Raw genomic sequence first — 576,716 nt, forward strand, 5'->3', positions numbered from 1 at the left:
AGCGCCGGGACTAAATAAAATTCTAGGTATCCTCTTTCTTTCTGAGCCTGAAATATGGAGTGTCATTCTTAACCAATGTTTTAATGCAATCTTAAAAGGTGTTGAAGACCTGGAAGCAGAGGTAGTATCAGTATTTGAGAAAGATGACAAAAACGAACCAGCTAATCATAGGCCAATTTGCCTGATTGATACTTCACAGACGTTATTTTGCAGGCATCTGTTGTTGACACTACAGGACTGGTTAAGTGAGGGCCAGATATTATCACCCCTTCCGGCTGGGTTTAGGGAGAACACGAGCACTATTGACCAACTGTTTAGGTTTTTAACCATAATATGGAAATATGTTGTCATCCAAAAAGAACACATATGTGTAGTGTTAGTGGACCAATGCGCCACTTTTGAGCTTATTCCCAAAGATAAAATGTGGACAGTTTTAGAGAAGTTGGGGGTTCTGAAGTACTTAATAGACACTATAATTTGGCTCCACATGGATAATTTTGCCCAGATTAGATTGGGAGGATAAGGCAAACTAACAAAACGTGTAAAGGTGAGCAGAGGGATGAGGCAAGGATGCATTTTGGCTCCGACTCTGTTCACCCTTTACATTACCGACATGATTGAGACCCTAGTTGACTGTAACGGTGACCCCCCCAAGATTGCTAGCCACCCAGTTGCATATTTGCTATTCGCTGACGATACACTACTTGTTTATGGTATCATGTGGGAACTTTCGATTGGAAGTGAATGTTGCCAAGACCAAATTTATGGTGCTCAATCCGCATAAGTCATTTAAAGGCAAGGTCAAATTGGGCGACACCCTTTTAGAACTAGTAAAACAATTTGATTATTTGGGGGTTAGGTTTACAAACACACTAACCTGCGGTCCGCAAATCTGAAAGAGTCAGTTGTCACTCCAACACACAAGCTCAGCCCTAGTGAAAAAACTGAAGTCATCTGAATTCAGGCCAGTCACTCCAGCTATTGAGATCTATTGGGCCAAAGGTATTGGAGCTGCCCTGTATGACACAGAGATTTGGGGATTTAACAATGTAAGGTTTATAAAAAAAAACAGAGAATATTTTTAGGAGATAGGTCCTTTGGCTACCTAGGAATGAGCCACTAATTCCCATTCGCTTGGACCTGGGTCTCACAAATATAGTGCACATGGTAGCATTTAGACCACCAGTCTATTGCATCTTAGTTTGGTCTAATACCTCACCGCTGCACCTAAGGCAATCTTTTTCTGCAGTGCTTGGACTTGATACTAAAGGGAGTATACCTTTATTCAAATATGTTAAACAATGGTTATTCAGACTGGGCTTGACTGACCTCCGGTATAACCCTGACCATATGCAAAGACATATCTTGAAGTACCTCAAATCAGTACTTTATATTAATGGACTCTGGTTGAATCACAGTACCATTGGGGAGATAACAGGGAGAATCTTGGATTCTAAAGACCAAATGAACTGTGAATTTCTGAACCAAATTGAACCCCCTCAAGCAAAGTCATTGTATCTGAAATTTAGATATGGTATATTGCCAATAAATGTGTTTTGCAGTAGATTGAGTGGTCACAATTTTTCCACAAAATGTACATCATGTGAGACTAGCTGTGAAACAGAAGAACATTTTTTTTATTTTTTTTCCCTAGATACACTGCTATTAGGAGAACTTGGTTTATCCCGATTTGTTGAATCCTTGTCATGAGACACTTGAAGACTACCATTAGAATCCTAAGAAGTGACTGAACAGAACGGCAAATCTTTGCACTACCTAAATACCTGGGGCCAGATTTACAAGCCCCTTGCGACATTTTTACGACACCGTTGCGTCACTTCTGTGAGGCAGCGGTGTTGTAAACAATGCTCCACCATGCGACAGATTTACAACGTGACGCATCTAGTGAGATGCGTCACGTTGTACAGCCCTGCGCTACATTATACCTGCATCAGGTATAATGTATGCAGGGTGGGCATTTCGTCACAAGGAAGCCCCGTAAAAGTGATGAGTCACTTTTACGTCCCCGCTGCGTCAAAACCTTATGCCTGCTTGTGGCAGACGTAAGGAGTGACGCAGCACTATGGGTATGGGCCACCCCTGAGCAGTGCTGGAGTTGCGTCTTCTTGCGACACGACTCCAGCACTGCATCACCTATATGCTGACAGATGTGTCACGCATCTGTCTGTCCTTGCGCCACGGTGCGCTGCATTGTAAATGCGGCGCATCCATGGTGGCGCAAGGGGTCCCTAACGTCACGCAAAATAACTGGCGCATCCCTGCTGATCTGCAGGCATGCGCCAGTTATTGTAAATCTGCCCCCTGGTACATGCCTGGCGCTTAAGATGTAAGAGCCTGTAGGCAAGCGCCAGGATGTGCAATGGATTCCTGTTGCCAATGTTTTGTACAACATTTTTGCACTTGTACTTTAGGAATCTATTGCATATATGCATTTTAGTCCTGTCCCATGAATTGTATTACTGATTTGGCAAATGATCTGTACTTAATTTTTGTACTTGCACTTTAGAAATCTATTGTATTATGCATTTTAGTCCAGTTCCATGAATTGTATTATTGATCTTTTAAATGATGGAGAAATATTATCATATATAGCGCAACAGGGACGGATTAGTTGTTTAACTTTTTTGGTGGCAAGATAGAATTAGTGCTGTCAATCAACGAGTTAGCTAGTACTCCAGGTGCCTTTGAAATATGAGCATTTTTTAGATTATGTTTTATGATTCTGCATATGAACCATTGCACCTTGGTCTGAATGTTCTTAATTATTTTTAACTGAAATTTTATTGTTTATGGTACTAACTCCGAATAGGTTTTTTTTTAACACGTTTTTTATTGTATTTATTTGTGCTTTTATGGTTTTTGTAAAAACCGAATAAAGAATAACACTACTACTAACATCAATATAATGTGAATTAAATAAATTGAAATAATATTTAATACTATATATAAATATATATTAAAATTAACACACTCATATACATATGTGCATATGTTTATATATACATATATAATGTAACACTATTAAAAGTATATATTTTACATTATATAACATTTTTGGTTTTATATATAATATATATATTTTTCTGTGAATATAAATTCACAGAATAAAACAAAGGTTACAGAGACGTTATAGTTAGGCTGACATTTCACTCATACAAAACCAGAAAAATTCAGCCGTTATAGTTAGCTGAGTTAACTATAACTCGTGCTCCCGCAATGCACTGCTTATGACCTCACATATTACATCACTGATGAAATGGTCAGTAACATTACGGATAACATCTCAAATAACATCAGTGATGACATCATCCAATGACTGTGAGTGTTTTTAAAACGTTTATGAGTGTTAAATATATATATATCAAGGTGCATTGGTGAATCAGTGGGTGTATGAGTTACTGTATGGACGACTCAGTGAGTGCATGACTGACTGTATGAGTGAGTGATTAGGTATCTCAGTGAATGTATGGATGAGCAACTGGTTGTGTGAATGTGTGTATCTGTCTGTCAGTTGATGTCTAAGTGGGTGTATGAGTGTGTTAGTGGGTACACAAATGGCTATATGGGTGATTGATTGGTTGTCTGACTACCTCTATGGTTGTCTGGGTGTCTGTGTTTGTGGGTGAGGAGGTGTGTGACTGTATGGATTACTGAGTAGGTGAGTCAGTGACTGTATGGGGTACTGTTGAGTGTGTGAGAAGTTGTATGGGTGAATGAGTATCTGTATGGCTGTGTCAGTGATTGAGTGCATGTGTCAGTATGGGTGATTAACTGAGTATGTGAAAGACAATATACATGAGTGACGGGATATATGAGTGAATATATTCATGAGTGAGTGAATGTGAGAGTGGCTATATGGATGAGTGCATGCTTCTGTCAGTAACTGTATAGCTGAGTGAGTACTTGTTACGATTTATATGAGTAAGTAAGTGGGTGTGTGTGTAACTGTTTGGGTGAGTAAGTGGCTATGTGATTGAATGTATGGGTGAGTGTCTATGTATGTCCATAGTTCTATGGGTGACTCACTCAGTGTGTGAGTACCTGTATGGGTATATGAGTGGATATGTCAATGGCTGTATTAGTGAATGAGTGGGTCTATGAGTGGCAGTATGGGTGAGCGAGTGGATGTGTGTGTAGATCAATGAATCCGTGAGTGGGTGTGTAAGTACTGGTATAGATCTGTGAATGGGATTGTGAATGGTTGTGTGGGAGTGGCAGTCGGTGTATAAAAGATTTATAGGGGTGTAAGTCAGATATGCTGTGTATAATGTCATCACTGATGTCATCAGTGATGCCATTTGAGATGTCATGAGTGATATCACTGACCATGTCATGAGTGATGTAATATGTGAGGTCATAAGCAGTGCATTGCAGGGCGCGAGTTATAGTTAACTCAGCTAACTATAAAGGCTGAATTTCTCTGGTTTTGTACAAGTGAAATGCCAGCCTAACTATAACGTCTCTGTAACCTTTGTTTTTTTTCAATGAGTTACTAAGGTTTTTTTAAATTCTGTTTCCTAACTATAACGTCTGTGAACCCTGTGGTTTTTTCAGTGAATTTCTATGGTTTTTTAAATTCCATTTCCAAACTATAATGTCCCTGTTACCTTTGTTTTTTTTAAGTGAATTTCTAAGGTTTTTTAACTAGCAGTCACGTTGGCAGAGTACTGGAGAAAGGAAGCTGGCCCTCCCGTCAGCTCTCAGGAATTCCACTGCGTAGGACTTACAGGAGGTACCAGGAGTGCTTCTTGGCCCCCAAGGACCCTCAGAGGTAAAGTGGACTTCATCCCCCAACCAGTAGTGCACAAGGACACGCATTTGCAGAGTAGGGGATAAAGGTGGGCATGGCCTCCGAAGACCTCTAAGCAATCCCAATGTGTGGGACTTACTGGAGGTCACAGGAGGGGTAGTGATATCTAAGGACGTCCTTGGGGCCAACTACCCCTCCTACTATCTGCAGTAATACCCACACAGCAGGATTGCTGAGATCTGATAGCAGACCATGCCCACTTTCTCCACCACTCTACAAATGCGCCTCCTGGTGTTGTCTTGGTTGGGGGACGAAGTTCCCTTCACTGCTGAGGGTCCGTGGGGACCAACTAGCCCTCCTGTTACCTCCAGTAAGCCCCACACAGCTGGATTGCTGAGAGGTGGTCAGAGGCTACGCCCCCTTTCTACAACACTCTGCAAACACGCCTCCTGGTGCACTACTATTTGGGGGATGAAGTCCCCTTGCCTCTTGAGGGGACTGTGGGGGCCAACTAGCTCTGTTGTTACCTCCAGTAAGCACTAAAAGCTGGATTGCTGAGAGGTGGTCAGAGGCCACCACTCATCCTCATCCATATGCAAATCCGTCTTAGCCCTGTTCCTCATGGGAACAGTCCAACCGAACTGCTAAGCCAGGTCTTCTCTGGTCCGGAAACAAGCATCCTGGAACCGGTTTAGGGGTAATACCCCTCATCAGACAGGCTAGCTTGAATCCAGTGGCAAAGTGAGCAAAGGGCCCATGTCTGGGCATACTTGGCCATCTTAGGGTGAACAAAGCAAACCCAATAAGAAGATGGACGGAGCGCTGAAACCTTTCAGATACACACCCCAGTCAGTCTGTGCAACACTAGTGAAAGTGTTGGTCTTCAGAAGGGAAAGTTTTGAAGTTTGGAGGGGTAGGATTTACTATTCCTACTGCAGTCTGTGCAGCAGTAAGGAAAACGTTGGACTGTGGGGGGGGGGGGGGTAATATTTACTATTCCCCCTCTAGTCTGTGCAACAGTAGGGAAAGTGTTGGACTTCAGAGGGGCTGAATGTACTATTCCCACTCCAGACTAAGCAACAGTAGGGAAAGTGTTGGACTTAGAAGGGGCTAAATTTACTATTACCACTCTAGCCTGTTCAACAGTAGGGAAAGTGTTGGATTTGGAGGGGTAAGAATACGATTTCCACTTCAGTCCATGCAAAAGTAGGGAAAGCATTGGACTTTGGCGGGTTTAAATTTACTATTCTCACTTGAGTCTATGCAAGAGTAGGGAAAGTATTGAACTTCGGAGGGATTACATTTAATATTCTCATGCCAGTCTGTGCAACAGTAGGGAAAGTTCTTCACTTCAAACACATTTCATATTTGAATAACGCTATTAATATAGGACAAATAAAAAAAACTGTCCTATATGTTCAAACTATTAATATGAACATTATAATACAAATAATTGCATGTATAAAAATTAAATTAGATTATTTACATGATTATTAAACAATCTCATAATTATTACTTAATTAACTTTCCACACTATTACCTAGACACCTATCAATCAATCAATCAGCATTTGTTGAGCTCAGCATTGTCACCTCTAGACTTATCTGGATGCTGAAGATGGCATGTCTCCATTGAAAAGACAGGTCTTGAGCCTCTTTCTGAAGTTGCTGTTGAGAGGTGGAGGGGCAGGCCGTTCCAGCAGCCCACACTTAAAATATAACTAAAATAAAAAAGTATAACAATTTAAATAATTGATAATCAATAAACTAATGAATTAACATTTTATAATTATTTCTTAGTAAATTATCGTTTAATTAACATCCCACCCTCTACTCCTAGAAACCTAGCAGCCTCTAACTAAAATATAACTGAAATAAATCAATATTACATAATGTTCATAATTAATTAACAATTAAATAATTAATAATAAATACATTATGGATAATAATTACTACCTAATTAACTTCCCCATGTCCCTACAAACATCCCGCAACTAAAATGTAATTAATATATAACGTTATTACACAATTTAAATAATTAGGAATCAATTAAATAATTAATAATACATTAATAATGAATTCTTAATTATTACTTAACTTCCCACCCTATAGCCTACAAACTCAGCAGCCTGAACTAAAATATAACTTAAAAATATAATTATTACACAATTTGCATACTTAATTATCAATTAAATAATTAATAAAAATGTTATAACCAATTGTTAATTAATTATTACTTAATTAACTTCCAACCCTAAATCCCAATAAACCTAGCCACCCACTACATTATTATACATCACTATTAGTAATTTAATTAAAAAATAATAAATCTCTTAAAATTACAAACTATATTTACAAATATTAACAATTATACAAACAATTATAACTACATAAAACTAATATATGAACTAAAACACATAACGATAATTAAAAAACAATATTTTTTATAACTATAATATTGCAAATGATAATAACGATGGGCCCGATTCACAAAAGTAATCTAAGACAAAATTCCAACTTTACGACTTTTGGTATTCACAAAAGGCATTTAGTAGTAGTAAAGTTAGGAAGCCTCTCCTTTTGTTACAATTAGTTGACTTGAATGCATGATTAATAGAATACTGTATATTCACAGTATAACATCCCATTCTAATATGGCAACCGTGAATTGATTTTATTATTTGAATAACAGATCACTATACATTTACATTATTACATCCCCCATTCCAATATGGTGATCGTGATTTGTGACGATCAAAGGACCGACGTTAGTCTGAGTCCTATTACAGTTTCTTTTACATAGAAATAGCCTCACTAAGATGGCGCTGATGCAGAACGCCAGCGTCCAAATACATGAGGGGACTACTCCCGGAAAGAGGTGAGCATTCGTACTGTTGTCCGTTTGTAGTGTACGGCTGTCATTTCTGAGCCATTTAGTAAATATTGTGATTGAATTGCTCCCTCTTCATGCCTTTCATGAATTTGAGTTTGGAATAGTGACTGTCTTCGTTTACTTTTATGAATGAGGGGCTAGGACTGGATATCAGGAACTAATGCCTTACAAGATTTGTTGTTTAGATGATTGCTGAGTTTTAGATGGCTGGTCGAATATATGTTGGTTTTCTTACACAGATTATGACTCATTTTGTGTGAGGAAGAAACCTATTGATGCACGTTTTTAGTAACTGGGGAATTAATATTTTATGACAGATTTTGCTCAGTGCAAAACCGGTCCATACTCTGGGACACAGAATATTAGGTGAGACATCTAATTTTCTTTACGCTACCTTTGGGCTGGCCCTAATGGAATCCTAGATTAACTACTGTTTATGGTTTTCCCTAGATATCAATTGGAAACTATTCAACTGATAACGATTACTGGATCTGGAACTATGAGATACTCAATAAATGCTGATTACGTTTATTGTGCGAATGAGATCAGCTATAGTGCCTGACATTGGTTCCCCTACAATTCTATTCTACTAGCAAACACACTTTGGGTTATTTGAACCCAACCGGATTCACAATATAGATGGTATGAGATATCCATGTGTATCACTTGAATTCTAACAGCATGGACGATAACTTTGCATACGCATTCTTCCTTTTTCCCTCCTACCCCCTGCTATTCTTCACTCTTTTTTAATAAATCATTTTTGCCCCCTTTCACTATTCCTTTTCAATTACTTTTCCACTTTTTACTCACTAATGGGTCATAGGTAGCACAAGTGGGGTGTCCTCTTGGATCACGGACTCTGGTGATTGGAATCTTAAAAATAATTTTAGATTTTCCTCTGCTTTTAATACATGTATATTTACATTATAGCCCTGAGGAAGTCTGCTGTCACAGGATACAGCAGAGACGAAACACGTGTTGGCAAGAAAATTAGGCTAGTTGCAAGTCTGAATGAGTGGACTAAAACAGATACTGCAATAAAAGTACAGTGGATACCGCAACCTCGATTTATTGAGTGCTCGGGGTTCTGTTTGAAAGTCAATCTGGAAAATATCTCTTTTCCATAAAGAGAAGGATCGGATGGCTCTTCCTCCTCCAGAGCACCATACAACTTATGGGCATTTGAAATATGGACTTTTTCACAACACTGCTGTTTACACTGTAACTGATGTGTGCACCTTTGCATCTAGCCACCACCCCTTTGATTGTTTCTGCATTTACAACTCGATATCTTTTCCAAATACCCTGGTGACTAGCCTTGGTTTCTCATGTCTCTCTACCTGTATGGACTGTCCAGCTAAGTAAGCCAGGAGTACTTTCCGATACTTGAAACTACAAATTCTGTGTTGGTCTAACATAAGAAGATGTTCTGTGCCGTTTGTCTGAGAGCTCCCATGTTCAAAGCCTGTAAAATCTATTCAACCTGAGGGATAGCTGTGCTATCTAAAGCACAGGCCTAGCACCTCTGGGCAAGCTGATAATGCTAGAAACTAAGGGGCTTATTTACAGGCGATTTGCGCCGCCCGTCACTTTTTATGATGCACTGGCGGCGTATTTTGCTGCCCCATTTTAACAAGGACAGGAAAAGCCTCCCTGCGTGGCTTTTCCTGTCCTTGTAAATACAGCCCCTTTACACGCAGCACTTTGCATGAAAGGGGCGTTCCATGGGTGTTGCTGTGGGTGTTCCCTCGCAACACCCATGGAACCTGACACATTTCCAGATCTACAAGAAATGCAACTGATTGCTACGCCTCCCAGGGGAGGCAAAGGGAGGCGCAATGAGAAGAAATGTATTCATCTCTCCTCGTTTTTTTACTCTTTTGAATGAGGAAATCAACTCTGGCGATTGTTTAGGTGCAGGAAGTTTCCCTTCCTGAACATAAACAAACATTAAAAAACGACGCTTTCCAAGCTCTTTGTGTGTTTTTGCAGCACACATAGTAGTTGAAAAACGCCATTTCAGATTGTTTATATGCAGGAATCCTCCCAATGATTCAGGCATCCTTGCACCATGGTGCAAGGGAACCGGCGTCGGCGAATGGCAGCAAATTGTGCGCCTGCGCGGGGGAGAGCAAAGGGATCCGTCATATCCTTGTAGATATGACGGACCCCTGTGCTTTGAAAGTGCCGGCGCAGCCAAAGGGTTCGGGGTGCCACGCTGCGGCACTGTCTTGTTAAGGAGGCCCTATAGGTTAAGTCTGTGAGATTTGTGAAATTTAAAGGGCCAGCGTCACTTTCTGAAGTCCAATCCTGTGAATAGCTCTGCAGCACCTCCTTAGAAGGACTGTGATGTCTGCTTAAAACCTGAGGTTTTAACCCTGGGAATCAGTCCAGAGCGGCGCCCGTAGAAATGGCGTAACCCTCGGGTACCAAAATAGGTGCCAACTGTGGGCTGCCTTTTGATGAAGTCAGAAAGGAAGGACGTATTCATCTGACGCCCAAACCTGTAAATGTGGGTTAGTAGGAGGATATGCTACGTAACAGTAAACTCTGCGTATTGGTTGTTTATGACATCAAGACAGGTTTTGGGTAACACTGATCAAACCGCATTGCAGACAACAAAGAGCCAAATGCAGGCCTGTGCCTGGGACTTGAAATGTTGACACACTGGACCAGAGGGCGGCTCACAGGATTTTAGAATATGAAGGCAATGGGCAGAATCGGCGTGTTCCTGAATGGAGTGGAATAAATGAAGGCCAAGTGGCGAATAGGAAGCAAAGGCATGAGTCAGAGCACTGGGATTTCCCTAGGTAGGTGTCCGAAGGTTCGACGAATGAAACATAAACTCTTTAATCTGCTTGTAGACTATTTTTAAAAGCTAAACTTAAACTGTGTACCTTTGCACACACAATGCACCAAATTGGACCACAGAGAGAGAAAAATAAATAAAAGGATTACATCTTGTCCGGTGGGTTCTAATCCTCTTAGCTTATCGCAGCGATTGTGCAAACAACAGGTCACTTTCCTGTTATGAATTTTTCGTTTGCCCCTCCCATGTTCTTTGTGTGCAAACTTTGTCTTGGGACAGGCTGGGCCTTGCCTGGTTATTAAAGAAAAGAGGACAGCCCTGACTCACGCCATATGTTTTGTCCTCCCAAGCCATAAAGCAGAGAGTGACGTTGGCTACGTATTGTACTCTACACAGTACATATTGTACATTTTATGGAAACAGTTACAACCCCCTATAGTTGTAAATATGGGTTTGCTAACCCTTTGAGCTTCATTGTAATGCATCTGCAAACAGCAAACCAAAGATATATGATGTGTTTGTGTGATACATCCTGGCTCAAGACAGTCCTTAACACGTTCCTCACGTAAGAAAGATGATCTGAAAGCTGCTGTAAGCCTGGAAGGACAGGTCTATGACTGTCGTTTTTTTTTTACAACATTAGCATTAGAAACTGCTAATTATACGTGTCCAAGTAAAAGCAGACGTTTGGATCTTAGTGACAGAGAGGGTAAAGACAAACAAGAGGTTAAATCACTGGTACAGGGTGACAATCCATAAATCAGGAGAACAAGGTGAACGCAGCTTCCGAACCACCCCTCGTCCCCCGCCCCAGAACACATCGTTGCCAGATGACGGAAGTCAGGTATCAAGGACTGCTAACAACAAGCATTTGCAATGCAATAGGTCTTGCACTTACGCAAGTTTGAGCTCTTGGCATTGTATATGAAAATGCCTCTTATTTATTTTTTGGTATTTAAAACATAAATAAAAGCATTGCCATTTACAATGCTAAAAGCTTAAACTCTCGCAAATGCGATACATATTGCTTTGAAATGCTTTTTTTAGAAAGCTGCGTTGTAATTGGATAAAAACGTAATGCTGCCTTTAGGCTATTCTATCAGTTCAGTCTGTTTTAAATGTATTCACACCTTGTGCTTGGCTTTTATGTTAAAGCAAACCAAATGCTGCGTCCCGCAAGTGGTGCGAGCGTGTCCGTGTGGCGTTGGGCTGTATAGGCGAGCGTGGTGTGAGCGCGCATTGGCAGAGAACAGACGGCGTGAGCGTGCACATGGACTGTCCGGGGGGAAAGTGCACATCTCCTGTCGGGTGTCCAGGCGAGCGCAATGGGAGCATGCATCGGCAGATAAGATGGCGAGCGCTGTCACTTCAGAACCCACCAGGCTCGAGCCACGGGGGCGAGGCACCTGCCTGCAGCGCCCACCGCACAGGCCGTTGGGAGCAGACCCCCCAATGCCCGGCATCCCGCGGGCGGCATGGGCCAGGCGAGGAGGGAGCCAATAGCCAGAGACATGCGCGCGGGGCCGAGCGCGAGCCGCCGAGACAGGTGAGCTGCACCCGCGGCCGGGGGGATGGGGACGGGCGGGGAAATGAGGGGAGACGGGAGTTTGGAGAGAAAGAGAGAGAATGCGTGTGATGGGAAGCGGGCAGAAGACACCGGAGAGAGCGGGGCAATAGTAGCTGTTGTTGGGCCGGGGAGTGAAGGTAAGAAGACAGCAGAAGCTGCGCACCGAGCGGTCCGTGAGGGGGCGAAGGAGACCCAGAGCACACGGGTGGGCAAGAGAGAGTCAGGGCCGGGTGTCGGGGGCGCACAGACGGAAAAGGAAAATTACAGAGAACATGAAAACGGACCGGCCCTGAAGCAGGAGCGCCGAAGACAGAGGCTAAGACACCGAGGAGAGGTTTGAGAGAGGCAGGACTGGGGAGGCAGGTGAAGAGAGAGGGCCGGGAACGAGCGGGCAGGAGGAGAGAGAAGGACACACTGATATAAAGGGAGGAGACATACTGAAGAGAGAGGGACCCAGACAGACAGACAGGGGATGAGCTGAGATGCAACAACTTCTACAATGAGGACGAAAGTGAAACTGCATACTGGCTTGCTGAGGGAAGGGAGACAGGAGATGTGCACGCCGCGTGGCTGTAGGCGCGTACACCAACTCAAATCCGCCGAGACCATGCGCGTGCCCATCTCCTGTCCCACTTCCGAGGCAAGTCAGCAACAATAGATCTCGCCGAAAGCAGCGCTCCGCGCTGCGTTCGCAGGCGAGACCTAAAAACTTTGCACGGGGAGAGGATAGAGAGGGGAGAGCGAGCAAATTGAAACAAGCATTTGCAATGCAAATAGGTCTCGCATTTGTGAGTTAGAGCTATTGACGTTGTAAATGGCAATGTTTTTTACCTACACGTTTTATTTTTTGGAGTGAATGTATGTAGTGTGCAAAATCCCTTGGAAAGGTCCTGCACTTCGTAATAAATATATTGAAAAAAAGATGCAAAGTGTGGATTGTGCTTGGCACGTACCTCATGGGTGAAGTGTCGCCACACATGCACACAGTGGTGTTTTACTAATGCGAAACTCATTAATAAAAGTAGTGCTTACAGACTAACCAACGCGATCGAGATTGGAGCATGGGACCGAATCCCGGCTTCTCTTTCATTTTCTAGACTATTTGACTCACTCTCCTGCTTCTTGGTTATCCCCCAAACACTGGGAGGCAATGAAGTAGGAGGGCAGGGGGCTTCGGGGGTACATGAAAATTTATTCATTGCCTAGTTGTCAAGGTTGCCCAGTACTATTAGTTAAAAGTGTGCAGATTTCATTAAGTTATTAAGAGTACTTTACTCGCATCTATGGGAAAATCGACATTAACTAAACAAAATGCCAGAATGCATGTCAGTTTTCACAGTGTTTTAGACAGTACTTGTTGCTTAGTTTCATTGAATTCATTTATGTATTTACTCTTTTACACAGCATCCAAAGTAGGTTACCTAACCCCAAAGCCCAGAGTTGTTAAATGACCCATAGAAGGGAGTGTTTTACAGTTGAGCAAATGTGTCCAAATGTAATTTTGGTGGTGCCAAGGAATGATCAACCAACGAGGTACTCGATGAGCAGGTATTTAACTACAAGTTCAAAACGTACGGTATTGTGGCTGTTGTTTGTTTGTACACAACCACCTCTCTGAATGTGTTTATTAACACAGAACTCCATCTACCAGACAGGGCTCACAGAGGGGCGACTAAATCACAGAACAAAATGTATTCATTTATTCTGAGTGTGAGGGCACCTGGAAGTTTTAGGATGAATATTATAGTATCCAATATCAATATAATTCTACAAAGAGCTGCAGTTCAACTAGTTGTTACTAGATGTCCCTCATAAGTCAAATGCAAAAGCATTAAAACCCTTTCATGAAGTTTTTCCATTTGACTTGTGAGGGACATCTAGTAACGACTAGTGGAACTGCAGCTTGATGTAATAATAGTTTCAATGCTTTTGCATTTGACTCGTGAGGGACATCTAGTAACAACTAGTTGAACTGCAGCTCTTTGTAGAATTATTTTGATATTGGATACTATAATATTCACTGCCCACTGCTAATCTCATTCCATAATGCTTTGCAGGGTCTTTGGTTGGGATTGTATTTTTGCCAATAACTGTGCTTGGGGTGGTCCTAAGAGGATGGGACCTCCACCGAATCGTTCAACAAGATGTGCTTTTTGTTTTCAAGGCATCTGCTTGGTTCTCTCCCTAGGTTAGGGAGGATCCCAAAATCATCACCTCTCTCACTGCTTGCAAATTTATAATTTTCACTTTTGTGAAATTACTATATGCGTTTTAGCATATAAAGACAGAGATACTTATGTTATCATAACTTGCACTGTGCAAGATGTTGTTTGTAATTATTGTACAGAGCAGACAAGCACACAGTGCAAGTAGCTACTCGTAGTGCTACTACGCAAACTACACCCAGGGTTAGTTCCAGCCAATCCCCCTACTGATGAGTATCACAGTGCCTCTAGCGTAGTTTGAATAGGCTGCCAGGTATATATTCCCCAAATGCCTGTGCTGGAGCAAGGTATTTGTTGTGTTGAGGTCTATTTTGTGCCTGGCTAGATATAAATGCACCAGCCGGACCTTTCGGCTGTCATTTAGTCCTCTGATATTCCAAGTTAGACAGTTGTACGTTGTCATTGCCTATACTGTACAATACTGTCTTAATACTTGCCTCGTATTGCGATGTGTGTGTATTGTGCAACTGGATACAGGCTCGCCATTTTAATTTTAACCTTACGAATCCCCCCCCTTAATAAACCTCCTCCACCCACTCCAACCCCCAATCAGGTTGAGTTAACATATCCCTCCCAAAGGCTAACGAAGCAGCAAAACAGGGAAGATATTAGACACCCAGAAATGCTGAGTGAATGTTCGGGAGCTCTCCCCGGGGGGTGTGGGGTACCGGCATACAACCCAGTTGGGGAACCGGGTGGCTGAGGTAAATAGTTCTTTAGCGCCACGCGATTAAATCAATGTTTCTGTCATGTGTTGATGCGCCACGCATACAAAGTAAAGGCACTTACCGCTGTGCTGTTGCAAATTGAAACCCTGTAAAAAAGCCCTCCCACCATATGCTCAATAGCACGTAATACCATACGTTAGTCATTATCACTTAGGGTGTGGTCAGTGTTCTGTTTTCCGCTGGTGCTCGCCGTCTGTTTCTTTTTTCCGCCGATGTGTTTAGCAAACTTTAGTGCAGATTTTGCATCCGTGAAGAAGTGTGTGTTGTGTTTGTACGTGACCTTCAATTTGGCGGGGTAGAGAAGTGCATATTATATACCAGATTGTTGCAACATCTTCTTGGCCTGGGTAAATTCTCGCCATGCCGCTTGAGCTCCAGGAGTGAAATCATCAGGGTACAGCGAGACTTTGTTACCTTTGTGAGAAATCTGGCCATGCTCTCTGGCCCCTTTAAGTATAGCATCTTCGTCTCTGAAGTTTAGTATTTTAGCCAGGATCATTCTGAGAGTGGCGCCTACCGGCGGTCTGGGTCCCAGCGTGTGGTGAGCCCGTTCAACCATGAATACTTGTGATAGTTCCGAGCCAAAAATTTCCCTTAGCAGTTCTTCCTCGTAAACTCCATCTTGCCCTTGGCCGTGGTCTCGGGGACGCCTAGTATACGGATGTTGTTCCTATGGGAACGGGCTTCCAGGTCATCGTTTTTCGGTCTGATGACAGTTAGAACCCTCTCCATATTCAACATTTTTCTTTAGTTTCAATTTGGAACTCATGTACCTCAGTTTGGCGATTTTCGAGTTGGTCTATGCGGAGTTCGTGCAAATCTACTTGATTTTTAACCTGATCTAGGCGAGCCGTCAGACCATCTAATTTGGAGTCAATCGGTTTGAGACTGGTCTTCATTTCTTGGAGACTGCGTATGCCTTCCGTCCCGCTTTCTGCTTCCTCGGCTTGTACTTGCGCAGCTTCTGGGTCCAGGTCTATTTCCCCCTGCCTGGTCTGGCGTTTACTTTTAAAGGTCAATTTTGATTGTTTAGCGTTGTTTTTCCCCATTGTGATGGCGTGGCGGAGTGAGTGATGTTTGGCTGCAATCACCCTACCTGCCTCTCTCCACCCTAGATCAGGCTTCTGCACTATCAGTGCTTAGACGTCTCGCCGCAGCAGAGAGCTCTGCAGCATGGGCGCCGGAGGATCGCAGGAATGTTTTTGGATTTGCCCACCTGTTCAAATCGTGGTCAAGGTATCTGTGCTGTGTCTGCCTTGATCCGGGGATGCACTCTCACGCTGTCGCAGGCTCCTGGGTTTGCATGCGTTCGCTCGCTGCATCGATTATGCAGCTTATGTTGATCAGCCTGGCATGTGAAGTGGTACCAGCAGGTGCATGCAGGATGAGTGCTTAACTCTTGTCACCTGTGCTGGTCTGCATTCTGTTCATCTCGTATGTGGCGCAATGCGCTGTAGTGTAGAGCGCTGTCTTCGTAGCTTAGGTTATAATGGCTGCAGCAGCAGGGCCAGCAGACCGCGCCGCCCGGGCCGGTGCGCCAAGGCTGCGTCGCACCCCCACAAATCTTCACATTGAGGTCTTCACCTGGCCTCCGTCAAGCACACACGGGCGCCAATGCTACCCACCACGCCGTCAGTCCACCCGGTGTAGTTTGTGAGAGGGAGCCAGCGCAGTCAGTCGCATCCGGCCCGGTCCCGTGGGCTGGGATTCGGCTCAGATCCCAAGCAGGAATCCTCGGCCGATGCTCCCATCCACTTCTAGGGGGTCGTCTACTCAAGTGGCTCACTTGTAGGTAGTGGCTGAAAAATGTTATGGGCGGCGCTGTCCCCGGTGTAGAGTTTTGTCGTCTGCCGCACGGCACCCCGATCACTTGGCCATCTGGCTACACAAGCAGCGGTGCTTCAGCTTGTTCACCAGGCCCGACAAGGCTCTCCTCTCCAGCCTCTGGAACGGTCGGATTTCAGCTTTCATGGCGACGATTCTGATGATTTTTCTTGGCGCTGAGGCTACACGAGTTTTCTCAACTGCGTGTAGCGCAAGTTATATAAGAGCTCCTTCTCGCTTATGGCAGGATTCTGTGACAGATTCTTTGTCGGCCGGCAGAGCCCTTTCAACAAGCGGCCATCTCGCTGCTCGGCAAGACCACGCCCCATTAATATTAATTTTAACAAAATAAATTACATTTAATCTACATTTTTACAAAATTTTATAAATAAACTTAATTTAAGAAAAAAATAAATACACAAGCATAGTAATTTATACATATATATATTCACTTTAAAATAATGAATAAACTATTATCTTAAATTTATTTTAAAACTTTAAAATTATATACAAATAAAATATATAAATAATTTGAAATATAAAAAAACAATCTAGAATAAATTAAAACATATAATTATGAAAAAATATTCAAACTTAAATTGCCCAATACAATAAGTGGAACAGTAGGAAAAGTGTTGGATAGCAAAATAATTAAATTTACTATTCCAACTCCAGTAAGTGCAACAGTAGGGAAAGTGTTGGATTGCGGAGGGGTAAAAATTACTATTCGAACTCCAAACAATGCAACAGTAGGGAAAGTGTTGGATAGCAAAGGGGTAAACATTACTATTTCCACTCCAGTGAGAGTAACAGTAGAGAAAGTGTTGGATAGCGGAGGGGAAAAAATTACTATTCCCACTCCAGTGAGTGCAACAGTAGGGAAAGTGTTTTTTTAAACATGAAAATATTTACAAACAAAATAATTCATTAAAACATAAATGTATTTATTTTATTTCCTACCCGATAACACCACACCAATAACAGAACACTCTAATATTTTTAATTAAATGTATTTACATGATTAACATATTTAATAATACATTAAAAAAATATTCTAAATAAAAAAAAGTAATAAACACTTTGATCGTGCAAATCAGAGATTGTATTTCCAGACCATGTTGTTTGGTGATTTTGGGAGGAGTGAGCAGCATTACATTGTTTTTATTCAGTTTAATTTTAACTATGTGCACTGTTTTAACTTTCAATGATATGTTGGTATTGTATTGCATTTTATTGTACATTTATGGTATAATATTTATACCGAATAAAGTTTACTTTTTTAAAACTTAATTTGACTTTGCCCTTTGAACTGTACATGCTACATACTGCATTGAGAGACCTAATTTTATATTTAATACAAAAAGAGGAGTTATCTGGATAACAAATAGTGTCCAGGGGCCTTAATAAAAACCCAGAGCTGAGACAGATGGACTGAGGTGACTGAGAGATAGGTAAAGGAAGGTGGTAGAGGTATAACCCATCAATGTCATCTTCAACGTAGTGCTCTGGTCATGGGACTTTCATTTTTACATCACATTGTAATATAACAACTTTTTACAATTTGTCCACCTCTGAAGCTACCACAATGCTTGTGCTTGTGCAGGGGGCTAGAGCATTGAGTCCTTGGTAAAATGCAAGCTCATAGTATACTAAAATGAGTATACTAGTCAAATTCATATAATACATGACACATAATGCCTCAATTGTGAAATGTAATATGCAGTGCCTACTTTGTGCAGATGGATTTAGGGAATAGGCACCGATACTTTATTTTGGGAACTATGAATTATTTCTCTTCATCAGACTGTGATCTAGAGCAGGAGAGAGAAAGGCAAAAAGGTATAAATAATGAGGAAGAGTAAAATAGAAAAACAGCCACACATGAAGAAAATAAGGATGCATTTGCAAGTGAAAGATACAGAGACAGGAAGAGTAGGGTAGTAACAAAGAGATATGAGGTGGAGACAAAACCAGGCAGGATATTAGCAACCCCAACATTTGGCATTGCTAGTGGCAAAGTGATAAGCAACTCTTTGGCCCTTACACTTGAATTTGTTTACAAATTCAACACTTGGACTGGAGAAGACTGCAGCTGGAAGTCCTTTTTTTTAATTAAAGGGGCCCTTGGCTTGCCTTTATCATAAAAAGACAACTCTAAGGCTGGGAGGGTATTGTTTTGTAATTGTATTTATATAGTTCCTACTACCCCTGGCAAGGAGTTAAAGCTCTTTATGGCAAGTAGCACATTAATCCAGAACCAAATGTTAGCGGTTAATCCAGTGTTTCTTAGTTATTGTTGGTTATTGGGACTGGTATTGTCCTCTCAAGAAATTGTGTTCTGCATTTTGGCCAGTTTCCTTGTAGTAGATTAAGCTACTAGGAGCTAGGTGTGACCATTAGTGTGAATTCATACAAATGGAAAGTGCGGTGGGTAGATAGGGTTGAGGGGGTTAGATACAATTAGACTGCAGGGAATGGCTACAGAGAAGGGGAATTTGCGATGTGGATAGGTATATCCAGTTTGTAGAAATATAGTGGATAGTAAGGCAGTCAGGCTTGCTACAGAGTAGGCTGCACTCAGAGACAGTACTGCAACAGAAGATGGAGGGTAAAGAGAGGGTGGTTACACAGAAAGGAAAGAGAGAGAAACATCAATTAATTTACTTCAAGGTAAATTTTCCTGCTGGGGTTTAGGAATATACTGAAAGGAGGGTTTTTAGGTAGCATGCAATCTGAATATGTAAAGACTGTGTAAGTAGTACAAAGTCAGGTTGATGACTGTCGCCTTTGAGCAGTTGCTGTATGTTGTTGATTTTTTGATTGTTCTGTTTGACCTACACTAAGGAATGGAACTAGTTAGAAAAATAAACAACTATGTTTAATAGTTATTGAAATCAACTTCAATGATGAAGTCGGATTGTCACTAAATATTAAGGAAAAGGAACTTTCAGAAAGTAACATTTTCCCTGCCTGAAGTTTGTAGAGACTAATCTGCATTTTGCTCTCCCACTTCTGCCAACCAGTAATTGGCATGTGAATAGGTTTGAATGGGTGTGAAATGCTTCCCAGGAGTAAACAATACGCTGACCTGAATGGGCAGAGTTGACCCTTCTAACCCTGACAGAATATGCTGGGTGGGGTTGTCAGCATCCTTTTTTACATTAAAGTGTAAAATACTGCTTGAATGTCAACTCCTGCTTGACAGGTCTACTGGGGTTTTTCATATAACACTTTGAGCACACTATAAACAGGCCTCCCTTCTCACAGGCAAATGTTAGCTGACACCAGAGCACAGCCCTTCCTTTGTGACCCCAGTCAGGCAGTCTCCAAACTCAGAGGGTCTCTTTTTGACATTTTACAATGGCAAAGCCTACCTTACAGGTCGGCTGCTTGTTTTACATATAACACTTGGTGTGCCAAAAAAGTGACATCAGTTACAACAAGTAGAAACCAGACAAAGTGAATCATCGTCAAGATCGTTCTACAAAGGCTCTTCGACATCATTATGAATCTCCAGTGAAGAAGATGGATGTGCAATGATGGCATTTATTAAGGAATGATAGGCCCATGTAGGTTAGGCTGCCTGAAAGGAAGAACGGCAAACCACCAAACTAAACAACTGAACTCATTGGACGTTGTCCCAAGATTACAATAAAGGTCAACGGTTACTCTATAACCCTTATCATAGACAGTGGTGCATCAATTAACATCATGTCAGTCAGAAAGTTCAACGGTCTGTCTCCTGTGCCACGCCTCAACCCATCAAATGCAAAAGTATACCTTTGCAGAGTCAAGGGTCATTCGCATTGATAATGCAACATAAAGCAGTATCAGTGCAAGCAAAAATTCACATTCTCAAAGGAACTTCGTCCAGTGCATGCCTACTCAGTTTTGCCACTGCTGCTGACATCTGACTTTTATCTCTTAATTACAACCTCCACGTTCAATCTGAAATTGTGAGACAGTTTACGTGGTTGTTTCATGGTATAGGCATGCTCAAGACAATGAACATGTAACTTCATATTAATGTGGACATTCGCCCTGTTGCCGAGCAGCACCATAGAGATGCTTTTCACTTACAAGAAGCTGTTGAGAAAGAGCTAGAAATGCTGTTGAAGCATGACATTATTGAATGCTCCATTGGTCCTAAGGCATGGGTTTCGCTCATAGTGGTGGTGCCAAAAAAGGATAGTGGAGGTGCAGTGCGCATCTGTGTTGCAATGCGCCAAGCCAACAAAGCCATCGAGAGAGAAAGACATCCGGGTTCACACATAGCGGATTTGATCATGCAGCTGAATGGTGCCAAATTTTTCTCCTGTCTTGACCTGCACAAGGGATACCATCAACTTGAGTCGGAAGAGAACTGCACATACATCTCTACTTTTTCGACTCATGTTGTTTTGTTCAGATGCAAAAGGTTGAGTTTTGGAGTGTCGTCAGCTGCATTGATATTTCAGGATGCCAATGTCAAATAATTCAACCTGTCATGAATGCTTTTCATTACAGCGATGACATACTGGTATTTGGAGCCACTCAAAAGGAGCATGACAAGGCTCTTACACAAGTGTGCCACTTTCCTGCTGATGTGGGTCTCACTCTGAACACAGTGAATTTCACAAGACCAAACTTAAATTCTTTGGGCACATATTCTCTGATGGTGGAATGACTCCTGCCCCAGATAAAGTGCAAGCGCTGTCAACTACTTGCTCCCCTCAAAAAGTCACCATTTTACAACTCTTCTTAGGCATTGCCAGTTATTGCTCACAGTATATTCGTGACTTTGCTACAGTAAGCCACATTGAGAGACTTGTATAAATGAGATGTCCTTTCCAAGTGGTCTGCTGAATGTGATTACAGCTCTAAAAGATTTAAATATGCGATTGAGAGTGCAACTGAGATGGCCTATTTTGACCCCAAGTTACAGACTGAGATCACAGTAGATGCAAACCCGATGGGACTGGGGGCAATCCTTGCTCAACACAATGGTCATCCGACTGCTCAGAGACATATTGTGCCTATACCAATTTAAGCCTGTCTGACACAGAACGTGCCTATTTTCAGCCGGATAAGAAGAGTCTGGCTGTAGTGTGGGCCCTGTGAACATTTTCATGTGTTTCTATACAGAAAACATTTCACTATCACTACAGACCACCAAGCGCTGCTCACTATCTGTGGAAGGCGAAGATGTCCCTGGCATTGAGAGAAGGGAGTTGCAACTGCAAGAATACGACTACACAATTGTACAAAGCTAAGTAAAGATCAGAACCCTGCTGATTACTTTTCATGAGTACTGTTACATCGTCACAGCTCGACGTCCAAAACGGCTGAGGGGTACATTAACTTCATTGTAAGGTCCAACACACCAACAGCCTTATCCATTGAACAGATCATTCCTGCTACTAATGCTGCCAAGAACATGATTATCCTTAAAGACATAATTTCTAGGGGTGGGCGGAATTTGCGAAATCCACTTTCGCAAATTATCGCGAAAATGTTTAAAATTATCGCAAACAAATGGAAATATCGCGAAGATGCAGAATTTTTTTTCCCGCATGTTCGCGAGATTTTCTGCATGGTTGCGGGTCGCCAACTTACCCATGTGGTTGCTCGCGGGCGCGGCCATCTTGTTTTGAGTTGTCTCGCGGTGCATGATCTCGAGAAGAAAGACATGATCGCGGGACGCATGACGTCACTGCGGGCGCGAACTGTCGCGAGACAGCGCAAATGGCTAAAAACAATCCAACATCTCATGCAGAACGTGACCGGATCAAGAAAACTTGTCGGCGAACGCAGGGATTCAGGTAAGGCGATCGCGCGAGAATGTATTATTTTACAGCGCGAGCAAGAAACAAATTATCGCCAAGCTGCGGAAAGCGGAAATTTTGACATTTTCGCGCTCTCTGCGGAACGCGAAAATGTCAAATTATCGCAATTTCCGCAAACGTAACGAAATTTTTGCCCAGGCCTAATAATTTCAACTCAATCGTAGAAGTAGAGTGTTTGACCTTTTGCTGACGATGTTGAATAAAACAAAATCAAGAATATACAGGATGAACTGTCCATGACCAAACAAGGTGCTGTTTTGAGAGGCTTGAGAAATGTCATACCTGAGAGCCTAAAACAGCAAGGCACTGAAATAGCCCATGACGGACATCATGGCATTGTAGCCACCAAAAGAGCCCTAAGAAGCCGAGTGTGGTTCCAGCGCCAAGATGAGTGAGTTGAGCGGGAACTAAAAGAATGTTGTCTTTACAACTGCCTTTCCAACAAAGTGAGTCAGCATCCATTGACAATATCTGTCCTTCCTGTGCAGGCTTGGGAAAGAGTTGCTGTTGATTTCTTTGGGCCCTTAGGAAACAGACATTACCTCATGTTAGTCATTGATGAATATTCACGCTTTCCCTTGGTACAGGAGTTATTATCAACAACCCATGACAAGGTCATTGAGCGGCTGGATAAAATCTTTGCAGCGTGGTGTATGCCCGCTATTCTCAAATCTGAAAATGGTCCTTTGCTCAATAGCAAAGAATACAAGGCGTTTCTAGTCAGATTGAATGCCAAGCATCAGAAGAGTTCACTTTTGCGGTTCCAAGCCAATGGTGTTGTGGATAGGTTCATGGCACCCTCAAAAGGGTAATTCAATGAGCATCGATGGAGGGGATCAAGTTAAACCAGTCCCCTGTGTCAACTCCTCTGTGCTTGTTATTCATCTCTTCACTCCACAACTGGTGAGAGTCCTGCCACCTTGCTATTTGGGAGAGCCATTGGAACCAAACTGCCACAGTAGACCGACCCTTGAATGCTGATAATGTTAACTTCACAGACCCTTCTCAAAAGTGCAAAATGAAAACATATGTAGATCAACGCCAACAAGCTCAGGAAACAGTCTTCAATGAATGGAAAGGGGGTTGGGTCCTGGTCAGGCAGAAGAGAAAGCTGAAAACTGACCCTGTGTTTGCTGTCAATCCTCTGAGGATTGTAATGTGCAAAGGACACATGATGACGGCGCAGCATCCCCGAAAGTCCATCACACGGAACTCATCATATTTTAAGCACCTACCTTTACGCTTGTCAGCTCCTGCAGTTATGACTGAGGTGATCCCGCTTGACAGTCCAGATCAAGCATCAGAACTTGTAACATCGGTGCCTAATTAGAGTGCATCGCAACTATCTCATACCACCCGATCTGGCTGACTACTTCGAGCACCTCGACGACTCGCACAGTTCTTAGTATTTCAACAAACTCATCAAAACTAGGTGGGACTAAGTCCGTGCATACCATCGTGATATGTTGACCTGAGTCCTGGCTAGCTCACAGTTCACCACCTGGACCTCTAACCGTACAATGTACTGGATGGTATATGCAACCTCAGAACATTCCCCCAGGAAATCATGGAACCAGATCTACCCTTTTATTGTTGGCTCAGGCATGCCCAAAGAAAAACACAAGAAGTACACAAATTAGCATTTCAAAATGTTTTAAAGCGATTGGATTTTTGAGTAAAATAAGTGTGCTTCAATGATTAATAGAATTGAGCAATATAATGTTGCAAGAGTTACAAGAATAGTAAAAAGAATGAACAATTTAACCATTGTGCAATTGCGTTGATTTTATGAATACATACAATTGTCCTCCTCCCTAGCGCTACCTATCCTTTAAAGCATAGGGTGTGCAAGTCTGCTAGAATACCTTAGAGTAGTGTAACTCTCTGTTTACCTGCGGGGGGTGTCATCTAGGAGCCAGTCTTGGTGTAGAGCAGCCCGCCATCCCTCTCAGGACGGTAACGGGATTCAGCTGGGCTAGAATTCCAGCATGGGTCGACCTCAACAATCTCATCAAACTGCTCCTGTGTCTAAACAAAAGCTGGTTGCAGTTTATATAATAAACATCACTCATTCTCTTTATGCCGTAGTTCTGATCTGACTGTCATTGTTGATTCTACCCACCCAGAGCTGCCCCCGAATGGGCAATTACAAACAACAACATTTTGCGCAGCGAACTTAGGGGCATATGTATCAACATCACCATTTGCGATTCTCAAATAGCGATTGTTAAAGAATCGCTATTTGAGAATTGCAAAACGGGATGTATTAAAAAAATCGCAAACTTTTTGCGATTTCTTAAAATTCCTTAATTGCGATTAGCAAATTGCGAAATCGCAATTAAGGAATACCTGGCCATTCATTTCTATGGGCCAGGAGACCCATAGGAATGAATGGGAAGTAATTCTCAAATAGCGAATTCGCAATTTGCTAATCGCTATTTGAGAATAATTTCAAAGGTGCAAGGGTGTCATGATGACACCCTGATGCACCCCTGAAATGAGCATGTGTGTGCATATGGCGCACATACATGCCCTAAGGGCATGTATGAGCGTCACGTGGCACTTTGCAAAATTAAAAATAGTGCATTTTGAAAGGAAATCGCAAATTACCACCAACTGGAAGTTGGTGGTAATTTGCGATTTCTTAAGGATAATTCGCACAACTTGGGTGCTTTTTACATATCATTTAAGAAATCGCAATTTGCGATTTCTTAAATGCTTACGCAAAATTAAGAAATCGCTAAATTAGCAATTCCTTAATTTTGCGATGGGATTTTGCCTAATACATCCCGTTTTGCGAATCTTTACTCGCAAACGCTGTATTTTGCGATTCGCAGCGTTTGCGAGTAAAAATTAGCTTGATACATATGCCCCCTAGTCCTTTTACAGAATGTTCCAGGGTCTGATAATGTGCCTATGGAGAAGTGTAAGTGTAAGCAAACCATTTTCCAAGAACATTATCCCATATGGGCACACAATCAAATGTTTATTAAAAGTCATAATTTAAAAAGGATGTACACATTAAACATGAACTGAAGGTATTTTGTGCCCAGCACCTATGAGACCTTACAACACCTATACCTTGTCTGTAAGGCGGCTAAAAGCTTCATATGAAATTTAAAACACACTAAAATCTAAGTTTAAAAAAATCTTAAAAACACTGCACTCTTTCATATTAAAAGCAGAAAGAAAGTCAAATTGCATTGAAAAGTCAATTTAGAAATGCAAATTAAAAGCTGCATATCAATCCAATTTCTCATTTGAAAAGTTCCCAAATGTAAAAAATATTTTCTTCTCGAAACTGCCTGATTGTTTAAATGTCCAGAGAGTCAGACGAAACAATGTTGTTTGCAGCTATCACAGATGATAGTTCCATGGCACCCTGCTCAGAATTTCAAATGAACAAACATGGTCATATCAAACCCAAACAGTAGCCGCTTAATGTAGGACAGCCAGTAGAGCATCTGCAGATGACGAGCCAGGATCTGAAAATCCAGGGGCCAAAGCATCCAAGGAAGGCTCATGATATGCAATTTGTAGCAATGGCAATCACGCAGGACAACCATGCAGGTGTATTCTTAATAGACCCAACAGCAATTCTATGTCCGTAGATTGGCCGGATTGCATTCCAAGGCATTTATCCAGGGCACACTCAAAAATGCAAAGCAGATAGCAGAACACGGGCTGTACGCAATATAACCATATAGGCCAAAATAACAAGGACCAGTTGCCATTTATTTCCTGAAGTAAGGGTGCACCAAAATACTGCATCATTCTTTCATGACACAGTAGACACTCCATTGCGGAGTAATACAAATAGAACCAATACCCTGACAATTAGAAACAGGACAAGTGGTATGCCTCCAAAAAGGCTGGGAAAAAAAGTAGATGAAAGATGGAATCACTCCGAGGATAGTCTGGAAGGTACTAACTAGCCCAGACCCAATCGCTATAAAAACGTGTACTACTCCCGCAGTATTTCAGGTGTTAAAAATGCGATGCACAAGTTCTCCAAAATGTGGTAGGAGGTTAGTGCGTAATAGTGACTGGTTTTCAGAAGAAGACCTTGCAGCTTGAAGATCAAACAGCTACATTGCAGATGTTAAGGAAACTTCCTTCTAAAACAATAAGGCTTCCACTCTGCTCAAAGTTCACATTTGAAATAGAAATTGAAGGCCAAAAAGTCACTTCACTAACTTTACAGGCAGATGGAAAAAGCAAATTTGTACAACAGGTCACAACCTTAGAAACCGTCACCGAATAGGTCACTCTCGGTTTCATCCCACAGCAACCTTTGTCAATCAACATTACATAACTCCCATTTGAAAGTAATCTTCAAGCCGGACGAACCACAGCAGCTGGGGAACCCTTCAGATAATAGGCTAAGTTTGCCTTGAACGAATTACGCGCTTTGTGAAGTATGACCTCCCTGCAAACTAGAGTGTGGCCTAAAGTATTCTCGCAGTCTTTGTGTAAAACCTCAGTACCTCCATTTCTACACCTGGGAGTGAAGAGTAGGACCCAAGCCTCATTTACAACTTTCTCCCCTAACCCTTCATATTTGCCTACTTGATAGTGTTGTAAACAGTTCATGAAGTGCAATTTTGAAATTGGGAGAGAAATAAACCCATGAATTATTCGGTCAGCTGAGGGTGTCTCCACCACAGTGAACTGTAGTTTGGTTAGATGTTATATGTTTAACATTGTATATGGCTCGTCCTGCTTTGACATCATTTTCTGTTCTCGTATTAAAATGTATGGCAGAAATAAATTAGTAGTGTTCAAATGTTTCAAGGGCACACGACCATAGCTCAGGCTGTAAATTTCAGCGCAAAAGCATGATGGACCTGAGCTGTGTTTGTCCATGTTGTAAAAGGGCCATGTCACTCTGGATGATGCCAATAGTTGATGACACAATATTACTCAGAGAATACATTTTTGTGGATAACGTAGTCATACCATTGTCAACCACTGCCAGAGCTTTTTCTAAATTTACTCTGTCAATTTCATGTACCTGCTCAGCAGCATTCTACTTTGACACTTTCCACAATTCGTTGTATATAGAATACAAAAAGTGTGTTTGATGTGGCTTTCTAGGACCTAGCAAAAATCCTGGAAATCTATGCTGCAGGAAGGAGACCCAAGTGTTCTTTCACCTCATCCAACGTGGAACGTTTTAGCCATTTTAGGCACAATTATCCCACAATTCATGTTGTTACTACCCCCAAGTGTTGTGTCTGTGCATAATGTGGGTCTGGTCTATTTATACGAAAACCCTTTATGTTGTGAAGAAAACGTGCATGACATCCATTAGTATCTAATTGCCATAAAAGTCAACTCCCTGGACGTGAATGTGAAGAATTATATGTACCATTCTGGAGCATGCTGTTGAACATTTCCTCTGTGTAATTTGTGAATTGCTGCCAATTCTCTAAATAGTGCAAATGTGGAAATGCTTGGTATGTTCATATCCTTTATCTTGGCCAGGCCGAGAATGTTTGCTGCACAGTTTTGTTTAGAAAAATCATTTGTCTTGATATAAGACACGCTCTAAACAAAGCCTCATTGCTCTAAACTTGCCAGCCTTTAGTTGGCAAACAAATTTTAAATATACATTGTCCTTCCAAAAGTCAGACCCTTGTGTTGATAACTGGAAAATAAAGAAAACTGAATAAATTAGCTTTTTATCTGTTAACATATTTTTGTCTTTGCCGGGAAGGAAGAAGTTTATAATAATAAGATTCTGGGTCTACGTGGTTATTGCCAGAAACATATGCAAACTTCAATGTGAATGTTTTGGCGCAATGGTGGTGTAGGGCAGTGCTCCCATTGTGTGCAATTAAATACGGCATGTGGAGACCTAGCTCTGTGGAAGTAATGGTTCACATGATAGTGAAAACAGACTATTTCATCATAATTAGATGCTCCACTATACATATCTTCAGTTTGGAATCAAGAATAATCTAGTTCATCAAGCATTGATTTCACTGTACACATATCTCAATCATCAGAGATGCCACCAGGAGTTATAACATCATTCAAAGAAATCTTAAATACATATGGTACCTGGAAAGTTTCTGTCAGTCCCAAAATATTACATGGTACCTTTTGTCCCTTCGCACTTTGTGTGATGAAGAATGAGGCTTCAAGACCTTGGTTACCAGTTCAACAGCAGAGTGTTCTGAGATATAGTGTCCATTCAGAAGCAAAAAGAATACTGTCACAAAACCAATCTAAAGAAAAAGGTAAAGCAATGAAATGGAAACCCAAATGTAAATCCAACTTGGAATAAATATGTCTTTTTAAGCCAAATTATAAATGCACAAGTTCCATGTGGTCTGATGAATCTGAGGAAAAGTCATCAATGTCAACAAAATAGCCGGAGGCAGTTTGTGCAAATGTAGGGCCTCCCAGGATTCTGTAGAACTGATAGTTTAGTCCAGTGGTGGATCATAACACAGAATTTCATTGTTTGAATGTGATGTTGGAACCTGTGAATTCGCATTTGCATTGTATGGTGTTAGTAGATGTAACGGGAAGCAGCAAAACTTCAGCGTCAGATGTCCCCAGCTAAGGAGAAGAAACCTCAGTGTTGGTTAAAGCTTGTAACAGGATTTTCAGTATGGTAGTGAGAGTTGTCAGGTAACTACCCAGGAGTCGTTGTGGCCTACTGTGTAGAACTTGCCACATACTGTGGTTTGATCAGATCTATTAACAAAAAGGTTTTGTGTTTACAACCAATAAAGGACTGTAAAAATACAATTCACGTAACCAGGACAGGCACAGGCCAAATTCCGATTTGTCCACAATTTTGTCTTAAAACATATCCCGATCTTTGGAATCCAGCCAGGAGTTGCCGGTAGGGCCTTAATTTCGGCAGTGGCAGTACATTTCTCAAGCTTGTGACTTCTGCTCGTTCCGAAAGTATGTTATCGACAAAGGACAATGCTTCATGGGCAACATTTTGTAACACTTCTGTTACATAACACTCCTGTTACATGGGCTGAGAACAACCTGGGGCTATTCTTATACCCCTGTGGCAAATGGAAAAATAGTTTTTGTGAGCCCAGCACAGCAAATGTGGTCAAATACCATCTTTCAGTTGCTACTTTTTGGCAGAAAAAGCCATCTGAAATGTCTAATGTTGTTTTGTATTTATTGCACACTATGTTGTTCATTAGTGTTGCACTGTATGCGTTCTTTACAGCATACGTGCCCATGTGACTATTTAATTGTCTGTAGTCTAAGACTAAGCTGTATGAATCATCTGGTTTTGCTACCGGGAGCAAAGGATAGTTAATTGGTGAAGTGCAAGTTTCAATTAAACCTTGGCAATGAAGTTGTATTAGGATCTCTCTAACCTGTTGTTTTGCTTAATCTTTAATGGGGTATTGTGGTTGCACTTGTAGGCTGGATATTATGGGTTTTATATGGTAAGGTGAACCTTCATCCCAACCCATGTGACTGCGCTATAATGCCGGGGCTTGTGCTGGGGTCCACTCCTTGGCATATGCATGTTTAGCTCATTTTGGCACAAGTGTGGAGAAGACTGGCAGTATCACGTTTTCTCCTTCTGGGATATTTTGTACACACTCTGGCGGCCAATCTTTTTCTATCAAAAGAATGTCATAGCCAAAGTTAAGTCCTCCCAAAAGAGAACTTTAGTTGTTCGAGGTATGTCACCTTCCATTTGGAGTCGCAAATCATATAATCCAGCTGGAGCACTAACTCTCTGATCCAGTGTTCCACCTGAACAAACTCATTAGTTGATTTTGCCACCAGAAACTCTTGAAGATTCTTGAGAACTATTGTGACTTTTGCCTGCAGTCTAGCAGAGTCAGAGCCCACTCCTTGTTCAGAAGCCGAGTCCTCAATATGTGTGGTATATTTAAGGAAAATTCCAGCCACTTTCACTTTTTTTAATTGAGGCTTTTGCTTTGGACGTTTTTTTTCTTTTTTACCATGAAGACAGACAAGCATGGGAGTCCTTCTTCGGTTTCACATACTCCTCTGCTCTGCGCTCTGATCGACCTCCTCTCACTGAGCGTTTTTTGGATGATTCCCAAAAGGAACAAGAAGGACGTGTATTAGTATACTGATACCTATCAGGCTGTCTAATTGTATCATGGTTACGCAGATTATATAGCGTTTTTCAGAGGTGTCCTGTGGAGGAGATCCACTGGTGATTTTGTATTTTCTTTATTTTTCTAATTGTCCCAGTGTTTTGTTGAAGACTCTGGTGTCTGTTTTGAGTTACATTTTTTAGAATTACCCTTAAGTTGTGGTTTGTTAGGTCTGGCTCCTAGATCATTTTGACATATAGATGTATGTGTTAGCAATCATTTTTGGTAGTTCTTGCTCTTGATCAGCTACTGCCAAATTTGCTGCTTCCCCTTTAACATTGCTTAAAATAATTGAGGATCATGTGATGTCCTTACCAATGAGTTTCATCCCCAAGTCCAGGGCAGGCTCTGCCCCATATTATTTCTGGATCTGTTTAAGCACCTCTGGCAAAACAGCTATAGCTGGAGTACCATGTGTGATGGTATAGATTGTGGCAAATACTGTGCCCCTAGTGGCACGCTCTTCTGCCGGGGGAACAATCTCTAGAGGTAGCCACATTGTGATAATTCTATGTTTATCTTGCGGTACCGTATGGGGAAATACTGCTTCAAGTTGATTTGTTTTTTGTGCGATCCAGAACCGAATTTCTCTTCCCGTCAGGTGGGAACCTTTCCCATAATTGATTTATTAGTGACTGGACTAGTTGCTGGCATTGCTAAATGCATTTGTGCAGCTTGAGCAACCCTCGCTGGGGTTGTTGTTATTGTTCGCATAACAAACGGTGTAATACATCAGCGTAACCCCACTAGACCATTGTAAAGTGTACGCAGTTCAGATGCGTTGAGTGCTGCCAGTTGGGGATATTGTGTGTAGACCTCTAAGACTAGCCATGTTTCCTCATCATTGCTGAGGGGACCCAGTCTGAACTTAGCTAGTGGATGTGGTAGGGTGCCTTGGAACCAATTTGTGTGTTCCTGGAATGTTAGTGCAATTTCAAAATCTGTGAAAGTTTCCAGTAGTGGCATCTGCTGCCAGAAATGTAACCCATGAATAGAGTACCTCTGCTTTGTACTCTTTGTGGGCCTCTACCACAAAGGTAACTTCTCCTCCTGCTTGAGGGAACCTATGTTGTTGCAGCGTCTGTGTTACTACATGTCTGCAGTTAAGTGGTAACACCACTGTTAATGGATTAACCATTTGACTATATGGAATTCTGAGAAAGTTGCTGTCAACCAATCAATCAATCAGTATTGGTAGAGCGAGGCTCTACAGCGCTGAGGGTATCTGTTACAATGTGTTTCCGTTTTTCAATTAATTAGAAATGTTAATTTATCTCTTTTTAATTACACTTGGTATGTTCCTTATGCCACCCCTGTTCAGAGCTTGGTTGGCCCCGGGATTCCAGGGAGGCAACCTTAGAATGTTGGGAGTGGGAAGTGAGATATTCTGGTGGAGAGTGGAGTTGGAAGAATAAAGCTTGTTCTTACCTGCCAAGACTTTGTCTTTTTATCACTGGCGACGACGATCTGTGTGAGGGGACAGAAGTATCCTGCTCCTCCGCTTCTGTTTATACTCCACCAACTGCTCCGAAATTTCTGCAGGACAGTGAGACTTCACTTCACTCGTGGATGAGAGACTTCAAGTGCAGAAGTGTTATTCTACTCGTGACTCATCTATCTAAAGAAGTGGTGAGGTGCAATTTGTTGTATTTGGGAACCTGCTGTGTTTTGCGGCTTATCCATCGACTTTGTACTTCTGGCGGAGACTTTTCTTGCTATCCTGGGTGGCCCTGTTTCACTTGTAGTGATGTGCCCGTCTCACCGGCCGGGGTGACTGTTCCGTTTGCTGGCCTCTCCGCGTATTCTGCGGTGTATTCACTGGTGGCGCTTCCACCCCTATCTGCCATCCCTCTCTGTGATCCTCGTCCAGGCGCCGCTTCTTTGACGATCGTGGCACTTGTCTGGTGGGCTGCGGCATACTTCTGACTGATTTCCTCACTCTTCAGCCGTGCATCCTGCAGATCTGCGAAATTGTTTATTTTGGGACCTGTGCCTCAGCCAGCCTTTCTGCCTCACCGGGTCACTTCCCTGTCAGGAACGCCACGGTGCCTTGGTTGTTTTGGGACCTGGAGTGTCTCTACACCCAGTCACCCTCACCGCCTCACCGGGTCACTTTCCTGTCAGGAATGCCACTGCGCCTCAGCCGTAATTAGCCAATTTCCTTCGGCTTGCGTAGCGTGCGCCCCAGCCACTTTGAACCCACCGAGTTTAACTGTTTGCTTGCCGATCGGAGATACGCTCTCCTCAGCGTGTTCCCAGCTGGCACCTTCAGTGTTATTTATACGCACTTCACGGCGTGTCAAAATTTCACGGTGACACGCACACCTTCAGGATAATATACATTTCAATACACTGTGTGTCTTACTCATGCCCGGTGACACGCACACCTTCTATAATTACAATACAATCGGAGATACGCACTCCACAGCGTGTCAATATTTTTACGATGACACGCACACCTTCTATAATTACAATATAACGGAGATACGCACTCCACAGCGTGTCAATATTTTACGGTGACACACACACCTTCAGAATAATCTACATTTCAATACCAGTGTGTCTCGTTCATGCACGGTGACACGCACACCTTCATTAATATCTCTGAACAAATTATATATGATTATGTCATCATAGGATCGTTTTAGTGTCATTGAATTTTGAAATTGTAACCTTAAATGTGATATTGGTACATAACTCTGATTTCGTTTTCAGATTTTGAGAAAAGTTTCATCATATCCTGTTATTTTGTTTAGGGGGTGTTAGTATACTCTTAGCATTCCCCTTTGCTAACAGTTGTAGGTAGATTCAAATAGCTGTGACTACTACTGTACCATGGCAGCTGCAAGCATGTCACAGCCAACACCGTTTTTGAATGAGTTTGGTGAACCTGACATCCCATGGGAAGATTGGGAGAAAGTATTTGAATCATATCTTGTCGCCATCGGAGGAGAAAAATTCAGTGCTTTCAGGAAACAGCACATATTGCTGCATAATCTAGGTTCTAATGGAAGGAAAGTGTTTGAGTCGCTACCGGAACCAGAACTTGAGGATGAGGACGATGTTTATGAAACTACCTTGGTGAAGTTACGCATTCATTTCGGGGACAAGATTAATATAGTACTTGAAAGACATAAGTTCTTTAGCCGTTCTCAGGGCAAGCAAGAAAGCGATTCTACTTATGTTGCAGTTCTTAGAGGTCTAAGCAAACTATGCAACTTCGGTGATCTCAATGACTCATTAATTAGAGACCAGTTAGTACGTTGTACCAACAGTAAAGAAATTCAGAGGAAATTATTAGAGAAACAACCCGATCTTCAGGAGGCAATAAAAATTGCAAAATCGATTGAACACACAGCAATTTGCATGAAAGAGATAAATTCCTTAGAAACCAGTGATAAGGTAGCGGAAATAACAAATCTGGAAGAGGAAGCAGAGGTATGCAAAATTAAGAATGATCCTTTAAAAAATAAGAATGACATTTGGCGCAGTCAAACAGTAGAGTCAGAGAATTCCAAATTAAAATGCTATCGCTGCGGAAGTAACAATCATTTGGCGAACAACCCTGTCTGTCAGGCCAAGTCTGCTTGGTGCAGGAAATGTAATAAAAAAGGGCACCTAGCAAGAGTTTGCGGATGCTTCCCGAAGAAGATGGGGGGTAATCGGCCAATTGAAGATAAAGCACAAATCAAGAAGATAATTTTACAAATTAACGAAGTTGCAATAAGTCAAAATTATCCTGAATGTGATGTCTCCATTGAGGGAAAAAGTTTCAAAATGTTTGCAGACTCTTGTTCTCCATTCACCCTCCTGAACTTCTCGGATTTTAAATCCATCTTAAGGGAAGAAACAAGTAGACTTTGTGTGGCAGATATAGCCTCAAGTGGGTACAACAGAGATCCTATACCGATGAAGGGAATGTTCAAGTCTCTGATTTCGTTTAAAAAACGTTCCACTGTAGGCAAGATCTATGTTGTAGAGAAGGGGTCAAACTTGTTAGGATGGCAACATCAAAAAGAGCTAGGAATAAAATTAGACCCTAACAATCCAGAACAAGTCTTGATAGTCAATCCGACAAATGGCAGTGAGCACATCGCAAATGAGTTTCCAGAGGTCTTTTCCGAAAATTTAGGCTTACTTAAAGACTTTCAACACAAAATCCGGCTAAAACAAAATGCCAAACCAGTAATTCACAAAACTAGACCCATTCCGCATCTTATGTTGGAGCCTTTAAAAAAAGAGTTAACTAGATTAGAAAGCCTTAATGTTATACAACCCGTTGATTGTTCCGAGTGGGTTGCCCCCATTGTCATTGCTAAGAAGGGTCATGGCCAAGATATACGCATGTGCATCGATTTACGCGACCTAAACAATAATATACTGGTAGAGAGGCACCCTTTACCCCGTATCCATGAGATGCTAAGTACCATGGGTGAGGCCACTCATTTCAGTGTTCTGGATCTCTCCATGGCTTACCATCAAGTGGAATTGCATCCAGACTCTAGGGAGCTCACTACCTTCACTACACCCATGGGTATCTTCATGTTCTGTCGCATGCCTTTTGGTTTGGCTTCGGCCGCAGGAGTATTTTAAAAAATTATGCATCACGTCTTGAAGGATGTACCTAAGACATTATGTATTCAAGATTATGTATTGATCTATGGTGCCAACATGAATGAACATAATGATATCCTTAGACAAGTTCTTTCTAAGTTCAGAGATGCAGGGCTCACACTGAAAAAAGAAAAATGTCAATTAGGTGTGGAGTCCGTAGAATATTTGGGACATTGTATTTCTAGAGAAGGATTTAAACCTAAACATTGTCTGGTTGAAGCAGTAAGAGATGCTCCTGCGCCGACCAATAAGGATGAACTCAAGTCATTTTTGGGCTTGGTAGAATATATGGCGAAGTATGTAGATCACTTCTCTGACTTAACAGCCAACCTCAGGGAGCTCACAAGAAACCACACTCATTTCAAATGGTCAGACGACCATCAGAGATCTTTTTCAAAAGTAAAAGAGGGCATACTTTCGGCTCCATATTGGTGTAATTTCGAGCAAAACCGCAAAACTTATCTCACTACTGACGCAAGCGGAAAGGGTTTAGGAGCCACCCTTTCACAAATCATTAATGGCAAAGAAAGAATTGTTGCATTTGCCTCCCGATCTCTTACCAAAGCAGAAATGAACTATTCGGTGGTGGAGAGAGAAGCACTGGCTTGTTTTTGGGGAGTGAAACATTTCAAATTTTTTCTGTGGGGTATTCAATTTTGCTTGCGTACAGACCATAAACCTCTAGTTGTCATGTTTAATCCAAAAAATAATTCCTGTAACACTCCCCGCATAGCAAAATGGTTACTAGGATTGGAGGGTTTCTGTTTCACGGTCAAATATGTTCCTGGTATACAAAACTCTGCAGCAGATTACCTATCTAGAAGTCCCATTCAGAAAGATGAACAATTTGAAATTCTTGAGTACCCCATCTTTCAACTCAATCTAGATACCATCACTTCACAAGAATGGTTAGAATGCATGGACACAGACAACACCATGACACAAATCATTTCCTACACCTTACAGGGTTGGCCCACTTCTTCTGACCAAGTAAGTGCAGACGTAAAAAAGTTCTGGGAGGTACGCTATGAGCTCAACATAGATCAAGGCATCTTATTCAGGAACAATAAAATAATACCTCCTGAAGCTCTCAGAAACAAAATAATTGACCTTGTTCATGAGGGCCATTTAGGCAGAAGCTTGACTAAAACTAGATTACGTGAGAATTATTGGTTCCCCAATATGGACTCGATGGTAGAAGCAAGAGTAAAAGATTGTCTTACATGTGCTAACAGTGATAAGTCTAAAATGACCAGAAAGTCCCCCATCTCCCCTGCATCAGTACCAGATAAACCGTGGGAGAAAATTGCACTAGATATCATAGTTCCCTTCAAACTCAAGGGGGTGGTAAAACAGTTCGCTCTAGTTTTGGTCGACTATCATTCACATTGGACAGTAGTCAAGATGGTCAACCAAATAACAACTGCATCTGTCATCCAATTCCTTAAAGACACTTTTGTTTTAGAAGGCATACCATCCTCCATTATAACGGATAAGGGGGTCCAATTCACGTCCCATGCTATGACAGAATTTCTCAGTAGACTGAATAGATCTCATTTGAGAACGCCCCTCTACTGCCCGAGAGCAAATGGGTTGGTGGAAAGAATGAACCGCATGATCAAAGGTTGCATACAATTAGCGGCAGTCAACAGGATCCCCACTGAACAAGCATTGCAAGAGATGTTGTGGGCTTATCACACCACCCCTAATACTATTACGGGCATTTCCCCTTTTTTGGCTTTAAGAGGAAGAAAACACTGTACAAAATGTTTTCCAAACTGGTTGGGAGGTGGGTCCCACGTCACAAAGGATATAGAAACGTTCAGGGACAAAATAATCACACACCAAAATGAGTATAAAACTCGCTATGATATTAAACATGGAACCAAAATCCCCCAGTGGAAAGTGGGGGACTGGGTTTGTGTTAGGAATCCAAGAGTAAGTAATCCTGAAACGAAGTTTTCTAAACCTATGTGTATAACAGCAGTGAAAAGAAACACAGCCATATTGGACAATGACCAAATGTGGAGTATGGATAGACTGGTCAGATCTCACCACACGCTTGACCAATCCATTGATGGCAGAATGGAGACACAAAATCAAAACTCAAATGAATCACCGGTCACACAAAGAGACCGGAAGACTCCGGAGTGGCATAAGGATTTTGTCATGTACAAATAATTTTCAATGTTGGAAAGTATGTCACAACTTATTTTAATTGTGTAAGGGGGAAGATGTGTTACAATGTGTTTCCGTTTTTCAATTAATTAGAAATGTTAATTTATCTCTTTTTAATTACACTTGGTATGTTCCCTATGCCACCCCTGTTCGGAGCTTGGTTGGCCCCGGGGTTCCAGGGAGGCAACCTTAGAATGTTGGGAGTGGGAAGTGAGATATTCTGGTGGAGAGTGGGGTCGGAAGAATAAAGCTTGTTCTTACCTGCCAAGACTTCGTCTTTTTATCAGTATCCAAGCTCTAGGATCTTGCTGCTCTCAGTCAAAAAGACAGGCCCCAAGTTTCTTTCTGAAATTCGCTAGCTAGTACAATGTTCGCAGGTGGAGGTATAGGTCATTCCAGGACTTGGTAGCAAGGCAGGAGAAGGATGACCTCCACTGTAGCTTCGACAAATGCGGGGCATGTTGGCGAGTGCAAGGGAGATGGAGCGCAGGAGTCTGGAGGGTTGGTAGAAGTTCAGGCGGTGGTTGATGAATGCTGGTCACTGGTCATGGAAGGCCTTGTCGGAGTTTGTCAGCATCTTGAACTGGTATGTTTTCTGTACAGGGAGCCTGTAGAGGTTTCTGAGGTGGTGGATGATGTGTGTACATTTGATGAGGTTGAGGATAAGTCTGGCCAATGAGTTCTGTATTGTCTGGAGTCTCTGGAGGAGTTGGAGGATGGATCTAGCGTAGAGCGCATTTCCGTTGTCCAGCCGGCTGGTGTCGAGTAACCCTGGGCAGGTAACTCCGCTCTGCCAGCGGAGTTGGCAGAGGTTGGCCTACTCCGTGCTCCATTGCGAACGCGGAGTTTAGGTAAAACTCTGACTCCGTGGCGGAGTTATCCAGCCCCTCCACCCTTCCAAAATAATTAAATATTTTCTAAAAAAGGCACTTACCTGCGTGGCTATCTCTTCCTCTGCCTGGCCGCTCTACTTCCTGCTCCTCGCTGTTTTTCTTCTATGAAAAAAACCTACGTTGTACGTCTTGCGCATGTGCACGCGCAAGACGTACAACGTAGAAGTTTTTTCATAGAAGAAGGATGGTGAGCGGCCAGGCACTGCGCAGGCAAGTGCCTTTTAAAACATATATTAATTTGAGAGGGGTAGGGAGCGGAGTTCCAATGAGTTTTTTACAAACTCTGTGGAACTCCACGTAGAGGCACTCCGCCTGCTCCGCCCGCCCTTAGTGATGAGGGCTTGAATAACGCTCTTCTTGGTGTTGACAGGGATTCATCTGAAGATTTTTCAGAGCATGTGTAGGGTGTTGAAGCAGGCGGAAGAGACGGCATTGATCTGCCGCTTCATGTTGAGTGATCCTTTTAAAGGTTCAAGATTAAACAACCTACAACCAAAAATGAGAGTTCTATACTTTGCTGATGAGGATTTTCCCTAACACCTTAGACGTCTCCGGTTTAAATGGTGAGTAGGGTCTTTGGGCACATGAAAAAAAACTAATCAGAAGACCCATAAAATAGGTACCTGATCTAGAAAGCTGGTGGCACCACGTAGTACATTTCCTACTATTTTAGTAAGACTGTGAGTTTGAGCAACATAAACATCAAAACTATGCGGGAATGAGTCTGTGTACACCATCAGGAATATGTTGACCTAAGTTCTGGCTAGCTCACAGTGCACCATCCGGACCTCTAACCTCACAAGGTACCGGATGGTATATGCAAACTCAGAACATGACAAATATGGTTCCCCAAGGAGATTGTGGAAACAGAGTTACCCTTTTTTTGCTAACTCAGGCATGCCAAAAGAGAGACACAAGAAGTGGACGAATTGGCATTTATTGAAGCAATTGGATGCTTGCATAAAAACATGCGATCCAATGATTAATATAATGGAGTAGAATAATGTTACCAACATTTACAAGAATAGTATAAAGAATTAAAAATTACACCATTGTGCAATTGCGTTGATTATATGTATACGTGTAATTGTACTCCTACCTAGTGCTACCTATCCTTTAAAGCATAGGGTGTGCAAGTCTCCCAGAACACATCAGACTGGTCTAACTCCTCATATAGATACGGGTGTGTGTCTTCTGGGTGCCAGATTTGGTGTAGAACAGGCCGCCGTCTCTCCCCAGATGGTAGCGGGATTCAGCTGGGTTAGAATTCCAACATGGGGCAACCTTGACAATCCCATCGAAATGCTTCTCTGGCTAAACTAAAGCTGGGTACAGTTTATACAATATACTTCACCCATTTTCTCTATGCCGGAGTTATGGTCTGGCTGCCATTGTTGATTCTACCCACCCAGAGCTGTCTCAAACAGACAACAACAAACAACAACATTTTGCACAGTGAGCTTAGTCCTTGTACAGAATGTTCCAGGGCCTGATAATGTGCCAACGAAGAAGTGTAAGTGTAAGCAAACCATTTTCCGAGAACATTATCACATATCGGTGCACGCGCAAATGTGTGTTACAAGTCATCATTTAAAAAGGATCTCAACTTTAAACGTGAACATGTAAAATGGAGATGTTTTATACCGGGGGACTATGTAACCTCACAACAAACTGTCCGAGACCAAAGGTGTTGTATTGAGAGGCCCGAGAATCGGAATACCTGAGAGCCTAAGATTGCAAGTCATTGAAATAGCCCATGAAGGACTTTGGGCATTGTAGCCACCAAAAGACCCCTGAGACTGATTGTGGTACCCGCACCCAGATGAGCTATTGAAAGGTAACTAAAAGAGTGCCATCTTTGCCACTGCCTTTCCCCCAAACTGACACAGCATCCATTGACAATGTCTGACCTTTCTGCGCAGGCTTGGGAAAGAGTTGCAGTTGATTTATTTAGGCCCTTAGGAAATGGGCATCATTTCATGGTAGTCATTGATGAATGTTCACACTTTCCTTGACAAGGTCAAAGAGTGGCTGGATGAAATCTCTGCCGCATTGGGTATACCGGCCATTTTCAAATCTGACAATGTTCCTCTGGTCAATAGCAAAGAATTCAAGGAGTTGTGGAACGGTTCATTGGTACCCTCAAAAGGGTAATTCAACAAGCATCGATGGGGGGTATTGAGTTAAACTAGGCCGTGTGCCAAACCCAATGTGCTTATAGTTCAACTACTCACTCCACAACTCGCGAGAGTCCTGCCGCCTTGCTATTTGGGATAGCCATTGGAACCAAACTGCCACAGTGGACAGTAGACTGCACCTTAAATGCTGGTAAATTTTGTGTCGCAGACCCTTCTCAAAAGTGCAAAGTGAAAACATATGCCAATCAGCGCCAGCGAGCTCAGAAAGGAACTCGTCATACTTAATGCACCTACCTTGAAGATTGTCAGCTCCTGCAATTATGAATGAGGCCATCCCACTTGACAGTCCAGATCAAGCATCAGAACTTGTAAGATCGGTGCCCAATGAGAGTGCATCTTAACTACCTCATACCACTCGATCTTGACAACTCATGGCAGAGCCTCGACTACTCATTAAAGAAATGTAATGTGTCTGTTTTTTTAGCTTTTTATTTAACAAAGAGGGAGATGTAGTGTTGTGAGGCTATGTGCGCTAGTACCCTTGTGGTTCTGGGTGTACTCAACAGAGGAATTACATCATGTGCTGCGAGGTGTTCAGGTGTGGTTACTAACGGTTATGATGTAATCAGTGTGCAGTGTGTGTGATCGTATGTTGAGGAATAAAGACATCTTTTACAGAGCTCCATTGGTGGCATATTTATTTGCATTCTTCCGGGCTAGTGAAAACGCTACAGTGGCCATTTTGATTCTTTGGTTTTAAGTTCCTCTTGTTGTATGGTGTTCCTTGCTAGGTAACCAATCTTTAAGTTGTTGCAGCCAGAACCCTTATTACCATGAGTTTAAGTCTTTGTACCTTCACATCAGAGCAATTCAGATTTTTCAATAAAGAGAAGTATGCCAGAAAACACTGTGGATATGAACTTTTGCTAGCTTCTTCTTTTCATTTGCTATGAATTGTATACCGGAGTATTCTGGTTTTGTACTTTGAACTCTATACTTAAGTCTCCTGAATTTGCCCTAGAAACACTATACAGGGATCATCTGTGTTTGTGCTCTGAACTTAATTCTAGAGTCATTTCATTTGGCTCAGTGAACCTTATACTGAACTCAGCTTGTTGGAATTACAGACTCAGTACTGTAGCCAACCATAAACTTTCAGTTTTACTGACTTTGTTACTTTCTTTAATTCATGTATAGTTTTGAAGTATTACTACTGTTGGGGAATTGCTTGCACTGGTCAGGAGGAAACTGGATAATACTAATGTATATCCATTATTTTGCAAAGAATGACTTATATTCAGAACACAGGTTTAACGCCCAATCTGCTGTAGGTAATTATAGAGAGTGAACACGAATGAAAACTTAGGCTATTGTATGAAGTGTTCTTAAACTTATTCCTTTCTTCAGATAAAGGAAATCAAAAAGTTGCCAGCAAACCTCAGAATAGGTAATGCAGAGAGTCCTGTAAGGTATACCATGTGAAATAGTAGAATCAGTGAATTGTTCTTACCTGCTTATAATCAGAGCCTTAGGCTAAAGGGCGCACCCATGGCAAAATACTGCCCCATCATACTGAATGTAATTCATGACAAATAGGGGCAGTCCCATTGCAAAAGTCTGGCCCAACATACTGGACTTAATTCCTAACATATGGGGTGAACCCAGGGCAGATTTTGAAAAAATGGGTCCAGCACCTGGAGATGATCAGATGGCATATTACGAACGTACAGGAATATTACTGAGTAGCCTGTCAGAACCTGCGGATTTTTAGCAAATATAAGAGAAATGTTACTTGGTCTATTGAATGCAGGACAAGCATTGCATCACATCACTTTAAAAAATCACCAGCCACTACTGGTGAGTTGATCTGGCAGGGAGCAGAGAGGGACATGTGTGCAAATAGGGCAGGAGGAGAGATTGTGTGAATAAATCCATATCATCCTTTAACCTAAAATGTTTAAAATTGCTTACATTTCACACGTGGATAAGGCTACTACACTCCAATCCTACAGGGCTAGAGGTAGGCATGGAAAGAGATAAGGACATGCTTACTAGCAATCACCATCTCTCTGACACATCTTCAACCCTCTTGTCAGGCAGGTGGTAGACATGATTGCTGCAGACCCCATCACTATTCTATAGGGGAAGCACTATAGGGCCAATTTCCCAAACAATCTACAAAACACCATCATGTTGCTTAGGAGACTAGGGAACTGCAGTGGAGGATATTTCATGTACCATTAGTACCTGTTGTACTGAAGTTATGACTCATTAGATCTGAAGCAATCTATAGCCTTCCCATTAGTCAGGAAATGCAAAATTCATCTGGTCATGCCATATCTTTTTTGCCTATACCTTAGCATGTCTAGCTACATTTATGGAGGATCAAGTTATTGATCAGCTCCAAATCTATGTGGAATCATTTAATTGTCTATCAAATGTACACTCTGGGTCACTAACTCTCAAAGGGGATGAAGATAACAAATATGGACATCAAAGAAAAGGTTTTGGATCTGAGCAAATCTTGCTCAAATATGAATTGACCTTGAAAAAATGAAAGACAAGAAGTGTTTGGCAAAACAGGAATGGTTGGTTTAATTAAACGCAGCTGCCGGGCGAACAGGCACCAGAGTTGGGCTCTGAAAACTGTCTCAAACACATTGGTTTAAACCGTCATTTTATACATTACATGAAGCGTCATAAAGCAATGTGTACATTCTTTTGGGGACAGAAATCTGGGCCTAGTCATAGGGCTATATCTGGTCATCATTTGATGAGAAACACAAGTGGGTCTCGACCTTTCATGGACACGATGTGAGGCCAGTGGGTATGTGTCAAGGTGTACGGCATGGGAGAAGCTTGTTCTGATTGGCTGAGTGTTCCTAACTTAGGTGTGGAATCAGACTTTATGGTCTTAGGAACACACGCCCCCTCTGGCCAAACGTGTTTTACTGGGGCCAATCTCCTAAGACCATTGTGGTCTTGCTACCTCTCTGTGGGATTGATCTGGATTTTCCTGTTTGTGTGTTTGTCTATGGGTTGCGTGTCAACCCACCTGTGATCTGTCATCAGTTGCTTCAGGCTTTGGTCGCAGAGCCTGCCTGAAAACGTATTTTTAAATCAGGGTTGATGGGGAGGTCATATTGGGTGAATTTGACAACAGCGATGCACGTTCCTTGTTCTACTTTCATATATCATGGGGTACATCGCCATCGTATTTATCAGTATTAACATTCCCCCCTCTAGTAGAAACATCAATTACTCCATGACAGTCACATTATTTGAGGTTCAGTATCTTTGTATTGGGTCTGTTACTACCTCCCTAGTTACTTGCCTTCTACCTAAATTGAGGACTGCCTTTTTACAGAAAACAAATCAATAAACCAGTCCTTCTCAGGGGCACCTCCCTCCTTCTTCATATCAGCTTGTAGATGATGCAATGATTGGATGGCAAGAGTAAGTGTCCCATTGTCCATGTCATTTCCAGAGATAAAAGTACAACAGAATGCACCGATCTTGGCACACACTCCACCCTCCATTGCGGTCAACGCATGCCGATGTTGCATCACCATGAGGCAGATGACTCTTAGTTCTTCCTGGATAAGATTTAGGCCAAGCTCAGTATTGTTGATCATCTTCAGCGATTCCCACCTGGCTATTTGTAACCAGAGCACGTTCACCTTGATTTGCAGGGTGAAAAAGGGTTGGACCCTGCATGTTTACTTTAGTATCAGAAAACAGTCAAAAATGTTATGGGAATGTCCTTGTACTGAGCCCTGGTCAAAATAAGTTATTTTTTCTCAAGCCTGAAGGAATAGAGTTGTTGTCTCCTGTAGCGGATGTTTGAACAACTCAGACAGGTCTTCTCTAGGGATGACCAGGGTCGGGCATGTATGGTTATGAGGGCGGGTAAGCCCCACCATTCAGGGACGAGCTAAGTGTAGACAAACTCCCCACCACATTGCCGGTAGATATCCATCAGGAGTGGAGGTGCTCCATTGCATGTCTGGAACACACAGTATTGCGCCATAATTTTAATCTGTGCCAAACGGTATCGTTCCTTTGCCTCTGAAACACAAGGAATGCAGTGTAAGTTTCCGTACATTTCGGGGTTGCCCCTTCCTTTCAGCCATGTGTAATCTATCTCAGTGACCCAGATTATCTGACGTGGGGTATCTATGCAGTCATTCAACCCTTCCCTTCTAGACTCATTTCCCCTTGTATCCTCGAGGGGGATGGCTTTGCACTGGAACTCCATGCCTGGGGTCCATTTGTTATTAAAGAAGACTGCCCCAGACATGCTATGGGCCACCCCGGACCACAGAAATGCAGGAGTAGAAGTGCTTGTGTACTGGTGTGGTGGTTTTTCTACTTCCAAGAACCTCTTTTCTGAAACTTTCAGTGCCAGCGTCCTCCCCTATGGTACCCCGCCTGTGTATCTGTCTAGCGCAGTTTAAATATCGCTAGGCTTGATGAGAAAGTAAAGTGCAGTGGTGTTGGTTTAAATCCGGATGATGTTTACTACTGCTCTATGGGGTTCTACTCTACTAAATTGTGTCTTGGCCCTAATCCTACATAGGTACTTGGGATAAGTAAAGTCTGGCTGCGCCCACGGCGTGGGGTATCAGAGAGCTGACATTACATGACCTAATCAACGTCTGGGCGCCCACAGCGGCCATGTGCTGATACCATGCGTTGTGCAAGAGTGCGATGTGTAGTGCGTGTGGAGTACTAATGTTCAGTTCAGCGAAAGTGAGGTGGGAGATGTCCCTACAAAAGCAATATCTTTTCACACATTACAGGTCTTGGGATGGTGTCTGGATGGGTTGTCTGCAGCTTTCTGGCATCTGGGGTGTCTTTGCTTGGCACAGTATAAAGAATCTGTTTTAAAAAAGTCAAAACAAATAGTCAGTGGTCTTTTTGGCTTGAACTCTCAGACCACGTTGGGACTTTGGAGGTTGCTACTGAAGAGGTATGGGACCACAGTAAAGGTGGTGCACGTAAGGCTCGATTGCAGGCCTGTTGGATAAGAGCTGTTTTTTGTAAGTTAGCTGTTAGAAAAACATACATCAATATTCGGCCTCGGAAATTCATGTGCCTGTCCTTTTTCGTGCATTTCTGTGCATCCATTTTGCGTAATCTGGATGGAGGGCCACAGTTTGGTTGTCATTTTAGGAATCTGTGACTTTTTGGTCATGGGTCAACTGGGTTTTATTTTGTGGGTCCTTTTGTCCTTTAACCCTTGCTGTGACAGAGGTGAGCGTTTTAGTGGGGTGATCTTCGTGGGTGTACGGATGACTCTTTTTACCTAACTATCGTTTTGTGGGCGTTGTCGGCCCTCTAACAGCCTAATTCCCCTAACGTGTGTGTGTGTGTGTTTGGAGTTTTATCAAGGCTGGTTGGTTCTTTTTGACCTACACATGCGCAAAGTGCAGCAGAAGGAAGGGGGCATGTCACAATGTGGGGCTTGTGGGTAATTCCAATGTGTCCCGAGGACATGTGTATTCCAGTCTGGCCCCTGCACATGGCTTGTAATGAGGTTTTCTCAAATGGAGTTGGGTGTTTTGACTAAGCCCTTTTCCTAGAAGCTTAGTTTTTGGGCAACTTTTGGTCTACTTCCTGCAGGTCATTGGGCATTTTCCTAAGGTCTCATGTAGTGTTGGTTGTATTGTGGCATACCGGTGGGGGTTGAGAAGCTGATCTGTAGCTCCTGTGCGATTCGGATGTGGCAATGACTGGGATTGGGCCTATTGCGCCTTTGGACAATGTTCGTGAGGCCCTGTGTTATTTGATTCGACAAGCTAGATGCGGTTGGTGCGCATATATGTGCACCTTTTGTAGGGGTTGCAATGGTCATCTACAGAACCCTTTTCCCTCCCGGCGCTCCTCTCTCCCTCTGATCCAGGATGCTTTGGGTTCTTCTGCCATCGGTGGGGATCAGGGACTTCTTACCCAGTGACACGCTTCTCCCACGGTTTTGGAGGGAGATGATCCGATGAGCATACTTTGGATGTTTGGAAGCATTAGGGAAGAGGAGGAGGCAAAAGTCATTCTTATGACAGGAGTAAGGTGCGCGGCTGGAACTTGTAGCACTGCGAGTAACAAATTGGGATGGCTGATTGCCTTGGTGAATTTCCCTACTGACTTGGTGCCACATTATCGTTTATTTGTGCATGGACTACGGGGTTCAGTGGGCCATCTCAACATCCCACCTGTGTGGGAAAGCCTGGCTTCCGGCACTTGGACGTCGCCTAGTATTGGAACTGAAAGGTGGCCTCCACTAGCTGGAGTCCTAAAAATGTTGGAGAATGGGGCCCTTTGGATCTGGGGCTCACCCTAGTGACTTGGGTGAGGGTACCTGGGTGCCTGCTTTTATGCACTGGTTCAGGACTGCCTTGCCCCCCCATCAGACTGCCCTTGCCCTGGGGTTTGGCCAGCCAACTCTGCCGTGGGGGACTAGCAGCAGAGTGGGGCCAAGGCCCTGTAGGCACCCTACTAATGGTGGATTTTAGCATGGAGTCTGGGTCACCAGAACATAAGGCAGCCCTGAGTTCTTGCTGAAGGCAAGTTAAGGCTTGAGTTTTCCTTTAATGCTGTGCCACTAGTCTTTATTGTTGTGATGTTTTTTCTGAAGTTGGTGGGAAGTGGATGTGTCATATTGGGGGTTTTGATTTACTGCATATTTGGATTGGGTGATTGCGTGAAGGCGTTGCCTCCCAGACAGTCACCCCTCCCTTCCGTGGCCCTAGTGCTTGCTGGGCTGGGTTCCCTGCTTGCTGCTGTTGCCATGTGTTTGCCCAACCACATCATCCTTGATGCAGCAGTGTGTTTGCTGACTGATTTCCTTGTGGCTGAATGTGCTGTGGACTCTAGCTAATCTGGGCTTGGTTTTGTGGACAGGGATTTTACGAAGACTGGCCCAGGCCTATCGATCTTTGCTCATGGTATTCCTTCAGGCTGCATCGGTCAGCCATATGGCCCATTTGGTGACAGTAGTAGCACCCTTTAAGGTCTGGCTGCTGCCAGCCATCCTGACCTCTGCAGCTAGGACTGGGTGGAAACCCTCTGGGGTTTGGCGGTGGAGCTTTTCTAAGACTGGTGCTACTTGCATGCTTGAGGGCAATAGGGCGTCATCGAGGGCGGTCTTCTTTATTCTCATGTTGGGCCAGCTTGGTGGTGTCTCTTTGGGCTTACTCCTGTTTTTCCCTGTCCTTTTTCTCTTACTTCCTGTAGTAATGTAATATGTGGGCCTGTATTTCCCGCCAAGGTTTTTTGTCTAATTCTACTATGCTGTACAGTCTGCCATGGATTTCAATGGGCAGTCCCTTTTTGAGGATGTTGTAGAAGAATGCAACCTGAGGGCCAGTGTTTGTCCATGGCTGTCCTGTCTCCTGTCCCCATCATTCTCTCATTCTGTCTAGAATAAATAATCTCTGTCATTAACCCTCCTGCATCTGGGCCATCAGTCAACATTTCCCTCAGGGCGGTCCTTATATGGTATCTACATGAATTGAATGTGGCCTGTCATGCTCGGTGTTGGTCAGCATGATGACTGGGAAAACACTGTGTTAGTCAGTTAGTCTACAATGAGGCTACTTAGCAAACTCTTGACATCGCCTATTGCTAAGATTATCCCCGCTGTGTTTTTCCCAAAACTGGAGATCAATTTTTCTGCCCTGTCCACCAATGGGGGCAGTTTGGTTCTGAGCCCTTCTTTGTCCATCTGAGCCCATGGCATCTAGATGGTCCATGGCGTGCCTTTCTGTAACAGCGGGCATATTTTGACTTGGAGCCACTCTGCTGACTTTTCTCTAAAGTAGCGCTGCCATCTTCTCTGGCATTCCTGCATGTAGAGGAAGTTCCAACTGGGATCTCTCCCTGTGTGCCAGATTCAGTCTTCCTCCAGCCAGGGTTTATCATACTGGCCCTCCCTTTCGAGTCAGTGAGCTAGCAGGTGGCAAAATGGTTGCATGAAGACTTCACCTTCTTCCCTAGGTACTATCTCTCTAGGGGTCAGCTTGTTTGACTGGTGCGTTCGGGGGAAGCGGCAGACGTCCTCATTGCTGCTCTCCTCATGTGTGCATAGAGGTTCGATTTTTTTCTTCTCTGATGCCTTAATTGAGTTTGGGATAGGCTACCCTGATCTTTTATTTCTTGGTCGGCCCCTCTCCTATGCTGATGATCTGGTAGTGTTCATGTTCCTTATAGGGGCCTCCCTTCAGGTGCTCCCTCCGGCTCCTCTCCGTGTGGGGCTCAGGACCTAGCTCCGCTCTTCTCTGTGGTAGAGTATGTGGTTCTGTTCTCCCTTTGCGCTTCCCAGGTGAGAGCTCTCTCTCTCTCCATTTTCAACCAGTGCCTCTCCTCTAACTCCCACCTAGGCTGCCTCCTTCACTCAATGCTGTGCGTGGTTCTCCTTGGTAGGAACTTATCTTCCAGGTCACTTCCTGTCGTTTCTTCCACTGCCTGGGCATACCCTGTGGCACTCCCCTCAATGTCGGACCCCAGAGGGCTGGGAACTCTTTCCTCCCCCTCACTGGTGGTATCACTATCCAGTATAGCTATGAACCTCCAAGTTACCTGAGAGTGCTCTACCGGACGGGTTCAAGTGCAGGCTCTCCATGCCGCTGGGGCTTGGTTTGTTGCATACGGTGGATGGGGGAGGTCCAAATTCGGGGAATCCTGACACCGAACTGGGATGAGGCCAAATTGTCTGGGTTTGCTGATCTGGCAATCTTCTTTCCCTATATCTAGTGGCTTGCTGCCCAGTGGCGAACCCTTCGGCCCCCTCGGCAGGAGGATTGGTGTAACCCAGTGCAGGAATGGCAGGCTTTAGAAGAGAGCACCTTTGTACCTGTTTATTGTGGGTGAAGTGCTTTGGGGTTCTGGGGAAGAACTGTAGGTCGGGGCCACCTCAAAGATGGCCCACAGTTATAGTAGTGCCTCTCTTCAAGCATTTTTCTGCCCTAATCCGAATGTGTGTCCTTGTGTGTTCTATTATGTTGGTGTCAAAGGTTTCCCCCTCTGGCCAGGGGAAAGCATGCATCTTAGTGTGTGCGTGTCATTCACAGAAAAATGTATCTAGCATTTTAGCCTGCGTGGGAAATCTAGTTCGCATGTGGTTCGAAGGCAACTTCATGTTGGGTTGGGTACTTTTTAAGGGATTTAGTGCGCTTCTAACTTCTCAAGGCTTTATAGATAATCCTAAATTCTACTCTGATAGTCGGTAAAATTTGTACAAGGGATTATGCTGGCAATAACTCCTTTACTACGAGCTCAACTTTGCATCAAAAATGCATCAAACAAACTTTCACAATACATAAAACATCACATATGAAGGGTAACAACCTGTAAAACTGCAGTGATTAATTCAAAACATTATGAATTATACTTTTAGCAGTGGAATAGAAAATATGAATAGTGGCAATTTCTTCATACGCACATAGAAATGTTAACAAGACATAACACTCAACAGGAAACACAGTTGCAATAATTTATCAGCACCACAACATAAGAAAAAATGCATCAATTGAAAACCACTATGAAAATGGAAGAGAAAAAAGTGACAGAGGAAACAATTATGACTTTGTCCAAAAAACCTTAGCCTGTTCCTAGCGCATGCCGCTCAATGGCAAGGTCAGTCTCTGCACTGTACATGGAACTAAGTGAGCCTGATAGTCTGTCAATATCGGCTCAGAGACAAAGATGGCAACAATTTACACGGAGAAGAAGGAGCACTTTTCCAACTACAGGTCCTTCTTGGCCAAGCACAAGCTGCACCCTACTCTCAAAGGTTCAGATTTTTCCCTAACGGCTGAATTACACCCTATGTCACACCCAGAGGTCTTGCGTACTGGCTGTGTCACACCCAGTGGTCCAAACGAATAACCCCTCTCACTTCTTTCAGATACTACCAGTGTTAAGAAACCAATAGCACTAAGAAAGCTCCTTTAGACCAACAAATTAAGAATGAAATGCTAGCTCTATATGACACCCAGAGCCTATGCATACCATCTGTGTCACACACAGTGGTCCAAGCAGTGAGGCCCCACCCCTGTATCACACCCAGGGATCATTGGTACCCTCTGTGTCTCACCCAGAAGTCCAAGTGGTCCCTGTATCACACCCAGAGACAAGCGTACCCTTTGTGTCATGCCCAGCAGTCCAAGCGACTAAACAACCCTTACCTTTTGAAGCATGCTGACTATTGGAAAAAGGTGACCTCAGAGGGATTGCCTCTGAGGCTACCTTGCAACTACTTAGCTTGGACACATAAAATAGGCAATATGTCAGATTTCTGTTACAGGCAGAGCGCTCACGATAGATTTCTATGCATCTTCCTAGTATCCCATATGGCAAATGCTGGGACTAAGATTCAGATGTTTTCACTTACTAACTGACAGCAGCTTCAGGACTGACTTCCACCCCATGGATTCAGCAGAACTTCCAATCAATTGCGGCATCTGCTCACCATTCTTGCTGCGCAGATGTGAATAAGTATGGGCGGGGTCCTTATCCTTCGGCTGCAGACGAGTTAGAAGAACCAATCTCTCCTGGCTGGCTCACCAAAATGTTGCTTGAATATGAATTTACCTTGAAAAGATTAAAGACAGGAGGCGTTTGGCGCAACAGAAACAGTTGGTTTCATTAAACACAGCAGGCAAGAGAACTGGCAACAGAGTCGGATTTTGAAGACTGTTTCAAAGTACATTGGTTTCGGACGTCATTTTGTACAGTCATTGGGCCATAAATCTGATCATTTGATAAGAAGCGCAGGTGGGTCCCAACTTTGCGTAGAAATGATGTGGGGCCAGTGGGTACGTATCCAGATGTCCAGCATGCGGAGCGCATGATCACAGCATGTAATGTGAATGCTGTGTTCTGATTGGCTGTGTGTCCTTAACTTAGTGTGGCATCTGACTTTATGGTGTTTTGGGAATGTTCGCCCGTCTTGTCAAACTGTTTAATTGGGCCCTATCCCCTAAGACCATTGTAGTGTTGCTAAATAAATGAGGGATTGATCTGGGTTTTCCTGTTCGTGCATTTGTCTAAGGGTTATGTGCCACCCTATCTGTGATCTGTCAATCAGTGGCTTCAGGCCTAGGTCGCAGGGCCTGCCTGACTTCGTATTTCTGACTCAGGGTTGATGGTGAGGTCATATCGGGTGAATCTGACAACAGCAATGCGAGTTCATTGTTATAGGTACATATATCATGGCATACATCGACACCGTATATATCAATATAAACACCACTGTTGTCAAATTGTAGCATTGATACCATTAATCTTTTGGTGGCGTTTGATACTGCGGACCACAGGTGCTCCCCAATGTATCTATTGGATTAGTTCTCATCAACCAGTAAAACTTCATTGCTCCTGCACTTTCCCAAAGCTGTCCTTTCTGAAATGGCACCTCTTTGAGTTTGGGCTTTGCCAAAAGTGGCAGTAGCTAAATTGTGGAATGCCATCTCTAAAGAACTATGGATACCTTCTGATCCAGCCACTCTTAAACACATCAAAGTAGTTTTCTTTAGCCTACATACATAGGTATCATGGCCAAAGCTGCCTGGCCATTTTGACAGATGTTTCTCTGTGACTATAAAGGCTACAGGAAGGAGGGTTCTGAGCTCAAAACTCTTTAGGTTGATGGAATCTTTGGGGTTTGTTGAGGAGGACTGGAGTCCAGCTAAAAATTGATGATCTCACAAAGAGAAAAATAATTACTGAGAGCTAAACCTGCAAAAAGGCCAATGAGGAAGGGTCATTCAAACAACCAGATTTAAAGAAAAATAACTTTGACTTCGACCATCTACATGGTAAGGACCATATCACTTGCCCATTAGGGCTGGGTGAACGCCTGCAACCTTCCAAGGCCACCAGAAAAATCAAGGGGATATGTACAATAGAAGTGGCGGGGTGAGGCGCTAGCCTTCATGGCTTAACGCCTCACTCTGCCACTTCTGAAAAGCAAGGCTGCACCTTGTTTACAACGATATGGTGCAGCCTTGTGTTTCCCCCTGCGATAGCGCTACACTTAGCAGTGTAGCGCCAATGCAGGCACCCTTGCGCCATAGTTCAAGGGTGTCTGTGTGCAGGGGATGATTGTTTATGTGTAGGAAGTTGTCCCTTCCTGCACATACACAATCCTGAAATGCCATTTGTCACTTTCATGTGTGCTGCTTAATGCAGCACACATGAAAGTCACAAAATGGCATTTTTTAAGATTGTTTATGTACAGGAATACGCAAACAATCCATGGCATTTTGCTTTTTCCATGTGTGCTGCACAAGGCAACACACATAGATAAAGCAGAAACTAGGAGAAATAATGCTTTTCTCCTCATTTCACCAACTTAAGACCAGGTTTTACCTGGTCTTAATTTTGCTGCTGCCTCCTATGAACGCTGCCCTTGTACATAGGGGGCAGCGTCAAAACTCACTGCCCACCCCTTTGACGCTAAGCATAGCATGAAAGGGGGCCTTGTTTACAAGGGGCCGTATTTACAAGGTGGCGTTAAGCCACATTAAGTGGCTTAATGCCGCCTTGTAAATAAGGCTGTTACAACAAACAAATGATGGACGGAATGCTGACAATGCAGACATTCTCCCCCAGTCAAGAGATCTGGGTTAAATCCATCGTTCTTTTGCCCACTACGCCACCCCAGTTCAGACATGGCCATATGCAAATCAGTCTTGACCCTGTGCCTCATGGGAACAGTCCAGCCCGAACTGCCAAGCCATGTCTTCCCTGGACCGGAATCAAGCATCCTAAGACCGGTTTCTGGCTATCAGCCGTCATCAGCCAGGATAGCTTGGTTAGCTTGGTTCCGGTCCAGGGAGGACCTGGCTTGACAGTTCGGGCTTGACTGTTCCCATGAGGCACAGGGTCAAGACTGATTTGCATATGGCTGGGTTCAAACTGGAATGGCATGGTGAGCAAAAAAACGATGGATTTAGGCCCAGATCTCTGTACTGGGGTGAATGTATGACATTGTTCTGCATTCTGTCCATCATTTGTTGTTTTTGCATTTCACACCCCGAGTGGGACGGGTATGCTCAGACGTGAGTCCCGTGCTCTCCATGCCACTGGAATCAAGCTATCCTGGCTGAAGAGGGGTGAAACCCCGAAACCCGTCTTAGGATGCTTGGTTCCGGTCCAGGGAGGACCTGGCTTGGCAGTTCGGGCTGGACTGTTCCCATGAGGCACAGGGTCAAGACTGATTTGCATATGGCTGGGTTCAAACTGGAATGGCATGGTGAGCAAAAAAACGATGGATTTAGGCCCAGATCTCTGTACTGGGGTGAATGTATGACATTGTTCTACATTCTGTCCATCATTTGTTGTTTTTGCATTTCACACCCCGAGTGGGACGGGTATGCTCAGGCGTGAGTCCCGTGCTCTCCATGCCACTGGAATCAAGCTATCCTGGCTGAAGAGGGGTGAAACCCCGAAACCGGTCTTAGGATGCTTGGTTCCGGTCCAGGGAGGACCTGGCTTGGCAGTTCGGGCGTGACTGTTCCCATGAGGCACAGGGTCAAGACTGATTTGCATATGGCTGGGTTCAAACTGGAATGGCATGGTGAGCAAAAAAACGATGGATTTAGGCCCAGATCTCTGTACTGGGGTGAATGTATGACATTGTTCTGCATTCTGTCCATCATTTGTTGTTTTTGCATTTCACACCCCGAGTGGGACGGGTATGCTCAGACGTGAGTCCCGTGCTCTCCATGCCACTGGAATCAAGCTATCCTGGCTGAAGAGGGGTGAAACCCCGAAACCGGTCTTAGGATGCTTGGTTCCGGTCCAGGGAGGACCTGGCTTGGCAGTTCGGGCTGTACTGATCCCATGAGGCAAAGGGTCAAGACTGATTTGCATATGGCTGGGTTCAAACTGGAATGGCATGGTGAGCAAAAAAACGATGGATTTAGGCCCAGATCTCTGTACTGGGGTGAATGTATGACATTGTTCTGCATTCTGTCCATCATTTGTTGTTTTTGCATTTCACACCCCGAGTGGGACGGGTATGCTCAGACGTGAGTCCCGTGCTCTCCATGCCACTGGAATCAAGCTATCCTGGCTGAAGAGGGGTGAAACCCCGAAACCCGTCTTAGGATGCTTGGTTCCGGTCCAGGGAGGACCTGGCTTGGCAGTTCGGGCTGGACTGTTCCCATGAGGCACAGGGTCAAGACTGATTTGCATATGGCTGGGTTCAAACTGGAATGGCATTGTGAGCAAAAAAACGATGGATTTAGGCCCAGATCTCTGTACTGGGGTGAATCTATGACATTGTTCTGCATTCTGTCCACCATTGGTTGTTTTTGCATTTCACACCCCGAGTGGGACGGGTATGCTCAGACGTGAGTCCCGTGCTCTCCATGCCACTGGAATCAAGCTATCCTGGCTGAAGAGGGGTGAAACCCCGAAACCGGTCTTAGGATGCTTGGTTCCGGTCCAGGGAGGACCTGGCTTGGCAGTTCGGGCTGGACTGTTCCCATGAGGCACAGGGTCAAGACTGATTTGCATATGGCTGGGTTCAAACTGGAGTGGCATGGTGAGCAAAAAAACGATGGATTTAGGCCCAGATCTCTGTACTGAGATGAATGTATGACATTGTTCTGCATTCTGTCCATCATTTCTTATTTTTGCATTTCACACCCCGAGTGGGACGGGTATGCTCAGACGTGAGTCCCGTGCTCTCCATGCTACTGGAATCAAGCTATCCTGGCTGAAGAGGGGTGAAACCCCGAAACCGGTCTTAGGATGCTTGGTTCCAGTCCAGGGAGGACCTGGCTTGGCAGTTCGGGCTGGACTGTTCCCATGAGGCACAGGGTCAAGACTGATTTGCATATGGCTGGGTTCAAACTGGAATGGCATGGTGAGCAAAAAAACGATGGATTTAGGCCCAGATCTCTGTACTGGGGTGAATGTATGACATTGTTCTGCATTCTCTCCATTTTTTGTTTTTGCATTTCACACCCCGAGTGGGACGGGTATGCTCAGACGTGAGTCCCGTGCTCTCCATGCCACTGGAATCAAGCTATCCTGGCTGAAGAGGGGTGAAACCCCGAAACCGGTCTTAGGATGCTTGGTTCCGGTCCAGGGAGGACCTGGCTTGGCAGTTCGGGCTGGACTGTTCCCATGAGGCACAGGGTCAAGACTGATTTGCATATGGCTGGGTTCAAACTGGAATGGCATGGTGAGCAAAAAAACGATGGATTTAGGCCCAGATCTCTGTACTGGGGTGAATGTATGACATTGTTCTGCATTCTGTCCATCAATTGTTGTTTTTGCATTTCACACCCCGAGTGGGACGGGTATGCTCAGACGTGAGTCCCTTGCTCTCCATGCCACTGGAATCAAGCTATCCTGGCTGAAGAGGGGTGAAACCCCGAAAGCGTTCTTAGGATGCTTGGTTCAGGTCCAGGGAGGACCTGGCTTGGCAGTTCGGGCTGGACTGTTCCCATGAGGCACAGGGTCAAGACTGATTTGCATATGGTTGGGTTCAAACTGGAATGGCATGGTGAGCAAAAAAACGATGGATTTAGGCCCAGATCTCTGTACTGGGGTGAATGTATGACATTGTTCTGCATTCTGTCCATCATTTGTTGTTTTTGCATTTCCCATCCCGAGTGGGACGGGTATGCTCAGACGTGAGTCCCGTGCTCTCCATGCCACTGGAATCAAGCTATCCTGGCTGAAGAGGGGTGAAACCCCTAAACCGGTCTTAGGATGCTTGGTTCCGGTCCAGGGAGGACCTGGCTTGGCAGTTCGGGCTGGACTGTTCCCATGAGGCACAGGGTCAAGACTGATTTGCATATGGCTGGGTTCAAACTGGAATGGCATGGTGAGCAAAAAAACGATGGATTTAGGCCCAGATCTCTGTACTGGGGTGAATGTATGACATTGTTCTGCATTCTGTCCATCATTTGTTGTTTTTGCATTTCACACCCCGAGTGGGACGGGAATGCTCAGACGTGAGTCCCGTGCTCTCCATGCCACTGGAATCAAGCTATCCTGGCTGAAGAGGGGTGAAACCCCGAAACCTGTCTTAGGATGCTTGGTTCCGGTCCAGGGAGGACCTGGCTTGGCAGTTCGGGCTGGACTGTTCCCATGAGGCACAGGGTCAAGACTGATTTGCATATGGCTGGGTTCAACCTGGAATGGCATGGTGAGCAAAAAAACGATGGATTTAGGCCCAGATCTCTGTACTGGGGTGAATGTATGACATTGTTCTGCATTCTGTCCATCATTTGTTGTTTTTGCATTACACACCCCGAGTGGGACGGGTATGCTCAGACGTGAGTTCCGTGCTCTCCATGCCACTGGAATCAAGCTATCCTGGCTGAAGAGGGGTGAAACCCCGAAACCGGTCTTAGGATGCTTGGTTCCGGTCCAGGGAGGACCTGGCTTGGCAGTTCGGGCTGGACTGTTCCCATGAGGCACAGGGTCAAGACTGATTTGCATATGGCTGGGTTCAAACTGGAATGGCATGGTGAGCAAAAAAACGATGGATTTAGGCCCAGATCTCTGTACAGGGGTGAATGTATGACATTGTTCTGCATTCTGTCCATCATTTGTTGTTTTTGCATTTCACACCCCGAGTGGGACGGGTATGCTCAGACGTGAGTCCCGTGCTCTCCATGCAACTAGAATCAAGCTATCCTGGCTGAAGAGGGGTGAAACCCCGAAACCGGTCTTAGGATGCTTGGTTCCGGTCCAGGGAGGACCTGGCTTGGCAGTTCGGGCTGGACTGTTCCCATGAGGCACAGGGTCAAGACTGATTTGCATATGGCTGGGTTCAAACTGGAATGGCATGGTGAGCAAAAAAACGATGGATTTAGGCCCAGATCTCTGTACTGGGATGAATGTATGACATTGTTCTGCATTCTGTCCATCATTTGTTGTTTTTGCATTTCACACCCCGAGTGGGACGGGTATGCTCAGACGTGAGTCCCGTGCTCTCCATGCCACTGGAATCAAGCTATCCTGGCTGCAGAGGGGTGAAACCCCGAAACCGGTCTTAGGATGCTTGGTTCCGGTCCAGGGAGGACCTGGCTTGGCAGTTCGGGCTGGACTGTTCCCATGAGGCACAGGGTCAAGACTGATTTGCATATGGCTGGGTTCAAACTGGAATGGCATGGTGAGCAAAAAAACGATGGATTTAGGCCCAGATCTCTGTACTGGGGTGAATATATGACATTGTTCTGCATTCTGTCCATCATTTGTTGTTTTTGCATTTCACACCCCGAGTGGGACGGGTATGCTCAGACGTGAGTCCCGTGCTCTCCATGCCACTGGAATCAAGCTATCCTGGCTGAAGAGGGGTGAAACCTCGAAACCGGTCTTAGGATGCTTGGTTCCGGTCCAGGGAGGACCTGGCTTGGCAGTTCAGGCTGGACTGTTCCCATGAGGCACAGGGTCAAGACTGATTTGCATATGGCTGAGTTCAAACTGGAATGGCATGGTGAGCAAAAAAACGATGGATTTAGGCCCAGATCTCTGTACTGGGGTGAATGTATGAGATTGTTCTGCATTCTGTCCATCATTTGTTGTTTTTGCATTTCATACCCCGAGTGGGACGGGTATGCTCAGACGTGAGTCCCGTGCTCTCCATGCCACTGGAATCAAGCTATCCTGGCTGAAGAGGGGTGAAACCCCGAAACCGGTCTTAGGATGCTTGGTTCCGGTCTAGGGAGGACCTGGCTTGGCAGTTCGGGCTGGACTGTTCCTATGAGGCACAGGGTCAAGACTGATTTGCATATGGCTGAGTTCAAACTGGAATGGCATAGTGAGCAAAAAAACGATGGATTTAGGCCCAGATCTCTGTACTGAGATGAATGTATGACATTGTTCTGCATTCTGTCCATCATTTCTTATTTTTGCATTTCACACCCCGAGTGGGACGGGTATGCTCAGACGTGAGTCCCGTGCTCTCCATGCCACTGGAATCAAGCTATCCTGGCTGAAGAGGGGTGAAACCCCGAAACCGGTCTTAGGATGCTTGGTTCCGGTCCAGGGAGGACCTGGCTTGGCAGTTCGGGCTGGACTGTTCCCATGAGGCACAGGGTCAAGACTGATTTGCATATGGCTGGGTTCAAACTGGAATGGCATGGTGAGCAAAAAAACGATGGATTTAGGCCCAGATCTCTGTACTGGGGTGAATGTATGACATTGTTCTGCATTCTGTCCATCATTTGTTGTTTTTGCATTTCACACCCCGAGTGGGACGGGTATGCTCAGACGTGAGTCCCGTGCTCTCCATGCCACTGGAATCAAGCTATCCTGGCTGAAGAGGGGTGAAACCCCGAAACCGGTCTTAGGATGCTTGGTTCCGGTCCAGGGAGGACCTGGCTTGGCAGTTCGGGCTGGACTGTTCCCATGAGGCACAGGGTCAAGACTGATTTGCATATGGCTGGGTTCAAACTGGAATGGCATGGTGAGCAAAAAAACGATGGATTTAGGCCCAGATCTCTGTACTGGGGTGAATGTATGACATTGTTCTGCATTCTGTCCATCATTTGTTGTTTTTGCATTTCACACCCCGAGTGGGACGGGTATGCTCAGACGTGAGTCCCGTGCTCTCCATGCCACTGGAATCAAGCTATCCTGGCTGAAGAGGGGTGAAACCCCGAAACCGGTCTTAGGATGCTTGGTTCCGGTCCAGGGAGGACCTGGCTTGGCAGTTCGGGCTGGACTGTTCCCATGAGGCACAGGGTCAAGACTGATTTGCATATGGCTGGGTTCAAACTGGAATGGCATGGTGAGCAAAAAAACGATGGATTTAGGCCCAGATCTCTGTACTGGGGTGAATGTATGACATTGTTCTGCATTCTGTCCATCATTTGTTGTTTTTGCATTTCACACCCCGAGTGGGACGGGTATGCTCAGACGTGAGTCCCGTGCTCTCCATGCCACTGGAATCAAGCTATCCTGGCTGAAGAGTGGTGAAACCCCGAAACCGGTCTTAGGATGCTTGGTTCCGGTCCAGGGAGGACCTGGCTTGGCAGTTCGGGCTGGACTGTTCCCATGAGGCACAGGGTCAAGACTGATTTGCATATGGCTGAGTTCAAACTGGAATGGCATGGTGAGCAAAAAAACGATGGATTTAGGCCCAGATCTCTGTACTGGGGTGAATGTATGACATTGTTCTGCATTCTGTCCATCATTTGTTGTTTTTGCATTTCATACCCCGAGTGGGACGGGTATGCTCAGACGTGAGTCCCGTGCTCTCCATGCCACTGGAATCAAGCTATCCTGGCTGAAGAGGGGTGAAACCCCGAAACCGGTCTTAGGATGCTTGGTTCCGGTCCAGGGAGGACCTGGCTTGGCAGTTCGGGCTGGACTGTTCCCATGAGGCACAGGGTCAAGACTGATTTGCATATGGCTGAGTTCAAACTGGAATGGCATAGTGAGCAAAAAAACGATGGATTTAGGCCCAGATCTCTGTACTGAGATGAATGTATGATATTGTTCTGCATTCTGTCCATCATTTGTTATTTTTGCATTTCACACCCCGAGTGGGACGGGTATGCTCAGACGTGAGTCCCGTGCTCTCCATGCCACTGGAATGAAGCTATCCTGGCTGAAGAGGGGTGAAACCCCGAAACCGGTCTTAGGATGCTTGGTTCCAGTCCAGGGAGGACCTGGCTTGGCAGTTCGGGCTGGACTGTTCCCATGAGGCACAGGGTCAAGACTGATTTGCATATGGCTGGGTTCAAACTGGAATGGTATGGTGAGCAAAAAAACGATGAATTTAGGCCCAGATCTCTGTACTGGGGTGAATGTATGACATTGTTCTGCATTCTGTCCATCATTTGTTGTTTTTGCATTTCACACCCCGAGTGGGACGGGTATGCTCAGACGTGAGTCCCGTGCTCTCCATGCCACTGGAATCAAGCTATCCTGGCTGAAGAGGGGTGAAACCCCGAAACCGGTCTTAGGATGCTTGGTTCCAGTCCAGGGAGGACCTGGCTTGGCAGTTCGGGCTGGACTGTTCCCATGAGGCACAGGGTCAAGACTAATTTGCATATGGCTGGGTTCAAACTGGAATGGCATGGTGAGCAAAAAAACGATGGATTTAGGCCCAGATCTCTGTACTGGGGTGAATGTATGACATTGTTCTGCATTCCGTCCATCATTTGTTGTTTTTGCATTTCACACCCCGAGTGGGACGGGTATGCTCAGACGTGAGTCCCGTGCTCTCCATGCCACTGGAATCAAGCTATCCTGGCTGAAGAGGGGTGAAACCCCGAAACCGGTCTTAGGATGCTTGGTTCCGGTCCAGGGAGGACCTGGCTTGGCAGTTCGGGCTGGACTGTTCCCATGAGGCACAGGGTCAAGACTGATTTGCATATGGCTGGGTTCAAACTGGAATGGCATGGTGAGCAAAAAAACGATGGATTTAGGCCCAGATCTCTGTACTGGGGTGAATGTATGACATTGTTCTGCATTCTGTCCATCATTTGTTGTTTTTGTATTTCACACCCCGAGTGGGACGGGTATGCTCAGACGTGAGTCCCGTGCTATCCATGCCACTGGAATCAAGCTATCCTGGCTGAAGAGGGGTGAAACCCCGAAACCGGTCTTAGGATGCTTGGTTCCGGTCCAGGGAGGACCTGGCTTGGCAGTTCGGGCTGGACTGTTCCCATGAGGCACAGGGTCAAGACTGATTTGCATATTGTGGTAAACAAAAATCTTCTTTACCGGACTGAATTTCATACGGGATCTTGAAATAAAATAAAATAGCTCAGAATAACAAGAGGCAGAATCCGTGGTATAAGAGTTTCTAAATGGGCTTTATTCCATCAAAAAATGGCCGACTCGAGTCGCGGCCTTCAGGTTCCGTCACCACGAGGGTTCAGGAAGTGAAGTACAATAATTTATTGACAGACATGCATTTTTATAATAAGTACATTACAATGAAACGAATGTAGAAGGCGTAACATTTGATAAGAAAAGTGACAAAACAGGTACGTAATCGAAACTAGGCGTAATAAGGAATAAAAGAAACATGATTGGTTAGGATTATCAGACATAGGTGGATCTATAAGATAATACTTGGCATAGATGCGCGCGCAGCAGCATGACGTGTGATTGACGTGCAACTAGGGGGTGAAGGGGACTTGACATTTAGCTCTACATGTGGAGACGAGAAGTCTGGGGGGTCAAGTCAACCTAATCCCAAATCATATCTAACATCCTATGTTTAAAGAACTATGTTATCCACAAGGAAGGACTCTCGGACAGAATCTAGTCTATACTGACTGTGTGCGTGCACAAACGCCTAAGTGTCTATATGAGATGTGAGGGGCAGAAAACTTTCCATGGCAGCAGGGCTATGAATCACTTGCAGGAGGACGGAAAGGCCGAGTCCTTTGCTTGTGAGCTAAAGGAAATGTTTACCTAAATCACTAGACAGGAATGCATCGGCTGAAGAGCAAAATAGATAATTCGAAGGTGAAATACAGCTTCTTGGCAGGCAGGCGAAAACTGGCCGGGGCAGGCACCGTTAGCTGCACAGGGAGTAGGGCAAAGTTCATGGATACAGATGCGAGCTCAAGCTGAAGCTGTCAAAGACAGAGAGCAGGGAAAGGCTTTGAGGACAGAATCAGGCCTACTTGCCTGAACTGTAAAAATGGAGTAACTTAGCCATATAAAGTCGGTGGCCTTTCATACTTAGGAATCGAATATCCAGCCCATCGATGGCGGATCTGACAGAGAACATGTCGACGGTAGACACACATATGTTTGCGTCTTAGAAACTGGAACTAGAGGGAACATACATGTACTTGTAACATGCATATAGAACCGTTGGGGTCCAAGATAGGGGACATAACTGATCAGGAAAATCCACATTTCCACATTCCCTCCTTGTCCCCTACTTGCCCTTCAAGAGATATCAATCTTCATCATTCCATCGATTTGCTCATGGAGCATCATTTCTTCTTCCTTCTTCTTCCGGCATTTTGAACGAGAACTGTGATATGGAATGCATGATGTGGCACACAGACCACAAATCGCTGGTCCACATTGTAGGCATAAACAACAACTGAAGAGCATAAGAAGGCCAATACCTAGGAAGGATAGAACTCTCCATCCCCAGGCTGATATCACACTCCAAAACCACCCGGACCACGTCCAAGTGCCTGGATTTTCGTGTATCTGGCTTACAATCTTATGAAGGCGTGTTATAGCTTGATATACAGATGGCGAATTTTCTGGTATGAATATGCAGCAGCTGGATCCGATGACCCTGCAAGCTCCGCCCCTATCGGCCAGGATGACGTCAAGGACAAGACGATTCTGGAGAACAACAATTCTCATCACTGATTGTTCCTCTGTCAGATTGCCTAGGGCGGCTATAGTCTCATTTACTACAGCTTCAAGAGTCTTGGTGAGTCTACGTATCAGCTTACTATTTGATATTGTACCTATATAGGGAAAGATACCTTTATTGAAATCTGCATACTTGTCCCATGCCGTCTCAGTATAATCGACAACTGGGAGATCTCTTCGCTCTCTATTGTGTACTAAATGAACATTTCGATAATAATCAGGGGGAGCTAGAAAAACAGGTGGCAGAAGGAATGCTATGTAACAGGTACCATCCCAATCTAGAGGCAAACGCATATATGCAGTCTGACCACATATAAAGTAAGAATGGCGAGAAGCTCTAAATGAAGATTTACCTTGATCACTATATTCTACTGTAGTAACGCATTGGCTATGGCCCATGTGTATGGAACCAACTTTTCTCACACATAATTCACCCTTAACTGGAAATACTGACATAGTGGGCAGAATTAGTTCAACTTCGGATTTGACATTCAAAATCATAAGATTAGGCGTAAAATTACCTAATTTATACACTTCATTTTCTAAATCAGTTCCTGTTCTACTGGGGTGACCCTCCTTATTAGGGTGACAGACTTCGAATAAAACTAAATTCAGATTTCCCCATATCCAATGTTGTTGATAAACTGCTGTGTCTGGGTCTATAGAATTTAATAAACTAAACCATGCTCCACAGGAGCCATTGTGTGTGAACGGATGTGGAAAGAAAGGCAGAACTCCTTTGTTATTCTGATAGGGAGGGAGTCGGCCACACACCCAACAATTGGTGGCATTACTAGTCTGATGGGAATGATGTAACATACTAATGAATGTGTTATTGCGCAGCGCAAGTCTATAGGACAACTCATGTGGGGGGAATTCACTAAAAGAATGTTCATCAGTTATATTGAAAGCACGTTTAGAAACAGGATAATACATATGCAACAATATACTTGCAGTAACTAAAAAACTCAAGAAAAACAAAATTAATAAAGTCACAATACAGTGGTTACGCAGTAATTTACAATAAGCATGTCGTTTCATTATGATTCTGGACTCTACATGATTCAGACCTAAGGGATACATGTCGGGACAGATTCAACCGCTTCACCTTGGAGAGGACTTAAACAATCAAATCGTCCGACAGTTTAGATCTGGACCTGAGTTTCTGCTTGTAAAGTTCGGTGCTACTGGCCTCAGCCAAAGGTAGCTTTGAGTCAATGGGGGAAGACACACGGGGAGTACTGTTTGTGTCAGGAGGAAGTCCATGAAATTTCTTTATATGGCTGGAATGCACCCAGCCTTTTCTCCCTTCGATCTTCACAGCTGTTCTGGTCGTCAGCAGGACCAACTTAGGACGCCTCCACCTTGGCTCCAGTTGGGTTTTCCGATCAAAATTCCTGACGAGAACATAATCGCCGGGAATTACATCATGAGGTTTCACCTCGGTGTTGTCGGGAAAAGCTGCGACTACCTGTGAACGACAAGATTGTAGTGCAGACATCAAGGAAGCCAGGTAATCTGTCAGCATATTACAATCAACATCAGTTATTTTACGGGGTATAGGCGTCCCCCACATATTCGGTGGTCTACCAAAGATCACCTCATAAGGGGATAGCCCTGTTCGAGAGTGTGCTACCATCCTCATGTAAAATAGCGCAACTGGTAAAGCTACTATCCAGTCCACACCTTTCTCCTGACATATCTTAGACAGTCTGATTTTTAAAAGTTGATTATGTCGTTCCACGAGACCTGCTGCCTCGGGGTGTCGGACACAGTGGAATTTCCACTGATATCCCAACAAAAGTGAGACATGTTTCATTAATTCGGATGAGAAAGGCTGGCCGTTATCTGAATATACAACACGTGGTAAACCGTACCGTGGGAAGAATTCTCGAACTAGCTGCTTGGCAGTAGTCGGGGCAGTGTAATCTGATACGGGATACGCCTCTGTCCAACGGGAGAGAGCGCAGACAACTACGAGAACATATTTGAATCCTCGACAACGTTCCATCTGAATATAATCCATCTGGAGGACTTCAAAAGGATGGTCAGGAGGCTGAAATCCACCCTGCTCTACGGGAACACTCTTTCCTGGATTAAACTGACAACATATCATACAGGTACGAACCTTTTGTTTAGCTGCTGCTCGTAAATGTTTGTTGAACCAAATGTGCTGAATGCTGTCTAGCATAGCCTTCTCTCCTAAATGTGCTGGACTGTGAACTGTAGCTATAATGGCTTGAACCATGGAATCAGGGAGAAACCATACAGATTTCTCCTTCGTCATCCATCCTTGATCTGTCTGGATCCCTCCTAGTTCAGTCCACTTCTTTATTTCTTCTGCTGTGGCATGTGTCTGTATATCAATTACGTCAAGTGTAGGATCCTTAATTGTCATACACTGTGTTGGTGTCTGAACTATTGGCTTTGTCATGTCTAATGTGCGATTCTGAGCAGTCTGTTTAGCTGTTCTGTCAGCTAAATCATTGCCTTGAGAAATGATATCAGTAACCTTCGTGTGTGCTTTACATTTCATAATCGATATAGCAGTGGGTAGATGTATTGCGTTTAACAAAGCATGAATGAGGGGTCCGTGCTGAATGTGGGCACCATGGGAAGTTAAATAACCTCTCTCTCGCCACAACACGCCGAAGTCGTGTACAACTCCGAATGCATAACGTGAGTCAGTGTATACATTAACTTTCTTATTTGTGGCTTGAATACAGGCTTGTGTTAGAGCAATAAGTTCTGCTGCTTGGGCGGACAAAGTATCTATACAATTTGTCTCAATAACTTCAGTGTCTGTTGTGACTGCATACGCGGCCACTAAATCTCCTGTACTAGTTCTCATGCACGATCCGTCTACATACAACGTCAGGTCTGGATCTAACAACGGAACGTCTGTCAAGTCTTGTCTAGGTTTCGTCTTTATTTCAATGATTTCAACACAATCATGAGCTAGTGGGTCTGTTCCAATTACAGGTAATAGTGTAGCAGGATTCAATGTATTACACCGTCGGATCTCTATGTGTGGTTGAAACAATGTCAATTCATAACCGGTAAGTCTTGCTATGGTCAAGTGTTGTGTTTGTGTTCGATTCACAAGAACCTCTACTGCATGTGGTACTTGTACTGTCAATGGATGTCCTAATACTATGGCATCGCTTTGTCTGATTGCTAAAGCTGTCGCTGCCACTGATTTCAGACATGCAGGCAAAGCCTGAGCTACGGGATCTAATGTACTGGAAAAATAAGCACATGGCTTGCGTGATCCTGCTTGATCCTGAGTGAGTACTGACAAGGCAGTACCTTCGCGTTCTGTAACAAAGAGTGTAAAATGTTTGCTATAACATGGTGTTGCTAAAACAGGTGCTTGACATAAAGCTTTCTTTAAGCTTTCAAAAGCTTGTGTATGTTCCTGAGTCCAAGGGAGAACAGTCGATGTGGCTGCCTCCTGTGTGGTTAACTGAATGAGTGGTTTTGCTAGAAAAGCGTACTGAGGGATCCACTGCCTACAATATGAAGTGAGGCCTATGAAAGCTCGCACCTCCTTTTGTGTCTGGGGTATTGACATGTTAGCAATTAACTGGATGCGATCTGGTGTAAGCTGCCTTCCCTCCTTGGACAGCGAGTGACCAAGATAAATAACTCGCTGGACACAGAATTGCAGCTTAGAAGGAGACACCTTGTGCCCCTTGTCGGCTAGGAAATGTAAAACTATCAGAGAAGCTTTTTCACATTCTGGCTCGCTTCTCGCTGTGATCAGCAGATCATCGACATATTGAAGCAGTGCAGTATTGACTGGCATGTGGATACTGTCAAGTTCTCTCTTCAGTGCTTGGCTGTAGATGCTGGGGCTTTCTGTGAATCCTTGGGGAGCGCGTGAGAATTTAAAGCTGCGCCCATTTAAACTGAATCCGAACAAATATTGGCTTTCCGGATCTATTGGGACGCTGAAAAAGGCATTCTTGAGATCTATTACAGTAAAGAATGTTGCTTCGGAATCAATTGCTGTCAACAATGATGATATATCAGGGACCACAGGAAATTGTGGTACAATGCACTTGTTTAGTTCACGCAAATCAATAACCAATCGGTACACTGGTGGGGCAGTAGGATCAGTTCGTTTAAGAATCGGAATTATCGGTGAATTACATACATTGGAGTCTGTTTCTACAACTACTCCCTGGACAATCAGCTCATCAATGATTTTCAGCAAAGCCACTACAGCATCATGCGGTAACTTGTATTGTCGCATTCGTGGTAGTACCACTCCTGCTTTCAGGGTGACTTGATAGGGTGTAATGTTCATGCAGCCAACATCCGTAGGGCCTTGTGCCCATAGATGTACTGGTAAAGTTTGTAGTCGGGGATCCATGTCTCTAGACACATAGTGACCTTTAAAATCACGTAAAAACAACCTTACTCCTTCCGGAGAACAACATATTATGGCTCCTAGTGCTTTCAGAGTTTTAATTCCTAACAGATTTTCTGGGCATGATTTAGTAAGCAATAAATCTGTAGTTCGTGTCAAAGGTCCTATCGTAAGTGGTAGAGGCTGTGATACTTCATTAACAATAGGTTTTCCTGAAAAACCAAGGGAAATATTTTGAGAGCCTGAGAGGGGTGCCCCTGGAACTTCACTACGTTTTATGGTTGTTCGACTTGCCCCTGTATCGAGTAAGAATTTTCTATCTTGACCTAATAATTCACTATGTACATAAGGTCCTTCTTGATCTACAGGAATCTCGATAAGCGGTAAGTCAACTTCCCTCTCTAGGCTTGTTCATGCGTAACGCTGATACTCAGGGTATTCATACTGTGCAGTCTGATACATTTGTCGTGTTGTGGTTTGTGTGGCAGTAGCAGGCAACGGCGGTGCAGCTGGCACAAACTGTATGGGTTGCTGTGAGGCTGGCATGGACTGTTGTTGAACTGGCATGGACTGTCCATGCTGCATAGCTCCTTGTTCATTCTGATCTTGTCTAACTAATCGTGGTCTCTCCTTTGCAATACCTGTAGCTATATTACGTTTCAGGACTGGACAATCGTGTACATAATGGCCCAGTTGTTTACAGTAATTGCAGCTTCCTTTTACAGGAACTGCAGAATCACCAGAATGTGTCACACCCTTTTTGTGACCATCTGCTGGTACTGTCTGAGAAACTAGCATTTTCATTTTTGTATCCTTCATGCGTCTATGCTCGTGTTCTTGTTCATCCCTAATTCTATTGTGATGATACTGTAACATTTGTAGCATTTGCGACGGAGTGTTACTTTGCCAGGTACTCTCGAATTTCAATATTCTATTCTTTACTGGAGGCAATGCATTTTCCACTAATTTTGTCACAAATAAATGTGGATATGAGTCACTACTTGCTTTTATACCACTATTTATACCAAAACATTTTTCAAATCGAGCATAATAATCGCTTGTGTCTTCATCTTGCTTTTGTTTGCAGGCTGTGATTGCACCCCAATCTTCCTTTTTTGTAGTTAATAAACGTGGCAGTACCTGTACTAGTAAACCTGGTAACAGTTTAACTTTATCCCCGAGCCCTGAACCTGCAGTTCGGCCCCTTTCTTCCTCTGCTAATGCTGTCCAGTCTATCTTTTGGTCACCCACTTCCCACTCTTTTTCTTTCAGTTTTTCATAAATGCCAGCAGGCAAAAGCACCTTTAATATCGTCATAATATCAGGAAAGGTGTACTCTCCCATCAGTAACATGTCTTTAATTTCTCGGTGGAAACCTGCTGGGTCTTTGTCATGACTAGGTACTACTTTCTTCATTTCCAATAATTCCATTTTTGATATGGGTGTGTAAACAAATACACGGTGAAACTCATTGTCTTCGCCTTTTATTGGGTGCACTTCTCGTAGGGGATTTTGTCTATCCATATAGTACGGCGCTCTTTCTCTGCGGGGCAGCGAGAGAGAATCCGGACTTACAAAAAGGACATACTGCTTACGTGACACTAATATCTCTTTAATTAACTTGTTACTAGAACCTCTCCATCTGTTTGTGAGTAGTTCCGTTAATATATCAGGTAAAGGACCAGGGTCAGCATGTTGGCTCTTATATAATATGAGGAGTTGCTGAATCATATAGATTCCAGCTAAACGTTGTTCATCTGTACTGAGATTAAAAAACGTGTGTGCTACGGTCTCATCACCGTATTTTTCAGGACTGTCAATCCAGTGAACGGCTGATCTGGCTAACTCTTGCTCATCCATGGAATCGAGGAAGTGGTAACCCCTTCGTTCTCGTAATATTTTATCTGCGGCTTGAAACGAATGTTCAGGAGACTTCAGATTTATTATAGGCGTCGGATACGTTCTGCTATTATTTGGGCATACTGAGTGTATGGGATCAGAAAAACATCTAGTATTTTCACAGGATCTTCCTCTGCCTACATAAGCTATGGTCTCTGACTGTCTTGCGGAATTCCCTGATTCGGACATTTCATCTTGCTCAAACTCGTCTGTTCCCAATCTCTCTTCATGAATACGCTCTATTTCTTTACGGATTTTTCGGCACATGGCTATTATACAATTTTGCTTATCGTGTCTCCCTTCTGATATATTCTGACTCCATTTTGTAAGAATAAGCATTGCATTCGGGTCTACCCCCGGGCGGTCTTGATTTCTGATCACACAGTTTATGAGGAAACGTAACAGTTCCCCCTGTATTTCTACTTTCTGGAATTCCATAGCTCTGTTAATACATCCTGGATCTCGTCCTGTTTGAACAAAATGATATATGTTATCTAGATGCGTAGTCATTCCTGGTAACCTTGCTAAATACTCTGCGGCTCGCCTGATACGTAATGATGCCAGGACCATTTCGTCCTCTTTACCAACCACTGGGTCATATCTACAGTTTACAAGGAGTTCCTTAAGCGTACGTTCACTTACGAATTTAGGTGTACGTGAATGTGCTGACTCTTGAAAAACAAGTTTATTTATTCTGGGTGGTGTAAAGGTAATGCTAGCACCTCCCGTGGCCCCATCTGGGGCGTCGGGTGTGAATGGGTTCGTTGAACGTGACACAGCAACTATGGGTGTCGATACCCCTGTAGAATCGACTGCGGAAACAGATGCGGAAACAGATGTGCTTGCTGACGCTTGCGTCGGGACTTGCTGTTGCACGGGGACAGATACCTGATCCTGACGTTGAACCCCTACACCAGACGGTCTATGTGGTGCGGCGTTAGCATATTCGGGAGCTGCGTCGTCTAGATATGAGGAAAGAAAAACATCTTCTGCGGTTCTGGGATGCCCTTGTGGATGTACCTTAATTGGAAATAATGGGGGTGGCAAGTCTTTTGGCATTTCTGGAGCAGCCTTAGGTAGTCCTTCGGCTAGAAGGGGATACATACCATTCATAAGAGCATTTCTTTGTCTATTTACTTGTTCTGATTTCACTCGGATACCTTCCTCAATTAATAGACTTTCTTGAGCTTTATTTGAACTTTCTTTACTCCTCTCTTCTTGTCTACGTGCTTTTTCTGTTCGTCTATGAGATTCTTTACGCCATAACTCAACAGCGTCTTTCTGTGACTGTCTGACCTTTCTTTTCCATAACTCTTCCTCCACTTTCATGATGCACTCTGCATCCCAGGTTCCCGCTACGGGCCACCTTTGACTTTCCGGCAATCCCTTGGTATAGTCTACCCATAGATCAAGAAACAATATGGCATCTAAGCCATGCTTATGGTACATGAAATGCCCTGGAGTGTCCCTAGGAGGAATAGGAACTGCTTCTTCAAGCACCCCTTTTCTGGTAGTAATCTGTCTTAACTTCGAGAAGAGCGGCATATTGACAACTGATCTGATACTTACTCTTGAACTCACTTAATACGAAAAACACAATAATGAACAGTGAACAATGAACACTCATTCATACCACAATATTTGAACACTTTAAACATTAAACATTAAACATTTTAACAACGACCGACAATGATGACAGTCTGCCTAACTAATCACCACGCTGAATTCTTGACAATAACTGCATACTTCGGAATACTTGATATACTGCTAAACAGTACATATACACTGCTAAACAGTGCAGACCGGATTTGTGTACCCTAATCCGTCTTGACCGGCACAACCTATGTGCGCGTCAACACGCCTCCCCGGCGATGGTACTCACCGAGTAGCTCCTTGAAACGGAAGGCCTCAGAGAATGGACGGGACTCAATGACTGCGGACAGCGGACCCTCTGGACATCGGGGCTTCGAAAACCTGGTGGGCCTCTGTATACCTCGGATCTTGCTCTCTCAGCTAGGCTCTGGTCGGGATACTTCGCACTTCTCACCGCCTCGTCTGGGTTGATCGCAGCCTCAGTCGCCCCCGCTTGACCGGAGGGAGCTTACAGGAAATCCTGCTGGTACGCGTTTATGGTCCGTCCAGCTGTGGCAGGAGACCGGGCCTGCAACGCACCGCCGGCGCGTGAGATGAGAAAGTGTCCCTGTTCGGGCGCCATTATGTGGTAAACAAAAATCTTCTTTACCGGACTGAATTTCATACGGGATCTTGAAATAAAATAAAATAGCTCAGAATAACAAGAGGCAGAATCCGTGGTATAAGAGTTTCTAAATGGGCTTTATTCCATCAAAAAATGGCCGACTCGAGTCGCGGCCTTCAGGTTCCGTCACCACGAGGGTTCAGGAAGTGAAGTACAATAATTTATTGACAGACATGCATTTTTATAATAAGTACATTACAATGAAACGAATGTAGAAGGCGTAACATTTGATAAGAAAAGTGACAAAACAGGTACGTAATCGAAACTAGGCGTAATAAGGAATAAAAGAAACATGATTGGTTAGGATTATCAGACATAGGTGGATCTATAAGATAATACTTGGCATAGATGCGCGCGCAGCAGCATGACGTGTGATTGACGTGCAACTAGGGGGTGAAGGGGACTTGACATTTAGCTCTACATGTGGAGACGAGAAGTCTGGGGGGTCAAGTCAACCTAATCCCAAATCATATCTAACATCCTATGTTTAAAGAACTATGTTATCCACAAGGAAGGACTCTCGGACAGAATCTAGTCTATACTGACTGTGTGCGTGCACAAACGCCTAAGTGTCTATATGAGATGTGAGGGGCAGAAAACTTTCCATGGCAGCAGGGCTATGAATCACTTGCAGGAGGACGGAAAGGCCGAGTCCTTTGCTTGTGAGCTAAAGGAAATGTTTACCTAAATCACTAGACAGGAATGCATCGGCTGAAGAGCAAAATAGATAATTCGAAGGTGAAATACAGCTTCTTGGCAGGCAGGCGAAAACTGGCCGGGGCAGGCACCGTTAGCTGCACAGGGAGTAGGGCAAAGTTCATGGATACAGATGCGAGCTCAAGCTGAAGCTGTCAAAGACAGAGAGCAGGGAAAGGCTTTGAGGACAGAATCGGGCCTACTTGCCTGAACTGTAAAAATGGAGTAACTTAGCCATATAAAGTCGGTGGCCTTTCATACTTAGGAATCGAATATCCAGCCCATCGATGGCGGATCTGACAGAGAACATGTCGACGGTAGACACACATATGTTTGCGTCTTAGAAACTGGAACTAGAGGGAACATACATGTACTTGTAACATGCATATAGAACCGTTGGGGTCCAAGATAGGGGACATAACTGATCAGGAAAATCCACATTTCCACAATATGGCTGGGTTCAAACTGGAATGGCATGGTGAGCAAAAAAACGATGGATTTAGGCCCAGATCTCTGTACTGGGGTGAATGTATGACATTGTTCTGCATTCTGTCCGTCATTTGTTGTTTTTGCATTTCACACCCCGAGTGGGACGGGTATGCTCAGACGTGAGTCCCGTGCTCTCCATGCCACTGGAATCAAGCTATCCTGGCTGAAGAGGGGTGAAACCCCGAAACCGGTCTTAGGATGCTTGGTTCCGGTCCAGGGAGGACCTGGCTTGGCAGTTCGGGCTGGACTGTTCCCATGTGGCACAGGGTCAAGACTGATTTGCATATGGCTGGGTTCAAACTGGAATGGCATGGTGAGCAAAAAAACGATGGATTTAGGCCCAGATCTCTGTACTGGGGTGAATGTATGACACTGTTCTGCATTCTGTCCATCATTTGTTGTTTTTGCATTTGACACCCCGAGTGGGACGGGTATGCTCAGACGTGAGTCCCGTGCTCTCCATGCCACTGGAATCAAGCTATCCTGGCTGAAGAGGGGTGAAACCCCGAAACCCGTCTTAGGATGCTTGGTTCCGGTCCAGGGAGGACCTGGCTTGGCAGTTCGGGCTGGACTGTTCCCATGAGGCACAGGGTCAAGACTGATTTGCATATGGCTGGGTTCAAACTGGAATGGCATGGTGAGCAAAAAAACGATGGATTTAGGCCCAGATCTCTGTACTGGGGTGAATGTATGACATTGTTCTGCATTCTGTCCATCATTTGTTGTTTTTGCATTGTAAATAAGGCTGAGCATCTATCGACAACCACAATGTCTATAAAAGTGACGTTGTGGTGGCTATAGGGGCTTGTACATATGCCCCCAAGTCTTTAATTGGTTAATTGGTTCGCAGATCTCAGAAACCTTCTTGGAGATCAAGGTAGCATGGTAGTCACTTCATGATTGGGAGCGTACAATAACAGTAATCATATAGCCTATTTGTGCGAGATATAAACAAGTCTAAAACAGCAAACAGTTTTCATGGGGGTTTGCAGTGGAGGAGCTTGACTTAGCCTGGTGCATGTAAGCACTCCTAGTACTTCCTCAGAGTATCATAGATGCCAAGGCTTCTTATTCTCTCTCGAAGCTTGGCACTCCTTCTTGAGGTCCAGGGGTACAGTTAGTGGTTCCGGTATCTACCACTTACTACTGCTAAATCTCCTACTTGTTTACTTTCTAATAACACCTGAGCCCAATTACACTGAAGTGTCCAATGAATGCAGACTTGGACACTCAGCAATGTTATTATCGGTTGCCTGGCCAGTCTGGTTTGTGTCACAGGTAACCCGCACGACTGACAACGGACATCCAATATTTCTTTTATTCGTATTATTCTCCTTTGGTCATAAAATGACTCTCTTCTGCTCGGGACTAGTCCTCCACATTTTTTAGCAAGCTCTATTGTTTTAGACACATGTGAATGTTTGCCATCAGCAGTGGGACTCCATAAGTCTTACTCGGATGAGATCGCTGCCTGTATCATGGTTTTTCCTATGTTCCAATGGGAAAATATTTCTTAGAATTTTAAAATGTAGAAAGTGAGTGGCAGAAAGAATGTTAAACTAATAAACTATCGGAGAAATATCACAATCAAAGAAGAAACCATAATGCCTAACTTTGGTCACTGGAGTAGCTAATTTTCCCCAAATCAATCATGAAGGTTGATATGGCCTACAGAATCATCACTTCTGCCTTGTCAGCATTTATATTACATAAGCTGTTCACTTTGAGCAGTCTACAGCTGAAAGGTGAAAATGAACCACAGCAGCAGAATTGTTGGTATTCATTCACCTCCACCATTGCCAAGGCCCAGTGAGGGTGCTCGTGGTTCCAGGCCCATTCCACAGCTTATGGAACCAGAGTGCCGTGTGGGGGTAGAGGGGCTTCCTTTTTCTTCCTGAAGAGAGCTATGAGTTGCTTGGCTGCTCCTGTCATATGATGGATGAGTATCCTATTGGGCCAGTTATATCTCTTATGTTTGAAGGTGTTATGCTCAAGATCACTGTGGTTGGGTGTACTGGGATTGAGTAAGAAACATGTGCAACTGCTTTCATCACACGAGATCAAACGAGCCAAATACAACCAAACAACAATTGAATATCCTCCAGATTTTAAAAATAATAAAAGAAAGTGAAAAGATGCCACCTTGATTAAATGAGTTCCCGTCTGTCATTTTTAAATTAAATCTAAGATATTGGGACAAAGAAACAAAGGGAATATTCGAGGCTCGTTATTACAGAGGTCTTGCTCCAGACCGTTGGCATGGTGCACACTTATATCCATTGCATATCCATATCCATTGCATACAAAGCGAGCCACCAGGATCCGGACAATTATAGGTGGATAGCCCTATCGGATACCCAATCAAAGAATTATCCTAATCTGGTCCTTGAGGAGATAAAAAAATTGCTAACAATAAAAAATTAATTCCATGGTTCTTGACCGTTTTTAATGTGTCAGCACATTAGATAATATCGTGACCTGATGCAGAGGGCACTAGAACCCTGCACCCCAGTCGTGGGAGGGGTCAGCAACCGGACACCACTTCCGGTCAGGGAGTGGGGACGAGGCATTTTGGTGGCACCAGGGGAGGCAAGCAGACGGGCCTGTGAGCACGGACGAATCGCAGCAATACAGAATAATTAGCACTCACCGGTCTCTGCGTGTTCATGGGACGCTAGTGACATAAGGGACACGTCAACAGGCGATGAAGGTGGGATGCGAACCCACGCGTGGACAGCACGCGTGGGTCTGGCGACTACAAGGTGGGATCTGAAATCGCCACCAGACATACACGCCGGTGACCTCTGCGACGTTTTAACGGAGCCAGGATCCCACGTGGTCCGCTGGGCACCAGAAGAGGAAGCGCGACATCAGGAGCCCACCTCGATCGCAAGAAAGAACGGAGCCAGGAGTCCACCCTGGTCCGCGTACAGGGAACTTCAGCCACATTGGGCGCCCACCCCGGCTGCATCGATTGCAAAAAGGTGAGGAGGAAACGAGTGGTGCACCCGACTGTGACTGCAGCCGCCCACTGATTGAAGAGATAACCCCGAGCCTCCCGCGTGGATTTCAAGTCGAAATCGTGTGAGAACTCGGCGGCCATCTTTAGGTCAGGCAAGTGAGCCAATCAGAGGCTGGAGAAGGCCTGGCAGCCATTTTAAAGTCAGGCTGTACAGAAAATAGGAAATCTCGCCCTGTAGAAATCTCAGCGGTCATCTTGAAGTCAGGGGAAGGAGCCAATAAGCAGTGAAGAAGGCCCAGCGGCCATTTTAAAGTCAGGCAAGCCCATTGAAAAGCATAAGAAAAGTGAAAAAAGGTGGAAATAAAAGGAAAGTCTAGCAGTAGTATGGGCGTGTGAACACTACCACATGTTCATCTACGGAAAACCTTTCACCATTGTAACTAACCACCAAGCCCTAGTGACAATATATGGAAATGCAAAGATACCGCCACGCATTGAAAGGTTGGGAATAAGACTGATGGACTATGACTTCAAGATAGTGCACAAACCGGGTAAGGAACACAACCCAGCTGACTACATGTCACGGCATCCCCTACCACAGGCACCAGAAAACACATCCATGGCAGACAAATACCTAAATTTGTGTTAAGGCAGAACACTCCCACAACAATAATAAATGAAGAGCTGGAGCGAGAGACAACAAGGCATGCCACAATGCAAACCGTCAAATTAACAACACAACAGCAAAGATGGAGACACGTAAACAACAACAGCCCCATGAGAGAAGGAGTAAGCAGGGAAGAAATGCTGGCGTTCAAAAACATACAAGAGGAACTCTCAGAAACAGAAAGAGGAATCATACTAAGAGGAACAAGGATAGTAATGCCAAAAGCATTGCGGCGGCAGACTGTGAATTTAGCACATGAGTCCCACAGAGGCATAGTAGCAACAAAAAAGATGCTATGAGAAAGAGGATGGTTCCCAGGGCTGGATTGACTGGTGGAAGACACCATTCTAAACTGTCACCCAATGCCAAATAATGGGAAGACTCACAAAGCCAGAAAAGCTACAGATGAAGGAGCTTCCAGGGGCAGTGTGAACAACATTTGCACAACATTTGCAGCTGATTTCTGTGGGCCACTGGCAACTACTTGCTAGTGGTCATTGATGAGTACTTCAGGTTTCCCATAGTACGACATGTCTCGTCAACATCAGTCACTGCAACGTTGCCAATACTCGATGACATTTTTGCAGCCTGGGGCTCCCTACAAACAATGAAGACAGACAATGGGCCACCCTTCTCAGGAGAGGAGTTTTGCAGATTCATGGCCTACCTGGGCATCCACCATCGGAAGGTAACGCCCCTGTGGCCACAAGCAAACGGCATGGTGGAAAGATTCATGGGAAACATCAAGAAAGCAGTACAACGAGCAAAACTGGCACAGATCTCTGTAGGCCAGGCACTCTGTCAAATATTAAGAGACTACCGAAACACCCCTCACAGCTCCACGGGACGATGCCCAGCAGAACTGGTGCTGGGAAGAACAAGCAGGACAAGATTGTCCCAGCTGGAGGCAAAAGCGCCACCAGAACACAACAGCATTGCAACAAGAGATCAGGAAGTGAAAAACAAAACGAAACTATATGCAGACGCCCGGAGACATGCCACATCATCACAGCTGAGGCAAGGGAATTCAGTTCTGGTGTGTCAACGACAAGCAAGAAAATCAGACAGCCTTTTCTCAGGTGAACCGCTGACAATAACAAATGTCAAAGGGCCAATGATAACAGCTGCATCGGGCCCCTACCGGATCACCAGAAATAGCTCACATTTCAAGGGACTAAAGACATCAGATGATGACGGAGGAGATGCAGCATCCAAGAGCAACGCAACACATGGCAAAGAGGAAGTCATAGACAGCATGGGCATGATGTCACACAACAGCAAGGGACAAGAAGAGTCACAACAGCAAGGGACAAGAAGAGGTGCCAAACGAAGGGACCAAAGGGTCATGCCTAAAGAGAGTGAGCAGACATCCAAAGAGATCTATTGAGGAAATATAGTGGTGGGGTCAGAAAACACCACCAACAGCAAAGCAAATAAGGACAACGCACAGGTGCTCTGTCTCTCTCTCTCTCTCTCTCTCCTTATTTCTTTCTTTCCACAAAGGGGGAGATATTGTGACCTGGTGCAGAGGGCAGTAGGACCCTGCACCCCAGTCGTGGGAGGGGTCAGCAAATGGACACCATTTACGGTCAGGGACGAGGCATTGTGGTGACATCAGGGGAGGCAAGAGATCAGGCCTCTGAGCACGGACGAATTGAAGCAATAAAGAATAATTATCACTCACCGGTCTATGCGTGTTCATGGGACGATAGGGACATAGCGGACACGACAGACAACACTATGACCCATAGCCTGGACATATATAGAGCACATTTGATCCCAAAAAACAGCCATATGCTTGCTTTATAGATTTAAAAATATATATTTGAATAGAGATCAATTGTGGGCAAGGTAATCATTATGGGAATTTCCCCCCAAAAAATATTAAATGCAATCATAAACCTGTACTCCTCAGTTTGGGTACAAGTCAAACTAGGGCAAGGCTACAGCGTCACCCAAACATTTATTCTGTAAACTAAAGCTGTGTACCTGCTCCAATGCTTTTTAATTTATAAGTATTCGATATAGAGGAGGCTCTGTCCACCAAAACTAAATGGACATCGAGCATTTACCATCCAAACTGCGGATGACATGGTTCTTTTAGATTATACCAGAATTGGCTTCAACATACTTTGTGGAAGCTATGTATGTGCTGTGAGGACAACCAACTTGAGATTAACTACGTAAAAACCAAAATAGTGTTGTTCAACCCAGTAAAACAGCTAAGATGTGTCCTGAAGTGTGGAGGGCAACCACTGGAACAGGTATACTCCCAGACTTATCTTGGCGTTACCTTGCATACAGAAGGTGACCACAGAGCACACTTGGAAGGTTAAAAAGAAAGGCCACATCACTGAGAACTGTTCTGCTAAAACTATCTAATCATTTGGATGGGCAATCCATGTATGCCTCTTTACAACATCGTTAAGCTAAATATATCCTAGCGTTAACCTACAGATCAAAGCTTTTTTTGAAAAATCAAATGCTTGCTTACATACAGAGAAGCAAAAACTCTTCAGAACAATATGCAATCTCCCACAGTCGTCAAGCACTGCAAAATCCGTTTGGAATTTGGATTGGTAGATCAAGAGCTAAGAGAAAATGATGCCATCATTCGATTTTGGCTTGAAATGAAAAGAGCAGAGCCTACTACTCTTAGAGGTATTTTACTCTAAGAGTTTGATAGTCCAACAATTTAAGACAAAACATTATGGCGCCAAAGAGTAGCCAATTTTTCAAATAAACTGAAAATGGAACACTCATGGGATCAGGCTATTTCCAAACCCTCCTTTGAAAGCCTTTAAAGAAACACATTTTTGTCTCTCTCACTTTTTCAGAAGACCTTGAAAAATTTAACTCCTGGGATCGTGCTTTCTTGCTCAAAGATAAATATGCAGAGAGGCTTTTCCCATCTTATCATGCAGTTTCAATTCCCTGGGTCCTAATAATTAATTTTCTATGATTATGCTTTGGTCTGTTTGATGCCAAGGAAGTTAAACAGAAATGGAAATGCAAAAGACTCCGGGCCCGATTCACAGAACTAACTTAAGACAAAATCCTAAACTTACTACCATTTTGGTATTCACAGAAGTTAGGAGTACTAACTTTAGGACTCCTAAATGCCTTCTGTGAATACCGAAAGTCTTAAAATTAGGACTTTTCTCAGTTTAGGAGTAGTAAAGTTAGGACTCCTAACTTTAGGATTCCTAAATGCCTTCTGTGAATACCCAAAGTCTTAAAATTAGGATTTTTCTCAGTTTAGTAGTAGTAAAGTTAGGAGTCCTAACTTTACTACTCCTAAACTGAGAAAAATCCTAATTTTAAGACTTTCGGTATTCACAGAAGGCATTTAGGAGTCCTAAAGTTAGGACTCCTAACTTCTGTGAATACCGAAATGAGTAAGTGCCTTCTGTGAATACCAAAATGAGTAAGTGCCTTCTGTGAATACCAAACTGGTAGTAAGTTTAGGATTTTGTCTTAAGTTAGTTCTGTGAATTGGGCTCTCCATTTTGCCTGCAGATTTTGTAGCTATCACAGCAAAAGTCTAGTGCACTTGGTAACTGAAAACTCTTTTAATTGCAACTTTTAAGAAATTAGAACTACAATAATGCATCTAGGTAGTGCTACACTGTATTGATGCCACTAAAGACTTTTTTTATCAGTACATTAGTCAAATAATTAATCACAAATTCTTTATTCGGCCAAGCGCCATAAAAGAGTACACAAAATTAACAAAACACCATATAATGAAATCATTATAAAACCACAAATCATTATTGACTCTGTAACATCCATACAAGAAAATAATTTCCCAAAGGAAAGATGGGGAACTAAATGGCTTTAGGATATTTTTAGAGGAGAAAATATTTTAGCACAAGCTGCATTAGATGTAACAATAAACATATTGGTCAAGACTAAAAGCATATGCTTAAACCCCAGTAAATAATCTCAGCTGGCTACGATTGGTTTACTCCTCAATAACATTGCATCATGGTTAAAACAATTCTCCAGTGGGGTAACTTTCGCATAACAACTTCGTGGTGACCTACACACTATGGACCAATTATACCCTACCATATAAATACTAGTGTTATTCACTTGAAATCCTGATAAAAGAAAACAAAACACAAGAGATTATATGAAATGCACAAGCATACTCTAAAATGACAGATGATCACATCTCATAACTTAAGATGTGTTAAATACTTATATTAGCACAATACACTTAAAAATGTGAGTAAAAATAACAGTCAAGACATGGAAAAATTGATATGGAGCCTTATAAAAACCCTCAGACAACTGTGTTTAATTAACATTCCCATTTCGTATCCTCATATTTATAGGAGAAGTTATATAACTAATTATTAACTACCTTGAGGGAACCTAAATGCTGTAAACATAGCATACCCGACCTATATTTCTAATGTTAGGAAACAAATAGATTTGTATAAAGTGCAAAATAGCATAAAGTGTTTCATACCCTGGAGTGTATGGTTATCCAATGGGCATTTTGGAATAGTCAAGAACTAGGATCCATATGCTGGGAAGGCTACCAAAAATACAAGGTACATAAACGCGAACAGGTAAAGTAAAACCAGTACTTCCTATCATCTACTAAGCTGCAATGCGGTTCGATTCTTGAGGTATTAATCAACACAAAATAGGCTATTGCTGTCTGCATTGTATCTGTTTTGGCAATTTGCATAATAGAACAGCAATTAAAACATTTTACGTTTCAGACTCTCTTTATTGCCAGCATCTAGAGACTAGGGACCTGTAAAAATGTCAGGGGCCCCTTTTACATGAAGGTCTGTTTTATGTAGGCGAGCTGGGGAATCATGTCCATTTAGTGTAGAGCTAAACACTCGCTTTGTAGTAATCCCGAAAAACCTGCTCTGGCATACACCAAATCTTAATCCAAAACAACAGCCATGAAGTCCTTAGGGCATCCCCTACATAATCCAGTTTTAACTCGGAATGAGCAATATACGTTGCAGCACCCTGGGGTAGAGATAGGAGCTTGCATAGAAAATAGTTTTTTTCTCTTTTAAGGATGTCCGCTTAAATATAGACCCAAACTCCCACCCCATGTAACCCCACTGGGATACACTGGCTCTTATCGAGTGGCACTAGTTCTTTTACTGGCTACCTTGTCAAAAGGAATCCCTAGATAATTACAAATTCTAATCTTTACCCCAGGAATACAATCTATCATATGAGATTTGGATTAGTACTTTTAGGACCAGTAACCATAATAAAATGTTTTACATGATTATTAAATTTGAATCCTACCTAGAGGAGATAAAGGCATCCAACAAAATGTGCAATCCATTTGCAGTTCAAGCAATAAGTACTGCATTGTCAGCATGGAGGAGAGTTGGGATCAGCCGTTTTCCAATTTGAGGCGTATCCTTCCCTTTATAGGGAAAGTGGCTGTCCAGTCCATTGATATATAAAAGTAATAAAAATGGAGCCAAACTGCAGCTCTGCCATATGTTGCAATTAAATCAATCAGAGGAGTACATTGCCCGTCTGGGTACGGATCTTGACGGACATACCCCAGTTTAAGTGTCTAAGTAATGAGACAAGGGCCCTCTCCACCCCTAGATTTTCCATCATTGTCCACCATTTGCAGCGATTTGCATTGTCAAACGCACAGGAGAGGTCCATAAACGCCATATGTAGGAAACCTTACCCACTAAGAAAGACCAATGTAAACATTGCTCTGCTGTACCAATTCTCAAACTAAACCCAAATTGGTAACATGTTATTTCTGCTGTTCATGCTTCTAACTTTGACAGGAAAGCTCTGCCAAGAATGTTCAGGGAGTACTCTAACAGAGAGATGGGGAGATACCAGTTTGGTTGATTCTTATTCCCTTCCTTAAAAATGTGCTCTATGACTGCCTCTTTCCAGGATTTAGGAAGTAACCGCAGCAAGTACAACGTTAGTAATTAAAGGAGCCCACAGAGCAGTATTTTCTTTGACGATATCCATCGGGACACCATCCGGTCATGGCACTTTCCCCAAGGAGCTCTTATTAACGGCAACTATAATTTCTTTGATGCCAATGGATTGACTCGAAGCTAGAGCAGCCTCTGGGTATCTTCCCTCTATCTGACACAAAAACTGACAAAAAATACCTTACCCGGCCATTACCTGATGTAAGACACTCCACCTTGGAGGCATTGTAATCAGCAAGATTGGGACTGTTCACAAATTCCTATAATCGCCTACCATTTTTGCCACTCCCTGCTGATACAAGATCCTCCCAGGCGTTAATTCTGATCTCTTCCTACTCTCTAATATTTGATTATATTTCCAACTGGCCATTTTAATGTCTTCAGTATTCTGGGGGACAGATTTTAAAGCGAACATTAGTTGTTTGTGAGACACGGTACATACATAATTAAATCATCTACACACGGGGATCTACTTGAATCGTTTCTGACTGTCAACATATGTGAAATAGAATAAGATAGTGAATTAAAACATTTTATAATGGAATAGTGTTTTAAATCAGGATATAAACATACAAAGCTTCCTCATTTTCCACTAATAATTTACGAGTAAAATGCGCACAGTCAATGTTGCCCCATTTTATCCTCATCCTCCTGTTGTTTGCGCCCCGTCTCATTAATCTTGGCCTTTTCCCTCAATTTTAGAGCAAGAGACATTTTGAGTAGATTACGGTCACTGGCACAGTTTATATCCACTGCAAACATTTTAAAGAGATTGAAAGAGATTAAAATATAGCCTATTGTACTGCAATTACTTTTGCCATCTTGCTGGAAAATATCAAATGGTTTTGAAGCAGAAGCTTGTTTAATGTTTCTCCATGTGGGATATGTCTAAAATGGGTCGAACACCCATGATGTTAACCCACCAGCCCTCACACTGCTGGTCCACAGTCACAAACGGAAACACTAAAATCCCTAGCTCAAACAATAAGAATCAGACTTTATCATCATATAATTAGCTATACAAAGATCAAGCTGAACAATTAGGTCAGTGAATTTTTGATCAAATATATTTTAGCAAAGGTTATTCAGCATAATGCCAAAGGAACATTGAAAGGCCAGATATAAAATTTGCAACCATATTGAGCTAAAAATTGCTTCGACCTAAATTGATCCCATCCATTGTCTTATTTTTATCCCCCCAAATCTGATGAATGGACACTAGTACAACGGAAAGGGAAGGGACTGATTTCTAGAGGTCGGCAAGGTCTCTCACCTGTTTTGCACCTGACTCCCTTACAAAACAGGTTTAGTGGACTGGAGACTGTCGATTGACAAGAGGTGAGCTCTTTTGGGCACCTTTTCCCCCCCGAGCGCAAGCTGTACAAGCATGGGAGGAGTTGCCCAGTGTGTATGTCTCGAACCACCTATTATAGTCCCTGAGAATCAGGGAGGTAATATTGAGAAGGAACAGGGCCCCGTAATAGTAACTGCTGAGAGGGATGTGGATCTCGCTAGTATAGCTGAGGTTGAAACAGGGAGGGCAGAGATGGGTTCCTTGTATTCAAGGTCCCAAAATGGCTGCGAGCAGTCGCCCTGTTCGATAGTTAGTTGGAATATCGCTGGTTTAGCTGCTAAAGGTGACCACCCAGGTTGGGTTGAGTTTCTTAGCTCCCATGACATCGTTTGTTTTCAAGAAACCTGGTGTAGGGAATGTGTCAGCTATCCCGGCCATGCTTCATTTAATCTGCCAGCTCTGGCATCCCCATCTGGCAGATCGAAGGGAGGACTTTTGGTTTTGGTTTCTGTTAAAACCCCAATTGAAGTAAAAAGATACTTCAATATTGATGTATCTCCTACTGCGAATAAGTGTAATGCTTGTTGGTTCTCTTCTTGCTGTATAAAAATCTTAAAATAAAGAGTTAAAAAAAAAAAAAAAAGATACTTGACTGTTGGTGTCCATTCTCAGATCTTATGGCTATCAGATAATCTGGACTCTAACATCATTTTAATTAATTTTTATAATAACGTCTTTGATAGCACGAGGTACAGTGCCGTGATTGAGCTAGAGGTCGCTTTAGAAAATGTAACCTCTGGGGTTAATAATGTATTTAATTATATTTGGGTAGAGGATTTTAATATTTTTTACTTGTATTCTTTCAAACATTGGGGCTTGTGGGGTTAGGAATCTTTTTGAGGAAGACGATTTACACTTCCCCCACAATCCCTACGGAGAATCCTTGAACAAATTAATGGCTTCCCTGGATTTGGTACTTTTAGAAAATGCCAAGAACGAACTGGGTGATTCCATCCCTACATTTACGGGTAGGAACGCTAACACTGTGATTGATCACATTTGTGTATCATCCCACAGAACTTCACTGTGTAAGCCACCTAAGGTCACTGATTATATGTTAAGTGACCATAATTGCATTACTATTGCTATTTTTTTGTGGAAATGTAGAGTTCTCCCCTCTGAACGTTCTGTGGCTAATATCGAAGCACACAGACCCAATGGCGTAAGAATTAGATGGAGAGGAGAAAAAGCTGATGGAGCTATTGAATCTATAGTTAAGGATTGTCGAGGAAATATTACTGCTATCCTTGAGTGTGATCGTGAGGCCACTGACATTGTTAAGGATTTTATATCCATTAATAAAGTTATTGAATCCAAATTTATTAAAACTATCTATGGGAAATTAGTCCCCAGGAAGGGTTGGTTCGACCATGGCTGTACTGCCAAATTGGCAGAGCTTAAGTTGGGCCTGGCCGTTAGGCCAAGAGATATGACTGCGGTAAAAAAACTCAGGCTGAATTATAAGTCTGAGGTCAAGCGACGCAAGAAAGAGCTCCAGCAAGAGGCCTGGGACAAATTGACCCAGGCTGCGGAGACACATAATAGTGTTCTCTTTTGGGCAACAGTCAACTGCCCTTTTCTTAAGGATGATATGGTCCCTGAACTCACTTCTAATGTAAATAAGGCTACCTGGGTAACCCACTTTTCTACTATCTTCAACTCTAACATATTGTCTGAAGACAGTTGTGGTCCATGGTCCTTTATTCCACTGGATATCACCACCGCGGAGGTCATTTTAAGTATTAATGCCAGTAAAGGGGGCAAGGCGCAGGGCCCAGATGGGGCCCCTATTGATGTGTATAAAGCTGTGCCTGAGTTGTGGGGACCGTTGTTTGCCAATGTATTTAATGCTGCTATTTGTGCCGGGGTCCCACCTACTTGGGAAGAATCAATTATAATACCAATCTATAAAAAAGGTGATAGAGGGGATGTTAAGAACTACCGCCCTATCTCCCTATTAGACTCCTCGGTCAAAATAATGAGTAGGGTTTTATTGGCTAGGTTGGAACAATGGGCTGAAGACAAAGGGATCCTGGCTAGTACCCAGTATAACTTTAGGAAAGGGCGTGGAACCGTGGACCAGTGTTTAAATTTAAATCTCCTTATAGGGAAGTATACGCAGGCTAAAACGGGTTCCCTCTATCTCTGCTTTGCGGATTTGAGTAGTGCCTTTGACATGGTAGACCACTCGATTCTCTGGACCAAATTGCTAGAAAGGGGTGCACCAGAAGGCATAGTCGTTTTTCTTGCCCAATTATATTCTAATCTCTGCACTTGTATCCGATATGGCCCCTCAGGGGAGTGCACGACAAAGTTTAGGATTCGCCGGGGAATTAGACAAGGATGTGTTCTTGCCCCACTCCTTTTTACGCTTTTTATAAATGAAGTAGATGCTGTTTTAAAGGGGGTGAGCACTGATGTTCCTAAGATTGACGGCCTTGACGTACCGGTACTGTTATATGCTGACGATGCCGTGTTATTGGCAAGGACCCCACTAGGGCTCCAACGTTTGATGGATAGTTTTTCTGTTTTTATTGAAAATAGAAAACTACTCATCAACAAAACTAAAACCTTTATTATGACCTGTGGGGCAGGGTCTAGGAGATCCCAATCCTATTTTCTAGATGGGGATAAGGTCCAACAAGTAGATAAATTCTGCTATCTGGGAATTACTTTTGCTAAGGATAGCAGATGGACCCATGAAATCACTAATGTACGGTTTAAGATGGTGAAAAGTGCCCATGGTGTTGTTAAGTTTGCTGCTGAATTAGGGGAAAGGCGTATTTGGGATATGCTACAAAACTATAAAGCTCGTAGCGTGTCTACTGTCCTCTATGGTGCAGGGGTTTGGGGATATTCATCCAATAGCATTCTACAACTAGAGGAAAATCTTTTCCTCAAAAGGTTATTGTGCCTACCCAAATCCACTTCAAACGAATTAATCCATAGAGAGTTAGGGATTTATCATTTATCTGACATGATCTCCTTAAAGCCATTAATGTTGTGGCGATCTGTTTGGTTGAAGGATGAGACTTCCTTAAACAGGGCAGTAGTCACTGACTGTCTTTCCCATGATAACTATCTCAACATTCCATGGCTAAAATATGTTGTCTCTAGTTTTAGAGATATCTATGGATTGGATGTTACTAAGGATTGTTATGCTGCCTCAGTTTTGTCTAAAGTTGAGATGAAGAATATTTTTATGACCTATTGGGGGGAGAGACGGAAGGTGAGGGCTGGTCTTTTAGTTACCAGCATATTCTATAACAAACACGTGGATGGAGATGGGTATCAAATCTATCTCAGTAATGTTACCAGAGCTTCCCACCGATTTGTGTTGACCAGACTTAGACTTGGTATTGTACATAACCTGGTAGCCTTCCCCTCTCCTAACTCACACCCGGTAGGACCCTGTCCCTGTCATGGTACCTCTGCACAAAGCACTTTGCATCTACTTTTAATATGTAAATTGTATTACCATTTGCGAATTTACTTTTTAAAACCAATTTTTGTGAAATATGGTGTACGTACTGTGCACGATTCAATGAAATTGCTTTTTAATATGCGTGAAGCAGATATCTGTTTTTTTACTGCTACCTACCTTTTTAAATGTATTCAAACAAGGAAAAGTCTGATGTTTTAATCATTTGTTAGGCTCATTTGTATCACTGTATCTAGAATGATGCTATTTGGTGTTGTTGATTATATATGCTTTTATGGTCATTATTGCAATGTATCGAATAAAGCTTTATGAATTGAATTGATCGAGGGTTTAACAGAAAAAAATACTGTCCACCCTTTGCTCAATCATCTAGAGGGGATTGTAGGTACAAAAAAACTCTGGGCGTCATCAATACTGAATTTGGCAACCCTCCATGTCACTTGCCAAGATATTATATCAAAACAATTTTTAAAAGTCAGCTAGTCACCATTAGATACATTTGAGTTGCCTCCAGCTATTCTGGGAAAGTAATCTAACTCCCCTTCAGCAAGTTAGCTCCTCTGAACTAATAGTGGAGGCAGATGCATAAAACGTTCCGATCCACCACAGCATGACATGGGACTTTTATTGCCGGGTTCCGGGGGCTCAAGGTTCGATCCCCGGTGCCGGTGGCAGATCAGCCCAGCACCATGTGACTCTGGGCAATAGCTCGCTTAATCTTCCCCACGGCCCCCAGCGCCTTGACAGCTCCGGGTAATTGTTCGCGCTTTACAAATACTGGACACATATTGACAAAGGAATATCCTTTGTCTTGGATTTTGCAATTGGAAGTCAGTCTAAAGGGGTAAAACAATCGTTAGCAGGGACACTGTATCAGTTCTGGAAATTGCTCCCCTATTACCTTCGATTAATTTGATCAGTGCTTTAAATGCTGTCTTGGCCTGGCCCATCAAAATATCCTAGGGGACACACTTGAACTTTACCTGACATATCACTTCAGGAGGTCAGAAATAATAACAAGCTCCTTAGTACCATGGCCTTTTAAACGTAATCCACATACAATCCCTTGGGAGTCTTTAGTACTGTTTGTAACCCATGCAACTCTTCCGGCCACCTGTCGGTTCAGATCACACCACACCTCATTCTTGTTAGGGGCTATGGTTGGAATGATCACCAGAAGACTGACATAGGGTGGGCTTTCAGGAGGAGTAATTTGTAACATTCTAGTTTTAAGGGCAGCTGTATAACCTTGAGCCGATCCACCCTATGAGAAAGTGAATTCCACCTGCTTCCCAGTGTGACTGCCGGCTGTGTATTGCTGTCATTCATGAGCCTCTTGTATTACTTGGTATAGTTTTAAGTTCGCCCAGGGTGATCTGATCATTTTTTTCCTTGCTCTATCGGTAGAGAGGTGCAAGTAGAAGTTACACTGTGTTGATTTGATTCAGTTTGTACGAGAAATTTCTCCTCCGAGGTGTTAAATGTATCATTAATCTCCTTATTTAAATCAGGGTTGACAACCCTCTCTCTTTGAATACCTATAGTTGGGCTACTTCCTTCCCTAGGGTTCACAGATGCTTTATTAGCTAAGTTCCTCACTGGCTTCTTACAACGACATCTACACCTAAATCATTAATGATACAAGGATTTGAGGAGGAAATGTTAGGTCCCATATTGGACCTAACTACTGGGCCAATAAATTGGTTGTCTGCATCCGCTCTCTATCATTATTAGGCTCACTGTTCACATTCCATAACCTCCTTATTTAGTTATTTGTAGGCAGCAGAAGAAGCTAGCAGTAAATTTGTCAATTTCATGAATTCAATCCAAACCGAACTGGACAGTTTGTAGTATGCTGCTATCGCACTTGCATGACACTTTATTAACATTCACTATTTTAAAACCAAGCATTTTTAAATTTGCTTTTGCTCAACATGGAAAAAATCTACCTTTGTTTTGTAATGGATTTTATTAATCACACAATGAAGATATGAGTCGGTTTACAGCTGAAAGATGAAAATAAACTATGGCAACAGATTTGTTGGTATCAATTCTCTAAATAACTTTCAGGTCATCAGAATAGCAATGAAAAGAAAACCTAAAGGAGTGAGTCATTGTGGCATGAGAGGCCACCGACAGATTGAAGAATGCGGGGCTCAGGGTGGAGCCTTGAGGAAGGCTTTGTATAGGGGGCTGTTTGAAAATAAGCAAGGGTTTATCTTGTGATATTCCAGCAAAGGACAGTACAAGCTATTAACCCCTAGTGCCTAGTATATACCTCTGACAAGATGCTATGGTCCACCTCATCAAAAGTAGTCAAAGGGTCTTAAAAAATCATTGCAACTCTCCCAACCTAATCCAATAGAAAGTGGAGGTTGTCATGAAATGCCCCCAGTACAGGATTAGTCCCATTGGCCAGGTTATTGATATCCGAGGCGCCAATGATTTTGTACAGCACTTGATTTACAGCTTTCAAACTCAGGTGGAGAATCACAGAGCTCCTTCGATGAAACACAACAACAGTGCACTGCAACTATTTACGGAGAGGAGTGCCATTGTAGGTGGTGGGGTGTCAGTCGGTTCCACTCCTTGGCGCAGCTGTTGTATCCCAAATCTACCTGCTACCAACCAGGGTCTAGGGCAGGAATGTTCAGCACAGGTCCAGGAGGGCCAGATCCATGCCAAAGTTTTAGGATAACAAACTACAATTTACATAAAAGGAATGTTACTTACTGGTTATCCTAAAAATCTGGCATGTGTATGGCCCTGCTGGACCAATGTTAGTCAACCATTACCTTGGGTAAGGAGTCACAGGAGTATTACTGTGATATTGTCATTCATTCTGCTTGCTTCTTTTTTTAAAATATTTCTTTATTCAGATTTTCAAAGTTTCAAGGGCAGCACCTGCCAGTATACCAAAACAATTACTTACAATAGGGAGAGTACAGCAGAAATCGTTGGGAGAAGTTGTAAGACAAACAGGGAAGATACTAAACCAAGAACATAAATACAGGAGCATATTAATAAAAAAAAAAAAAAAATTACACAATTTACATAATTTCATCATCAATTATATAATTAATAATTAAAAAAAATGATTAAATAGCTATAATTAAATTACTTCCCACCCTACACCCCTTCAAAACTAACAGCCCACACCCAAAACTTAATGTAATTAAAAACAATAATTGCACAAAACTTAACTTAATTATCAATTAAATATTGAATATTAATTAATAATTAATGATAATTACCTCACTTGCCACCCTGTACCCCTACAAACCCCACAACACATTACAGCCCTCAAAATACAAAGAAAATATTACATTACATTTAAAAACAACTGGAAATGTGCAAACTATGTACAGCAATAACTGAAATTATACAAATAATTTATAACATACATAATTAAAATATATAATTAAATACATAAAAATTATTTAAAAACGATATTAACAACAATATTTTTGTAAATGATATTTACAGCATTGATAATAACTACATAACCATTTTTAACATCAATATTACTTACCTTAAAATCGATATTCTTGTCCACAATATTTTTGCACATGATATGTGTACATCACGATATTTCCACTCCTCGATATTTCTTTCCGATATTACCGAAAATGGGAGAGGGGACAGTGGGCACCCCTGCCTTGTCCAGCACAGGATGGGGAAGATACAAGACAAGTGGCTGCCACAGTCAATCCGTGTCCTGCAGACATATAAAGCCACTTGACCTTGCCAAAGAAGCTCGGACCCAGCCTCGCCCTGTCCATGGTACGGAATAAGTACCCCAATTGAAATCCTTCTCTGTATCTAATGACAGGAGGCACTTTTCATCCCTATCATCATGCACATGCCAAAAGATGTTAGCCAGCAGGTGCATGTGGTTACAAAAAGAACAGCGTAGCATGAAGCCCACCTGGGAATCATAAATACGATTCGGGAATCATAAATACGATTTGGGATAAACTGTCTGAGGTGAGGCGCTAGGAGCTTCGCAAGCACCTTCATATTTGCATTGAGAAGCCAGATGGGGTGGTAGCTTGCACAACTAGTAGAGTCCTTATTATGTTCCAAGATGAGACTAAGAAGCGCTTAGTTGTACTCAGAGGTGCAGCGTGGCGGGCCCTCTAACTACTTGAAGAGTTTGTAGAGCAGGGGGACCACCATGTCATTATCAAGTTGATAAAACTCTATTGGGAATCCATTATCCCCTGAGGCCTTGTTATTGGACATGCTCCTAATGGCATCTGCTATCTTGTCTTCCGTAATATCACCCTCAAGGAGCTGATGACCGGCCTCCCACATGGCGGACAAGCAGACGGTCCTGACAAATTCTTGCTCCATGGTGCAGTTATCTGGAGCTTCTGAGCGATAAATATCAACGAGGAAATGGGCAAACGCTTCAGTGAGCTCCACTGAGTGCGTTAGTAGGTCCCTTGTCTCCCCATGTGCAGCTAGAATGGTGCTGCTAGCATCCTGCTGACCCAATGCATGGCCATAAGCCTACCTGCCTTTTTCCCCTGTTCATAGTGCCGCTGCATCAGGCAGAGCAGGGTGTAGTCAGCCTGGGAGGTAAAATGGGCATTTAATACAAACATGGCACATTCCAGGCAGGGTTGAGGGGTGGGACGTCTTGCGTAAGCTTCTGAAAGGGTCCGAATGTCAAACTCCAACCTAGTCTGTGTGTCCTGGGCCATTCGCTTGCAAAGTGCTGAGTCTCGCATTAGAACACCCCTTAAAGTAGCCTTTCCCGTCACCCAAAGAACCTATGCAGAGGACATGGGAGATTCATTGTCACTCAGATAGCTACAGAACTGCTCTTTCAACTGTTGTTTGGCCTCCGGCATCTGATAATGGAAGAGGTTCAAACTACAGTGCTTAGAGGGAGGTGATACATGTCCAGGATTGATCTCCAGTAGGACCACCGCATGGTCTGAGATCCCCTCACCACTATAGCACAGAAACGCAGAGTGGGTAGGAAAGAGTGGAACAGAAAAAAGAAATCAATTGAGAACAAATCCAATGCACACAGGATAAAAATGTATATTCTCTGTCGCGGGGTGCATCAAATGACAGGGATCATGCAGCCCATGGTCTTCCATTACGTCTGCAGTAATGCCCTATCCTTAGCATTGGCTCTATCCAACAGGCCAGAGCGGTCAAGGTGGGGTTCCAGCACCACATTCTGGTCCCCCATTTATCACCCCGTTACCAAACTCCACAAGGAGTCTTGATAGGGGGGAGAAGAATCGCAACCGATCTTGGTTGGGGGCAGATACTCAGCCTATAATCAAGGTCTGGCCCAGACTCCTGAACTTCACAAAAACAGCAGCCCAGAGGGTCTGTCTAGGTTTTCAAATGAGTAAAAGGAAAGGACTTGTGGAAGAGGACAGCTATCCTGCACTTTTTTTAGGAAGACGCAGGCCTGGGTGTTTTGGATAGAGGGCTACTGATTACAACCCTCCCCACCCAGTCCCTCCTGAATTTGTCGGATTCCAGAGGTGACAAACGAGTCTCTTGCAGGAGGGCAATGTAAGGGGACAGTGATGCAATATATGCCAGTGTCTTCTTTCACTTAATGAAGTGAATAAGGCTATTCACATTGAGGGACAGAGACACTTGAGCCTCAGTGGTGCAGCGGTGGGGTGCATTTGTGGTGGGCAGACATGTGCAGGTGAACAGGGAACAGGGTGGGGGAGCAATCAAACTATATGGCTTCCAAATGGGAGCCACTCGCAGCAAGCAGTGGGATGGCATTATCGAGGCTGGAAAGAAGGACGAACCTAGCGGTGAAGGGACCATCAGTAAGGTAACAATCCAAGGAGTCCTAGGAAAGTTTTATATTGTTCTGCAAAATAGGCACAAAGGTGATAACAACCTACCAAACACTTTAAACAGGCGAGCTTTTCTCCGAGATACATGTTTACTTACCTGTATTTGGCCGTAATACATAGTTTACTTCCCACCCACCCTGCCGCTCCCATGTCACCGCCTGCCAGCACTCCCACCACCGACCGCTACTGCATAGGGTACTTTGCTTTCATTGATTGTGTAACCAACAGATAGGCCACCCTTTGCAGGCTGGCTGACACGAAAATACATTAACATAGGTAGGGAGTGGTCCTCGGAGTCGGAGGAAGGCGCTTCGGCTTGATAATATATATTTATAAGATGTGCTTGCAAACTACTTCGAGTCAACTGTATTCTGAAAATACTACTTATATTCCCCTCCGCTTTGCTACTCTGGTGCAGTTTCTTTTACATTTTCTTCAAAGTAAGACGCTCCAGTGACAGTGACCTATGCTGTCTATTGATGATAGTGCATCCAGGCATACATCCATTAAAGTAAATGTCTATCATTCTTTTTTATATATCTCTTAACAAACCTTAGTTGGTTTCACCAACAACCACCCATGCATCCGCTCTTTCCTTGCTTGCCTTGGCTTTGAGTTTGAACCAAACACAGCTGATTCTTGCTATCTAATACTATCCACCCATACTGTGTCGCCCACCCAGGCAGGCATCCTCTTTCACCTTCCACCCATCCTTCAACAACCCATGCATCTGATCTGATTACTATCAGCCACCTATGCATGCTTCCAACATATCCTTCTCTGCCAGTCAGTCATATTATCTCGCCCGTCCTTCCACCCTTCTTTCCCTCTTTGTTCAACACATCCATCAAGGTCGTCTGATCTGAGTTTGTCTACTCCATAAACCTTTCACAGCTGAGTTTGAGTCAGATAGAAGAGGCTATTGGTTACTCAACTCACGCTGCTAATGCTAAGTAAAGGGTGTCTTCTTCAACCGTTGTATAATGTTCACTACAACTTAATAAGTCACACAGTACAGTGAGTGAAGTGAACACACTTCCATCTAGTAGTAATGTCAAGAAGTAATGAATATAACTTACCACCGCCCGCCACTGCTGCTGGCTCCCCCCCTGTAGCTCCTGCAGATGCCGCCTGTTCTCCCGGCCCCTCCGGAATGGCCGTATCGCCGCTGGCCCCGCGAGCACTGGTGGTTGGTAGTATGCCTAGAAAAAACATTACACATTTTTAGATGCCTGGAAACCTCCCCCTATTTTATTAGTGTTCACTTGGAAGATTGAAAAAAAAGTTAATACAACATACATCAGCACTAGAGTAGTACAGTCAGTAGACAGACACTAGTAGTGTTATATGGTTCCTAGGGTCATCTAGTCCTACTCTACTCTTTTGAAAGTTAGCCTGAGCTAAAACCCTTTTAGATTCATCATGTCTACTACTCTTTTTGCGCATATTTAATTATACCTCGCAGCTTATTGACATGTGCAGTAGAAGCCTTTGAGGCCACATGACGGTTGCGTACAAGTGAAGAGGTTGAAAAACAAGGCACTTTGGTTAGTTCGTATTGCTTAGCCATCACATGTACATGTTACACTTTTTGCCATGACTGCGAAATGCTTGCATTATTGCAGTATACTATCTAACGTGCAGCATTTTTCTCATAATAGGCGGAAGATTCCCTTCTACAAACCAGATATTTGCAGAGCTTATGATGCATGATGTAACCAGTATTTCTACGTTCTACGGTGAGGGGTCTTCCAGAATTCACACAGATCTTTTTGTCTTGTTCTTGTTGTCCTGCACTTGTAAATGTTTACTGTTTTAATCTTATGCTTTTTGCTGTTGACGATGGCTGTAGTAAAATTTCATATAACGACTTACAGAGCTTGTTACTTATTTGAAAATAAACCTTTTGAACTTACACATAGACTCTGTGGTATTTGATGTGGTGGGGTGGACTTACACAAGTGAGTGAGCAAAAGGGTGTCATTATGTTCTGGGTTGTCTGTCTCATCATCATTGTGTATCTTCTTCGTGTGGGGGGTCGGGAGTGGGACCTAATGTGAGACACTATAGCTAGTCGGTCAAGGGATCGTGGGTTCTTCTGACTGAGGTGTGATGAGTAAGGTCCAACCTCCTATCACCAACATCCTATTTTGTTGTGCATAGTTCTGTATGTGGCTCTGCAGAATCACTACAACAGTAGTAGTATGTACTATCGGATCCTAAATAATAGTCAAATATCTGGTTGGGCATTTTGTTGGTGGGAATTGTCAAAGCCTCAACATTAAGAAGATTAGAAGGACAACCCAGAGGACAGGACACAGTGGCTAGAGCTATTGGTCAATCTGAGTTTTATTATTCATAGCAGAGGCAGTTAGAAGGAACTTAGTTAGAGGCAGGGATAACCAGAATTTGGAAACAGATAGTCAAGGTCAAAGAAGCTTTTGTAAAAAATAGAATTAGAAAGTGGAACCATAATTTATAGTTCAGAAAAAAAAGATGCAGTAAAAGTTAGGGAAATATAATTGTTAATATTAACCACTGGAGGACTTACTGGGGCCAGCAGCAGGAGCCTCGGTAGAGGAGCGGTCCTCTCCTGGTTGATGTTGTCCCGCCGACTCGGACCCTGTCTTCTTGCCCCTGGGTGGTGCTGATGTTCATGTTAGATATAATAAAGAAAGAGACAAACATTAAGGAGTGCTGTGAAACAAATAAATCCTTTGGAAAAATAAGTCAAAAAACATTTTATTAACAACAATTGCAATAAAATTGACCTACCTAATCAGATGGATCGAATACTGGGCTGCTTGCTGGATTCACGGATCGTCTACTTATTTATGAACACTCCAGTGTTCCATAATCATTCTGATTACAAATACTAACAAAGCCTAGTAAGTACCACCTAACCTAGACCACCTATTCCAGACGGGCCAATTGTTCACTAAGTCTGCATTTCCATTTTTTTTAGCCATCAAATGCATAGATGAGATGGAGGACACATGCATAAATTTGTGCATACACCAAATTGTGGGTTGGTTGCATTTGATCTTGTTCTGCTACTGACTGACCCTGCTAAGCCTACCACTCACTAAACAAACTACAAAAGGTTCCACGGAGGACTGGGGTAAGCAGCACTCTGTGACAGAGGATGCATCATGCAGACCGTAAAACAATTATTAACTAATACTAACTAAACCTACTATCCAATATCCATCCACCACTATTTCACAGGAGGACAATGGAAGGACTAGAGTCTCTCTAGCAATAGCATTACTTAACTTCAGTTCTCTAAAATAAACTCTTACATTAATAATCAGCCCAAGCTAGCGCAAAGTTGCAAACAAGTAAGAGTAGCACCGAGCATCTGGGTCCTACAATCACAGAAGATTTTGAAACGTAATTTACCAGCAACGCGTTAGCAGCAGTAATCTTGTTATTCGTCAAAAATCTAATTTATACACTACAATAAGTTACTCACCAAGCCCAACGACCTCGACACCTAGCAGGTCCAACAGGTCCTGCTCCCGGTCCAGGATGTCAGACCACCGGTGGGCCAGCTGATTATGGGTGCGCCGGACCCCTGAGCACCGGAACACTGCCCGGCGCACCTTCGCCCACCGACAGTGACGCTCCTGGGTAGCGTACCCGGAGCCGGGCCTGCCGCCTACTACCAAGGTCAAGGGGAGGTGGCGCTGGATGAAAAAAATAAGGGCGGCCACCTCCGCCTCACCAAAAAGTTGCCGGGCCTGCACCCCTGCAGGACGCATTGTGCCACAAGGCAGGCGGCCCTTGCCCTTTGATGCGCTAGAGCTAGACGTGCCCTTGGCCATGGTTCTGGGGTGGGTGGGAGGCGGAAAATAAAAGTTAGTAGGGATAAAAGAAAGTTAGGGGGAAGAAGTAAGAAAGAAATAATAAAAGTAAAATAAACACAGTAAAAGTAGAAATAAAATGCAAAATATAAACTTAGGGAAAGAGAGAGATAGATGATAACTAAAAAAAGTCAGAAAAAATGTGTAAAAAACTAAGGATTCCAAAGATTAAGGGAGGATAGAAAAGTAGGCCCAGAACCATAGTATAGAGTGAAAAACAAGATGGCCGCGCCCATTCGCGACCGTGTGGGTAAGTTTGCGCGATATTTCTCGCGAACATGCAATAATCGTCTTGAACAAGTAAAATGCGCTCCCGAACATGACATGCGCATCGCGAACACGCTATACGCGACCCGGAACAGGAAATAAGGTCGCGAGCGGGAGGGACAATTGAAAAACAAGATGGCCGCGCCCATTAGCGACCGCATGGGTAAGATCGCGAGACATTATCCCACGAGCATGCAAACAGCTCCCCGAACAAGCACAACGCGCTCCCAAACAAGAAAAAGGCATCGCGAACGGGCGCCCTAAGCAACTACGCACGCTCGCGAAGCTACGCGTAGCTTGCGTAGTGCAAGAACATGTTCGCGTAGCTTCGCGTAGCGCGACTATGCAAACTACGCCCAGGGTTAGAAGCATCCCATAAAAGGCTGACATGGAGAACGTCTCATCATCCACAACATCAGGTGGATCTTACCAGGTTTGCAGATAGAAAGCGCTCAGCAGTCCGCCCGAGGGTCTGTAAGATTACAGCTTTATAGGGGAGCGCTATTTATCACTGCCCCTGTCAGCCACATCTGCATCTGCCTTGGGTGCCCTGCCCTCCCATCTTTCAAGTACAGAGTCCAGTCTCAGGCATTTAGGAAAGGCAGAGGTTGAATCTCATAATGGAGCAGTGGACAAAGGCGGGTTGCCCCTTGAAGAGAAATCTGGCCCTGAGGGTGTGGTATCCTTGTCTATTTACAAGAGTGTGGACAAATATTGTTGCATTTCATCTGGGTCATCAAACTCTCAGTTTTTCCCTTTAATAGTTAACTGGATGGACTTCAACTTTTAAAAATTGAAAACTTATAAAACTGAGGTCCTCTTCTTTAGCCCTAGGGCCACCTTGCAAACCTCTAGTGGCCCTCTAAACTGAATCCACCTCCCGTGCCATCTGCATCAGCTAGAAACCTGGAGATCTTATCCAACTCTCACCTCTCTTTCACCACTCAAATCAGCTATATCTCTTCGGTCTGCTTTCGATCTGCTTTCTGAAGCTCAGATCTGTTAGGAAGCTGTTACAGCTATTCCTGGAAGAGACCCGAAAAAGTGTAATCCACGCCCCTTGTGAGATCGTGTCTGTATTAAGCTAAAAGCCTTTATATGGGTCTTCCTGTTTATCTGATGCATAGACTTCAGATCATACAGAATGCGGCTGCCAGGCTGATTCGACGGGTCCTTTTCCATCAACACATCTCACCTCAAACAGCTTCACTGGCTAACGGTAGCAAAAAGAATTAAGTTTAAAGCCCTTCTTTGGCATTCAGAGCCCTTGAGAGCAAAGTGTCTCGTTACTTGAGAAATAGATTCAGTCGGTAGCAACAGGAGAGATCTTTAAGGTCCAACCACCTTAGACTTATGCGCATCCTAAGGTTTGTGAAAGTCTACTGGGTGGCAGGTCATACTACTGAACTTCGCATGGCCGAGTCCACCCATTTGTTTTGGAAGGAATTAAAAACCTGGCTCTACAACCAAAACCCCTGATCTTGTTCTTCAGTCTCTGCTTTTGAGCACCTGGACGCCTCAGCTGAGGTAGCCAAGTGCTTTACAAATGACATTGATTGATAGTGAGAAGCATTGTGGCTGGCTCCAACAGGCAGTAGCGGATGTTCAGTTTACACAGTAATGAAAAGAGAGCCAGGAATTTCTTCCAGTGCCCAACAATGCCATGTGAGAAGTCTGCTGCCACATAGATCTTGGCGTCATTATGGAGAAAGGGAATAATCTGCCACTTGGCTGCAGCGATCACCTGCCGTGCCTATTCGTGGCGTAGAAAACATGCAATGGTCGTCCTGGGAGCTTCATGTCACCCTTGACTTGGATCCGATGTACCTTTTGGAATTCCAGTGGATGGGTGAAGGTGAGTCCAGTGAGATCTGAGAGGAGCGCAGGCAGGAATCTTGGCATATCTGACACCTCCAGCCACTTCGGCACACCATTAAAGTGGACATTATTGCAGCAGCTGTGATCCTCCATGTTCGTCAACTTCCTATGGAGCTGCCACAGATCACTACTGACATCTCCAACACTGTGATATGATCATCCAAAGCCTCCACCCTATGATCAGTATTGTCAAGCCTAGGGTTAAAGAAGCACTGATTGGTCCGGAGGGACTTAAGATTGGAGGCGATGTTGCGGCATTCAGTGAGTCCATGGTGGCCTTAATGCCTGTGAGCTCCTTCATGATGGTCTCCAAGGTGATGTCTGCCATGGCGGTCGGTGGGTGTCTCAATTTGCCTGCCACCACATCAGTGAACAAGACTGCTGTGGGATCTTCCCCCTGGGCGTCAGATGTGTTGGCCTGCAGAGTATGCAGAAGGCAGAGGCCCAACAGGTGGAAAGCAGTCAGATATGCGGTTGCAGCACATGGTTCCAGGGTCCGTGCGTGGTCATACAGCAGACAGTCACATGAAAAACCTCCCGCTCCCACAAGACCAACAAAGTCATCTGACCTTGATAGCATGGGCATCAGACCCAGGGGGTGCTCAGTCAGTCATCAGGCATAAAAATGTCCTGGAGCATACACGGTCCCAGAATGGTAGGCCTCCACCACTGGCAATGAACAGATGGGGCTAGGTATGCCGCAGGCCTCGGGTGGGCACAGCAGTTCACATAACCCCAAGGTATGGAAGACAATGCAGTGCCCAAGAGCCAGGTTAATCAATTCTCCAACACCTCGTATAAGACCCCAGGGACACAGCGATCAAAATCTCAACAAGGGGTCTATAGAGGATAGGCTGCGGCTACTAGTGCATATACCCAAGGCCAAGGGACGTGAAAAGCATGGTACAGGCAAGGGGACATCAGGAAAGAGATACCGCCGACCTCACCGGTGCACACCCCCATGCAGCATGTCACACCCTCTTTTGCTTCTCTAAAACAGTGCACGGCACACATGAGGTCTGCGACTCCACTGGCTGCAGCCGGCCGTTTAGGGAGGGCCCACCCAGTTACGGCCTCAGTAGAAGCCCCCACGTCCTATGCACCACCCTAGCTCCGGGAACAAGAGCAGAGAGCCCAGGGGTGGCCAATATTTTTCTGAGAGTGCCAGGCGGCTCAGGAGCTCTAGAGGGAGCAAGCCATCGTGGGTCGCTGTCAGACTCCGCCCCCCCAGTCACTCTGCTTTCGAGTCTTGATGCAACATCCCCCTGCTTTCCCTTTAATGAGATTCTAAATTGAAAAGTTTTTTATTGCATTTGAAGGATATTTCTTGAAAACAGCAGTACCAGTGCAATTACTATAAAGGTGGCTGGAGTTTCTCTACTTGAATAAATACTGGAACTTTATTGTACTTTGGGTCTTCATATGTCATTATTTTCAGGGACACTTCAATCACTTACTTATAGATCAGGTTTTCGGGTGTCACCAATGTTGGTGTCCCTGGGGTTCCAAAGCTGGTGCCCTTGGGGAACACTACAATTTGGGAAGGTGTCTATTAGATAATAGCTAGGCCTGAGCAGTAAACTATACTCTGCTTGCGAAGTTTGTGGAATTTGGGCACTCCGTGGAGGAGCGTGGAGTTCCTGAATCCTGCCTTCCCGGTAGCGAAGCAGAGTTGTTTTCAGTTCGTGCTCAAGATTGCGAGCACCACGATAATCTATGGCTGCTAACGAACATACGCAATTCTTCGCGCTCATTTTCAGGGCTTCAGGCTGCGACAGCGCCAATGTAGTGACAATCGTGAACGCACCGCTTGAGCAGCTTATGTGCTCACGAAGCAGCTGAGAGGCTTTTTAAGTAGACTTACTTCTACATCAGGCCGTTGGAGTTGTTTTTCTGTTCAAGAAGCCTTTTTTTATCCAACAGTAAGGAAGTGTCCAAGAGACTCCAACGTCATGTTCCTGTCCAGCAGGCTCCTCGCAGTGCTTTGTCCATCTCCTGGTCATTTTTCATTTGAATTTGGAGCTGGAAGGATCACTCTCCTTGTCTGTGGAATATATACCATTGGATTAAAAGACTTTGTATTATAGATTTTACAATTACGTTCAAAAACTAGTGTATAAGGGTGTTGTTGATTTGATTGAGAGCATGCACCTTGATTTATGTGTTCTTTTATTTGATTTTTAAAATGTATTGTGGTAAGGTGGCCTGCAGTTTCAATAGGGACCTAGTTCTTTTTTGCAAGTAATTTTTCTAGTTTTGTAAAAGAAACATAGGGACGTGAAAAGCATGGTACAGGCAAGGGGACATCGGGAAAGAGATACCGCCGACCTCACCGGTGCACTCCCCCCATGCAGCATGTCACACCCTCTCTTGCTTCTCTAAAACAGTGCACGGCACACATGAGGTCTGCGACTCCACTGGCTGCAGCCGGCCGTTTAGGGAGGGCCCACCCAGTTACGGCCTGAGTAGAAGCCCCCACGTCCTATGCACCACCCTAGCTCCGGGAACAAGAGCAGAGAGCCCAGGGGTGGCCAATATTTTTCTGAGAGTGCCAGGCGGCTCAGGAGCTCTAGAGGGAGCAAGCCATCGTGGGTCGCTGTCAGACTCCGCCCCCCCCCAGTCACTCTGCTTTCGAGTCTTGATGCAACATCCCCCTGCTTTCCCTTTAATGAGATTCTAAATTGAAAAGTTTTATATTGCATTTGAAGGATATTTCTTGAAAACAGCAGTACCAGTGCAATTACTATAAAGGTGGCTGGAGTTTCTCTACTTGAATAAATACTGGAACTTTATTGTACTTTGGGTCTTCATATGTCATTATTTTCAGGGACACTTCAATCACTTACTTATAGATCAGGTTTTCGGGTGTCACCAATGTTGATGTCCCTGGGGTTCCAAAGGTGGTGCCCTTGGGGAACACTACAATTTGGGAAGGTGTCTATTAGATAATAGCTAGGCCTGAGCAGTAAACTCTACTCTGCTTGCGAAGTTTGTGGAATTTGGGCACTCCGTGGAGGAGCGTGGAGTTCCTGAATCCTGCCTTCCCGGTAGCGAAGCAGAGTTGTTTTCAGTTCGTGCTCAAGATTGCGAGCACCACGATAATCTATGGCTGCTAACGAACATACGCAATTCTTCGCGCTCATTTTCAGGGCTTCAGGCTGCGACAGCGCCAATGTAGTGACAATCGTGAACGCACCGCTTGAGCAGCTTATGTGCTCACGAAGCAGCTGAGAGGCTTTTTAAGTAGACTTACTTCTACATCAGGCCGTTGGAGTTGTTTTTCTGTTCAAGAAGCCTTTTTTTATCCAACAGTAAGGAAATGTCCAAGAGACTCCAACGTCATGTTCCTGTCCAGCAGGCTCCTCGCAGTGCTTTGTCCATCTCCTGGTCATTTTTCATTTGAATTTGGAGCTGGAAGGATCACTCTCCTTGTCTGTGGAATATATACCATTGGATTAAAAGACTTTGTATTATAGATTTTACAATTACGTTCAAAAACTAGTGTATAAGGGTGTTGTTGATTTGATTGAGAGCATGCACCTTGATTTATGTGTTCTTTTATTTGATTTTTAAAATGTATTGTGGTAAGGTGGCCTGCAGTTTCAATAGGGACCTAGTTCTTTTTTGCAAGTAATTTTTCTAGTTTTGTAAAAGAAACATGTTGCACAGTTTGGTACATTATCTCCATTTTTTTTAAATACATTTGAAATATTCATTTAATTCACTATGTGGCCTAGCCTGCCAAAGGGCCATGCAGCTTGTAGGCACAGTACTAGTCAATGGTGCATAAAACAACTGTTTCAGTGGTGTCTGTTGAATTTAAACATCATTTAGGCCATGGATGGCATTGTATTAAATTACAAAATGTGTTTTTTTGGAGTATTTAATGTTTTGTCTGCATAGATTGTATAGGTGGGGTAACATATGTGATGCCTTTGGAGGATGTGTGTTGTAAAATGTTTTAGCCCAGTTCATTTTCGTTTTTGGCATTGCTTAATTGCTTAATGCTGTTTTTTCCTGTTTTACCAAGCTTCCTTTGTCTGGCCAGTGTGCGAGGGTTTTTGCCTTAGGCCACCATTCGACTTTGTACCCGTGCCATGCGGCCAGGGGCCATTTTTTGTATAGTCAGTGTCCATAGGCCTGTATGTGTACTTTGTTTTCTATGCTTCCTGCTTGTTGTTTGACCATGTGACTGGTGGCCATTTTGTCTAGGCAGCCAGTGTGCTATTGCCATAGGCCTGCATGTGTTCTTTGCTTTCTTTGCCTCCTCCTACTTACTGGTTGACCATGTGGCAGGTGGCCATGTTATGTATGTGCTTTTACCATAGGCCTGCATGTGTTCTTTGTTGTGGCCATGCCTCCTTGCTGGTTGTTGATGTTGTGACCATGTGGCTGGCAGCCATTTTGTGTAGGCAGCTAGTGTGCTTTTGCTATAGGCCTGCATGCGTTCTTTGTTGTGGCCATGCCTCCCTGCTAGTTGTTGTGACCATATGGCTGGCGGCCGTTTTGATTAACCAGCCAGTGTGCTTTTGACCATCGGCCTGCATGTGTTCTTTGTTGTGGCCATGCCTTCTTGCTCGTTGTTGTTGTTTGACCATGTGGCCGGTGGCCATTTTGTGTAGCCAGCCAGTGTAATTTTTCCATAGGTCTGTAGGTCTTCTTTGTTGTGGTCATGCCTCCTTGCTGGTTGTTGTTGTTCTGAGCATGTGGCACTGACTGGCAGCCATTTTGTGTGTCCAGCCAGTGTCTTTGCCATAGGCTTGCATGAGTGGATGAGATATCAGTTTAATAATAAGCTTGAGGGTCATTGTAGTATGTATATTAATAATATGATTTTGATGAACAGTGCTTATGTATTTTACATGCATTTTTTGCTTTTTTTAATTTTACACCTCCAATAGGTTTCTTTTTATCCTCCAATATAAACATCAGTAATCACAGATGTTTTTAATTATAATAAAAAAAAATCTTATTTAACATTTTTACAAATTAATATTACATTTTTTTATTGTAATTTTATTTGGTTATTTTAATTTTCTCAATTATTTAACATTTTAATTTTTTTATAAGTTATTTTTGTAATTTGGATTTTTTAATTTAAATTATTTATATTTACATTTTTTCTTTCCTTTTTTTTCACATTTTGCCTTGGTCGATCCATCATCCATCCATCTACCATAGTCGCACAGCAGCGCAACAGCATTTGGTTTTTTAGATGTATAATAATTTCATTTCCTCCTGGACACCCTGGCTGCTGTGCACTTTAGGTACCTCAGCATCATCCATTTGTGTAATAATGATTATTCCATTTCCTCCGGACCACATTGCCTGCCATCGGCAAACACTCACGTCCATTTTATTAAAAGATTAGTATTCCATTTACCCATGCAGTTCCCTGAGTGCCACAGGTGTCTCCTTTAGAATATAAGGACATAGAGGAAAGAGCTCAATTATATCTGTATATTGTGTGCGTTATTCTGATGGGGAGTTACATGTTATGGTTTAGTGGGTTGGTTTGACTTTAAAGTGTATTTATTACCTAAGTAAACAACAATACAAATATTGCCTTTGTCTGTACTAATTCAAACTGCAACCAATGCCATTTGACGTTTCACACTAAATGTTTTTCTTTCTTGTTTGCTTTTAAGTGGACAAGAGAAGAGACTTCACCAGCAGTATTGCCAAACAGATGTCCTGTGCAGTCACAAGTAAGTCCCCCATTCTCTTCTGTTTGTGCTGCTTAGTGCAACTGCCAACAGAGAGCTTTAAGATGGCCCCAAAGAAACATGCTTCCAGGAAAGTGGTCAGTAAGAAGAAGCAGCCTCTCACCAGTGGCATGTCACCCCAAGTCTTTTTTGGACTACCACGTTGTGTGCCTGCCACACCGGCCTCCAGGAAGTAAGCTGAAAGCAGCACTGCCACATCAACAGCAGCCCCCCAACCTAAGCCCAAGACCATTGAAGCAGCCACTGCAATCATGGCAACACCAACTACCAGCGACATTGAATTAGATTTGTCCCTTTTGCAAAATAGTACCCAATCATTTTCAGAAAACAGAGCAAAGTGGATAGCAGCCACAGCCAGAAATAGTAAAATTCCTTGATGTTAGAGCAGAACAGGAGGTTTGGCTTCTTCCGAGCAAGAACTTTCTCTTTTAAATCATTGACTCTCAGATCCCCAGCAAGGAAAAGAAAGGGAATTTCTCCACCATCTTCTCCAAGTACCACTTCTGATGATGATAAGGACATGGAGTGGACCCCGACAAAGTCCAGGAGACAACAGGAGAGGCAAAGGAAAATAAAATTTCCTGGAAGCCTTATACTTATGAAAGGGGATGATGAGGAGGGTGATGATGAAGAGGCAGTCATTGTGGAAGGTGATATAGATGAGAACGACATTGATATTCAACCTGCTCCGAGGGATGTGGCACAGGTAGCACCACCAGCTCCCATATTTGGAAAGCCCCAGCTGAGACCTGCACCAACCCCTAACTCAGGAGAAAAATTCACTACAGAGAGGCAATCGACAACATGCCCATCTACCTTCAGTTCTTCTTGAGGCATTGGCAGTGGCACAGTAAAAAAATACTTCTCCCCAGTTTGGGACTTTTGTACGGTTAGCACACAGTGGGAGCACATTGCAGTATGCAACATTTGCAACATGCACGTTCATCAAGGTAAGCCTGGTTCACATTATGGTACTGGAGGCCAAATAACCCATATGAAAAAAACACAATGCAATCTGGTGGGAGGAGCACCCTAAAAAACTGCTGAACATGGTTGTGGTGATGAGGAGAACATCAGCTACAAGTCCAATCACGGTGGAAAGTGATGATGCGGAGCAAAAGGGGGACATCCTCACACAAAACAGTCTTCCCCCAGCAGTGCACCAGCAGATTCACCCACCTCAGCGATTTCACAATGGCACAAGAAGACTCAGAGTTAGATGGAGACACCACAGCATAAAGTGACTGCCCCACCACGACACACATTGAGTTCACCAGCACCATCTACTTCTCGAAAGACGCCTGTGTCAGTGGCCCCTGAAAAGAAGAAAATCGTGGCTACTAATATGGGCATGTTTAGGCAGGAGGGGCCACACGAGCGGAACCAACCAATCGCATGTCTGTACAATTGGAAGCTGGCAACATTGTTAGCGCTGGACTGCCTCCCTTTTTCTTTTGTGGGAACCTTAGGATTTGTGGCAGCCATCTGCCCAAAATGGAGGGTACCAAGTAGGACCTATTTTACCAGAATTGCTGTTCCAGCGCTGCATCATGATGTGCTGTAGTTGGTTTGACAAGTTTTGCAGCAAAGTGTTGTTCACTCTATCCACCTGACAACAGACATGTGGAATATGTGTCAGGTGACTGATTACATGTGCATCGCTGCTCACTGGATCTCTTTTGTGGAGGTAAAGCAAAAAATAACTGCAGGTCTTGGCCCTGAAGAAAGTTTTAAGAGCGTTCAGCAGCATGCAACAGTGGCCATGTTTGTCATGGAGAAATCACTTACAGATATTAACATCTTGGATGAATTTAACAGCAAGGTATATGAATAGCTGCGACCCAGAGGTCTCAGAATTGGATTTGTTACCACGTACAATGGCAGTAACATAGTAACAACCATGTCAGACGGAGGTTATTTCAGGGTCCTGTGTTTGGTCCATTGCATCAATCTGGTGGTGCAGGTGTTTCTCAAATAGAAGACATAGTCAGCAACATACTGACCACCTTCAGGAGAATCTGCTCTCATTTCAACAAGTCTTTTAAAGCCCTGAAGCAGTTGTGGAATTTTCAGTGTGCTAATAGAGCAACAGTTAAAGCCCTGATACAGGAGGTGCCAACATGTTGTAACTCGACCTATTATATGTTGTAATGTCTGTTTAAGCAGTTCAAACAGATCAATGACTATGTCATTCAATGAGGAGGGGATGCAGTTGGGAAAAGCTATGACTATGGTTTCGGACACATGGGGCCCAGTCAAATGCCTGACACAGGTGCTACTCCCTTTTGAGTTTTTCACTCTGGAGGTTAACAAGGAGGACAGAACGATAGGCAAAGTATCCCGTTGTTGCATCTGCTACAGGACCAGTTAAAGAAGGTGTTCCAGCAGTCTCTTGATGATCCAAAAGAGGTCTATGTGGATCAAAACTCATTGATGTATTGGTATGGGAAGATGCACCAATGGCCAGAGCTCAACAGGCTGGCAATAAAGTATCTGGTTTGTCCTGTAGCCAATGTGTCTGCTGAGTGTCTGTTCAGTGCAGCTGGTGCAGTTTTTACATTGAGAAGAACCAGTTTTTTGCCTTAAAACGTGGAGAGATTGACTATGATCAAAATGAATCAACATTTAATTCCACACAATTACACCGTTCTTGAAACAGCACAGGAGGAAGCGGAGGATGATTAGTCAGAATCAAGTGTGGTTGCTGACCAACCTCTGGGTGAACCACCTGTATTTGAGGACACACTCCACATCCCAGACTGAGCATGCCAGTGCCCCATAGAACTTTTTAAAGATTTCTTGTTGAACTTCTATCTTTGCAACAAAAAAAGTAGCTACTGTAACATTATTATTTGTGTGTCATATTTATGCTGCCCTACCAATTTTAATCACAGAGATTGACAGATTGCAGTTGGACCAGTATGCATTGAAGAAGCCGTCATAATTCCTTCATGACATTGGAGACAATTCAGTCCCCCTTAGCATGCCAATCCTTTTTTTCATCACTTAGCACTAGAAGGGCTGCTACAGAATATCATTGTTTGTAAGAGTGCCAATACTAAATTCCAATGTGTTGCCGGTGTCAAAGATGAATTGTGTACCTTCTACGTGACCTACCCATACATGGATTGGAAGAGGTAACTACAACTATTGCAATGGTGAATGAGTGATTGTGTGAGTAGTGATTGATGATTCAAGTGGTAGCAGACAGTGAGAAAGGTTACTGAACTGTGATTTGGGAACTTGCTTGAGATGATTTGCAATGTTTGGGACCTGAGTGATGGGCGATCATTTTTTCCCTGGAGGCGATTAGCCTTTACAAACTTACTTAGTGAAAACTAATTAACCTGTACAGTCCACTCCTATGATCCTTTTGTTGTTTTTATCACCTAGGAGGGCTGTCCCAGATGATCGTTTGATTTACAAGACTGCCAAATTCCATCTGTTGCTTGCATCAAAGGGGGGATAGTGTACCTACCACCATGCTTGGATTACAACAGGGAACCATTGCACCAATGAGTGATCTGATATTGGGTGATTATGAGTGATGATTGATGATTCATGTGGTGGCAGTCAGTGAGGGAGGGTGTTGAACTGTAATGTGGGAACTTGCTTGAGATGATTTGCAATGTGTGGGGCCTGAATGATGGGCGATCATTTTTTCTCTGAAGGTTTTTGGCCTTTTCACACTTAGCCGGATTTGCTTGCAGGGTCCGTTCCTTTTTTCTGGTTCTTCAGAGGCCAGAACCGCCACTTTAGTTAACAAAAACAAACCTATGCAAAATACTGCAATTCTGTTTTTCTACCTGTTCTTCAACAGCAGTGTACCACACATCTATCTTGCTCGGCAATGACTGGTGTGGAACAGAGTTACTCGGAGTCAGGAGGAGGATGGAAGAACTCATGGCAGGAGCCAGGGGACTACCTCATCAAAAGCTAGAAGCAAGAAGTTATCAACTTCAAAGGGCAACCATGAGTCTGAGGCCTAGTACTCAGAAAATTTGGAATGGAGAGAGGTGAGTTGATTTGTGAAATGCTGCCCTGTGTTTGTGTGTGTGTGGATGTATGTGTTGCACTGGTGGCAAAAATGAAACTCCAAGTCCCCCTCTGTTTGTTTTGCTCTGCCTCTGAGTTGTTTTGATGCACTCCTCATGAAGCTTACCTTCTTTTTGTCCTTCTCCTTGACTCTAAAATACAGTTTCTGTTTTACAATTTGCAGGCCTTCTAGTCTCCTGCACAGACAAAAGGTGAAAGCTGAGCTCAGCACTCCTGCTTACATACCAGACCAGTCAAGACAGGTACCCAATAGTGATGGACATTCCTGAGGAGAATGCAAATGTAGCACCTAATTTTGCAATACTTTATCATTTTTCTTTTAGCAATCATATTTGGAGAACTGGGTGGGTGGGTTCACTTCAGAACATTTAGACATCTGATAACTTGGGTCTCAGGGGCAGAAGGACTATTTGCAATGCATTTAATTGTACTGTGTCATACTCATTCCTTTGTTTTCTTCCACAACAGATTGAGGACAAATGATGTGCTGGTCATTACCCAGATGAATGTTGACCTTGTGTAGTGTTTGTCTTTGTCAAACCTTTCCCCATTCCCCTTTCCCATTCATTCATCAAACCCCTAACCATTTTTCCCCGGGCTGTGTGATTTATTGAGGTGTGGCTTAATTTACACCATCAATAGATCACACACCTGGTGGGGCGGGTGTGGTCAAAGCAACAGCAACTCACTGCAAGATCTTCTAAGCAATAGCCCACTTTGGCCCCATTTACCCACCTGCGCATAAAAGTGATCTATATGTTAGATATAAAACGAAGAACATCAGTCACCATCATTATTCAGGCCTTGTGTCATGTAACCTTAAACGCCTCACTTAAGCTTGTCCACTCCAGACTTTGAATCAATTTTTTATGACTTGAGGATTTTGTAAGTTACTAATAGCTCTCCATTGCTCAAGTTACTACTACTGCTACTTTGTGTTATTTTGTCACAATCAGGAATTCTTGTTGTGTCATCATGTAGTATTCTGGTCTCATTTCTTTGTAAAGCTTTGATATAACCCACTAACTCAGTGTTTTTATTTCCATATAGTTGCCACAATGGATAATCCTTTCGATTAATCCTCCAGTTGGAGCTCACCTTAGTGGAAGTGGGACCTCGCTTGTGAAGTTGAGAGGCCTATCCTGTTATTGCTTCATTTATCAGGTAAGACAACTGTGGAGTGAAGTGAACTAGTTAAGTTAGTAAGCAACTAACTAACTGCTACTGCAAGTAATCACTTATCTAGGTTGTTGTAGACAATATAGGTCATGGCAGTATCCCCCCTAATGGTCAAGATAGTTAGAGAGGTATAACTCTATAACTAAATGGTACACTATTATAAGCATATAAACAGGCTGCGTAAAAACTAATGACAGCAGTACAAAGTAAAAGTAAAGCAAACTACTTCAGGCATAAATATTGATAAAATACATGTTTCGCCTTTAATTTTTTATAAACAAAACAACAGGCTCACCCCTCTCCCCAAACAAACTGACCCGGCCACCGATGTCCAAAATCTGAAATGTCCAACAAATAAAAAAACATAGTCCCAACTCCCTTCCCACCCTCTCCACCTACAAATCCCTCCCACCCAAAGATTTGTTTTTAGAAGGACTAGAAGAGGGCATTGTGTATTTGGGTCTGGAGCTGGACCAGGCTTTGCTCCATCCTGATGAGCCAGCTTTCCATTAGCTCCAGCCATTCCTCCGAATCATCACCATACAAGGGAACTCCCATCCCCACACCTGATCCCAAAGACACACAAACACTTGCCCTGTCTGCAGTGAACCTGGTGCCTGCCACAACTAAGCCCAAACACATTCCGAAGGCAGTTTCACCCAAAACTTCGACTTCCACCCACACACCTGTGAAGCATGGACAAGAGAGCAAAGTGGGGAGTGTACCTCCACAACAGGGGATGCAGGGGAAAAGGCAACCCTGCCCCCAACATACCACCAGGTCCAGCAAATCCCCTCGGGGAGAGCCACCAGCACCTGCTACTCCTTTGGGGAAGAGTGAGGCTGTTGTGCCCACCTCACTTCTCAGTCCTGGCAAGACACTTGTGGGATATCTGATCCCAAAACAATTGAGACCCAGCCCTCAACATTCACCATCAACCACTGAGCCTCCACACAGCATGTCTCCACATCCACGTGCCACCACTCCACCCGGTCCAAGCAGCCCTCAGGCTCCGACATCGATTAATCCCTCTACCTCAGCCAGTTCTCTCTCTCCCAGGTCCAGTCCTACAACTGGCCCTGACAATCAGCCCCCTCCTAGTTCAACTTTGACCCAAAGTTGAAGCCAAGTCCCCCTTCCCACACCATTTCTCCCTGAGCGGTGCCTGGACTCCCCATTCAAAGCCCCTATCCTGCGGTGATTCCCATGGCAGTGGACTGTGTAACCTATTTGATGTGCAAGTTTTCATGCACACATGTGTGGACTTGAAATTTGGACTGGCCAATGGCCTTGATGTTTTGCCCTTTTGATGCCTATACAGGGTTTATGTAATAAAGACTGTTACTCATGTTGTGAGCTTTGTCGCTGCCCTTGCTAATGATGCAGTGCAATGTATGTGTATATGTTCATCTGATACATGCTCTGTATGCCACATTCACATTGGCATATACTTGATTTTCATTTGCAGAGGTTGCCAGAGGTTACAGCAACTTTTGTGCTTCTTGAGTCAGAGGCTTGAGGGTCCAATGATGGTTGTCTGTGATGATCTACTCTTATCCTAATCATTCTATTGTCAGATCTCCAATTTTGCACACATGTCATATTTGGATGCTGTACCACAACAGTAGAGAATTCTATTCATATGATAACTTGCGGGGCGGACAGGGTCCGTCATATCTGTGGGATCTATCTTGATGTGTACACAGCAGTGTAGATGTGTAGTGTAGGCCTGGCTTCATAGTCACATGGGTAAATTTGAATGTGTGCACTTAGTAGTTATACAGTGTGATTGGCCTGTCATTGGCTGAAGTGTTGATGTGTATGTGCCCCTGAACATGACACCTACACACATATATGATCCAGGTAATAAGTGCTTGTTTGTTTACATTATCAGACACCTGCTTTAGATTGTGGGCACATGTAGAAGTTGTTGGTTGAGCAACATGCAGTGTGTCGGTATGACCTTGCAGTCCTGGGGTACACCTACTTGTTGTCGCTGTCATTTGTGAGTATGCAGAGTGTGTCACTGCAATGTCTGTGTTGTGGTTTGATGATCAGCCATGGCTCTTGCTTACATTTGGGGTCACTGTGTTGACCTGCTCAGGCAAACTAATATTATAAGTGACTTTTCACATACATTGGTGTCATTTACATTTGTGTTTTTTACCTACCACAAAGTGGTATTAAGAGTCATACCAGCCACAAGAGGGGCTTTTGATGCCTACACATTGTGAATTACTCCTCTATGTGTTTTTACTCTGTACACTCCTCACCTGTCCAATACTAATGTACACACCACTTCAGTCTAATATCTTCCACCCCATGCCTTGCCAGTGTGTGAGCCTCCCCACCACTTCATAGTGTGACACTATATTGTGGGAGAATGATCTGTGTCCAGGACCAATGTTCCACTCAGGACTGTTTCACAATTTTTATGTGCTATTTTCTTCTACTTGATTGCAGTCATGGTTGCTCATGTACAGTGCAGATGTTTTTCCAGCACAGTCCTCTAGTCATGTTCCATGCATCTGTGTTTTCCAGAGTTGAGCAGCAGTAGGTGATGGCTAAAGTGTATGTCTGTTTGCTGTGACAATGCTACCCATCCTGAGTGTGATGTGATCTGTGTCCTGTGATGATTTGTGATGTTGACGTTCATGGTGGATCACTCAGATATTTGTAATACTGGTTTTGGTGGTGTTCACACACTGCTTACAGTGCATGCACTGCTGCCAGTGTATGTTGCATTGTCCTTACCTGTTGTGAGTCCCCCTGATGTCCAGCTGAGTTTGCTATGTAATGATTTTGTATGTGGATATGTTGTGTATTTGTTGTTGAGGGATGCAGTATTTGGCCTGTGTTCGCTTTTTCTACTGACAGGTCCATGTGTGTGTAATGTTATTTTTGAATGACATTGTGTGTGAGGAGTTTGTGTATTGGAATACATTCAGATGTGTGTTGAATTTGTAGTGTGCATTTCTTGTGTGAATGTCACATGAGTTGAGTAGTGAAGATGGGAGATGGGTAGATGAGGGGTATGTGTGAAGGTCATACTTGGGTTTCGACAGTCAGGGAGTGTCACAATGAGCCATGCGTGTTGTGCTGGTGGCATACACATGGCAAGATAGTTGACACAGATGAGGGGCTGGTCACTGTATGGCAGGATGACAGTTCCTATCATCCTGTGCCAATGCATTGCTTGCATTGCTGTATCACAGGGATATTGCACAGATGTTACTTTAGTTCAATTTCAATCACTGTGCCACCCATGTATGATTTGATGGCCTAAGTGTAGTTTGATATGTGGTACCTCTTGCATATCATGTAAAATGGTATCTGAAATTTCTCCATGCTTTTCATGCACTGTGCACTCCACTTTAGGCTAGTTTAGTTATTATCATACAGTGCTGCTGACTAATGGTATGTGTATGAGGCTAAGTATAAGTATGTGAGCTGTCTAACGGACATGACATGCAGTGTGAACAGTTCCAAGGTTGTTAATCTGCACAGTGACTCTTCATTTCTTGAATTAGTCACTTTAATTCACATGAGTGGAAGGCAGGTGTGAGGAGATGGAGGGTTGTCATGAGTCTCAGGTCAGAGTTTCCTGCTGTCAAGATGGACTCTTCCTGACACTTTGGCATTCATTCACTACTTTGTAGTTGGTGCTCCCTTTGTTGAGGTGTGTAGGTGTTCTTTAAGTTGGCAGTGTAGTCAGTGTTCCTGATGTACTGGACATACTCACATGGTGTAATTTATTGCAGCTGTACACTTGTGAGTCAAATGCAGTGGTGCTTACTTTGAGTTTGCTGTTTGAGTCAGGAATTTCTTACTGTGTTGCATGATATGGGCTGTCATTGTGTGATATGGTCTCCCATTGTATGTGATGGGCCTATCAATGTCTGCTTGGGGGCTGTGGTGATCTATGATTGTGTGGCAGTGGTGTCTAATATAATGTGTCATCTACCTGGGCTCACTGACTCCTTCCAACACCTTGTTGGACTACTGTGAAATACACATACACACCCTGCTCGGTCTTCCCTCTTCTGTTCCACATTGTATTTGGACTGGCCCTTATTTGTGTACAATGATGACTATTGCCATTTTGGAGGGACTCTTGCCTTACCCCACACTCAGGTTACTATACAATTGGTGATGATCCTAATGCGATGTCACTATAGACAGTATCCCTGCACATGACATCTTGCTGCAGATATGTTGTGCTGAGTGGTGCTTCTTTTATGATACATGTGGTGTGGATGTTGTGATGTTGGTCTTGCTTGTCTGGGACAATGTCCTGGACTCCTCCTACATTGTGGGCAGGTTTTCCCGCTGCTTCACCGCTGCGGTGACATGACTGGTACGACTGGGCCAGTTGCAATAATTTCCATGGGGATGGGTGACCCAGATGCAGAGGTGACAATTTATGACGTGCACGACATGTGCACTTAGACTAGGGTATATGTTCCTGTCTAAGTCAACAAAAGAAGGGGGGGACCGAGGAGCAAGTTATGGTCCAGTGTCTGCGCTCCTCTAACATGATACTTAAACCAACAAAAGACACTGTTCCAAAGGAAGGGTGCTAAATAGGCCCTACCAGAAAGCAAAAAGAAAAAAGAAAACAGGGACCTAGGTATAGGAAGGGGGCCCGCACAAAGGAGAAAAAACAAGTCTTGTCCCCTGTTGCCCTCACACACCCCGAAAGGTGTCATGCTTCATCATCGGGCATTTGCTCCTCGTCGGGCCCGGCGCTGCAATGCCCTACGGGTCCCCCGAAGGGTCACTTTAGTGGAGATCTTTTTGGGGAAATGCCGGATGGTGCATGTGGGTGTGTGGGGTGCGGGTCCCTAAAAGAGGGTAAAACAAAGTGCGTGCAAGATAAGTAAAATTTAATCCGGGGTTACAAAATCAAAAAGCTAGAGCAGGGATATTGCCAAAATAAAATAGATTAGAACCCCTCGGGTATAAAGTTACCCCTGCAGGCATATTATGCCTGTCGTAGACCAACATGTTTCGCGCCCCTATTGCCACCAGGGTCGTTGGCGCTTCTTCAGGATCAAAAGACAGATGTAGTGAAGTGCACGTGAAATGAATGATTAAAAGTAAATACCCTCATTATTGGTCAGGGCGGGCCACCATACTGTTTCCCAAACAGGGTGGTGAGAGTTTGTAAATGCTCCTGATAAGTAACCTAGGAAAGAAACAACAAGATAGAGGACACACAGTATGAGCATCAGTACAACTTGGTGCATCAAAACGTGCCACAATCGTGTGCACGACCTGCCACAATAAAAACACACAAGACCAGAAAGTAGGGAACACCTAGTGTACCCCTAATGTCACCATCCCCCCCACCCCCCAGACTCGGGCCCTTGTATGCTTGCCCATAATTTCTAAATTCTCAAAACTGCCAATCTAAAGAGGCTTAGGGTGTCCATATAGTTGACACCATCCTTCGTCACAATCCCATCAGACAATGCACAGGTTAGGTATGAATTTAAAGACTAAAAACAGTGCATAAAATCAGGGGACTTCGCATGTATGTTAAATCACTGGGTATGCGTACGAGGAAAACAGAAACAAAAGGCAGGCCTTACCCGACATTATCGGGGAAAGAAACCTCTCCTCTGGCCAAAGACGTGGGGCACCCGCTCCTTCTTGGACTATAAAGGAGAGAAAAGTGGGGAAAAGGTGATTCAAAAGTGAATGGAGAACAGAGAAGAACCGGTAAGGTCCAAAAGCTGTATACGGGCAGAGCACTCAGACCTCGAAGTGCCCGTTCACAACAAACTGCCCCTACTGTACTCACGGTTCTCTCTGGGTGCGGGATACAAAGAACCTACCCCGTCCTCACGTCTGCCAGGGGGAAGCACTCAAAACGGGCCACAAGATTAAATACTGTCAGGGGAGGAACCAGGGCGGCACCTTCTTCCGGGACGTTCAGATCCCCTGGGTGATACTGCGGCTGCGCAAAGGATCAGTTTCGGATGCCTATGCATCTCGGGGGAGAACTACTCACCCACGCTTGCGCGACAGTATAGTAACAGAGGACAGTAATCTAGAAATGTTCTACTCCACTACAGTGGATCTGGTATTACTGACTAACACCGGCCCGGAATATCCGAACCACCGGTTCTATAGCTGCAGGTAGGCAGTACCCACTGTTTTCTAGGTAATATCACAGAATCACCGGGATGGAGGCTTGTAGTCACAAAGCAACCAACGTAAGAGAGAGAAGAACCGGTAAGGTCCAAAAGCTGTATACGGGCAGAGCACTCAGACCTCGAAGTGCCCGTTCACAACAAATTGCCCCTACTGTACTCACGGTTCTCTCTGGGTGCGGGATACAAAGAACCTACCCCGTCCTCACGTCTGCCAGGGGGAAGCACTCAAAACGGGCCACAAGATTAAATACTGTCAGGGGAGGAACCAGGGCGGCACCTTCTTCCGGGACGTTCAGACCCCCTGGGTGAAACTGCGGCTGCGCAAAGGATCAGTTTCGGATGCCTATGCATCTCGGGGGAGAACTACTCACCCACGCTTGCGCGACAGTATAGTAACAGAGGACAGTAATCTAGAAAAGTTCTACTCCACTACAGTGGATCTGGTATTACTGACTAACACCGGCCCGGAATATCCGAACCACCGGTTCTATAGCTGCAGGTAGGCAGTACCCACTGTTTTCTAGGTAATATCACAGAATCACCGGGATGGAGGCTTGTAGTCACAAAGCAACCAACGTAAGAGAGAGAAGAACCGGTAAGGTCCAAAAGCTGTATACGGGCAGAGCACTCAGACCTCGAAGTGCCCGTTCACAACAAATTGCCCCTACTGTACTCACGGTTCTCTCTGGGTGCGGGATACAAAGAACCTACCCCGTCCTCACGTCTGCCAGGGGGAAGCACTCAAAACGGGCCACAAGATTAAATACTGTCAGGGGAGGAACCAGGGCGGCACCTTCTTCCGGGACATTCAGACCCCCTGGGTGAAACTGCGGCTGCGCAAAGGATCAGTTTCGGATGCCTATGCATCTCGGGGGAGAACTACTCACCCACGCTTGCGCGACAGTATAGTAACTGGAATTGCATTACCATTTCCAAACATTAAATGGTCCAATATCAGTCTAAACTTACATCAGGTCTCACAAATTTGGTATCTTAAATCCACAAACCCAATTGGCGAAGAGAAAGCAAAAATCGAATAAAACAGTCACATCACGCTACTGATTCTTATATATTTGCCCTATCATAAGTGTGCTCCATGCTTGAATTAAACAGCCAAATTACATTCCAAATGCCGACATCATGGCGCTAACAAATGTGTAAGTTATCATGAGCACAAATGTGCTCCATATCTCATCACACTCACACAAGCCTCTATTCCCACTCATGATTCACAACTGCATTCTATTATGAACAATTCAACAGGAGTGTGCTGCCCATAACTATCATATCCATAGCCATATAACAAACAGAAAGAAATCACCTGTGTGAGGCAACTCATTCACCCGTCCTTGCTTCCAACTGCGAAGGAGGGGAGTGCCCCAATACCATCTGAAACACAAAGCTGTGAACTGCTGTCTTAAACACTAATCATACTTATAAGCCTCAAAACCAGCACCATCTTAGAGGAGAAAAATAATGTCAATATCGATCAAATGGCATGATGGTGATTGTTTATTCCAAGGCCATATTATTCCCAGAGGTTTCGCATTCAACAAATGGCTATATTTAGTTGCAAAAGAAGGTAGTTACAACACTAATTGAAATATCAAGAAGGGATATCAAAGAAGCTAAAGACAACATTACACTTGAAGGAAAGTGGCCTTATAAACTTCACAATCAGACCTAACAGGCCAATATCAGCGCTATCATGGGAGGAAAGTAGCATTCATAAGAGTTCCAAAAATGGAAAACTTGGTCTGTAGACCATCCTCTGTCCACGATCCTGAATCTAGATATCCTTCAGTATAGGTTGTAACAAATCAAATATCATTATGTAGTTCATATTCCATACCGTAAATGATAGGAAATACGCAGCACAAAAATAGATAATCATTTAGCAAACCAAGAGCATCTAGTTGTTATGACATCACTATGATTGCATATAGATCGGGTCCTATCTCTTAATGTAAAGTGAAGTAAATCAAAATATGCAACTCATATTCCATAACTTAAAAAATAGGAAATCAGCAACACAAAAAATAGATAATCATTTAGCACACCAAGTGCGCTAATGGATATGACATCACCAAGACTGCAAATACATTGGGTGCCATCTCTTAATGGAGACTGGAGCAAATCAAAACAGGATGCCCTAAAGAACTACTCTAAAAGGTGGTGTAGCTCCCTGAGTTGAGACCTAGTTCAACTGCCCTCAACTTGCAGATCCATTTTGCTTCCAGTTGTTGTTCACGAAGACCCCTATCTCCACCCAAGTAGATTTCAAGACCACTTGGCTGAGTCGACCATAAGGTTTTTTTGTCTGTGGAAACTGCATGATGTGCCCTTCAGTTATGAACAGAACCAAATAATTCTGTTATAATACACCGAGCAGATATGAAGTTAGACATTTTATAAACTGTCAAAGCAGCTATGCTATATACGTGATTAAAGGCAAATGTGACAAAATGTATGTGGGAAGTACCCACAACGGCTACAGATATGAATACAAGAACGCTGTAGAGCATGTTTGAACAATGACGTTATTCGTCCATTGCCACACACAATTGCATAAATGACAGTAATAAAGCTGATTTCAATTTCATGGGATTGACATGGTAAGAGCAGACCCAAGAGGTGGAGATAGGGATCTTCGTTGACAGACTCTGGAAGCAAACTGGACTGCTGCTTTAGGCATGCCTTGTTTCTCAGATGACTGCCCTGCTTCTTGAGGCCTGCCTTGTTGCTTGAAAGAAAGAGAAACATCCCCATGAACGCAGGACGACTGAAAGGCCTCTAATGGCCAGGTATCTGACCTCCTGTTTGTAGCTACAGTGATACAACAAGCTTCAGGGACCTCTTTGCAACTGCCGAGTTGACCTGCTGTAACTGGCCCTGCTGGGACCTGCAACTGGACATGCCTGGACCAGCAAGCCACTGCTGGTTTGAGTTCCTGATCCTCAAGAAGTGCCTCCCCTGTCAGTAGTTGAGCTACTCCTGTGAAATTCTGAAGTTTTGAACTCTGCGCGCAGGACTTTAAGAGGTAATCTTTTTCAGTGGGACTAACCTGGTTTCTGTATCCAGCCCGCACTCCATTGTGGTCGGTCTGTAATTGTGACTATGTCCTAGTCTAGTGACCAGATACCCATATTTAGAGCTTTCTGCTTCTTGGCGCTATTTTTACTTAAGCCTTTAAAATTGCATATCTCCAATTATACTGTTTGGATTTTTGTCCTTTTGGTCTCAATTTATTTGTTAAAGTTTACTTTAGTTTCTAAATTTGTGTGTGGTTTTTCTTGTGTTGTGTTTTCACTTTACTGTTGTTTTTGTGCTGCATAAATACTTAACGCAGAACCTCACCCCACTCATTCAAAAACTAAATTTCATTCAGGAACCACCTACTACCCCATGCCCCTAGAAGAGGCTTAACAATCTGGTTGTCAAAGAATGAAAGCACTAGAAACAATGCTATTAAAAAACCCTTGACCATACCTCCAGTTGGAAATTCATTGGCGTTAGCAGACAGCACCACTCCGCTCGTTGTGGTCTTGCATGTACGTTTTAGTCAAAGAACTATAAGATGTCTCATTCTAGCTTCTCCTTTTTAAAACAAGTATGATGTAAGAATCATTGCATTAAAATCTGCAAAGGACTCCCAACAGTGGCATTTGTCCATGAATGAAATCTCTGGGCATTTTCATCAGAACCTACCCCACCATTGCTGTGGGCAATGTGCGATCAGGAAACATATATTATTCCCAGCTTCCCTGTTGAAAAAGTGTGTGCTCATGGTCAGTCATAATTTCAACATATATCTGCTGCCATTTGCTTCAGCATTACACAGCACAGTGAGGGGAAGTGGGGAACTACTACAGACATTTGAAGTGTATTGCTTGCTCTCCTTTGGCTGGAAGCTGGAGATCGGGGTACTGTCTGCACTCAATCCAGCACAAAACATAAAAAATAAAAAACATTTTAAAAACTTTAAACTTTCGCTGTCTAATCTGTAGGAAGAATAGATGGATGTTAAAAGTGCAGAGTTTTCACACAATGAACAGCTGAAAACGCAGACAAGTATGACATGAAACATACCTTCTGTATGAGATGCTCCCTAAATGAGATGCACAGAGTGTGTATATTGGAGATAGATGCTTTACAATAGTCAAAAACCTGATGTGAAAGAAACAGATACAGTGTGTGCATGTGTGTGCTTGTGTGTGTGTGTGTGTGTGTGTGTGCGCGAGCACGTGTGCGTGTGTGTGTGTGTGTGGGTGGTAGCACTTGGGTACAGGTGTTGACATAAAGATATGCATGCAGAAGGAGAGAGTGAAAAGACAGTGATGAAAAGGAAAGCGATATTGTCTGAAATATTCAGGTTGAGGATTTTAGGTGAGAAAAGGGTGTAAGTGTCTAAGAGAATGAGAGATTGCTGAGAAAAGTCACGTGAAGTAGAGAACGTGAGACACTGAGACACTCCAAAGACCACTATCCCTTCATAGGCATTAAAATTGTTTAATTTACACTCATATTTTCAGAACTGGAACTTTTGAAGCAAAGAATTAGTAGACATTTTTAGGCACAACCTTAATTACATTGGCAACATCGCCTGGATAGTATCCTCAGTTGTACTTCTTTGGTCACCCCCTTTAACTAACCTCCCGTCTTTGTTATCCCACTTAAAGACTTGGCACCCAGTAATTACCGGGTGTGATAAACAGCTGGAGTTGTGTTTACGTATGGTAATTAAATATTACTTTACGTTGAAAAAGAATCCTTGAAATTCACTGGAAAACGTTATTGTTAGGTAAAATGTTCAGTAACAACGTAACTTTTTAAACTTAAAAAACACTGAGATTAACCAGTTATGGTTATAGATATCTCAAGTTACTTGCACCCTCGCCATGCACTACTAATTACCCCACATATTACATCAATTATGACATCTTCTCTGACATTATTGGTATCTCTGCAACATTTGAAGTGAAACTATTGATGAGAAAACTATGTTCGTTTCTATTCATAAAGTGTTTTTTCTTTTGCCAATATCTTTGGCGCCGTTTGACAAATCTTTGCGAAATTTTCAAAAACAAATGGTTCACTCAGGTCAGCTCCTGTCTCCTCCTCGGGGTGATTCGTCAAGCGGGGGCAGAGAAAAAAGGGGGGGTCCTAAAAAGCGTTTTCCCCATGTTAATTTCAATAGGAACTTTAGACACGGTTACAGTACGAACTGCTGAACGGAATTACACCAAATTTGTCAAAAAGATAGCTCTTGGTCCAGAAAGCAACCTTTTTTTTAAGCGGTGTAAACCCGTTTAGTAGTTGCTGAGAAAACCAAAAAATAAAAATGAATATTTCTGAGCACCGAGGCGGAGCCGTAAACCCTCCCGAGCACGAGCTTCATTCTGATTGACTGCCAACACTCCAAAGCAGAAAGTGTTGGCAGCCATCTTGTGACTCGGTAACCGAGTCACAAGAAAAAGGGGAAAAAAATTGAAAAATGAAGAAAAGGGGTCAGGGTAGAAACACCCTGACCCGCTAGGCCTGCTCAGGGGGGTCCCTCAGAGACCCCCCAGGCCCAAAAAAAGCATTTTTCTTTAAATAATTTGGCTGGAGTTGTGCTGGGTGCACGAATCTGGAAGAATTGTTTTTTTTTAAAAATGAAGTGCAGTCTGCCGCACTTCGTTTTCTTAAAGCCCCCGGTCCCGGGGGCAAACTATAATAATGGTGCGGAGCCCCGGGGACCACCACCTCCCGAGGGCGCTCCTTATTCAACTGCGTGGGGGCTCACGCCCATCCACCGCAGCCCCGGGGACCGCCACCTCCCCGGGCCTTTACTAATTAAAAAAAAAGTGTTGGAGGCGCTTGCCCTCCCACGCAGCCCCAGGGACCGCCTCCTTCCCATGGCTTTTATTTTGTATACAAGGCATGGGGGGACCACCACCTCCCCTGGGCATTCAGTATATTATGTCTGTTGTGTCCCTCAGGCCCCACCACCTCCCCTGGGCTTTAAACTGTTGGGAGGAGGGCCGGCGCCCCCCCTTCTGGAGCCCTCGATGGCCCTGGGGACTGCCACCCCCCAGGGCCAGCTTCTGCAATGTCCCGGGGTGTCCACCCCCGCGACATTGCCGTTTTCTACGGCTCCCGCCTGCTATAGCAAACACTGCTTTGCTTTTTGGAAGCAAAGCAGAATTGCTTTTAGGCAAGGGGAGCTGCATGTTAGGGGCTACCCTTGCCCAATACTGTTCTGTTCTGTTATGTTATGTTATTTGGGAACTTATATAAGCGCACATACACCAACAGGTCTCTTGGCGCTAGGGAGTCTAAGCAGAAAAAGAGGAGAACAAAGAAGAAAAGACCTAATTAAAAACTGAAGAGAACAACCACGTTTTCAGAGCCTTCCTGAACCGCATATAGTCTGTCTCCTGTCCAATGTGGTTAGGCAAAGAATTACAAAACTGCTGGCACAGATAAGAGAGCCGGGTCCCACCCATTCTTTTCCGTTTAATTCTGGGCACCTCCAAAAGATTAAGATACCTAAAACGCAAGATGCGCTCAGGCCGATGTTTTTCAATACAAGAAATAATGAACCTCGGGCCAATTTCTAGGATAGCTTTGAAAAGTATACAACCAGTTTTGAACAGCACAGGCTGCTCAACTGGGAGCCAATGAAGATTTTTAAGGGGCGGGGTGATATGACATCTCCTATCCTTAAGACAGATAAGTCTAGCTGCCTGATTTTGAATCATCTGGAGCCGATGTCTAAGGTATAAAGGGATGCCAAGATAAAGGGCATTTCCATAATCTAATTCGGTAAGGACAAGAGCAATCACAATTTGAATGCAGGCCTCTCTACTGAAAAAACGTCTAATCTTAAGCAATCTTCAAAGCTGAATGAAACAAGCAGAGGTAACTGCATTAATTTGAGTGCTCATGGACAGGTCGGAGTCTATATAAAGACCCAGGCTCTTAACCGATGATTTCGGAATGGGGGCCACACCTAACTCCGAATTTAGTTTTAATTGATTCTTATCCATCCAAGTCTTAATAAAAACAATCGAATCCCTGATGAAATCTCTGCATTCGCTGGAATTCTCCAAGGTAAAAATCAGCTGCATATCATCAGCGTAATTAAAGATTTTTACACCCCTCTGCCGAAGACTCAAAATAAGAGGACGTCTATAGATGTTAAAAAGAATCGGCGACAAAGAGGAGCCCTGCCGAACCCCGCAATTCATTGCAACAGTATTGGATTTGAAGGGCTACAGCCACACCGACTGTTTACGATTTTTAAAAAAGGACAGAAAACCAATCAAGTGCCAGCCCTCCAAGACCTGCCGCGGCAATGCGATCCAACAAAATTGTGTGGTTCACGGTGTCAAATGCCGCGACAGGTCGAGGAGGATTAAAGCTTGATTATAATCCATGTCAGCCTGTCCTTTGAGATCATCCAGGACAGATACGATCACAGATTCTGTGAAGTGAGCAGGACGGAAACCTGCCTGATAAATGTTCAGAAACTTTGAATCTTCCAAAAAGGAACTAAGGCAAGATGCCACGTGAGTTTCCAGCAATTTTGCCGGAAACTGAAGTAAAGAAATCGGTCGGTAATTTTCCAATTTATTGACATCTAAGCCTCGTTTTTTTTAAGTGGGACAACTACCGCTTCTTTAAAGGCCGATGGTACAATACCCTGTGATAGAGAGAGATGAAGTAGCTCAAGAAAAGGGTCAGGAAAAGCCTGAAAGATTGCCTTCCTGATATTTATAGGACATTCCTCCATAGGAGAGCCAGATTTGACCTTAGCAACCAATTCTAAATATTTTTCCCTATTTAACATTGGGAGAATATCAAGTGAAGGGAGATTGGAGGGAGCCCTACTATCTTCTGCAGCATAATTGTTACAAGCAATGGAGGTCTGAATTTTTTTTATTTTTTCAATGAAAAAAGAGTTCAGGTCATCACAGAGTTCCTGAGTGGCTTTAATAGATGGTGCCACACGACTAGTATTGGAGAGTTCTTTCACAATCTTAAAGATTTCCTTAGCACTGTTCTCAGATTCGAGTACTCTAGTGGTGAAGAAAGCTCTCTTTGCATCTAAAATCGCTATTTTGTATTCTTTTAGTTTTGCTAAATACTTAATTTTGACCTCCATGGCGTATGTTTTCCGCCATGTGAGTTCAGCCTGACGTACTTGAAGTTTAAGAGCTCCCAGCTCTTTAGTAAACCATTTAGATGCTTCATGTTGCCTAGGGCGAGAATGTTTAATCTGAGAAGGAGCATGGAAGTTAAACGCCTTCTTCTGCCATTCAGTAATCTCTCTTTCCCTACTATCTAAATCTCCATCAAAAGATGGTTGCTCGGAGGAGAGAGTGGCCAAGAGTTCATTCAACCCGGTCCCAATTTCTAAACAGTGTTTTTAAGGAGGATGGCTGTTCTAATAGAACCAAATTATTTAATTTAAAACTAATAATATAATGATCTGACCAAACACAAGGAAGAATAGTCAACTTGGGTACGATGACATTGGTAGACCATACTTGATCGAGAATGTGGCCTCCTTTATGCGTAGGGGTGCAAACATGCTGAATGAAATTAAGACTAGAAAGCAACTCTGTGAGTTCCTTAGACAAAGTTCCCTCATCTATTACATTGGGCCAATAGTTCAAATCGCCAGCAACCAAAACTTTCCCATAGTCTGTAGACAGGGACGCAATATGATTAACTAAAGCTTTGGTGAAATTAGGCAGATATTTAGGGGGTCTATATAGTATCACACACAGGGCTGGCCTTCAAGGTCTTGTGGATAGATTTAGCTTGTTCTGTTCTATGTATGGTCTTGAAATTAATGCTTCTAAAACAAAGCAAAGGATATTCCAGGGGGAACAGGATGAAGGGAACTATAAACATGAGGATGGAAACATTAGAAAGGGGCAGGGAATTTGACTATGTGGGGATTCGTTAGGCTGACTCTGGCTCCTGAGTATAGATCCTCAAAGGCTTGCTTTTGTTAACCTAATTCCTAGGCTTGACGAAAAGACATTTTGGTTCCTGATCCTTCCTGCAATGGAGATATGTGAGTCCCAATCAACAGTTGCGGCATTATAGAGTGTCGAACTATGGGGGTATTGCCACATGGGTACATGGGCACTAGTGAGAACAACTTAATCAGAGCCTTAGCTGGATTAGGTAGATGGAGACCCCTGGTGCCCTTCAGATTAGATCTTGACCTCAACTCTATACCTGAGTTGGCTGCCCTACGGCCATTACTTTATTGGGTGCGCATTTGGGCCACCGAAGAATTACTTCCCCTTAGAGAGGGTCTTGTTGACATTCTCAAACTACAATGCTCCAAGAAAATCAAGTGGCTGGTCTATGTCAAAAAAACATGGCACGACTTAGGCCTAGTTAATTTTTGAGAAGGCCCTCTATCTATCCCAGCCACTGCGGAGCGGTGGTCAAATCAAGACATTGGGAGAGAGTTGCAGCCTAGAATGAAATGTTCAGTCACAAGGTGCTTTTCATTGTGCAAATCCACGCCTAAGGCAGAGTTTTTTAAAATAATATATCTCCAGTGCATGCTCGTTCACTCTTTTTGCAGTTTAGGTATGGGACCCTCCCAATTGTTGTGTGTACTTCATCACGGGACTGTCATGTAGTTCCTATATGCTCTATACAGGATCTGCGCGTTTCAGATAACACAAACTGTGGGTTTGGTGTCAGACTGATTCCGAGCACCCCTACCGGATACGTTTGCCTGTTTGCATTAGCTAGCTCACAGTGCCACTACAATTTCCTCTTATCGGGGAGAGAATAGTTTCTGGCAACCTCAGAACATGACCACCCTGATCCCCCAGGATCGTGGAAACAATGTACTACTTTTCGCTCAGTCACTCGTGCTCACTTAGTTTGTCTCAGAGATAAACAGAATAAAAAGTCTGGGCGTTTCAATAAGGATTTATGGCACAGTTGTGATTCTCATGTAGAATATATGAGCTGCAACAACCGTTAGACAGTAGCAGAGATATATGGTTAGCAATACTACAAAAGTAAAGGGATGGTACAGTTCTGCCATTTTGCAGTAATCATGAATACATACAAGTACATAGAACACATGAAAATAAAGTCTCCCTAACTAGATGCGCCTAAATATACCTAGCATCTATGTAGGTGTTATTACAAGAATCCCTCTAGGATCTAGTCCACCCCATTACCTGAGATTTAGAGAATGTGGGACCCCGTCCTGGTCTCGAGTTGGGCACCCCGCGAGGGATGTTAGACCAATGCTAGCTGGAGCCTCTGCATGCAGGAACCTCAGCGTCTCTGGTCAGTGTGTCAGCCGGGAAGTCACGGTCTCCTCTGTCTCTCTAAGCAAGACATGATGTATATATACCCAGAGGTCTCCCCAGGGGTCCTACCTTTCTGTGGTACTGTGTCGACCTAAAAGATGCCGTTGGGCTTGAACTTTAACATAGATATCATACAGAAGATGTTCGTCCTGCTGTGAGTCCTGCTGTGCTTCCAAGAAGCCTCATGCATAATGTATGAGTATCGAACCAGTGATAAACCAACGTTCTGAATGCAGTGTCGTATCTAGGTAAAAGGTCAGTGCTAAGAACCATTATGTATCTAATGTAGGGAAGAATGTAGGTGAAAGGTTGTGATGTTACCTGCACCTATATAAGGTACCTATATGGAATATAACACCCACCCTTTTTCCGACTGGATGACATATGTAACCTATAGCGTACTACTAGCCTAACTAGATATAGATATGCGCAAAATTCATAAAACGTTTGTTTTGCTAAAATGTTTAAAACTTCTAAAAACTTCTAAAGAGCTTTAAAAAATGTTAAAAGAAAAATGTTTGCAAACTAATGCTCTAAAAAGTGTCCGTAGTTATAGTCCGAACTACTATAAGCATTAGAAAGCCATTTATGCCCAATAAATGAAAGGAATGTCAATTTTGTTTCTGAGTTCCAAATTGAGCTTGTTTAAAAAGGGCACATTTTTCCCAGCACACGACGAGCCAAAATGAGTCGAATGTTTATGTGTCCTGGCTGGTAGACGCAACATTTTTGTTGCTTGCTTCCGCAGTAGACGGCCGCTGTAGTACCTCGCAAAGCACGTCATTTGAGCACAGATGATGTTCTATGCTTTCCACGGCCAGTGCTTGGGCAGCCTGTGCACCGCCCAAAGCCTGGGTGTCAGTGGAGGAGCCGGTGCCCATACCAATAGGTGCAGTTATTACCTGCGGTGGTTCAAGGAATGCCACCATCAATATTGGAATACGCTGGGGACTGAGAAAATTTGATTTTCGATCATTTTGTGCTCCGCCGCCATTTTGTGTTGCCCTCACTCAGGCAGCACGGCGAACAAAGTCTTTTCTGCTTTTCCTGCAGCATTGTGTCAAAATAAGCCTTCTGCCTCTATTTACAAAGCTGGTGTTAGGACTGGCCGAGTACAGTAATCCCCGTCTGGTTTTTCTAATCCCTGTCTCAACTATCTGTTGGTTCACACTATTCTCTTCTGACTTTATCTTATCGTCTGGCCTTCGCTGTCCTCTGCTCGTATTCTCTCGTTTCACAACTGTCCTCCAAAACACACGAACGTATCTCGCCACCTGCAAACCAGTTACAAACAAGTTAATACCTTAACCTGTGGGAGGGATGGCAAACACCGTTGGAGGAGAGGCTTCTTCGAGTTACCTGATACTTTATTTTCAAACCTTTCCTATTGGTTCTGTTCTGTTTTCCAACTTTTCCTATTGGATGTTTTAGGTGTGTTTTCTGGATAATGTATATGTCTTCTACACCAATATAAGATTGTGCGCCACGGAGTGAAGTGGCAGTCTCCTGAGAACATACCGTGTGTGTACTTCTAGGACAACTGTACTAGCTGCAGCTAATAAAATCTGATCTTTTACGCCGACAGAGTGTCCCCGTGTCTCTGTTAGCTGAAGCAGGAGAACCCAGGAGATTAAGGCGTACCCTGCGCCGCCAGGTCCAAAAGGTTCTGGTTCTTCAACTGGCGCCCAACGTTGGGCGGCTTCAGAGGTAGTGGTTCTGCCTGAAGGTCGTGAGGAACCTCGCAAGAAAATTCTGGAGGAATCGCGAGCCACGTTAAGCGACCCCTGTATGTCGAAAGTGGTCCGAAGGTTACTCCTTCCTGACGGCTACTGACGACTGCTGCCCTGACTGCCGTCCTGCCTTGGCCCTCTTTCGATGATGTATGGTAAGGCGAGCCGATAGACGGGGCCTCTGTTGGTGTAAGAAGACATCCTTAGTTAAGTATTTGGTGGGTCGCTCCCACAATTTTGGTCCATTGTTTCTTTGTTCCTTTGTTCCTTTGGTCCTTAGATTCGACTATTGCAATAGCCGAAGCCGAGGGGTATGTGCATTTGTGTTACGTAAACTGAGTTTACCCCCTTGATGTTTGTGAACAGTCCGGTGAAATCACGAGATGCCTGGTCTGACTAAGTTTGGAAAACTTTGTTGCTTTGGTTGTAATAGGGATTCCCGGCTTGAGGACTCTTGTCCGATTCCTTCGGTTGGAACTCCCACTTATGAGCTCTATTCTAAACATGGTGTTGGCCCCATTGCCTTTAACGAGGCATGGATCCGATACACGAAGAATGATGGTGTTTTAAAATGGCCAGAAAATGGTAGTTTTGAGCCTGATATATTAGATAATTGAGAAGCAGTTTTATTCAAAAGAAAAGCCCAGCCGGCAATGTTTGACTCTTTCCGCCTTTGGCGTAAGGAAGCCAAACAGAGAAAAATTAAGCAAGAAAAACGAGATAAGAAAGCACAGGGTATGACGATTATACAGGCTGCTCAACAATTTAAAGATGATGAAGTCGAAAACGCGATGGAAATTTCAGAGAAACAGCATTGTATGGCGATAGATAAATGTTATCCGATGTTGCCAGTTTCCACTTCCGATAAAAGAAAGGATTCAGAGGAAGAGCACTTGATGTCTTACTCATTGAGATTGCCTCTGCCCTATGTACAAGGTGCTAATGCACCCCAGTTGTTACAGCCTGTTCAGCCGCCAGCTGCGCCTCCGCTTGCTCCGGCTCTTCCACATTTGCCCCCTCGAGTATTGCCGCCTCTTCCGGCTTTGCCTTCGACTCCTTTGCCTTCATCTTCTTTGCCTTCTGCTCCTCCGGTAATTACTGATTTCCCTTCCGTTAGTTTGCCTAATACTTTGCCCCCTATTCTTATGTCCAATTCTCCGTCTATGCGTAAACGACTCACGGAAACGGTCTCTGGTCTTTTATCACTTTTCTTTGAGGCTTTAACTGTGTCTCCGGCTTTTTCTCGAAGACAGTCTCGTAGTCAGTTCCCAGCTTCCGAAGAACGAGAAATGTTGTACTCTCTCGCTCGTTAATGGATTGAAAAGGGTCCTAGGTATAATGTACCTGACATTATGCCTACCTTCTCACAATGGAATGCGCCTACGCAAAGATATGTTTTCAATGCTATGTGTGATACTCTTATTAAAGGATGGGAGGATATGGATTTGGGTTCGGTTCCTCAGGGTCTGTTAGATATTCATTTTGATAAGGGTCTCATTGTGGGTTCTAAGGTTGAGGACGCTGTAAAGACACTTGTTACCTTTAGAACCTTATTTTCCTCACAGACTTTTCTAGATTCCGATCCTTCAATTAGGTTAACACTGAAAAATTATCCAATGAGAGAGGTTCCTCCAGTGTGGAGAGAAGAGGTTGCGGGAGTAGGTGGTAATCAACCTATTCCTGCTCACTTCCAGCGTATATGGGTACATGTTCCCTGGAAAAGATCTGAAGTTTTAGCCCTTAAACAGTCTCTACCGGATCCTCGTAAGAACCCTGCAGGTTATTATAAAGAATTGTCACAAACTGTTGAAGCCTGCATCATGAATTTAGCAGATATTGATATGTTGATGGGGAATGTAGTTCCACAATCAATATGGGCTAGGATTCGTAAAGAGAATCAGGCCCAAAAATTAGGTGGAAATTGGGATGCTATCATTGCCGCAGATAGAAACCAAGTGGGTGGTGCGAAGCCTGACGCTTTGATTTCAGAACTCCCTGGTAGGATTATTACATTAATGAAAACGATGATGCCTGCCTTGAGAGTTAACTGGGATAAACTAGCCGCGTGTAAGCAGAAGAAAGATGAGAGTGTCTCTGATTTCTTCACTCGTTTCGAAGAGACATTTATTGATCACAGTGGTCAGGACATGACTACGGAGGGTGGACAGCGATTATTTGTGGATAAGTTCGTATTTAATTTGCTTCCCGAGCTGTCGCATAAGTTGAAAGACTCCGAAAGTTCATGGGCTGTTTCTTCTTCAGCTCAGATATTGGCTACTGCTCAATATTATGAAAATAGAGATAAAGAAGAAAGAGATAAGCAAGAGAAAAAGACTAAAGAATTAAAAACTAAGGTTCTCTTGCAACAGGCTTATCCACCTCGTCATGTTCAGCCCCAGTTTCAACAGCCTCCGCAGTGTCAGAGGGTGTATCAAAAACCTGAGCCATATATTCCGCGACCTTTGTTAGGTCCTAATCAATGTGCCTATTGTAGAGAGGAAGGTTACTTCAAGAATAGTTGTCCGGTTTTATTGCAGCGAAATGGGACACTATCTGCTCCACGAGGTCGTGCTGGCCTCCAGTCAGCAAACAGAGGTAGAGGTCGAGGTATGTTGACCCAAGAACAGCGTTCCCTTCCCCCTTCTAATTCCGTGAATTACTTTGATCAGCAAAACGCTCGGTCTACACAGTACTACAATGAGGATTACTACATTGAAGACGGGAATGAAAGTCTTCATGCTAACTAGGACAGCCATGGACAAAGTAGGGGAGTTATGTCAATTCCAGTAGATCAGAATGGACCTTATGTTAATGTCACTACAATGGGTGTTTCAGAGCCATTTCTTTTAGATACTGGTGTGATGAGAAGTTCTATCATTCACTCTAAACTCCCTGGGGCACCTTTGTCTGGCTTAACGAATGTATCTGTAGGATTTTCTGGCGTCCCTGTTCGTAATCCGGTTTCTTGCCCTTTGCCTATTTCAATTGGCCCTTATGATTTGGAAGCTCCGCTTCTTTTGACGAATGGTTGCGGTGAGACTCTATTGGGCTTGGATTTATTGAAAAGATTCCATGCAACGATATCTTGTTCTCCTTCTGGTGTACATCTTACTTTAGGACAGAAACTGACTTCTCCAATGTATTTGTCCAAAGATCAGTTTCCACCTGAATTGCTTTCTCTTCCTACAACGCTTTGGGCCACGGGTCCGAAAGATGTGGGCTGTCTTGAGATTCCACCTTATGTTGTCACTCTCAAGCCTAATGTTGAATTGCCACGTATTCCGCAGTATAGAATTTCCACTGAAGGTGAAAAAGCGCTTTTGGAAATCATCCATGATTTGATTCAGAAGGGTGTGGTTGAAGAAACGAGAGGAAACATATGCAATAGTCCTATTCTTCCTGTTCTTAAACGCACTGATCCTTCTCAGCCTCCTCTATATCGTTTTGTAATTGATCTTCGGGAGGTAAACAAAATTGTTGTACCACAATTTCCTGTTGTCCCAGATATCACTGCTCTGTTGACAATTATACCTTCCACAGCGACTTGGTTTTCTGTTATCGATATAAAGAATGCCTTCTTTAGCATTCCCATTGCAGAAGTGAGTAGGGATATTTTTGGCTTCTCTCTTAGAGGCCGAAGCTTCCGGTTTAAGCGCGCACCTCAGGGCTATTGTGAAAGTCCCTCTATTTATAGTCAAGCTTTGAAATGTCATCTTGATGCTTTTTCTTTGCCGTCTGGTGCTGCTCTTATTCAGTACATGGACGACCTGTTAATCGCTACCGATTCAGAAGATATTTGCAAAAATTTGACTGTTGCATTGTTACGCCATTTGTTTTATCTGAATCATAAGGTTTCACCTTCCAAACTACAATATGTTCGTCGAGAGGTTACCTATTTGGGTCATCTCCTATCAAAGGAGGGACGACGGTTAACCCCAGAACGCATCCAAGCTATTGCGCAAATGTCTGTGCCATCCACACAAAGGGAGGTACGTGCCTTCCTAGGTATTACTTCCTATTGTAGGCAGTGGATCCCTAACTTCTCTCTATTGGCCAAACCTTTGTTGGCACTTACTCTGAAAGATACGCCCCAGCCCCTTCCATGGACTGACGAATGTCAGAAGAGTTTCACTGACTTACGTGCTGCGCTATGTTCTGCTCTTGTATTGGGTACTCCCGATTACAGTAAACTGTTCACGCTCTATGTTCATGAAAGAGAAGGTTGTGCGTTGTCAGTTTTAACGCAGCGATTTGGAGACAAACAAAGGCCATGTTCTTATTTTTCAGCTACGTTAGATCCAGTAGCCAAAGCATTGCCTAGTTGTCTTAAAGCGACAGCAGCAGCAGCAATTTCTATTCGACAGTCTGCTGGAGTAGTGTTAGATAACACACTTATTGTTAGGGTGCCACATGCAGTGGATACCTTACTAAACCGAACGAAAACACAGCATCTTACGAGTGCTCGTTTGACTGGATATGAGCTAACACTTTTGGCTAGTCACGTACACATCAAACGATGTAACACTTTAAATCCAGCTACTTTGTTGCCTCTTCTAGTAGATAAGGGTGTTCAAGAACAACATGATTGTTTCCTCCGTACTGAGGAAGAGACAAAAGGTAGAATTGATCTGACAGATACGCCATTAGTGAATCTGGATGGAACGCTATGGGTAGATGGTTCTTGTTTCAAGCTCCCTAATGGAGATACAGTTTCAGCCTATGCTGTTACTACTTTACATACAGTTGTGGAGACAGCATGTATCAAACACAATTCAGCTCAAGCAGCAGAACTGATAGCCTTAACTAGAGCATGTGTGTTGTCAAAAGGAAAAAGAGTGAATGTGTATACTGACAGTCAGTATGCGTTTGGTGTAGCGTTCAATTTTGGGCGTCTTTGGAAAGAGAGGGGATTCCTTACTTCCCATGGGACTAAAATACAACATGGTCAGTTGGTGACTGACCTTCTCGAGTCACTTGCTTTGCCTACCCAGATAGCAATTGTGAAGTGTAGCGCGCACAAGAAAGTTACCGACGATATTGGTCGTGGAAATGCATTTGCAGATGAAGTAGCTAAAAAGACAGCGAGAGATGCTACAAGTCGAATGTATGTTGCGGGTCCTGCGAACTGGGTTAGAGAGAGAGGAATGTATGAGGATACAGTAGAAAGTGTAAGGTCAATTCAGGAAGAGGCTACAGAGAAAGAATTGAGCAAGTGGAAAGAAAGTAGGCGCGGACTTTGGCTCCTGTTTTAAAACCATTTTAATCTCTTTGCACAGAGGACCTTCTGGGACACTCTTCACAGCGCTGCTACTCTCGGAGCCTGTTGGTGTTGCTGGGACTGCGAGGCCCAGGGAGCCCTGCCACGAAATTGCTTAGCGCACCTGGTCACTCTTCCCGGCCCCTCCTCCAAGTGCCTCACCTACATAACGCCTCGCGGCCCCCGCTTCGCGGGAGCCGCTCGTAGGCACGGACTTTGTCTCCTGTTTTAAAACCATTTTAATCTCTTTGCACAGAGGACCTTCTGGGACACTCTTCACAGCGCTGCTACTCTCGGAGCCTGTTGGTGTTGCTGGGACTGCGAGGCCCAGGGTGCCCTGCCACGAAATTGCTTAGCGCACCTGGTCACTCTTCCCGGCCCCTCCCCCTCCCGCTACATAACTCACGCCTACTATCGCGTGAGCGGGACGCGTGCGGGGCGCAGTCCGGGGCGAAGCCCGGGTAAAGGGCGGGCCCGTTTAAGCCCGTTCAAGCACGGTCAAGACCGGACCGGGCCCTGTCCCTTCGTCCCTTTGCTTTGCTACATTGACGCCTTTGTGTCTGAGGAAGCCCGATACCATGGATACTCGTAGTAAATTATTAAGACCCCAACCTATTGTATCTGGTACTCTGGACAATTTCATCATCAGGGCTAACTCTGTAATTCAGGGGGAACTGAATATGTTAGAAAGGCGCTTATCTGATGGGATTGTTAGCGCACGGAGGTCTTCACTGGGTTTAATTGCAACTGTAGGGTCCCCTTCGAACCTTGATGATTCACAGGCAGCACTAATGGATAGTATTGACCATACAATTGAATCTGTATTACATGATCTAAGATCTAGTTCCCCCTCACGCAGAGACACTCTTCAATCTATCCCTGAGTGTACAGATCAAATTACGCACCCACTATCACCCGATTTGACGCCGACTTGTGCCCAGTACATTAAGCAGGGCGCAGTCCCTAAAAGAAAATACGTGGGGAGTATTAGGAGAGGGAAGAAAGCTAGACTTAATAGATCTCATACTAGTGTTGTTAATGCATCTACTTCAACACGTACTAGATCTGTACAAGTTACCAGTGGTACTTCAACACTACCATCGGTATTAATTTCACCGAAACCTAATACTCCTATACTTGTTTCTGACCGTGATCACGGACCCGATGAGGGGCATGCCCGACTTACTGATAGTATAAATACTGCTCTTAAGGGATTTTTTATCCCGCTGTTTGCTAGGTTTGATGCTATTGATGTAAGGCTCAAAGAAATAGAAAGGGCCTTATCAGCACCTGTAAATTTATCTGAGAGTAGAGGCAAGCCGCATGACGCATGTGAAACGAGTAAGATTGACTCTCATTTTCTTTCCCGGCCCACATCCTCAGGCTTGGTAAATTCTCTCTCTAGAAAGGATATCCTCTCACCAAGAATTTCAGGCTCTACACCTAATCTTCCCTCGCATACATCCTCTGCTCCCCCAACTTCTACCTCTGTTCCTGCCCAATGCCAATCACAAACCTTAACCAAGAACCTCATTTCAGTACATAATCCAAAATATATAGACGTGGGTCAAATCACTGGGGATTCAGGTGCTAGCATTCACTCAAATATGGCTAGAGCAAATAGGAAAAATGTAATTAATCTCCCTCCAGAAGCTTCACCCTATGTTGTAATCCTAACTGGCGTCCCAGAACTTACCAACCCTGAGTCTGAATCATATGCCTCCTTAAAAAATAAAGTCATCAATTGGCTCAATACGCATAGACCTCTCCCCCCAAATATCAGGTCGGAGGTTTTAATGGTTAGGAGGGTTCCTTGGCTAGGAAGCACTACGAAGAATATTAAGGGTGATTGCATTTTGGTTAATTTTAGCAATTCTCTAACTGCTCCCTATATTTTTAATTGGATTGGTAGTACTGGCACCTCTTCTATTAACCCCTTACCACTGTCTTCATCTATCCTCCAACTGACATTTTTTCTCAGGTTGAGCCGGATGGTAATTGGTCTAAAGTTGGGCCTAATTCAATGAGAGGTAGACTGAGGCACACCCGCTTTGGCGAACCTTCACGTGTTGACTATTTAACTCACAACAGGTATGCCTGTCTTGAAGATGTTGATTGACTCAGGCAGGCGGTTCCTGTTCTTGTTCCCTCCCCGGATGTGTCTCCACCTCTTAAACAGCAGTCCCCCTGTTCTGCCTCTACTTTTGTTCCCTCTATCACCACTACTTCGCTGAATTTGTGTGACCCTCCTCTTTGGAGAACCCCCGCTGCTGCTTCTAATTGTATAGCTAGACACAAAGTCCTGTCATGGAATATAGCTGGATTAGCCAGTAAACTTGATTGTCCAATATGGGGCTCCTTTATAGATCTCCATCAGATTTGTTGTTTCCAAGAAACTTGGGCAAGACAAGATTATCATCGAGTAGGCTTTGCCACTTATTCAACTGCGGCTGTGTGGGGTGGTCGAGGCCGTCCCTCTGGAGGTTTAACTACTTGGGTTGCCACTCATTTGGGATGTACTGTTACGAACTTTGAAACTGGCTCTGATGATATTCTATGTTTGATATTGGATTGGGGCTTAGATACTAAGCTAGCGGTGATTAATGTGTATGCTAGACCCGTGAATCGTTGTGTGGAATCGAGGGTGATTGATGCCCTGTCAAATGTCCTAACCAAGATCCCCGATCGCATAATGCTCCTTATAGCTGGTGATTTGAATTCTCATTTTGAACCACTGGAGGGGCTGGTGGACCAAATAAATCTTGAGGAGGATGAAATCTGGAATATTCCCCAGGTGGCGGGCCCAATGGTTAGGGCCTGGGCCCCTCTAGCTATCCAGATCACTTCCCTGACAATGGTTCATTCGATTAGGGCTTGTAACGGACGAACCATCTCAGATAATCCCCCTAGGCCCACATTTAATAGGTCAGTTAGGGAGGCCAGACTCGATTACATCTTTGTACAGACCAAGGAATGGAATAGAGTTTCTGATTTTCAGGTGATCTCTAGGGGGGAGAGTGATCATAACCCCCTGATATTAGATGTTTCCCTAGCGGGTCTGAGCCCTCTTGATTTAGTGCCATCAGTTAACACGGAGACATTAGACTCAGCCACTCTTACAAAAAATAAACGTAGAATTAAATGGAATAAACTGGTCGGTAACCAGCACGAATTATCCAAAGTCTATGCAGTAGTGGCCTTTGTACTAAACAATGTAGTAGAAATTTTAGAGCAGTATTCCTCTTCCACTTATTTCAGAAAATTGGTCAGCACTAATGAGGAACTATTCTCCACATTGTCTCGTCTATTAAACCCAACTGTCCCCTGTAAAAAAGGATCTGCAAATCTGCCTCATTGGTACAATAGGAACTGCAGATTGGCCAAGAGTGCTTTGTTGGATGCAATAAAAAAGAAAGCTTGTAGGCCTGATATCCAACACAAGAGAAAGATCTATAGATCCTTAATACACTACGCTAAATTGGAGTGGGCTTCTGAAAATTGGGATAATTTAACATCTGCCTTACAATCTAGGGACGCACGGAGATTTTGGTTGATTGTGTCAAATGGCACAACCGAACCTCCTGCAATTCTAAAAACAAATATTGCTCCTGAAGTTTGGGAAAGTCACTTCAGCTCTCTCTATAAGGGGTTATCATTTGCTTCGGAGGCCCCATTATATGCCGCACCTGGTCAGGATCAGATAAATTTCACGCTGAGTGAGATTCAACTCGCAATTTCTTTGCTCCCTCCAGGTAAGGCACCCGGATTGGATGGGGTCCCAGGAGACCTGTACAAACATGAACCAAGAGTCTGGGTACCTTATCTTACATTATTATTTAACGCAATTCTTGATGGTTTCCCTGTCCCTCCTACCTGGCTCGGTGCTGAAGTTGTGCCTATTTTCAAAAAAGGGTCCCCCTTGTTGCCTGGAAATTATAGGCCTATCAGTCTGATAGATGTCGCCCAGAAACTCTTCTCGAGGCTGATCCTGAACCGTATTATGGATTGGACAGAGACTTCTGGGATTCTGAGCAACTACCAGGCTGGTTTCAGAAAGAGCGTCTCTACAACTGACCAGATCTTTAGATTATGCATGCTCTTTTGGAAAACAGTAAAGATAGACAGGGGTTCCCTTTACACAGTCTTTGTTGACCTGCGTGCGGCCTTCGACTTAGTCCCACGCACGAAACTGTGGACTGTGTTACAAGACTTAGGCCTTCCGGGTCCTCTTCTGCACATATTAGTCCGCCTTCATACTAATAATTATGCGAAGGTAAGATGTGGTAGAGATGGTAGCCTATCAGCTAGCTTCCCTGTCGAAAGAGGGGTACGGCAGGGTTGCGTCTTGGCCCCCACGCTGTTTTGTCTTTACGTAAATGGTCTTATTTCTCATCTAAACGATGTGCCAAATAGAGATGTTCCACGGCTTGCGGGCATTGGCATTTCTGCCATTATGTTCGCTGACGACACCCTGCTCCTATCTAAGACCCCTATGGGGCTCCAACGAGTCTTAGACGGTTTAGTCTCCTTCTGTATTGATCGGGGGCTAGAGATCAATACGGCAAAGACAAAATTCATGATCTTTAATCCCCCTAGGTCTCTTCGCCCTAACCCCACCATAAATGGCATTAGCCTAGAGAGAGTCCATACTTTCGAGTATCTGGGACTAACTTTGAATGAAAAAATGTCTTGGTCCCATCATCAGATAAAATCTAACCTAAAGCTAACTCAAAGGGTGGGGGGCATTCTGAAACTATGGAATCAATCCATGACTCATCCTATCGGTCCTCCTCTGGAAATCTATAAAATGCAGGCACGTGGGGCTTTAACATATGGCGGCGAACTCTGGGGCATTGATTGTGCCCCGGAAATTACCGCCACAGAAAACAAGTTCTTACGGAACTTGGCTCCCCTTCCAACAAGTACGCCGCTTCTTCCCCTAAGGCTCGACATGGGTTTGAGACCAATAAAGGAGGAACTTGGTGTGAAGCCCCTAACTTTCTGGAGGCGCCTTTGGATAACCCCTGAACTCCTGAGTTATCGTTCCGAACTTATGGAACTCTACCTACACCCAGCTCTATGCAACATTCCATGGCTTAAGTACGTCAAAGGCGAACTTTCTAGGTTGGGCCTTTTGACCCTGTGGACAAAACCTCTGGAGGCCTGTGCAACTATATCGCGCAAAGAATTGGTTGCATTATATCACAACTACAATCTCTCTGCATCCCTTGTAAGTGATAAACTGGGACCAATGACCATCACCTTCTTAACTATGAAGGATTATTACAACCTGGAAACAGTGCTGGATGATATTAATCCTATCACCTTGAGAAAATTATTTCTACAATGGAGATATAATGCACTCCCAATAAGAGCCCTCTCTAGTAAATGGCACCCGCCCACTCTAAAAAACTGTCCTGCTTGCTCCTGCGAGCTAGAGGACGATATTCATTTATTGTTTTTTTGTCCCTCGTACACTAAGTCTAGGAAAAAGTGGATAATTCCTATTTGTAGGCATTGGGGTTTTAGGCACCATTTAGATGCCTATAGGCTGCTGAAAGGTGATTTATCCCCCCCCCACCGTATTTGCCATCACCAAGTACCTAGCAGCTGCATGGAATATTAGAAGAATTTATTTATCGAATTGAAATTTAAAATTCTTCATTCTGTGGTTCTTTTATGTTGAAATACTCCTGTAACTGCTGCTGTATCTACTCTAGATTATAGATGTTCTTATTATTGTAATTTTTTTTTTTTTTTGTGATTGTATGTTTATGATTTCTTTTATGATTCCTTGAATCGAAATAAAGATTTGAAAGAAAAAAGAAGAAAGAAAGTACAGGAATGTTAGATGAGATGGGATGTTGGGTGGAATTATCTGAACACCAACGTTGGCTGTTACCAGATGCCTATGTACTCCCAGTAGTTAGTATGGCGCATGGTCCAGCCCACTTAAGTGCGAAAGGTATATGCAAGCTCCTGGCTCCAGTGTGGCAAAATGAAGGAATCCGAAAGTGTGCAGACAATGTAGTGAAACGTTGTATTGTGTTTGATGTACAATCCGGGAAAGGGAACCCCAACTCCAGCGGGTCACTTTGCTCCTCCGACATATCCGTTTGAGGTGTTGCAGATCGATTACATCCATATGGAACGATGCAACAACCTCAAATATGTTCTGGTGGTGGTATGCGCCTTTTCTAGATGGATAGAAGCATACCCTCTAAAAGACAATACAGCCTTATCCACAGCCAAAGTTCTACTGAAAGAATTCTTCCCCAGGTTTGGTTTGCCGCGCATTGTCTGGAGTGACAATGGGAGCGAATTTGTGGGCCAAGTCATGCAAAAAGTTTGTGTGGGTCTTGGTATCAAGCAAAAGTTCCATGCGGCAAACCATCCACAGTCAGCGGGTTTAGTGGAATGCTACAATGGAACTTTGAAACTTAAACTAGCGAAAGTGCAGGCTAGTACAGGACTTAATTGGCCCGATGCTTTACCATTGGCTCTTCTATCCATCAGAACTGCTGTACACTCTCGTTTGGGACTTACCCTTACGAGGTGGTTTTTGGGCGCCCAGCTAACATATGGGGAGTCCCTCGCCCTAAGAAATACTCAGACTTGCCATATCCAATGTTGATTGATTACTTGCATGAACTTACAACTAAATTGCGTGTTCTCCATCAACAGGTTCAGAGTGCTTTGCCGGAGGCTTCCACAGACCCAGGTCATTCCATCCGACCAGGTGACTGGGTTTGCATAAAGAATTTCCAATGGACGAAAAATTTGGAGCCCCGGTGGAAGGAACCTCGGTTGGTTCTCCTGACGACGAGAACAGCAGTAAAAGTCGAAGGAAAGAAAAATTGGATTCACGGCATGCATTGTAAGAAAGTGCCTTTGCCCCTACCCTTCGATCAATGGGTGCGTAAGGGTATTAGTGACTCTGAGAGTGAGAAGGTTCCACGATTTGTACCTTTTAGTGATGCACGCCTGAATACAACATTGTCTGAGAAAGAGGACGACAAAATGCAAGAGAATGGAGTCTCATGCCACTTATATGTTGGAGTATCTTAAGGCGGGAGTTATTCCATCTGGCCTACGAGTCCGCAACACTCCAACATTATTTGTGGAGCTACGGAAATTTCTAGAGAGATGGTCCCATATAAGCAATAGATGTTCAAGAGATTGGATGATCCTAATTATCGAGACAGCAAAGGAACTAGTGGCAGCTCTAAATATACAAATCCAAGAATTAGAAGACAAACTCAAGAACAACACAGCTTTAGATGAGGCCAAGTTAAAACTAGATAGTATTAATGCCGACCTACATGACTTTGAGGAATATATCTTAAAAAAGAAAACTGAAAAACTTAAGAAAGATATTAAATGGTTTATGCAAGAAAAGGCATATCCGTACCTTAGAGCCAATTACTATCAAGAGTGGCAAAATGAAAGCAACCCTAACACATATGGACAGTACAACAAGAGAAAAGTGGTCACTTTCTCAGACACAAACTCTTCAGAATCGGAAGGGGATGCCCCCAATAATTATGAGGACACTCCTCAAGGCCAACGATCCTATAGAGGAAGAGGAGGCGAATATCAATCATACTATCAAGCCCCCCAACCTTTTTTAGGGAGAGGTCAGGGACGGAACAGATTCCGTTATACGAAGTCGGACAGGAGAGGATACCAGTCTATGGACCCTCAACCTCCTCAGATGTACATGAGGACCAGAAACCAGCAATACTGGAGGAATTGAGGGCCAAATCTGGAACAGACACTATACCTATTTTTAACATTTCAACACATATGTTAAAGCCAGAGGAAACAGCTGTCCTAAGTAGAGGATTATCCTTCGTACCTAATACACACTGTAATAGGCTCAAACTTATGCAAGACATTTTTTCCTTCTTTAGGAAAATTCGCCTTAATAAGTTCTTCATGGGTAGAGAAGAAGGTGAGCCAGAAGGAAACCTCTCAGGATGCAAATTGAAATCTACCTTTACACCTACTCTGGAAATGGTGGGTGCTGAAGTATCCATCTTTGAGAAATCTGTCCTCAATGATATGAATAAATTACTGAAATACAACCACCACAGTAAATCAAATTTGACAGCTGGAGAGAGCAAGGCGCTCCTGGAATTGCAAAACACACCGGAGCTTACCATAAAGCCCTGTGATAAAGGGGGAGGCATAGTCCTTATGGATACTAAGAAATATGAAGAAAAAATCTATCAAATGTTAAATGTGGCTGAGCACTATAAACCTATAAAATCAGGAGCCATTACAAAATTAAAAGAAACCATTGACCACACGACTAGTAAAGCCTACGAGGAAGAAGCCATATGTGAGAAAGAATATCTATTCTTGAACAAAATGAATGCAGTAATTCCAGCATTATACGGTGTGCCTAAAACACACAAGGATATTCAAGATCTACCCTTACGTCCAATAGTTTCTTCAATTAATTCCTCGACAGAACCACTGTCCAAGTATGTGGACAAGTTTCTATGCCCTCTCACCACCCAATATAAATCTTATATCAAAGACACAGGGGATATCATTAAAAAATTGGAGAATGTACCCTATGACCCCAAGAATGAAATTTTGGTCACCTTAGACATCGAAGCGCTATATACAAATATACCGCAACAAGAGGCAATAGAAGCGGTGAAAACACTCCTAGAAAGATCTCCAGGAGAAAGACCTAACGAGTTTATAATTGAATGCTTGGAAATAGTGCTTAAAAATAATTATTTTGAGTTCAGAGGGGACCTATATCAACAAACTAAAGGTACCAGCATGGGGGCATCATGTGCCCCCAGTGTGGCCAATATATACATGGGGGAATACGAACTTAAACACATCTTCAACGAAATTGCCCCCTTCTACGAGAATGTCAGCCAATGGCATAGATTCATCGATGATATTTTCTTTATTTGGCGTGGAGATAAAGAGACTCTAGACATGTTCATCAACTGGCTGAATGCCAGTGATAAAAATCTGAAATTTACTAGTAACATCAGCACCACATCAGTTGAGTTTCTAGACATTACAATACAGGAAGAGGAAGGCAGGATCTCAGTCGGTTTCTTTAGAAAACCTACCTCCAAAAATACCATACTATCACACACCAGTTACCATCCAAACTGTCAAAAGGATTCTATCCCGTTTGGAGAGTTTCTACGCATTAGGCGTAACTGTTCAAACATCAAGGACTTTGACAAACATGGAGAAGACCTCAAACAGAGACTGCTCGCACGAGGCTACCCCAAACGGTTGATTAGAACAGCATACAAAAGGGCACGTTATTACAATCGGGATGCCCTATTAGCAGGGAACTCTCGCCCAAAGAATGACAAGTTGGTATGTGTCGTGAATCATTCGACCTTAAACTTCAAAATAAAAAAGGTCTTGAACAAAAATTGGCATATTTTAAATACCGGGGAAGGATCTGAGACTATTCAAAAACCCATTCTTGCATTCCGTAGGAATCGGAACCTGAGGGACAGCCTTGTGCATACTAGGCCCAGACGACAACAGTCAAATTCACAAACTACCTTGATAGGACCACAGATCTTGGGTAACCACAAATGTGGTACATGTGTGGCATGTGACAGTGCCATCGTAACTGAATTCTGGCAATACCAAGGTAAGAGAGGCAAACTACGTGATTTCACTAATTGCAAAAGCCAGAATTTGGTATATCTTATACTATGTCCCTGTGCCTTAGGCTATGTAGGCGAGACGAGCCGAGAGTTCAGAACACGATATAGTGAACATAGATCCGCCATCAGAACTAAAAAACTACTAAGCCCAATGGTACAGCATTGCATTGACTACCAACATAGTGAAAAAGAACTAAGATGGTTAATATTAGAAAAAGTCAAACACATTGCAGGAAAAGACATACAAGATGTCAGAAAAACACGAGAGACCTACTGGATCTATACCTTAGATACAGTTAAAACGGGTCTCAACGAAGAAATATTGTGGCACACAAGATAAGGTCTGTACAGACCATTTTCCATCTTCTGCATGACTGTCTATGAGAGTGTATGAAACCACTATGGATAGTATAGATCACAATCTAATTTACACTATACGAAATCTGACCATACTACACATAGTGCTTATACGAATTCGGGGTAAAGGAAACAATATGCAAAAAAACCCCTTTTGAATATCATACAAAACTGCACATTGGTAAAACTCAGTGGAGTTTTCAGATCTGAGTATGATTAGACAATAAGGATTTTTTTGATTAATCTTCTACCTTTTTGGGAAACATGCCATTTTGCATCAGGCATTAGACTGTCCTAATACCTCTATATATGATTAACACACATTTATAAAATATTGGGTGGAATGATTAGATCGCATATGTTGTGAAGATGCCGATTACGTTTAGCGTAATACCTACCATGCCTAAACACGCCTGATAATAGCTCAGCTGGCCAACAGGCAGAACAGTAAAGACAGGCCCCGCACTAAAAAGGTGGCAGATTAATTTGCACCATGGATGCGCAACGATTTCCTGTGACATCCACCAAACAGTAAAATGGCCAAACGACACATTATTAACTATCAGTGCCTCGGGGAATCGGGGATATAAGCTATTATCGGCAATTATAAAACTAGATACCTACCGGGTTACACCGAGTATGTTAACCGCAGAATAGCTGTATATGACCCGTTCCAAAATGGCGGCGGAGGTTTTTTGATAACACATGATCATCATTATAATGCATCATATGCTAGAAATTGGTGCGTATAAATTATACAAATTGGACAACAAATCTCCGATGTAATCGTAGTAAAAAAGACAATTAACTGCTAAATAGCTGTGTATGATTCGATCTAAAATGGCGGCGGAGTTTTCTGATAATATATGACCATCAATGGAATGCATTAGTTGCTAGAAATTGGTGCGCATAAACGATACAAATTATACGATAAATTCCCGGTGTAATCGTAGTAAAAAAGAAAATCCCAATCGCATAACGGGTCTAATAAATGATTCGCCTCATGTAGGTAATCTCAGTGATTACCTTTCCAAGATGGAACCCACAGTAACAAAGGCATTCTGAGTGAGACATACAATGGCACGCAGGAGAACACGTGATTTCACATCACAGCTGCCCGTAATCAGAAAGCCAGCACCGCTTAAAAAGGGAAGGACTTCACGGCCACTACATTGGAGGCCGGAGTCTGTTTACCAAGTTGCCGAAGGAGAATACGAAACCGCCGATAGGTAAGGTACCGCGTTGAGAAAAATGTAACTCTAGTATCCTTGGTAGTCTGTGAGTTTTAAGCTTACTCTCTCTGACTTAGTATCTTAGGGAACTAGGAAACCCCTACCGTATATACAAAAAAGATTCTCAGTGGGGGAAATAATAGCAATGAGAGCACACAGGATTTATAATTCTGTATGGTTAGTTTATAGTAAAAATAAGATGGTCATAGATACTAGTGAGACACGAACTGTAATGAGACCTTTATGGTAATACTGGGGCAAACAATCAATATGAAGTCGCCCTAATACGCGTCCCAGTTCCTCAGCGTGTATATATTAATAAAAAAATCCTTTTCATTTACTAGAGCTCAAAACAAGATTGGTACCAGCCATCCCTTTACAGCACAATACAACTATACAAAGAACAAAGAAACGGGAAGAAGTAATACCCTGCTGTGCACAATAAAGACTAAGTAGGTAATCATACGAAAACTAAATTACGCTGTACGTGTAATAATAAGATCGAAAAATGCTAATTACCTTTTTCTAAATTTTAACCAGACTATACAACACCGAGAATAGTTCTTAAGGGCTGGTGAGTCATCAATACTGTGAGAAAGGCTTGAAAATATGGAAGGGAAAAGAGAGAACAAATAAATTTATGAAGATATGCGTAACTGACTCCTAGGATCGCAACCCGGACCGACAGAGGTACATGCAATATAGATATAAAACTCATAAGCTGAATAGGGAGCGGTCCTATAGAGAAAGCAGAAGGTGTAATAACAATATGAAATCTTCTTGCAGCATTGACCATATTTGGGAAAGAAGAAGAACGACATCAGTAATATTAACTGAGAGGAAGACTTTCACTACGTGTATAACAGTATATAACAGGTAGTTTTGGGGTCTTTTTTATGCCCACGAATAAGAAATAACATAATGGAGTAATCTCAGTGAAATTTGACAAATGTAAAAAAGAGAATACTAGTCAATAGGACACAGGACCGTAGAGAGAAAAAACGCTCTTTGATAAAATGAAGCTTACCTGTAGTACATATTGCTCTTATCTATCTTTGCTACTCTCCGATCTACCACTATACATTTTCTTTAAACTTGCAGAGAGCTATGTAAGTAAAAGCACGTTTGTAAGCTTGACAGAAGTGCAAATTCTTGGTTTTTAATTGGACATATTGGAGAATAAATGTAGTATTCTCCTGTGGGACACATAAACAATGTATGAAATTATGTTTTGATACTATCTAATTGTTTTACAGAATAACAATCCCCTCATCTTTGCCCGCGATAAACTCGCAAACAAAAGGTCCTGAAGAAGGTGGCAAGAAAAGAAATTAGATCCACCGAAACGTGCGTCGACCAGACAGAGTGTTACACCCCAGTATCTTGCATCATAATTAAAGGGTCGAGCATCTGGCACAGTCCTGGCTAGTCCAGCAACATCGTTGGTGCATATCTGGGGTGCAGTGTGAATGTGTCGTATGATAGTGAAATGCATGTGGTATGAACAGAGGAGTGATTGCTGTGGGGATTTCTCTCAAATCATAGGAGAGAGGTTTTAGCTTATATCTTTAAGCATTGTGTTGATAAAATTGAATGAGCACAGAGCAATTTAAAATATCTCTGTATAGATTGTGTTTAGGAATAAGAAAACAATCCGATGTATATTTGAGAAAAAAATGTATATAAATAAGTAAAAATGTATATAAACAAGCAAAATATCTTAAAAACAATATAAAAAAATAAACTCATTAGTTGGAATGTAAATATACAATTGGTTGTCTCTTCTTCATGTGAACCCACAAGAAATTAATTGCTAAGTAAAGAAATATAGGTCCAGAGCGATATTTATCAGTTTTTGTTTATAGTATTTTTCCCCCTGATCCCTGACCTAAAATAGAACCTTTAAGGGGGTTACCTTTCTCTAATTGAGAAAGAGGACGACGACATTCTTCAGGAAGCGATAACACCACATCGTCGCTTGAATACGACAAATCCGCGAACATTGTACCGAGACCAAACTGCACCTGATAAAGAACACTATAACCTAAGACCTAGACCAAGGAACACTTAAGATTTTCTCTCTCCTATGTAGTATTCTATCCCGGTTGCAGGGTCACGGTAGGAGTCTTGGTTGTGACCTGAGTAGTGGCAATAGGTCTGCAGGACTCGCAGTGTCATAGGACGGCAGATAATCATAATTAAGTGATTGAGGAAGATTGCCGTGAGCATCCATTTAGAAGATGGAAACTACATTAGGAGAGAGAGAGAGAAAAGAAAAGATGAAGAATTATTGTAAAATAGTATATAATCGTTGTGGTATAACCTTATGTATTTTCATATTATTGTGTATTTAATTGGCGTGTATAGGCTGGATTGTTCATGCTTTGCAGCAGAAAGTTGTCCCTTCTTCTATCACTGTATCTTCTTATTCTACTATCTCTCCACATCTTTTTCATACCTTTCCTCAACATGAACTCATTAGAAGAACCGAATATTACAACAATTCGTTTGTCCAGTTATTACATCAACACCAATTAGTGATCAATACAACTAACTGTTGGGTCTGTGGATTAATGCCCCATGCCACGAAAAAGGGGATGCCGTATTTAGTTCTTCCGTTCTCTTATGAGGGTTCTGTTTGGGCTTATTTTGTTATCTTCTCCAATGCCTATCAAAGCAAATTCAGACGATCCGTTAGTTCATATATTGGTGGTCCGGATTTCAGTCATAGTTCATTGATAAAGGGAATGGTAGCTATGACTAAAATCATGGAAAATAGTACAATTTCCGTTGACGAAAGAAAAGCGTACACTAACTGGAACGTCACCCATTATGTCACTAGCCTTAGTGATAAAAGGAAAGTCTCCACCGATTTGGACTATTCCTCATCAGGGAAATTTCTGTCTGCAAATAAATGGTCAGTCTACTGACACCGTACAAAGAAACAACTGTTCCCACACATACGTCTACTCCTCTCAGAACTCGCCGCCTCTAGTACCATCTCAAGGCACGTATTTTATCTGCCACGATACGGCTTACACGTGGTTGCCAACTGTTTTTTCTGGTACCTGTTATATAGCTTTCCTTCTTCCCCCTACAGACACCGCTTCTGCAAACCATCATCGAAACAGATATGGCAGAGGGATTATTGATTCTATAGACACAGCAGAACAAGAGGGAGGAGATTTCCTCAAAGGATTTCTTCCTTTTTGGGGTCCAATGGCCAACAGCAGAAATATAAGGCAATTGGTTCGTGTCGTAGAAACCACTATAGACATCACTGTAGGAGCCTTAAGTAATATCACGGCAGAACTACAGGCGGATCGTCTTATGACTTTACAAAACCGAGTTGCCTTAGACTTTGTTCTTGCGGACCGTGGTGGAGTGTGCAAATTGATCGGGTCAAGTTGCTGTATTTTCATACCTGATGACGCTCCGACAGTATACCAAGCTATCTCTAAGTTACATATAATCTCTGAGTCGATTCATCAGGACGAAGGAGATTGGTCATTATTGGAGTGGTTTTGGGGACTACTGTCCAAATGGGGTTGGAAGGTATTGACATTCCTTGGAGTAGTTTTGACCATCATTTTCTCTTGTTGCCTTTGTATGCACTGTAGTCCCGCCGTCTGCGACTTTTGTGCTACTATGTGCATCCCTAAACCCAAATCACAAAGAACAGAGAATATTAGAATGATGCTACAGCAACAGCTCGATGACCTCATGGCCATCGACATTGACTCAGATTAACGTGAGTCTAAGTATCTTGCCTGAGTTCTGGCAAAAGGAGGGTCTGAGAAAATTCGATTTTCGATCGTGATCGAATCGACCCGCCATTTTGTGCTCCGCCGCCATTTTGTGTTGCCCTCACTCAGGCAGCACGGCGAACAAAGTCTTTTCTGCTTTTCCTGCAGCATCGTGTCAAAATAAGCCTTCTGCCTCTATTTACAAAGCTGGTGTTAGGACTGGCCGAGTACACTAATCCCCGTCTGGTTTTTCTAATCCCTGTCTCAACTATCTGTTGGTTCACACTATTCTCTTCTGACTTTATCTTATTGTCTGGCCTTCGCTGTCCTCTGCTCGTATTCTCTCGTTTCACAACTGTCCTCCAAAACACAGGAACGTATCTCGCCACCTGCAAACCAGTTACAAACAAGTTAATACCTTAACCTGTGGGAGGGATGGCAAACACCGTTGGAGGAGAGGCTTCTTCGAGTTACCTGATACTTTATTTTCAAACCTTTCCTATTGGTTCTGTTCTGTTTTCCAACCTTTCCTATTGGATGTTTTAGGTGTGTTTTCTGGTTAATGTATATGTCTTCTACACCAATATAAGATTGTGCGCCACGGAGTGAAGTGGCAGTCTCCTGAGAACATACCGTGTGTGTACTTCTAGGACAACTGTACTAGCTGCAGCTAATAAAATCTGATCTTTTACGCCGACAGAGTGTTCCCGTGTCTCTGTTAGCTGAAGCAGGAGAACCCAGGAGATTAAGGCGTACCCTGTGCCGCCAGGTCCAAAAGGTTCTGGTTCTTCAGGACATTGCAGAACATGGGCCGTTATCGGGTCCAGTAGAGCATTCACGTCCGGTTGCGCACATGATGGGAGTGTCAAACAAAGGTCTAACAAGCATTCATCTCCGCAAAACAGGCATCGGAGGACTGGTAAGATGCAGTCCATCCAGACTGGTCGAAATGACAGACACCAAGATGCACTTAGTTCTCTCAGGCAAGGCGTGCCTAGTTGTTGTAAGATTCGATCACGGTATTTCCGCTACAGAAGCGCTTTTTCCATCTTTTTGGTGACTGGGACGTCCATTGCGTAGCAGATAGAAGACAATCAGGATACCTGCTATTAGAAACAGGATCAGCGGTAAACCTCCACAGATGCTTCCGAATATGGAGTGTGTGAAGTTTGGTATAACTCCAAGTACGGTCTGAAAGGTGCTCAGAATTCCAGAACCTATGGTCTTAAATAGTTGAACAATGCCAGTCGTATCAGACATGTTAAAGATACGATTTACCATTTCTATGAAATGGAAAGGGCAATTGGTATTAATAAGTGCCTGTATCTCAGCTGAAGACCTTGTGATCCCGAGTTCAAAAGTCTCTCGAGTGGAGGTTAAGGGCACAGACTTCTGTAAACGCATGGCTTTCACTCTACCTACAATATCAAACCGTATTACAGAAACATTCAGTGAAGGCCATAATGGCTCCTCCCTGACTGTATGTGTCGGTGGAAACAATACTTGCATACAACAAGTAACCCTGGAGCTGACGGTTAACAGATATGAGATGCCCTGGAGCATGCCTAGTCGACTGACGTTCCAGTTAATCGGACGTTGCTCTCGACCCGGAAGCGGAAGGGATCCCAACCGGGTAATACCCGCGCGACTAACCTGTGTAAACGCCATCTCCGAACAGGTGTTTGGTATCATCTAAATAATATATATAGGGTTTAATGCTAGAGTGAGAGGCCGTCTATCCGTTTCTCGCCGACCAAACCCGTGGCAGTATCACAAAAAGTAATTAATGCGCCAGCTTCTATTTTTAGACCCTCTATGAGATGAGGTAGCCCTTTTTGTAAGTGAGAACCCATTAGTTCAAGCGAGTGGTCCATAGGTAGTGTTACAGTGAGATCTTAATCTAGCAGTGAGGAGATCTGGGACAATGATATACATGGGTAGGATATTGGTAGGTATTGAATAAGTTTTCTCCGCCAGTATACCCTAGTCGCTATATCGCATGAAATCTATGTGATTATATTTAATAATGCCAACCATGGAGGAGCCTAGCGCGGGACCAAGATGGCTGCGTGAGCACAGAGCTCCCGCGACCCTCGTTCCCTCCGGCAACTATCCTGAAAAGAATCCTGTGTCAAATATCCGGAATATTGGAGATGAACCATTGCTGAGGCGAACGTCGTTGTCCGGACTGAAATCGTACACCGGAGACCGAAGTTGTGACAAGTGGAAGTTTGCGGCCTACCCCCGGGAGATGCCCGGGTCTCGCGTTGCCGTGGGCCCGGACACTAATTGAACAACAGCGGCCCTGTGTGGTGCAGACCATCGGATGGGGGCTGTTTTCACTTTCACTTTCGTTTTCCTCTACAACTGCGTGCCTCTGCCCGAGAGTGTCTTGGGCAACAGTCGCCTGTAGCTCGGCCTGCACATGCCTGGGCCTAAATCGGTGTCCCGGATCCAGCGGACCTCGTGTCAATTGTGTGGCTGAGTGGTCTGTCTTTGACGCTGACTGTTCCGGTGTTGAGGATGTCGGCCAAATCGGAAGCCGAAAAACAGAAGCCCAAGAATACCAGGCGGGGGGGCTACACTCAAACTAACAATATGGATCGCTATGCCCAGCAAAAGGGATCGCCAAGCGGACCGGGGAAGCCACAGGAAGTACCGAGAGATGGCTCGGTCCCCGAACCGGAATTGACACTGCAAGACATCATGGGCGCCATTGAGGGGATGAAGTCCTCTATTGGGCAACAGTTCGAGACCCTGGCACACAAAGTGGATACTATCTCAGTTGATGTTAACTTGCTTCGCGCAGACCTGGGGAAAACTAATGAGAGAGGTAAATCATTGGACCTAAAAACCTCTAGCCTCACGGGGGACGTCTCTGATCTGCAAATAGAGGCCCGTACGCTGAGGACTACTAATGACCTCTTTGCCCGCAAGATGGAGGATTTTGAAGGGCGGGCGCGGCGCAATAACGTGCGCATTGTTGTCGTTCCGGAGAAATCGGAGGAGCAATCAGCGGACTTGTTTGTCGAGGACTTGGTGGTTAATCGTCTGGCGCCTAAGGGGCTCAGCAAGTTCTTCGTGGTCGAGCGGGCCCACCGAGTCCCAGGCGGGAGGCCCAAGGTGGGAGCCCCCCCGAGACCGATTATCGCCAGGATCTTCAATTTCAGGGACCGCGACGCCATTCTACAGGCGTCACGAGTGTCCGGACCAGTCACTTTCCAGAACACTGCAGTGAGTTTTTATCCTGACTTCACCCAGGCGGTGCAGAAGCAACGACAGAGTTTCCTGGGGGTTAAGAGGAGGCTACGTGAGATGGGTCTGAAGTATGCCATGCTCTTCCCAAGTTGCGCGTCGAGTACGAAGAGCGAACCTTTTTCTTTGACTTGCCGGACGTGGTTGGGGAATGGCTCGACACATTGCCTCAGCGGCGGACTAGTGGGGATCATGCTGGTGGAGCAGAAGGTGGTCAAGTCGCACAAGAGTGAGGATTCCGGTGATTGAACATTCTGGCTAAGCTCAGGACAGTGGTTCGCTGATTTTTGTTTTCATTGCTGGCTATTGTCCGGGGGTGGCGGGGGTACAATGGGAACTCTTTCCTCCTACGGGGTTTCTTCTTGTAGATTAGTTTCTGCTAGGGCGACAGGCACACTGCAAGTTGGGGGGGCTTTTTAGGCTTATGCAGGGGTGCAGGGTGGGGGGTGGTATGGGTCTGTTGGGGTGGTTGTTGTTGTTTTTCTCTTTGCAAGGTATCGCAATGCAAGTCTTTTTCGCTTGTGTGCTGCTCTCTGGGGGGGGCGAGGGTCTCTTGCCATTTCGTGATGGGGGGGTAGGGGTTGGAATATATTTAGTTGGAATGTTAATGGCCTGGGGGATCGTATTAAGCGGGGGATTGTATTGCAATTTCTGAAAAGGTGCTCTCCTGACATAGTCTTGCTGCAGGAGACGCACGTGATAGGCAATATGTGTCATGCTCTCAATAGAAAGGGTTATAAATTTGTTGCGCACTCTGGGTTTTCCTCGGGATCTGGGGGGCTGGAATACTTGTTAGGACCTCGCTGCCGTTTGAGATTGATTCTATCACTGTCGATGAGAGGGGGCGTTTTGTGGCTGTTGCTGGGCGGTGGGAGGGCAGGACACTGGTTTTGGTTTCTGTTTATGTCCCTCCTGGCCTGCAGAACGCCACATTTGCTGACTTGGGGAGGGCTATGCTGGATCTCCCCGAGGGCGTGTTGTTGGTGGGTGGTGACTTTAATGCAGTTGGTTCCAGATTACTAGACAGACATCCGCCAAGGGACCCCGGGGGGGCGCAGAGATGGCTCCCAGATTTTATTGATACACTAGGTCTGGTTGACTGCTGGAGGCTGCTGCATCCCGCTCAGCGGCAGTACACTTTTCACTCTGGGGCACACGGTAGCCTCTCTAGAATAGATTATGTTCTCACCTTGGCTGCTTAAGCTTCATTGGTGTCTGAGGCTAGGCACATGGCTAGGGGCATCACCGATCATTCGCCGGTGTGGATTTGTATGGATTTTGGCCGGGGAGCGGCAGGTAGGGTGGCTCCGATTAACCCCTGGTATTTCCGTGACCCTAGGACTCGTAGCGCGTTGCTGAAAGCGTTCGATCTCTACTTTTTGGAGAATCTTGGCTCGGTTACCTCCGCGGTGTCTTTGTGGGAAGCGTTTAAAACGGTACTGAGAGGGGAGGCCCTCTCCTTGATAGCGGATTTCAAACGTCGGAGAGATGCGGAGGTGGCGCAGATCGAGGCTGAGATAGTGGTATTAGAGACAGTCCTGGAAGATGAGGTTACGGCGGAAACACTCCATAAGCTGAGATTAAAACAGTCTGAATATAAAGCACTGGTGACAAACGCGGCCAAGGTTCTTAGCAGGGAACAACAAGGGCGATTGTATGATGTAGGGGACAAGGCTGAGAAATTAATAGCGTGGTTAGACAGAAAAGAACGAGTGAATAGAGTTGTGCCAGAAATAGGGACAGTCGGCGGGGATATTGTCACCGAACCCGACGGGATAGTCCAGTGTTTCGCGGACCACTTCCGCATGGTCTATACGTCCGCGTCGTACAAGCAGGAGGAAGACTCGCATGAACTGCTGCGAGATATTGACCTGCCTTGTCTCTGTGACATAGACAGGGAAGACCTTGATGGTAACATCACCGCGGATGAGGTTGCAGTTGCTATCTGCTCGCTACACCCGGGCAAGGCCTCGGGCCCGAATGGCTTACCGATCGAGTTGTATAAACTCAGGCCGGATAAGATTGCTCCGCATTTGCGAGATATGTTTGTAGAGGCGCGGGAGAATGGGTGTCTCCCATTTGACCAACGTCTGGCGACAATAGTGGTTATACACAAAGATGGCAAGCCCCGGAACAGATGTGGCTCGTATAGGCCGATCTCCCTACTCAACGCTGAGCCACAAATCCTCGCCAAACTTTTGGCTAACCGTTTGATCAGGGTCATTGGGGACTTGATCCACCCGGATCAATCCGGGTTTATCCCACACCGCAACACCGCGTTGAACCTCAGGCGACTCCATGGCGTGCTGGCGAGGGTTGGGACGCTGCGGGAGTCGGCCATCTTGGCGTCACTTGATGCCACGATGGCTTTCGACACTGTGGAAAGGCCGTATCTGTGGGCAGCACTCACAAAATTTGGCTTCGAACCGGGTTTTATAGGCTGGATTAAGCTACTCTATGAGGAACCTTTGGCTAAAATCGCGGTGAACGGTAGGGCGTCATCTCCGTTCGAGCTTGGGAGGGGCATCTGGCAGGGTTGTCCTCTGTCGCCACTATTGTTCGCCCTCGCGCCGCTGGCGGCATGGATTAGATGGCAGCCAGACATAAAAGGGATCCGATGGTCGTCAGACCACGAGGACCGCATTTCTTTGTATGCAGACGACATTTTGTTATACTTGACCTCACCTAGGAAATCCCTCATAGTAGTCTGTGACGTCTTGAATTCTTTCGGTAGAAACTCGGGTCTCGCCATTAACTGGGGAAAGTCGCATCTATATGTTCTAAGTGGAGACACCCCTATCGTCCCGCGGAATTGCTCCATCCAGATCGCCCAGCAGGGCTTTCTGTACTTGGGGATATATATTTCCACCGATCCCTCTCTCCGATACGAGTAGAACCTACTCCCTCCGTTGTCACGTTTGAGACGGGACGTTGCGGGTTGGAGGCGGCTGCCGCTCTCCCTCCTAGGCCGCGCCTCATTGTTTAAAATGATGTCTCTTCCCCGATTTCTCTATGCCCTACAGAACACCCTAGAATTAGTTCCGGCCTGTTATTTTCGTGAGGTGGAGAGTCTCCAGCGCTCGCTGTTATGGGACGGTCGACCGCAGATTGCACTCCCTGACATCAGAAGATATTATTGGGCTACCCAGTTGGGAGCGATTAACCACGGTGTTTATGGTCCGGCGTTGAACCCTGGGTTTGCTATGGATCGGTGGTTGTTGCGCGGGGGTAATTATCTTAGGGCGCTGTATTCCAAATCACTGGATGGGTCCCTCACGGGACCAACCAAGACGGCAGTGCATGTGTGGAAGGCGGTTACAAATTCGTTGGGCTGGAAGGACAGGCTTACCCAGGCTACTCTGCTTTTCGAATCCGATATATTGGGGAAATTATGGCACACGAAAGGGTTTGTGAAGTGGGACCTAATTGGAATTTCTAGAGTTGGGGATCTGCTGGCTAATGGTAAGGTGAAATCGTTTGAGATGCTGCAGACGGAGTACGAATTAGGGGGTACTAAATACTTTCGATATGCCCAGGTGCGTCATGCTCTGCTATCCGTCTTTACCGAGGGGGAGGTCGTGCCCGAGTCTTCTCCTTTGGAGGATCGGATTCTGGATGGTCATATGCCGGAGAGTACAATCTCCTTGATTTACAAGAAGCTTGTAAATGTTCGGACCGACCTCCTCCTCGCTGTGCGGAAACAATGGACTAGGGATGGTCTCGAGCTGGACGATGAGGACTGGCAGTATGCCATCTCCTCTCCGAAGGAGGTTGCGATCCCGGCGAGACTGCGGCTGGTGCAGCTTAAGATACTTCACAGGGTTTACGTCACGGGGCCCCGCCTGATCCACATGGGTTTCTCTGAAGATGGCTTATGCAAGAGAGGCTGTGGGATGTTGGGCACCTTTCTACACATTATTTGGGAGTGTGGGGAGATCGCAGAGTTCTGGAAACAAATTCATGACGTGATGGAAGAGGTCACGGGTATCGCACTCTTACCGGAGGCAAGACGATGCCTATTGAATGTCTGGGGTCCCACCGACTATGATGCCGCTCAGACCCAATGGGTGACCCTGGGAAATATGGTGGCGAAGCGAGATATTGCGCAGCTGTGGGGATCCCAGAGACCTCCCACCCTGGTAACATGGATGGAAAATTTGGACTGGGGCATGTTCTGGGAGAAAACGGTGTACAGTGCCCGAGGTCGCCCTAAGAAATGGCATAAGATATGGGGGCAATGGAACCATTATAGGGGAGATATTTGTGTGCCCCCGGTTACTGAGATGCTCGATGTGCAACTTTCCCCCTAGCTCTACTTCCAACTTTGGACGTAAAACTGCTCATAACTTGGAGTCCGTACCTCTGCTTTCCCCTCACTTCTTTGGCGTGGTGTACTGCACCACTGAGGGGAGTGGGACCTCGCCCCCGCTGGGAACTAGCGCATGTTTATTATATGCTCTGCCTTGCTTGTGTTTTTTATTTTCGGTTTACATTAAAACTAAACCTTTGTTACTCCTGCTATGGACCTTCTTACGTATTGTTCTCATCGTGCTGCCGGAACTCCGGGATGTCGGCTGAATAGCTGTGTACCATGTTGACATAAATAAAGGTTTAAAAAAAAAAAAAAAGAAAAAAATAATGCCAACCATCACACTCATAGTTATGAAGACATGATTTGAAATGATGCGATATAGAGGTGAATTTTTTTCTCTCGTAGATTAGCAATTTCCCCCCCCCAAATATAATAAAGCAACACTTAGACTGTTATTGGCAAAGAATGCACAAACTTATATGTATAGGGAAGGATAGTAGATGTATTCCTAAGGCATTTACAGTAAGGTAACTCTGATGATATCCTTGTTATTTTAGACCCTAATTATAAAAGGGAAACTATACAGCGATATCCCTACAAAGAAACTATATAAAGTCCATGGCAAGACGGCCAAGAAATATGTAGGAGGTGCGGCTTCAAAATCACACAAATTTCATCCTAAGGTAAACAGCAGTAGATCTGCGCTGTATTTAATTGCATGAATCCGAGTAATGTACTATTCAGAATCATTTCAATCATATTTCACAGGTCGGTCCATACACCTTATAGGGGCCTCTACAATCGTATTGGACCAAGAATAGCGACTCCTAACAAACAAGGACGTTATTATAATAAAAAGAGTAACTCAAAGGAAACAATTGACTAGTGAAATGGAAGGTGAGAGATTTCCGTTTAGATTGACAATCTAACAACTGGTTAGACTCATTCAAATATCTATCATGAGTACTAAAAAATTATTAAACATTTTTTTTCCTTTATTATTAATAGAATAACCTTAGGGCTTCGCAGACCACCTACAGGAGTCTTCCATATCAGAAAATTGAAAACTACTGATCTACTGTATGGATGGTAGCCTGCCTCAACTAGAAGAGGTGAGGTTCTATTGGGTCCTGCTACAAAGGTGTGAGAGGAAATAATTTTGTTAATTAGAAAAGGTGAGCTCCTATTGGGTCTTGTTATAAATGTTTGAGAGTGACATAAATTTGTTTAAGTGTGCAACAGTGCTGGAACTTACAGTGAGAGGATTGATTGTTGCATGCAGCAGAATACAACAGCAAAGACATTTTTTTTTTTGTAATTCTGACAGAATAGGTTAAGCATATGTTTCAATAAGATTTATAGTAATGCTGAGGGCATTTTTTATTTATATGTCTTAGCCTTTAGTGTTATACAACTGATAATAGATATGTTGTGTACTCATTGATTGTTTGGAGAATATTGATTGTGTTTTTTTCATGTTTTAACACATAGGTACAGACCTAACTATTGTGCCAGTCCTTGGTGCTTTTTAAATCACTACTTGAGAGTCAAGAGTGTGGTCTTGAAAAAGATGGAGATATAATTAAGCCATCGAAACGCGTCGACGCCTATTTTTCTACACAAATCTGTTTACATGGACGACAGTAAACGAGTATTAAGCACGAAAGTACCTGGTTCTACGTCCCACATATTGTTATTACGGATGTGTAATATTCTTTATGACATATTGTTTTTGTCTATATTAGTGACTCTCATCTTTTATGGTTTTTAGCTATTGTGATGAACTTAGGTTGTTCATTTTTGTTGTTAGCTATTGGTTATTGATGTCAAATTATCGTCTGTATGAAACAACTCTTTTGCTTTTAATATATGTCGAACAATTAATAAATTTACCTATGAAGTCAGATTTTTATTAGTTTACAGTTTTGTTCTGTGTAGTCTAAATTACATGTATTACAATCTTCCTCGGTATGGATGAATGAACGAGATTATTGGGTTCGAATCAGGATACGTGTGGGATCATTTCCACCTGTACTCATTTATTGGGTCCAAAGGGTACCTTTTTGATTCACTTCACAGCACCCTACTCCTTTGGTCTAGAAGGGGCCCCTCTTTTCTTAGATAAGTTCACAGCACAGCCCTTTGGGTTGAAGAGGTAACTTCTGTTGATACAGGTCTTCGCTACCCTTAGCTTTTACCTGTCCACAGTAGTTCAAGTATGGACAATTTTGAAACGTTCAGTTTCTCTGAAGAGCAATTTAACAAACTCATTAATCAGGGGTCTCATAGTAGACCGATAAATGTAACTAATCAAACCAATCAGGAACAACTACTTAAACTCTATAACTAAAAAGAAAAAATTAATTCGTACAGAGCTACACGCTGATTTCTTAATTGAATACCTAAAAGCAGGTGTGATACCCATAGGGCTTGAAATTAAAAATGAACCCGGTCTATTTGTGGAACATAAAAAATTTCTAGAAACATGGTCACACATAGCGAATCGCTGTAGCCGCGATTGGCTTATTCTCATTATAGAAACAGCTCAAGAGGTAATTATAATTGAGAAAAAAGCCATTGAATAATCGGAAAGTAAAATTAAAGATACTACCATGATAGATGAGATTAAGAAAAGATTGGATGAAATGAAGCAAGAAACTGAAGGGTATAGAGAATATTTAGTAAATAAAAAAATGAATAAACTCAGGAAGGACATTGAGAAATTTAGTGTGGAAAAAGTATACCCGTATCTAGAAAAAGACTACTATAATGCGAGAGGTGATCAAAAATGGGAGAAACCTAGCTACCAGAAACCCATGTATTCCAGGGGAGGTAACAAACGGATCACATTCTCAGATACATCCTGTTTCAGCAGTGAAGAAGAGGAGCATCATCCTGAGAGTAGGGATCGCACTGGATACAATCCAGATCCCGCTTCTTTTTTAGGCCAATGCCAGAAACGCGAACAAGGAAATTTCAGGAACCCCAACAGGGGAGACACAACAAGGAACTACCCACCCCAGGAATATCTAAAAACAAGGAACCGCAGATATTGGCGGTAGATAAAATCCCTATTATCAATCTCTCCTCAAAAATTTTAACAAAAACACAAATGGAAGTATTGGAGAGAGGATTTAGCTTTGCACCCACAGTAGCACCTAATAAATTTGTTTTTGACACAGATCTCAAATCGTTCTTTAGAAAGATTAGACTTAAGGATTTTTTTGTAGGGAAAGAAAACCGCCTTAATACCAACATCACTGGCTTTCGCGGTAAGTCTACCTTTACCCCTACCTTAGGACAAGCCAATGATAACATCTCTACTTTTTAAAAAATCGTGGAAATAGAAATTAAATCACTATTTGAACGTCCCCATAAGTTTAATAATAATCTCTCCTCGGAACATAGGAAGGCGCTTAGGGAACTAAAGGAAGACACCAATATTATTACGAAACCTGCCGATAAAGGCGGAGGTGTAGTAATTTTTGATCAGAAAACATATGATGATAAAATGATGATGATGCTGAACGTAAAAGAACATTACCATCCAGTCTCTCATAATAAGAATATTCAACTCAAAAAAGAGGTTTACAACCTTTTGGAAATGGGGATCAACGAAAACTGGATTAGTGAGGAAGAATACAAATTCTTATATAGCTCAGATCCTATCACACCAGCAATCTATGGATTGCCGAAAATCCATAAGGATATTGATAATCCCCCAATGCGACCTATAGTCAGTAGCATTGGGTCTATCCTTGAACCTCTTAGCAAATATGCTGATTTTTTTCTAAGACCCATAGTGGCCAAACAAAAATCATATCTTAGAGATTGAGCACATGCTATTGCAACTTTTGAAGGTCTGGGCTTCAATGGGGTGACCCAATTTTTGGTCACCCTCGACATTGAAGCCCTTTATACAAATATCCCACAAGAAGATACCATTAGAACTATTAAAGCTATGCTTCTGACTGAAGATCTCGGTGGTGGCAACCTTGATTTTATCATGATGTGTGTTAGTATGGTATTAAGAAATAATTTTTTCCTCTATAAGAAGGATCTCTATCATCAAATTAAAGGGACCAGTATGGGCGCAACTTGCGCCCCTAGTCTGGCCTGCCTCTATGTCAGTCAATTTGAACAAGTCCATGTCTTTAATGAACTGGCTCCTTTTTTTGAAAACATCAGTCACTGGCACCGCTTCATCGACGATATCATCTTTGTCTGGAGTGGCACCAGTGACCAATTGGAGGAGTTTATAGCCTGGCTTAATCTGGGTGACTCCAACCTTAGATTTACATCTCAGTGGAGCAATGTTTGCATAAACTCTTTGGACATTTGTATCAAGAACAATGACAACATATTGGAGGTTGAGCTTTACAGTAAACCAACAGATAAAAATACCCTGTTACACTATCAGAGTTACCACCCTAAAGCACAAAAAGATAATATCCCCTTCGGGGAGTTTCTGCGTCTTCGCAGAAACTGTACCACATTAAAAGATTTCTATGTTCATTCAGACAATCTCAAGAAGAAATTATTGGACAGAGGATATCCAAAAAAACTAATCAAAAATTCATTCAAAAGAGCTAGATTTTATGACAGGGAGTCAATGCTTGACATTAATAAAAAGAAAGAAAAAAATAAAAACGAAGATAAGATTGTGTTTGTTAGCAAATTCTCATCCATTAGTAACCAGATTAAGAATATAATCAACAGAAACTGGAAAATAATAAATGATGAAAGAGAGGAGCCTTTTGAAAAACCGTTGTTTGCTTTCAGGTGCAACGTGAACCTCAGCAATTCACTAGTACACACCTATAGGGACATCGAAGAAAATATCCAAACAACCTTGTTTCAATCCAAGGCAATAAGCAATAATAAATGCGGATTTTGCTCGATATGCGATCAGTGTATGGTTAGTAAACAAATTATGTACAAAGGTAATACACTTTCATCTAAAGAATTGACTAACTGCAGGAGCAAAAATGTAATTTTTCTTCTCATCTGCCCATGTGGCCTAGGCTATGTGGGCAAAACAGGGCGTGAAGTTCGATTCAGAATCACAGAACACAAATCCGCACTTCGCACGCATAAAGAAAATGCACCACTCACGACACATTTTCTCCAACACAACCACAAATGTGATGAGTTCAAGTGGTTTGTGTTGGAAAAAATTAAGAATAATTGACGTGGTGGAAATGTAGACAAGGTCAGAAAAAAGAGGGAACAATGGTTTATATGTAAATTAGGTACCATCGGGGGAGGCCTCAACTCAAAGGAGGACTGGATGTCATTCATCTCTTGAATTGTTGGCCCTTCATTGTATGCATATAATATGACAGTTCTCCCCCTCCCTCCCTGGGTCATTTTCACATGCCTAAAAAATCTCTGTTTTTAAAATTAACCCTTTTTTTTTGTTTCGAAGTGACTTATGGGAAACATGGCTTAGAACCCCTAGCTCCTTTTTTTAAATATACTCATATGTTCGAACACACATGTTTATAACATATATAATGACAAGTTGTCCCTTCATAATAGTTAAATCTGTATCTGCAAGTCACCCAGTGAGTCCCATTCCAAGATGGCGTCAATTTCGGCGATTTTTTTGCTAGTATCTTCATGTTCTCCCGTTTGTTTTCTTCATTCGCGTTGGGAGCGAGTCTATATATACAATAAATAAACTCTGACTATCTTCGCCTCATATAGTGATATCTACCGCAATTTTGCATTTATAAGTGTTCCTGGCAGTTGCTGGACAAACGTATTGCATCCAGCCCAACATGGCGCCCGTTAAGTTAGGCTGCCTAGTCGACTGACGTTCGAGTTAATCGGACGATGCTCTCGACCCGGAAGCGGAAGGGGTCCCAACCGGGTAATACCCGCGCGACTAACCTGTGTAATACGGCAATCGCGAAGGCGGGAATACGCCGTCTACGAACAGGTGTTTGGCATCATCTAAATATTATATATAGGGTTTAATGCTAGAATGAGAGGCCGTCTATCTTTTTCTCGCCGACCAATCCCGTGGCAGTATCACAAAAAGTAAGTAATGCGCCAGCTTCTATTTTTAGATCCTCTATGAGATGAGGTAGCCCTTTTTGTAAGTGAGAACCCATTAGTTCAAGCGAGTGGTCCATAGGTAGTGTTGCAGTGAGATCTTAATCAATGATATACCTGGGTAGGATATTGGTAGGTATTGAATAAGTTTTCTCCCCCAGTATACCCTAGTCGCTATATCGCATGAAATCTATGTGATTATATTTAATAATGCCAACCATCACACTCATAGTTATGAAGACATGATTTGAAATTATGCGATATAGAGGTGAATTTTTTTTCTCTCGTAGATTAGCAATTTCCCCCCCCCCCAAATATAACAAAGCAACACTTAGACTGTTATTGGCAAATAATGCACAAACTTATATGTATAGGGAAGGATAGTAGATGTATTCCTAAGGCATTTACAGTAAAGTAACTCTAATGATCTCCTTGTTATTTTAGACCCTAATTATAAAAGGGAAACTATACAGCGATATCCCTACAAAGAAACTATATAAAGTCCATGGCAAGACGGCCAAGAAATATGTAGGAGGTGCGGCTTCAAAATCATGCACATTTCATCCTAAGGTAAACAGCAGTAGATCTGCGCTGTATTTAATTGAATGAATCCGAGTAATGTACTATTCAGACCCATTTCAATCATATTTCAATCATATTTCACAGGTCGGTCCATACACCTTATAGGGGCCTCTACAATCCTATTGGACCAAGAATAGCGACTCCTAACAAACAAGGACGTTATTATAATAAAAAGAGTAACTCAAAGGAAACAATTGACTAGTGAAATGGAAGGTGAGAGATTTCCGTTTAGATTGACAATCTAACAACTGGTTAGACTCATTCAAATATCTATCATGAGTACTAAAAAATCATTAAAAAATGTTTTTCCTTTTTTAATAATAGAATAACCTTTGGGCTTCGCAGACCACCTACAGGAGTCTTCCATATCAGAAAATTGAAAACTACTGATCAACTGTATGGATGGTAGCCTGCCTCAACTAGAAGAGGTGAGGTTCTATTGGGTCCTGCTACAAAGGTGTGAGAGGAAATAATTTCATCAATTAGAAAAGGTGAGGTCCTATTGGGTCTTGTTATAAATGTTTGAGAGTGACATAAATTTGTTTAAGTGTGCTACAGTGCTGGAACTTACAGTGAGAGGATTTATTGTTGCATGCAGCAGAATACAACAGCAAATAATTTTTTATTTTTGTAATTCTGACAGAATAGGTTAAGCGTATGTTTCTATAAGATTTATAGTAATGCTGAGGGCATTTTTTATTTATATGTCTTAGCCTTTAGTGTTATACAACTGATAATAGATATGTTGTGTACTCATTGATTGTTTGGAGAATATTGATTGTGTTTTTTTCATGTTGTAACACATAGGTACAGACCTAACTATTGTGCCAGTCCTTTGTGCTTTTTAAATCACTACATGAGAGTCAAGAGTGTGGTCTTGAAAAAGAAGGAGATATAATTAAGCCATCGAAACGTGTCGACGCCTATTTTTCTACACAAATCTGTTTACATGGGCGACAGTTAACGAGTACTAAGCACAAAAGTACCTGGTACTACGTCCCACATATTGTTATTACGGATGTGTAATATTCTTTATGACATATTGTTTTTGTTTATATTAGTGACTCTCATTTTATATGGTTTTTAGCTATTGTGATGAACTTAGGTTGTTCGTTTTTATTGTTAGCTATTGGTTATTGATGTCAAATTATCGTCTGTATGAAACAACTCTTTTGCTTTTAATATATGTCGAACAATTAATAAATTTACCTATGAAGTCAGATTTTTATTAGTTTACAGGTTTGTTCTGTGTATTCTTGATTACATGTATTACAATCTTCCTCGGTATGGATGAATGAACGAGATTATTGGGTTCGAATCAGGATACGTGTGGGATAATTTCCACCTGTACTCAATTATTTGGTCCAATGGGTACCTTTTTGATTCACTTCACAGTGCCCTACTCCTTTGGTCTAGAAGGGGCCCCTCTTTTCTTAGATAAGCATTCCACAGCAGCCTTGACTGTTTAGCATCAAATAATTCCCATTTTTAAGTATCCCAAACACTGGATTAACCACGGCAGCTGGGGCACCCCTCAGATGATAGGACCGGTTCGCCACAGATCCATTACAAGCCCCGTGCAGTCGAATGTCCTGACTTATGAGCGATCCACTTAAAGCGCTCTCACAATTTGTACCACTGAGAAACACATCTCGATCCCCACTCCGGCATCAAAATCTGTATGGTAATTCCCAAGATTCCTCAATGTATTCCTTACCCAGTTTTTAATATTTGCCTGCCTGCTTTTGTGTAAGGCAATATTGAAACTGAAAAGTAGTGACCGGTAGAGTTATGCGGCCATGGATTAGCCATTCCATGTGCGGTGATTCCACCACTGTGAGCGGTAACCTATCCAGTTTTTCAATGCGCAGAATTGTATATTTTGCTCCCCATTTTGCCATTTCTATCTGTTTATCTGTTAGATTGTATTCAGAAAACAGAGACATACTGTTTATAAAACGCCAAGGCACATAGCCTGCGAGCAAAGATTGTAGCGTCCAGCTTAACAACATAAAAGAACGTAATTGAGATTGCCCGTGTTGTAATATGGCCAAATCTTGTTCTAGGATATCTATCGCAGAAGACACAATGTTGCCTAAGGAATATATCCTGGAGGTCAATGTAGTTAACCCATTGTCTACCACTGCTAGAGATTTCTCTAAGTCAATATGGTTTATTTCCTGTATTCTCTCCGCGGCCTCTTGTTGGTATATTTTCAATATTTCATTGTAGGCAGCGTAAATGCCAGCATATTTGAAACATTTCTGACGTGGTTTCCTAGGACCTAGTAAAAAAACCCTAAGATCAATATCCTATGTGAGTAAGGATATATGTTGTTTCACTTCTGTGAGTGTTGAGGTTTCATGACAGGAAACAAAGGATTGTTCATTTGAGAGGAGCAAGTTTCAATCACCGCTTGGTACTCAAGTTGATGTAAGATTTCCCTGACCTGTTTTTTAGCTTCTTGCTTTATTGGGTACTGCCTCTGTGCAGTTGGAGTATTCTTTAAAGGAATTGTTGAATCCTCATCCCATCCAACGTGGTTTTTGTATAATGCTGGAGCCTGGGCTACCGCCCACTAATGCGCATATGTATTTTGCAAGTGCCTGGGAATATGATCTGAGATGTCTGGAAAAATGACCATTTCTCCTTTAGGGCAATCCATGACGAATGCTGGTGACCAATCTTGTTCAGCTAACAAAATGTCATACCCAAATGTAACGTTCTCCCAAAAGAGACCTCTCACTTTCCTACTTTTGTCCCCCTCCATTTGGAGCGTTAGGCCATATACTTTATGTGGGACACTTACTCTAGTATCAGGTGTTTCCGCCATGATATAATCATTCAAGTCCGCTGTCACCAGGAATTCCATCAGGTTCTGGTAAGCTATTGTTACTTCTACTGCACTGTCTAGCATCGTCTGAGCCCATTCCCCGTTCAGTAGTCGAGTCCTCAGAATTCTGGACATGTCTGATCTTCAGACCTGCAACTTTCTTTTTCTTGAACTGTGGCTTTTGCTTTGTTTTTTTTTCTATTTTGGAAGTATAATCTTGAGCGTGCTGCTTGTCTCTGGACTTTGTACGCTCTTCTTGTCTGTCTGACCGTCCTTCCCTCTCTGAGATTTTCGATGAACCCTGAAAGGAATGAGAGGAACGTGTAACAGTATCTTGATACCTGTCAGGTCTCCTAATGTTATCCCTATTCCTGAGGTTATACCTCTTTTCGGAGGGCTCCTGTGGAGGAGATCTACCTCAGGATTGAGATCTGTTCTTTTTTTTTTTTTTTTATGAACTCTTTTTCATTGAAAACAAGGCATGGCATTTTGGTTAGTCAATTTTGTGCAGATTGGCAGTTAATGTTACATTGTAAGTGGTACACTGACGCATACATGTCTCGAAATAGAAGTGACAGTTCCAATTGTACAGTTAGGTCCCACTGATAAAATCCTCTCTTGACCTCGGAGGTTCACATATCTCTCCCCTGTGAATATTCCATTGCCCCCATATTTGCGTCCATTTGTGCGGGCACCTCCTGGCTTCGTAAATGGACTTTTCCGTGACCATACACCAGTCCATATCTTTGCCCCAATCTGCTGTACTCCCAGAGTGTATGAATAAAAGTTCCATCCTGCCCACATTGTCGCACACAGTCACCATCAGAACGATAGCCCATACTAACCATCAGGGGCCCAGACAGGTAGGATGTATGGAGAAGCTTTAACTGCACCAGGCGGAGCCTGGAGGAGATGACCACCTCCCAAGGGGAGGCCACCGCCGCCAGCCACTCCTCGTCATCCAACCCGCCACGTCGTGGTGCCATTTAGCCCTCAAGCGGGTCAGGGGATCAGTCATGTTGTTGATGAGCTTTTTGTAAACAAGTGAGATGGCCTTCTCCGGTAGGTCGCTGTCCAAAATTCTGTCTTCGAGTGGGGAGGATTCAGAGAGTACACTACCCTTGGGAAAATCCGCAACCAGGGCGTGTCTGATTTGGAGATACCTGAAATACTCAGACTGGGCTAGTTCACATTCTTGCTGCAGCTGGGAAAAAGGGACCACCTCACCCGACTTCCACAAATCACCCACCTTGGATATTCCTATGAGGTCCCATCGATCGAAGCCCCTTGAGTGGATCAGTCTGCCCAGTTGCTCACTATGCCAGAGTGGTGTGGCCTGCGTGAGTTTCCCCTCCCAACCCATGCTCTTAGTAGCCACTTTCCACACATGTGCCGCATGCCCAGTCGGACCAGTCAGAGCAGGCTTCAACGACCGCACATATAGAGCGCCTTCAAAGCTGCCACCCTGAAGGAGCCATCTGTCGATCTGAAAGGCCGGTCGCCCTGCGGCCTGTAAATACATTGGTTGATAGCTGCGATTTGTGATGCCCAGTAGTACTTCCTTATGTCTGGAAGTCCGATGCCCCCATCAAACCACCCTAGCGTGAGTTTGTGCGTTGCAATACGAGGTGGCTTACCCTCCCGCAGCGAGACCCTCACAATACTGTCAAGTGCCTTAAAGTACGAGTAGCCGACAGGGGACAGAGTGTTTTGTAACACATACAATAATCTGGGAAGGGTCATCATTTTGAATAGGGCCGCACGCCCCAAAAGGGACAATGGAAGTGATTTCCAGTGCAGAACTTCTGATTTAAGATGCACTAGAGGCGGCAGGAGATTACAGTTGTAAAAACTAGATAGATCTTTAGAGACCCAGATACTCAGGGATTTGAAGCCATCACTGGCTTCTGTCAATTGGTAGCCCCGAGGGAGTGAAGGCCGTTTTCCATAGAGGACATAGAGCACTGACTTAGACCAATTTATGGAATAGCCAGCAAACCTACCAAACACATGAAATATGTCCAGAACCACGTTAAGGGATGCGGCCGGGGAGGCCAAGTAGAGCAGAATGTTGTCCGCATATAGCGATATGTGGTCCTCCCACCCAGAGATCCATTTAAGACCCCTTATGACGGGGTCCTGGTGGACCCACATTGCCAGAGGCTCAAGGGCCAAGGCAAAGAGAAGCGGAGACAAGGGGCAGCCCTGTCTGGTGTCCCTGCCGAGAGTGAAGGCGGGAGACTTCCTGTTGTTGACTACTACTTGGGCCAAAACCCAATTTATAAAGGACTGCAAACATGTAGGGCCACTTGATGGTGTTGAATGCTGAAGTAGCATCAAGGGATACCACGACGGCGTCTTCCCTGATTGTGTCAACACGGCACAGCACTCCGCGGAGCCTGCGCAAGTTGAGAGAAGTATTTCTAGCAATCCTGATTGGTCCGGTAAGGACCCTAAGCTGTCAGGAGGCAGTTAAGGAACGAGATGGGCCAGTAGGATGAACACTTGTTGGCCGGCTTGCCCACTTTGTGAATGACAACAATGTTGGTGAGTCTCTAGTCTTCGGGCAGAGTACCCCCTTCTTACTTTCACTGAACATTTCGGTGAGATAGTGTGCTGTCTTGCCCGCTGTGAGCTTGAACAGCCTGATGGGCAAGCCATTAGGGCCCGATGCTTTCCCCCGCGTAAATCATGGATGGCTTTTTCGACCTCCGCGACTGTGATTTCTAGTTCAAGATCAGCACACTCCTATTCAGAGAGTGACGACATTGAAATATCACGTAAGAGCGAGGAAGCCTCTTCCTCCGTGTGCGGTGTATGGGATGTGTAAAGTGTCTGGCAGTATTTGCCGAATGCATCCGCTATATTTTGGGGTGCAGTGAGGCGAGAATGGGAGTCTGTTTCTATCTCAAACACTACGCGATGAGCCCTATCCCCGCGATCTAGCCAGGCCAGTAATTTGCCAGCCTTATCGTCTATGTCTTAGATTCTACTGAGCGTAGCCCTATAGTGCGTCTTGGCAGCTTCGGTAGCCAGGTCGGTGTATTCCTTGACCTTAATTCGCATTTTTTGCCGCACCTCCGCTGAGTGCCGGTAATTTTGGAACAGCGCTGACTCATTAGTAAATCATTGTCCTTGTGATGTTTTTAAAACTTAAAAGCAATATATAGATTGCCACTATTATTTTACCAGATCCTGGAAGGTATTTTCACTTTTCAGCTTGTGTTGTTTTTAAATGGTAGCATTGTATTTTTAAATTGCTAACCTGCACTAATATGCATCTACAGCCCGTAGTCCCCGTTCCGTCACTGCTTGTGCCGATTGAGCGGAGGGACGCTAGGCTTTAATTTCATCATTCCGGCTTGACCGGAACTGCAGTTGGCGCTCTAGTCTCATGCTGTCAGCCCCCAGACCTACTTAAGGCGGGTCAGAGCGCCGACACGCGCTGCGGCACGCCACGCACCAAAGGCAAGCCCGTCCATGCCAGGACGCTGCCAGTTGCCAGGCCCTCTTTATTTTCTGTTTCTGTTTCTACATCTATGATGCATATTGGTGAGTGGCACAGCATGGCTAGATTATCTTACTCAAGTAAAGAGCTTGAAAACTTCAATAAACCTTACCTTAAACTACCTGTGGATTTAAGGGAAATAGATAATACTGGTATGCATGAAAACCATAGTTTAAAGAATGCAGTACCATCGGACATACCCAAACTAAAATGCGATCCAGCTAAAACCATAACCAACAAATCGCTCAAGGCGATTTATCTGAATTCTCGTTCAATCCCCAAGCATACGGTGAAGCTATGGAACCTTTTGGACATGGAAATACCCGACATCAGTTTTATAACAGAGACCTGGTTACATGACCATGCTTCCACGGATGTAGCTATTGCCTTTCCAACCGCAATATAATATAATTAGAGTGGATAGGAAGGTGAAAAGAGGGGGAGGATTACTCATAGCCACTACTGTAGGCGTTGAAATCATTACCCTGGAATCTATAGGCACCGACCAACTTGAATTATGCATTTTTGGAATAAAGGGTATAGCTCAACCAGGCACTATTAGAGGAGGCCTAGTATATAGACCTCCGGGCCCGAAAAATGACTTTGTCCATAAACTGCTCGAGGCCATTGCCCCTCACGTCCTAGCTGCCGATGTTTTCCTTTTAATAGGTGATTTTAATTATCATGGAGAGATATTATCTGATTCAGACACAAATCAGTTGATCACCAATATGAGCACTTTAGGATTAACTCAAATGGTGATTGGCCCCACCCACATTGCGGGCCATAAGCTCGACCTATTATTCACTAACACCACAAACATTATAGTAGAACCTCCATCTCCTCTACTATGGTCAGATCATGACTTATTGAAGTTCACAATTCCAACTCTGACCATTGGAAATGAGATTAGGGGTGAAACTATGTGGAGAAGATAATGGCGGAAAGTCACTTCTACCTCCTTTCCAGCTCATTTCAACCTCCCACCACAGTGCCAAGAGGAGAATATTGACCAGGCAGCCTCCCTCTTTGAGGGAGCTATAACAACCACTCTGAATCAGATCGCTTCTCTCACATGATTAAAATAAAACCTAGAACTGCCCCTTGGTTCACAAAGCAATTAAAAACACTAAAGACCTCTTGTAGGACTGCAGAACGTAAATGGAGAAAAAGTAAAGCCCAAATAGACCGTGAGAGCTATAAAAATGTCCATCGTAGTTATATGAAAAATATCAGACAAAGTAAAAAAAAATTCCTCCTACATTGAATCGAAAAGGTGTCAAATTCCAATAAAGAACTCTATAACATTCTAAAGGAATTTACGATGCCTCCTGTTCAGTTAGGTGTCCCTGCCTCACAGGACTGGGCGGACTCACTTTCCAAATTCTTCGAAGAACAAATATTCATTATTCACAGTTCCTTTTCTCCATATGAATATTTAAACATCCAGGAAAAATACCATACTTCCCCCGTTGGGTATTCCCCCTTCTTAGAGGAATTTCCCAAATTCAACCTAGAGAAAGTAGCTAAGGCCATGGAAAAAATTAAATCGGGCTCACCAGTCGATCCTGTGTCACCACGTTTTTTGTCTAAAAATGTCTCGGTGCTTCTTGACAGTCTCACAAATCTATTTAATAGGTCATCAGTAGTCTCTAAGATATGGAAAGCTGCCAGAGTCAGGCCAATTCTAAAAAAACTACAGCAGACCCAAAACTTTTAACTATCGTCCAATCTTGCTGCTCTCTTACTTCGGGAAGGTACTCGAGTCACTGGTTAACCGGCAGCTCGTAGACCACCTTGAGAGTCATGGATTACTCGATCCTTCACAGTCCGGCTTCAGGCAGCCCATAGCACTGAAACGGTGCTGGTAGAAGTCACTGACAACATCCGACTGGCATTGGACAGAGGGCAGTCATCCATTCTCATCCTGCTGGATCTATCAGCAGCTTTTGACACCATATACCATAGCATTCTTGAACAACGGCTCAGGGATATCGGTGTCAGGGGGAAGGCACTGGAGTGGCTTAAAAGTTATCTAACAGATCGAGTCACTGCAGTACAGATTGGCGATTTAGTCTCATGCAGCAGGCCTGCTAAGATGGGAGTACCACAGGGCTCAATTCTGAGCCCTACGTTATTTAACCTTTATATGACCCCTCTGGCCATGGTGATCAGATCATACGGCTTTGACGTAGTGTCATACGCCGATGAGACTCAGATAATGATCACCTTTGGTCCGGACCCTATGGATACAAAATCACGTTTTAAGAACTGTATGGTTCACATAAACAGATGGATGAACATCAACCACCTACAATTAAATGGAAGCAAGACCGAAATAGTACTTTTTGGTAAGGCTCACAAGCACTGGTCTGATGACTGGTGGCCTCAAAATCTCGGTCCATGCCCACCCCCAAAGCAGACAGTGAGGAATTTAGAAATTCAAATCGATTATCAATTATCAATGAAAAAACAAGCCAACTACATTATTGGCTCCTGTTTTGGCATCATGCGCAATTTGCGCAAAGTGTTTAAGTGGATCCCACTAGAAGCTAGGAAACCACTGGTACAGGGACTGATTATTAGCCAAATGGATTACGGCAACGCTCTGCTATCGGAAATAAGTGTAGACCTCCTTTCTAGGCTTCAGGTCCTGCAAAATACAGCAGCCAGGCTGGTGCTGAATCTTCCATCTAGATCCCCCTCAGCGCCCAGCCTTAGACATCTTCACTGGTTGCCAGTGAAGAAGAGAACCTATTTTAAGATCTTATGCCTAACACATAAAAGCATGTATGGTAGAAGTCCAATCTACTGGGTAAAAAACGTAGTTGGTACCAGCCAAACAGGCCCTCATGTAACAAATCCCTCCTCACTCCGCTCAGAGTACGTACTGTCAGAAACGGGGGTCGGGCTTTTTCCTTTCTTGCCCCTACCCTCTGGAACAAATTGCCTTTACACCTACGTATCACCATTTTCAACAAAATCTAAAAACATGTCTGTTCGATCATTAGCTCTGTCCCTCCTATGCTGATAACTCGGAGCCGTTCGCCTGCGCCATGAGACTTTCGGGTGCTTTGTGTGCTAAATAAATGTTCCTGATTTGATTTGAGTCTTGCATCCAAAGTGCGTTCTCTAAGTCTAACATTTCCCCCTCTAAGCGAGCCATGTCTGCCCCCTTTTCTCTACTCTGTCCCGCGATCTGGCCCAAAACCACCCCCTGTATAACAACCTTATAGGCTTCCCAAAGCATTGTCATCAAGTCTACCGACCCTTTGTTCTCCTGAAAATAAAGGTCTGACTGACTCAAGACCTTATCCCTGATTTGGGGAGTCGTGAGGTACCAGGAGCTTATCAGGGCTGTACGGCCGACCGTGGGCTCTCCCACTTCTAGGAGACACTGGATAGTTGAATGGTCAGAGATTCCCCTAGCCAAGTGCTGTATTTCTTTGACAGTGTGGAGTTGGTGTGTTAGCGTCAGTATATAGTCTACATGGGACATACTGCGATGTGGGCCCGAGTAGAAGGTGTATTGCTGCCAGGTCGGGTGCAGTCCCCTCCAAACATCCACCAGGCCCATCGCTCCCAGAAAGCTGTGGATCTGCCTGTGGGAGGGCGGCAAGGCCCTCTGGAGCCATGGACCGAGGGAATCAGAAACAATGGAGTTCAAATCTCCCACAATCAACACTCTGCCATCTGGCAAGTCTAAGAGGAGATCCCCAAGGTCTGTGAAGGCCTGAGTGTGTAGGCCCGGCGGTATGTAGCCAGAAAGGAGATTGAGTATGTGCCCCTCCCAGGTCCCGGAGGCAGCAACGAATCTACCCAGGACGTCAGTGCGGACCAAGTCAATTGTCATGGAGAATGATTTTCGGACCAGTATCCCCACTTCCTGGGAGCCGGAGCTGAAGGCCGAGTGTGCCACCAGCTGGAAACCCCATTGTGACAAGGCCTCGCATGCATTCCCAAGCAGGTGGGTCTCTTGTAGGAGGACTACATCTGGGAAGTGTGAGTGTCTTTTTAAAAATTGGAGCACTATGCCCCGCTTGATCTTATCTCCCAGCCCATTGACATTCCACAACAGCTGCTTAAGCCCCTGTCTAGTCATCGTGCCCATCACACCTTATTATGTGTTCACTCAGCCGCAGGGGAACCACCCATAAGCACCCCCAGGAGGAGGCACGCCAGTAGTCCATTTCTCCTTCACAAATAGATATACCAAAAGCATGCAACCAGTAACTGCCCTTACACGGAGCCAACCAGATGTGTCATACCTGTGGAACAAAAAAAAACACAATACAAAAACCAGCGCCCCATAAACAAGAAAATGAACCCCCCTCCCTGCCTACCTGCATGGCGGTGTTAAAACCTCCCGCCCACCCAAACTTGCAGAGTGCCTATTGCCCACCCCGTAAACTTGCGGGTGCGTGTGTCCAACCGGGCACCCTTCCCAGAGAATAATGCAGCTGGTAAACATACAGTTGAATCATGAAATAAGTGTTCGCCTACTAGTCACTATCAAAATCACAGTTAGTCCGCCATGAAGAAGACCGAGTATAACAGGTCAGTTGTGAGGTCAGTCACCCCAGGAGGGCCGAGACCCTGACCTAGTCCCTCGGCAAGCAGATAGTTCCCCCACCCAAGAAAAGAGCAACTTACAGACCAGTTATTCAGACCCTCCTGTCGTCGCCTCCTGCTCATTGGGCAGGGTGCCTCAGCCGGAAGCCCCGCGCCCTCCTCAACTCTGGCCCTCTGGGCGCGATTGCTCTTCCAGCCTGCCGTGCGCCACCCATCCAACCAGTCCCAAGCTTCCTCAGGGGTGGCGAAGAACCAGGCCTTTCTGTTGGACTCCACCCTCAGCTTTGCCGGGAAGAGCATAGTGTATTTCAATTCCTTCTCGCGAAGTGCCTTTTTCACGTCCAGGAAACTGCGTCGTTGTGGCTGGACCTTGAGGGTGAAGTCCGGGAAAAAGGTGATGTGACTGGTTTGGAATTCCAATGGGGGCGCCGATCAAGCTATCTTGACAGGATGATGTCTCTGTCCTGGAAGGTAAAAATCATAGCCAACAAGGGCTGCGGGGCCCCCCCGGCTTCGGCCTGCTGCCCGGCACACGATGTGCTCGTTCCACGGAGAAGAAATTGGAGGGCTCGCTTGGTTTGAGATAGGTGGTGATCAGTTCTTCTATGAACAGGTCCGCTGCCAGTCCCTCCTCCCGTTCCGGTACCCCCAGTATGCGGACATTGTTGTGCCTGGAGCGCCCTTTGTAGTCGTCCAGCTGCGCCTCTAGCTTGGTGGTGTGGGCCTGCAGGTCGTTCATCCTGCGCTGCAGTTCAGAAGTGTCTTCGACCAAGGAGCTTGCTTTGATCTCTACACCCTTTAAGCGTGTGTTCATCGAGCGCATATCCGCCCTGATGAGGGATACTTCTGAGGACACAGAGTCAATCCACGACTCCAACGACGTGCGCACGGTCGAGATGGCTGTGAGAATGTCTTGCAGCGTCGGTTCCTTTGCCTTCTCCACAGCGTATAGTTTCTCTTGTGCAGCCGTTCCCCCTTTCGGGCTCACCCTAGGGCCCCCGTTATGTTATGTTATGTTATGTTACATACATTTGTAATGCGCACTGCTGCCCCAGCAAAGGGGCGTCCAGGCGCACGGCAGGTAAAAATGCAACACCACAGGAAACATAACAGAAGAGAGGAAAGAGAATTTATTAAAACAAAAAGGTTTTTAAGGCCTTACGAAAAACTAAAAGATCATCTAGCAGGCGCAACTCTACAGGAAGGGAGTTCCAGAGCTCGGCTGCTCTGACCCGGAAAGAACGGCCACCAGCCCGACACAGCCTGTATCGGGGAATCACAGTGAGTGCCTGACCCAAGGATCTCAGGGGCCGAGTAGGCACATACCAGGACAAAAGATCCGCAAGAATAGAAGGGCCTACCCCCCTCAGAATCTTGAACGCCATGCACAGCACTTTAAACTGAATTCTGGCCCGGATAGGCAGCCAGTGCAGTGATCTCAATGTGCTGGAGGCAGAACAAGAACGGGGTAGGCCAACAATAGCTCTCGCCGCAGAGTTCTGGACACGTTGGAGGCGGGTGACCTCAGCCACATTGGACCCTACCAGAAGAGAGCTGGCATAGTCCAGGCTAGATAACACTGTCGCCTGGACAATCAGCTGCCTGGTGCGATGGTCAAAGAACTTCAAAACAGGGCGAAGTGACCGTAAGATACCAAAGCAACAGGCCGCGATTTTCTTCGTGTGGCCAACGTAGCTGAGGGAGGGATCCATCCATACTCCTAAGTTCTTTAATTCCGTGACCGGAAGGGGGGCCGGCCCCAGCTCCATAGGCCACCACCTGTCCCCCCATAGCTCCGATCTCTTACCTACGATCATGATCTCTGTTTTCTTGGCGTTGAGCTGGAGACAGTTGTTCCTCATCCAGCTCGCCACCGCCCTAAGTCCACTCTGAAACCTGGGGGCATCCCGGTCGGCATCCCCGCTGATCGTAACCGCTAGCTGAGTGTCGTCAGCATATGAGACCATAGTCATGCCCCATTGCTTAACGACCTCAGCCAGCGGTCTCACGTAGAGATTAAACAACGTGGGGCTCAGCGAGGATCCTTGCGGCACCCCCTGTTTCAAAGGATGGAATTGGGACTGGAACGGTGGGACGGCAACGCTAAAGAAACGATCGTCTAGAAAAGACCGGAACCACTGGAGGGCAGGACCACCCAGCCCAATCTCCTCCAGGCGATGCAACAGGATAGGATGCGAAACAGTATCAAACGCGGCGCTCAAGTCCAATAAGACGAGCGCTGCTGTCTGTCCCGCATCCATCACCGTGCGAAGATGTTCAGCCATGGAGAGGAGGGCGGTCTCCGTGCTGTGTCCAGCACGGAACCCATTCTGGGTGGGATCCAAGATGTTAGCATGGATAAGGTGGGCAGAAAGAACTTTGTTGACATGGGCCTCCAACACTTTAGTCGGCCACGGAAGTAAGGAGATGGGCCTATAGTTTTCAGGTTTATCTGGATCCAGGGACGGCTTCTTCAAGATGGGAGAAACCACTGCCCGCTTCCAGCTAGCGGGTACCGTGCTTGATTCCAACGAGATGTTAATCAGGGAGTGAACCACGGCCCGTCCCACAAACGACTGCTCTCTAAAAAGAGTCGCAGTAAGGGGATCAGCGGGGGACCCTGATTTGACCTGCAGAGCCAGGAGGTCAAACCCCTCTGATGTCAGCGGGGGCAGCACGTGCAAGGTGGTACCACCATAGATGTTGATCGGAGGCTCTGCCGGAGGCCCTGTACAAGGGAACGTCCGATAAATGTTTTCGACCTTTTCCAGGAAAAATCGAACAAGAGCCTCACAGTGAGAGGTGGAACCAGTCGTCGTGATACAGGCACGCTTTGCCAAAAGGTCCTTCATCACTTTAAAGATGGTTTTAGAGGGGTTGGAGCTGTTGCCAAATTCAGTAGCGTAATAAGCTGCCCGAGCTTGGCAAACAGCCCGATGGTAAGCTTTGACGGAGGCGAGATAAAAAGCTTTCTTCCCGCTATCGTACGCCTTCCGCCAAGCCCTCTCTGCTCGCCTACAACCACCCTTGAGAGTACGTAAGGCACCATCGTACCACGGACTGGAGTCCCTGGAGCTGACTTTACAAGCGGCAATAGGGATAAGGGCGTCAAGCGCCTTGGAGATCCAGGAGCAGAACTTCTCGTAACCTGAATCAACCAGCATCGCAGGTTCTAAAGGCTCCTCGGCGAGGACACGATGTAAGTCCTCCAGCCGTAATTTACTCCATTGCCGCCTTGTAACCAGCTTTGCCGGGGGAACAATAACCATTCCCGGCAAAGGGGTGCAGATGGTAACCAAAGAGTGGTCCGTCCAGCCAAGAGGTGTAACGGCGGAGACAACAGCGTCTGCCAAGTTGGTGAAAAAAGGATCTAAGGAGTGGCCGCCTGAATGGGTAGACTGACGAACCATTTGCACCAGTTGAAGGGCCTCCAGGTCGGCAAGAATACCGCTAACCGAGGTGGAGGTAAGGTTCTCAAGATGTAAGTTGAGGTCACCCAAAATCGAGAAATTAGAACAACCTACCACCAAGGAACTAACCACGTCGGGGAAGGCCGCTCTAAACGCCACATCACTCCCAGGGGGGCGATAAACCACCATCCCCGAGAGTGTAAAATGTGGGGTGACCGAGATCTTAAACACCGCACTTTCACATCCCGGAATGGTCAGACCAGACCAGCTGCCAGTGAGGCCAGGTCGCAAGGCCAGCGCAATACCCCCTCCCCTAGTAGATCGGTTAAGGGTGAAAACCGAAAAATCAGAAAGAAATGCCAAGTTGATAATGGCCACATCGTCATCCTTCAACCACGTCTCGGTGATGGCTACGATGTCCGGAGCCTCTTCCTGTATCAGGTCAAACACGGCCTGATGATGCAGCACCAGAGGCCTGGCATTCAGGCTGAAGATGCGAAGGGAATGCTTGGCACGGATCTTACTGGGGGCAACCGTAGAATATTCGTGTGCGCTCAGGGTAGGGGAATCTAAAGACCACCTACCACACGCACAGTGAAAGGGGCCCACTAGTGGGTGTATAGGGGGAAGGGTACAACTCACGAGTGAACGACCAATACTCCGCAAAGTGTCGCCGGAATACACCAGCATGGTAACGAGAGCCGAACCCGAGACCAACTCTCAAGAACCCCGCTGCGCCCTGCGCGCCCTTAGCGCGGACGGGCGCAGACGGGCAGGACTCAGGCACGACTCCGGCAAGCGACGGCGTCCCACTGCGCGTACCCGCTGCGCGGGAAGGACGACTTTAAATAGGCGTTCCTTTGAGCCGAGCGAGCGTCAATACGCTCCAAGATGGCGCCCGCAAACAAATATTAAGCCCAAAGCAAGATGGCGCCTAAAGCAGCAACCCCGGACCACCCACGGAACCCGGACCCGCCAAGTGACGGTGATTCAAACAATTACATGCGGTAAGAGGGAGGGGGGGATCTATACCCAGGTCCTGCTAAGACGGAGTGACAATAAAAAGCCAAAAAAACAACAAAACTACAGTTAAAATAGAGGGCGAGCAAAGCGCTCGTAACAGCGTGCTAAAGGTAGAAGCAGTACCTGACCAGGGTCCAGATACCGAGTCCGCCTTAAATAGGCGTTCCTTTGAGCCGAGCGAGCGTCAATACGCTCCAAGATGGCGCCCGCAAACAAATATTAAGCCCAAAGCAAGATGGCGCCTAAAGCAGCAACCCCGGACCACCCACGGAACCCGGACCCGCCAAGTGACGGTGATTCAAACAATTACATGCGGTAAGAGGGAGGGGGGGATCTATACCCAGGTCCTGCTAAGACGGAGTGACAATAAAAAGCCAAAAAAACAACAAAACTACAGTTAAAATAGAGGGCGAGCAAAGCGCTCGTAACAGCGTGCTAAAGGTAGAAGCAGTACCTGACCAGGGTCCAGATACCGAGTCCGCCTTAAATAGGCGTTCCTTTGAGCCGAGCGAGCGTCAATACGCTCCAAGATGGCGCCCGCAAACAAATATTAAGCCCAAAGCAAGATGGCGCCTAAAGCAGCAACCCCGGACCACCCACGGAACCCGGACCCGCCAAGTGACGGTGATTCAAACAATTACATGCGGTAAGAGGGAGGGGGGGATCTATACCCAGGTCCTGCTAAGACGGAGTGACAATAAAAATCCAAAAAAACAACAAAACTACAGTTAAAATAGAGGGCGAGCAAAGCGCTCGTAACAGCGTGCTAAAGGTAGAAGCAGTACCAGTACCTGACCCGTCCCATGCGAATTTGTTTAGTTTGGCTTGGACTGCCGTTTTGGAACTTCGACCCCAGCCATTGTTCAGACGGTCCGGTCAGTGTGAGCTCTGGGGGAACGGAGCAAGGCTGCTCTGCACAGTTGGGGGCCCGTTCAAAATGTCGATGGAGCTTTTCCAGTGGGGCTTAGCACAGTGTTGTGGGCCAGGAGATACTGTTGTCTGGTCAATAGTGACAGGCCAGTTCATTGCCCTTCCAGGGGCAAAGTATCTAGCCCTCCCCCGGCCAGCAGGCTAATAGGTCCATCCCGATCAAGCTACCTGGGACACTGCAGTGCAGAGTAGGCTACGAGGCCAGGTTCGTCCTCACTGCGTCTTTTCGCAGTCAGCCCTGAGCATAAAATGGCCACGATGGTTCTCGGCGTAGGTCCAGGCCACCGGAGGGGTGTCCGAACCCCTTCACTTCACCGTGTCTGGCAGTGGCCACCCCCGTGTCATCTAATTGCCCCCGTTCAGGGCCGAAGCCAGCCAGGAAGATAGTTCACGGGCCACGAGGGTTAAGGAGCCACAGGGGGGCCACGTCACTCGACCCGTCTCCTTCCCTCCCCCGCGGGCGGTGCCCAGGACCGAGTTGACTCGCCCCGGGGGACTCAGTGATTCGTCCCACCTTAGGGCCCAGCAGGTCGTTTCAGGGCCACCTCTTCAGGATTGCGGGGTCCGCGCAACACTCAGTTCCCAAAAGGTGTGCCCCTCGCCTTGGCTGACCTTGCTCGCCGCAGTCCGCTTCTCGAGGCCTCCTCTCGGCTTCCAATTAATCTCCACACCACAGGGAGATAAAGACGCTGCCACCTCCGGCAAGGCCAGTCACTCGGGCCGGAGCCCCAGTCCATGGCTTAGGTGACTCCGATCTGTGTGTTGCGCAGCCTCACCACTCGGCCGCGAAGGGCGTCAGCAGGCCGATGGCCAGAACCGCCAGCTGTGATCAGCGGTAACACAGCTCCCTCCACTCCCGGTGTGCTACGATGCTTCACCGTACAGTTTTAACCAGCTGCTGGATCGTTTTAAATGCAGATTTATTCTCGGACGGGCGCGCTCGGACGGAGCTGCCTTAGAAAGCGGCCATTGCTCTCGGCGGTTGGCCACGCCCCCTGAGATCTGTTCTTTTTAAAGTTTTTTTTATTATCCTACTTCTTTTTAGAAGAAGCAGGTGTCTGCTTGAAAGTGTCCTTTTCAGGACTGCCCATCAGTTGTGGTTATAAAGCTTTCCCACCCAAACTGTCTCTGCTTAATTCTGCATACGCAGTTCCAATTATTTTGGATAGTTCGTGTTCCTGTTCTAAAGGACTGAACTCCCTTAGGCATTGGCGGATTGCCACTGAAGCTGCTTCACCCTTAATATTAGCTAATATTATAGCTGACACCTGGGCATAGTTACCTAGTAACTTCCTCCCTACGTTCAGAGCAGATTCTGCTCTATACTTGTTCTGAATCGGTCTTAATACAGCCGGTATCACTGCTAATGAAGGAATACCATGAGTTCTGGTATAAATGGCAGAAAAGACTATACCCTAAGTGTCAGGCGCGGATCTAGGGCGCCTACCGGAAGTACAGTCAAAGGAGGACTACATCCCCCAGAATCCCCGGCTGTATGGAGGCGTGGCCAAGAAAGGGTAAATACGAGCGAAGCGAGCCAATCGAGGCGCGTAATACTGGAAGGTGGTTTGATGCTGGTTAAGAAGCTCATCGGAGAAGAGGAAGACGCGGGTGTTCGTGTCTAACCGTTGTGGAAGCAAGTACCTGGCCGTGGCAGAGGTTAGCCGCGAGGTACGCGGCTCCGGGAAGTCAGTTCCGACTTCTAAAGAAACTTCACGCGGGACGCTGACGTAAGCGTCGCCGCGTTTCACAACCGCAGGAAGCAAAGAGGTTGGGGGCAGGAGCGTTCCTTCGGACGGCGAAGGAGACGCATTGGAATACCTTCGGACGGCGAAGGAGACGCATTGGAATACCTTCGGACGGCGAAGGAGACGCATTGGAATACCTTCAGACGGCGAAGGAGACGCATTGGAAACCGGGAAGGAATCAGGTATCTCTGGAACCCGGGAAGGGAGGCTCATTGCTGGACAGTATTGTTTGGCCAGAGAAGCGAGGAGGAGGATAAGGAATAGGATTACGAGACATTTGGTTATCTATTACTTTCGTTCTGTTGAGAACATGGGAAGCCCCTAAACAACTCTACATCAACTCAATGGTGGAGTAGTGACGTTGGGATTAGAGCTCATGTGTATAAGTCGTATTTGCGCTTAGTAGCGTTAAGGGGAAGCTGATAAGGGAACGAAGGGGAGAGAAAGGTCCGACAGAGCATGCTGGTATGGGAGAGGGCTGGTCCTCTCGAGTCTGAGGTTAAGGCTCCTGAAATACAGAGTGCATGGCGTGCCTGAAGAGACACACTTGGTTCGAACACTTAGTGAGACTTAACTGAGAGTAGGTTACCTTGTGATTGGTTCGTATTTTCTTTCATGTACTTACATTGCAGGACTCCCACTATCAACTGTACCCCTTATATTCCTAGTCCCTCGCCTGATTGCCCTGGTACTCTGTGTGTCTTCGAACCAAAGCCGGGGACGTCGGGAGGTGGAACCCTTGTGCTTCATTCGAATCTACCGGAGCCACAGTGGAACGTGACACTAAGTGGTACAATCTTCTACATGTGGTTTTATCCCCATGGGCAAGCAGATTGTTTGCATTCTGTGTTTTTCATACAGGGTGGTATTCGGGAATACTACCTCGAGCTGAGTTATTTTCTGAGCTACCCAGAATGGCATTTGTTCACGTTTAGAGGACATTTTGCCCATCACTGAGTTTAATATTTGTGGTGTGATTTTAGTTGCTGTACCCTGAGTTTGAGTTCCAAGGGGGACGCCTTAACCAAACTCTCAGGAGCTGCTCTTTCCTTACTGTTTTAAATCGCCGTGCCCTGCTCCCAGTAAGGACCTCTCTCGTGGCTGCTGAACTTTGCAGAACCCCGGCTCAACACCTACCAGGTCGCGGACTGCCCCGGACTACAATTCCCAGGGGGGCATAGCGGACCTTGTTCCAGGAGCCGCGCAACACCTGTGCGACATAGCTGCCGGTGCATAAATCATTGCCGGGCTTCCTGCGACGCGGGACGCCTTAACCAAACTCTCAGGAGCTGCTCTTTCCTTACTGTACTAAATCGCCGTGCCCTGCTCCCAGTAAGGACCTCTATCGTGGCTGCTGAACTTTGCAGAACCCCGGCTCAACACCTACCAGGTCGCGGACTGCCACGGACTACAATTCCCAGGGGGGCATAGCGGACCTTGTTCCAGGAGCCGCGCAACACCTGTGCGACTTAGCTGCCGGTGCATAAATCATTGCCGGGCTTCCCGTGATGCGGGACGCACGCGGGCTTACCCGGGCGAAGCCCGGGCCAAGGGGGAGACGTCCTTGCCCATCAGGGGCTGTCAGAGGCTGGGCTGGGCTGGGCTGGGCCTACCCTCTTGGAAATTGATGAGGGATCGTCGAAAACGCTAGTTCACGGACATGTGGTAGGAACCTTATAATTAATATATTTGTGTGAAGCGGAGGGGCTGATTAAATTTAATATCTCTTACCCCTGTGTGTACTCTAATAGAAAGTCACATAGGGAAAGATATTTACTCGGTTGAGGTCCAATGAGAAATTGGGGCCTGTATTGACTTGTATCGATTGACTATCCTGTTGTGAAGGAGGGTGGGTACAACCGCTTAACAGTGAGAGGTAACAAATAAATAAAAATGGGCAAAAGAAAAGCACAACCAAACGATCCACTGGTTGGGAAGGACCTCAAAAAGCCTAAAAAACAGACACTGCTGACTTATCTGACTGGGGCAATGGGAGCAATTGAGAAACAGATTACATCGGTAGAGCAGACATTAGCTGCAGGCACTTTAACTGCAAGAGAGAATTTAGAACAAACAAACTCTGCTCAGGTAATAGCATTAAATGATGATCGCCTAGATAGCACACCAGTGAATGGTTGTATTCAAGGGGCAATAGCTGAAACAATAAATAGCGATCCAGAGTTAACTTCCTCCCCCCCACAAAAAAGGAAAAAAAAGATAGCCAAGAAATCTAAAGAAAAAAGTGGCAAGATGAATGAATGAATGAAATGAGTTTTGTCATGCGCAAACTTTGCCCAATGGGCGTCAAGGCGCCTAATTCAAATAATACAGCTCGCGAATCAAATCAGCATTCTCTCATTAGTAGGCTTTGGTAAAGTACCACGTCTTAAGGGCCTTTTTTGAACAGATCAATTGAGGGAAGGGTTTTGACCTCAATTGGAAGAGAGTTCCAGAGCTTAGGAGCGGCAACAGAAAAAGCTCTCGCTCCCCATCTGGCTAACCTTGTGCGGGGCACTACCAGTTGAAATAACCCAGCAGATCGAAGAGATCTGGTTGGGATATAGCGGGTAAGCAGAGACCCAAGTGCATCGTCCGTGCCAGCCGCAAGAGCTCTGTATGTAAGACATAGAATCTTAAAAAAGACTCTATGCTGAACAGGGAGCCAATGAAGATCTCTCCTAGCAGTCGTGGCTGAAGATGCCAAGGGAAGGGCCAGAACAAAATGTGCTGCAGCATTCTGCACGATTTGCAGTCGATGGATAAGGCCCTTGTTGGACTCCACATACAGGGAGTTGCAATAATCGAGCCTGGAGCCAACAAGAGCGACTGCAATCTGCTTACGAGCCTGGGGAGAAAGATAGTTACGGATCCTATTTAGAATCCTGATAACACCCAAGCATGTGGCCACGGTCCTATTTACTTGGAGCATCATAGAGAGTGAGGTGTCAAAGACCACGCCGAGATTTCTGGCTGATTGGGAGGGAGTGGGGCAGGTGCCAAGAGATGAAGGCCACCATTCGCTCGACCAAACATCTTGGTCTTTCCCAAAGACCAAGACCTCTGTCTTGTCGCCGTTTAGCTTTAGGGAATTGATGATCATCCAATCTGCCACATGCTGCATGCATGACCTAAAGCTAATGGTGGATGTATGGACAGAGGAATGAGCCAGTGACACCATGATCTGGGTGTCGTCGGCGTAGGACACCACCTCCATCCCCTGCGATCTTACTAGTCTGGCAAGGGGGGCCACATAGATGTTAAACAGGGTCGGACTAAGGGCCGACCCCTGTGGCACCCCACATTGCAATGACTTGGCAGGGGAGAGGAAATTTCCAAGCTTTACTCTCTGTTCTCTACCAAGGAGAAAGGAGTTAAGAAGATTCAAGGCCGGCCCAGTAACCCCTGCCTCCCTAAGCCGAGATGTTAAAATGGCGGGAGACAGGGTATCGAAAGCGGCTGTGAGATCTAATAGGACCAGTATTGTAGTTTGGCCACTATCCACTTTACGTCGGATGTTGTCTACTACAACAGTAAGTGCGGATTTGGTACTGTGGTACTTTCTGAATCCGTGCTGTGTGTTATCAAGATACTCACTGGTCTCAAGAAAAGTGGAGAGGTGGGAGTTGAGGTGTGCCTCCAATATTTTTGCAGGGGCCGGGAGCAGAGAGATTGGCCTGAAGTTTTTAAGAAGGCCAGGATCCAAAGACGGTTTCTTAAGGAGAGGCTTTACAATAGCCTTCTTCCACACTGGTGGAAAGGAACCCTGGACAATAGCCCTATTCATGACTTCCAACATGGGCGAAAGAATGCTGTTTCTGCACTCCTTCAGTGTTTTTAGCGGTAAAGGATCCATTGGGGAGGAAGATTTAGTCCTATCGAGTAGGAGGTTCAGTCCTTCCAAAGACAATAAGGGAAATTGCCTGAATAGTTTGGAAGGGCCTTCACCCAAAGTGTCCAGATTGGCTATAGCAGAAGGAATATCCTTATCCAAGGAGTGGCATTGGGCTTCTAAGGCGATGTGAATGTCCGAGATTTTGCTGTGAAAGAAGTCAGAGATGTTATTACAAAGATCCTGAGAGCTAACTACAGGATCAGGAAGTTGGAGAGAGCATAGTGAATCAGCAATTTAAAAAAGTTCCCTGGATGAGGTTAGGGAACCTGTAAGATTGGAAAAGTACTCCTGCTTTTCCACTACAACTCTCTGTTTGTAGTCCCGTAAAGCGGACTTATGAACCTCTCGATCTTTCGGATCCCAGGATTTCCTCCAGCTTCTCTCGCTGCTCCTACACCCCTGCCTTAGGAGTCTCAGATGTTCAGAGAACCAGGGTGCAGTGGGTTTCTGCCGAGCTACATATCGAAGGGAGGCGGGGGCAAGCTTTTCCACTGCATTGGTAATAGAGTCCATAAGTTCTTGAGCTGCCTCAACCGCATCCTTCAAGGAGAAAGATTCCGAGATCCGAATGTGAGAAGCAATAGTGTCATCGGTAATATTTCTAAAGTTTCTCCTAAGAGTAAATGAAGTAGCGACATGATTAGCTAAGGGCAGGGCAGGAAGAGCAAGTTCAAGCGGTACTGCAAAATGATCTGTCCAGACCAACGGCAGAGGCGGGCCAGTAGATAGCCTAGAATCACTAGAAAATACCCCATCAAGAATATGGCCAGCCTTGTGTGTTGGGCTGCTCACCAACTGAACGAGGTCACAAGCTCCGAGTGACTCAATTAATGTCAGGGTATCCTTTGAGTTGATTTCATCAAGATGGAAATTGAAATCACCCAAGATGGAAAGATTGGATTTTCCAAAATAAGGTTCTAGGATTCTGAGGAGATCTGAAGAAAAACTAGCCCTAGGGCCGGGTGGCCTGTATATGAGTATCCCAGTGAAAGAGACAGATGGAGCACACAAAATGTAAAAATAGAGTGCCTCAAAGCGATCTCCAGGCATTGATAGAGATTTAACAGTGCAAGAAAAAGAAGATTAAAAAAGAACGGCAATTCCTCCACCTCTACGCAGTGGTCTATCCTGCCTATGGAGAGAATAGCCATCAGGAATGGCCAAGAGTAGATCGTGACCGGAGGAATCCGAAGCCCAGGTCTCCGTGAAGATAGATATTGAAAAATTAACTGTGACAAAACAAAACACAGTAGGAAGATCTACATCTGATAAGCAATGTAGATTAGAGAATTAAACAAGGCTTTCAACATCAGTCACAACAGGGAACATTTCAGAGCAGGGTAAGAAGGACGATGGAGCGGAAAACCTTGCCATAACCATAGAAAGCTTAGACCTATATTTAAGAGGCACCCTTGCGAATATTGAAGATAGATTAAGCCAGGTAGAGATACAGTTAGAAAGATTTCTTGCTAGGAAAGAAGAAGTAAGACCACAAGTTAGAGTACAACACGACAACACCAAAGTGAGTAGTTATAGGGAAGTAGGAAGAAATCAACAGCGAGAAGATCGGGCTAGGGATACACAAAGTAATATAAATAGAGATTATGCTAAACCACTAACTGTACCAACACTTGTTTTACCTAAAAACGTAAGCAAAAAAACTATATCTCAAGATCAATTAAAAATTATGCAACCTGATAACTACCACCCGCATAAATTGAGCCATCTGGATCTACCACCAGCCTGCACCCCCTTCAGAGTTGTCCTTGCAAATGTACCTCAGTTAGGGTCGCAAGACATAGAGACATGTGAAACACTTAGAAATAAGTCACTGCATTGGTTAAGTAAAAAAGTGGGCCCCACGACCAGATTGTTCAAAGAATTTAAAATGGCACGCAGGGTGGGATGGGTAGGTAAAGCTAAGAAATGCCTTGCAGGTGATTGTGTGGTACTAACATTCCGCTCACCACAACTAGTGGAAAGGATTCTGAGGGAAGGGGGAAGCAACATGCTAGAGGGAGGGATTAATATCTTACCTCTGGGCTATTTTTATCGCCCACCTCCCGAGACAGAGAAATCAAGCCACCTCGAGGGTATGTCATGGCCTATATACAATGTACCAGTAAGAAACCGATTCAGAACTCTTTCCCCTTTAGAGGAACTAGATTGACTACATCACTCGGTCACAACTGGCTTAGAGGGATCCTCAGAAAGTCAGGGTAACAGTATTCAAGGGAGGAGGCTAAATAAACCAGACGGCCATAGTTTATCACTCAATAATAATGAGGGATCAAATCATATATCTAAAAAGGCCAGGATATCTGAAAATGAGGTCCCCCCACTAAAAATATTAACAGCCAATGAGGAGAGGATAAAGATTACATTTTGGAACATAGCAGGCCTATCATCTAAACTTTCTAATGATCCCTTTTTAGATTTTATTAGGAAAACCGATAGTCTTTGTCTTCAGGAGACGTGGGTCCTGAGAGAAACGCATATAGACGGCTTTAAAACTTATCATACATCTGCCAGTCCGTCAAATTTTGGGAGATCAAAGGGCGGCTTATGTATCTATATTTCAAATATGCTGTCAATAAAAAGAATCTCGTTTGTTATGTCCGAACCAAACTATCAAATTGTAACATTAAGTATGGATAGTAATAATCTCGTAATCATAGTAAATTTTTATAATAATATCGCTAAGGAAAAGGTGGAAGATACCGTGAAACATTTAAGACACGCATTGCAAAAAATTCAGAATTCAAATCTAGGGACTGCCCAGATTGTATGGGGAGGGGACTTTAATACTAACATATGTCCACACAATAACGACCCGGTATGTGGTTTGACGGACGAGGTAACTCGTAATTTAATTCATTCTAATTTAATTCAACGTCTATGGCAATGTTTTAAATGAGAATATATTTATGTTGGATCTGGGTTTTGCTAACACATTAGTTTCACCTCCCATCCCTTTTTCGCAAACGTTCAATGGGAGAGGTTTGAGTTCTATTATAGATTTTATTTTGCTCTCTAACCATCTCTCACATAGTATAATAGGATTTAAAGTGCATAATATAGCTATCAGTGATCACTTCCCACAAACACTAACAATTTTATCTAAAAATCTTAAACAATACTCTAATAAAGATTTGGACCAAACATGTAATAATCTGGAGATCGATAGAACAAATGGTTATTCATTGAAGTGGGAAGCGGTTGATCCTGATAAAATAACAAAATTAGTGGTTGGCAAGGCACTGGACCCAATAATGAATTGTTTAAACAATAATACGTCACAGGAGATGGTTTTAGAAAACTTTTTATACATAACAAAAATAATAAAAAACACCCTGAAGGTAGAGACAAAAAGGGGAGCTAATAAGAAAAAGGGGTGGTTCAATACTGATTGCACAAAAGCCCATTGCGCACTTAAAAAAGCAATACATAATAATGACAAAGATAAGATAGAAATAAAACGAGCCAGGAAAGCATATAACCAAGCAATAAAATTACGGAAAAAGGAGATTAAAAACTCTATTTGGGAAGATATGCATAGGGCTAGCACTTTAAAAGATAGTAGGGCTTTTTGGAGTGTAGTTAGATCCCCTTTTTTCAGCCCCGAGAGCAAACCCTCAATTGAAATTGCGATTGATGAAAATCAGTGGGTGGGCCATTTTTCAAAATTTTTTGGACAGGTGGGGGTGCCTGTAGACAGACAAGATTTTGTGCCACCATCGGCCAATGAATTGGTAAACTACCCTATAGATGTACTCTTTTCTTTAAAAGAAGTCCAAATAGCACTGATTGCAAGTAAAGGAAGCAAAGCCCCCGGACCTGACGGGGTTCCGGTTGACATATACAAGCATAGCCCAGATCTCTGGGTTCCATTATTAACCTGTGTGCTAAACGCTGCCACCAAGAGGGGACTAATTGAAACTTGGTCTGAGTCTATTATGGTCCCCATTTATAAAAAAGGAGACAGGCAGGATCCATCTTGCTATAGACCAATCTCCTTATTGGATTCGCTGGGGAAGGTAGCGGGCAGGATACTGTTAAACCGCCTACAACAATGGGCCGAGGAGAAAAATATACTCTCGGATTTACAGTTCGGATTTAGGGAAGGGCTGAGTACAATCGATCAAGGGCTCAATTTGTCTTTATTAATGGGTAAATACACGAAGGCAAGGAGGGGGAAATTACATCTGGCGTTTGTCGACCTCTCCGCTGCCTTCGATTGTGTTTCCCATGAGAAACTGTGGAGCATCTTAATGAGAATAGGGGTAGAGGCACCTTTAATTGATTTCTTGAAAGCTCTATACACTAGCGCTAAAGCGCGTGTACGCTATGGGTTTAAAGGGGAATGTACAACATCGTTCCAAGTGAGAAGAGGCCTAAGACAGGGGTGTGTCTTGGCACCTTTCCTTTTTACATTATATACAAATGGCTTAGAAAAAGCAATGTTAGAGGGGTGTCGGGACCTACCCCAATTGGAAAGACGACCAATACCCTTACTATTATATGCGGACGATGCCGTTATTATGGCTAGGACCCCATTGGCGCTGCAAAGGGCATTAGAATCCTATAATGTTTTTATGGAAAAACTTGATTTACAAATAAACGTCACCAAAACATATGTAATGAACTGTGGTAGAGGTGGTAAGAAACAGAAGGATATTATCTTAAATGGGAGGAAGTTGGCAAACACCTCAACCTATCTCTATTTAGGGGATATTAATAGATGACAAGGGTTCTTGGAGTCAAGCCTTTAACACCAGGAAGCTCCTATTTATGAGAACCACGACAGCCCTTGTTAATTTTTCACAAAAATTGGGCAAGAGGCCCCCAACTGAATTAATTAAGATTTACAAAGCCAAATGTATAAGTGTTTCAATATACGAGGCAGGGATATGGGGTCATCGAAACGTATCAGAAATACAGAAAGTGGAGAATGCGTTTCTTAGATACCTATTAGCAGTGCCCAGAACCATATCCACTTATATTTGTCATACGGAGTCAGGCGTGCCCTATATTTCTGACATTATAAGAATTCAACCAGTTGTCTTGTGGCACCGGATCTGGAAGTCACAATATAATAAATGTAATCAGATGGTTCTGCAAGACGCTTTAAAATTAGAACATACTCTAGAGATAGAATGGATGAGATATATAAGGGATTTTATGACCGACCTAGGAAAACCAGAATATTATTATAACCCTCAGACAATCTGCCTCATCCCAGGAAAAGAATTTAAAAAACAGTGTATGCAGCATATGGAGAACATTAGATTTGCGAATGAGGCGTGCAAACCCACAGTACAATCAAATGTATTGATAACTTCTTTTCTCAATATGCAACCTTATCTCCAATACACTTTAAAGGGATATGACAGATTCGTCTTTACCCGTTTTAGGTTGAATATCTTTCATAGATTGGTTAGATTTCCAATGGTCAACGATTGGTCAAAAAATTTATTGAGCTGTCCGTGTGACAATGTATCTCCACAATCAACGATGCATGTTGTCCTGTTTTGTAAATTTTATCAGGAACCAAGGAAAAAGTGGATAAAACCGATCTTAAAAATATGGGGTCTCCGACAATGCCACCCAGCTTTTATTGCTCTTCGCTTCCTTGATAATGAATGTCTAACAAAAAATGTCGCCTCATTTCTGAAGAAAACAATTAAGTGCAGGAAACAACTTGATCTAGACTTTCTTGTTAGCAACAATAGGATGTCTTTGTAATTTCTTCTTTGCAGATTGTTAATAACATAGAATGCAAACATAAGGGTTCAATTCTCAATAATGTTTTTTTTTTGTTTTTTTTCTTCACTATAATCTTGGTTTACTGATCCTATAATTTTTAAATAATGTACTGTACGAGTGATTTCACAAGTGTATCAGTATTTTAACAGAAATTATGATAATGTTTTTTAAATGGTTTTTAGATTACCGAAAACAAAAATTAATTGATAATTTTACAAATTGATATGTATGCTTTTATGATTTTTATGTGACAAAAATTGAATAAAGTATTTTTTGATTTTGATTTTTTTGAGTTCCATTTAGTGCAACTATTGCTGGTTGGCCAGTAAAAGTCCTCATGGCGAATTGCGTCAAGTTTCTATAGATTTTAATTAAATCCTTGTGTTGTATGAGTAAGTCTGCCTGTGGCATTGTTTCAATGTTAGGATGTGGTGTGTAGGCCATGTTGCCCCTTCTCCTAAACTTACTCTTATTCTTATGTGGGCTAGGGTGCCTTTAAACCAGTAGAAGTGTTCCTGGTACATGAGTGGAATCTTGATGTCCTCGAATGGACCATATTCCATTGGTGCATCTCCCTCTATGTAAGAGTGGAATGTCTGTGTTCTCGCATCTGCTGCCAGGAATGTAACTCACAAATAAAATACCTCTGTTTTGATCAATTCGTGTGCCTCAATCACGAAAGCTACTGAGCCACCCCTGGCTGATAAACCATTTTCTAACAGTTTCATCGTGACTGTATGTCTGTATTTTTCTGCAATCGGAATTGCGTCTGCATCTTCTCCTCCTGAGAGGCGTATATCTACTACTACGTTATTTCTGTCGTCAGTCATTTTGTAAAGAAGAAGTTTGTTCAAGGGAACTAAGATAAGGTTTTAATGCACAATTTTAGGAACACTGTGTCCTTCAAGCTTGATTAACCAAGAGCTAATAATAGAGTTTTGTGCCCACCCACTCCAGACGTCTCGAGTGTTTGTGAGTAGGGGTCTGTGAGAATAGCACAACTGAACTACTCAGATTCTACTGTTAAATAAGTATCCAACCAATGTTGGCGGCGCCATGTCGTGTTGTTTCTATATACCCTATAAAGGATCTGCGCGTTTCGGATAACATAAATTGTGGGTTTGGTGGTAGACTGATTCCGAGCACCCCCACCGGATACGTTAGCCTGTTTTCATTAGCTAGCTCACAGTGCCACTAGAATTTCCTCTTATCGGGGAGAGAATAGTTTCTGGCAACCTCAGAACATGACAACCCTGATCCCCCAGGATTGTGGAAACAATGTACTACTTTTCGCTCAGTCACTCGTGCTCACTTAATTTGTCTCAGAGATAAACAGAATAAACAGTCTGGGTGTTTCAATAAGGATTTATTGCACAGTTGTTATTCTCGTGTAAAATATATGAGCTGCAACAACCTTTAGACAGTAGCAGAGATATCTAAAGGGATGGTACAGTTCTACCATTTTGCAGTAATCATGAATATATACAAGTAAGTAGAAAACATGATAATATAGTGTGTACTCCTACGATGTCTCCCTAACTAGATGTACCTAAATGTACCTAGAATCTATGTAGGTGTTATGCCAAGAATCCCTCTTGGATCTAGTCCACCAGAGAATGTGGGACCCCATTCTGGTCTCGAGTTGGACACCCTGCGAGGGATGTTATACCACTGCTAGCTGGAGCGTCTGCATGCAGGAACCTCAACGTCTCTGGTCCGTGTGTCAGCCGGGAAGTCATGGCCTCCTCTGTCTCTCTAAGCAAGACATGATGTATATATACCCACAGCTCTCCCCAGTGGTCTTACCTTGCTATGTTACTGTGTCAGCCTAAAAGATGATGTTGGGCTTGAACTTTAACATAGATATTATACAGGAAATGTTCATCCTGCTGTGAGTTCTGCTGTGCTTCCAAGAAGCCTCATGCATAATGTATGAGTATCTAACCAGGGAAAAACCCGCTTTCTGAATGCAGTGTCGTATCTAGGTAAAATGTCAGTGCCTAAGAACTGTTTTGTATGTAATGTAGGGAAGAATGTAGGTGAAAGGTTGTGATATTACCTGCGCCTATATAAGGTACCTATATGGAATGTAGCAGGACTCTGCAAAGCCCAGGCATACTTGGTGTCAATCATGCATGCTCTTTGATGAAATGAAGGAACATTTGTTGTTTTTTGCCCTAAATATGCTACACCTATAGCTAGGTGGATTGCGCCCCTGTGTGGGCCCTTGGAACTAACAAATTCAGTGCAAGGCTCTTAGGATTTACAAATGTGATTCCTTGAATGTGAATGTGGTGACTGCTTACAAATGTATTTTTATGCCTTGACCCATTAGACATAAACCGACTACTGATCTCTGAAGAGTCTATGTGCACTGGGATCACATATGCAGTTTTTTTAATGAAATTTCCAACATTTTTTACCAGTGTTTTGATGGTGTATATGTTGGAATTGCTAGTTTTTAATGATTTTGATTAACTATTATTGGCTTTATGTCTTATTTTTGATGGCTGTTTTTGTGTCTTGATGATATCTATTTTCGATCCGTCAAACTTTGTGTTAAACAGAATTGTCTTAGCATGATAATTTCTACATAATGTAGAAGACTGTGTGTGCCATGTACTAATCCATGTACATGTGTTTCTTTTGCATCAGAAGATGGGCTATTGGTAAACATTTCACCATAGTTTGAAGGCAAGGAAGTATAGTCTTTAGCACCTCCAACCCTTGTTAAGTAAATTGTGTATTTCATGACAAGTGTTGCATAGAGTGTACACTGTTCTTAGTAGATACTTGTTACTACTCTGTGGTGTATTTCTCATGAGTTTCCCTGTCTGCAAACCGTGTAGTATAGACTAAACTCTCTCCATTTAGTAAACACTGTTTACAGTACCCACTTTTCTTCTCATATCAACTTAATTTCTCAATGTAGGTTTTGGTGACTGTGAGGGGTTTGATTCCAATAAAAGGTGTCTATAGTAGGGCTTTCATTTCGGAACAGACGTTGAGTATCTTGAGGAACTTGGCTTTCTCTGAACAGTTGTATAGAGAATGGACACTGTGTGCATTGAGGGTTTCCCATATATCTGTAGTTGATTGTTAGTGTGAACTAGGCTACCCTTGAAGTGTATGGTATAGGGTCAATGTGGCACATAACCCCTGTTTGCTACACCCAAGGGAGTTGTATCTGAGATGGCATTAGTGATGCGTCATAACATTCTTTGCTATTTAGTACTTACTTTCAGGCCTCTAATGTCATACTAGTTTTTAAAGCAATGTGTGCTGAAGAAGCTTGGATGATGTCCCCAGTGATGTCATCAGTGATGTCATCAATGATTTCATTTGAAATGTCATCCATGATGTCAAAAGTTGTGTTATAGAACATGTCATGTGTGATGTAATATGTGATTTCATACGCAGTGTATGATGGGTGCATGTCTTAGCTCTGCTAACTATAACTGGTAAATTTCTGTGTTTTGTTAGTTCAGAACATTAATGCTGTTACTAACATATTCACCTAACTATAATGTTACTTTAACCTTTGTAATTTTCAGTAAATATATACATACATGTTTTACCTAATTTAAATATACTTACCATGCGTGGTAAAGGCTTGCGTGGTAAAGGCATGTGTAGTAAAGGCAGAGTTGTAAAGGTTTGCATGGCAAATGCATGTGGAGTAATCTCATTCATGCCAACACGATAAAAACACTGGTTGACTAGTTTCAGGGAAATTCCTGGCTCATTCTGTTGTAGGAAAATGAAAAGTGATATCTCATCAGGCTTACAAGGCATTCAGCTTCAATAAAGTTACTCAGATACCTGGACCCCCACCAGTAACTCTGTGACACAGGTGTGAATGTCCCACAGGGAACAAGCACTGCATGGCATCATGAATGCAAATGTCTCTGTATTCTGCATCTGCAAAGCTCATATGCATCCATGTGGGGACTAAGGTGGCATTTTAGGCTGATTACCAATTTAATACTCTGCTGTGCCACGTCTGACCTGAAAGCCCATGTGCACCAGTTGAGCCGAGTAGGCAACACCCCATCAAGAGGAAATGGAACTCCTGCAACTTAAACTAGGACTCCTGAGCCCTCTTAGATGAGATCTGGCTCACTGGTTTTACTTGTTCGTTACAATTTACGGCAAGTATTACACCAAACTTTTCAAAGATTAATGTCAGCATTCTAACATAGGTGGTATCTAAAATAGACATGTGCCCTTGTTGTAGTGTTATATAAATCTTGGAGTTACTATTGAATTTCATCGATGTCACTTATTGTGATGTCATGAAGGTTAAGGTCATGTGGCATGACCTGGGAAAATATACGGTCAAAGGCCATATGATGTCACTGCCTGTGATGTCATTCAGGTCAAAGGGTGTTTGATGTCACTTTCGTTACTCCTGGCATTTTGGTGAATCAACACCCATATAAACCACACTGACATTCGAGCACAGGTAATGCCCAGATATTGTGCAGTGACATGTAACATGTCCTAGACTTGAACCTAGAGCCCAGATGGTTCAGTGTTACCAGAGACTCCATTGTAGTTGTACTGCTGTTTTTTTTCCCTTTCATGTGATGGAGCGCGATGGTGCTCTTACGTTTGTAGGGGTGCATTATAATCACAGTTAGTCCGCATCTACATATATATTCATTTGTCGTAATAACATTTGGTTATTAGATCATATTCAATAATAACATGTTAAAGTGTAATGATAGAACAGTATTGTGCCAATTGAAGAAACAACGTGGCATTCATGTTTTCACATTGAAATTCATAGTATTTTGATGTTATTTGCTTGATGAAGTTGCTTACATGTAATAATGCATTTGATTTAAACGTGCACCATATTAAAGTTGTACATAGATGTGACTATGTGTGCTTAATGTGTAGGATTTCATAAGTTGCTTGCAATTGAAATGCATTTGACGTGCTAATGTACAATGGTGTAGAAAGGCCTAAATGAAATCTTCACTTATGCGTGTATTTGAAGGGCCTATGTGTTTCATTCTTATGTCGGCCGATTTTTGTAGGCCTGAAATTTATTTTCCCTAGAAGCTATTGAACATGTTAAATTTCTTCTGTTGCAGATGGAGGAAGTCGTCTTTGTTAGTTAGAATAACGCCTTTTGTTTTAGGAGTTAGGTTCGCGGAGGAGATGATACTATGTGCAAGGAACGCTGATAATTGGGAGACAGTGTTCTTTCTCACTAAGGGAGGCCTGGAAATCAAGGTCATCGAGCTAGGAGCTGGAAGTCTACCCGAATGGAAAATCACCTCTGAGAAGAGTCCAGCGAAATAAGATGATCTGTGGGCGTGTTCTACGTTTTAGTGTTTTGTATTAGGAGAGAGAAGGAGCATCTTAGAAAGAGCTCTGTAGCTTTGGCTATTTCACCTATACAACGTGAGTGTATTTCGTAGGAAGCCTTCACATGCTGACACTTTTTCCTGATCTTGCCTGGTGAATAGTAAGTAGGGCTGTCACTGTAGTGGTAGTGTAGGGACAGACTAATGCCTTCTATTCATGAGCCACAGATGAAGTCTGATCTTGACGTGGAAGCAATCATTGCCTGCGTTCTGCTTCTGGAAATTGTTATTCAGTTCATGATTCAATGTATAAAACTAACTTGTAGGTTTGGATTTGTATTAGTTCCCATGTACTTCTACAACCGCGTTATGAGGTGTTTGTACATTCAGTTGTTTTTGGATTTGTAATAAACCCACTAACTTAGAATTCAGAGTCTGTGATTCTTCTGTCACGGCTTCCGGAAGACCGGGAGCCGTGCGAACTAATAAAATGGCCGCCGTACGGGGGACGCGCATGTGCAACAGACCAGACAGGATAATGCGCAGTTGTCCCCTAGCGACAGCGCTTCGCGTTCCGGTCTTTTGTGTTGGGCCTGACCTTCCGTGTCACTTCGTCTCTTCCAGGACGTCGGGAGTCGGGTGTCTTCTCTGCGTTCTCCTTCGGTGGGGGGTTTCTCTTCTTCTGGACGTCTCTCCCTGTATTTCAAGCATTCGGCATGCTGCCATCGCCTCCAGTCCTCCGTCCTCTTCAGTCTGCGCTGTCCTGAAAAAGAAAAGAAAAAAGACAGAAAGCTATATGACTGCTACATACGGTAACAGCACTCTGCGCTGTCATTTCATTTTATCTTCTTATCCCCTGCATACTTATCTGATCTGGAGTTCCTGTTGCTGTGGGCGTCCGTTCCTTCTCTCATTTTTGGGGGGATTTAGTAACCTGTGAACAAATAGAAAGAAACATTAGAAAGTTGTCTGAATACTAAGGCTACGTTTAATTTCTTATTTCATCACTCAGTTTGTGAAGCTTATTTTCATTCAGGAGTCTGGTGGATAGAACCAGAAACTTGCCTGACAACAGTAATTAATTGACATACTGCGAAGAAGGGGAAACCTTAAGATGTTGTGCCTTGTCCTTGCTTGGTCCTATCCTAGCCTGGGGTTCAACGTGTGACCCTCATCCTTCCTTGTTTTGTTTTCCTTCTTCCCCAGGTTACCATTGTCACTTTGACCTTGTTGGGTGCAATAGGTGATTTGGCGAAGTAGTGGATCCTTCTTCATGTCCATGACGTTCCTGCAGAAAAAATAGGTGAGACCTAACATCTTCAGAGTCATGGTTTTTAAGATTATTAGTTTGCTTTAACGAGTTATTTCTCCCCTCTACAATTCTCAGCAGGTAACAAAGGTCCATCAGCCAGGAGTTCCACAGTAAATTGGTTGAAAGGAACTCGGCCTTACCAGTTGGTAGCAAAAGGACGGTTACCTCTACAGTGAGGGGAGAAGCTAGGAAAATTAGGGAAAGTTTAGTCATAGAGCCCCAAAAAGCGCAAATAATGAAAGCTCAGAGGATTGAAAGCGGAGGACAAGTTTTGTCGGCAACCGACGGAGAGTGACGGTGCGGCACGAACAGCAGTTCACGGTGGAGTGAGTATGAATAGGGATGTGTGTTAGATTGCAATGATGATTTGATTGTGTCATGTCTTGCGGAGTTGGGTTGAGAGTCGAGTGATTGTGGTTTTGGGCTGAATGCGCGCGGACCATGTGATATGATTTGTTTTGTTGTGATGTCAGGCTCGACGAGTGGCCTAAGATCCCGGGATAGATTTGTGGTGTAGAAACCAGTGTTGTAACTGTCTGACCAGTGATTGTGGGAGTCGTGAGGAATCATCGACAAACCTACGGGAGATAGGGAACATGTGTGAGAGAGCTTGAGAGAGTCGCGTGGGAAGCTAAGGGTGGGCCACAGCGATTCAGGTGGCCAAAGCAGGTCGTGGGTCACTGTGTGTGAGCGGATTTGAGTGAGTGGATCCTATCAGTTATTTGTATGACTTTCCAGCTGTTCTTGGGAAGACGGTTTGAGGTGGCTGTCCTGTCATTTCAAGGACAGACAGTTGCCAGTGGTGAGGCAGACAATTACTTGTGAGACTGTCCGGTCGTTTCGATGCGTGACCTTTGTAGGAGAGAAAGAGGAATAGTAACTCGAGTAGGTGAGGAAGCACCACCCGAAGGCACACCAGCACACTATATGGCCATGAATGGAGGACTCCATACCTTAATTTGGCTTCAAAATTGGCATAAGGTTACTGACAAGGAGGGAGCTTTGGCTTTTCCAGTTACGGTTCAACTAGATTAGATGTGTTGAATCAGTTAAGGGCAGTGATGGCTGCATTGCGACCTCCACCCAGACCCACACAGTTTGAGGCACTGGATGCATGGATAAGAGCAGCACATGTGAGGAAAAGGGAGCGAAGTCAGGAAAAAGTGAAAAAGTCGATAAGGGTGTTTCAAGACACATGATGGGTTGCACTGCTGAAGAAATGGAGAGTAGATACCATTTAGGGAGAGAGGCTATTCCCACTGTTAGTGAAGGTAGGAGACGCCCAGAAGCGGAAGGAAGAAGAAGATGATATTGACACTTATGTCTGTTTCCTATATAGGTTGCTAGCAGAACGTCCGCCTCCATATAATCCAATTTCAGAGGAGGGAACACAAGCGCTTGCGGAAGGGACAGGAGTATAGCAGACGAGTCCTAGTGCGAGAGTAGTGGGAACGTTTTCAACAGGAATGGAGGGAATGGGAATGCAACCATCGAGGAGTACAGAGAAGAGTGAAACTAATGCTGTTACACAGTTACCGGATGCCCTTACGGTGCCGGTCACCATTGGTCCTATAGTGTCAGTATACGATCCAGGTCAAGCAGAAAACAATGGTCAAGCACAGTCACCAGTGATAGGAGAAGGTATCGGTTTCTGGAGGAAATGGTACAGTGAGTGGAATTGGTCCTCTTTTGCAACCTATAGAGGCTAGTACTCCATTGCCAGCCACTGTAGATTCTTTTAGAGGGCACACTGAACCTAGAGCAGTAAGATCACTGTTGTTAGCAGACTCACGCTCTGATTTGAGCATGTGGGAACCCCCAGTTAGAGGTCCCATGGTGAGAATGACAGGAGTGATCAAGGAATTTCTGCGAGTCAAAATGTCCCATGGTCCATTGTGGAAGGGAGTCACTGAGGAAATCAGGAATCGATTAAGGCTGCTATAAGGGCCAAAGTGCTAGATGTGGTGAGGTTGAAGGCAGAAGCGGATTAAATAAAATTAGTCGAAATGTACCTTTTGAAAGGATAGAACTTTCTGAACAAGATGATCTGTTGTTCGTGGCAAAGGATGAAACCTGTAAGGCAAAAATGCTCATGATAAACTGACAGAATTAGCACGAAGGTATGATGTAGACTTGTCCAGAACAAAATGTTACAGGGAAGTCATAGGCTAAATTACAGTGATCAAGAATTAGAAGAGAAAAGAGTTGTAGGGTTGAAAACACACATTCGAGAATTAATTGTAGGGATACGTGCATGGAGCATGCTTGACAAGTGGGAAGAGAGGTGGTCCAAGAAAAAGAGTGTCAAAAAGGGTATAGGCGATACGCCGCCTCCATGTGGAGGAGAAGCAGGAGTAGAGGCTTACCGATTGTGAGCGGTACTGAGCGGAGGGTATGTGCATGTGCCTTGGAGCAGGGGTGATCTGGCAGCGTACACAAATGATTTTCCTCGACTGAAGAAAAAATCTGTTGATCACTTTGTCAAGATTTCAAAAGTATTGTGGATTGATTTGAACACATTGTTTAACATTGTAGTACCAAGTGATCTGTGGTCAGCTTGTCAAATTGCTGTTGAATGGCTAACATCAGAACCAGAACGAGATCCTGGTACGCATGGTCCTTCACCTGTGGTTATGAAAAAGTTTGAGCAGGTGATCACATGGTTACAGTCTAAAATGTTGCCACAAGATATTGATTGGATTAAGGTAGATCGAACTACCCAAGAGCCCAAGGAATCAGTCCATGCGTATTACGAAAGACTCTTACAAGCCTTCAAACAGTACAGTGCACTAGTCACCCTAGATTCCAAAGACATGGGACAGTTTGTCTCCAAATTCGTCCTAGGTTTAAGACCAGAGATTAGCTTCATGATCCAGCAGCATTTGATCTGTTGGCAGAATATGTCAGTGGATGGGATTCTATGCTATGCCAGGTATTGTAGTGATGAGGTAGACTCAAAGCATAGGAGGCTCAAGGATAATCTGATGCTGGTCCAGATGAGGAATGCAGATAGGGTGGACCAAGCACAGCCAAGAGGAGGAACATTGGGACGAAGGAGGGGAAGCAGCCAGTAAGGGACCCAAAACGTGTCAGGCCATGGATGGGGGAAACCTGTGGACTCCAAGACAGGGATGGATATTGGTACTCTGAATAAAGACTACTGCATGTCATTATTGTAACAAACTCGGGCATTGGAAGTGCGAGTGCAGGTTAAATCCTGCCAATCAGGTCCAAGATGAAGAAATAGTGCAGGTACCTGAGAGGGTAAATACAGCAGTAAGACCCAGGTCTGTACAAAGGGGGGTGCTTGGGTCCACAAGTGCAAGTTCCCCAAGCACCGATAATTCCGCAAGCAAAACGAATGTACCAGCAGATGCCACTCGTCGAGATATTCAATGAGTTCGCTTCAGACCCATTATAATGACGGTGCCTGGGGGGATGAAGACTCTTGGAGCAGTCTTGGGGGTAGACCAGAGAGGACCGTATATAGAGGCAGATGTTGACGGTCATCCCATCACCTTTTTGATTGATACTGGTGCTACCTGTTCTACTGTAAGACTGCAGTAGTCCAAAACCTACCCCTCTCAGGACAATCAATCCAAGTTGTAAGAGTTGCAAATAAGAGAATGACCATTTCATTGACTGATGAGATACCTGTAAGAATATTAACCTTTCAGGATCGACATCAATTTGTGTTGTGGGATTCGATTCCAGTCTGCTTATTGGGTCGTGATCTCTTGTGTAAATTGAACTGCACCATCAATTGCACGCCCAAAGGAGTGGAGTTGCAGACTAATGATGATGACATTACATTTAAATTGGCAAATTTGAATCTGCATAGAGATGTTCCCTATATTGACAGTCGAGGACTTACCACTCGATTTGAGGGATTCGGTCTCTTTGGTAGTATGGGATTTCACAGGGGAAGAGATAGGATTGATCAAAGGGGTTGAGCCAGTTAAGATTCAGGTCAAGCCAAATGCTGAATTCCCAAGAATGCCCCAGTACAATCTGACGCCGAAAATGGTGGAAGGAATCAAGCATGTAATTGAGTCCATGATCGAGCAGGGAATTTTGAGAGAGATAATGGGGAGCCCATGTAAATCCCCTATAATGGGATTGCAGAAGCCGAGTGGGAAGTTTAGAATTGTGTAGGACCTGCGAAGGGTCAGCTCAATTGTAGTTCCATGGTGTCCTGTGGTACCAAATCCATCAGTTATCTTATTTCAGATGCCATGTGAAGCTGAGTGGTTCACAGTGATTGACCTATGCCAGGCATTCTTTTCTATACCCTTGCACGAGGAAAGACAATTTTTATTCGCTTTCCGTTTGGAAAATCGTGTGTTACATGGTGTCGTATCCCACAAGGGTATACAGAGAGTCCATCAATTTTCAATCAGATTTTGAAGAAGAATCTTGAGAGTCTTGTATAGCTACAGAAGTCAGTTCTTGTGCAGTATATTGATGACCTCTTGATTGCATCCGAAACAGAAGATGCTTGCAGAATTGATACTGTTACCTTGTTAAATCATCTAGCAGAGAAGGGACACAAGGTGTCCCCGAGCAAGGTACCGTACTGTCTGACTAAGGTTCAGTATTTGGGTCATCGAATTGAAAAAGGCAAGAGGACGGTGTCACCAGACTGAATTGAGGCGATCATGAACATGACTGCGCCTACAACACAAAAAGAAGTCAGGATGTTTCTGGGAATGGTTGGGTATTGTCGTCAGTGGATCCCCAACTTTTCATTGAAGGTGAAGCCTTTACAGAGGTTGACGCACAAGGATGTGAGTGATCCAGTGCCATAGGATAACGACTGTTTGGTTGCCTTCTTGGAGCTGAGAGAAAGCCTTTGTCACACTCCGGCTCTAGGAATGCCTGATTACAACAAGTCCTTCTCACTGTTTCGCTGTGAGAGAGAGGGTTGTGCATTATCAGTACTCACAGAGACTCATGGAGGTGTTCGTAGACCAGTTGCCTACTTTTCTGCTAACTTAGATTCGATAGCTTCAGCGTTGCCTGGATGTCTCAAATCCATTGCTGCAACAGGTGTCAGCATTGAAAGGTGTGAAAGCATTGTGATGGGTCATCCACTTGCTTTTTATGTTCCACACTCATTGAGCTTCTGATGACGAGAACAAAGACACAGCATCTGACAAATGGCAGACTCACACGCTATGAGCAGGTCATACTTGCCTCAGAGAATGTGACTCTAAAAAGATGTTCTGTATTGAATCCCGCTACTTTGATGCCTTTACCAAATGTTATGATGAAGATTGTGAGAACCATGACTGTCTCGATGTGACTGAACTTTGCACCAAACTGAGAACTGACACTGTCGATGAACCTCTGCCCCAATCTGATGAGATATTCTTTGCAGATGGTTCATGTTTAAGTGACAATGTGGGTCATGGGAGAGCAGCATTTGCTGTATGCACCATTTCTGGAGTTGTGGAAGCTGCTTGTTCACAGGGAGCAAACTATGCACAAGTGGCTGAAATTATTGCTCTAACATTTGCCTGCTGGGTTGCTGATCAAATCCGAGTCACCATCTACACCGATAGCCAGTACGGATTGGTGTAGTTCATGACTTCAGACAGCTATGGTCACAGAGGGGATTCTTAACGTCATCAGGATCTCCGATCAGAAATGGGGAGTACGTGAAACAGTTGTTAGAAGCTTTGCAGCGTTCAAAAGAATTGCAGTGGTTAAATGTGCCTCCCACGGGAGGGAGGAAGACTTTGTCACGCATGGGAACAGGTATGCAGATGAATTTGCACGTTTCTGTGCTGAATAAGGGTGCATTTTCACAGGAGAATATACTGGAGAAAGCACAGAAAGAACTGAGCTCAGCATGATGTTAGCCATAGCAGACACTTGGGACGAGCTCAAGCACCTGCTGGGAGAAGTGTCAGGACAGAAGAAAGCTGGTTGGATCAAAGCAGGTTGCGAGAAAAGAGATGATGGTATTTGGGTTTCAACTGATAGTCGAGCAGTGTTGCCAGATGAATTACTGAGCCCTATGGCAAGACAGATTCATGGAGCCGTTCACATTGGAAGGGATGCCATGGTGCAAGTGTTCAGGCAGACGTGGTTTAATCCAGGGTTTTGTGAGTTTGCTGATGCAGTGTCTCACAGGTGTGTTACATGTCAACAAATGAATGCTGGGGAAAAACTGTGGTTGCATTGAGTCACACTGGAAGATCAGGGGGACCCTTCATTAGGACGCAGCTTGATTTAATTGAAATGCCAAGATGCAATGAATTGAGGTACATCTTGGTTGTGGTGTGTGTTTTCTCACGGTGGGTGGAAGTTTATCCAACAAGGAGGTATGATAGTCTCACAGTAGCAAATTTATTGCTTAGGGAACTTATACCGTGGTTTGGATTTCCAGCCTCATTGGAGTCGGATAGAGGAACACATTTCCATGGTGAGATCATGAGGCTGCTTTGCTCTGCCTTACAAGTTGATCAGAGACTGCATTGCAGCTACAGGCCAGAGGCATCTGGAAATGTGGAGCAAATCAATGGAACTCTCAAGATGAGAATGGCAAAAGCGTGTTCCTCCACGTCTTTGAAATGGCTGATGCATTGCCCTTGGTGTTGATGAGTATCCGTAGTATCCCTGACAGGAGGATGGGTCTCTCGCCTCATGAGATCTTAATGGAGAGGGCGATGCGTTTGCCTGCAGTGCCGTCTACAGCCTTGATAAACATCACAGATGATTTGATACTTGATTATTACAAAGGACTGGCTGACGTGCTCCGTTCTGTGTCTCACCAGGTTGATGCTGCGACTATCCCGACCTTGTAGGACCTGTGCCATGACTTGTGCCCGGGTGACTGGGTGCTCGTTTGCAAGCATGGGAGGAAGAGTTGCCTTGACGCCCATTGGAAAAGTCCATATTAAGTGATCTTGGTGACAAATACAGCTGTGAAGTGCAGAGGCTTGCCAAACTGGATACATGCCTCCCACATCCACAGAGTTTCAGGACCCTTGGAAAAACAGCTCCTGTCCCAGAAGAAAATCCAGCTGTGGTTGCGAGGCCACAGGATGGGACAAGCCAAGCTGTGAGGGTTGCTGATGAAGCTGGTTGCCCACCAGAGCAAGCTGAGGGGGGTCACGCTATGCAAGGCCCAGGTATTGACTATGAGGGAGACGGTAACGTTGCGAGTGGTATAGAGTCAGACTCAGCTGAAAGAACTGGTGCGCAAGGGGGTCGGGTGCAGAGGAGAAGAGCAGAATTTGCAGAGGAATCATAACCTGGGAGACAAAGGAGGTTAGATCTGAGATTGACACCTGAAAGAAATCTTGCTCCTGTGTCTGAGATGTCTGAATCGGAGCTAAGTGACACAGAACAAGAGCAAGGGAGCCCGAGAAGGTCGAGAAGAGCAAGAATGCCTTGTTAGAGATATGTTGCCCCAGAGTGGACTTATCTGGTCACAGATGCCGAGAGTAGTGAAGACTGGGAGGCCGAGGTCTTCACGAATGGTCAGCAAGACCCCAGAACTGAAAATGAGTATCAAGCGGATAGTCCCTGGTCTGGAAACAGAGGGGGTGTTGATGGCAACAGTACCAAGACCTCCAATCTTGAGAAGAGTGCGAGTTTTGATTCTGCGGGATTTGTCCTTTCTAACGTTTTGATATCAGCCACCAGCTCAGGAAATTGCAGCTGTTCTTCTTGAGATTTTGCAACGCGCCATAGTTGGTTCTGAGCTTTTAAGAGACTGTTGATTGACCTGTGAACAGTAAATAAACTTGCTTTAAAGAAGATAACCCAGGCCCGAGTGGAAGAATAATACATTTAAGGATCTTTCCGTAAAAGATGAAAGAGGGCATAGGAAGTCTTTTTGAACTGTGTAAATAAAAGAAGGACGAACTGTGAATTGATTTCCAGAACTTCAACAAACTGTATTTGAACTGGTTAACAGCAATCTGAGACAGAGAAAGAGACTTTGTGTTAATCCTCTTACTGTGCTAAACCGACAATTGAAGATGGAGTCTGGAAATTTGAATCGTAGGTCTAAGTGTGTGATAGGTACACTCATAGTAGGAGTGATAATAATAATAGCGGTAGTTATTATTGTGTCTGTAAAATTTTCACATGATGCAGAAGTTGAAGGGGTGGAAGTGAAAGGGACAGCCACACCTGTTACTTCTAGCACAAAAGAGGGTATTGTAGGAGCTGAAAAGGCTATGCTAGATCAGACTAGTCATATGTTACACGTAGATTTGTCTAAATGTGATTACACGCTTAATGCTTAGGCCAAGCTGCTATTCGAGTATGTTAACACGATGGATGTGAGAGATTGCTATGTGTGTATGCAGTTGCCTGCATCTGTGAAGGAAGGTATTCATTATCATCATCTTCCTTTGACATATGGTATTACATGTAGCTTGCTACTTAGTATGTTTTACAGTAAGGGTCATTATGAATATTACTTTTCCAAATTTGATGTAGTGCTTTCAGAAGTTCCAGCTTATAAGCACCTGAATAAGTATGATTATTACAAGCAGGAATATAGTGTGGTAAAGTATTTCATACCTACCGTCACATTAGCTATAGCTTATGCACATCGTCATAATTTAACTTGTATGTTAACTGACATAGAAGAAAATTGTGTAGATCAAGTAAAAGATAGACATAGACAGTTATCAGTGAGATCTAATAGTATAGAGTGGAAAATTGCCTGGACCAAGGAGGAATTAGCAAACAAGGAGAGAGGGAGCTCTGGTACAATTGCTTTAAATTTTGAACAGAAAGGAAAGCTTTGCCCCACAAAAATATTATAATAGTATGTCTGTACCTGTCTGATGCAAAAGTGTATGCGATCATATCTTTATGGTCGAAGACACTGCAAAGAAGTTCTTGCAGGATATGGTGCAAGTGGGGCCAAATGTGCATTTCGTGTGTGGGGAAAATGCCTATGTGTGATTGCCACTGAATTGGTACATGTTATGTGGCTGTTGTGTTTCCCAAGATTTATCACGTTGAGGATTTAGGACCTTTGGAAGGTGGAGTACATCATAGATAGAAATGAGGTACAAGTGCAGGTGAGATAGTTGTAGATGTATTTGGAGCAATGATACCAAGTCTGGGAGTAGTTCTGAATGACATTAAGATTTGAAGATTGTCAACTATTGTGGATAAGTTGTCAGCGAATACAGCTCAGTCTTTGATGCTTTTAGATGGGGAGATGGTGTCTATAAGAGCTATGGTGATGCAGAACTGCCTTGCTTTGGAAGGCTTGCTAGCAAAAGAAAGCGGAGTCTGCAAATGTTGAGGGTCCAGCAGTGCTGTACTTATATGCCTGATAATAGCAGGGATCTGAAGAAGTATATAAGTAACATCACTGAGATTCATCATGAAGTGCATGATTTGGCAACATAGAGTGTTAGGAGCAAGGTTGGAAAAGGCTTTAAAAAGCTTGGAAGTTGGTTTGCCAACTTTGGAAAAGGAATTCTTGGTTACATCTTGAAGCCCATCATCATAGTTGTGGTTTGTGTGATCATCTTGCTGGGACTGGTAAAAGCCTACAAGTGGCATAAGGCAGGTCAGGCTGAGAGATCTCTTAGCGAACGTGAAAGGAGAATGGAGAGACTGCAGGACAGTCACTAAGAGCAACTCAAGAGCCTAGAGACGTTCCGACAGGTGCGGACTGATGGAGCGTGATGATGCTCTTACGTTTGTAGGGGTGCATTATAATCACGGATGTCCGCATGCACATATATATTCATTTGTCGTAATAACATTTGGTTATTAGATCATATTCAATAATAACATATGAAAGTGTATGGAAAGAAAAGTATTGTGACATGCGAAGAAACAACGTGGCATTCGTGTTTTAATATTGTAATCCATAGTATTTTATGTAGTTTCTTAACGAAGTTGCTTACATGTAATAATGCATTTGATTTCAAAGTGCACCATATTAAAGTTGTACGTAGATGTGACTATTTGTGCTTAATGTGTAGGATTTCATAAGTTGCTTGCAACTGAAATGCATTTGACGTGCTTATGTAGAGTCGTGTAGAAAGGCCCAAATGAAATGTTCACTTATGCGTGTATTTGAAGGGCATATGTGTTTCATTTTATGTTGGCTGATTTCTGTAGGCCTGAAATGTATTTTCCCTGGAAGCTCTCAGGCAGGGCTTGCTAGTGAAATTCATGCGCATGTTGAATTTGTTCTCTTCTCACGTTTCTGTTGCAGATGGAGAAAGTTGTCTTTGTTAGTTAGAATAACGCCTTTTGTTTTAGGAGTTAAGCTCGGGAAGGAGATAAAACTATGTGTAAGGATCACTGAAAATTGGGAGACTGTGTTCTTAGGGAGGCCTGGGAATCAAGGTCATCAGGAGAGGAGGTGAGGAGATCGAAGGAGAGAGAAGGAGCATCTTAGAACAAGCTCCGTAGCTTTGGCTTCTTGACTTATACAACGTGAGTGTACTTCTAAGGAAGTCTTCAGGAGCAGACACCTTTTCCTGATCTTGCCTGGGGAATTCTAAGTAGGGATATCATGGTAGTGGTAGTGTAGGGACAGACTAATGCTTTCTATTTGTGAGCCACAGATGAAGTCTGATCTTGACGTGGGGTCAATCATTGCCTGCGTTCTGCTTCTGGAAATTGTTATTCTGTTTGTGATTCATCGCATAAAACTAGCTCGTAGGTTTGGATTTGTATTAGTTCTCATGTACTTCTACAACCTCGTTATGAGGTGTTTGTACATTCAGTTGTTTTTGGCGTTGTAATAAACCCACTAACTTGAAATTCGGAGTCTGTGATTCTTCAGTCATGGTTCTTAAGATTGTTAGTTTGCTTTAACGAGTTATTTCTCCCCTCTACACTTATCAGTAGGCAACAAAGGTCCATCGGCCAGGAGTTCCGCAGTAAATTGATAGGAAGGAGCTCAGCCTTAACACATGTGAGTGTCCACCTTTAAGTTGTGAATTAAAACACGTGTAATCTAATATTTGATTTCAACTGAAGTGTACCATGGCAAAAACACCCTGAGTGCTTTAGGTTCATAATTGAGATGCCGGACTGACGTCATAGGGTCCCTAGTAACATGGTATCATCTGACAAACCTACATAAACAAACACAAACCCAAAGATAAACAAACACAAAGGTGACAATCTGAAGACAGCTCAGGCAGCATGCGGTGCCTTACAAATCACAAATATAAACATTTATTTAGTGCTTACTCCAAAGATATGCACCGAGGCATTTTCAATCGGTCTAATTTTTTTTTTAAAGTCCATGGTCAAAAGTAACAAATGTACTCCAGAGGACTAGGTTTAAAGTAACTTTCTAGCTTTTTAAGACATCACGCAGTCCCGGATTTCTGTGACTGACATAGATTTACACAGAAATGTAGCAAACGTATGTTTCTGTGCCTGAAACGCAACTTCACAAGTGTTGCTCCTATTGTCTCTTGTATTGTGTCTGTTGATCTTTCTGGGTGAGGTGCGCTTTTTTCTTTGGGCACGTTTGAAAAGCTGTGATGCAAGACACTCATTCTTGCTCTTCACAACCAATACACTAAGCAGACAGAGATTGTGACAGTAAGAAGGGTAACATTCTGGGAGTCGACAGGCAGCATTCCACTTTGTGGGTGATCAGTAGCCCAGCCCATGTAGGTAGCAGTGCATGCGGCTGCGAGTAAGCACGCCTTCTTGACCTGGGAGAACTTCAGAACTTCTCAGGTGGCGCGGGAGCCGAGTCTCACACCGGGAGTCTGATTTTCACCGTCGGAGCTGCTACGGCATCTGATTGTCACGTGGATGATGTCATCAGTGATGTCATCAGTGATGTCACTGACCATGTCATGAATGATGTAATATGTGACATCATCAGCAGTGGATTGCGGGCGCGCGAGATGTAGTTAGTACAACTAACTATATCGGAGGAATTTCAATGGTTTTGTTAAAGTGAAATATCCAGCTAACTATAACACCCCTAAAATCTATTGTTTTTCAGTGAATTTCTAAGGTTTTTTAAATGCTAATTCCTAACTATATCAGGCCTGAAACCTATGTTTTTTTCTGTGAATTTCAAAGGTTTTTGAAATGCTAATTCCTAACTATATCAGGCCTGAAACCTATGGTTTTTTCAGTGAATATATATAAATATATATATATATATATATATACACACACACACACACCCTCTCGTCTCTCTTTTGAAAGTCTTAAAAATGTTGGTCATTTTACAAAATACTGTGTTTAAGTACGCCTTCCAATCTGCACTCTGCTCCCTTTCCTCCGCCCCTTAACTCCCCTTCTGCACCGCTTCTCCGAGAGCCGCCAAAGTTCGCAGCCTCTTTTGCCTTACAAGACCGAAATGTTCCTCTGTGGGCGGTCGAGAAACCGCAGGTGCGCGAGGTTGGTCCTGGGCACTTCTTTTGCGCTTTGGCTACTGGTGTGGCTACTGCAGCACTACGGCGACTACACTGGGCAGTTCCTGGGGTAAGTAACTGAAAACTGCACATTTACTTTTATGTAGGAACGCATCAGTGTAAGTTCTGCTGACCATCAGAACAAGAGCGGCGCAGGCAGCAGGTGCGCTGGCGTCCCCGGGGGCATAAACGAGGCACCGCAAATCAGAACCAGCGGTATGCAAACATCCATAGCACAAAGAACAGGTGAAACGGCCAGAAATAGAGGCGGGCTAAATCATAGGAGCTTAGCCGGGGTCACTGTGCGAGCTATCGAAAGGCACGTACATCGCGGATAAAACATAGTGTAAAATATGAAAAAGACCCTAGCGTGTTAAAAAAGCGAGATCATCAACGAGGGTTTTAACTTAAAATGTATAAAGAATAACTGTTATCACCTCGCTTATTAAAAGAAGTAGCTTCTAAACATGGACGTTATAATATTCAAGAACACCTCTGCTGTGAGGACGTTGCCATGCGGGACCACGAAAGACAGCACTTTGTCATGTGCACTGTTTATAAAGCCAATTACATTATTTGTGAAGCAACTTTATTGCTCATTAATACATAACCTGTGGAGTGAAATTTTTAAGTAGGTGACTTCCTGAACTGAATTACTTGAAAGTACTATTACATTTGAAGTAATTCAGTTGAGGATATGCGCTGCACTAAAAGGTCACTCCTGCATGTTGGGCATTCTTACATTCTATGTATGTCCCAGGAAAGCTGGCTCATGTAACATCTGACTTGAGGCACTACAAACTGCACATTCAGGGGTCAGTGACAATAAGTGGACTGGATCTGAGAGAATAGAAACCACCACGGGAGAGAGATGGTACGCTACTGGGGAAGAGACAATGACCAACATCACCAGGGAGCAACCATTATCCCTTAGCAAGGGGACGAGAAATGGCTCAACTGTGTGGAAGCCAGTCAACAGCAGACTCATGACAGCCAGGTTAAAAGGGAGAGACATCAACAACGCCCTAATCTGGTGCTTTGTTCCAACAATCAACATAGAGGATACAGTCATGGACATATTCTACCAAGAGATGCAAGGTGATCTTAAAGCCGAGCTGCACCACAACCGGAAGACTGTGATTGGGGACTTGAATGCTGAAGTTGAAAATGACAACACAGACCATGACAGAGCCATGGGAATCAATGGTTGTGGATCAAATGACAGTAGAGAAAAGTTTTTAGAATTTCGCGACTCAAATGATCTGATCATAGGAGGGACTCTCTTCCCCCACCATGATATTCACAAACTAACTTGGTGTTCACCCAATGGTAGGGAAAGAAAACCGACTGATCACCTGATCATAAGCCGCATCTGGAGATGCTTATTGCAAGACGTCAGAGGGAGGAGGTGAGTGGAAGTCAGCAGTGATCACCATCTACTGACTGCCATTGTGAAGCTAAAGCTCAGAAAACAGAACGCAATATATCAGGACAACATCATTTCGATGTGGAAAAATTACAGGACTCTTAAATGTATTGATGAAATTAAAGGACTTAAGTAATGTCATTTGCCTAAAACCACACAATTAGTCAAGTGAGGAAGCTTGTGTTTAAAACTTAGATTCCTGGTTAAAGATTTTGCAAATCAGTTCCTAGATGGATAACTCCTTCAATCTCCTATTTAGCAAGAGGTGACTGTGCCCTGTGTTCAGTGCTTTCACGAGCTCCGTCATTACACTATTTTCAACAAATACACATATCTCATTAAATTAATTTGACGCTATATATGTGTGTGTGTGTGTGTGTGTGTGTATATATAAAAAATATATGTTGGGGAGTGGACTCAGGGTGCTAGTGTGCTCGTGTGTGCCAGTGGGAAGGAGGACAAACAACATTCTTGGCATCCTTAATGCATAGACATAAAGAATACACAAGACCACTGGGATTTTTGAATCTCCGGTTGGAGTATTTTCTGCATACTTATGAATTTACCATACTTGTCATATAATCCATCATCATCTGCATAATTTGCTGATTTTAGCAAAAATATTGTTTTTAGCTCAAACAAACCAAAGGTTGCAAAAGCACACCGCCACACGAGTTACAATGCAATGTCAAGTCTTTTTGTTACACAGAGACTGGAAAGCTGATGTGTGTTCCACAGGCATTAAATAATTACAGACTTGTGGAGTGCAAACATGGCACTGGTGGGAGATTGTAAATATTCATTCCATTATGCTGAGAAATAGGAGCAAAGCTGTTGAGCCTGTTTGTTCCATGGCTAGTGCTTGTATTGTCGGTGTAACATGCCCCTCTTGTGGACATGTGAAAGGTTGCTGTAGCCTTTGGTAAGTGTTGGTTATCATGTTCAGTCCTTTACAGTAAGAATGTTGCAGAACCGGGAGTGCACAACGACACCATTTCGGGCCCGATTCCCTTTAAAACTGAATAAGGGGGGAGTTCTTCAAGTCAGGAAGTGGAAAGTGCTATTAGTAGCAGACATTTCTGTGTTTGAAACAGCTATTACTCTAAGAAGACACGTTGGTTAGGAGCTCTTTCTGCTGGTGCTGGGCAAGACCCCTAGAACAGGGCCTGCTGATATGAATTTCATAGCCACAAACCAGAGGGTGTACCCAAATGACTCTAATGTACCTGGGCAAATGAACCTATATTTCACACAAAAACAGGGTATACAGTAGGAACAGATAATAATACCACAGTTCTACCAAATGAGAAAACAACTTAATCACTGGTCAGAAATGTATCTGTCACAAAATTAATGTATTATGACTAGCCAAGACAAACTGAATACCTGGTACTTTCAGTACTCATATCTGACCTGACAATGCTTACATATATAAACACAGACATATCTATACACAGTGACACATGAATAACAATACATTTATATAATAACACAAACAATTATTTTCATTGTATGTTTGTAAAAATGCGATAAAGCATTGAACTTCAGTATTCCATTTAATTGGACATTGTGTGGCTGGGTTTGAAAGAATCAGGCTACAATTCACGCTAAGGAGGTAGTTCAGTGATTTATATTTTTCTCCCTGGGGATTATAAAAGGACTGCAAACAATAGACATCTTCCTTTGGAGTTGAAAATTGATGTCCACATGTACAATTTAATAGGAGTACAGCTGAGCTGTTTTGTGTGAACAACCTGCTTTTTCATATCTATCGAGGGAGATCACAAATACATTTTAAAATAAAAAATATCTCAAAATACACTAATAGAGATACAATGACACAGTTTGACAAGACTAGAATATTCTATAGTAAATCACACTAGAGAAATCAGAAAAAAGGACGACAATATAACATGTATATTCCGGAATTATTATGTAAACAAGTTACAGATTAATTAAACTCAGTATATTAATTCATTGCATAAGAATCTGTATTAAAGACATTACTCAGAACCTTTATGGGTCTAATCAATTCTACACATAAACAATGGATGTCATGATTAACAGGCTTAAATCAAAGGTATCAAGAGTGCTTAAAAGCCCTCCTTTCATACCAGCAGCATTCTAAATCCCTGTATGTGAAATGCCCTAAAACACCTTGTAAAATATTTAGTATATTAAGCCCAGCTAAAACCGCAATGAAGATACCTACTGCATCATCAGAACCTTGTGCTACCTACCATTGACATGATATGTTTTTTAACTTACTTGAGGTGTTGTTATTCTGGGACATCCTTTTCTGAGTTATTAGCAATTATGTCTGTTGCCCATTTCTTTTGAGGTTTTTTTCTCAAAAGCAATGGAGTTATGTTGAGGTTCCCCCCGAAGCCATAGTTCTGTTCATTTTTAAGGTTGACAAGGTGTTCTATTCGTTTTGAGGTTTGTTCTTGAGTGTGCTGTCATCCTATGATTTTTTTATATTCAGGGCGAACATCTTTGTTATTTTTTACCGGTGGATGACAATTATTGGCTAAGATTATTTCCTATGCTATAGGTACTCTGTTGTTCATTGTAAGTGCCTTTGAGGATGTAGTGTTTAACTTTTTTTATATGGCACCTCTCCCTAACGTCATAAGACATGGAATCAACATTGTCTCCTATGCAGACGCAACTCAGCTCATCCTCTCCCTCTCAGTCAGTAATCGCACCACCAGAATAAACTTCATCACCTGCATGTCAAGCGTAGCAAACTGCATTTAACAGACCTGCTTAAAACTCAACAATGATAAAACAGAAGTCCTGATCTGTGTGAACAAACGTTCTTCATGGGACTATAGCTGGTGGCCAACCGACCTTTGACCCACGTCTACCCCCACTGACCAGTGCTAAAAACCTCTGCATCATCTTGGACAACAGGCTCACAATTGTCAAACAGGTGAACGTCGTCACCTCATCCTGTTCCTTCATCCTACTTATAATTCACAGGATATTCAAATGGCTCCCCACTGACACCAGATGCACCGTCACCCAGGCCCTCATCACAAGCAGACTAGATTATGATAATACACCCTACGCCAGCATCACGAATCAACGCATACAAAGACTCCAGATCACACAGAACGTCACCCCCAGACTCATCCTCAACATTCGCAGCAGAGCACACATCACACCCCTCCTGTGAGAGCTACACTGGCAACCAGTTCAGAAGCACTGCCAATTCAAACTGCTCACACGCGTACAAAGCCCTCCACAACACCCGACCTACCTATCTCAACCACGGCCTTAACTGCCACCAACCACCAGGAAACTGAGCTCAGCCATGCTTTGCCTTGCACAGATACCTCGCATTCCCAGAAGCAATTCAGGTGGACGCTCTTTCTCCTACATCCCCACCAAATTCTGGAATGACCTTCCACATAACATCAGGACCTCCATATCCCTAGTCAAGTTCCTCAAGAAACTAAAGACCTGGCTGTTCAACCTAGAGCCGGATCGAGCTACTCCTCTACTCCAGCGCGTGAATACCCCTCAGGTGATAAGCATGCTTTACAAATCCATAGATCACAACATTTTACAACAGGATTTACGTCTGTATTGGTAACAGTTTGATGACCACGCTGAGTGGTATAAGAAGTCAATTCTTATTCATAATAAATGCCGTTGACTGGACACTTGTTGCACAGTGGATACTACAAATACTATCAGAGGAATCCTACAAATTTGCTGTGGAACAAATGAGAAACAGCAATTTTAGCAACCTTGGGTACATTACCTCGAGAAATTGTTATTCACGCGGCATGAATTGGTTTTCTGGTCATTGCCATCGCTTAATCGCCTTAGCCACACAGGTTGCATCAGTGTTCCCCTTGGAATGATTTAATTAAAACCAACTCGAAGAATTATGTTTAAAACGTCTTTCCAAAGAGACATGAACAATGCATTTGATGAGTGAATGTTTATTGCGTATTCTAATAGGATTAAAAACAGATCGTTGTTAGTATGAAGCAACGATCTGAAAGATTTAATTTTGAAAAAACCGACACCAGATTAAATATTCCACTGTAATGTGTATTCCTATACATTTGCCTTTGTGTACATTGTGTCACTTTTAATTTTGTCTTGCCTTAGCCTTTTCTATGCATGACGCACAACTCGTTGGCTAATATTTCCGGTGCAGTAATCGGTAGGCAGCTTCGAGATCTCCACAGGGCAAGCTGAAGCTTCCGTCCTTCTGCGGTGGACAAAATGAGGGATTATGTTGGATAATAGTAGTAGCGCCTATTCTTTATAGTGCCACGAAGTCGAACGAACAGTTAAATAAATGTATGGGATGCCAAGTGTGCTTTCTTCTAATCCTGTTTCTTGAGTCTCAATTTTCAGGGAGAACTCCGCGTTATCCTTTCCCTCCTATCTCCCTTTAGATCTTGGTGCTATTGTGCACCCCTCTGTGTGTACCCGTCAGTGCCACTCTGCCTTAGAACTTCGGTGGTGCCTGAGCAGAGATTTTTTTTGTTTCAATATAACCGTAACAGTTTTCAACCTTTGACTCATAGTTTCACTCTTCTTTCTTTCTTATTCTCTCACCAGTCATCTTCCGAATTATTTGAGCAGCGCAGCTCGCCACCCTGCGACCATGATCGAAATGCACATGAGGATTACATCAAACTGTTTTAAGATGCTATATAGGTCTCGCGCCTAGCATTGCAGTGCGCATCAGTGCTCGCGCAGCGCGAAACCTCTTGTACGGGGTTCTGAAAGCTGACCACACGCTCATGCGTATGATCAGGCTTTCGCCGGCAGGCATTGGCTTTCGCGTGGTTTTTTTGTAAAAAAAAAAGGCCCGCGATTGGGCAAAGGCGTGTTGTGACCCCGAGTGGGATGGGTATGCTCAGACGTGAGTCCCGTGCTCTCCATGCCATTGGAATAAAGCTATCCTGGCTGAAGAGAGGTGAAACCCCGAAACCGGTCCTAGGATGCTTGTTTCCAGTCCAGGGAGGACCTGGCTTGGCAGTTCGGGCTGGACTGTTCCCATGAGGCGCAGGGTCAAGACTGGTTTGCATATGGCTGGGTTCAAACTGGAATGGCATGGTGTGGTGAGCAAAAAAACGATGTATTTAGGCCCAGATCTCTGTACTGGGGTGAATGTATGACATTGTTCTGCATTCTGTCCATCAACTGTTGTTTTTGCATTTGTCACCCTGAGTGGGAAGGGTATACCCAGACGTGGATCCCGTGCTCTCCATGCCACTGGAATCAAGCTTTCCTGGCTGAAGAGGGGTGAAACCCCGAAACCGGTCCCAGGATTCTTGGGTCCAGTCCAGGGAGGACCTGGCTTGGCAGTTCGGGCTGGACTGTTCCCATGAGGCACAAGGGCAAGACTGATTTGCATATGGCTGGGTTCAAACTGGAATGGCATGGTGAGCAAAAAAACAATGGATTTATGCCCAGATCTCTGTACTGGGATGAATGTATGACATTGTTCTGCATTCTGTCCATCTACTGTTGTTTTTGCATTTGTGACCCCGAGTGGGACGGGTATGCTCAGACGTGAGTCACGTGCTCTCCATGCCACTGGAATCAAGCTATCCTGGCTGAAGAGGGGTGAAACCTCGAAACCGGTCCTAGGATGCTTGGTTCCAGTCCAGGGAGGACCTGGCTTGGCAGTTCGGGCTGGACTGTTCCCATGAGGCACATGGTCAAGACTGATTTGCATATGGCTGGGTTCAACCTGGAATGGCATGGTGAGCAAAAAAACAATGGATTTAGACCCAGATCTCTGTACTGGGGTGAATGTATGACATTGTTCTGCATTCTGTCCATCTACTGTTGTTTTTGCATTGGGCAAAGGCGGGCGCATGTCCCTCCATCCAAACGCCTATTCCCATCCGTGTCTAGCATGCGCAGCAGTGCGCGTTCGTCTCGCTGCCATGCTCCGTTGCCCCCGCTCCTCTGTGGTGCGTGCGCACCACTGTTTTTTTTTTAATATGCAGAGATTTATCATTGTGTTTTATCCCTGTTTTAGCCCGATTTTCTTTCTTTGAGAACTGATTAGGAAGTCGGGTGACATTGAGGATTTTTTCTGAAGGTTTAAAGCATTGTACACATCATAGAGTTGTAGCAGTTCCTCTGTGTGTAGCTGGGGTGCACGCATTTGTAGGACACTGCATGTCTTTCACCAAAGTCAAGCGAAGTGAAGTCATCGCTGCTCTCCACCCGCTCAATATCTGCCATTCTGGCTGTTTTTATGCTTTAGTGCGTTACTCGTTATTAGATTGATTTCTGTTTTTTTGTGCCCGTTCTGGGCTCCTCCTTTCAACCATGGGCAACAAGGCGGCTTTTGTGACAGTACTGTTGCACTTTATCGTCTCGAGGCACCTTGCAAGCGGCACTGGCACGCGCTATCACCACCCGTGGAAGAACTGTTTTTACCCATGTTCTGTGGGTCACATGGGATACGGCGTGGGCCACGCAGAAAGGAGGCCAGGTATGTGACAGGCTGCCACTGCGCGCGCTCTTTCACCCTCACGTCACGTGCATGTATTTGTGGTGCTCTTCGAAACATGACATTTAACGAACATGTTATACATGTACAGAGTTTAGATGCCACCGATTTGTCGTTTGATAGTGCTTCAGGTGGGAACTATTAAGCCACTAAATAATGTTAATATCATCGGCCTCAGAGTGATGAAGATCTGAGACGGCCCTGAAGGGAATGGAATCTGTAGCCCAGTGATTACCACATGCGTAGGCAGAGGAGAGCGTAACTCGCGTTTGTCTCCTTTATTGTTTGGACGACTCAGAGCGCTAATTGAATCTGAGGAAGGCAGAAGCGCTGGGGGAGGGTGGCACAGGAGGGATGGTGGAAGTAGGCGGCCATGCACTAACGATTCTCCCACGTGTTGTTTTAATGCAGGGACATTATTCTGTTCTTGCTTCTGTTGAGAGAGGAGTAGCTTCTAGTGACGTAATACACCGCTTCGCGTATCTTTGATGTTTACTATGATATTCCGACTGCACACAGTTGCAGCTATGTCCTGATTCGGGAGAAATTAATTACATGCAGTAGATGAGTAGGTGCAGCGCCTGCTGCAGAGATCCGTGACCTTTTCTGTCACATGTTCGAACAGCCGCCGGGCTATGTCTGGCTTTCATCTTTTCGGGTTGGTGCCCAATCAGAGCCTTTAACAGACCCCACATGAATGGGCCATTAATGACTGGTTTCCGTTTGTACGTGTATACGCATGGTTTCATAATTGTGTGGGTTGCGTGCATTGCCATAGGTGTGTTTGCATGTGTGAACGTTTATATGTATGTTTGTTCTTTGTTTCTATTGTATGTCTTTGTTTTCTGATGGGATTCGGTATTCTGCAATGTGTTCATTACTATAATGATATGCATGTATGGGGTAAGAGTATTTATGTGAGTGCAATAGTGGCATGTGTTCAGGTTCTGTGACCCTTTGTGTGTTTGTGAAAACAGCGTTCTGTGTCTATGTACTTTTGAGCACGCATTTATCTATTACCGGGTGTGCGTTCGTGTGTGCATTTGATTATCGATGACTCGGAGTTTTTGTGTGTGTTCCTGTCCCTTTATGCTCATGTGAACGCATTGAATTTGTCATTATTGTGTGCATGTGGCTCTGTGTGCCCTTGTTGTTCTTGCTACTGCTCCTCCACTATGAGAGGTTGATTTTACAGAGGGTGCCACATTTGAAATCTTTTTAAAGTTCACATATTGTTGAGGTGCAATCTTCTTTGCCTCTCTCTCTTGAACTCCTACCAGCCCACACCACAGATTCATTATTGATATAAATTCATCCTTGTCCATTACTTGTGGAGCCTTTTCATATGGGTTTTAAAAGGTGAACAATACTTCTCCGTGCTGAAGTGAAAGATATAATAACACGCATTTGAAATGCACTAGGTCTCGCATTACTGAATGTTTGAGCTATTGGTGTTGCATTATTATTAGCAATACCAATAGCTAAAATGTTAATAATGCGAGACCTATTGCATTTCAAATGCTTGTTATATTTGATTTGACTGTACGATTTTCGTTTGCGGATTTCACATGGCCAGTCACAGTGGCTGTTGTATAAGAAAAGGGACCCAGACACACTTATGCAATGCTGGCTTTGTGGTTGGTTGAGAAAGAGTTGTGGATACACGTGCTTTGCTTCAGTGCTGCAGTTTACCACATTCACCATGTATCCGATGTCTGCATTACTGCACTCTTACAGGGCACTCGGTGCACATTTATCAATGCTTTCATTGCCGCAAAGTGGCACAAAGTGTTGATCAAATATCTGATTTCCCTCACACAGCTTTTGTGCTATTTTGCATCAAGGCGTTGTCCCGTCGGTGGTACATGGGGATTCTCAGGATACCACCCATACTATTTAAAACAATGTTCTATCACCTAAAATTGGTAGACAAGGTTTCGTGCCAAAGATAACGGCTCCTTGAGCAGGCACTAACAACGAGAAATGTTTTTATTTCTCCAAACACTGCATGTGTGCTGCAACGTACAGCACAATTCCGGTGTACAAAAAGATTTGAAGTTAGTCTAAGGATAGTATTTTGTACTGGAAGAGTGCCCTTCCACTCCACTTTTCTCCTCCTTCCATGGACAGATCACTGTCTAATTAGCTTCAGCTGGCCAGCTACTTTGCCAAGGGTTGCTCAGGTAGGGGCGGCCCTCTCCTCCTATAGACCTTGTAGAACAACAAAGCAAACAGAGCTTTTGGCCTCCCTCAATGAGACCATTCGCAAGCTCGTGGGTAATACTGAGTTTGACACTACAAGGGTTGATAACAGGATACGCTCGGCAGTCAACATGCTTGCCCCTATTAAGGATGAGAACGTGGGGAAACACAATATAGCCTTGGAGGCTTGGGCAGTCAAGTCAATAATGAGTAAGAGGTACCTGCAAGGAATTGTGTTTAAAAATTCCTTACTTTGGTGTGCTTATACATATAATTATTTAGTGATTCAATCAAAATTGACCCCTTACCTTTGAACAATCAGAGCGCATGTCAGATTAAAGAACGTTAACATTCAATAAATGAGAAAATAATATCAAAAACACGGGTATATCTTTTTTCAAAAGGTACACTTTTTTTATATAAGTAAAATTCAAGAGGGTACAATCAAAGAAAATTAATATAGCAAAACACCATGAAAGAGGATGTAAAAATCAACCTACAGGTCATGAATGTATACATCTATTCCAAAATAATTAAAGTAACATATCTAGAAATGCAAAGTACAGTTACTAATATACAATTAAGATTTGGGAAATAGATCCTCCTAGACCTCTCAGCTGCCTTCGACACGGTCTGCCACCGCACCCTAAAAACACGTCTCTACTACAAAGGGATCCAGGGAAAGGCCCTGGACTGGATCTCCTCCTTCCTCACCGACAGAACCCGGAGAGTCCGCCTACCACCATTCCACTCAGAGGCCACCAAGATCATCTGCGGCGTACCCCAAGGCTCATCACTCAGCCCGACGCTCTTCAACATCTACATGAGCCCCCTCGCCGACATTGTCCGCGCACACGACCTCAACATCATCTCCTATGCCGACGACACCCAGCTGATCCTCTCCCTGACCAGAGACCCAGTCACCGCCAAATCCAACTTCCAAGAAGGAATGAGGGCCGTCGCCGAATGGATGAAGATCAGCCGCCTGAAACTGAACACAGACAAGACAGAGGTCCTCATCCTTGGACCATCCCCCTCCGCCTGGAACGACTCCTGGTGGCCCACCGCCCTGGGCACAGCACCGGCACCCAGCGACCATGCATGCAACCTAGCGTTCGTCCTGGACTCATCACTCACTATGACCAAGCAAGTCAACGCCATCTCCTCCTCCTGCTTCAACACCCTCCGCATGCTACGAAAGATCTTCAAATGGATCCCCACGGAAACAAGAAGGACTGTCACCCAAGCCCTTGTCACAAGCCGGCTCGACTATGGCAACGCACTCTATGCAGGGACAACGGCCAAGATACAGAAAAGACTGCAACGCATACAGAATGCCTCCGCATGCCTCATCCTGGACATCCCCCGCCACAGCCACATCACTGCCCACCTGAGAGACCTGCACTGGCTCCCCGTCAACAAGAGGATCACGTTCAAGCTCCTCACCCACGCACACAAAGCGCTCCACAACTCCGGACCCGAATACCTCAACAAACGCCTCTCGTTCTACGCCCCGACTCACCAACTCCGCTCAGCCAGCCTCGCCCTCGCCACGTACCACGCACCAGAAGAACAACAACAGGCGGCAGATCCTTCTCCTATCTTGCTGCCAAGACCTGGAACTCCCTCCCCACCCACCTCCGACTGACCCAAGACCTTCTCACCTTCAGGAGACACCTCAAGACCTGGCTGTTCGAGCAGTAGCAGCACCCCCCTCCCCATCCCTCAGCGCCTTGAAACCCTTGCGGGTGAGTAGTGTGCTCAATAAATGTACTGATTGATTGATTGATGAGAGAGTCGACCTCACTCCAAGTGTAAGGACTGACACCAGGGAATGCGCTACATACAGATCAAATCAACTAGCAAACTCTCTTTAAACCTTACACTCGGAGTGAGGTTTTCTAGCTCATGCATATAGGTGCAAGTTGCATATTGATTGATGCTCCTTAGAGAATAAAGCAACAAGTGATTTAACGCTAGAGTGATCATTTCAACAGTGAAGTCTCTTGGCGAATCTGTCTCCATACGAAGAATTTATCTGGGTCTCATTCTATTATTGGACCACTACAAAGGGTCTCTTTTATATGCAAATTGATTGAATGTCCTGAAGATGGTCTGACGGACAAACGCCACGACAGACCGAAACGTCGACTCCCTCATCTATTTCCCAAATATTTATTGTATATTAGTAACTGTACTTTGTATTTCTAGATATGTTACTTTATTTATTTTGGAATAGATGTATACATTCATGACCTGTAGGTCGATTTGTACATCCTCTTTCATGGTGTTTTGCTTTATTAATTTTCTTTGATTGTACCCTCTTGAATTTTATTTATATAAAATGATTTGTACCTTTTGAAAAAAGATATTCCAGTGTTTTCGATATTATTTTCTCATTTATTGAGTGTTAACATTCTTTAATCTGACATACGCTCTGATTGTTCAAAGGTTCAGGATCAATTTGGATTGAACCACTAAATGATTATGTGTATAAGCACACCAAAGTAAGAATTGTTCAACAAAATCCCTTGCAGGCACCTCTTACTCATTATTGCCCCTATTAAGGGCAGGAAAGTTTGCTGAAGCAGGCCTTCTGCTTCCTGGTTTACTGAAGCTCTCGCTGCAGAGAAAACACTTTATAAAAAAGGCTGAGAGAAAGTGGCATAAGGAGTATAATTTGACAGATAAACAGGTATATTGGGAGGCCTTGAAGAAATCTCATATCTTGCTCAAGACTGCCAAAACAGCCTTTCTTGAAAGTAAGATTGAAATGGCAGGCAATAAGGCGTGAGACGTCTTTAAGATAGTTAATAAATTCACGCTCCCCCTTTGCCCCAGTGGTGTAGTACCCTTTTAGAGTGGTGCAATAAATTTTCAAGACAAAATCCAATTCAGCTTCGCTGCTTCTGTTTCAGAAGCTAGTAGCCTTCTTCCTTATAAGGAAGTGACCAAGGAGGTGGCATGCTACCTCTCCTCCTTTAACTCCGTTTCCTTAGAGGAGTCTCTAGCAGCCATTCAGAGTCTTAAATCTGGCTCACCAGTGGATCTCTGCCCCATTAGTTTGTTAATCATGAGGCAGAGGTAATTAATCCACTGGTAAACAAGTTGCTTAATCATTGTCTTGCTACGGCGGTGGTCCCCACAGGTTGGAAACATCAAAAATTCTTCCCCTTTTGAAGAAGCCATTGGCTGACCCTAATGTTCCGAGCAACTATGGGCCCTTTTTCTTGCTCCCAGCATTGTCGAATATCCTAGAGAAACTTGTGAACAGGCAACTCTCCTGCTACTTGCAAACTAATGACCTCCTGTACTTTAGTCTGTCAGGTAGGCTTCAGGAACTTGACTACTGAAATGTCCCTACATGAGGTTGCTGAACAAATCAAATGTACCTTGGATGCATGTTTCATGGCTGTGCTTATTTTGTTAGATTTACCGGCAGCCTTTGACATGGTACCTCATGTTTCTCTTTTGGGCTGCCTCCAGGGGATTAGAGTAAAGGGGCCAGCACTTAAGTGGAGGGTTTCCTTTCTGGGCAATAGGGAACAGGAAGCTTGGCTACCTCCTTTTACATCTGGTAATAAGGCAATAACAGTTGGGGTCCATCAGACCTCTGCCCTTATCCCCACTTTGTTCAATATCTACCTTTTTTCCTCTCACCTTTTTGGTTGAGTTATTTGGTGCCAAGATTAGATCATACGCAGATTACACTGACATTCTATTTTTCTTTGGGAAGGTGAGGATCTTGCCCCTGATTCTATTAGGCCTTCCATGACTGCTGTGTTTGTCTGGATGCATTAGAAACAGCTGAACACTTGTGAGAAGTTGGCCTGGTATATGCTGTCTACTAGTTATAGTGGGCACCTTCCACCAGTCCAAACAACCCTTATTGATGATAGGTTTAAAGACAACCTTTATTGAAAGCTATCCTAGTGGTAGCTATGGAGAGCAGCCCTCAGGCTAAGTCTTGAAGGAGTGTAAAGCAGCTTGGTTTACCAGATTACAACCTCTTGAATGACTAAATGAAAGGAGAACCACACACGGTATATAGAAAATATATGTATTTATTTCTAAACACTCACTACCAATCTCTTTATGAGATTAGAGTCCCAGATACACAATAATACAGTTCTAAAACGACAGTAAATAGCACAATATACAATGGGCACTAGGGGCGGACCAAACCATTTATTAAGACAGTGGTGTAAGAACCACGACTTGACTAGACACAGTGCCTAGAGCACCTAGAATCGCTGGGACCCCAAGGAACCACCCAAGGTAGTGACATAGGAGACCCACAGGAGATGCGTGCAGTGTGAGAACACAGGCGCGAGCCCCGTACTATTCCATGGGAAAGTCGCGGATGCAATTTTAGAAGTTAAGGACACTTATGAGAGGACTTTGAGTAAACCCCTTTAGACTTAGGGGGTTCTAGGGCCAGCACCCACGAGAGTACCGTAGTACTTGAGTTACCTCACCCAGGGAAGCCGGGTGCATAGGTGTCAAATGGTGTCGGGAATTTCACATAAAACCCAGCACCCTGCCCTCAGGATTAGTAAGGCCTGTCATAGGGGTGACTGAATGTGCAGTGAAATGGAGAGATTTACTGACCCTATATCTCAGTAAGGGGTGCATGGACCACCTTACCCAGGCTGCAGTAGCAGTCCTGTGGTGTCATTTTGGAAGGCTTTCCAGGGGTGGCATAATACATGCTGCAGCCCCTGGTAGGCCTCTGGGGTACCTATGCCCTAGGTACATAGTATACCATATACTAGGGACTTATAAGGGTACCCCAGAATCCAATCTGGAGTGTACCTAAAGAACTGGTAATCAATTTTGAGAGGAAGCAGCTAGGCTGGGGTCCTGGTTAGCAGGGCCCCAGCCAGACCAAAGTCGAAAAACAGTGAAACATCAGCAACAAGCATTGGCATAGCCAATAGGTCTCGCCTTTGGGACCTTATAAGTGTTTAGCCATGCAACAGTTTGAGTTGTTGCACCAAAGATATTGTGCTGCTTAACTAAATATTTGTAAGGTCCCAAAGGCGAGACCTATTGGCTATGCCAATGCTTGGATGCAAGGCGGAGGGGAGAAGGGTGCAAGGCGGATGGGAGAAGGGTGCAAGGCAGAGGGAAAAAGGGTGCAAGGCAGAGGGGAGAAGGGTGCAAGGCAGAGGTGGAGAAGGGTACAAGGCGGAGGGGGAGAAGGGTGCAAGGGGGAGTGCGAGAAGGGTGCAAGGCAGAGGGGAGAAGGATAAAAGGCGGAGGGGAGAAGGGTGCAAGGTAGAGAAGTGTGCAAGTCGGAGGGGGAGAAGGGTGCAAGGCAGAGGGGGAGATGGGTTCAAGGTGGAGAAGGGTGGAAGGCGGAAGGGGAGAAGGGTGCAAGTCGGAAGGGGAGAAGGGTGCAAGGCAGAGGTGGAGAAGGGTACAAGGCGGAGGGGGAGAAGGGTGCAAGGGGGAGTGCGAGAAGGGTGCAAGGCAGAGGGGAGAAGGATAAAAGGCGGAGGGGAGAAGGGTGCAAGGTAGAGAAGTGTGCAAGTCGGAGGGGGAGAAGGGTGCAAGGCAGAGGGGGAGATGGGTTCAAGGTGGAGAAGGGTGGAAGGCGGAAGGGGAGAAGGGTGCAAGACGGAAGGGGAGAAGGGTGCAAGGCGGAAGGGCAGAAGGGTACAAGGTGGAAGGGGAGATGGGTGCAAGGCGGAGGAGGTGAAGGGTGCAAGGTGGAGAAGTGTGCAGGTTGGAGGCGGAGAAGGGTGCAAGGCGGAGGGGAGAAGGGTGAAAGGCGGAGGGGGAGAAGGGTGCAAGGTGGAGGGGGAGAAGGGTGCCAGGTAGAGGGGGAGAAGGGTGCAAGGCGGAGAAGGGTGCAAGGTGGAAGGGGAGAAGGGTGCAAGGTGGAAGGGGAGAAGGGTGCAAGGCAGATGTGGAGAAGGGTGCAAGGCGGAGGGGGAGAAAGGTGCAAGGCAGAGGGGGAGATGGGTGCAAAGCAGAGGGGTAGAAGGGTGCAAGGTGGAGAAGGGTGCAAGGCAGAGGGGTAGAAGGGTGCAAGGCAGAGGGGTAGAATGGTGCAAGGCACAGCATGAGAAGCGTCTACCAGCACCAGGCCTGTCAGTAGTTTTTACGGACCCATATACAAACAACTATGCAGGGCCCTAAGTCACAAGCGCCTGTTTAGAAGTTTAAAAATAAAGTGTTATGGGAAAGAGAAAACACAGTAGCTACAGTCTCCGCCACCAACTAATGGTTTCAAATGCGTCAGCTGACATGAAAAAACACAAAATGCTAGCTTCAAAACCTATGCATAGATTTTATAGCACAAGCACCGGTGCTGTCAAAGTGCAGGGTCTGAGGAAAAGAGTCCCTTTGGAAGTCCTTGAGTGTCTGTATCAAGGTGTGACTGAATCAGTGCTCCCTTTACACGCGGTATCGCAATCAGCGGCTGTCTCCTTCCGAGCGTGGCGATGTCTGGGGCCTCAGAATATATTATGATGGTGCTGAGGCCTCTAAACAGCAGCAGGCTCGGTAATAGCGAGAACATGCTCTGCATACAGCGTGGGCCCGTTCTCATCAGAGCCGCGCTGGCCGGACACGGCTGGGGCTGGAAGCTTCTCATCACAGCCAGCTTGTTTACCAAGGAGACGTGTCCTTGGCAACCACTGTCCCCAAATTCATTCTCTGCAGGTCTCACTAGGGAAGTAGCCGATCCCGAGCTGGCGGGGGCCCGAGGGGAGGCCGCACAGGGCTAAACTCAGAGGGGCCCTTATGAGGGCAGCAACTTCTGCTGGTAGCGAGAGGAGGGGGGTGGGGGGTGCACAGCGAGGGATACAGGTGAGAGCGGGGGAGAGTGTGGAGGGATAGAAGGGAAAGAAGGTGAGAAGGGGGTGAGAGTGGGCGCGAAAGGAGGGAGGGCGCAGGGAGATTCGAAAGGGGGCTCTGGTGAAAAGGGGCGAGACGGAGGGTTTCAAGGTGGGGAGGGATGAATGTAGCAGAGAGAGGAAGAGAAACAGGAGACAGGTGTGATGGGGGAAGGCGGCACAGGGAGGGATACAGGTGAGAAGGGTGTAAAGGAGTGGGGAGGGGAGGTAGCAAAACGAAGTAAAGAGAGGAGCCAGGTGAGTAAGAGAGGTATAAATATATTAGAAAAAGCAGGCATTAGGGAGCGAGAGAGAGAGAGAGAGAGACAGTGCTGGGGCTTGTGAAAAGGGGAGACACGAGAGAAAGTGACTGAGGATGAAACCGATGCAGACAGGGAGTGAGACAGTGAGCAGGTGGGTAAATGAGGTATGGGGAAAAAAGGAAGTGTGTGAGCGTAAGGCCTTGGAGAGATATCGAGGAACGAAGAAAAAGAGAGGCCAGAGGAAGCATTTGTGACTGGAAGGAGGAGGCCGGGTGTGCAGAGAGGCCGCAAGAAGGGGGTGCAGGGCGAGATGAGAGCGGGTCAGCAGCGCGGAAACAGATGGGGGCAAAGGGGATCAGGAATATATAGAGGCGGACAAGGGGAGGCCGACGAGCAGGAGAGAAGGGGAGATCAAAGGGACGAGGAGGCGAAAGAGAGGTGTGCTAAGTGAGTGGTTGAAATGGGGAGAAGGTGGAAGGGGAAGCGACGAAAAGTAGAACAGGTGGAAAAAGAGCTCAAGGAAATCTGATGCTGGAGGGGAAAGAACAACAGATGTAGAGAAGCGCGGGGTGAGAAGGGGTTGAAGGGAAGACAGGGATCAACAGGAAAGAGGTGTGTAGCAAGAGGAAGGGGAGGAGAGGTGTACGAAAATGAGGGAGGAAGAAGGGATCACAACGGAGCCATGAAAGAAAAGTGAGATAAGAAGTGCAAAAAGGAGGTAAAGGGGAGGGGCGTGGTGAAGAGGGGAAGGTTCACAAAGCAGCGGAGAGACACTAAAATGTTATGAAAGACGGTGTTCAGGAAGAAAGTGCAGGGGGTGGGTTAAAGGTGAGAGAGAGGGAAGATCGCAGGTTAGGAGAGATACAGAGAACCAAAGAGGACGGAGAATAGAAAGACAAGAAGAAACGGGATGCCGCTCGCACCAGGGATAACAGGAGGAGAGGCACAGATAACACGAGAAGAAGGCGCGCGGCCGTAAAAGTAACACGGGCGTGAAAATACTGGCTCACTGAGAACAGCAAAAGTGAAAGTGATCGCGATCAAGCGCGGCGAGCGATGCGCTTAATGAGCATGATGAGGAAAGCCACATGGCGCCTCTGCTCGTAAGCGCGTGCACGCGCACATGCACGCAAGCTTTAGGCCGGCCATGGTAGCATTTTTTGAAGCCCTTACTAAAAGTCTCGCCAGACCAGCGCATGCGCTTGGTCAGGCGAGACCTAAAAAGTGGGGGTATCTATGAGAAGCAGATCCTACTCTCCTGCAACACTGACAAGACGTGAATGTACTTTTTTGGCACCCCAACTCCTAGCTGGATGGGGCCCCTCCCCCTGCCCGACCCCAGGTTTCTCAAACGGAGGCAGCCAAGAACCTAGGAGTTAAGTTTGATAATCAGGTATCTTTCCAACCGCAGATTAGTTCAGTGGTTGGAACGTGTTTCAAGCTCTTTCGAGCACTGAAAAAGTTCCTGTTCTTTCTGTCCTTCCCACCCAGGAAAACTGTAAACCAGGCCCCTATTACTTCCAGTTTGGACTACGCTAATGCTGTTTATTTTGGATTGCCGGACTATGTCATCTATGGGTTTCAGGTGGTCCAGAATGCTATTGCACAATTTTTATTGAAACTTCCACGGAGAACCAGGATCTTTAAGCATATTCATACTTTGCACTGGCCCCCTGTTAGGAAGAGAATTCTTTTCAAGAGCCTGATGTTGAATTCTCGTGCTCTACATCAGATTGACCCATGTTACTTGTCCAGCAGAGTTAATTTGTACTGCCCTGCTAGGAATCTCCGGTCTTCTAATCAGGCCTTTGATAAGGTCTCTACAATCTCTCGGGTTAGGACCAGCAGACATTCATTTTCCTTGCTGGGTCCTTCTGAGTAGGATAAACTTCCCCTGAACCCGCGGCAGGAGAGCTCTGAGCATTCTTTTAAAAATAAGTTAAAAACATGTCTTTTTTTACCCTGTAATACCTGATCTAGTGCCAGGACACTCCTAGGGGCATCTGTGCACTCTACAAATATCGTCCATCATCATCATCAACTCACACTTTGCTCCTTCAATCGACATCATTTTGTGCCCTGATGCTCATTATCTCATGGTATAAAATTGCCGGCTGCGCGTGTTAGCCGCTGCATCAAGGTGCGACCTGGCTGCATGTGGCGCGCGCACAGCAATGAATCAAGAGGCAGAGACAGGAGTTGCACTCTCTGCATTCCATGGGTGAAAGCATGAACAGCCCAACCCTACACCTTTTATTAGATGCTGCACGCTGCACGTGGGGGGAAATCAAACGGACAAACGTCTGTGAGGGTCTCTCCCAATCTCCCGATTGTCATTCAGAACAGCCAGCATTGCATCCCTCCCTACCTTCAACTGAAACACAAACATTTAAAGTCCATCCATACGACCAACTCATAACTCGACACAAAGTACCACTGAATCAAGCACACGTCTTTCAGTCACTCCAGGCAGTCTCTGAGTAAGACAGGCAGTGCAGGGTTATCTCGTAAATGATACCTTGTGTGGTCACTCCTGTCACTGGGCTCATGATGGCTAGCGACGGGCCTGTGAAGGGTGGCAGAGGTCCCTCCTGGCCCTCTGAGGGGATCGGATGGTGTGTCGCTCTTTGGGTCAGTATGGCTTGGGTTTGTGCAATATTCTGGTGGTCTTGCTGCTGGCGTTTGAGGCTCCTCGTCTGTACAGCAGTTTGTCAATCCCTCGGCTTCAGGGACTTCTAAATTTGCCTCCCTCCTTGGTGGCCTTGACCGGCTTAAAGAAAGAGATGTTGCAAGTGATTTCTTCCTCACCACGCCGCGCGGGGATCATGGTGCCCTGGCACTGCATTACAACCCATGGGTGTAGTTCGAAAGGGACTCTGACTTTATTCCCTGGACTCCTTTCACAAACACCATGTCACTGGGATGGAAGTCTGACAGCTGGACTCTACGGCGGATACTAGCCCTTTGGTTGGTGTTTCTTCTTATCTGCAAAGTCATAGCATCATTGATGGGTGATGGTGTGCATCTCTTATGGTGTGTAATGGTGTCAGTGATTGCCCACCCCATGCTGATGTGCCCTGGGCATCGTCCGGTGGTGGAATGAGGGATTTGACAATATTCCCACAGCAATGGATAAACTGCTCACTTTAACAGTTGCTGGTTCTCATATGCAATGCAAATGACTTTCTTAAGGGTGCGCATGAAGCGCTTGGCATCCCCATTGGCTAGAGGCTATCTGGGAGTTACTTTCTTGTGGAGGATACCCCAGGACTGTAGAGATGCTGCAAATTCCTGGCTTTGGAAGAGAGTACCATTTTCTATGCGGAGCTCTTGCAGGAGTCTGTGTGTGGCCATAATTATTTCGAGTTTAGGGATCATTTCTGCGGTTAATTGAGGTATTAGTGGCTCCTTTTCAGGGTACTTAGTATAATCATCAATCACGACGAGGGTGTATCACCCATTCGTAAGGCACCCACAGTCCAGGCTGGCACACACTCATGGCTGCTGGGGGCCCCTCTCCGTGATTACTGGGGGAGGTGCTTTAGGTGGGTCGTTGACTTGACACCATCGACAGGACCACACGGTGGCTTCTACCCTTTTCATCCACTAGCAGGAACCAGGCTTTTGCTCTGAGGCGATTCTTGGTTTTCCCCATGCCCTGGTGACAATTGTGGGCAAGTTGCACTGCTTGTGCAACAATCATGATAGGAATTACCAAACTGGGCCCTCATAGTAGGCACCCACTGGCATCAGTCACAAGCTCATGGCGTACGTGGAAGAGTGATTCTAAAGTCCTCTTTGCTTCAAGGGTTCTGTAGGCTCGATGTACCTTGATAGATTTCCAATTTCCAGTCAGGACTGCCGCCAGAGCTAGTTGGAGACACTCATCTTATTCAGTTGCACTGCGGATAATTTCTAGCGATAGAGGTAGTGGTCTGGATCTTTCTACCACATACTCCTCTGTATCTTCACATCCTCTGTCTCCTTCTGAGTGGCCTTGCACGAGTTGTGGGAAAAGGTTGTCAGCGGGGTTGTTGACACCCGGCTGATTGTCCACCTGGCAGTCGTGCACTTGCAACAGAAGCATAAACATCTCGATACGAGGTGACGGTTTGGATGCAAAGCCTTGAAATAGTGGTATTATGATCCGTTGTCACTTTGAAGGGGTGCCCCTAGACATACCGAAAAAAGTGTCTGCACGCCCAGTGAATGGCGAAGGCCTCTCTCTCGCTCTGCGGGTACCTCTGTTCTGTGGCAGTGAGTGATCGACTGGCATATGCTACAGATGCCCACTCACCTTGAGCCTGCTGTTGTACTCGGACGGCCCTTAGTCCCTTGGGCCTTATGTCAACAGCAATGGTGGTTTGTTTGGATTGGTCAAAGTAGGCCAATGTGGTGGCAGCTGAGAAAGCTTCTTTGGTTGCCTGGAAAGCTTGTGCATGCGCTTCACTTCAGGTCCATGGAACTGCTGCCTTTGTGAAGTCTCGAAGGGGCTGGGTGAGGTTAGGCAGGTCTTGTATTAATGTGCTGCAGCAGTTCACCATACCCAAGAAGCTTCGCATCTCCGATACATTGGTCGGTGCAAGTGCTTCCTTGACGTCTCTCGCCTTCTCTGGGTCGGGGGCTATGCCACTCGCTGAGAATGTGTATCCGAAGAAGCTGATCTGTTGTTTCATGAACTCACACTTTTCTCAGTGTAGCATAAGCCCTGAGTCCCAAATTCATTGTAATACTCCCTGGAGACACTCCTGATGCTCTCTCACTGATCAGGCGAGTATGAGACAATGTCGTCGCTAACGTTGATGACGCTGGGCAGTCCTGCTAGTAGTTCATAGATGGTGTTCTGGTATATTTTTGTGGTGCTTGAAATCCCAAAGTTGAGACAAGTTATCGCCAGAGCCCCACGTGTAGAGAATGTGGTTATGTACCTCGAGTCTGGGTGTAGGGGCAGTTGGTGATACCCCGACCACAGGTCCACCTTGAAGAACCACTTGCCTATGTTCAGCTCCCCAATGAGGCTATCAGTGGTGGGGGTTAGGTGGCATTCTCGCTCAATTGCAATATTCGGGAGCTGCATGTACACACAGATGCTGACTTATCTGGGCTGTTTTCTCTTCTTCGCCACAACAAAAGGTGACACCCATAGTGTAGGGCCTGTGACCATTTCAATGATCCCAGCACACTCTAACTTGTCAAGTTCCTTCTCCACTTTGGTCCTCAGGTGAAACGCACCGCGACGATGTCGCAAGGCCACCGGTTTTACTGATTTGTGGCTGTGTAGCCAAACTAATTTGTTGCACTGAACACATCTTCAAACTCAGCAAGTATGTGCGAGAGTTCAAATGCTCATACTTCGAAGGTGCACATGACCAGGTCCATGGTTTCGGCCATGTTGCAACTGACAAGCATGCTCTGGCCTCCTATAGCCACGCAGTTGGTGGTTTTAACACACGTGTCTCCGTGCAAGACTGTGGAATTGAACTTCCCGAGCATTGGCAGTGGTTTTGTTTGTCCATACGGAAATACTCTGACTTTGGCAAGCACCGGTGGCTCAGCATGGCCTGGTACTTCTCTGCTGACATAATGTCTCTGGATGCTCCCATGTCAATGGTTGCCGTGATCATGTGTTGGCTGGCTAGGAGCTAGCATTGGGGGATGATCTAGAGGTGGCAGTGCTGTTGCTGACAGTGAACACTGTGTGTACTGTGCATTCCTCTGTGTCATCACCATCCATCACGTCAGCGCCACCCTCTGCTGAAGGAATGGCATGTACAGTCTCTTTTTCGGTTTTTTGCTTAGACGACCTACACACCTTGGCAAAATGATTATATTTTCCACATGCCGTGCACTTCCGTCCCTTTGCTGGGCAGTCTGACAGCTTGTGTGACATTTTGACATCAGACAGCCTCTTCATGGGAGGGATGTTGTGCTACGGTAGGACAGCGTTGACTGGTTCCACTTTGATCGCCCTATGGAGAGCAGCTTCCATGTAGGACGCTCAGGCATTCTACAACTCCTTTGATCTGCGGAGCATGAGTATGTCTCTTTGGGAATTGCCAGACTCCTGCAGTGTGACTTCTCACAACTTGGAGGAGGCACAGCCTTGAATGATTTGGCCTCTAATCTCTTCTTGTGTGAGGTAATGTTCCACTGCCTTAGGTGGGGTAATATGTCATTGACCTCCTCAGAAAGTTGCTGCTATGGGCCACTGCCCAACCCCTCAGTGACCCAGGCCAAAAGGCTCTTCTAGGCCCTTTCTATAAGTTTGTCGAGCTGTAGTAAGCTCCTCCGACCCTCGACGCAAGGCAGTGCCCCAGCAACACATATGTGAAGGGCACCGAGCCAGCCCTTGCCCCTCTGCAGCATGAGCACTGCTTGCTGGATACTCTGCTGGGCAGCTGTCGAGTGGGAGGATTCGCTGGGGAAGAGGGCCCCCTTACCTCTATGTTGCGTGAGTAGATCTTGCCATTGTAGAATTGTTGGCTGCGAGTGTCGGACGCTGCGCCGCGTTGCGGTCTGTTGCATGTGGTGAGTGCGTGGCAGTGAATGAAAAGGTGGAGACTGGAGTTGCACTCTCCGTGTTCCATGAGTGACTGTCTGAACAGCCCCGCCCTACACATTGAATCAGATGCTGCATGTGGTGGAGACCAAACAGACACATGTCTGCCAGGGTTTCTCCTGATCTCCCCCATGTCATTTTGAAAAGACAATATTAAACAGGTCACCTTTGGCACTGGGCCATGACAGTGACTGTAACTGTTTGTGTGTGTGCACTCTTTCCTGTGAGTCTGTGTGACTTAGCGACAAAGGCTATCCGTGGGTGTAGCAGTCAGATGTGTGTGTTACTATAAGAAGAACTCAGTGGGTGTTGTCAATACTTGTCTTTGAAGGGGATGTTACTTCTACCTAACTCAATAACACTCATTGTTCTTGACTTTGGGAGGAATGATGACATTTTTAAATCAGAATGGTGGCATACAAGTAAAAAAAACGGATCTTTGTTGTCGATATTTTACCCACTAAGTGACTCGCTTACTGATCCATCACGTGGCTTGGTTTAACATAAAGTCATTTTTGGTTGCGTATGACTTCTTGTATTTTCCCAGTATCTTCTGTTGTCTAGGTGTTGTTAAACTTTGTGTGGAGATAGATCCTGTCTGTATTTTTTTTCAGTATAATCCGTTTATTAAAGCAGGCAAGTAAGGTGTCTGTAGTGCAAATGAAAGTGGTTAGCGGGTGCAGCATTGTGACCTCCTTACTCATAAAAGTGTGATTGGTGGGACTTGTGCTTCGGTTAGAGTGTATGTGTATGTGTCACCTGTCCTTAATGTGCAAATTGTTGCCTGCTAATTATAAGTTTTCCTAGGTGAAAATGCTCCAAAGGACTCGGCCGGAGGGGTGGAGTGTGGTGAGAAGTTGGGGACGGGGTGGTGGTGATCTTCAACATATATGCGTCTGGCCTCCTGCCTTAGTATGCCAACTGCTGTCTCCTGGTTCTGTTTATTTCTGATGAGAGGGTCCCCAAAGACGGGTCAGGGCTAGAAACCTTCCCCTAATATGCAAGGGCCATCACTGGGAGAATTACTTTAAGTAGCATGCCCGTCTACATGTATGTGTTTGCGTCTCCTTTTCTTAGAGCGCAAACTATGTGTTGCTTCCTTCCCTTACTTTCAGACTACACCCCTTCATTTGTCTCACCTGGCTACCCACAGTCCACCCTCATTGCATCCTCCCAGCAGTCCCTATTTAGTTCTTGCCCCTTCTTTGCTTCAGATCGGTAGTCTGTTCCATAAATCTATGATTATCAGACAAATCCGGTGTACTGAAGATATTGCTCCACCTACAAATTATCCTCCGGGTCTCTGGGGTTAAAAGATGTTTCATGTAGCAGGGAACATTTATCCGTCGGTTTTTGATGTACAGATGTCACCAAACCACGGGCACTGGCTACAACAAATGAATAGGTCATTGAAGACCGAATTAAGAATATGTACTGTCTTTGTTAAGACGTTAAGACATCAGGTGGACATTAAATGGCGAGACATCTAACGAGATACTTTCAGAGTCAGACAGAACTGGTTGTGGAGGCCTGCTGATCAGTAAAAGGGATCAGAATTGAGCACATGAGCTGTATTTACATCTGCCTAGTCTGCCTAGTTTTTTTCAATTTTCTCATGAAAAAAGGAGAGGTTTTCACAAAGCTCAATAAAGCAAGTAACATGATGCTTGCATGTTTTGGGCTCAGGGAAAGATGCAACTGTTTTGAAAATCTCTCTAGACCCTTTGGCACCACATGCAATCTGGTCCTAAAAAGTCAGCCTGGGCTTGACGAATGGAACAATAATATTCCTTAAGGACATATTTAAAATTTGTTTGTCAACATAATTGTTTTTTTTCCGCCATGCATGTTCTAGCCTCCCACGTTTGTTTTTTCCACCTTCAAAGCAGCCAAGAACCTGGGGGCCGAAGGACAGTATCTGGAGCAGATCTCACATCTGACAGCAGCAATAGAGTCAATAGCCGATGACAGACAGTTATTTGTTGAAGTGGTGTCATGTCCAGATCTCCCTTGAATGTGGGAGGTTGCCTGGATAGATTCTGTGGCAAGTTGGCCGCATATACTTTAAACCAAGGGCAAGAAGAGTAAAGGTTATTGATGGGTAAGACAGCTTTGGAGGAAGGTTAAAAGACATCAGAATAAGATTATACCCCCATTGACACCCCTTTAGAGCCTTAATATAAACAGGGGTTTGCTGCTATGAAAATGGATTTCACTGGGTAATCGAAGATGTACTACATGAGGTGTGGCAGTCTGGGGTTTATTTTTGTTTGGTTACCCTCTGAGTGGAGGGCATTCCTTGTCTCCTTTAAATTCCCTGTAAGCTCCCTGTTGTAAAAACAGTCTGTATTTATGAGACCTCAAGGACCCCAGTGAAAGAAGGCACCTGCACAATAAAGAGGAGCTCTTCCTGGTATTTTCTGATTGGAATAATTCCTCTATATAGGTGAGATCCTTCAAACCCCCTTCTTTTTTCAGATAATTGTGCCCAATGTAGTAGTTGGAACAATCAGAAATTATCCCCAAGAGTAACACTGAAAAGATAAAAAAAAGCATCATAAACCCTCAGCCTGTTCTTATTAAACAGATCCCCCCAGCATTAAGGGAGTATCCCATTTCCATATTTGGAAACCCATATCAACTACCCTACAGTGGAAGTCAGGGTTAAGTTTTACAGGTGTCCATGGGGATTAGTAAGATATATGGGTCAATGTGAATATGATAGGTAAGGCCTTTCCTATATCTTTCCTGGACTGTTTTGGTAATCATAACACATGAGGGACTGGGTTGGTTGAGTGTTCTTGATCAAGAAGGCCTTGTTGGGCAGAAATGTGTCCATTCTAGGGCAGACCAAAGTTGGGCCGTATAAACATAGTTTTATATATGTGGGAAGGCAACTTCCCCATCTCCTGCAGGTTGGTTTAGTTCTAGTCTATTGACCCTTATTTGTTTATTGTTCCACATAAAGGATTCCAAATTTCCTGAACTTCTTTAAGCATACATAGAGGATTTCCAAGGGTAGTGCTTGTCCTACATAGGGAACCCTTGGTAGAAAGTTCATGCTCCTTGATGGGCCCCGTAAACTAGGGGTGGGCGGAATTTGCGAAATCCACTTTCGCAAATTATCGTGAAAATGTTAAAAATTATCGCAAACACGTGGAAATATCGCGAAGATGCGGAAGTTTTTTTCCCACATGTTCGCGAGATTTTCTGCATGGTTGTGGCTCGCCAATTTACCCATGTGGTTGCTCGCGGGCGCGTACATCTTGTTTTCAGTTGTCTCGTGGTGCATGATCGCGAGAAGAAAGACGTGATCGCGCGACGCATGACGTCACTGCGGGCGCGAACTGTCGCGAGACAGCGCACATGGCTAAAAACAATACAACATCTCATGGAGAACGCGACCGGATCAAGAAATCTTGTCGGCGAAAGCAGGGATTCAGGTAAGGCGATCGCGCGCGCGCGAGAATGTATTATTTTACAGCGCAAGCAAGAACCAAATTATCGCTAAGCTGCGGAATGCGGAAATTTTGACATTTTCGCGCTTTCTGCGGAACGCGAAAATGTCAAATTATCGCAATTTCCGCAAACGGAACAAAATTTTCGTCCAGGCCTACCGTAAACCCATGTAAGAAAGGTATCTATAGTTTCTAATAGATCTTAGCATTAAGAGGGTTGATATGTGTTGATCTCCTGGGTCAGAGACAAGGCTACAATCCCCATCTTGCTTACGAAGCACAATTCAAGGGTGGCTCCCCTCGAAGACAGCGTTACAAATAATGACAGTAAGTATAGTTCCGTGAGTATGTTAAGCATAGGCAACAGCGACTCCAGTTCTTTTTGCTTCATGACATACTCACACGTTGCCACATGTGGTTTGGCACACATGCCCAGGATTTATGTATGTCAACAAATTGCTTCCCTCAGAGACCACATTAATAAACACTGCCTTCCAACCATGCACAGCAAACAGGATACTGCTTACCTGCCCGTGGGGTAAGCACGTTGAAATAGCGTTAAAAGGTAGAAAAGTGCAATACAAATGATGAAATACAAGAGAACGTGATGTTCTCTATTTGCAATATGTCATGCAATGAATACCACACCACAGATATGTTTTGTATTTACAATATGTAACAGAATGAACACTGACAGCACATTCATTAGGGCAATCTAACTTCTATGCTCTTGTCATCATGTTCTGATTAAGCACTTCACAGGTGCAAGCGTGTGACCCGCTAGTATTCTAACAATGGGGACCACACCTGTTGCTACACATCAGCTAACGAACGACTTCACATGGGATTTAGGGAACAAGTTTTGAGGCAAAAGCCGAACATTTGAACATTTTTGTCTGGAGGTGGCACAGACGGAAAATACTGATACTGTTTGTAAGTCTACTAAAAGTGCTGATATTAATTTTAGAAGAAAAAAAACATGCTGTCGTCTCTGAGGTGTAAAACGGGTGAAAGTGGAATCTGGTGAAAGGACATGTCCCAGACCAGCCTGACCTGTTCTGAGCTGGGAACTCTTGAGTTCACCACTTACCTGAGGGGGGTGACTCAGAACCTGCATAAATGCTTTGGTTATTTTATTAAACAGGTTTTAAGAACTCCAAAGTGTGAAAAATCTGTGACAGAGATAATCTTCGTAAAATAACTAAGCCGTAAATTGATGTGAACATGTAGATTTTCACTTTTTGTAAACAGATGTCATGTGCCACAGAACCCCGGGCAATGCGCTCACCAGCCATGTAAGAACAAGTCAAAGCAGGCGAGCCATTCAAGCGGAGCTAGCTAGCATAATTCTTACTCCAGAGGCTATCTCGAAAGCTGTCCATTCCCTAGAACCCACCAACTAACAAGAACAGTATCATGAGCTAAAGAAATCGTCAACAAGGGCTAACGGAAAAAACAAGCGAAAAAACAGGGGTGAGGTTGCGTTGACGAGCGACAGCATTACTCATCATGTAATCAAATCACATTATCACAATACACCAAATACTAAAGTTTTCCGACTCACTATCGTGATCAAGTATGAAATTACCTCTACGTCCCTCGTCCTCGACCCAGTCATAACTAATGAGGTATTCCACATGACAGGAAACAAAACAGGAAACGCTTTTAGGCTCCACCCACCCTCCCGTCAGGGGCTATAAGTATATAGCCAACAGAAAGCATATCCTGTTTTGTTTCCTGTCAGTGGACCTGACGGGGACGCTGGGGTAGGTGCTGGGCACTTACCTGCTTCGTGTTGGCCTGTGGTTTCCTCCTCTGCTGGGCTTTGGGGACGCTCATGGACCTTCGTGGGACTTCCTCGAGTCGGGCTGCTGGGCTTCCTGGACTCTTCAGGCTCCTGGATGCTGGTTCTGCTGGGCTGCGCTGGCTTCCTGGGACCCTGCTGCTGCTCCTGCTGTTGACAGTCAGTCCTTCCCTGTGGGTGTCTCCTGGCCTCCTGTTGTGCTCCATTGGTATTTTCAATGGTTTGTGGAGCCTCAGTCCCCGCTGGTGGAGCGCCCGGGGTGGGGTCAGGGCGCTCCGTATGCGGGCTGCCTGTGTGGTGGGAGCGCTCAGGTTGGGGTCCGGGCGGTCCCTGCTGTTTTCTCTGGGGAGCACTCGGGTTGCACCAAGTGCTCAGCTTCTGCTGTTTGCAGCGTCTGGGAGCGGAGCGCCCAGATTGGGGTCCGGGCGCTCCATGTGCTTTTCCTTGGTGCACTCGATTTTCCCCGAGTGCTCCGTGTTTCTGCAGCTCCGGGCGGGGCCTTCATTGTAGAGCGCCCGGTTTGGGGTCCTGGCGCTCCGTTGGTATTTTATTTGAAGCGCTCAGGTTTTCCCGTGTGCTTCGCTTTCGCGCCCTCCGGGCGGGTCCTTTGTTGTGGAGCGCCCGGGGTGGGATCCGGGTGCTCCGTATAGTATACTGTGCCTCGGGAGCACTCGGGTTGGGTCCGAGTGCTCCGCTTTCTTTGATGCTGCCATTGATGCACCCGGGTGGGCTCCGGTTGCGCTTTTCCTTCGGGTGCCGGTTTGGTGCCTTCGGCGGCCGCGCACTGTGTTTCTTTATTTTGGAGTTTCTGGCCACGCCCCCTCCTGCCTTGCTTTCGTTTTCCCTCAGCTGTGTGCTTGGGGGCAGTTTACTGTTTCTGTTTTGTTTTGTAAGGAGGGGGTGTCGCTTTCGCTTCAGTTCTTCCTGTGTTTGGCATGCTGGTTCCTACTTTTGGTGTTACTTCATTTGCTAGTTGATTCTTGATGGGGAAGCATCACAGAAAGCGGAGACATGAGTCTCCTGTTTCCTCTTCCTCTTCCTTTGCGGACAGTGGGGATCCTGTCCCTGCGGGGAAGCGCCCGAAGTTGGATGACGACAGGTTGAAGTGCCTGATTTTGGAGACTTTGTCTGACCTAAAGTCCTCCAAGCAATCTCATGGCAGTCCTTCTGGTGGGGGCGTTGCCCTCTATTCAGACATTTCTTCTTCCGATTCTTCTGGTGAGGCTTCCTTGGGGGCAGTGGATCTGAAGGGCAAATGTATTTCCAAAGAATTGTTGCCTGATTTGCTTTCTCATGTGCGTGAGAACATGGGCTTTCCTGATGATGCTCTGGCCAGTACTTCCTCGGATGCTGTCTTGCCGCAAATTCGGAAGCCTGTTGCTACTTTGCTTCCTATTCATCCCTTTGTGATGGATGTCCTCTTGAATGAGTGGAAGGACCCGGATCACATTAAGTTGCAGCACTTCATGTCGAAGCTTTATCCTTTACAGGACATGGAGGAGTCCTTTACTGAGTCTGTGCGTGTGGATTCCATTGTCTCAAGTTTGGTTGGTCGTCCTTCCATGGCGGATGATAACATTCTTCGTGATGGGGTGGATAAGAAGGTTGACTCTGCTTTGCGCAAGTCTTATGCTGGTTCTCACCTTGCCATCCGTTCTGGTATCTATGGAGCTTATGTCGCTCAATCTCTGTTGACTGACTTTAAGACTTTGTTTTCAACGATGCAGGAGGGTGGCTGTTGCCCGGATTTGCTGGAATCTATGGAGCATCAGGCTGAATTCCTCTAGGATATTGCCTTCGATTCTGTGCGCGCTTCTGCCTTGTCCTGTGTTTCCTCTATCGCTGCTCGTCGGAATCTGTTGTTGAGAGGTTGGAATACGGATGCCGCCCAGAGGTCCATGGCTTTACGTTTGCCCTTTACTGGCCCTCGTCTCTTTGGGGACGCTCTTGAGGATCGGCTGCATAAGGTGTTCAAGGAGCGTAAGCATTCCTTGTCCTTCAGACGGCAGCCTTCTTGAAAGGATTTTTCCTTTTCTCAGGCCAAGACTTTTCACCAGCCTTCCAGGTTTCAGCAGTCCTCCTTTAAGGGCCCTTGGGGTGCTGGTAGAGGTTTCCCTCGGAAGTTCCAGAAGAAGCCTCCCCGTGATGCTGGACCGGGGCCGCAGCGTTCCTGACTATGCCACTCCGGTCGTGGGTTCCGCTGGTGTGGCACCCCAGGTTGGTGGGAGGTTGCGATTGTTCCTCCCCGCTTGACGTCTGACGACCTCCGATCAGTGGGTCCTGGAACGGGGGTATCGGATCGAGTTTCTGTCCCTTCCTCCTCCCTCGGGCATGGTGCAGACTCCGACTCCATTGTGCCGGTCCCGTCGTCAGTCCTTGGTGGCCGGTGTTCACGCTCTGTTCTTGAAGAAGGCGATTGTGCCTGTTCCCCGGTTGGAGTGGGGTCTGGGGACCCATTCGATTGTTTTCCTGGTTCCGAAGGTCACAGGGGGGTTTCGGATTGTAATCAATCTCCAGAGTCTGAACTTGTTTGTGCGGAAGATTCCGTTCAAGATGGAGACTTTGCAGCAGGTGGTTCCTCTGATTCAGGCCGGCTGGGTGTTTGCTACTCTGGATCTCCAGGACGCTTATCTTTATGTGCCCGTGGCTCTGGAGGATCAGAAGTTTCTGCGGTTCTGCCTGGGGGGTCATCATTGGCAGTTCTGTGTCCTTCCATTTGGTCTCAGGTCTGCTCCCCGAGTATTCACCAAGGTTGTTGCTCCCTTGGTGGCCCATGTTCAACTCCGGGGAGTGTCGGTGTTCCCCTACCTCGACGATTGGCTGCTCAAGGCTCCTTCTCCGGCGGTCCTGTCTCTGAACCTGTCCTTGACCATCCTTACGCTAGAACAGCATGGGTTTCTTGTGAACTTTCCGAAATGTCAGCTCCTTCCTGCTACTCGGCGACCTTTCATAGGGGCCGTCTTCGATTCAGTCCTGGGCAAGGTGTTCCTGCCGGATTCAAGTACTGCTCTTCATTTCTTCCAGGCCCGTCTGCTGGGGTGCAATGTCCTGGTGTGGTCGGACAACTCCGTGACTGTGGCTTACATCAACCACCAGGGCAGTACTCGTAGTCCTTCGTTGAAGTTTGTGGCCTGTGCAATAGCGGGTTGGGCAGAGTGTCATCTTCTGGCCCTCTCTGCTCAGCATATCCGGGGAGTGGACAATGTGGTGGCGGACGCCTTAAGTCGCAGGTTTCCATCTTCTCTGACCCTGTGTCTCTCCCCCAAGATTTTCTGGTTGATCTGTCGGAGGTTCGGGACTACCCTGCTGGACTTGTTTGCCTCCCGGGCCAATGCCCAACTCCCCCTCTTTTGTTCTCAGACTCCGGAGTTGGGTGCTTTGGGGTGGGGGCGTTGTCTCTTCAGTGGCCCCCTTGGTTGCTGTACGCCTCCCCCCCTTCCCCCTGATTCCTGCCTTCTTGCTGAAGTTCCAGCGGGTGGGTGTCCGGGTGGTGGCGGTCCTGCCTCACTGGCCACGGAGGTCCTGGTTCCCGTTGTTGTTGAGACTGGCAGTGGACCCTCCTTGGATTCTTCCCCGCTACCCGTCTCCCCTGCGGTCTCCCTCTCCCTCCCTCCTGGTCCCTCTCACCCTGGCGGTCTGGAGGTTGAACGGATGTCTGTTGGAGTCCGGGGTTTGTCTGATCACCTCATCACTGTGATGCAGGGGTCCCGTAGGAGTTCCACTTTGTCCTCCTACTCTAAGCATTGGGCTTCTTTCTCCTCCTGGTGTTCGGGGTTTGGTCTCTCTCCTGTCGCTTCTATCCTTCAGTTTTTCTTGGATGGGATTCAGAATAAGTATGCCTTGTCTACTCTGAAGGGGCAGTGGGCTGCCATTCGGGCTTTTCCGGGATCCGGCTTCGCTTCCGTCTTCGGATGGATTGTTGGTTTCCCGGTTGTTCCGGAGTTTCTCTCTGTCCTCTCCTTCTACTCGTTCTCAGGTTCCTCCTTGGGATCTTTCTTTGGTCCTGGGTGCTCTGCAGTCCTCTCCTTTTGAGCCCCTGGAGTCTGTGGTCCTTAAATTCCTCTCTTTTAAGGTGGCTTTTTTGGTTGCTGTTACTTCTGCTCGGCGGTTGCGTGAGCTCACTGCCTTGCGTTGTTCTCCTCCCTTTTTGCGTTTCCTGGATGGAGCAGTGGTCCTTTCTTTGGATCCTGGGTTTGTTCCGAAGATTTGTTCTCATTTTCATTGCTCTCAGGATTTGATTCTTCCTTCTTTCTGTCCTTCTCCTTCCTCGCCTGCTGAGTTGTTGCTTCACTCCCTGGATGTGAGACGTGCATTGTCCATTTATGTTGCCCGCCCTGCGGAGTTTCGCTCTTCGGACTCCCTCTTTGTGACCTTTGGTTTGGCTGGTCGGGGTAAGGCTGCCTCCCGTCTAACTCTGGGGCGCTGGATCAAGACTGTCATTTTTATGGCTTATCAGGGCTCTGGTGTGCCTTGCCCTTTTGGGGTTCAGGCCTATTCCACTAGGGGTGTTTCTGCTTCCTGGGCTGCCTTTCATGGGGTTTCCCTTGATGAGATCTGTCGGGCTGGGACTTGGGCACCTGATTTTTTGTACGGCACTATCGTCTGAATTGTGCTTTGTCTGACCGGACCAATTTTGGTTGTGGTGTGTTGCGTGCTGTGGGGGTTGTTCCCCCTCATTGATTCTGTTTGTTTATTAAATTTTTTACTTGCTGCACTCCATTTTTGTGTTCGGTCTCTGTTCTCTGTGTGGTTCACCAAAGGCCTGCTTGGAGGGTTGCTTTGGTATGCCTCATTAGTTATGACTGGGTCCTACTCGTCCTCGACCCAGTCATACTTCCCACCCGCCCTCCCTGTTCAGGCCTTTGTTGCTTGGTATGTCAGGATGTGCTTTCTGTTGGCTATGTACTTATAGCCCCTGACGGGAGGGTGGGTGGAGCCTAAAAGAGTTTCCTGTTTTGTTTCCTGTCATGTGGAATACCTCATAAATTATGACTTGGTCGAGGACGAGTACGACTAAGAGTAATGGGGATTACCGGTAAGTAATCATAGCATTAGAGCAGAATCGGACAATAGAAAACAACCAACAAAAAAAAGGACAGTAATCACTTGGAAAGAACAAAAACACAGGAAACCATGCTCAAGGCTTGTTCCTCAGTCACTCTGGGAAGGAGCGAGCAGCCCCAACTTGAGCAAAGCGGCGAGTGGCCCCTTTGCATCTCTCTTCACTAATCACTACGCAACGTGGTGCAGGAGCGACGCAAATTTAAAATGAGATTTATAAAACCATACAAGGCCGCCTTCAGTGGCCCTGAGCGAGTTCATAAATCGTGAGTAATTCAACACAAAGCAAATTGCATTGTTGCATTACTCTGCGCCAGGGCGGCATTTCCATGAGTGTTGCGTGGGAGTTCCCGTGTTGCGTGGGAGTTCCCATGCAACTTCAATGGATTTTGCCGCATTCACAGATTCACCAGAAATGGTACACCTAGCAATGTGCCATAAACGTACGTCTCCTCAGGTGAGGTGTGACGAGGAGAAATATCTTTATTTCTTCTTTTTTTCGATTTTCTATGTGAGCTGCATTGTGCAGCACACATAGGAAGAGGAAAAATCCTCAGGAGATTCTTTTTATGCAGGAAGGTGCTCCTTCCTGCACAAAACAATCCTCTTTAAATGCAGGCACAGGGTGCCAGGGTATCTGCGTTGGCACTAGGCAGCCAAAAGGGCACCAGCCCAGGAAAAAAGCAGGAATCCACCGTATTGCATTAAAAACAGTACATTCCTTCACTTTCCTAATCATGCAGTGCAGCACAGCAAGGTGACTTGCTGTGCTGCACTGCGAGACTTGGCCATAAATATAGCTCTATTTCAATTTACCATAAACCTCATTGGGTCTTTTGAACTCCAAAGAGAGGCTGGCTTGTCTGGTGCCATCATTTCCTTTTGTAGGATAAAGTTGTTTCCTCCTCTCCCAGATTTCCATAACTACCATAAGTCAAAGAAAAAATGGGTTAAAGTGGTACCATATCGTAAAAAATATAAAAATCTACCCTAAGGGAGTGAAAGCAATTTTAAGTGGAATTAGGTCAAATTCTCCCAGAAATGCTGACAATGACCAAATTGGTACTGAGACCTCTGAAAAACATTCCATTCAGTTATTTTCTAGTTATAGGTTAAGACATATACGAGTGTGCAACCTTTATATGGCACCTCCAGGATGGGGTTCATCTTAAAAACATGCTGGGCTATTACCCATCCTGTGTGGCATGCTTCATCATCGAGTCAGCTCCTACGTGTGGCTGCCTGTAGCCACTGTATGCTCCTGTTGGGTGCCTATGCTGTGTTTAGCCAGGACACACTTTTTAAGCCTGGTTTGATGAGTGATGGCAGTGTTTTTCTACATGACAGTGCTAGATTGTTAAAACTGTATAGCGGTAGGTAGCTTATTAGTTTTCACATTGGCCTCCGAACATGTTAAAAACAAGTAGCGCAAAAGGGCTTTTAGTACCCATCAATGTGTTCCATGTCAACTAAAACTAAGGGCCTAATTAAGAAAAAATATTTCCACTAATGCTATCTACCTGTTGTTTTTCTCCACATGTGAATATGGCCGTCAAGTACTATATGGGCCACAACTGCAAAACTTTAGCAATTGGGATCACTAATGTCACTTTAACAAGGGAAGTACTAATTGAGTTACCTTTTAACATAGATTTATTTTTGCAGAAATGGTCCAAAAAATCTCTGATCTATCCCGATGCCTTTTCCCAAGCTGTGTGTGAAGTTAAATTTTATGTGACTAGGTGATTCCATTCCATATCAACACTCAATCCCTGGGTATGTGTGGATAATTTGAAAATCCAGCATTGTTCTGTTTTTCAAACAAGATCTCATAAAAGAGAGTCACCTCCCCATTGACTGTTCATTGTAAGTCATTCTCATAGTGACCATTCTGTGCGAGGTCAGTTAACAGTTCGGCAGTTTTGCATATCTTAAAGTGCCTTGTGTTTTGGATTCACTATTCTGACTGGATTGTGATGGCCAAGAATACAATTCCTACTATATCAAGCACAAAGAAGTTTTGGGTATTTTCTGTATAATTTTGGTGATGATGTTTTGCTGCTGTGTGGGGCCACTTATCCCCTCTCCCCCAAGACGATAGTACTGTGTATCTCATTCAAGGATGGCCCTCATTATTTCAGTCATTGCACACATACCCGTCGGTGTCAGTTAAGTGGCTTAACATCCTCTAATTCAATAACTGGTGACTTTGGTCGATGGTGATTTGTGTTTCAGACGGCGTTTAAGGCAGTACACCATGCATGCTCAGAAGAGTCTTCCCTTTTCTACCTATGTCCTCAAGGAAAACGCTGGTACAGGCACTTATTTTGAGCCGCCTAGACTACTGTAACACGCTGATGATCTCAGCCAACGAAAAGGACATACACAGATTATCCAAAACACAGCGGCCCGTTTAGTTGACAATGCCCCCTCTAGAACAGCCTCCCTCCCCATGCTGCAGAAATTGCATTGGTTACCCATTCGTAAAAGGATCCACTTCAAGATATGCTGCTTGGCATACAAAGCCATAAACAGATTAGGCCCTAGCTATCTTAATGCCAAATTTGTCAACTATGTTCCTCTTAGAGCCCTTCGGTCAGGAGACAAAGCCCTTATCTCGGTCCCTCACGTTAAAAAGGCTCGACAAGGCGGGAAGGCCTTCTACCATCTAGCCCCGCGCCTATGGAATGATCTTCCTCTACGCATGCGACAATGCCCAGATTACCTGGCTTTCAGGAAAATGCTGAAAACTTCTCTTTTCTAATTTCAGTCTCCTCGTTCACTTGTGTGGCTCCAGCGCTGTGATACCCTTATGGGGTGATTTGTGCGCTTTATAAATGAAATAAATAAATAATTTACTTCCCAACAAAGGTTTGCGAGGGGCAAAGCCTTTTTTTAAGAGATAAGATATGGCACAGAGGAGATTGAAGGGCAGCCAATTCAGGGTGGAATTGTGAGGAGGACTGAAATACTTAAGGCCATCCTTGATTGAGATACACAGTACTATCTTCTTTTGTCTATGCAAGACTAAATATTGTATTGGTTCATTTGGGACTGTATAAATGAGACATATAAAGAACGAAGTACTGCCATTTGGATTATATGAGTGCAACAATATTTCAGCATGCTTGCCATAATAACAGAATGTGAACTGTAATGGCAGTAGTCCTTCCTTGTTTGTCGTGATGATATCTTCCAATAGGATCAGTTTAAATGTCATTAACTTTTCAGTGTCAACTTGACCAGCATTGAGGAAGGCAACTCGCTGAAACGGTCTGCTTATTGATATGAATGTCTAATGCGACCCTGCGAGTGCCCCGTGTTTGTTTTTGGAGATGTATAATATTACCTACTGGCAGTCGCCAGTAGGTAGTTATGTAGTTATAGTTAGGACCAAGTTTCCATAGGAAGAGCATTTTTTGTTTTGCTTATAACTTTGGCGTCGTTTAATGAATCCCATTTGATTGTTTTCCTGGTTCCGAAGGTCACAGGGGGGTTTCGGATTGTAATCAATCTCCAGAGTCTGAACTTGTTTGTGCGGAAGATTCCGTTCAAGATGGAGACTTTGCAGCAGGTGGTTCCTCTGATTCAGGCCGGCTGGGTACTTGCTACTCTGGATCTCCAGGACGCTTATCTTCATGTGCCCGTGGCTGGGGAGGATCAGAAGTTTCTGCGGTTCTGCCTGGGGGGTCATCATTGGCAGTTCTGTGTCCTTCCATTTGGTCTCAGGTCTGCTCCCCGAGTATTCACCAAGGTTGTTGCTCCCTTGGTGGCCCATGTTCAACTCCGGGGAGTGTCGGTGTTCCCCTACCTCGACGATTGGCTGCTCCAGGCTCCTTCTCCGGCGGTCCTGTCTCAGAACCTGTCCTTGACCATCCTTACGCTAGAACAGCATGGGTTTCTTGTGAACTTTCCGAAATGTCAGCTCCTTCCTGCTACTCGGCGAACTTTCATAGGGGCCGTCTTCGATTCAGTCCTGGGCAAGGTGTTCCTGCCGGATTCAAGTACTGCTCTTCGTTTCTTCCAGGCCAGTCTGCTGGGGTGCAATGTCCTGGTGAGGTCGGACAACTCCGTGACTGTGGCTTACATCAACCAACAGGGCAGTACTCGCAGTCCTTCGTTGAAGTTTGTGGCCTGTGCAATTGCGGGTTGGGCAGAGTGTCATCTTCTGGTCCTCTCTGCTCAGCATTTCCGGGGAGTGGACAATGTGGTGGCGGACGCCTTGAGTCGCAGGTTTCCATCTTCTCTGACCCTGTGTCTCTCCCCCAGGATTTTCTGGTTGATCTGTCGGAGGTTCGGGACTCCCCTGCTGGACTTGTTTGCCTCCCGGGCCAATGCCCAACTCCCCCTCTTTTGTTCTCAGACTCCGGAGTTGGGTGCTTTGGGGTGGGGGCGTTGTCTCTTCAGTGGCCCCCTTGGTTGCTGTATGCCTCCCCCCTTCCCCCTGATTCCTGCCTTCTTGCTGAAGTTCCAGCGGGTGGGTGCCCGGGTGGTGGCGGTCCTGCCTCACTGGCCGCGGAGGTCCTGGTTCCCGTTGTTGTTGAGACTGGCAGTGGGCCCTCCTTGGATTCTTCCCCGCTACCCGTCTCCCCTGCGGTCTCCCTCTCCCTCCCTCCTGGTCCCTCTCACCCTGGCGGTCTGGAGGTTGAACGGATGTCTCTTGGAGTCCGGGGTTTGTCTGATCACCTCATCACTGTGATGCAGGGGTCCCGTAGGAGTTCCACTTTGTCCTCCTACTCTAAGCATTGGGCTTCTTTCTCCTCCTGGTGTTCGGGGTTTGGTCTCTCTCCTGTCGCTTCTATCCCTCAGTTTTTCTTGGATGGGATTCAGAATAAGTATGCCTTGTCTACTCTGAAGGGGCAGTGGGCTGCCATTCGGGCTTTTCCGGGATCCGGCTTCGCTTCCGTCTTCGGATGGATTGTTGGTTTCCCGGTTGTTCTGGAGTTTCTCTCTGTCCTCTCCTTCTACTCGTTCTCAGGTTCCTCCTTGGGATCTTTCTTTGGTCCTGGGTGCTCTGCAGTCCTCTCCTTTTGAGCCCCTGGAGTCTGTGGACCTTAAATTCCTCTCTTTTAAGGTGGCTTTTTTGGTTGCTGTTACTTCTGCTCGGCGGTTGCGTGAGCTCACTGCCTTGCGTTGTTCTCCTCCCTTTTTGCGTTTCTTGGATGACGCAGTGGTCGTTTCTTTGGATCCTGGGTTTGTTCCGAAGATTTGTTCTCATTTTCATTGCTCTCAGGATTTGATTCTTCCTTCTTTCTGTCCTTCTCCTTCCTCGCCTGCTGAGTTGTTGCTTCACTCCCTGGATGTGAGACGTGCATTGTCCATTTATGTTGCCCGCCCTGCGGAGTTTCGCTCTTCGGACTCCCTCTTTGTGACCTTTGGTTTGGCTGGTCGGGGTAAGGCTGCCTCCCGTCTAACTCTGGGTCGCTGGATCAAGACTGTCATTTTTATGGCTTATCAGGGTTTGCCTTGCCCTTTTGGGGTTCAGGCCCATTCCACTAGGGGTGTTTCTGCTTCCTGGGCTGCCTTTCAGGGGGTTTCCCTTGATGAGATCTGTCGGGCTGGGACTTGGGCACCTGATTTTTTGTACGGCACTATCGTCTGAATTGTGCTTTGTCTGACCGGACCAATTTTGGTTGTGGTGTGTTGCGTGCTGTGGGGGTTGTTCCCCCTCCCTGATTCTGTTTGTTTATTAAATTTTTTACTTGCTGCACTCCATTTTTGTGTTCGGTCTCTGTTCTCTGTGTGGTTCACCAAAGGCCTGCTTGGAGGGTTGCTTTGGTATGCCTCATTAGTTATGACTGAGTCCTACTCGTCCTCGACCCAGTCATACTTCCCACCCGCCCTCCCTGTTCAGGCCTTTGTTGCTTGGTATGTCAGGATGTGCTTTCTGTTGGCTATGTACTTATAGCCCCTGACGGGAGGGTGGGTGGAGCCTAAAACCATTTCCTGTTTTGTTTCCTGTCACGTGGAATACCTCATAAATTATGACTTGGTCGAGGATGAGTAAGACTAAGAGTAATGGGGATTACCGGTAAGTAATCATAGCATTAGAGCAGAATTGGACAATAGAAAACAACCAACAAAAAAAAGGACAGTAATCACTTGGAAAGAACAAAAACACAGGAAACCATGCTCAAGGCTTGTTCCTCAGTCACTCTGGGAAGGAGCGAGCAGCCCCAACTTGAGCAAAACGGCGAGTGGCCCCTTTGCATCTCTCTTCACTAATCACTACGGAACGTGGTGCAGGAGTGACGCAACTTTAAAATGAGATTTATAAAGCCATACAAGGCCACCTTCAGTGGCCCTGAGCGAGTTCCTAAATCGTGAGTAATTCAACACAAAGCAAATTGCATTGTTGCATTACTCTGCGCCAGGGCGGCATTTCCATGAGTGTTGCGTGGGAGTTTCCGTGTTGCGTGGGAGTTCCCATGCAACTTCAATGGATTTTACCGCATTCACAGATTCACCAGAAATGGTACACCTAGCAATGTGCCATAAATGTACGTCTACCCAGGTGAGGTGTGACGAGGAGGAATATCTTTATTTCTTCTTTTTTTCGATTTTCTATGTGTGCTGCATTGTGCAGCACACATAGGAAGAGGAAAAATCCTCAGGAGATTCTTTTTACTCAGGAAGGTGCTCCTTCCTGCACAAAACAATCCTCTTTAAATGCAGGCACAGGGTGCCAGGGTATCTGCGTTGGCACTAGGCAGCCAAAAGGGCACCAGCCCAGGAAAAAAGCAGGAATCCACCGTATTGCATTAAAAACAGTACATTCCTTCACTTTCCTAATCATGCAGTGCAGCACAGCAAGGTGACTTGCTGTGCTGCACTGCGAGACTTGGCCATAAATATAGCTCTATTTCAATTTACCATAAACCACATTGGGTCTTTTGAACTCCAAAGAGAGGCTGGCTTGTCTGGTGCCATCATTTCCTTTTGTAGGATAAAGTTGTTTCCTCCTCTCCCAGATTTCCATAACTACCATAAGTCAAAGAAAAAATGGGTTAAAGTGGTACCATATCGTAAAAAATATAAAACTCTACCCTAAGGGAGTGAAAGCAATTTTAAGTGGAATTAGGTCAAATTCTCCCAGAAATGCTGACAATGACCAAATTGATACTGAGACCTCTGAAAAACATTGCATTCAGTTATTTTCTAGTTATAGGTTAAGACATATACGAGTGTGCAACCTTTATATGGCACCTCCAGGATGGGGTTCATCTTAAAAACATGCTGGGCTATTACCCATCCTGTGTGGCATGCTTCATCATCGAGTCAGCTCCTACGTGTGGCTGCCTGTAGCCACCGTATGCTCCTGTTGGGTGCCTATGCTGTGTTTAGCCAGGACACACTTTTTAAGCCTGGTTTGATGAGTGATGGCAGTGTTTTTTTACATGACAGTGCTAGATTGTTAAAACTGTATAGCGGTAGGTAGCTTATTAGTTTTCACAATGGCCTCCGAACATGTTAAAAACAAGTAGCGCAAAAGGGCTTTTAGTACCCATCTATGTGTTCCATGTCAACTAAAACTAAGGGCCTAATTAAGAAAAAATATTTCCACTAATGCTCTCTACCTGTTGTTTTTCTCCACATGTGAATATGGCCGTCAAGTACTATATGGGCCACAACTGCAAAACTTTAGCAATTGGGATCACTAATGTCACTTTAACAAGGGAAGTACTAATTGAGTTACCTTTTAACATAGATTTATTTTTGCAGAAATGGTCCAAAACATCTCTGATCTATCCCGATGCCTTTTCCCAAGCTGTGTGTGAAGTTAAATTCTATGTGACTAGGTGATTCCATTCCATATCAACACTCAATCCCTGGGTATGTGTGGATAATTTGAAAATCCAGCATTGTTCTGTTTTTCAAACAGGATCTCATAAAAGAGAGTCACCTCCCCATTGACTGTTCATTGTAAGTCATTCTCATAGTGACCATTCTGTGCGAGGTCAGTTAACAGTTCGGCAGTTTTGCATATCTTAAAGTGCCTTGTGTTTTGGATTCACAATTCTGACTGGATTGTGATAGCCAAGAATACAATTCCTACTATATCAAGCACAAAGAAGATTTGGGTATTTTCTGTATAATTTTGGTGATGATGTTTTGCTGCTGTGTGGGGCCACTTATCCCCTCTCCCCCAAGACGATAGTACTGTGTATCTCATTCAAGGATGGCCCTCATTATTTCAGTCATTGCACACATACCCGTCGGTGTCAGTTAAGTGGCTTAACATCCTCTAATTCAATAACTGGTGACTTTGGTCGATGGTGATTTGTGTTTCAGACGGCGTTTAAGGCAGTACACCATGCATGCTCAGAAGAGTCTTCCCTTTTCTACTTATGTCCTCAAGGAAAACGCTGGTACAGGCACTTATTTTGAGCCGCCTAGACTACTGTAACACGCTGATGATCTCAGCTAACGAAAAGGACATACACAGATTACAGGTTATCCAAAACACAGCGGCCCGTTTAGTTGACAATGCCCCCTCCAAAACAGCCTCCCTCCCCATGCTGCAGAAATTGCATTGGTTACCCATTCGTAAAAGGATCCACTTCAAGATATGCTGCTTGGCATACAAAGCCATAAACAGATTAGGCCCTAGCTATCTTAATGCCAAATTTGTCAACTATGTTCCTCTTAGAGCCCTTCGCTCAGGAGACAAAGCCCTTATCTCGGTCCCTCCCGTTAAAAAGGCTCGACAAGGCGGGAAGGCCTTCTACCATCTAGCCCCGCGCCTATGGAATGATCTTCCTCTACGCATGCGACAATGCACAGATTACCTGGCTTTCAGGAAAATGCTGAAAACTTCTCTTTTCTAATTTCAGTCTCCTCGTTCACTTGTGTGGCTCCAGCGCTGTGATACCCTTATGGGGGGATTTGTGCGCTTTATAAATGAAAGAAATAAATAAATTACTTCCCAACAAAAGTTTGCGAGGGGCAAAGCCTTTTTTTAAGAGATAAGATATGGCACAGAGGAGATTGAAGGGCAGCCAATTCAGGGTGGAATTGTGAGGAGGACTGAAATACTTAAGGCCATCCTTGATTGAGATACACAGTACTATCTTCTTTTGTCTATGCAAGACTAAATATTGTATTGGTTCATTTGGGACTGTATAAATGAGACATATAAAGAACGAAGTACTGCCATTTGGATTATATGAGTGCAACAATATTTCAGCATGCCTGCCATAATAACAGAATGTGAACTGTAATGGCAGTAGTCTTTCCTTGTTTGTCATGATGATATCTTCTAATAGGATCAGTTTAAATGTCATTAACTTTTCAGTGTCAACTTGACGAGCACTGAGGAAGGCAACTCGCTGAAACGGTCTGCTTATTGATATGAATATCTAATGCGACCCTGCGAGTGCCCCGTGTTTGTTTTTGGAGATGTATAATATTACCTACTGGCAGTTGCCAGTAGGTAGTTAGGTAGTTATAGTTAGGACCAAGTTTCCATAGGAAGAGCATTTTTTGTTTTGCTTATAACTTTGGCGTCGTTTGATGAATCTTCATGAAATGCTCTAAATGAATTCTTTGTTCATTCATATCAGCTCCTATGTTGAAAGTTTGGGGGTGAATCGTCAAGGACGGCCGAGAAGAAAGGGGGTCCCAAAATGTGTTTTCTCCATGTTAATTTCCATAGGAAAATTTAGACAAGGCTACAGGTCGAACGGGTGAAAGGATTTACCCCACATCTGGCAGGGAGAAGGGTCTTGGTCTACAAATCATGCTTTTGTTTATTTGGTTTAAATCCGTTCAGTAGTTTTGCAGAAATATCGAAATGTACAGATATCGATATTTGGGAATTCTGCCATCTGATTGGCTGAGGCGTTACGAGCATGAGCTTGCTGCTTATTGGCTGCGAGCGGTGCGACTAGGAAGTGTTGGCAGCCATTTTGTGATTCCGTTGAAATGAGTAACAGGGAAAAAGGGCAACAAGAGTAGGAAACAGGAGGTTAGGAGCACTGTAACTTCTGTGGGGGAGTGCGAAACGAAGTAGTCACTCCTACCGGACTGAAAGTGCGGTGTTGCTCAGAGTGACATGGGGCTGAGATGAGATGCTGCTACACTCGGGTATGAAACCAAGAGCCTAAACCGTGAGGTCATTGCTGTAAAGTGATGTGCTCTGGTGTTTGTAGCATACCTGTGGAAGTAGTGTTAGTAGGCGTTTATACCATACAGGGAGTAGGAAGCGAACTACTGACCTCTACTGTGCGTTTATACTATACCGGAAGTGGGAAGCGAAGTACTCACGCCTACCGGTGTGAAGACTCGGGGATCAAACCGAGCTGATTGTTGTAAAGTGATGGGCTGTGGGCGCTGTAGCATACTGGCCGCTGTAGTATAACTGTGAAAGTAGTGTTATTATGCGTTTATACTATACAGGGAGTGGGAAGCGAACTACTCACCCCTACTGGTCTGAAGACTCAGGGATTAAACCGTGAGCTCATTGCTGTAAAGTGATGTGCTATGAGCGCTGTAGCATACCTGTGGAAGTAGTGTTAGTTTGCGTTTATACAATACAGGGAGTGGGAAGCGAACTACTCACCCCTACCGGTCTCAAGACTCGTGGATGAAACCTTGAGCTCATTGCTGTAAAGTCATGTAAAGTCATGTGCTCTGTGTAGTATTCCAATGTAAGTCATAGTAGAATGTTAGTATGTAATGTTACTATAATGTAATTATGTAATGTTAGAATGTTGGGCTGTCATGAGGGGAATCTTGGGGAGTTTGTACACGGTGCTGGAGAAGACGGTTGCCTTGCTGTCTGGTCCTGTTGTTGGCTGTTTAAGCTGTCTTCTTTTCCTGCAATAAGTCTACTTATCGGATCCACTGCTGTCTTCCTCTTCACTTCATAAATTTGGCGACGAGCGGGAGAAGGTAAAAAGAAGGCAGCACTCACCAAGATTTTGAGCTTGCTTGCATTTTGCTGAAGACACATTTTCTTGGTGAAGCTGTTTCTACTCATCCCAGGGTCGTCGGCTGATCGAACTTAGTGATCCTACCTCTGGTAGGATTTATATTTTTAGATTTTGGGCTGCCTCTTCACTACACTCTGGTTGCTGTACTACACGTGTGCAAGTAGTGTTAGTATGCGTTTATACTAATTCTGTAGTTATGCATTAACCAATGCATCATGGCCCTATGGAGCGCCACCTCCCAGGCGCAGGTCATACAATGTCCCGGGGTGTGCATCCGCGGGACATTTATGTTTGCTATTACAGGGCAGGAGCATTGCTTCCACCCTGTGATAGTAAATTCTTGTTTGCCTCGTTGAAGCGAAAGGAGGAAAACCTCGTATCGCTTCATGAAAGCGGATACGGTTGGTAAAAATGGAGAGAGAAAAATGAAGCGGGGTCTCACCCGTTCATTTCAATGAGCCCACTGGTGGGTAATGTTCCGGGGACAATCCTAATATTATATTGCGGGGTCTCTGCAGCACCGGGGACTTTAATCACACATGTAAATTAGGCGTGGGAGGGCACAGAGACGTTTCGCAGACTAGGGGATCGACACCTCCCCGGGTATTGTTTGCGAATTGTTCGGGGGGCTTCGAGGCCAACTCAAGACCGGGGATCGGCAACCTCCGGGGCTTTACTTAAATATGCACGGTGGGCCTCGCCAGTCCTTGAAGCCTCGGTGGCCCTAGACAGTGCCTTATTGGTTCTGAAATCACACGGGTAGTACTCATAGTGTTATAAAGTGATACACTCATAGAACCCTGGCTGTTGTAGAATTACCCAGGCTTCGTTTATGTAATAGTCTGTTGGTTTATATTTGGTAGGTGCACCGCAAAATTAAAAATGTTTTCCCTCATAACCTACTACCAACCGCCGATTTTCACAATAAACTACAGACTAGTGTTGTCAGAAAAAGAAGGCCCATACACTCACTTATTTATTGGTAAAAAAAATTACTTTTATTAAAAGAAGACAAATAAATGGAAACGTAACTTTATTCGAACAACAGTAAAACATGAAAGAAGTGGGTGGGACTCCTCCGGAAGCAGCGTACAAAACCTGCAAGAGAAAAAAGAAACATAAGTATGTGTGCCATGTCTAAGAGAACAAGCATTTGCAATGCAATAGGTCTCGCATTAATGCGAGTTTAAGTTATTGGCATTGTAAATGACAATGCCTTTTATTGATGTTTTGAAAATGAAAACAAAAATAAAAGGCATTGTTATTTTCATTGTCAATAGCTCAAACTCGCATAAATGCGAGACCTATTGCATTGCAAATGCTTGTTAATTGCTGGCAGGTCTATGACCAGGAGGGACCCGGCCCACTTAAAGGCCTGCGCACTGTACGTTTCAAGCAAGCACCCTCTGCACGAGACTAAAGGCTCCTTGCCCTTTGACCCAAGGCACCCTGCCCAGTGACACTGGCTCCTGCTCACAGTATGAGGTTCCTATCCCTAAAACTCACCACCATTGGTTCACCGCATGAGACCAGAGGCAGCTTTAAGCCGCAGAAAAGAAGCAATACCAGCACGTGCCCTGAAGTTCTCGTAAGGCGCCATTTGGGCGCTCTATAAAAGTCAAAATAAATACAATTAAATAATAAGCCCTGGAGTTGTGTGCGCGCGCGCGCGCTAAAATAAAATTTAAAAAAACATGCGAGTGGTGCTCCGAGGCGCTTGAGTGAGTGCGCTGGCGATGAGCGGGTGCGTGACACCATACTCACATCGCTGAAGACACGTAAGTGCACAGGTGTGCCAGCAACTATCCCAAAACAATGTCTGGCTCACAGAGGTGGAGCTGTCAAAAGGGACCCACCCCCATTGTACATGCGTCAGTCAGACCCCCCCTGTGTAGGGACGATGCTCATTGTGGCACATGAGTGGTCAATCTAATCAACACTCATCACAGTTAGACACCAGTGAAGTTACGTAGACTTTATTGGCAAGTGCATGTCAGTACGCACAAGGCAACGGCCACAACATGCAGGGACATGCTTAAGACACTTACACGCAGCATGGGAACATGTTGAGGTGCAGGAAATGGAAAGGCAGAAATGAACACCAATCATTACGGATGGCAACGGTCTCAGCCTACCTTGCCTTGCTGGACGAGTCATGTGTTGTTTGGCGTCTGCCCATTGCCCAGTGTGAGGAGGCACGACTTACAGCCCATGGGGTCTGCATAGTGCTCTGCCACCGGACTGCACTGACTTTCTTCTCTGCTGACAGTGATCAGGTGAAAGGGTCCGACAAGGTCACATGTCGTGCTACATTGCCATGTGTGAGCTCTCCCCCCAGCAGTGTGTCTGAATTGGTAATGTTGCCAAACGACGCTGTGCTGCTCCGACCTTGGAACTGCATCACCTTGCACAGGTGTGTGTACACACGCGTAGGTCAGAGGAACCAAGGCTGGACGCAGGTGACGTAGGCAAGGCAGAAACTCAGAAGGAAACTGATTCGCAACACTGCCATTGGCAGGGATCCCAACAGATGCAGCATTCGTGCACAGTACAGTTCCACGTGACAGAGGATGTGCATGTGCCCGGGAATGCCTGCCATTACGTTTGTTGGGCTCTTGGCACCGGCACTCCTCAGACCGGCGGAAGTTCGGTGGACGATATGCCACAGCTCTGGGCAATGAGTCGTATGTGTGTGCGACGTTTGGATTTATGGGTAGTTTTTGACTTATGTGTCATCCCTCGCAGGTGTTGGCACGTTGGTGTTTCATTAGCGCAGCTCGTTGTGTGGGAGTTGTCGGAGGCTGATATGGTATCTCACGCGGGGTGTTCCAGCCGCATTCAGGACCAAGGCCGGGGGTTGGGTTGGCCTTCAGCCTTGTGTGTTGAGACAAAGGGGCTTTCATTCCTGATATCAGTCTGACTACTGCTTGCATTTCTTGAATGTGATGTGGCCTTTGCGCCGACTTTGATGCCAGGCCTATGATTTGGGGTGCACAGATTTAGAGACAAACACAGCTGTTGTCATGTTTGCATTAGCCAAGGGCCAGATTGGCCTTGTGCTCCTTGTTCAGTCTCTCTCTTTCGCTCTCTTTCTTTCTCTCTCTCTCTTTCTCTCTCTCCCTGTCTTTTGATGAGTGCCCGACACGCCGTCTTATCTTGGATATTGGCTTGCAGGCTGTGTGTCACAGATTGTCCAGGGATGCCCTGCCATGACTCTTCAGAATAGTTGTTTGGTGACAAACTAGGATGTGACAGTTTGCTTGGTCTTTCAATGGTGAATGTATGAATCAGGATTTCAGTACTCACATGTATGTTGATTGTTGCAATTGTAAAACATCAAGCAAGTGCTTTTGTTCATGTTTTCGTGCCGCTGATGTGCAGTGTCTTGGTCCGGGGGAGGTGGGGGTGCCCGGGGTGGGGCCCGGGGGGGTAGGGTGTGGTCCTGGGGGTGGTGGCAGTGGGTGTTGTGGCCCTATTGGGTGTCCGGCACGCATGTTCAGTGGCTCCATGGCATCTGTTGTTCTTCAGGTGTGGAGCTGGGCTCCCTTTTGTGGTGCAGGTTGTAGTCCGACTTTGCACCAGGTCAGAGCAGGTGTTAGTTTCCTGGTGCTAACGCGCCTTATCGCATGTTTTATAACCTTATCGCTGATGTGGCTGGTTGTTGAGAATGTTGTAGAGTAGTGTTGTCACAGCTTTTTGCTCGGGAACGCCTACTCTGCATCTCAATAGCGATAGTTGTCGGGGTCATCTGTGGCGATGTTTTTTACGGATCCTTTCACAGGAAAACTGTTGGTATGGGCTGTTAACACCAGCTTGTGAATGGGGAGATAAATTTATCGCAAGTTTTCCTAAGATAAAGTGCCATAACCTCGGTGATAGCTCCTTGAGAATATGGCCCTGACTGTTTATTAATGTTCCAAGTGTGGGAGGGATAGCACTAGGGCCATATACCAGCACATATAGGAGCACACAAAGGATGAGAAGCCCTGTCTTTTGTATGTGCTAACCAATTGGCACATATGGTTGCCTACGTGAGGAGTCTGCTACTCAGTTGGGAATAATACCCATCGCTATTTGCGTTTAATATGAATGAATGAGCCATTTATGTAGCGTGCAGCTGTCAAATTGATGTCCTAGTGCTAAAACAGCTATAAGGCACTATAACGTTGCAAATACTGAGAAATCAGTCGCGGCCAGCATGACTCGAGGGTGGGGGCAGGGCTCACGCGGGGAGGGGTGGGTTAGTTGGACTTACCTTCGCCTCCGGTCCCGCGTCTCGTCTCCTCTCTCTGTTCCTCACAGGAAGCAGGCAGCCTCCCTCTCCTTCCCTAAGCCAATAAAAACGCTGCAATGGTAGCATTGTGATTGGCTGGGATGCCAACCAAACAGGCGTCTACGGGGAGCCGGTTTCTCCATGCAGGCTGCATGAAGCCTACATGGAGAAAATGGGAGAGTGTTTATGACTGGTTTGGTCGGCCCTGGGGCCAACCAAACAGTCAGTTCCCACAACAGTGGGCAAGCTACTCCTTCCCTGCCTGGAGCAGGCCCGCACCACCTGCCCGCTCCCAACCAAATCCTTCTGCATTCTCGCTGTGTGAGAAGCAGAAACATAACATGGTATTCATAATACCATTTTATGTTTCTGCTTCTCGCACTGTGAGAAAGCAGTGGTGGGGTGATGCTCCCCCGCCCACGTGAAGGAGCCGCCCCTGTGAAAAATAATCAGGTCTTCAGACACTTTTTGAAAATGTGTTAATTAGAGGCACTTATATTGTATGAGAGACTGTTCCACAATTTAGGTCCAGAAAGGTAAAGAAACCTCCACCTAAATAGGCACAAGACACTGTGGGAACTTGCAGCAATAGCTGTTTGGAAGATCGCAAGGATCTGGAGGGACGATATACACTAACTCTACCTGTCAGTTAGAAAGGGCCTCTGGTTTAGTGACCCCTAAAAGTTAACAGTAAACATTTCAACGGTATGCATTGGCGCATCGGGAGCCAATGAAGATTCCTCCAAAGGTGGACAGATAGATTATTTTCTGGGAGGATTAAGAAAAACCATGCAGTTGCATTCTGAACAATCTGAAGGCAGCAAAGTAAGTAATCAGGAAAGTCTAGATATAAATATTTGCAGAATTCAGCTGAAAAGTGATCAAAGAGTGTACAACGATTATTCTGCTATACTCCGGAATTATACTAAGGATCTTCTTTAAGCTTTTTAGGAGAGCAAAAGAGGATCTTGTAACTACCCTCACTTGAGGGAGAAAGATCTTTATTAAATTTAACACTAAGGTTTCTGGACTCATCTACCAGGGACCAAACTCAGCAGGCCACCAGGCACTGTACCAAATGGAAGGTGAACAGTTAAAGAGAAGTATTTTTGATTTTATCTGAATTAAATTTTAGACAACTGCTCTTCGTCCATTCAGCAGCTTTCACCAGGAATGCTGAAGTCCTGTAGCTGACAGTTTGTCTTATGGAAAGAGAGCATAAGCTGGGTGTCATCTGCATAGGACACCACCTTAAACCAGAAAGGTTGACACATGCTTGTCATAGAAGCCATGTAAACATTGAATAGATTAGGAGTTGGGGTAGATCCTTGTCTCAGAAGCGTGGTAGAGGATGTGTAAGGTTGCACAGAAGCAGACTGGGGATGGTCAAATAGAAAAGGCAATTCAGGCAGTACAGCTTATACAACTCCTCACCAAGTGCTCCAACAGAATAGAGTGAGACACAATTTCAAAAGCAGCCACAGCTGCTGCTTGACCCTTGTCTAGACTCAGTCTGATGAACTCGGTTACTTCAAACAAACTGATTCCTTGCTGTGACATGGCTGGAAACCAGACTGAGTATTGTGCTAAAAATTATTGATCTTAAGATACAGATTGATCTGAACCTTGAGTATTTTCTCTATCATTCTAGATAATGCCGGTAAGAGGGAAATTTATCTAAAATTTGCTAAGACATTGGGATCTACAGGAGACATTTTTAATAAATGAACCATCCGAGCATGTTTCCAAGCCTTAGGAACTTCTGCCGGTTGCAGCGAACAAATAAATAGGTCATTGAAGACCGAATTAAGAATATGTACTGTCTTTGTTAAGACGTTAAGACATCAGGTGGACATTAAATGGCGAGACATCTAACGAGATACTTTCAGAGTCAGACAGAACTGATTGTGGAGGGCTGCTGATCAGTAAGAGGGATCAGAATTGAGCACATGAGCTGTATTTACATCTGCCTAGTCTGCCTAGTTTTTTTCAATTTTCTCATGAAAAAAGGAGAGGTTTTCACAAAGCTCAATAAAGCAAGTAACATGATGCTTGCATGTTTTGGGCACAGGGAAAGATGCAACTGTTTTGAAAATCTCTCTAGACCCTTTGACACCACATGCAATCTGGTCCTAAAAAGTCAGCCTGGGCTTGACGAATGGAACAATAATATTCCTTAAGGACATATTTTAAAAAAAAATCAACAGAATTGTATTTTTTCCGCCATGCACGTTCTAGCCTCCCACATTTGTTTTTTACACCTTCAAAGCAGCCAAGAACCTGGGGGCCGAAGGACAGTATCTGGAGCAGATCTCACATCTGACAGGAGCAATAGAGTCAATAGCCGATGACAGCCAGTTATTTGTTGAAATGGTGTCATGTCCAGATCTCCCTTGAATGTGGGAGGTTGCCTGGATAGATTCTGTGGCAAGTTGGCTGCATATACTTTAGACCAAGGGCAAGAAGAGTAAAGGTGATTGATGGGTAAGACAGCTTTGGAGGAAGGTTAAAAGACATCAGAATAAGATTATACCCCCATTGAAACCCCTTTAGAGCCTTAATGTATACAGGGGTTTGCTGCTATGAAAATGGATTTCACTGGATAATCGAAGATGTACCACATGAGGTGTGGCAGTCTGGGGTTTATTTTTGTTTGGTTACCCTCTGAGTGGAGGGCATTCCTTGTCTCCTTTAAATTCCCTGTAAGCTCCCTGTTGTAAAAACAGTCTGTATTTATGAGACCTCAAGGACCCCAGTGAAAGAAGGCACCTGCACAATAAAGAGGAGCTCTTCCTGGTATTTTCTGATTGGAATAATTCCTCTATATAGGTGAGATCCTTCAAACCCCCTTCTTTTTTCAGATAATTGTGCCCAATGTAGTAGTTGGAACAATCAGAAATTATCCCCAAGAGTAACACTGAAAAGATTAAAAAAAGCATCATAAACCCTCAGCCTGTTCTTATTAAACAGATCCCCCCAGCATTAAGGGAGTATCCCATTTCCATATTTGGAAACCCATATCAACTACCCTACAGTGGAAGTCAGGGTTAAGTTTTACAGGTGTCCATGGGGATTAGTAAGATATATGGGTCAATGGGAATATGATAGATAAGGCGTTTCCTATATCTTTCCTGGACTGTTTTGGTAATCATAACATATGAGGGAGTGGGTTGGTTGAGTGTTCTTGATCAAGAAGGCCTTGTTGGGCAGAAATGTGTCCATTCTAGGGCAGACCAAAGTTGGGCCGTATAAACATAGTTTTACATATGTGGGAAGGCAACTCCCCCATCTCCTGCAGGTTGGTTTAGTTCTGGTCTATTGACCCTTATTTGTTTATTGTTCCACAGAAAGGATTCCAAATTTCCTGAACTTCTTTAAGCATATACAGAGGATTTCCAAGGGTAGTGCTTGTCCTACATAGGGAACCCTTGATAGAAGGTTCATTTCATGCAATCTAAGCTATTAAATCAGGATGCCTCCATACACTCCACCTTTGGAGGTGCTTAAAAAGACTACCCAGTAATCCTGGGAAATTGCAGCTAAAATATATTGGGGAGATTAGCACCTAGTCGTTGGATCAGCTTCTCTGTTGATTACAAATCCTAAGCTTGGAACCAAACCGGATAAGAATCTCTAGCATACGTGAGACCATACCTTCTGACATTGATTAATCTTAAAGCCTAGTACCTGAGAAAATTCCTCTAGCAAATTCATCCAACTAGGTTTTAATATTTCCCGTCAGTGAGGAAGCACAGACTGTCATCAGTGAAGAGAATCTTTTTGTGGTTCCTGTAGTCAATTTAATGCCGTGTATATATAGTTGTTGGCATTTATCATTTAGACCAGAGGTGCCAAAAACAAGGCAAAATGTAAGGGGAAAGAGAACAGCCTTGTTTAGCACTTTTAGCCACTCAAATTGGTGGTGAGATGTGACTATTGATTTTAAGTTTCACTTGGGCATGATTACAGTTTGATTTTATACAAGAAGCCATAGTTATGTTTTCCACCACTTAAAATGGGTAAGTCCATTGAACCAGTGGCGTAACGAAAGTTGAGGTGGCCCCCTGCCACATACACAAAGGGGCCCCCACTTCAGATTTAATCCAGACTTCTTGGACCTGAGTTTTGTGCTGAGGGGGCCCCCTGTAGCTCGGGGCCCCGCCACACCGCGGGGGCTGCGGGGGCCTGTGTTACGCCCCTGCATTGAACGTTATTGAAAAGAATACCATGAGAGCATTTTGTTGTTCAGCTGTTTCCATCATTGCCATAACTAGTCTAATGTTGTGAGTTGTCATGTTCTGTTCTGTTTGAAGAAAGATTGCTATGTGGAGATGAGTGTTCCATATATATATATATATCTATACCGTGTCATAGCCATGTAAGCCCCATAGACCTATGTTAAAACGGGGCTCGTTTCTAGCCAATCATATCCTCGTGTTGGATGCACCCCTTAGACCCATGCATTAATGTTGTCTGTTGGTCTATCTTGTCTCTTTATCTGTCTTGGATCATGTCATCCATGCTCCTTGATGGGCCCCGTAAACCCATGTAAGAAAGGTATCTAAAGTTTCTAATAGATCTTAGCATTAAGAGGGTTGATATGTGTTGATTTCCTGGGTCAGAGACAAGGCTACAATCCCCATCTTGCTTACGAAGCACAATTCAAGGGTGGCTCCCCTCGAAGACAGCGTTAGAAATAATGACAGTAAGTATAGTTACGTGAGTATGTTAAGCATAGGCAACAGCGACTCCAGTTCTTTTTGCTTCATGACATGCTCACACGTTGCCACATGTGGTTTGGCACACATGCCCAGGATTTATGTATGTCAACAAATTGCTTCCCTCAGAGACCACATTAATAAACACTGCCTTTCAACCATTTGCACTCTAGCCCTGGTTCACTCCGGGAAACCATAGTCCCCATGAGCACCGCCTATTCTTGATTTTACTTGTGGCAGATGACCACCAGAATAAAAATTGCTTTCCGGTACCTTAGGCCACATTTGATCCTCACCCACACTATCTACTCTGTCCTGGCCCCTCACCCCCACTTCACCCATAGGCAGTTGGACAAAAGATCTCCGATAAAGAGCCCCTCTTTGAGGTGAGCCCGTTGGGCACTGCACCGCCTGCCCAACGAGGAGCATTGCCGATGATGAAGCATGACACTCGCAAGGGTGTGTGAGGCCATTATATCCAACAAATTGGATACTCAGGGGTTGTCCTCCATTGAGCACTAACCCTGTTTCCCTAGTGATCCTTTCCTCCTTCCTTCCTCAAGGAACAGCCCAGTCATCTCCTTTTGTTGCCTTCATATCTGGGGCTACGACTGTGGCCGGACCTTCCATTCCCTTCTCTTGTGAATGGTAATTAATGCCCTACTGGATCACAATCGATCCTTGTCTTCCCCTAACTATTGTTACATGCTCACACGTTGCCACATGTGGTTTCGCACACATGCCCAGGATTTATGTATGTCAACAAATTGCTTCCCTCAGAGACCACATTAATAAACACTGCCTTTCAACCATGCACAGCAAACAGGATACTGCTTACCTGATCGTGGGGTAAGCACGTTGAAATAGCGTTAAAAGGTAGAAAAGTGCAATACAAATGATAAAATACAAGAGAACGTGATGTTCTCTACTTGCAATATGTCATGCAATGAATACCACACCACAGATATGTTTTGTATTTACTATATGTAACAGAATGAACACTGACACCACCTTCATTAGGGCAATCTAGCTTCTATGCTCTTGTCATCATGCTCTGATTAAGCACTTCACAGGTGCAAGCGTGTGATCCGCTAATATTCTAAGAATGGGGACCACACCTGTGGCTACACATCAGCTAACGAACGACTTCACATGGGATTTAGGGAACAAGTTTTGAGGCAAAAGCCGAACATTTGAACATTTTTGTCTGGAGGTGGCACAAACGGAAAATACTGATACTGTTTGTAAATCTACTAAAAGTGCTGATATTAATTTTAGAAGAAAAAATCATGCTGTCGTCTTTGAGGTGTAAAACGGGTGAAAGTGGAATCTGGTGAAAGAACATGTCCCAGACCAGCCTGACCTGTTCTGAGCTGGGAACTCCTGAGTTCACCACTTACCTGAGGCGGGTGACTCAGAACCTGCATAAATGCTTTGGTTATTTTATTAAACAGGTTCTAAGAACTCCAAAGTGTGAAAAATCTGTGACAGAGATAATCTTCGTAAAATAACTAAGCCGTAAATTGATGTGAACATGTAGATTTTCACTTTTTGTAAACAGATGTCATGTGCCACAGAACCCCGGGCAAAATGCTCACCAGCCATGTAAGAACAAGTCAAAGCAGGCGAGCCATTCAAGCCGAGCTAGCTAGCATAATTCTTACTCCAGACTCTGGTTACTCATAGTACGGCCCGCGGGCCGCCAGCGGCCCGGCAAGCCTTCCTTGGTGGCCCGCGGACCTTGCAGACATCCTAGCAAACACTGCTGGGTGCAGCAGCCCGGACTGTGAGACTCTGCTCTGTGGGGGCTGGGGGATTCCAGTGATTGTCAAAGTGGAGATGCATGGGCCTAATAGGTGAAATACAACAAAGCTTTATTAACATGTAAATGGTCTTTTAAAGACCTGTGAAGTACTCGGGTGCGGCTGTGTGTGTGCGCTGGGAAGCTGTCTCAGCCCAGGCTGAGGGCTGACACACACACTGAGTGAGATGAAAGAGAGTGACGGAGGGAGGGAGAGGGAGACAGAGGAAGAGGGAGACTGAGGTTGACAGAGGGTGACAGAGAGAGGGAGACAGAGAGGCACAGTCTGGGGGAGACAGAGGGAAGAGGGAGGGAGGCACAGGGAGTGAGAGGAAGGGAGACAGAGAGAGGGAGGCAGAGAGGGAGACAGAGGGAGGCAGAGGGAGGGAGACGGAGGAGACAGGGAGAGGGAGAGAGACAGGGAGAGAGAGAGGGAGGGAGACAGAGAGAGAGACGGAGGGAGGGAGACGGAGGGAAACAGAGGGAGGGAGACAGAGAGAGACGGAGGGCGATAGAGGGAGACGGAGGGAGAGGGAGGGAGATGGAGGGAGAGAGAGGGAGACAGGGAGGGAGATGGAGGGTGACGGAGGGAGGGAGACAGAGGGAGACAGAGGGAGAGAGACAGAGGGGGAGGGAGACAGAGGGAGGGAGAGAGACAGGGAGAGATAGAGGGTGACAGAGAGAGACGGAGGGAGGGAGACAGATGGAGGGAGACGGAGGGAGAGGGAGGGAGACGGAGGGAGAGGGAGGGAGAGAGAGGGAGAGGGAGGGAGAGGGAGGGATGGAGAGAGACAGGGAGATATAGAGGGAGGGAGACAGGGAGAGAGACGGAGGGAGGGAGACGGAGGGAGAGGGAGGGAGACAGAGGGAGAGGGAGGGAGACAGAGGGATGGAGAGAGACAGGGAGATATAGAGGGAGGGAGACAGGGAGAGAGACGGAGGGAGGGAGACGGAGGGAGAGACGGAGGGAGGGAGGGAGATGGAGGGAGAGAGACAGAGGGAGGGAGGGTGAGGGAGGGAGGGAGACGGAGAGAGGGAGGGAGACAGAGGGAGACAGGGAGGGAGACGGAGGGAGACAGGGAGGGAGGGAGGGAGATGGAGGGAGATGGAGGGAGACAGGGAGGGAGGGAGACGGAGGGAGACAGGGATGGAGAGAGACGGAGGGAGGGAGACGGAGGGAGAGGGAGGGAGATGGAGAGGGAGGGAGAGGGAGACAGAGGGAGAGGGACAGAGGGAGAGGGACAGAGGGAGAGGGACAGAGGGAGAGGGACAGAGGGAGAGGGAGACAGGAAGGGAGACAGAGGGAGCGAGACAGAGGGAGAGGGAGGGAGGGAGACGGAGGGAGGGAGGGAGGGAGGCAGGAAGGGAGGAAGATGGAGGGAGACAGGGAGGGAGGAAGACGGAGGGAGGGAGGGAGACGGAGGGAGGGAGGTAACGGAGGGAGGGAGGGAGACGGAGGGAGGGGGAGGGAGACGGAGGGAGAGGGAGGGAGACAGAGGGAGAGGGAGCGAGACAGAGGGAGAGGGAGGGAGGGAGACGGAGGGAGGGAGGGAGGGAGGCAGGAAGGGAGGGAGATGGAGGGAGACAGGGAGGGAGGAAGACGGAGGGAGGGAGGGAGACGGAGGGAGGGAGGTAACGGAGGGAGGGAGGGAGACGGAGGGAGGGGGAGGGAGACGGAGGGAGAGGGAGGGAGACAGAGGGAGAGGGAGAGAGACAGAGGGAGAGGGAGGGAGACAGGGAGAGAGACAGAGAGAGAGGGAGGGAGACAGGGAGAGAGACAGAGGGAGGGAGAGAGAGGGAGACAGAGGGAGGGAGAGAGACAGGGAGGGAGACGGAGACAGGGAGAGGGAGGGAGACGGAGATAGGGAGACGGAGATAGGGAGGGAGACGGAGACAAGGAGAGGGAGGGAGACGGAGATAGGGAGACGGAGATAGGGAGGGAGATGGAGACAGCAAGGGAAACGGAGACAGGGAGGGAGACGGAGACAGAGGGAGGGAGACAGAGGGTGGGAGACAGAGGGTGGGAGACAGAGGGAGGGATGGAGACAGAGGGAGGGCGGGAGACAGAGGGGGGAGGGAGACAGAGGGAGGGAGGGAGACAGGGAGGGAGACAGGGAGACAGGGAAGGAGGGAGACAGAGGGAGGGAGACAGAGAGGGACACAGAGGGAGGAGGCGACAGAGGGAGGGTGTCAGAGGGAGGGTTACAGAGGGAGGGCTATAGAGGGGGAGACACAGGGAGGAGGGTGACAGAGGGAGGAGGGAGACGGAGGGAATGCGAAGGAGGGAGGGAGACAGGGAGAGAGAGACAAGGATAGAGAGACAGGGCGAGAGACAGAGGGAGAGGGAGGGAGACAGGGAGAGAGACAGAGGGAGAGGGAGGGAGACAGAAGGAGGGAGAGAGACAGGGAGGGAGACTAAGACCCGGTGAGGGAGGGAGACGGAGATAGGGAGACGGAGATAGGGAGGGAGACTGAGACAGGGAGGGAGACGGAGACAGAGGGAGGGAGACAGAGGGAGGGAGACAGAGGGAGGGAGGGAGACAGAGGGAGGTAGGACAGAGGGAGGGAGGAGACAGAGGGAGGGAGGGAGACAGAGGGAGGGAGGACAGAGGGAGGGAGGGAGACACAGAGGGAGGGAGGGAGACAGGGGGAGGGAGACAGAGAGGGACACAGAGGGAGGAGGCGACAGAGGGAGGGCGACAGAGGGAGGGCGACAGAGGGAGGGCGACAGAGGGAGGGCTACAGAGGGAGGGCTACAGAGGGGGAGACAGAGGGAGACAGAGGGAGGAGGGAGACAGAGGGATGAGGGAGACAGAGGGAGGAGGGAGACGGAGGGAATGCGACAGAGGGAGGGAGACAGGGAGAGAGAGACAGGGAGAGAGAGACAGGGAGAGAGAGACAGGGAAAGAGAGACAGGGAGGGGGAGAGAGGGAGGGGGAGAGGGAGGGGGAGAGAGGGACGGGGAGAGAGGGAGGGAGAGGCGGAGGGAGAGGGGGAGGGAGGGAGAGGAGAAGGAGGGGGAGAGGGAGAGGGAGAGAGAGATGTGAGTATGCAGGGTCTGGTGGCTCAGTGGACGAAGGCGTCTGCTGCAGGGAACTGTGTTCAACGTCATGGTCCCAATTTTTTTTTGCTTTAGCCCCGCCCCCCTCTGACCCCGCCCCCACTGGTGCAGCCCTCGGCCACAAACCACACTGTAAATTTGGCCCCCTAGAGAAAGTTTGTGAGTACTATCTTGAAAGCTGTCCATTCTCTAGAACCCACCAACTAACAAGAATAGTATAATGAGCTAAAGAAAGAGTCAACCAGGGCTAACGGAAAAAACAAGCGAAAAAACAGGGGTGAGGTTGCGTTGACGAGCGACAGCATTACTCATCATGTAATCAAATCACATTATCACAATAAACCAAATACTAAAGTTTTCCGACTCACCATCGTGATCAAGTATGAAATTACCACTGGGGTAGGTGCTGGGCACTTACCTGCTTCGTGTTGTCCTGTGATTTCCTCCTCTGCTGGGCTTTGGGGGTGTTCATGGACCTTCGTGGGACTTCGTCGAGTCGGGCTGCTGGGCTTCCTGGACTCTTCAGGCTCCTGGATGCTGGTTCTGCTGGGCTGTGCTGGCTTCCTGGGACCCTGCTGCTGCTCCTACTGTTGACAGTGAGTCCTTCCCTGTGGGTGTCTTCTGGCCTCCTGTTGTGCTCCATTGGTATTTTCAATGGTTTGTGGAGCCTCTGTACCCCACTGGTGGAGCACACGGGGTGGGGTCAGGGCGCTCCGTATGCGGGCGGCCTGGGTGGTGGGAGTGCCCAGGTTGGGGTCCGGGCGCTCCCTGCTGTTTTCTCTGGGGAGCACTTGGGTTGTACCGAGTGCTCCGCTTCTGCTGTTTGCGGCGTCTGGGAGCGGAGTGCCTGGTTTGGGGTCCAGGCGCTCCATGTGCTTTTCCTTGGTGCACTCGGTTTCCCCGAGTGCTCCGTGTTTCTGCAGCTCCGGGCGGGGCCTTCATTGTAGAGCGCCCAGTTTGGGGTCCGGGCGCTCCGTTGGAATTTTCTTTGAAGCGCTCGGGTTTTCCCGTGTGCTTCGCGTTCGCACCCTCCGGGCGGGTCCTTTGTTTTGGAGCACCCGGGGTGGGATCCGGGCACTCCGTTTAGTACTGTGCCTCGGGAGCACTCGGGTTGGGTCCGAGTGCTCCACTTTCTTTGATACTGCCATTGATGCGCCCGGGTGGGCTCCGGTTGCGCTTTTCCTTCGGGTGCCGGTTTGGTGCCTTCGGCGGCCGAGCACTATATTTCTTTATTTTGTAGTTTCTGGCCATGCCCCCTCCCGCCTTGCTTTCTTTTTCCCTCAGCTGTGTGCTTGGGGGCAGTTTCCTGTTTTGTTTTGTAAGGAGGGGGGTGTCTCTTTCGCTTCAGTTCTTCCTGTGTTTGGCATGCTGGTTCCTGCTTTTGGTGCTACTTCGTTTGCTAGTTGATTCTTGATGGGGAAGCATCACAGAAAGCGGAGACATGTGTCTCCTGTTTCCTCTTCCTCTTCCCTTGCGGACAGTGGGGATCCTGTCCCTGCGGGGAAGCGCAGGAAGTTGGATGACGACAGGTTGAAGCGCCTGATTTTGGAGACCTAAAGTCCTCCAAGAAATCTCCTGGGAGTCGTTCTGGTGGGGGCGTTGCCCTCTATTCAGACATTTCTTCTTCCGATTCTTCTGGTGAGGCTTCCTTGGGGGCAGTGGATCTGAAGGGCAAATGTATTTTCAAAGAATTGTTGCCTGATTTGCTTTCTCATGTGCGTGAGAGCATGGGGTTTCCTGATGATGCTGTGGCCAGTACTTCCTCGGATGCTGTCTTGCTGCAATTTTGGAAGCCTGTTGCTACTTCGCTTCCTATTCATCCCTTTGTGATGGATGTCCTCTTGAATGAGTGGAAGGACCCGGATCACATTAAGTTGCAGCAGTTCATGTCGAAGCTTTATCCTTTACAGGACATGGAGGAGTCCTTTCCTGAGCCTGTGCGTGTGGATTCCATTGTCGCAAGTTTGGTTGGTCGTCCTTCCATGGCGGATGATAACATTCTTCGTGATGGGGTGGATAAGAAGGTTGACTCTGCTTTGCGCTAGTCTTATGCTGGTTCTCACCTTGCCATCCGTTCTGGTATCTATGGAGCTTATGTCGCTCAATCTCTGTTGACTGACTATAAGACTTTGTTTTCAACGATGCAGGAGGGTGGCTGTTGCCCGGATTTGCTGGAATCTATGGAGCGTCAGGCTGAATTCCTCTAGGATATTGCCTTCGATTCTGTGCGCGCTTCTGCCTTGTCCTGTGTTTCCTCTATCTCTGCTCGTCGGAATCTGTTGTTGAGAGGTTGGAATACGGATGCCGCCCAGAGGTCCATGGCTTTACGTTTGCCCTTTACTGGCCCTCGTCTCTTTGGGGACGCTCTAGAGGATCGGCTGCATAAGGTGTTCAAGGAGCGTAAGCATTCCTTGTCCTTCCGTCGGCAGCCTTCTCGAAAGGATTTTTCCTTTTCTCAGGCCAAGACTTTTCGCCAGCCTTCCAGGTTTCAGCAGTCCTCCTTTAAGGGCCCGAGGGGTTCTGGTAGAGGTTTCCCTCGGAAGTTCCAGAAGAAGCCTCCCTGTGATGCTGGACCGGGGCAGCAGCGTTCCTGACTATGCCACTCCGGTCGTGGGTCCTGCTGGTGTGGCACCCAAGGTTGGTGGGAGGTTGCGATTGTTCCTCCCCGCTTGGTGTCTGATGACCTCCGATCAGTGGGTCCTGGAACGGGGGTATTCGATCGAGTTTCTGTCCTTTCCTCCTCCCTCGGGCATGGTGCGGACTCCGACTCCATTGTGCCGGTCCCGTCGTCAGTCCTTGGTGGCCGGTGTTCACGCTCTATTCTTGAAGAAGGCAATTGTGCCTGTTCCCCGGTTGGAGTGGGGTCTGGGAACCCATTCGATTGTTTTCCTGGTTTAGAAGGTCACAGGGAGGTTTCGGATTGTCATCAATCTCCAGAGTCTGAACTTGTTTGTGCGGAAGATCCCGTTCAATATGGAGACTTTGCAGCCGGTGGTTCCTTTGATTCAGGCCGGCTGGGTGTTTGCTACTCTGGATCTCCAGGACACTTATCTTCATGTGCCCGTGGCTCTGGAGGATCAGAAGTTTATGCGGTTCGGCCTAGGGAGTCATCATTGGTAGTTCTGTGTCCTTCCGTTTGGTCTCAGGTCTACTCCCCGAGTATTCACCAAGGTGGTTGCTCCCTTGGTGGCCCATCTTCACCTCAGGGGAGTGTCGGTGTTCCCCTACCTCGACGATTGGCTGCTCCAGGCTCCTTCTCCGGCGGTCCTGTCTCAGAACCTGTCCTTGACCATCCTTACGCTAGAACAGCATGGGTTTCTTGTGAACTTTCCGAAATGTCAGCTCCTTCCTGCTACTCGGCAAACTTTTATAGTGGCCGTCTTCGATTCAGTCCTGGGCAAGGTGTTCCTGCCAGATTCAAGTACTGCTCTTCGTTTCTTCCAGGCCCGTCTGCTGGGGTGCAATGTCCAGGTGAGGTCATACAACTCCGTGACTGTGGCTTACATCAACCACCAGGGCAGTACTCGCAGTTCTTCGTTGAATTTTGTGGCCAGTGCAATTGCAGGTTGCGCGGAGTGTCATCTTCTGGCCCTCTCTGCTCAGCATATCCGGGGTGTGGACAATGTGGTGGCGGACGCCTTGAGTCGCAGGTTTCCTTCTTCTCTGACCCTGTGTCTCTCCCCCAGGATTTTCTGGTTGATCTGTCGGAGGTTCGGGACTCCCCTGCTGGACTTGTTTGCCTCCCGGGCCGATGCCCAACTCCCCCTCTTTTGTTCTCAGACTCTGGAGTTGGGTGCTTGGGGGGTGGAGGCGTTGTCTCTTCAGTGGCCCCCTTGGTTGCTGTACGCCTTCTCCCTGATTCCTGCCTTCTTGCTGAAGGTCCAGCGGGTGGGTGCCCGGGTGGTGGCGGTCCTGCCTCACTGGCCGCGGAGGTCCTGGTTCCCTATGTTGTTGAGACTGGCAGTGGGCCCTCCTTGGTTTCTTCCCCGCTACCCGTCTCCCCTGCGGTCTCCCTCTCCCTCCCTCCTGGTCCCTCTCACCCTGGCGGTCTGGAGGTTGAACGGATGTCTCTTGGAGTCCGGGGTTTGCCTGATCACCTCATCACTGTGATGCAGGGGTCCCGTAGGAGTTCCACTTTGTCCTCCTACTTTAAGGATTGGGCTTCTTTCTCCTCATGGTGTTCGGGGCTTGGTGTCTCTCCTGTCTCCTGTCCTGTCGCTTCTATCCTTCACTTTTTCTTTGGTGAGTTTCAGAAGAAGTATGCCTTGTCTACTCTGAAGGGGCAGTGGGCTGCCATTCGGGCTTTCCGGGATCCGGCTTCGCTTCCGTCTTCGGATGGATTGTTGGTTTCCCGGTTGTTCCGGAGTTTCTATCTGTCCTCTCCTTCTACTCGTTCTCAGGTTCCTCCTTGGGATCTTTCTTTGGTCCTGGGTGCTCTGCAGTCCTCTCCTTTTGAGCCTGTGGACCTTAAATTCCTCTATTTTAAGGTGGCTTTTTTGGTTGCTGTTACTTCTGCTCGGCGGTTGCGTGAGCTCACTGCCTTGCGTTGTTCTCCTCCCTTTTTGCGTTTCTTGGATGACGCTGTGGTCCTTTCTATGGATCCTGGGTTTGTTCCGAAGATTCGTTCTCATTTTCATTGCTCTCAGGAGTTGATTCTTCCTTCTTTCTGTCCTTCTCCTTCCTCGCCTGCTGAGTTGTTGCTTCACTCCCTGGATGTGAGACGTGCATTGTCCATTTATGTTGCCCGCCCTGCGGGGCTTCGCTCTTCGGACTCCCTCTTTGTGACCTTTGGTTTGGCTGGTCGGGGTAAGGCTGCCTCCTGTCTTACTCTGGGTCGCTGGATCAAGGCTGTCATTTCTATGGCTTATCAGGGCTCTGGTTTGCCTTGCCCTTCTGGGGTTTAGGCCCGTTCCAAAAAAAAGGACAGTAATCACCTGAAACCGCCGGAGGGCCTTTCCCGCCCTGCTGGCCTCAGTAGTTCATACTGCCCTCCCTCCACTCGCCGCAGCGCTAAGCGCACCAGAGACCACCTCTCCCCGCTAGCTTCCGAGTGGCTCTCCACTCCCTGCTCTGTTCAACGCCCCAGGTGGAGTTTCTTCTCCGAGTACCACCGGTATCACTTCCTGCCTCTGACGGATTTCTCGTCTATCTCTCCCTCTCCCTCAAGTGTCTCTCTCAGGTGAGGTCGGTGGTCAGACAGGTTTTCCCGATTTCACATTTTTGTCCCTTAAAGGCACAGCGCCATTTTCAAAGACTCCATCATCCTGCGTGTGAGGAGCACGCCCGTCAGTTTGCGGAAATGAGAGATGGCCCGGGGCACCCGTGGCCACACATCACCTCTGTCACGCCCTTAAACCAGGGCCACTGGAACCACGCGAGGGCAAGAGTGGGTGACCCGTGGTGCAAAGGTAGCTCGCTGACTTTGTAACCATGTTTCTCCGAGGTCAAGCAGAGATGCCTCGGAGAAACAGCACGTCTTTTTCGGATTGGGGGGCGTGTTTTTCTTTCTCTCCTCTTGCCATTGACTGGAATGTTTACATTCCAGAGGAGAGAAAGAAAGTAAAAAACACGCCCCCGAATCCGAAAAAGACGGGGCTTGTTTGGAGAGACAATGCTCTTCTCCAATGGCTGACCAGTATTTCAGAGGCCAGCCAATGGAGAAGAGGTAAAAAAAAGGGGCGGGTTAAAGCCCCACTCCTAACATTAAATCTCAGAGCGAGAATTCGCAAGCGCAGCCTTCGAGCCGAGACCTAAAAAGGAGCGCCAGCTGGGCGGGGGAGGTAGATATACCTGCCTTCCCCCCTCCCCAGTGGCGCGCCGGAAATGACGCAGGTAGCGCCAGGACCCCGGAGGTTCCAAACACTAGACCTGTCGGTTTTGTGCCCTCATATGGCACTAAGGTGGCCGCCCTCCTTTGGGGCCCACCTGCGTGGGCCGTTGGCAGCCTCACTCCATCCAGTGGAAAGCGGCTAGCTCCAGAAATGAACAGGAATCCAAATAGTCTAGAAATCCAAACTTTAGCCATTAACATTGGAAGCACTGTTGTTTTGTTCAGTGCAAGTTCACCTACTTCCCAAGTACTCCACCTGACAAACATTCACATGAACTACGAATTGGCAAACATAATGTAGATTTTCCTAATAACTTATGACGGAAAGTCTTAATTTTATTAAAGACACGGAGGCGAGTATTATGCTTTCTTTTCTTGCCTTTATTTCAATAGCAGCAAGATAAGTAAAAGAAAACTACACTCCCCAGAAGGCTGTAGGGGAAAAACTACTGGCCAATGGGGAGAACAGAAACATAAAGCAACCAATCAGGTCAGGCCAACCATAAGGACCTATCTGACCGCAAGCAGTCCTCTTTTCTTGTGCGAATTAGGAAGATGAAAACAGAGGAATTAAGAATAACAACAGATAAACAGTCAATAACCAGGTAAACAGTTCTTGAGCGATGAACACCATGGACGAAAGATCTTGAGGAAACCAAGATGGTAGCCCGGAGGAAGACGACGACAATGGCTCCTGTGAGGCAGGACCAGACTCACGAGGAAGGTGGTGGCAAAGCTGGAGTACCTAGGGGGGGAAAAAACAGAACAAATTAGAGCTGTTGTGGAGGGATAATACTCGCCTCCGTGTCTTTAATAAAATTAAGACTTTCTGTCATAAGTTATTAGGAAAATCTACATTTTATGGCAAGACCGGAGGCTCCTATTATGCTAGTTCAAAGCATATCAACAACCACAGAAGAAGCAGTAATTACAGGTTTACAATAAAAGGTTTTGAAAACACTGTCATTAGACCAATCTGCTGACTTAAGGATATCCTCAAGACGGGAGCCCGACCAAAAGGCTTTAGAAGCCATGGCACCCCTGGTAGAATGAGCCCCAAAAGCCGAAGCATCAATGCCTGCAAGAGACATGATCCAACGGACCCAACGGGCCAGAGTAGCAGCGAAACAGGAAGGTGAGGTTTGCGGAAAGAAATGAGCAGTTGGGAATGAGAGGAAGTCCTAAAATCAGCAGATTTCTGTTCATAAGCTTTTAAACAACGACCCACACATAATTTTGGTTGAGCTGGAAAGTAAGGATAAAACACTGTTTGTAAATTTGTTTTTGTACGTCTCTGCACCTGAAACAATACTCCAGTTGGAGAAAACTGTCTCAAAGAAAGGTCTAAAGCCTTAACATCAGAAACACGTTTAATAGAGATTAAACACAACAACATAGTAAGTTTTGCAGACAACATTTTCAGAGAAAGGGCAGCATTGTCAGGCCAATCTATAAACAATTTGAGTACCAAATTAACATCCCATAAAGAAGAATACTTAGCCAACGGAGGTTTGGAAAACCGGATTCCTCTTAACAAACGGCAGACCAGCGGGTGAGAGCCGACCGGTTTGTTGTCAATGGGACGATGATTAAGCGAAATAGCTGATCTGTACAGATTGACTGTGCGATAGGACTTGCCAGCGCTGGCCTCCGAAGCCAGAAAATTAACCACAAAGGTCACAGAGGTTGAAAAGGGATCGATAGACCGTTCCAGACACCAGCTTGTCCAAAGAGACCAAGCGGATTTGTATGCTCTGGAAGTACCAGGGGCCCAGGCTCGGCTGATAAAGATTGAAGCTTCCTGAGAAAGGAGCTGGTTAGAAGAGGGAGACCGGAGAGCTTCCAGGCCGAAAGAGTCAGAGACCGGTCCAGGATGAGGGAGTGAGGGGAACCTCGAGGGTCCAGAAGAAGGTCCGAGGAATGAGGGAGAAGGACCGGAAAGTCCACCGCTAGTTCCAAGAGAGCAGGGAACCAAATCTGGGATTGCCAAAAGGGCACTACCATGACCAGGGACGTTTGTTGGCGTCGAATCTGGGAAAGAACTCTGTTGATCATGACAAATGGAGGGAAAGCGTAATTGAGATGAAGTGACCAATCCTGAAGGAACGCATCGGTCGCTAAAGCCAGCGGATCCGGGCGCCAGCTGTAAAAACGAGGTAACTGAGAATTGAGGTGGGATGCAAACAGGTCGATGAAGAAAGGACCCCACTTGAGAGAGAGAGAAAGAAACACGGAGGGAAGTAATCTCCAGTCGCTGGAATCCCGGAGATACCGAGAGTGCCAATCCGCGACGGAATTGAGATCGCCGGGGAGATACTCGGCCTGGAGGGAGAGATTGTGGGAGAGGCAGTAAGGCCATAGACTCTTGGCGAGTTCTGCGAGGGTTTTGGATCTTGTGCCACCGAGATGGTTGATGTAACGGACCGCAGAAACATTGTCCATCCTGAGAAGAATGGAACAATTTACCTTGTTCTTTGCGAGGCTGCGGATTGCAAAGGAGCCGGCAAGCATCTCTAAACAGTTGATGTGCAATGACGACTCCTCTAGAGACCATGAACCTCCAGTCGAGATTGGCCCACAACGGGCGCCCCAACCCGCCAGGCTGGCATCTGATTCTAACACAAGATCTGGGGCCGTAGCGAAGATAGTCCTTCCGTTCCACGCATCTAAATGGTCTATCCACCATTGCAGCTCGGAACGCGAATCGTGATCTAGGAGGATAAGATCTGAGTAAGCCAGCCCCTGACGAAGATGTCGAATTTTTAGGCGCTGAAGAGCCCGATAATGAAGAGGACCTGGGAAGATGGCTTGAATGGAGGCGGAGAGAAGTCCCACGATTCTTGCGAGGGAGCGAAGGGATATGTGAGAGAGAGAAAGAACTTGAGAAATTTCTGAACGAATAGATGCGATCTTTTCTATAGGGAGAAAGAGAGACGCCGAGGGAGAGTCCACGCGGAACCCCAGGAACTCTACACTTTGAGAGGGAACCAACATGGATTTGTCTGGATTGATCAGAAAACCAAGATCGAGCAAAAGAGATTGGGTCACCTGAAGGTCCCGCAAGAGACCTGGTTTGCTCGCATTCATCAGAAGGATATCGTCCAGGTAAATAATTAGGCGAATTCCCAAAGCTCGAAGATAGGCCACCACAGGTTTCATGAGTTTGGTGAAACACCAAGGGGCCGAAGAAAGCCCGAAGGGGAGCGAACAAAAACGATAAGTGACGTCCAGCCATTGAAACTGGAGGAACTTGGAATGCGAGGGATGGATAGGGACTGTCAGATATGCATCCTGAAGATCTAGCCGTACTAACCAGTCGCTGGTTCGAAGGGTGTCGCGTAAATGGATAATGGTTTCCACCTTGAAATGTCTGTAAACAACAAACTGATTGAAAACTTTGAGATTGATGACGGGACGCACCTTCTTGTTCTTTTTGCGAACCAGAAACAAGGTGCTGAGAAAACCCGAGGGATCGAATGGGAGTTTTTGGATAGCACGCTTTGCCAACAGGGAAAGAATTTCCTGAGAGATCAAGCGCGACACGTCGTCGGAAAAAAACAGAGGAGGAGGTAAAGTAACCTGGAAAGGTGGAGCGTAAAACTCTATGAGATAACCTTGGACGGAACTGAGGACCCAAGGGTCCGAGGTCAGGGATTGCCATTTGTTTAGAAAAAGAGCTAAACGTCCTCCCACGGGAGGGCCAGAAGACAGGCTTACCTTGTTGGGAAAAGTTGGAGTTGTTGTTGCCTCTGTGGCCTCTTTGTCCACGACCCCGGAAGCCACGGCCACGCTGGGGATAGAACTGAGGTTTGTATTCTTGGAAACCGGCGTTGGAGGCACCTCTGGAACCTTGGAAGTTGGAAGAATGGCCGGAAGAGCGGTTCCTGCCTCTGCCGGCCCTGCCAAAAACCCGTGGAGCAAAAACCTTTTTTATAGAAAGTTGGGCCTTGTCAAGCGAGGCAAAAGTGGAGACAAATTTGGACAGGTCTTTGACCAGGGAATCACCGAAGAGTAGGCCGTCCGCTTTGAGACCAGGGTCCTGAGAAGCCAGATTGGCTAACTTAGGGTCTAATTTGATTAGGATACCTTTGCGCCGTTCATGCGTAATGGCGGCATTGGCATTGCCCAATAAGCAAAAAGTACTTTGGGCCCAAAGGGAAACTTCTTCAGGATCTAGCACTAACTCCTCAGAGCGCGCTGACTCTGCCAGATCTAAAATACGGGCAAGAGGACCCACCATATCCAAAAGTTTGTCCTGACAAGAGGACCATGCTCTATCCACCCCCTTACGAGGGTCCTTACCGAACTTTGAAAAGAAGGTGAGGAGCGGTTGATCAATAGTGGGGGTGACCGTAATGTTGGAGGCCAAAGAAGGTTTGGGGCATTCAGATTTCAATTTTGCTCTGACAGATTTATCCAGAGGTTGTCGTAGCTTGGAGGATATATACTCTCCCACATGGGGAATGGGAAACCATTCCGTCGAATTTGGATGTCTAATTAAAGCAGGATCAAACATGGGCATGCCTTCAGAGTCAAGAATGGGTTCGGATTCGAAGGGAGATAACTTTTGCTTCTTGGGTGAAGACTCGTCAACACCAAAAATATCAAAGAGTGGGTCGTCATCTGTGTCACATAAATCATCATCATCCGTATCCTGGATGGTATTAATGACCAGCTTCTTAGGAACCTCCACATGTTTAAGTTTGGCTTTACTTTTGCCAAATGTCAAAGTAATCCCCTCCTTTGACTGAGGCCTGGGAGGAACATCATCCTCAATCTTGCGCGAGGAAACCTCGCTAACCACATGTGACACTTTACGGGGTAAAATAGTGGAAGGAACCAGTTTACGTTTTCTGCTTTCCCCCGCAGACTGGGCCAAAGCTTTGGTCATCATACGAAGTAAAGAATTCTCCATGGTTTTAGACACCTTCTGCATGGAATGTTCAACTGCAGACTCCACAGAAGAATTAATAAAATGGCTCAAATCCGATTTTAAATTAATATTTTCCTCAGTATCAAGCTCAGGAGAGCTGGGAACCTCCATTTCCATTAAACTGGAAAGTAATGGGTTAAATTGAGCAAAGGAACAAAGGGGGCGTGTAGAAAAAAGCTTGCCGGTGAAAAATGAGCTTCCAAAGGCGGTGTGGCCAAGGAAGACAGACGAGCGCTGAGGGGGCTGAGAGCACGAAGCTACAAACAGCGCTGACAGGCGGCACAGAACACTAGAAGATGCAGCACTGACAGGGGTCACTGAAGCGAGTCTGTCTGAGGCAACGAGCGAAGCCGGTAAGATAAACAAAGCGCGCGTGCAGGCGCGCGCGAACAGACGCGCTGAATTCAAAGACGGGGAGAAACTTGAAAGAGCTCCAACGGCAACAAAGACATCACCATGGAAACGCCGCGCAGCGAGCGGAGCTTAAAGAAACAAAATATACAGCAGAAAATATGCTTAAATACTCTATCAACACAATTTTAGACAGGAGAAATGGAAAATGCGACTTATCTGACTGCGAGCAGCAAGAAAAGAGGACTGCTTGCGGTCAGATAGGTCCTTATGGTTGGCCTGACCTGATTGGTTGCTTTATGTTTCTGTTCTCCCCATTGGCCAGTAGTTTTTCCCCTACAGCCTTCTGGGGAGTGTAGTTTTCTTTTACTTATCTTGCTGCTATTGAAATAAAGGCAAGAAAAGAAAGCATAATAGGAGCCTCCGGTCTTGCCATAAAATTTGAAATGTTTGTGATATTACTCGACTTACCACTTAGTTACATGAGAGACAATAAATCATGTGGTACCTTAATCAAATGGCAAGCAATTTACACTCACTGCAAAAAGCCTCCAAGTCATTATTGAGATTTGACTTCAGTATGCTAAGTCTGGAGGGGACAGTTTCACTATTACCAGAGAAGCAGCTCTGGTGGTGTGTGGTGCTGCGGTGTGATATACAAAGACATTACAGAAGGGCTGCCTCCTAAAACTAACGAGACTCTGGACAAAGCTTTACCACCAGGCATGCCATGAGGTTGGACCTCACCATGGTGATGCATGTCAGCTGGCCCACAGGAGAGGCCGCTGCTGCCAGGTGACAAACCGGAAGTATGTCTGCTAGGATCGTCCATTTTGGCCAACTGTGCAGCACAAAGCTTTGCTGGTTGTTTTGCTTGATTTAATTGTATTGACGCGTCCGTCCACACCTTACTGCTCAGTCATGCTCATGTTCTGTGCATTTAGGGAGATCATTCGTAATATTTAGATGTGTAGCAAGAAAGGTGAGAAGACAGGGCCATATTATCAAGGAACGGCGATAACATTATCGCCGCTTTAGCGGCAGGAAACTGCCACTAAAGCGGTGATAATGGGCTTGATAATATGCCCTTGTGAATTCCCATAGAAGCCCAGGTTCACACCAGAACCTGGACTTCTATGGGAATTCTCCAGGGCATATTATCAAGCCCATTATCGCCGCTTTAGCGGCAGTTTCCTGACGCTAAAGCGGCGATAATGTTATCGCCGTTCCTTGATAATATGGCCCTAAGTCTTTAAAATCTACCCATGGCTTAATTTGATTGGAGTGAGTTAAATTTTTGTATGGACCTGTAATTACTGTTCCCTGACGTTCGTACCCTCTGATGCATTTCTTTTAATACGTTATATTTTGGTCTTAAATGATTTGGTAGACAAGTAGCAAATGATCCCATACATTCAGAAAAATTCGTTTAAACGCCCTGGTTTGAAGGCTGCACTTGAAAAAGCTTGTTGTATGTAACTTTGAAAGAATGTCTGACATTTATTCTTGTTTCACACCTTGATCAGGACACAGGAACACTCAATGGCAAAGATGGACATTGGGGAACTGGATGAAAAGGCTGCAAATTCAGAGGAAAATGCCCGAGTGCCTGAGAAGGAAGACGACTCAGAAATGGAAGCAGAGGTAGTATTTCTGGCGGATGAGGGTGCAGCAATAAAAGAAGAGCCAGTTAAGGAAGAAGTAAAGAAGGAACTCCCAATAAAAGAGGAAACCATAGCAAAAAAGAAAGAAATACCCGCAAAAAAAGAAGAGACTGCTTCAGTACAGAAGGAGGCATCTGCACAAAATAAAGACTTGTTATCAAAGCAGGAAGAGCCTCTTCCAATACAGATGGAGGCTTCAGATGAAAAGAATGAGGTATCAGCAAAAAAAGGAGTGGCACCATCAAAACAAGTCCAAGGCAAAGTGGAGGAAGCCCCAGCAAAAAAGGAAGCGGCACCATCAAAAAAAGACAATGTATCGCCAGAGGCGAATGGAGTGGCAGCAAAAAAAGAAGAAGCTGCAGCAAAAAAGAAGGAACTCCCAGAAAACAAGGATGAAGTTGCAGCAAAAAATGATGGCCCTCAAGGGAAAAAAGAGGAATCGCTAACAATGAAGGAGAAGGTCCCAGCAAAAAAGGAGGGGGTCCCAACATCAATGGAAAAGGTTCCATCCAGAACGCTGAGAACGAGTGCACCTGTGATGACCCTTATTCCGCCTGATATAAATAGCACTTACCTAGGAGACACCTACTTTCAGGAGGATAAGCGTTTACATACCACGGTGAGTGCTTGTGTTTGTCCATGATAAACAACAGAAACACCTGAGGCATCATCGCTGTTTCAAGCCGGAGGTCAAGCAGAAGATTTCTAAGCAAGGCTCTACAGTGGCGAAGAACATTCGTAGTTTGGCAGAAGTAGGCTGGCCCACAGGGTAGCCATGAGACTTCCCTGCAAGCAGATTATATTTGAAGTCTGGTATGTCCAGGTCATTATCAGCCACTTGGTAGGTGATGCCTGCCTGATATTATTGCTTCCTTCCCTTCCCTTCCACCCATGTTTGCATTGGTCTATTCTGTTAAAATATCTCGATTTCTTATAGACAAGCATTTCTCTGGGTTTTAGATTATAGCAATACAGGAAAGAGATTCCCTTTAAAATGTGGGAGAGTTCCCCACTTTCGGCAAAGTGTAGGGTAATTTGTACATCATGTCCTGGGGATGGTTGACTGAAAGAATTGGCTGTTCAAAACTAAATAGGGCGAGATGTTATACGATTTACTATATAATAGGCCTGATATTTCTTCTTATCGTAAAGTGTACATTTCTGCTTCTCCTTTCCATGATGCCCTGGTTGGTCACAGTGTGAGGGCTTCAAAGCACTCTTAAAGTCACTTTTCTGGTAGGCAATGCCCAGGTCCAGAGTAACTAAGATTTTGCATCAGGTCTGCGTCACTATTGTGGGGTAAAAGCCATTTTGGGATGTACTAAGTAAACCAACCAAAGCGGATTTGTGTGGCTTTATGTTGCTTAGTAAATACGAAGTAACGAAAGAAAGGCAGTGCATAGTGCTGCCTTTCGTTACTTTGCAATGAGTATGCATTACATGAGTGGAGCATGGGTGTCCCCGTGCATCCACCCATCTATTTTGACGTAGACCCAGATGTACAAAGACTTAAAAGCCTTCATTTGTGCCAAAATGGTGCACCTACCAGATAGAGGCATAACGAGGATATACATCTTCATTTCTCCTTCTTACTTCCTCTTTCCATGTGTACTGCATTTCCTGTAAGAATCTGTTTTGAATTTGTTTTGTGCAGGAAAGTTTCCCTTTCTGCACAAAGGCAATCTTGACCATAACGTGGCACCTTTGCACCATGGCGCCAGGGTGCCTTTGTTAGAGCTAGGCAGCCGCAAGTGCACCATTGCAGAGCAGGAACTGAACAGCACCATATCTTGGTGAATACGGTGCTGTTGAACCCTCTCCCTTCCATGCAGCGCAGTGCCACAACTTACCTTGCAGTTCTGCGTTGCTTGAACGGTTGGTAAATATGCCCCCTAGTCTTGTGTGATGAAGGTCTGTGGCAAACCACAGAACTCAATATACTATGTTCTATGAATAAACAGCAATGTATTTGGAAATCTGTGAAAATTCTCTGCATTACAACAATGCAGGCACTAAAATAAGAACATTTAAGTAGGGAAATGCTAATGGAAGTAGATGCAATTCTGATCAGTTCTAAAATTCAAGAATGTTGTTTACATCATTTTTTATTCAGCAGAAATACTCAGACAACCAATATCCGGCAGCCCATAGTCTAGATTAACCATTAATTACTGATTATTAATCGCCCAGGTCACTCACCATTCAGAACAGCTGTTTGCCACCCTTTGAGACCCACCTTTCTCCCTTCTCCAAATGCCCTTGTTCTTCTTCTCATTGCACTGCCTCTGCAGGCTTACCCTGTTATGTGGCTGTGCAGTGCAAGGCCGCTCAATGTCCCTAAAACATTCCTTCATCAACAAAATATGTATGTATTTCGAAGGTATACTGTATTTATTTGGGATGTGGACTTTGGCTAGAAAGAGGGGCACAGGGAGTGAGAGTAACTATACAGGAAAAACACTCGCTTTACTTACTTTGAAGCATCACTTCCATTTCAAAATCTTCAACTATCTCTCGGCTAGAGGTGTTGGATAGCAATCTGCCCCTCTTCAACTGTTCGAAAACAAAAGTTCTCTAATTTCACCTCTCCTCTGACCAGTAGCTGTCTATACCCACTCCTTCCAGCCTCCAGTCTCACCGCCCTCTCTCCTCACGGACATGAATCACTTCTGCTATTGCAACTGCTCAATTCCAAACATCCAACATCTCTCGTTTGATGCAGACAAATCTGTCGCTGTCGCTGCCATGCCCAACAGACCTCGGGAGGGGGTTCTTTACAGGAGTTATTTTGTTTTTTGCCAATATGAAGGGTGAGGTGCAGTGTTAGGTGTGATAATGTGAGTAGACTGGTGAAGTGTGAGGTTAACATAACTAATGGATACCCTAATTAATTTAATATATGGACCCCTAATTATTGTTAAAAATAATGAATGCCTAAAAATGGAAGCAATGGAAAGAACTCTGGCATAGAGCCCCCTCTCAGGGCCTGTTGGGCATTGCAGCGCTGACCCAACGAGGAGTTGCCCGATGATGAAGCTTGACACTCATTTGTGTGTGTGAGGGCTCTTGCTCCTAAAGAATCAGATCCCCCGATCGGAGGCTTCAGGCTTTTCCCAACCTCTTCCTCTCCTGTTAGGAACTGCATACTCCTTTGACTTACATAACCTGCTTGGCAGCGTGTATGCTGGACCGTTATTCGCCCCTTGTCCCCCCCTTGTAGATTCTGATAAATACTACTTAATTATGAGTTTATTGGGAATAGCATGCAAAGTTTAGTGCTTAATGCACCAAATGAAAAAACAAGCATATTGCCCCTGATAAACTTTTTTTTATTAATGTTTTTTATTGGTTTACGAGTACAAAAAAAAACACAACTTGTGAAAACCTTTCATAAGACATTGGAAATATCCTCGTTGCCACATTTGCGAAATACATTATATATAGGATAATGGGGTAACCCGGTTATGTGCAGAACCTGGGGATTAATACATTAAGGGAAAAGTGGTTCTGCCACCAACTAGCTTCAAAAAACATGTAACTTTTAATTTATTCTTTATCCCTCTGTTAAGATAAGACTAACATTTAATGGAAACATAATCCTATCCTGATTTTTGTCCAAACCAGAAATAAAAAATGAAAAGGAAACTCATATAATCCTTTATCAAAAATATATTTTGGTGACTAAGTATATGTCATGTGCAATGATTTCTTCATGTGAACATTTTAGACACATATAGACAAATATGTACACACACAGAAAAACCATAAACTTCACTTAAATTTGTTGACGTGAGGTGAACACAAAATATTAGGTTTACATATCACAATAAATTATATACATAACACATAAACATTTACTAAGAAAACACATTTGGACGTAGTGTGAGGTGTCAAAAAATGTATGTATCAACCCAACAGGTAATTCATCCTGTTATTACAATTAGTTTGGGTGATTATTTTACACTCTGTTTAAAGCGTCGACGTTTCGACCCCCAATTATAAGAGCGATAATTAATTTGTCTGTGTTGGGTCTTCTTCAGGACTAAACTGTAATTCTGTGTGTGGCCTGTTTAAAAAGAATGAAAGTACTTTAATATTTAAGAGGTTTGGATAATGTTTTAGAAGTGGCGAGACTGAAAGTCTCTGCTCACCTTAAAGAAGGTTCGACCCTGAATTCATAGGACGGCACTGCAGCTCATACTCTATTGGAAGGTGGACCTAACAGAAATAAAATTGCGCCTGTAAGGACCTTATGTTCAGGATACCAAATCAAAAACACAACCTGAAAGTATCTCATTATGCCCTTGAAGGGACTGTACCTGATGACGACGTGTCTTTTCTAGATCAATGATGCCTTTACTCGCATACGGGAATGTAGGCTATAATTCTTTATAGCTTATGTTCAAATTGTGACGTACATCTCCCAATCAATCGGACAATGACTCACACAGTAGGCCTGTATTCCTACAATGAAATATGTCTGAATTAAGCTCTAAATTAAGCCAACAACTCAATTGTAGCCAAATGCTCACATTATATAATATGATGACAAAGACTAACCTCTGCGTCCCGCGCTCGAGTTCCAGAAATAAATCACCCTTCCCTTACAGGGAAACCTGGGGGGCCTTCCGCCTCCTATATCACTTTCAAAAGAGGTATCAAAGGCTAGTCAATCTCCTTTGAATACGCTAAAGAATAGAGAAAATATCATTATGTTGATTGGAAGTGAAAGGAAGTCACAATCTTCCTCCACTCAATAACGGTTTAGAGGCTGCTCAGATCAGCATCTTACCTGTGCACTTCTCAACGCTCTACTTGAAACCTGGGAAGGAACATCTCACGGGCGATTGCTCTTCATTAAATAAAGTATCTGGCATCAGCGTAAACGTGTAAACAGCGTCCTCGTGTGACGGCCATGTACGTTACATGACTGCCATCTTGTGGGGAATAGGTCTAAAGAGTGTTGCTACGTTAATACAGGGGAGCGAGGTGTAATTCCCACCTTCGTTCAAAACTGAAAAACCCGACCAGCAATCGGCATATATATTTGGCGAAGTCAAGCTATTCCCATCCATATTAATATCTAGGCTCATTATATCACGACCTTTCTTATGAGCAATATTCCATCTTACATATAATGATGTATAAATTACACCATTTCATTTTACACTAAAAAAACAGTGATTCTGGACATGCCTCTAGTATTACTCTATGATTTTGCATCCTAAATCAATTTAACATTATCTCTGTAGTATTCAACGATATCTCGATTGTCAATCATATTATCTGCAATATACTTAAGTAGGTAAATCTATTGTTGTTCACATTTAGGACACATAATAGTACAATATATGTTATATATGAATTAACATTTTGGTGGTAGTATGCTCAATTATGCATAATTAAGTTAAGCAATCTCATTGCATTTAGATGTTTGCATATTGTGAACAGTGATCTTTTACCAAACTCATTATTACAGATATTTTTACATTCGTACAGGCAATATCACTTGTAAGCGGAAACCAATTATCAAAAAAATGGAGGTTACATATACATATTGATGTTATACATTGCATATTAGGTAATTTCCAATATTGTTCAATCACGTCTGTGATTTTCTGAATAGCCATCATGAAATAAGCCTAAGTCATGCTAAGTAGGGCTATCTGTATGGAAATCTCCTCTTGTTCATTTAATCCCCCATTAACTGAGTCAAGCAAATGTATCCACTTGCATTCTCAAGTTCATGGTAGCTGATAGAGAGCCCCCTCTGGGATTGGGCATTATTCTCTCTAATACCCACCACTCTAGACTTTTAACCGTATGTGAATTCTGGGTGAAGTGTTCCACCAATGGGGCACCTTGCACTTTACAGCAAATGCGTGAGCAGTGCTGCAAAATTAGTGTCTTAATTTTCTGTTTGGTCTGCCCTACGTATATTTTCTGACATGGACATATGATTAAATAAATTATATCCTGTGTGTTGCAGTTTGTATGATGGTGTAAACTATATCTTTTGCCATTGTGGGTGAATTCCTTTTGCTCCACCGTGAGTTCACACGCTTTGCAGTGGCCGCATTTAAAATACCCTTCTAATGGAGGCAACATCAAAAGAGAGCGTGTATCAGGTGTAGGCTCATCTCTAAGGTATGAGCTCACAACAAAGTCCTTAATATTCCTTCCCCTTTTGAAGGCAAATAAAGGACGATCCATGCTGCCTATTTCTCCAGAAACCAAGTGCCAATTCTGATTTATGATGCGCTTAATTTCATTGCTTCTGTTGCTAAACGTAGATACACAGACTATTGGATCATTCTCTGTAGATTTATCAGTTTTGGGTTGTAGAAGGATGTCCCTGAGGCAGTACCACGCCCGCTTCCTAGATTTTTTCAGGAGACTGCGTGGGTATCCACGGTCCAAAAGTCTCTGCATTAGAGCATTGGATTCTTTAAAGAAATCAGCCCTACGGGTACAGTTCCTGCGAAGTCTCAGGAACTGCCCGTAGGGCAGATTATCTAGCAAATTCCTGGGATGGTAGCTTTTATACCCCAATAAAGTGTTTCTTTCTAATGGTTTCCTATACAATGATGTGTATAGCTCATTATTCTCACTTTGTATAGTGAGATCTAAAAACTCAACCTTCTCTGTACTGTAAGTCATGGTCATTTTGATATCATCAGATCTGGCATTCAGCCAGATACAGAATTCTTCCAAGGTATCGGAGTTACCAGTCCATACCATGAGGACATCATCGATATACCTCTTCCACAGAGTTATATTCTCTGTGAAAGGGTTATCATGAATATAGATGTTCCTGTCCTCATAGTTATTCATATACAGGTTAGCTATATCAGGAGCAAATCCAGCGCCCATAGCTACTCCTTAAGTCTGATAGAAATAATCCTTCTGAAAAATGAAGACATTTTTCGTCATGGCCACCTCAAGAAAAGCAATGATGAAATCAGTGGGTACCCTATGTGGTCTTTCTCTCCGTTCCAACACTTCGTACGCTATGGTAAGTGCTTCATCTTGTGGAATACTGGTATACAACGAAACTACGTCCATAGTTACCAGTATCTGTCTGTCCTTATCATAGGCCCTCTATCAAATTGATGACTTCCATCGTATCTCGAATGTATGATCTAGTCTTAGAAACCCAGGGCTGTAAGAAGATGTCCACATACCAGCATAGGGGCTCCAAAACTGAGCCACTCCCGGACACGATGGGTCTCCCTGGTGGTTTATATCTGTTTTTATGGACTTTCAGGAGTGTATAGATCGTAGGGACCTGTGGCTCTTTTTGATTCAGATAACCAAATTCAAGTTGGCTGAGATACACTTCCTCCAATCCTTGGGTGGTAAGCACATGTATTAATTTGGATACTTCCCTCGTGGGATCTCCCCTGATTTTATGGTAGTTCTCAGCTACTTGTAATTGTGTAGCAATCTCTTTGACATAGTCTTCTCTGTCCTGGACTACAATCGAGCCTCCCTTGTCAGCTGGCCTAACTACAAGGTCCAAATTGTTTTTCAGTGTCTCCAAACTCTCCCTTTCCTCTTTACTAATGTTAAGTTTAATATATTTTTTTGTGTCAAATAATTTGAGTACATCCTGTAACACTACCTGCTCAAAGGTTAAAATTCTGTTAGACATTGGGTGTGTTGGTGATGAAAAGGTTGATGGCGTACGTAAGGGAGTAGCTGCACATCTATTAATGCTGACGGGACTCGTGTGTTTATAGAAGAAATGCTTCAATCGAATTTTGCGAAAGAAACAATACAAATCTATTTTCGTCCCAAAACTGTAACTAGGTGCACTAGGCACATAACTCAATCCTTTGGATAAGACTGATAGTTCTGTCTGGGACAGAGAATGTTTGGATAGATTAAGGACCGGGTTAGTTTGGTCATCAAAATGGTCCGATTGAAGGTTAGGTTGGTGGTGGTCTGTGTCAATTACCAGTGGTACGTTTGTCTCCTGGTTTGTATCTCGCTGTGTGTTTGAGGGTAGAATCTCACTGATCTCCTCCCCCTCCCTCTGTTCCATCCTCTGTTCTGACCCCTGTCCTGTCCTCTGTCCAACCTAGGGGGGTCCCCAGCCGCTGTGTGTACTCCATCTGGGGTCCCCTAAAAAAGGACCCGATGTTAAATCTGGGTGTGATATAGCTTGATGGTTTGTTCCCTGATAACTAGGGCCTGCGTGTGATTGCTGATGGTTGCCAGAGGGGTCACCGTTGTCGTAGTCACTGTCTGGACCACTGGAATATGATGTCTCTGAACATTTGTGAAATACTGCATAATGAATGACAAGAAGCTAGTCCTTACAGTTTGAATGCCGAGCCATAGCTAGTTTGCCCCTGATAAACTGTGGAAGGTTTGAACTACCGATATTTATCACACAACTTGTAATTGCGAAATTACCAGAACCAGCAGTTACCAAACATTTCACAATTATCAAAGGTGGCTCTTTATGAGGGCCCAAGAAGGCTATTGTTCGGTCAAGCAGATTGTGCATTAGAAAACACTCAATCTAATCTATCAAGCTGTGCACCTCTTCAATTGGCAATTGAGCACATTGCCACCTCTTGCTCCCGCATCTCCTGTGCTGCTTGTTTTGCTATTATGCAGAGCCCTCACCAAAACCAATCAGGACGAACTCTCTCCGAATAGTGTTCAAATGCAGTTTGTAAACCTCATGCTTGAAACACTCACTCCCTGAGGCCAAGATTTGAATATAAATTACATACTTCTGAAGGGTGCATTTATTCAATATGCATATTTACCATTTATAGCTTTTACATTAAGTATTGTTCTATTTGGATAATTATCTCACCATTCATACCTTAACCATCACCAAATCAATTGGAGGTTGTTCACCCACATTTGATAGCAACTAGTTACAACATTTACGAAAGAAAAGCACTGTCTTTCAGTAAACAAACCAAAGAGCAAATATTTTAAGGTTAATTCAAATTGCCAGCATCTGCTTTTTGACAGTTCTGACTTTGTAGATCTGCTGAAAGCCTCTTCTATCCCTGAATACTTATGCAGAAGCAATACTGAGCTTGCTATCAGCAACAGGAACTTGGGGAAACAGCTAAAGAAAGAGAGAGAAAGAAAGAAACACCAGACTGGAGCGCTATCTCTGACACTACAACATCTCCATTAAGGGACAGTACCACACTATCATGAAGCTCCATAGTCAGTTGTGACTGAACCAGCTTGAAAGAGATAGGTGACAATAGGTAAACAGGATTTAACAGCCATTTGGTATTTTCTGAAGAAGTATGTTTGAAAATCTTACTGATTTCGGCAACAGTTGTTGCTGTGACCAGCATAAGTCCAATGGGAATCTAACTGACAGCCTCAAGACAGTGCTGGAAACACATTAGTCAGAGTCTAGGAGGCAAGCAGTTTAAGGAATACTAAAATACAATGCAAGGAAGAGAAAGAAAAGGCTTAACAGGAAAACAAGGGAACCTAGAGGGGAAAGCACAACAAACGCAGGGGCCGAAAACAGTGCAAACTAATTCAAATGCGAAAAGCCAATGCAACTAATTACAGTTGCATGGCAAGTTTAAGGGCCAGAGAAATTCTTAAACAAGGCACTGTGTAAATTGATCCAGAAATGACCCCAACCCAGTAGTAAGTACCAGCAGCGGCTGGCACGGATCAGGGGTGGTGGGCTGGGGGGAGGGGCGGAATGTAAAAAAATAATTTAGAAAAAACGTACCTTATCGCCACGCCTCTCCTCTGCGTCAGACTCGGGCTACAGGAAGCACCCAGGAAACCACCAGACTCCCCTGACCAATCACAACACTGCAATGCAGCATTGTGATTCGTCTGAGCACTGTTGTTCTTCGCTCAGACGGGGACAGGGGCCCTGGGCATGTTCTCCACACAGGCTGTAATGCAGCCTGTGTGGAGAACATGCAAAGTGCGTAAGACTGTTTGGCCGGCCCTCTTGGGCCGGTCAAACATTCATGCGCACTTGGAGTGGGCAAACCACTCCTCCCCTGTCCTGCTCGGAGAGCAGAGTAGCCCTCCCGCCCCGGCCACAACACAGCTGGAACAAATACAATTATAGTAACAGTGAGTTATTATCATTTTATTTTTCCTTTTGTTACATTACTTAAAAGCAGTGGGGTGATGCTCCTCTGCCTTAGCGGAGGAGCCACCACTGCACTATACTGCACTTTGTGGTCTAGTGTGCTGAATATTTGTAGTTTGCACTGCCCTGTCTTTCACCATTCTCCATCCCTGAATACGGTGGCGGTGTGCAAACTAGGTCCCAGTGGCTACGTCCCACTTGTTACACCAAGAAGAAAAGATAATCTCTTATTTACTCTTGGTATAATAAAAAAATGCTGTCCAGCCGCAGCTAGTGAGAATGCTAGTGACAAGGCCTGATGTCTGGTGCAGGTGTAAGAAGGTGCGTGCATCAGTCATCAGAAATAATCCAGGGCTCGTGAAACCCTCGGCCCTGAACTCGGGCACCTGGCAAACCTCAGAGCCTCCCCATCTGTGACATAGTAAAGCATCTCAGCTAAAGCCAGCCATGGGCGCTGACGGATTATGCCCTACAATGCCTGTGGCTACACGTCAATCAGCAAGTCATCCCACCCTTTACCAACTCGTCACAGAGTTGGGAAAGGGTGGGGTGAATGAGCAAAGACTAAAACATTGAATCTGCGACTGAACATGTTTGATGTTTCAGTTTCTAGTGCCTGTTGTAGAAACAAGCTGCAGGAGTCCAAATGGAACCTTAACAGGCAACACGGCAAGCGAGAAATGCTTTCAAATGCTGTGTATGTATCTGTAAGTGTGTGTGTATGGGTGAGTAAAAGTGATTGCCAATGAAGGAGTGTCAAGGTGAGTGACAACGAGCAGTAGGAAGACTGAGAATAAGCGAGGGAGAACGACAGTGAGTGTAACTGAGTGTTACTGTGTGTGAGACTGAGTGAGTCAATTCTGAGTGAGTCAGAAAAGGAGTGAGTCAGTGAGAGAATGAGTGAGACTGAGTCAGACTAAGTGAGAATGATTGAGTCTGAGTGAGTCAGAATTAGATTGAGTCAGAACCAGTGTGAATGAGTGAGTCAGAGTGATATTGAGTGAATCAGATTGAGTATGGCTGAGCGAATCACTGAGACTGAGTGAAACTAGGTGGGAATGACTGAGGCTGAATGTGAACAAGTGAGACTGAGTTAGAGTGAGATTGAGTGAGTCGGAATGAGTGAGATGGAGTGGACTACGTTAGAATGAGTGGTACTGATTGAGTATGAGTGAGTCACATTTAAATTAAGTGAATCGGAATGAGTGGGACTCAGTGAATCAGGGAGAACAAGAGAGTTGTGGGGAGACTCAGGGAAACTAGGTAAGAATGAGTAAGACTGAGCAGGAATAAGTGAGTCAGAGTAACACTGAGTGAAACTGAATGAGACTAAGTGAGGCTGAGTGAATCAGAGTGATATTAAGCGAAACAGAAGGAATGAGAATGGGTGGAACTGAGTGAAAGTAACTTAGAATGAATGAAACTGAGTGGGCCAGAGTGAGAATGAGTGAAACTGAGTCAGAGAAAGTGATCAAGTGTGAATGAGAATACAGGAATGAGTGAGAGATTAAGGCAGAGTGCATGGAAGTGTGAGCGAACCTCCCAAGCCCTCCAAGAAAGTGAGTCAGTCTCGCTCACTGGAATTACACCAAGGATTATACCTCACCTTGTTCAATGGTCACTTAACACCACTGCCTGAATATATTGTCCCTGAATTTAATCCTGCCTTTCACCTGAATACTGACACTCTTTTGTCCTGTAGCTACCTCTCTACTTTTACAGTAGTTATCAAGACCCTTTAGAAAAGGAGAAAACCTATATCGTACTACACTACTTGGCTTTTCACAAATTGCTATCCAGAACTTTAATGTTAAAAAGAACATGTTCTAATTTCTTTTACAACTTGCCTGCCAGTAACTTCTAGTAGGTATCATGAAAATTTGGATCGCCCCAGTCTGGGATCCAAGATTGACAGATCTAATCCTAGCAGTCTACCAGTCCAATAGCCTGCAAATCTACTAAACATAGCATGCAAGAAGGATGGTGAGCCGGCTTCAAATCTCAAGAGTTGAATTCCATTCAGACTGTTTGAGATACTATCAGTCCACTTAATTAAAATTGTCAAAGTTACACAGTTGTCCAAAAGATTAATGGACTTATTTATTTGTTGGCTCCACTACTAATATTTTGATGGATACCATCTCTTCTGTTACAGCAGACAGCTGCAATCTTGCCTATTTGAATGACTAACATTTGGTTCAACAATTCTGACCTTTTGTTGACTGTGCATGTGAGAGAATCATCATTTGTGATTGGAATGGCACAGCTTGTGGTTGTCTACACCCAGGAGAAGGTCATTCCCTAACATAGTATGTACTAATAATGATTCCTAGATTAGATAAATTGTACTACTTTTGCCTGATGGTTTCTATATACCCCTTACTCTATAACGTCCTCTGACAGCCAGGCACTCAGATTCTCGAGGTTATTGAATTAATCATCGTTCCTAGAAGAACGTCACCCCAAACTACTTGAGCACTTTTTAACTTTACCTGACTATTGATTCAGATCCTAATTTAAATCTACTCTACTTGACCTTAATTCTTGTTTTTAGCAGCAGCTGATCGAATGGCTCCAAAAAACAATGTCATTATAAATTCTAAAAGGTGATCAAATGGTTCACTTTGGTCTGCTAAACCAGAATGGTTTACATAATCCCATAATTACAAATGCTAAATTCATCTATTTTTACAGAGGCAGGATTTTAGTAATCTAATATTTAGCTATGTATACTATGGAAAAATTTAAAGTGCTGACTTAATTTCAAATGACAAAAAGAGTATTCCATGGGGATGTCCACTTATCAGATTATTTTTAATTAAAAACGGAGGGCCTAAGCAGCAACAAGGCAACACGTTAAATCTTAATCTTTTCCATTTTTGAACAAGCATCTACTTACAACAATGATGTAACTAACGTTCCTCCATTGAATTGCCCTAATTTTTCATTTCATTTTTAGGTAGAGCATCAGCGTGTATGCGCTGTTTGCAAGACCTTTTGGAATCACTTGTACTGAGTGAAATCCTGCCTGCTGTTTGTAATTGGTTCACTCTTACGTTGCTTGTATTTCGTTGCTCCTTATTTGTCAGCGCTCAAAACCATCATTTACGGTTTTACGGCGAGGAGCACCAGTAAATTACAGTTTCCTTGCACACACGTATTGTTTGTTCTTTGGGGACTACTTGTTTCAGAAAGGAATTCCACTCGGGGTAGGCGAACCGCGCAGCGCCTTTCTTAGCTCAGCATGGTGTACTGTAAGAGGCGTGCACGTTGTTTTGCACGCCAGTCAGTGAATGTCATCTCCCTAGCATTCCAAAATCCATGTGTGCTGTCCCTGCAGTCCCGTATCTACGTGGTAGGCGAGCCGTGCAGCGGCTTTTTTATTTCAGAAAGGCCACATCCTCCCCTGTCCATCCACAGTCCAGCACAGCACCCTCCCCGCCCTCATAAATACTACTAACAGGCCCCTATGTTGTAAAGGTTTTTCGTATCAGAGATCATTTGCCCTTCTTTTCACCAAACAAAGCAAGTGATTCTGTGTTAAATATTTTAAATGCCTTGGTCTTCAATCTTACAATTCAAAGCGCATTAACGAACGCATAATTTCTAACTAGTCCTTAAATCATTATAGGCCGAAAACAAAACCATACATTCACATGTTATTCCATATAAGTAACGTTCTTGTGCTTTGGTGAAGGCTTCAAGGTTGAGCTCAGAATATTAATATCACTGTTTAGGTCTCACCTACGCAGCGCACATGCGCTGCTTAGGAGGAGATCTTTAGAAATCAATTCAGTTTTTCAGGCAAAAACGTGCACACATTGCATTGCTTTGAATGGCAACGCGTGCACGTTTGTCGGTTAACAGACAGTTCCTGCTCGCTCCCACAAGGGAAACAGACGCAGGCCCCCTCCTCTCTCCCCTCCCCCTGCTGCCTCCTCCTCTCCTCATCAAACTTGTTTTTTTTTGTTTTACTTTCAGCGCGAGGCGCACGCTAGCCGCTTAGGCAAGACCTTCCTTGAGTGACAGTGGCACAGTGAGCAAAAAAGCAGATGGAATGGAATGCCCTCAGAACAATTTCCAGTGGTTACGATTAAGTCAGTCGTTTTCATTGCTCACTTTTGGTCTCCCAACTTTAAAACTTTAAAAAACACGAGGAGGAGAATGAATAAAACAGCACAAACACTGCCTGAGATGGATCACAGAGCTACTCAAATAGTCATAAACACAGCACTGCACCTGACTCTGGTGATCTATAGGACGTAGATATATTCCAAGTAGCCCCCGCTGAGACCAAGGTGCTAATGCCTCAAATAACAAAGTCTTGAACTTCCCCTCACTGACCCTCATGGACGCCATAGAGCCAAACATATAGAACCAAAGATGGCTCCCATGCTGCTATCAAATGGAAACGGGCTTGTATGTCCCCGTCTCACAAATGATGGGCAGTCAGAGGATAATCGGTCTTTTGGGAAATTTAGAAATAATAGTAAAAACCACTTTTAGGCGGTGCTCGAGAATTCTGGTGCTTCCATGTCAGGCCAGAGTAGTTAGTCCCATCTGGTTTTATTGTTTGCATCCAGGTGCCAGCACCATTATAATTTTTAAAGTACTACCAGTTCCAGAATGCACAGCAAACAACAGAAATGGATGACCTACTAACATATGACATGAAAAACCTCGACTTATCTCCAGTGCGAACACATTGTCATCATTACTCAATCTGTCGACCTTGGAAAGATGAAAGGTGGAGCCGGGTAAGCTGGCAGTCCTGCTTTGTGTATCACAGGTGGCCAGTCCTGGCATTTAGCCTTTGTTAAATTCCATTCCACTCATTGCAGTATTGCCTGTCACATTACAAGTGTGGACTCTCAAACCCCCCATGTTTAGTGCGTCTAGTATCCAAAGCCAGGGCTGATTAAATATGTGCTTTTGACGTGTCATGGCAACATCAGGCAACCATGGGACAAGATTCACATCTGCTCGTGCCTTTTGGGAGCCAGTTTAAGTTTGCTCTACAATGGAATAAAGAAGGTTTGACTTACCTGTCCGTTCCCTGCCGGACTCCCTTATCTCGCTCATGAAGGATCTCCTGAGCCCTGAGCAGCAGCAGCAAGTAATGCAAAGTTCCTGATGCTCTGTGCGTGGGTGAAACTAGTTAAATCAACTTCTGTCGTTTCTATGGCTTTGAATTTCTTCGCGCGCATTTCGTTGCTTGTCAAGTGCAGACATCAGAAGTGCGGTAAAGGGCACCTGGTCATGTGTGGCCCCCCCGGCCGCTTGTATTCCGGAACTCGTAGTGTCAGAGCTGGCGCTAAGGAGGGAGCGGGGAGAGTGGTGGAGGGAGTGACGTGACCTGTGCAGTTGCACAGTCCCCATCTTCCACTAACCCCTCTTGCACAATGGCATGGGGCCTCGCGCGCAGGCCAGTCCTGAAGCGTAACCACACCTTGCTGACAAGAATACTGGTGACGTAATCATAAAGGGGGGGGCACACTGCCTCTCCCCAGCACAGTGCACCCCATTGCATTCTGGTAAATGCAGTATGCTTACTTCAGAGTTGCTGTCCTCTTTCAAAAAGTTGGTGCAGGTAGTGCTATTACCTGATGATGCCCAATTCTTCACAGGTCACAGTACCACTACACAGGAACACTGGTGCATTCCAAGTGAGCTCATTAGCTCAAGGGAGACTTTTAAAAACAAAGAGGGGGGTTGGGGGAGGGAGCACACTGTCTCTCATCCCAGCACAGTAATCATGCTAAGAAATTGTGAGGTTCTGATTCTGCGAGGCAGAAGACTGCAGCTATGGCTACATTCAGAATCCAATTTTTTCTACACAGTGCTCTCTTGTGAGGACTGTTCCAGCCTGGTCAGAGTTCAGTTCTTAAATCAACACACATACTGTAACCTTTGTGTTGGGACTGCATAATAGCTCTGTCAGCAATGCCTACCAAAATGGATCTTCCGTTGGTGGACGCTCAGGAATGTGCTGCATGGCTAAACACTTCAAAGGTCCCAAAGATTAGAGGTATTGGCAATGCCAATGCTCAGGGCTTTAAGTGGGATGAAGAAACTCGTGGGTCTCTCAACGGGGCGTGGACAATGTAATTAACTGTGCTTACCATAGTGTGCCACCCGACTTGTATTTTGCTGTTTCTGTCACTGAATCCAGATATATGACACAACTCACATCATACCTACAAGTCAGGACTATTGGCTTTGTTAATGGTTGTTAGTTGCATAAGATAAATAAGCAGCAACTATGATTTGTATATAATATTGAAAAAGCTTCCACTTAAAGCCCCGATGACACCACACCACTGTTGCTGCTCCTGAGTTTCAACAAGCATTGGCATAGCCAATTGGTCTCGCCTTTGGGACCTTATAAGGGTTTAGCCATGCAACAGTTGATGTTGTTGCACCAAGGATATTGTGCTGGATAACTAAACACTTATAAGGTCCCAAAGGCAAGACCTATTGGCTATGCCAATGCTTGTTTTAAAGGCACTCTGTAGCATATTTTAAGAGGGACGTGTTACATGAATCACTGTGAGGCAATAAAATGAGGTGACGGATAAAAGAAAATCATGTTTTCCTCTATTTCCAGCGAGCTTCAGAACAAAGATGCCATTTTAAGACTTTGCGTGTCTCTCAGTGCCAGCGGTAAATATGATAGCTGCAACCCTGCCTGAAGCGCGTGGTGCAGTTTACAGCACCGTTCTGGATTCATATATATCAACAATAAAGAGTTATCACTTAGGAAAAGTGACAACTAGCCTTCAGAAAAGTAACGGCACCGGAAGCAGGAAACAATAAAAACAAGCATTTGCAATGCAACAGGTTTCGCGTTTACTTTAGTTTGAGCTATTGCCATTGACAATGCCTTTTATTTATATATTGGTTTTTGAAACATAAATAAAACGCATTGTCATTTACAATGCCAATAGCTTAAACTGGCGTAAATGCGAGACCTATTGCATTGCAAATGCTTGTTATTAACAGTTGTACTTCTGACTCACCCCAGGATGACGGTTTCATCCCTGGCATCTGCCTAATTATGTGGTTATGCCACTACTGACAAGTACATCTTTACATTCTACATTTCTAGTCAACTTTTGTTCGGATTCAAGAAACATTTGGAGAGCCTTGTTATTAACTAAACCAAGTTTGCCCGGAAAACACTTTCATCTCTCCCTTATAACCATAGTGAATTAATTCGGATTACGTGTGAGAAGGTGGTATGACTATCCCGGTCTATTTTCACTATCAGTGGAAATTCATCATACTGCAGTTATTTGGGTGGAGGTATTTTTAGCAGATTATTATCAATCGGTAGATTTCCCACCATAAACCATACGTAAACTACTCCTTCAGTGGGAGTCCCTCAAGGCTCTGCACTTTCCCCATCTATTTTTAATATATAGGTTTATCTTTTGACAGTATGCATTTCATTCTTTGGCATAAAAGTCGTGGCAGTTCTCGGATCCATCACTTTTTATTTTCAGCCTGCTGTCTTGCTGTTGATGTGTAGATTCATACAAACTCCGTAAACTAAATGACAGTGAGGAAAATCATGTGACCTTACTATGAAATCCTAATGTGGTCAAACAATGTTGTGACCCAACCACCATAGTCTATGTGAGGAGCAACCTGGGAGTTAGTTCAACTCAGGCCTACCTATGGTACTTCAGAGCAATACAGTCATGCAGGACTATTTTCCCCACTTCGGGTCTTGAAGCAATTGCTTCCATTCTTACGGAGCAATGCTTCCCAAATCTTTTAGAACCACAACCCACTTTTTACTACAGCCAACTTTCATGACCCACCTAGCTTTAATGGACGTGAGGTGGGCTATTTTTTAATGTATCAAAAGCATTGTGTGGTGGGGCGCTGTCATTGACAGACAGCATATTTTCCATTGAATTGGCTGCTAAATTTGCCCAGGCATACACTTTTACTGATAAAACTATATTGCACAAAAACGATGAGTGAAAATTTGGTTTCAGTGAATATGTATTATTTTAGCATCACCAAGTAAAGTGTCTTGATTTGTTCTGATCCTATTAAAATATTTGTTTCCATCACACTTCAGAACTACAAACAAATGTGCTTCATGTTTGCTTTCCTAACTGCAGAATGAGTACTGTTAATTTACAGGTATTTACATTTTGTTGTGTGTTATGAAAAAAGGACATCCCACAACCTTCCCTTTCACACTCCCTGTACTGCTGAAACATTTGCCTTAGTTTTCTTTCTCTGACTGTAAGGTGAGAGTACATGGTAAACATAAGCCCTGATGTTCAACAAATAAGCAGCAGAAGACCTAGTATGACATTTGACCTCTGTCTTTGAAGTGAAGCAAATGTGACAAGATAAATAAATAATTTAAAATAACCGATATTTATTGGTTTGACTTTCATGAACCACCAAAAACGTCAGCACTCTGAAGTGATGCAAAGGCGACACAAAACACTTCATTTAGCTTCCAAATTAATTAGCACATTATTTATATTATTAATCTTTAAGTCTCTTCCTTCCTGGATCATGGACATGCACTTTACATGGGTCAGTGAAAGACTCATGTAAGCCACCTGCAATTGATTCCAAATGCAGCAGCCCGCATTCAGCTCAAACCTGGTCTCAGAGATTATGTATGTCTATCCTTAGCTGCCTTGTACTGGTTGCCTATAGAAGAATGAACATATGCTAATGGGTCTTGTTCATAAGACCATTTATAAAAACCTACACTTCTTTCGATCTCATAGGTTGAACTTTTATACACCAAGCCACAGCCTATTCCACTGAGTAAATATGCTCCCCAAGGCAGATGGCCCACTTCTGCCTAAACTGCACCAATCTGAATTCCAAATAAAACCAATCTGTCCTTTTCAATTCTGCACAGCAATAAACCTGGCTATTTTTACATTACATTCAGGAGCACACACAAAGTAACCTGACACCAGGCCTGCCCTTGTTTTTGTCACCCTAGGCAGTTTGGAGCCAGAAGCTGGGGAAGTGGAGGAACTGACCAGAACCAGTTTTGGGCGTAGGTTAGAGAATTCAAATGCAAAAAGAACAATTGATGGACGGAATGTTGAAACAAAGTCCAACATTCACCCCAGTACAAAGATCTGGGCTTAAATCCATTATTTCTTTGCACACCATTCCATTCCAGTTTAGACCCAGCCATGTGAAAACCAGTCTTGACCCTGCTCTCCATGGGAACAGTCCAGCCTGAATTGTCAGTCCAGGTCGTCCGTGGACTGTCAACAAGCCTCCTGGGACCGGTTTCAGGGTATCACCCCTCATCAGTCAGGCTAGCTAGACTCTAGTGCTATGGTGAGCACGGGACCCACGACTGGGCAATACCCGTTCCAGTTAGGGCGACAAATGCAAAAAGAAAAATTGATGGACGGAATGCTGAAACAATGTCAAATATTCACCCACAGTACAGAGATCTAGGCCTAAATCCATTGGTTTTTTTTGCACACCATGCCGTTCCAGTTTAGACCCAGCCAAATGCAAATCAGTGTTGACGCTGCTCCCCAAGGGCAGTCCAGCCCGAATTGCCAGGCCAGGTCCTCCCTGGTCCTGAAGCAAGCATCCTGGGCCCAAACGTGGGTCCCTTACTCGCTGTGCCACTGGATTCAAGCTACCCTGGCTGATAAGAGGTGATACCCCGAAACCTGTTCCAGGATGCTTGTTTCCGATCGAGGGAGGACCTGGCTTGGCAGTGTGAACTGGCCTGATTTGCACATGGCCAGGTCCAAACTGGGGTGGCATAGTGAGCAAAAGAACTATGGATTCAACCCAGATCTAGGGACTGGGGGTGAGTGGTTGAAAGGTTTCAGAACTCTGTCCATCATCTTGTTGTGTTTGCTATGTTCGCCCTAAGGACCCAACGGGTATGCCCAGATGTGGGTCCCTTGCTCGCTGGGCCACTGGATTCAAGCTAGCTTGGCTGATGAGGGGCGATACCCCAAAATTGGTCCCAGGAATGCTTGCTTTGGGTCCAGGGAGAACTTGGCTTGGCATTGTGGGCTGGACTGTTCACATGAAGAGCAGGTTCAAGACTGATTTGCATATGACTGGGTCCAAACTGGGGTGGTATAGTGAGCAGAAGAATGATGAAATAAACCCAGATCTCTTGACTGGTGGGGAGCGGTTGAAAAGTTTCAGCACTCAGTCCATGATCTTGTTATGGTTAAGGAATTTCCCCCAAACAAAGGCTGGCACCAGATATAAAAATGGTACCTTCAGAACCTCTCATTAGAACACTCCTGGGCCTGTAGAAGATTCAAAAGCAGTACTGCCCTGCTGTCTCAAAAAGGAAGATTGGACCTGCTAGCCTTGAACTCGGGCTCCCCAGAGGTGACTCCAAGGATCAGTTGGCTGGCCTTTTTGAGCTACAGGGACACACCAAGCTTCCAGAGGCCTCCCTACAATTGCCAGCTGACCAGCACCAACTGAACCTACATGAGCCCGGCTGCTGGCCTTTGCTAGAGTGTGTCCTGATCCTCAAGGGGTGTCCCACAGGTTCTGGACCATTGGCTGGCATCAGAGTGTACATCTGAAGAAGAGGTGAATATACAGAAGTTTTATTCTGTTTGTGACTGCAAATTGACCTCTTTGAGCCAAAAGTCGCAACACAAAGCTCCGGAGGGACCATCATTGGTGTAAGCCAATGCAAGGCTCCAGCAGGACTGCACTTCTTGCTGACAGCAATGGCCCATGTTGATCACCAACACAAAGATCCAACAATGATTGCTTCTTTGTCCTATAACAGTGACCATCCATGACGCCTAAACTGCTCCCCGTGTCGACAATTACCTCTTTGAAGCTCTTGGTAACGCGAACAGAATATCCTTGCACAGAGTTTAGAAGGTAACTCTCCATCGTGGTAGGCCTGAACTTGTGAATTCTCATCCGTCCACAGCAAACAGATATCCAGGAGTAGCGCTTTGTGATTTGTTTGCCACTATTTTCACCTAAAACTTTAAAAACTGAGCTCTCTGGTTCTACTGATCGGAGTTTTGTCATTTTGGTGTAATTGTATTTCATACATTTCATTCTATTTTTCCAAATTGATTTGAGATTTTTCTTGTGTTTTCACTTTATCACTGTTTGAGTGTTGCATAAATACTTTGCAAATTGCCACTAAGTTAATCCTAACTGCTTTGGTGCCAAGCTACCATAGGGTTAAGAACATGTTTATTTACTGACTTTTGTCGATCACTCAGACAAGGAATGGGCCTAATAATTGAGTGGGGGTTCTCCCCCTCTCAACTAATAACCTAATTTCTTACAATGTTTATGTAATTTTACATTAGAAAGGAAAGGGGAAGAAATGGTCCTGATAAATAGACTAGGAGAGTAGCAGGACTCTGGAATACAGATGCAAAGGAAAGGAATCTTAAATAGGTGATACGTTTGGGAAGTATTCAACCATATGAAAATAGATTTGGATTTCTCCCTCAGCATGATGAAGGAATTCTTTGAGCGCTTTTTACAGTATGCTATTTTACCTAGCCGCCAGAAACGATATCATTTAGGAGCAGAAGATGGACAAAGTTTCCCATCACAGGAGCTGACAAAGCATACCGACCTTAGGGATTTGAGGTGTAATTTTTGGCATTTTGAAAGTGTATTTGATACTGTAAAGCATTTGTAAACATGTTTTGGTGATTAATGATGATGTTAGTCCCTTAATGTAGATGGAGAGCAGAATCAGTACAGCATTGAAAAGGGAGTACTTTGATGTAAATTCTTTCATAAACAAGAAAGACAGGAATGTATTCAGTTTATGTTGCCCAATCTTTGAATATGGATTTACAGAGATTATTTTCAGCAATGTTCAAGAATCATAATTGCTTCTACATCTTTGCAATATGGAAAAGCAATTGTAGTACATCACTGATTTCACCTTTAACACTCCTGAATCAGCTGTCTTATCTTAGGGGCTCAATATCAGCCCAGCATCAAATGTCACTGAAGATGTGAATTCAGAAATGGCTCAGAAACCCCTTATTCTACATCTTCTATTCTTGAACTACAGATTGTTTGGATCATAACTAAATAATATAGTAAGGAATGTGACGAGTACTTATTTCATGGCAAAATCACCTATACCTACTGAATAAGCATTTTTATTCAGCCTATGGCCCTTTTGGGAAAAACCCATCATGACATGCTGTTCTCTTTTTAAAGCAATTGGTCATAATATTCTGGGATTTTGAAGCTCTAAAATGTAACTATCATGCTCCTTATGCAGCCATAGTTTCTCATTTGGATGTTCGTCTTCCCAGCGCTGAAATATTTTTTTCTAAAAGCCAGTTCATTCGTTATCATGCGTGTTTCCCTAGGTAGGGAATTCCATAGTCTCGGGGCTAGATACGAGAAGGATCTACCTCTCCATCGGGCTCTCTTTATCCTGTTCTGTTTCATGAGTAGGTCTGAGGAGGATCTAAGATGCCTACCTGGGACGTATGGTGTGACAAGCTTTTTAATTGAAGTCGGTCCTTTGTCATTCATGGCTCTTTGAGCGATGCATAATGATTTGCCTTGGCTGACTGCTGACTAGGGATGCAGAGTAGAATCCTAGCTGCTGCGTTTTGTGACACCTCTAATCTGTTTATGACATATTTAGGTGCGCCCAGATACAGTGAGTTGCCATAGTCTAGCCGTGATAGAACTAGGGCCTGTACAAATGTCCTCTGAGTGGTTTCAGGAATGAGCGGTAGGATCTTCTGAAGCATTCGCAGTGCTGCGAAACATGAGCCTGCTATTTTTCTGGCTTGAGTCTCCATGGACAAGTTTTTGTCCAACCAGATTCCAAGATTCTTTATCTCTGTCTTAGGGACCGGGGGCTCTCCTAGTTCTGGGAGCCAACTAATCGTGTTTCTTGGGACCTCCTTGTTCGCCAGGAACATGAGCTCTGTTTTGCCTCTGTTCAATTTTAGGCACCCCTTGTTCATCCAATCTGCAACCTGCATCATGCATGGCGCTAGGTTGAGGTGGCTTGATTGGGGACCCTCCGTCACAGATAGAATCAGCTGTGTGTCATCCGCGTATGACACTATTGACAATCCAAATTGTTGCACTATCTCTGCTAGTGGTAGCATATATCAGTTGAAGAGTGTTTGACTTAGTACGGAGCCCTGTGGGACTCCACAGGACAGTTGGAGGATATCAGAATAATGCTCGCCTTCCATAAGCTGAAAGGATCTGTTTTCTAGGAAAGAGGTTATCCATTGTAGGGCAGATCCTGTGACTCCGTTTTCCTTTAGTCTAAGTATGATGGTTTTATGATTCACCGTATCAAAGGCGTCGCTGAGGTCCAGGAGCAGAATAGCTGCAGAACTTCCCTGGTCTAGGATTCCCTTCAATTCCTCTGTTGCTACCAACAGAGCTGACTCCGTGCTATGTTGGGGCCGGAAGCCCATTTGCGTGGTGTGTAGTATCTAATTATCCTCTATGAATTGGGACAGAGCCTGATTAACATGTTTTTTCTGTTTTTTTGCTTAGTAGTGGCAGGAGTGAGATGGGTCAGTAGTTCCCGAGTTTTGCTGGGTCTAGCTGGGGCTTTTTTAGCAGTGGTCGGATAATAGCATGTTTCCAAGATTGGGGGACAGTCCCTTGTGTAATAGATAGTGAAATGAGTGCTGCGGTGGTTGAGATAGTTTTTTTACCTCCTTGTCTCAAAATGTCTAGTGGCATTGGGTCTAGGGGGGAACCCGATTTAATCTTTGTCAAGATAGAGGTCATAGCTTCCTCACTTAGGTTTGAGAAGTGGTCTAATCTCATCTCTGTTTTACATTCTACGTCATCTATGCTGATTGGTTAACTGTGACCCTGATTTGGGCAGTTGTTTCCTAGCATGGAGATGTAAATGATTTCAACTTTGTCTACCCCAATCTTTTCCAAATTGGCAAAAGCTATTGATAAAAGCTTTGTTCATAAACGTTGACAAAAAGGTATGTCCTGGAACTTGTTTAGTTACCTCAACATACCAGTCTCATTGTGATTCCAGTTTTATCTAAAGCTCTAATTGTAAAGACACTCAAAGAAGTAATTCAGATCCTCTTGCATAAGAGCAGTTTGTAAATTCTCAGCAAGGCAAAGGGTAAAATGTTCTACTCAAACCTGTTTCTGGTTGTTTTAGGCAAGCAATTGATTTGTTGAACTGACTTCTCATCAAATGCCTCTTCAAAATTGTTAATCTTTGGCAAATAATTAAATCTATTGCACATATCCTTATTAGGCCTACAAAATTCCTATCTACGTAGTTCTAATTCTGAACAGCTACAGCAAATATCTCTTTTATGAGCATTCAATTCCAAATCAAGATCTTTTCTCTTGGATTAACATCAGCCCCACAAGTGTTCACAAATGTTTTGCCCTCTCTGCTGGGGTTATTACACATACATCCATACTTTTTTTACTTCCTCCAATATGCTTGTTCGAAGAGAAAAGCAGCCTAATTACTTGTGCTGATCTGTAGGATGCTATCATAGTCTACGCAAAGAGATTCCACTTGAGTCCGTGTTAATAAATTACCTTTTTCAGTGCACTCTTCTCTACAGATGCAGGCCAGGCAATATGGCTCTGAGACAAAGCAGCAAGCAGAGTTGTGGAGCTAATTTCATTGGTGAGGTACATGAACACCAGATTTGGGTTTAACTTTGCCTCAGGAATTATGGCTGGCCCAGGACTTTTGAGCACGTCTCTAGGCAAAGCCTTCTGGAGAGTTTGCACTGTTACTATTAAGGATTAATGTGTCCTTCTCTTTCCAAAAAACAGTTAGGAAACACTTACATGAGCAGACAGGTAGATATGTCATATTAGTCCATAGCAGAATAAGCAATGACAATTTGTATACAGGCAGAGATGCATCTATCTGCATCTTTGACGTCTTGTGTCCCAGGGAAGGTGAGTCTTTGGGCAACTCATTTCAGATGGACATTTCACTCTTTCTCAAATTATTTTGTAGACCTAACAGAGTTCAGTATTTCATTCTGGGCTTAAGTGTTCCCTGTCCCTGCCCTCCAGTTAGAGTTTTTTGCATCAGGCGCTAAAGCTCTTCTCCCACACCTTTGCAATTGGGCACTTTACTATATGACGGACTAATGTTTCCATGATGCCCTAGTGAGCAGAGCTGACGTTTGGTTTTCCTTTAGTTTTCTCAAGGTGTTGTGAATACTTAAATATCAGTAGAAGTATCTGATCTTCATTGTTTCATGGTGAATTTAAATGAAGTGGTTTCAGTTTCTGCTGTTTCGCAATTTATTTGTATATTTATTTATTTATTCATTTATTTATTAGGGGAAAATTAAATTATACAACATTCACAGTCATTTAATAGACTGCTTTCATCAGTTGATCATAAAAAACAAATATCAACAAAACAATTTAATAACACTTAACTCATACATTTTCTTCTGAACCCGTAAAAGAAGTTGCCCAAAACAAGTTTTTACAAAAAAGTGAAGACGTATATAAATAAAACTGAAACAATAGGGTGAATGATCTTCATTCTTATCAACAATGAAGTGGTAACATTTTACACACATTTACAGGGAGGTGTGTCTTTTGTTGTGGTCTATTCTTCTCTCCTAAAGACGTGGCATTCCACTGTATTCTGGATAATTTATTGGAAAGACCTAATCGACACCAATTGAAAAACAAATGCACCCATATTGCTATAAATCCCTCTAAATGATTTTACTCTCACCTCTGCATTGGTTCACATTTGGACAACACCACAGAATATTTACGACATTTCTCATTGATCAGTTCACAGTCATCAATATGGGATAGTACAACCACCACCACTGTAGTTCGAGGAGAAGCTAAAATTTCAGATCGACAATTTAAAATGACAATAAGTATTGAAAAGGGTGGTGCTGCTGAAACAATTAAACAAACCTTATCTAAAAGCTTCTAGTAATGCATTGCTAGTTTTCCGCACAACCAACATGAGAGGATCACCCCACTTTTTCTGTCATCAATCATCTCTTCGTCCACCAGCATGCGCCACCATTTTTTCCTTTCAAAAGTTAAGAGGATAAGGCTTCACAAAATAGGTTATTCAATTGAGCTGATAAACATCATACAGGATGCCCAAAGACAGTCAAGGTTGAGAGCCTGTGCTAACCACTGATGTTAGGTTTTATGCTGGATTTCTTCCTTGGCTTTTTATACAAAATTGGGTAACCTCTTGTGGAAATTGGCTTCTTGTGAGATAGTTTATGTTTTGGGCTGGCTGCAGAGTGCAGATGACCGCTTATAAGGGCATACAAATGGATGAATTGTTCTGTAACTGGCCTTATGTGATACAACTTCTGTTATGATAAGTTTTTTTACTGCCCAACTAACATTTCCATAGCTACCACAACATATGGCCTTTGAATTACAGGATTTGCAGCTCCTCCAATAAATGTTGCAAGAGTTGTACCATAGGGCTTTGTTATTGATTATAATTTCTTTGGTCATAAAGATTTGTTCATTTTTGTCACAAATTAATGCACCATTCCTGAAATTCCTACGTGCAAAATTGTTCTAGTTCATCCTTCATTCCTAACGCAATATGTCCATTTCACTGTAACCACTGACATGATTCTACACAAGTTCTTCATTTTCTGTAGAATTGTAAATACACACACTTGAGTTAGTGAGAGCCCCTTGGATATAGATTTTACCATAGTGTTCATGACTTGCAGCATTGTGTTGTTGACACTTGGTTCTGGTCTTTCAGGTGGCAATGGCTATCTCTAGTTGATGGATCAATATGGAATTGTCAAATATTAGAAATTACAAATATATAGATTTGTAACCAGAAGGGTGATTTCTGGTTGTAAACTCCTCAAAATCATCAGTGAACATATGAGGCTTCCACCTGGTACTCTCTGCACACGTTTGTTCATTAATAAGAAAAAAGGCTCATTTGGAACTCTACTGGAGGACTTCAGTGGACAGCTCTTGCAATCCACTACCTTGTAGGTCATTGGGACATGTAAGAGTTACATGTTGTACAAGTGGTTTTCCGAAGTTGCAGGTCATCAACAGTGATTTGGTCCAGGATGAAAAGATAATGATATAATGGCTTACTGGTAATGTTCATGACCTCCTCAATACTTTTAATAAACTCTTTATTAGCATATGAGACACATCATAGCATGGCAGAGCTTAGGCTGCACACAGGACAATACAACAAAGGAAATGCTGCTGCACAACTTCAATCCTGAATTCACATTGCAGCAGCTTGGAGTACAATGATCAAAAATCTGGAGGTCCAGGGCTCATGTGTATTAAATTATCAATGCTGTACAAAGACAAGGGTACAACCCATACTGCAGCCATAGAAAGATTTCTTCCAACAGACTCTTCAGTATTCAACACAGGGATTACTATCTACCATGTAGCCCTTGGCAATGCTTTCTCCAAAAGGTAAGATAAGATAGATAATAAATAAATCGTAGAGTTAATTTATCCAGTCTGGGAAAACATAAATGCGTTACACGCTTGATAAGAATTACCAAAAGTGACACATAGGTGCCGATTCCAACCCTGTAAAACCCGGGTACGATTCGTCATACGGAGCGTATTCTCCATACGACTCGTTCCCGGGAAATCCACCGTACAATCCAGCAAGTACGATTCGTACAGAAATACCATTTCCGTACGATTCGTACAAGACACCGCACGGCTAAAAAATACCTACGAGTCTGATCCTGGACAGCGCATACGCGACGTCCGTACGGAGTCAGGCAGCGTTTTACGGACCAGCAAGTACGATTCATCCCTACGTCACTCCGCACAGCTATTTTTTTACGGCAGCCAAAAAAAGCTGGAAAACTGAGTCCGACGTGAAAACGGAGCCCCGGTACGCGACGGACAGCCATGGACCCCATCCTTTGTGTCATCCCGGCCCTCTTAGCCTACGACCTGGTGCACCGAACCCGACGTACATGCCGCAGAAAGTGAGAACAACACCCAGGGGCCAAGGGGGGGTGAGGGCCAGGAAACATACCCCCTACCCAAATTAAAACCTACAATATTGAGGACATTCATTACCTCAAGGGTCTGGTCACTCCGGGGGGCGTGTCCACCAATCCCTGCGTCACGCAACAACGGAAGTGGACGTGTACGCGTACCCCTACGGCAACACTACAATAGTGATACGCACCGTACTCACACATCCATAGCGTGGGTACGGTCCGTAGCACTATATTAGTGGTGCCGTGGGGATACGCGTGGTATGGACCGTACACACGCCCTCAGAGCGTGTGTACGGTCCGTAACACCATTGTAGTGGTGCCGTAGGGGTACGCGTGGTACGGACCGTACACACGCCCTCAGAGAATGTGTACGGTCCGTATCACCATTGTAGTGGTGATGTAGGGGTACGCGTGGTACGGACCGTACACACGCCCTCAGAGCGTGTGTCCGGTCCGTAACACCATTGTAGTGGTGCCATAGGGGTACGCGTGGTACGGACCGTACACACACCCTCAGAGCGTGTGTACGGTCCGTATCACCATTGTAGTGGTGCCGTAGCGGTACACGTGGTACGGACCGTACACACGCCCTCAGAGCGTGTGTACGGTCCGTATCACTATAGTAGTGGTGCCGTAGGGGTACGCGTGGTACGGCCCGTACACACGCCCTCAGAGCATGTGTATGGTCCGTATCACCATTGTCATGGTGCCGTAGGGGTACGCGTGGAACAGACCGTACACACGCTCTCAGGGCGTGTGTACGGGCCGTACCACGCGTACTCCTACGGCACCACTACTATAGTGATACGGACCGCACCAACACATACATAGCGTGGGTACTGGCCGTATCACCAGTGTATTTGTGCCTTAGAGGTACGCGTGGTACGGACCGTACACACCCCATGAATGCGGGGGTATGGTCCGTATCACACGTACCCCTACGGCACCAGTACATTTGGGATACAAGGCGTACACACGCCACGAATGTTGGCCTACGGCCTGGTGAAGCATATTACCTTTATATTGGTGTGTGTGTAGGCCCAGGACAGCAGTGCACTGCACCAAGGGGGTGGGTGGGTGGCTGCATAGGATTCCCAGCAGTGGACAAACATGTGAGGGGTGGGTGCAGAGGAATCCCAGCAGTGGACATACATATATGGGTGGGTGCAGAGGACTCCCAGCAGTGGACAGACATATATGGGTGTGTGCAGAGGACTCCCAGCAGTGGACAGAGACATGGGGGTGGGTGCACAGGACTCCCAGCAGTGGACAGAGACATGGGGGTGGGTGCATATCACTCCCAACAGTGGACAGACATGTGAGGGGTGGGTGCAGAGGACTCCCAGCAGTGGACAGACATATATGGGTGGGTGCAGAGGACTCCCAGCAGTGGCCAGAGACATTGGAGTGGGTGCAGAGGACTCCCAGCAGTGGACAGAGAGATGGGGGTGGGTGCAGAGGACTCCCAGCAGTGGACAGAGACATGGGGGTGGGTGCATATCACTCCCATCAGTGGACAGACATGTGAGGGGTGGGTGCAGAGGACTCCCAGCAGTGGACAGAGACATGGGGGTGGGTGCAGAGGACTCCCAGCAGTGGACAGAGACATGGGGGTGGGTGCATATCACTCCCAGCAGTGGACAGACATGTGAGGGGTGGGTGTAGAGGACTCCCAGCAGTGGACAGACATATATGGGTGGGCGCAGAGGACTCCCAGCAGTGGACAGACATGTGAGGGGTGGGTACAGAGGACTCCCAGCAGTGGACAGAGACATGGGGGTGGGTGCATATCACTCCCAGCAGTGGACAGACATGTGAGGGGCGGGTGCAGAGGACTTCCAGCAGTGGACAGACATATATGGGTGGGTGCAGAGGACTCCCAGCAGTGGACAGAGACATGGGGGTGGGTGCACAGGACTCCCAGCAGTGGACAGAGACATGGGGGTGGGTGCATATCACTCCCAACAGTGGACAGACATGTGAGGGGTGGGTGCAGAGGACTCCCAGCAGTGGACAGACATATACGGGTGGGTGCAGAGGACTCCCAGCAGTGGCCAGAGACATTGGAGTGGGTGCAGAGGACTCCCAGCAGTGGACAGAGACATGGGGGTGGGTTCAGAGGACTCCCAGCAGTGGACATAGACATGGGGGTGGGTGCATATCACTCTCATCAGTGGACAGACATGTGAGGGGTGGGTGCAGAGGACTCCCAGCAGTGCACAGAGACATGGGGGTGGGTGCAGAGGACTCCCAGCAGTGGACAGAGACATGGGGGTGGGTGCATATCACTCCCAGCAGTGGACAGACATGTGAGGGGTGGGTGTAGAGGACTCCCAGCAGTGGACAGACATATATGGGTGGGCGCAGAGGACTCCCAGCAGTGGACAGACATGTGAGGGGTGGGTACAGAGGACTCCCAGCAGTGGACAGAGACATGGGGGTGGGTGCATATCACTCCCAGCAGTGGACAGACATGTGAGGGGTGGGTGCAGAGGACTTCCAGCAGTGGACAGACATATATGGGTGGGTGCAGAGGACTCCCAGCAGTGGACAGAGACATGGGGTGGGACCAGAGGACTCCCAGCAGTGGACAGAGACATAGGGGTGGGTGCATATCACTCCCAGCAGTGGACAGACATATATGGGTGGGTGCAGAGGACTCCCAGCAGTGGACAGAGACATGGGGGGGGGGTGTACATCATTATCAGATGACCACAACTCCAAGGGTGTATGTACGCATCCCTAACTTTGGACAATGATGATAGTGCCATAACAACACATCACTGACAGCAGTGTCCCACTCCCAGGAGGATGGATGTCTTTCCCCCACTGCATGACACACCACATGTGGGTGTGAGGACAAATAACACATGCATACCCACCCCTGGCGGATGCAGCACAATACACACACTGAGATCATGCCACAAGACTGTATAGTCATGTCACTGCCTACTAAACTAAGAGAGCCAAAGGGAACACACACTGTCACGCACATCCCAGGACTGATAGGAATGTACAGGTGCTGGGCCCGCCACCAAGACGTTGTCTCTCATGGAAGGAATAGGGTGGAGTTCCCACTGATACAATGCCCACACGATGCAGACATTGCTGAGCAGGCATGGCCATAGTTGAAGAGATCCGTCACCAACAAAGGAAATGTAGACACAGGTCAGCACAACAATTGTGCAACCCTTTGCAGGGAAGATGTCAGGTGCCACAGAGGAAGGAACAGTCCTTGGGACAATGTCTCAAAACCAAAATAAGACACACTACCAATGATTCTTTGCAGAGACCTTGTGATGGCACGCAGATACCATGGTCCACCTCATGACCATCAGACTAGAACATTTCTCTGAACCATAACACATTACCACAACACCAACTCCTGGACCCTCAGCACCAACATCAATACCTGAAATGCAATAGTGTGCAAAGTAAAAATAAAATGCTTTATTCAGCATAAAAAATAAATAATGAAATGACACTATATACAAAGGCCAATGGCCAGTCCATAATAGAAGTCCTTGGGGACACACATGGGCACGCGTCTCCCCTAGCTTGCCTGCAGAGTGGAACCCTCAGGTTTGTCGACCGGGGGAGGGGGCATCAAGTGGGGAAGGACCAGGCACCGCAGGGACAGGAGGGGGAAGGGCAGGTGTGGTGGGTGCAGGGGTGGACGTCTCCACCACAGGGGGTGGGGCAGCGGCAAAGGTGGATGTGAGCACGTCGCTGCACACTGCTGCCAGGGCGTCCAGGGTAAGCCCTGCACCGGAAGAAACCCCAGGGCCAACGGAGGGGGGGTGGCCGAGGGGATGGGGTGCAGCGCTCTTGGGGGAGGGGGTGGACAGGGGGTGGGACTCAACTACCCTGCCCGGGGACTTCCTCGCCCGCTTGCGGGGTGGTGTCACAGTGGTGGTGATGGGCAGCTCACCCATGTCGACCTCTTTGGGTGTCAGTTTTGCAGGGGAGCCAAGGGGTGTGCTTTTGGAGGGACTGGGTTGTGAGGCCTGCGGACGCAGACTGTGGCTGCGTGTATGTCTTTTTGCCCCAGGCCCAGTGAGTGTGCCTACATCCCCCTGAGTGTGTGTGACAGGAGGTGTTCGCTTGCCCTTACTTGGTGGTGTTCTGCCTGTGTCTGGTGGGGTGCGTGCTTGGGAATGTCTGGGTGTGCAAGGGACAGGTATGGGAGAGGGAAGTGTGGATGGGGCTGGGGTAGGGGGGGACGAAGCGCTGCAGGAGACTCACTGCTGCCATCAGGGAAGAGTCCATGGACCGCAGAAACCTGCGTTGTTCAGACATCGATGCTGACATGCCCTCCATGAACGACACCATCTGTGTCAGCAGTGTGGTGTGGCCATGGAGGACAGTCAGCACCGATGCCTGCCCAACCTGCAACTGCCACAGTATGTCCACAGACTCTGCACTGAGGGCAGCAGGGGTGACAGGGGCAGGGATGCGGTGCCTGTCCCGAAGGAGACATGGTGGTGCCCGGCACGGACAGAAGGGACCGGAGCAACTGGGAGGGCGGTGATGGGAATGGAGGAGGCGGGGACAGATGTTGGGCTGCTGCCAGGTGTTGTAGCAGCCTCCGCCCCCTCGATGAGGTCAGCCTCGGACCCGTCTGCGTCGTAGTTGGAATCGCCACCAGACAGGTCCTCCGACTGACTCCCCTCGCCCTCCGTGCCACTGGCTCCCGCAGACTCGCCAGCACTGGTGGCACTGGTGCTGGGTCCCTCATCCAGGTCCGTGCAGGTGTCTCCCTCGGTTTTCAATGATGCTGCTGTGGGCAAGGTGAAGATACAGAAAAACATCAGTCACCTGTATACATCTGACACATGAGTACAAAAACAATAGGTCACAGTGCATATCAGGCAATGCATCATGAGTAACAGCTAGATTACTCTGCACATATGTAAGCCCTGTACTCCCCAGTTGGTAGACCCACCATGCCACTTGGACACAAGGAAAAATAGGACACACCAGCCCAAAACTTGAATGAGAAATACACTGAGGAGCTAGTGTCTGGGAACAGGTGAGCACAGCAATACAATGAAGTCATGCCACCTCTTGTTTACCCTGAAAGAAACAGTAGTGGTGCACCCAAGGCAAAGTAACACACCTCAATACCAAAGGTGTCCCCACACTCAGAGACCTGTAAGTACTTTGGAACACAAAACAAAAAAATGTTGGTCCCTTGGGAATCACAATACTTTACACAATCGACATGGTCAGAATGTGGGAATGTGCCATTTTGTGAACAGAACATAAATGTGCCTTCATAACTGATGGCTCCCAAGGAGGTGCACACAAAACTACATTTACCCAGTCATTGAAGAAGCTGGCAGCCTTCTTTAAAGAAGCCACCGTTAGAAAGAAATGTTGTTGCAGAAATTACATATACATGGGCCCACGGAGGGCTTGATGACTTGACACTCGTAAGTTGGTATCACCAACAACCAAGGACTTACCCAATTTCCACAACACTGGGGGAACATGTATATGTATAATCTGAAAAACAGTCTCATTAGAACAGTGCCTTCTTTTAAATTGTGCCAGCGTGTTCACTGAAAGTGTAAAGGTGGTTTGTTGTGCACTTCCTTGGGAGAAATCTGTCATGCAGGCACATTATTGTCCTTAACAACAAAACATCAAACTAAAGCATAGAAAACATGAAGACCTGTTGACAAGTGTTGTGAGTGCTAAGGTACAATACCTGGTGACTAACAACTTGAATTATGTCAGTTGTCACATGGCCATCCGTTACCTGATGACACAGTTGCCAACACGTCTGACCCACTGCCTGTCATGTGGAGTGGCATACATGTTCAAACCTAGGACAATGCATGAGCTAATGGGCCTGCAATTGTGTCGTAAAAAGGCATACCTGCACTGAGGAGACCCCCCCATGGCAAGCCAGAATGTCCACACAGATGTCAGCACAAAAAGACCAAACTACGTAGCATCTTGACCACACACTGGTGCAAAAAATGTATGAGCAGGAATCATGTATTTAAACAATTGACACATGCTGCAAAGCGCAAACATTAAACCCTGCACAACATCACTGGGTCACTGCACGTTGAGTCTCTGTCCAGCCAATTATCACACACAGGTCAGACCTGGCTAGGAGACATAAGGTTTGGCCATGTAGGCCTCACCCGCACAAATCCCCCATACCTGAGACAATGTGATTGAGACAGATCAAGAAGTGACACCTCTTAATCAGGGTTTACAAAAATGTGCAGCAAGAATTCCAAAATGTACTCCACATCACCTCGTGAGGCTGCCAACACATATGTGTGACAAACAACCATCGACAGATAGTTGTGAATAAACACACAGGCACAAGCCAAATGGGGTCTCCCTGTCCAGTCGACACATGTAACACACTTTGGATAAATACAAATGAGGCCAGGGAACAATGCCACAGAGGCAAACATATGCTGAACACACTGAGAATGGACACAGTGTTGGATAACACACATGATTACGAGGCAAGGGTGTCTCAGGGGACTGTAGTGGGCACACTGCTCCTTGTTCCTGGAATGACCTGACTGTAACATGAGCAACCGTCCTGGCACTATGCATATCTCCCACTCATGCACATCATGTCTGAGGCCACAACATTGGTCATGCATGCTGCAAGTGTGTTCATTTGAAACCTCACACTCCCATATTGAGACTCATCATCAGTGCCAACAAATATGGACCCCCAAAAGAGTGAACAGGACAGGGCACAGGCAAGGTACCAACACATGTCACAGACCACCCTCCCACATAATGCAGAAAGCAATGTGCACTTGGATCAACTGGCAGGCTAGATGACCATGTGCAATTGTGATTACACACAGACCAGGGGACACATGTCAAGCAGGGGAAGGGACGAATAAGAGCACTGGTTGACTTTGGGGAACTGAATATGCACTGCACATATAAACCCTGGCAGTGTATCCAGGCTACAGAGCACTTCCAAAAGCTGGGAACACACAACACAACAAACAGACAGGTACCTACCCCCTCCTTGCTGCTGTCCCTCCTGTAACTGCCTATCCATGTCAGGGAAAACCACCGCCAGGACACGCTTCAGCACTGGATGTCCTGCCATCGTTTTCTGACTTGGGCTAGGTGCCGACTGCGACCCCCCGCCACTCTCACGGCCCTGACGATCTGCTTCCAGATCCCCCCTTCTCGTAGGCAGTTACCTGTGAGGATGACAAAGTGAGACAACATCACTACACCTGCTCCATGTCACAGAGACACACATTTGAACATCGATGATATGTTGAACAGGGCATAGGATGCTGCCAAGGAATAGCATCTTACTCATATAGACATTGGCCTCTGTGGAAGCCCCAATGCATTACATGGCATTGAAACTACACAGGTGGCAGGAGGGGTGCGACACACTCCCTGATCATGGCACACACTGTGCATCACATGCAACACCAGGCTGATGGACAGCACCTCAAAGCAGTTACATGCCCCAGGTCACTGACGCAACCTCAGCAGAGTACACAGACACACACAGGCACAGATCAATCACCTGCCATTGGCAACAGCGGATACATACCTCACTCTGCACATGTGCCACTTGCCTGTGGGGTGTCACAGGTGTTGGGCTAGCTCAGCAAGTCAGACACACAGCACGGCTTACTTCTCACATCAGATGGGTAGAGCTGTTGCCGCCTCCATGCAGCTGTGGTGCACCACTACACATAGACCCTCACCCACATGACAAGAAACCTTCACACACATCAATGTCCAGGAGGCCGTACACATCACTTGGACACTCTCACCACAGCTCCACTCAACTCATACACATCTTTGGGTACAGTCACCTGTCACACCAGGGGGACAACTGAATCACCTCAGGACAATAGCCAAAAAATGCAACCAAGGATTTGCCAGGCTGAATGTGTCATGCAATATGCAGTGAATGTCACAGTAAGCACAATGCAAGTGAGGAGTGTACACAAGAACTACATCATGCTCTGCATGACAGACATAAGCCGTTCCCCCCCCTGGGACCCACTCTAAACCACATTACATGTCTGTCACACCTGGACACAATGCCAGAAGTGACAGTCACAAAAAAGGTGCACAGTCAAAGGTAGTGGAGTCAGCACTCACCTGCTCCCCTGGTCTCCCATATAGGCTGGGGTACTGTGGGAGGAGGACATTCAGCAATGCCTCATTCTCCTCAAGTGTGAATGGCTGGGCCCTCTCCACAGTCCGCGACATGGTGCCGGAGGAAGCACAGACAGCAGCAGTGTGGTCGACAGGAAAGTTGTGCAGGCAAGTGCCCTCTCATGGGTTCTGGCTGACTTATATCTGTCTTGCTGGGGGCATTCATTTACAGGAGTACAGAGTGATTGGTCAGACTCATTTGCATCCTACGTTTCCTCCAATCCCTTTAAACATACACCAATGACACGAATTTGCATGGTTCAAATTTTGAGCATCATAGCAAGGCAAACACCACTTTGCAACATTGTAATTTTTGGCCCAACTGACTTTTCAAGCCCACATGATGGCCACATTGCAACTGAAATCTCTGTATCCATGAGAACCAGCATGCATTTTGAGCCTAATACTTGTCCCCTATGTAATTTTTGATTCCAAAAAACATGTACGGTGCGTTTCACACGTACCCGTACACGTACGGCACCACTACAATAGTGGTGTGTACGGCCCGTATCACTATAGTAGTGGTGCCGTAGGAGTACGCGTGTGTGTACGGTCCGTACCACGTGTACTCCTACGGCACCACTACGATAGTGATACGGACCGTACACACGCTCTCAGAGCGTGTGTAGGGTCCGTACCACGCGTACTCCTACGGCACCACTACAATAGTGATATGGACCATACACACGCTCTGAGAGCGTGTGTACGGCCCGTACCACGCGTACTCCTACGGCACCACTACTATAGTGATACGGACCGTACACACGCTCTGAGAGCGTGTGTACGATGCGTTTCACACGCTTACACTGGTGATAGGAGGTGCACACGAAATGAATGGAGGTCTCCGACTCGCACAAGGCTGTACATCAAGTCATTGTCATTGCAGACTTTCATGTGCAGGGCCTAGGTGTGTCAGGCAGTGATATTGCACATGTCTTCTCATGTAGTTGCACAATTGATGTGTGATGACCTGTGTACACATGTCATGTGTGATGGGGCACTATGTGGCACACTTCCCCTTCACACTTTGCACATGTGTGCCTATAGTACAAATGTGTCAAGCACAGCATCACTGGTATGGCACAGTCACCACCACCCGCAACTGTCCCCTGATGCCAGGGACACTAACAACTGACATTTCACGATCAGCGTGCCCCGATGTGACTATGTCATGTGTGTGTCATGTGTTCCCATGAGCTTGCTGTTAGTGTTCCATCAACTACATCTGCTGTTGCTGCATCCAACATGTGTCTGTGTGGAGATGGGCGTGGCACACATCTACGCACACCATGCCACATGTGGATTCCCACGTAAGCAGGGTCTGTATGCATCGGACATGATATTTTCACATGAGGACATATATGCGTCGTCTCAATGTCTGTGTTTTCTGTTTTCACGTGTACTCCTTCATCGCAATGTGTTTGATCTGTACATTTGACATTCCATGTGACCTGTGCGTCTAGCTTGCCGTCAGCTGTCTGTATGAGATGACATCCTTTAAATGCAGCTATGTGGTTGTATGTCACTCCTGTGATGTCTCTGGCTGTTCACTCAGACTGGCCCCCAGCTCGTTTCAGGGCATGTCATGTAGACTTGCCAATCAACGGGTGTATCTGGCTTTTCGTAGGAGTAGCACCAAGCTAGCATACGTGTCCTGGATGTATTGCACACACCAGACTCTGTATTTAGCAGATGTGTAGTAGCAGTTGAGCATGTGCTCTGTTCATTGACATTGATGTTGTTATGCTCTCAATCTTCGTCATTCATTAAAATTTTCTGCAGGGCACTGCCTGTCCCCCGACCAATGCCAGACTTGGGTGCCATGAGGGAACGTGTCTGCATCCGACGTTACAGATTCACTCAACAGTTGATTGAGGACTTGACCGCCAAGGTGGCACCACATCTCCAACTGCGACACAGGTATCCTACTGCGCTGATCCCCAAGATGAAGGTGATGGCAGCCCTACATTTTTTTGCCACAGGTACGTTTCAGTTCACCATGGCTGATGTTGGTGGCATGTCACAGACAATGTTCAGCCGTGTCCTGCGTGATGTTTTGGCAGCCATGTTGGAGCACCTTGATGAATTCATCCATTTTCCGACTCCTGAGGAGTTGACAGGTGTCAAGGGTGATTTCTATGCCCTGGGAGGGATGCCCCATGTCATTGGGTCCATTGATGGGACACATGTGGCTTTGGTACCACCACAGGCACAGGAGGTAGCCTATCGCAACCGTAAACATTACCACTCTATAAATGCCCTTGTGGTGTGTCTTGCTAACATGCTGATTTCCCATGTCTGTGCACGTTTTCCAGGGTCAGCACACAATGCCTACATCATGAGGCGTAGCAGGGTGCCACAAATGATGCTGCGGCTGCACAACAAACGAGCATGTCTTGTTGGTGGGTATACTCTGTTTGTCCTGTGTGTTGCAGTATCTTTGGCTCTTACGGCATCTCCTGACCCACTTATTTACATGATGTTTCCATGTAGGGAACTCTGGCTATCCCAACATGCCATGGCTGATGACGCCTCTCCACAACCCAAGATCAGCTGCAGATCACCGGTACAACAATGCACACGGGCAGACCAGGCGAGTGATTGAGAGGACGTTTGGCCTCCTGAAGCGCCGATTCCGGTGCCTTCACAAGACAGGCGGGTCCCTCCCATATGCACCGGCGAAGGTCTGCAAAATCTTCCTCGTGTGCTGCATGCTGCACAACATGGCAGTGGAGAAGGCAGTGCCACTCATCCTGGAGCAGGATGAGCAGGAACATCCACCCGTGGAGGATGAAGGGCTTGGTCACGAGGCAAGTGAGGAGGAGGAAGAGGAGGAGGATATCCGGAGTCAGCTCATACGCAACATCTTCTCATAATGGTGAGTCACTGGGTCTGAGTGTGCACGCTTGGAGCCTTGGGTGGCATGTGTTGCAATGTGTGTGTCCAGCTGACTGTATGCTAAGTGACTTAGATGTGTGTTCTGATGTGTCACTCGAGTGATGATGTCATTCCACACATTTTAGCTGAGACACTTTCTGTTAAATTAGCATGGGGACAACATTGTTCCTGTTTAGTAAATGACCATGTATGCGGAGAAACATATATTAGCTGACTTCTTGTGTGTCTGTGATTCCCAGGTTCTTGCGCATGTTATCTGCTCGTGTCATCGTTGTCCTCCTGCTATTCCTCATGAGTATTGCAACGTGTGCTGAATCAGTATTCCATGCACGGACATGGGGAAATGTCATTTTCGGTAAGGATTGCAGCAAGGCATTTTGGGGGTGGTACGTGTTTGGAATGTGTGGGGACTGCTTCTGTGCATGTTGTGTTACCATGCATACATGTCGACTCACCATGGGGCACATAACATGTAGCATGACTCTCATGAATTGATAGTCACCCTTCGTGACAGTCATCTGTAATGGTTTTTGGATTCTGATGAAGGCATAAATGTGTGTAAAACTTCCCTCTGAAACATACGGGATGCTATGGGTGGACATAGTGTGGGACATCCCCATGACAGGCTCAATGGGGAATTGCAGCCTCTCCATGTGCAGCAGGAGGTGTTTGGCTCATCCCCTTAACTTGTGTGCCAGTTCATTTGGATTTACAACATCCGTGTTGTGAAGGGGGTGTCCAGCGTAGGTCCCACATGTTCAGTCAAATGACCTGTGAGTCTGTTCATATTGATGCATTTCCCTTAGTGTGAGCTTGAGTAATAAAGGTGTTCCTCACCCTCCGAAGTGCCTCATCTCTGTCAATGCAGGTCTCTTTCCACTTTGCATGCGTCATCTCTGGCATAGTTGTCAAAGATTGTGCATGTGAGTCTATGTGTAGTTCGGCAACATACATGCAGTTCTTCATGGCTAATAATCTCTATTGTGCATGAAGTCCATGGTTGTGTATGTATTTGGTCAGGTTGCTCCCCCCAACGGGCCATCAACGCCTCCTGAGGGTGTGTCTCCTGTGCGCAGCTCGGCCTTCTTTTTCCTGATCCTGTGTCAGTCATCTTTGGTGATTGTTCATCCATTTTCTCTGGGTGAGCCATGAGTAACCTGACACTCCTTCCTTTACATACGCCTGTTGCAGTTGTCCTTTCTGACATCCTTGTCTTTGTGTGCTACTTTCGACCTAGTTTCCAGTACATGCCGCCTGCTGCTGCGGGCCCTGCGGCAAGGCGCCACCAAGTTCCCGGATTCTGCAACCCACACGCCTCCAAGATACTCCTCCCTTCCTCCCTCCACCCATTCATTAGGCTGTCATCAGCTTGTCTGTGCCACTGTTGCGGCCACGTGGTGCCAAAGGCAGGACCGTCAGCGCATGCAACGTGCACATTGCACGACCCTCATGTCCTTGCATGACCCACATCACACAACAGTCTCATGTTGCAGCCACCCTCCAAGCAATGTCCAACCGAAAATCAACTGCCTGCTCTCAGGCATATACCACACCTTCGCATGCTGAGTGTGCAACTCCAACTGCCTACACAGTGCTGCCCCGCCTTCCATGCCCTGTCACACCAACCAGGTCATGTCCCTCCTACTCCACACCGGCTCCATCCACCAGCACGCCATTGGACTCTGTTACCTCCTCAACACAACAGGCCCACACATCACCTTCATGAAAGTGACCTGGATGAAAGCATCCTCAGCACACAACTTCTTCATTGCCATATCAGACGGATACAAGAGCACCCGCAGGGACGGCACTAACAATCCCGGAGGATGAATTTATATCTATTTCCAAGTACGCACTCAGGGTCACAAATCCGGTTTGGCACAAACCCCCTGCAAACCCTCAGAGTAACACTCATCTACAGATCTCCAGGCCTACATCCACAATTCCGCAAAGCCATCAACACGTCCATCGTCACGCACGCCCTCAAATCCACAGGATACATGTGGCTGTGGGCCAGGAACTTCTGGCTGGATGAGAACCACACTAGCATCCATCATTGGTCCATCCACATTAGCATCCACCTCTCCGACGGGCAACACACTGCCACACACCCCGCTACCAATCCCCCAAAGATGCTTGATGTAAGTCAACACAGACATGCTGTGTGGGACACTGGAACCAACATCACCGCCACACCCTGCAACCTAACACACTGGATCAGCAACTGATCCAACAATCTAGCCACGTTGACGGACTTTCCTGTGACGCACATCAACAATTAAGCCACCTGGGACAAGGCAGACCTATTGGACTCATACACATCTAGCAGGACTCTTGTGCACAGCTTGCAACACAAATAACCATCAGTGGCCTTACAACCCTGGACAACGGCACACACAGCCATCACCATATCATCAGCAAAGGACAATTGGAGATCCTTCAGATGGGACCGAGGCCAAAAAAAACACACGACATCAAGGAGCTCATCAGCATTGTGAGTGCACTGACATCAGCTCTCCATCCAAAAGACACCCCACCCTTGCAAGGCTGAGCCAATCCCTTGCAACTTTCTACCACTACAAGCTCATGGACATACACGCAAGCCTTGGCACACAGAGGCAGAACGCACTATTATACGCGGGACCAACCACCCTCAGGTTTTGGACTTCCATCATCAGCAGATACAACACCCGGCTCATGTTCAACATCACCTGGGGCTCTCCATCAGGACCCTTCCCACACAACATCTCAACCACATCATTCCCCATCCTTGTAGCCCACATCCAGCACGTCATGTATGTATCATTGGAGTTAGCCACATTCCATGGTAGATAGATGCATGCAGTGACCCAGGCCCTTCTTAGACAATGAACGGCAGGAACGCTGGCTCTCAAGGAACCTCAACGTGCTTCCCTAGCCAGCAAATGTCATCAGGAAGACAGTCAATGAGCAACTGACAAACTTCCTCCACGCAAAGAGCTCCAGGCAACCTGCACAAGACCGCCTTCCACAGTAATCACCCTACTGCAACCGTCATCATTGCCACCAACACCGACAACTTTGCCCTGCTCAACAATGGTGAGGCCACCCCCTTGACCACTCCACAGCATTATGCACGATGTGCTCACACACTGTCAGCTCACACATCTCCAACACTGGTATCCAGGGGATGGACTAGGATGAAATCACTAAGTAGCTCACCAGCAAGGCCATGGGAGTGGGACTCAAGCCTTCAGCATGTAGTACAGTGGCGTCATCTGGCACATGGCCCAGGGCTCATCTCTCAGCGTGTCAATCTTCAATGTGTCCATGCCCCCCCTCTCCACCATCACATGCGCACATAACCTCATCATCATCTCGTATGCCATTGACAGCCAGCTGCTCCTCACCCTCACCAAAGACACGGCCATTGCCAGTTCCAACCTTCAAGAAGGCATGAGGTCCGTTGATGAATGGCTGAACATCAGCCACCTGAGGCTGGACTTGTACAGGACTGAGATAATCATCTGAGGATTGTCCCCTTACAGCTGGATCAACTCCTTGTGTTCCACCCGCCAGGGCACTGCACCAGCACCCAGTGGCCACGCACACAAGATGGTGTGCATCATGGACTTGTCGCTCACAATTGCCATGCAACTCACCAGCATCTGTACCTCATGCTGCAACACCCTCCGCATGATGCACATGACCCACAGATAGATCCACTCCAAGGCAAGACAGTCCGTCCCCCAGGTCCACGACACCAGCCGTGTCAACTACAGTCCCGCCCTCTACGGAGCAAGTACAGCCAAACTCCCAGAAAACTTGTCCACATCCAGGGTGCATCTGCACACCGCAGCTTCAACATCCCGCGCCCCAGCCACATCACCGTCCACCTGAGATAGCTGCAATGGATCACTGTCTGCTGCAGGATGACCTTCACACTCCTCACCCACACTCAGGAGGCAGTCTACAACCCCAGACGCCAAACCAACCTTGGACGTCTGTCATCCAAGATCCCGTTGGGCCAACTCCGTGCATTCAACCTTGCCCTGGCCAACATTCTTCACATCCACCGAACTCCAGCATGCAGGACATAGTTCTCCCACCTGGCTAAACATACCTGGGACTCCCTCCCCGGGAACCTCCACATGAGCCATGACCTCTACACCTTAATGATACTCTTCCAAATTGGTCTGTCCGCACAGTATTGCAAGCCCCCCCCTCAGCAGCTTGAGGCCATCACGGGTGAGTATTGTGCTCCATGTCTGTATTGGATGATACATTGTGACCCATGTGTGTCCTGTACCGGATTCAGATCCCAGGGTATGGATGGCTGGAGTTAGTTCAACACTCAGGCATAGTTTGACATTTCCCCACACATATGTTGTGGACTCATGCAAAATGACTGCAACATCTAATTAAAGAAATGTAGTTTTATTCTCGGTGGGGGGTATGTATTGTGGGAAAAAATAGGTGCCATACAGTGTGCCTAGAATCCAAAGTTCACAGGGGGAGATGGGATCTTGGCATTTGAAGTCATCAGAGTCCAGACCACAGTGTTTGTCATCATTGGTCAGACTGTGACCAGCAAGTCCATGTGGCAGAGAATGTCAGTGAATGAGGTGCTGCTGTTGCGCATGAAGGCCAGGTGCCAGGCCAGGTGACCTGGGAGATGTGGATGGTCCGCTGCTTCTCACGGTCTTTTCTGTGGACGACCCACCTTCCTCGCGGGACCCTCAGATGCAGGCCTTGACGATGTTTGGGACGCTCCGTCGGATGAATCCTCCTCCTCCTCCCTCCCTGTGGCTGGTGGTGGTCTTCGCCTGGTGGCACAGGGAGGGTTGGCCATGTTGTCGACGATCCGAAGGAGTGAACGGCTTATGTCCGTTTGCACCGCCAGGAGCTCAGCCAGTCTTGCCTCCATCCGTCCTTGGTGTTGTTGTTGACTGGCGTGTTGCTCGGCCTGCTGGTTCTTAATCTCTGTGAGGGTCTCCACTACCTGGCTGATGGCCCTGGTGTCACGCCGGTATGCATCCATGAATTTGCGTATGTCTGAAATACCGGTCCCTTCAGCTGGCTGGTCAGCTTCTCGCCTCCGCCTGCCTCCACTCCCACCACCCCTGCCCACATGAGCCTGGCCTGCCATTGTGGGCACATCGGGTCTCCGGGACCCCTGAGGGATGGCAGTTGCGGGGCTGTCTGCCTCCTCCTGGGTGCCCGGCGAACCTTGTCCCTCCAGGTCAGACTGGCTCAGTTGTTCAGTGCGGGCAGGGCTCCTGGGTGTCTCCTGGGATGTGGCAGGAATGGGGGTGGTGGTTGGCACAGATGTACCTGAAGCAGGTGCTGCAGGGGCTTGGACACCAGAGGGTCCAGGTGGGTTGGGGTAATCCGCGGAGTGTTGAGAGGCGTCGCTGCCGGTGGGTTTAGGTTCCTCCCGAACCTGGGACTGTGATTCTTCCCCCCCATTGTTGGGGGGAGATCCATGATGTTGCCCTGTGTGTGAGAGAGAGACAATGTTAATTCTGTTCCTTCATGCAACATCCATGTTTCATACATATTCAAGTTGGCACAGTTCCTCCAGGTAGTTGTATGTGCCTAGCATTCCTCTCACTGTTCACTTGTGGATGGGTATGTTGCGGGGGACAGATTGATATGTTCTCCTGATTGGTTGTCATGTAGATTTTTGGCTTGGATGCTTCTTTGGCTATGGATTGATCTTGTTGTGTCACATGTCCATTGTGAGAGTGGGTAAATCCATTGCCTGCCCCGGGGGTGTGTGCTTGTGTAAGGGGTGTGTGTGACAGGACCTGCTGGTGGGTGTAGTGTGATTTGGCAGTGGGTCTCCCAGGTGATGTATCTGTCCCCTCATGGTGCATGCTGCCATGAAGTGAGTGTGAGTTCCTGTCCTAGATATCTGAGCTTGTGGTGTTGGTGTTTGAGTTTATAGTGGTCACAGGAGGGCATTGTGCTGCCTACAGCAGGGCCAAGTGTCAGCTACCTTGTCAGTACTTTGTCAGTCCCTGTGCATTGAGCATGGTGCATGGGTATGTACCTGGGCCATATGGGCTGAGGGCAATGGTGTCTACTACTGAGTTAAACAATGTGTTTTGTGAGCCCCACCCTCCCAGCATCCCGGACATCCAGTCTTGGGTTTGTGCTTCGTGTAGCCTGGGACATGGCATGGCCTTGCTTTGTGGATGGGGCATACACATGTTAGTGGCATGAGCGTTGTTTTTGAGTGTGGTTGTGTCCGGTGAGGGCTTGGGGGTAGTTGTGTGCATTTGGTGTAGTTGGGGTGTGGATGCCATTACCCCCATGTTACGTAAGTTGTTTGTGTACTCACCAGGCTCTGCAACTCCTTCGACTCCGTGTACTCCCACTGGCGGAAGCAGGGCCATCACCTTCTCCTCCCAGGGATGGTAATGTACCGGTCTGCGGGGCAGCCCACCTCCAGTGATGTTGCTCTGGGTGTAGTCCTCGTTCATTTTCCGCTTGACTGCCCTCCGCAGATCGTACCACCTGGCTTGGCATTCATTCCTGATTCTTCTGATGGGCGCAACAGCATTCACCCTATCGACGATCCTCTGCCACAGGCGTGATTTTTCGGCTATGCTGGTCTGTCTGACCAATGTTCCAAAGAGCTGTGGCTCGACTCTGATGACTTCGTTGACAAGGATGTCCAGCTCCTCCCTTGTGAACTTTGGATTCTTGTCTGTGGGCATGGTGTGGGGTGAGGGTGTGGATGGTTGTGAGTGTGTGGGTGTGAATGTGAAGGTGTGTGTGGGAATGTGAAGAGGAGGTGTGTGTGAAGGAGTGTGTGTGAAGGTTTAAATGTTAAGGTGTATGGGTGCAGTTGCTGGGGTGTGCTCTGTAGCTGCTGTGAGTCTGTTGCAAAGGCTCATAGTTTGTGTGTGTGGGCCCTTTTTATTGGTCCATTTGTGGGTGTGCCTGAGTTTGACATGTTGGTGGGTGTGTTATAAGAGGTGGTTGTGAGTTTGGGCCTCTGTGTACCTGTTTGGATGTGCCAGGTCAGTCATTTTGATGTTTTTTCTACTGTAGACGTGTTTTGTGGTGTTGTGCGAGTCGAATTGACCCTCCTTGTGCTGTTTTACAGTGTCCTGGTTCAGTACGAGTCGTTTTCGCGTATGTAAGGTGCGTCCATACGCGATGTTGTTGTACCGTGCTCGCATACGCAATGTTGTTGTAAGGTCCGTACATACGCGATGCTGGGGGACGGTGCTGGGGTATGGTGCGTCCAGTACGGGGCTGGTGTACGGTGCTGGGGTACGGTGCGTACAAGTACGGGGCTGGGGTACGGTGCTGGGGTACGGTGCTGGGGTACGGTGCGTACAAGTACGGGGCTGGGGTACGGTGCTGGGGTACGGTGCGTACAAGTACGGGGCTGGGGTACGGTGCTGGGGTATGGTGCGTCCAAGTACGGGGCTGGGGTACGGTGCTGGGGTACGGTGCGTACAAGTACGGGGCTGGGGTACGGTGCTGGGGTACGGTGCGTACTAGTACGGTGCTGGGGTACGGTGCATCCAAGTACGGGGCTGGGGTACGGTGCTGGGGTACGGAGCGTCCAAGTACGGGGGTGGGGTACGGTGCTGGGGTACGGTGCATACAAGTACGGGGCTGGGGTACGGTGTGTACAAGTACGGGGCTGGGGCACGATGCTGGGGTACGGTGCGTACAAGTATGGGGCTGGTGTACGGTGCGTACAAGTACGGGGCTGGGGTATGGTGCTGGGGTACGGTGCGTACAAGTATGGGGCTGGGGTACGGTGCTGGGGTACGGTGTGTCCAAGTACGGGGCTGGGGCATGGTGCATCCAAGTACGGGGCTGGGGTACGGTGCTGGGGTACGGTGCGTCCAAGTACGGGGCTGGGGTACAGTGCTGGGGTACCGTGCGTACATGTACGGGGCTGGGGTACGGTGCTGGGGTACGGTGCGTACAAGTACGGTGCTGGGGTATGGTGCGTCCAAGTACGGGGCTGGGGTACGGTGCTGGGGTATGGTGCGTCCAAGTACGGGGCTGGTGTACGGTGCTAGGGTACGGTGCGTACAAGTACGGGGCTGGGGTACGATGCTGGGGTATGGTGCGTACAAGTACGGGGCTGGGGTACGGTGCTGGGGTACGGTGCTTACAAGCACAGGGCTGGGGTACGGTGCTGGGGTACGGTGCGTCCAAGTACGGGGCTGGGGTATGGTGCTGGGGTACGGTGCATCCAAGTACGGGGCTGGGGTATGGTGCGTCCAAGTACGGGGCTGGGGTACGGTGCGTCCAAGTACGGGGCTGGGGTACGGTGCTGGGGTACAGTGCGTACAAGTACGGGGCTAGGGTATGGTGCGGACATGGGGGGGTACGGTGCTGACATACGTGGGGTATGGTGCTGACATACGGGGGGATGTGCGGACATACGCGGGGGGGCTGTATGACTCGTATCCCGGCACAAGTTTACCCGGGATACGAGTGGTACAGAGTTCACTCCGTACGGGACGTTTTACATACGCTTGTGTATTCAGAAGGGCGGTACAGATCGTACTTGTGCGCTCGGACTTCAGTTTTACGATTAGTACGTGAAACTGTCCGGGTACGTCTCGTAGACCTTTTCCCGAAGCGATTCGTATGTATTTTTCACGTACGAATCGTACTTCACTGGTGGGACGGGACGATTCGTACGGAATAATATACGGATACGAGACGTACGGAATTTTTTTTTACCGGATCGGAATTGGCACCATGGTGTGTGACAATTCACATGAGAACGTCCATGAAGGACATTTTTACAAAATATTGAATTGTAAATATCGGGAGGTAGAAATATCTGAAATAAAATATTGTGAGACATACATATCATGATGCAAGGAAATCGTTGACAAGAATACAGTTTTTTGAGGTAAGTCATTTAGTTTTAAATACTACATAATGATGTTTTTAATATCATTTTCAGTAATACGGTGGTTAGTGATATTGTTTTTAATTATTGTAATGTGTTTTAGGTGCTATAATAATTTCATGTCTCACTATTGTTTATATAAAAGGTAATAATTTAAAAAAATAGAGCATGTCATTTTAAGTGATTACTTTTTTTTTGAATTTTTAATAGTAATTTATAGTGTCGTAGCAGGTTGTTGGATTTGTAGGGGAAAGAATGGAAAGTTAATTAGGCAATAATTATGAATTATTTACTAAATCCTAATTAATTACATAATTGATTTTTAATTATGTAATTTATTTTACTTCTATTTTATTTGGGGGCTGCTAGATTTGTATGGGTAGGGGGAGTTAAATACGTAATAATTGATTAGATATGTATTATCAATGAATTATTTTTTAATTAGGTAAAATATGGAATACTGATTTATATTACTTATATTTTAGTTGTGGGATGCTAGGTTTGTAGGAGGTTGGGAAGTTAATTAAGTAATGACTAATTGACTAATAATTATTATTTCTAAATTAATTATTGAATTGAATTTTAAATAGGTAAATTACAGAATGCTTATGTATTCTAATTAATTATATTTAGGTGCAGGCTGCTAGGTTTGTAGGGGTCTCGGGTGGGAAGCTCATTAAGAAATAATTAATTAACAATACATTTTTAATTGCTAATTATTTATTTGATTTTAAATGTATAAATTATGAAACACCTTTTTTTAGTTCTATATTAGGCATGGACCACTAGGTTTGTAGGAGTATAGGATGGGAAGATAACTAATTAATAATTAAATACCAGTAATGTATTAATTCATACTTTTTTAATAGTAATTACGTGAATTTATTAATTTTGCTTATTTTTAATACACACACAAACACACATATATATATATTTATTTATTTCACGTTAGTCAATCATTTCTCTATTAAGAGTTTATTTTCTCCCTACATTAATTGGGTTACTCATATTTGTAATGTGTTTGTAGTGAAGTACTTTGCCTACTTGCCTCTGAAGTCCAGCGCTTTCCTTACTGTTACACTGTTTGGATTGGGAATAGTAAATTTCACGGCTCCAAAATCCAAAGCTTCCCCCACTAAGGGGCCGATTCCGATCTCGGTCGGAAGGGCACCGAATCGGGATTCGGCCGGAAAAACAAGGAGCCGTACGTGTGTTTTCCGGCCGACTCGTACATCTGTACGAGCGAGCAAGTACGATGCGAGCTACATGAAAATCCCCGACCGAGTCGTTTCCGGGTCCGAACTGCTCCGTACGTTCTGGTCGGAAGCTAACCGTGGCGTGCAATGGTTGCGATTTACAAACGAGACAGTACGATGCACGCGTCTGACAGCCTGTGCGGGCAGGAGTGTCCAGCTCGCAAAAGCTCCCGGGGTCGGACTTTGGACCCCCTGACACCTGCAGCCCTACAACTCGGACACAGGGGGAGACCTATGGGTCTCCCCAACACAGGCATGTACGGTGCGGGTGGCACCGACGCGTACCCACTGTAGGGGGCTCACTTGTTCGAGACGTACCCATTCAGTCAATTGGAGCCCATGTACGCACCGTACGATCGGCTCCCATTGACTTCTATTGTAGTCCGACCGAACCGAGTCCGACAGCATACGTGCGCATCGTACTCGCTCGGTCAGACTGTAGGGGTCCGGCTCGGTCGGAAAACACTCCGGATCCGACTCGGTCGGAGTGCTGTCCGACCCGGATCGGAATCAGCTCCTAAATGTTACCCCTCTGAAGTCCAATACGTTGTTATGTTATGTTTATAAATTTATAAAGCGTATGGCTGCCCTAGCAACGGGGCATCCCAAGCTAGTTCCAGATCAAATTGCAAAAGGAAACACTTTCCCTACTGTTGCAGTGTTTGGAGTGGGAATAATAAGTGTGACCCATCCTAAGTCCATCACTTTCCCAACTGTTGCACTGTTTGGAATGGGAATAGTAAATTTTAACCCTTCAGAAGTCCAATGTTTTGCCCACTGTTTTTTAGACTGGAGTGGGACTAGTAAACCTAACCCCTCCTAAGTCCAACACTTTTCCTACTGTTGGACTGAATGGAGTAGGAATAGTAAATCTAAGTCTTCCTAAGTCCAACACTTTCCTTTGTATTGCTGTGAGTGGAGCAGGAATAGTAAATCTAAGTCAAATACTTTCTTAGACTTCTTATTGTTAGACACCAATAATTTTCATTAAAATTGGTTAAATAAATGATATAGCATTAATTGGCTATTTTTTTTAATCTTTTGTTTTAATCTATATATTTATTGGTAATGTTTATAGTATTTTCAGTAAATGTGTCTTTAGAGGGTTTTAAATTTGTAATAGTATATTGTCTACATTAATTATTATATTTATTCCTATTGAAATATTTATATTTTGTGATGTTTTCTTGTGTATGTATTATATATATATGTATATATATGTGTGTATAGTGTAACATAATTAATACAAGTATTATTTTTAAATTATATTAATTTGTAACATTTTAATGTTATTTCTATAAAACTATACATATATTAATAGTGATAAATGTTGAATAAAAATGAATATAATGTAAAATACATTTTTATTAATTATTTGTAACTTTTTCATATATATATTCGGACTGAAACGCGTAATGGCCGACACCGAAATACAATCTTAAAAGCACACTACTTCGGGTCCGTGTCTGCTTTGCTAACGAACTATTATTGAACGGTAAAGAGCAGCTGCTGCTGATATATATATATATATATATATCTCGCCGCTTCATTTACACCATGCTCACGCACTCTCGAACGGGTGCTGTTAAGGCGGGGGGTGTTCCTGCCAATATTATTATCGCTCCTCTTCTCCTCTCGGTCTCAGAAAAGATACAGCACTCGCGGGGGAGAGTCCTTAGATTTTATTTAGACTCTCAACGCACCAGACGCGTTTCGGCTGTCGCCTTCCTCGATGGTATGAGGGCGCGCCAGAAACGGCCATTTTTTATATTATTTACAGCCACCTCATTTCCTGTGCCGACATGACAACATAGAAAAGCTATCCACCTTTTTAGAGGTGGTTGTAAATAATATAAAAAATGGCCGTTTCTGGCGCGCCCTCATACCATCGAGGAAGGCGACTGCCGAAACTTGTCTGGTGATTGAGATTCTAAATATAATCTAAGGACTCTCCCCCGCGACTGCTGTGACTTTTTTGAGACTTTTCTGAGACTGAGAGGAGACGAGATCGATAATAAATATATATATATATATATATATATATATATATATATATATGTTTTTTTTTTTTTTTAATGTATATATATATATATATATAAAAACGTATATATATATGTTTATATATGTTTGTGTTTATAGAAGTATATATTTATATATAGTATTACATATTAGTCGAATTTATTTAATTTACATTATATTACATTTATGCATTAAAATATTGAACATTCACTATTTAAACCCTATTTATATTAATAAAACGATATTTTTGTAAATTGTTTGACAATATTGTGGTAAACGATCATTTTTTGACAATATTTTGGTACTTACCATTATAAAGAGGAGCACAATATTGTGTTGAACAATATTTTTGACTCAATATTTTTGGCAGCGATATTGTTTATCACTATATGTGTCAATGATCCCCATGAAGGTCAGAGTTACATTTCTTACATCAAGCTGATTGAATAACTCTTCTTCTGAAGGCTAAAAGAAAATCAATCCAAGTAGTTTGTGCAAATTGTAGGACAGTTTCCTATTCCTGGGGTGAATTCCAACTGAGAAGCAAGGGTTTGGACAAAGATGGGAAACTAGGGACTGCATTTTCTATTAAGTAAAGAATGTTTCCTGCCTTTGCACAGAAGGTGAGCTCTTACTCTCAGTAGCGAGGACTATAATGAGGGACAATAGGAGTTGTTCTCAGTGTTTTGAACATCACCAGTAAGAAATCAGCTCATTATTCTAAACCTGTAACATTTACTGCAGAAGATTTGGGAAGTAGAGTTGTCCAAAGTTAATCCAAATTCACGTTTTCTTAAACTTCACCAGCAAAATGCAAATTTGGCAAATTAAAGCAATTCACATCAGAATAGCACTCCCCAGGCAATCTTCACAGAGTGCCCAGAAACAACACGGCTATCCATTGGCCCATTTATCCTTACCTTCCGTGTCTTTGAATCTGAAGGCTTTCGTGTGTAATTAGCCACAACACCCTTGCCACCTCCACCAGTCTTGCAAAGACTTGGGGCCCCAATACGATGGCGGGCGGACTTTGTCTGCCCGCCACCGTAACGGAAAATGGGACCGACCGCCAGAGGTGCGGCAGTCCCACGAGGCCAATTAGGATGCACCCGCCACAGTGGCGGGCTCATTCTGGCCTTTAACATTGCGGACGGTGTTGCTGGGTGCAGCTCCGTCTGCAATTTAAAAGTGCATGGTTTGCATTGCCATGCACAACATGACAGGCACCGTGTGGTGCCTGCCACCTTGTGTATGGCAATGTAGGGGGATACCATAGGTATCACCCAAGTGCCGCCCCTCACCCCAAATCCCCCCCGGGGGCCTGTAACGGACAACCAAAGCCTGCTCAGCACCGCCACCATATGATGCCCCAGATTCGCACGGCAGGCAATTGAAACGATTGCCTGCCGGCGGAGAAGCGGCTGACGGTCTTTCTTTTCCGCCACAGTGCCACCGCCATACTAATATGGCGGGGGTAAATCAGGTACAGATGGCGGGCAGATCGCCACCGCCGGCCGGGCAGTGGCAATCCGCCCGCCATCATAATGGGGCCCTAAGAATTGAATCACCTCTATACCAAAATTAGCTTGTACTGCACCAAATACAGTACCCTTAAGTATTTAACGTTTCTGTAAAAGATGATTAAATGTCTGAATTAATATTTTTATAGTAGCTCATAATAAGAATTAACTTAATTTGGTGAAGCATAACATAAGCTACTGGGTATAAAGAGCGATACAATTACCACAATACAATTTTGCACTGTACAAAAACATAACATAAGTGTAAGGGCATGAAAAGCTATACAAAGCTACAATAAAACAACAAAGCATAACATAATGTTAACTGCCAAGACATTCCTTTCATGTGACATGCAAAAAACATTTGGTTAAACACACATTTACACGTTTTCTTTCTGCAAATGTTTAAATGAGTATGTTTTATTAAAAAAAACTCATGTAATACAGAACCATTGACCGTAGCTACAAAATATACTACGTTTCTGGAATGATGTCCCACTAGATTGTTCCATTTGTACAAGCAGCAAAACCAAATGAGATGAACAATTTGTTAAAGTTATTATCGTATAATAGAGAACTCTTCTTTAAGGAGAAATTGCAATATTGCTGCTGCTATTATTATATGAATTATATATTAATTTGTGGACCGGACCAGAATCTTGCATTGCAATTTTAACTTAACTTTCCTGACTTTCTTTCACATGTTCATCCCTCTTCAGGACTGTCCCAGCAGCATAATGAAAAAAATGGTTGGTTCAGATTTTCGACGTATCTATTTGGAGAAGCTTCCTCTCCTGCAGTGGGCACCGCATGCCACACCAGAGGAGTACACGAGACTCCGGAGGTACAACGGCTGCTTTGGATGGGATGTAATCAGTTGGGACTGTGAGTAGCCACTTACACTCTACTTCGATGACAAGGCTAACACTATCTTTATAAGCAAACCTGATACTTCCAAATGGACTGTGCAGCTGGGCACGAGTGGGTTGCATGACATTACAAGGCATGCTTTTACCTCGCATGCCTTTGCCATGTATGCTTTACAACACTTTAATGTACCATGTATGTGTCTTTACCACGCAGGTAAGTATAAATAGGTTAAGTGAAATATATATATATATATATATATACACACACATATACACACACATGCACCCACACATACACGTATTCACTGAAAAACACAAAAGGTCACTGGGGCCTTATAGTTAGGCTCCGATTTCACTCATACAAAACCAGTAAAATTCAGCAGTTATAGTTACCTGAACTAACTATAATTTACGCCCCTGCAATGCACTGCTCATGACCTCACATATTACATTACCGATGACATGGCTAGTGACATCACTGATGACATCTCAAATGGCATCATTGATGATATCACCAATGACATCATCCAGTGAGTGTGGTTTCTAAGTGTTTATGATTGTTAACCATTTATACTAACAGACTACAAAGTTAACTTAGTATAATAAGTGCACTACTACTGAGTGATACTTCTTCTAACATATTATGTGAGTGGCTCTGTGACTGTATGTATCCTGGTGTGTATGGGAGTGTGAGTGGCTGTATGAGTGTGTTAGTGGGTATGTGAGTAGTTGTGTGGGTGAGTGAGTTTCTGTGAGAGTGGCTGTATTGTTGAGTGAGTGGGTGTGTCAGTGGCTGTAGGGGTGGGTGAATGGTAGTGTGAGTGGCTCTATAGGTGAGTAAGTGGGTGTGTAAGTGGCTGTATAGGTGAGTGCGTGGCTGTTTAAGTGGCTGTTTGGTTAAGTGAGTTGGTGTGTGAGTGGCTGTATTGGAGAGTGAGTGTCAGTGTGAATAGCTGTATGACTTAGTGAGTGGGTGTGTGAGTGCCTCTATGGAGGAGTGAGTGGATGTGTGAGCACTGGTATGGGTCTGTGAATGGGTATGTGTGGGGTTGTGTGGGTGTGGAAGTGGAAGTAGGCGTACAAGAGGTTGTATGGGGGTGTGATTGAGTGTGAGTGGTTTTGTGAATCATGTCATCAGTGATGCCATTTGAGATGTCATCAGTGATGTCACTGACCATGTCATAAGTAATGAAATATGTGAGGTCATAAGCAGTGCATTGCTGGGGCGCAAGTTAGAGTTAGCTCAGGTAACTATAACTACTGAATTTCCCTGATTTTGTACAAGTGAAATCTGCACTAACTTTAACGTCTCTGTAATGTTTGCTTTTTTTGGTGTGTATATATACATACAGATACGCACACACACTACACACTCTCTCACTCAAAACACCCCACCATTCTTCTCTCTCCTGCCTAGGATAAGAGCAGTGAAAATTCACTCTCTGTTTTGAAGTTCATGACAGTGCACTGAAATCCATCTTTGACTATAGTCTTCCTGGTGGGTTAAACAGGATTGGAGGGCATTCTTTGAATGTGTTGAATTCTGACGGTAAAGGCTGGATGGCCCAGTCCAATCATCTGGTAATCATGACACTTTGTACTGGGAACTACTAGTGTTGTTTTAATGGCAGGTGCCATCCTGGCTCCAAGTTTCTCAGTATGAACAGGGGAAGCACTGAAGCGATCCGGTTTAGGTGAAAGAAAAATATGAACTATTATATTCACATTGGAGCAGGAGTAGTAATGGTAATAGGCTCCATTGGTTCAATTCTATAAACCTACCCTTTCTGTCTTATTGTTTTCAGATTTGAAGCAAACACTGTCTCTGCTCAATACCTCAGCCAATCGCTACATGTTCAGTGATTGGAACTGGAAGCCCAAAGCCGGGTCGCCCTGTATCCGCTGTGCAGTAGTAGGCAATGGTGGTATTCTGAACGGATCGAAGAAAGGGAAAGAAATAGACGAACATGACTATGTGTTCAGGTGACTGAGATGCTGTCTCTATCTCTTTTATACCTCTGTCTCACTCTATCCCTTTACGCATGTATGTATCTACCTATTGGTATTTATAGAGCTAGAGCACCATGCAAGATGATGCAGAGACAATACCAGAATATGTACCAAAAGCCTGATAACTGAGGGAGGGTGGATCTCATGTGAATGGTACCCCGGTGGTTGTAGGGAGCCAGGTAGCCTCTGTTGATGATGGGTGTGATGCAGGAGCGAAGATGTGAGACAGCTTTATCCTAGGATATAACTCTTAACCAAACCAATGCCTGTTCTGTAGCCTTTGCTCTGGTGATTGCATGAGCTGGGTAGGACCACCTATCACCTGTAAGCACTATTTGAACCTTCTTTTAAATAGTGTGGAATGCAGTGATTTAAATGGGCAGGTACTGTCCTGTACTGAGTACCTGCACTTCTTTCAAGTGTCCCTCAATGCTGTTGCACTACATTTAATAGGTGAATACTGGTACTCAAAAGCAAACAGATACTATAAATAGTGAGTACCAACACACATATATATCCACTTAAAGCACTAGTGGAGTGTCAACTGGCTCATTACTACTCCAAGCCCAAGTTCACCAAAGTTATGAGTCTGGACCATTCACAATACTGAAATGTAATAATCCATAGTCTCACTCTCTACTGTAAAACTTAGTGCTGGAGAAGCCCAAGAGCCCTGGCAGTGGTTGCTTGACCAAACCACACACACTTGATGTTGTGTGCCCACAGTGGGTATCACAAACTTGTCACTAAAGAGGCTTAGATGTGTCTGCTTTGGGATATCTCCTGTGTCACTATGCAGGCAGTGACATGCACACTAAGGGTCCTATTATGAGTCTGGCGGTTTGATGACCGCAAGACTCGTGGTGGTGCTGCAGATCCAGCCACCGCCGCACTGGCGGGTCCGACCGCCCGATTACGACTCTGGCAGTTGGACTGCTGTGGGGCCCCCAGCTCTGACTGAGAACTGCTGTTCCCTGTCGGGACCGTGGCATATTACGGGTTTCCTCTCAGCCAGGCTTTTCATTGCGGTTCCACTGTCATGAAAACCCTGGCGGAGAGGCACCTGCAGGGCCCGTCTGTGCCTTAAATATATGTGGATGCAAACAGGGGGGCATAACATATGCTCCTGTGTGCATGCACATAGGTTCCTCCATGCTGTGCAGAAACCTTGTAGTGCAGTCCCATTGTGGTGCCTTTTTTAATGGCACCGCCGCCTTTAAAAGAGGCACCGCCATGGGACTGCCATGCCGCCCGCCTGCCAGACTACTAAAATCTCGTAATCTGGTGGGCCGGGGGTGCGAGCTGTGGCAGAGGGGTGGCACGGCTGTTTGCACTGCAGTGCCACCGCTCCGCCAAAAAACTCATAATCAGGGCCTTAGTGTCAGAGAACCTTGTGTACAAATTGTGGCTGGTCCTAGCACAGCGGTTTGTGATGGAGACTCACAATTCTGAATGGAGGTGTATTGTACAAGTGGTGTCACAAAGCAGCAGCGACTATGAGGCATCCTCTTGTGAGATCTCACAGAATCTTGGAACTCTCAAGGCTCCAGGCTGTCCCAAGTTACCAACAGTCATTCCCAGCAACCAAAGAGTATCCTCATGAGCACCTCCACCACAGAATACAAAACAAGTATTGTCCACAAAAGCGTATTAGCATAAATCATGACAGGTGACGTGCTGGATGTTGGTCCAGCCCCACCAAGTGCCATGCATCATTTATTAGAATTACACACTTTGATAATGGCTTTAAGTATGGGAACATATTGGAGATGGCCACACAGATGTGTGCCACTTAGCACTGCTGCACTTGTGAGCAAATAAATGTTCCCGCTCTCAATTCTTTAATCCTCTGCTCCATACAGCGGACATGCAATCTCTTTGGTTGCAGCACGAATGGTGTGCCTCTTCCCCCGCCCCCATTAGCTTGACTGTTGCCTTAGAGAATGGGCTCGCAGACCTCGCATTTCTTCAACGGTTATTCCGTGGTGCATGTGCACCACATGGCCCAAAACAGCCCACCCTAAGGGAGGTCACTGCGGAATTACCAGGGTACCTCAAAGAGTGAATATCCTGAGAAAACAATGCACCAAGGAAAGTTGTATGAACCTTCAGCCCCCACTTCTGGCTGTGAGATGATCACACAACCCATATTCACCAAATCACAGAAATTAAAGTCCCTGGCCCAGGCCACAAAAGAAAATCTATTACACTATCATGGTCTTTGGGGCGCTGGAGACTTCTTCCTCTTGAGAACTGGTGAGAGCTCCGAAATAGAGATGGGATGATAGGGTTGACTCCTTGTCTCATATATATCCCATGTACAGCTTTCTATTTGTGCTAATGCATTAATCAGAGAGTAAGAAGTGGAAAGAGAGAAAGAAAAGATGTTTTTTTTCTCGCTTAGTGTACATTTTGTTCCAGCAGCTGCCTCATGACTTCTTCATGCTAGTTTCGGGGCTTTTTACCTCAAAACAGCTCATTGATAGATCAGGGCTTTGTATGAGTCTTTAAAAACGAGAGCCCTAAACATAAATCATGTAAACCCAGAGAAATCACATAGGAAGAGTATAAGTAATTAGGTTATTAGTTGAGAGGGGGGAACGTCCCATTCAAATAATTAACACAATCCTTGTCCAGGTAAACCAAATAAGTCGCTAAATAAACTTGTGCTTAATCCTCTGGTAGCTTCGCACAAAAGCATTCAGGCTTACCTTAGAGGCAATATGTAAAGTATTTATGTAGCACTCAAAAACATTAATGAAGTGAAAACACGGCACAAGAAAAATCCCAAACTAATTGAAAAAAATAGAGTACATTTAAATAAATAAAATGGCACCAAAACAACAAAAATCCAGTTCTGTAGAACTGGAGAGATACGTTTTTAAGTATTAGGTGAAAATATAACACCAAGAAGCGCCACTCACAGTTATCTGAGCGTACTGGACAGGAAAAAGTCATAACTTCAGGCCAACCGCGATGAATCTTGGGTCAGATACAAGGACCAGCTCCATCCCATTGAAGGGTTATTATCTCAAATCTGCTCAGAGAGATGCCGTTCCCATGGCTGGGCCACCATGAGATTGTCCATGCTAGGAGCATGTTTGGAGTTGAGTATGGTCACTGTTGTAGCATGAGGAGATGGTCATCGCTGGAGATTCACATTGGCGGTCAGAAGGGCTGGACTGAAAATCCAAAGCAGTCCTGGCAAATTTTGTCAGACCAGCCCCCGTACAGTGTACAGAGAGCGAGCAAGTACTTCCACTACAAGGGGATTTTGGGGGATTCTCCCCCCAAGATAATTTTAGGAAAAATGGCAAAAACGGTGCCTTCTGAAACACACTTGTCATTATATATTAAATTGTATCAGCTTTTAAAGCATAGTAAATGATGACCTTACATTGCACCAGGATACAACAATCTTTGTTGGGGCTCTTCAGTGATTCCCTTACTATCACCCTCCAACAGAGCCTCTCATCTCTCCATAGCCCCTCTCTCACATGTATTTCATTTGTTTTATAGAGACTCATACCAGCCTATGGTGTTGGGGTGCTTCACATCACACACATACAGAGACAATGAATCATATGTGGGTAAATCAGTGTATAGAAAATGTAACATAAGACAAGGAGCCTACAAGGTGTAGGATTCACATTTCCTCTATAGTGGTAGGCATTGTTTACGTGTGCTTGGTTTGGAGAAGCACAAACTTAAAAATCAGAATGTAACACAGTGTTTAGGATTAACTTTACTAATAAGAAATTATTTCTACCAAACAAACAATGTTTGGCAACATTAGGATAATGAAAGACTTGGTAAAAACACAACTTTCTATCCTGAACCAAGCAGTTTGCATACAGCTCTTTGATGGCAATTCATAGTTCACTGTGCTAGATTACGATTGTAACTTACTAACTATACAGTAACAAAAGAATCTCTATGACAAAAGCAATAACCCACTGAGCTATGCACATAAAATACTGTTCTGTGATTTGCATGGTACATGTTCTTTGCAAGAGGCATATTAACTCTCTGTGCTATCTTAGAACAGTCAAAACTGCCACCAGACCAAACTCCGATCTCTCTCCCCCAGGTACATTAACCACAGGGCTATCTTGACACTTTTATTGTTGCCTGAAACCGAAAAAGGCAGGATGTACAATGAACTCTGCAAGAGGTGCTTTTAAAACATCTGCACTGCTACAAACAGCCCCCAGTAAACTGGCCCCCAACCCTTCCAGCCTCCCAGGGAAGCAACTGATGCCTGGTGTGGTCAGTCCAGCCTCAGCGGTCAACACAGGCTTTCACTGTCAGTGCAAATAGCAGGTCACAGTGGAGCTCCACCTTGACGGTCATTGCGGGATGTCAATTATTGGCACAAAGAGGTCACTTTGCGGCCAGAAGGAGCCCAAAACATTTGTATCTTCACCTTTTCTTTAGTATGAGTGCCCTCAGATGACAGCCTAGGAGCCAAGACCTGGGAGGAGACCCCTGGGGATCAAGACTCACTTCAACAGAGGCCAGAAGGAGGCCTGAGACAGGCCCAGTTGGTGCTGGTCACCTGGACAGTTGCAGGGAGGCATCTGGAAGCTTGTTTTGCCTCTGTAGCTTAAACAGGAGGTCAGCTAACTGACCCTTGGAGTCACTTCTGGAGAGCCTGGGTTTAAGGTATGCATGTCAAACCTTCCTTCTTCAGACAGCAGGGAAGCACTTCTTGTGAATCTTCCATAGGTCTAGTACCTCTGATGAGAGATTCTGAAGATGCCAATTTTGTGCTTTCTTTTGAATCTTGCATAGGTGCAGCAGTACCTCTGATGAGAGGTTCTGAAGGCGCCTTTGTGTAGGGCAATTCCCTAGCCTAACCCTAAAAAGCTATTTCGGGTCTCCCCTAATCCTGGCTTCAATCCTTCAAGAGTGACAAAGGCAACGGCAGGTCTGGTGTTAAGCTCCTTTGTGTGTGCTGCTGGCAGGGTGCTTTGAAGTGCAATCTGGGCAGGGTACAACTTCTACCTAGCCATCCTGTCAGGAAGACCCTCTCCCTCACACCTATGCCCGTTTTGTCTCAATGTCTGGAAAGGATACAGAACCCACAAGAGGACTGCTTTTACAATCAAGTGACCCTGGACACTGGTAGAAAGGCACAGTCGGTTTAGGTAGGAAAATGGCAACTTTCTGAAAATGGTCAAAAAATGGGGTTAGGATTGTATGAAGTGGGGCCACATAAATAACATATACATCAAAGGGACCCCTCCCATTAGCTTACACAATTATTCTGAATTATACAGATAGTCATATTATGCAAATAATTGCGAATATACATTACATGAATAATTCAATAATTTTTTTATCTTACGTATAAGAACCATGGAGCAGCACATTCAACATTACTGTAATCTCGTAAACTGTAAATACCATTTCATGGAGCCTGTGCCACATCAAGCCATTAAAAGACATGCTCTCACCAAAGTGAATAACCATAAGTGCATCTCTCCAGATATTTGTAATAGCATATTGTTGCGAGCTTAGGCAAATAAATGAAAACACCTTTCAATATTTTTTTGTAACAAACAGCGTTGAAGTAAATCACCAGTCCAAAATATTATACACATAAGATAATTCATCTCTCACAATAATTAGATTCCAATTTTAGATGTGAAAGTGGGCAAGGTGTCGACAACAAGTTATGCTTGGGCCTTATTAATCAATCATATAGCCCTTCCAAACTTCCAAAAATTCTTTAGGAAAGTCCAAGTTCTACAATCCTGCGACCTTCAATGTATTTCAACCTCTCACCCTAAGAGTTCTCCTCAGGACTTGAGCTGGTGAAAATGCCTATCTTGTAGAGAACCAAAAGGGAAACTTCATGAGAATTTAAAATTTGATGGCTGGCGCTCTGTGTCACAAAAGCTATCCAGCTGTTACCAATACAATAAAGACAACTCTGTGAAGAGCTTGCAAAGTCTACGGAGTACCACCACCGAAAGTTTCCCATTATCAAGTCCAGTGAATCACCTCACAGAGTTGCCTGGTGTGGTCTTATATATAAGAAACAAAATGGATTGAATTCTTCATGTAATGTATGTTCACAATTTATTTTTGTGATATGACAGAAGGTGACAGTCTGTATGTTTCAGAATAATTGTCTAAGCTGCGGGAGAGGCAACTTTGTAAATGTGGCTCTTTTAGAATTGTAACTTTAAATGCACCTTTACCAGTAAAGGAGATTTAAATTTACAATTAATTCCAGTGGAAACAGCATTGCTCTATCTTTCCAAACTGAAGTTAGCACTTATAATAAAGTGTAAATGAAAACCCAATGGAGAGATAGCCATACAGTAGTGCAAAACAATTTGGGGACTTTTTCCCCACCAGGACATGCAAAGGTTAAACACACTTGTCCTACGGTCCAGAGACATGGGTGCCGATCACGATCCGGTAAAAAATGTCCCCGTACGACTCGTATCGGGTCTTTTTACCGTACGAATCGTACAAGTGCCGTACGAACTGGCAATCACGATTCGCATGGTAAAAAGTCCATACGAACCGCACTGGGAATATTTCCCCACACGTCCTCGGGTCGGAAAAGGTGTCCGACATGTCCTCGTACGATTCACCGTACAAACGTGAAAGGTGAACTCCGACCGGGGAATCACGATCCATCCCGGGCGTCCGAATGTACAACCGTATGGTGAAAAGACCGTCCGCACCGAACTCCCATAACAACCATGGAGACGTCCAAACAGGTGCCCGGTACGTGCCGTACCCCCCCCAGCCCCCGTAGGTACGCGCCGACCCCCCCCCGCCCCCGTAGGTACGCGCCGACCCCCCCCCCCAGCCCCCGTAGGTACGCGCCGACCCCCCCTGTGTGTACACCCGTGTACGGTGCGTACCCCCTGTGTACGCTCGAGTCGAACCCCCCCGTGTACGCTCGAGTCGGACCCCCCCGTGTACGTTCGAGTCGTACCCCCACCCGTGTATGTACGGTGCGTACCCCCCCGTGTACGCTCGAGTCGAACCCCCCCGTGTACGCTCGAGTCGGACCCCCCGTGTACGCTCGAGTCGTACCCCCACCCGTGTATGTACGGTGCGTACCCCCCCGTGTACGCTCGAGTCGAACCCCCCCGTGTACGCTCGAGTCGGACCCCCCCGTGTACACTCGAGTCGAACCCCCCCGTGTACGCTCGAGTCGGACCCCCCCGTGTACGCTCGAGTCGTACCCCCACCCATGTATGTACGGTGCGTACCCCCCCGTGTACGCTCGAGTCGAACCCCCCTGTGTACGCTCGAGTCGGACCCCCCCGTGTACGCTCGAGTCGTACCCCCACCCGTGTATGTACGGTGCGTACCCCCCCGTGTACGCTCAAGTCGAACCCCCCCGTGTACGCTCGAGTCGGACCCCCCCGTGTACGCTCGAGTCGTACCCCCACCCGTGTATGTACGGTGAGTACTCCCCCGTGTACGCTCGAGTCGAACCCCCCCGTGTACGCTCGAGTCGGACCCCCCCGTGTACACTCGAGTCGAACCCCCCCGTGTACGCTCGAGTCGAACCCCCCCGTGTACGCTCGAGTCGGACCCCCCCGTGTACGCTCGAGTTGTACCCCCACCCGTGTATGTACGGTGCGTACCCCCCCGTGTACGCTCGAGTCGAACTCCCCCGTGTACGCTCGAGTCGGACCCCCCCGTGTACGCTCGAGTCGTACCCCCACCCGTGTATGTACGGTGCGTACCCCCCCGTGTACGCTCGAGTCGAACCCCCCCGTGTACGCTCGAGTCGGACCCCCCCGTGTACGCTCGAGTCGTACCCCCACCCGTGTATGTACGGTGCGTACCCCCCCGTGTACGCTCGAGTCGAACCCCCCCGTGTACGCTCGAGTCGGACCCCCCGTGTACGCTCGAGTCGGACCCCCCCGTGTACGTTCGAGCCGTATCCCCACCCGTGTATGTACGGTGCGTACCCCCAGCGCTACGCGCTGGGGGTACGCACCGTACATACACGGGTGGGGGTACGACTCGAACGTACACGGGGGGGTCCGACTCGAGCGTACACGGGGGGGTCCGACTCGAGCGTACACGGGTGGGGGTACGACTCGAGCGTACACGGGGGGGTCCGACTCGAGCGTACACGGGGGGGTTCGACTCGAGCGTACACGGGGGGGGTTCGACTCGAGCGTACACGGGGGGGTTCGACTCGAGCGTACACGGGGGGGTCCGACTCGAGCGTACACGGGGGGGTCCGACTCGAGCGTACACGGGGGGTACGCACCGTACACGGGTGAACACACAGGGGGGGTCGGCACGTACCTACGGGGGCTGGGGGGGGGGTCGGCGCGTACCTACGGGGGCTGGGGGGGGGGTCGGCGCGTACCGGGCCACCTACTCTGGTCGATTCGCGCCGTACTTCGCTTTTGCTGCACTTTTTGGGTGCCGTGAAAATATTGCCGTCCGGACTGCTGTCGGTTCGAATCGTAATTCCTGGTTCGTGAAACGCTGCCTGACAGCGTCCCGACGTCACGTCGCAGCATTCCCGGATCCCATTCGTATGTATATTTTCGTCGGTCGGTGTTTTTTACGATTCGTACGGAAATGGTGTTTCCGTGCGAATCGTAATTCCATGTTTGTAAAGTTTTACAACCGGGTACGAGTCGGACGGGGAATTCGCTCCGACCGACGGTTCGTACGCGGTTTTTAACGGATCGTAATCGGCACCAGAATATCGAGTACAAAATATTTGTTTAATTGAGATGTTAAATGTGTAAAGTAATTTTTAATTAATTAATTAATAATTGGTTCATTAATTTGAATTAATTAATTGTTAATAAATATGGTAATTGTGTAATTAATTTTAGGTGTGGGTGATGGTGTTTATAGGTGTAAAGGGTGGGAAGTGTATTTTTAATTTATGAATTAATAATTTGTTGTTGGTTAATTTTAATTAATTAATTGGTTATTAATTTTGGTAATTTTGTAATTCATTTTAGGTGTGTGTTGTGGTGTTTATCGGTGTAAAGGATGGGAAGTAATGTATTTTTAATTTATAAATTAATATTTGGTTGTTAATTAAATGTAATGAATGAATTTGTAAATAATTTCGGTAATTGTGTAATTAATTTTAGGTGTGTGTTGTGGTTTTTATAGGTGTAAAGGGTGGGAAGGGTGGGAAATAATTTATTTGTATTTGATGAATGAATAAGTGGTTGTTAATTAATTTGAATTAATTGGTAATTAATTATGGTAATTGTGTAATTAATTTTAGATGTGTGTTGTTATTATAGGAGTAAAGGGTGGGAGGCTATTTGTGTTTAATTCATAAATAGTTGTTCATTATTTGATTTTTATTTTGGGTAATTTTTTCTTTTTGTGTGTGTTGTTTTTACTTTTAAAGGGGTAAAGGGTGGGTATTAAATACATTTTAATTATTTAATATTAGTTGTTAATAGTAATAGTTTTTAATTTTAAAATAAGTTTTAATTGTGTTTTATTATTTTATAGTTTAATTTAGGTGTGTGTTGTGGATATTATAGTGTTAGTGTTAGTATGTGTAGTCAATTAAAGTTTATTAGTTTTTGTATTAATAATATTTTTGTAATTGATGAAATATTATATTAATTATGTAAATAAATGTAATTAAAAATGTTGAAGAGTTTTGTTATTGGTGTGGTGTTATAGGCTAGGAAATAAAATAATTAGATTTATGTTTTATTTAATTGTTTTGTTTGTAAATATTTTCAAGTTTAAAAGAATTATTTTATTGTAAAATGTATTTATTATTTTATTTTATATAATGTTTGTAAGTTTTTGTTATGTCATTAATATTATAATGTGTTTTTATAAGTTTAATATATATATGTTTTTTAAATATTGTTTATTAATTTTTTTTTTAATATATATATTTTTTAAGTGTTTGAGTATGAATAGTACTTTTTTTTCTCCGGTATCCAACACTTTCCTTACTTTTGCATTTACTGGAGTGGAAATAGTCATTTGAACCCCTCTGCTAACCAGCACTTTCCCTACTGTTACACTCACTGAATTTGGAATAGCAATTTTTAGCCCTCCACTATCCAGCACTTTCCCGACTGTTGCTCTCACCGGAGTGGGTATAGTAATTTTGAACCCTCTGCTATCCAGTACTTTCCCTACTTTTGCACTCACTGGATTTGGAATAGTAATTTTTACCCCTCCGCTATTCAGCACTTTCCCTACTGTTGCACTCACCAGAGTGGAAATAGTAATTTTTATCTCTCTGCTATCTGCACTTTCCCTACTGCTACACTCTCTGGAGTGGGAATAGTAATTTGTACCCCTCCGCCATCCAACACTTTCCCTACTGTTGCACTCATTGGAGTTGGAATAGTCATTTTTACCCCTCCGCTATCCAGCACTATCCCTACTGTTGCACTCTCTGGAGTGGGAATAGTAATTTTTACCCCTCCACTATCCAACACTTTCCCTACTGCTGCAATGATTGGAGTGGGAATACATTTTTTTACCCCTCCGCTATCCAACAAATATCTTACTGTTGCATTCAGTGGAGTGAGAATACTAATTTTTACCTCTCCACTATCCAATACTTATCCTACTGTTGCACTCAGTGGAGTGGGAATAGTAATTTTTACCTCTCCGCTATCCAACACTTTGGGGCCGATTCTGATTCCGGCCGCAAAACGAACCGACCGACACAGACCCGGAGCGAATACCAACCGACACGGACCAGCGCCGTACGACCCGTGCAGTATGATGCAACGCGAGTGAATTACAACCGACACGTATGGAATAGAAGCCGTACGACCGAGCCGGAGGGAAAATAGTGATCCGGACGGAAAACCGACGCGATTTTCACCGACCGACACGAACCCGGAATGAACCCGACCGACCCGTACCCGCGATGTACGATTAGCGCAGTACGATGCAATGCGTGGAAAACCAGACAGACTCGCACGGAGATCAAGCCGCACGACCGACACGCACAGACAACCCGGCACACAAGCAATAGAGACCGCTGCTAATGACGCGTACCAAACACAGAAGACAGGCAGGGTGAACAAGGAGGAGAAGCCGCACGAGACAACAGCAGCATCCGTGTCCGTCACATGAACGTCTCCTTCATGCCTACAAAACACAAAGGAAAAAACACAAAAAAAGGACCAAACAAGCAATGACTAAGCCAATAAATACCCCCCAAAAAAACCATGGGACAAAGACACACCCACAACTCCAACTATATGAAGGACTATAATCACTACCATCATCCCTTGCAAACAGGAGACACAGCCAGCAGCAAACACCAGTACACAGCAACCACAGACACACTCACAACTCACCCATAACACAACTCACACACCATCAGCACACACATACACATAGCAAAACCAACACCAAACCAACATCACTTGCACCCTCACACACACATCCCCCACCACCACCACCCATCACCATGCCTCCAAAGAAGAATCCAAAGTATACAGATAGTGAGTTAGAAGTGCTGGTAGATGAGATCATCAGAGTAGAGCCACATTTGTTTGGTACATTAGTTCAAAGGACCCCCATCTAACAAAAAACCAAGATGTGGGCGAGTACTGTGGACAAGGTGAACGCACAAGCACCAAGGTTGCGCACAAAGGACGATATCCAGAACCGGTGGTATGACGTGCGCAGGAGGGTCAAGAAACTCATCGAGAAAGATCACGCCCTGAGTCAGCGCATCGGCGGTGGCCCTCCTGCCAAACCATTCTACTTCAGGACCTGGGAAGAGAAGGTGCGGGACATCCTACCACCAGAGAGCGTCCATGGCCTAGCAGACATCCCTTAGACTGGTGAGTACACAGACAACATAACCAAGATTGTGTGGCAAGGGGACAGTGAAACCATGCACCGCAAGCAAGGCTACACTAACCAATAGCTAATCAACCCAAGATGTGTATGCCAGTCACACAAACACAATACCTGCCATCTCATAGTGACTGGGTACTGTGTCATGACATGCACCAACCTACAAACAAATAGAGCAAGCCAAATACACCCAGCCAGACAGTTTGCCACCACAAACACACCACCTCACAGTGCAGCTGACTGTCAGGAAGGAATAGTGGGGATGCAGGTGAAGTGAGTGTAGACAAAAGCATGATGGGGCCTGTAGTCACAGATTATGCCCCCCCCCTCCTGATTGGCCCATCAAGACCCCTCGGAAACATGCCCACATCACAGGGAGTGGAAAATGACTGACAAGATGGCTGACACTGGCTCCTGCTGTGGGGAGCACAAGGCCCTGCTAGGGCTTGTGTGCAAATCAGAAGCAGGACACCACTGACTGACATCCTGAAAGACAACTTGCACGCCCTACAATGGAAGCACGTTTCATGATGGGAAGGAGGACTGACAGCCCTGACCATACTACTCAGCATGGGGAGACACCCCCCCAACACAAACTCCACACAACTCACCGGGTACAATGCATATGTGGAAATATGGATTTTTCTGATCAGTTATGTCCCCTATCTTGGACCCCAACGGTTTCATGTATGAATCATAAGTACATGTATGTTCCCTCCAGTTCCAGTTATGAAGACGCAAACACATGTGCGTCCACCGTCAACATGTCCTCTTTCAGATCCGCCAGGAATAGGCCGGATATTCCATTCCTAAGTATGAAAGGCCACCGGCTTTATATGGTTCACTTATGCCATTTTACAGTCCAGGCAAGTAGGCCCTGATTCTGTCATCAAACTTTTCTTGCCTTCTGCCTCTGAAAGCTCCAGTCTGAGCCTGCATCTGTGACCATGAACTTTGTCTCATTCCCTGCGCGGCTCACAAAGCCTGACATCAGCCTGTTGCCTGCCAAAAACTGTATTTCACCTTCGAAATTATCTGCTCCGTTCCCTGCCCAATGCATTCCTGTCTAGTAGTTTAAGTAAACATTCTTCCAGCTACCGAGCAAAGGCCCGGCTTCTCTGTCTTGATGCAAGTAATTCATAGCCCTATTACTATGGAAGATTTCCGCCCTCGCATCTAGTGTAGACACTTAGACGCTTGTACACGCACTAACAGTCAGTATAGTCAGTATAGAATAAGATTCTACTCTAAGAGACCTCTCTTTTGGATAACATAGTTCTTTAAACATAGGATGTTAGATATGATTTGGTATTAGGTTGACTTGACCCTCCAGACTTCTGTCGCCACATGTAGAGCTAAAAGTCAAGTCCCCTTCACCCCCTAGTTGCACGTCAATCACACGTCATGCTGCTGCGCGCGCATTTCTGCCAAGTATTTCTGCTGACATTGCGAAATTCTTTCATGGAACCACCCTATTATGACATCACATCTGATGACGTTCTTTAATCACACCCAGTTACGCCTATTTTTGCTACGCATGAATATATTATCCACACTATCAATTGTTACGCCTCTTGTATTTGCTTCACTGTAATGCCTATTGTATAAAAGTGATTGATTATCAATAAAGTATGTACTTCACTTCCTGAACCTTCGAGGTGATGGAACTTGGAGCAACCGATTCGAATCGACCATTGGAATAAAGCCCATTCCGAACCTCTAATACCACGGATTCTGCCTCTTATTTACTGAGCTATTTTTATTATGTTTCTGTATCAAATTAAGTCCCGGTAATTAAATTATTTACCACATGAATGGCGCCCGAACAGGGACACTTTCTCATCTCACGCGCCGGCGGTGCGTTGCAGGCCCGGTCTCCTGCCACAGCTGGACGGACAACAACGCGTACCAGCAGGATTTCCTGTATCTCCCTCCGGTCAAGCGGGGGCGACTGAGGCTGCGATCAACACCCAGACGAGGCGGTGAGAAGTGCGAAGTATCCCGACCAGAGCCTAGCTGAGAGAGCAAGATCCGAGGTATACAGAGGCCCACCAGTTTCCGAAGTCCCGAGTCGAGTCCAGTTTCCGAAGTCCCGAGTCGAGTCCAGTCCGGTTCAAGTTCAGTTCAGTTTCCGAGGCCTTCCGTTTCCGAGCTACCCGGTGAGTACCATTACTGGGGAGGCGTTCTGACGTGCACATAGGTTGTGCCGGTCAAGACGGGTTTGGGTACACAAATCCGGTCTGCACTGTTTCAGCAGTGTATCTGTACTGTTTAGCAGTATATCTAGTATATCAAGTATATAAATTCAGATTAATTCAGTTAATGTCGAGTATTATGTTTAGTGATTAAGTTTTCCTTAGATCGTCATCATCATTGTTGCTCAGTTAAATGTTAAATGTTAAATGTTTTAAATACGTTCTGCATATTGTGGTATGAATGACTGTTCATTATTGTGTTTACTGTATTAAGTTTGTTCAAGATCAAGTATCAGATCAGTTCTCAATATGCCGCTCTTTTCGAAATTAAGACAGATCACAACTAGAAAAGGGGTACTCGAAGAAGCCGTTCCTATTCCTCCTAGGGACACTCCAGGGTACTTCATGTATCATAAACATGGCTTAGACGCTATATTATTTCTTGATTTATGGGTAGACTACACTAAGGAATTACCAGAAAGTCAGAGGTGGCCCGCAGCTGGGACCTGGGATGCAGAGTGCATCATGAAAGTAGAGGAAGAGTTATGGAAAAGGAAAGTCAGACAGTCACAGAAAGACGCCATTGAGTTATGGCGTAAAGAATCTCATAGACGTACAGAAAAAGCACTCCGACAGGAAGAGAAAAATAGAGAGAATTCAAATAAAGTCCGAGAAAATCTATTAATTGAAGAAGGTACCCGAGTGAAATCAGAACAAGTAGACAGACAAAGAAATGCCCTTATGAATGGTATGTATCCCCTCCTGGCCGAGGGATTACCTAAGGCTACTCCGGAAATACCAAAAGACTTGCCACCCCCATTGTTTCCGATAAAAATGCATCCTAAGGGGCATCCTAGAACAGCAGAAGATATTTTTCTTTCCTCATATTTAGATGACGCAGCTCCCGAGTACGCTAATCCCGCCCCACATAGACCGCCTGCCAGGGAGGTTCAACGCCAAGATCCAGTATCTGTATCTCTACAGCAACAAATCCTGACACAAGTTCCGGCAAGCACATCTGTTTCTACATCTGTTCCTACAGCTACTTCTATAGCTGTGTCCACACCTATAGTTGCTGTATCGCGTTCAACGAATCCTTTCACGCCCGATACCCCAGACGGGGCTACGGGAGGTGCTACCAACATTTTTTCTACGCCACCCAGAGTAAATAAACTTACCTTTCAAGAGTCAGCACATTCACGTACCCCCAAACTCATAAATGCCCGCACGCTTAAGGAACTTCTTATAGATTGTAGATATGACCCTGTGCCCGGCAAAGAGGACGAAATGATCATGGCATCATTACGTATCAGACGAGCCGCGGTGTATCTAGGGAAGATACCAGGAATGACTGCGCATCTAGATAATATATACCATTTTGTCCAAACAGGGCGAGATTCAGAATGTATTAACAGAGCTATGGAATACCAGAAGGTGGAGATACAGGGGGAACTGTTACGTTTCCTCATAAATTGTGTGATCAGAAATCAAGACCGACCGGGGGTAGACCCGGAAGCAATGCAGATTCTTACCAGATGGAGCCAGAATATATCAGAAGGGAGACATGATAAGCAAAATTGTATAATAGCCATGTGCCGAAAGATCCGTAAAGAAATAGAACGCCTACACGAAGAGAGATTAGCGGTAGACCAGTTCGAACAAAGCGAGGAGGAAGGATCAGGACTGCCCACAGGACAGTCAGACACCATAGCCTACGTAGGTAGAGGAAGATCTTGTAATAGTACTAGATGTTTTATTGACCCGATGCGTCCGATATGTCCAGATAATAACAGGAATTTCCAAACACCTATAATTAATATAAGGTCCCCCGAGCATTCGTTCCAAGCCGCTGACAAATTACTCCGAGAACGAAGGGGTTATCATTTTCTCGAATCTATGGATGAACAAGAATTAGCCAGGTCAGCCGTTCATTGGGTTGACAATCCCGGAAAATATGGTGATGATACAGTAGCACACACATTTTTTAATCTCACCCCAGATGAACAGCGTTTAGCTGGGATTTATATGATTCAACAACTCCTTATACTATATCAGAGTCAGCATTCAGATCCTGGTCCCTTACCTGATATATTGACTGAATTACTCACAAATAGATGGAGAGGTTCAGGTACTAAATTAATTAAAGAAATACTAGAATCAAGAAAGCAGTACATTCTTTTTGTATGCCCAGAACATGTCTCACTGCCCATCAAGGAAAGAACAACGTATTACATGGACAGACAGAATCCCTTACGAGAAGTACACCCAATAAAAGGCGAGGACAATGAGTTTAAACGTGTATTTGTATATACGCCCATATCGAAAATAGAATTGTTACAAATGAAGAAAGTGGTACCCAGTCATGACAAAGACCCAGCGGGTTTTCACCGAGAAATTAAAGACATGTTACTCATGGGAGAGTATACCTATCCCGACATTATGACAATATTAAAGGTATTGATGCCTGCTGGCATTTACGAAAAACTCAAGGAAAAAGAGTGGGAGGTGGGAGACCAGAAGATAGAATGGTCAGCATTAGAAGCAGAAGAAAAGGCCCGAACTGCAGGAGCAGGACTTGGGGATAAAACTAAAGCACTACCAGGTTTACTAGTACAGGTACTGCCGCGTTTATTAACTACGAAAAAGGAAGATTGGGGTACAATTTCAGCCTGTAAACAGAAGCAAGATGAAGACACTAGTGATTTCTATGCCCGATTTGAAAAATGTTTTGGTATAAATAGTGGCATAAAAGCAAGTAGCGAATCATACCCACATCTGTTTGTGACAAAATTGGTTGAAAATTCCTTGCCCCAAGTGAAGAATAGAGTATTAAAATTCGAGAGTACCTGGCAAGGTAACACCCCATCACAAATGTTGCAAATGTTACAGTACCATCACAATAGAATTAGAGAGGAACAAGAACATGAACAAAGACGCATGAAAGACACGAAAATGAAAATGCTAGTCTCCCAGACAGTTCCAGCTGAAGGACATAAAAAGGGTACGACACATTCCGGTGATTCAGCAGGTCCTGTAAAAGGGACATGCAACTATTGTAAACAGCCAGGTCATTACATACACGATTGCCCAGTCCTGAAGCGTAATATCGCCACAGGTAAAACACAAGAAAGACCACGGCCACTTAGACAGGATCAGAATGAACAAGGAGCCCCGCAGCATGCACAGTCCATGCCAGCTCCACCACAGTCTATACAGTTTGTGCCAGCTGCACCAGCGCTGCCTGTAGCCGCCACACAAACTACGACACGACAACTGTACCAGACCGCACAGTACGACTATCCTGATTATCAACGATACGCATGAACCAGCCTAGAGAGGGAAGTTGACTTACCCCTTATCGAGGTCCCTGTAGACCAAGAAGGACCTTATGTACACAGTGAATTATTAGGCCAAGACAGAAAATTTTTACTCGATACAGGGGCAAGTCGAACAACCATAAAACGTAGTGAAGTTCCAGGGGCACCCCTCTCAGGCTCACAGAATATTTCCCTTGGTTTTTCAGGAAAACCTATTGTTAATGAAGTATCACAGCCTCTTCCACTTACGATAGGACCTTTGACCCGAACTACAGATTTATTGCTTACTAAATCATGTCCAGAAAACTTGTTAGGTATAAAAACACTGAAAGCTCTAGGAGCTATAATATGTTGTTCTCCGGAGGGAGTAAGATTGTTTTTACGTGATTTTAAAGGTCACTATGTGTCTAGAGACATGGATCCCCGACTGCGGACTTTACCTACACATCTATGGGCACAAGGCCCTACTGATGTTGGTTGCATGAATATTACACCATATCGAGTCACACTAAAGGCAGGAGTGGTACTACCACGAATGCGACAATACAAGTTACCACCAGATGCTGTAGTGGCTTTACTGCAAATCATTGACGAGCTCATTGCCCAAGGAGTGGTTGTGGAAACAGACTCCAATGTATGTAATTCCCCGATAATTCCGATTCTTAAACGAACAGATCCGAAGGCCCCGCCAGTATATCGATTGGTTATTGATCTGCGCGAATTGAACAAGTGCATTGTGCCACAATTTCCTGTGGTCCCAGATATCTCGTCATTACTGACAGCTATTGATTCCGAAGCAACATTCTTTACTGTAATTGATCTCAAGAATGCCTTTTTCAGCGTCCCAATAGATCCGGAAAGCCAATACTTGTTCGGATTTAGTTTAAATGGACGCAGCTTTAAATTCTCACGCGCACCTCAAGGATTTACAGAAAGCCCCAGCATCTATAGCCAAGCACTGAAACGAGAACTCGACAGTATCCACATGCCAGTTAACACTGCCTTGCTTCAATATGTCGATGATCTGCTGATCACCGCTAGAAGCGAACCCGAATGTGAGAAAGCATCACTGACAGTTTTACAATTTCTAGCCGAAAAGGGGCACAAGGTGTCCCCTTCTAAGCTGCAATTCTGTGTCCAGCGAGTTGTTTATCTTGGACACTCGCTGTCCAAGGAGGGAAGGCAGCTTACACCCGACCGCATTCAGTTAATAGCTAACATGCCAATACCCAAGACACAAAAGGAGGTGCGGGCTTTCATAGGCCTCACTTCATATTGTAGGCAGTGGATCCCTCAGTATGCATTTCTAGCAAAACCACTCATTCAATTGACAACACAGGAGGCAGCCACATCGACTGTTCTCCCTTGGACTCAGGAACATACACAAGCTTTTGAAAGCTTAAAGAAAGCTTTATGTCAAGCACCTGTTTTAGCAACACCATGTTACAATAAACAGTTTACACTCTTTGTTACAGAGCGCGAAGGTACTGCCTTGTCAGTACTCACACAGGAACAAGCAGGATCACATAAACCATGTGCTTATTTTTCTAGTACATTAGATCCCGTAGCTCAGGCTTTGCCTGCATGCCTAAAATCAGTGGCAGCAACAGCTTTAGCAATCAGACAAAGCGATGCCATAGTGTTAGGACATCCATTGACAGTTCAAGTACCACATGCAGTAGAGGTTCTCGTGAATCGAACGCAAACACAACACTTGACTATAGCGCGACTTACAGGGTATGAATTAACATTGTTTCAGCCACATATAGAAATCAGACGTTGTAACACATTGAATCCTGCCACACTTTTACCTGTAAACGGAACAGACCCACTAGCTCATGACTGTATTGAAGTTATTACAATCACGACGAAACCCAGACAAGACTTGACGGATGTCCCATTGTCAGACCCAGACCTGACGTTGTATGTAGATGGTTCATGTATGAGAACAAGTACAGGAGAGTTAGTGGCCGCTTACGCAGTCACAACAGATACTGAAATCATTGAAACAAATTGCATAAATACCTTGTCAGCTCAAGCCGCAGAGCTCATCGCTCTGACACAAGCCTGTATTCAAGCCACAAATAAAAAAGTCAACATATACACTGATTCACGTTATGCATTCGGAGTTGTACATGACTTCGGCGTGCTGTGGCGAGAGAGAGGTTATTTAACTTCTCACGGTGCCCACATTCAGCACGGACCCCTCATTCATGCCTTATTAGATGCAATACATCTACCCACTGCAATATCAATTATGAAATGTAAAGCTCATACGAAAGTTACTGATATCATTTCTCAAGGCAATGACCTAGCTGACAGAACAGCTAAACAGACTGCTCAAACTCAAACATCCGACATGACAAAGACAATAGTCCCGACGCCAACACATTGTATGACGATTAAAGATCCTACTCTTGATGTAATTGATATACAGACACATGCTACACCAGACGAAATAAAGAAATGGACTGAATTAGGAGGGATCCAAACGGATCAAGGATGGATGATGAAGGAAAAGTCTGTGTGGTTCCTTCCTGATTCAATGGTCCAGGTTATAATTAACACTGTACATAGTCCAGCACATCTAGGAGAAAAAGCTATGCTAGATAGCATTCAACACATTTGGTTCAATAAACATTTACGAGCAGCAGCTAAACAAAAAGTTCGTACCTGTATGATCTGTTGTCAGTTCAACCCAGGAAAAAGCGTTCCCGTAGAACAGGGTGGATTTCAGCCTCCTGATCACCCTTTTGAAGTCCTCCAGATGGATTATATCCAGATGGAACGATGTAGAGGATTCAAATATGTTCTCGTAGTTGTCTGTGCTCTTTCCCGTTGGACGGAGGCATACCCGGTTTCAGATTACACTGCCCCGACTACTGCCAAACAGTTGGTTCGAGAATTCTTCCCACGATACGGTTTACCACGTGTTGTCTACTCAGATAACGGCCAGCCGTTCTCATCCGAATTAATGAAACACGTTTCACTTTTGTTAGGCTATCAGTGGAAATTCCACTGTGTCCGACACCCCGAGGCAGCAGGTCTCGTAGAAAGACATAATCAGATCCTAAAAATCAGACTGTCCAAAATATGCAGAGAGAAAGGTGTCGACTGGGTAGTAGCATTACCAGTTGCACTCTTTTACATAAGAATGGTAGCACACTCTCGAACAGGGCTATCCCCGTATGAGGTGATCTTTGGCAGACCACCAAATATGTGGGGGACGCCCATACCACGCAAAATAACTGATATTGACTGTAATATGCTGACAGATTACTTGGCTTCCTTGATGTCTGCACTACAATCTTGTCGTTCACAGGTAGCTGCAGCTTTTCCTGACAACACTGAGGTGAAACCCCATGACGTAGTTCCGGGAGACCTGGTCCTGGTGAGGAACTTTGATCGAAAGACTCAGCTGGAACCTAGGTGGAAGTCACCGCAGCTGGTCTTGCTCACCACAAGGACAGCCGTGAAGATCGAGGGCAGGAAAGGCTGGATTCATTCAAGTCATATCAAGAAATTTCATGGACTACCATCGGATGTGAATACCACACCTCGTGTGTCTTCACCCATTGACTCAAAACTTCCTTTTGTTGAAAAGAGTAATTCCGAACATTATAAACTAAAACTCAGGTCTAATCAGTCAAGCAATTTGATTGTTTAAGTCCTCTCCAAGGTGAAGCGGTTGAATTGTCTCTGACATGTATCCCTTAGACCTGAATAGAGAACACACCCGAAAAATGTTGAAACGACATGCGTACTGTAAATCACTGCGTAGTCATTGCACAGTGACGTTATTAATTTTGTTTTTCTTAAGTCTTTTAATAATTACTGCAAGTATATTGTTGCACGTATATTATCCTATTTCTAGACATGTTTATAATATTACTGCTGAACATTCTTTTAGTGAATTACCTCCGCTTGAGTTGTCTTATAGATTTGCGCTGCGCAATAACACGTTTATTAGTATGTTACATCATTCCCATCAGGTTAGCAATGCTACAAATTGTTGGATATGTGGCCGACTCCCTCCCTATCAGAATTATAAAGGAATTCTACCTCTCTTTCCATACCCGTTCACACACAACGGCTCCTGTGGAGCATGGTTTAGTTTAATTAATTCTCTAGATTCGAATTCTGCAGTTTATCAAGATAACTGGGTATGGGGAAATTTGAACTTAATTTTACTTAAAGTCTGCTACCCTAACAAGGAGGGACTTCCCCAGAGAACAGGAACTGATCTAGAAAATGAAGTGTATGGATTAGGTAATTTTACGCTTAATCTTATGATCCTAAATGTCGAATCCGAAGCTACTCCAATTTTGCCCGCTATGTCAATATTTCCAGTAAAAGGTGAATTATGTGTAAGAAAGAATGGTTCCATACATATGGGCCATAGTAGATGCACCACTGTAGTAGAATTTAGTGATCAAGGCAAGTCTACATTTAGAGCTTCCCGCCATTCCTATTTCATATGTGGTCAGACGGCATATGTACGTTTGCCTCTAGATTGGGATGGTACTTGCTACATTGGATTCCTTTTGCCACCAGTTTTTCTAGCTCCTCCTGATTATCACAGAAATACTCATTTAGTACACAATAGAGAAAGGAGAGATCTCCCAATAGTCGATTACACTGAAACAGCATGGGAAAAATACACAGATTTCAATAAAGGTCTCTTTCCCTATATAGGTACCGTTACTAATAGTAAGCTGATACGTAGATTAACTAGAACCCTTGAAGCAGTAGTGAACGAAACTATTTCCGCCTTAGGCAATTTAACAGAAGAGCAGTCTGCTATGCGGATTGTTGTGCTTCAAAATCGTCTTGTCCTTGACGTCATCCTGGCCGATAGGGGCGGAGCTTGTAGGGTCATCGGATCAAGCTGTTGCATTTTCATACCAGAAAATTCGCCATCTGTATATAAAGCCATAACTCGCCTTCATAAGATTGTAAGCCAGATACACCAGAACCCAGGCACCTGGACTTGGTCCGGTTGGTTTTGGAGTGTATTATCTACCTTTGGATGGAAGGTCCTATCCTTCCTAGGTATTGGCCTTCTCATACTATTCAGTTGCTGTCTATGTCTACAATGTGGACCAGCGATCTGTGGTCTGTGTGCCACATCGTGTATTCCACCACCAAGATATCATTCATCACGGAAGAAGAAAGAAGAACAAATGATGTTATATGAACAGATCAACGGATTGATGAAGATTGATATCTCTTAACGGGCAAGTAGGGGACAAGGAGGGAATGTGGAAATATGGATTTTTCTGATCAGTTATGTCCCCTATCTTGGACCCCAACGGTTTCATGTATGAATCATAAGTACATGTATGTTCCCTCCAGTTCCAGTTATGAAGACGCAAACACATGTGCGTCCACCGTCAACATGTCCTCTTTCAGATCCGCCAGGAATAGGCCGGATATTCCATTCCTAAGTATGAAAGGCCACCGGCTTTATATGGTTCACTTATGCCATTTTACAGTCCAGGCAAGTAGGCCCTGATTCTGTCATCAAACTTTTCTTGCCTTCTGCCTCTGAAAGCTCCAGTCTGAGCCTGCATCTGTGACCATGAACTTTGTCTCATTCCCTGCGCGGCTCACGAAGCCTGACATCAGCCTGTTGCCTGCCAAAAACTGTATTTCACCTTCGAAATTATCTGCTCCGTTCCCTGCCCAATGCATTCCTGTCTAGTAGTTTAAGTAAACATTCTTCCAGCTACCGAGCAAAGGCCCGGCTTCTCTGTCTTGATGCAAGTAATTCATAGCCCTATTACTATGGAAGATTTCCGCCCTCGCATCTAGTGTAGACACTTAGACGCTTGTACACGCACTAACAGTCAGTATAGTCAGTATAGAATAAGATTCTACTCTAAGAGACCTCTCTTTTGGATAACATAGTTCTTTAAACATAGGATGTTAGATATGATTTGGGATTAGGTTGACTTGACCCTCCAGACTTCTGTCGCCACATGTAGAGCTAAAAGTCAAGTCCCCTTCACCCCCTAGTTGCACGTCAATCACACGTCATGCTGCTGCGCGCGCATTTCTGCCAAGTATTTCTGCTGACATTGCGAAATTCTTTCATGGAACCACCCTATTATGACATCACATCTGATGACGTTCTTTAATCACACCCAGTTACGCCTATTTTTGCTACGCATGAATATATTATCCACACTATCAATTGTTACGCCTCTTGTATTTGCTTCACTGTAATGCCTATTGTATAAAAGTGATTGATTATCAATAAAGTATGTACTTCACTTCCTGAACCTTCGAGGTGATGGAACTTGGAGCAACCGATTCGAATCGACCATTGGAATAAAGCCCATTCCGAACCTCTAATACCACGGATTCTGCCTCTTATTTACTGAGCTATTTTTATTATGTTTCTGTATCAAATTAAGTCCCGGTAATTAAATTATTTACCACACATTGACACACACCTCATTGAAATATTAGCAAAAGATACCCCGTACTGGGTGCTGCTGTGTGAAGCACAGGGGCTCACTTGGGACTTGTAGCCAAACAAACATCGGGATTTCACAGTCAGCCATCTTGCCATTGATGTCACACCCCCTCACAGGGAAGCAGAGTCAAGAGGGAGGAAGCATGGGCATGCTGGGAAGGGGGGTGTAGCCAAGAGTATGATGGGACTCGCAGTCACAGACAAACTACACCCACCCTGTAAGATCAACCTGAACCATACTCACCCCACAGGGAGTGGGAAGGGACTGACAAGATGTCTGACACTGGGCTCTGTTGTGGGAGCACAAGGCCATGCTGGGACTGGTAGCCAAACAAACACCAGGATTTCACCGTCAGCCATCTTGCCATTGATGTCACACCCCCTCACTGGGAAGCAGAGTCAAGAGGGAGGAAGCATGGGCATGCGGGGAAGGAGGGTGTAGCCAAGAGTATGATGGGACTTGCAGTCACAGACAACCTACACCCACCCACATGGCCCTGCAAGATCAACCTGAACCATACTCGCCCCACAGGGAGTGGGAAGGGACTGACAAGATGTCTGACACTGGGCTCTGTTGTGGGGAGCACAAGGCCACGCTGGCAAATGGCCAACAACAAGATCAAACTCTGTCTGTGACAAGCTGGGAAAAAGCAGTGTACAGGCAGGCATCTGTTTGAAAAGTAGAAAATGTCATGTTTGTGAACCAATGATGCTTGTAGAAACATAAATCACATTGTGTGGCTCTTCCAAACACAGGTCGTGCTGGGCACCCAGCGCCAAATGACGAGGATACCCAGTCCCAGACTCTGGTGGACACTGAGCTCTCTGGTCTGACTCTTTCACTGTCCTCTTCGGATGACGACGACCAACCTGGCCCCTCCAGTGTGAACCATCATGCAGCACCAGCAGCAGCAACATCTGCCCCCCCTGTACCCACGCCTCCAGCATCTGGACACCGACAGGGCACCCCCGCCAACACGGACAGACCAAGGACAATCAAAACCCACAGCACAGGGACACAGGACCCCCCGGAAGCTACAGCCAACACCACCAGCAACACCACCCAAGGGGTCCCAGTGTCACCTGTGCGTACCACCGCTGGTCCTGCCCGTGTGGAGAGGGGTGCGAGGCACAGGGCACGCCTTGCAGAGGGGTCTGGACTGCATGATGACTCCCAACTGGCACGCATCTTAGATGCGTACCAGGATAGCACCGGATGATTTGGCCAGGTAGTGGGGATCCCCAAGGACATGCAACACGAGCAGGTCGCCCACCATGCCCGCATTGTGGGAAAGTGGGATGCCCTTACTGCGGTGCATCGGGACATACTATAATGCCTCCGCCAGATCAACACCAACCTGTCCACACCCTCCTGTGTGCCCACAACATCTGTCGCAACACCATCTGCCAGCGCCACAGGGAGGGAGGAGGACTCTGGCGGAGAGTCCCCTGCACCGCAGAGGCCTGCACATGAGGGTTACCCCCCTCCCGGAAGAAGAGGGGTCGTCCGAAGAAGGACATGTGAGAGGCAGATGTCCCAGCACATCCCCCAGGGCCTACAAACCTGTTCTGGACAATGTTCTTTTTGCGCAATCCGTTCACCTTGTCCAATCGCACACAACTCGCCCACATTACATGGGGGGTTCATGTTGGGCCAATGTAGTAGACGACTGTGGACTTTACTCTGGACATTTTATCTACCAGCACTTCCAACTTCAATGTGAACTTTGGATTCCCAAACCACTGTACAGCACCCACCATCCTGTGCACTTCACTCACACATGTTTGTAAATAAACTCACCAGTACACCATACTTGCCTCTGTTGTGATTCCAACTTGTCATGTTCAGGGCGAAGTCAATCTGCTACACAACACAGTGCATGCCAAATACTGCAACAATGTGACCAACGTAAGGGGAGTCATGGGGATGTGACACATGTGAGGGAGACCCCACCACTATGGCAACACAAAACATACTCACCATGGCCATGTTACTCATCCCACACAATGATGTTGACCTGAAACACATTGGCATGCACAGACACAACACCAAGCACAGTCAGTGGCAACAAGTCCACAGGTGAGGTAAGCAGATGTCACTCAGATGTGGGAAGACAGACAACGCACATAACAAAGCGTAGCACAGGTTCATTACACATCAGCAACACGTTTATTCCACACAAGTTGCACGGTAATTCTACGTAACAGTGGACACACGCTCACAATGTGTTGGAGAATGGAAGTCCAGGGATGTGTGGTACATCAGTTGATGGGAATTGTCAACTTCCACACTGGTGTTGGCTTCTGGGTGTTGGGGGTCAGTGTTGACCACACTACAGGCAAAGGACCCTGGGAAGGACAGACAAGATACTGTCAAAAGCACAGACGAAAAGGAGGGAAATGCAATACACATGCACAAAACATGTTGCAAAACACCTACACAAACACTAGTTAGCAGCACTACCCTATTGTGGAGTACACACCACCTGAATGGACACATCACAGCACGCATCCAGTCAAGTGGCACACAGACACACTCAGACAGCAACAGAGCTGGCTCAACACATTCCAGGCTACCTCCATACATTGACATAACAACCCTGGAAACTCACATTCAGGTGAAGAAGTTGTTGATGAGCTGGAAGCGGACGTCACCATCATCTTTATCAGCACTGGCATCTTGGCCCAGGCCAGGATCCTCCATAGGTGCCGGACGTTGGTCGTCGTAATCGTCATCCTGGATGAGAGGCACCTCCTTCCGCACCGCCATGTTGTGTAGCATGCAGCAGACCAGTATTATTTTGCACACCTTTGCAGGCTCATATGGGAGGGCCCCTCCGGTCTTGTCCAGGCAGCGAGAGCGGCTTTTCAGGAGGCCGAATGTCCGCTCAATCACCCTCCTGCTCCGACCATGTGCCTCATTGTAGCGCAGCTCGGCTGGTGTCACAGGGTTCCTGAGGGGTGTCAGCTAGGTAGGGGTGGGCGGAATTTGCAAAATCCACTTTCGCAAATTATCGCGAAAATGTTAAAAATTATCGCAAACACGCGGAAATATCGCGAAGATGCGGAAGTTTTTTTCCCGCATGTTCGCGAGATTTTCTGCATGGTTGCGGCTCGCCAACTTACCCATGTGGTTGCTCGCGGGGGAGGCCATCTTGTTTTCAGTTGTCTCGCGGTGCATGATTGCGAGAAGGAAGACGTGATCGCGCGACGCATGACGTCACTGCGGGCGCGAACTGTCGCGAGACAGCGCAAATGGCTAAAAACAATACAACATCTCATGGAGAACGCGACCGGATCAAGAAAACTTGTCGGCGAACGCAGGGATTCAGGTAAGGCGATCGCGCGCGCGCGAGAATGTATTATTTTACAGCACGAGCAAGAACCAAATTATCGCTAAGCTGCGGAATGCGGAAATTGTGACATTTTCGCGCTTTCCGCGGAACGCGAAAATGTCAAATTATCGCAATTTCCGCGAACGGAACGAAATTTTAGCCCAGGCCTAGTGTCAGCAACCAAGGCATGTTGGGGTATCCAGAGTCACCTACACACACAAAAATGAACAAGTAGCTGAGTTTTGTAGGAGTGCGGAATACAACAATGACAAACACACACAATGAGAAACAGTCAGTACACACCGACAGGCCAGGCACGCTGAGCTATCATCTGTGACATCAGCGTTGCAATGTGACTACTCGTCATAATGTAGGCATCGTGTGCCGAACCAGGGAACCGTGCACACACATGTGTGATCAACATGTCAGCAAGACAGACCACCAGAGCATTGATCAAATGGTAGTGCTTCCTGTTCCGGTATGCCTGCTCATGTGCCTGTGGTGGTATCAGGGCAACATGTGTCCCGTCAATGGATCCAATGACGTTTGGCATCCTCCCCAGTGTATAAAAGGCATCCTTAATTTCAGGGAGTTCATCTTGGCTCAGGAACTTGATATACAGGTTGAGGAATTCCAACAACCCCTCCAAGACATCGCGTAGCACCCGACTAAACATTGTTTGCGACATACCACCAGCAGTAGCCACAGTGTACTGGAAGGTACAGGGCTGCCATCACCTTCACCTCTGGGGTCAGGGCTGTAGGGTATGTCCGGTCAGGTAGCAGATGTGGTGCCAACTGCTCCGCCAACTCCTCAATCAGTGGCCTGGTGAAGCTGTACAGTCTGATGCTGTCGCGTTCCTGCATGGTTGCAAGGTCTGGGAACGGCCGATGGACAGCTGGTGCCCTGCAGTACAGAGATGCACAAAGGAAGATTGTCAGTACATCCACCCATGTGGCCATGACCACGATCACTATCACATGCTAGTTCATGACATTACACAATGTACTGAGGTGTGTGCTGTTGGTCATGAACACATATGTCACCTACAAGACCACCACCTCACATCTCAATTCCACATGTCCACATGAGTGCCATGTAGTGCAATGGGCTAATCATCTGGCTGTGTCACCCAACCTATGTGCTGCTGCAACGTTCAAAATACCCACCCCAGTGACAAATGAGGACTCATGTCTCCCAGGCATCACAGATCTTTGCCATGCAGAAACCCAGGCTCCCTGTATTGCCACATCAACACAGCAATGCACATGGGGTAGCACGTACACACCTCAAGGCAAGCGGAAGTCCCACAGGTAGTGGCCACTGTTGTTCCTGCCGGCCCTACATGTACGTCTCTTAGACACACACCCCATCAAGGTTGATGCATATACCACATGGATGTGGAGACTGTCACCCATTGGTAACGTGATCAGACACATCTGAGACACAACATGCACACAGACTGTGGGTGCACATCATTATTGGGGCTACAGGTCTCACTGTGACGTACATGCCATCACCTCCAGAACTCTTGGTGTATGTGACATGTCTTAAACATATCCAACCTGACACTGTGGCCTTCACTCATGCCCATTACTGTCCAATTGCACATCACAGTGCTAATGTGCACAACACGCAAAGGACTCTGCCCCCATGTACACGTGCACAGCCTGGGAGTGGCTGCACAAAGTGCCAGACAAAACAACAGCTGTGGCCCCCTCAAACACCCAGGGAATGCAGCCTCACATGCCATGGGACACTGTGTGGCCAATGCTATAGTGTGGCAGGTGTGTGCAGGTGTCCATGTCCAGTATATGTGTGTTGCATCCGTCTAATAGTCACACTAATGAGGTCCGACGCGGGTGACAATGCGTACGCATTGCACGGGTCATGACCGAGCTGTGCGTATGCATTGTCATTGCATACAATGAGGTCCGACGCGGGTGACAATGGGTACGCATTGCACGGGTCATGACCGAGCCGTGCGTACGCCTTGTCATCATATTCAATGAGGTCCGACGCGGGTGACAATGCGCACGCATTGCACGGGTCATGACCGAACCGTGCGTACGCATTGTCATTGCATACAATGAGGTCCGACGCGGGTGACTATCATGCATACGCGTCGGACAGGCATGGTCCGAGACAGGCGTACACCTTGGCCATTGAATCGTATGGAGACAGGTGCATGTGTATATTCAAAATAGGCGTTGTACAGTCAGTTGAACGAGCCGGGCGCACCCATTGGCTCAGGACTGTCATGGAGACGGATGCGGATTCAAAACTTGTACGAGTTGTGAACTGAAAATTCAGTTGGATGCCTACAACAATGTTGCAATTTCAAGTGTTCCATGAAGGTGAAGATTTGAACGATGCGGAAGGCGTGTACGAGTCGTACTTTTGAATGGATTGGCCAGTTTCATAGGATGCAACCATGTTGGACCTATCACTTGGGACACATGGCACAGAGTCTGCCTCTGCAGCACAGATATAAGGCTGGCTGGCCCCCAGGGAGCTCACTTGCCTACACTACATGCTACTGGACCACATTCCTGCTACCACTGCTGCTGTCTATGGATCCTCTGGCTCCTGCTATGGCACGCACACTGGAGAGGGCCCCAGCCTTCACTGAGGAGGAGAACCAGGCCCTGCTGGACGGGCTCCTTCCAGTGTACAGAAAGCTCTATGGGACACCAGGGGAGCAGGTGAGTGTGCTGTCCACTGCCTTCCTAATTATGCATGTTGTCTGACTAGCAGTACTAGCAGTGTGTACACCAGTGGCAAGCATTCTCACTGACTACTTTCATCCACCAAAGTATGTAGGTCCATGTAATGAATAGTTTTCATGCTGCTAAAGTGCATTATTGCAAGCTTAAACTATCCAGGCATTGTTAACATGTCAGACATGCATGTGAGTTTTCATTCCCCATGGTTGCAGTACCTGTGTAATTTATTTCCCTTTGTGATGATGACATGTATATCCAATAGTGTGCTGCACAAATCTGGGGCATGTGTGTTAATGTACTTTTCACTTTGTCATCCTCACAGGTTAAAGCCCACCAGAAGCAGGAGATCTGGCTGACCATCACCCAGGCTGTTCGTTCTGTGGGGGTCTACAAGCGCCGAATCCGCAACTGCCAGAAGAGGTGGCAGGACCTTCGTGGTTGGACCCGGAGGATAGCTAGAGTCCAGCTGAAGCTGTCACCTCCACGCTGGAGGGGCGTACACCGGACCCTGACTCCCCACATGCTCCGGATACTGGCGGTGGTCTTCCCGGACCTGGATAGGCAGCTGAAGGCCAGACAGCAGCAGGAAGGGGGTAAGTCCATGCCTGATCTGTTTACTATGTCCGACATGCAAATAGCAGTCTTTTGTCCTGGTCACACTTCCACATTATGTAGGTCTTGTAGTCCCAAAATCAGGTCCCTTATTTGTGTGATGCACCCTCCTCATCTGTTCCACAGGTGTGGCCCCTACAGTCTGTTGCTTGTGTCACTAGGGCACTGTGTCCCTGCAGTCAGCTATGTTTCAGGTACCAGTCAGCATCAGTTCCCGTACTCTGTTGTGTGTTTCATGGGTGGGTCAATTGTTTACACAATGCCTGAGATCTGACATTTGAACTGTGTGTGCCCTTGAGATGTGTACCAATTGCTGGTCTGACTCGCAACATGTTTCTGGGGTATTCAAAACAAAACCATGCAGCAGGGGACTCCAATTTTTGGACATCAGGAGTATGTATATCAAGTATGACACAATTGTTTAGCCACCTGACTACTGTCCGGGGCAATACACTGTTTCACTTAGTCCTGCCCAGTCATGCCCCCTCCAGGGCATTCAGAAACACTCTGTAATCCCACTCCTGTGTATGAAATTGCAGGTTGTGCTTAGTGACATGTGCCCTCAGGTGTGTGCCTCTGTGTCATTAGGGTGTGGCTTGTTGCTACATACAACTGGGGTGTCCATGATTCAGAGGGTCAGCATGACATCTGCAATGTGACTGTGGGAGACAAGACCCGTGTGACATATAGGTGTTTGATCATCTGACAGCGCACAATGGTGTATGCACTGTGTCCCTCATGCAGCTGGGTTATATGCATGGCAGACTGTGATGTGTTAATGTACATGGATTTGTGTTTGCTGAGGCTCATATGAATGATTGGCATGATGTGGGGTCTTCTGGGTCCTGGATATGTTGTTTGCATGGGATGGGCAAGTGCGCCAGTCATCTGCAGAGTCAGATTTACCCCTGAGCTAGGATTGTGAGTCAGTGCATATTGTTATTGTCTGGATGCCCTGCCCCTGTGACAGGAGACAGTGTTGACTGACTTTCAGGGCATCCCAGTGCCATGGCATTGAACTTGCTTTGAGTGAGCCTGTGTTGTGTTCAAGTGTGCACCATGCACCCCATTGTGGCCTTGCCCATCAGGACATGAGTACATCATAGTGTGTGTTGCTGGCATGCATCCCAAGCATGTGAAATGAGTCTCTGCCCATCCCTTCATCTGGACACCTGTACTCAGTCAGTCGCAAGAGATGTGCTGTGTGTCTAGTGACATACTCCTACATGTTCACTTGCATGTACAACTAATGTGTGGGTGGTGCATGTTGGCACATTGGTGTGTTAGCATCCAACATGCAACAGACATATGTGTGAAAGTCAAGGAGGGATATGTGTGCCATGGTTGATGTTGAGAATGACATTTGTCTCATCTTAAACAGTGTTGGCACTTTGAGCTGTGTTCAGCTGATGATGCCAGGGCTTGCCCTGTGATGTGATGTACTCACTGTGGTGTGTGCAGTTGGTGCAGGTGACTGATGTTGTTCTGTTACTTCCTATTCCTATTCAGATACATCCACGGCCACAGGAGGGGACAGCTCCACGGACCAGGAGGAGCCACAGAGCCTTACAGGGACAGAAGGAGAGGAGTCAGGTGGACCCAGTGGCACGGAGGGCGAGTTGAGCCACACAGAGGAGTCTTCAGCACCACCCCCCCCCCCCCCAGCTGAAGGCCACAGCAGCTCTGAGGATGACTCCCCTGTGGAGGCGGGTGTCAGCAGCCACAAAACACCAGATAGTGAGGCTGTCTCCGCCACCGCCACCACCACCACCACCACCACCACCACCCTCCCATCGGCTCCCATCCCAGAGGTCCCTGTAGGCTCCCATGTTCGTGAGCATGTCTCCTTTGTGCCAGGCACCACACCCCCTGCCCCTGTGTCCCCTGCTGCCCTGAATGAGGAGTCTGTGGACTTACTTCGACAGATCCATGTAGTGCAGACGTCGATGCTGAAGGTCCTCCATGCACACAAAGGTCTGTTGACACAACTGGTGTCAGACATTGAATCCCTTTATACAAATATCCCTCATTCCGAGGGATTTCAAGTTATCAGAGATCTACTTGACTCCAGACCACGCCCCACCTTGATCCCCACAGACTTTGTCATGGACCTACTTCAAATTGCTCTGGAGAACAACTATTTCCTATACCGTGACTCTTTTTATTTACAAATCAAAGGTGTCTCGATGGGTGCTTGCTTTGCTCCAAATTTTGCAATTCTTTACGTCCATAACTTGGAGAAAACCCATATCCTCACTAACATTAACCCATTTCTTAACTGTATTTCCCTTTGGCGTCGCTATATCGACGACATTTTGGTCTTTTGGAAAGGTACCACAGATAATCTTGACCAGTTCATGATGTGGCTAAACCAGTCTCAACAACACTTTAATTTTACTTGCGAGGCAAAACAAAATGACCTTCCTTTTCTGGAAGTTACCATACACGCTGAGGATGGCAAAATTGGCACTCGCCTCTACCGCAAACCTACAGAACGTAACACTCTCCTTCAATACTCCATCTACCATCCCCGAGCACTCCGGGATGGTCTCCCATATGGGCAGTTCTTACGCATTCATAGGAACTGCAAGTGGCGAAAGGATTATTTCCTTGAATCAGATATCCTAATACAGAAACTCACAGATAGAGGATATCATAAACGCCTACTGACCAGAGCCCGCAAAAGAGCCTGGTATTGCCCACGTGAATTACTTCTTACCCCACACCCCAAAAAAACGATGTCCAGAATTCCTTTTGTTTCTAAGTTCAGCCCATGCAGCAATATGGTTTCTAAAATCATCAAACGCAATTGGCTTTTACTCAGACACCTAGACACCTTCAAGGAACCTCCCATATTCTCGTACCAGCGGGGCAAGAACCTGGCTACACATCTGGTGCACGCCATAACATGGCCCACCAACACCAGTGGTATAAATACCATCACTGCTTCTTGGGGCCTTCCCCCGACCATTGGACACTACAAATGTCAAAATTGCTCAGTTTGTGACCTCACACAAAACACAAAAGAGTTCAAAACTGGTAATAAAACTTATACGCTCAAAACCTTGACAAATTTTAGGTCTCAGAATGTGATCTATGCTATTAGATGCCCATGCAACCTCACATACTTTGGACAGACCACCCAAATGATTAAACAGAGGATCATTCAACATAAGAGTCGAATACATTGTAAAGCATTGACTGCTCCCCTTGTGACCCATTACCTTGAGAAAGACCATAATGCGACAGACATTGCCTGGCAAGTGGTAGACCAGCCTACACTACCCCACCGAGGCGGCAATATCAAAGCATTACTGAACAAAAGTGAATCTAAATGGATGACCATCTGTAACTCTGTTAACTCTGGGTTAAATACAATCGATGAATGGAATAGTACCATCTTGCTCTAATCTACCCTTAGATGTTATGCCAGTTAACACCGCTTTTTAGAGCGACTTTCAGACCTTCTGCTACTACTCCCATCATTGACTACCTTTTTACTGGCTCTTGATATATCTCTTCTCTCCCTTCAGTTTTTCTTACTCGCAGCCACTCTTTCCCCCATTTTCATGAATATGGCTTACTCTTTTGTTATTGTCAAGGATTGCAATTAACAATGTGTTCTATCTATTTGATTTTGAGTCAAGTTCATGCTCCGATACCACGCACACAGTTTTCAACTATGGCCCAAAGTTTATCTCCCACCTTCATGAGTATTGCTTACTGTTTGGTTAGTGTCAAGTTTCGCAATTAACAATGTTTTATTTCTATTTGTTTTTGTGCCAAGTTCATACTCCGGTACTACGAACATATTTTTCACCTGTGGACCATAGTTTATCTTAACTTTTTTGCAATTATTGTCCTTTTTTACTTTAACTGTTGCCTTGGTCTCTTTCCCTTCCCCGCCTACTCCTTTCCCTTCCTTATCCCCTTTCTGTTTCTGTTGTCTGAGCCCTTGGTGCGCACGCACACTCTACGTCATAGCAACGCCCTCGCTTTTCCCTTCACTTCCTGGTTTCCATTCCGACCTGCTCATTCAATGCACCGGATCCTAGCTGATTGAGACGCCCTCCGCCGACCCTCTATTCATTAGGTACTCTTCGCTTGGCTTACTTATTTTCCCCCCCCCTCCCCGATTCCGGCCCGCGATAGTTCCCCTTACCCTTTCCTCGCTTTCCCTTTCAGATTTCCTGAATTATCGCGTATTGCCTGCAACCGGATCACTAGTTTTAATTCAATTACCTCAAGGTAGACATCCACTATACCTTTCCTTTTTACTCCTCGTATTTATTAGCTTCTCTCATTCCTTTATACCACTCCTCCCTTCCTTTCCATAGATCCTGACCCTGCATTTCGAATTGCCGATGTACCGATTCTGTCACGGTTTTTTTCATGCTTGCCGGTTAACCCATTTCAGGTAATTATTGTCTCACCTGGCGGCTCCTTCCTTCTTTCCTTCCTCCATCCCTCCCCCTTGCGCTCCCTGTCCCACTCATACCAGCACTTTTCTTATGATATCACATGCTGGTAGTCCTTTGTCATCTGCAATATCTTCACTGGCTTTAGGCATTAATTAATTCCTTGCTGCTTCCCTTGTTGATTGATCGCCCCTTTTGATTGCCTTTTTAGCTTTACCCTGTCCCCAGACACATTACCTCTTCTTATTCCTTCCTATTATGTCCTTCCTTTCCTCACCCTTACCCCCCATTTTCTCTCCCCCTTGTGCAGCATCGCCTGAATATTCCAACCCGATCCTGATGATGATCCTAAATAAACTGGATCGAAACGCCGTCGACCTGTCAGCTCAATTGATGGCACAGCTTTGTCTTATGGTTCTATGAATAACCGAAAAATTATTCTTTATTGTTAAGAATTGAGACCAGAACCTTTGATTTCATTGTATATTTATTCACCTTCACTTCACTTTGCGGCGTCCCTTTCTGATCTCACTTTGTCACTTGCGTCGCTATTTCTTTGTGTCACGTACACATCCGAGCACCAAGTACAATTTCGGGTTGTTTTATGCTAATTGATTTTGCTTGCAGTGCTGCTACAACTGTAACATTATCCTGCTCATTTATGTTGTTTACTCCTTTTTGTATTAATTGTATCTAATACAAGATGCTCTTTGCAAATTTTTCAAAATTTACTGTTTGAGAGTCTTTCTTTTCTTGATTGCAATGCCTCATACATGCATCTTTAACTGTCTTTCTTAAATGATACCAGTTGAGATTTTTTGTTGTCTTTTGCGTCATTCTTGGAGGTCATTTCCTCGGGCAAGTCTGCCCTACAGAGGACCAACCAGTCCGTGGCCTCCTCCCTGACGGCAGCAGTGTCCCTCCTCCAACAGTCCCACACCCCTCCTACCCCTGCACCACCCACGATTCCTAGCAGCCTACCTGTCCCAAGCACAGAAACCCCCAAACCAAGGGCTAGACGTGCACACAAGCAAGCGCAGGGGACTGATTCCACACTCACAGGGACTGGTTTTCTGACACACACACAGTCACCCACAACCACTCCACAGTCCTCCGAGACCTCTCCCTCCCAGCACCCTTCCCTTGCCTCACCTGCAACACCCATCCCCCCAGAAGCTCTTCCTCTGTGACCTTGGCCTCTTCCCCACCGACCCAGCAGATCCTGATTACAAGGAGGAGAGGAAGTCCCCACACACAGAAGGGAGTGCCCCTCACATCCAGACACCCTCCCCCAGGTGCAGTCAGACCGAGACACCCACCCGCAAGTACCCTGGCGCAAGAAGAGCAAGACCCCCCCCGCCACCACACAGCTCCAAGGCAAAGTCTCCATCCTCTATCCCCCAGGCCAGCACTCCAGAGGTTCCCCCGCCACTCCCTGCCCCGGGTTCCCCCACGCACAGATACACCATCCCCAAAATGCTAAGGCCATCCCCCCAGCACTTGCTCTTCCACACCTGGTCAGACAGTTGGTGCCACTGATGTGGGGACCGTGTCCCCCATGCCCTGCCGACCTCACCTGTCCCCCATTCCGCTCCCATGGATGTAGGCACTGCTTTGGAGTCCACGACCACCCCGTCTGACTTGGGCACTGCAGTGGTGAGCCAATCCACTCCATCTGACCTGCCCACTGGAGTCGTGCCGGCACCCGCCCCATCTGACTTGTGCCCCACAGTTGTGATGGCACCCACCACTTCAGTCAGCTCCACTGCAGTTGCAAGTGTCTCACCTGCATCCCCCACCTCTTCACTGCCTCCTTCTGCTGCGCCCTGAATCTGTCCCTGCGGTGCCTGGCCTGCCCCCATGTATGCCCCTCCGAGGGGATGACCCCAGTCCTTAGCAGTGCAGGCAAGCAAGGTGTGGCAGTTGTCACTCTAGTTCACTCCTTGGCATTTTGACATGGACTGGCCATTGGCCTTTTGGTTGCACAGACGTTTAGCATTTCATATACTGAATTTGTCAGTCTAGTTCACTCCTTGCCATTTGGACATGGACTGGCCATTGGCCTTTTGTTGGAACAGACGTTTCGCTTTTCATATGCTGAATAAAGCTTTTTTCTTTGTCCCTGTGAACTTGATTTAGCTGTACATCATGTTGATGCTGTTTGACATGTCCTTGCACCTGTAATGCTTGGTTTCCAATGTTGCATACTGATGTGTTGATGTGAGGTACTCCCTGTGGTCCATGAGATATGTATCCTATTCTGGTGGGTATCCATGTCATCCTTTGCAGCTACCTGGGTGTGTCTGGAGCAACTATTTGTGTACATCTCTCTGTGAGCATTTCATTGGCATGGTCACATCTGTGGCTTGCACCCCTGCACATTTGATGTGCTTCCCATTGTCCAAATTGTCACTTCCACATACTTCGTGCTCATCACTACTGGCCCTACAGGTGTGTGCAACATTGTAATAGGAGCAACTGGGTCCTCTGTGCAACTTGCTAGACATATGTTTTGGGTATGTGCAGCTGACTTAGGGGAGACTCCCGTACCCAGGTTGTTGTGACCAGAGCCTTCATTGTGTGGTAACTGATTGCTGACTGACCAAGTGTTCTGCAGACATGGGTGGGACTTGCGGTGAATATGTTTGGCACAGCTGGGCTCCTACAGGAGTTGTGTCCCCTCAAGTTAGTGTGTTGTCCAGTGACATGGCCTGGGCTCATGGTGTGTGTTGTATGTGCATATGCGTGTGTGTCCACATCCCTGTTCATACACAGACAGGGATCCCTTGATATGTTCCTGTTGTTGATGCTTGCTGAGTGGTACTGGGTTCATCCCACTACTTTTCCAATGGGCTACCAGATGTGTGGGTGCATGACACACTACTGTTAATTGGTGTATCATCATTGGGATTTGTCCGTTCTGAGTGGTGATGATGTTGTCAGACACAGATGGGACACAGTCAGGGTTCCTCAAGGCACTTGTTTGTTCGCAATATCATGTAGTTGTCCCTAGGCGGTAGTTTTCAGTGATTGAGACATTTGTATGTGTGTGTGACTGCTCCCACTTGTCGGGTTCACGGCAGCGATCCTTGCAGGTGTCAGCATGGGTGCCTTGTGTTCCTCCTTGGCATCTGCATAGTCCTGGGACTGTGGCAGGGATTCTGAAGGTTACATGAGCTTTGAGGTCATGGCCATGTACCGCATACTGTGCAGTGTATCTGTCATTCCCCTGGGTTGTAAACAGTCCTTGTGTGATGTGTGTGTGCACCTTAGTTCCTGGCAACATTCCTGTGTTTGTCATGGGTGCATGTGCAATGTCACCTGTCCATGTGGACTTCACAGATACACATTGTTGCAGTTCAGGTGTGTGGTGTTGATGGTGGACTGATGTGAATGTTTGCATGGATAGTCCCCTGGCTCACGTTTGTCCATGGATGAGGGGCCATGCTGAGTGATTTGTGTTTGTGTATGTGTGATGTACGTTTGTGGCACAGGACACATGTCTGGGTTTCCCAGTTTGTACGACATCTGCCTTTGTCATCACAGTGGAGGTGTCATGCATTTGTGTCACCCCACTCTCTGGTCCCTGGGGGTAGTGGTGTTGTGTGTCAGTCTCTTGCTGTGTTAGTTGGTGTTGATTCCAGCTTGTGTCACATGTGTCTGTTGTGCCACCTCTCATCTCCCAATGCCTGATTGCCCACTGAGGGTGTCCCAATGATGGTTTACTTGTGTATGGCACTGTGTCCACATCTGTGTCACTGTGGTTCAGCCCCCCTCATGTCAGTGTTGTGTAGTTGCCTGGGGATACTGTGACACACACACACACATGTTGTGTCTGATGTGCTGTGTAAGTTTGCCTGTTTGTGCAACTGCACCAGTGCATTGGTATTGCTGTTGTGGGCCTTTGTCTGGATGCTGTTTCTGTGATGAGGCCTGCTGTCCCTGTGAGTCATTTCACATCATTGTGCACATTCATCCTGGTTGTTGGGTGCCATTGCTGGCATGGAATGGGAGTTTGTGAGCTGACACCTACAGTCTATACATGTTGTTTTGATTGGTGTGTCTATTTTCGAGATGTGTGCATGCTTGGTGATGGTCACTTCTGCTGTTGTGTCATTGTACGCTGTATGTATTGTCAGCCCCCATGTGTGGTGCTTGTCTGCACATGGCCGAGAGTGTTATGTTTTCACAGCACTGTTAGCCTCACCACATCTCTGTGTGTATGGGACACAACCACTAGTTTGCCCCAGAAGTATTTGATGTGTTGGGAGCAGGGATCATACATGCTGTTTGCTATTTGCAGCTTTGACCATGATGACACTTACATTTTGGTCACTGTGATGAGGGGGGTTTGGTCCCCATCACCACAATGCTCCACATCTGCTGCATTTTGTGAGCCCCACTTAACTTCTGCTCTACACAGTGAGGGGGTGTTCTTTTTACATTGCCACAGTGCTATGGTGATGCTTGCCTTGTGTATGTCACACTCATGTGTTGGTCACACATGTGCTGTTACTTACATTGTATGCTCATAGCCATAATCACTGTTGTGGGCATTTGTCACCGACCACACACTTGTTGTTATGATGTCATGAGGGATGTATTTTGCGGACATACCTGATGTTTGCGTATGCTGGATGTGTTGCGCATCACCCATCCTATGGCTGGGGGTGGCAGGGGTGATGGGCAACAGCTCCCCTGTGAGTGGGGGTGGCAGGGGTGATGGGCAACAGGTCCCCTATGGGTGTGGATGGCAGGGGTGATGGGCAACAGGTCCCCTATGGCTGGGGGTGGCAGGGGTGATGGGCAACAGGTCCCCTGGGAGTGGGGGTGTCAGGGGTGATGGGCAACATAAGTCCTGTGAGTGGGGGTGGCAGGGGTGATGGGCAACATAAGCACTATGGGTGTGGGTGGCAGGGGTGATGGGCAACATAAGCCCTGTGAGTGGGGGTGGCAGGGGTGATGGGCAACATAGTCCCTATGGGTGGGGGTGGCAGTAGTGATGGGCAACAGGTCCTCTGTGAGTGGGGGTGGCAGGGATGATGGGCAACAGGTCCCCTATGGGTGTGGGTGGCAGGGGTGATGGGCCACATAAGCCCTATGGCTGGGGGTGGCAGGGGTGATGGGCAACAGGTCCCCTGTGAGTGGGGGTGTCAGGGGTGATGGGCAACATAAGCCCTGTGAGTGGGGGTGGCAGGGGTGATGGGCGACATAAGCCCTATGGGTGGGGGTGGCAGTAGTGATGGGCAACAGGTCCCCTGTGAGTGGAGGTGGCATGGGTGATGGGCAACAGGTCCCCTGTGAGTGGGGGTGGCAGGGGTGATGGGCAACATAAGCCCTGTGAGTGGGGGTGGCAGTAGTGATGGGCAACAGGTCCCCTGTGAGTGGGGTGGCAGGGGTGATGGGCAACAGGTCCCCTTTGGGTGTGGGTGGCAGGGGTGATGGGCAACATAAGCCCTATGGCTGGGGGTGGCATGGGTGATGGGCAACGGGTCCCCTGTGAGTGGGGGTGGCAAGGGTGATGGGCAACATAAGCCCTGTGCGTGGGGGTGGCAGGGGTGGTGGGCAACATAAGCACTATGGGTGTGGGTGGCAGGGGTGATGGGCAACATAGTCCCTATGGGTGGGGTGAGAGTAGTGATGGGCAACAGGTCCCCTGTGAGTGGGGGTGGCAGGGGTGATGGGCAACATAAGCCCTGTGAGTGGGGGTGGCAGTTGTGATGGGCAACATAGTCCCTATGGGTGGGGGTGGGAGTAGTGATGGGCAACAGGTCCCCTGTGAGTGGGGGTGGCAGGGGTGATGGGCAACATGTCCCCTGTGAGTGGGGGTGGCAGGGGTGATGGGCAACAGGTCCCCTGTGAATGGGGGTGGCAGGGGTGATGGGCAACATAAGCCCTGTGAGTGGGGGTGGCAGGGGTGATGGGCAACATAGTCCCTATGGTTGGGGGTGGCAGTAGTGATGAAGAACAGGTCTCCTGTGAGTGGGGGTGGCAGGGGTGATGGGCAACATAGTCCCTATGGGTGGGGGTGGCAGTAGTGATGGGCAACAGGCCCCCTATGGGTGGGGGTGTTAGTGGTGCTGGCCATGCAACCCCTATGGTGGGCTGTTGTTAGTGGCCAGGATGTGGATCCCCTGTGTGTGTGTGCCATTTTGCGGGTACGTGTTGTTTGTTTATGTGGTAGGTGTCTGACTTACCGCCTGCGCCGTCGGCGTCGGTTTCTGAGCCGGTCATAGATGTAGAGTACTGGTATGACCTGCGCGATAGGATTCATGATGTGTTCGTGTTGTACACGCTGCTTGTTGCTCCGTCTCGTACCCGCTGCAAGCTGGTCCGTCTCGTAGCCGTGTATTGATTTGTGGCGCGAATCGTAGCTGATATGCTTGTTTTCCGGATGCTGTGACGTGCCGTACGTGACGACCAGTCTGACGTGTAGGAAGTACGCATCGTACTTGTCATGCCGGAAACTGCTATGGATACTGCTTCCGGGCGACACGGTTCCTCTTTAGGAGTTACGGCTCAGACGGAGAATGGGTCTTGATTCACAGCCTATGTGTCCGTCGTGTTTTTGGCAGTTATGCGCATCGTACTTACTCTACAGGACGGACCGGCTCCGGGTATGTGTCGGTCGCAGGGTAAGGCTACGGACAGCTGTCCGACCGGCCATCGGAATCGGCCCCTTTCTCTACTGTTGCTCTCACTGGAGTGGGAATAGTAATTTTCACACTATTGCTAGCCAAAACTTTCCCTGACTGGAGTGGGAATAGTAATTTCTACCCCTCCTCTATCCAATACTTTCCCTACTGTTGACTGTTTGGAGTGGGAATAGTATTTTTTTCCCTTCCGCTATCCAACACTTTCCTTACTGTTGCTCTCACGGGAGTGGGAGTAGTATTTTTTATCCACTCCGCTATCCAACACTTTCCTTACTGTTGCACTGTTTGGAGTGGGAATAGTAATTTTTACCCCTCCGCTATTGTACACACTGGAGTTGGAATAGTAAATTTAATTATTTTTCTATCCAACACTTTTTCTACTGTTGCACTGAGTGTATTGGGCAATTTAAGTTTAGATATGTTTTCATAGTTTAATGTTTTAATTTATTCTAGAATGTTTTTTTATATTTAAAATTATTTATATCTATATATATATTTTATTTCTATATAATTTCAAAGTTTTCAAATAAATTAAAGATAATAGTTTATTAATTATTTTTAAGTAAATATATATATATGTATAAATGATTATGTTTGTGTGTTTCTTTTTTTAATTAAGTTTATTTGTAATATTTTGTGAAAATGTAAATTAAATTAAATTTATTTTGTTGAAATTTATATTAATATTTTATATATATATATATATATATTTTTTTTTTACATCAATATTTTTCATTTGATATTATTGTAATTCCCTGTGTATTATAGTCGATATTTTTGTATTCTATATTTTTTTCCGATATTTATAACATTAATGTTTTTGTCATCGATATTCTATCAGTGAACCATATTCTACTTTTAAATACCATGCAGCTCACCCTATGAGCCCTTAAGGCCTACATAAGGGTGACTTATATGTATTGGAAAGGAAGGTTTAGGCCTGGCAAAAGGTTTAAAATTGCACTACAGGATGCTGTGGGAGGCGTGAGGCATGTTTTACAGTGCTACTTTAGTGGGTGGCACAATATGTGTTGCAGGCCACTCGTAGCATTTAATTTACACGCCCTGGGTATAGGTAGTACCATTTACTAGGGACTTATAAGTAAATGAAATGTGCCAATTGGGTGTATGCCAAATTGATCAAGTTTAAAGACAAGATTGCAAACAGTTTGCCACTGTTTAGCAGGTGTAAAGTGCACATAATGCCAACTAAAACTAGGTCAGCCAAAAATCAGGGAGTGATGACAAAATGTCTGGGGGAATACCACGCCAAAGATGTCAGTTCTAACAAAAAAAACACACAGAAATAACTACACAAGTTAAGGTTCAAAGTACAAATCATGAAGCATTATTTTAAAAGCTAGATGTCCTGAAAGAAAGCAGAGAGGCATTGGTTAGTCAATCAACTCAAAATATTCATTAAATGCATATGAATGTAAAATATTATTGGCAGCGGAAATTACATCCTAATACCAATCAATCAATCAATCAGGAGGTTGTAAAGCGTGCTACTCACCCGTGAGGGTCTCAAGGTGCTGGGGGGGTGGGGGAATGGGGGTGGTAAGCAGCTCAGTTCAGTTGAAGAGCCAGGTCTTGAGTGTCTTCCTGAAGATATTCAGGAAGGGGGCGCGTCTGATGTCGATCGGGAGCTCGTTCCAGGTCTGGGCCCCGATGTAGGAGAAGGCTCTTCCACCTGTTCTGGCTCTGTGGATGCGTGGGGTTTCAGTGGGGGCAAGGTCGGCGGTTCGGAGGTTTCTCTTGGGTACGTCGAAGGAGATTCTCTCGTTGAGGTATTGGGGTCCGGTGTTGTGGAGGTATTTGTAGGCGTGGGTGAGTATCTTGAAGGTTACTCTTTTCTCAACGGGGAGCCAGTGGATGTTCCGCAGGTGTTGGGTGATGTGTGTGTGTCGAGGGACGGCAAGGACAAGTCTGGCTGCGGCGTTCTGAATGGTCTGGAGTTTGCGGAGCAGAGACTTGTTGATCCCGGCATAGAGGGCATTTCCGTAGTCCAGCCTACTGGTTATGAGTGCGTGGGTGACCGTCTTCCTTTATTCGGGGGGGTCCATTTGAAGGTCTTTCGGAGGATGCGGAGGGTTTTGAAGCAGCTGGAGGCGACGGTGTTGACCTGTCGAGTCATGGAGAGGGAGTTGAGTACGATGAAGAGGTTTCGGGCGTGGTCCGTGGGAGTGGGAGGTCTGCCGAGGGCGTTGGGCCACCAGGTGTTGTCCCATGCAGAAAGGGAGGGTCCGAGGACGAGGACCTCTGTCTTCTCCGAGTTGAGCTTGGGGCTAAGCGGTAATCCTTGTTGTACTCTGCAGTTGATTTCTGTGGGTTCGGAGAGGAAGGGCGGGAGTCTGATTCTTTGGGATCTGCCGATGAGGAAGGAGCGGATCCAGTCAAGGGCGGTTTCCTGTATACCGGCGTCGTGGAGTCTGGCAGTGAGTGTGCGGTGAGAGACAGTGTCAAACGCTTTAGAGAGGTCGAGTAGGATCAGGGCCACTGCGTGGCCTTGGTCGAGGAGGGTGCAGATGTCGTCTGTTGTGGCGAGGAGAGCCAGAACCGCTTATGATCTGGAACAAGCCAAATGGAGAAGTTATTTATTATTGGATAGCTTTGTGAGGTCAAATAAATGTAATCTAATTATGATAGTGAGGTGGAACGCAAAGGCACCTGAGTGGAGGAAAAATGTGCAAGCCCTAGCTTTGCACCATTCCTCACTTGAAGGGTTCTGTTGTAACATTAACCTTGCTCACTTCATGGAAATCTCCGACAGTAGTGGAAAATCTCTTCAAAAGATCCAATTCAGCCCTTCCCTGTTCCGAGGAAGGGCTGATGTGTCCTGTTCAGGCCAGCACCGTCTCTATGATTATTTATTCAACTTGTACCACAGGTGACCAGGAACACGTGATATGAGGGGTGCAGGGAACCAAAAGGACAGCAAAGAGGATCGGACGTGATATGTTTTATTTATGAAAACAATCCTGGCCTGGAGACAGAGGCTGGAAAACTTACAATACAACCAGGGGAAGTAATGTAGGAACAAGAACAAAAAGATAACACAAAGATAAAGTACCTGATTGCAAGAACGAAAAAAGACAGAATGATCAAGTTATTCCAGGGTCTTGATAATCTAAGTTTTCACATTTCTCTGAAAAGCTGAAGTTGGCGGGGAAAGGTGCGTAGTGTCTCAGTAAATCAGTCGGATTTCCAGAGTCTTGGAACTTGGTGAGTGATTGCCTAGTCCTAGTGCTTTAGATTTTTTTACTTTACAGATTTCTTTAAACCAACATTTTCTTCTTTTGTGGTTGATCAATGTTAACTGTTCTCAAAGATTCATCTGATCCAAAACGAAATTCTTTCGTTTAGTGGGAGCCAGTGAATATTAATAAGGGGTAGAAATAAGTGCTTTTCGGTGTAGTTTAAGGACCACAATAAATACTCTTTGGTAAATCAGGCAGAATGATGCTGGACTAGAAGTGAAGCCCAAGATAAACCCAGTAGTCACAGTCTAACCTCAAAAGAATTTAGGGCCAGATGTACAACGGTTTTTGCATGCGCAAACGGGTTTGCAAACCCATTTGCGCATGAAAAAAAACCAATAGGGGTATGTACCAAACCAAAATAGCGAGTCGCAATTCATTTACGACTCGCTATTTTGGATTTGCGAGTTGCTATTAGGAAGGGACATTCCCTTCCTAATAACGAGCTCAACCCCATGTACAAATGTTTTGCGACCACAATTGCGGTTGCAAAACACTCACAAATTACCACCCTCTTCCAGAGGGTGGTAATGGGGTCGCAAAAGGACCCCTTACCCTTTGCAAATGCACGGGAAAATATTTTTTAAGGGCAGGCAGTGGTCCCAGGATCCACTGCCTACCCTTAAAAAATGAAACGCAAACGTTTGATTTTTTAAAAATTTTAAATGCATTCCGTTTCCTTCAATGAAAACGGGCTGCATTACAAAAAAGAAACTGCTTCATTTAAAAGCAATCCCAGACATGGTGGTCTGCTGAGCCCAGAAGGCCACCATACCTGGGAGGGCCTGCCATTCCCAATTGGGTCGCAAATTTAGAGAGGCTCATAATATTCATGAGCCTCTCAATTTGCAAACCCATTGGGAATCGCTAACAGTGTTTCACACTGTTGTACATCCAAAATAGCGCCTCGCAAATTGCGAGTCGCAAAATACTCGCAATTTGCGAGGCGCTATTTTGGGCGTCGTACATCTGGCCCTTAGTACCCTGATTAGAGAGGTCCCCTTCAGAGTGTTTAGGCAGGGTTAAATGTTTTTGAAAAAAACATCCTCAGGTTTTTAGCATGATTTCAGTTGTGCTGTAAATTTCATGGACTCTTGTGGAAGGTCTTCTTTGAAAATATCTTCCTTTTTCTATTAGCGAGCAAGAATTTCTTGGACAAATGCATACATAAACACATAAACAAATAAACAGTATATACTGCCCTTTACTTAGAGAAAGATGGACTTAAGTACAGAAGTGCAAGATCGAGGCAAGGAAGGGGGTGAGGCTTGAGCATGGCAAGAGCCACTAATTAAATGCTTATTTTGATTCTAAATGTGATATGAACTTTACTACATTAAAATTAGATGACAGGCCATTATACTTGTCATGTCAATGGCCTGGGATATACAAGGTTGTGTAAATTAATAACATGAATATTGTACAATTTTTCCGTTTATCTATACTGTGGTTTTTTTGTTTTTCTCGTTCCCGCTTTAAAGTTTGTTTTTCATTTCATATCTTTATTTACTTAACTTTTTCACACTAGTATATACCTTAAACAGACTTCTGAGCTATGAGTTCTGCCTTTTTTCGTTTGAAGAGTTAATGGGGCCATTCTGGATGACTACGTTGAAGATGTTGGCAACCGCACCTCGTTCTACTTCTTCTCAGTGAACACCATGATAAATTCCTTATACAACTATAATATCCATGGTTTTCGCCGTATCCCACAATCTAAGGTAATAAAATAAATTAATAATTAATTTAATTTGACCTGTGGCACTGTATTTCTTTAAATCTCTCCCTGACATCTTTAAATCTCTCCCTGACCTCTTTAAATCTCTCCCTGACCCTTTTATCTGTTTCTCGGTTGCTATCTTCTTGTGGGCCGGTATGAGAAAGAGAAAGGTACAAGGCTGTTTGATGGTATAATTGGTGTAAGCAAGAATTATAAGTACTTATATTATTCAGTGATCCCGGTTCATGAGGTACTCAAAGCCCATCTTGATTTTAAATGATTTTAAATGATCTTAATGATCTTTTGTACTTGTTTATTTCATGGGGTCTTTGATTGAAATTGTGCTTTTATGATTTTGTTAAATTGAATGACCTGTGAGCAAGTGGTGCTTCGACACTGTGGAAGTAATGTGTTCTCAGCTCTTGTCTCACTGCTGAGTTTTGAACAACTGAAGTGCTGGTAGGTCAATAACTCTACCGTTAGTGACAGGACAAGGGCTTGGCAGCAGTTTTGAGGTCGCTGTGTTGATTTTGAAGAAATACAAAAGCTGCTGGTGTGTAAGTCTATGACTTTTTTAAGGTGGGCCGCAGATGTCAGCTGAAGACCAAAGATGACTGCCAGGGACAGTGCTGAAGTGGATGATTTCAAAATTGTTAGCAGAGATGAGCCTCTGGCTGTGTGGGAACGTGATGGAACAACACCCCTGTTTTTTTTTTTTTGCATTAAAGTTGCGCAAGGAGATCAGAATGTCTCTGTGTGTGCTGCTGGTGAACACTAAAACAGAAGACGTACTGAAATATAATGGTTATTCCGTGTTTGTCATCAGCTAATTTCTATTTTTCGTTGTATTCAATGCTTTTCATTTCATTCCAGTATTATATCCAGACTTATAGACTGCACCATTCATACACAAACTAGATCATAAAGGGTCATGTAATTCATTTAGGTAAGAAATATGCTCAGGTATAAAGAGCCAATACATTTACAATCACAATTCCGTTTCAGAGTTACAGTAATAAATAACATTGGAATAAGAGTTTAAAATATTACCTCAGGTAAAATTCTTATCAATATTATGAAGAACACCATCTGAAAACATTTTTAAGATTATGGGTATGAGTCGTCTTTCAGGGAAGTTGAATGTCACACCTTCCACAGCTTTTGAGATTTTTTAGTTTTCTAGATATTTTTTTTACCCTGCGAAACTGCAGTCAAAATAATAGCCCTTAAAATCAATAAAATATATTTTTCAAATCAAAATGTTTCCCCGCAAAATATATTCACAAAAAAATTAATGGCCACTCACTCGACCTTACCCCAAATTTACATCACGCACATCCGTCCCCACAGTTATGGTAGTTAAGGGGTACTCCAAAATATTAGACACCCGAAAATTTACCTGAATTAGAGTTCCCACATTTTCTGGATTGGAGATGGTTTTAAACCTCATTTCGGGCCTCATGTAGGTCGCCAAATACCGGTCGGTAACGGCCGATTTTCGGTAATTATACCGTTACCGACCGGTATTTTGGCTTTTGGTATGTAGGGGGCTCATTTCTGTATTCGGTAATTTACCGAATCGGTAAAATTACCGAATCGGTAATTTTACCGATTCGGTAAATTCCGAATACAGAAATGAGATGTAGGGGGAGTGTGTGGGTGTTTTTAGGAGTCGGTATTTACCACCAACTAATAGTTGGTGGTAAATAATTAATGGATGTGTGTAAGCATTTTTAAGCGCTTAGCAGTGTGCAATGTGGCAGACATACATGCCCTTAGGGCATGTATGTGTGCCACATGTGCACACATGGCCGAATCAGGGGTGCAACAGGGTGTCAATGTGACACCCTGCCACCCTTGCATGTGTTCCCCCCATTACCGAATCGGTAAATACCGATTCGGTAATTACCGAATTTTAACGAATCGGTAAAAATTACCGACACTTTACCTACATACGAGTTACCACTTCTTAAATACCGATTCGGTAACGTTCGGTATTTAAGAAGTGGTAACTGGTATGCTACCTACATGAGGCCCTTCATGAGGTAATGTGTCCTTGCTTTAAGGCACCTGCAAAAGCATCAAACATCTGAAAATACAATTTCATTAAAGGAATGGGCTCACTCAATATTTGAGTTCTAGATCAATAGAAAAAATTAAAACGTTCTATTACAGAATTAAAAAATAAAGCAGAGCCAATCCAATAAAGGATCTTAGTGTAAGGCTATACGGAGAATGCAAAAATTAGAAATTATTTCAAGTCCCACGTGGGTAGCAAAATCAAGAGAGTAACAGACAGCATCCCTAGGAGAACAGGAACGTGTTCTCTGGCACCCCCCTAAATAGAGGCGAGGATTTTTATACATAATTTTCCCACATGAATTTACAGAATCTGCAGACTCATGGTGTTGTGAGCAAATGTAACATTTTGTCAGCAAATTAGAGCACATGAAAAATAAATGTCATATTTTCTTAACATCTAAGCACTATCTGATTACATGAAGTGGCGTAACAATAACCCCAGCAGTCCCTGCAGTGCGCAGGGGCTTGAGCTCCTGGGGCCCCCCCTCTGGCACTGTGCGGGAGTGGGGGGCCCTTCCCTGAGAGCTCCTGACTGGGTCTGGAGCAGTGGGCCCTAATGTTTCGTTATGCCACTTACTACATGAATAATCAATCAGCAACCTTTAAGCTAATGTCATCCGGAGATGATAGAACAAAACTTGTTATAGGAACAATAAGGCTTTATGTACTCTGAACCAATAGAAGGACCTTGTTTAAATGTTTTGAGTGATGACCAATGTTCCCTCTAATTTGTTTCCTCTGTTTGCGGCAGTGTAAGGTCTCTTTGCACTGCAATCAAGGCTATGTGCGCCAAGAAACTGACCTTGCATGCAAGCGCAGCTACATAAATCAGTGTCCAATACCAGTCTAAACATTTGTTTATGACTAGAGTGAAAAAAAGTGCATTTCTACCCATCCAGCTCTATGTATCAGGGTCTTGAGACAGGTTTTCAGTGTAGATACACACGTAAAGACATGAATTGTTCACACAGGCATTTACACTCCATATGCATATGTTGAACATCATCTCTTTCCTCTTCAGCACAATCCTTTTTCTTCCTGCATATACTTCCTTTCATCTTCTTTACTTCAACATCACTCGCCTGCCATAAGCACTGCATTTTTTAAATCTTTGGCACTGTTGTGTAACTCCTCCAAACACTTTCCCACAGTTACAATTTGCACATGTGACCATCACTCTCTGTGGTCTGGTGAGAGGTCAAAGAATGGGAGGTGCATGTAGTCTGACCACCTGTAGGACCCACTGACAGGCCCTGTGCGAAACTGACACTGCATTCTGCCTCAAATGTAGAGCTATCAATCAAATCCCATCATAATCACACAACCACAATTTCTACTCATTAGCACACCTGGATGCAGCACAGTTTGTGGTATGCACTATACAAGTGTCATATGTTGTATAAAAAACTACTACACAACATTTGGAAGAACAAATCCTCTTATGAAATTCAGGATGAAATAATATGTGAAGCATTCATGTACCTCAGTGTGTTTTGTTTTAAGTGGACTGGTAATGGAGTGACAGGAGCCATGGGCAGTGTATGAATCACAGATTTTTCTATGGTGAGCCACAACACAAATAACAAATAATGCACAGTACAATGTGCTAAAGAAAAAAGTGTTTACAGCTACTAAACCAAATGGTTTAGGTGCTCCTCTAAACCAAAAGTTTGTTGATCCTCAGTTTGAGTTAACACACATACACCATTAGTAAATATGTGTGGTAGCACTGATGGCTAACACATCCACTGCAGACATCTGCAGCATGCGGATCACAGGCTTAAAGACTGCTACTGTTTTTATGTCTTTTAAAATGCAACATATCCTTGACGCTTCTTTTTGTAAAGGCATCCTCTTCCCATGCTGGAGCACCCTAAACAACACTTAGGGCCAGATTACGATGCTGTTAGGAAACTGTCCCGGACAAATCGGTTCTGAACTCGTTTCCTACCGAATCGTTTCCTGCTAGTCCAGAGGATCGATTACAATGCTTCCCAACATCGTTCAGTCGGACTCGCTTTGATTCCAATGGGAGTCTGTGTTCTGACCGAGAACACAGGCTACCATTGGAAAAAGGGGTGTTTGGGGAAAACCTTGCACCCTATGGCGGGCCTCCCATGGTGCCTGCCACATTGTGCACGGTTGGGAAGAGGGTTCCTTGGGTACCCCCACGGACCACATTTGGTTGCCTCTGGGTGAAGGGAGGCCTGCAACAGACCACAAAGATGGATTCCATAAGCCATTTCGTCTCAGGCAAACCGAGTCGGAGCAGCTGTCTGAATCAGTCATCGTCATCGCTCATCTGGAAACAGTGCCCATTGAGCTGAACGATTCGGCTCCAAAAGACTCAGACCGACCCAATGCCTTTCATAATGGATTCGGACTGCTCGTACAGTTTCCAGACATCGTTATCGGTCGTTGGGATAACTGTATGATTCGGTAGGAAACAAGGGTTCCGAATCGGATTTTACAATACCGAATCCCATCCGGAGCCCTTCCTAACAACATTGTAATCACCCCCCTAGAGTAGAGTACACTGGATACAGAGTTTGGACATTTAAAAAAAAGTTGATTTGTGTGTGTGTCTGTCTTGTTTTTCCAAAACGCTTGCAGTTATAATCGTATGTACTGTTCAACACACTAAAATCGAATGTTACTGTTTCATTTAGGAAGCAAACTGTGTTGTTAAATGAAACACATGGAAAACTTATTTTAGTGAGAATTAAATTCTGCAAGAAGAGGTAGACAAAGGGTTAGCTTTTGCTCAGGTATTGAAGCTACAGTGACTCAGAATAATAATTATTTGATCTGTGCATGGTCCTGAGCAAATCGACTCTCATTCCGAAAAGAACAACTCTCCATCAGTGCTAGCAGTAACACCTAGTTCCGGTTTGTGCATATTTTTGGAAAAACCAGGATGCAGAGTGCTTAGTGGTAATAGCCAGTAGCATACCAAGGATGCAATGAGCCCAGGTGCAAGCAAAGAAAAAAAAAACAATTTGAATGTTGTTGGACTGCTAGTATACAGTAATTTACAGGGTTCAATGGGCCCCTCAAGGCACTGGGCCCCATACCACTGCATCTCCTAAACCAATGGTAGAGTGCACAGAGGCATGAAGAGTGAGCAAGCTGATCTCCATATTTGTAGTATCGCCTGCAGGAGTGTGTAATGACTGTACCAAGAAGAGCAAATTCCCACTTTTTTTGTATTTTTTTTGTAAATTTTGTTTATTGGCATTTTTCCACATACAATATCAAATTACATAATTTGCTTGGCGCCAGTGGATGGCATGCATTGTAGTTATAGCTTTACAACAAACTTAACAAATAAAACATAGGACAGCATCGCAGATATGATTACTTAGAAGCATCTACACATAATTACCTTAACAGTGTATCCTTGCCTTATAATAGTGCTGTTATGTTCTACCCCTTTAACTTTCCCATCTCGGATCTATTTGTACCACTCATTGCTCTGAACACATATGGACAGCAGTGTGAGGCTGGGTGTATACTACGATTGTACCGGGGCTGGGTGCATTTTTATCCTCAGATTGGTTTGTGCGTATCTATTCTAGTATTGGACCCTGGATGTCTTTTGGCCTGGAGGTCGTGGGCATTAGTTCCCAAAATGTTGAGAGCTGGGTCTGACAGTAAATGACATCCTGTAACCAGATCTTAACCAATAGGGCGTTGGGTTCCCCCCAATGCATTGACACCCTCCGCTTTGCCAGTAGCAATAGCATGGCATGTCGTTTCCTTGTGCCCGCTGGGGTCTCCTTCACATAGCCCAATATTCCTATCAGTGGTGTGGGTTTAGCTGGTATCCCCAGAACCTCCCCAATCGTGATGAATATGTCTACCCAGTATTTCGCTATGGAAGGGCAATTCCAAGCCAGGTGTAAGAAAGTTGCTGGTGTCGCACTGCATCTCCAGCAGCTAGCATCGGGCCTTAGTCCCATACGGTGTAGCTGAGTGGGGGTTCTGTAAAATATGTGCAGGAATTTGAAATGGATTAGTCTTAGCTTGTAATTAGGAGACAGCATCCGCAATTGGCCGCAGCAGAACTTCCATTGCTCATCCGAGAGTTGGGGGCTAATTTCAGTGTTCCAATCATGTAGTGCTTTAGGTATCGTCACCGGAAAGGAATTCTGCATGGTACTGTATAGTCGTGTGATGAGCCTGCGCAACAACGGACCTGACACTATGGGGCCCATTAGGATGTAGGGCAGATCGCCACTGCCCGCATGGCGGTGGCGATCCACCCGACATCCTTCCCCACCCGCCACCCATTTCCCCCCACCATATTAGTCTGGCTGGGGGGGACCCCGGCGGGCAGAAAGACCGTCCACCGTTTTTCTGCCGGTCACACAGGTGACTGGGCGGAAAAGGGGCCTGCTATGGTGGCGGTGTCTGTTAGACACCACCATCCATATTAGGAAGACAGCGGGAAGCTGCCTTTCCGTGCCAGCAACGCCGCCACAGAAAGGCATGCGGACAGTGACTTCAGAGGCCCGTGGCGGGCCCCCAGGGTATTGGGGAGGTGGGGGGTGCACATAGGGGGTACCTATGGTACCCCCTGCATTTGCATGCACAATGCGGCAGGCACCGCGCGGTGCCTGCCACTTTGTGCATGCAAATGCACAACATATTATGATAAAAAGTGAACACCGGGCTCAGTGTAGGATACACAATAGTTGCAGATCAACTCCCAATCAAATTAAATTGCCTCAAAATATCATGAGCTATCAACATGCATGCCTGACAAACATATATAATAAGACAAACAAATTGGTATGTCTATGATATATTTCTTTAATTAATATAAAATATTTTTTTAGATTTCATTTACACTCTTTTTCTCTTTTCTTATAAATTTATTCCTTTCCTATAAGCATGTACAATCACAGATAGTGATATTTATCACTATCTGTGATTGTACATGCTTATAGGAAAGGAATGCATGTTGATAGCTCATGATATTTTGAGGCAATTTAATTTGATTGGGAGTTGATCTGCAACTATTGTGTATCCTACACTGAGCCCGGTGTTCACTTTTTATCATAATAGTTTATTCCCTGCCTGGGCCTTCTATCCCTATAGCAGGGGCCCCGTTACTTTACCAAACATGCAAATGCACAACATGCAGTTTTACCACTGCAGCGGGTGCTGCTGAAAGCACCGCCCGGCGCAATGTTAAGACTGCGAGATGCGCCCGCCAGTGTGGCGGGCGCATCCTAATATCCCCCACGGGCCCGCTGCACATATGGCAGGCGGTCCCGTTTTCCGTCAGGATGGCGGGTGGACAAAGTCCGCCCGCCATCCTAATGATGCCCTACATGTTCAAGGGCATGCAGTGTGGGCAGGGCGCTAGGGAATGTAGTGTTCACCTGTAGACATGCCGCTCGTACACAATAATATAAGAACAACTCTGAGAAAGAAGACTTTGCACCTGCTTGCTCTGTTGGAGGCAGGCGAAAGTTGTTCTCGGGATATAAATCAGCAAATGTATTCATGGATAGCCCTCTCGCTAAAGTTAAATTCCCTGTATCTTCCAGCGGGGGTATGTGAGGGTAGTGTGCCAATGGCATGGGAGGGGCATGTAGGACCTCTTGCTTGGCTCTATTCCTCAGGCCTTCCCATCCCCATCCCAATGTCTCTACTGTATTGACTTCATTTTGGGGGCGTTTATATGCCTGATAATAGTGCAACTTGGAGTGGGGTCAGCACAGCCCTGTCCGTCTCCACCGCAACATGTGGCTGGAATGGGACAGGGTGATTCCAGTAATGTAGGAACTGGACTTGTGCAAAAAATGCATATAGTGGGCTATCCGGGGCGCCCAGTCCTCCTTGCGATAAGGGAAGCGTCAGGAGTTCCCATGATACGCTGGCTTGTTTCCCTGCCAACACCAGATACCAACAAGGAACGCATTGTTTTAAAGAAGGCCTTTGTGATTGAGAGTGGGAGATTTATGAACAAATATAGAAATTTAGGCAGAATACTCATTTTAGCTATTGCAGTTTGTCCTGCCAGGGACAGCGGTAACTTAGACCAAGTCTCTACCTTGCCCTCCAACCATGTCACCGCCCTGCCATAGTTCATATCCCACAGTTCTTGTATATTGCGGCTTAGCCAGACACCCAAGTAGCGCACCGGGTCGTCCGCTCATTCAAGAGGGTACTCCTGCTGGCAAGGTGAGGTGTCTGCCATTAGTGGGAACAGGACTGATTTTGCCCAGTTTATCTGTACACCAGAGAGCCCCCCGAATTTTAGTATTTCCCGCAGCACTGGGTTCAAGTTCTCCGCTGGGTTGTTAATATACAAGGTTTTATAATCTGCGTATAGCGATATGATGAGCCCTCTAGTAGTGAATCCCAATCCCCTGGCTGCATGGTGCTGCCGAAGTCTTGCCGCCAAAGACTCCATAGCAATAGCAAAAAGCAGGGGGGATAGGGACATCTCTGCCTTGTGCCACAAGTAATTGGTAGCTGCAGGGAGACCATTCCATTTAATCTGAGTCTGGCAGTGGGACATGTATGAAGCAATTTTATCTGGTTTATGTAAGTCGGGCTGAATCTCAGTCTTGCTAAAATAGTGAACAGATGTTGCCACTCCAATGAATCAAAGGACTTAGTGGCATCTAGGAGCGCCGCCAGGGCATGTGAGTGGGGGGTATAAATAATGTAACACCGCAAAGACGGTGCGTTGGGTGTGTCCCGTAGATTTGCCCAGAATGAAGCCGGACTGGTCAGGCCTAGCGATCAGGGAGAGTAGGGGCTGCATTCTGTTTGCTAGTAACTTAGTATACATTTTTGTATCGGTATTTATCACCCAGAAGGGATGATATGAGTCCCTCTCGTTGGGTGGTTTCCCTGGCTTGAGTGATGACAATATGATTGCTTCCCGCATTGTTGGGGGAAAGATCCCAGTATCCTGTGCTTTCCCATACAGTGCCAGGAGTTGGGGCACTATCAGGCCTGCATAACGTTTGTGAAAGGCAGCCCTAAGGCTGTCAGAGCCTGGGGCTTTATCAGAGAGGAGACTGTCGATTACTTGTGTGATATCTTCTACGGCGTAGTGTTCATCTAAATAGGCCCTGTGCCCACTGCTCAGCCACAGCAGCTCGAGGTAATCTAGATAGGCCAGCAAGTCTGCAGAAATTGTGCAAGAAGAGGAAGTATACAATGTGGTATAGAATTTTGTGAATTGGTCCAGTATTTCCTGGGGTCCCCTGACTGCTTCATGATTATCATCTAGGATCTCTGAAATGAACGTGGCATTATTAGGTGTGCGTAGCATGTGAGCTAAGGTTCTGCTCGGTCTGTCCCCTTCTCCATACCGTCTAGCTTGGACATATTTTCCCATAAATTTCACCTCCCTCAGTGCCTCCTCCTCAAATGCTGAGATTTGATCCCTTATTGCTCCCAGTAGTTTTGTATCTTCAGTACTATAATATTGTAGTTCCTGGTCTCTGATGTTGGTTTGCAATTTTCTGAGGGATCGCCTAATAGATTTCAGTACCCCTGCCTGTCTGAATATGCATTTCCCTCAGATTAGAGCCTTAAAGGCTTCCCATAGAGTAGCCTGCGTTTGCACCGTGCCATTATTGGTCGCAAAATATTCTTCTATATCATTTCTGATTTCTTCCCCAAAGGCCGTATCTGTGAGGGCATTTGGGGGAAGCCTCCAGCGAATTACTCTTGGTGGCCCCTCAGGTATTGTCAGCTGTGGTCGGACAGGAGGATGGTCCGACAGAGCCCTGGCTTGGTGTTTGATATCTGTTGTCCAGGCTGCTATATCTGGGGACACTAGCCAGTAATCTAAACTTGACCAGGCATTATGGTGAGCTGTGATGCAAGTGCCCTCAGTCGTGTCAGGATGCCATTTCTACCAATTATCCGTCAATTTGCCCTCTGCTATGATGGCGTTGAGTGCTGTGTTATATCTCGGGTGTAGTTTTTGGGACCCTCCCTTTCTATCCATGACGTTGTCAACTAGCGCGTTGAAGTCACCACCCCAAATTATAGTGTCGTTCCCCACTGTGTTTATTTTAACCCATGCTGTGTGAAAGAAATCGGGCATGTCGACGTTCGGCCCATATATCGCCGCCAAGGTTACCTTCAATGTGCCCAACTTTCCCCCTAGTATCACAAATCTCCCTTCCAGATCGACATGTGTCATGGTTGCTGACCAGGCCACCCCACGTCTGATTAGTATCGACACCCCTCTGGCAAAGTTAGAATAAATGGATGAGTAAATGAAGCCCCAGCGCTTATTATTTAGCTTTGCATGTAAGGTGCTGTTTGTGTGTTTCCTGTATGAAACATATGTCGATATTGTGTCTGGCTAAGTAGGAATGTATGTGTCTGGTATTTCAGTGATTGTTTACCACCTTAATGTTCCATGTAAGGAGATTGTAGGACGTCATGTCGAGTATGTGTAAATGCTTCGATAGCAAGCTTTGGTCCACTGGACTGCTAAGGGATAGATGTGTACTTGTATGTGCTGTCAGCGTATGGTATTGTAAGAGTAGTTTTTCAGTAATGCACTTAGGTGGTCTAATCACGTTGCTTCCTGCTAATGATTGATAAAGTATTTTGCTGTCCTGTCTACCTAAGTTAACAATCCCATCCCTCTCCCCACCCACACTAACCCCCCAATCAGGTTGAGTGCAGATTCCCTCCCCATCAAACTGTAGTGGAGGCGTAACTACAGGTCCACACATTGCTATGTTAGCATAAGCGTCTTTGAAATTAAAACGCTATATTGCCACTTTTGCTGCTTTTGCACACGACACTGTAGATAGCTGTTATTATATGAAAACTGCTTGCTTGCTTTTTCTTCACATGAGAACGGTCTGTTCTTTACATCCCTAGACGTGCACCGCGACCTTGGTCTGACCATTGTGTGCAGCAACAGTCAGGGCCAACAAACAATGTATGCTTTTGAATTCATGTTGATCGGCCCACGCTCTAGCCATAACACGCACACAGCTGCAAATATCTGAAACTCGAGCGCCTTTAATATTGCAGTTTGCATGCATGAGATAGACACTTTGCAGAAGACCTTTTCCAGACACAGAGCAAAGCTGATCCTGTGATGTGATTCACCTAAGCTGATATTTACGGTATGGGGTACCTTCTATTAGTTTAATAATACTAGCTTACTAGTGAAGGGAGGGTGGTTGTATTCCACTATCATTTGTAACATGATTTCTCCCTTCATTTTCTATGGTATTGTAACAATGCTGATGGTTTTATTCTAAATCATTTGTCTGCTTATGTTAGCCAAAGTACTGCATCTTAGGACATGTGGTTTATAAAATAAACCTTTTAGAACTTTACTGTGTCTCTGATTACTCTTGTTGTTGACTGATATGAGAATAATAACGAAGAGGTATTTCTAATTCCCACCATTTCTGAGAGTACTCTAAGTCGCTTGTTCTGGGTTGTCTAATCATTGGTAGCTTCGAGATGATACGGAGAACGAATGAGACACTGATGCTAGTCGGATAGGGGTTCTGGGTACTGAGGTGAGTTTTTGGTACACCGCAATTCACTGAGGTCCTGGTTTCCTGCGCATAGTTCTGTGCATGAGCAGAATCCCTGCAACAAAACAAACTCAGCGTTGTGTCTCTGCGACGGGGTGGCCACCCGAGTGTATGAGAGCTTAAACAACAATACAACATATTTGGCGCGTTCGGGACAGTCTCGACCTATAACCACATGAACATTATAACTGCCTCATGGAACTGCTGATACCGAAAAACAAAGGGATGCCCACGCTTTCAGGTAGTATGTTCTCAACAATACCTGGCAGTGTAAGGCACTGCAATTCAGTCATTGTCACGGAGTCCGGCATCTGAGGGGGCACCTACTGTCGACTTGGCTGCACGTTTATAGCCACCTATGTGCCTGGCAAATTTCAGGGCAGATTTAGCATCCATAAAGTGGTGCACCGATCCCTCGTGGATTAGCTTCAATTTGGCTGGGTATAACAGTGCATACGATATTTCACCTTGCCTCAGAATCTGTTTAATTGGCACAAATTCCTGTCTAGCTGCCTGGGCCGCAGGAGTGAAGTCCGGATATAAGGAGATATTGTTGCCCTTGTAATTGATGCTCTCTCTGGGCCCGATTCACAGAACTAATTTAAGACAAAATCCTAAACTTACTACCATTTTGGTATTCACAGAAGGCACTTACTCATTTTGGTATTCACAGAAGTTAGGAGTCCTAACTTTAGGACTCCTAAATGCCTTCAGTGAATACCAAAAGTCTAAAAGTTAGGATTTTTCTTAGTTTAGGAGTAGTAAAGTTAGGACTCCTAACTTTAGGACTTCTAAATGCGTTCTGTGAATACCGAAAGTCTTAAAGTTAGCATTTTTCTCAGTTTAGGAGTAGTAAAGTTAGGACTCCTAACTTCAGGACTCCTAAATGTCTTCTGTGAATACAGAAAGTCTTAAAGTTAGGATTTTTCTCAGTTTAGGAGTTGTAAAGGTAGGACTCCTAACTTTACTACTCCTAAACTGAATAAAATCCTAACTTTAAGGCTTTCGGTATTCACAGAAGGCATTTAGGAGTCCTAAAGTTAGGAGTCCTAACTTCTGTGAATACCAAAATGAGTAAGTGCCTTCTGTGAATACCAAAATCGTAGTAAGTTTAGGATTTTGTCTTAAGTTAGTTCTGTAAATTGGACCCTCTGTCCCTAGCCAGGTGCAGAATAGTGTCCCGGTCACGATAATGTAATAAACCTTCTAGGATTGGTCTTGGCGTAGCTCGGACCAGGGGCCTGGGCTTCAGCGCTCTATGGGCCCTCTCGACTATGGACATCACTGAGAGCTCAGGCCAAATAGATCACGCAGCAGATCCTCCACGAACGATTCCATCTTGGAAATTGCTGTAGTTTCTGGAATACTAGTTATGTGGAGGATGTTTCTGTGTAACCTAGCTTCCAAATCATCATTCTTGGCCCTGATGATGTTGAGTAGTATGTCCATATGGAGCAGTCGCTCCTTGGTTTCTATTAGGAACTGGTGTGTTTCTGTGGAACGGTTGTCTAGCTGATCTAGCGGGTCTCGTGAGTGTCCACCTTCTTCTTGACCTGGTCTAGCTGAGAGGTGAGTAGGTCAAGCTTATTATCAATGGTTTTAGGCTAGATTTCCTATCAAGCAACAGGGAACGGAGGACATCGCCCCTCGTTTCAACTCCAACTCGCGTGCAAAGCATTGGGTCAGGGTCTGGTCAGGGTCTGCCTCTGTGCCCATTTGACGAGTAAGTCTTTTATTTTCAAATGGGAGCTTCGTCTGCTTGGTATCATGTTTCCCCATAGCGCCTCCAGCACCAAATACAGACCCTATTGTGTGAGAAGGACAGTTTGTGCGCTCTTAGGTAGTCTTTTGAGGAAACTTTGTACGCCCACTCTTGAGGCAGCTCTCAAGGCTATCTCCATCACTGTGCGTAATTTGTGGTGGTGCTGACTGCGCAATGTGATTTTCCCCCTCATGAGGGGTCAAGTAGCACCGCCCGCACTAACCCCATCCATTTCCATGAGCCAAGCCTCTCCGCTCCCGAGGATTTGTGTACACAGTATATGGCTTCAATAGGGCGATCCAAAGCAGCCCTGACCCCGACCAGAATACAATGATCAAACGCCCTTAAGTCTCATCCAAGCAGTCTGGGCCGCAGTGTTCACCCACGGGCTCGCCCTTCATGCGATCACCTCAATGCGTGTTTTGGGACTTCAGGCGGCAGTGCCTAGACTCTGACTCCCTCGGGACTACTGCATGAGAACCCCAGTTTCTATTCGGTCGCTCACCTCTACCCCCTCATGTGTCACTTGGGGAGTAAGTTGAGTGCTCAGGATCAGGGCGGCTCCACTCCGAAGCGTCCCCCAGGTGCAGATTTACACGGGCCTTCTCAGTCCGAACAGGGCCTCAGTGGTGCAGGCCTGGTGATACACCGCACTCTCCTCCACTACTTGCATCGGAGCCTACCAGGCCCCGCACATGCTGTCCCTAGAGGCACCCGCAAGAGTCTAGCCGTGCCTCTATGCTATGCAAGTGTTTCAGTGCGCAGCGGACCGCGACTCACCTCAGCATCCACAGGTCCTGCACTGACACCTGTGTGTGTATCGTGGCCCCGTTTGACTTCTGTTGCCGCGATCCTCTGTCGACCACGGGTGGGACATATGCTTCTTGCGAGCGGCCCTTGGATCCGGGCCACGGTCCCTCGGCACAGCTGCAGGCCAGGCGAAGCCAGCATCAGGCACCTCCCTCGGGCAAATTGTGTGCCGTCTTCTCATTTTGGGTGCGTGCTTCGTTACCGAGCCAGGCATGGCGCCTGGTCAGGCCAGCCCTCCCAGGCCGCAGGGCACAGATTGCCGCTCCGGCTCACAAATGTTTTTATCAGTAACCTCGAGTTCTGCACAGCTCTCCGTGCCGCAGCCGATTCCTGCCGTCACAGCAACAAGTTTACCACACTTTATAAGTGATTAAAAGCTCTCTAGCAGGTAGGCTGATTCAGGATTGTATGGCGGCTGGCGGTGCTCTCTCAGTGAGCGGCCATCTTGCTTCTCGGCAAGCCACACCCCCCCAGCAAATGCCCACCTTGCAGGAGCATCCGCTGTCCGCATGGACTTCAAAGAAAACATTATCTCCAAGCCCTAGTCTGCAAGCTGAAAGAAATATATACAATCATGAGGTGCACAAATAAAAAGGTGCTTGCAGTGATTCATTTGTAAAAAAAAAAAAAAAGGCATAAGTGCCGGGGCTCTTGCCACTGCTGTTGTTGCACACGTCCAAAACTGGTGCTGCACCATTTGTTTAGTGCCCTATTGGCAAGTTGTCCTGCTGGGGGAGTAAATCACCAAGGAACACATATACAAAGCATTTTTGTGCCTTTAAATGAATGATCATGCTGTTTCTGACCGCAAAAAAGCTTTTAAACATGTACAAAACACAAATTGCAATTTGGTAACATGTTAATGAATCGCAATTTGTGGTTGCGATTCTGTATTTGGAATGAGCAGAGTTTACGGCGCCTCTTCCAACTGACGAATCTGAATGGGATGTATGAATGTTTTGCAACCAAACTACGGTTGCAAAACATTCATATTTTACACTCCTTGAGAATGGAAAGCAAATATTTTATTAAGAGCAGACAGTGGTCTCATGGACCCCACTCCCTACTCTTAAGGAAAACGGCCTGCGTTTAAAAAAAAATCACTTTATTAAAAAGCAATCACAGACATGGTGCTCTGCTAACCTCAGCAGGCCACCATCTCTCTAAGGGCTGTGATCCCCAATACTTTGCAAATTGCGACCTACCTCATTAATATGCACAATGTAGGTCTATTTGCGACACACTAGCAAATGCTTATGAAACACAATTTTCATACATTAGGAATACAGATTTCCGAATTATGATTTAAAGAGAATTGCAATTAGGAAATGGGTATTCCTAACATTAGTGCATCTGGTCCTAAGACCCCTCTTATTTTTAATTCTTCCACTTTTATTTTCTAATGAGAAAAAGAAAGCAAAACAACTGTTAGAAAGGAAAAATAGGTCTGAATACAGTACTTACTCCTGAAAAGAGGTAAACAAAGTTATACCTGGCAGTACTCACAGACCTGGCCGGTGGGTTGGCTGCTTTCTGGTTGGTTGCAGCAGCACTCTTCAATACCGAAGCCTGAGCGCTGAAGTGGCTCCAGAGTGGCAAAAATTGTGTGCCCTCCAGGGGGGGCTTTTAAATTCACACAATGGTGGCCTAATCTCTTGCAGTGCAAGATGAAGCAGGATTTATTTAGGAAAAGATGTCTACATCCCTCTGCAATAACCACAGTTCAACTACTAACTCTTAAACATATGTGATAAAAGGTATAATGGAATGGGAAAGACGCCAGAGTCTCTTTCTGTAGCTCTGACTGTAATCACCCCCTATAAACAGTGAGTGGCTCCTCGGCTGAAGACGGGGGCAAGTCCTTTCCGTGAGGCAAGATCCTCTGTGCGCGGCAGAGCTGTAAGGGGGATATGTGCTTTATGTGGTCGGAGGTGGTTATTGGGACTTTGGCATCTGCTGATGGAGAGCTGTGCTGAGAGCCCTAGCTGTGAGGTAAGAAACTTGTTGTGCTGTGTAAGTGGTTCTTTAGTGAGTGTTTTGTAAGACGGTGTGTGAGTGTTGAGGCTGTGCCCTTGTGTGTTGGTGTGAGTGAGGTGACAAATTAATCCTGATACTGGTTGGCATGCTAGAGTCAACCAGAAGTGAGAAACGCGTTGTACATTTATAAAGAAATAACATGATGATGCGATTGGTTTACTAATCATTGTCTCCTTGTTTTTGTGCAGGAAGGTGTCCCTTCCTGCACAAAAACAATCTCCCCACGACGCAGGCATCCTTGCACCATGGTGCAAGGGTGCGTGCGCCGGTGCATGGATGCAGTTTGTGCGCCAGTGCAGGGGAAGCACAGAGATGCGACATTTTCTTGTAAATATGTCGCATCTCTGTGCTTTCCAAACAAACGTAGCACAGCTCAGCAAAATGACTTGCTGCACCGTGCTGCGTTACTTTGTTGTAAATCTGTCCCTGAGTGGTTGTCTTTTGAAAACACCTTTACCTGGGACTTAAACCAAAACGTCAGTATGCTGCTCGGCATGCCCTTAAATGCCGAACAATGCTAATTACTGCATGACCTTTAAAAATAAATTAATCTGCAAGACACGGTGTTATGCCCTGAGAGCCCGTGAATTTCTTCAGCCTCTCTCTGAAACTAGTGCAGCAAATGGCATGTGAGGAAGCCACGTGCTGCACAACTTGTGGCCTTCGAAACCCTATACTCTGCCATGTAAGAGGCACACTGCTCATGCTCCCCTCTTCCATGGGGGTATGCTGCTTGACCAAAAATCACAGCCTCTGCTCCCTGTTCACCTTCAAGCAAGTGATCTTTACTTCCCACGCTGCTTGCTTTTTAAAAGCAAGAGCTGCAAAAAGATGTCTCGGTGATGGGTTAAGTGTACATGCTTCGCAACAGGGTTTGTGCGCTCAGGGTTATCACACTGCACGCACGTATATGCACGCACCCTACAGGGATCACTGGTTATGGCTGAAAGTTTTGTGAAAGCAGAATAACACTAAATTGGAATGCACTAAATACATCTACGCTTGACTGTGTACAGCAGAGTTTGCGAGGAGAGAAGTGGTCAGGTGAGAAGTGACATGAATGACATCCATCTTGGTCAACCTGGTGTTCGTACCTAAATTGTGGCCTATTGAACATGCATCAGAAGAACGTACTTCTACACATCATAGGAAATTCATTTAAAAAGTAACAGTATTATATTCGTGTATCCGTATGGATTTGAGTGTAAAAATGCATTCTGTACTTTGTTAATGATGAACAGAAATATAAACGCATAAAATCTTCTACATCAGTTTAACTTCAACTCAATCAGTACCCAGTACCAAAGCATATTTGAAGTGACAATTATACTGCAGATCACCACGAATCAAAAGGAACCATTTGGAATAACATGTCACTACAGGGACATGTTACTAAATGGCTCCTTGATCATGCATAAACTGCCTTTCGGTTTCTAGCATCAAATCTTTCCACATGGTTTAGCGTAGGGTCTAGGTTTTTAAATGATCAACACACCACCATCATTTTCACATTTCATGCATCTCTGACATGTTAGCACCATTTCTGACAGCTTGCATTTCATGCAGACGGACATGCTACAATGCATCTTATTTCAAATACCAAACAATATATGGGTTTCTGCAAAGAAGAACGGAAATGTTGCCCTAATACAAAGTGCTTAAATTAAGACTCCCCTATTATAGATAAGCTGGAATTAGAATTTCATACTCATTCTTTTTGCTATTATTTTTCTTACACTGGCCAATAACATAACAACAGAAAGCTTTAAATAGATGGAACAAACAGGAAACTGAAAATAGATGAGAAAAACGACATGAACCTTATTGTGCTTGAGGTTTGAAGAGTGAATATAAACTATATCCTGCTCTCTTTATTTATGTTAATTACATGTTTTTTTAACCTCTTAATGTAACTTACTCTAAAACTCAGCGGAAGCTATGGCTGCAATGGGTAAACTGTCTCTCTTGATTACAGCACTATCCACATCTTAAAAGTCTAAAACAACAAAGTATAATTCGCACTGGAAAAAAATATGTGTGGTTTAAGACAGACCCTTTCGGCCTGAAATCAGTACAAAAGAGTGGGTAATTTAAAGAATGGTTAAAAAAGGGATTAAACATTAATCCATTACTATTTTCGTATAGTTTCCACTTTCCAGTAGGAACTGCACGTTTGTTGGGCAACAAAAAGTGGTGCCGGGCTGATTTCGAGCACCTCCTCAGGATATGTTGTCCTAAAGGCCAGCTAGCTCATGGTGCCACCATTAGCACCCCTAAACCTAGACAGGTAGTAAATAGTTTTGGCAACCACAGAACATGACAACCCTAATCCCATCAAGGAATCATGGTAACAGATCTAGAACCTTTTCGATCAGTCACTCGTGCTCTCTTTTTCTCAGAGAAATCTACAATTAACCCCTTCAGTGCGGCGCGGATTTCCGCGCCACGCTGAAGGTTCCGTGCGCGGGCGGGGCCATGACGGAACGGTTCCGTCATGCGCACAGCGCAACCGACGTGCATGACGGAACCGTTCCGTCATGCGCGTCGAACGGGTTAATATGCAGAGGGGCGTTATCCAATATTTATTGAACCATCATGATTCTTGGACAGAATATATGTGCTGCAATGATCAATAGACAGAAGCTGATAAGAGCAATTAGCAATATAAGGACAGTGAACTGAATGAACAGCTCCACCACCTTACTAAACATTGTAAAAATATGTGGGTATATATATATATATATATATATATATATATATATATTCACTGAAAAAACCATAGGTTTCACACACGTTATAGTTACGAATTAGCATTTAAAAAACCTTGCAAATTCACTTAAAAAACCATAGGTTTCACACATGTTATAGTTAGCTGGACATTTCACTCGTAAAAAACCAATGAAATTCCCCCGTTATAGTTACTGCAGGCAACTATAACTCACGCGACCGCAATCCTCTGCTGATGACGTCAGATATTACATCACTGTATTTAGACACTTATTTACCCATGTCTTCTTCCATTAATCTTTAGCTATACATATATTACAAATATTTATTTTTCAGAAAGACACATATGTCATCAGTGATGTAATATCTGACGTCATCAACAGAGGATTGCGGTCGCGTGAGTTATAGTTGCCTGCAGTAACTATAACGGGGAAATTTCATTGGTTTTTTACGAGTGAAATGTCCAGCTAACTATAACATGTGTGAAACCTATGGTTTTTTAAGTGAATTTGCAAGGTTTTTTAAATGCTAATTCGTAACTATAACGTGTGTGAAACCTATGGTTTTTTCAGTGAATTTGTACGGTTTTTTAAATGCTAAGTTATGGTTTTTTTTGTGGGTTTTTTTCAGGTTTTACACCGTGCGCGCACCGTGCGCGCTCTGTGGGCATTCGGTGCGCTTTGCGCACCGTGTGCGCTCTGTGGACACTCGGTGTGCTTCTCCCTTGGGGGTCCTTCTGTGACCACCTGACCAAGGCTAGGGGGTCAGGATCTGTCCACTCTGCCCCCTTTTCACATTCTCCACCTTTGTTTTTCACCCCCTCAGACTGCGAGAGACAAAATGGCGGCCAACACTTCCTGGTTTCGACCGATTCGAATGTTTACCGACATCTAACAACCAATCAGGATTGCGCTCGCGCACGGCAAGGTGGGCACACAGTGCACGCACGGTGCGCGCGTATAGATATTGATATGCTTTTAAATGCTATTTTCTCAGGAAATACTGAACAGATTTACACCAGACCTGCAAAAGGCACTTCCTTGACCTTATGGCTACCTCTCTGCCAAATTTCAAGTAATTCTGTTCAGCCGTTCGGGCTGTAGCTGTGTCTAAATGTCCTATGGAAAAATGCATGGGGAAAACGCGTTTTGGGACCCCCCTTTTTTCTCGGCCCCTGCTTGACGAATCACCCCGAGACTTTCAGGGTAGGAGCTGAGCGGAGCACCCCATTAGTTTTGAAAATTTCGCGAGGATTCGTCAACCGGCGCCAAAGTTATTCAAAATAGAATTTTGAGATTTCCTATGGAAACTAGGTTGTAACTATAACTATCTACTGGCGACCGCCTTGTACTGGTCACATTCCACAGCAACCCCTTAATTCCATTGTAGAATCCAGTTACCTCACACTACCAGCTGACATAATCTAGGTACCAGCAAATAGCTGTAATACAGATACCAATATCAACATGCATGCATAAAATATGATGACATATAACACTGAAACCCAACACCTTAGACAACATTTCTGAACATGGTCGGAGGACGCCTCATGCATGTTCCCATCTTTACTCGTGAAGCTACAGAGTCTCCTCCAATACACTTCCCATACTCCACCCTTTCCAAATTGTCCAAATCCATAGAGGAATCTCCCTGACCCCCAATACCACCGTCTTGAAATTCATAAGATACATCTTTTTCTAACTTTACCCTCACAAAAGATGCATCACTCTCTTCCTCCTGAAAAAATCCACTGTCTGGCTTGCATTTAGCCACCCTTCTCACATTCCAGACTTTACCATCCTGTGTCACGATACTCTTACCATAGTTCTTGAGAACCTGATAACTTTCATGGCTCTGCCGAATTTTGCCATACCTTTCCTCACTCAATCTCCAACCACAAAAGAATGACACTCAACTTTCCACTTATCATCATACACCTTTTTATTTTTTTCTTGCTTCCTTTTGACCCTTTCTTTTATCTTGTGTACATTCACTTCAGCTTAAGTCACACTCTGTTCTTTCCGGAACCACCAAGGATACAATTTGGGTATTGATAATCTACCGCTCAACAACCTGAAAGGAGTGACCTCAGTGGTAGTCTGAGGAGTAATGGGATACCACCATAACTTTTCCCTCAACTTATCGTTCCACAATCCACCAAAACCATGTGCCCAATGAATGCAGTCCTTAAGAACTCTATTGAATCTCTCGACCTGTCCATTTCCTTGGGGTTCATATATGTGCAGTGGTAACATGTTTAATATTTCTGAAAGTGAAGAAACTCTGCATCTCTCTAGCAACACGCTGAGTGCCATTATCAGAGATCACCACTTCAGGATATCCTTTCTTGGCAACACCTCCTTAAAAAATTAAATAATGGCACCTGAAGTAGCATGAGGCACCAATTTCACTTCTGGCCATTTTGAGTGATAGTCAACAAGCACCAAAGCATAGTGAAAATCAGCAGGCAATCCATAAAATGGTCCAGATGTATCAAAACCCACCTTCTGCCAAGGTGAATCTGGCCAGGGTACAGGTTGAAGGGGGGCAGGTAACGGTTTCAATATCTTTTCTCTGTTCACACAGACGCTAAACTCCCTTACTACCTTTTCTGCCATCCTATCCAGTCCCGGCCACCAAAAGGTAGTACATATAAGTTTTTTCATAGATAACATACCTGGATGTCTTTCATGTGCCAGACGTAAAATCTCTTCTTGCATTCCCTTTGGAGGAATACGCTTACCACTTTTAAAAATCAGGTCATTCTCCATCACCAATTCTTCAGCTATCCTAAAAAATTGAACAATTTCTTCTGGCAAAATTTTTCTTTCCGCCCCTCCTGCTCTCATGTACTTTTTAACCTCACACAACACCTTATTTTCTCAGTCTTTTTTTATCCATTTATCTTTCTGTATTCCTTTGAACTCATAGGTCACATATTCTGTAACCGCAACTACAATATCTTTATCCACTCCTGTTAATTCGACTTGCCCATCACACACAGGAAGATGCAACAGACAGTCAGCCATCATATTACAATGTCCCCGCACATATTCCACGGTGAAACAATATTCCTGCAGTTTGGAAACCAAACTTGCAATCTGGGCCGTAGCATTCAAACCCCCACCAGGAGAAAGAATCCCCACCAATGGTTTGTGATCCATTTTTAGAACAAAACCTGAGCCCCATATGAAGTTGCGAAAATGTTCAATGCCCATAAACACGCCAAAAGTCCCTTTCTATAACTGCATATTTCCTCTCAGCATCAATCAAACTGCGAGGTGCAAAAGTGAAATTCCATGTTTCCTTACCACACCTTTCTGAAAACACACTACCAATACAATGTACACTCGCATCCACTGTGACAATGCACTATGCACCCATTGGAAAAGGCTTTAACCTGGGTGCAAGAGCAATCTTGTTCTTGATTACTTCAAAAGCAGACATTTGCTTATCAGTCCGAAGATAGTCCACATTTTTCCTCGTAAACTCTCTGAGCACTTGTATCAAAATTCTCAATGAATTTAGTATAGTATTTGCAAAGTCCTGTAAATGATAACAATTGTTCCTATAGTCTGGAGCAGAAGCTTTAGTGATAGCATCCACCAGTGAGTTTTTTGGTATGACACCATCCTTTGATACAGTGTGACCCAAATATTCAACAGATTTGGAAAAAACTGACACTTTTTTCCCTTGAGTGTCAAACCACTCCTCCTCAGAACATCACAAACACTCCTAAGATGTTTACTATACTGCTCCTCATCTTTAGAAAATATCAAAATATCATCCTGAAAGCATTTAACATACCTTTCCATGTCCTTGAACAAGTGAAACATGGCCCTTTGGAACACAGATGCAGCAGAAGCTAACACAATTGGTATACGTTTTAATTAAAACAGTCCCTGTGGTGTAATAAATAAAGTCAGATGATGAGAATCCTCAGTCAGCTCAATTTGATGGTAGGCCGACCTCAAATCCATAGTAGAGAATACTCTGGGTCCTTCCAATATGAAAATTACCTCATTGATATTGGACAACGGATGACAGTTTACCACAATATTAGCATTCACAGCTCTCAAATCCACACAAAGTCTCAAAGAATTGTCAACCTTACGTGCCAAAACTATGGTAGACACCCACTCAGACGACTCTATCTCCTCAATCACCCCTTCACTCCCCATTTCCATCAACACATTTATAAGTTTCTCCCTCACATTGATGGGCACATTTCGTAGCTTCTGTACCACCTGCTTGACATTTGACTTAAGTTTGATCTTATGGGAATAGCCTTCCAATTTTCCCAGCCTTTCTGTGAACACTTCAGGAAAGCTATGACCAATCCCTCTATCATTCACTCCACCCTCCATTACCAACTCAGGTTCCCGGTTTCTAGGATTAAGAATTATTCCCAATTTCCATTGGTCCTTCCGACCTAGGACATTCAGTCCTTTAGGTGCCACATACAACTTTATAACCGCCCTCCTTCCTTCCAATAGGATACCTGTTTCTACATAACCTATAATATCAATGACATTCCCATTAAAACTTTCAGCAATGATGGCTTCATTTCATCCATGTGCCATACTTGCTCAAACTTCTGAAGAAAATACTCCCTTGTGATAATTGTCCATGGTGATCCAGAATCCGCCATCAGCTCCAAATCAACTCCCTTAACACTTGCAATACATTTAGGAGAACTCTTAACATCCTCTACATTTTCTGCTACACCATCCGAAACTGAGAAAACAACCCCTAATGTTCCTCTGCACACTCTCTTAAATTTTCGAATCTTTCCTCATCACATACACTTCCACATGTAAGATATGATACCTTACTCTTACCCAATTATTATTTTTCAAGTCACGACAAACGCAGGCAAAATGTCTAATTCTGCCACACTTTGCACATGTCTTCCCAAAAGCAGGACACCAACGTGATGAAGCAATGTGAGCCATACTGTAGCAGCCATTACATGAGAATTTTTCATTTTCCACATACCTTTCACCCTCAAACCTGTTATATTTGTTAACTGCACCTCTATTATACTCCTCAAACCTTTTTATTTTTTACAATCCCTCCACGGGTTTCAGAACTTCCATCCGTGCCTACAGCCCAAACAACATCAGTCTCAGCCTGATTAATCTTCTCGGATGCAAGCACAGATTTCATCCACTTTTCTCATTGTTCTAGCGTATTAGCTGTGGTGATCACATCTTGAAGCTTTGGATCCCCCATAACCCACAATTGTTCTTGCACTTTTCTGCTTTTCACATGACCTATTATTTGATCTCTGATAATTTCATCAGTAATTACTCCAAAATTGCAATGTAAAGCTAATCCTCGTAGCGCAGTCAGAAATTCATCAAAACTTTCCTCACTTCCTTGAGCCCCAGTATAAAATTTGAATCGATTCAAAGCCACACTGGCAATTGGTTTTAACCTATTTTCCAGTCTCAGCAATGCCTCTTTAAAAACATTGACTTCATCTGCACCTTCCTCCCACTCCATAATGACTTGTGGTAAGGTACGAAAAGTCAATTGTCCCTCTGAACCTAAACAATGCAAGAGAATATTTTTCTTGTGCTCATTAGCCAAATCATGATCATCTATAGCTTTCATGTATGTTAAAAACTCTTCTTTCTATCGCATCCAAGGAATAGGTGGATCTCCCTTTCTGGAGAAATTTTGTCAGAGGCTCAAATTGCGTAGTAATAAGAACAATGAGCAAATTAACAAGTAACGCAGGAATTACAATTTGTGTTAAGACTATGTGCAAATCACTGCAACAATCTGCACTTTGCGTTGGCAAAAGTATGCAAATCACTGGAGTGAAACAGAATCTTTGCACTTAATTAAGGTGTCTTGATAATAGTGTGCAAATCACTGAATCACCACCCAAATGATCTGTACTTATAGTTGATAAAAGTGTGCAAATCACTCAGTCACCCCAAAACGATCTATACTTATACCTGATAATAGTGTGTAAATCACTGCATCTCCAGGAAAACGATTCGCAATTATTGCAGTAAATAGTGTTCAAATCACTGAAACACCATTAGTTGCACTTGTTTAATTCACCAACCTTCCCAAACAACAATGGCTGCAATAAACTATAGCACTGTTTTCAATGGCTAGTAGAGCGTGTGAGCAAAAACGCTCACAAATGCACGTAGCCCAGTAGTCCTCTTTATAAACAAAAGACGTGGAGCAGTGTTGGAAAACGGGCAGCGTAGGAAACACTCGCAGTGTAGAACCTTTGCACTGCTAAAGAATACAGGGATGAATGCCCACAAAGAAATTCTTCTGCGACACAGTCTTGTGCCGTTGATTCAGTAGTGGGTGCTACTCAGAAGGTATTTATCGTGGGCATTTGCTCGAGATTAAACTGTCAAATCAGGAAACCCGAAAAGGTTCAAATAGTCAAATAGTGAAGCTCATAAAAATCGCCACAGTACAAACACGACAATCCAAAGGATATTCCAAAGCGCAGGCTTCCCCTCCTCTTCAAAATGAGCTCAAACAGTGCTATAACCAACCCCATATTTAAGAAACTGAAGTTAATTGCCGTTGTGCATTATCCCATAAAAGAAATAGCTACAACGCTAGACACAGTAGGTTACCACGTTGGTACCACTTTCCAAGGTACTCGTCAATCCTTGAATTTCAAATGAAAAGATCCACGATATGCACACCATTAAAATCCATGGGTTCTACTGGAGACAACACTGCTCCTGTGCTGTGTAGGGGGTAACAAGTTTTCCTCCAGCTCATCACCACTGGTAAAGTTCACACTGAGACCAAAGATGATGATTTCAAGAAGGGAATTTATCCATCACAGCACAGTACCCTTCAGCTCCACCAACTGCCTTGTACTGGTCACATTCCCCAGCAACCCTTTCATTCCATTGTAGAATCCAGTTACCTCACACTACCAGGTGACATAATGTAGGTACCATTACAACAGCTGTAATACAGATACCAATCCCAACATGTTTCTCCACCCCCTTTACCCGAAAGGAAAGAACGAAGGTCTACATCTTGGTCACAAGTTGGACATCCCGCCTCGCAGTGGGATCAGCAAGCCGCTGGCTGAGGTTTCAGTGTATAGTGACCTCCCAATGACAGCAAGTGTTCCTCTGCCTAAAACAGGTTGGCATCCTATCGTCCGACAGAGATGCAGAAGTCTTGCCCTCTGCCACCCTGGCAGATTACTGCCTGTCCTATTTAGAGATCTTCACCTAGCTGACAGAGCTCTCTATGATTTTAAAGGAGCCACCATCACAACCGTTCCTCTGAAGGTAGAGAAAGTTTGCTGAGCAGCTGCAATAGTTCATGTGGCCACTTAGAAAACGTCTTTGTTTTTCAGAAACAAACTACCAAATCTGGAGTTTGTTTTTGAAAAACAAAAGATCAATGACTGACATCATGGAAGTTTTTTCCTAAGGTGTGGGGTAATTTTTCGTCATTAGTGTTTGGGACTGCCAGGCTCTTCCTGGTGGTCCTGAACAGAAATAAAAGTAAATCATAATGTCTGCCCGAAATAGGTGCAACTTTATACTTGTACAAAAATGTACCCTTTCTTCCTTCTCCAGATTTTTGATTAGTAAGGCACCGGGCTGAGGGCTCGATGACCAAGAGAGTCATAGGTGGTGACCTCGGGGTGTACAGCTGGAGCTTTGTCTCTCTTCCCCATCCTCATTGACAAATAAGGAGGTTGTCTGGGAACATAGTTGGGTGGTCTTTTCCCTGTGCCTTGCATCTCTTGTTCCTCCTTGTAACTGTCAGTGTGGTGGCTGGGTGCATGGAGAGACCCTTGCATACTCCTTTCATTGAAGGAACTCCAGTGACTCTACTGAGGTGGAGTACCACTATGAGACACTGAAAATGGTGGGGCAGAGTACTGAGACACTGAAGCTACACTATATATCCTGGCTAAAGACACTGCCTGGGAGGGGAGATCTTGGCCCTGTATTCATGCAATTAGACTGCTTCTAGGTAGCCTAGTGTGGGTATTAAATCCAAAGATGCCAGAGCTTCCTCAGCTAGACCTTACCAACCAGATCGGCAAGCAGGCACACTGCGTTGCATTCCTGGGTCCAATAACCAAAGCTAAGAGCTCAAGGAAAACCAAACAAGGAAGATTGGCAAGCTCACTTGACCCTTCCAAACAAGGATGGGTGAAACAGGTGAGAACCCTGATGGTGCCCATGACCCACTCAGCCATACATTACCTCCAGGAATGGTTCTGATAAAAATCCAAACTACTCAAAAAACAATGAAAGATAAAATTAGTGTGGTCGAAATTGAGGTCTCCCTGCTATGGCAGGATGCCTGCAACCTATCTGAGTGCACCAAAGAGGCTGAGAACTGCATATCCATCATTGAAGATTGACCTCTTATCCTAACCCTGGGATTTAAACAGCTCAAAGATACTTAAAAGCATTTGGAATGAAGAGTGGAGCATGCAGAAGGTAGATCAAGATGAAACAATCTGCGGTTGGGATACCGTAAGGGTTGTAGAGAACTAGATCTACGCAGTTTCTTCTAGACTGGTTCAAGTCCTAGATTCCCAAGAAGGAATTCTCCACTTGTTTTATTCTTGCAAGAGCACACCAAGTGCTGGTCCCAGTGATACTATACTTCAACTCGCAAGGGAACGTAAGGATATATATTGGGAATCCTCCAAGGTACTAATCTTCTCGTACTATATGGCAAACTCGCAGTAAAAACATAAATCCTTTTCTAAAGTAAAACTAAAAACTAAGAATGATGCAAGTGCAATACATGCTGTTCTATCCACCAAAGCTCAAGTTTCTACATCAAGGGAGATTGCATTTCCATGAAACACCTGAGAGTGCCTGGTAGTGGATGGAGGAAGATGTTTGTGTATAACCAGACGGCTTTGGGACTGAGGAGATAGGCTTCACTGAGGCTGGTTTGCCTGTGCAACATAAAAAGGTTAGACAACGCAGTAGGAGAAGACACTGTGTGGACCCGAAACATTGTAAAAAAGAAGTCTGGCTTTTCCTCTTGCGCTGGTTTCAGTGACGTAAAAGTTGGGACCCACTCAGCGGCTGCGCAAGGCCCTTAAGGCGGTGCAGAATTGGCAGTTATCACATATAAGTGTATAAGAAAATAGGCAACCAGGTGCCTGGACACAGGCGTAGCAGTCAGCTGCACTGAAATAACACATTGGAGTATGTAGCAGATGTACTTCAGACTGAGGTCAGCAGGGCCTTTAACCTATATTGAAGTCTGTATGTTAAGTGTGGCAGGCCCTTTATGTTGGGAAGTATGGGGTGAGGGATCTGGGTGTTGGGGTGGTTGACTATAGTTAAACTGGAGCACAGACATTTTCTAACGGTCAGGGTGGAATGCTACACAATGGACCATTTTTACACACAGGCATATGCCACGCTCTGAGCTTAGGATTCTCTTTTGGCATGTAAACAGCCTAAACAATAAAGTTTAAAAAAGTGCTGTGCTACAATATATTATAAAATATAAACACAGGGAGTGGTCCTCTTGCAAGAAACACACTTAGTAGGCACCCAGTGCCAATTACTTGGCCGTTACGTTATAGTGGGGTGATTCATTCCGGGTTGACAAAAGGTTCTAGAGAGACTGTTATACTGCACTATACTGTATCACTGCACAAGACATTCATAATGGTGGTGACAGAGATGTGTAATGATGCTATGTGTAGAAATATGGTAGTCTCAGCCAGATGGAGGGCTTTCTTTGGACCATTATTTGCTTGTGTACCCCACCTGGCCTTATTCAGTGTACATTACAGCTCCTTACTCAACTTGCATTGGCAGCCCCCACTGGAATGCTGCTTATGGGAGGAGATTTCAGTCCAATAATGGACTCCCTACTAATGTTAGTGAGCCTGGGATGCTATACAGCAGACTGCGCTTTTTAGATGGACTGCTGTGGTGTCAACACATGTTTACTTTCAGCTCTGCAGCCCATACATCCCAAGCCAGTCCAGACCATGTGTTTCTTTCAGCGGTGGAGGTAACAAGAGTCACTAGTGCTAATATACTGCCATTCCCAGATGCCTGTGACCACTCTGTGGTTGAAATAATATTTGGAAGATCCCCTGGGATGGCAGATCACCAATGGCACCTCAATTCTTGGTGGCTGCCAGATAGGCACTTGTCGGACTGTTTCAGGGATGGTATATTGAATTACTTGGATTTAAATCCCTGCAACCATATCAGTTTCATAGTGGTTAAAAGCTACTATCAGAGGCAAGTTAAACTCACATATCACTTGCCAACTTATAAACAGGGATAGAATGAACAAAGTGCTGGAATCCTCAATTCGAACATTAGAGGCAGAATTTGCCCTGCGCCCGGATGCAGAAATCCAGAGAAAATATGATTCTGCACGAACATTCCTTAAGGAAAGACTGCACAACATGACAAAGAAAGGCTTCTTCACAGTACTGGCTGTATAACATGCGGGTCAAAAGAGGCAAATTAATTTATTGGTTGGCCAACCGCAACATGGAGTCTAGACTTATTGCTCAAATTCACAACCCTGATCTTGGTGCGGTCATGCTAGCTGTGAACATTGTAGAGATCTTTGCTGAATACACTAGCAAACCCAATTAAAACTCACTTCCCAGTGTCCAAACCGCAGAGTTCTCACAGTGTGGATTTAGACTTTCCGATATCGGAAGAAGAGATTTTGAAAGCAATCGCTTAGATGCCATCAGGAAGAAAACCTGGTCCAAACAGCTTCCCCTAAACTATTTTAATAAATTGCCACTAACGTGATAGAACTCCTGAGGGACATGTTTCAGGAAGCTTTAGATACTAGCACTTGATCATACGACCTCTGGGGAGCTACCATTGTCGTTATTCCTAAGTCTGAAAAGCCTCCCCCTACTGTGCTACTTACAGGCCTATATCTTTGATTAATACAGACGTGAAGATCATGGCTGCAGTCCTAGCTATCACACTTACAAAAGTTATAAGATCACTAGTCAACCTTGACCAAAATGGCTTCATGCGACAGACAGTGGCCATGTACAGTATTAGTGATCCTGTCTCATCTCGGAAAGGTTGAAAGGTCAACTTCTTTGGTCTGAATTGACTTTGAAAAGACGTTTGAGCCGATCTCCTGGCCATTTCTCCATCAAGTGCTGGAGAAAGTTTATTTTGGTCCCTAGCTTCGGGCTTATGTGTGATTACTCTATGCCTCTCCTTGGGCAAGAGTTCAAGGTAACTATGTAGTAATAAAGCCCTTTCCCCAGAGAGGGAAACGTGGCAGGGCTTATCTTGTTCACCCTGATTTTGGAGCTGCTTTGAAACTGGATTATTTAGGGCATTGATTGGGAAGGTGGAATGGAGAACCGTATCACCCTTTAAGCGGATGATGTATTATTTTATATACACAGAGATTGTTCCTCTCTGTTTCTAGACTTATGCATATGCTTGGTGTATATGGGGATGCCTTCTAAATCTACCATGGTTCCGATAATAGGGTAATTGGACACTTCACATTTTGTTATTCCTTGCTTCCTATCTCAACGGGCTCTCTTAAGTACATAATTGGGTTTTTATAACATATGATCAAGATGAGTGTTGGAAATGTAATATCTTCCCTAAAGAAAGAACTTAAAAGAGCAATTAGAAACTTGGGGTGGACTCCCAATCTCTATACTTGGACAGGGAGCCTTATTTCAAACAATATCCCTACCACAACCACTGTACACAACACAATTATCCTTAAAAGCTTTGGCAAAACTTCTTCAAAATGTTACAACCTATGTTAACATCATATCTCAGGGGGAGGGTTACTGCAAGATGGGTCGCATCCCACAAATGTGTTATGACAGTAAGCTTGGTTTTGCAGATCTTTAAACTTTATTACTGGGTGGGCTAAATGATCCTCATTAACGATTAGCTGTTCTGTACCAGGATTGTCCTGGCCATCCACCTGGAACTAACATATCTTATGGAATGTGGTTTGTTATCCCAGCTGGTTGGTAAGAGGCCTGAAGAATTCCTCCCAGCCATGACTAAAGCACCCGCAGAGTGGCAGAAAAGAGCCTTAAAATAGATTGTTTGCGATAGGACACTAACTAAGGTAACATTGTTGTGGGCAGTTGATTCGATCCCTGCTGTTGCAAATTTGGAGGGGTTCCAGGATGCTATGAAGACCTTAGCAAGGAATTCAATCTACACAAGTCCAAATGTTTTCGATTCCTACAACTCAGGTATGTATTAGATGGTTACTAAGATAGACTGAACCACATACCAGACTTTAACACTTTGGAGTCCAAGCTCATGTTGAAAGCCATTCAAAAGGGGATATCAAGGTTTAACTCTACTCTCATGGAAAATATCCCCAACCTACTTGTGGCCCTCAGAGACAGACAGGATAGGGACTTGGGTGGGATTGAGGGTGATGAATGTCTGGAAGCCAAAATGGCTCCATGTGTGACAGCAATTTCAGCTAAGATGCAGCTTATGCAGTTTAAATATTTCCTTTGGGATTATTACAGACCCAAAATACTGTGTAAGACGGGGTGGGGCATTATCCCCATAGGTTTAAGATGTGACATGACAGCAGGTATGTTTCTGCACATAATCTGGGATTGCCCACTGGTCAAGGCATACTAGACTCAATTGTCCACACTTTGCGAGAAGTGATTGGTATTCCTTTTGGGCTAAGCCAAAAGTGCTAATCTGGTCATTCATCCTCATAGGAATGGTTTCGGGGGTACAAATTACTGTTTAAGATGGGATACATGTTGCTAAAAGGGATATCACTACATACCAGAACGGCCAACACCACACATGCTCTCTCTAAATGGGTCAGGGGTATTGACTTGTGTACGCTGGCAGAAGAGTCAATTTACAAAAAGCAGGGTTGCCCAGGAAAATAAACAGAAGCATGGGGTAAGTAGTTGGATATTTTTTGGACATCTCACCTACCAATTGATCCATAGGGCTGATAGCTTCATCTGGAATGGACTTCTGAACGATGTATTTATGTGTCTTCCTGTATGTTGGATGTACCTCAAATGTCTTAATTGTATAAATGATTTGTTAGTGGGACCCAATGTGCTGTGGGTTGTGGTGCTTTTCGTTTCAAGTTTCATAAAATGGAAAAATGTAAGGAGAAGAAGTAAAAAAAATTCAAACTTTCAGTGCCGAGCAAGCAATTTAGAATTTCTTGTCTACAGTGCGAGGCATGAGAGTGAGGCTTTTTACATCTCAGAGATGGGCTCAATTTTGTAGCTTTGGTTAGCGATGAGCAGAAAGATAGCTGCAACTTTTAACGTTATGCTAGGAAATTACACTATCCCTCCCATTCGCACTATTTATTATGTAACCTTCAAAGGAAATCAGTCGTCATAAGTGTGTTTAATTTGTGAGATGCATCATCATTAAAATACTCGTGAGCCATAACCAGATTTTAAATATTACTGTCAATATCCGCATAGTAATTGCAAAAGAAAAAGAAGACTCTATTTCTTGTAAAGTGTTTAACAGAACATATACAAACCCTGTTGAATACATAAAGCATCCCCAGTCCACCAACTATCCCTTTAACCATGACCAAATATGCCACCCATCAAGACTAAAGCGATCATTAATTGTGCGTAACTCTTTAAAACTACTGCAGATATGATAAATGTGTCCATGTATGCTCATTGAAACATTTGGGCAGCATTCTTACTCTATAATACACAAACACCCCCCTTGGCATGCGAGACAAAATACAGAGCCATTTTCTTCTGCAAAAGGACCACACTTTTGGCTTCGATTTCATCAGAAATAACCCTAATGCTGTAGGCAATGGAAGTTGGAACTAGTTCCAAGACTTTGGCTTCAATATGGACTTACTGAATTGACAGCCGTATTTCATAGATAGGGAGCAGAAGAGTGAAAAATCACACAGTTTCAAATATTTCCCAAAGCAAATTTTTTAGTATGGAGACTTACCAGGAGTATGCCATATGGCTAAGACAATGTAAGTGGGGCAACAGGATTCAGTCCAGTGTTTGGATAGCCAGTATTAGACTTGGTCGCTACAAAGCAAACACCAGTTTGCCCTTAAAAGCAGCTACAGGAATAAAGGATTCCTGAAGGAAGTTCAAAATAACAGAGGCTGAGTTGGGAATCAGATCAGGCTATGAGAAATAGATCACAATCCCTGTAGCCCAGGTAAATGCAGACATTTGGAGTTTCACAAGTTTTCCATTAGTGGGTTCGGCAAGGTGAACAGCAGGAGGTGTGTTTTCTTGGTTAGGGAAATGGAAATCTCCAGCTTTCAAGGGTATGTGGATATAAACATTTCAACATTCATTGTGTATTGTCCCTGTAGATACAAATCAAGACATTGTTGTTGATCTTTGAGTGCCATCAACCAGGCCCCTCTAGCAGAATCACAGAGTGAGCCAAACACCAAGGTTTTCATAAACAATGTTCAGCCAGATTTATCGATGACTCAAGTAGCTGGGAGGTTTCCAGCTACCTTGTCTGGAGGTTTTATCTGTGCACAGGAGGAGGGGCTGCATTCTAGCAGCAGGAAGGTTGGTGGATGTTGATAGCAGGAGCCCCTCCTTGAGTATCTATGGCTGTTAGTTGGAGCAGGGACAAGATGTATAGGAGCACCATGGCTCATAGGCACAGAGGCAACTGCAAGGTTGGAGTTTCTGGGTTCATCAGTCTTCTAGAAGTGACTAATATGCACTTAGGCAAGTACTCCGTGGCACTTTACAGCAGTGTTCATGGGGACTAGGACTTGAAAGGGACCCCAAGATGGGGACTTCCGCTTACAAATTTGCACATGAACCCAATCCCCTGGTTGGTTGTGGCAAAGGCAGGTGAGGCAGCTCGAACCTGAAAGCAGAAGCTGAAGAGAAGTTATTTACAAAAGAGGAGAGTAATATCATTGTTTAAGTACAAGTCAAGAGAAGCTGTAGATACTGGGGGATTTGGCAGAAGCAGCATTGGCGATCCTATTACACTTTTGTAGGCACTCGCTTTAGTCTTTTGGCTAAGGATAGCTCTGATTGACCAGCGTGCCTTGGGAACAGTGTTGGGCCACTTAAGACCTCTCCTGGCACAAATCTTAGCTATTTTGTTTTTCAACATGTTATGTTATGTTACAGAGACTGTAGAGTGCACTGTCACCTAGAGGGTATCCTTGCACTGAGTAGGTGTGAGTCTACTCAGGACCCAAAAGAGCAAGTCCTGGGCACACGTAATATATAAAACAGATATTACAATAGTGAAAATTATAATGAGGTCGACACCGGTAGTTCCATGAAAGCTGGTTTATGTACAAAGTATTCGTGAAAAGAACAACGCCAGCCGACACGTGTTTTGTCAACAGGACACTGCCCGTGACTCTTCAGGGCTGTAGGGCGTTCAATTGAAATCGAGAACCGGTGAGAAATCCGACCCGGTAAACGTGTAGTATCGGGAGCCGGAGGTATGGCTGTCGAAAAATGCAAAGGTAACACGGGCGGGTTTCGTCCGTGAATACGCTGGGCCTGAGAATGCAGGAACCAGCCTGTGCTCGTCTCGGAATGAGAATGGGAGCTCCGTGAAGCACTTGTTCTTCATTCTCTTTACACACTATACCGGTTACCTGCCTTAGCGCCATTGCCCTGCTACCTCTTAAACCCCTCGCAGATACTAGTCTACTCAGGACCGACCACTGGAAAAGACAGGTCTTCAGCATCTTGCAAAATTCAAAAAGTGAGGGGGAGGCTCAAATGTGTAGCAGCAGATCATTCCACATAGAAGGAGCTATGTAGGAGAAGGCTCAAACACAGGATCAGTTCTCAGTATGCATGGGATGTGTGGGAGTAGGAGTTTGGCTGAGCAGAGGTATCTTGAAGGTTTGTGAAAGCAGATGCGATATTGAGGTACGCTGGTACAGAGTTGTGTACTGCCTTGAATGTATGGGTGAAAACTTTGAATTGTGCTCATTTGTGTATGGGTAATCAGATAGCTCCATAAGGAGAGGTGAGATGTGTTTGTGACTTGAGAGGTTGAGAGTGATTCTGGCCGCCGAGTTCTCAGTCCTCTGCAGTGTCCTGACGAGTTGCTTGTTGATTTCTAGTCCAGCTTACTTGTAACAAGGGCATGGGTAACGGTTTTCCAGGTGTTTACTTATAGCCATTTAAAAAGATCTTTTTCAGTATCTTCAGGGTGTGGCAGCATAAAGCAATGACAGTGTGGACTTGTGCAGTCATGCTGAGTTTGCAGTCGATGTCAAGGTTCTTGATGTTGTTGGTCCTAGCTCTGTCAGTCACCAACTGGATTCCCTCGGAGATGAAGATTACAATTTCAGTCTTGTCGGTGTTCAGCTTCAGGCAGTTGGTCGTCATCCAGCCGACGACTTAGTCATGTATGTCTTTTCTGTGAGAAAGAGGATGGTGATGGTGTGCAAGCTGATCATGGTTGGGTGTTGATAGCTCTGGAGTTGAAGCTGAAGGCAGTGATTGTTTCTTACAGTTCTAATCAGTGGGTCATTAAGGTGTTCAGGCTGCATGCTCATCAAATCCTTGGCCTAGCTGCAGAGTGAGTCACATATGTGCCAGTTGTAATTATCATTTTATGAGAAAGCGTGTGAAGGAGGTTCACAGCTGTAAAATATTGACACTGCCAAAGGGAATGAAATGTGCTGTTTACAGGTGGAGAGAGAGAGAATGGATGGGTGTACAGTAAAGGGGGTGGCAACATAAAATAGTAAACACCGGTCTGATTGAAAAAAAAGTGATGAATTTGAATGAAATATGCAAATGGAAGTTTTTAGAAAGATGTAGGGAGAAAACGGGCATAAGGGGCTAACAATGAGAGACTGCAAAAGAAAGTTGTCAGTAGGGACAAATGTGAGTTATTAAGGCCCTCCGAAGATCTATATACCTTCCACCAACCTTCGTAATATTTAATTCACAATTCACTATTTTCAGAATTGAAACATTCTCAATCTTAATTATTCAGAACAACAAAATTATTGCTTTTACTAATTTAGCTGAAACTGCTAACAAGCATTGACAATGCCAATTGGTCTGGCTTTTATTTGGTGTATGTTTACTGTTGTGTGATACTTCTGGATGCAACAAACGATAACTTACCAATAGACACCCAAATACTGGGCATTTACTAGTGAGAAAGTGTCACTTAAAATATTACATATTTAACAGTAGAATGTCACTCATTCCCACACTGAAACCATAGAACTGTCCCACATGAGCAATCTAAGAACTTGGCAGCTATGTGTATATTGTTGGCTGAGAAAAAGGAATTCGCTTATCGTTTCCAGAAGTAAGCCTGGACACCTGTGATTGGTGCTGCTATCCAGGCTTGCATCTAGAGAGCAACACCAAATGTTGTAGCGTCTGGGTGCAGAGTTAAGACTTTTTCCAGTAATCTATCTGGATACGTTCTGTTCGTAGGTGTGCTTGAATCAGAATAAGCTATTGGTTCCCCTGAAATGAGCTTTTCAATGGACTTTGTGAATTTCTACCAATCAACACTGTATAAGGGTACTTTTAACTACCTTTCTACACAGAGTAGACAACCTTTCTTCTTGGGACGTCTTAGGACTTTGCACTACTATCTAGGATAGCTCTAGCTAACAATGGAGAAGTTACCACGTCTATCTCTTTTTTCATAATTCATATTTATGGTAGGTAGGTAATTCCTGGGAATTGAAGGGTGTGTTTTTTCCCTTGCAAAATCTATGCTCGAGTAATAGCAATTGCAGAGCTATTGTGGCTTCCTTCTGCTGCCAGTCTGTGCATCTCAACAGAGAAGGCTGGTCGAAAGCAGGAGGTGGGCTTTTCCTTTGATTAGTAATATTGTTAATTCGTATTTTATTGTTGCAAATAGCCGTTTTATTTAATTGAGTAGGACACCGATCTGAAGCCCTGATTGGAAAGTAGAGGCGCGGAGATCTTCTGGGACAAACTCAACATTATTTCCCGCATTTCTCCTGGCTCCTATACATTTCCTATACATTTCTGAGCCTTTTGAGCGATTAGGTCTACATCTTCCCCTTACCTTTTACATTACTTTTTGCATTTCACTTGCCTTGGTGTTAACTTTTGAGCCATACCAGAGTGCATTGGCAATGTGACTACATGACAAAGTAGTATTTCTTCCTGCTCTCCATACTGTCAGTTCCTGTAACTTTCACCGCCAATCTGACTGTACGTTTTCTCCTTCCTTACCCTGTCCTTTGTTCCTAATAGAAAGTAAGCTACGTCTTCATCCCAGACAACGACCGGGATTATTACATGGCGAGGGCAGCTCTTGCTGGCAGTCCTGTGGATCGTGGTGAGGAGAACGGTACACTGTGAGTATGCCTGGCTCCTGGAGGATGCGACTGCCTTTTCAATGGTGTCCATTGTGAAAATGTGTATTTTAATTGTGAGTGAGCCAGCGTAGTCTTTGATGTGTGGCACACAGCGCAGCTGATAACTTTAGCAAAACTGAAACCCTCTGCCTGCCACGTTATCCAGCAGCAGGGTATTCCAGAGAGAAGAAAAGAAGGCAAGGGGCTGATGGAAAACCCCCATGTGGGCCAGAGAACACCCGGCGGCTCTCGTGCAGCTCGCTGAGCAGCCCGCAGGAAGCAAACATAATCGTGTTATATGTACCTGCATGATGTCGCTGCAAATACATATTGCTCCTGCATACTGATCCAGACACCTGCAGTATTGTAATATTTCATGAGTTTTTCATAAGAACTGCCTGTAAAGCAAATGGCTTCTCGACAGTTTTTGAAAATGTGTGCTATAATTGCATTGTTTGGCACATTGTTTAAAAGGAGTTCTTGGTGGCTCACTCTCTTCTAATGCTGGATGTTTGTGTGACAACAAGATTACGGTTAACTGAGCCTAAGTTTCAATATGGGACATTATGGCTCAAGATTGGACCTCTTTATGGCTATGAAAATTAGGATCAATAGGTTGTACAGAGCTTCAGTCTTGGGTGATAGCCGACTGGCTTGCTGACAGTACTTAGGTAGGAGTGCATTTGGGAGGTTTGCAGAATCTCCTAGCGCAAAGTTTAGAACTTTTTCTAAAATAGCAAAGAAGTATGGGGTGAGACCAACCAGAAGACTATGAAAGTAGTGGAGTCTGCTATGTACAAGTGAGGATACCGTTGTCTTGGCTGTGATGAATGAAACGTAAAGGCAGATTTTTTAAATATTAAATAATCGAAATCTAGCTCCTGTAAGAATGTTTCAATACTCATATAAAGATTGAAGTTCCTCTGACGTTTGTGGTTGCGGGTGCTGAAGTTATGATATCTAGGGAAGTAGATAAGATGGTAGAGGGAAGAAGGTATGGAAGCGACAGGTGACTAGATTGTTTCCATTTTTGGGAGAGTTAAGCATAAGTTATCTGATAACCAGCCAGTGATGAATAGGTGGGAGGTAGTTGGACACCTGTGCCTGTAGGTGGGGAGTGAATACAAGGAAGGAGAGAAAAGATGGGGTATCATCTAATGAGATGATAGGACCAGCCGATGGAAGTGATGCTTTCACCAAGAGGTGAGGTACATAGAAAAAAGAGGAGGCGGGCCTTGTGGGGTACGTACCGATAGAGAGCAGGATGCGCACCAAGAGACCGAGAAAGAATGACCAGAGATAGGATGAAGACCAGTTGAATGACAAGTCTGTAATACCATGATTGTATAGGGCAGGTTGCAGGGTTTGGTCTTCGGCAGGATGAAACGCACAGAGAGATCAAGAAGTATGAGAACAGACTAGCGGTGATGGGCAGAGTTCCTGGAGATGGACCCATACAAATGGAAAGTGTCTGTGAGATGCATCACATGGAAACCAAATTCAAGAGGGTCAAGCAGCTTATACGTTGTGAGGAAGAAACTGAGTAGATTAAACACCAATTTTTCCAGGATTTTGAAGACAAATGGGAGTATTAAGATAGAATAGTACTTAGCAGTGGCTGAAGGGTCTTCAATGTCATTTTGTTAATGGGGTATAACTAAAGAGGAGTGATTAAACAGAGATGTTGTGACAGACGAGACTAGAGCCATGGATATAATGATTTGGGAGCCTAAGGGGACAGATGGCGTGTCCAATAGGTTGGAAGCTTTGAGTATGGTATAAGTTTAGCAGGAGATATGAAAGGGTGGGCAGATAGCTTTCATTATATATTCAGAACGCCTGGAGGGAGGTGGGTTGATCAATATAATAAATCTTATTTGGTGATAGCAGTTCTTATCTAGGAGAAAAACTTAAAATGTGTTGCATTTTTTAACCAGAGACCAACAGAGTAGAGCTGAGTTGTTGTCTATAACTCCATTGGAAGGTGCTGCTGAAATCATATTTTGAAGTGAAAACATGATGACTTGATGAAAAGCACCCTGGGACCAGATGCCTACTGATTTATTTCAGATATGTTCTGCAAGTATTCTATGAGTTGGGCAGTTAAGGCATATGTAAACTCATATGAAGTTTGTGCACAAACAAAACTCAGTATCATTATAAAGCTATTCTTGAAAACAGTGTGGAATATTAATAAATAGGAGTTTCACCACTTTTCAGTGGTGAAGCATTACATCCTGTAGTGGAAGCTTTAATAACTACAGCAGTATTACTGTAACAATACTTCTTGAAAGCTATAATAATCTTTAAATAGATATTCCATGAGAATTGTCCAGTCAAAGGTTTCCAGCTTGGGGGAAGAGTGTGACCTAGAATCCATACAGTGTGTATTGCTAGGTTTTAAAAGATGCTACAGTGCTGATTTCTAGGACATTTCACTAAGGTGAAAGTCCTAAATCCTGTTGCCATGATATTGTGGATTCCGTGGCATTGGCAGGGACATCCTACATCACTTACGTGCACGGAACTGTGCTTTTACTCACAAGACCAGGAGCGCTATGAGGTATCATGATATTTGAAGTACACTGCTTCCTTTCTTATAAGATCTCTGATGATCACTTATTCAGCTATGTGTGTTGACGGGCTGGAAAGTGTGAGGTCCTATGGGACAGATATGGGAAACAGAAATAGGAGAGGAGGAGCTCATGCTGAGCAATTTACACCATGTGTTCATGGCTGAAAACATTTCCTGCATCCTGTACATTAGTCTAGCAGCCCCCTGTACTGAGGTGCAAAGCGAGAGTTGTGTCCTGGAAAAAGGCTGACTATGATTCCACCTGCATGGTGATTTGGTGCTCCAACATATTAATTAAGACATTAAACCTGGAAACCAAAATCACAACGTGAATGTCACCCGCAGAAGATCGATGAACACAGCTGGAGAGCAAAGACATGAATAAAGGTGGGTGCATTAACGTATGCTCTAGGTCACGCGCTCTGTAGTGTTGCGCTCTAGTTCTCGAGCGCTGCGTGATGACGCAGCGCACGAGAACGCGTGAGGACGAGCGACTGCGCATGCGCGAAGACCCGCGATCTGCCGCGAGGTCCGTTTTCCCGGCGCTCTTCCTTTTCTGTAGGAATAAAGTTTATCCTATATACCCAACGGTGTCCAGGCTATCCTTGGTGGGGGGAAAGCACCCCTGTAGTGACCAGAGTGCCCTACAACATTACAGTGGGGACGAGGCTGGGACCTGCATGCAGGAAGGTGACCAACAGAGAGGAACCGGAGCACAGACACACCACGTGGCAAGGTGAAGACCAGGAAGGACACCAGAGAGGACCGCAGGAGGAGAAAACACCTCCAGGGAGCAGAATAAAGGGAGAGCGTGGCAGAGGCAAGACGTAAGGCACTCCAAGAAAAAGATACCAGCAAGAACAAGGCGGAGAAGGCCTGTCGAACCCAAGAGGGACCCTGGCGGACGCAGCGGCGCGCAGGGACAGGGGGGCGGAAGATCCCCAACAGCAAGACCGACCGCAAGGTGAGAGCGCGGACACGCCAGGCAGCCCGAGAGGCCCAGGGGCAGCGCCGGAAGGAGGCGCCAAAATGAGCGCGCAAGCATCCTCACTAACGAATCCAATCCCGTTTCTACCGAGACCAGGGGAACCTCAAATGAAATGGGAAGATTGGAGGGAGTACTTTAAAAATTACATCGAAGCGTTAGAAGATGAAAATGGGGAGGCTTTTTCCAGTGCGCGAAGGAAAAGGATCCTACTGCTCAACTTGGGCCCAGAAGGGATACAAGTCTATCAGACCCTAGTACCTGCAGCCAGACCGGACGCAGACACTGATGTTTTCCAACATGCAATAGAAGACCTCGACACCCACTACCGACCCGCAGTAAGTGTCTCCATTGACAGGTATAATTTCCAGCAAAGGAAGCAAGAACCTGGCGAATCCATCGACGACTATGTGTCGGCGCTGAGGAAGTTGGCGATAACGTGCAAGTATGGAGCCCTAACGGAGGAGTTCATAAAAGACCAGATAGTCATGCACACCACCAACAAAAATGTACAGGACAAATTGTGGGCGAACAGTGAAGCGTCGCTGAAGGAGGTAATAGCCTTAGTGAAAAAGGCGGAGATGTCGAAAAGGTGCGCAGAAGCGGCCAAAAGGGAGACCAGTCAGCGCACCATGGTGAACAAGGTGGATGACGCAGGACCGCAGGGTCGGGGCAAAACCATGCTGCCCGAACGGAAAGGACAGAACAAATGGAAAGGGAAACCGGGGCAGTCATGGAAGCCGAGCGGAGAGGCCAGCGCAGGATGCTACAGGTGTGGGAGTTCAACGCACTTTGCGCAAGACAAACGATGCCCAGCGTCCGGGCAAAATGCACGTTTTGTGGGGTCATGGGGCACTATGAAAAGGTGTGCTGCCGGAAACCGAAGAAACAAATGGTGAAATATGTGATGCACGAACAACCGGAAGAAGAGGGTGAACAAGAGGAGGATGACGAGATATTGTGCGTCGACGAACCAGTATTAAGTGTCGGGCATAAGCGATCCCGCAAACCACTGTGTGACATGCGAATAGGCGGCGTGCAAATCAAGATCGTAGCAGACTCGGGATCGCCATACTCCATAGTGCAAAGAGTAGTGTGGAAGGAAGACTTTGAGCCCAGCCTAGGATCAAAACTAGAACCACCAGACATACGGCCAATGTCATACACAGGCGAACCCATTCCCATGGTGGGATACAGGAAGTTGAACTTCGAATTCAAAGGTAGATGTGCGGAGTGCAAGTTGTATGTGGCGGAAAGAGGCCCATCCGTTCTAGGATGGATGGACCAAGGTGACCTCGGGATCAAGTTGGACCCAGGAGGGGAAACGCAAGTACTACTGACAGCGCAAGGGAACTGGCCGGACCTAGACGAAATGAAACGCAAATTTCCTAAAGTCTTTGGAGGGAAAGTGGGAAAACTAGGGAAATTCACCCACAAAATAGTACTTAAGGAAAATTCGAGACCAGTCTCGCACAAGGTACACAACGTCCCGCTGGCCATCAAAGAAGCGGTGCAGATAGAACTTCGGAGACTGGAAGAAAATGGTATAATTGAACCCATTGACAGCTCGGAATGGCTAGCCCCCTTGGTAGTAGCCACCAAACCCAACGGTAAAGTTCGCTTGTGTGTGGACCTTCGGGAACTCAACAAGTGTGTGGTAGTAGAGAAATTCCCGTTGCCGCGCATTGAAGAGATGTTGTCAAAAACAAAGGGGATAAGGTGGTTTTCCACCATCGACCTCACTTCCGCGTATCACCAGATTGATCTACACCCTGCCAGCAGGAAATTGACGTCCTTCATAATGCCCTTTGGATGTTATCAATTCCGCAGGATGCCGTTTGGGCTGGCTTCCGCAGCTGCGGTATTCCACAAATTAATGCATCGCCTTTTTAAGGACATGGAGGGCATCCAATATTTCCAAGATGACATACTGGTGATGGGGTCTGACAGGGAAGACCACAACAGGAAATTAGACAAAGTGCTTCAAGTGTTGGAAACCAAGGGCTTGACAGCAGAATGGGAGAAGTGCCGCCTAGGGATGACGTCCGTCACTTACTTGGGACATGGAATAGGGGGACAAGGCATTACACCCAAGCGAGCAAACATAAAAGCCATCTGCAACGCCGAGGCTCCGTCCAACAAAGAAGTAAGATCATTCCTAGGGATGGCGGAGTATTACAGCAAATTCGTGCGACACTTTGCCTCCAAAACACACCATCTTCGACAATTAATACGGGACAAGTCGACGTTCAGGTGGACAGAAGAAGCTCACAAGGAATTCGAAGAGTTGAAGCGCGACATCAGCCAAGCGGTGCCCCTCCAAGGCTACGATCCGCAAGGAAAATCCATACTGACAACGGACGCCAGTGAAAAAGGATTGGGAGCAGTCCTCATGCAAGAGAGAAAAGGAGGGACGACGGAGACCCTCTGTTTTGCATCCCGATCACTATCACCAACGGAACAGAAATATAGCGTGATCGAGAAGGAAATGCTAGCGGTGGTATGGGCCATGGGAAGGTTCCGCCAATTTCTATGGGGCACGAGGTTCACACTCAAGACGGATCACAAGCCGTTGGTCAGGGTGCTTACCTCCAGTGGACATGCCAGCGCCACGCCGCGCATAGCCAAGATGACACTAAAGTTACTGGAATACCGGTATGACGTGGAATATATACCGGGGACACTGAACAAGGTCGCAGATTATTTAAGCAGAGCGGCGGCGTTGGAGGAAGCCCCCGACCCAGCAGTTGAAGAGGAAGAGATGGTGGCGTGATGGAGGACCTCGAAAGGGTCATAAGTAGACAAGAATGGACCGAAGTATATGAAAGCGACCACGACATAAGGGAGGTCAAGGACCACATAGTTCACGGTTGGCCGGAGAAAAGACGGCTGAGGGAGGCGCTCAGGAAGTTCTATGAAGTCAGAGAGGAGCTGTCGGTGGGAGACAAAGGTATCTTCCTGTACAGAGGAGAGAGAGTCATCCCCCCGGCTGCGTTGGTATCCCGCCTGGTCGGGCTGCTGCATGAAGGACACTTGGGAATAGTGAAAACGAAGATGAGAGTGAAACACATGTACTGGTGGCCTGGAATGGACGTACAGGTAGAGCGGCATGTCAGGGAATGCGACCAATGCCAGAGAGCAGATAAGACACTAAACCCACGAAGGCCGGAGCTGGGGAGATTCCAGTTACCGAAGGATCCGTGGGAAGAAGTTGCGATAGACATTCTAGGACCGGTATTGGACAGCCAAGGGACGCCCCAATACCTGTGCGTCCTTGTGGACAAGTATTCCAAATGGCCTGAGATACACATACGAGAAGCGATGGATACAGAAACGGTGATCAAGTTCGTGACATCAGTATTCCTCAGGGAAGGAATCCCAAGGATCATTTTGAGCGACAATGGACCTCAATTCACTTCAGACAAATGGTACAAGTATGGGGAGAGGAACGGAATCAAGGTGCAACACACGGCCGTGTAACACCCGTCGAGCACTGGACAAGTGGAACGATTTAATCGAGTCATCATGGGATCCATCCAAGCAGCCATCATGATGGGCAAGGACTGGGAGAAAGAGGTGCAGAATATGATATGGGCGTACCGTATCACCTCCACAAGCACGGGGTATAGTCCTTTCCAAATCCTGAGGGGACGACACCCTTTCACCAAAGACAATGTAGTGTGGAGAGAGAAGACAATAACCAGCAAGTGGTCTCCGGCGGTGGTACAGCATAACCTGGAGAAGGCCCAGAAAATATACACCACCCTGGAGAGAGGGGAATGGGTGAGAGTCAGATCTGCAATGAAGAAAAAGAAGGGAGACAGCAAGTACAGCCCTCCCCTACAAGTGAAGGAAGTATACGACAGAGCGGCTTTGCTCAGCGATGGGAATGTGTGGTCACAAGATCGTATGACCAAGTGCAACCGAATCGTGGGTTGGCCCCAGGAGGAGACCGAAGGAACGACACAAGAAGCAAGCGCCAGGGAAGGTGAAGGTAACAGTACGTCTGTGGAGGAAGGAAGAAATGGGGAAGAGAGCAGTGAGGCGCAGGAGGAGCAAATGACCCCAGAATTCGTGGGACCGAGCAGAGAAGAGAGCAGAACCCTGAGGAGGGAAGAACCGAGCACGCCGAGAAGCCAAGCAGGAAGCCCCGCGGAGGGAGGTACCCCAGAGGAATGCCACACTCCGGTAAGGCGCACCAGAGCAGGCAGAGCGGTGGTACGACCCAGCCGCTTCCGGGACTATGAACTAGAGAGTGGCTGAACTATCTGGGACACAGTAAGACTTTTGTTGGTGTTTGGAAAAGAAGGGAGATATGTAGTGTTGCGCTCTAGTTCTCGAGCGCTGCGTGATGTCGCAGCGCACGAGAACGTGTGAGGACGAGCGACTGGCATGCACGAAGACCCGCGATCTGCCGCGAGGTCCGTTTTCCCGGTGCTCTTCCTTTTCTGTAGGAATAAAGTTTATCCTATATACCCAACGGTGTCCAGGCTATCTTTGGTGGGGGGAAAGCACCCCTGTAGTGACCAGAGTGCCCTACAACATTACACGCTCTAGCACTAATTAAATTTTATATTTTTTCAGGGTAATAAACTCGTTTCTTTCCAAACGGAATCACCCTTCTGCTCAGAAGGACCATTTTGTACTGATCTTTTCTAGAATTAGTTTCAGATCATGCTTTGTGTTGGTGCGGACAAAGGCCCAATTAGGGTGAAGTTACACATTCGACTGCCTAGCCAATGATGGGAGGCGCAGGAGTATTGTTGTCTGGATCTCTGTATTCTGTTGGGTTGCAAATGCAAGATAGATACAATGAAAAGAGCCGCTGATACTTAGCTAATCCTTAACTAGACTTTCACTGATATTTTGTGTTTCAGACTACATTTCCATACTGTCAGTGACCCAGATCCTAATGATGGCCCAGTAGAAAGTAACCTTAATGGAGGGAGGTACTTCCGGCAGGGAGGAGGTTGTCGCTCTAGTCTCTCTATTCCACTATAAAAACGGATGGAATACGGAGCGCGCAGCGGACGTGCACAAACTAGTTGTGGTACTGTGCACTAGCTGCTGGTAGCCCCTTCATTTTAGATATTGTCTAACTGGGCAGATTAACTGCAAGCTGCTAATTGGTAAAGTCTGATACTCTTGCACATCTTTTTAACTGCGCCATTGGTTTTACTGTGTCACTTGGTTGTCACTTGTTTTAAAACCTGTAACCTGTGATTGTAATCGCTACTCCCAGACATACCTGTGCAGACTCGCTGGCCTCCCCCGAGCCGTTCTCCCCGGTCCACCGCAGGCTCTCCCGTTTGAGTGGAGGGAGGTACTTCCGGCAGGAAGGAGGTTGGCGCTCTAGCCTCTATATTCCACCAGAAAAACAGATGGAATACGGAGCGCGCAGCGGACGCGCACAAGCTAGTTGTGGTACTGTGCGCTAGCTGATGGTAGCTCCTTCATTTTAGATATTGTCTAACTTGGCAGATTAACTGCAAGCTGCTAATTGGTAAAATCGGATACGCTTGCACATATTTTTAACTGTGGCGTTGGTTTTACTGTGTCACTTGGTTTTCACTTGTTTTAAAACCTGTAAATTGTGATTGTAATCGCTACTCCTGAACATACCTGTGCAGTCTCACTGGCCTCCCCCGAGCCGTTTTCCCCAATCCACCGTGGGCTCTCCCGTTTGAGTGGAGGGAGGTACTTCCAGCAGGGAGGAGGTCGGCGCTCTAGCCTCTCTATTCCACCATAAAAACGGATGGAATACGGAGCGCGCAGCGGACGCGCGCAGCGGGCGTGCCAAAGTCAAGCCTGTCTGTGCCTGTCCGCGCACGAACGTCGCCAGGAGCCAGGGACCCTGTCCGTTCACACCCAGAGCCACTTACTCACTCAAATCTTAGGTACTCTAGGTCTGATCTTCTGCGCGTCAGGGAAAACTGCCACCACCCATGCCACTTATGCTATAGTGACGGGGCGCAGCACCTAAACTACCTGGAAAGTTTCTTTTCCTGCTTATACTGCAGGTATCAGAGCATAGGTTCAGTCTTAGCAGTACCTAGACCACTAGACCAGTTGATCCCAAAGCATCGAGTAAACTTGGCACAGACACAAACAAACTAAATGCCAAGGAAGCAGCAGATTTCGATCTGAATTTTGAGTATAAACTTACCCCTCCCAGGCAAAGCTGGAAAGGCTTCCTGGGAAATGTGAGATCACTTCCCAAACATGCGACTGAGATCTGGGACCTACTTAGCTCAGAAACATCTGATGTAGGTTTTGTAACCGAGACATGGCTAAAACCTATCAGCACCCCCGCAATCACCATCGCTATACCAGAGGGGTATAGAATCCAAAGACTCGACAGGTTGATCAAAATGGGAGGAGGGATAGCTATCATCCATAGTGACAGAGTGAAAATTACAATTCTAGACCAGCGTAGCAACGAGAAGCTCGAAATCCTGATTTTTAGGATGGATCTTTCACCACAAAATAGCTGGAAAGGGGCACTGGTATACCGCCCACCAGGCCCCATTACCAAATTCTCTCTTCAACTCATGAAGCTGATAGCCCATTATGTGATCTCGTCCAGCAAATGTATGTTGCTGGGAGACTTCAATATCCACAGTGAATGTGTTGACAAGGCAGAAACATCGTCTTTTTTGGCTGACCTAGCCACATTGAACCTTACAAAAATCAATGATGGTCCAACTCACACAGCAGGGCACATTCTAGACATTATCTTCTCTAATCCTCCTCTCCTCACATGTGAAGCCCCAAAGCCTATAAGCTGGTCGGACCACGCTCTCATTGACTTTCAAGTGCAGGGGCCCAGAGAACTAGAGTCGCCCGCCCCACACTATCAATCCTCGTATAGACAATGGCATGAAATCAATGCAGAAACTTTCTCAATGGCTTTTACACCACCTGGGGGCATTGCACTTAGGAATATAGAAGAGAGTCTAGCCCATTTCAATAAAACAGCCTTAGCCGCTATCGAACTGAACGCCCCACTGAAAACACGATCAACTAAATCTAGACAAACCCAGGCAGCCTGGTTTACTCCTGAACTTCATAAGGGAAAAACCCACTGTAAAAATCTAGAAAGAAGATGGCGCCAAACCCATCTTAAAGATGATAAAGAGAAATATAGATCAGCCCTCACTCTCTATCACAAAAACATTAAGCAGACTCAGAAAACTCACATAGCTCAACAACTAAGCCAAGCAGAGAACACCCCGAAAGCCCTATACCAGATTTTGAAAGCTTTCATTAGCCCTAAAGCCTGTGAATTGGAAGAAAAATTTTCTCAGTCTCTCTGCGATAAAATAAGCGACTTCTTCATACTGAAAATTGACATCATCTATAATAAGATCACTGCGACAAGCTGTCCTCTGCCAGCAGACACCATTACAGTATCCCCACCTAACACAAGGGCAAAATCACTGCTGAATTTCCGCCATTTATCTTGGGAAGAGACAGAAACACTAATGTGCAAAGTAAAATCTGGCTCGCTTCTCGATGTCCTCCCCGCATAGATTTCAGCTACTCTTCCCAAATTGCTATCAGATCCCATCTGCTCTCTATTGAATCTATCACTGAAGGCAGGCCACCTACCTCTAACATGGAAGGCGGCTCAGATCATCCCAATCCGAAAAAACACCAAAGCTTCAATGGAAGATCTCTCAAATCTCCGCCCTATCTCCCTCCAACCATTTATGAGCAAAGTTCTGGAAAAACACGAAAATAAACATCTATCTGACCATATCGAATCAAATGGCTACCTGTATCCATCTCAATCAGGCTTCCGGACAAAACATAGCACAGAAACTGCCCTGGTGGCCGTTACTGATAACATCAGGCTCGCAATAGATAATGGCCAACCTACCTTCCTGGTATTATTAGATCTCTCCGCCGCATTCAATGCGATCGACCACCAGACTCTGCTCAGGAGATTGAGGGAAGCCGGGATTGGGGGAGTGGCGCTCCAGTGGATGACTAGTTTCCTCTCTAATCGTACCCAGACCATCAACCTGGGACCATATCGGTCTAATACAAAAGAACTGACCAAGGGAGTGCCTCAAGGCTCATGCTTAGGCCCAACTTTGTTCAACATCTACATTGCCCTCTTGGCCTCACTATTGAGGAACTATGGGTTCATCCCGATATCCTATGCAGATGACATCCAGCTTACCTTCTCCTTCAATAAGACCTCTCAGACAGCCCAAGTTTCCTTCTGTTCCGGCATGCTGGCCATCTCACAGTGGATGAGATACAAGGTCTTACAGCTGAATGCCGGAAAGACTGAAATCATGCTTTTTGGCGAGGCCCCACTATTGTGGGCACCAGACTTGTGGCCTAAGGAGCTAGGAACAGCCCGAGCACCAGAAACCACGGCAAATGAAACTTAGGGGTGCGTCTTGAACAGACTTTATCTATGAAAGAGCATGTAACACATACCAATGGCTCATGCTTTCATGTGCTGGGCCTGCTGAGAAGAGTTTTACCTTATGTCCCCGACTCCTTGCGAAAGACCCTCATCCAAACCCTGGTGTTGAGTAAATTAGATTACTGTAACGCCTTACTGATCGCGGCTAACGAGTCCTCTCTGAACCGCCTTCAGGTGGTACAAAACACTGCTGCTCGCTTAGTCTTAAACGCCCCTCACAGATCAGCTTCACTCCCTCTTCTACAATTACTACATTGGTTACCTGTGCGTAAACAAGTGAAATTTAAGATCTGTTGTCTGATGCACAAGGCAATATGGGGAAATGGACCTGCCTATCTGGCGGAGAGACTCCATCAATATATCCCCCATAGGGACCTTCGATCTGGCTCGAAATCTTTGCTCAAAATTCCTTTGGTCAAAAAAGCAGGGACAGGAGGAAAGGCCTTTTCATATCAGGCGCCATCCTTATGGAACCAACTTCCCATAGCTTTAAGGCAATGTCCAGACCACTTAAAATTTAGGAAGGCTTAAAAAACTGCCCTTTTCTAGACCTGCCCACAGTGAAAAATTTCTTCTGCAAGACCACGAGCACTGAGATACCCCTCTGGGGGTGATTCAAGCGCTATATAAGCCCATAAACTAAAACCTACATATTGATTAGCATTGTTAGCCCCAAGCATTAGCAGCAGTTAAAGGGTTCTTGCAATGAGTATCAAATGGCCCAACCAGTAAAGAACCTGAGTTACACCTGTAATTACAAAGCATTAATTACTCAAGCCTGTAATTCAGGGTCGTAACAAAGGCCCCCACTGCCCCCGCGGTGCGGGGGGGCCCGAGCTTCAGGGGGCCCCTTCAGCCCAGTACCCTGTCAGCAGAGCTCCTGGGTGTGGTTGGAGGGGCCCCCTTCATGCACTTTGTAGGTGGGCCCCCTCAAGTTTTGTTAAGCCACTGCTGTAATTAGCTTTAATGTCTAGTGTATTATTAAGCATAAATGGCCCCAAGCTGGAATGGGCATCAATGTCCCTAGGCAGTAGTGAGTCTCAATTGTGCTAGTCAATAATTAGGATCAATTTACTTAGCCATTGAGGAGTATAGGCCTCACACAGTAATGATCATTAAAGTTACACCATTAAGGCTTACCAGATTCAGGCATCAACAAACGTCAAATTGTCTCAAACATTAATGGGTATCAATGGCTCCATGCAGTTTTGGACATAGTGGGCCCAGGCGATAAGGAGCTTCCAAGTCCCTAATCAGTCAGCAACAGCGTTAATGGCATCAATGAAAATCAATAAAAATCAATGATTCCATACAGTACTGAACAGTAATTGACCCTCACAGGAATGTCACAGGAATGAAAATCAATGTCCCTAGAGAGCAGTGGCCATAAATGTCCCCAGCCAGTAATAAGTAGTAATGTCTCCAGTCATTAATGGCATTTAATGGCCCCATGAGAAGTACAATAAAATAATTGCTCTAAATGGCTTCCCCTCCACATAGACCATTAGTAGTTTACAATTAAAGGAAAAAAGTGTTTAATTGTTATTTCGTATGTCTCTCTGCATTTGCACATGTAGAAAAATCACTAAGCTGTTCCTCTTGTTAAGGAAATCGTGAAGAGGGTAACTGCCCCAGACCACCTTCATCCAAACACATCTGCTGGAATAGCTAAGAGCTATCCTGGTGATATGTGTTCAGGTTGGGGAGGGTTACACGCTAGTAGTTTACCTTAATCTGTGGGCTTGGGCACACCCATAAAATATACCAGCTTACCCGATATTCAGTTTTATTGATATTTGTAGCTCTTTGCCCACAAGTGTAGGTAATCACAGTGTAATATGTTGTGAGCTGCAACATCAGTGTGTAGTGGTTATCATGAAATAACAATCTAGCTGCATGGGTATTTAAATCTAGAATTCCCCTTGCACTATACTGTGCCTCATTTATATGCTAACCAATGATGAAACCCAGGGAGGCTTGGGGACAGCATATAGGATTCCTTTGAGCAGGCTTCTCATCCTATGGGTGAGGATCATATGAACTTTCCAAAACCTTATTTTGTCTCTCCCTCCCTTCTCTTCCATTTTTCTTATTAAGTTTAGAGATAGTTAAGTGCAAAATCGCTGCCATTTCCTTTTTTACCACAGTTACAATACACCAGACCCCAATTTGACAGTGTCTGGCATCCTTATGGTCATGATACCAAAGGAGTAATATTAGACTGTCAACCTTGGTAATTTTTCTGTGTTAAGATTTTGAGTTTATTAGGACAAAACTAGATCCTATTCTTTATTTCCCTCACCCACTCCTTCGGGAGGAATAGTAAAAGAATTAGCCATATCTGCTGTCTCCTGGATGGTACAGCTTTGATATTTAGAACTCATTACCTATCTTTATTTTTACATTTAATTATTTCCTTTTCCAGTATTTATACAGGGCCATTTCTCTAAGCTGTTTTAGTAATGTATAGTCGTATTTACACATTTCCCCTTCTTCATGTCCAGGCCTTCAACATTGTTTGGTGAAAACTACACAACTGAGCAATTCAAAATAATGCATCCAGATTTCATGCGATACCTGAGGAACAGGTAAGGCCATTTTAAATTCCACCATGTTGAGGCCCTTTTTGTCTGCTCATCTATAAAGGATTAACATCCAAACATCTGTTACCGTCAAGAAAAAGTGATCTGCTTCTTAGCAACAGGAATCAATTATTATATTGCACATATCAAGAAATCTGATTTGATATTCTGGGCCTGGATTGGCACTAGCTATGGGTTTTGCAGCAGGTCAAATTGAAAGCACATGCTAAGACTGGATTGCAAGTATCACACTATCCTCAAGTGAGTGGAAAAACATAAATGACAGGGCCTTCTAACACAGATTAGAGTAATGAGTTATCACCCGGGGGATAGAGTTTAAGGGCATTAATTGCAATCAGGATGGGGTGGCCTATAAGGAAACTAAGACTTTTCCCAACTGATCAATACCTCCAGAAGACCAGAGGGGAAAGAATCAGTCATAATCAAGACATGCCTTCAAGCCTTTCAGGAGCAATCACTTTCTGGAAATCTCCTCATTTGTCTTCAGGCCAGTCTCGCTTTAGAGACCATCACACTTAAGATCTGGGAACGAGGAGTAAATTGCTTGATGACTGGAAAGCATTCAGCAGAGTGTCCCCGCTTAATAATTTTCTTCTGTCACTAGCTGAGTGGAACATGAGGTTTTTCTGCTGCTGGACAGTTGAAACACGTGTCCCGAGGCAGCCCCGAGTGCCTAAGATGTTCTAGGGAATTATTTGGAGGAATTACACATAATGAAACAAAACAAAATGGTTTTAGTGAGAATTTGTTTTCCCACCAGTCCGGTAGATTCTGCCAGGAGACAAGCATGAATAAATAAACACAAAACATAACAAATCTTCCAAAGTCTCTCCATAAATAATAACAGTATTGTTATTATATATTACACTAATAATTTCAATGAGAAAAGGTTCCTAAGACAAGTCAATAGTTGCAGGTCCCTTATTGGTAGATAAGCACCAGAGTATTCTTGCAATATTCTTTAGACAAGGTATGGTGAATGTAATAACCTTTGTCATGCCTGATCACCTTCCTTTGGCAGACCATCATGACTGGAGTATATTTGAACTTCTGAATCTATCAGCTTTTTAAGCTCTGGACCATCAACCTCTGCTCTAATGCTTTCACTCCATCAATAACACCTTTGGCACTCCACTCAGACATCTTGACTCTATCCTTCTAAGTGCAATGATTTACCATATTTTTGTTTGGTGGTTCCACAGACCTTTGCCTTCTGCAGCTGAACTCATTTTTGTTGACCCTCTGACTATGTGCACTTTACCCATGCTAACAAATGGTTAAGTGTTTCAACTTGGCAAAATAACCCCTTTACCAACCCCAAATCTTCCTTTTTAAAACTTATATGTCACCCCTAAATGCTCATTGGGCTAGGTGCATAGCATTTAAAAACTAGGACATGTATATTTAATGTTTTACATGTCCTAGCAGTGAAAGACAACCAAAGTCGTTTTTTCACTGTGGCAACGTTGGCCTCCCATGGACTAACATCAGCTTACCTTTTACATTTAATAATTGCTAAATTCAGTTTGGGGACAGCTAAAAAAATACTTCTTCAACTCTTTTTAATTGTAATTTAAAGTCCTCTTTAATGGTAAAGATAGATTCTAAATCATTATTTTGGAAATGCCACTGCTAAGAAGTTGGCTTTTCCCTGCCTAAAGTTTCTATGGCCTTTCTGTGAGTGGCCAGCTGCCTTGGACTGTTGATACATGTGTATTGGAGCCAGACAATGGACAAAGGGCCTAGAAAGTATTGGGTCTTCATGGCAGGTTGGCAGGCACAGACATGCCCTGTTTACACCTCAAAGGAACCTGCCCCAGTGCACACAAAGAGACCTGACACAAGGCCTGCTCCTGCCTTCTCTTTCCCTAGGCAAGCTGGAGCCAACCCCAGGGAAGAGGGAAGAACTGACCAGGGCTGGTTTTGGGGTAGGCAAATCATTATTCCCCCACCCACAGGCTGGACTGGATATAAAAGTGACAACCCCAGAACCAGAAATCAGAACACTCCTGGTCCTGTGAAGGCTCAGATGAAGGAATGCCTGTGGTCTGAAGTTTAAAGGAAGAATGTACTTGCTCGCACTGAGCCCAGGTCCCCAGAAGTGACTCCAAGGGTTAGTTGGAAGACCTCCTGTGTAAGCTTCAGGGACACAGCAGGCTTTCAGATGTCATCTTCTTCTGCAACTTTCCTGCTTTTCCTGCTGACCAGTTCCAACTGGAACTGCTCTGAACCCTGCCACTGGCCTTTGCTGGAGTGAGTCTTAACCCCCAAGAGGTGCCCCCAAGTTCTGGACCCTTGGTTGATGTTAGTGTGTACGCTTCTTGTCTAAAAACTGCAAAATGGACACTTAGAAACCTTTTCTAAACTTTTCTCCAAAAGAACCAGGATGCTTCTGCTGAGCCGCAGATGCCGACAACGAATCGCCGGTCGGATTCAACTTTTTGATTTGACCCACTGAAAGGCTCTCAACTTTCCGAAAAGTTTTTAAGTCCAACCATAGAGGAATTCACTGGGACCATCGCCGAGCAGCTACGACTTTGCCTTCTTGGGCCCTGACTTTGCACTTCACATGCTTGGAGCTTTCCCTCTGTCAACGTTGGGAGCCTTGAACTTCCCATCAAAGCCAAGTTCCCACTGAGGTCTTGCTCTTCATCCGGCCGCTTTCAACGAGCCTCTCTTCAGATCCAGCCTGCAGCCCAACTCAGTCATCAAGAACTTTTCTCAAAAAAAGTTTTGTAAGTGCGAAGGTAAACTATTGACTAGGAGGCACCTGGTCCCTGTATCCAACCCATGCTCCATCGCAGTGCCATAACTTTTGACCAGGTCTAGTGTGACCAGATAACTGTGGGTGGCAATTTGCTCCTTTTTGGCACTATTTTTAATTCAAACTTTAAAATTCAAAACTTTGGTTCTACTTATGGAATTTTTGTCATTTTATTTATTAAAATATTCCCAATAATTCTAAAGTAGTTTGGGATTTCCCTTTTTTGTGTTTTCACTTTATGTGAAGCCTGGGTGGAGTTCGCGGAGTTCCGCATAAGTGAAGTGACAAAAAAATCCGGCAGCTACGTGGAGTTCCACGAACGGTGAAGTGGGTTACCTCATGCCGCTTGCACTGATTTTTAGTGTCGGGTGTTTATCCCGCCCTTAAAAATCAGTGCGAACAGCATTTTGCACAGTGCAAGAGGGTGCTGCTTCTTTCTGTTGTTCGAGTAGAAGTTCTACTCGAGCGACAGCTTACTCAATGCAAGCGGGGTTCTCAACGTGAGCGGTAGCGACCATCAGCTACTGCTCACATTGAGAAATCTTGCAGGGAAGTGGTCTAGCACTGGATTTTTCTACACTCGCCACATTACTGTTGGCGAGCGCAGAAAAAACGCCGCGCCACGGAGCGCAAAGTGCAGAAAACTCCACAAACCCCTCTAACAGAGCTGATTTCAATGCCCAGGCTTACTGTATGTCTGCTTGAGTGTTGCAGAAATACTTTATACATTGTGTCTATGTTAAAGCCTGACTGCTTTGTGCCAAGCCACCAGTGGGTTAAGAACAGGTTTATTTATTGACATTTGGAATTCACTATGGCAAGGATTGTGATCATTTCTTGAAGTGGGTTCTTACTTCCTTCAACAAATACCCAATTTCTTACACTCAATGTATCATTCAGTCACCATTAAATGTTTCTTTGCTTCTTCTACTTCCTTAGGTAGTCATCTACTCCCTGTCTCTGGTCAAAATCTATATTTAACCCATCAGGGATTTCGTTTGCTCTTTAGGATGAAGCCTCCACATACAGCTATACATTAGCCATTAGAAGAAGATTTATATGAAATCTATGCTAGCCACAATATTAAACTCAATGCAAAATTACATAAATGATAACACAGTGAGCTGGGGTGAGACAAAATCAAAATGCATGACAGACCTTTAAAAAAAAATATAATTTACTAGTATCAATCAAATACATGCTAAAATCATTCATTGGGTTCGGTAAAATGTAATCTTTTCAGGAACTATCTCATTAACCACTTGAGTGCAAAGTTTAATTAATCATAAGCGTATCCATAGTCAAATAAACTATAGGTGATTTCGATGAAATGAGGACGCAAACACAGAGTACGATATGATAAACAAGCAAGTGATTATTCACAGTGCTACAGTTTGGGGATTTCCATTCTCTTAGGGCTGTTGAAGGTCCATCTCGACTTTTGACTTTGTTAATTGTCTTCCTCAAACGTAACACATTTTTTGATTTAGTAACATATTTTGCCCTAAAATCTTGAAAATGAAATTCCTCACCGTCATATATGCTTCATTTTCCATAGATTCAACAATATCTGCACATAACTCATCCATCTCAGTCAGGAGATTCACAAAACCAAAAATGTGAATGGTCTGTGGGTGGCCATTGATCTTCCACATAAACTCTCTAATATTGTTGAACAACTTCATCGGAAAATGCAGACAGAACCTCTCAAACGTCATGCCTAAGACTGATCTAAGATCTGTCACTCAAACCTTAGTCGTCCAACCTTGAAAGAGTGCAAGTCCAATCTTGAAATTACTACAATCTACTAAAATTGATGCATTTCCCAAATCACAACTGTCAAATATATCTGAAATACCCATAAAAGGGAAACATTAGGCTATTCTCAAATCTCTAGGCAAAGGCAGATGATCCACAAATTCCAAGTGGTCCGTTAATTCTTAGGGGTCTGGTAAACAGAGCCCCATCAGAATGATAAGTTTAGCTGGAACACCATCGGCGAGTGTTATTCGATCTGAAGAATACACCTGAACCAACAGGAGAAGTCTCTGAAAAAAATGTTGAGAAACATGCAGGAGTCAGCACAGTAGGTCTCATTCCCACATGTATAATCGCAATAGGTTGCAGTGGCGGCCCGTGCAGGTTAGCACGGTGAGGCAGTGGGGAGGGCTGAAAGTGACAAACGACGGAAAAGGGAAAGAGAATTCAATACATAAATAAACTCTCTTGCCGCATTGGACGAGCTCAATGTAAATGATTTTATTCATTTATTTATTTTACTTTCCCTATCTCGTCATTTGTCACTTTCACCCCCAACCCTGCCTCGCCCCCGCCCCACTGCGCTTACCTGCACGGGCCGCCACTGATAGTTTGCCCCCTCTGTACTTATCAAGACTTCCAAAAATGGTAACTCTGCGAGTCGTCGCGTTATGGGAATTTTAAAGGGCACTCATAATGGTGGACATAGTATTTAGTTGTTTAAGCCTATATGTTTTTGTTAGACCAGTGCATGATTTGTACTTATGCAGTGTTCACAACCACATGATCGAAAGATAAATATCTGGATACCAAGCAACTTATCCTTTTTTGAAAAGTTCTTAAGAGTTTCAATTGTGCCATGAACTATAAACACGCTTCACAAACTGCATCACAGAAAAAAACTTTTAATCAAATGACCTTATCAAAAGATACTCACATTGATGACAAAACGTGAAATACAAATGAGGATCATGCAACAAACATCTGGCTCTAGCTCGTGTACCAAGCGAAGATCCGGCAGAGGCACCGGGGAAACTACTTGAGGTAGCGAGCGTGTGGCTACTAACCTGGTAAGATGCGGGAAGCCTGGATGGTGAGGACCTCACAAACTGGGAAGGATGTTAGCGAGACTGACTCACACCGCCCCTAGGTATATTGGGGCAGAGTTGCTTGAAGGTGGACCCGGTAAGGGCTGTGCCAGACCCTAAAATGGCACCCGGAGCGTGGTTTCAGTGCTTATATCAAGGTCTCCACAGTGAAAAAGTCTAGAAATGGGACTGTTTTCCCACTTAGTCCTGCTACAGCCTCACCCACTCCGAAAGAATCGCATGGGACAACAGTGGAGTGTCCTACAACCCCGGGCCTACACATTCAGTCTGCCTGACCTTAAAATGGCTGTCCTGACCTAATCTCTGGAAGCTTTACTGCCGCATACTTAACAACCCAACAGCAAGTCTTTGACAGTTTTTTTTCTTCTGGCATAAGGGGCCTGCGAGTTTGAAAGGACAATTGTGCTCTTAACTGGACCATTTCCCGCCACAGTCCCCATCCCACCTCTAAGGTATCCAACAAAATCTTCAACATCTACTACTACCACTTCGAGCCTGGCTGGGTCGGCGCTGGTGTACAGCTGCTGCCGGGCCGGACTATTTGAGTCCGGAGCTCCCTCATTTAATTCCTATTTCACGCAATCAGGAGTGCCCTGCTGCAATTCCTCACCTAAACAAAGGTCATGATCGCGAAGACAGAGGCGGATGCCTCGGCACAGGGCCTAAATGAGGTGAGGGCAAGCCGCAGAGTGGAGTGGACGGCGCTTCCCAGCAACACTGGGAGGGATGCTGCTGATCAATCTATGACAATACCCCTTGGGCTGAAAACTTGAACACTCTACTTACCGTGGAGACTGAACAACATGGCCTTTACCCGGTTGAGCTGTTTAGGCAGCTATAGAGGAGTTTGGCTCTGGTTCACCCCCTCGGCCGTCACCTACCCAGCCGGACATTGGACATTGCTTTTCCTCGTCTCCCCGTTATGTTTCCTTCCCTCAGCAGCCAACATTGTTTTTTTTTGCCTGTGTTTTGCTATGCTCTTGTAACTGATGTAATTTGTAACTTAATGTTCCTCATGTAAAGCACTCTGATACCTCCGGGTCTAGCCAGCACTATATAAAACTTCTCAAATAAAAATAAATAAATAAATACACTCTAAAATTAGATACAATAAAATGATTGTCTCACAAATTTAATTTTGTGCGCAGGAATACAGAGAGATCATCCAAAGTAGATTTGCACAGGAATAGAGCAAATAGGATGTCTTGAGATTGTTGGCCACAATGTCTGCAGGTTCCATTGCCTTCAATTGATTTCCAAGGAGGATAGTAGTTTAGGACAGGCAGTACCCCCAGCCTGTATTTCAGGAAACTTTCCTTGGTCTGGTTTCTGTAGAGTTCTCCTAAACAACTTTGAGGTTTGGGCTTGGTGTAAGTGCAGAGAGTCATCCAGCCATGACTGCACATTGCCAGGTTGGCTTTGACCTCTAAAAATTGCCAATGCTTGAGTGTTACATTAGGTCATTGTTTTAGGTTCCGGGTGACTTAGAGGGAAGGCCAAAACAGAAGAAAGGTCAAGGGTGGATAGGGCCAGGAGTAAGTAGGCTTTTGCAGGAGAGTGCGCCGTGCCTTGTATTTCCATCCAGAGGTAATGCCGTGGGAGCCCTCTGGAGCGAGTTTTAGTCCTTAGCAGGAGCTCACATATGCAGTTTGCCGTGCCAAGACTTGCTTTGCTAGGACAAGCTCCAGTCTAATTTGAGCATGTAATGTGTATAGTGGCAGTTGAAAAATTTACCTATAGATTTCAGTATTTTTTTGTTTATGGTTGCGCTGTCTCTGCCCCTCAGGGCTTCACTCCTGTAGGTCAATGTAGGGAGGACCTAGGCTTGAGGTACTTGTAGTACAGGATTTAGTGTTGGACCCTTTAACTTCCTGTATAGGTACCCTAGGCCATGTGCAATGCATTTCCTTTGGTTTAATCTTGTCTAATTGGTCAGGGAACCTTCCATTGGCATGAAATAGTACACCAAGGTACTCGTAGCCGTTTATAGTCTGTATCATGTCCTTACCTAGGACCAAGTGTGTTTTTTCAATCCCTTTCCTTGAATTGTTAGTGTTTTGGTCTTCCTCATAATACTAGTCAAGCTGTTGGTCTTTGAGTAGTCCATTGTGGCATCTAAGAGTCATTGCAGACTCACCTTAGTCCTGCTGACTTGACTATATTAAATAATCTGCATAGAGTAGGTTTGAGTCCCATTTCAGTGCATGGCAGTTGATGTTGTTCAGAGTCAGTGGGTGTCCCACCAGGAACAGATTAAAAAGGATTAGAGCCATCAACCAACCCTGCTTTAATCCTTGCATTGTTGGGATAGCTCTAGACAGAAAAAAAGAAAAGGAATCACCTTTATGGAGAACAGCTAGAAAATTGCAACTTACACAGGACAAGGAATTAATGCTAAAAGTGAACACAATAACCAGGAAACTACACGCTTATTATAAAGACCCTATAAATAAAATCATATAACTTAACCAGCAAAACCATTTCTCTTTGACAATGTATTTGTTGAACAGTAAAAATACACCAGCTCTAGGATCTACGCTTAAATCCCCACCACTCGAAAACTATTGTTCACAGAAGCACTGCTTACAAGAGTGCTACCTTCTGAACAAGCTTGTGAAGATAACCCTCTTTCCACTTTTGGAAAGTAGCCCATTTCACTGAAGAGCATTTTGAATATCCCTTCAATGAATCCTCTCACTACTGAACTCTTCAACCTGAACATCAAAGAAGAGGTTGCTGCCTTCTTCTCATTTACGTCCCCAACACATGATTTTGGAGAAGTCACCATCAGCACCATCATGATCAATCTCTCTATCTTCTCACCCACCATTGCACTCACCCCCGTAAACAGACACCTAGCACAAATTCCAGTTCCCCCACTTCAACTCTCACAGAAATTCAGCAAACGGCAGTGACCTTAATAGGATCAGATCATACAGTGGTACCCTTACCAGAATCCTTGAATTTCTTGACACTGACAAATTGCCTAACTTTAACATAGTATGACACCTTTTTTCATTTAATTCTACTCTTAGACTTCTCAACCCTTCAGCTAAATGTCTGTATGATCAACTTCCAAATCTTTCTTCGCAATGTTCCTCAACCATGAAGTAAACTTGTTTAGGTCATAGACCCGAATTCTTGACAACTCAAACTAAGATTACCATAAAGATTTTATTGGGAGTGACTCGGTAGGTCAAAACGGTATCTTGAAGCATTTTTCTCCAGTTCAATCCACTTTTGTTTCTCAATTGTATTTACTCCTTAACTATTTTACTGAAAGTTTTGAATGTGGTAAAAGGGTGGAACAAAGCTGCTCTCTAATGTTTGATGGTACATTTTTTCTAAAACACTTGGAACTGTGAATTGCAGACCATTGTCAGAAATGATTGTTTTGGCAACCCATCTCTACAGAACACATCATCCAGATAGGAAATGGCATAACTTGCAGTGACCTTCTCCACTATGTGAACTTCAGAAAACTAGGAGTAATTACTGACTGAAAGCCATCACAGTAAATTAAATTTACTAAGTCCAAAAAGTCACCAGATGCATTAGACTGTGTGTATCCAATATGGTTACATCAATTCATAGTCACCATGAAATGAACTATCCCTATTAGTCTTCTTACATATTCACAGTGTAATTTAGAAATAAGATATAAACTGTTAGGTATACTGCTTCACAGGTTACCTCTTTGCACACTGCAGTAGAGAAATGATGGTGTTGATGACCCTGTATGTTTTGGTTCCAGATGAGTGCATTACACACCATGCTCCTATTTCCATTATACACTGTATTCTCTATTAGGTCTGCGCAATGTACAGTGTATCCACTGAAGGATCTGATGGACCAGCTGAAGGCATCTGACAATACAGAGGGTGCCATGTAAGCATGTGCAGTTGAGTGCATCACAGCCGACCTGATGCTTAGAGAGACCCTTATAAAATCCTTTGTTGCTATCGATAGAAGTTAACATGGGCTGGACTGCAAAGCATCCTCGCAGTTACTGTAAACATTGTAATGATAGGTATTGTGGTCGTAAAGTAGAGACACAGGGAAAGTGTAAAACGTGAATGGAGTCAAAAGAACACATCTTGGGACAGAAACATCCCCCATGCATTGAAGGTATGACACAGTTTCGCAATACACAAGTTGACCGCACTTGACACCTAGGACAGTGGCACTGCTGCTTCTTGTCACCGCTGTAGACAGTTTATTTCTTACAGAAGCAGCAGCTAGGCACAACCTCCAACTTCTACAACTCCTTCAAACCATTCCCCATGGCAGTCACTCCACTTTCACTTATGTGAACCCATCTCCAATTCACTCCACCATAAAAAGACTGAGGCGCGAACATATCACAGTTATCCTGACTCAACGCTCATCATGAAGCCACAGATTAAAACGTTATAAGTAGTATCTTTTTCTCTATTGCCTCCCACAAGAAAACTGTAAATTGTATAAAGTGTAGTGGACTGAACAGAAGAGTTGATGTGTTTTCAGGGATTCAATTGTACTGACTTATGTTGGAGGACAGAATTAATTTTCAATACATCGGTTCTCTCCGCCGTTGCCTGCATGGGTCTGCCATGTTATTTGTAAAGAAAATGTTGTAATGCCTCTGTCGTTAAAAGTCCTAACATTATAGGTGTAGGGCTTCCACGCTAAGGCCCAAATTCACAATTGCTTTGTGCCGTATTTGAATTACTTTTGTAATGCAAACCCAAAACAAATTGTTATTCTGGGATTTACTATTGAACTCAAATCAGGATTTGCTTTGGATAGCTTCCCAAAGTAATGCAAAGTTGCACTATGTGTTGCTTTGCATTAATGTATGCCACGGAGGAGTTCCATGGATGGCACATGGGCATTCCCATGCCATCACCCAGGGGTTTTGATGCAAATCCATATCTACAAACATTCGTAGCCAGGGATTTGTCTCAAAATCTTACAAATTCCCCCGAGGCGAGTGGATTTCTGTATTCTACTTTGAATGTGTCTTGCATTGTACAGCATACATACAATGCAGGAAAAGTGAAGGATAGTTTTTGTGCTGAAATGGTCCCCTTCCAGGACAAAAATTATTCCTTACAGAATTCACACACTATGGCGCAAGGGTGGTTGTGTTGGCACATGGCAGCTAAAGTGCTCCAGGGCAGGGAAAGAGGAAAACAGCGCCATTTCCTAATAGAGTGGGCACTCTTCTGTTTTCTTTCACGGAACACAGTGCAGCACCTTTAGTTGTTGCTCAGCACTGCCGGAGCCTTTCAAAAATCTGGGCCCAAGTTCCCTTTTGCATCACCTCTATGAGGAGGTAACAGGCTCTTAAGCCAGGGCACAACGTGCTGGAACTTTTTAATGGCAGAGCTGAGGTGAGAGCCTTCTAAGAGAATATTCAAATCAATTATTAATAACTTGTTGTTTGCCTAGTCCTCGTTTTCTTTGGATTATGGATAAGGTGATGTTTGACTAGAATCTAGAAATGCAAGGGCATAGTGCGCTTCAAAGATGTTTTCAACACTACTTTAACTTAACCTACATAATCGTTTTTCACTTAACAAGTAGACCACCGACTCCATATCCAGACATTGGTATTCTCATAGCTATTGTGCATTTTCAAAGTGTAAAGATATTCTTTCCATAGCCACATATCACGTTTTTAACAACATTTCCAATACATTGTTGAAATCACCTGGCACTTAAAAAGAGGATGAATATTTGAGATACAGAAGATTTATACAAATCCACTTTTCGTAAATGGTGTTTCTTTCAGTGGTGCTAGACAGTGGCGTAGCAAGGGGATGGGCGCAGACCGCCCCGGGCAGCACAAGACGAGTTTTACGGGCGCCAGCCTCCCCTCGCACCCTTACTTGTGGCAGACGCAGCAAACGGGGGGTCGCCAGCACCCCGCTCCTAACTGTGGCCGTCGTGAGAGGGATCACGAGCCTCGCTCCCTACTCTTACCTGTGGCCATCACGGTGTGGCAAACAGAGGGGAAACCATGGCCGGCCAGAGGTGCTAGATCACTCGAAAATGTGGCTGGGTACTTTAGAATTATGATTGGATTGGGTTGGATTGGGTTGGGTTGGATTGGGTTGGTTTGGTTTGGTTTGGTTTGGGTTAGGATGGGAGGGGAGGGGATGGGTTGTACCGAAAACGTATCATCTCTTCTTATTTGAAAAATGTGTCTACAAGACTTTTGTCTCTTACTCTTCTCTACAAAATAGTTATTTTGTTAGGGCTATTTTAGATGTGCAGGGTTAAACAAGAATAGCGTGGATAAAATTGCAACAATTCAGATAAAGTTAAAGGTCTAGGTTTCCTCCATACCAGCCCTCTCCCTCCTTCACCATACCCACTCGGAACACACACTTCTCTTTTAATCGATGGCATCTCCTCCCTAAACAGCAGCTCCTCTCTAGACCACATTGTCTCACAAGACTGCATCTCAGCCCCTATTAAACCATGTCATTTACTGGAAACGGTTTACATGAACAGATTTAAAGGGCTGCAAATACCATCACAGAGTATCCCTGTGACTGTCTGCTGAGCTTGTTAACGCCTAGCAAGAAATGCATAGGAGCATTGCCTTAGGATGCTCCTGTGGACTGAGCATGTGCTGAGAAAGACTGCTTTTTCACTGCATGAGGCAGCATTGATTGATAACAGCCCATGTGGACTCCTGTAATATTGCATCATGCTTTGCTCTTCCTTTCAATTTGCAGCACCCTTGAGATACTACTGATTGGCAATATCCATCGTTGTCATGGCACCCCAGGAAGGCTGCAGATAAAGAGATTGCAATTCAGACAGTGATATTTTGCTCTTGAAAATGAAAAGCCCTAGTATGCAACCACAGTACTAGGAAGAATACAGAGGGCTTACCGGCAGATCAGCAGTTACTGTCTCCTGAAGTGATAGGCCATTCACTCCGAGTGGGACTCTTACCTGCCTAGAGCTAGTTAAGTTTGATATATTTGTCAACATTTTGAACAAATACTGAACAAGAAATGGATCCAACAACTTTTTCATTAAGTGCTGTTAGGTATTGCAAGTCAAACACTGTACAAAAGAAGTCTATGATGCAAACAAATGTCTTAAACAGCCACTCTTTGTGTGATTGTTGTATTAATTAAATCAAAGTGGAAAGCTCATAATCACATAATCAAGATATTGTAAAATAATTTTGCACAAGGCCTCCAATGAGTGGAAAATGCCACTTCATAAATGTATCGTGGAGGATTAGCGATGAAAGGAAGAGTAATTAATGGAATGAAAGGAGGTACAGTAAGGTGGGTTCCATTAGCATGTTTAGATAACTCAGTGATGGAATCAACACACTTAGGGCATCATTACGATGCCATCAGACTGACAGTCTGAGCACTGTCTTTGCGAGCCCTTTCCGACCGCTGAGCCCGGGAGGCTTCCCCCCGCCGTATAAAGATGCAACCGCTGCTACCACTGCGGTCCCAGCTACAGCAGAGCACATATACCCAAATATGTTGCTGCAAATGTGTATAAAACTCACAGAAAACATGTGATATGTACACACATGCATTGCATATGTGGGGCTATGCCATGTGCATCCGTATCCCATTGCTGGACTGTGGCAGAAAGTGCACAGTCCAGTCTATGGGAATACATACCACAGAAGGACTTACCTAGATTCCAGCGCCCACAGTATCATTGTCATCAGCGTTCAGCTTCTGAGGTGTAGAGGGGTCCTGGAGGTAAGGATCCATAGTGGAAACCGCTGGAGAGAAGCAGATTGGGATGAGTATGCACTCCAAATCTTTCATTTCTGAAGCCTCGAGGAAGCCTGTCGGACCTCAATGATTGGATCGTTGGAAACCCACATTGTAATCGGACCGCGGTCAGAGATCCCTCCACAGCCTTATGGATGCAGTTTGTCTCGGACCGCTATCTCAGCGGTCAGAGAAAAGATGCCGGAGTCGGCGGTCTTTCAGCGGTCTGTTGAAGTACACGATGCATCATAATCCGGTCGTAGGACCAACCGCTTTCGAAGAGACCTTCGATGGTCCGACCGCCTCCGAAAGGACTGCGGAAGCCAGTCCAACCAGCATTGTAATCAACCCCTTAATCCTTAACTGTTGGAAAAATGTTGAAAGCTCACACACCCACCAAAGTTTGCTCTGGTAAGCGGGTATGCCTAGGATGTTGATACAAACAACTCACATATCCTTGCGATGAGTGAGAGAAAAATGGGGTTAATTTCTTTGACGTATTTGTGCAGAATACAAGCTAGCTGCGAAAGAAAGGGAGGTGGAAAGACTCTCACCTTAAAATGGTCTCATCATGTTCCCCATCATATGCAAACTGAAATGTTCACTTACTCACAGAGTGCCTGATAAAGTCCTTGAAAATGAACTACACTGAATGTACTGCACTGAACTGCACTGTTAATGCAATTGTACTAAATGTCTTGTGGATTGGTGTGTCTCTGCACTTATCTAGAAGTTCTATGTGTTTCTTTATGTATGATATTTTCTTTAATATTGTATACCATTTTTACATTTTTAAATAAGTTAAATAATTAATATTAAGACTTGGCTTATTATTACCAAGTTACTACTAACTTGCCCTCTGTTCTGCAGCCTGCTTCGAGGCGAGAACATTCCTATTTCTGTTTCTATTTAATCTTCAAAGAGCAGAACCCAGAAGGATACTTGAAGAATGCTAGGACAGGAAGGAATTAAAGAAACTTTAAACCACTGAAAGACCCAAAAAAACTCTAACAGCTTCAACAAAATGGATAGGTTTTAAAAGCTTTCCAGACACTTCATTATAATTGGACGTATTTGATATTTAGAGATTATTCAGAAGCCATGAATTGCAAAAAGAATTTCTGAAAAAGCTATAATAAAAGGGATGTTCTTTCAGGCCATATTTGTCACTGAAGTTGAAAGTTCTATGCGTAAGGGAAAGGGTATTACTGACATTTTGGCGGAAAGGGCACGTGGTGGAGTATCCTGTCGGCCAAACTGATGGTCCGCCCACTCTATTTAGAGTCGGCGATGTATCATGTTTCTACCAACAAAGTCTACAGTGGTTCCACTGGTGAACATTTCAATGTACTTACAGTGACTAACTTGGAACTGTTGGTGTAGGTACAGTAGAACATCCACCCTATTTACGGCAGACGGTCTACTTTTTTTCATTTTGGACTTTCAGGCAATCGTTTCCGAACAGTAAAAAACTAAATTGAAAACCCCACCTTGAAAGAAAACTCCAAGGACGTCTTTAGTATTTTGTTTTACAAAACAAACTCCCACATTGGATACTTGTTTTCCTAAAATAAAAAAGATTGCTGGGCAGCCACATCAAACACAGCGGCTGCTCCGCAAACTTTTAGTGCTTTCAGACACAGAGCTCTCCACAAAATCCCTAAATATGGCAGACAGTAGTCTGCCACCAGAGTGGAGGTTATCACCCCACACTCCTCTGGCGGACAGCTGGCTGCCCCTACAACTCTAATTCAGGCTATTAGAGTCTTAAAATGTAATCTTTGTTTAATGGGCAGCAAGTACCAGTGATCAAGCGCTAACGAAACATGATCAAATCTCCTCAGCCAGGCTACTTCCCAGAGAATCTAATTCTGAATTATTTGTAGTTTAGTTAACACGACTTTGGGTGAGTCTGGATAAAGGATATTACGGGAGTCAAATTACGACATGGCACATGCTGATCATAACTGATCATAGTTTTCCTGTGGCAGGAATTGTAGAATTTATTCCAGTAATTTAAGGTGAAAGACATGATGTCGACTCTGCACTGACCTGGGCTGTGAGCACATTGTCAAGACTAACTATAAGAGATTTTTCTTTTTTGACAGGTGAAGGTACCTCTCCAAGATAGGATGGTCAGAAGAATTCATCTTGAGAAAAGCTTTTGACATCCTCGCCTTACCCCTCACTAGACAATCTGTGAGATCAGTTACTGGCACAGGAGCTAGTTAGTGCAGCCGGACAATCAGCTGTGTGTCATTGGCATAGGAAATTGTGAAGCATCGGTATAATCACATTAATTGGGCTAGCGGACACATGAAAATGTTGAAAAGCATGAGTGACAAATAAGTCTGTGGCATAGTTATAGAACACAGGGTGGCAAACCAACTACTTGCATCCGATCTACTAAGATTTAGGTGAACCATACTCCAACTGAAACAGCGATAATTACTTCTCTGAGTCGGTCATAAGGTTGGTGAGGTCTACCATACGGAATGCCCCGATCGATCCAGCAGGATCAGGGTGGCAGAGCCATGTTTATGATGCAGTGTACAAGAGTTTGAAGTAACCCTGTATTCTTTGGTCTACTAAATATTGAATCTGAGATAGAGACATATATGATTGAATACACAATTGAATATTTGCTCTGATAACCAGACAGAATTTTTGTTTACTGACTTTTAGATTCCTGCCTGACCTTATTCAAGACCAGGCATCTGTAGCTTTCTATATAGTGAGCAGAAATATAAAGGCCATTCCCATTTGTTGTCATGCCAATGAACAGGGATTCCTCTTTTTGCCTATCACCTATTAAATTTGTACTCTGGTTGGTTGGTGCTTCAGTGTTTTATATTTGTACGCCGCAGCAGTTCACACAGCATGTGTTTTATGGCTCTGTTTTATAACTCAGTTATAAAATCACAGCGAAAGAGCACAGCAGTTAAAGGTTCCATGGTACAAGAGGGATAGAAATAACTGTAGAAGAGAAAATAATTGTATTGTCTTCAATTTTAGGTTTCTTCTGTCAAGCACCTTAGGAACTACAATGCGAGATATCTACCGCCCATCAAGTGGGGCAACCATGCTGCTGGCTGCTATCCACTCCTGCGATGAGGTACTAAGTAACTTATTGTGTTTCCAGTTTTGGAGGTAGTACACAGACAAAAGATTGCTTTTTATTCAAAGTTAGAATATGGATATGGTGTGACCTGCCGGGTGCAGAGTTGTGGAGAGTTATGGAGTGGGAACACCATGGCCCAGAAAACCTTAACATTATAGACAATGGGATGTGATGCGAAAGGCCTGCATCTGCTTTACAGCATGTATCCCTTTAATAATACGGCAGGAGGGCAGAGAGAAGAGTTCGTACACTTACTGTACAGCAAGAGGTCGCAGGAGAATATCAATGGACTCATAACGCATGTTATTGGCTTGTGCCAAGACTACGCTCTCTACGTAAGCGCCCATTAATACCTAATCACTAGGCATTGGCTAGCACAGAACGCTGCAGCCTGTCTGGTAGTGGATAATTGAACGTATGAACATCTGTAATGCCAGCTCTAGCATTGCCCTGGCTTCGGGTAGCTTAGATGTTCATGTTTAATGTGTTGTGCACACATTGCACACACCTGTGCCTCCACCTATACCTCATTTTCTGGATCCCAAGTAAATATATTATTGTCCCAGTAAAGTTGAAAGGTCAACCCTTTTCCCACCCATGTTCCACGGTACAAAAATCAGAAAAGGGGAGGACTCTATGTCAGCTAGAAAAGGGTGCAGTCCAGGAGATCACAAGCCCAACGCCTGCCCTCCTACAGCAGTCAACACTGAAAACACCTCCCCAGGTCTGTGAAGCACTTGTCTGCCAAAGAGGGAAAGCGGCACTGCTTTTAAAGACTCTACCATGTACTCATCCTAAGATTTATTTGAAAAAAAGCCTTCATTTTTCCCGAGCTCAAAGACTTGCCTCCAGGTTGCCAGGGTTGAATGTACCTGGCTGTTTTTCTTGCCTGTTCGGTTTGTCTTTTGAATATTTTGCTGCAATGTCTTCTGAATGTGCTTGGCGATAAGAAGCCTAGTGAATAGGGGAGGTGCTCATTTAATGTGAGATTGCTATTTCAGGGCTTGCCCATCAAAAAATCCTCAATCCAATGGACAAAGATGTGATCTCTAAACAATCTACAATAAAAACACACCGCGCCTCTATAGAGTAGTTGGCCGAATTGTTGCTCAGGCGATTAAGCACCGAGCGGGTTGGCCAACAGAGGTGTAGGTATCGTTAGTAGAGCCAGTGCAGTGGCACCGGTGCCCAGAGATGTCTGCAGCCCACTGCACCCTGTTCTGGCTGTCATTATATACCCAACCAGATCCCCACCCCTGCTGTTGAGCTAGGTATTTTGGGATAAAGTGACAGGGGGTGTGTTCAGATCAGGTGTTCTTCATATGTGTGCAGTGTGTAATCCTACAGCAAAAATGATTCCAGTCTAACCAAAAGTGTTAACTATGATACATGTGAACAGTGTTCATGTGGCAGAATGGAGACATTCGTATTAGTTATATTAAATATAGAATTACTGGATGCAATTCAGAATGGTGATGGATCTCTGTTGAAATTGTGGTGAAAATGATTTAAGGGCGCATTCTTTTGAGTATGGTTATTACAGCTGCATTATTGTTATACCTTCAGGGGCAGTTTGCGTTGGTGTAGTCCTTAGTTTAAAGCAGTTTTATTTGGCTGCAAATTCGAGACCTTATATAAATTTTAAAGCAAATGCCTCCCTCTATGAGGAATCCCTTCGCTCTTGAAAGAACAAAACTAAATCTCGTTATGTAGAAGTCCTGTACAAGAACTGATGCACGTATTAATTGGTTGGATGTAATGCAATTATATTTATCGAACATAGAATATTTCAAAGCGAAATACATGTACTTTCACGGATTCTGTAAATGTGACTTACAAGACAAATACTGTAAATATTTGTTTAATACCTTGTTGATTTGTAAGACCTTTTAATCTTCATAAGTTTCTGTATAAACTAACCTTAATAAATGAACATTGGACAACACAAACTGTTGTCCATCATCTCCAGATACTTTTGGGATCTAACTGCTTTTCACCTATGTCCTACAGGTGTCACTCCTACTTGGCACTTAACTACACTCACAAAACCCTCACTGATGCCCAGGCACCCCCTACACTACGAAAGTCAAAGCAAAACCCATGCCCCTGTTGAAGCACAGGGTTTATTCAGTTCATCACTTACTCATGCACAAGAACCCCATGTACAATCTCCGGCTGATGGGTCTTTGTTGTCAGCTGAGACGTCAAAGTTAAATTTCAACATAAACCATTATCAATTATCATTACTTTAGTTCAGTCAATAGAGAGAGTTGATTTGATTTAAAGGGTTTTATTTTAAATCTTTTTGTTATTCATTCTTTTTATTAGTGTTTTATTCTCTAAATGTTTTCAATACAGATTAACAATCAACAAATCAATATTTGATAATGAATCAAGTTAGTGAATCAATTTTTAGCATTAACACAAAAAAGGTAACATGGTTGGCCCTATGCTAAGCTAAGTCAAAAATAGTTTTCAAAAAGGGATAAAGGTGTCTGTACAGTAACTCATGAAGAGTTATTTTGAGAGAATCGAGCATAGGCATAAATCTTTAGCAGAATAGGTTGTAATGGATTCTCAGCTCAAATAACAGCATATCAAGGAATGACTGCGACTTCCCATAAAGAGATGTTCAAGAAATTCATTACAGTCTTCTCTCCGAGAGTCAGAGAAAAGGGAATCCGTCTGCTCTGCATCAAAGGATGGAATGATCTCATCTGCTTCTCTCTTAACTAACTAAGAACACGCACTAATATAAAACAAGTGTTCTCAATTGCAACACAAATGTTACTTTTCCTTCACGTTGACCAATAAGATTCCAGCACGCTCCTGCGCACAGTCTACTCCCCATCTTTTCACCTGAGCACAATCATCTTTCAACCATGTTTCCTTGCATGTTGGGGACATATCTTTTCTTGTTTGTAATATCATCTTAGCAACACAAAAGAATGAGGGAAGAAATGCTGAACATTGTCAAACATTCATCTCCCAGTCACGGATCTGGGTTAAATCCATCGTTTTTTGGCTGAGTCCAAACTGGAATAGCATGGTGAGCAAAATAACAATATATTTTGCTCAGATCTCTGTACTGGGGGTGAATGTTTGACAAGGTTCATCATTCCATCAATCCTTTTTTGTGTTGGTACAGTCACCCCAAACGGGAAGGATATGCCCAGAAGTGGGTCCCATGCTCACTATACTTTTGGATTCAAGCTAGCCTGGCTGATAAGGGGTGATACTCCAAAAGCGGTCCCAGGATGCTTGTTACCGATCCAGGGACGACCTGGCCTGTCAGTTCAGGCTGAACTGTTCCTATGGAGAGCAGGGTAAAGACTGATTTGCATTTGACTGGGTTCAAACTGGGGTGGCATGGTGAGCACAAAATAAACAATGGATTTAGGCCCAGATCTCTGTTCTGGGGTGAATGTTTGACAATGTTCCACATTCTGTCCATTATATTTTTGGGTTGCTATAGTCGCCACAAGTGGGAAGGGTATACTCAGATGTGGGTCCTGTGCTCACTATGCCATCCATTGGATTCAGGCTCGCTTGATACCCTGAAACCAGTCCCAGGATGCTTGTTTCTGGTCCAGAGAGGACCTGGCCTGGTAGTTCAGGCTGGACTGTTCCCAGGGGGAACAGGGTCAAGACTGAATTGCATATGGCTGGGTCTAAACTGGAATGGCGAGCAACAAAATGATGGATTTAGGCCCAGATCTCTGTTTGGGGGCTGAACTTTAGACAATGTTCAGCATTCCGTCCATCATCTTTTAGTGTTGCTATAATATCGTCTTCCAATGAATCATCCTTCCTGTCATCTACATGCTCTGTGGTGTGAACCTCACTATCAGTCGTCTAATACAACAATTTTCTAGTCATTAACTAATAAACAGTAGCTTTAAAACTTGCAAAGTCTTCAGCAAAAGAAGAAAAACAACTTGCACATTTGTGGGTTAAAGTGAAAACAACATTAATGGGCCTTCAAATTAAAACATGGTGTGAGTACATATGTCAACTGAATTTAAAATCCAGGCCTTATTATTAGGTTAAAGGCCTATAGGTGTTAAATATGGTTGCATACTACAATTTTGGCATTACACCTACTTCATATTTAAATGTAAATTCTGCACATTGTATTTTAATAAAAGCATTTTGTAAATAATTAAATGTGTGTTAGGTCCCTTGTAACTCACAAGACCTTAGCAACAGCAGTTAGAAAACCTGATGCTCTCCAGCTCCACCAGGCACCCCTCAATAACCCTCAAAGAAACTGAGCCTGCATGCAGATGTTCCTTCTGCAAAGCAAAATCTGACTTCTGCACTACAACCATCCAGTAAGCAACAATAGCAACCAAGGCAGGTAAAGACAATGTTAATCCACCACCCATCATCCCCCATTCCATTGAAAAATCGTCCAACTTTTACCACTTTGTACGAACAAAATAAACACCAAATGCCACAATCTACCCTGGCACTCACTCCAACTCCTCACCAGGGACAACTTTGCTAGCATTAGCCAATCTCCCAAAGCCAAATCCTATCCTCTTCTCTTCTATGCTCTCCCCATCTTCCATAGCTCTCAACTTGTATCCATCAGATTTTTACCTCACTGTACCACTGAAGCAATAAACCTACAAGTCTTTGTTGATGCCCTCCAAATCACAGGTAAAGGTCACCGTGCCTCCTTTCTCCTCCTTGAGTTTTTGGTGGTCTTCAGCATCGTTGATCACTAACTTGTAGTTGACAATCTTTCCACCAACATGGGCATCTCTGAAAAAGTTCTAACCTAGTTTCCATCATTTTTAGGCTTTCAAATGCCTCTTTCCATCTGTCAAAGCATGGAGAGTCCTACTGCTGCACAATTGACTCAACTGTGTTTAATTTCTGCCTGGTGCCTTTAGGGGTCCGACTGTTTTGCAACTTGCCACTCTACACCAGTATGGCAATGTCACACAACTGTTCCAACGGGTGTCATGACAACAGATATTCTGCACCTGAAACACAGCTTGGACACCACCAAATGCTGGATGTCCACAGTCTGTCTCAAGTTAAATCCTACCAGGGCTGAGCTTACTTAAAAGGGAAAGCATCAACAATAGATGAAAGATGGGCTCAACTACATAATTCCCTGTTTTCTTTTCCCACACCCTCACCACCCATGCCATGTCTCTTTGTTTCTACATTGGCCCGTGTAACTCCTTAAATAATTTGCCTAAAAAGTCCCAAGCATGTTGGCACCAAACTAGGCACCTTTTCAGGATCAAGGCATTCCTCCCAGTTCATACATTCTGCTCCACTGTGCAAGCACTGGTCTGGTCTTGTCACATCTTGTTTCAGGTTACGTCCTGCTAACTGTCCTTCCAGACCCCAAACTCACCCTCTTTATAAATCAGTTTTCTTGCAGCTGACCACCTGTCGCGTAGCCGGTGCACGTTTGACACAAATCATGTGACAGCCACTCTGCCTCATTTGCAAGGACACTCTCACCGCAAAGTTTAACTTCATAACTGAGAAAGTTGCCTTTGCTGACTGACCAACACCACTGCAGCACGAAGCAGATGTCATTGTAGATTGTTCCTTTGTCACCACTCGGTAGATGGATGTTTGAATGTCCATGTGCCTTCACTTGACCTTCAGGGAAGAGCACAAGGCTGCTCTTTTCCATCCACTTTCCCTTCTCCTGGCTATAGCGTGCTTCTTACAACCACTCTTCCAGGCAGACCTTCAGATATATATGAACTGAAAACTTTCTTAAGCTACAGATATCTGCAGTAGCTCTGCTCTATGTATCTGTCACATGCATGTCTTGGCGTGCAAGTCAATAACATATGCTGTTATTCCGCTGTCTCTTTAAATTTCCCATGACAACTAACTGAATGAGGGGCAAAATGCACTGGTAGCTGAAACTTTTCCCCAACAGGCTGGCTCATCTGGAAGGCGGGCAGGGCAGTTCCTTGACTGGTTGCATAATAGACACAGGCAAAACATGACATGTAAGTGTCTGCCCTGACAGACGTTTTTGGACATGGGATCGGGAGTGATCAGATCTAATTCCCTAGTAATTGATGAAGCTGCTTAAAAAAAGTAAGAATTCTGTGTAACGCTTTTTGCTTTATTTTTCTACATCCCTGTTTCCCCTTAGGTCAGTGCCTATGGATTCCTCACGCCTGACTATGAGAAGTATTCCAATCATTATTACGACAAGACGAAGAAAGAGGTGTATTTCTATTTGAATCACGACTACGAGATAGAAAAGCAGTTGTGGCAGGTGTTGCACAAGCAAGGGATCATAAAACTGTACAGCAGGTCATGAGAACAACTATGAAAAACTGGTTAGCCAAGCATCCCCAGGTGTTGTGGGCCAGACACCAGATCCCATTCCGATCCCTCTCACTGGTATTCAAATGAAAGAATTCAGCAAAGGAGGACATTGGCACAGCCAGTCAAGAAGAACCAGAACAAAATGGTGCTCAGCAACACAGCACACCCACAAGAGGATATATTAAGGATGTTTTAATAAAGAACAAATCACCTTTCTGGTAGCAGACTACCTACCTGTGAAGTAGTTGAAGACCACAAGCATTACTGCCTTCTGCTGGGCAATTGTCAGATCTGTTGTAAAGTACATGTGCCCTCCCATTTACTAGTGTTTAAATGAGTGTAGAGAACAGACGCCATCCAATCGATCATTGATTAGGTACGTGTAAATGCCCCTAACACTAGATATTGACTAGGTGTGGGCATGGAGTGCAAATGCCCTAAAATGAGTTGGTGGTGTGTCTGAGCATGCACGTGTGTACATCTCTGCAAATATCACCTGCTTATTCTGAGTTGGATGTGGTTGTGCTGCACACTAGTTCGCCTGTTAGGCAGTGGTTCGATGTGGGGTGCTGCATAGATCCCTGGCCGTGGAAACTGTGCATGATTGGCCTGTGAGGCAACTCACTGACTGTAAGTGCTCAAGAGGGGTTTGATTTACTAATGCCAAGCAATTAGTGACCTGGAGAGTTTCCCAATGATTGTTTGGAGGACGTCTTGTGTGCAATAGTGAGTATGTTAGCTTCTGTCGATTTTGAGGTCCAATGTGCAGTTACTCTACTATTGTTTTGTTGTGTGTGAAGTGGTTGCACACATGCCCACTGACTGTCTGGTGACAGTGCGGGGTTCGTTGCTCCAAACTTGGGAGTTCTGGTTTACCGTTCTACTATTGGTTAACTACTGATAGCACAGGTGTATAGCTGATCTCGGAAAGAGTAGCACACTGCTGCTCTGTCAAAGGTCAATAAGTTCATGCAAAGTGTGGCATTGCATCATCTCGCACTAGGTCACGTGGGTGTCCAGTATTCGGAAGCGAGTCAGCAGTTAGGACTGACAAATAAAGCAATCTCTTTTGGATGCAGTAGACCAGGCTTCCACTTTTCCTCTTGCCAGTGACTCAGCATCATGCCTTGTCCTATTTCTCTGCACATCATTTATCTTGCATTAATGTCATAGTGTGTTTGCAGATGATTTTCACATACATCTCCAACAATCTGCATGTGACCCTGTCAGCGCCTGCCATTTACTAAAGTAGGCATAGCCAGGGGTACCAGCCTCTACCTCAAGCTTGCAATTTGGTACCCCCGGCACTGTCCTTGCTACCCCTGGTCCCTGCTGTCATGAAGGCAGCAAGGGGAACAGAAAGTAAATAGAGTTTTTTTCAACGCTCCTCTACTACAGTGTTTTACCTTAGGAGAGTAATATCTTTTTGATGCCTGTGAGACATTTTTTCAAAGTGTACATAAATAATCATGTGGTTGCTGTTAGGGATGCGTTGTTACTGTCAGCCTGGAGTAAGAGTAGCTCGTTGTAGGCGAGATGGCATTCATTCACAGCTGTTTGCAGCAGATCACTATCGTTATAAATGTTTGCTTAAGGTCAGACAACACAATTTAAGATGGGTACCCATGTCAAAAACATCTTACGTCTTTTTTATTTCCTGTTTATTTTCTGGAGTCGTCTTGTGTTATATACCGAGTTATGGACAGATACCAACATTTGGTAGCACAAAGCAGTGATGGTTTTCCGTTGTAAGGAGTGGCACAAATGAATATTGACCTGTGCTGGATATGGAGACTTTTAGAAAGCACAAAGTAAAAGAAACTATGGAATATTAGTACTTTTCCCTAACAAAATCTTCCTCAAGAGTAGCAACATATGCATGTGTAACATTCTCTTAACAATAAGTTTGCTTTGAAGATTCTTTGGCCATCTGAAGGCTTCTTCATAGCACCCTAGGTATGTTTACTAAGCCTGGGCAGAGTTCGCAGAGTCCTGCTATGCGGAACTCTGCAAAGTGCAAGAAAACCTCCGCCGCACTATGCGGAGCTCCACAAGTGGCAGAGTGCGTTGGATAAATGCTGTTTGCAGTGATTTTCAGTGCCAGGTGCTTGTCTGCACTATGCAATCATCGCGAACGGCACCATACACAGCGCAAGCGGACGCTGCTTCCTTTCTGCCGCTTGAGTAGATTTTTACTCGAGCAGCAGCTTCTCAACGCAACGGACAGTTTCTCAACGCGAGCGGTCACCAGCATACGCGGCCACTCGCAACGAGAAATCTGACCGCTTGCATTGAGAAATCTCGACGGGAGGTTGATTTTCCACACTCGCACTCGCAAACTTGCATATTGTGGAGTACTGAAATCTCTGCAAACTCCGCAAGCAGAGCGGAGTTCACCGCCCAGAATTAATGTTGAGCTTTATTTTGCCCAGCATTGTGAAAAAACCTGTTAGATGTAATCAACCAACTGCACATTAATATCAGTGCCTGGAGAGTAAAGGCCCAAGACAGGAGATTACAGAATTTTTTGCAACCAGTAGAGGGATGATTCATGGTTGTGTTCAGTATGCAAATTCCTCAGCTATGAACATAGATATAAAAGTGATTCACTACATTCGAACAACTCTTCTAATGTCCAGCACCTTTCTCGGTCTGCAACGTTTGGTAGAATGTACATCAGCCCATGATTTGTCAAAAAGATACAGCAAAATCATAAATATTGATTTTGGGGTCCAGATATAAGAAGCAAAAAAAGATGAATTCTCCCCTGGTAAAAATAAAAACTTACAAATTAGGTATTCCCTAGCATGGGAGAACCATGTTGACAGAATAGCGGTTGAGATGTCACCAAAAATTGGTACAATGTTCCACTCGGCCAGGACTACAGGATTATACTGAAGTAATCTGTTGCTAGGAGGAAAGGTATTTTCCAAAATCTGGCTCTCATGTGAGGTCACTCATTATAGTGAAGTTACAAACAATGGGAAGCAAGTTTCTTAGAGAATTTTAGGAGTTCTGCAAAATGCAGAAATATACACTTTTCGCCAAAGGCTAACTATTCGATTCCAAGAAAATGCCATAAAACAAGCTCCATTATTATTTGTGGCTATCACTATTGGGGAATGATAGGGACTTTGATTAAGGAAATAATAAAGGACAATAGACAAACAAACAGATTATTAGACATGAACGGCCTGCATACTATTTTTATGAAATTGACATGTTGCATATTAGAACCTATTTTATTGATCGTTTGAGGTGGAAGAGCTATGGAATTCGTTAAAACTAAGGGCATTGGTTCCTACACTGATATCGGCTTGAGTACTTCTAGCCCTGAGGTGATCTTTTTGTATGACAGACTGTAGATGCAACACTGTAAAGCTCTACGTGCAAATGTACAATGACCAACAAATTTATTTTTGGTTAATAAAAACAGTTATAAAAAAAATAAAAAAACCTAAGGGCATTTAGTCCCAAAATATTCAAAACTAAACAGAGCTCTTTAATTCACTATACATGTAGACATGCCAGTAAAGGGATCACGTGGAATTAAACAATGCATATGCCTCACTTTCAAACCACTGTAGTAGAAATATGTTTTATTAAACAAATTGTATTGTTTTAATTATTCACATGACATCACTACCTACCGCATTACTAGCCATATTAATATGTAATATGTCTGCAGCATACATTCATGTGGGTACGATAGCCTATTCGTAATAGGTCCAGGATGTTGTTAGCATTCTTTAAATGATTTAACTGGACTGGGCTGGGTGTGTACAAATAAAGTAAATGGTGGAAATATGTTAACAAGATTTTGATTTGATATATTGTCACTACTGTTCAACGAAATGACCAGTAAAACATTGTTCATCAAAAATGTACTGAAAACCTCGATGCATCTTCTTTTTAGCCTCTACAATGAATAAATAAACCATATATTAAACCAGTCTTGATACGATCCAGTCTGATATTGGGGCGTAAAGTTGTGCCAAATTAGTTGGTCAATATATAGGACAGATCCTGCGATTAAGATCAAAATTAAGCACCAAAGTAAGTACCCAGTCAGTATGAGATTGCGATCAATGCCGGATAGGCGGGAGCTAATAATAATTTGTAATTTGCACATTTTGTATTATATCTACCTGTTGAGTGCCTTGGGTTTGGATTTAAGGAACTTTAATGTGCAAAGTCCTTTAGAGAGGTTGGACTAAATGTTTTTATTTACCATTGGGTCGTTGAGCCATTGCTGAGCAAGGTTAAAAAGAGTATAACAAGGAAACCTGTCTGTGCAAATTCATTTGATTCACTTTTATATTTGGCTATTGAAAATCCACCATTCATACAAAATATAAGTTTGTTCACACAATACAGAAAAGATAATAAATGCCTATTATTATCTTGACTGAAAAGAAAAAGATGCACTGCCGATCACTCCAAATCCCCCCTAAGGGCCAGATTATGACTTTGGCACCAAAGCTGCGCAAGGACCACCAAACTGATTACGAGTTTCACTTGTGCAGGCAGATGGTCCTTTTGCATTTCCGATGGCAGTGCCAGAAAAACACGCACTGCAATGAGAACGGCAAAAATGTTCCAGCATGGCATGGAAGGTGACGTCCATGCTGTGCTGGAACTGGGGGTGTAGGCAGACAGGGGGGCACATACTGTGCCCCCTGAATGTATCTCCATGGAGGGGGCCCTATTGGGGCCCCTTTATTTCTCCACTGCCAGCCTTTTCATTACAGGGAGCCCACCATGAAATGGCTGGTGGTGAAGGGAACTCATAATCTGCTCAGCAGGACTGTGCCAATCCCGCTCAGCATGTTACATTGGTCCTCCACCGCGCCACCACCAGGGAATGGTGGCTCCATGCCGCAGGCGGCGATCCACCACTGGTACAACTTTGAAAGTCGTAATCCAGAGGGCAGTGGAACCTTTCTTACATGAATATATTTCTGATCTATCAAATAGAGGTCTAGACAATGAGGTCCAGCAACCCTCTATCAAACCTTACTAGACATTCACTAGGATGTTTGGCTCAGTACTCAGGCTTCAAAAAAGAAGAGTTCCATAGAGCTTTTCAGATGTGTTCAGTACTGCAATAGGCTTGGTAACAATTTAGGTGCGCCCTAGACTCTTTTTGAATATCAGTATAATCCTTATTGAAGACTATGTAAGTGTAACTCCCTACTCCACCAGGATTACGAGGTGTCACAGCCTGGCTGAGTCAGCCCGGGTACTTCATCTTCCATCCTGAAAAAAATCACTAAACTGAGCTCATGTCCTAGTTTACAGAGAGAGTCTAATGAACTCAGAGGGAAGCAATGTTTCATGTGTTCCAGTGCAGGATTAGTTAGCAGCCGGTATCAGAAAGCAATGTAGTTAAGACAGATGATACAGAGTGTAAAAGGTGCATCTCGTTCCACTTAGTGCCTCATTGGTTGTGTTTTTTATATTTCTTAGTGCTTTCAATTAAATTATTCTATCAGTCAACACAAAATTGTCATCCTACTTCTGTGGTTGTGATTATACCTGTTTTTGGTTTCCACACTCTGGTCACACTACAATAGCTTCAAATTATATTGTTAGTATTTGAGCCCATAGGTAAGGGCAAAGTAAAAAAAAAGTTCTGCAGATATACCATCAGACCCAAGTGATCTACTTAATTTCTGTTTCCGATTAGCAACTTGAACTTCCAACACGTTAAGCCCTCATTACGACTTAAGGGCTACATTTTGATCCCTGTACAAACACATTTTTGCACATGATTGGAATTACAAGTTGTGTGATAATTATCATATCCTCTATCTCACATAAGGTACGGGATTGGTAACAAAGAAAAGAAACAAAACACATAGAAAAGTGGGGACAATAAGGTTCTAGGAAGCACTGCTGTGTTAAGACGAGAACCCTCACTCAGCCTAGAGTGACATGCTTCATCATAGGGTCCCCTTTTCACACTGGGACCACAAGGCACCCAGTGTGGGCTACAACTCACCAGTAGGAGAGGAGCGGGTTTTTTTTCCCTTCCCCACTAAAAATATCTGTGGGGGAGGGAGGGACAGAGTGCAAACAGAAAAGATATATGTGAGTTAAAACTATCTCTTGGTGGGTAAGGACAACTTTCATTCTGGTACCCCCAATAGATAGAATTAAAACCAAGCACTGTGAAATAGGGATATGGATATTGTTTATATTTCATATTCTGGTCTACATGTTTCTGCCTAGATTGACCGACAGGTTGATGGCATTCAACACTCTGTTTGTGATTGAAAATGAAAAGTGAAAACTATACTTTCAGTGGTATGGCAGCTATTTCGTAGTACTGACATCTAGTAAGGGCCACAAGGTGCTGACAATATATAAACACAAATTAAAAACATTAAAGATACTTTCTTCCATTTTTCACCCCACTAGTGTCCATCACCAACACTGCAAACCAAATGTAATGCAATTGTTAAATTAACTAAAATATCCTTACTATTTGTAACCTATACAACTAGCTTCATCAGTCCCTTATTGGGGGTCAGAGCTATAGGGGTATATAAACATGGTGTCAGGATCATCTCAACTTAAATTAAATCACTGGTGTCTTAATGTCTTCAAACACACTATGACCAAAATCATTCACAAAAGGTCTCTAGTTGAGCAAACATAGTCCAAGAGGGCCATATCTTAGTCGTACATGCTCTATATATGTTATGTGCCCTGTCTAAGAACATCTCCAGACAATGCCCAGGGAGCATCAGATTTCATGAGTATCTGAGATGGTCACCAGAAAATGAGTGTGACATCTCGTCTTTAAAGAAAATTAACGTAAAGGGAGGAGAATTATGTTTAATACCACCCTATCATTGGATGGGGTAGCTGAGCTTAACAATCATATATCGGGTCACTGGATTTATAATTACGGGACCATTATGTACAAGTTACATAGTCCGTCTTGCCTTCCAACGGACGTTCAGAGGTAGAGGTGTGTCTCTAAAAAACATTTTTCTCTCTCGGTGAGTGAGGGTTCTCGTCTTAAAACAGCAGTGCTTCCTAGCCCCTCATTGTCCTCAATTTTCTGTGTTTTGTTTCTTTTCTTTGTTACCAACTCCGTCACTTATGTGAGATAGAGTTTTGGGTGGTGCTAAATACTCCAATCAGATCCTTTCCTGTAAGATACTAATCATCATATCCTTGCAGTTAAATGTGATGATATTTATGAGGGGGAAAAGGTCCAGAAGAAAGGCAGAACATGCAGAATTCGGTGTGTTAAAATCTGGTGGCCGTATTCATAAAGATAATCTTTAGCATAAGTTTACTTTTTTTCTGGGAATTCACAAAGGAATTTTATGGGTAGTACCTTTATTAGTGTGGAGTGTCTGCACTTGTGGTGGAGACTCGGCACATAGAAAGATAGGCAGTTGTAAAGATACTACTGGTAAAATTCCTTTGTGAATTCAAAAAAACGTAAACGTACACTAAAGTGAAAGTTTACCTTTGTGAATCAGGCCCTTATTCTTCATGTTCTGCAGCATTTTCCATTCAAAACCTGTGAATAGGAGGTATTTACCCCATTGTATTTACCACATGTAAAAAAATACCACCCCTTGGGTTTATGGTATTTATCACGACTGGTAAATACTGCACCATATTCCGAGAAACTTGTAATGAGGGCCAATATGTCTGTGCGGTAGGATAAGTGTAATCAGTGGTTGTAAATTCCATAATTTCCTCATTTCACTCTGTACATAATGCAGGGAAATACCTTTTTTGGGACCAAACTGTTATTAGGTGATAATAATAACGATAATGAGACATTCACCATTTATTCCCCAAAAAGAACTGTGTCATTCAATTTGGCTACCTGTTCTCATTCACGCCACACTTTGCTTTTATTTTTAAATTTGATTGTTTAATGAAAAAAGAGCTGGAGGACACATATAAAAAAACACAATAAGTCACATTTTGCTTATCACATTTATATCACTCATGACTTATGAAAATTATATCAAATCAAAATTTGTTTTATTTTATTAGTATGTAAACAGTATGTAAATATCCTAACTATATAACTCCTAGAGAGCCCCTTCAAACAGACATTAGTGTAAAGAAGTGGCAATAAAGGATAAATAGGGCAAGCCACGGCACAGCATTTTGGTCAGTAATGCCAACACTTCCCTCCAGACCCCAGTCCATCTACAACTGCAACAATTCAGGATAACTAACAAAAGGTGCCGCCTACCTGAAAGATATTGCAGTGTTCAGTTCCAGCTGGGAAGATCACTTGCAACATCTCTGGGAAGTGTTGAAGGCTCTGCAGAAGGCAGGCCTCATTACAAGGTCAGTAAGTGCCAGATCGGGCAGAGCTCTGTGGTGTAGTTAGGGCACAAGGTAGGGAGGGGCCAAGTGGCACCCCTACAGCCTAAGATGGACACCATTCTGGCTTGAGAGCCCCCCAAAACCCAGTCTGAGGTGAGAGCCTTTTTAGGTCTCACAGGATACTACAGGAGATTTGTCAAGAGCTATGGTACCATTGTTGCCCCCTTGACAGAGCTGACTTCCAGGAAGCAGCCCAAGAAGGTGATATGGACTGATGCCTGCCAGACAGCTTTTGAAGGCAGCCATGGTCCCCATGCTCAAGGCACTTGACTTATCCAAAGAATTTGTAGTGCAGACTGACGCTTCTGAGCATGGTGTGGGAGCGGTGCTCTCACAACTGGATGAAAAGTGCTTATACCAGCCTGTAGTCTTCCTTAGCAGGAGACTACTCCCCAGGGAACAGAGGTGGAGTACCATAGAGCGAGAAGCATTTGCTGTGGTCTGGGCACTGAAGAAGCTAAGAAGCTAAGTCCCTACCAGTTTGGGACTCACTTCCAAGTTCTGACAGACCGCATACCCCTCAGATGGTTAATGCAGATGAGGGGTGAGAACTCAAAACTTTTGAGGTGGTCCCTCTCCCTACAGGAAATGTACTTTACTGTGTCACAATGCTGATGGTCTGTCTGAATTCTTCCACCTTAGTGAAGAGAACTCTAAGGTTGTCGAGTCGTTCTCCCTAATTTCAGCTGGAGGGGACATTTGTTAGACCTGGCATCTTTTGGCGTGTTTCCCCTGTCTATTTCCTTTCTGACCTCCCGGTTTTTACTCTGTTTTGGTTGATTTAGTCTCTGCGCACTTTCTCACTACAGTGTTAAAGTGCAAGTGCTCCTATGGTAAAATGTGTTTCTGGATTGATGTTTCCATGTTTGGCTTACTTGATTGACTGTGAATAAGTCCCTAGTAAAGTGCACATGGTGTGCCAGTGCCTGTAAATCAAATGCTACTAGCAGGCTTGCGTTACAACAAACAAATGATGGACGGAATGCTGACAATGCAGACATTCTCCCCCAGTCAAGAGATCTGGGTTAAATCCATCGTTCTTTTGCCCACTACACCACCCCAGTTTAGACATGGCCATATGCAAATCAGTCTTGACCCTGTGCCTCATGGGAACAGTCCAGCCCGAACTGCCAAGCCATGTCTTCCCTGGACCGGAATCAAGCATCCTAGGACCGGTTTCTGGCTATCAGCCGTCATCAGCCAGGATAGCTTGACTCCAGTGGCGTAGTGAGCACGGGTCCCACGTCTGGGAATACCCATCCCACTTAGTGCGAAAAGCGTTACAACAAACAAATGATGGACGGAATGCTGACAATGCAGACATTCTCCCCCAGTCAAGAGATCTGGGTTAAATCCATCGTTCTTTTGCCCACTACACCACCCCAGTTCAGACATGGCCATATGCAAATCAGTCTTGACCCTGTGCCTCATGGGAACAGTCCAGCCCGAACTGCCAAGCCATGTCTTCCCTGGACCGGAATCAAGCATCCTAGGACCGGTTTCTGGCTATCAGCCGTCATCAGCCAGGATAGCTTGACTCCAGTGGCGTAGTGAGCACGGGTCCCACGTCTGGGAATACCCATCCCACTTAGGGCGAAAAGCGTTACAACAAACAAATGATGGACGGAATGCTGACAATGCAGACATTCTCCCCCAGTCAAGAGATCTGGGTTAAATCCATCGTTCTTTTGCCCACTACACCACCCCAGTTTAGACATGGCCATATGCAAATCAGTCTTGACCCTGTGCCTCATGGGAACAGTCCAGCCCGAACTGCCAAGCCATGTCTTCCCTGGACCGGAATCAAGCATCCTAGGACCGGTTTCTGGCTATCAGCCGTCATCAGCCAGGATAGCTTGACTCCAGTGGCGTAGTGAGCACGGGTCCCACGTCTGGGAATACCCATCCCACTTAGGGCGAAAAGTGTTACAACAAACAAATGATGGACGGAATGCTGACAATGCAGACATTCTCCCCCAGTCAAGAGATCTGGGTTAAATCCATCGTTCTTTTGCCCACTACACCACCCCAGTTCAGACATGGCCATATGCAAATCAGTCTTGACCCTGTGCCTCATGGGAACAGTCCAGCCCGAACTGCCAAGCCATGTCTTCCCTGGACCGGAATCAAGCATCCTAGGACCGGTTTCTGGCTATCAGCCGTCATCAGCCAGGATAGCTTGACTCCAGTGGCGTAGTGAGCACGGGTCCCACGTCTGGGAATACCCATCCCACTTAGGGCGAAAAGCGTTACAACAAACAAATGATGGACGGAATGCTGACAATGCAGACATTCTCCCCCAGTCAAGAGATCTGGGTTAAATCCATCGTTCTTTTGCTCACTACACCACCCCAGTTTAGACATGGCCATATGCAAATCAGTCTTGACCCTGTGCCTCATGGGAACAGTCCAGCCCGAACTGCCAAGCCATGTCTTCCCTGGACCGGAATCAAGCATCCTAGGACCGGTTTCTGGCTATCAGCCGTCATCAGCCAGGATAGCTTGACTCCAGTGGCGTAGTGAGCACGGGTCCCACGTCTGGGAATACCCATCCCACTTAGGGCGAAAAGCGTTACAACAAACAAATGATGGACGGAATGCTGACAATGCAGACATTCTCCCCCAGTCAAGAGATCTGGGTTAAATCCATCGTTCTTTTGCCCACTACACCACCCCAGTTTAGACATGGCCATATGCAAATCAGTCTTGACCCTGTGCCTCATGGGAACAGTCCAGCCCGAACTGCCAAGCCATGTCTTCCCTGGACCGGAATCAAGCATCCTAGGACCGGTTTCTGGCTATCAGCCGTCATCAGCCAGGATAGCTTGACTCCAGTGGCGTAGTGAGCACGGGTCCCACGTCTGGGAATACCCATCCCACTTAGGGCGAAAAGCGTTACAACAAACAAATGATGGACGGAATGCTGACAATGCAGACATTCTCCCCCAGTCAAGAGATCTGGGTTAAATCCATCGTTCTTTTGCCCACTACACCACCCCAGTTTAGACATGGCCATATGCAAATCAGTCTTGACCCTGTGCCTCATGGGAACAGTCCAGCCCGAACTGCCAAGCCATGTCTTCCCTGGACCGGAATCAAGCATCCTAGGACCGGTTTCTGGCTATCAGCCGTCATCAGCCAGGATAGCTTGACTCCAGTGGCGTAGTGAGCACGGGTCCCACGTCTGGGAATACCCATCCCACTTAGGGCGAAAAGCGTTACAACAAACAAATGATGGACGGAATGCTGACAATGCAGACATTCTCCCCCAGTCAAGAGATCTGGGTTAAATCCATCGTTCTTTTGCCCACTACACCACCCCAGTTTAGACATGGCCATATGCAAATCAGTCTTGACCCTGTGCCTCATGGGAACAGTCCAGCCCGAACAGCCAAGCCATGTCTAGCGGGCTTGCAGCACTGATTATGCCACGCACATGAGTTGCCCTGTAAAGGTATCTCAGACCTGCCACTGCAGTGTCTGTGCGCAGTTTTAAAACTGCCATGTCGACCTGACAACTGCACCCACTTCCCAGGCCCAAACCTTCCCCTTTTCTTACATGTAAGGCACCCCTCAGGTATTCCCAAAGTACACCCACGGGAAGGGTGCAGTGTATGTGAAAGGTAGGACATGTACTGGTGTGTGCGACATGTCCTGTTATTTTGTTTTTCACTATTGGAAGGCTATCTGTCCTATAGTATAGAATGGGAGATACTTTGTAACATCTTACACGTATAACTTCCCATTAGGACAAGATAGAGAATAGAGTTTGGGCTCTCTGTACTCAGAATTTAATAACATATCTTTCAGTAAAGATGGTTTTTAAATTATATGTTTGAAAATGCCACTTTTTGAAAGTAGGCATTTTCTTGCTTAAACTTCCTGTGTGCCTCTACTGGGTTGTGGATTGATTGTCTGGCTTTGGAGTGACAGGGACTAGGGATGTGCATTCACTGTAGACAGCCACTGGTGGGTTGAGGTGTGTCCTGCCTTTCCTGGATGAGTCAAGGCTGGGCTGAATAGACCTGGGCTGCATTTCGAATAGTGGGAGGAGATTTTCTTGCACCTGAATTGCCCTGATCTGCCTTACACAATGCTGTCTCCACCTTCTGCCAGGAAGCTGGGTCAGAGAGAACAGAACTGGTTTGGACTAAGCATAGACTCTCTGCCACAAGAGAGCAAAGGGAAATGTGGTATAAATATTGGGGCCTAGGCCACAGAACTTTAGAACTATTTTGGATCATAGAATCTGCCACGAACAAGATCTGGAGAAGCTGTGAGGAGGAACTACCACTTTGCTGTGTACTTCGCTGTGTTGGCCTACAGTGGCTGCTTCTGTCTTTGTCAGAGAAAGGACTGGACTGAGCTTTCTGCAACTTCTTTGTTTGAGTGTCTCCAAGGGCTTGAGGTAGAGCGTGACCCCTGTTCAAGAAGTCTCAGGAACAGCAAAGACTTAAATTTTATCTGTCACCAGCACTGGGAACTGTGTGTTTTGTGCTGCAGCAGAAGAAAAAGCAACCAGACAACGTCACTGACGCCACTGCCAGCTCTGTGTCCTGAAGGCAACATAGAGGGCACAGCCGCTCTTCGCACTGCAACCCTGGTCTCATCAATGATGCCCTTCAACGCCACCACAGACCCGCTGCTTTCACCGTGACCTGTGGGCACCGCACTCTGCACCTCCTCACTTCACACCGCCGTCCTGGTATCACTACACGCCAACCTCGACACCACTGTCTGTACCGTGGTTCGAGGGCAGCGCTCGTAAGTTACACAAAGCACCGCAGCCTTGGCCTTCTGACCCCGGTGCCATACACTCCAGTTTATCAGCCGACGAAAGCGCTTTTGCAACGAAGATGACGCTGCTTGCACCGTGACCTGCCACCACCGTGACAAGCACTGCACCACTTTGCACTGCAGCCCTGGTCTCACAGACGCTGCTTGATTGTTCGTCACCAAGCCACTGCATGCACCACGACCTGAGGGCACCGCATGTCGCACCGCTGCACTTCTCAGTGCAGCCCCGACACCGGCGCTCCCGACTTCAACCACAAGGAGTTAGAATTGCAACACGTGTGACTTTAAGGACCCGGCGACTCCAGTACCAACCTCTGGAACCGACGCCTGCCTTCGAAGCTCACTGAGGGGTCTCCGACACCCTCCATTTCTAAAGTTACTGTTTTGCGTGATAGCCCGCGACAGAGCTATCGATGCTTATTGATATTTCTAAGAAATGTCTGGAGGATTTGGTCTTGTTTGCACAGATACAATATTGAATGTGTTTCTAAAACCGGTGTGGTGCCCCTTTAATAGTGTCTTCACTGTATTACTGTTGATTATGTGCAAATGCTATACATACTTCCTCTGAGATAAGCCTGACTGCCCATGCCAAGCTATCAAGGGGGTGAGCAGGGGTAATTTTAGGAGTGTATCCTCCTTATCCTTACTGGGAAGAAGGGTCCCTACTTGGACAGGGTACCAACCTGCTAACTAGAGACCCTAATTTCTAAAAGACACAAATACAGATCTTTTGATGCTTTGAGATCTACTGGATGTAGGGCGTTGAATTCTCTATTTGGTATCGGCCCTTTCGACTGCTGTTTGTATGATGTTATTGGGGTGTCCTTTTTATTCTGCTGAATCCACAGATGGCAGAGCATCTTCTAGCCCACTTCCAAGTCCCCAGGACTGAGGTGGCACCATATGGGAGGGCTGGAGTCACGGATGGGTTCTGAGTTCAAGGTTGTTGAAAGCCTGTCCATGAGGCTTCTGATCAGGAAGCCAGCAAACTAGCCTCTTGAGTCCCTCTGGGGTCCTGGGTTTAGAGTCGCAGGTTAAGTCTTTCTCACCCAGGCAAGAGGGCAGCAGGGCAGCAGGTCAGCACAGTGGGACAGCAATCCAACAGAGTGGTAGTCCTTACAACAACACAGAATTCCTTCTTCCTGGCTGAGCCCACAGGTCCAGAAGTCTACTGATGAGTTGGGGTCTGAGGTCCAATATTTATACCTGGTGCCCACTTTGAAATGCAGAAAACGTCTAGAGGTTTCCGTTCCCCTAGGTGTCAGGCATCCCCTTCTTTCCTGTCCTGGCCCCAGATTTTCTTGAGTCACAAAAGACAAGTGCCAAACCATTTGTGAGAATGTTCCAGGAGTGGTAGGTGATTGCTTCTCCCCTCTAATCAACTCAGAGTGGCCCATCCTGCCATTACTTAGCTTCCCTTTGTCTCACTATCTGGGAGCAATAAACAAGGACCAACTGCCAGCTTAGTCATGTGACCCAATGCCAGGCTACGGGCACCAAATGGTTAGGACAAGAAAATACCAACTTTCTAAAAGTGTCATTTTTAGAATTGTGATTAAAAATCTGAATTTATCATTAAAGAGGGCTTTTAATTACAATTCCATAGACACTAAACTCAATATCCCTATGGGCCCCCAAATGAAAGTTATCACTTATTAAATGTAATATGGAAGATCAATGCTATCCAATAGGAGAGGTAGGCCTTGCAATAGTGAAAGATAAATTTAAGAGTTATTTACTATAGGGACATGTAAAACTTAAAAGTACATATCCAACTTTTTAAATACACTTCTCCATTGCCCCCTAGGCTGTTCAGGGCTTAACCTAGGGGTGACTTATATGTATAAAAAAAGAAGGTTCAGACCTGGCAAAAGCTTTACTTTTACTGGTCAAAATTGCAGTTTAAAATTGCACATGCAGGCTGCAATGACAGAGTGAGACATGTTTAAAGGGCTACATAAGTGGATGGCACAATCATTGCTGCAGGCCTACTAGCAGCATTTAATTTACAGGTCCTTTGTATATGTGGTACCATTTTACTAGGGCCTTGCAAGTAAACAAAATAGACCAATTGGGTCTAAGTCAGTTCTGCCATGTTTTAAGGAGAGAGCAGTTTAGCACTGCAGTCCCAAAGCTAGCATAAGTCAGTAAAAACAGGTGAGTGGAAGTTAAAACGTTAGGGTAGAACCACACCTAGGATGCCAGGTCTAAGAGTGAGAGTATATGTATACTTAAGCTACTAAAGACCCTTTACATAATCAATATTACACACTAGAGGGTATATTCACAAGAACGTGTGATAACTACCGCAAGAGTAGCGTAACTCAACTTTCAATATCGCAGCCCATCGCGGGAAAATAACCCAGTGACAACGTGGAATTCACAACAAGGCAGTAGCATGCGATAGTCTGCCGAAACTGCGGGCAATGTCTGCGAAAAAACCACCTCGATGGAGATAAAAACACAAACCCCAACACCAAAAAACCTGCGATGGGCCAAAGCGCGATGAGGAAATCAGCGATAAGCAGTGCCAGGCCTACAGCACACACCTGGCAGATGGGAAAAATCTCCATAAAAGCAGAAAAAGCACCCACACACAAACTGACCCACACCCAAGCACCATGAAGGCAGCCGGAGCAGGCGCAGAGGACGAGCGCAACCCCACAAGCATCCCGGACCCCCAGCCTGGGTCCTCGGGGACAGGGAAGGGCAAGGACAAGAAGACGAGGAAGACAAAGTTCAGTCCGCAGACAAACAGGATCATAGTCACGGAGGTGATGAAACACCATCAACAACTCTTCATCACCTCCAACGTGTCACTGGGCACCAAAACTGCAATATGGCGGGACATCATCGACAAGGGGAATGCCGTTGGAGAGCACAAGGGACAATGGACGAGGTCAAGAGGCGATGGAATGACATCAAGCGGAAGACCAAGGAGAAACTCTCCGCCAACCAGAAGGCAGCAATGCAGACCGGAGGTGGGGGCCCAGCGCCACAGCTCGAGCTGGATGACATGGAGGAGCTGGTGTCGACAGTCATCAGTATGGACACTGTGGCCGGAGTCGGGGGCCCGGACACTGTTCGACAGGACACAACACAACCGCAACAGGGTGGGTGACCACCAGGTACTGGGGGGACGGGTGGAGATGGGCACAATGGCACACATGCACAATCAAGCAGAGCACAGTGCACACCCACAATGACTGGGTCATCGCCCAGATCTACAGACTGCCACAATGCACAATGCCATGCTGTCTGAATGTCAACCTGTACCATGCATCTACACACATGTGGACACATTGTAATACACCATCTCCCCTTCACATCGCAGGGGTACCGTCAACACCTCCTGCAGAGCAGTCCCAGCCACTCTTCATGGATGACGAGGAGGACAACGCCAGCATCGACACCCAAACCATCCAAGACATCATTGACTTCATCCGCCACTCACCACCAGGCTCAGGGCAGCCCAGCTACATCGATGAGACCCCACCGATCACCCAAACAACCCAGCAGGAGGCACCCACAGCCCCGGCACCCTCCCAAGACCTCCAGGAACAACACATGGCCTTCCAACGCCGTGTGCTGGAGTGCCAGATGGAGACGGCTGAGCAGGTGCGGGTGGGCTTCGGCATCATGGCTGCCACACTGGACGCCATCCTTGGGTGTCTATGTCCGCCCCATGGTCTCCAACTAGCCCTGACTGACATGGCTGGAGTCATGACGCGGAGAAAAGAACAGCTGTCCACTCAGAGTGGCTCCAGCGATGCCAGCCATGAGCTGGCACACATACGGAGGCTCATGGAGGTCATGGTGCAGATGGAGGCGGAAAGGATGGCAGCCACCGCTGCACATCATCAAAATGTAGCTGGGATCTATCATGCCCTACAGACCTCCACCATGGCATTGCCCCCACAAGGCATGGCGCGGATGAATGCTGCTGCCCCCACACCATCCATATCCCCAACCCCTGATGTGTCAGTGGCACACAGTGTGGCAGCTGGATCCACTCAGGCCCCTGATGTGTCAGTGGCACACAGTGCGGCAGCCGGTTCTGCAACACCCACAGGTGGGGCAGGGCACACACCCAGGGACGAGGAAGTGGATGGGACTGTGGTCAGAAGGACCATTCACTAGCATTTATTACTGCCACCTGGCGTGTTTCTGCTTGGTCCCGCACATGGCCTCATGACCTTCCACTGACCCAAGATACACTCCGATGCACTCACCTTGGACAGCGACATGGACTGCCACTTCTGGATTAATGACCAATGACACGGTGACAAGGCTGCGGACTGTACCCTTCCCTTCAGCAGGACTTGTCATCCCCGGATGGACTCTGACTGGCCCTCCACGGGCCCATATTGTGTAGTGTGCTGGCCATTGCCCTGAACCGCTCCAGCTGCATAACTGCACTGAATGTGCAATAAACATCCATTGACGCACTGCTGTGTCCTGTCTTTCATCAGTCATGTATGCATGTGTGGATCAATGTAGGGACAGAGATTTCCCTTGCGTCAATGATGCTCATCCTGTGGGATGCCAGTCAGAGGGTGCTACATTGCATTTTGTGTACCGGGTGCCGTGGACACTACAACAGGGACACATGCATCACTCACTCCCTTGTCCGGACATGGACTGAACCACGCCCAGAGCCCACGTGTCATTGTGGCAAGCCCTGTGCTGGTCCGGCATATGGCAGGCCAGACTACTCCGCTTACGCTCAGAGGGGGGGCCCTCATTGCTCCCCGTCGCAGGAGAACTCGCTGGTGGTGTGCAGGTCACTGGTCTAGTTGTCAGCATGTCACAGCCACTCCCTGAGGGCAGGTGTGCACGCACACCACACCCATCCGGCACAGGCGTCACAGGCCATGTAACTCCGCCAACATAAGGGGCCACCAACGTCACATTCTCCTCTGCCCGTGGTGACTGGATGACGGACGCCACGGTTCCCAATCATAAAGGGCACAAGAGTTTTGTTGCGCACAGGTTTAGTGGCACCCGAGGCCCTGAGTCCGTCATGGGCCTACCACCACGTGGTGCTGACTGGGGTTGCAAAGGGTTAGTGGCAAACCAGGCCTGCGTACGGCAAGGGTCGACCACCACGTGGCGGTGACTTGGGTTGCACAGGGGTTTTTTTTTTTTATTTCTTTATTGCGGTTTTAAGGTTCACGGCACATAGTAAAACAGTACCATTTTACAAACAATTCTGAATAAGAAGCCTCACAGTCTCTGTCCAGCAACAGTTAGTCCAATTAGGGTTGCCTTTGAAGTGTGTACCGAACCAGCAATAAGCATGAACACTGTCAATAACACCCACCTAGAGGTTTATCTAACAACATCTCAATCAGTGGTATCCTCCCGTCTCTCCCCCTGCCTGGGGGATTCAATCCCCATATGACTAACATCTGACAACACTGTCTGTGTAGAATTCGGGGAGCTCCTCCCTATCTCATGGACCATTAGCCCCCACGCCTGCAATACTTCCGGGAGTTTGGCATACCTCCTAGTGCTGCGCATATGCCCCTCCTCCGCTAATGCCCATTCCTGCAGGTCCGTCTTCCAGTTCGCAACCAGCGGCCCACTCTGTTGCAGCCAGTTGATTGCTATTCGCCGCCTAGCTATCACAAGTCTCAACACCAGGAACTTCCTGCTGGTTTTATGTTTAGGGTCCCGAGGAATCAGTCCAAGGAGACAAGTACGCAGCTCTAGGGCAACTCTCCATCCTGTTATTCTGTGCAGGTCCTCTAGGATAGCTGTCCAGTATATCTGGATCATCGGACACGACCAAACCATGTGTGGGAAATATGCCTGTGCATAGTGGCTCCTGGGGCACATTGGATCCCTCAAGCTATCAATAGTGTGTAGGCGTTTGGGTGAGAGGTATGTCATGTGGACCATATTGTATTGTATCTGCTTAAATCTATTGGACACCGCCACCTTACGTACACCCTCGTGAATTTTTTCCCACTCCCCTGGTGTGATCTCCTGTGGGCTCACTTCCTGCCATCTACCTTCTATTTTGAGAGGTGCACATTTTCTGTCTTCCCGTAACGCCCTGTACAGGTGAGTGACAAGTTTCCGCCCTCCCGCCATGGCTATCATTTTGACCAGAGTATGCGTGTGTTCCGGGGCTTCCGGGAATGTAGGCCATAGATGTCGTGCTGTTGCCGCTATTTTGGCGTATTGCAAGAATTGCCCCGGTCCCAGGTCAAAAGAGTCCACTGCTTCTTGGTATGTTATGAACCGTTGGTCAGGGTAGAGGTGTGACAGCATAAGACACCCTCCCGCCTTCCACTTGTCAGTAGACATGACCCGGTCAATGTGCGCGAAAGGCGGCATCAGCCAAAAGTCTGCCTCTGGGGCAAACGGTTGCACCTGTATAAGTCGTCGAACCACCCTGGCCCAGATGGCAACCAACAATCTGCCCAGTGGAGGACATTGGTCCTGTCGCCCTTTTTTATGCCAGAGAAGCGCACCCAGCTGTCGATCCCCATATGTGTTCGCCAGGAGCGATCGTTCCCATGAAGGGTCTGTATCGAGCCAGGCCACTAGGTTGCACAGGGTTAGCCCCACACGGCGCATTGTGGCAGGCACAGGCACCCCGCCACGGGACGGTGACTTTGGGTGCACTGAGTCAGTGGCATCTTAAGCTGCTGAGCGGGTGGGCACCCTGCGATGATGCCCTGTCCCGGCGGTCCTGGCAACTAGGGTTTATTGTGCCCTGCTGGACCGCAGTGTAGGCCAGAGCCAGCGGGCAGCGCGGGCCTACCGCCACATGGCCTCGCTTCCGGGTCACAGACTTAGGGACACCCATTGGGCTGATCGGGTGTGCAAAAGACACACAATTGATGTATGTATTACTGAACAAATCAAAACTGAGCGGGTGTGCAGCCTGCGATGTTGCCGGGTGCACTGGTATGTCCTCTGCCGTGGAATATTCAAGAACCAGCAACAAACGTGAGACCTGGTGGCCTACGGAGCGTGGCTGCATGGTGTGGAGAGTGCCATGTCCACGGGACCTGGGCTTGTGGCTTGCAGCGGCACGTGGTGGGACATTCTGTCTATACGCCGGTGGCGGAAGGTTGAGCAGTGAGGCCTGGGTGTGCAAAGGCAGCAGCAGCTCTGTTGGTAGCATAGCTCCCAGGTTTCCCAGATCCGTGTGTGAAACGAGGTGTTCCACACCAGTTTTTCTCTTCATGTAGTCCTGGCTTTATAATGGGGTAGGTGACACTAGAAGTACCAGAATGCAAAACAATAATGTAGACTGGAGCAGCTAGTCACACATAGAACTGGGAATCGTGGCAGGGCTGTAATAAAGGGTTACCTAATCTCGTTCAAGGCTTAATATGTCGAGAGGTGTGAAGATGAGTAGCATTTTACACATCATGCTTGGGCTCATCCGACCTCACAAAACTGCAACAAGTATTTCATTTAATGAAAATGTCAGGATTCCTGAACAGAGGTAATATAAAAGGGATTATCCTAGCACATAGGATAAACATTTAAAAGGGTCAAATACTGTTATGAAGGGGTTTTGGTGACATCATAAACAAAGCCAAAGACTGAATGGCTAGTAACTGTCATCAATCCAACGTAGGGGAAGAAAACACATCCGTCCAAATGTATACAATTAAGTACAAGTGTGCAGTTCCAAAGGAAGGAGAAGTTCACCTCCTCCAAAGTATAACAATTCTTGTCATTGTGTGGTTATCATAGGAGGTGTGATTGTGGAGCACAATCCCTCACCCACCTAAAGGTGGCTTCATCATCGCGTTGTGCTCCACTCCACTCCACTCTACACCACTCACTCTACGACACTGTACTCCACTCAACATCACTGTCCTCTATGTGCTAACTTTTAGCAATGCTGAACAGCAGATAAGCTGGTGTACAACATTGTTAAAACACATTGGCAAAGCCAATAGCTCTTGTATAGGCGACACCTATTGGCCTTGCCAATGTTTGTTTAAGCAACCAGTTGGTACATGTCAGCAAGCCTAACTGAATCAAAATAGTCACCAGTCAACTGACAAATCTGAAACCTAAATTTGTTTTTCTACTTGCCAATTGATACTGGTCATCAAGCATAAATAAACTCCATATTCGTTTTTGCCCACCTACCAGTTGCTAAATGAGATTTTGGTGCCGATTACGATCCGGTAGAAAAAATCCCCTTGCGACTCGTATCCGGTCTTTTTACCGTATGAATCGTACAAGTTCCGTACGAACTGGCAATCACGATTCGCATGGTAAAAAGTCCATACGAACCGCATTCGGAATCATTCCCCACACGTCCTCGGGTCGGAAAATGTGTCCGACACGTCCTCGGACGATTTACCATACAAACGTGAAAAGTCAAGTCCGACCGAGGAATCACGATCCCACCCGTGCGTCCGAACTCACAACCGTATGGTAAAAACACCGTCCGCACCGAACTCCCATTGCAACCATGGAGATATGTGCCCGCATACGCGCCAAACACTCCCCCCCAGCATCCATACGTTCGAGTCGTACCCCCACCCCTGTACGTGTCGTACCACCGTCGAAGTACACCCCAGTATGTTCGAGTCGTACCCCCACCCCTGTACGTGTCGTACCACCGTCTAAGTACACCCCAGTACGTTCGAGTCGTACCCCCACCCCTGTACGTGTCGTACCACCGTCTAAGTACACCCCAGTACGTTCGAGTCGTACCCCCACCCCTGTACGTGTCATACCCCTGTGTACCTACACCCCAGTACGTTCGAGTCGTACCCCCACCCCTGTACGTGTCATACCCCCGTGTACCTACACCCCAGTACGTTCGAGTCGTACCCCCACCCCTGTACGTGTCGTACCCCCGTGTACCTACACCCCAGTACTTTCGAGTCGTACCCCCACCCCTGTACATGTCGTACCACCGTCTAAGTACACCCCAGTACGTTCGAGTCGTACCCCCACCCCTGTACGTGTCGTACCACCATCTAAGTACACCCCAGTACGTTCGAGTCGTACCCCCACCCCTGTACGTGTCGTACCACCGTCTAAGTACACCCCAGTACGTTCGAGTTGTACCCCCACCCCTGTACGTGTCGTACCACCGTCTAAGTACACCCCAGTACGTTCGAGTCGTACCCCCACCCCTGTACGTGTCATACCCCCGTGTACCTACACCCCAGTACGTTCGAGTCGTACCCCCACCCCTGTACGTGTCATACCCCCGTGTACCTACACCCCAGTACGTTTGAGTTGTACCCCCACCCCTGTACGTGTCGTACCACCGTCTAAGTACACCCCAGTACGTTCGAGTCGTACGCCCACCACTGTACGTGTCGTACCACCGTCTAAGTACACCCCAGTACGTTCGAGTCGTACCCCCACCCCTGTACGTGTCGTACCACCGTGTACCCACACCCCAGTACGTTCGAGTCGTACCCCCACCCCTGTACGTGTCATACCCCCGTGTACCTACACCCCAGTACGTTCGAGTCGTACCCCCACCCCTGTACGTGTCATACCCCCGTGTACCTACACCCCAGTACGTTCGAGTCGTACCCCCACCCCTGTACGTGTCATACCCCTGTGTACCTACACCCCAGTACGTTCGAGTCGTACCCCCACCCCTGTACGTGTCGTACCACCGTCTAAGTACACCCCAGTACGTTCGAGTCGTACCCCCACCCCTGTACGTTCGAGTCGTACCCCCACACACGCTCAAAACGCACGTACACAACCAGGACAAAACAAAACAACACAAGAATACACTATTCGAATGGCACAAAGCCACTAAACATGGCCAACAAACACTAAAAAAAACACATACACTGACCTGCAACTGCCAAAAACAAACAGAGGCCCTAAACACCACCACTCCTTATAACACACCCACCCAAACTTCAAACACAGCCACACCCACCAATGGACCAATAAAAAGGGCCCACACACACAAACCATGAGCCTTTGCAACAGACTCACTGCTGCCAGACACCACATACAACTTACAGCACCTTACTACAAGCTTCACCACACCTTACACTTGCACATCTCCACACAACCACCTTCACAAACACACCCTCATCACATTCACACACACACACCTGCACAACCACACCCACACACCCACAACCATCCACACCCCCCCCACCATCCACCCCCCCCCCACCATCCACACCCACACCCCTCACCATGCCCACTACCAAGAATCCAAAGTTCAGTAACCGAGAGTTGGAGGTTCTTGTTGATGAAATCCTCAGAGTCGAGCCACAGCTCTTTGGAACATTGGTCAGAAACACCAGCATGGTAGCAAAAACAGCCATGTGGCAGACCATCATCGATGCTGTGAATGCTGTTGGGGACACCAGAAGGACCAGGCAGGAATGCCAGAACAGGTGGTACGATCTGCGGAGGAGGGTCCGAGCCAAGAGGCAGGAGGAACACGACCAGGCCAACGCCACCGGAGGAGGGCCCTCCCGCAGACCCGTACACTACCATCCCTGGGAGGAGAGGGTGATGGCCATACTGCCGGTGGAGGCAGTCGAAGGATTAGAAGGACTCCGAGACCCGGGTGAGTACACAAACAACGCACCTCACATGGGGGGAACGGCATCCACAACCAAAATCACTAACAGGCACGCAACCACCCCAAGCCATCGCATGACTCAACCACACTCCATGAGCACGCACATGCCACTGCTGCCACCATGCCCCACGGATGGCGGGAGGGTGGGCCCCAAAAATCACATAGTGCAACTCAGAAGCAGACAACAATGCCCTCTGCCCATATGGCCTAGGTCACAGCCAGACAAACAGTGTGTCCCAACACAGGAATGACTTGCCAGCAAATGGCGGACGCCTTGCATCAACACATGGGGGTGAAGGCACTGTTTTGCACATGACAGCAGCTAATGAACAGCCAACATTGTGAAAGAGTGGCAGCACACACCACCACAGCAGCAGCGCACAGACACACATCACACCCAATGGGTGCCTGGAGATCAGAAACAAACTCACATCAACAAGCCAAGGGCCACTCAAAGATCTGCTAACAGTGTGTGCCCAGGAAGCTGGGCTGAGGTGACAGAGGGTGACACACAGAGGGAGGGAGAGGGGGACAGAGAGGGAGGGAGACACAGGGAGACGGACAGAGGGAGGAGGCTGACACACAGAAGGAGGGAGAGGGGGACACAGAGGGAGGGAGAGGGGGACAGAGAGGGAGGGAGACGGACAGAGGGAGGAGGCTGACACACGGAGGGAGGGAGAGGGGGACAGAGAGGGAGGGAGAGGGGGACAGAGAGGGAGGGAGAGGGGGACAGAGAGGGAGGGAGAGGGGGACAGAGAGGGAGCGAGACACAGATAGAGCAAATCAGCCGCGTGGCGTGTGCGAATGTCTGTTCGTCAGCAGGTAGACTGCGTGCATGTAGACAAGGGTGGCCAGTCCCAGAACCCCCCCTCTTCCCCATGGCAAAACACAGGGCCATGTCACAACCTGTTCACGAGCACAACGACAGCTACCTGGACCATAACAGTGTGTGGATCCACTCCATGTGCACATGTACAGTGCTACACGGAAGGCGCCAATGCATGGCTCGCCACACCTGCCCACTCCACTGCTGACTGCAGTCACACTTGAAGCAGCAAGGAAGACCGTGCCACACATAGTTAAAGGGGCCAAAGTGGTGCCCAAGGGACACACCCATGCACAAGTGCACAAGTGCACTGTGAGTGGAATGCAAGACAGATCCCAATGCCAAGAGGAAATGTCCCAACTTTGAAACTGATGAAACATGGATGTTGCATGGACCAAAATTAACATTGTCTCTCTCACACACAGGTCAACGTCGTGGTTCACCCCCCAACACTGGGGGGGAAGACTCACAGGACCCGGATCTGCGGGAGCCCGATCCCACCGGCAGCGACCACTCTCACCACTCTGTGGACGACCCCGACCGACCTGGCACCTCTGGTGTCCAACCACCTGCGTCAGGTACAACTGTGCCAACCACCACCCCCACTCCTGCCACATCCCAGGAGACACCCAGGATCCCTGCCCCAACACCACAATGCAGCCAGGCTGGCCAGGAGGGACACGGTGTCCCGGGCACCCAGGAGGAGGCAGGCGACAACGCCAATGCCACCCCTCAGGGGTCCCGGAGACCCGATGTACCTACAAGGGCAGGCCAGGTGCAAGTGGGCAGGGGTGGTGGGAGTGGAGGACGGCGGAGGCGCGAGCCTGACCAGTTGGCTGGGGAACCGGTATTTTCCCATGTCCGTAACATCCTGGACACATACCGGCAGGACACCACGGGCCTGGCCCAGGTTGTGTCTGTCCTCGAGGGGATCAAGACCCAGCAGGCCCAGCAACATGCGGAGCTACATGCCTGTCTACTGCGACACCAACGGAGGATGGAGGACAGACAGGCTGAGCAAGTGACGGCGTTCCAGGGGATTCACGATACACTCCGTTGGATGGCCGACAACATGGCCGACCCTCCCTGTGCCAGAAGGCAGAGAACATCACCACCCACAGGGAGGGATCAGGAGGAGGAGGAGGAAACTTCCGATGGAGCATCCCAGACGTCGTCACGGCCTGCTGCTGAGGGTCCCCGCAGGAGGCCGGGTCGTCCACGGAAAGGACCGTGAGGGTTGGCGCTACATCACCATCTCCCAGGACACCTGGCCTGGCACCTGGCCCACTGGACCAACAGCATCACAGCATCAAGAGACATTCTCTGCCACATGGCCCTGCTGGTCACTGGCTGACCAATGTTGACAAAGACTGTGGCATGGACTCTGAGGATTTCTAATGGCAAGGACACCAACTCCCCTACTGAACTTTGGATTCAAAACTCCCGGAAAGCCCCTCACTTTGTCCCCCCCCCCCCCAATAATAAATCACACTATGAAGAGTAGATGCCTGCTGGTTGCATTATTACCTAACATGTGTCTTGTAAAGTCTAAACATGCCTGAGTCATCTTTTGTCTTCAACCATCCACACCCTGGGGCCTGAGTCGGGCACAGGACACATGGGTCACAGTGCATTAGGCAAGACAGACATGGAGCACCATACACACCCGTGATGGGCCCAACCAGCTGAGGGGGTGGCCGAACAACCGTGCTGACAGACACATTGAGTACAGCAACAGTCATGCGCAGAGGTCAGGGATCCAGTCCAGTGTCCTGGGGGGCACCCAGGTATGTGTAGACAGGTGGCAGAACCATGTCCTGCAAGCTTGAGTCCGGTGGATGCAGAGAATGGGGTCCTGGACAATGTTGGATGCATGGGGATGGCACATGTCACAATACCCACACAGTCATGGACATCATGGCCAATACACAGTCTCAGCCCACACACACAGCATGCATCTTGCTACTCGACACATTGACACATAGCCACAATCAGGGAATACCATGCCAGACATGCTGGATGCACCGTGGCAACACACCAGCATTGACTGAGAAGAGGCACCTTGGAGGCATAGGGACACCTTTATTAGTCATGTTTTCGGGATTGCAGAGGCAACTTGAAGTACACATGAACACATCATGTGGAGTAACATGTGGGTCCAACACTGGCACCCCCCTTCTGCAGCACAAATGCGTTTTCGCCATGGAACTGGCACACAAGCGTCGGCTAACAGCTAAACACCCACAGCTGCTCACGGAGAGCCTGCCATACACCATAGATCCGCTGATGTGGAAGTCCCACACCATGTCAAGCCAATGCTAACCGTATGTGTCCGAGGGCAGTGTCACACACATTGATGCCATCATCACAATCCCCTTTCCCATCACTGATGACTGTCAACCAGGCAGACCATCTATTCATCAACATGGCCTCTAAGAAATCATGCAGCACATGGCAGAACATGCTCTGGGACATGCCACCAACATGAGCTATGGTATTTTGAAAGGTACCCGTGGCAAGAAAATGTAGGGCAGCCATTACCTTCAGCTGGGGTGTCAGTACCGTAGGATACCTGTGCTGCGGTTGCAGGTGTGGTGCCAGTCTCGCCGTCAGCTCCAGAATCAACGGTTGGGTGAAGCGGTAGAGCCGGATGCTGTCATTCTCCCGCATGGCAGCCAAGTCCGGAATTAGTCGGGCAAGAGGCGGCGCTCTGCATTAATTTGGAAGTGACAAGGAAGAGTGAGTGCACTATGACAACAATTCATATGTACTGAGCACATGTTAATCTGTCAACACACATATGCTACATAGGGAGTCAGGTATGTGCTACATGCCCAGGACACGTATGGATGCAAGGTGACACTCCTACCAAGACCCAGCTACACACGGAGATTGAGAACCTCCCCATGCCATGCCATGGGAATAGCTGTGTCCCAGTGCAAGTGAACAGCCAGACGCAAGACAGGAGTGACATACGCCCACACATCAGCAGAAGTAGGATGCCGATTGCAGAGACCGGTAGCGGAACACTAGAGCCACAGGTCACATGACATTACACTAGGACAGCCCACACACCTTGCCATGAGGGTGCACATGTCATGACTCACCACACATTCATTGTGAGGATGCAGACATGTCCTTGTCACGCTACTCCGTGTCCCATGCATACATGTGCACCTCACATCCGATACCACATGTGGCATGGTGTGCGGAACAGTGTGCAATGACAATCTACACACAGACACATGTTGGTTGCTGCAACGGCTGCAGCTTTTGAGGGTGCTCCAACATCAACCTGATGGGAAGCCCCCACACATACATGACATAGTCACATTGTGCACCGTGGGTAGTGACAAGTCAGGTGTGAGAACCCCTGTACCGGGCATCAGGGGACACTTCCGTGTGTAGTTGTCCGTGCCATGCCATTGAGGCTCACCCAAAGTGTGCAGTACGACATGCACACATGTCACAGGAGTCAAGGCCATGCCTGCCACACATTGCACCATCACACAGTACATCTGTAGACATCTCATCATACATCTGGTGCCTTCTCCACTCAGGAGTAATGTTCCACACCACAGGCCGTCACACCTGTGCCCCACACATGTAGTAATGCACAGACGATGCCTTGATGTCAATTAATGGACAAGTATGTCCATTCATGGACAAGTATGTCCATCCATGGACAATTATGTCCGCCCTATCCCTACCGGTGTGCCGCCTGTCACCACTGTGATGTGTGAAAACCGCTGTACTGCTGCGAAGAGGGCCTGTGTACGTTCCCATATCACTATGGGAGTGCTGCCGTATGTGTAGCCATCGTGATGGCGAGCGTACAGGCATTTGTACGGTCCGTACCACTACGAGTACGCATACGCCAGGACACCCATAGTGATAGTGAGCGTACATGCGTGTGTACGGCCCGTACCACTACGAGTACGCATACGCCAGGACACCCATAGTGATAGTGAGCGTACATGCGGGCGTACGGACCTACCACTATGGGTGTTCTTGCGTATGCGTACTCGTAGTGGTACGGACCGTACACACGCATGTACGCTCACTATCACCATGGGTCTCCCCGCGTATGCGTACTCGTAGTGATAGTGAGCGTACATGCGTGTGTACGGCCCGTACCAATACGAGTACGCATACGCAAGAACACCCATAGTGGTAGGTCCGTACGCCCGCATGTACGCTCACTATCACTATGGGTGACCTGGCGTATGCGTACTCGTAGTGGTAGGTCCGTACGCCCGCATGTACGCTCACTATCACTATGGGTGTCCTGGCGTATGCATACTCGTAGTGATAGTGAGCGTACATGCGTGTGTACGGCCCGTACCACTACGAGTACGCATACGCCAGGACACCCATAGTGATAGTGAGCGTACATGCGGATGTACGGACCTACCACTATGGGTGTTCTTGCGTATGCGTACTCGTAGTGGTACGGGCCGTACGCCCGCATGTACGCTCACTATCACTATGGGTGTCCTGGCGTATGCGTACTCGTAGTGGTACGGGCCGTACACACGCATGTACGCTCACTATCACTACGAGTACGCATACGCCAGGACACCCATAGTGATAGTGAGCGTACATGCGGGCGTACGGCCCGTACCACTACGAGTACGCATACGCTAGAACACCCATAGTGATAGTGAACGTAGGCACGCGTGTACGGGCCGTTGCAATGCATTTGGGGTGCCCTAGGGCCCCGAAACGCACCGTACCTGTGTGTGACGCTCCAAATTACATTGGGGACACATGAGGGACAAGTATTAAGGCCTACATGCATGCTGGTTGTCATGGAGACCAAGTTCAAATTTCGAATTTGTTCTGGAAGGTGCACAGCAGAAGTCAGTTGGTATTCTTCTACTTTGTTGCAATGTGTTTGTGGGGCTGACATCATGCAGGAGAATGAAACCGATAGAGAACCCACAGACTGCTAGGTTTGAAGGGATTGGAGGAAACATAGGATGCAAATGTGAGTGACCAATCACTCTGTACCCCTGTGCATGAGATGGGCCAGCAAGGCAGATATAAGGCAGCCAGGTCCCATGAGGGAGCACTTGCCTGCACATCTCTGTATTCCACGACCCAGCTGCTGCTACTGATTCCCTGGAACCATGTCAAGGGCTGTGGAGAGGTCACAGCCATTCACCCTGGAGGAGAACATGGCTTTGGTGGAGGTGATCCTCCCACAGTACCCCATGCTGTATGGGCGACCAGGTTATCAGGTGAGTGCAGTGTCCACTGGCACAGACTGTGCCCCTTTTTCGTGACTGTGACTTCTGGCATTGTGTCCAGGTGTGACCCACATGCTATGTACTGTAGGGGGGTCCCAGGGGTGGGAATGCCTGATGTCTCCCAGCAGAGCCCAGACACAGGAGGGGTGGGGGCCTATCATTTCCAGCAGTGCCCTGAGACAGGAGGGGTGTGTGCAGAGTCCTCCCAGCAGTGCCCTGAGACAGGAGGGGTGGGGGCCTAGCACTCCCAGCAGTGCCCTGAGACAGGAGGGGTGGGGGCCTATCACTCCCAGCAGTGCCCTGAGACAGGAGGGGTGGGGGCCTATCACTCCCAGCAGTGCCCTGAGACAGGAGGGGTGGGGGCTTATCACTCCTAGCAGTGCCCTGAGACAGGAGGGGTGGGGGCCTATCACTCCCAGCAGTGCCCTGAGACAGGAGGGGTGGGGGCCTATCACTCCCAGCAGTGCCCTGAGACAGGAGGGGTGGGGGCCTATCACTCCCAGCAGTGCCCTGAGACAGGAGGGGTGGGGGCTTATCACTCCTAGCAGTGCCCTGAGACAGGAGGGGTGGGGGCCTATCACTCCCAGCAGTGCCCTGAGACAGGAGGGGTGGGTGTGATGCACAGTGTGAGCCTGGATCATTGATTGTGTAGTTGCCCTCATTCCACCTGTGTCCTTTAAATGGCACGTACTGCTTTTGGCCTTCCCCCAGAGGATCATGTCCCTATGACAAAGGTGCATTGCGTTGGATGCATACTAGGCCTTGTTGTAAACAGTGAATGTGTTCTAATCTGTGTCCCTGTGACATGTGCCAGGTGTATTGATGTAGTGTCACTTGTCCATCCTCACAAGTAGACGCCTCTGCCAAGGAGAAGATATGGCTGGACGCCGTCAGCGCCGTGAGGAGTGCGGATGGTCGGAAGCGGCGCCTGTCCCAGGTGAGGAAACGCTGGCAGGATATCCGGTGCTGGACGCGGAGGATCGCACGGCTCCTGCTGGGGGACTCACCTGAGAGCCACAAGAACCGTGGGCGCCGCCGTCTCTCCCACATCCAGAAACGTGTGCTGGCGGTGGTCTTTCCTGACTTGGACAGGCGTCTACGGGAGATGCAGCAGCCGGAAAGGGGTAGGTACATGTGTGTGTTTGTTGTGTTTCACCAGCATTTGTATGTGCACTGTTCCATGGATACACTTCCAGGGTTTCTGGTGCTGTGCAGATCATGTTCCCCACAGTATTGCAGTGTTCTCCTGCCTCCCTTCCCCTCCTTGCAATGTGTTCCCTGGTCTGTGTGTAGTCACTCCATCACAAGGTTATGTTGCCTGACACCTTCTCCAAGTGTACAATGCCTGCAGCATCATGTGTGGGGGTGGTGTGTAACAGGTTGTGTGACCTTGCCTGTGCCCTGTCCAGTTCTGGACTTGTGGGTTCCATGTCAGTTGGCACTAATGCTGAGTGCAGACATGGGAGTTAATCTCTCGAGTGGCAGGCCTTCCAGCAGGCATGTCCCATGTGGTGGCCTGTGACATGATGTGCATGATTGTGCGTTAGGCCTAGTGCAGGGATGTTAGCGTGTGTCGCAGTCATTCCCATTCAGGAGCATGGAGTTGTGTGGCCACTACTGTCCCCAGGGTCATTTTTTCCTAGGTATCATGTGTGTAAGCCGAGAATGTCGACAATCTCTGTGTCTACAGCATAGGTTGTGCTCTGTGCCATTGTCCCCTGCAAACATGTATATTGACGTGAGATGTATTACAAGTGTCCACTGTACAGCCTGACCTGATTTTCCTATTACATACTCACGGTGGCCATTGCCTTTGTGTCTTGTTGCAATCATCTGATGCTGCCCATTTGTACATGATAATTTGCACTGCCGCACCTTGGGTAGTTTGTGTGCAATATAGAAGTTTAGCATCCCATGTGTATTTCACCCAGACTAAGAGATGTACGTGCTTCCTGTGTCTCCATAGATTTGTCTCATGTAGGGGGTGGGTGGTGCGGGCATGTCCGACATGTCAAGACCTGATATATCCTTGCTAGGACTGCCCATTGTGTGATGTTTGCCTGGACATACACTCAAGGTGCAGTGTGCCAGTCAGGGTGGCCATGTTCTCAGTATTACCTATGCTGCATGTGCCTCTAGTTCCTGGATTTTGTCCCTGCTCATCCCAATTTCCTGCCACGCTGTGTGGTGCAGATGCAGTGCTGGATTGTCCCCAGGGCCATGCTCCTCAGTAAAAATTCCATATCATCTCATTTGCTATTGTGTCATGCTCTCCATGGATTTCCAATGGCATGGTGGGTCAAAAAACTGTGTCTTGCATGCCCTACATATGTACCTTGTGATGTAGATATAACTCTTCCTTTGTTTCAGGCTATGCACTGTTACCGACGTAGATTTGACTCATGTGACATATGTATACAGGTGTATGATAACTTCCTGTCTCTTCACCCTGTCCACAGCATCGTCGGGGGACACGGAGGGAGACATGGACACAGACGGCGCGGAGGGACCGAGCACCAGTGCCAGCGGTGACATCAGTGCTGGCATTTCGAGTGGGACAGAGGCGGTGGAGATTGACCCCGGGGACCTGTCGACTGGCACAACAGACTATGAAGCTGACGGGTCCGAGGGTGATCACTCCGAGTGGGCGGTGGCTGCACCACCATCTGACAGCAGCCCTACATCTGGCACCGCCCCCTCCATTGGCATCAGCCGCCTCCCACTTGCTCGTGTCCCTTCCCTACGTGCCCGGTCACCACATGTCTCCTTCCTGCCAGGCACCGCACCCCCTGCCCCTGTCTCCACTGCTGCCGCCAATGCTGAGTCTGTGGACATCCAGCGGCAGTTGCAGATTGGTCAGACTGCGATCCTTAATGTCCTCCATGGCCACAGCCAGGTCCTCAACAACATGGAGGCATACTTGGAGGGCATTCATTCATCGCAGGCTGACCAACGCAACTTGCTGAGGTCCATAGACTCCACACTGACTGCAGCAGTGGGTCTCCTGCAGCGCTACGTCCCACCCCCTACCCCTGCTCCTTCCACACTTCCCACTCCCATGCCTGTCCCACATACACCCAGACGTAAGCATGCACCCACCACAACAGACACAGGCACCACACCAGCAGGGAAGGTCCGCCGCACACCTCCTGACACGCACACACAGGGTGCAGTAGGCACGCCCACTGGGTCGGGGGCAAACGTGTGACACGCAGCCAGAGTGGGAGTCCGCATTCCACCCAATCCACTCCCTCCAAATCCCCTCCCCTCAGCTCTCCTGGCCACATCTCCCCCAAAGACTCCTTCATGGCCGCTCTGTCCCTGAGCCCCACAGTGACGCCACCACGCAAGCGGTCAAGGAAGTCCTCGGTCAGGGTGGTTGAGTCCCCCCCCCCCTGTCCACACCCTCCCCCAGTGGCGCTGCGACCCATCCCTCTGACCCCCCCCCCCCTCCTTGGGGCCTGTGGTTCCTTCGGGTGCAGGGGAGTCCCTGGAGGACCTTGCTAAGGTGTGCAGCGAGATCCTGGCCTCCGCCTTTGGCCCTGCCCCATCCCCTGTGGTGGAGTCCTCCATCCCTGCACCCGCGACGCCTACCCTTCACCCTCCTGTCCCTGCGGTGCCTGTTTCTTCCCCCCCACATGATGCCCTCACCCCAGTGGAAGACGATGGATTGTAACTGTGCAGGCAAGCTAGGGGACACGCATCCCACTGTGTGTTGGTGGGGCTGCTACATGGTTGTGGGTGTTGGTCATGTGTTGGGTGTGTGGGAAATGTAGTAGTGTGCTGCTCATAGGGGGGACCCTGGGATCTGTGTGCCATCACACGGTGTTAGCTACCTTTGTCCATTCATGTAAGCATGACTTCATGTGTACATGTTTTCTTTTCTGCGCTATGCATGCGTATACTCCCAGCCTCGAACACATGTGGTACATGTACTGCAGGGTCTTTGTGCACCTGACTGACATTTGTGGGCATGGTATCTGTGACTACTCCACCCTTTGCGTTCCATGGGCAGTGCTGGGAGTGATAGGCACCCATCCCTCCTGTGTCTGGGCACTGCTGGGAGGACTCTGCACACACCCCTCCTGTCTCAGGGCAGTGCTGGGAGTGATAGGCACCCACCCCTCCTGTCTTAGGGCACTGCTGGGAGGACTCTGCACACACCCCTCCTGTGTCTGGGCACTGCTGGGAGGACTCTGCACACACCCCTCCTGTCTCAGGGCACTGCTGGGAGGACTCTGCACCCACCTCTCCAATTTCACAATGTGTACGCTCATGACATACACGGATGTGGATACGCTCCATGCATTCGAGGTGGTGGTACGTGTCTTACTTACACTGTTGGGGTGGGGCTACGCTCCATGCATTCGAGGTGAGGGTACGTGTCTTACTTACACTGTTGGGGTGGGGGTACGCTCCATACGTACGCGGGTGGGGGGTACGGGTCGTACTTACACTGTTGGGGTGGGGGTACGCTCCATACGTACGCGGGTGGGTACGGGTCGTACTTACACTGTTGGGGTGGGGGTGCGCTCCATACGTACGCGGGTGGGTACGGGTCGTACTTACACTGTTGGGGTGGGGGTACGCTCCATACGTACGCGGGTGGGTACGGGTCGTACTTACACTGTTGGGGTGGGGGTACGCTCCATACGTACGCGGGTGGGTACGGGTCGTACTTACACTGTTGGGGTGGGGGTACGCTCCATACGTACGCGGGTGGGTACAGGTCGTACTTACACTGTTGGGGTGGGGGTGCGCTCCATACGTACGTGGGTGGGTACGGGTCGTACTTACACTGTTGGGGTGGGGGTGCGCTCCATACGTACTCGGATGGGTACGGGTCGTACTTACACTGTTGGGGTGGGGGTGCGCTCCATACGTACGCGGGTGGGTACGGGTCGTACTTACACTGTTGGGGTGGGGGTACGCTCCATACGTACACGGGTGGGTACGGGTCGTACTTACACTGTTGGGGTGGGGGTACGCTCCATACGTACGCGGGTGGGTACGGGTCGTACTTACACTGTTGGGGTGGGGGTACGCTCCATGCATACGGGGTGGGGGTAGGGTCCGTACATATCCGTCCCCACGCTGTGTGATGCTTGTGCGGGCCGTACAATCTCTCAATTAGTTAATACGACCTATGGTGTTATATGTGCCTCCTTCACTCCTTATTTTTAAACGATTAGTTCTTCCCTGTCTGAGTAGATGATTTTCCTTCCTTTTCACATTTTGGAAGTGATCTTCTTTCTACGCTTGGCATTGACTTAATTCCGAGATATTCTTAATTTATGCCCTCTATTGACCTATGGCTATGTGACTAATTGCACGTCCCGCCACTTGTTTTAATCCCCCACCATTGATAGTACTCTTTTGTGTGGATGATAGGTTGAGGGACCGGGTCCCTGTTGCTGTATATTTCTCTAGTTTTGGATTACCAATCATGGTTTTTCATTAAAGAGCACTCTTTCCGTTTGATTTATAGAGATCGATTTCCCCGTGATTAATTTCACTCTACTCACCGATCTACGTCACGGTGTGTTACGATGGAGTAATCAATCCCTCCTTTGCGACTTGATTAATACCCGTAAGTTCACATTCAGATCGAATCATACCTTACAAATCCATTTAATTGTTATTTGGATCATCTCAATGACACCATTAATTCGTCATAGGTGCTTGTCACTCCCACCCCCATCCGGAGCCTTCCTGCCCTTGCGCCTTTGGACGCCAAGCTGACACTTATTAGATGTCCGTTCTCTAACATGGTAATTATGATAATGCCCTTTCACATCCAACCTTGCTGTTTAATTTCGCTAGGTCATGTTACTATTTTTAATACTCACCCATGTTCTTATAGGTGCCTACCCTTCCTGTTTCACCATCCTCGTTGTCCTGAGGAAGACCCCACCCGTAAGGACTAAATCAACCTACTTTGGCAGAGGGGTCGAAACGTCGACATTTAACTATGCCAGTACCTTCAATAGTGCAATGAGCACTGTGTACCTTCACTTGTATATGGCTTTTGGCAAAACATTCAACTTTGTAAATGAATGAATTTCATCCTGTCTATTCGGCACGATATTAATGTGCTCAGCAATTGATTTGTATTACTGTTATAAATATTTGTATGTCACTCACCCTACTACCCTACCTAACTCGTCACTCCCTCCCCTTCCCCGTGGCACCCTGCACTTTTTTGAATAATGTGATTTTCCATACACATTCATGTGTTTGATCCAGGTGTGATTAAATAACACTTCGATATGCCTTCTTTGATGTTCTCAGTGGCAGCGCGGCTCACTGAGAACATCAAAGCGGCCGCGAAAGTGATCACGCAGACTGACAAACAGCGCACACGGTGAGTCAGCGCAGAACTAAAAAAACAGGCTGAAGGGTTGGGCTGGGCCGCCTCTAGAGGTCAAGGGTGTAATGGGTCAGCCATATTGGGAAGGAATGGGAGGCATGGGAGGCTGACGTTTTTGCTTTGGAGGGTTCTGGTGTGGAGCTGAAGCTCACTACGTTAATCATGTGGCGAGGAAGACTTACGAGGAGGTAATGCACTGTGTCTCTCAAATTCAGTCCCAAAAATGTGTAACACTTGAAATTGAGTCATAATAAGACCGATGGCGTATATCCGTATGGAGACAATTAGTATGATCTAAACTGAAACATTTGGAGCACTTCATAGAGGCAGATGCAGTATTAAAGGGTGAAAGAAAGGAAACCTCTATAATAAACAGGGGGGACAGAAAAACGTAAGAAAAATGTGTAACGTGAGAGGTAACCTGAGCAATGGGGTACGAGCGAGAGCGAAAAGTGGTTGTCCAGGAGACAAGAGGGGAGCAGGGACTGGGGCCACAGGGAGTAGTGGGTGATCGGATTAACGTCTACAGGAGTCTTTAGGTCCACCATACTCTACTGCAGGAGGAAGGGAGCGGGTGAGAACGGCTCTGAGCTGGTACGGGATTTAGTGTGTACTCTGATATGTTCTATGTCGGTCTAAGTGCAATTATCCAGAGAACATCTTAACATCACATCACCTTTGATCATAGCACATTTGAGTACAAACTTGTGCTTTAAAATGCACATTTAACAATTCTTATAAGATTTGTTCGTTCAATCTTAATCGACATCTATGCAAGTACTAATATGCAAGTACTAATATAGCAGACTGACACATATATCTTTAAACCCAAACGATTACACGTTGGTATTTTATGGTCGTAAGCTAGCGCTTGCTGCATGTTTAATTGTCGGATTAACCATTCTAACATGGCGCTCTTGTGCCTCACAGCAGAATAAGATATATTTGGGGCTGCTATACTTTCATCAATGTATATTCATCTACTCACTAGTTTCCCATTTTAGAACATAGCACATCTGAGTACAAACTTGTGCTTAAAAATGCAGATTTAACAATCCTTATAAAGATTTGTTCGTCCTATTTTAATCGAGATCTATGCAGATACTAATAGGCAAGTACTAATATAGCAGACTGACACATATATCTTTAAACGTAAACGAATACACGTTGGTGTTTCATGGTCGTAAGCTAACGCTTGCTGCATGCTTAATTGTCGGATTGACCATTCTAACATGGCGCTCTTAGGCCTTACAGCAGAATAAGATATATTTGGGGCTGCGATACCTTCATCAATTTATCTACATCTACACACTAGTTTAGCATGATTTACCATACTTCTTGCTACAATTCCACTAGACTAATAATGACACTCTATACTTTGTCGATTTTTAGTCTACGACCTCGTCTCTGTTTTTTTCAAAGATGGCGCTTGTTGTTTCTTTTCATCCTTCCCAACCAAACATGGCGCGTCGCGTTGTGTGTAAACACAGTTAATACACTACAGGTATGCATTAACAAATTACTACTTGGGGATGACACTGTCTATGTCTTATATTCAGTTTTTATAGCTATTGGCATATCATAGATGTAGTTATTTTCACTACATGGCAGTTTCCTGTCTTTAGATATCTTTTTCAATATGTCGCCCGCATTCATCATAGCACTAGAGACATCATTCACCCGGCCCTGAAATATCGCGATAGTTCTTAATTACTAACACGATATTTAAACACGCCAAATATCGCTTGATACTGGCTTCGAGTCGGACGACTAAGGGAGAAGACTGCGCTGTTTTGCAAATTTAAGGTAACCATCCCCTTGTGCGCTTGTTACACCTTGGATCCAGTAGTTCCATCCTATTGGGATCCTTATTGGGCGTTGCGATTTAAAGGATTAGACGCATTTTTCGTAGTTACTATATTCCTCACATACCTTTAGGCTACGTATATCCATCTGTTGGCGAGCCGTTTCGTACCCCCAACACTATTTATCACGAGTGGACCACTGTTTTTTGGTCCAGCAAATGCCCGAACCTAGGGCTTTGCCTGTTATATGACACAAACACTCATTAATCGAAGACGCATTTCGGTAGTACATCTCTCTTCACTATATTAATAGTAGTTCGCTTTTCTGGCATGTGTCGTGGCTTTAATACCATCCATCTGTAGAATAGACATACTCAGCGGCTCACACATACGGCTGCTATTTTATACATTCTCAGCCTTCAATGTCGATAAAACATTAGACATCCCCAGCGTTTACACAGACGTCTGCTATATTAGACATTCTCAGCCTTTAATATTGATAAAATTCTAGCTGATATTTAAATACCTAATTGGGCGCATATCAGATTGAACGGTCAAAACCACACATAAAAAACACATTTAACCAACTAGTCTAATTTAGATTGATCAGTTTGCACTTGTTAAAATTACGCATCATCGTTTTTGATTTTGATCTATTCTGCTTTTGATTAAAATATTAAGGGAATCATGTCCGACTAACTATACAATATATAATGTAAACCCTTTTGATCTACCCTCAGAATCACTTAAAATTCAAAGACCTTCGATTTGACTGTGGTACACGCTATTACCACCCCAAGTCTCCTGGAGAGTAGGACAACAAAATATTTTCTTCTCTCTACATTTCTTCTGAAGGTAAGATTCTTTTAGCCCATAATTAAAACACAACTAGTAATGCATGTCCCCTCTTTCTTTGAATAAACACACAGCATATCTCTTCCATCTCAGGTATACCTCCACTTAGGAGTAACCCGACTTGGATATTCTTCAGAAAGGCTAGTCAACGCTTCTTGACCTTGACAATCCACCCCTTCTTTTAGGGTAAGAGATAAGGATTTATTCTCAGAAATGACCCATAGGTCACAATTAGTCTAACAACTTTCTCGTACATTTTTGTGAACTGTTCAATCGATTATGTAATTCTTCTCTGTTAATTAACAGATATGTCTAACAGAAGATCCAATTCCATTTCAATACTATCTTTGAGGAATCTGATAGTAGCCTAACAGCTTGAAAATACGAGTTGTTTTATTTGTAGTAGGTACTTTTTAGTTATACCTGTCTTCTTTTTGAGCACAGAATTATCTGGTCCTCCTAAACCAAATTTTTTTGTATATATAGAAATACACTGTTACACATTAGTAATTGATACGAAAAGCTCTCTGTCACATTATGGTGTGATTTCAAGTTTTCAGTCTCCTTCACTTAGGAGGTTATCCCTTTCTTTCTTCAGTTTACTTGTTTTCCTTACTTTCCCCTTTTCTTTCCTTTTCTGAGACGGGCATGTTTTGGCCAAATTTAAAGTAATATTTAATAATAGCGTTAAGAAGTAGACATGAAATACATCAGTGATGCCCATACCTTATATACAATGTATTTATAATTTCAGAATACAGTCCCCTCATTTGTGGACAGGAAAATTTGTTCTTCAGTGGTCCTGATGAAGGTGATGTTAATTAATCTCTCACCGAAACGTACGTAGACCAGCTTCTCCACAACTGGACAACAAATTGTATCTGGACCAACTTAGATCAAATAATAAGAAGAAACTAAGTCTGTTGATATAACCTCCACAGTTAAAACTCTGAGAGAATACTTGAACATCCTATGATAATTGACCCTTCCAGTTGTGTATTTTTATTGGTTCCTTTCTCTATATTGACTTGTTTGTGGTATGACTGTTAGTATGCAAGATTAGTATGCAAGATGTGAATGTAGAGATTTAATTTGCCTACCGAGGGGCAAAACTATTTGTCTTATCATTGTAATTTGTATTAATGTATTTTGACATGTTTTACATTTTTGTTTAATTGTACATATTTGTCCTTACTTTGTGAATCACAAAAAAGATAATACAGAAATGAAATATCTATAATCATTTTTGATACAAAAAATTCTTTGTCTATTAAATAAAAAAAACGAAGATGGAAAAAAAGAAATATCTGTGTGTAGACATTGTATTTATGGGTTATCACTGATGGTTGTTTATTATGATTTTTTGAGAGTATTCACCATAGAATAAAAGAAATATAGGTCGGTAAAGAGGTAGCAACCCTATATTATCCAGAGAACATACTTATTTCTCTGAGTTGGGTATCACTGCTGTGATTCAAAAAAATGTGCACCTTATGATGTTGAGTAACATTAAGTGGTATAATAGGAGACCATTTGACACACAAAGGTGCCGATTACGATCCTGCAAAAACCGGGTACGAACCGTCGGACGGAGCATATTCTCCGTCCGACGCGTACCCGGTCGTCAAAATTTACAAACATGGAATTACGATTCGCACGGAAACACCATTTCAGTACGAATCGTAAAAAACCCCGATCAAACAAAATAAACCTACAAATGCGATCCGGGAAAGCGCCGAGCTGACGTCGGGACGCTCGCAGCCTGCCATTCACGAACCAGGAATTACGATTCGCACCGACGTCATCCCGCACGGTGAATATTTTCCGGCAGCCAAAAACTGCCGGGAAATCAGGACGACGCGAACAAGGACAACCAGTACGCGACGGACAGACAGGACGACGCGAACAAGGAGGACCAGTACGCGATAGGACGACGCGAACAAGGAGGACCAGTACGCGACGGACAGACAGGACGACGCGAACAAGGAGGACCAGTACGCGACAGGACGACGCGAACAAGGAGGACCAGTACGCGACGGACAGACATGGACCCAAACCTACGAGTCATCCCGGCCCTCATAGCAATCGACCTCCTCTACAGGTTCGGGCGCAGACGCCGCAGAAGGTCAGAACAACTAAGGGAGGGGGAAAGGGGGGGGTTGGGGGTGGCAGGACCGGGGCAGGCCACAAACCCCCCACCAAAGTCACACAGCACACATGCCCTGGACATACCTGACTCCCATGCCCTGGTAACTACGAGGGGGTGGGGGCGTGTCCAGATAAGCCAGCGACCGCCACAACGGAAGTCTGTCACGAGGCGAACAGGCAACACAACCAGACAGGTACGTCCCGTACCCACGCCTGAAGAGCGTGGGTACGAGTCGAACCACGCCCACACCCACGTCACCCCAACAATGGCGGGACGGCCCTTTCTTGATCTGAAAATCTTCAGTGAAGATGATAAACTCTTTACCACCCTGTATAGGAAGCCAACCGAAAGAAATTCCCTACTGAGGTACAGCAGCTACCACCCGCGCGGTTTGCGCGACAATCTTCCTGTAGGCCAGTTCCTGTGGATCCGCAGGAACTGCACGAAGCGAACAGATTACACAGCAGAGTCTGAGAACCTAAGTGCTAGACTAATCTCAAGAGGCTACCCGAAGCGATTGGTGAAGAAGGCCCAGAAGAGGGCTTGGTACAACCCAAGGGACATTTTGCTCTCAACCAAAGATCCAGGTACATCACTTCAAACCAACAAGATGATATGTGTCACAACATTCTCCACTAGAAGTAATGCCGTGAAAAAAATCATCAACAGACATTGGAACCTTGTTTCTACTGAAATTGACCAACCAAACTTACCGATGCATTCTTTCAAAAAAGCAATGAGCATCAAGGACCATGTGGTGCATTCCTTCCTTGAGGACCCAGTTGAACCGACGATTCGGTCACTCTGGAATTTACCACCAATCATAGGCCATTTCAAATGCGGGTCATGTAAAGCTTGCCCAACAACTATTCAATCAAAGAATTTCGTACACAAACATCAGACTATTACATTACAATCCCATACAAACTGCAATTCTAACAATGTCATCTATGGGATCCTTTGCCCCTGTGGCCAACTATATATTGGCCAGACACAACAAAAGGTCAAAGCGAGAATTCTTCAGCACCAGAGCAGGATAAGGTGCAATGTGACAGGCGCACCCCTAGTTGAACACTATCACCAACTGGGACACAGCCCTGATGAAATGCAATGGATTGTGTTGGAAAAAACCGAACTGGGCCCCAGGGGAGGCAATATATCCTCTATCCTAACCATCAGAGAGTCTAAAATGATGATTCGCTTTGATACCATCCTAACGGGTTTGAACGAACAAGACCCCAGTAATGCTCAACTAGCCACTCTCAGCAACTAGTGAATAATGTTCATATTTTTTCTGCTCTTTCCAGCTCGTACTCTAACCAGTGATCAATGTTATCTTTGAACTTTCTGTCATACTGACCATTGGACCCATGTGATCAATGTACCTAATGTATATATGATAATCCGACCATTTTTTCCCAACAAATTCACCCTCTCCGATTTGAGTTCGCCTTATCCTCTTCAGTATTTTAGGATAATATGGATTTGCATAAACCTATATGTGTGTTTACATACAATGCACATTTAATTACAAATGTTTTTTATGTAATGTATATTAAACAGTTATACGTGTTTTTTCAATGTATATATTTTCTTTTTTACACCACCATTTGGTCGACCATGTTCATTTATCCTCACTCCTCCTGAGCGGCAAACTCCAAGATTTGCAATTCGCCCAAACAATGCACAAACACTAATCGTGTTATTGAGATATTCTTTTTAACATTGTCCACCCTATTAAACTTCATCGTCGTATTTTATCATTATAGCTCCACTAATCATTAGTTCCATTTCACAATTGAACTACTCGGGTTGTCTTTCTTCTAAATCACCGGTGCGGGCAGCATCTAGCGGCTGCGCCCGGTTCAACGTCACGCGGCGCGCGGCGTTCCTCTTATGAGAGCGTTCCCTCACGGGTCCAGTGCTTTGTCGGAATCGAGCACCGCTTGCATGGATGCTGTCCAAAGGTATGGGAACCTCACCGTCTATCCCTTTGTCTGACCTTTGTCTCACAATCTCTCAATTAGTTAATACGACCTATGGTGTTATATGTGCCTCCTTCACTCCTTATTTTTAAACGATTAGTTCTTCCCTGTCTGAGTAGATGATTTTCCTTCCTTTTCACATTTTGGAAGTGATCTTCTTTCTACGCTTGGCATTGACTTAATTCCGAGATATTCTTAATTTATGCCCTCTATTGACCTATGGCTATGTGACTAATTGCACGTCCCGCCACTTGTTTTAATCCCCCACCATTGATAGTACTCTTTTGTGTGGATGATAGGTTGAGGGACCGGGTCCCTGTTGCTGTATATTTCTCTAGTTTTGGATTACCAATCATGGTTTTTCATTAAAGAGCACTCTTTCCGTTTGATTTATAGAGATCGATTTCCCCGTGATTAATTTCACTCTACTCACCGATCTACGTCACGGTGTGTTACGATGGAGTAATCAATCCCTCCTTTGCGACTTGATTAATACCCGTAAGTTCACATTCAGATCGAATCATACCTTACAAATCCATTTAATTGTTATTTGGATCATCTCAATGACACCATTAATTCGTCATAGGTGCTTGTCACTCCCACCCCCATCCGGAGCCTTCCTGCCCTTGCGCCTTTGGACGCCAAGCTGACACTTATTAGATGTCCGTTCTCTAACATGGTAATTATGATAATGCCCTTTCACATCCAACCTTGCTGTTTAATTTCGCTAGGTCATGTTACTATTTTTAATACTCACCCATGTTCTTATAGGTGCCTACCCTTCCTGTTTCACCATCCTCGTTGTCCTGAGGAAGACCCCACCCGTAAGGACTAAATCAACCTACTTTGGCAGAGGGGTCGAAACGTCGACATTTAACTATGCCAGTACCTTCAATAGTGCAATGAGCACTGTGTACCTTCACTTGTATATGGCTTTTGGCAAAACATTCAACTTTGTAAATGAATGAATTTCATCCTGTCTATTCGGCACGATATTAATGTGCTCAGCAATTGATTTGTATTACTGTTATAAATATTTGTATGTCACTCACCCTACTACCCTACCTAACTCGTCACTCCCTCCCCTTCCCCGTGGCACCCTGCACTTTTTTGAATAATGTGATTTTCCATACACATTCATGTGTTTGATCCAGGTGTGATTAAATAACACTTCGATATGCCTTATTTGTTGCAATAGTTATTTTGCTGACCCTGTTTAGATTTTCAAAAATTTTGTATGTTCTGGGACCATCTTCTTTCTACTGTCTGATACCCAGGTCCCAGTGACTTTTGGGTTTGCCCTTTGTTTTAACGCTTTAATGAGCAGGTGCACACCTGCGAGGTATTCCTTGTGATATCATCCCTTCCCTTCTTCTATAAAATGGTGGAGAGTGAAACCCTTTCCTACACTGAGGAATATATCAACCAGCTGCTACAGGACCCTAGGAATCTTTTTCTGTCATCCGATACACCCAATATTGATTTCACACTCAACGACAAGATAGCGAAACTCGAGCGTCTAGAAAATAAACTTATTCGCACAAAACTCCATGGTCATTTGCTCACTAAATATTTACAGGCTAGTATAATACCTGTTGGACTGCAGATAAAAAATGAACCTGCCATTTTCGTGGACTTACCCAAATTCAAAGAAGGCTTTAGCTTCATTGCAAACAACGCCTCGCGACATTGGATGGTCTTTGGAGTAGAGACCGCGGCTGAACAGGTCCAGGTCCTAACAAGGGAAATAGCCGCCCTAAAACAAGAAATCGCAGGTGACTCAACCTTGACTAATGCTAAAAGCGCTTTGGAAAATCTCACAAAATCACTAAAAGACTTTGAAACTACCACGCAGAATAAAAAACTAGACAAACTCTCTAAGGATATCAGGTTCTACGAGAAGAAGAATACATATCCCTACCTCAACGAGGATTATTATAAACAGGACAACTCCGGTCGTTTCACAGGGAGAGGTAGAGGCGCCTTTAGAGGAAGGAGGAACTATACTACTTTTTCCGACTCCACGGTGAGCTCAGATAGTGATCAAGAGGCCCAGGGCCCTAATTACGACTATAACTATCATGACAACTGGTACCCTCCCCAAGGTTACTTTCCTTTTTTAGGGGAAGGCCAATGGAGACCACCACGAGGACGCGGTGGCAACTGGCCAAGAGGACCTTCGAGAGGCCAGCAGAACCCACCGAGTACCAACTGGGACAGAGGCCGGGGCACAACGCCCAAACAGGTCCGATTCCAACAAGAGAACCACGGAGAGATATCCACAAGGCGAAAAGTCTACAGATGGTAGAGCCTAGCGACAATCCAGTAGTTAACATTTCTTCATATAACTTGAACACAGACGAACAAGCTGTCCTTTCCAAGGGTCTGTCGTTTGTCCCAACTGCTCATCCGAATTCATTTAATCTTAAGACTGAACTCCATGTTTTTTTTCGCAAGATCCGCCTTAGGTACTTTTTCAGGAACACTGAAGATAATCCTTCCAAGTCGCTCACGGGATTAAGGCCTCCATCTAAGTTCGTTCCGCCCGCCAATGCTATGAGTAGTAGGATTTTGGCGTACAAAAGCATGGTTCTGAATGATGTCAACACCTTACTTTCGACATACAAATACACCATACCTAACACCAGCAAGTCTGAAAAAGCGGCACTCCTAACCCTCAAAAATAACAAGAACATTGTGATCAAGTCTGCCGACAAGGGGGGAGCCATAGTGGTACAAGACACGACCACCTACAAGTTGGAGATTCTAAGACAGTTACAAGACGGTGTCAGCTATTCCTTACTGAAGTCCGATCCCACCAAAGATCTGATGGGGGAGATCCACCAAATCACCCTGGATGCTTTGAATTTTGGTTTTCTGAGCAAATTAGAATTTGATTATCTGAACCAGAAACACCCAAGACTACCTACCATCTACACTTTACCGAAGATACATAAGGATCATCCACCTGGGCGCCCAATTGTATCCGGCTGTGGTTCACTATTAGAACCTCTATGTAAGTACATAGATTTTTTCCTAAAACCAGTAGCCGAAGAAACAGAAACGTACCTTCAAGATACTATGCAAGTCATTGCAATGATTGGCCAACAACCATTCAACTCCAGTGAGCAGATACTTGTCACCTGTGATATTGTCTCACTATACACTAGCATTCCGCAGGAACCAGCATTGGCGGTTGTGCGAGAAGTTTTGAATTCGAGACCAGCACCGATGAGGGTACCTACTGATTTCATTATAGCTCTTTTAACCATCGCTATGACGAAGAATTTCTTCTACTTCCAAGGGAAATATTACGTACAGACGAAAGGAGTCGCGATGGGGGCTGCCTTTGCCCCAGATCTAGCGATCCTGTACATGGACAATTTTGAAAAGCGTTTCGTCCTGAACAACAACCCCTTCTCGGCACATATTAATATGTGGAAGAGATATATCGACGATATATTAATAATTTGGAATGGCGAAACTACCCAACTCAATCTGTTCCATGAATGGCTTAATCGGTGTGACCAAGATATTCAGTTCACTATCCAGTCCAACACACAGGAGATACCCTTTCTTGATCTGAAAATCTTCAGTGAAGATGATAAACTCTTTACCACCCTGTATAGGAAGCCAACCGAAAGAAATTCCCTACTGAGGTACAGAAGCTACCACCCGCGCGGTTTGCGCGACAATCTTCCTGTAGGCCAGTTCCTGCGGATCCGCAGGAACTGCACGAAGCGAACAGATTACACAGCAGAGTCTGAGAACCTAAGTGCTAGACTAATCTCAAGAGGCTACCCGAAGCGATTGGTGAAGAAGGCCCAGAAGAGGGCTTGGTACAACCCAAGGGACATTTTGCTCTCAACCAAAGATCCAGGTACATCACTTCAAACCAACAAGATGATATGTGTCACAACATTCTCCACTAGAAGTAATGCCGTGAAAAAAATCATCAACAGACATTGGAACCTTGTTTCTACTGAAATTGACCAACCAAACTTACCGATGCATTCTTTCAAAAAAGCAATGAGCATCAAGGACCATGTGGTGCATTCCTTCCTTGAGGACCCAGTTGAACCGACGATTCGGTCACTCTGGAATTTACCACCAATCATAGGCCATTTCAAATGCGGGTCATGTAAAGCTTGCCCAACAACTATTCAATCAAAGAATTTCGTACACAAACATCAGACTATTACATTACAATCCCATACAAACTGCAATTCTAACAATGTCATCTATGGGATCCTTTGCCCCTGTGGCCAACTATATATTGGCCAGACACAACAAAAGGTCAAAGCGAGAATTCTTCAGCACCAGAGCAGGATAAGGTGCAATGTGACAGGCGCACCCCTAGTTGAACACTATCACCAACTGGGACACAGCCCTGATGAAATGCAATGGATTGTGTTGGAAAAAACCGAACTGGGCCCCAGGGGAGGCAATATATCCTCTATCCTAACCATCAGAGAGTCTAAAATGATGATTCGCTTTGATACCATCCTAACGGGTTTGAACGAACAAGACCCCAGTAATGCTCAACTAGCCACTCTCAGCAACTAGTGAATAATGTTCATATTTTTTCTGCTCTTTCCAGCTCGTACTCTAGCCAGTGATCAATGTTATCTTTGAACTTTCTGTCATACTGACCATTGGACCCATGTGATCAATGTACCTAATGTATATATGATAATCTGACCATTTTTTCCCAACAAATTCACCCTTTCCGATTTGAGTTCGCCTTATCCTCTTCAGTATTTTAGGATAATATGGATTTGCATAAACCTATATGTGTGTTTACATACAATGCACATTTAATTACAAATGTTTTTTATGTAATGTATATTATACAGTTATACGTGTTTTTTCAATGTATATATTTTCTTTTTTACACCACCATTTGGTCGACCATGTTCATTTATCCTCACTCCTCCTGAGCGGCAAACTCCAAGATTTGCAATTCGCCCAAACAATGCACAAACACTAATCGTGTTATTGAGATATTCTTTTTAACATTGTCCACCCTATTAAACTTCATCGTCGTATTTTATCATTATAGCTCCACTAATCATTAGTTCCATTTCACAATTGAACTTCTCGGGTTGTCTTTCTTCTAAATCACCGGTGCGGGCAGCATCTAGCGGCTGCGCCCGGTTCAACGTCACGCGGCGCGGGGCGTTCCTCTTATGAGAGCGTTCCCTCACGGGTCCAGTGCTTTGTCGGAATCGAGCACCGCTTGCATGGATGCTGTCCAAAGGTATGGGAACCTCACCGTCTATCCCTTTGTCTGACCTTTGTCTCACAATCTCTCAATTAGTTAATACGACCTATGGTGTTATATGTGCCTCCTTCACTCCTTATTTTTAAACGATTAGTTCTTCCCTGTCTGAGTAGAGGATTTTCCTTCCTTTTCACATTTTGGAAGTGATCTTCTTTCTACGCTTGGCATTGACTTAATTCCGAGATATTCTTAATTTATGCCCTCTATTGACCTATGGCTATGTGACTAATTGCACGTCCCGCCACTTGTTTTAATCCCCCACCATTGATAGTACTCTTTTGTGTGGATGATAGGTTGAGGGACCGGGTCCCTGTTGCTGTATATTTCTCTAGTTTTGGATTACCAATCATGGTTTTTCATTAAAGAGCACTCTTTCCGTTTGATTTATAGAGATCGATTTCCCCGTGATTAATTTCACTCTACTCACCGATCTACGTCACGGTGTGTTACGATGGAGTAATCAATCCCTCCTTTGCGACTTGATTAATACCCGTAAGTTCACATTCAGATCGAATCATACCTTACAAATCCATTTAATTGTTATTTGGATCATCTCAATGACACCATTAATTCGTCATAGGTGCTTGTCACTCCCACCCCCATCCGGAGCCTTCCTGCCCTTGCGCCTTTGGACGTCAAGCTGACACTTATTAGATGTCCGTTCTCTAACATGGTAATTATGATAATGCCCTTTCACATCCAACCTTGCTGTTTAATTTCGCTAGGTCATGTTACTATTTTTAATACTCACCCATGTTCTTATAGGTGCCTACCCTTCCTGTTGCACCATCCTCGTTGTCCTGAGGAAGACCCCACCCGTAAGGACTAAATCAACCTACTTTGGCAGAGGGGTCGAAACGTCGACATTTAACTATGCCAGTACCTTCAATAGTGCAATGAGCACTGTGTACCTTCACTTGTATATGGCTTTTGGCAAAACATTCAACTTTGTAAATGAATGAATTTCATCCTGTCTATTCGGCACGATATTAATGTGCTCAGCAATTGATTTGTATTACTGTTATAAATATTTGTATGTCACTCACCCTACTACCCTACCTAACTCGTCACTCCCTCCCCTTCCCCGTGGCACCCTGCACTTTTTTGAATAATGTGATTTTCCATACACATTCATGTGTTTGATCCAGGTGTGATTAAATAACACTTCGATATGCCTTATTTGTTGCAATAGTTATTTTGCTGACCCTGTTTAGATTTTCAAAAATTTTGTATGTTCTGGGACCATCTTCTTTCTACTGTCTGATACCCAGGTCCCAGTGACTTTTGGGTTTGCCCTTTGTTTTAACACTGAGAACATCAAAGCGGCCGCAAAAGTGCACACCATTTGCCAGCCTGCGTGCCTCTCTCCGCCTTAGTGCGCGCAACGTGCCCTACCCCCTCCCTTATCCCACTTCCTGCGCGGTTTCCTGTTCTCATTGACATTTGAGCAGCCGAGTTGCCCTTGCTGTGTTATAGGGATTCACCCTCGCATGTCTGTCATTCATGAGCTGCAGGATTAAATAACTTTCTGTTATTTCGTTTTATTTCAGAAGCGTAACCACTGCAGGCAGTTTACTAAATTCAGTAAAGCCCGCCACGTGAGAGAGGAGTACATTTTAAATAGTATTTTTATATTGGTGTGAGGCAGAACACGGACAGTGATGTACAAGACTAAACCGATAGTGATGAGGGCAAACGCATTACGTAGTGCGGGTGGAAAAAATAAAAGATTATCTCAGCCAGCGCGTTTACTTTTGAGAATGTGATGGTGTCCAGAGTTTTTTAGCAAATCTGAACTTTCAGCACCAATGCAGCGCAAGCCAATGTCGACCAGGTGTTTAAAATAATATTATATTTCTAGAAATATTAATATTAATAAAATTTTGGCGGTGTGCCATGCCGCACATGTCTTGACTTGTAATGTGATTGCAGTGTTGACCGTAAGAACACGATTTACAGGCCTGTTTAGAGAATCGCTTGGAGCAAATGTCAACACGTCGCCCGGTTTCATTTATTTTTTCATTAACGTACTCGGACGCCGCTCTCCCTACCACGGCGCCCGGTTTCATGGTATTATTTTTCAATTGACTGCAGTCTGTGGTAGAGCCAGGGTGCTCATTATTACTGTTCCAACGCAGCCTTACACTTGCCGTGACCTCTTGGAACATCTCCTGGTTTCCCTGTGCTATATACTACTTTCCTTCTTCTACGCCAAGTGACACCATGACTAACCACATATACGGTCCCAAAGGCGAGACCAATTGGCTATGCCAATGCTTGTTCCTTGTAGATCTCCTAGAAGTGGCTCCGGGAGCCTTGCCTCGGTAGTCCACCTGCTGCGCGTGGTCTCTGCTGGCGGGGTTTGGATCCATGCGGCTCCCCTGGACCGGAGTTTGCGCGCCTCTGGCGATCCCGGCCCGTGGCTGCAGCACACTCGCCTGTTCCTCAGTCCAAGGGCGTGCGGTTTGTACTTTGATTATGTCCGTGTGTGGCGTATCTCTTTAGTGGGATTCTTTCTGTCTCTTTTGGGGACATAGTTGTGCGCTCACATACGCGCTACGTTCTTCTCTCGCTGCGACACTACGAACATGGTTTACGACTGTGTGTGTGTACACTTGTTGTTTGGTGTTCTTGGCTCTTCTGCTGCCTGTCACGTTTTGGCTCTGCCGCGTCGTTGTACTGTACGACGGGACCCGCGTCCTCTGGGTATTTCTCGGTCACGCCTGGAGGCTGTACTACTTTCTTTGGAAACTGTGCATGTGTGGGATGTTGAGGGGGATGAGGAAATAAAAATTGTGAGACCTATATGTCCCCTATGTGCCCCTCAAACGCTTTATGTATACATGCATGTAACCTATGCATTTCCCCTCCATGGCCTGTCTATCATGATGCTTATGCTATAACGTGGCCTGCCATCATCCAGTCTCCCATGAGAGAAACGACAAATCTGCACTGAGGCCTACACGTTTTGCATCATGTTTTCCTGCATTTTCATGAAAACCCATGTTTGTGGCTCAGCCAGAGCCGAAAAGAGGTGTCAGGCCTCAGACGCTCTGAGAGCTGCAGAGAGCTGCAGCTGCGTATCCTTGGCCTTGCACACTTGGGCCTCAGCCAAAGGGGCCCTGTCCGAGGTGCCGAGACAGTATTGAGCACGGTTATCTGCTTACTCCTACTGAACCACATTCCTGCCTGGAGAAGGAAGAATAAACACGACCCGCCTGCAAAGGAGAGAGCCTAGCCTTTCTGACTCTTTTTGTGTGATTGCAAAGCTCACGTCAGTGAAAAGCCCATAGCCCCCATGTACGGCCTACACAGTAAATGAAGAAATAGATGCCACATTGGCTCTTGGTGATGGGCAACCTATGTCACAAATCAGTCCCTGCTCCAGACTTTAGATATCAGATAATACAAGATGTGCTGGTCGTCCTGACACTGAAGGCCTCTCTTCCAGACTCCCCGACTGCACAAGCAGCCTTCCCCACGTCAGTTAACACGTCATATTCAAGTTGAGCACAAGTAAGGCAAAGTCCCAGTACAATTCCAGCAGATCACGCAACCCCCTCCAGGCATCCACCCACCTATGACATCCACCTATTATCATCAAGTGGACGCCCACATGGACGCCCACCTTCACGCCTACCTACACACCCACATGCTCTTATCTCATTCTCTCTTGCTCTCCTGCTTACGTATATTATTGAAATGTATATATACTGTACTCTGTGAATAAAGTTTGAGAATATTTTGAGAAGACCTTTCCTGATCCCTTTTGGTGATGGAACTATTCTCCCTATAACTCGAGTTATTGGAATAAAGCCCTTTTGAACCTGATACCACAGACTCAGCCTCTTGCTTTATGCATGATCATATTGATATTATAGAAATTATGAGTGCGTAATACTTTATTTACGACAGGGATGTGGTCTTCTAGCTGGATCAGTCGTCCCCGTTGGTTGGGATGGCCGGTTCGAGTCTCGACTGTGACACTCGCCTTCTTGTGGTTCCAGTCTTCCCACTTTCTGATTAAATCCGGGCCCTTGTGTGCACTGTCACGTGCCCTGCTTGCCACGGCGTTGGGCCCCTCCATGTGTTCTCTGCCCTGGGGCTATGGTTCAATTGTGATTCGTGTCCTTTGGGTGCTCATGCTCCCGCAGGTCGGGGTGACTGTCCTGCCACTGCTTTCGAGGTGTCCCGATATGGTTGATGATCATACATTCATTTGCGGTTGTGTTTTCCTGTCCTGGTGATTTCCTGGAGCATTTGGGGTAGTGGGGCCATGGCTTCGTTGTTGGCTGTGTTTGTCCCTGGCTCCTTCTTTCCTTCCGGGGCCTGTGGTCTTTCTGTCCTCTTTGCTCCTGTTCCCGCCTGCTCTCATTGGGGTGCGGGGTCTGTCCTGGTTGTTCCCTGGTTGGGCGTCTTCCAGGGGGCCCAGGGGTTGTTGGATACTGCAGGTCTGCTGGGGACGGGCTGCTTTGCCTCCTGTCTGCCCTTCTCTGGGCTGCTTCTGTGGTCTCTGTGGGCTTTTTGCTTCTGCTCCTTTGGGCTTGCCCCCTCCTTCCGGGTCCGCTGCCATGGCGCACCCCCTTTTTTTTCTCTTCCGGATTCTTGGCTCAGCATGCGGCTGCTCTGCCTCTTGTCCGTGTCGGGCTTCTCCTCGGCTCCTGGCCTTTGGGGCTCTGTGGGGGGCCCTTTGTGGCCTCTCCTTGCATCTTGGGTGGCCTCTGTGGCGGTTCTGTGGGTCCCACCTGCTGCTGCGCCACTTGTTGTTCTTGTCGGTCTTCCTGGTTTCCCTCTGGGGGGGGGCCTGTTCAGGTGGGGTCTTGGGGCTCTTCCTGTTCCTGGCGGTCCTTCTTGGATTTTTCCTCTGGTCCCCTGGCTTTGGGTTGGTGCCTGGGGTCTCCCTCAGAGTGTGTGTCGGGTGTCCGTGTACCTTATTGGCGGGCGGTGCTTTGCATTGTCCTTCTCTTCGGTGCTCGTACCCTCCGTGGTTCTCACGTGCTGCTGGGCCGTTCTGGGTCGCACTCGTCTTTGCCTGTTCCTATGAGTGTTTTTCCCTTGTCCTGCTCCCGGTCCAGTTCTGTGGGTGGTTGTGTCTCCACGGTTTCGGTCCGGTCTGGGTTGGTGGATCCGTTCTCTTCCCCTTCCTTTTGGTCTTGGGTCGGGCGCTCGCCTCCCTTTTCCACACTGTCTGCGGATGTGTCCTGCGGTCTTCCTTTTTATGGTGTCCCCCTGCTGAGTGGTTGTGGGCTTCTCCAGCCTGTGGGGCTGGGGGGCGTGCTTGGGTTCCCTGTCGGTGCAGGCTCGTTGGTCCCCCTGCTAGCCGGTGTCTCACCTGGCTTCTGTTGGCCGTTCCTTGTCTTGTCTGGGGTTTTCCCCTGCCCTGCTGGGGCTTCTTGTCTCTGTTCTGGGCAATTTCTTTTCCCCTGCCTTGTTCTTCGGGGGGTTGCTGGGTTGGCCCTTTGGCTTTTTGGCACAGTTGTGTTTTCCTTGACTGGGTCTCTTATGTCCCGGTTTCGGTTTGTGTCCCCGGTGCTGGCTCTTTCAGACTTCTCGTCCGGGCTACCGGTGCTGCGCTTTCCTCTGGCCCTCTGCTTACGGGGGTCTGGGCTTGTCTGGGCCTGTTGGGGGCGTTTGTCCGGTTGAGGGTGCTCAATTGGGTGCTTCTCTCTTGTTTTTCTGCTGCTGCGAGTGTTGGGCTTCGGAGCTATGTCTCGATGGTGGGTATTGTGCTTCTGGGTGCACGGAATTGGGCTGGACAGGGGTTTGTCTCCTGCCGCTGCTTTCTTTTTTTCCCACGCTGGTAATGTGTGTTCGTGCAGTGCTTTTCTTGCTCTGGGGGTGCTGGGATTTCTTCCCCTTCTTCTTTGTCCCTGGTTTTGGGATGCTGGGGCCTGCTGACTCGGGTTGGCCCCTTGGATGGCCGGGTTTGGTGGCTCAGTGGTCTAAAGCTGCCACTGCAGGGGCCTGTGTTCGGCCTCATGGTCACAGGTTCAAATCCCGGCAGGTCCACTCAGCCTTTCATCCATTTGTGGTCGATAAAATGAGTACCATTGTGTTTTCAGCGCTAGGACACCTTCGGGTAATCGTGCGCTTTACAAATACACCTGTTGTGTAAGGTGTTGGCATTGCTCTGGCTCGTTTCACCTTGCTCTTCCGTCCTTCTCGCCTTTGGTGTGTTTCTGCCTGTGGCCTTGCCTCCCTGTCCGCTCCTGTTCCTGTCGGCTCTTCGTTGTTCGGCTGGGTCGGGCCTGGTTGTTGACTGGCTGTATGCCCTACTGGGTGCTCGCTTTGGTGGATCGCTTGCTGCATGTGGGGCGTTCCTGGGGCATTTTGCTTGGCCACTTGGCAGGGAGGTTGCGCTCCTCCATACTGTATTCCCCTTCCTGGCGGGTTCTTTTTGCTTTCTTGTGCGTGGTGGCCCGGGTGGGCTACGCTTCCTTCCTGGTGGCTTGGCCTTGGGCCTAGTCCCTTCCGCTCTTCGGGCTCCGTGGGCGTCCTTATGGGCTTTCTGCTTTTCGCTGTTGGCCGGTTGGGTTCCCTTGGGGGCCGGGCCGTTCCTGCGGCTTACTGGGTCTATTTTGCCTTGAGCTTGCCTGGGTTCTCTCTTTGGTGTCATGCTCCCTTCCAGGGGCTTGGGGTCCGTGTCCCACCTGTTTCTGTCCTCACTGGTGGGGTTTTGGTGACTTTCGTTTTTGTTGTGGTTCGGTTGGTGTGCTGGGTTCCTTTCGGCACCTCTTCCGTTCTTGCGGCTCCTGCCAGTCTGTGTTGTTTCATCTGGTTCCGCTGCTTCTGTTCTCGAGTGGGTTCAACTCTCTCGATGTTGCTGGTCTGCCGTGCGGTGTTGCTGTTTTTCGGTCGGACTACGTCTCTTCCTGCTGAGGCTTTTTGTTGGGCCCTGGTGGTTGGGTTGCCCTCTGTTTCTTTCCGGTATCTGGGCTTGCTCCCCTCTCGCTTTTGGCTGTCCGTTGGGTGGTCTTGGTGTGTTTGGGCTGACTTCCTGCCATCTGTTCTGGGCATATTTGCTGTGGCTTTTGGCCCCGTACGGTCTGGTTCTGTGCCTTCTCTGTCCTTCTTCGGTTGTTGGTTTGAGGGGTTTTTCTGGCGGCCCTGCGGGTCCCAGGGGTCCGGTTCCTCGGCCCTTCCGGTGTCTCTCTGTCCCGGGCTGGTTCTTCCTGCTCGTGGTTGCCTCTCTCTCTCGGGTGGTCCTTCCACTCGTCTGGTCTTTTAGGTTTGCCTGCTTCCTTGGCATCCCCTTCTGGTCCGTTGGTTTCTTGTGAGTTTTCATGAAGCCGCTTGGCTTTGGTATGTACTCACTACGTTAATCATGTTGCGAGGATGACTTACGAGTAGTTAATGCCCCGATTACTTACCGGTAATCTTCATTACTCCGAGTATAGTCTTCCTCGCCACATGAGTTCCCATCCCTCCCTCCCTGTCTGGCTATCGGCTTCATGTTTATGCTTGATAGCTTCAGGCTGAAGGGTTGGGCCGGCCGGCCTGCCTCTTATAGAGGTAAAGGGTGTAATCGGTCAGCCATATTGGGAAGGGATGGGAGGCTGACTTTTTTGCTTTGGAGGGTTCTGGTGTGGAGCTGAAGCTCACTACGTTAATCATGTGGCGAGGAAGACTATACTTGGAGTAATGAAGATTACCGGTAAGTAATAAGGGCATTACTTATCGTTTGTTTGACATGTGTATGCTTATGTACACCATTTACTCCTTTATTGCTATGATATGACGCCTAGCTGTTTTATCTTCCTCTTTAATATTTTATACTACATGTTGTAACAAAACCATATCATCAGTAATAAAACATAATAACAATTGCTTTCAGAAAATTAATCAGAGTACACACCAAAGCATTAATCGAAACCCAAGTTGCGAACCCACACTATCTTAAGCAAAATATTTTACCAATTTGATATGACTTTACTATACATGCAACATTTTATTCAGAAGCAATCCAACTCATTTAGTACCACGTTATCCTAATAACTACATTTTGCTCAGAAGTGATTCAAGTCATTTGGTACCACACTATCTTAAGCACCACGTTGGTTTATAAGTAACCCAATTCAGGAAGTTCTATCACCTATGTAATACAAGCATTGTATTAGACATTACAAGTCCTTAAACATTGATTTTTCCATGTTTTAATGTATTGCATTGTCGCATGCAGGGGTTGAATATTGTGCATCTAGCACTTCATTAACTGTTTTATTAGTGTGATCGTTTAAACTAATGCTAATGACATAAATAAACGCATCCCTAATCTTGGATGTATAGGCAGGTTTCATGATAGTTCATCTATATTGTTTCAATGTTTTAAACCTCTAGATAACCATCTATGCTTGGTGGAGGCATACCAATGTCATTCTGAGGATACTTTCATCATTGTGTTTTTTGTGCATGTGTCCTCATGTCGCCCTGCGACAGTACTCCTGTCCAGCCTGCCCGCAGTCCGCTACCCTCTGCTGCCTGTCTATCGGCTGCCCCTTGTTTGCGCCTCCTCTGCTAGTTTCTTGCTGTTTTGTCTTTCTGTTCATTTTCCTGCCCTCTGTTTTGCCTTTTTCTGCTGTTTTATAGCCTCCATTTTGCCTTTTCTACGCATTTTTCTGCCCTCCGTTTTGCCCTCTTTTGCTCTGTTTTGCCTTTTCTGCTTGTTTTCCTGCCCTCTTCTGCTCATTTTTACCCTCTTCCCTAAAGACCTGCCTTTATTCGACTGAGACATCGCACTCCAGCGCCTAGATACCCCCAGGGATAACAGTGCCGCGCTGTTCAATGCTGAATGATTGAGCAGCATTGGATAGACTGGTCTAATTACAGGATGTTTCTTATCAGATACTGTTTGTTTAAATGAAGGTAAGATTTGGGGAGGCACTGAAGGTGCTGGGGAATCCTTAAGAAGAGCTGCCAAGACACAAGGGAAGGCAGGATTAGAATCCTACCTGCCAAACCCTGCTATTCGTCATCATAGGGCTAGTCACACCACCACCTTTTTGGGACAGTTCTCTGTTATAAAGTCAGTTAACTCATAGCGCATCTTGTTAATTTACTTGAAGTGCTGGCTGGTGTCATCAACTTTATAGCACAAGCTTCAAACAGTTACTGCCCAAATCACCAGCTGCCATAGTGGACTCTTGTGTTACTTAGGAGAGCGCAGAAAAATAGGGCAACGAGATGGGGGACAATTAAAAGTGGAGATGAGCTGCGGCAGGAGCAAGCAACCAACAACCACACTATTGGCCTCCAGTGCACATGCACACTCTGCTGCCTGATGGAGCAGTCCATGCGTTGGCTTGTCACCCTTCTCCAGAACACTTGCGTCTCCCCCATGCTCCCTGTTCAAGAGTAGATAATGCGGGGGCTTTTACAACTATCACTGGCTGTTGGAACTAGCTCTCATCTTCACTCAAAGTGATTCAGGCAGGAGTGGTGCCCACTCGACCCTGCTGACTTCAGCCAGGTTTTGGACCACCCTGAAATGGGGGACTCCACTGCTCAGGGGTCTTCTTGAGAAAGGTGAGTGTTCACCCATTGTACCTTTGTCTCTCCTTGGTAGGTATATGGTATTACCAAAATCCCTGACAGTGGAGGAAGAGTGAAAGCAGGAGGTTAGCGGGTCAATAACCCTTTAAGTAGCCAATATGGGTCTTTCATTGGTTTCCCAGATGTGAGAGCCCAGGAAAAGCTGCCTCTTTAATTGACTTGATGCTTGGACGCCTGAGAAGGGTTGAGTGGTGATGGTTGTCCAGTTGTGTTCAGCTGCAGGAAAACTAGGCAGGGCCATACACTGCAAATGCTCCTGGTTATATTATCTGTGCCTTTGTACCTCTCACATTTCCAAAGAACACGTCCATAATGCAGGAAAGCCCTGTTCAAATTGGTATCTCTAGGTCCCTCTTACACCTTCCACTTGGGACTGCTGCTGCAAAACTAGACAAGCACATTCAGATGTCTCCCTGCGTTGGATGAATATTTTTCCTAGTGCCTTGAATACACGTTAGAGGCTCTCATCAAGCACAAACACCCATTTCAGAGATGTCATAGAAGTGGCTTCATGGGTGACCAGAAAACTACAGCCCCTCCAGGTCATATCTTTCACACCCTGATGTATCCATCCAGTGGAGCATCACAATGGACAACTCAGAGTACTCAAAGGGAAGATAGTGGGAGAGAATAATGTAATTATAGAGGGGGAATTCTATCACTGCACCAATATTGAAGATTTGTTATTCTGTATCTGTGTCCTGGGACGAGAATGGTACCAAGCACACTACAGGCAATGCAAATTCTTACAGCTGTGGGAGGCCAGACAGGTCAAATAAGGGAAGTAAATCCTACAGGAAAAAAACGACTCAACTTTCATGTAAACCTTGCAGTGCAATGCATATCAACATTTGAATGAAGAGCAAGACACAGAAGTTCAATCTGGAAGAAAAGAAAGTCCAGCAATTGACATAGAAGCCACTTCTGCTATTCTGCATGCTCACTTTGTTGTGAGTCTTAAAGCCCAGATGCTGACGGTAGACGTAACGAGACAGAGAGACTTAATTCGGAAAAGGAGAAACAGCATTTTTGGACTGAGCTAAGAAATTAACAGAAAAGTAGAGATTTAGCGTGGCTACAATTCAAGGTGGGCCATGGAAGGGTGTTGGGATGGAAATGTCCAGTACATGGCGAATGGGCATGTACCCTTGTCCTGAGTGCCTGACTACAGATCAAACTGAAATCCTGACTTTTTTGCTTGGCCTAATCTAGTGTGTGTGCAGAGGCCTAGGCGTGCTCCTGTTAATGGAATGTTCAGAATCTGGTCTGTGACCTGAAGAGGGCCCACAACATGCTCTAGTAGCAGGAATAGGAACACTATTCAAGCCATGGGTAAGTCAAATGAAGCAGCATCGGCAAAGTAACGATGGGTTTGCAACTCTTTAGTATGACCAGGCCTTTTTCTCTGTGTCATGGAAGCACAGACCATTGACCCCTCTTGTGCAAAGTGCCTCTTTAGTATGAACCCAGCCCTTGCGCTGATGTTCAGTACTTGTGTTGGTTGCGGTTTTCTCTATTGAGTGTATAGGATATGTATAGTGGTAGTAGGAGTCTGATTACTGGAACCAGTGATGGGATCAATTTTGGACGGCTCTTGATTTAGCCTGGTCAAAAGATGGAGGGTGGCTATGACTTCTCAGACAGTCAAACTGTATTGCCTGCATTCCTGTGACTGAAGGATGGAGACCCAGACACAGCGAAGGTGGATGGGAACCTGACTACCCTTATAAATGTAATGAAGAATTTGTTAACAAAGGGCTTCTGAAAGGCTGATGACAGCCAGGTGCAAATATTTGACACTTTATTGTGCCTATGGTTTAGATACTGTTGCTTGGAGCCATCGTCATTGTGATCTGCTGTGGGAGCCATCACCAATCACAAACTGTTCTGAAACCTTAGACAGTAGATTCAAGATGACAAAGGTATATAAAAGTGGATAAAAACCAGCCACTTTGTTCCAATTCCAAATTCTTCTTGACAAGGAAGGGAGTGCTCTGCGTTAGGGGTGTGCAGTGAAATTCACTCTGCTGACGGAGTGAGAAGAATTTTGCTACTCTGCACTCTGCTTGGTGCACAGAGTTTGGCAAAAACTCTGCCTTCTGCTGCATGGAGGAGTTTACCGACGCCCACCTGAAAACAACCATCAAAACTTTGAACACCTCAGATCTAATTATAGCTTTCAGCGCATGCTGATCTCCCACTAAGGCTGTCTGACAGTCAGCGACTTGTTATAAGCGTCAGCCATCCATTTAATACTGGACTCTAAGGAGAAATGCCAGCGCACGTGAATAGCTTGCATGCGAGTGACAGTCAGCCAGCCATCTAAAAAAGTTCATGCCATAAGTATCATAGCGCTGGTTCCTCCGTGCTACTGTGCCAAAGATTAGTGACTGCTACTGTGCCAAAGATTAGTGACTGGCATGCACTCCTGTAACCAGGAAACTGGGAAATGCACACGCTGGAGGTGCAGAAAGATAGTTTTTGTTGCTTTAAAAAGGGCTGCCGGAGTCGTCTGTTGATTTTGGAATGCAGGTTTTCTTCTAGTGATCAGTGTACAAGGAGGCCTGCTTTTTGCGGCTGGATGTTTTTCGCGACCATAGCACTGAGACTCCCACCCCTCATTAAAAATAAAATTGCAATACTTTCTCTCCTCTCCACCCTGGAACACATGAACTACACTGGCTTTACAATTAGCACAGGATCAGAGGACAGCTAGAGCAGTATACCAGCTGCAATGTACTGGCTCCACAGCCAATTAGCTAGTCAAAAAGAATTTTGGCAGCCCATTAGGATCTGTAGAGGTCTCGCCAAAGCTCCAACCCTAGATAATTTTACACATTACTAGTCCCGCCCAGTATATGCTAAATCATGGGGTTGGTGTTATTCCACCCAGAAGAGAAGAAATGAAGGGCACCTTTGAAAGAGCAGTAGCAGGACAGCATGTATTGGGCTGAGTTGAATTCACGTATGGTCAGGGTACATACTGGGGGTGATCGTTGCTGAGGTTGTGGTCTGAGCTCCTTCCTTCCTATCTCCTCCTGGGTAATGTATAGATATCTTCCTCTGCGTACTTCTTCATCTTCATTAATGTGTTATGTCAGCCTGACTTTCATTGCAATATATTGCAGTTGTGTGCTGTGTTGCAGCGCTGGCCTGTCTGATGATGTGTTCAGCGCACTGTAGTGGTGGTGCACAGGGTGGACGAATGTGCATGTCCATGTCAGTCTGAGGCTTCCTCTGCTCATGCTTGCTGTGGGGCTTTGCAAGAGTGCAGCCACGCTTATCTGCATGCGAATGCAACCAAAGTTTGGCTCATAGTTAGGTTATTGTCTACTGTACGGTATGGGGATGTATAGGAAAGTCTGTGATACAGTTGATATTTTTCTAAAGTCCATTGTTTTACGACAGAACGGGGTAGTGTTTCAATGCAACTGCAAATGCATGACTGCAATTCTTTTGGATGTTATGCACAGTGTTGTGGTTTAGATTTTGGCCTTGTTAGATCTGGGGGTCTCTAGTTGGCAGGGTAGGTACCACTGTCCAAGTAGGGACCCTTGCTTCTAGTCAGGGAAAGGGGGATACACTGTTAAGATATCCCCTGCTCACCCTCTAGGTAGCTTGGCCTGAGCAGTCTAGGCTATCAAAGGCAATGTGTAAAGTATTTGTACCAACACTCACAGTAACACAGTGAAAACACCACAGATTTACTCCACACCAGTTTTAGAAAAATAAGGTACCTTTACTAAAAACTTCACAAGACCAAATACTACAGAAAAACCAACATACAATTAAAAAGATTACTTTAAAGATAGTTCAAGAGTTTGCAGAAAGTACTCCAGGATGTAAAAGTCAGTGTCCTGCACAATGCGGCTCTCAATGCACAAAATGCGACACTCTCGTGCCCAACAGTACCTGTAGTTGCGATAAGGTTCCCAAAAGCTATAACAAGGAAGATGGCAAAGGCGATGCGATACTCCTGTGATCTTGGGGAGGCTTTGCAGCAGCCCTGCTTCACGCAGCAGAGGTGGATGCGCCGGCTCCGATCTGTAGGGGGAGGATGCGATGACTTTGGCTTTCGTTGCGTAGGTTTCTTAGGGGGAAGCTTCACGCACAGGTACGATGCGACGATCTTTGGTGCGGCGCGATGCGCGGCACGGTGTGACTTCTGGCGCAGCAACCCTCGATGCGTCACGGGACGGGACTCTGCGTCGACACACGCAGCGACTGGATACTTTCACGCACCGGCAGTGGTGCGGCCCGCAACTGGTTCTGCGGCGACTCTCGCAGCATCAGGAATCTTCTCGCACCGGAACGATGCTCGACGCACTCGGCGATGCGGGGACTCCGGGTGCTGCGATGACGCCGCGATGAAATTTTCCTCGCACTCTCGTTCTTGCGACACGCAATCGGATGATGCGTTGGGTACCAGTTACTCTTTTTCACGCTTCTGCTTCCCAGCTCCCAAACACAGCAAAACGACCTCCTGAGGCCCCAAGACTGGGCAAGCACTCCAAGGCAGGTCAGAACTCCTTCAGCTGAGTTCCAGGAGAGCTGGTGGTGAAGTCCTTTTGTTCCTGGGACTTCTTAACAGGGAGCCAGCTCTTCTCAGGCCCTTGGAGATCAGAATCAAAAGAAGGGGACACAGCAAAGTCCTTCCCCTCTCCTTGGCAGCAAAGCAAAACAGCAAGCAGGCAGTCTTCTCCTCTTCAGTTCTTTTCAGCTTTCTCCTTGGCAGAGGTTTCTTCTTAGTTCCAAAGTGATCTAAAGTGTAGGTGTCTGGGGTCCTCTTCTTATACCCCTCCAAGTCTTTGTCTCTCTGTGTTTCAGTGGGGGGATACCCCTGCTCAAACCGGTTCCTGGGTGTGCTCTGCTCTGGAGCACCTGGTTCCTTTCAGAGTGAGGGGCAGGGTCGTTAGACGCTCAGCAGGAGGTGGAGCCTTCTTTGTGCCAGCAGAGGCAGAGTCCTCAGCCTGGCCAGCAGGGGGTGGAGCCAGCATTGTGTTGGCAGAGGCAGCCCTATTCAAACCCAGAGGCTACTCCTCCCACCCATCAAAGGCAGATCTCCCTATATTCACCCTGCTGCTGACTCATCCAGACTCCTGGAGCCACCTAGCCCATCACATGACACCAGTCAGCCAACCAGCACACAGGCACACAGGAAGGTTAAACAGGAGAATAGCTACTTTCTAAAAAGTGCTATTCTCACACAGTGAATTTAAAAACCATCTTGCTAAAAAGATGTATAATTAAATTCTGAACACAAAGATACCAAACTTGGATTTTCTACCTTGCCCTTATGGGAAGATAGGCATGTAAACAGCCTCCCCCATTCTATCCTATGGGCAAGATAGCCTCTCAGCAGTGAAAAACGAAAATGGCTGTAATTCACTACCAGGGCATGTTACACACCTCAGTACATGCCCTACCTTTCAGATACACTGCACCCAGCCCAGGGGGGTACCTAGGGCCACCATAGGGATGCCTGACATGTACAGAAAGGGAAGGATAAGGCCTGGTCAGTGGGTGCACTGGCCAGGTCGACATGGCAGTCCTGGACTGCACATAGGCACTGCAAGCAGGCCTAAGACATCATTTTAGCGCTACTCCTGTGGGTGGCACAATCAGTGCTGCAGCCCACTAGTAGCATTTGAATCACCAGCCCTGGCACACCCTGTGCACTTTACTAGGGGCTAACAGGTGAAACAAATATACCAATCATGGATAACCAATCAATATAACAATTTATACAGAGAGCATATGCACTTTAGCACTGATCAGCAGTGGTAAAGTGCCCAGAGTCCTATTGCCAACAACCATGGGTCAGAAAAAAATAAAGGAGGAAGAAGCAAAAAGTTTGGGGATAACCCTGCAAAAAGGGCTGTTTCCAACAGGCCTGATAAGTAAAAATGCATACAGCCACACATATATGCAGTGAGGAATGTGGGTCAGACTCATCATCATTAATTGAAGGCCAGGATATTTGTATCTAAATAAGCCCGCATGCTGCTCACACGTTCAGTATGTGATACATGTTCCTGTACTTGTAAGTGTGCAGTGCCCTCTAGTGGCATATTTTATTAACATAAAGTTCTTTTCTGTAGCTGCACGTTGCATTCAAGGATCTGTTTATATAACAAATTTACTCTGCCCTCTTGGGGAACTCTGCGGAATTTGGCGGGGTTGTCCTGTAACTCCACATAATTCCACAGAGTGAAACTTCCCGAGCTCCGCCCAAGCCTACTTTGCAGAGAATGTGAAGGACTGTTTTGTGACCAAGGCTGGTGTCTGCATGACAGCCTGCCTCCCAGAGATGAGATGACATCATATAAAGTCCTCAATTTCTAATGGAGAAGCAGAGGGTCTGCCTAGAGCCTAGGAGCCTGGCTGCCTTCTGGGAGAGGGGATGAAAGTGCCTGGATATGCAGAAGGAGAGAATGACCAGGAGAAAAAGCCTAACATGTTTCTGGTGTCAGGAACACAAAGAGGAGATGGACTACCAAAAAAGGGCGGCGCCAGGAGCCATCTGTGTTGTGAAGGGATTTGTGGTCTCCACAAGTGTTTCTTACTGTGAACTGTGCCAAGACTGCTAAGTGCCAAGCATTATCTTGATTGCCATCCTGCCATGTGTCCGAGAGACTAGTGCTGATGCTCGCGATGTTGGAGATCCCTCTTCACCATCAATGCAGAAGCCCTGATTGGCTTGGCAGCTGCTGTAAACACCCACCCACTGACCACCAGTCCAGAGGCTGTGCTGCGTAGACTGAGCCTGTGGCTCTGCTCTACAAGGTTTGTTTTCACACCCAGGGGTGACACATGTGAACTTAGTTAAATGCACCAGGACTGAATCTGAAAGGCAGGTTATTGTAGCCCTGCAGAACACCACCCAATACATAATTGAGGTGGCTTTAATGCTTTTGGCTTACTGACAGGGAGCAGTGGTACTGCAAACTATAGTTCATTAATAATTTACGCACTTGAGTGAACTAGAACAGGAAAATGCATTTCAACATATTATTTTAAAATAGTTATTTTAAAATGTTAGGAACTAGTGCATAACATACAGGAACATCACAAGGAAAATTGTAACATCACAATGTTTAACCCTTAACACCTTCACTGTGCTAGCTCTAAGCGATATGCCAGTTCTAGCAGATGAATAAATATTAAGCCTGAGACTCGGACATGGTGTACATACCTGGACAACAGTGTTTGTTGTCTGTTTGGAATAGCTTGTCAGTTATTTCAAGCATAAGGCCAAGAGCTTGGAGATTGCATCTACGCACAAATACAAACCTGGCACCAGTTTGTGAAGGCAGAATGGAATGCTTTGCAGAGCAGCAGAGAGTCTTGCTGAAGGCGTCTTCAGTCGATATGGAATCTGGTCCTGTGCTCATCTGGATCTTCGATCTGCATCTGTGACCTGGATGAAGTGTCTTTCTCTTGATGATCAAGTGGCAGTCCTTATATACTGTATCTTATCTGAGATTTAACGTGTAATGTCACCAATAAACATGAAGATGCTAGTTTGAGACACATTCCTCTTTTTTTTTTTTTTACATTTTATTAGCATTGTAATACAAATCGAGTAGAGTAGTCCACATACATGACCGTGTTCAGAGAGTAACTCACATAATGTAACAGGCAACAATTGCGTACATAAGAAAGGGACATATGAAGACAGGTGTGTCAACCCCCCCTCCATACAATTACCAAACTTCTCCGTCTCACATTGGGATTTGTTCATGGCACATCCGTTTTCGGGATCTCAATCACTTATGTCCGAATCTGAGTCCTCAGGTGGAGGAGTACATATGTTTCCCCGAAAATTGTTCCATTTCCCCCACACTCGTGTCCATTTTTGGGGACATCCCCCATTTATAAAAACTGCCTTTTCTGCCATCATGGCTCTGTCAAGATCACGACACCACTGCTGTTGGACACATTCCTCTCTACATATAAGGTGAAATATGACAATTCAGATTACATTATTTTGACTATTGTTCTTATTTGACCTTGAAACAGAGATCACAAAGCCCTTGTGCCAGACTGATGTTGTATCCGGTGTCTTGTTGATGTCTATGTCTGAGTGACTTGACACTTTCACAGGTCCTTGGAAAGATAAGAACAGACGACATCTGCGTCAAAAGCAGACATGGTGATGATACTGCAGAAATACAGAAAATGGAGCCTCGGCCGCTTGACATGGAGTCTGGCCTTATAATCTTTATGTCATAATGACATGCAATATCTGGGCCAAAGGTAAACAAGCTGGACAGGCTAACTAAAATGGAGACTGTAGCTAAAATGGTACCCCTCCTGTATGCGTTTAAGGACCTAAAACTAAAATAAAGAAGGCTAAAAGCAAGTGATTAAAATAATAAAATCATGAAGGAAATCAGTCATAAGATTGATGTCATTCCTGGAGGAATTTCTGAACTAAGCAATTCCTAAATAATCACTGAATGTGTTTTTGATTGATCTTGCTTATCAAAACTTCATGAAATATTCATTAATTTTTTTTTTAATAAAAGCACATGCCAGAAATGTGCATTGGATGAAATAGCAATTATTCACTTGTCACAAGTTCAATAACACATGTCTGCAAACTGAAATGAAAAAGGTGTCTCTGCACTGGAAGATTTGATCCTTATGACAGCTGCACCTCATTTCCAAGAGCCTGTCTGCATCCTCCCTTAGGAGGACTCTACTGCTGAATACAAGTGCCACCATGTAAGCTTGCTGTGCTGGTTCCGCCAAGCAACAGAGTTTTGAGTGAGGTCTCCACTACTGCCTCCACAGTTACATCAGCTGCTGGAGCAGGAATGCTGAGCATGCCTACCTACACCATCAGAGCTGCTCATACAGTGAGCAGGTAAGAGCAAGACTTAAGTGTCAGTAGAACCAGAAAATTAAGCAGAGAATTCTTTTACCATACAAACTTTAGACTTTTGCTGGGTGAACTTAAATTGATGAAAGCTAGTTGAACTGATTTGCGCATCTAGGGGCACATGTAATTACAGTTTTTAGTGGTTGCTAATGGAGAATCGGGGCGTTAGCGATCGCTAAAACTCCATTTGTCATGTAACAACCCTATTTTGCTAGTCGGTAACTAGTTACTGACTAGCAAAATAGGGTTTGCAAGTCGCTATTAGGAATGGACTTGCTAAGAGCGTCTCTCCCAAATAGTGCAGCACAAGGACATACACAATTGTTTTGCGACCACAATGCGGTTGTAAAACAATTGCAGTATACCTACTTCAAGTAAGTAGTAAGCCATCCGCAAAGGGGTCCCCAGCGAAAACTAATGGTGCAAAAATGTTTTTAAAGAGCAGGCAGTGGTTCCACAGAAGATTTCTCTTACCTTAAGAAATGGGTTAGTGCTAAATAGTTGTGTAGTTTTTAGTTATTATGTTGGTGTTTCTGATTTGCCATAAGTGACCGTAACAATGATCACACAAAGCTGAATTTGCAGAATCTATTAATAGCTTGTGTGATTTGTCTATAAAACCTCTGGGATTCTGTGTTTCAAGGGTTTCTTTTACCATCTTCCTCATAAGCAACTTTTATGACTTTTATGAGTCTGACACTTAGAAATTGTGTTGAGGATATTCCTTAATAGAGTTTATATTGTTTTATGACTTTGTATTTATCCGTACTTCTGTATTGGGCCTTAATGGCAATTCATGTATTTTTCCTCTGTACCGCATTTTTGATTATTCAGCAATAAATATTCTTTTTGCCCTATTTTTGATCTGGAACTCAAACCTTTACATGCCTAATATTTTATACAACTTAAGTCTACTAAATTGTGTTTTTCCTAATGAGGATTGTAGTCTGTAACCACTAGATCAATTAGAGAGTCTGAAGGCATATTATTTTGGCACTGTTAGACCGGTCAGCCTCCGGGTGGTCTTCACCCAAACTTTTTGCCTTCACCTCTCCTACTTTTGCTGATCTCGTTTTTGCTTGTTTTTGGACTCTATGCACTTTACCACTGCAAACCAGTGCTAAAGTGCCTGTGCTCGGTCCTTAAAATATGATGGAATTGGTTTATACTGAACTAGCACATTTAATTTAATCATAAGTTCCTAGTAGAATGGTACCACATGTACCCAGGGCCTGTAAATTAAATACTGGTAGTGGGCCTGCAGCATTGATTGTACCACCCACTGAAATAGCCCTTTAAAATATTTCTCAAGCCTGTCATTGCGGCCTGTGTGTGCAGTTTAAATCTCCATTTCAACATGACAAAATCAACCTTTTGCCAGGCCCAAACTTTCCATTTTAATACAAATAAATCACCCCTCGGTTAGGCACTAAACAGCCCAAAGGTTAAAGTCCAGTGTATTCAAAATGTTGGGCATGTTCTTTAAGGTTTTACATATCCTGGTAGTGAAAAACTCCTAAAATCATTTTCACTATTACTCCTCCTATAGGATAACATTTGAGTTACCTTATTCCATTTAATAAGCTGTAACTTCCAATTAGGAGCAGGTAGACAGTTTGAGTTTGGTAGCTAAAGAATTGTAATTAAAGGCTCTCTTTAATGGTGAAGTCAGATCTTTCCGCCGACCACGCCCTCGCTACTGTCCCCATCATCTGAAAAGTGACCGCCGGTGGCAGATCATTCTACCACCTCGTCGCCAAGACATGGAACACCCTCCCCATTCGCCTACGACAGACCCAAGACCTACTGACCATCAGAAGACTCCTCAAGACCTGGCTCTTCGAACAGTAGCAGCATTCCCCATCCCCTTAGTGCCTTGAAACCCTCACGGGTAAATAGTGCGCTTTATAAATGATTGATTGATTGATTGATTGATTGATTAATTGATTGATTTATCACAATTCTTGAAGATGCGAGTTTTAGAAAGATCCCATTTTCTTGTCCCAACCATTTGGTGGCTGGTGCCTCTATCCCCGGTCACATGACTAGGTATAGTTGGCAGTTGGTCTTTATGTAATGCTCCCAGACAGTGAGACAAAGGGAAGCTATGTATTGGCAGGATGGGCCACTGTGAATTAATGAGGGGGAGGAACTATCACCTACAACACTTGCACATCACAATGGCCCTGTCTGAGCACTCTCTCAAAGGGGTTTGACACTAGTCTATTGTGACCCAAGACAATCTGCATCCAAGGTAGGGAGGCAGGAAGTTTAAAGCAACTCTGGTGGGTGGAATACTCTGGAAGCTTCTCCCACTTCAAAGTGGGCTCCAGGTATAAATATTGGACCTCATACACCAACTCTCCAGTACACTTCTAGAAATGTAGACTCTGCCAGGAAGAAGGACTGCTGTGCTGCCGAAACAACTGCCACTCTGCTTGACTACTGCTCTCAATGACTGCTTCTCTGGTGTGCTGACCTGCCGTCCTGCTGCCCTCTTGCCTGAGTGAGAAGGATTTGACCTGCATCTCTAAACCCAGGACCCCAAAGTGACTCTAAGGGTTAGTTGGCCGCCAACCTGGACAGAAGCTTAAGAGACATAACAGGCTTCCCACAAACCTGAACCCAGCATCTGGACTCTACCATCTGTGAGTCCTACCCTGCCATGTGGTGCCACCCACCCCAGACCTGGACCTTTGGAAGTGGGACTGAAGGTGTTCTGCCAGACCATCTGTGGATCTAGGAGAGCTGACTCATCTCTGCTGCACATCGCAACCCTGAACAGAACCAATTCATCAAGTCTGCTGTGTGGACGTTTTCTGGTGCAAGGACTTCAGGTAGCTGTTGCAGCCTGCACCCCCAACGGAACCACCGCTATGCGATGCATACCCAACGCAGACCCTCGCATCGCAACCCTCCAATTGACAGCAGCCTCGACAACTCAGGGCTTCGCTTCGCAGCTTCTTTGAAACCAGCCGGTGCGTGACGCATCATCGATGCAGGCCTTCGCATGGCAAGCCCCCTTGTTTATAGCCTCCTCGACAACGGCACAGGACTTCACATCTCAGGCTCTCAGCTCCTTGGAACCAATGCTGCATGACACATCTCTGACCAGGACCCCGCATTTCCTCGGCTGCGCAAAACATCATCTCCGCAGGACTGCACAATTCTTCGTAACCAGGATTTAAGGTATTCTTGTTCAGTGGGCCTAACTGGGTCTCTGTAGCCAGCCCACGCTCCATCTCAGTTGGCCTGAACTTGTGACTAGCATGACCAGATATCCACCGTTGGTGCTTCGAACTTTTTGGTGCTATTTTCACTTAAATCTTTAAAATTGCACGCCTCTGGTTCTATTGATTGGAATTTTTTTTTTTTATCTTAAATTATTTATTAACATTTACACTATTGTTCCAAGTTGGTGTGGGATTTTTCGTGTGTTGTGTTTTCACATTATTACCGTTTGAAGTGCTGCATAAATTCTTTACACATTGCCTCTTAGTTAAGCCTAACTGCCCTGTGCCAAGCTGCCACACGGTTGAGCACGGGTTCATGTAGGGTTGCTAGTGACTTCACCCTGAAAAGGATTGTGGTTGCTGCTTGAGTAGGGTTTTACCCCCCTCAACAAGTAATCCAATTTCTAAAAGGTAAATATAAGTGTGGTCAAATATTGGGGTTCAGGTGAATATTGGGGTTCGGCTCCCACAATATTCATTGGGGGCTGTAGACATAATAAAACTACTGTAGTAGGGAGAGGGTAGTGAAAGTGGTGCAGCACATCTCTGAAGATCGCAAATAAGGTTACAACCCTCAACTTGATAATCCTACTGATATTTGTAATATTTTGTTTGCCTGTGCCCGTTGAACAGAGTCTGTGAGAGGGTGAGACCCATCCATGGACATAAAAACTATGTACTGAACTGAACTGGCTTGGAAATGGGTATCACTCCACTCACCTACCAAGCTGTGGAAACATTGGGAGTGACCTTTTCTATTTGTCCCTCCCTTTATTTATTGATCTGCCCAAGGCCAGCTGATTCCTTTGGTATGCTAAGCTCATATTGATCATCATCTCGCAAGAATGTATGACCTTACAACGCATACATTTACAACGCATGCCTTTAAAACGCAGTTTTTACATCGCAACATCCTTTACAATGCATACATTTACATCGCATGCCACTACAACAAATGTTTTAAAACTACATTTACAACGCATATCATTACATCGCATTATACATTTACAACGCATACCATTACAATGCATGCCATTACATTGCATTTAAGGTAAGTGTTGGATAGTGTAGGGGTAAAAATTACTATTCTAACTCCAGGGGATGCAACAGTAGGTTAAGTGTTGGATATTGTAGGGGTATAAATTACTATTCTAACTCCAGGGTGTGCAACAGTAGGGTAAGTGTTGGATAGTGTAGGGGTACTATGTGTTGTAATGGTATGTGTTGCAATGACATGCGATGTAATGCCTGCATTGTAGTGACATGCGTTGTAGTGTCATGCGTTGTAGTGACATGCAATGTAATGGCTGCGTTGTAGTGAGATGCATTGTAAAGGATGTTGTGATGTAATGACTACGATGTAAATGTAGTGCAATGTAATGACTGCGTTGTAAAGGTTGTTTCCCCCTCACAATGTCTAGCAATTTATTCCTATGTGCTTTATGTTTTTATGTTTAAAACAATGGTACTTTTAGTTAAATTTTAAACACACTATTTGTGTCAATTTATTTTTCAATGTACGTTTGTGTATACTGTCAAAATACCTCGCATTGATCAGTATTTATGTTTACAGTTGTTGGCTCAATGATGCACTAAACGCCCACTGGCCAAAATGTATTTTAATGAACTTGTCAAACTTGACATTTAAAATATGCCCTGATATTGAAAGGATGGCTATCAAGCATGCAGTAAAAAATTATTGTTCACATGTTATCTACCTTGTTTACCATTTCTAGGGGAGCAAAATGTTTTGTGGCTTCTTTTCAGGTCCAGTGCAGATTCCACAACTTTGTCGGTACCTGTGCACACACTTAAGGAGCCATACTCAAAACATATTCAGTAGTGCGTCATTTCAATGCACACCAACAAAGGGGCATATATACAAGGCCCTTGTGCCACCAGAGCATCACTTTATTTGAGGCTCATGTGGCGCAGTGTCCTGACCCCTATTTACAAGGCCACACAAAGCCAACCTGCAAGGCTTTCCATGGCCTTGTAAATATGCCCCCCTTTCACGCATTACTCTGCATGAAAGGGGCGTTTCATGGGTTTTGCTGTGGGTGTTCCCACGCAAAACCCATGGAAATCTGACTCATTCCCAGATTTACATGGTTTCGCAAACCTGGGAATGCATTAGATTCTAATGCCTCCCCAGGAGAAGCGTAAAAGTGGCAACACGTGGAGAAATACCTTTATTTCTACTCGTTTTTCATCTTTCTATGTGTGCTGCAATGATTGTTTTTGTGCAGGAAGTCCCATACCATGGTGCCTAGGTGTCTGCGTTGGCTCTAGGCTACCTATTGTGTGCCAGTGCAGAGGAAAGCACTGGGATTTACCGTATTGTTGTAAATACGACACATCCTTGCACTTTTCTTAGGACACAGCTTGGTACAGCCTGATGGCTTGCAGTGCGGCACTGCGTCATTATCTTGTAAATGTACCCCAAAAAGTGTAGTGCAGTGGGTGAAGGCGAAAACAGTTCAACAAGAATTTCATGCAACATATACAAAGAAGTTGCAGCCCGTGCAGGTAATCGGGGTGGGGCAGGGGTTGGGAGGGGCGGGGCGGAGGGTGGAAGTCAACATACAACAGGATTGTGGAAATAAAATAAATAAATAAAACTACTTACTTTGCACTTGCCGCATCGCCAACTTGGGCCACCTTCTAGGAGGAGGTCTGGAGAATGGATTAACTAGAGCACTGTGTCAGAGATGTGAAAGGCAAGAAACATGTGGATGAAGAATGGAGAGGCTTTTATTCAAGTCAACAGGAGATAAGGAGAAAATTCAGCCCTAGGATTGGGTGTATTTAAATTAGAGGCAGAGAGGAAGGGCATACCTCAAGCTTCAGGGCTCAAACTTCAGCCTCTGTTAATTCCTGAATGAGGAAGGATCTCAGACTAAAGACATGCCCATGGAAGGCGTGACAGCATATAGCTCAATTCTCAGGGATCAATGTCTGTGCTACATCTGCGACTGCAGCTCAACAGCGATAGGCAGTGTATGCAAGGCCAGCTGATGGCCTGGAGCGACGAAGGGGATCCCATCCTTGTCACTAGTGTCAGAAGTAACACCGGAAAGAGACTGGTGGATGAAGATTGAAAATACTTTCATTCAAGTCTTACTTTGAGGTCGTTATCTCAAACAATGACCAGTGATAAGTGACAAAATTAGAATGCATGCTCACAACATTGTGAGTGGGTGCAACAAGTGCAACAAGTGAGGAGAAGCATGAGGTGAATGAGGAAAATGAACACAACAAATAAAATGGTGCCAAACCATAGTGACAAATCTTCCTTCCATCAAACAGAACAAGAAATACATAGGAACAAAGTCAATCATCATTTAACACTTCTTTTTTTTATTTTTTTTTATTATATTTTTATTGAGTTCTTGGCAATCCATTCAAAAACAAATAATACAGTAAATAGCATAGATAATATACGGAACTAGTCAGAGTACATCAAAGAGAAAAAAAACTACTCAGCGATATCAACCGTAATTAGACAGATGATCTCAGTCAAAATAGGATTCCCAAATTTTGGTAAATTTGCGCAATGCCCCAATCCTTTGAGCAAATATAAATTCGGTTTTCCTGACTTTCTTAATTTTTTGATACCATTCATCTACAGTTGGGACCGTTTCTGTCTTCCAATACTGAAGGATCAAAGATCTAGCCACTGCTACCAGAATGTACAGAAGTTTCGCCATAGAGTCAACCAAATTTAGCTCTGGATCGAATCCAAATATAATTAAATTTTCATAGCTGGTAATCGTAAAATGTAAATGAAGGGAAAACAGAGAGAACAATCCTTTCCAGAATGTCCTAATTTTGGGGCAGAAGGCCATTCTATGAGACCAGTTAGCCAGGTCCGGTTGGGTACATCTAAAGCAAGTAGACGACGTAGTGCTATACATTTTAGCGAGAGTTGCAGGGGTATAATATAATAACCACTTACTAAAAAAAAGCATTCGTCGCCAGTTGGCGCCTCTCAAAACCGTGAAATTAAATTTATTTAAGCTATTCCAAGATTTGTCAAATAATTTAATACTTTCCTGCTTCTGCCACTTTTTTTATTGCTTTGGCACTCAGATCCTCCTCCCTGCTTTGTGCTAAACTTTTTCTCCATTTTCCAGGATTTTTGAAAATTGGGGACCAGAAAAGAGCATTTGTTAAATGTAAGGATTGGCTATTCTGTGCTAAATCAAATTGAACCAGAGATTTATACAATAGGGCATATGAACCCATAAGAAGAAAGTTTCCATGAATTAAGAAAGCCATCTCATCGATAGTCAGCCATGCTCCATCTTTCACAAAGTTCGATAAAGTTATAAACCCAGATCTGGCCCAATTATGTATAATTTCTGGCCCAATGTTAATCCCGAATCCAATGACAACAACACTCAGTGGCGTTATTAAGCTTAGAAAAGAAAGAGAGTACCTTTTCAGAATGGCTTCACGTTTTTTAAAAAAACAACTCCAGACCTTGTATCTAACTAATTTAGGTGATTTAAATATCGAAAGTGGAGAGGGAATTTTGGTCTCTTTACAAATTAAATCCCAAAAAAAGTTTATAAACAAAGCCTCTTTAGATATTGAATGTTTAAATCTTGAGAGATACTGTGCAAAATAAGCATAGTAATAGTCTTTCAGGTTTGGGAGGCCGAGACCTCCTTGTTCCTTGTCTACATATAAAGTATTAATAGCTATTCGGGGGGTCTTTTTAGCCCAGATAAAAGCTGAAATTAAAGACTCAACTTTTGAAAAAAAGGAGCCTGGGAGAGAGCAAGAGATAGTAGAGAACAAAAAATTGAATAAGGGGAGAACTGACATTTTAATTAATGCCACCCGGCCCAAAATAGACAAAGGCAGTAGATTCCATCGTGAAAACAAATCACGAACTTTTTGGATCAAGGGTGCAAAATTCAGAGCATACAAATCACGGACTAAAGGTGAGAAAAAGACACCCAGATACTTTTTGGGTCTATTGTTAACACAGCTCTGAATATCTGGGTGCAATTCAGGATTATTCTTACCACAGATTAAAATCTCAGTTTTTTTCCTGTTAATTCGATACCCCCCCACTGCTTCAAATTCTGTAAAAATCGAAAAAACCTGTGTTTGCGTAAGCAACTCAGGTTTCAGTAACAGCATAATATCATCTGCGTATAATTTGATCTTATCCATGCAGGGAATAGGCGGAAGAATATCTTTACTTTTTCTAATTTCAACTGCTAAAGGCTCAATAAAAAAAGCAAAAAGGACGGGAGATAATGGACAGCCTTACCTCGTCCCTCTTTGTACTGAAATCGGGGAGTCCATCTGAACCACAGGCCTTACCATGAGAAAGATTTTTGACCCCAAGCTCTAATTCATCACACGAAAACGATGACATCATTGCTTCTTGGTCCAAATGGGGAAGAGAGGGAAGACGATATTTATCTAAAAAGTCGATTAATCTCCCCTGATCCGTGGTGTGAAGTGAAGTATAGATATTCTCATAATGGGACAACATAATTGCTCCAATCTCTCCCGCATCTGAGGTATCCACACCACTGATTGGAGATTTAAGAGATCGAATTAAATTAGCTGCAACACGTTCTTTGGCCTGCCACGCCAAGAATTTGCCCGTAAAATTACTGTGCTCGTATATTTTTTGGGCTTGTCTACAAAAAACCTCCTCGCTTCTAACAAAGTAATGTGCATTCAACTCCCGTTTTGTGGCATTTAACTGATTCTGTGTCTTAAAAGAGGGATTGTGGTACATTTGATCCACGAAAGCCTGTGTTTTTTGCTGCAATTGATTCTTTGTATCCCTATATATAATTGATTCCCTTGCGTCTCTCCCTATAACTGCCCCCCGAATAAATGCCTTCAGTGAGTCCCATACAACATGAATAGGGGCAGTGCCCATATTTCGTTCAATATACTCCCTAATCTCATTTTTAAGAGAAGTGACCCAGGTTTCATCAGACAAGTAAGATTTATTAAAAACCCATCGTTTCTGAGTATTCGTAGTTTCATCCAACACTAACTCAGCTACTAACATCGCATGGTCGGAAAAGCCATTATGTAACATCTGATGATGCCGAGTTTTAAATTTTGAAGAAACCAGAAAAAAATCAATACGAGAAAATGACTTGTATCTTCCTGACCAACAAGTATATTCTCTTTTAGAAGGATTTAGATAACGCCAAGGATCAACAAGATCAAAAATCCGTACATTATTCACAATTATCTGAAATGATTTAGGTTTCAACTGCTTTTTCCCCCCCAGTGGTTTAGTCTAAATTTGGTTTAATAAGAATGTTAAAGTCGCCTCCGATCACAAGATCCCCACCAACCTTCAGTAAAGACTGAAACATTTCGTCATATGTTGCAGGGCTATCATTCAAGGGGGCATACAAACTTACAAAGGTGATGTGCGATGGTCTATTCTTAAATTTACACGTGGCCCAACACCACCTGCCCTGGCTATCCGCATCCGTTTGGATCACCTCCGCCTCTAATCTCCTATTAAGGAAAAGAGCGGCGCCTCTCTGTGACTCCGAAAAGAAGGAAAAGCCCCGGTAAGAGGCCCAACTCTTAAACATAGAGAAATAATCAGTTTTTGAAGCAGGAATATGGGTTTCTTGTAAGAATATAACTGCAGGATTTTCAGTCAAAATCCATGTCTCTATTGCCCGCATTTTCTTTTTATTATTTAGGCCGTTCACATTAAAGGAAATAATTTTCAAACTTATTTTAGACATCAATAAAACCCCTACTTAGGACCCATAGCACAAAAAGTTTTTTCCCCCTCATTTATCCACTCTAACTTAAGCCAATCAATACCCTGACCAATATTCACCTGAATATTCAGCACAAGAACCCCGTTTATCTCAAGCAATTGCAAAAACAAAAGAAAAATGGAAAAAGCAAAGAATTTACCAAGAACTTCATTTTTAACTTTTTTACCCAACCCACCCCCCTCTACAGCCTGTGGCACCCCCCTAACACTCCCTACCTCTGCCCACGCTCGCCACAGGACCCTTCCCCTTAACATTGGGGTGTCCTAAATTTACACCCCTTAGCCCCAAGACCGTGACCCCTCCCCCAGAGATTAGTAAGAATTATCGGACATGGAATAATAAAACACAAATGAAGAGGAAGAAGGAAAAGGAGAGAGAAAAAAAACAAGAGAGGGCGTTTTGTGAGAAATCTAGATTATCACAAAAAACGTTCAAATATTGAGTCTTAAATCCAGACTAGCCGTTTTGTACTCCATGAAGCAACGCCTGTGCTTCCTCCACATCCGATAGCATATAAAATTTCCCTTTAATCAAAACTCGGAGTTTAGATTGTTGTACAATCATTGATTGGGTCCCGTTAGCTTTGAATAAATGTAAGATTTTGACGAATTCTTTCCTGCCTCTGGCAGCCGCTGCCGACATATCCGAGAAAATTCGGCATTTCACTGTATCGCTCACGGGGAACTGCCTTGTTGGATTGCTTTAGCTAGAATTCGCTCCTTAACCCTGACATCTGCAAAATTTAGCAGGATAGTGCGCGGGAGAGTTGAGTTCGGGAATGGTTGAGCAGGGACCCGGTGAGCTCGGGTGATAGTAAGGTCATCTTTATGCTCCGGTATCACCACCTGATGAAGAAACGTAGTCGCCCATGTGAGCATTTATGTCCCTTCAATTCCTTCTGGAACGCCCACTAATCGTAAATTGGACCTTCTATTATAATTCTCCAAACACTTGTCTTGATGGCAGCCTTACTCTCAGCATATTCTTGATATGGTCAGCAACTGAACTTCAGTTGGAGAAAGGGAATTAGAAGCTATGCATGTGGGTGCGGCAGCAAAATCAAAGGTTTCTTTGGTAGTATAAAACATCTCTGTTCTTCTGTTGAAAGTGTCAAGAACATCCTCAAGAGTGGCATGCAACATTTCATCATCATCTTCATGGTGTATTTTGTTAGTATTGCTACATACATTTTATGCAATATTTTGCTTGCACTTCGATATTCTTTTCAATCCAACGGAAGACATGGCAATGCGCAATCGGACAGAACTCAAATCTTCCTTGTACTTGGACTATGTACTATGTGCCTATTGATGTAGTGTATTGTTGTTTATCATGCTTGATATGTAACATGATATTGCCAGAACGGCTCTGTGCTTTAAATCTAATAAAAATGTTAAATAAAAAAAATAAAAAATATATATTCTTTTCAAACTCCAGCATTTCCCATTCTGATTGATCACACTTCCTTAATTAATTATAACCAATTTGAATGGTATAGAATGTGTACTATGGCCCTTAATCACCTGCCTAAGTAAGTGGATCTTCACAAAGTCACCCCAAAAAATATATTTTCTGATACCTTGTGCAGCAATTTATAACGTTTCTCTGAAGCCACTTGCTTTGCACTAACTTTGGATTTCACTACATGGTAATCACAAGCCTGAACTTTCAGTTTGGACTTGGGAATCTTTGTTATGAGCCAGCAAGGACAGACCCTTTAACAACTGGAAAGGGGGGAGATCTGTTACGGAATTGACGGTAATTCTATAGGCGCACCATCTTTCACAGATGGCTAAAATGTTAGTTGTCTTGCTGACAATGGACAGATGGATACTTTCCTTTAAGTATTTCTTGAACCTTTCCACATGTCCATTGTATTGGGGGTCATATAGGGCTGTTCTATAAATATGTTTGATGTTATGTATCTACAAGAAAAGAGATATTTCAGATTAAAGAAATCGGATACCATTGTCAGTGACAATATACTCAAGGAAACATTCTCTACTAAAACCTTCCATAAGAAAATCCAGTACCATGGATGACTCTTTCAGAGAACATTACTTTGGGCCACTTAGAGTGGTAGTGAGTGAGGACAATGGCATATTGCATCCTGTAAGATACATTTTTTAATGGACCTGCTATGTCTAATCCTACTGTTTTTCCAAGCAGCTTCTGGCCATTGCACAGGTTGTAAAAGATTCACTCTAGTCAAACAACTTTTATCTGACTTAACCCAGATGGTGCACACTTTTACTAACTTGTCAGCTGCAGCAGCCATACTTGGCTACTAATACAGGGAATGCAATAGTTTTGTTTTTAATTATGACATTCCTATATGACCTTTATGGCATGTCTTGATTAAAATGTTGTGAATCCCTTCTGGAGGGATGGATTTGTTATTATGGAAAACAAGGTTGCCTTGGAGAGCTCCTTTTAACACTTTGGAGGATGCCCTTCCTTCACATGAGAATTATGTACTGGACTACGGTCATTGTATTTGGAATCTTTTAACATATAAAGATCATTACTGATTTTTCCACCTTGTACAACACACACATCCTCAATACAGGCAACAGAACCAATTTCTGCTTTATCTAGTCCATCTCAGTCAATATTAGACAATGACAAACGGTGTAAACTGTCTGCTGGTTGGTTCTTGTGTCCAGGGACAAAACAACTGTAAAGCAGTACTCCCAAGGTTTATGGTCAGTACACACTATAAATTTGTCACCCCAAATGTAGAGTCTAAAATGTCATAAATGCAAGAAAGTAGTTCGAGTTCAGTGACTGAACACTTCCTTTCAGTCTCATTCAGGCCACAGTCTAATCTGTTGATCCTTGTCCTTGAGAAAGAACACAAACCAGATGCACTGGCATCCATGGTAATGATAGAGTGTTTACCAAAGAAAAAAGATTGTAAAGTAGAGCCATTGATAATTTGATCCTTGATGCGGTCAAATACTTTTTGTTGTTCTTGTCCCAAAACAAAGTCAGTGCCTTTGTGGATTAGTTGATGCAGGGGCTCCATTTTAGTTGCAAAATTACTTTTAAACGTATCATAATATTTGCACAGACCAGCAAGAGACATAAGACTCTCATTGTTGTTCAGTGCTGGAGTATTTTTGTTGGTATCAAGTATTGATCTTTTTGGAACAATTTCTTTAGCATAGATTGTGGGACCCAGGTAGTCCATTTCAGATTTCCCAGCACTAAGCACTAGTCCCTTAGAAGATAATTGCTTACAAACTTCTATGAGGACTTAGAAATGGTCCTCTCTGCTTTTGGTAAAAACTAGTATGTCGTCTTGAAGGCATCTTACTTGATCTTCCATGTCTTTGAAAATGTAGTACATAATCCATTGGAGGACGAATGCTGCCGATGCTAAACTGAATGGCATCCTTTTGTATTGAAATACTCCAAATGGGGTGATGGAGGTTGTAAGGTGTATGGAATTATTTTAAAGCTTTACTTGGTGATGGGCACTACGTATGTCTAGTGTCGAAAAAGTGTTAGCATCATCCAGTAGTGAAATCAGATCATTCATTTTGGGCAGATCAAGTTTGTGAACAATAATGTTGTCATTAAGTGCTCTAAGGTCCACACATAATCTGAGTACTCCATTGCTCTTTTTTGTTATAATGATCAGTGAAATACATTCTAAGAAATCAGTTTCTTCTATATCTTCTGCTTGAAGTTTCTGCACACAAAAACTTCTGTAGATCCAGGCACTGAAGGGTACTCCTCTTATCTTTTTCTTAGTAGGTGCAGCAGTATATTTAGCATAATACAGGGTTCAAAACCGTATAATTTTCCCTCCCTGTCACAAAACACTTCTGAGAAAGTACAAAAAACAACTGCCCCAGCACACATGTTATATATGGGTATGACAGCTGTAGCCACAATAAGTCAAGAAAATATAGCAAGTATTACAATATGTTTCTTTTGTTCTTTATTCTTCTTTTTGCTCATTGGTTTTCAGTATTTTATACAGGTTACAAGCCATTCAGTTTACAAGCCAACACGTGTATTGTCGCCAGCAAGGGGAATACCCCGCGACCTGTTGTTTTTTGTACTGAAAGTGTGGCATAGGCTGCACAAGTTTGGGAAGGCTAGTGGTTCTCCCCACCTTACAGCACCATCACAGATTTATTTGCTGATATCTAGATAGTTAGTGACATCACCCACGTAGCGCCATCTCCCTAATAGCATACCACTGTCCGTTCGCAAGTGCCACTTCTGAGAAAGCATGTTTTTATTCACATCTTACTCCTGAACCACTACCAAAGAATCTGTGGAACATGGATCTGAGGTACTTTGCAAACGTTTCTGTTTCTATCCTAAAACATTATCCCCCTTAAGAGCTATGTATAGCTTGATTCTTGCCGTTCTTTCCTTGAATTCAGTGTTGGCAACAAAATGTATTCTGCGTCCATCAAATGTTACAGCTTTGATATCGAGTTTCATTATATCTTTTACTTGTGCAGCTAACGTTGAGTCATAATTTGCTTGCAAAATTATGGCAAATGGTGAACCAGAATCAGCTATTACAGATAGATTGGCACCAGGTACATGCATAGTGCAGATCAGGGTTTGATATTTTCATTCACATCTAGATCTTCTTCAGCTTGGACCATTAGACCATGTTATTCTTTTCAGAGCTTCAAAGTAATTTTCTGTCAATAACAGCATTTCTTCAGTGACTTGGGAAACCCTTGGTTTAGAAGATTTCTTGGCTTTGCAGCAGACCCTTTCAAAGTGTCAATTATTTTGCAAATGTTACATTCTTTATTGACTTCAGGAGAGTTCTTAAAAGATGACAAATGTGTCAGACTTCCACATCTGTAACAGAATAGTTTACTGTCTGTGCGTCTGTTCCTTGCAAAGTCATTTTTGTTTGGTTTGTTGTTTACATAATGTGGTATCCTGCTCTTTTGCTTTTGTGAATGTCATTTGGAGTGTGTGGGCTGAGCTGCTGGGATGCTGCTCCCGGTGGGACTGCTGCTCCCTTACTACTTACAATACCTGTAACCTATGACTCCTACTTGAAACTGAAGAATAAACTTTCACTTTGTTTTATCATCTATGCTGGCTACCCTCATTCTTACAATTTTACACATAACAAATGTCATTACATTTTCTTCCTGGGCAGTCTTTTGTTGACATATTTTACCTAACTCATAGACTGGTCTATAGCTTTAGCTATGTTTACAACTTCATCTAATGTGGGATTGCACATAACTCACAGGTGTTCCTGAATTTTCCAATTATTGGTATTCACCATTAGCCATTAAATGGTTGTGAATAATTTAAATAGTAGTGTTGCCAAAATTACATGTGTTAGGCAGACATCTAATACCTGTCAAGGAACCATCACATTCCTCATCCTGTTTCAGCCCCGTTGTGTAACAAGCATTGGCAAAGCCAATCAGTCTCAGCAATCAGAGAGCTATTAACATTGTCAATGTCTTTTAGCCGTGTGTTATGGAGTGGAGTGTATGTATGTGTGAGGAGTGGAATTATGTGGATTGGATAGGAATTGTTTGTTGTGAAATTGTATGGTGTGGAATTGTGTGGTGTCGAGGGGAGTTTTGTGTAGTGGAATTATGTGGCATGGTGTGCAGTGGAATTATGTGGATAGTAATTATGTGGTATTGAGTGTACTGGAATTATGCGGAGTGGGATTGTGTGACATGGAGTGTAATTATGTGTAATGGTATTGTGAATTCAGAATTCAGAAAATCTTTATTTCGGTTCCTTTAAACCATAAAAGATGCAAATAATACATACAACTCCTAATACAAATAGTGCATCAATGCCATACAGCTAATTGTGAGTAAAAAAATGTAAAGGAAAGAGGCTTATAATAACCTATCGCCCTATGATTAAGAACATAAATATGATTTTAAATATGTTAAAGAGGCATGAAGAATTAAAAATGACGTTATTACAAATTAGCAAACCATATTACATTGTCCGTTTGTTTGTTCTTCCATATATGAGATAAAAAGAAAAGAGACACAATTTAATAGTAATTTCTAATTAATAAATTATTGCAATAAAAACTCCCTTATTCCCTTCGACATTCACAAACTAAATTAATTAATAATTTCTCTAGAGTGCTTGATCAGGTTCACTATAACTTCAGTCCTGCTTTGGCCCTTACGAAGCTTGCAGCTAGTAAAACTTTACTTATGCTAAAAACAATTGCTTGAGCTGTATCAGTCTTTAGTACTCTTTCTGCTTCTTTACCGGATCTTGTTCCTAAGTTTTTACAAATGGGTATTGAGTGTCAGTGAGTTGCATGGAATTATGTGGTGTGGTGTTGAATTTTGTGGCATGATGTGGAATTGTGTATTGTGGATTGGATATATGTGGTGAGTAGTGGAATTGTGTTGTGGAGTGGAATTATGTGGTTTGTTGTGGACATATGTGGTGTAGTTTGGAATTATGTAGAGTTGAATTGTATGGAGTGGAACTGTGTGGCATTCAGTGAAATTATGTTGAGTAGAATTATGTGGCATGATGTGGAGTGTATTTACATGAATTGTTGTTATGTGGCATTGCGTGGATTTATGTGGGCTTGAATAGAGTGTAATTATGTGGAGTTGAATTATGTGGTGATGAGTGGTATTATGTGGAGTGTAAATATGTTGTGTGGTATGGAATTGTGTGGCACTGAATTGTGTGGTATGGAATTGTGTGGCATTGTGTGGACTTATATAGCATGGTGTGGAGTGGACTTATGTGGTGTGGAATTATTAGGCATATGTGGAGTGGAATTATGTTGAGTTTAGTTATGTGGCATGGTTTGGAGTAGTATGTGGTGTGGAATTATGTGGCATGTTTCCAAGTGGAATTTTGTGGAGTGTAATTATGTGTTTTGGATTTGAGTAGATATATGTGGGGTGTTAATATGTGGTGTGAAGTGAAATTATGTAGGTTGGAGTCGAATTATGTGTAGCAGAATTATCTAGAGTTCAACTGTGTTGTGTGGAACGGAATTATATGGTTTGGAGTGAAGTGGAGTTATGTTGCGTGATGTGGTATTATGTGCCATGGAGCAAAGTGGAAATATGTGGAGTTTAATTTATTGGATTGTAACTATGTGGCATAAAGTGAAATGATGTGGAGTGGAAGAGTGTGTAGTTGAATTGTGTGGTGTAGAATTATGAGATGCTTAAATGTGTTGTGTGTAATGGAATTATGCATTGTGGATTTGTGTGTGGACTTGGGAGGGACTTTGTTACATCTGAGAAATGCACTCAATCATCACACTGTTTTTCATACTAAATTATTTATCTTATATATGCATGCAATTCAGAAAGTCATTATTATTGCATGATACTTTTCCACAGCACTGTCAAAACCAGTAGGGCTGGCTTTAATGGGGTAAACAGCATTTCTGCAACTCCAGCAACTGGAGGGAACTCTTCAGGATCATTCAGGATATTTGCCAAACCTCCCAGAGAAGCCTTGGAAGTCACAACTTCCCAGGACCTCTGCAACAAACTCGGCTCCTAATTCTATCTCAAAATCAAGTCCCCCTACGACAGCTTCAACGAACAGACAACAAAACCACATCTAGCTCCAGCGACGCCAGCCAGCCTACAATCTCCGCCTGGACCCCGGTCACCACAGAAGACACCGCCAGGAACATGAAAAGCATTCAGTTAGGAGCCCCCATGGACCCCTGCCCGTCGCACCTTTTCCACAGAGCTGCCACCGCCACAGCACCCGAGCTACGATGCATCATCAACGCCACCTTTGTATCCGGCACATTGCCCGACGACTGGAAATGCGCAGAAGTCAAGCCCCTCCTCAAGAATCTCTCTGCAGACAGATAACTACAGACCCATCTCTCTCCTCCCCTTCGTGGCTAAAGTCACAGAGAAGATCATCAACATCCAGCTAACGAACTTCATTGAAGACAACTCTATCCTCAACTCTTCCCAATCCGGAATCTGCAGCAACTGCAGCACCGAGACTGCCATCCTCACCACCACAGACAACATCCGCACTCTCCTTGACCAGGGCAACGCCGCGGCCCTCATTCTTCTAGACCTCTCTGCAGCCTTTGACACCGCCTTCCACCACACTCTCACCACCAAACTTCATGACTCCAACATACAGGGAACCACCCTTGAATGGATCCTCTATTTCTGCACTGGCTGAACCTAAAGAATCAGACTCCAGCCTTTCCTCACCGAACCCACAGAGATCAACTGCAGAGTACCCTAAGGATCATCGCTCAGCCCTACGCTCTTTAACATCTACATGGCTCACCACGCCGCCATTGTCAGACACCATGGACTCAGCATAGTACCCTATGCCGATGACATCCAGTTCATCTTCTCCCTCACAAAGGAACCTGACACCACCAGACTCAGCTTCCAGGAAGGAATGGAAGACGTTGCATCCTGGATGAGTAGCAGTTGTCTGAAGCTCAACTCGGAGAAGACAGAAGTCCTCAGCCCAACCCCCTCAGCCAGGGACAACACCTGGTGACCCACCAGCATCTGCAACACCCCCCACTCCCACGGACCATGCCCGGAACCTCGGCATCATACTCGACTCCTCCCTCACTATGACCCGACAGATCAACGCCGTCTCCTCCACGTGCTTTACCACCCTCCACATCCTTCGCAAAACCTTCAAGTGGATCCCCCCGAATCCAGAAAGACTGCCACCCACACATTCATAACAAGCAGACTGGACTACGGAAATGCACTCTATGCCGGAATCAACAAATCTCTGCTCCGCGATCTCCAGACAATCCAGAACACTGCTGCCAGACTCATCCTCGACATCCCACGACAAGAACAAATCACGCAACACCTTTGAGACCTCCACTAGCCGTCGAGAAGAGAGCAATCTTCAAGATACTCACTCACAATTGCAAATCCCTCCACAACACCGGACCCCAATACCTCAACGAAAGACTCCTTCCACGTACCCAAGAGAGACCTCTGCTCCGCCGACCTCGCCCTAGCCAAAACCCCACACATCCGCAGAGCCAGAGAGGGTGGAAGAGCCTACTCCTACATCCCGGCAAAGACCTGGAACACACTCCCACTCTACACCAGATGGTACCCCACTCTGCACACCTTCAGAAAGAGCCTCAAGACCTGGCTCTTTGGCTGATTCGGAGCTGCACACTCTCCGCACCTGGAGAACCTCACAAATCCCTGATTGATTGATTGAATGTTTGTATTTATGTGTTGACACATTGAAACCAGACCTATAGGCTTTGTCAATGCTTTCTAATTCCTTGGGTTATGGCTAGTCAGGGTTACTGCCTGAGATCATTGTTAAACCCATGTAAATGTAGATTTTTGCCACACACTTGAACACTCTTACACTGCAGAGACAGCATGGTAATAACAGAGGAATGGAGTCTGGAATCAGCACTGGTGGGTTGGTGTTCAGGTGTGTTGCTTAACAGGGACAGGAGAAGATCACTACAGACCACAGCAGTGCCTCTCCTCTAGTTAAAACAGTGTCATGAACGGTTTGATCTCCAACTGGCTGTGGTTGCATTATTAGTGCCACCAACTATATTCATGTCGTACTAGTAAAACAATTGTTCCGTGAGAAATCAGGGGCATGGCTATCAATGGTGCAGAAGGTGCAGTGGCACCAAGACACGAGGTTATTAGGAACACATTTTAATCAGTGGCTGTTATTTAATTGCAAAATGAGGTGACCGGGGCCAGTTTCCTTGCTTGTCATGGAGCCTTTGCTAGATCGCTGTGAGAGATGTTTAATTCAGCTGCACCATGGACTCTGTGGTGTGAATGTGCGGTTGCAGGAAGCTGTACTACTGCTTAACCCCGATACAGCTAAAACAAGCATTTGCAATGCAATAGGTCTCGCATTTACGTGAGTTTGAGCTATTGACATTGCAAATGACAATGCCTTTTATTTTTATTTCCGTTTTTAAAACATAAATAAAAGGCATTGTAATTTACAATGCCAATAGCTTAACTCGCGTAAATGCGAGACCTATTGCATTGCAAATGCTTGTTAAAGACAGCACCCACACCAAAATCAGTGCATGCACCTCCTTAAAGCCGGCCCTGCCCCAGTACCTGGGGGGGCGGCTGGAGCTCGGTACCTTTAATTTGACAATGCAGCAGTTCAAAGCTCGCTCGCTATACTTCCATGGCAAAAGTCCTTTAGCGGGTGATACTTTACTTTTAATGTAATGGATGGCACTTTTTAGCAAAGTTATTATGCTTTAAACGGGACAACACTAGCACTTCAAATGCAGTGCTGGATTAAGTCACATTTGAAATAACAATTTCTAGATGACAGATGCTGAGGAGAACTCCTAATGTGGCTAGTAACAATTGCCACCTCCAATAACTTTGTCAACAACCTTCCCTAGCGGAAATAAAATATCAACAATGTCCAGACCCTACACAAGCACACAAGTACCTGTTTTTTCAGCTTATCGCTCTAAGCAACCTAATGCACTTGATTAATGTGCTGCCCAAATCCAAGATCTGCTGCGTCTCTTGTCCTGGAGGCATGCTGCTAGCGCACGAACCGATGGGGACGACGACGAGGGAAGAAGGACAACACAGCCTTCATCTTTCTTGGGCTGGTAGTGTATTTATTAGCGCTTCGAAGCCCTGGTGAGGCGCTGCGGCACTTCTGAGGACGGCAGAATGGTACTTCACGGCTGTGTGTGGTTGGGAGAGTGGGGGCACAGAGTGTATCGTGTGGGAGTGTTTTATTGCGGTGTGTGATGACCAGAGATGCTCTTTTTATGGCTGCGGTGTGTACCTGTGCTTCAGCACGGGAACGGCCCGGAGGGAGGACCCAGGGAGCCTTTCCGGGTCATGTCTATAACTTTGGTGTGGGTGGTAAGGTCAGAATTCTGTTTCTTTTCGTTCCGGTGTAATCTGTTAGGGAGAGACAACAATTTATATTTACAATAAACATCTGTTATTCAGCGCCAAGACATCCTTCAGGGTGAACGCGTGCTTTACAAATACACGTTATGTTGTGTTTTGTTATACTCCTGCTGAGTACCGGGTGGTCTCTGGTGTTTGTTTGGTAGGTGGGAATTTTAAGGAGGTTCACAGTGTGTGTGTAGTGGTTGTGTGTGGTTGGGAGAGTGTGGGCTCAGAGAGTGCGTCGTGTGGGAAGTGTCTTAGTGTCGTGTGTGATGACCAAAGAGATGCTCTGTGTCCGGCTGCTTGTATGTTTGAAGCTGCAGCTTGAAAGATAAACACATCGGCGTCCTAGGTGGCCCTGTGGGCAGTGCAGAGAACCCGGTGCAGGTGCGTCTGGCCAGGGGTGGCCAGTGGGAGCCTAGATGGCTGGGTGATGTGGTTATTTAGTCCAGGGTGTAGTAGTCACCTGGCCACTGCTTTCTGTGGCGTTTGAAGCCTTCAGAGTTGGTGGACTAGTGCCCCCAGGTACAACCCATCCGGGACTGGATAGGGTGGAGGTAGGCCTGACCCTTCTGTGGGAAACCCATGTGCGAGAAGACGTGAGGAGGGGCCAGTGATAAAAGCGCTTCTGGTGGCGTCATTCACTTAGGGTCAAGGACAGGCTGGGATCATTCCTAGGTTTGTTACCTCAGTGGATTTCCCAGTAGGGGGCTGCAACGTCATTAAACACAACGCCCTTGGTAAAGATGAGACACCCACCCGCTCGCTCTAAAGCGTCTATGAGGATGTTTGACCAGTGTATTCTTTGTGGACCCGCCATTTGCTGCCCGGTTTCATTTGTTCTCCCTAAATATTTACATGTGTGCCAGGCGGGTGGCCTCTCCTTGTGTTTCTGCTGCTGGGGGTGGACAGGCGAGTGACTGCCATGTGAGTAAATTCCTCGGGTAAATGCTTCGTGTCCCCAAAGCTAATGATGGTGTCATATTTACTTACAGCCAACTTCTACCTGAGCCTAAATGTGAATGTCATAGTGCTTAGAGACGGCTGAACGGCGCTATGGAGCTTTCCTTAGAGGACCTTGCTACTGCCTCAGTGTGAAGCCAACGCATGCACGCTCGGTTTCCAAAGAGCGCCTGTTCCGAGATTAGATTAGTTTGCAGATTTATATACCCGTGAGGGTATCCAGGCGCTGTGCATAGACACGTGGAGAGTAAGTGATTTGCCCAGAATCACAGGATGCTGTGCCGGCTCCGAGACTCAAACCTGGAACCCCAACTCCCGAAGCGCCAGCTCTGGCCGCTGGATTATAGTTTGAATGTAAAGGAAACTGCCACAGATCGCAGGGAGCGTTTTCTGGTGCGAGGCTGTCTTGACTAATTAACCTAACACAATTTAACACGTATTTGTAGACGAATGTGCCTTTTATCCCAGCCGTACTCCGAGTCACCTTGGGCCGGATATATCCCCTGAAGTGTTAAGAGGCGAACGCGACTGCCATTGATAGAGATAAAGCTTGACATTTAAAACAAGGAGGAAGAGACGCGTCGAGACGACGTGCGCATGCACAACGCCTGTCCAGGCACGCACATGTCTTGTCCCCCTTCGGCAAAGAAACCGATAACAGTAGATCTCGGCAAGGCGAGCAGCGTGAATGCGCTGCATCGCTAGGCGAGACCTAAAAATCTCCGGGCCCGATTCACAGAACTAACTTATGACAAAATCCTAAACTTACTACCATTTTGGTATTCACAGAAGGCACTTACTCATTTTGGTATTCACAGAAGGCACTTACTCATTTCGTTATTCACAGAAGTTAGGAGTCCTAACTTTAGGACTCCTAAATACCTTCTGTGAATACCGAAAGTCTTAAAATTAGGATTTTTCTTAGTTTAGTAGTAGTACAGTTAGGACTCCTAACTTTAGGACTCCTAAATGCCTTCTGTGAATAACGAAAGTCTTAAAATTAGGATTGTTCTCAATTTAGTAGTAGTAAAGTTAGGACTCCTAACTTTAGGACTCCTAACTTTAGGACTCCTAAATGCCTTCTGTGAATACCGAAAGCCTTAAAATTAGGATTTTTCTCAGTTTAGTAGTAGTAAAGTTAGGAGTCCTAACTTTAGGACTCCTAAACTGAGAAAAATCCTAATTTTAAGACTTTCGGTATTCACAGAGAGCATTTAGGAGTCCTAAGGTTAGGACTCCTAACTTCTGTGAATACCGAAGTGAGTAAGTGTCTTCTGTGAATACCAAAATGAGTAAGTGCCTTCTGTGAATACGAAAATGGTAGTAAGTTTAGGATTTTGTCTTACGTTAGTTCTGTGAATCGGGCCCACTATCTGAAGTTTAAAAGAGGCCCTTTTGTAGTCTCCAAGGCAGTCTGTGAAGCAGGGACTCTGGGCTTGGTGTCTCAAGGTACACGTGCAGTGGTCATGCATGCTGGTAGTGGGAAGTCACTCTTTAATTATCACTCACTACTCCGGTTTAAAAGGCACCAGGAACCAACAAGAATTATCTCACAAAAAAGAGAAAGAAATTGCATTGGTATATTGCACATTCATTATTATAATCAATTTTTATGCATGAAATGGAATATTGCACATTCATTATTGTAATCAGTTTTTTATACATATTATACAACTCTCTATATTGCTAGCCAAATGGGATCTTTACACTTGCATACAGATATACTCACACAAAACGATACACCATGTTAGATAAAATTGTAAAACAGAGTAAACACACATGTGTCAGAGTATACACAAATAGTTGGCAGGTTGTTTCCCACCATGGGAATGTTTGCATACTGACTCAATTTGTTTCTAGGGTAGAAAAGTGCATGGTACACCCTGAAATACATGACAAATAAATTCTTATAGCCCGACAAAAAAAGTAATTAATTACAAATGTATGACTAGATTAAATTATGAGTTCTGACTATGGTTAAATTTCTTGGTGTACAATAAATGTGTGTACATGGTAATACTCAAATGAAGCTGTGATAGTCCAGTTTTAAAGGAATGATGGCTCCTGAGAGGCTAGTAGCTTCCTAAAATTACAAATTACCAAATAAAAAAGTGACCTTCCGAGAGTAAATGTCTGACTTACTTTATAAACCTGACCACGTCATATGGAAAACTAACGAACACTGTGCCTTTTATTTTTATTTCCGATTTTAAAACATAAATAAAAGGCATTGTAATTTACAATGCCAATAGCTTAACTCGCGTAAATGCGAGACCTATTGCATTGCAAATGCTTGTTAAAGACAGCACCCACACCAAAATCAGTGCATGCACCTCCTTAAAGCCGGCCCTGCCCCAGTACCTGGGGGGGCGGCTGGAGCTCGGTACCTTTAATTTGACAATGCAGCAGTTCAAAGCTCGCTCGCTATACTTCCATGGCAAAAGTCCTTTAGCGGGTGATACTTTACTTTTAATGTAATGGATGGCACTTTTTAGCAAAGTTATTATGCTTTAAACGGGACAACACTAGCACTTCAAATGCAGTGCTGGATTAAGTCACATTTGAAATAACAATTTCTAGATGACAGATGCTGAGGAGAACTCCTAATGTGGCTAGTAACAATTGCCACCTCCAATAACTTTGTCAACAACCTTCCCTAGCGGAAATAAAATATCAACAATGTCCAGACCCTACACAAGCACACAAGTACCTGTTTTTTCAGCTTATCGCTCTAAGCAACATAATGCACTTGATTAATGTGCTGCCCAAATCCAAGATCTGCTGCGTCTCTTGTCCTGGAGGCATGCTGCTAGCGCACGAACCGATGGGGACGACGACGAGGGAAGAAGGACAACACAGCCTTCATCTTTCTTGGGCTGGTAGTGTATTTATTAGCGCTTCGAAGCCCTGGTGAGGCGCTGCGGCACTTCTGAGGACGGCAGAATGGTACTTCACGGCTGTGTGTGGTTGGGAGAGTGGGGGCACAGAGTGTATCGTGTGGGAGTGTTTTATTGCGGTGTGTGATGACCAGAGATGCTCTTTTTATGGCTGCGGTGTGTACCTGTGCTTCAGCACGGGAACGGCCCGGAGGGAGGACCCAGGGAGCCTTTCCGGGTCATGTCTATAACTTTGGTGTGGGTGGTAAGGTCAGAATTCTGTTTCTTTTCGTTCCGGTGTAATCTGTTAGGGAGAGACAACAATTTATATTTACAATAAACATCTGTTATTCAGCGCCAAGACATCCTTCAGGGTGAACGCGTGCTTTACAAATACATGTTATGTTGTGTTTTGTTATACTCCTGCTGAGTACCGGGTGGTCTCTGGTGTTTGTTTGGTAGGTGGGAATTTTAAGGAGGTTCACAGTGTGTGTGTAGTGGTTGTGTGTGGTTGGGAGAGTGTGGGCTCAGAGAGTGCGTCGTGTGGGAAGTGTCTTAGTGTCGTGTGTGATGACCAAAGAGATGCTCTGTGTCCGGCTGCTTGTATGTTTGAAGCTGCAGCTTGAAAGATAAACACATCGGCGTCCTAGGTGGCCCTGTGGGCAGTGCAGAGAACCCGGTGCAGGTGCGTCTGGCCAGGGGTGGCCAGTGGGAGCCTAGATGGCTGGGTGATGTGGTTATTTAGTCCAGGGTGTAGTAGTCACCTGGCCACTGCTTTCTGTGGCGTTTGAAGCCTTCAGAGTTGGTGGACTAGTGCCCCCAGGTACAACCCATCCGGGACTGGATAGGGTGGAGGTAGGCCTGACCCTTCTGTGGGAAACCCATGTGCGAGAAGACGTGAGGAGGGGCCAGTGATAAAAGCGCTTCTGGTGGCGTCATTCACTTAGGGTCAAGGACAGGCTGGGATCATTCCTAGGTTTGTTACCTCAGTGGATTTCCCAGTAGGGGGCTGCAACGTCATTAAACACAACGCCCTTGGTAAAGATGAGACACCCACCCGCTCGCTCTAAAGCGTCTATGAGGATGTTTGACCAGTGTATTCTTTGTGGACCCGCCATTTGCTGCCCGGTTTCATTTGTTCTCCCTAAATATTTACATGTGTGCCAGGCGGGTGGCCTCTCCTTGTGTTTCTGCTGCTGGGGGTGGACAGGCGAGTGACTGCCATGCGAGTAAATTCCTCGGGTAAATGCTTCGTGTCCCCAAAGCTAATGATGGTGTCATATTTACTTACAGCCAACTTCTACCTGAGCCTAAATGTGAATGTCATAGTGCTTAGAGACGGCTGAACGGCGCTATGGAGCTTTCCTTAGAGGACCTTGCTACTGCCTCAGTGTGAAGCCAACGCATGCACGCTCGGTTTCCAAAGAGCGCCTGTTCCGAGATTAGATTAGTTTGCAGATTTATATACCCGTGAGGGTATCCAGGCGCTGTGCATAGACACGTGGAGAGTAAGTGATTTGCCCAGAATCACAGGATGCTGTGCCGGCTCCGAGACTCAAACCTGGAACCCCAACTCCCGAAGCGCCAGCTCTGGCCGCTGGATTATAGTTTGAATGTAAAGGAAACTGCCACAGATCGCAGGGAGCGTTTTCTGGTGCGAGGCTGTCTTGACTAATTAACCTAACACAATTTAACACGTATTTGTAGACGAATGTGCCTTTTATCCCAGCCGTACTCCGAGTCACCTTGGGCCGGATATATCCCCTGAAGTGTTAAGAGGCGAACGCGACTGCCATTGATAGAGATAAAGCTTGACATTTAAAACAAGGAGGAAGAGACGCGTCGAGACGACGTGCGCATGCACAACGCCTGTCCAGGCACGCACATGTCTTGTCCCCCTTCGGCAAAGAAACCGATAACAGTAGATCTCGGCAAGGCGAGCAGCGTGAATGCGCTGCATCGCTAGGCGAGACCTAAAAATCTCCGGGCCCGATTCACAGAACTAACTTATGACAAAATCCTAAACTTACTACCATTTTGGTATTCACAGAAGGCACTTACTCATTTTGGTATTCACAGAAGGCACTTACTCATTTCGTTATTCACAGAAGTTAGGAGTCCTAACTTTAGGACTCCTAAATACCTTCTGTGAATACCGAAAGTCTTAAAATTAGGATTTTTCTCAGTTTAGTAGTAGTACAGTTAGGACTCCTAACTTTAGGACTCCTAAATGCCTTCTGTGAATAACGAAAGTCTTAAAATTAGGATTGTTCTCAATTTAGTAGTAGTAAAGTTAGGACTCCTAACTTTAGGACTCCTAACTTTAGGACTCCTAAATGCCTTCTGTGAATACCGAAAGCCTTAAAATTAGGATTTTTCTCAGTTTAGTAGTAGTAAAGTTAGGAGTCCTAACTTTAGGACTCCTAAACTGAGAAAAATCCTAATTTTAAGACTTTCGGTATTCACAGAGAGCATTTAGGAGTCCTAAGGTTAGGACTCCTAACTTCTGTGAATACCGAAGTGAGTAAGTGTCTTCTGTGAATACCAAAATGAGTAAGTGCCTTCTGTGAATACGAAAATGGTAGTAAGTTTAGGATTTTGTCTTACGTTAGTTCTGTGAATCGGGCCCACTATCTGAAGTTTAAAAGAGGCCCTTTTGTAGTCTCCAAGGCAGTCTGTGAAGCAGGGACTCTGGGCTTGGTGTCTCAAGGTACACGTGCAGTGGTCATGCATGCTGGTAGTGGGAAGTCACTCTTTAATTATCACTCACTACTCCGGTTTAAAAGGCACCAGGAACCAACAAGAATTATCTCACAAAAAAGAGAAAGAAATTGCATTGGTATATTGCACATTCATTATTATAATCAATTTTTATGCATGAAATGGAATATTGCACATTCATTATTGTAATCAGTTTTTTATACATATTATACAACTCTCTATATTGCTAGCCAAATGGGATCTTTACACTTGCATACAGATATACTCACACAAAACGATACACCATGTTAGATAAAATTGTAAAACAGAGTAAACACACATGTGTCAGAGTATACACAAATAGTTGGCAGGTTGTTTCCCACCATGGGAATGTTTGCATACTGACTCAATTTGTTTCTAGGGTAGAAAAGTGCATGGTACACCCTGAAATACATGACAAATAAATTCTTATAGCCCGACAAAAAAAGTAATTAATTACAAATGTATGACTAGATTAAATTATGAGTTCTGACTATGGTTAAATTTCTTGGTGTACAATAAATGTGTGTACATGGTAATACTCAAATGAAGCTGTGATAGTCCAGTTTTAAAGGAATGAGGGCTCCTGAGAGGCTAGTAGCTTCCTAAAATTACAAATTACCAAATAAAAAAGTGACCTTCCGAGAGTAAATGTCTGACTTACTTTATAAACCTGACCACGTCATATGGAAAACTAACGAACACTGTTCAACATAAAAGTTTAACACTTGATTCTTGCTTAAGGGTGGATTTTTCTCGTTTCTTTTACATAGGCAGAATTCCAATGTCAACCCCTTTCTGGGAAAATATATGTATACTAGGCCCACAAATTTGCATGTGATTAAAAAACATGCCAGCACTTCTTGGCACATAAATCTATTGCTCACGTGTATAGATCTCCAAAACAAGCAGCACAAAACACTCCAACAAACACACAACATGTTAGCTCAGCTGCCTACATGCCTCCCTCCCCGGCCTCCGAACAAAAGAAAGTCGCATGTAAACCTGGAAGCAGAACCCACTGTGAGTAAAATGGAACTAGAGTGCGCAGCTGCTCCAGACTCAAGCATGTTTATTCCTATATGCAATATTTCATGCTTCACCAGTTTGTTTCATACCTAAACCTTCTTTTCTTCCTACAAAGCAGCCCTGAAATGTTGCAAGGATCTCTTGGCTATTTCCGCTCCAGAAGTCAGGTATGTGCAATATTCCTTAAGGCAGCTTAAATCCCCAAGACAGCTGCCAGTTCACAGGGGCCTCAGAGACCAGTCTCTCTCCCTGGATTATTTCTGTCATGAGGGTGGTAAGTGGTAAAGCAAGCAGCAATAAAAAGGGAATAAGGGGACGCAGTATTTCAGGCTGTATTACATGACATCTTAGCACCTGGCATTAAAGTCAACTGCTCGCACAGTGTCATATCTGCGAAGCAGAAGGCAGTGCCACAAATGAACAAGCAGTGATGAGGGAGTGGTCGGGGCATGGAACAGGCACCCTCTGAAAATGGTGTCTGACATTTGATCTCAGTCTTTGAATGCTCAGCATATGTGACAAGATAAGGACAAGGTTTACAGGCCTGTTTACAAAAACGTAATGGACCTTAGAGCAGTGAAAACAGGACCGATCATGTGAATTGCTTTTCAACAAAGAAATAAGAAGTCTCTAAAACAGATGTCCAGTGAATTTTGTATACTACTTGGTCCCTGCTCTCGAGGAGGGTTAAATACAGGAAGAAGCATGACAAATGCATGCCATGGACAAATGGGGAGAAAGAATAGGAGAGCGACGATGGAGCCAGCAAATGGGAAGCCTATGGGCGGGCTGAAGCCCACAATGTATATGCAACATGTTTCGAAGAGACAGCACAAGCACTGTCTAACCGAGACCTAAAAATGATACCTTTCTAATGTGGTATTTGTGATGGGTTAAATGTTGCTTCTAATCTCATCATGGGTTCCACATAGTCATCATACGCCTCTTCCTTGCTTGGTGCTTCAATTTTAGGTAAGTACATAAATATTTCTTATCCTTCTGAACTCAAAGAATGTAGTAGAATTTGTTTTTGTTGCTCTATTGACATTCTGTTTTTGTCTATTGCAGTCAAGTATGTTAGCAATTCCTCCTTCTATCTCTTCCATGTCAATAGAGGTACTCCTTTGTTTTGTAAACACTTTTGCAGAAGATCAAGCTGCATGTCAACATAAAATGATATGGTAAAAGCAAATCGTTTTTGAAGATGCTAAAATATATGCATTCACGCTTGATAGAAATGGGGTCACAGGTACAGTGATAATGAAAGTGTACAGATATACACTGGAAATTTCAAACAGGAATCCAAACTGTGGTAAAAGTGAAATGTGCCAATACTGCAGAGAGGTGGTATAGCTGCTCTGAGGAGATACACTGACAGAGGGTCATATGTGACAAAGATGTCTCCAAAATGTCTGCTCTATTTGCTGCAACCCATTTTGCCTATAGGCTGTAATAAAATCCAAAATGGCACTAAGATGTTCAAAGCAAGGCTTGGAGTGCGGCTGTTCAACAAGGAGATAAAGAGAAAATCCAGCCCTAGGGAATAGGTGGTATTAAGGTGGAGGGAGACGGGAAGGGCGTACCTCAAGCTTCGGTACTCATACTTCAGCCTCTGTAAAGTTCTGAATGAGGGAGGGTCTCAGACCAAAGACAAGCCTGTGGCATGACGGCATACAGCTCAATCCTTAGGGATTGAAGCCTGTTCTCTCTCAGTGAGTGCAGCTCTAGTTTGGTACAGTGTACATGATGGCAGCTGATGACCTGTAGTGACAAAAGGGAGTCCGTCCTCATCGCCAGTATCAGATGTAAGAAAGGAAGGAGACCAGTGGATGAAGAGTGGAAAGACCAGTGATAATTATTCCTTCCTATTGTAATTCTGCAATTGGCTGATACCTCATTTCATATATCACAACCTCTCCTCTTTAAAACCCTCCCCTGTAATCTGATAATTCCTAATCTCCACCAGTCTATCTATCCACAATTCACCTAAAACCCCTTAGACCCCACTAACGAGCACACCATACTTGTGTTAATATAATCTATCACTAAGTAACTCGAGTAAATGCATGTAATTTGTTTCTTGAGAGCAGATGACTAATCTTAAAAATCACTAGATTAACCACTAACATTGGTTTGCGGAGTAGCGTGCTACTCGCAGTAAAGTGCTTCAACGCCTCGTCAGGGGTAGTAAGCGCTATATAATTATAATTTTAATTACAACTGATGAAATTAGAACATCCACACACAACATTATGAGTGGGCACAACTAAGGAAGCGAAGTGAGGGGAGAATGAGGAAAATGAATGCGACAAGTGGCAGGGGATGAAACCACAAATTTGACACACATTGCCCATCCCGATGGCCTTGCTAGAGTATCTGGAAATAACTGGCTGTGCTAAGAAAGACAGCAGGCTGCTGTCTAAGGGAACTGGCCTGATGACGTTGGGGTCAGCACCAGAGACATGGGAAGCTGCACTTTGGGCACTGGAAGCTGAAGGGGAACGCACAGAGTACCCAAAGCATCTAGGAAAGAGTATGAAATGCAAGAAAGGAAAGGATGGCATAGTTTTAGAGCTTGAATCAAAGAGAAGCTGGGCAGACTGAGCCAAGTCTAAAATCTTGTTCCTGACCTGTCTGTCTTTCCTGTGACGAGACCAGGCAAGGGAGATATGTGAACTAATGGAGTCCTAAATTGACAGACTCTGATGAAGCTGAGACCCAAAGGACTTTGAGCCTGGAATTGGCCATGGACTTCACTGCAAGGTCTAGTCTTTCAAGAAGTGGATCATCCGTGAAGATATAAAAGTCAAGAAATCCTCTGCGCTGCTCACTGCATAGCAGCTTGGAAGCAGCTGTACTTTCAGAGGCACTGTTAAGTATTTACTACATATGTAGTCTAGGTGGGGACAAGAATAGAAGCTATAACATACAATTACTATTTTGTTTGAAACATCTCAGATCTTATTTCTGGAAGGGTCTGTGTAAAGGTCTTAGAATTGAAAGGGCTTGCATCTCTAATCCAATGGCCCGAGAGTGTGAATCAAGTTCTTTAGAAATATTTGTAACTTTCCACTAACCCAGATGTACGTGCTTCCTTCAACTAAATTTGCACACAATAATACTCCCCCCTCACAAACACCTCCCTAAATGAATCCCATATATGCCCTTTTATCCATAGCCTTTTTCACTATTATTTCTGCAGTTAAGTCAGCAATTACTCCCCATTTTTCTCCCACGTAGTGCTCCATAAAGGTTAACAGGGGGTTTTGGTGGCCTTGATGGGGGCAATTCCCTTCCTCTCCCATGCAAACCCACTATGGCTTGGAAAATCCTGGCATTCCAGGAGGGCTTTCAAACTGTATCAAAGGCATTTTTCTGTTAATTGCAAAGAGCCTTCGAGCCATCCATGCTGGGACTGAACCTCATCTCCCAGAATATCTTTTGTGCGCCCATGCTGTGCCCTTCTGGCTTCATTTGCTGCCCAGGTACTTTGATAGGATCTAATATGGGGCCTGCGAGGTAGGGCCTAGGTGCCTGTTGATGAGGTGTAAGGTGCTGTATGGGCCCGGTTGTGCGGGAGGTGACTAGGATAGGAAGTGGTTGTAACTCTGTCCATGCAACTAAGGGTCATCGAGTTGGTGAGGAGATAGAGCTGGATGGTGCTCAGGTGGGCATTAGGCAGGAGGATCAGGGGATGGGTAAAATGTTTAGTTTGTGAGTTTTCACAAACTTCCATGACTTTTCCACCTTTAAATAATACACCCTGGCCCCATGAGGAGAATTACTCATATTGAATCGACAGTGTGAGTAAATACTTTTGCAAGTGCCAAAACAACCTTTGTGAACTACACTCATAAAAAGCAATTTGTTGGTATAAGTCAAAATTGTAGGTGCAAATGGCTTGACAATCGAGGCCCAAAGGTAGAACTAGAGACCACACAATGGTATGCACCCCAGCCTGGCAGAACCCATCATTCTTGTCAGGGTAAGTCAGATACATACCAAGATAACCTGTGCTCACCCTTCGGTTGCTTGGGTCAGAGCAGGCAGGCTTTTCATCAGAGGCAATGTGTAAAGCATTTGTACAACACCCTCTCACAGTAACACAATGAATACACCACAAAGGAGACTCCACACAGTGTTACATAAAAATAGGTTCTATAATGTGCTTAACACCATTAAACCAAAATGACTTATCAATATATACTGTGCAAGTAATGCAGATGGGTATATGATAGAACCCTGCATGCATTTACCCAGAATACCTTTACAACGCTGTCACAGCCCCGACTGCGACGTTACCATGCCTTACTTTACCACACAAGTGGTTACAATGGCTTGCCTTAGGGGGCGCAAGACTTTGGAATAGTATAAACTACTATTACAACTCCATTCTACACAAGAGTAGGGAAGGTGTTGGACTCACAAATCTAACATCAGTTCAACAACTTGCTCCCTAAAGCAGGTTGTTGTATGACTTGCTGCTTAAAGGAACATGCGGTAACGTTGCAGTCGGGGTAGTGATTGCGTTGTAAAGGCAGATTGTTGTGACTGTGGGGCAAAGGATTTTTCTCAATGCAGATTGTTAGGGTAAATCACATAAATTTCAAAATAACATAGGGCACAGTGCACCTGTGCTCCTATTCCACGTTATACTGTAATTTCCTATAAGCCCTGCTGAAAATGATTGCATGTAAGCATAAAGTGTAGTGGACAGAAGCATCTGCATGCCTACTACATGTGATATGTTAATGTTAGCAGCAAAGTCACCCAAATAATTTTCCCCGCGAAAGTGCATGAGATGGCGTGGTGACTTTTAAGACAGCCCGCACACCACCCCCAGTACAATGTAGAGGAGGAACAATGCCCCAAGTGCGGTGTAAAGCAGGCGGGGGCACCAACTTAAGGTAAGCACAAGAGGGCTTGCTCAGATTCTCACTATTGTTGCAGGTAAAGTTAAAAGGCATGCCCCTCAGGCACGAGAGCGGGGAAGCCTCAATGCTTCCTGGAGCCCACACTGGTCTTGGGCACAGTACCTTGGGGTTTGAGGCAGTCCTCGTAATGCAGGGACCCCCTCAGTCTTTAGGTGGTGCACCACATGGCCCAGCAGGATCACTCAGAGGATCGGGAACGCCTGCAGTCACGCTGGTCTCCTCCCAGTGGCGGCAGCAGGACTCTGTAGCAGTGTCATCAAAGGAGACCCGATTGCTACGGCAACGCGGGGTAGCTTCAGAAGTGTCCCTCAGTACAGGGGGGATTAATTTCTTTGAGTGTGGCGCTGAAACACGCAAGCTGCGCTGGATGCACCTGCACTCAATTTGATGATGGGGAAGCACTCACCCCACGCTGATCTCCAAAGCGCTCAACACGCGTTGCGCTTAGAACTGCCAAACTCAGCATCCCATAGCAAGAAATGGATGATGCAGAGTCTTTTATGGCCCTGAGACCCTGGATGAACCATTGAGCCCTTGGAGAACATTCGGGCCACAAAGGAAACAACAAGCCACCTCATTTAGATCAGGTTGTAAAGTGGCAGTCCCTCCTGCAGCCCAGCAATCAGCAGGAAGAAGGTGAACACAGCAAAGCAGTTAATCAAAATGGTGGTTCCTCCTGGCAGCACAGCAGTCCTCCTGGCAATGTGCAGATGTAAAGCCATTGTGATGGGAACAAAGTAACGTTGCCTTTATTTTTGACTTGCAACGCACAATCATTGAAACACCAGGATTTGAACACATAACCTTTAGAGTAGGAGTCAGAGACCTTAACCACTAGGCCACAGTGACTCAACCCATCACGATGGCCTGACCTTCACTGAGGATGACATCAACGAAATACTCAACGCCCCCCCTTTACTGGCTGACTTCAACATATCCCAGACCATTTCCCAAACCACAGACTGGGAGAAACTGACTGAGCAAAAACGGAACAGGATTCGCACCATTCTCCATGGTGTAATCCTGACGGAATATTTACGCACTAACATAGCTCCCAAAGGCCTACTTGTGACAAATGCCCCCAGGATCTTCCTGAGGATGCCTCCTTCAGGATGACTGGACACAAATAGGATGGCATTGCACAAGAGATTGGCTTGTGTTAATAATAAAAACGGCCAAGAGACTGTCAAATGCCATGCTTATTGAGATCCAAGCTACAGAAAGTCACTTCAAGACAACAATCACGTTATTCAAAAAGAAGTTGGATGAGACCAACAAGGAAATGACTGATTATGAAGAATACCTGACCCAGTCCAAGATCACAAAATTTCAGAAGGACCTCTAGAGGTTCTCTCACACTAGGGTATACCCCTACGCTGATGACAACTAAACCGCATCCAACAAACAGTATATATCTTCGGATACTTCAGGTGATGACAAGTCTCTTTCCAGTGGTTCTAGCACCAGCTGTAGACACAGAACAAGAGGTAGAGGAAGAGCACCGAGATGGTGACAATCTTGGGACACATACCCCCAAGAGGGCCAAAATTATCCGCCCCCCATGCTCAACTATCCACCCTAGAACCCCTTCCTCGGATGGCATCCTGTGTACCACCCGGGACCGCAGAACTACTTTCCACAAAATCAACGGCCATCACCTTTTTTAGGGAGGGGCTGGAGGTCAAGAGGAAGGCGAAGAAATCAACAGCAAGTGCAGTGGTCAGAGGAAGCAGAACCGGTGGGCACGAACACACGGAGCAAATCCAAAGAACGACAACCAGGTCAGAGCGGATCACGGTAACAGAAAGCAACCGCCAAACACCCTCCTTGGTATTCCATCTATCCACAACCACACTGACATCTACAGAGGAGCAGGTTCTCAACAAGGGTCTCTCCTTTGTTCCCACGACATGCCTAGATAAATTCCTACACACCGAACTGGCGGAATTTTTTCAAAAATTAAAACTTAAAGCCTTCTTCGAACAGCAAACCCCCAAGGAACCAACAACCACCACCAATGAAACAGGTTTAAAATTGAAGTCCACCTTCCTCCCGCCCCCTTCCTGTCTCCCTGGGGAAATAGCCACGTTTGAACAGGCAGTCTACAACCAGATAGAAGAAATACCAGAACCAACAACAACTTCACTACCAAGGACAGGGAAGCCGTACGTAATTTACAGAGCAACCCCAACATTGTCATCAAACCCACAGACAAAGGGGGAGGCATTGTTATACAAAACAAGATGGATTATACCAACGAGTGCCGACGACTCCTCAGAGATGAGAGGAATTACAGATGTTTCAGAGAAGACCCTACAGACGTACTCAGAAACACCATCATGTCCCTGTTGGAAACAGCGGCAGCTAACAACCACATCTCTAAACAGGAAGCAGATTTCTTGTGCACTAAACAATCAAGAACACCATACTGCTACACGGTGCCTAAAATCCATAAGGAAACCAGACCACCCCCAGGACGTCCCATCGTGTCAGGGATTGACTCCCTCTTAGAGCCATTATCACGCTTTTGTGACTTTTTCCTCAATCCCTTGGTACAGAAATCTTCAACCTACATCAAGGATACCAAACACCTACTCAACCTGATCAAGGGTATGAGTTTTGACCCCACTACACAACTGCTGGTGGGCCTAGACATAGAAAGTCTTTACACTAGCTTGCCACAGGATGAGACATTACGAGTCCTCCAATAGATGATAGCGAAAACTCTGTGGGAACACACCACCCCAAGGGAATTCATTTTACAATGTGTCACACTGGCCCTCAAGAAAAACTACTTCAAATTTGAGGGTGACATTTTCCTGCAGACAAACGGAACATCCATGGGCAGCACTTTTGCCCCGATTGTAGCAGGCCTGTATGTCTACCATTTCGAGATGCAACATATCCTACCCATAACCAACCCCTATAGCTCTAACATCAAATTCTTACGCCGTTTCATAGACAACATCCTAGTGATCTGGACAGAGACACAAGATTCCCTAACCACTTTCCTGTTGTGGCTCAATGACCGGGACCCATACCTGCGCTTAACCAGCACTACAAGCTACAAGCTTAGTCTTCCTGGACCTGACCATAGAGGACAAACGATGACATATTACAAACAAACTGCCAGGAATTCCTTACTCCAATTCAAGAGCTTCCACCCCAACCTTTCAGGGAGAACCTTCCATACGGACAGGTTCTCCGTATAAGCAGGAACTGTAGCCTCACGCAGGACTGCCAAAGGCAGTCCGCCGACCTGGCCAACAAACTTAGTGAACAAGGGTACCCAGACAGAATCATCCGAACCACAACAAAAACGAGCATGTAAACAACATAGAGAAGCTCTACTGGCGGACAAAATTCGGGAGACCAACATCCCCCTCACATGTGTAACGACATACAACCCAGCCTCTAACCAAGTGGCCAAGATCATCCGCAAGAACTGGTGCATCCTAAATACTGGCACACTGAGATGGGACCCACCCCTCTTCTCATACAGATGAGCAGGCAGTCTAAAAGATGTGTTTACCCGCCCTAAAAAATTACAGGCCAGCACAGTCCTAAATGCATGGGGCTTACCCATTGTAGTGGGCCATTATCCATGTGGAAACTGCTGTGTTTGCCACCTCACCAAAACACTGGATCTTGAAGAAGGCAAAACCTGGCACCAGAGAAAGCACACCAACTGCAACTCATCAAACGTGATATACCTTATAGAATGCCCCTGCAGACTTCGTTATATCGGGATGACGGTCCGTAAGATCAAAACCAGAATAGAGGAACATAGCAGCAATATATGGTGCAAAAGAAACGCAACTAAGATAACAGACCACTTTATCCAAAATGGACACACCCCCAATGACATGAGATGGACCATAATCGAGCAGATCAAGAGCAACAACCCGACAAACGACAAGATCCTACAGAAAGAACAACGTTGGATCTACCACCTTTCTACCCTTATAGTAGGACTCAATGACAATATTCCATGGAATGCCCTAAGTAATCGCTGATACTCATGCCCATGATTGCCTATCTTGAGTCACCCTTTAAACTTGCAACACACTTGACCTATGACGCCATAATCTAGCTGGGCACTGAATAACCATCTAATGGCCTAATATTATATTCCACATTAGTTTTGACTGGTGCCTGACGACGTAACCTAATATACCCCCGAGGGAGCATGATAGCAAAGAGCCAGTCATTAGTCTTTCTTTTATGTCTCACTCGCCTATATTCCATGGCATTACTTTCTTGCATAACATCAACGATTATGACTATGTGTAATGACTTATGATGAATTTCGCACAATGTAATCTTTATTCAACCAACATCCCCAGTCCGGGACACGCACACCAAACGTAGTCATCCGTGGGCACACAATAGCACAGAACCAGTTGTTAGTCTTTCCTTTATGTCTTACATGCCTACAGTCCATGGCATTACATTTTTGCATAACATCAACAATTATAACTATTTGTAATCATTTATGATGAACTGCACACAATTAAATCTTTATTCAACCAACAACCCCAGTCCGGGACATGCACACCAAACAGTCCTTCCACAGTTTCAGCGGCTTCAAACGCTACTCTTAAGCACCTGATTGCCGACGTGACACACCGGCACTGATTCACGGCACCTGGAGCAGACACAGGGTATTTAAAAGCCCTTCCAGCCACCGGCTGACATCGATGGAATCCCGATGCAGGCCGGAGTATGTATGGACAGAGGGCCAGAGACCTTGACGAAGTAAGTGGGGTGCTGACAATTGGGGGGGTTTTCTCGATGAGCCGGCTGGTGGACAAAAGCGCACATGCGACCAGGCTTCACGCTACAACATCTTCGTTTTTCTCCCTTTACACACATAGTGTGTGACTATAGGTCCGGCCCCCCGACGGGATTCATGGGGCTCGTTCTGAAAAGTTCAGAGTAAGCAAACTTTTCTTTGTTACATACTTCATTCTAAATTGAAGTAGATTGCCGCCCTGACGCTATTGAACTATAGCACAGTAGTGCATAATCCGACATGACTAAATAGCCACTTCTCCACAGACTTGACGATCCGTTTCACTCCCGCTCATTTATCGCATAGTGTATGGACATGCCGTCAATTAAGTCACTTGATTTATTGTGAAAAATGAAGCCTGCAGTTTCTAAATGTTTATGTTTTTATGTTTCTGTTTGTTTACTTTGCCTCCCAAACAGGTACTGAGTTATTAGAGGAATACCTCCTCTTCCAGTTCCCGCACCGTAGCACGTGCGACACATTTTGGTCATAAACACGCAAAAATATAATTTTTGGCCAACACTAGCTTTTCACCTACATAGGTCCTGACGAAAGCCAGCACAATACTGAGACCTGGCTAAAACATGTAGACCGCACAGGATATTGGAGACATAATTTACCTTCACAAATATCCACCTCTCTGTTTTTAATACTGCCAAGGGCCAAGTATTACATTTTTCCAAGTCTTGGGACCCTTCGGACAGTTTTTAACTTACACACTTTCCACTTTTACTGCACACTCACTGTACACAAACCTGCTCTGCTGTAATCAGGCGTTGAAGCACACTCTAGGTGCATTCGGCACCTGGTGTGGGACTTGATGATGAAGCATGCCACCAACTAGGTTGGTGGGTGAGGGTCTTCCTAAAAACAAATGTTTTTTCCGCAACATAAACATGGAGCTTCTATTCTATAGCATGCTCCCATTGATTTTTGCAGATGTAAAGCCAGACATGTCTGGTTGCAAGTCCCACGCAGTGTCTGAAGATATGGGGCCAGAGACCCAATAACTCACAAATGCACTTACTGTAGGGGGTGACTTCAAGAGAACTCTTAGATGTGCACTACAATCCCCCTTTTAGCCCAGCCCTGGCTCCAGATGATCAGTGGGGGGTAAAACAGCCCTTTGTGTGAGGACAGGACACAACCTATTCAGATGTAAGTATGTTATGTTAGGTTAATTTAACTTCTTACGCGCAATGGTTACCCTAGGGTTTCCTGGCGCTGAGCACCGCCTAATTGGTTGTTGTGACAAAGGATGACTATATAGTGAATAACCTAATTTTCAGCCCCTTCCTGACAAAAAGGAGCTCGGTTGAATTTCTGAGGTGGAATGGTAGATTGTTCCAGGACTTGGAGGCACATGTAATAAAGCTCCGACCAACCCAGCTTGCTTTTCTGACTGGGGGAACTATCACTTTTTTTGCTCCCGTGGACCAAATGTTCCTTCTGGGAACATACCATTGAAATCTTTGTTTTAAGTAATCGGGGTTCACTCCCTTGTGGGCCTTAAAGACCATGCAGAGAGCTTTAAATTTCTTCTATTGTTTGACTGGGAGCCAGTGTAGTTGTTTTAGTTCTTTCTTAACCGAGACAAACTTCGGTGTCCCCATCAACAGTCTGGCCAATGCGTTCTGCATGATTTGAAGTCTGTTAATGTTTTTTTTTTGGATGTTCAAATAAAGACTGTTGCAGTAGTCTAACCATGACATGATGAGTGCCATGACCACTGTCCTAATACTGTCTTCGGGAAGAAATAACCTAATTTTCCTTGTAAATCTAAGGATGAAGAAACTCGCTGAGACCACCCCACTTATGTGGTCCCCGAAAGTGAGCCTGTTGTCCACTATAACCCCCAATTTCTTTGCTTTCTTGGTCAGTACGGGGCAGGTTCCCATTTCTTCCAGCCACCAGTCAGGCATCCAGAGGTGCACATTGTTCCCAAATATGATGACCTCTGTTTTGCCCGAGTTAAGTTTCAGGCAATTCGAAGACATCCACCCCGAGATGGCTTTCATATAGTCATGAAATCTTTTTCCTGTTTCAACCTCTTTCCAGTGCCGGAGTGAAAGCACTATTTGCGTATCATCCGCATAGGAGGTCAATTGGAATTCAAATTATCTTATCAGAGCCGCCAGCGTTGACACATAAACATTGAAAAATGTTGGGCTGAGGAACGAGCCCTGTGGCACCCCACATGGAAGGGAAAAAGGTTTGGAGCTCTTTTTGTCTAAGTCCACCATTTGGGTTCTGTCTGAGAGAAAGGATTTCAGGAAGTTCCAGGCATTGTCTTGTACCCCGCCTTTTGATAATCGGTCCATCAAAACTTTATGATGGACTGTATCGAAGGCCGCTGAAAGATCCAGCATGATCAGTACTGCGTTGCCTCCATGGTCCAAGGCCTCTCTTACTTCCTCTGTGGATTTTAAGAGGGTCAGCTCTATGTTGTATTCAGCTCTGAACCCATATTGTGCTGGGTCTAGTATATTGTTTGTTTGGAGAAATAGGCTAAGCTGGGCATTCATGGCTTTTTTAATCATTTTTGTCGGTAGCGGGCGGCGCAAGATTGGTCTGTAATTGTTAGGGTCCTTGGGATCGAGGTTCTGTTTTTTGAGAGAAGGAAGACTAGATACCTTTTTCAATTTTCTAGGAAACTAGCCAGATTTGAATATGGCATTGAACAGGGGGGTAAGAACTGTCCCAATGACCTCTGGGATTTGTTTGATCATGGACGCCTGACATGGGTGCAGGGGAGGACCTGATTCGGATGGAGGCCAGGAGATTGATAGAGTCTTGTGTCTCTAATGGTGTGAAACTATCTAGCCTCAGTATTGCTTTGGATCCACTAGGCACCACCCTAGGTAGCGCCCCCTTTTCCACTTTATGGATAAGCGTAAATGAGGAAAATATGTTTTCCACCTTTTGCTGAAAGAAGGAGGCCAGATTTCCACACAGTTCAGGACTGCTCTGATTTTTGGAGATGTTAGGATCGGTAGGTTTAGTTATTGTCTTAAAGAGTTCTTTGGAGGAGGATTTTGCTCGAGAGATTTGCTCTGAGAAGAACGTTCTTTTGGTGTTAAATAGTAATTTCTTGTATAGGTTTAGACATAGCTTGTACGTCTCTTTATCAGTACTGTTATAGCCTCTTCTCCAAGCTCGCTCTAGTCGTTTACATGCGTGTTTTTGCTTTCTTAATTCTTCTGAATATCAGGGGGCTGATGGCTGGGCCCGCTTAGGAGTCCATAATTTTGGAGGAGCTAATTTATTGCAAGCAGCATCTATCCATTTCGTATAGGCGGAGGTAGCGTCGTCAACTCTTAAGGGAAGAGGGCGAGCGGTTGCCTTGAGTAGATCCCCTAAATCTACGCTATTGATATCTTTCCAGGCTCTCATTTCTATCTTCTTTTTGGGCTCTGGTTTGAGTTGATGGCCGTTAGAATCCATCAATTCAAACTGAACGGCGATATGGTCATTACATGGAAGTGGAAGCACCTTGGTGCAAACCAGATTGGGGTTGTTTGAGTAGATCCCGTCTAGAGTATGCGACATGGGTAGGGCCTTCTACCAGTTGCCTCAGTTCCCTGGCGCACAACACTTGTCCCAACATACCAGTATCGGGTCGGTGAGAGCTTCCAAATGAAAGTTGAAGTCCCCCAGCACCGTAAAAGAGTCCGAGCATAGTCCCTCCTCTAATAGTGTTCCTACAGACTCCAGAAAGTCGCCTCTGGGGCCAGGGGGTCGATAGAGGAGAATCTCCTTGAATGTATTATGATAAGAGGTGCGAAGACTAAACAAAAGTGCTTCACAAATCGAATTGGAAGCTGTATGGAAGGAAGGCTCCAGGGACTCATGGTATATAACCGCTAATTCTCCCCCCACCTCCTGTGTGGTCTGTCTTGAGTGTGGCAATGAAAGCCTGGGGGTGTAGCTTTGGCTAAATCAGGTCCTGAGGCTTTATCAGACCAGGACTCCGTTATGAAAGCCAGCTTTATGTTATGTTCCTCGATAAGCAGTGCACACTTTGTGCTGTGCTTAATCAAAGATCTAGCATTTAGTAATAAACATCTTAGGGGAGGTAAATTTGCTTTGTTTTTAATCCCTCCTATCTTGTTATCAGGATGACTAATGGAGTGATACATGTTATGGGGAAGATTCAAATGACAATTGGGAGAAATACTTGCCAATTCCTTGGGAGTAGCCTTGAGTAGGATGCTTGGGCAACTTGAAACTCGATATTCCCCCAGCTGGGTTCAACTCCAGAAGATCCTCTCTTGAATAGGTCAAAAAGTCTGGTGGTAATGAACCAGAGGGACTGGCCCTGAGCCCGGTCCGAGCGCGGATGGGCGCAGACAGTCTGGCCTTCGGCGCGCCTTTGGCACGCCCGCTGAGCGCAGCCGCGTCAACATGCCTCCTGATTGGTGCGACACAAGGAGGGCCACAGTGAATATAATGGCCCTGTGAAATCAGTAAATCAACTAATCCAAAATTTAAAAAACAATGTATTTGACAATAAAAATGGGAAAAAAAGTACAAAACAGTACACACCCCTGGCGAGCTTTCACTCAGCTCAACAAACAAGGAGGGCAGCGCTGCGCGCTGCGCGTCAGCATGCTTCTTTTGTAGCTAGCGGCTAAGAAACAACTAGCCTGCTAACTTCAAGATGGCTGCCCCTCTCCTTGCCCCCGACTCCCTCCTGATCGGTGCGACAATAGGTAGGCGGCAACAGTGAATATAATGGCCCAGTAAAATCAGTAAATCAACTAATACAAAATTTAAAAAAACAATGAATTTGACAATAAAAATGGGAATAAAGCAGTAAAAAACAGTACACACCCCTGGAGAGCTTTAACTCAGCTCAACAAACCAGGAGGACAGTGCTGAGCGGCCGCGTCATCATGCTTCTTTTGTAGCTAGCTGCTAAGAAACAACTAGCCTGCTAACTTCAAGATGGCTGCCCCGCTCCTTGCCCCCCACTCCCTCCTGATCGGTGCGACAAAAGGTAGGCGGCAACAGTGAATATAATGGCCCAGTAAAATCAGTAAATCAACTAATCCAAAATTTAAAAAAACAATGTATTTGACAATAAAAAGGGGAATAAAGCAGTAAAAAACAGTACACACCTCAGGCGAGCTTTAACTCAGCTCAACAAACAAGGAGGGCAGCGCTGCGTGTCAGCATGCCTCTTTTGTAGCTAGCGGCTAAGAAACAACTAGCCTGTTAACTTCAAGATGGCTGCCTGGCTCCTTGCCCCCGACTCCTTCCTGATAGGTGCGACACAAGGTGGGCAGCATCAGTGAATATAATGGCCCATGAAATCAGTAAATGAACTAATCCAAAATTCTAAACACAATGTATTTGGCAACAAAAATGGGAACAAAACAGTATAAAACAGTACACACCCTGGCGAGCTTTAACTTAGCTCATCAAACCAGGAGGACAGTGCTGCGCGACCGGGTCAGCGTGCCTCTTTTGTAGCTAGCGACTGGAAAAGAATTAGCCCGCAAACTTCAAGATGGCTGCCCCGCTCCTTGCCCCCGACTCCTTCCTGATCGGTGTGACGCAAGGTAGGCGGCAACAGTGAATATAATGGCCCATTGAAATCAGTAAATCAACTAATCCAAAATTCCAAAAACAATGTATTTGACAATAAAAATCGGAATAAAGCAGTAAAAAACAGTACACACCCCAGGCGAGCTTTAACTCAGCTCAACAAACAAGGAGGGCAGCGCTGCACGTCAGCAGGCTTCTTTTGTAGCTAGCGGCTAAGAAACAACTAGCCTGCTAACTTCAAGATGGCTGCCCTGCTCCTTGCCCCCGACTCCCTCCTGATCGGTGCAACACAAGGTAGGCGTCAACAGTGAATATAATGGCCTGTGAAATAAGTAAATGAACTAATCCAAAATTCTTAACACAATGTATTTGACAACAAAAATGGGAATAAAACAGTAAAAAACAGTACACACCCTGGCGAGATTTAACTCAGCTCAACAAACCAGGAGGACAGTGCTGCGCGACCGGTTCAGCGTGCCTCTTTTGTAGCTAGTGGCTGGGAAAGAAATAGCCCGCAAACTTCATGATGGCTGCCCCACTCCTTGCCCCCGACTCTCTCCTGATCGGTGCGACACAAGGTAGGCGGCAACAGTGATTATAATGGCCCAGTGAAATCAGCAAATCAACTAATCCCAATTTTTTTTTTTTTTATTTGACATTAAAATGGGAATAAAGCAGTAAAAAACAGTACACACCCCTGGCGAGCTTTAACTCAGCTCAACAAACAAGGAGGGCAGCGCTACGCGGCAGCGTTAGCATGCCTCGTTTGTAGCTAGCTTCTAAGAAACAACAAGCCCGCCAACTTCAAGATGGCTGCCCCGCTCCTTGCACCCGACTCTCTCCTGATCGGTGCGACACAAGGTGAATATAATGGCCCAGTGAAATCAGTAAATCTCCTAATCCAAAATTTAAAAAATCTATGTTTTTGCAATACAAATGGGAATAAAGCAGTAAAAAACAGTACACACCCCTGGCGAGCTTTAACTCAGCTCAACAAACAAGGAGGGCAGCGCTGCGCGTCAGCATGCCTCTTTTGTAGCTAGCACCTAAGAAACAACAAGCCTGCCAACTTCAAGATGGCTGCCCCGCTCCTTGCCCCCGACTCCATCCTGATCGTTGCGACAAAAGGTAGGCGGCAACAGTGAATATAATGGCCCGTGAAATCAGTAAATCAACTAATCCAAAATTCTAAACACAAAGTATTTGACAACAAAAATGGGAATAAAACAGTAAAAAACAGTACACACACTGGCGAGCTTTAACTCAGCTCAACAAACCAGGAGGACAGTGCTGCGGGCCGCGTCATCGTGCCTCTTTTGTAGCTAGCGGCTAAGAAACAACCAGCCCGCAAACTTCAAGATAGCTGCCCCGCTCCTTGCCCCCGGCTCCTTCCTGATCGGTGTGACGCAAGGTAGGCGGCAACAGTGAATATAATGGCCCATTGAAATCAGTAAATCAACTAATCCAAAATTTTAAAAAACAATGTATTTGACAATAAAAAGGGGAATAAAGCAGTAAAAAACAGTACACACCCCTGGCGAGCTTTAACTCAGCTCAACAAACAAGGAGGGCAGCGCTACGCATCAGCATGCCTCTTTTGTAGCTAGCGGCTAAGAAACAACTAGCCTGCTAACTTCAAGACGGCTGCCCTGCTCCTTTCCCCCGACTCCCTCCTGATCGGTGCGACACAAGGTAGGCGGCAACAGTGAATATATTGGCCTGTGAAATCAGTAAATGAACTAATCCAAAATTTAAAAAACAATGTATTTGACAATAAAAATGGGAATAAAACACTAAAAAATAGTACACACCCCTGGCGAGCTTAAACTCAGCTCAACAAACCAGGAGAGCAGCACTGCGCAGCTGCGTCAGCGTGCTTCTTTTGTAGCTAGCGGCTAAGAAACAAAAAGTACGCTAACTTCAAGATGGCTGCGCCGCTCCTTGCCCCCGACTCCCTCCTGATCGGTGCGACACAAGGTAGACGGTAACAGTCAATATAATGGCCCAGTGAAATCAGTAAATCAACTAATCCAACATTAAAAAAACAATGTTTTTGACAATAAAAATGGGAATAAAGCAGTAAAAAACAGTACACACTCCTGGCAAGCTTTAACTCAGCTCAACAAACAAGGAGGGCAGCGCTGCACGGCAGCGGCAGCATGCCTCTTTTGTAGCTAGCAGCTAAGAAACAGCAAGCCCGCCAACTTCAAGATGGCTGCCCCGCTCCTTGCCCCGACTCCATCCTGATCGGTGAGACAAAAGGTAGGTGGCAGAGTGAATATAATGGCCTGTGAAATCAGTAAATCAACTAATCCAAAATTCTAAACATAAAGTATTTGACAACAAAAATGGGAATAAAACAGTAAAAAACAGTATACACACTTGAGAGCTTTACCTCAGCTCAACAAACAAAGAGGGCAGCGCTGCGCGTCAGTGTGCTTCTTTTGTAGCTAGCGGCTAAGGAACAAATAGCCTGCTAACTTCAAGATGGCTGCCCCGCTCCTTGCCCCCGACTCCCTCCTGATTGGTGCAATAAAAGGTAGGCGGCAACAGTGAATATAATGGCCCGTGAAATCAGTACATTAACTAATCCAAAATTCTAAACACAATGTATTTGACAACAAAAATGGGAATAAAGCAGTAAAAAACAGTATACACCCTGGCGAGCTTTAACTCAGCTCAACAAACCAGGAGGACAGTGCTGCGCGACCGGGTCAGCGTGCCTCTTTTGTAGCTAGCGGCTGGGAAAGAACTAGCCCGCAAACTTCAAGATGGCTGCCCTGCTCCTTGCCCCCGACTGTCTCCTGATCGGTGCGACACAAGGTAGGCGGCAACAGGTGATATAATGGCTTAGTGAAATCAGTAAATCAACTAATCCAAAATTTAAAAAACAATGTATTTGACAAAAAAAGGGGAATAAAGCATTAAGAAACAGTACACACCCCTGGCGAGCTTTAACTCATCTCAACAAACAAGGAGGGCAGCGCTGCGCGTCAGCATGCCTTTTTTTGTAGCTAGCGGCTAAGAAACAACTAGGCTACTAACTTCAAGATTGCTGCCCTGCTTCTTGACCCCGACTCCCTCCTGATCGGTGCGACACAAGGTAGACGGCAACAGTGAATATAATGGCCTGTGAAATCAGTAAATTAACTAATCCCAAATTCTAAACACAATGTATTTGACAACAAAAATGGTAATAAAGCAGTAAAAACAGTATACACCCTGGCGAGCTTTAACTCAGCTCAACAAACCAGGAGGACAGTGCTGCGCGACCGGGTCAGCGTGCCTCTCTTGTAGCTAGCGGCTGGGAAAGAACTAGCCCGCAAACTTAAAGATGGCTGCTCCGCTCTTTGCCCCCGACTCTCTCCTGATTGGTGCGACACAAGGTAGGCGGCAACAATGAATATAATGGCCCAGTGAAATCAGTATATCAACTAATCCAAAATTAAAAAAACAATGTATTTGACAATAAAAATGGGAATAAAGCAGTAGAAAACAGTACACAGCCCAGGTGAGCTTTAACTCAGCTCAACAAACAAGGAGGGCAGCGCTGCGCGGCAGCATGCCTCTTTTGTAGCTAGCGTCTAAGAAACAACAATCCCGCCAACTTCAAGATGGCTGCCCCGCTCTTTGCCCCCGACTCCCTGCTGATCGGTGCGACAAAAGGTAGGCGGCAACAGTGAATATAATGGCCCGTGAAATCAGTAAATTAACTAATCCAAAATTCTAAACACAATGTATTTCACATCAAAGATGGGGAAAAAAATAGTAAAAAACAGTACACACCCTGGCGAGCTTTAACTCAGCTCAACAAAACAAGAGGACAGTGCTGCACGGCCGCGTCAGCGTGCCTCTTTTGTAGCTAGTGGCTGAGAAACAACTAGCCCACAAACTTCAAGATGGCTGCCCCACTCCTTGCCCCCGACTCCCTCCTGATCAGTGCGACACAAGGTAGACGGCAACAGTGAATATAATGGCCCAGTGAAATCAGTAAATCAACTAATCCAAAATTAAAAAAACTATGTATTTGACAATAAAAATGGGAATAAAACAGTAAAAAATTGTGCACACCCCTGGTGAGCTTTAACTCAGCTCAACAAACCAGGAGGGCAGCTCTGCGCAGCCGCGTCAGCGTGCCTCTTTTGTAGTTATTGGCTAAGAAACAACAAGCACGCTAACTTCAAGATGGCTGCCCCGCTCCTTGCCCCCGACTCCCTCCTGATCGGTGCGACAAAAGGTAGGTGGCAACAGTGAATATAATGGCACGTGAAATCAGTAAATTAACTAATCCAAAATTCTAAACACAATGTATTTGACAATAAAAATGAAATAAAGCAGTAGAAAACAGTACACACCCCAGGCGAGCTTTAACTCAGCTCAACAAACAAGGAGGGCAGCGCTGCGCGGCAGCATGCCTCTTTTGTAGCTAGCGTCTAAGAAACAACAAGCCCGCCAACTTCAAGATGGCTGCCCCGCTCTTTGCCCCCGACTCCCCCCTGATCGGTGCGACAAAAGGTAGGCGGCAACAGTGAATATAATGGCCCGTGAAATCAGTAAATTAACTAATCCAAAATTCTAAACACAATGTATTTGACATCAAAAATGGGAATAAAATAGTAAAAAACAGTACACACCCTGGCGAGCTTTAACTCAGCTCAACAAAACAAGAGGACAGTGCTGCACGGCAGCATCAGCGTGCCTCTTTTGTAGCTAGCGGCTGAGAAACAACTAGCCCGCAAACTTCAAGATGGCTGCCCCACTCCTTGCCCCCGACTCCCTCCTGATCAGTGCGACACAAGGTAGACAGCAGCAGTGAAAATAATGGCCCAGTGAAATCAGTAAATCAACTAATCCAAAATTTAAAAAAACAATGTATTTGACAATAAAAAATGGGAATAAAACAGTAAAAATAGTACACACCCCATGTGAGCTTTAACTCAGCTCAACAAACCAGGAGGGCAGCACTGAGCAGCCGCGTCAGCGTGCCTCTTTTGTAGCTAGTGGCTAAGAAACAACAGCACAACAGTGAATATAATGACTCCGTGAAATCAGTAAATCAACGAATCCAAAATTCTAAAAACAATGTATTTGACACAAAAATGTGAATAAAACATAGTACACGCCCCTGGGGAGCTTTAACTCTGTGCAACAAATCAGGAGGGCAGTACCCTCTCCCTGCCCAGGAGGACTATCAGTATGCAGATGAATGCATATGTATGCCCTGCCACACTCAGCCCTTCCTGTGTGTGATTGTCTAGAGAGAATGCAAAAAGTGTAGCAATCACCCAGCTCAGACAGCTATTGGAGACACACTGCAAAGCACAAAGAGATATAAGCAAGGAGAAATGCCCATTAATAAAAGTGGCATTTTGAAAATAGTAATGTGAATTCCAACTTCACCAGTAAGTAGGATTTATCACTACTAATCTAAATATGCCAAACATGGCAGCGCCACTCCTTCCTGATCAGAAATTACCACTTAAAAGTACATAAGGGAATTCACAGTGCTAGTCTATGAGGAGTAGGCCTCACAGCAGTAAAAAACGAAAGTGTGTTTGTCACTACCAGGACATGCAATACATAAAGGTACATGTCCTACCTTTTACTTACATAGCACCCTGCCCATCAGGGATGGCTCCTCCGTGAAGGTGGTGGAGCAATTCCCCATTTCTCTCAGAGCAGGAAAAATAAAATGATAAAAACATCGTTGTTACCATTTTATTTTTCATAGGTCCGGAGCTGGGTTAGGGCGGGCAGTGGCAGTGGCACAGGAGGAGTGGTTTACAAACTCCAAGTGCCCATGCGCACTTTGCATGTTCCCCACCAGGATGTAATGCACATGTTGGTGAGGAACATCCACAGGCTTTCACTGCCTGTCTGAGTGCCAAACAACGGCGCTCAGACCAGTCACAACGCTGTATTGCAGTGCTGTAATTAGCTTAGGGGAGCCAGGGACTCGCCGGAAAAGGAGACACTGCGGTGGAGAGGCGGTCACGGTGGCTGTGAGTAGGTGAGTTTTTTTTTTATTTTGACCCCAATCCTAATCCCCCCACCCCTCCACTTGCGTTTCCTGCCAGCCCCTGCTGCTGCCCATGGGGCTACCTAGGACCGATCTTATGTGTAATAAAAGGAGAGATTAAGGCTTGTCAAGTAGTTTCAAATACCATGGCAAAGAGGCAGTAAACTGTGCACGCAGGCCCTGTGGTGGCAATGCTGAGACACGTTTGAAAGCCTACTTCTATGGGTGGCGCAATCAGTGTTGCAGCCCACTAGTCACATTTAACTTACAGGCCCTGGGTACAATGTGTACCGACTTACAAGGGACTTACAAGTAAATTAAATATGCCAAACAGGTGTAAAGCAATCATACCATGTTAAGAGCAGTGAGCACATGCACTTAAGCACTGGCTAGCAGTGGTAATGGGCCCAGAGTCCTAAAGCCTACAAAAACATGGTCAGAAAAAGGGAGGAAGAAGGATAACAAGGTCAGAAAAAGAGAGGAGAAAGGAAAGATGTTTGGGGATAACTCTGCAGAAAGAGCCAGGTCCTACACAGGGCCAATATATTAATTCACTGTGTCGCCATTTTCTTCATTATCACATATGTGAGCACCTTCAAATGTGTGAGTTCAGCATATCTGCTGTACAAAAAACTATTTTGTTTGATTTAATAGACCATACGCTTGCTTCATATGCAATACAAATCTAGCCACATATAGGATACACAATACCCCTGACTTGCTTCTTAGTTCATTAATACCATTGTCCTCAAGGCGGGGGCAAGAATGTTTCTCAGTTCATGTTTAAAAACTCACTTTTAATAAATATATAACTAAAGCATGAAGTGGTAGCACATTGCTATTAGCAGTCAGCAAATTTTCCATGAAAATGGCCACAGACTTTCCCACTGACATGCTGTTTTACTGATAAAACTATGTAGTGTAAGAACAATAATGTTTGGTAATCAAGTTTCTGCAAATATTTGTCATTGGCACACCATCAATTAAAATATTCTGATTTGCTTTGCTCCTATTTAAATATTTGTTTGAATCCCAATTCTGACACTTCTGAATTACAAAACAAAAATAGATTTTGTAATTCCTAATATATTTTGAAATGTTTGTATTATTCATTTACAAGCGATATATATATATATATATATGTGAAGTAAAACGGGTTTTCCTGGGACCAGTCCCGCGTCAGGTGGAGCGTCAACCGGCAAAAGCCCTAAGCCGGAAATGAATAATCCAAGAATTCCAACAAGTAATGGACGCACTCTCGGGGGTCAAGTTGCTACACCAAGTTTATTTTCTTGTTAACCGCTACGCGTTTCGACACCAACAATGTGTCTTGATCACACTTCTACTTACAGCCAATGATTAAGGGTGCAGAACCCGAAACGCGTATGGCGCTTCTGTTTGGAGGGTGAATGCGCTGTACCCACTTCCCACATTAAAGAAGGAAAGATTTCCAATTGTGATGGCGTTTCCTTGCAGGGCAACCTAATGTGTGTGGAAATTGAATTTGCGGCGCGCCTCGCCGCGGAAACGCCCCGTCGCTCATCCAGCGGGCCGGCAGCACCTTGAATCAGAGGTGCCATGAGGAATTGGAAAGCCGATTTTGTGGGCAACTGGACAAGTGTGGTGTCAGCAAACTTTTCCCTCCATGGAACCCACTTGGGGAAAGCAATTGTAAATAATGTTCTGAATGGCGCTCACTATGGGAAGGCTAGGACTACATGACCCAGAAAGCTTACCTGCATTGAAATCCTACAAGAGGCGGGGTTAAAATGAACAGTCCATAAATGCAGTTTTGAACTTCTACTTACAGCCAATGATTAAGGGTGCAGAACCCGAAACGCGTATGGCGCTTCTGTTTGGAGGGTGAATGCGCTGTACCCACTTCCCACATTAAAGAAGGAAAGATTTCCAATTGTGATGGCGTTTCCTTGCAGGGCAACCTAATGTGTGTGGAAATTGAATTTGCGGCGCGCCTCGCCGCGGAAACGCCCCGTTGCTCATCCAGCGGGCCGGCAGCACCTTGAATCAGAGGTGCCATGAGGAATTGGAAAGCCGATTTTGTGGGCAACTGGACAAGTGTGGTGTCAGCAAACTTTTCCCTCCATGGAACCCACTTGGGGAAAGCAATTGTAAATAATGTTCTGAATGGCGCTCACTATGGGAAGGCTAGGACTACATGACCCAGAAAGCTTACCTGCATTGAAATCCTACAAGAGGCGGGGTTAA

General features: G+C 45.2%; 1 protein-coding gene across 3 annotated transcripts; it reads left to right on the forward strand.

The window, feature by feature from the left end:
• The first annotated feature begins 209,173 nt into the window (after positions 1–209,173).
• Positions 209,174–461,908, forward strand: LOC146810405 (alpha-N-acetylgalactosaminide alpha-2,6-sialyltransferase 2-like). 3 transcript variants are annotated; one of them, XM_085617402.1, is made up of 9 exons: positions 209,174–209,318; positions 280,796–281,552; positions 334,521–334,686; positions 336,476–336,653; positions 383,089–383,227; positions 420,431–420,534; positions 435,042–435,125; positions 451,535–451,634; positions 457,783–461,908. In XM_085617402.1, exons 1-9 carry the CDS (start codon positions 209,194–209,196, stop codon positions 457,951–457,953), a joined length of 1,824 nt encoding a protein of 607 aa, XP_085473528.1. In that variant the 5' UTR covers positions 209,174–209,193; the 3' UTR covers positions 457,954–461,908. The 3 variants fall into 3 exon arrangements, with proteins under 3 accessions (XP_085473528.1, XP_085473529.1, XP_085473526.1); XM_085617403.1 differs by lacking the exon at positions 209,174–209,318 and adding an exon at positions 238,301–238,466; XM_085617400.1 differs by lacking the exon at positions 209,174–209,318 and adding an exon at positions 268,556–268,765.
• Positions 461,909–576,716: the final 114,808 nt, after the last annotated feature.

Source organism: Triturus cristatus, chromosome 7 (genome assembly GCF_964204655.1).
Source record: "Triturus cristatus chromosome 7, aTriCri1.1, whole genome shotgun sequence".
NCBI classification, from domain to species: Eukaryota; Metazoa; Chordata; class Amphibia; order Caudata; family Salamandridae; genus Triturus; species Triturus cristatus.

Bases quoted from the DNA above. Each gene is read 5' to 3' on its own strand.
- LOC146810405 (XM_085617400.1), top strand. From the start codon at position 268,626: ATGGACCTTCGTGGGACTTCGTCGAGTCGGGCTGCTGGGCTTCCTGGA. The intron at 268,766-280,795 runs GTGGGTGTCTTC...CACCTTGATCAG, and splicing joins TTGACAGTGAGTCCTTCCCT to GACACAGGAACACTCAATGG. The intron at 383,228-420,430 runs GTAATAAAATAA...TGTTCCTAATAG, and splicing joins GCCGTATCCCACAATCTAAG to AAAGTAAGCTACGTCTTCAT.